The sequence below is a fragment of the Pelecanus crispus genome, chromosome 12 (assembly GCF_030463565.1).
Source record: "Pelecanus crispus isolate bPelCri1 chromosome 12, bPelCri1.pri, whole genome shotgun sequence".
Lineage (NCBI taxonomy): Eukaryota > Metazoa > Chordata > Aves > Pelecaniformes > Pelecanidae > Pelecanus > Pelecanus crispus.
The window spans coordinates 3,924,156-4,409,466 of record NC_134654.1 but is presented as its reverse complement, the minus strand read 5'-3'; the positions used below and the strand labels follow the sequence as shown (position 1 = coordinate 4,409,466).

The window sequence follows — 485,311 nt, the reverse complement described above, 5'->3', positions numbered from 1 at the left end:
ATTCAGCTTCAAGGTTTCAGATGGCTTTTTAATCTGTTTTTGCTTTTCTCATTTTAAAAGCGCCTCGATAATTGCTGTTGGGCTTGTTTTGCTGGGGAGCTGCCATTAGTCCAAGGATGGAGCGTGTCAAGGACTAACCACCTCTTACGTTCTTCCTTCCCCCCTCTGCTTGCCATGACAACAACCAGCATATGGGAGAGTCGACTGTGGGATCTCTCTGAATCAAAAACACTGGCCACAAACTGCCAAGTTTCCATGTTTGCTTTTTACAGCTATAGTTTGAGGAGAAAGGGGATGCTTTCTCTGTGGGAACCTCTGTGGCAAGCAAATGGGCTACCAGCTGGTGTTTAGACAACGTGTTTCTGGCCATTACTGAATTGGACAGCGAAGGCCCTGGACTATCAGCTGGAGTGCTTGGACAGTGACACAAAATGGCAGATAATCTCTGCAGACGGCTGAAGTTTATTTGTAAAATAAAACTTAGCAGCAGTTGCTCTTCTCTCCTTCTCCCCACCCCTCCCATAAGATGTCTCTTTCTAGGGAAGAAGGCTGGTGGCAGCGATGTCTTGCCAGCCCACCTCTCCCATTTCTTCCTGCCACCGCTCCCATCACTTTGTTCCTCTCTGTGATGGAGACTGCTCTTCCGATTGTAACACCTTGTTTCTGCAGGTGGGTGTGATTGAAGGAGAGTTCAGGAAAGTGTTTCTGAAGGGCCAGTGCTGCAATTGAATAATGAGACTCAACAGGCACAAGATGGCAGGTGACAGGTAAGTGTCATGTGGAAATATTTTATCTTGAGCTGCTCATTCAAATTCCTTCCTGACCGTTGCCTCTTATTAGCAGTATATTCAGGTAGCGCTGGAAATGCCTGCAATGCTTGGGAGGCACAAGATGAGGATCTTGCTGTGTAGCTCCATGGCATTGCAGAAACAGGAACACAATGTGCGCTGCCTGCCAGCGATGTGCAGCAGCGCACACAGGCAGCCACGCACATCCTCATACACCCCTGCCCTGCACCTCTCTCCCCGCAGAAATATTTCCTCTTGTTATCTTCGTAGCAAAACATGAAAGGAGCCAGCCCAGCCCCATGGCTGGCGTAGCACGCTGCTGCTGGCCTGTGCCCCGCTGCCGAGCGATCCCTGGAGATGCCCGCGCAGCACCCAAGGGTGCTGCTCTGGTCAGTGCCTGAGAGCTGCACCTTTGAGGGATGAGTTCAAATCCCCTCGAGGCGGAGGGCCGTACACATTCACCTCCATGCTTTGCAGAGGTTCTGCGGGTTTGTTTGAAGGCATCTGTTGCGTTTCTTTTTCCTTCCACTGATTTCTGTGTGGCACTGGAAGCTGTTTGTAAAATCTTGGAGGGATTATTGCTCTTGTTTTCCCTCTCTGGAATGAGTGGCTCTACATGATTTATTAATATTTTACCAGGAAGGATGGATTGTGGTTTTAAAGTATTTTTGTTGTGGACTGTATCAGCAACTGTTATGCTCTGAGCCCTCTCTCAGCCCCCAGCTATGTGCCATTTCCTCCCAGGTACTTCCCTGTTGCTCTGTAGTTGACCAAATGCAGCAAACGGGCATCACCACCTCCCTTTCTCATCAGCTCTCCCACCAGCCTAATCACTGTAAGCAGTTACTATCTGGGGCTGAAAATTTGCTGCTAATCAGGGCCTTATCAGGGCCATCTGGGCAAGAGGTGCTGGCAGACACACCTTCCCCCTCCTGAGCATAGAATCATAGAATTGTTTAGGTTGGAAAAGACCTTTAAGATCATCCAGTCCAGCCATTAACCTAACATTACCAAGTCCACCACTAAACCAATTAAGGGTAGATCTGCTTTCAGAGATAGCTCTGAGTAATTATCACAGGACTGCGGATGCTTTTAATTATTTGCAATTATACACCTCTGCTCCGGCTGTCCTGTCCCATCCCATCGGAGCAACCCCTCACATGTGGGAGCTGCCCTGGAGCAGCTACCTTCTGGGCTTGGTTTTAGGGGGCTGGATTTGGGAGCTGGGAAGAGAGCTCACATCTCTGAGACTGGTCCTTGCTTTGCAAGGCTGCGCTGCTTTGTGGTACCAACCCTGCACAGCGTCCCCCAGCTCAGCTGCTGGCGCTGGCTCTGCGCTGGATGTTTGTGAGGCTCATTCACCCCCAAAAGAGTCCCCAGACTGATACGTACCCAGCCCCTGGACGGGGACAGCAGCTGGATCACTGAGAGCGGCTGAGCCCAGCGTTGCGTATTTTTCTGCTGGTGAAGCCAAGCTCAAGAGACCAAGAAAACCTCAGTGAGCAGCTGAGCCCCACTGTGGGAGAGCAGGGGGTAGGATCTGGGCCCTGGGTGAGCAATCATCAAGCCACTGATGGGACAGACCATCTTCAAATGAATGCAAAATTAAACTCCTTCAAGCAGTCACACCATGGCCATTAAAATGGTGTCTTGGAGGACAGAAAAATAAACTGAGAAATGCAAATTAGGGATATAAATCTTTCTGGCTATGTCTGGGAGGTACCTGTTTAATTAGCATCATTGAGCAGCCTTGATGTAGTAAATGCTATGTAGGAAACTTGCCAAATTTTCCCTGTTTCGATAGCAAGTGACTTGTGTTCTGTTTGAATTTCCACCTTGTGATTGTTTTTCCGTACTTGCTGGAGTTGCTGTGTTGTCTGTGGCATGAGGAATTAGCTGCTGCACCTGGGCTAATCAGATGCCACTGCATCCGGGAGGAGCTGCCCGCACCGTCCTGCCTGAGCCCTCTGTGGTCAGGGATGTCTTTGCATCTAAGGCCTAAGGGATTGCAAAGCTGTTTCAACAAAGTATTGTGCGGTGGAGTTAATGTGTTTAATTGTGTTTTTTGATTCCTGTCCTCCTGGGTTACAGAGGTCACTCAGCACGTGGAAATCTTAAAAGAAGGGCTCTCCTCCCTGCTGCGTGGGAGGAAGGCTGGGGCGGGAGTCGAGCTCCGTTCCCTGCAGAGGACTCGGCCGCGTGGCTGGGATACAAACCCAACCCCTCTCCAAGGGGTCGAACGTGAGGGCTGCCCCATGTCGGGTTGCGGTGAGCTGCCCACGCTTCTCTGCACTGCTTTCGGTGCTGCCTCGGTGAGCCAGGACCCCCAGCGTGAGGTGCTGAGCCTGCACAGAGCCACGCGTGTCGGTCCTGTGTAAGGGGCAATCCTTGGGGCACAGAGGAGCGTTCTGCCTTGTGTCCCCTCTTGCACAGCTCTGCTGTGGGCTTTGGGGATTTATTCATGTGACAAATATCTCTGCAAGGATTTGGGTTACGGAGTTACTGAGCCTTTGTTTATAGATCACCCCTGTGTATTCCAGCGCTCTGATGCTAATTGGTACCACTGTAACATGAATCTTTTTAACACTGATAATGTTTGTGAGTTATTGGATGCTTAGCCTGGACCTGCCTGGGAATTGCAGGCATCCAGAGGTGCTGCCGTCTCCCAGGCATTGCCTCGCTGGGTTTGCATCCTGCCTGTATTCATTCTGGCAGCCTCTGTATCACGCTATTTAACAGATCGTTGTTACTGACCTGTCACTGTGGGAGACGGTGGGATTAGGATGATGGAGTGGTTGGAGAGGATAAACAATAATGATACTACATTGGCGCAGCCCAAACGATGCTTTTCTCTTTCATGTTTTCTTTTTCTGTCGGTTTGCCATTCAAGTGTAATAAGATCAGTGCAGATAATTTGTGTATTCATACAAAACATAATTTTCCCTCCTGTGCTTTACCAGCTGCACTGCAGTCGGAAAGGCAAATACGCACTTTCTTTTGCATGGTTATGAATGGGTGCATCTGTTCCTCAAAGATAGGGAAAGGAGGGTGAAAGGACTGGAAAGGAAGAAATCAGATGTAGCCCATTTCATTGCCTCTGTGGAGAGGGAAGCGTACAGGAATCAGATTTTTGCAGCGCGGGCTCAGTCTCACACTGATGTATTTGGGAGGTGGGTAAGACACCAGCGTGTGAGAAAGGCAGAGGTGGGTTTTGTTCAACGGGGGAGCAGCCCGTGGAAGCACAGCCACCCTGCAGCGGGGCAGGGACGCCCAAGGGAGCTCAGCTCCACCTTGGTCGGGGTCTGCAAACCAGCACGCAGGGACAGCCGGAGCCGTGCATGGCGCTGGTCCTGCTCCTCCGCTGGCTCTGCTCTCGCGGTGCTGCCTTGCTTCAGGTCTGCATAGGGCTCGTCTGGGAATATCAGGGCGAAGGTTAGAGCTGAGCTGGGCTGTGCTTGCTCCTCCCTAGCTGGAAATCGCAGCCGCCTTGCTCCCTGGGCTCTTTCCCTTCCTGTGCCAGGGGCTGCATCCCTGAACCTTTGTCTCCGCAATCCCCCAGGCTCTGCCTGACAGCCCTTCCTGGAGGTCCAACGTCCCCAGCAAAGGCAGGAGGTGCAGGGCTAGAGGTTGTACGGCAGTGGACCTAATTTACTGGGTTTTCTTTCCTCCCTCCTTTCTCTTTTCTGAGAGGGGCCCACTAGAGAGGCAAGTGGAGGGAGGAAAAGGGGTTTAATTTTCTCCTGTTATCTGGTGTCTCCAGCTGTGAGCCACACTGACAGCCCTGGGCTGATCAAACACTTGAGCAGCCTCGATTCAGTGTCCCATCTACGTGGTCATAAATAACGTAAGTGCTCTGCCCCTGCCTGAGCCCATATCCTGGCAGCAATGCACCAGCACGTTCCCTCCTCCTGTTGCCGTCGCGTTGAGCTCCCGCCTTCATTGCTTGTGACACGGAGTCATTAGGCATTAGCAGTTGGCATTGGCACCTAATGAGACAATCATGTGCAAACGTGTTCTTCCTCCAAGTAGGATTTTTTCAGCCAGAAATTCTGGTTCTCTCCCTCCCATGGAGATGGAGTCCCTCTGACCCCTCTGCCAGGTTTGTTTCTATTTCTCATGCACTTTGTGAGTGCAGAAGGTTCCAGATATGGGAACTGAGCGCCGCTTTGGAGTGAAACGCAATGTACTCAAAGGATAAAAGTTTACCGAAGCCACAGGGAGCTTCTCAGCTGCCTTCCAGCCAAGGGTCTTGACATGGTTTTTACAAGTTAAAATGTCCCTATTTAATAATTTGAGTGGTTGAAGCAGAGATATGCTAAATGCCAGGCTTTGAAGCTGTGTAAGGTGGGTGGGAGGTGTGCAGGGCAGGGGCAGGCGGTCTTCCTCACCTTCCTCTGTGCTGCTGGGACAGGGCTGGTCTCTGCTTTGCTGGGGAGATGCCGTGCAGCCTGGCTGGCGAGCGCACAGCCGATCCGGTTGCAAAACGGGCCAGGGTCTCGTCTGGGCACGGTGAGGCTGAGTGGGGATCCCCCGGGGTCGGGTTCCCCCAGGTGAGCAGTGGCTTAGTGCTGCTTCTTTTCTTTCCAGTTTCTTCAACTGCGGGAAGTGGCAAGAATCTGAGCAGATGTGGGTTGGTTTGCATGAACAGACCCCAAAAATACCAGATGATCTCATCTGAGTAGTGCTTTTATTTACATGGCAGCATCATTACCTGCACCAGCTAAGGGGAGAGAGGGCTGCTCCTGCTCACCGCATCCAAGCAAGCTTCCCACTGAGCTCCCTGCAGGATTTGCTGCTCTCATTGCCATTGATCGGTTCAGGCATGTTTAATCCCAAGGACACTTTGGGGTTTAGCTCTTTGCATCTTGCAGGCCAGCGCTTGGAGATAAGTCACTGTAATTTGCAAAGCTTTCAGCGGTGGCGAGGTTTGTGGTTACTCAGAGTCGTGATGGAAGTGATTTGGGCGCTGTCAGGCCGGTCCTTTTGTCTGTTTTCATGTCAGCGTTTGGAAGGAGCGCAGCAGCAATTTCTGGGGCTGGAGATACCCGGGGAGTTAGCGTGCATCTCCTGGTTCCTCCTGACTCCTAATTACCGGGCCTGAGAAGGGACTCGGTAACTCCCGTGCAGCTCTGCGTTACAAGAGCACTTAGTGGCAGGTAGTCAGGCAGCTGCTCTGCTGAACGCCTCGTGCCCTGCAATTTTATGGGTGGGCTGCAGGACTCTGTGCTCAGATATTGCTGCGCTACTTCAATGCTGGAGCAGGTTCTGCTGAGGAGGCCAGGAGGGGAAACTGCTTATTTCTTACAGCTGTATAAATCTGATGTTGCCACCAAATTGTTGCAATGCGGCTTTGAAGGGTTTTTTGCCTTTCTGTGGTCCACGGTTGCGGAGTTCATATTTCTATGTTAAGAAATCAGGAATCAAGTAATTGAATCTCTCTCCCCCTTCCTGTAAAATCGAGTAATTGAATCGAACATCATGTGATTTTTTTAAAAAAAAGAAAAAAAAGAGTTCATTTCACATTCTCTTTATTGGCCTCTTAAATTCTGAGCTTTGCAGCCTGCTGGGAGTGTTTTATCGAGCTCTTTTCACAGCTGTGAGTAAGATGGACTTAACTGCCCGTTATCCTGGGATCTGGGCTCTTGAGGGGCAGAAGAGTCCATGGGGACTGGGAAGGGGACAGTTCTAGCCTGGGTGGCCCTGAAGTTAAGGCTCGGGGTGTGTTGCTCCTGACCCCTGCAAGGGACATGCCTGTCCCTGCTGAGGTGTAACCTGTGTAAGACCCTGAGGAGGAAAAATGTTGTTGTTTTGTTGGCATCTGAGCGGCCTGCGATTGTGCCTGACAGCAGGAGACTGTCCCTGGGGTTGAGCTGCCGATGGCCGTGACTGGTCACTCAGAAAGCTGCTGAGGATGCAGTCAGACGAGCTTCATTGGGATGCAAATGGATGTAAATTCATGTAAACATATGTCTCGGTGCAGGTAGTGGGCTCGTGCCCAAATTATGCAAATGTTCTAATCCAATAATGCTAATGTCATGATTATCCAGCAACACGATGTTCATTAATATGGTTCCCTGGCTCTTACACCCATCACTGTCACCATGATTACACTGAGGCAGAGACTTGCGGTGTCTCTGGCAAGTGGAGCCAGTCTCAGGGAGGGAGGGGGACACCCAGCTCGTGAGATGACCGGGAAGGGCCGTTCGTCTGCCTGGCGAGGCCCAGAGCTGCTACGTGTCCGGGGGGGTCCCCTCTGCCTGCCTGGCCAAGGTACCACCTGTGCCATGCTCTCCTCGGGAGGCCCTTCCTCCCAGAAGGAGACTCGGAGCAGATTTCACAGTCCCCAAAAGCCTGCAGAGTAGCTAAACTAGCATTTCTTAATATCCATGGCTGTGATCAGATGAACAGGACTAGCAGGGCCATCTAGTGACTCCTCTGGCTGCTTAATGACCTGGGAGGTGCCCCCACTTAGATGGGTATAATTTTAACGTCTGTATTTTGAACCGTGCCCCTGTACCTGTCCATCTCTCCCTCCATCTCCCCTTTTTTTGGCTGGTGGTTATCCCTTGCTCTGCAGTTTTGTTTTCCCTGGTTTACTACAGAGCTGGAAAATGCTTGGGCTTCCCCACGGTGGAATGGAAATTTGTCCTGCGTTGCCTTGGGTCGGGTGACATAAGGTCAGACAGCTAAATAGCCCGGAGATCTGAGAGGAGAGGGATCCTGCAGGCTGGCTTGCCTTCCTCAACGCCACCGGTAAAGCTGCTCTCTGGGCAGGAGTCTGCTTGTCTCGGCTATGGCCTCAATTTCTTTGCTGCTAACCCGCAGGTGCCGGTGTAGCTGCTTGCCGGGGCACTGCGGGGCTTCCTTGTCGCCGGCTGCTCCTGCAGCTTCGTGCCAGCTGGCAGCCACGAAGAGCTCAGAGCTGCCTGCCCCGGGGAAGGGCTCAGCACATCACCCCGCTGCCTCCCCAGCCGGCAGGATTGCTCCCTCAGGTACCTCCTGCGGGTACATCCACGGGATTTTTTGCAGTCCCAAAAAGAGCAAGTTTGTGGTGCAAACATGAGCAGCCCTGCCCTGCTTCAGGGAAGCTGGGGCTGTTTGCCCCCTCCACCAGCCTGACCCCATAGCAGAGGACGGATTTGCCCTTCTCCTTGCACAGCTCTAGGGCCTTTCATTTTGCTCTCTCATTTGTGTTGCTTTTTGCAATGTTGGCATGATGGTGGGATTTGTGGACGGGGCCAGGAAAACGCCCTGGCAGCCCTGATGATGGCCGATTCACTCACAGCTCACCCAGGCTGGTTGAGCCTCGTGATCCAGGGATGGGCAGGACGTCTCCCAGCCGTGCCGGCAGCAGCTGGGAGGAGCAGCAGCCAGGACAGAGCTCCACCAGCCATCGCAGGGCTGTGACAGGTACATTTACTGCGCTAAGTATCAGCGCCGAATGGGGGCTTTGGTTGGATTGCTTTTGACAGGATGTTGTTAGCCTGATGTGTATGTGGGAGAGGAGCAGTTATAATGCTCTCTTAATGCAGCCAAATTGCTCTTTAATTCTGCAAAACCAAGATGTTATTTCATGAATCCCCAGAGCTCGCTGTGCAGCATCTTGATGCTGCCGGTTATCAGTGGCCTTTTCCCTCTGCTTGCATCTAACGCCAAATTCTCGGAGCGTAGGGTAGGAGCAGTCCTCTTGCCTCCACGAAGCTCGGCTGCTTTCTGCCCTTGCTTGGCTTCCCGTGTGTTAACTCTGGAAGCTAGTGGTGACTCCTGAAATGCCTCCTCCCACCAAAATGTGAGCAGAAAGTCTATCAATTTCCATGGCAACAGGGCCAGGCCCTAAATGCTGATGTTAACTCTGTTTCTGGACATCTGCGGAGTCGGAAGAGCTGGGTGTGCGGGAGGCAGCGGTACCCAGCCTGAGTGCAGCTCCCCGGGCCAACACTCGCTGCTTGTCCAAGCTGCCGTAGGGTAAGGTGCTGCTGCACAGTAAACATCAGGCTTTGCTCCTGGCTGCCTGGAAAGTCTTGAGAAGTGATCTTGGCATCCTCCTGCAGCTGGGAGACAGTCAGGAAGGGAAGAGGTAAAAGCAGGGTGAAACTACGAAGACAAGTCAGCTGGATAATCTCAGGGGACATTGACTCCAGCTCAGAAAGGCACTGAGAGCAGATAAAATTAGCCTAATAAGAGTTGATGCTACGCAGAACTCTCCCCTCTCTTGAAAACAAGGGATTGGGTCTGCGTTTAGCTTACAGGCACGTAACAAAAAAAGGCAGCGCGGTGCAAAAAGGTGGCTTTGCCTGGCCTTGCAATGGCAAACTCCTGCTAAGGCTCTGGAGTTAGGGGAAACCCAAGGACCATGGGGGAAATAAGAGGAAAAAGTCATAAAAGGTTCATTCCTAAGAAACTATCCCTGAGGACTGGCCCTGGACAGCGCTGTGTCCCGAGATGGAAGGTCAGCGAGGGTGAAGCGGGAGGAAGGCAGTTTGGGGGAGGGTTTGTGCAGGAGGGCGTTTCAGGGCAGCTGGGGCTTGGGGTCCTGCTTTGCCCCAGGCTGCCCTGGCCCCTCTCTCCTGCAAGTTTTGCTTTCCGTGGTGCTGGCTGCAAGACAGCGTGATGCAGTGGCGGTACCAGGGTGGGGAACGTGGCTCACGTTTCTGGCGAGGGCTGAACCCCAATCACCCCGCGTTTCTAACCCAGCAGAGCGAGCTGGGCGCTGGTGCCTGCCAACGCAGGGAACTCGCGGTGCTTCCCCTCCCTGCTCTTGGGAGACTCCTGAAAGCAGCTAGCCCAGCCCTGGGGATGCAGGTTTGCGGGCGCAGGTTAGATGGGTGCATGGGAGGGAGGTGCCTCTGCTCTCGCCGTGGGTTTGGGGAGCGGTGGGTGCACGGGCCGTGCTTGTGCAGCTGCGGAGCTGGCAGGCTGCCCTGCCTGCAGGCTGCCCGGCTGCTCCCCAGCCCTGCTGCCTTTCGCCTCCATGTTGAGAGGCACGTGCAGGCCAGTAATGCTCAGGGCCAGCACACCCTCCCCCTGTGCACCGTTCAGCTGGCTTTTCCTGCAGCTTCCCCTTCTCGCTGCGCGCTGATCCACCCCTAGTGAATTTGTGTGTATTTAATATGTGCTCCATATAGCTAATATTTACAGCAACTGATTATCTGCTCTGGTTGATTTGCAGGTGAATGATGTGTTGGAAATGGTATGTTAGAGTGCACACGCACAGCGTGTTCCCTCCCTGAACAGGAGGGAGGACATTTTGCAGGACTCCAAAAAAACGGCGCATTAAAATTACAAAACAAAACGCCAACTATTTTGGGATTCACATTGAAATGGCAACATATGCTACACATTAAACATCAGCCCCTACCGAAAGTTTAGCTATTCTGGGTCCATCCTGAATGGTGCTGAAGATGCACAGAGAGCAGATGCCTCCCTACCTCCTCCTGTGCTCTTTGAAGCTCCCCTGCAGGTCCATCTGCGGGCAGCAAAGTGCTGGTAAGAAAGACTCCATCCCCCCTTGCTGTAAGTTGTGTGTTTCCTAAGGTTTCTGGGAACCTTAAGCAATATTTTGAGGGGAGAGGGCTCTTTCTTGCTGTCATTTGCCCTTTGCCTGGCTTTCTGAAAGGGTTTGTTTGTGTCCGCTTTGTAATAGAGTGTGGGCTGTATTTTACCACAGTGGTTTTGTTCGCAGCTAGTAATTGCTGGTTAAATCTGGTCAAATGACGGTTGTTAGCAGGGCCTGTTTGAGCACAGATAACCTCAGATATTATTCGCGTGGAGGAGCAGTGCGGGCCAGGGTGTGCTGGGATATTGGCATTGCTGGGGAGCCTTAATCGGCGCAGCCTGGAGTAAGCCTCTTAGGATTATTTAGCCAAGTTTCCTAGTTATCATTATTATTATTGCTTTATTTAGCAAATGCAAAGAGTGTTTAACCAGGTAGGGTCCGCAACGCACTCGACGGGCTCAGCCAAGCTTCCCCAGCAGTCGAGGGCAGAGATCTTTCAGGGGAAGCAGCCTTGTTGCCGGTAGCTGTGCATCAGCCAGAAGACAGCGCCTTGCATGAGCCAAGGAACAAGGCACATGTTGCTTTTCAATTAACCCCCTTCCCCTGCGCACAGCCATACTGGAGCTAAGCTCATTTGAAGAAGAAAGAAATATGTTCCATACCTACCAGAAGGGTGGACTGAAAACAATGTAGGTTCCGAGTCACCCCAAAGGGATGGGGGGGTCTCTTCCAGCAGCGATGGCAGAGCTGGGCTGGTATCCCCCGTTCCTGCCCCTGCAGCCAGGTTGAGCTGGCGTTACCGGCAGGCATCCTGTCATGACTAAGGCTGTGGGTACTTGCTGTGGCTTAATGCAGGCTTAAAAATGGCTGGGAAAAAGCAAAAAAGAAAGCTGGGGCTGTGCAGGCTGGTGCTGGTGTCACCTCCCTGGGTGACTGTCGAACCTCCCTGCTCCCCACCTGCAGTGGGTCCCCCCGAGTTGAAGGGTGTGTGAGATCCAGAGGTAGTTCCTCCGAACGGAGGCTTTAACTTGGCTTCAGCTCTTCATGCACTCTCCAGGCTCACGTCTTCTCCAGCAGCACCAGCAGGGCGGAGGGTTTCTGGGAGATCATTTGGGTTTGAGCTGACAAAGTATTAAATAAGGAACCAGTGGGTCAGTCATCGAATCTCTGGTAAGCGATGGGGATGTGCAGTCCTGCTTCTGTAACTTTTCATTTGGAAAGGAATTGATTAAACTGGAATTGGCCCTCATTCTTGCAGGTTTAAACCTGGAGTAGCTGACAGCAGAATTTGATGCTTAGCGTTTGAAACAAATTTGGTTGAAGTGTGTCCTGAGGACAGCCTATATTTTTTGGATGCGTGTTTAATCTATGTGCTACCGTTTTGCTTGCTGTAGGAACGCTCCTTCTGTTTACGCGGCACCAGCAGGACGGCTCTCTGGTCACGTAAGGAAGCTGGGCTGCTGCATGGCTCTGCTCAGGGCACGGGGTGAATTAGTGGCACAGGTTGTGTGTGGGATGTGCTTAAGACTCTGCTTATGCCCCTTGTTTGGGACAACATTAAAGTCTAAGCTGTCCCAGGACAGGATCCTTTTCTGAGCCTGGGCTGGAGTTGGAGTGATGGCTCCTGCATCCCACATCCCAGCTCTCATTATGGGATGCTTTTGGCATACCAGTCCATGCCCTCATCTGATGTGAGCAGCTGAGCCACTCTGTTGCACCTCAGGACAAGCTGCTGAAGTGCAATGTCACGTGTGCTCAGCTCAGGATGTTGTCACGACTTGCACGTGCCACGGAGAGGAAACATGGTTGTTGACAGAGGCGATGCGCTCTTCTCCATCATCCCGTTCTTGCTTTGATGTTGACTCTGTGATGGCCATCTTCTCCTTCTCTAAAGGATGTCCTCCCTCACTCCAGGGATGGAGTATCCCCATGCAGAGTGGCTCTGCTCCCTGCCAGGCAGAGCTGTCGGTCCCACTGCCGAACGCAGCCACGTGATGTTTAAACCGTCTCCCCTCTTGCCTGGCTGGCGAGGAAGCCAGCGTTCCCCCTTTCAGGGAAATGGAGGCCGCGTGCGTGGGCACTGCAATAGCTCTGAATCACCCCGGCAGAGTGAGGGATCAAATCAAGTCACATTCCAGGGCATTAGACAGACGGTGGTAATTAAAAGCTTTACCTGGAAACTGGCTTTGTATCTCCAAGCCCTGCTTTTGTCTCCCAGCCCAACTCTCTATTTTTGTCCCTTTTACCTTCTGTGTTGTCGTGCGTCATGTGTGCCAGTGCTTGGTGCCTGGTTGTGCAGCCAGCCCCAGCTCCCACGTTCGGGGAGCCCTCAGTAAATATTGGACTGTGCAGCATAGGAGGAAACATTCAGGCAGTGTGAGACTGTAGGAAAAGTGTGGTTTATCAAAAACAAGCTGCTTTGGGACTCATTAAAAGCTAAGGAAAGGCTCCAGCTGCTTTCAGTAGGCTTGGGATTGGTCAGAGACTAGAAAGTCCCAGCTGGGCTATTAGCAGTAAGTCTTGGTTTTGTTTCTTTCAGTCTATAAGGTTTGGGGACAGGGTCTCCCTTGGGGGCCAGTCCTGCCCTGACAGCAGGGAGGTTTGCCTGCTTCAGCTCTGTCTTTGCTTTTCCCTCAATCTGGTCCCCGCATGCACCCTGCCCCTTGTGTCACCAGTTGCTCTCTGAATCCCTGGGCAAGCTGAACATCTCCCATGGGTGCTGCTGGGCCTTGATCCCGGCCGTGGGGAGCAGCTTTCAGGGTGCTGCATGGCATGGGAGGAGGCAGAGCTTAGGGGCTCACCTTAATTCCCAAGCCCTGATTTTCTGACCTGTAAACCAAGCCTTTTCTATTTGGGTCTTGTGCTCTTTGAGGAAACATTTGAAATAACGATGCTTTTGTAATGGCAATAATGACATTAGGCTCTCATACATAATTTTATTTATTTATTTACCCTTTCTTAGAGGGAATTGCGGCTATGTCCTGGGCATCGGGCCCAATTTTTGCTTCGTTCTGTCTGAATCCGCACCGCATCCTGGATGCTGCATCCAAAGATGGAGCCTGTGTGGATGAGCACATCCAGGCTGCTCCAAACCTGGAGGCCGCTCTTTGTGCCTCGCCTGACGTTCCCACCCATCGTCTCACCACCCACGAGGTTTTCAGCCTCAACCACATGAATGTGAAGCAGGTGGCATTTCCATCTGAACTAATACACCAGGAGTCCTTGGATGTGGGAAGGGGGTTAAACTGTCTCAGGCTAGATCTGCTGTTGGACCTTGCTGCACGAGAGCAGTTTGTCTCCTGGCAGAGCCGTGCAGTTCACCTCTGCACAATAAGCAGGAGCCGCCTCGAAGCGAAAAGTACGGCAGAGGGAGGAAGGAGTGGCTGAGCGGTCTCCTGTTCTCCCAGGTCATTAGAGCATCCGTGTGCATCGTGTCTAGGAACAGAGCGATGACAAGTTTGGATGCTTCAGGAGAGAAATGTTTGCTTCCCGGAGAGAAGTACATTAGGTTAGTTTGCCTAGTGTCAGTATGCTATGAGTCAGGGAAGTTCATTAACATTTACCAAAATCTGAATTAAAAATTGAATTTTTCATTAGACAGAAAGATGGGGTGTCATTTTGCTCAATTTTGGGGAAAATTCTCCAAAGAATTGAGCTTTATTTTTAATAGATATCTGCGTGCCAGCCTGCAGGAGACTGCAGTTCTCTGTGCATCGATAAGGGATCTGTGTGTTGTCAGGTTACCTGGCGGTACCGGCTGTGATGGGCTTGATGTGGCAGGTGACCAGCGCACGCAGCGTGTCCCAGCTTTACGCCGTACCCACCATGCCCGAGCCAGCAGAAAGTCTGCACTGGGGGAGTTGCCCCTACAAAATAATTTCAGACACATTTTCCTGGGCAGGGGGAGTTTCTATGCAGCATTTTGCACCATGTTCTCACAGCGTTTCTCTTCTGGCACTCCTTGCTCAAAAGTCCACTTCGTGTAGCTTGTGGAACCACGGATTTATTGATTTGAATGCAGGAGGAGATCAGGTAAAAACACCGATTTGAGACTAAATCCCTCAGCAAACCACAGCTCAGCATTTACCAGGGAGCCGGTGGCAGGCTGCAGGGAGCCTGTCCCCTTCCCAGCTGGTGACGGGGCCGCGTCCCTGCCTGGAAAGGTTGCCGGAGGAGTGCTGAGCGTGGCCGCGCTGGCTGTGGGCCCTGGCCCAGCCCATCGCTCGCTCCTCTGCAATGCTTTACCTGCTGCATTGCTCTATGCCGGCAGCCACGAGCCGGCTGGGAGAAGCTGTGCCGGCCGGGCTGTGAGCAAGTGCCATGTGTTGCTTCGGTCCCTGGTGCTTTCCCAGCCCCAGAGGCTGCAGGCAGCTCACCCAGCCTGCCCGGCTCGTGCTGAGCTCCGGAGGGGACATTGCCGTGGGCTGGGGGCCAGCTACAGCAGCGGGATGCCAAATCTGGGCTGCCCCTGCCCCTGCGAGCAGCCATGCGGCTGGAGCTGGGGAGCAGGCTGCGTGCCACCCGCGCCTCTGCTCAGTATGCAGCAGAGCACCTCCCTGGCACAGCCCTGCAGCGAGCCGGGAGGGCACGGGGGCTGCCACGCTCCCCAGGGGCTGGGGCAGCCCTGCTTCCCTCTCCGCCACATGCGGGGGATGCGACGCGACGGGACGGCGGCTCCTGACCCCGCGCCGTGACCTTCCTCCCTCCGGAGAGGTCTGGCGGGGAGCGACCCCGCTTCGGCAAGGGAGATGGGGCGAATGGGTGCGGGGAGGTGGGCTTCGACCCAACTTCTGCTTCGCTCCCCCCCGGGCGTGGCGGGGCTTTGCTGGGGAAGGGGCCGGGGGGCCGGCTGCCCGCGCTGGCAGCCGTGCGGCCGGGGCGGAGGGCCGGCCGCAGCCCTCGTTTCTCTGCTGCTGGGTACCGCTTTGTTGCTAGCTGGTGACATCACCCGAGAGCCCACCCCCTGCCTCTTATCCGTCTCTCCGTCTAGCTCACTTATTCACAGGCAGCGCTGGCAGGATCAGGGGCTGCGCGAGAGCCAGAGCTGGCGGCAGCGGCATGCGTGCGGCGTCTGAGGCTCAGGGCGCGAGAACCACGTAAGGTGCCCGCCGGAGCTTCCCCCCTCGCCTGCCTCCGCTTTCCCCGGCGGAAACTTCACGGCTCCCTTACGCGCAGGCTGGGCTTCTCCGGGGGAGCCTGGCGCCGACAGCCGCATGCATGACACTCCGAAAAGGAGAGAAAATGACCATAAGTATCCAGGAGCACATGGCTATTGACGTCTGTCCCGGCCCCATCAAACCCATCAAGCAGATCTCCGACTACTTCCCCCGCTTTCCCCGCGGGCTCCCTGCCGCCGTCGGCCGCAGCAGCGCCCTGCGCTCCGCCGTCAGCCAGCCCTCCGTCAGCCCCGCCGAGGCCCCCCGTGAGGAGGACGAAGACGTGGACCGGCTTTTCGGGGCGTATGGCACGACGCCCACCGAGCAGCAGGCCAAATGCCAAGCGCCGGAGGAGGTGGTGGACCCCGAGGGCTACGAGTCCGACGACTGCAGTGAGTTCCTAAGTTTCCAGGGGAGTTTGCTGGGTGCTGAGGGCGAGGGTGGGTCTTAGGACTGGTCCCCCATCTTGCTGCCCGAGCCGTGCGCCCTTCCCGGCTGCCGGCCACTCTCTCCATCCCTGGAATTGCATTGCAGCAGTGACCAGCCCTCTGCTCTAGCCAGGGAGGCTGGCACGGCACGGCTCCGGCGCTGCCCCTGGCTGGAGGGAGGCCCTGGGAGTGTCCCTGCTGCAGCCAGGCTGGCCGCTGAACCCAAACTAGGGAAGTCTCCCAAGAGCCACCAGTTGCTGTGCTTTGCCGTTGTGGTTGATGCACTTCTCTGCCTCGTCCCTGCTCGGCTCCTTGCCTCCGAAGGCTGCCAGCTGGGCTCATACCCTTCGGTTAATCCGTCTTGGTGGTGCAGCCTGCTCCAGCCACCCTGCTGATTAGCTGGCGATATGCTCCAGCATCGCCCAGCTCCAGATGGGGGAGATTTGTTCGGAATGACATCCGCCCGGGAAATCTCTGCCCTCTCCCTCGGCAAACTCCGGCGTGTCATTCCATTCCTCGCCCTCCAGCTGCAGGCAGAGCCCTGCACGAGACCCGGGGAGAGGGGGGGGCTTTTGAACAGAAAGCTTCGATTCTGGTAGATGCAGGTGTTTGCAGAGAGGTTTAACCCCTCCCCACCCAAAACGTCCTTCCCACCCAGCTCGGTGGAGCTTGCAGGCTGCAAGGCAGCCGCTGTCTGGCTCTGCCAGCCGCGGTGGCTGGGATAGCGTTGCTTTCCTTGAGGTCGGTTAAAACGCAAGGTCTCGATTCAGCCCAGCCTTTAGGGGCCAGATCCTGCGAGGGGCTGAGCACAAAGTTTGAAGCCAGGAGATGCCAAGGAGGGGGATCAGTGCTGCCGAGTGGTGCTGCCTGCTCGTCCGGGGGGAAGGGGGAGGCTGAGCTCCCACGATGCTGAGCTGTTTACGGCCCAGCGCCGGGCAGGCAGTGGCTTTCCCTGTGCAAAATGTCACAGCCCTGCCTCGGCATCGCTCCCGCGGTGCTGGGCTGGCCTGGGCTGCTGTCAGCTCTGCCAGACCCCGGCGCATGACCTCAGGGAGAGCTGCCCGAAGGGCTGTGCTTGCTGCAAGGTGGCACGGCCGTCCCCGTGCCCCCCTCTGCCTGCTGACCACCAGCCACGGCTCCGGGAGAGGCTGGGACTCTGGGTGCGAGCCCCAAATTGATGTTCCCTCTCTCCCTATTCCAGTCTCAGGGTCACACTCTCTTTGGCAGAGGTGAGAGCTGCTGTCCTCCCAGGGAGAACATCTCCGCTAAGCTGCGTTTGTCCCAGCTGGGCAGTTCACAGTGACTTTACCGGATTTGGGTTATTTGCTGCTCTAATTATTAGATCATCTTTGCTCATCCTGGCAATAGAAATGGGAGCAGCTGGGCTTCAGGGCCAGAGGTGTGTGTGGGAGCCGAAGTGCTCGGGGCTGTGGGGCGCAGCGCTTTCCTCTGGTGACTTGTGGGGAAATCATCCAGGGTGCTGCCTTCTGCATTTAGCCCTGCTGGCGATGCTGGAAGCGGCTCCGTGCCGGGGGCTGGCGGGTGTTTGTCTCGCCCTGGCTGGTGTTAGGAAGAGTGTTTCTTGCAACGTAACAGGTGTCAGGCAAACTGCCGAGGCTCTTTTGGCAGATGTGGTGGGTTTTCTGCTGGCAAAGGCACAGCGGTGCCAGGAGCAGAGCGGGCAGGCGGCACTGCGGGTGTCACACCTCTGGGGACGGCGCGGGATGGTCCCGGCTGCTCTCAGGGCACCGGTTGGCATCAATGTGCAGGATGAGACTGTCACTCCTCCATGTTTAGCAGCCAAGTTGCAAAGCCAGACGAGGGCTCGCTGGCCCCATTTCCCAGGCGGGGAGCTGGGAGGGCATTCGTGCAGCCTGACTCGAGCCATCGGCTGTGCTGGGGAGTGTCTTTCAGCTCCCCCACGTCCCTGCCGGGTGATTCAGGGCTGCTGCATTAGTCACCTGCACTAAATTTCCCCTGGGGACCCTGTCTCCTCTGCCTGTACAGCAGAACAGCGTTGGGGGTTCGTGCTGTCAGTTCCCTCCGGCAGCACCGCCGGGTTCGGGGAGTTGACCGAGGTCTCTGGGGATGCTGGTGTTGGAGCCTGGGTGCTGCACCCACGAGTCGAGGGCTTGCTGGGCAGGGGCGCGTCTTGCCTTGATCCCCAGAGATGCTCCCAGCACAGCCCCCAGAGAGGTGTGGGGAGAGGGTTTTGCCATGGCAGAATCCATTGGGAGGAGGAGGAGGAGAGGACAGCTCCTTCCCGTTTGTCCCACCTGCCTGCAGGTTTCCCTCCTCCGCCACCGAAGCGATGGTGCTGGCTGGCTGGGTGGGAGGAGTAGAGCTGCCCCTGCCTGGAGAAATGCAGCATTTGTCTGGGTTTCCTCTACCCTAGTTCCTGCCTGGGGTCACTTCTCCAGCCTGGTGTTTCTGGCATTCCAGCAGCACCAGCCTGATGGGCGACGGGGCCGCGTTGCTCAGTCACCGCAGCACTGCAGGGTGGCATCGGGCAGGGGCTGGACCAGAGCTGCCAGCCTCCCTGCCTGACCTCCGGCACGCTGGCAGGGCCGCGGGCAGCCGTGCAGGGTAGGTCCTGCCTGCGACCTGCTGCAGCTCACCCGGGCTGGCTCCCTGCACCGCATTTCTTAATCCTTTGCCGAGCAGTGTTCCTGACCCCACCAGCAATCCTGGGAGGTGCCTGCGGAGCCGGCGGGAGCTCCCCTGCTCCGGATGGCCTCTTCCTGGGATGTGGGCAGCCCTAGAGCAGGGCAGCCCTGGGAGAAACATCAGCATCTGCTCCCATCTGAGCAGGGTGGCCTGACGCAGCCGTTTGGCATCCACAGGGAGCAGGGACACGTGTGTGTGAACGTTTGTTTGGTGCTTTGGAAAACCAAGAGTCCCAGGGCTGCAGGAGGCAGGTGGGATCCCTCCAGAGATGGGCAAGGACCCAGCCGAGGTGTGGTGGGGTGGGAGGGGACCCACTGCCATGGGCAGATGGCACCGGTCGCTGGGAGGCTGATGCAGAGGCTCGGGTTGGCGGCTCTGGGGCACGCGGGGCTGCGGCCAGCGGTTCGGGGCACCGCACTGCAGCCCTGCGGAGCCAGGGAGCGCAGCGCTCAGGGGAGCTGTGGAGGTGCCGAGGAAAACAAGCGTGGTCCCCACAGGGCAGCCGTAAGCAGCCTGTTGAACGCAGTGAGTGGCAGGGAGCAAGCAGGGCTGGGGAGCTGATAGAGCAGATGATGAGCGGAGATGCTGGGGCTGGCTCTGGGAGTGCTGGGAATCGTGTGGAGTCAGCCCTTCCCATCAGACCCACCAGCAGCGTTGCTGTGAGGGTTTGCAGGGTCTTAGTTGGCACCCTCTGCCATCCCAGGGCCCTTGGGAAGCCCTCAGGAGAGGGACTCGTCACTGCCCTGTGCCTCCTCTGTCCCCACTCTGCAGGGACGCTCCGGGACCGGAGCCCAAGCTGTACAGAGCAGCACTCTTCCCGCAGCAGGTTTGTCCCCGACGGAGCTGCTGAGGAGGGGGAACGAGGCAGGAGAGGCGTGGAAACGCGTGTTTGGGACAAAGCCTGCAGAAGGGTGGTTTGGTGCCCTTGGAGCAGCGCTAGCATCTGCCGTGAGCTTAGAGGACCAGCGGGGATTTGGGGATTCGCTCCCACTGCCTCAGGACACCTGGCTCTTGCCTCATCTTTGGTTCCCCTGGTTGGTGCCTGGGGACAGCAGGAGCTGGCCCCTGGGGTCCCCAGCCACTGGGGATGCTTCCCACCCAGCCGGGCGGCACGCTGCCAGGGAAACTTGGTTCACAAGAAAAATCAGCAAATGCCAGCTAGGTGGCAATGTGCCACCTGCGAGGAGCTGGGTCTCGCCTCCCATCTCCCCTGATTCCAAGCAAATCGCTGCCCCTCGAGTGGCCGCGCTTTCCCCTCCGCAGCACCAGCGCGAATTTGTACCCGATGGGTTTTTAAAGGTCTCGGAAATCTCTGCGCAAGCAGCACAGAGGTCGAAACGTGGCCGCTCTGAGGGAGCGCTGCTGCGGCTGCTCTTGCTGGGGGACAGCGCTGGGTGGAGCGGCCATCCTTCCGTAACGTGCAAGCAAGTTTCTAGCCCTTGAAGCAACGCTCTGTTCCCCTGAGCTGCTGCTTGGCTTTGGAGAGAGGCTGCAGCCGGCGCTGGAATTTCTTCCCTCTTCTGTATGCACTTGGCTCTGGGTTTTTTGGATGGGGAGGCAGCCCGAGAGCAGGGGGTTGCAGCGGGAGCCGGCGTTTCTGGAAGAGCTGCCCCGTACTGTTCCTGCCAGCGTGCCGGGGCCGTTTATATATGTACAAACCCAGCCAATTTTATAGCGTGCCCAGCTTTATTCATGGGAGGAGCAGGCTCGTGAGTTCCTGAGCTGCAGTAGCATAAAAACGACTTCTCCAAACTACAGCTGAGAGGCCTGTCCTGGTGCACGGCTGCTCGTGATGCTTGCCGCAAGCAACGCCACAGAAGTTATTTAGGAAGACTCTTATTTTGAGCAAAGAAGATAATTAGGCAGGCACAGCCGTCATGCAGATATTAATTACTGGCTGCTTAAAGGCATAAAGAAAAATGAAGGTTTTAAGGGGTGCAGGGTTTGCAAGTCACCTGGCAATGCTTTCGGCCAGACAGGAGGAGGCAGGAGAGACGATGAGGGGAAATGTGCATTGAAATGATGAGGATATTTACTTCTGAAATGCAGCTCTTTAGCATATGCTGCCTCTGCTATTTATAACCTTTGAATCGTCTTTTCAATCCAGACAAGGCCAAAAGAAGTATTTTTTTTTTTTTTACTCAGGAAACTAAACAAACCACCGCTGATTTCGGCAGAGCCTGGAGCATGGTTTTGCCAACCGTACCACGACCCGAGCTGCCTACGCCAAAGAAATGTGTGCAGGTACCAGGCAGTGTCAGACCCAAGGTTTAAGCGCCTTGGGGAGCTTGTAGCCCTCCCGAAGGAGACACAGGGTGTTAACCGAGGTGACTTTGGATTAGCTCCTGTCTGGTTTCCCATGGGATACCCAGCTATTGGGAAGGTGCTGGCATGGGGCGAGCTTTTGCACTTTCCTGCTGGCTGCCCCGTTGGTGGTACACGGGGAGGCTGCGCATCGGGTGCTCCTGACCCTCCAAGGAGCCTTCAGCCCCCGGAGATGCTCGTTCCCAGGGGGTGGCCAGGGACTCCCTGAAGCGCTGGGGATAAATGTGGGGCACTTGGTGGGGCCAGTACACGAGGGCAAGTGGCATCTGTCCGGGCATCCCTTCTCCAGCAGCGATGGAGGGAGCATATGGGCCGTGGCCTCCAGCATCTCTGCTAACGAAGGAGCCGCGCGGCTGCTGGTTAGCACGGGGCCCTCCTTCTGCCTGGCTCCCTGCCTCCCCAGCAGCCTGCCCAGCCCTTCGCCTTCCCCCGGTCGCTGGAGGAAGGAGGCTCCCTGCTCCGCAGCGGCTCTGCCGCCCTCATCCCTTCGCTGACACCCCTCGCTCCAAGGTGCTCGAGCCCAAGGGGTTCCCAGATCTTTCATCTTTGTATTTAACACTGAAGGCAATTTTGGGGGGTTGTTAATTGCAATACTGTATTTCATTAAAGGGAGAGAGAGGAAGAGATTTGAAGGCCATCTCTAAATTGAAATTGCTGAAAGTCTAATTGCTGCTGACATCAGGGACCATTTAGTGCTGTAAAACATAATTGCATCTCTGAACTGTTCTGAGCAGATAAGTGTTCCTCTGAACACTCCTCCTGGAGAAGACAGAAGAACTGATGAGCATCCATCAACCGGCCTCGTGAAGAAGCAGCTCCCTGCTCTGGAGCTTACTGGGGCTGGCACTGTGTCTCCGAAATGAAGAACTATTAATTGGTGTAGATTTTAAGAGAAAAACCTGAGGTGAAGCAGGGAGAAGTTGCAAGAAAGAAGAGTTGTGCTCGTTCCTCACTCCTTGTCCTATTGAATTCAGCCACATTTGTGGAGCTTCCGAGGAAGGAAGGTCTCCTGCCTGTGTGCTGGATCCGGTCCCTGCTGGCTTTTTATGTAGGACTGGGAACATCCGTCCCCGCCTGCAGCAATGGACCAGAGTCCCGTGATGCTGCCAAACTGGCACCACGTGGTCCAGGTGCCGACAAGAATGTCTGTGTCCCAGCACGGTGCGCTGCACCTGGGACATGTCCCAGAACTTCCACAGGACACCTTTTTCGTGGAGTAGCTCATGGTGATGCTGACTTTCAGAAGTGCCCCGTTTCCACCTGCCTTTGCCACCTTCCCCGGCTGACGCAAAAACCTGCAGTGATGCCTGGGGCTGTAGGTTCATGCCAGAGGTCTGTGCTGCCGTCAGGCCTGGGGGCTTGCAGCCATCGGGGTCTGCAGCGCCTCGACTCAGCACCTTGTGGGATCCGTTCCTGACAAGCCACGCACCCTCTCCCCACGGAGGCACACGAGTCGCAAGCAGCAGCCCAAGAGAGTCTGTGCGTGGACCGGGAGCGCCGTGGGTGCTGAGCAAGCTTGGCCCCGGCTGCGGGAGGCTGCTGGGACTGATGGTGCTGTTTTCCAGGGGTAACCCTGGGGGTTTCCAGGGCCTCGCTCCCATGAGGGGCAGGGAGTCGGTCCTCGAGGTGCCCTGGCATTCATTGCCTGCGCTGCCGCGCTGTGTGCCGCCGGGCCGGGCCGAGGTGCTGCCGCACCCGGGGAGGCAGGAGCGCATGCAGCCACCCGCCAAAGCAATCTTCAGCAGCCCTGAATGAAAATGGCAAGAAATAATTTCTGTTCCTCCTGAGGAGTCATTTACCGACATTTTACATGGGGCTGTAAGTGCACAGAATTACTTGCTGCCTTTCAGGACCTTTAAAATTATCTCCATTGCAGAGGAAAATTAAAGCAACGGAAGAATAGGGACCTATCTTTTATAGTGCATTAAAGAATACCCAGTCTGAAGGTTACTGAACCTGTGCTTTCTGTAAGGGAGAACTAATCCAGACAATCCCCAGCAGTCTTTTTACTGCTCCGCTCTGATCTCCCTGGCACAAAATCCATGAGCAGGTTATCTTGGGAGCAGCAATGCTGTTAAGCAGAGGGACTTAAGGCTTTTGGACTTCTTTTTAATTAGTTCTGTAGTGGGTTTTTTGTGCACACCTCAGTTTCTCCCACCGTAGAGCCTTGCTGGCCTTTCTAATGGCAGTCGCGATGTGTAAAGCTTCCCTGACTTTGGAAGGTAAGGAGCCCAGTCATCGATTCTCTCCTCTGCGGGCTGTGCAGAAGCTCGTGGGTCCGTGCTGCAAGCGTCGGTGCCTCTTCCATGTCTTGAGCATCTCTTAGGCTGAGAAACTCTTCTCCTTGGGGTGTCCCAGGCTACCGAGGGGCCGGATCTGCTGCCTTGCGTGGGCCAGGCGAGGGCACGTAGCCTGCAAGGACAGGGGCTGGATAAGAGAGCAGAGCACAGATTTATCACCCCGTTTTGCCTTTCATCCTGCAGGTATAAATAGAAGCCACTTCAGCCTCCCCGTCACCCTGGGCGCTGATGGGAAATGTCAGCAATAAACAATTTCTGCCGACTCCACCAACAAGGGCGGGAGCGGCGCTGTGCCAGGATGCCACGCTGCCTGCGGGCTCCAGTCGCACTCGCCGTGTCCCATGGCTAAGCCTGGAGACACATCTGCCGATTATGCTGGCCGCTAATGATTTTGTGGCCCACTGAATTAATCAAAATGCCCAAAGGTCAGTGGGAGAAGAGGCCACATTCCTGTGCAAGTCAGATTTATTTTCCTTTATAGAGCCTGTGTTAAATGCCAGACCCTGGCTGGCACCTTCCCATCAATCTCTCCCAATTCATGGAGGGGAAAGAGGGTCAGAACCTGCTAATGAGTTCAGCTCTCCTAATGGTTATTTTATCATTGGAGCAGAATAATTGTAATAATAATGATACATCCTGCCTGCTGTCTGGTGAGCGCAAAGCTGCCTTTGTAATGCCTGACAAAGACATTTATTTATTTTGTTTTATTTGCAGCCTGTGTTATTAGAGGGCAGTGTTCAGAATAGCCCAGTCGAGTTAAGTATGTCTAGTAACAGCGCTTTGAGTCTAATTGCTGCCCTTTTCTTTTTTAGGCACTTGCTCCCCTAATTAAGAGCACAATCAAGTTGCTTCTCAGCTGTGAGGACGGGTGGGAGGAGGAAAGCGATCAAAGAAGGGCGATGCAGCCGCGTTGCGGAGGGCCCTGTTCGGAGCAGGGTGCGTCCCTGGGTGGCTGCTTTGGGCCCGATCCTGCTGGCTGGAGACGGCGGGTCTCCCCCAGCCAGGGCTGGGCGTGCTGCCGGCGGTTTTGCAGGAGGGGTGAGAGCGGTGAGACCCGTGCCGGTGTTTTGGTGTTGGCTTGCCTGGCTGCTCGCTCGGTGTGCTGCCCGCTCTGGGAGCGCAGGGCCGGCTCTCCAGCTGGGCTGCGGTCCCGTGGGGCTTTGCATGGAGCTGTTGTGGGCTGCAGGGTGGCTCCCACCCCTGGATTCAGCTGGAGGTCTCCTGCCATCTCCTCAGGCCCCCGAGCAGCCCTGGGGCCGGTCTGCCTGGGAGCAGCCAGCCGGGGACGCAGGCAGCTTGAGCACCAGCCTTGTCTCTGCCTTGGCCGCTGTGCTGGATCCGTCGCCCAGCAGCAGATCCCCGGGAGGTAACGGAGACGGCGTCCCGCGACCGTGCTGCGGGCGCTCGGCTCCTGCGGGAGATGTGTCCCCAGCATCCGCCACCCCGCTGGGTCCTGGCTCTGGCGGCAGTGCTCACCCTGAGCTCCGTAAGCAGCGCCTTAGCTGCCAAACCTCAAGTTAGCCTGATCCCTTTTGTCATCTCCATACGGCCGCGTTTTTAAGTAATTAGCACAATGTGTTCTGCTGATGTTTCCCCATCCCTCTGCTGAAGGCAGACCCTTCCTTGGGAATGGAGGCTCACCATCAACGAAAAAAATCCCTGCATAGAGGAAAATCCCTCCAGGGCTGGAAGGGATGGAGCCTGGCAGGGCTGGGGGGAGCCACGCATCCCTGTCCGTGCCCTCCTGCCTTTTTGCAGCTCCGAGACGAATGGGAACTGCTCGAGGTTTGCTCACAGACCGCCAGCGCTGGGGAGGAGGACCTTGGTCCCCAACTGCAAAAAACCAAGCATCTGCTGCTGCGTGACGGTGCTTTTGGGTTTTGCCCGTCTTGCCGGAGCAGGGCTCCCCGCTGCCCTCGCCCCTGGGGCAGGTTGCGGCGCCGAGGGGACGGGAGGTTTTGTCAGTATTTCCTGGCCGAAGTCTGTTTTCAGGCCAAGCTTTTAATTTGTTTTATAAATTGCCAAATCCAGCAGCCTAAGCCGCGGGCCCCCTTCTGCGATAAAAATAAAATAACAGCTTGAACTTGGGAGGGCCGAGCAGCGGGGCTGGCAGGAAGCGGCTGATTAAAGGGCAGGTGGAAATGATGAGGCTCCGAAACCGGAGGCTTCATCTTCCGCTCGAACGAAAACCACGGATTTGTTGAGTTTCGCTGACTTGGCTTTCGCCTGTGTGCCGCGGAGCCTCCCACAACCCCCGCCCCAGCGCCGCTGCCGCTGCCGAACGCGGCTGCGAGCTCCCCGTGGCCGAGCGCGGGCGGAGGGCAGCCGGGCAGCGGTGCGCTGGGGCACTGCTGCGCCCTCCTCCTCCTGGCGCCGTGCGGAACGAGTTCGGTCGGTAATTGCTCTGGAGACGCCCGTTCGGGCCAAACCCGGAGATGATGCACAAGGTGTTGCGGGTTTGGCCTCAGCCTGTATCGCTTCCATCTTCCCTGAGCCCTGGCAGGTAAACCCCGCTGATTTATGCCTTACCTAAACCGATAGCTAATGTGCTGTGAAATTACTCCAGAACAAGGCGGGGGTAACATTATTCTGCCAGAAATCTCTCTGAATATTTACTCTGCTTTGAAGGCAAGGTATTTGCTCCGGAGCAATGATTTTTATTTGCTAGCAGGCAAACCTGTAGCTCGCTGGCGTTTGGGCTAGAAGCTCGCTGTGAGATTGCAGCAGGAGGGTTTCAGTCCCCTGAATATCTGCCACCTCCCGGGGCGCCTTGCTGCAAAGGCTGTTTACGCTGGAAAAAAGCGCCTTATTTCCTGCCATAAAGTCTGTCTAACTTGCCTCCCAGGCAGCGAACCCTGCTTTGATATTAAGCAAAGTTGTTCTGGTTTTTATTTGCGATTTCCCCCCCCCCCCCGCCCCTGCTCTGACCCTGTGTGCGTGGTGGGGAGGTGTGGTTACCTTGGAGACAGCGGTGGGATGCTGCGTGGTGGGATGCTGCGTGGCGGCAGGGCAGCGCTCGGGCAGACCCCTTTTGGGAATGTGAGCGTGGAAAAGCACGGGTTGCAGGGTCCAGAGCTTCCCTGGAAGTTCAAGGCTGGTGGCAGGCGAAGCTGTGCTGGGGGAGGTGCTGCTCTGTGTCCAGGCTTTGGTGTGCGAATCGGGTCCGGGAGCCTTGGAGAAGGTTAAATCATGTTGGGGGAAAGCCTGTCTTTTTAAGGCTTTTCCTCTGCTTTGGATTAGCATGACATGCTTGGATTGTCCAAAGGGAAAGTATTTCTCAAATCGAATGTACTTCTGCTGCTGAGGCTCTTCTGGTTTGTTCTGCTCTCCTGCCCCTTCCCTGTGCTCCCGTCTCAGGAGCTTCCCTGTTGCTGCCTCCTGGGTTGCGGATGCCATAAGGGAACGCTGCTCTGATTAAAAGCTGGTGGTGTTTTTCATTTTAACCATAAAAGTATTTCCATTCTCACTGGGTTTAATTTACAGTTTGCAGCCAAATTGGAGCTGGGAAGGGATCCCATTGGTGGCTCATTTGTTTGAAGGTGTCGGTACACAAATACGCATTCTGGGAACGCCAGCGGCGCTGGAGCTGGGGGGAGATGTGCCGACAGCGGGTCTCGGCTGCGTCCCAGCCGTGCCCGGATCTTCCCAGAGAAAAACTTTCCGCTCCTGGGGGCCGGGAAGCTGCTGGCTGCGGTGGGGCTGCTGGAAAATGGGGGTGACCCATGGGAAAGCCCACAGAGGCAGAGCCTCCGTGCTGGCCGCGGTGTCCGGGCGAGCCGCAGCCGTTCATCCCCCTCAGTCCTCTCCCAGGGCTGTGCCAGCCCCACTGGCCAAACCGGGGTGGCCACCAGCCTCCCAGCATGAAGCCATGTTTCATAACAGGGCTCACAGGAGGATGCTTTATGTTTTATGATGTCTGCAGCTGTTTCTCGAGCATCTTCATCCACTCCTTTTGTGCTTAGAGGGAGAAGAGGCAACGTTTGCTGGGCCCCGTGTATTAATAACATCTTTTCTCTTCTGCAGCCACGCTGGGGACGCTGGATTTCAGCTTGCTCTATGATCAAGAAAACAACGCTCTCCACTGCACGATCAATAAAGCCAAGGTACGTCTCAGCGCCAGGCGTGCGAGCAGCGAGGACTGAATATGCCTAGAGCTGGCCACCTTTCTCCTGCATTATGGGGCCACGAGAGCCCTGCCAAAACCACGGGGCCACCCGGGCGCCGCGGCTGTGCCAAGCCAGTGCAGCGGTGAGGGCAGCGCGTGGGGACGGCCGGGTGTCCCCTCATCCCTGCGTTGCGCCGGGGGCTCTGGTGTCCCCGACTGCAGCTGTCCCTTTGCCTTCTCCAGTTTCATCCCAACGCCCAGCGCTTTTGCCCTCTCCTTCCCCTCTGTCCCTGCCTTTCAGGGCGTTTCCAGCGGGATGGCTGCTCGTCCCCTGTGACGAGATGGTTGCAGCTATTGATGCTTTTTAGAAAAGCACCCAACCCGATGTTGTTATTTACGTGACACTGTGACCGGCTGTCAGTTTTTAAATGGCTCTTTTAAATGCTGCTAATCATTGCCTCAAAGTGCTCTGCCTCAGCGGCTTTGCTGTCTGCAATTGATTGAAGCAATTAGGGGTTTTTTTGCACATTTTGGAGCAGAAACAGATAACTGAGGTCCTGATTCTGCCTCCGGGCCCGTGGAAGGTGCTTCTGGGTGCTGCTCAACTCCTGTCTGCTTCACCCGGCACGAGGTCCGGAGCAGCGAGGGCTCCAGGTCAACACATCTGGTCCCCGACAGTGGTGGGTTGGTGGAAGAAGACCTTTAGATGTTGGGAAGGGGTGGAGGGTTTTTACAGAAGATGGGAGAAACCGCAGGAGAGTGAGCTGTGAGCTGACACCCCCCCCCCCCCCAGAAGATTTGCCTTCATAGGATGCTCCTCTCGCCTCCAGCTGCAACTGGTTTATTTGCAGCCCCCAGCCCACCCCAGAAGCCCGGTGTGCTGGGTGCTGAGCTGGGTGCTGAGCCTGCACATCCCCGCCCCGGGACCCTCCCTGTCTGAAATAAGACCTTGGGCACGAAAGCTTGGCTTTGGGGGTGAGCGTGGAGGCATCTGCCCTGGCAGAGCTGGAGCTGCTCCTGGCCGGGGGGCGAGTGCAGCACCCACGGCTCCCTGGGCAGGGCTGCAGGGCAGGGCTGAGGCACCCGGCGGGTTTTGCTTCCCTCCCTGCCACCCCCCTGCCTATCGCCTGTGAATTTGCCTGCAGCCTCTGGGTCAGGTTTCCCTTGGTGCGCTCGGGAGCGGTGCCAAGGAGGAGATTTCTAATTGGGTTTGCAGTGGGTGGAAGGCAGGGAGGAAGGAGACCTGCAAGCGGCAAGTGATAGATCTAACAGCAGCGAGAGCAAAAGCAGGGCTGACAAAACAGAGCCCTGGTCCCTGCCGTGCCCACCCGGCTGTACGGGAATAGCTGACCCCATCCCATGGGCCTGGGGGCACCACGCGGCACCGGCATCGCCCCTGTTCATGGGGTGGGCAGACCCCACTCCGTCGCTCTGACATTCAAGCGTTCGAGTCCTGTTCATTTCCATTCTGCTCTCATTCTCCCGTTTTTCTCTTTTATTTACATTGCCATCTGCTCGTTCTCATTTCATCTCTCGCCTGGGGAAAGCTGCCAAAACTTGACTACAAAAAGGTAAGGGCCAGGACCCCGGCTGCCGTCGGTGGGAGCCGGCGTTGGCTGCGTAGACGTTGGAAGTAGCGCTGTAGAGGAGGCGATGCGGGCGCCGGGGCCGCGGGCGCGAGCCACGGCACAGTGCCGGGACGTGCCTTGCCCTTGGATCTGGGCTGGGGTCCCGGGTGCGATGTCTCAGCCCCCCAAAGAAGGTGCCCTCAGGACGTGTCCCACCTCCAGCAGCTTCTGGAGCCTTCGCGGCTGCCAGCAGCCTTTAAAACCTGGACTATTTCAGCCACGCGAGAAGTGTTTTTCTTTCTCCCTTCGATAACCTCCCCAAACAACCCTCTCTCTCCCGTTTGACCTTTTTGCTGCTTTCTATTTATTTTAATCTCCAGCACTTTTATATCTGCTGATGGCCGTCCCGAGTCCCGTTATCCCCGTTCCTGGGGAGTGGGCAGGGGGTTAGCGGGCTCTCGGAGGCACCAGTGGTGGGTTAAATCCAATCAGTCGTGCTCCGCCACCAATGTTCTGCTCTGCAGCCATCAGCCGCTCTATTGTGCAGGAGGTCGGGATAACCGCTCCGTGCTGGGGGGGTTTGCCCTGGTGCCAGGTGCCTGGGGACGCCTGAGGTGTTTCTTGGTGTACGTCCGCAGCGGGATCGGTGAGACGCTGGGTCTTTCCAGACCCTCGGGTCAAGCCCATATCCTAAGTTTGGATGGAGCTGGAACAGGGAAGGAAAGGAGGTTTGCAGGAGGTATGGATGCGGAAGCTGGTAGCTGTGGGGCTATCCCCAAGCTGTCTGTCTACACCAGGAGCGAGGCGCTTGGTGCCTCAGTTTCCCTAATAGCACATAGATCTGCCCTGCCATTGGGCGCTTTGTGCCAACAGATGGATATCTGGAAGCTGATTTTGGAAGGTAGCGAGTGCCTGGCATCTCTGCAGGCTCTGGCCAGGGAAGCGAGGGGCCCGGTTCCTCCTGGAGATGAGCAGATTGAGTGCGGGGCTGCTGTTGGTCCACATCTGGATTGCGAGGTGAGTCCTGCCTCTGCAGGGCGAGGGAAGGGCACAGCACGCTCAAGGAGCATCCACCTCCAGCCTTAACCTCTTAGGACCATCCTTATGCTTTGGTGGTGCCTTCAGCAGATGCGATTGGGGTACAGTCTCAGCAGGCGGGGCAGCCCCCGTGCCTCTGCCCATGCCGGCACCAGGTTGTCAACTCCACCGTGCTGGTGTGAGCCCCGGGCTGCGGCGTCCGGGCTTGCTGGTGCTGCACCGTGGGGCCGAAGCAGAACCTATCCTGGGGTATCACGGCACCGGGGAGATAAGGACCAAGAAACCCCATCGCTCCCCGGCTGGAGCAGGGCTGCGGTGGCGTGCCCAGCGTTCCTGCTGCCTCTCCCTGGCCGGCAGAAAGCTCAGGGCCCTGTGCAGGCAGGAGCGGGCAGGCTGCCAGTGGCCACCTCCCGCTAATGGCTTTTGGTCTTGGCAGCAGCCCTGCCCGTACCCTGCCTTTCATGCTTCAGGCGCGGCTGAATTTCAGGCACGTTGCGGCTCGGCTTGGATCGATGGGAGAATAAATCAGGGCAGTGTGGGAGCCCGTTCCTGGGCTGCGGGAGCAGCCGTGCGGCAGGCTGGCAGGAGAGCTCTCCCCTTGCCGCCTGCTGCCGTGCACCAGCACCGCGTGCTCTCCCAGGGTTGCTCCATACCATCGCGTGTGGGAAATGGACTGCCCCTGGGCATCACCCCCTCCTGTAAAACGTGATAGAAAATGATACGATTAACGTGCAGGCGCCAGGGTCTGCGTCCTGGCGTGCCGTGCCGTGGCTTGGGTGAGGGTCTCATTTTCTGCTCAGTCCCACGAAGCCCAACCTGCTGCATGGAGCGGGATAATAACGTGCTATAGGGTCGAGGCACCGCGGACACCGTGGGGCTGTGCTGTCCTGTACTCCTGTTGGTTTCCTGCTTTCGGGAGGGAGATGCCCTGGGCGAGCCTCAGGTGGCTGCGCAGGCAGCGGTGCAGGCAGCTCCCTGGCCCCAGGCAGGCCACGCAGGGCAGAGGCTGCCCATCCGAGCGTACCTCGGCTGCTCTCCCTGCACCGCTGGCTGCAGCCGCAACTAGAAAACACCCGGGAGTTTCCACCCTGCCGAGCATTTGAAGGCTCCCCCACTTCCAGCCAAAGCCGAGTGCTGGATGTCTGCACTGAGCGTTACTTACGGATTTACTCATACATATTTATCACTGCAGGGAAATTCCTGTCTCGAAGCTGTGAGTTCTCTGGGCTGTCAGGGTGGAAGCTCAGAGTCTACCCTGTTTCGGAATGGGATGCCTTGGCCCAGGAAAAGGTGTCCAGGCTGGTTTTTGGGCAGCAGGAATCCCATGGGGCAAACGATGGAACGAATCCATCTCCTGTGATTTCTGTATGCCTCTAGCGTCGCGTTAATCGGCAGCCCGATTAGCCCGACTTGTAATTAAATCCTATTGATTAGCTAAATGTCACTGGCACGGAGAGCAGCTGGCAGCAGCTGGGATGCAGCGGGGCCATCGGTCTCCGTAGGATTACAGCAGGGATTTGGGGGTTGAACAGAGGAAGAGAAAAGATGAAACTCGGTCTCGGCTCCATCGCCCATGCTGTGATGAACAGCACCGTAAATTGGTCCTGGCCGGAGGACTGGTTGGAGCCAGGGCTGAGCTGGCTGAAGCCAATGGGCAACTCTGCCCCCGGGAAGGAGCCCTGTGGTCCCCTCTGCCTCTTGGCTCTCCAGGAGCAGCTTTAGGCTGGAGGTCCCTCCACGCAGGGGAAGCAATGGTGTTGGTCACCCTGTGGGTCCCTGGGAGGGGCGAGCTCCCATGGGAGCAGCTTTGCGGGGCAGAGCTGTCGGGGCTGCTCTCATATTAAACTCAACCCCGTGCCAAACTTGTGTCGAGTGACATGGGAGGGAGGTAGACGTGACATCGGGAGCCGTTTTCCAGGCTCCTGTCACTCCATCTTCCATAGCACATCTGTTAAAAAAGCCTTTAATAGCCTCCTCAGAAGGTAATTTAATTGAACTGAATTGATGGGTGAATTACAGAGCTGCGTCCATCCATTTTCAGGGGAATTTGCTTGCTCGCTTCTGATTTCGTTTGCCACGCGGCACCGGGCAGGTGGGGCCCCGCCGCCGCGGGATGCTGCGGGGAGCCTTGGCTTTGCTCGGTGTGAGCAGTCTGCGTGCCCAGCCGGCCGGATCCCCTCCGGAGCCTGCGGACCAGCCCAGCCCCTTGCTGCCCTTTCTGCCCGTGGAGCCACAGCCGATACCACTGCCTTCCTCCCATCTTCTGTATCCACTGCCTTCCTCTTCTGCCGGGCCAGGGACGTCGCCCGAGAGGCACTGCACTTAAAGCAGAGCCGTTTAGCCTCCGTTCGCTGCTGCTACTTTTATCCTTTTGGCTCTGCTTTAGAAGCAAAATCCTCTTTGCTGGGCACCATTTGGTCTCCTTCGCCCCGGGGCAGCGCACTCGTCTCGGAAGCGGAGCCCTCACCAAGGTCAGGAGCAGCTCGGACCTTTGACCGAGTTTTGCAAATCGGGGAGGGGTGGGGTGGAGGCATCCCGAGGGGCTGCCTTCGTGCCGTGGGCTAAGCCGGATGCGTTATTTCGTACGTGTAAAGTACGGAAGCGATTTACCCCAGCATTTCCCTCTTTGATTCGCCCAAAGCAGGCCTTGATGATTTCATTTTCATTGCACGCAGCCCTTTCACCAGCAGCCCGTGTGAATGCTGTCCTGCCAGGTGGATCTCTGGCAGCTGCACACCCTCATTAATCCCAGGCACCGAACACTCTGCTCATCACACAAAGGCAGTGATGAGTCTTTAGCATCACCCAGCCTGGTTCCCATGCCTGGGTGGAGCCGGGGTTGGGTGGGTACCTCTGCAGAGAAACCCTCCTCTGATCCAGGCAGACGATTGCCATCAGCCAGCCTAGAAATAACTCCTGCAGGGATCCCGCAGCCAGGCTGGAAATAATCCGAGTGCTTTCATGGTGTAGCCATTATCATTTCCACTAGGGATCGGTAAAAATTAGGCTCCATTTTTCGTGCTCCTGTGTTGCTTCCCTACCCCGTGGAGCTTGTTTCCATGCGGTCTGTGTAGTTACGGCTTTGGGCTGGGCTTGTGCTTCACCCTTGGATAATTTTCAGCCCGCTGGTTGTTTAGACGAAGAGCAGGTTTGTCTCCTCCCTCTGCCCGAAGCAGGATCACCTCCAGAGCATCTCTGTAACAAACAAGATCCACATCATCCTTTAAGAGCTGTGAGGGTCTAGTAGAAAATCCATCAGGAATGGCCGCAGCGAGTGTTTCCTTGCGTCTGTGCTCCGGTACCCCCAGATTTCCCTGCATACGCTGCGGCATTCGGCTGGCGACAGCCTCCCGCTGGCCTGAAAGCTGTTCTTCCTTCAGCTGTGCCTTGATAATGAAGAGTAGGTAGGTGCTATCACACCCTCTGGGAGCGCTTAAAAGTAACACCACAACAGCAGAGGTGTATGTTTGCTCATAGCAATTATTAAATGACAAAACCCTGTAATTTTAAACCTTGAAAATCACTGCGCTGATTTGCTTAACCCCCAAATTAATTGTGATCAGGGTGTCAGAGTCAGCCGCTGGAAGAGCGGAGAGGTGCTTTGCGGCCGATGCCAAGTGCGGATGAGGAGCCTTCCCGCAGCCCCTCCTCTGCACAAACATTGGAATGCTGAGCGTGCTCGGCTTTCGCTGCGCAGCCCGGATCCTGCGCCGAACCTGTCCTCCTTCCCCGATCCCAGGGAAGCTGTGCAATTACTCCACGGACCGATGACGTCCCGTGGAAACGGGCATTGGTAGCTGGGCTCAGCGAAGCCACCCCACCTGCCCAGTGTCTCGCCATTGTCCTAACGCCTGCTTTTTGCTGTTTCCTCTCCAGGGCCTGAAGCCGATGGACCATAATGGTTTGGCCGATCCATACGTCAAATTGCACTTGCTTCCCGGAGCCAGCAAGGTGAGATGCCTTTTCGCTTCTCCTTCCCTTCCTGGGGCTGCACCTTTCCCTTTGAAGTCGGACCCGGGAGGTTCCCCGGGGAGAAGCTACTCATCCAGGGGCTCCTGGGTGCTGCAGCCAGCCCTCGAGTCTCCTGCCTGGCTCTCGCTCAGGTGAGCAGGAGGGAGCGGGGGCAGGAGGTAAGAACGGGGGCTAAAAACATCCTTGCAGGGGTAGCAGGTGCCTCTCGGATAAAGCACTGCCTGGGAGCTGGGTGCCAGCCCTGACTCCTTGCCTTTGGGAGCAGGGGGTGCAAACGCTCGAGAAGCCCCCGTAAGCCACCAAGTGAAACGATCTGGAGCTATAAACAAACCAGCTCCTTTTTTTTTTTTTTTCCCCCCCCTTTTTTCTTTTGCATTTAAAACTCCTCAGATCATAATAAAGTAGAGTATAAATTGTAAGGGAAATATTTCTATCTACTTAGGTTCAGTGCTTGCTGGAGAGAAGAGTAATTAAAGATATTGATGTGTAGTGAGAGCTTGGTGTAACTGATGGGGATGTTGAATTTAAATGCTAAATGTATGTGTTATGAATATTAATTGCACTTTTATTTTACACTAAAGGAAAGACCTTTTTGGGGGAGGTATATTTACTTGTTATGGTTTCATTGAATTAATTCATAATGTTCAGGGTGGTAGAGGGAGTTTTTAACCACATTTCAAGTTCCGCTGGAAATAGGAGAGCCAGGAGCGCTTTCATCAGCGATATTATCTGTCATTTCCATGTTTTGCAAATGCATTGATTAGCATTTCTGCTGGAGGTGATGGAGACCAGAGAGGCGGGAGGGAAGCTCGGAGCTGAGGGTAGCGCAGGAGCTGCAGACTCCACAAGCCCAGAGCAGCCGCGGGGGGACCTCCTCCTCGTCCCCACGTCCCTCTGCCTCTGTGGTTGCTCTGTCTGTGTGCCTTGTTTCCAAACAGCACTGCCCGAAGCTGCTCTGGGAGAGGTGAGCAGGTGTGGGGGGATTGCAGATGTGTCCTGGGCTGGGTGTTTCTGCACAATCGTTCCAGCAGCAGGACGGTCCCCACGTCATAGAATCATAGAATCATAGAATTGTCTAGGTTGGAAAAGACCTTTAAGATCATCCAGTCCAACCATTAACCTACACTACCAAGCCCACCTAAACCAATCAAGGGCAGACTAGACTAAACCATGTCCCGAAGTGCCACATCTACCCGTTTTTTGAACACTTCCAGGGATGGTGACTCCACCACCTCTCTGGGCAGCCTGTTCCTATGCTTGACCACCCTTTCCGTAAAGAAATTTTTCCTAATTTCCAGCCTAAACCTCCCCTGGCGCAGCTTGAGCCCATTTCCTCTCGTCCTATTGCTAGCTACTTGGGAGAAGAGACCAACACCCACCTCACTACACCCTCCTTTCAGGTAGTTGTAGAGAGCGATGAGGTCTCCCCTCAGCCTCCTCTTCTCCAGGCTAAACAACCCCAGTTCCCTCAGCCGCTCCTCATAAGACTTGTTCTCCAGACCCTTTACCAGCCTTGTTGCCCTTCTCTGGGCATGTTCCAGCACCTCAATGTCCTTCTTGGATTGAGGGGCCCAAAACTGGACACAGTATTCCAGGTGCAGCCTCACCAGCGCCGAGTACAGGGGGACAATCACCTCCCTGCTCCTGCTGGCCACAGCATTCCTGATACAAGCCAGGATGCTGTTGGCCTTCTTGGCCACCTGGGCACACTGCTGGCTCATGTTCAGCCGGCTATCTACCAACACCCCCAGATCCTTTTCGGCCAGGCAGCTTTCCAGCCACTCCTCCCCAAGCCTGTAGCGTTGCATGGGGTTGTTGTGACCGAAGTGCATCCGGTGTTCCTGTCCCTGGGCTCTCAGGCAGCTGCGGCAGACCCCAGGCCACGAGCCGTGGGAAGCAGGGTGGGATTTGTTCGCCTCATGCAGAGGTCTCCACGTGAGCTGGTTACTGTTAAGTCATTCCAGATGGGAGAAAAAAGTGCTCCCAGAGCCCAGTTCCTTTGATTTAATTTGGGTCCCTTGCCCAGGGCAGCGTTAGCTGCTGGGTGATGCCCATCACGTTACCCCCTTGGCTAAACCCACTTTTCTTCCTGACCGCCCCGCCCCGAGCCCCAGGATCAGGCCCTGGCAGGTCTGAGCAGGCAGTGGATGCCATCAGGGCGCTTTCTCTGCTGTCATTGTCACCCCCCACCTCCCTCTCTGATACATATTTCGCTGCTTGAGCTGGAGCCTGGCGTGGTGACCATGGTATGTCTTATGAGGAGCGGCTGAGGGAACTGAGGTTGTTTAGCCTGGAGAAGAGGAGGCTGAGGGGAGACCTTATCGCTCTCTACAACTACCTGAAAGGAGGGTGTAGTGAGGTGGGTGTTGGTCTCTTCTCCCAGGTAACCAGCGATAGGACGAGAGGAAATGGGCTCAAGCTGTGTCAGGGGAGATTTAGATTGGATATTAGGAAAAATTTCTTTACGGAAAGGGTGGTCAAGCATAGGAACAGGCTGCCCAGAGAGGTGGTGGAGTCACCATCCCTGGAAGTGTTCAAATAACAAGTAGATGTGGCACTTTGGGACATGGTTTATTGGGCATGGTGGTGTTGGGTTGATGGTTGGGCTGATGATCTTAGAGGTCATTTCCAATCTTAATGATTCCTAGTTTTTACTTTCATTATAAATAATCCAGCCACCAAGCCAGGAAACATGAAATTGCTACTCTACCCTTAATTGGTTTAGTGGTGGAATTGATAGTGTAGGTTTATGGTTGGACTGGATGATCTTAAAGGTCTTTTCCAACCTAAACGATTCTATGATTCTATAATATCACCAAGGAAGGAGATAAAATAGGTGTGGGATGAAACCTGGTACGATAAAGTGCCTTGTTCAAAGCAGCTTTACAAAGTTGGGAAAGATTTAAGGCAGACAAGGTATGAAATCAATGGCAACGGCAGACCTGTCTGCAGACTCCTTTGCTTTGCATCGCTCTGCTGTCGCCCCTGGCCATGCCTCCGGGCACGCAGGGATCAGCGCGGTGAGGCTGGGGCCCGGGAGCAGCGGCGCTGGCTGCCCGCACACAGCCCAGCCGGCAACGGCTCCTCCTGCGCTACAAACTCCTGCCTGAGTGGCGTGGAAAGCGATTGGTGTTGCAGGGCTTTAGGTGCTGCTGTGCATTGAGTCCCTGCCCCTGCATCCCGGTCGGCTCATGGAGCACCATCCTGCCTTGCTCCGGGAGTATCCTCCTCCTAACCTGGTGCTTGGCGTTTCACGGCTCCTCACCCAGCCTCTGTCGGTGCCCAGCCAGTCTCCGCAGCGCTGCACGGCGCCCGGGTTTCTTTCAGAGGCAGAGATGGCTTTGGGAAGCTAAATGAAAGCACAGCACAAAATACGGAAGCTCGCTCTATCTCCGAGAGATCAAACCCAGAGCAAGCAGCCGCTTTGCACAAAGCGTTTGGGAGTGAGACGCTGCGCCGTGGTCCCTCGATGGCTCCACTGCACCGGCAGCTCCTCCAGCCGGTGGCCGCCTCTAGTCCATCTGGAAGAAGTCGTGTGTTTGGGGTTCTTTTGGTGGGGAAAGGCCATGCCAACAAGGTGACACCCCCCCCCCCCCCCCCCGCCTTAGCTGCAAGCACAAGCTCTTTTCTTTACCCCATCCTTCACATCCCACTCACCTCTAGCATGGGGCTGGTGAACCAAAGATGGGGAATGTCGCAGCTTCCCATAAATAAGCGCAGGACAACTTTGAAGTATTGATTTCATGAGAGTTCCTTACACCGAGTGGTGGCTGAGGCAGGGATTGAACTTTTGGACTTTACACCTAATTAGAGGGAAAATCGCTGCTCTGTGAGGCTGTCCTAGGCTGGGGGGTTGATGGAGAAGCCCTGTCTGAAGCCTGCAGCCCTTTGCTTCTGCTTTGCTCCGTCCCCGGCCTCCCGCTCTGCAGAGCTGTGGTGCTGGGGTTGCCAGTGCTAACAAAATGTGTATCAGGGAAGTTATTTTGAGTCAGGCAGGAACGGGAGCTGTGCTGGGAACAGGAATGCAAATAAACAGCCAGAACAGAAAATTGGTATTTTTTTAATGAACTTGAAAAGACATTTTTTCCCTTTCTCCTGCTGCATAAATGAGATCCCCGTCCTCTCGCTGCGCTCTGCCAGGGTTCCCATTTTGCTGGCTGTTTCCAGCGTGCAGGATGCGGGGTTGGATTGCTTTGCAAATGAGCGAGTTGCTGCGTCTCTGCCCCTCTGGTTATCGCTGCAGGAGGAGTGGATTTGGGCCACCCCATCGAGGACCAGTCAGGTTACGGTGCTGGAGCAGAAGGGTGGCAGCACCAATTGCCCCTTCATCTCCAAACTGTGCTTCCTTTTCTCCCCCCGCCCATCGGCGCATTCGGCTGACCGCCGTCTCCTTTGCTTTTCCAGGCAAATAAGCTGAGAACCAAAACGCTACGCAACACGCTCAACCCCACCTGGAACGAGACGCTCACCTACTACGGCATCACCGACGAGGACATGATCCGCAAGACCCTACGGTAGGGCTCCGGGGGGTGAGCAGGGTGCTGAGCCCAGCAGCGGCGGGGGATGCGTGCCCCTTCCCGTCCCCTCAGGGCCACCCCAGGCATCCCTCCCCACCCCAGTGACAATTTCCCGGGGAGCTCACGGGGACCCCCAGGCCCCAGCCCCACAGGAGGGTCCCAGCGGTGGCTCACGGCACAGCAGGGCAGAGTTATTACCCACCAAAACCTATAATGTGCACGCATGCCCTGCACACATCCATCGCCTCCGCGGTGACCGACGCTTGATTTACAGGGAGCCTGGGCTGGTATAGCTGGTGAGGAGCGTGGTCCTGCTTTGTCGTTAACTTCATAACTCACTCGCTGGGCTCCTGCCTGCAGAGGTGCTGTTATTTGGGTTTAACATCTTCATGCCCAGCTCTCACGGGCACATGCTAAGGCTTTGTGGCCATGTCTTGCTGAGAAAAATGTCCCTGGGAAAGCTCTGGGCCCCTTTCAAGGCTGATTTTTTTTGAAAGAAAGCTGGAGGCATCTGTGAATTATTGTCAAACTAAATGAAGAGTGTTTGTATGTATTTATTCTCTCGGTTTGGTTCAGTGTCTGCGCATTCAGCATCTCCCAGGGGCTGGGGGATGTTGCTTGGGGCTGGAGGTGGGCAGGGGCAGCGTGGTAGGGCCGTGCGGGCTCAGAAGTGCTGCTTTGCAGGGTCAGACCCCTGCGAATGCAAAGGTTTTTCACGTCTTGGCCACCGTCCCACCTGGGTGAGGGCAGGGGGTGACCCAGAGCCTGTGGACAGAGCCTGCGCAGGGAAGGTGCTGGGCAGCCTCGGCTGCTCCATCATCTCTCTGATCTGGGACTGCTGTGCAGGAGGATTTGCTGTAAGATCTGCTGTCAAACAAAGGAGGATTTTGCATCCTGCTCCGAAGACCTGGGGCTTTGTCAGCTCCGTGGCTGGAATCTGACTTTCCTTATTTGCAGGTACCCTGGGAGTTTGTTATTTTCCCCATGACGAGAGCGCAAAGCTGCCTTAGAAAAGGTCCTGCTCAGAGATGAATTTGGGCAGAGCCCACCTGTTGTCTGCATTATGCATAGAGATGAGAAATTTAGCGCCACGGATTATTATTTCGCATGGAAAATATTAGTCATGCTGAAAGTGCTGCAGGCTTGTCGGGCTGGAAAGCTGCTGGTTTATTATTATTATTGGTGGGTATTTTTTTTTTATTTTTTCACTCCAGGCTTTGAAGTTTTCAGCCTCTTCAAGTGTGGAAATCAGTTTGTAGAGAGATGTTCGGCTGAGTTGTTCGCTGAGATGCGCCAGGGAGCAGAAGGGCTTGACCCCCCCCACCTTTTCGGGGCCCTGGTAGCTGCTTCTACCTGGGGAAGGGCTGCCCTCACCCACTCCCAGGAGGCAGCAGGGAGGCGCGGGATGCGCAGCGGCAGAGGAACAGGCAGAGACGTGTGCGTGGGCTGGGCTGGATTTGCCCTTGTCCCCACAAAAACCCCTCGTTAGCGCGTTCCTGCTCCTGCCCGCCAGCCTGGGCACTGCAGGCACTTTGCGGGGAGCCAGGCGTGGTGGTGGGCTCCTGCAGGGCTCAGCACACGGGGCTCCTTGTGCCCCCTCCAAAGCTCAACGCCGTGCACGCGTCCCCGTCCCCTGCTTGCAGGGCCCCGGGGTGATGCGCAGGGACCCCTCGCTGCGCAGGGGGATGTGGCTGACCGGAGACAGCGTTTCTGTCTTGGGAGCTTTATGGGGAGCTCAGGAGGTGGCTGGCAAGGTCGGTTAAGGGCCAGTTGCCCAAAGCAGCTTCAAAGGGCGCCTTTCTGGGGAGGCGAGGGAAGCCTCGGGCTCGCCTGCGGTGCGGTGACCCCGTGCAAGTTCCCAGCCGGGTGCTCTGCGGGGAGCGAAACTCCCTGCGAAGCCTCATCTGCTCATGCCGGGGCGGCACCCTCAAGGTTTGGCGTCTCCTCGCGCCATCAGAGCCACCCGTCTCGCGCCTTCGCACCCATCGGAGCCGCCTCTTTGCAGGGCGGTTCCCAGGCTCTCCAGCGCTCTGCGCAAAGACTGCGCTTTGCAGCTGAGGTTTCCTTGCTGGCAGCGACGCCGGCGAATTAGGTGATAATTAAGGATCAAAATCCTCTCCGCGTGGAGAGGAATATCCAAGCGCAATCCTGACTCATCGGCATTTGCAGCTAGCCGGGGGGGTTTGCTGGCGCCTGTCCCCGTGGAGGTGGCGAGCCCCACGATGACATTGCCACGAGGGCGACCAGCGGCCGGGAGCACCGCGGGGGCCACGCGAATCCCCACCTCGCCTCCAAGCACAGTGCTGGGGTCCGGCACCGCATCCAGGTGGAGCGGGCTCCGTCCTGCGGGATTTAGCCCAGCCCGGTCCCTGCCGGCAGCACGGGAGCCCCCAGCCCCACCGCCAGCGAGGCTCAAGGTTTGGGCACCTCAGCAGTGCCCATTCCTGTGTGCCGGTGGGCAGGACCAGCCTTTTCCTGCGTGGGGTAGAAAGGGGAATCCTCAGTGTTACCGTGGCAATCGGCACGCCAAAGGTGACCTAAAAGCCGGCGAGCTCTGGGCTGGATGTTACGGTAGAGGGGCTCGGGTGGCTCCGCCATCTCCCTGGGAAGGTTGTGCAAGCAGGAAAGTGGAGAAATTTGTGAAGTGGAGCTTGCTGTAGGGCTGGGGCTTGTGGCTTTGGTTTTGCCTGGAAACTACTCTGGAGAAGAATTAAAGAAACAAACTTTTGGGTGGAGAAGGTTTCCCAGCTGGCACCTCTGCCACGGGGTTGTCGCCTGGGCCATCTCCTCCCCGGCTGTGGTGGGTCTTCCCAGGGGGTTTTCAGCCTCTTCTCTTGTGTGGACCCCAAAAAATTTTCCAGTCAGGGCTCTGATCCCTTTAAAAAAATGTGCCACACGTAGACGGGTGCGTAAAGGTTCAAATGAAATAACGTTTCTTAGTCTCATCCCCAAAACCAGCGTACTGCAGGGTGGGCGCTGGGACACCCTTGGTGGCCCTGTGTCCTTGCCCGTGCTCGGTGCTTCTTCCCGTGCCCGGTGCTTCTTCCCGTGCCGAGCTTTGGCCGCCGGCACAGACGGCTGTCGGGCTGTCACGACGGCAGGGCCTGGCCTGCCCTCGGGCGCTGGGCGTGTGCGCAGCTGCTCTGCCCAACGGGTTTGGCAGAATTTCAGGCAGGAACTCAAATTCTTGCCTATGGCCCGGGGAATTCCTCTGCAAAACAAAGTTTCTGAGCGCTGTGGCTCCATTTCTTATCTGGCGTGGGGGAGCCAGAGCCTAAATTTCAAGTGCTCTTCATTTTCCTTCAGAGCAATTCCCCAGCCCCCTTTTTTCTTCTCTCCATCTTCGCGGTTGAAGGTATTGGCAAAGGAGATTTTATTTATCCTGAGGCAGGTAGATGAGATGAGACTTCTTGCAAACCAGCCATGAGGTAGAAAAATCCATCTTTTTATTTTAATTCCTTGCTTGGATTTTCTTCTTTTCAAACACTGGATATTTAATCGAGTAGAAGGATGCAAGGCTGGGAAATGTTGCACCTCCTCATTTAGGTACCCACTGAACTGTGTCCTCGCTGCCCGGCTGGGGAGGGATCTTTGCTTTATACGAGGAGGGATGGATGGGCTGGCGTTCCTGGTGGCTGGAGCTCACCGAGGATTTTTTATTACGGTGTGGGTCGAGCTATTTCTCCTCTATGAGCCTCCCCATAACACCAGCGGTGACGGCCCTTCACCCTCCCGGTGCTGCTTCCATCCCACAGGAAGCATCTCCCATGCCGTGTATTCTCCTGCCTCCGGTGCTTCGCTTCGCCCACCTGGCATCTCGCAAAATCTATCTCCTCCACCAAGAAAAGCCAACTTCAAAGCTCCGGGGATGCTGGCTTTCCTTGCGCTCATCAGGCAAGGCTCCTGCGAGGCAGCTGTTGGGAGTTGAAAGAGCATGAGCGATGCTCCCCTCGGTCTGGGAGGTGGTCGTTCCCTGGGTGCCTCCTCGGTGCTGAGATTCACGGAGGGGCAGGGAACGCGATTGCAAAGTCTCTTTAATGTAAAAATAACAGCAGAGATCAAAGCTGCCGCCAGCCTTCGCCTCCCTGCTGCCTGGAGAGCGTGTGATGCAGTGGAAAAGCTGCAAAAGCACCCAAAAATCTTCCCTGCCCACCTGGGCTCTTGGAGGGACGTGTCCGGCGTGGGTTGGTGGGTCGGTGTCGGCACGGGGTGCTCCGCCGGTGCCTGCAGCCCTCCTGGGGGGACGAGTGGCATTTGCCTTGTCGCAGGGGAGGATGCCTCCTGGAGAGCGGGGTACCAGACCCCCTCTTGCCTGAGCCCCCCAGCCCCACGCTGTGCCCCGACAGGCTGCCCCTCATCCCCTTGCAGCCTCGTCCGAGCTGGTCGAGTGCCTTTGCTGGGACGGAGCCCAGCCCCAGGCGCTGTTGGGGATCGCCTTCCCAAGCCGGGGAAGGAGGAGAGGTGAAGGCAGCCCAGCTAATTGCGCTGGCAAGCAGGATTTTGTTAATGAATCAACCCCCTCAAAAAACACCAGATCCTTCAGATTTCATGAAACGCAGCAGGTGGGAGGATCTTGAAAGGTCTCATCCATTCATTGAATTAAATATCCTTGAGTCTAGCCCAAGGTTTAATAGCAATGAAACCACCCACCATCCTGAGAGAAGGCAAACTCAGAGCCGCTTGAAAGACGCTGGACTCGGAGGGCGTGGATGGCTGGGCTTGGGGGCAGTTCCCTGCCAGCACCGGGGGCAAATCCCACTCGGCAGTGCCCACTCCCAGTCCCTGTCTGCGGTCTGAGCACAGCCGTGCCGCAGCAGCTCGGCCGCGGTCGCCGGTGCTGGGAAGCCGGGGTGCATGACGGGGGGAGGCAGAGAAATGCTGCAGGGGAAACTGGAATAGGCAGAATACAATCGCCTACATTTAAATAATACATGTAATATGCAATAAATAGATTGTGTTCATAATAAATATCAGAGCTGGCCAGATATGGGATACAATTATTCATATCCAGATATATTGGCGAAGTGATGCATTATTCATATGATACTCAGCTAGCCCACGAATGCCAGGAATTCTTTGTTTAATCATGTGTTTGACAAACATCATGACTCATTAAATATATTATTCAGAAAATAGTATTTGAATCAGGTCTAATAGGCGTACTGCAGACACTTAGAGATTTGGGGTCCCAAATTGCTTTACTCCAGAAGCGCTGAATGAGGTTTGTGCCGGAGCTGCAGGCACACTCATAATTTCATTTAACTTTTACTGTGGTTTCTGTGCTCAGACTTCGAGGCATTTTGTGATGGAGCCCAGCACTGAATCCTCCTCTCGGTTTTAGGGGAGCTGGACAGTCCCAGGACGCTGCCTTTTTCTATTTTCTCTCCTTGCCAGGCGTTGCCTGTCCTTAAGCCAAGCCGACATCACCTGCGCGTCTGCTCCACCGTCGAGAGCCTCCCAAGTTGCTATAGGGACCATAAGGGATCTTAGAGACAGGAGATGCGTCTTCAGGCTCCGCTGCCTATCACGTGCATGTGCGTTGTGGAAAAGGGTCCTCGTTGACCCCTCTTCTCCCCTTTCCATGACGGGGAAGGGGCCGGAGGAGCGCGCGTGCGAGCAGAAGTCGTGAGTCAGCGGAGCGGGGTTGCTTGAGCCGCGCGCTGAGTCAGGGCTGTAACCCAGGAGCCCGGGCTGAGTAGGAGGGAGAGTAAGTTTAATGAGCAGTGATTGTTCACTTGCTGCATTAGGTTTCTTCCAAGGTGATTTTCACAGCCCTCAACTTAACGATCAGGACCCCTCAGTCAAAGTTGTCAAATCAAAAGCCACGCTCGAGGGATTGGGTTTAAATGAGAGGCGAGGGAGGGGTGATGTTCAAGTTAAAGGGCTCAGGGTGGCAGGTGAACGTGGCTGCCCGAGGCGTCTCTTGCTGCTTGTCATGGAGCTGATTTTTCTAACCCGAGGCATAAAAATTCCATCACATTGATTTCTCATAATAAATTCAAGCTGGTGTAATTGCATTACGCCTGTTTCCAAAGGGAGGGCTGGGGCCGGAGCTGCCTGCTCATCTGACTCACACTCGCTGCCTTCGCTTGTGGGGCCGGAGCACTGCTAGCCTGCCCGAGTTAAAAATACCGTCCCGGTGACGATGAACCGCAGCCAGCCAGAGGGACTGGGGCTCGGGGGCTGGCTCCGAGGGACTGGGAGGGCTGACGTGAAACTGCAGCTGAACCACCTCTGGTCATCACACACTGCTGGGCACAAAACGTGGGGACCCGCCTGAGAGGTGGCCCGAGATGCCAGAGGGAAAATGGGGCCAGGGGAGACCTGGCGATGTCTCCGGCGATGTCTCCGGCTCCATCGTCCTGCTCGGAGACAGCAGCAGTTCCCAGGTCTTGCAGATGTGCCAAAAACCGCCTCCCAAGGGACCCGGTTCTGCACAAACACCTTAACTAGCCTGGGACGTCAGCGGGGACAAGGAGGACGGCCGTGGCCCCCGCGCCGCACCAGGCTGGGCTGCCTCCGTCACGCAAGCGCCTCCGGCTCTGCCCGACGCGCCGTCGGTCCCGTGGGACAAAGGGGACGTGCATTCCGCGGCAGGCTGGGGCTTGCGGACCCCAACGCTACCCCGGTTCGTCCCCTTTCTGCCCTGGGGAAGGGTTTGCCCTGGGGTGGGCTGCGGCTCGGTGGTGGGTTGGCGGCTGCAGGGTGTCCTGTGCCCTGGCCACGGAGGGCTGGGCGGTGCGGGGGGTGCGAGCCGGCCCCGCGGTGGGCACGCGGGGGCACGCAGGGGCTCGCAGCTGCCTGGGGCTGAGCTGAAGGGCTCCGAGCTGTAGCACGCTGCACAGGGGCCGGGGTGCTCAGAGCCGCTAAGGTGGGAGCAAGGGGCTCCCCGCGTCACCGTGGGCAGCGAAATGGGGCTCGCTGGGGCTCTCCAGCCTCTCCCAGTGCCACACTGGAGATGCTCTCCCTGCCACCACCACTGAAGTTTTCCAGCCGTTTCCTTCCTGGGTTTCCGCCTATGCCGGGTGATTCTGGGGCTTCACAGCAAGTAGGATGTTGCACTCGGTGTCTTGTTGTGCTTCTGGGGCATATCTAGACGTTGTCGGGGGAAAATGTTGCTCATGTTCTGAAGAGGTAAAACCGGCACCAAACGCTGCCTCCCCTGGGTGTGCAGGAGACGGCACCGCTCTGCGATTGCCGGTGTAAAAATAGACCCCGGCTGCCAGCTCCTTGCGAGGGCCACGCTCCTCTCCTCCTCAGCTCAGCTTTCCTGACTGCGCGCTTGCTTTCCCTCCCCAGAGCTTTGGCCAGATGGGTGTGGGGTTGTGCACGCCTGGCAAGTGCCGCTTCTTGTCTGGAGCTGCTGCTGCTCCTTTTTTGGTTTTGTTCTTTAAAAGAGAGGTGCGAGGAGGAAGGGAAATAGGAAATATTGTGCCTGTACTGAGATTCTCTTGGAGGATTTTACTGTTGCGGTGGGGTGGGTTTTTTTGTGGGTATCTATAGTAACGCTGCATCCAGCTACGGTTTTCTGGAGAGCAGCATTCCCTGTCTTCCCACTTGTATTATTTTTTCCCAAACCCCCTTCCGCTGCCGTTCCCCGGCCCTGATGGTCCTTGTGCCGTGCGACCGAGCCATCCCCGTGGCTCCCTTGCCGCCTTGTTACTCACTTGTGAGCACATAGGTGGTCAAACCATCCATGGATAATCCGTCCATAGATAAACCGTCCATGGATAAACCATCCATGGATAAACTGTCCAGGCGCTGCACAGGCCAGAGGCGTGGTGTGCAATTAGTTACTCTGAGGTGGGATCACAGGGCACTATTTCTCTTTAATTACTTTTACCCCTTCCTGAATAGGTCCCGTTTGTTGAAACCCGGCAAGGCGGAGCGTGGTCCCTGGAGGCAGAGGTGCCGAACCCGTGGGAAATGGGCACCAGTGGGAGCGGGTGAAAGAGAGTAAAAAAATCAGGCAGCAAAAGGACAAGAAGTCACTGTAGGAAAACTTAAAAAAAGGGGAGAATGGAGAGAAGGGAAGGGAAACGCCTTTCCTTTATGGACAGGGAGCCCAGCCGGTCCCTGCGTGGCTCTGGTGGGCGTGCGGGATGTGGGATGCTCGCTTCGGAGGGGGATGGGATGGCTTCCCCTGTCCCCAGCTCCAGACAGCACTGCTGGGGATGGCCGGTCTCTCGCAAGGCAGCCACCACCTTCCTGGCCCCCTCTCTGGGATTTGAGGAGCTGCGAGCAGAGGCTCCCTGCAAGCGCTAACTTTGCTCTTCTGTCGTCTCTCCTGACGTCCGGAGCAGGCTGGGAAGCAGCAGAGGAATGACTCATTAGCTGCTAGCTCAGGGAAAGGCATTTATAGCTTTCGCACGGAAAACAGCCTTCGCTCAGCGTTGCCGTCACGGGGTGCATCCCGGGACCCGGCCCTGCGCAGGACCCCAGCGGGGCTGGGAGAGCTTCTCTTGGCCGAGGTGTGATGCCTTTTGCAGGCTGGGTCTGCAAATCCCTCCCGGTCTTGTCTGCATGGTGGGAGAGGAGACGGAGGTCTCCCTCCATGTCCCAGATCAAGCAGCCAGGTCCCCAGAGCCAGGGGACACCCTGAGAGCTGCCGCACTCGGAAAAGCGCCCGAGCTCCTTGGGTGGGGAGGGAGGGAGCCCTGCGGGGGGGACGCTGCTCCTGGCCATGCAGTCCGAGAGCGGGTTTAGGAAGAGCCTCCTCGGCCGGGCAGGATGCAGCTGGGCTGGCGGCAGCTCAGAAGAGTTTTGCCTTAGTCGCTGATGACGTTGATGTTTTAATGGAAGAGCCATTAGGATGCTTGAGGCCCCACGTTGCCTTTCCGACAGTGCCTGGGCTGGGGCGCGCGTTAGACACGGCGACTGCGGCACCGCAGGGTTGTGAGGTGTTTGGGGTTCGTGAGCGTCTCCCTGGAGGGAGCCCAATCCCCGGCGGGGTGACAGCCATCCCGAGGGGTGCAGGAGCCCTGGCCAGGATGGGGTCTGAGCAGGAGAGATGGCCATGGCAGCTGTGGGGCTGTGTGATGGTGCTGGGAGACGCGGTGCAGCGCAGCCTCCGCCTCCCTCTGCTTCCCAAACCTGGCCCGTCCTCCATCCCGGCAGCCTTGGGTCTCGGCCGCAGAGGTAAAGCAGCCAAGATATTGGGTGTCACATTTAAACATCATGAGCTGCCCTGGCCAGGCTGTGGCAGTGGATCAATGCCCTCCAGCTGCCTGCAGAGGAGGTGCCCGGTCACTGGCCTGAGGAGCGGTGGCCTCAACGTTGTCCCCTTGCTGGGGGCACCTGCAGTGCGAGGGGGCAGCCCCTTCCCTCGTGCCGTCGCCTCCCCTCGCCCCGGCAGCCCCGCTCACCCCATGCTTGTTGCAGGATCTCGGTCTGTGACGAGGACAAGTTCCGCCACAACGAGTTCATCGGGGAGACGCGGATCCCGCTGAAGAAACTGAAGCCCAACCAGACCAAAAACTTCAACATCTGCCTGGAGAAGCAGCTGCCGGTGAGTGGGGGGTTCCGAGCAGCGTTCCCCACCGTGGGCCCGTGGATACAGCGGCTTCTTCCTCTGGCACGTGGGAGCATGGGGTAGTTTGACCCCTCAGACACGATCGGGGATGGGGCGAGCATCCCTCGCGCCGGGGAGGTGGGTGTCCGGCCGCGGCTGTGTCCCGGAGCAGCCCCAGACTGGGTGCGTTCCCTTCCCCAGATAGATAAAACAGAGGACAAGTCGCTGGAGGAGCGCGGCCGGATCCTCATCTCCCTCAAGTACAGCTCGCAGAAGCAGGGGCTGCTGGTGGGCATCATCCGCTGCGCCCACCTGGCCGCCATGGACGCCAACGGCTACTCCGACCCCTACGTCAAAACGTGAGTTGCGGCTCCGCGGCCGCTGCCAGCCCTCCGTGAAGCTGTGCTGTCCCCTCTTGCCTCTGCCTGCGGTGGAAATTAATTGGTCTCATTAAGAGATGCAAACGAGGGCGTCACGGCAGCAGCTTGCATTCGCCTGGAGCGTGTTATTCCCCGGTGATTATTTTACGGTGCTTCAAAGTAACGCGGGTGCGGGATGTGCTGGCTGGCGCGTGGCCGTGCCCGCGCCGGGGCAGCACCTCGTCCCCGCCGGTTCCGCGGCGGCGCGGTGGCCGTGGTGCCCCGCTGCCAGGCTCGGCTCTGCCCGCCGGCACCGCCCTTGCTCGGGAGAGGGTCTGCGGCAGGGACGGGGCCCTGGGGACGGAGCTGGTGGCCCAAGCGGGCAGGTACGGTCGGGGTTTGCTGATGGCACGGCCCCAGCCCGGCGGGTGGTGGGTCTCCTCTGGCAGCGCGGGGATGGGTATCCCCCGAGCGGGACGCTGCCTGTGCCCGACGGTCCCGGACCTCGCTCAGCATCTGCGGACGCCTTTGCTCCCCTTCCCCGTATATAATATATATAACATATATAATAGCCCCAGCCTTTCCGCTCTTCGAAGCCTGCGCCGTCCCTGCTGGGATGGGGATGGCTGCTGGCTCAGCTCTGGCCCTCCTGGCCGGTAGCATTGGGGCGCAGGCATCCCCCCCCTCTGCCAGCCCCATGGGTTGGGCAATTCATTGCCTCCTTCCCCAGGTCCCAAGGGAGGGGAGGCTCCCAGCCCGGCTCCCAGCCACCGCCCCACGCTTTGGAAAGGCGCTAATTACGACGCGTGCGTAATTAGGTCAGACAGCACTTTAATCACCACCCGTGGCTCCGGGGCCTGGTTAACAGAGCTGAGGGCACATTTACAGGTCCCGCTGACATTTTCCAATGTAAATGACTGGGAGTACCTTCCTTTTGAAAAATACCAGCAATACTAAAAAAATAATAAAAAGCCCTTAAAATGACTGTAACGGGCTGCTGCGATTCAGCCTCGCCCAGGGGATTCAGGGAAGGCAGCGTCATCCAGGGGCTGTAAGGGACGCCGAGGAAGGCGATGGTTTGCTGAGGCAGAGCCGGGCTGGTGCGGGGCATTGCCGCAGCTCCTGGTTTTGGGGTGGCTGGCATTTTTCAAACTCGCTCTCTGCAAAGCAGGAGGGGCCATGGTGAGGAAGGGCCGGCAGCGTCCCCCCCGGTGCCCATCATACGTTCCTGTCCGCAGTGCGCTGACCCCAACTTTGGCACTTTCAGGCATATTTGTTAAGGCAGAGCTACCGGGATAAACCGCGCCGGGCGCCTGGGAGGCCAGTAGTGGAGTTTATCGGCAGCACGCTTTTGCCTTCCCATTTAATTGTTCTGTAGGAGTGGAGGTGTTTGCATAAAAATCCGCTCTTGCTTTTTTAAATGCTCGTCGGAGGCTCAGTCCCTGAAGTAACATAATTCCCGTTGTTGTACAGAGCCGTTTTGTAGGTGCCCCTTGTGCTATCTGCGGTAGATTGTATCTGCAGGGCTTGAATCAGAGCAGATAGACAAGCGATGCGTCTCGGTACAAGCCCTAATTTTTTAATTATGAGCAAGATCTGGAAAGTGTAACGAGGAAGCAGAACTGACGTTTAAAGGAGCAGCACCAACACGAAACGATGATGGATTGACTTTGGCCTGGCCCAGATTTCAGGTGCCCTCTCTGCTCGATGATACTTTAATCTCATTTGCTTTTCGGCCCTGCTGCTGCGCTGCAAAATATCTGCAGGAAACAGCGGTGCAGGAAGCTGCAGCCGCTGCGCTTGCTCCTGCTCCCTCCTACACACCTGCGAGTGGTTTCTGTCTCCTGGCAAGGCTCTGGCTGAGCAGAGCGGTCGCACGGTCCCAAGTCTGGACTGGTTCTGGGCTGGGAGCGTTTGGTTTTGGGAGCTGGGAGCATGTGTGCGCTGCCAGTGTCCCCTAGGGACTGGAGATGGGATAATCCGTGCTCTCTGATGGCAGCCAGCCACTTGTCTTGTGCTAAGGTGGGGAAATGCTGCTTCCTTCCAGCCATCTCCAGCATTTTGGCAGGAGAGGGGAAGGAAGGAGGGAGTTGCAGGTTCGGGGGGCTCAGCACCCATCTCGCCCTGCCTCTGCTCAGGAGCTGCTCCCGCAGCCGCGGGTGCCCGGGACGCCGTACCTGCCTTCCTTGCCGGGAGGGGGTATGGGGCCTGTGTGTGACCGTGCTGCATTGGTTTCGTTTCGTTGCAGTTACTTGAAACCAGATGAGGACAAGAAATCAAAGCATAAGACAGCGGTGAAGAAGAAGACGCTGAACCCCGAGTTCAACGAGGTGGGTTTTCGCCGATTGTGGTTCTCACCTAGGGGCTTTTCTCAGTCCTCAGACTTAAAAGGCAAAAAAACCCAACCCAACCTTAGTCATTAGGTGAGGGATCGAGGTTGAGTTCCCTGTGGGTGGCAAAGGGCAACAGCCTGAGGAGGAGGATGGACAGCCCCAGCCCCATCCCGGGGGTCCCAGCACCCACAGGAACCCGGCATGGGTTCATCCCGACTCTGTCTCCGCTCCCCAACAGGAGTTTTGCTATGAGATAAAGCATGGTGACCTGGCAAAAAAGACCTTGGAAGTCACAGTGTGGGACTACGATATCGGGAAATCAAACGATTTCATAGGTGAGTGGGGCACTCCAGAAGGTCTCCTTGGGCTCTTTTTTCCTGTCTTCACCTTCTGTGCCTCTTCTTTTTTCATCTGCTGCTCTTCTGTACTTCTCCATCCTCCCAGTCTCTTCTCCATCCCCACGTTCATTCTTGCTGGGTTTCTGTTCTGCTTTTATCCCTCTCCTGCACCTGAGCCTCCTCTCCTGCAGCCGGGGACATCCCCTGCACAAGGAGCACTCAGGCAGGGAGAAGATGCATCTCCCTCTCCCCTGCAGATCTTTTCTTCTGAATAAAAAACAGATTTAACAGGGAGGTTTCATTTATCTCTGTTGGATGTCTAGGCTTCTTGTGATTTTGTTACTGGTCACTGTGATTTATTGCTAACAAGCGCCCAGTATCTCTGACAGCCACTGCAATTGCAATGAGCATCCAGCCCTTGGCATAAGAACTGCCCGGGGCAGGTTCCAGATCACAGCCCTGAGGGGCTGGGGAAGCCGGGCTGCGATTGCCCAGGTGTCGCATCAGGTCATGACGTTGGATGCGGTGATTTAGATTGGATATTAGGAAAAATTCCTTCACAGAAAGGGTAGTCAAGCGTTGGAACAGGCTGCCCAGAGAGGTGGTGGAGTCCCTATCCCTGGAAGTGTTCAAATAACGGGTGGATGTGGCACTTTGGGACATGGTTTAGTGGGCATGGGGGTGTTGGGTTGATGATTGGACTGATGATCTTAGAGGTCCTTTCCAACCTTAGCGATTCCTAGTTTTTACTTTCCTTAAGAAATAATCCAGCCACCAAGCCAGGAAACATGAAATTGCTACTCTACCTTTAATTGGTTTAGTGGTGGACTTGGCAGTGTTGGGTTAATGGTTGGACTGGATGATCTTAAAGGTCTTTTCCAACCTCAACGATTCTGTGATTGTGTGTGAGCGTGGCTGCATGACCTGGCATCCCCCGGCATCCCTCGCGGGGCTGATGCTCACCCCCAGCTCTCCCTCTCTCGGTCTCTCTCTCAAGGTGGAGTCGTGTTAGGAATTAATGCCAAAGGCGAGCGGCTGAAGCACTGGTTCGATTGCCTGAAAAACAAGGACAAGAAAATCGAGCGCTGGCACACGTTAACGAACGAGCTGCCGGGAGCCGTCCTCAGCGACTGAGTGCCACGGGGCCGCTCCCCAGGCGGGCACAGCTCTGCCGGCCACAGCCTTTGGACTCCTCTCGTTTACGGCTTTGGAGACGGGGGATTGTGGTACCGGGGCAGCCGGGAGAGCGGGACACCCCACGCCAGGGCCTGGCTGCAGGGAAACCCTTCCCAGGGAACACGGCAGCGGCGGTTTGCTCTGCTCAGCAGGTCCCGTCCCCTAAGGCATCGCCAAAATGCCTCTTTGCACCCTGACACACACACACACACACTCCCGAGCGTGCACATGCATGCACGCGCAGCCACACGTGTGTGCACACGCACACGGACACCGCACGCCTGCATGCACTGCAGTTCTGACTCCTCTCCCAACTCTTTGCTGTACTGAATTACCTTCTCGCTGCCTTGCGATTCAGTGGCAAAAATGAATGCATCAGTCTCCGTTCGTGTATCTAATATGAGCAAAAGGTGTCACTAAAACCCGGAACTATTTTCTCAAGGCAATTGTGCCATATTTCTGGTGGTTTGTCAGTCTCTGTGGTTTGGGCCTAAACAGTCTTTTATGCATTTAAAGCTCCTCCGTCGGAATGATCGTGTTCCCTGATAACCTAGGAAGACTGTTCGCTTTTCTTCCAGAAATGTTGTGCTCGTCCTCTCCAATAATCCACGTGAAGTTAGCCAACAAGCTGAAAGTGCTGTGCAGACCACGGCTTCCCTCTCGCGGTCCCCAGGATCGGGCGGCTTCACATTTCCAGAAGCGGGGGGCAAAATAAAAAGCTCAGCGAAGCCACCGGCCGTTCCCGCTTCCCGGGACTGGCGGCAAAGTCTCGCGCTGCCCTCACAGCAGCCGCTCTCCTAATGAAACCATGCCTTCCCGCCCGGAGCCACGCAGCCAGGCTTCAGCACGGCTTTCAGGCTAAAGTTTTCTATCACTTTTCCCTTAGTCATCCTTTTCCAGTTCATGCCATTACCTAAAACCCAACCAAGGCGCTTTACGCTGCAAGCTGCCGGCGTGCAGCGAGCCGAGCCGCGGGGCCGAGCCGGCATCACGTTTGCAGAGATGCTCAGCTCCGGCACAGGCATCAGGTTGGGCCATTTTCTGCCTCAAACAGCATCCAAACCAAATACCTGTGTACGGCACAGTAATAATATAATGATATTATAATAATAATAATCCCAGCTCTCATCCTCTGTGACCCACCCTGGTCGGTCTCTGCATCCTCATCCCCCCGGATGCCGCAGTCGTGTTTGCACAAGAGCCGGCGTCCGGTGGGATGAGCTAAAACTTTCTGTGAAATGCTGCACCTTGCCAGAAATTTTTGAAGCCTTTAAACCATGATTTCTTAAGAAGAGCTGCTGTTTCCCCATCGGTCTCAAACACGTACAGCTTCTGAGCCGTGTAGCTGTGTGTGCGTGCGCACGCGTGTGTTGCCGACGGTTTTTTTTGGTTGGTTTTTTTGTTTTTTTTTTTGAAAAGCAATCGGATCTCTGGAAACCTACGTTTACTTTTCAAAGTGACGATCGTGTTACACCTTGTTTGATATTGGGGGTGGGGGGGACACCAACGTTCATAGGGGTTTTTTTAATAACTTAATATTTGTAATGCATTCTACAGATATGCATGGATTTTATTTGAATGCCAGCAGCGTGTCCAGTAGGATGTTCCCGGTAATCCTCTCTGTCATTCACTGGTCCAGCACCTTAAAACCTGGTTTGGGTCTGAGCTTCCAGAAGAGCTACGGGAGCGCCGGCTCGGCTGTGCCTCCCTTGTCTTGCAAAGTTACTTTCAGTCCATCATTTGTTTCAGCACACCTTGCCATGAAACTGGTTTATGCCTGAGGCGGAGCAGGACGCGATGTGTTTGGGGGGTGGGGGGGGGGGGGGTTCCTTCACTTTGTATCCCAGTCTTTTCTAAGCGGGCGGTCTGTCCGTCTGTCCCAGCTGCATGCGGAGTGGTGGTCGTCATCCCAGGCCTCGTGAAATGTTTGATACTGATGTTTTGCTACCATGTGAAGGCTGCAGAAACTGTCCTTACCTGCATCCTAAGACTTTTGTATTTCAGTATTACCTACCTGTGTACTTTTTGTCAGATTTGTTAATATTTATAACGAGAACCCAAAATAAAAAGGGGAAAAAAAACCCAAAAGGTCAGTGCCGGCAGTGCAGCTTTTGAGTGCCCACGGTCCCGGGGGCAGGCGAGCTCGGCGCGTCACGGCGCATCTCCGACGGAGCAGCGAGTGAGCGGGAGACGCGCGGGGAAGAGCTGGGGCCCGGCGAGATGGTTTTAAACCAGAGGATCGGGTGCTGCTTGGCTTTATTCTCCACTCTCCAATCTCTTGCTGCTGCTGCTGCAAAAAAAAAAAATATAATACTGTAACTGCACTGGCTCCACGTCCCCTGCTTTCACCGGGGCGCCCGCTCTGCCTCAGCAGGGTGCTGTGGCGTTCGCCCAGGGACTGTAAGCACTGGTGGTGGAGGGTGGGAGGGAGATTAGTCAAGGGAGGATTAAAAAATAAAGGGAAAAAAAAAAAGGAAAAAAAAAAGGAAAAAAAAAGGAAAAAAAAAGGAAAAAAAGGAAAAAAAAAAGGAAAAAAAGGAAAAAAAAAGGAAAAAAAAAGGAAAAAATAAATCTCTGGCCTTTCTGAAGTTTCCATTAATTTTGCATCACTTCAGGCGCTGTTCAGTGGCATTAGCAGACGCCCGTGCCATGCCCGTGGCTGGGCCAGGGCAGGCTCGGCACGGATTTTGCCACCTCGGACGCTGTGACCGTCCTCCCCGGGGCCTGGGAGGGAGCTGAGGCGCTGCTCCAGCTGCGCCGTTCACTGTCTGTTCTCCTCCCTGTAGCTTTGGATTGAGTGAGTGTGTAGTGTCGGGGTTGCTGTTCAGGCCGCGAGCAGCTGGGCCCCCTTGCTGGAGGCTGCCCTTGCCCGTGGGCCGCCCCGATGGTGCCAGCACCCACCTCGCCCCTCGGCATCGCCGCTCCGCAGCCTGGACCCTTGCGTTGAAATTAAAACCCTGCCGGTGGGCCCTGCACACGTTACACGGGGCTGCTCCGGGCTACGGCAGCGTGGGAAGGGGGCACGGGCAGATACCGCGCTTCCCAGCCCCTCAGCCCGAGTACGGCCCAAACTGAGCTTCCCTCACAGACATATAGACAGACAGACACACCTGCTTTACATATAGACTCATTGACTCGTCGAATCGTTTAGGTTGGAAAAGACCTTTCAGATCATCCAGTCCAACCAGTAACATAACGCTACCAAGTCTACCACTAAACCAATTAAAGGTAATCATTAATTTCATGTTTCCTGGCTTGGTGGCTGGATTATTTTTTAATGAAAGTAAAAAAAAATATATAACTCCCCCTACACCGATACAAAAAAAAAATTATATACACACACACAGATGTATACACCCCCCCAATACACACACACACACACACACACATATATATATATATATGCATGTGTGTATATGTGAATGAGTTAGTTATATGCTTGTCTCTGCTCATATATTTTGAAAAATAAAGGCTTGGCATCTGTCCACGCCATTTCTGCCCGCTGCCAAGGCGCGGGAGCCGCCGCGGAGGCAGGAGCGGGGGCGAGGGTCCCTGGGGTGGCTGGTGCGGCACCGTCTGCGCTGGCCCCCCGGCGAGCGCCCAGCCCGGCGCGTGGCGCCCATCCAGCGGCGCCGGTTAATCCGCTCAGGGCAGCAGGGCCCTGCGCCCCACGGGATGCACGGCTCAGGGAGATGTACGGACATATGCGTGTGCGGTTATTGTATTTATAGTTATATCTCTGTGTATGCAAGGCTACTAAATATATACCTATCCACACGTGGCTTTATAAAGAGATATACATATATACACGCATAAGTATATAAATGCACGATCTAGATTATATTTTATAAATGCATATACTTAATATGTAAGAGTGTATAAAATATTTATATAGAGAATATTATATAATTTATTAATATATGTGTTAAATATATCCTATGTACTGCATGTGTACATATAAGTAACTCTCTACACACATACATTCTTTCATATATTATAGTATTACAATAAATGTTGCATTTATACATACATATAACATAGTTTTAAAATCTCTCCTCTATATAATAAACACATCTATACATGTATATATAAATACATGCATTTTTTTTATATATTTATGCTTGTGTGTATAAAAATATATATAGAGACAGCTATCTACATATATATGTATGCATGTATATGTATTTGTATATATAGAGGCACACTCTATATATTATGATGCTATGATATCTATAAAATATACATGTATATAGATGTGTGTGTGAAATATTTATATGCTAAATATATACATTATATAAAATATAGTATGTATATATCCACTCTTTTATATGTAAGTGTATATGTGAATGTATATTACAAATAGGTACAGAGATAGGTAGCTATATTTAAAGGCGCACACATATGAAAACATGTATATATACATGCACGTTATATAATATACAATATATTATATAATAAATAATAAAATCTTGTATATTATATATACTTCATACATGTTTACATGTATTACTTTTGTATAATTTAATGTGCGCATATATATATGTATAAAATATTTTTATTAACTATATTACATAAGTATATACTACATATTATATATGTAGTATATATTGTATTATATATAGTTATAGGTAGCATGTGCTCACACTTTCTTGCATGCTTTCTCCACATACATCCATGTATGAATGCATGTATATATACACACATTAATTCTTCTATATAATATTATAAATATATAAACTATATATCATATAGTTTGTTATATTCATTATTAAATTAGCTAATATTTATATATTTAATACATGTTTATCAAGTATATTTGATATATCTGAACCAGACCAGGCCAGCACATGGCTTTTGGCAGTGGCCCACGTGGCGTCCCCCGGCAGCTCAGCGATTTTCAGGGATTTTCCTTTGCTCCCTTCCATGCGCTCGCCCTTCCTGGGCGGGGGGAGCCGCCGGCCCAGCCCAGCACCCCGCACCCCCGCACCCCAGGGCTCCCCGTGCGCCCGGGGCCGGCTCCTGCGCTCCCGGCGCAGCTCGATGGGACGGGAGCGCCCGCAGCCCCGAAAACCCATGGCCTGGGGAACAACCGGCGCCGGGGCTGGGCAGGAGTTATGCTGACAGGGCAAGGCAGGTGGGAAGCACAAAGAGAAAAAAAAAAAAAAAAAAAATCTATTTACTCAATTACTGTTCAGTGATAAGATGATATTTTTTTTTAAAGTCACTCTTTATCCCCATTGCAATAAAGAGCTGATTAGAAAAAGGGAGGGTGGGAGGACAAACCCTTCAGATTAAAACAAAAAGCTTAAGGTATTTTAATGCAAAGCTCTTCTGGGGTGCGTCAGGCCCTCCTGCTTTATAAACAGGCTTTGCTTTTGGGGAGGGTCACCTGCATCGGCTTCACCGGTGCTGGCGCTTGAGAAGAAAAGCCGATGCACCCCAACCGCTCAGAGGAGCCCCCAAATACCGGGACCCCGGGGCCTTTCGATGGCCCCCAGTGGCCCCACCAGGCCCCGCGGGGCCTGTACCTGTCGGTGGCCGTGCTGATGGGCATCGTCGTGGTCTCCGCCTCGGTTGTGAACGGCTTGGTCATCGTGGTGTCCGTCAGGTACAAGAAGCTCCGGTCGCCCCTGAACTACGTCCTGGTGAACCTGGCCGTGGCCAACCTGTTGGTGACGCTCTGCGGCAGCTCCGTCAGCTTCTCCAACAACATCAACGGCTTCTTCGTCTTCGGCAAACGGCTGTGCGAGCTGGAGGGCTTCATGGTCTCCCTGACAGGTAAGGACACGAACCTCGAGACCTGTCTTGGTCTTTGGTTGGTGCCGTTGCGTTTAGCAAAGCTTTGGGGCGCGTTTCATTGACTTGCTGCTTCTCCTGAAGGCAATGCTTCCGTGCGTGACGTTAAACTCGTGTCCTTCGGCCATTCTTCGGCGCAGGGAAGGCTCAAGCAGGCGGCTGGCTGCGCCAGGTCACCACCTGCTCTGTCTCGGTCTCCGCAGGGAGGGAAATGTCGCTCGTGCGCATCGGGAGTCCTCGCCCGGGACGAGCGTCGCGGGTGCTGGCTGGCTGCTGCGTCAGCACGCGGCTTTGTGTGCGCACCAGAAACGTCAAACACCGCGCAAAACCTTCCGTCGCAGACGCTCCGGCACAGAAACCGTGGCCGTGACCATGGGGCATCATAGCTACCCAATTGCCAACTTCATTTTGAAGGGCGAACTATCCTTGCGGCTCTCCCTGCCGTAAGAAAAACATCTGCCGTCTTGTTACAACAATATTTACTTCAACAGCTCTTAATCACCGTCTGCCACATCCCAGCCCGGGCAGCGGAGCCGTGTCCTAAGACACAAACCCTCCTCCTCTCCCCAGGCGTCGTGGGGCTGTGGTCCCTGGCCATCCTGGCCTTCGAGCGCTACGTCGTGGTCTGCAGGCCCCTGGGAGACTTTCGGTTCCAGCACCGGCACGCCGTCAGCGGCTGCGCCTTCACGTGGAGCTGGTCGCTGCTCTGGACGACCCCACCGCTTCTGGGCTGGAGCAGCTACGTGCCCGAAGGTAGGGGCGATGCGCTGCAGCCACGCGCTCAACTCCACAGCTGCCGCTTGCACATCGTTCTCAAGTGCAGGGGAGTTGGAGCGTCTATTCTGGTATTTAAAACGTTAACGCCTCCCTGCCCGCTCAGTCAATAATCCTCTCCCGAAGGTTGCTCCTCAGCAGTTACCCGCTGCACAACACGCTGCAGCCGTTCTTACGTGTCTGACCGACATCGGAGCCACGAGCTGCTCCGGCTGCCGGAGCACACGGAGCGGCACCCAGCATGCACCCAGCCCAAAGCTGCCTGTGTGGAGGCTTGCTGCAACGCTGCGCGCCACGACAAATCGCCCGCCTCCACAGAGCAGTCGGCCAGCCAAAAACGGCAGCGGCTGATCTCCAGGGCATCGGGGACGGAAAAGCGGGAGGCGCTCGGGCAGCATCGCTAAGAGGCGGCAGCGCCGGCGTTTGCTATTTTGGAGCCTGTTACCGAGCCGCTCTCCAGGGCCGGGATGGGTTTAGGCTTGTTTCAACGCTTGTTCCAGGTCTGAGAACCTCTTGCGGGCCCGACTGGTACAGCGGTGGCAGCAACAACAGCAGCTACATCTTGGCCTTGTTCGTCACCTGCTTCGTGATGCCCCTCAGCCTGATTCTCTTCTCCTACACCAATCTGCTGATGACCCTGCGAGCCGTAAGTACGGCGAGTTAATGGGTTTCTGCTCACAAAACGCTGGCAAGACACTCTCCGTGGGGTATGAAGAGCCTCACGGCCGGTTTTTGTGACAGGTGATGGAGCTGACATCTCCTGGCGCTGCTGCCGGGGTACCTACGGGATGGAAAAGCTGTTGGAAGCTGTTAAGCGCGCACGCATCTCTCTCTTTTCCAAACTCCCGGCAGGCTGCGGCGCAGCAGCGGGAATCGGAGACGACGCAGCGGGCGGAGCGGGAGGCGACGCGCATGGTGGTCGCAATGGTGATGGCCTTCCTCGTCTGCTGGCTGCCCTACGCCACGTTCGCCTTGGTGGTGGCCACCAACAAAGACGTCGCCATCCGGCCAGCTCTCGCGTCTCTGCCCTCCTATTTCTCCAAGACCGCCACGGTTTACAATCCAATCATCTACATCTTCATGAACAAACAGGTGAGAGAGAACGCCGTTAGCTAACGAAGCCACAGCTTCGCTGGGGCTTGTGGAGAACAAAGTAATGGCCTCATAAAATGTGGAGGAACCATCTATCCTACCTGGAAGCCTAGACGCAGGCTGGATCTGGGAGCCGCTGTGGAAGCGGCAAGGCTTTGGGGAATAAAATGGAAAGGGAGGGAGCAGCCTCTGAGCCCGAACAAGAGCTCATTTTCTGCTTCCATGATTTTACGGGGTCAGGCAACTTAATTTTATACCGCAAACTGCTCATTGAACACACGAAGCAAACAGAATGAAACTTCTATTGACAATAAACTGCCAGGGTCTGCAGAGACAGGCTGGGAATTGATAGAGATCTCACCCAAAATATAACAAGCATCCACCCCTCAGCCTCTGCCTCCAAGTCCCGGGGTGGACGCCAGTTTTGTGCCGCGACATTAAACCTGTCCCTCCCCTGCCCAGTTTCAGGGCTGCCTGCTGAGAACGGTCTGCTGCGGTTACCGTGCCTGGGGGACGGGAAAAACCGCTCCGGCTGCACCCGGCCCCCGCGCAGGCGTCGCTGCAGACGGGCCGCGGAACCAGGCGCCGCCGTCTCACCCGGTCTAAGTGCTGCCAGACCCTGCCCGCACCGACGTCCGCTGCGGGCTCAGCCCGTCCCACCCAGCCTCGCACGGAGAAGGGCCCGGTGCTGTCGCTGCTCCCCATGCCCAGGAGATGGGTGGCTCTTGGAGGTTAGAGAGGTCCCCAGCAGCCCTCACGGTGCTCCCCAAAAAAGACACGACGTTGTCTTCTCGCGGGAGAGGAGCCACCCCATCATGGGATAAACTGCAAACTTTTATTTCAGTCTTCTAAGGAAACCCCCTCTCCCTTCCAGCCCCTCACCTCAGGGAATCAGGAGTCTTTTAAAAACAAAAAAAACCCAAAAAAACCCCAGTAATTTTTCCTCGATGCAAAACATCCCAAGCCCATCTGGCTGAACACGGTCGGGCTGCGATGCCACCTCCAAAGCGGTCCCGGTCTGTTCGCCATCCCTAGATGGGCCAAGTCCTGTTTGCATTGCCCGGTCTCGCCGTGAAGCTCGAGGTCACGCTGGGAAACTGGCAAAAACCCAGCGGGCACGTTCAAGTGCAGAGTGCATTAATAAACGTTAATACGCATTGACAAGTTCACATGCGTCTGTTTTACCGGCTGAGAGAGGGTTCGACAGAAAACGCTGCACCGCCCGCTACTGCAGCAGCAGCGCTCTCCGCCATCCTAACAGACAGCAAGAAAAAAAAAACAGGTCAAAGATGTGAAGTTATATATCTTTTTTATATTTAAGACAATAAGGAAAGGTCTTAAACCCACTGATTTCCCAGCAAGGGTGACAACACGGGTTGTAACAGGCCCTGAGGACAAGGCACAGCAGAGCCACTGCTGCCCAAACAGCCGGGACGTTGACAGAAAGCAAAAGACACCAAAGCCCATAAGAAAAAAATAAAAAGACAAAAAACCCCTCCACAGGGTTCCACAGCTACACACCTGATCTGGCATCTCAAAACACAATGTTTATCTACGCCAGCTGCAATTACACTTCTGCACTGCGATGCCGTCCGTGTGGTGTCGGAGCCTACGGATAAGGCTTCGAAGCGCAAGGTTTAGACAACGCTGCAGACAGCAATCCCCCGAGACGCTTGTTTTATCAAATTCCTCCATCTTAAAAAATGCTGTCAGCAGCTTGTCTGCCTTCACAGCTAATTGTCTTTCAGACTTTGATTCCGAACACTTAAATTGCCTTCAGGAGGAGACTGATCCACAGTCACGAGATTTAAAGGTTCACCCTCCCCTCCGCGGTTTTGTTTCCATCGCACATCCTCCACAGGGACGATCCCAAAACGCGCCTCGCTCCGCTCCACCTCCCACCACCTTCCACAGCTTTTGCTGTTGCAGCAAACCCACCAAGGGGTTAGAGGGAAGCAACGCGGAGAGTTGTTCACCTCCTCGCTAAATTGCCTCACCAGCTCGCAGTCCGCAGCCTGCTAACAGGCAGTCAGAAAGGCAATTTGGGCTGGCACAGATTACGAGGAGATTCGGAGGACCGAGGGGCTTTTTTCCCCCTCTATCTGAGAATCTCTGCTCCAAAACAAGAACAAAATAAAAAAACCCAAACCCAAGACCAGTAGAATGACAGGTCCAAGGGAGCTGAAACGCGGCCACTTAAAAGAATGAACACTGCCTTTTCTTCTTGCTTACCTTCGCCCAAACCTACCGCAGGGTCCTGCAAGCGCTTCCGGAGAAACACAGCACCTCCGGGCAGGGCCACGTCCCCGGCGCAGGGGACAGGACCCCCATCCTCGCCCCCATCCCCGTCTCTCCACCTCCCTCTCTCCGCTCGCTGTCCTACATGCAACAACGGCTCAGGGAGGTATTAGAACAGCTCAGTATCACTGTTTTCATTTAATTAATTGGCCTTTAATTCCATGAGAAGCTGAAAAGCAGCATTAGGCGGGCCCCCTCTGATCTTCTCTGCTTTTGCTGGTCTTTGTTTAATTGTTCCTGTTAATTACAGCTTTTGTGTCCATGCTTTATGTTATTGGGATGATTTACACTCATGCTGGAAAAGTACCAGCAGCTGAAAAACTGAAATCTCTAACTGCTGCGTCCTGGCCTCGATAAGGAGGACAGACAGGCTATGGGACAACTTGAAAGTCTCTCTACCAACAGAAATAAAAATTCTCCATATTAAGATTTAAAAAAGATAGAGAAATGGTTCACGGTCTGCTCACCATTTGGTCTGACAGATAAAATAGAAAAAGAAATGCAAGAAGCTAAGGAGATTTCACATGTTGCAAACCAAAGTGATAAATAATTATGTGCACGTAAAAATGCAAGTGTGCTTGGTCCACTCCACCACGCTGCTGCAGCCCTACAAGTTTTAATTACTTTTTCTTTAGTTGAGCAAGTCTATGAAACACAACAAAACATTGCCCAAAGTGAGAGTGTAAAGTATGATCTTGTTCCAGCAGCTTGTATCAAGAATATAAAGTTCTTCTGCCTGCAGCAAGGACACAGAACTCGCACCCAGAGAAAACTGGGTACCTGCAGCTGATAGGAGCCCGGGTTAGAAAATATTAAACTTTTGCCTGGTCGGAATTGTGTGATGCACAAAAGCGAGCGCTGTTTCCCATGCACTGGCACTGCTGTTAACCTGAGGTGCAGAACTCAAACTGCAGCCTCCTTGCTGCTGGCGCTTCTGCTCTAGCTCTATCACTACCACGACGTGACTAAACAGGTGAAAGATTTTTATTTTTTCTTGATCTCTTCTGAAGAAAGTTCCCCCAAGTCTGTCAGTTTGCTGCATCTTCCCCGGAGTAGCTCTATCGGTATCTAGTTATATACGTAGCCTGATGCTGGGAAATGTAGTTAATAATGAGTAAAACAACCCACAAAATGAACCCCAAAAAGAATCTCCAAAACCAGAAAAAACCCCACATGGCAGCACAATAACCTTGGAAACTTTTATTAGTATTGTTAAACCAAATTAACTAACAGTTACAGATAGGCAGCATTTCCCTAGATGAACAGGAACGAAAATGCACGGCGTGGCACACCCAGCTGTACGAAGGCAGCTAAAATGCCAGTGTCTGTTAAAAAGGGATGATGACGATCTTCACACCACCTGCACGTGAACAGCATTTGTCACAGGAAAAGTTAAATATGAAGTTGCTGTGCCCATGAAAATCCTGATCCAAAGCTCAATTATATCCAGGGCCTTTTTTTTGGGGTGAGACCTACCAAAAGTGTAGTTTAATTAAACAACAGGTATCTTCGTAGTACTAATAAGATTTTCTCAGTAGTTTTGTCTAATGCTGGCAGGGAATGTATTGCTGCATTTGCAATCTCTGGAGAACACTGCCTATTTCTCATTAGCTTTTTGCACAGCAATTAATCCCCTTAATCAGTCAAATCAGTTCAACGCTAGATCACAAAAGCACTAAGAAAAGAGAAAACAAGAAATTACCTTGTTAAATTTAATGAGCAAGGAAAAACATACACTACATGGGGCTGTAACAGTGCTCCACACTCCAGCATGGAAAAATTTAAGTGCCTGAGCAGGAACAGCAATCCACAGAATGACAATCATTTTAACACTGAAAACTGCATAATGCTACAGAGCAAGAAATTCTTTTGCTTATGAAAGCGTGCACGTGCAGAAAAAAAACCCCGCCACGTAGCCAGCTTCATAAGGATGTTATATCAGAAAACAGCTCAGTTCTGCGATATTATTGAATCTGCCTTTACGTGCAATGCTGGCGTAAAACCACTACAAACTGTATTACAAGGTAGAGCGTTAAGATTTTCTTCTGTACTTGCTGCTGCAGTTAAAGGAAGTCCGAGCTTTACAATTGCTTGTGTGGCCAAAAAGAGTTGCAATTCTCAGGCTGTGTACTGTACAAGCAGCAGTAAGCAGGTGATGTATTAGAACTTATTCACTATCCATTTTAATCATGTAGGAGAGCTCTGATCCAAAACAATTATCCTGTAGGGGGGGGGAAATAAAGTTACGTGGTTGTTTTTTTCTTATATCAAACTGCAAGTTGAAGGGAATGGGATTTCATATTGCCCCTTTCACCTCCTCAGCATGGAAAACAAGAATGTATCTCCTGCAGCCAGAGAATACACATATATATACACAATACACAAATTTCTACCAAAAGCACAATTTAATTCACAGACGGGCTCACCTGAATGGCAAAGCTGCAGACAGCTGTTCCTGTAAGTGGGATTTCCGATCTTCAGGACGTGTGTCTAAAAAGAGATGTAAATTCAGCCCAGAACCACGAACATACACAGCCACACAACACTTCAAAGAGAAAGCTCTAGTTTTGTCAGCACGTAACACCACGTTGAATCGAGCGCTACAGATCTCTCTGCTAGATCCACTAAGTTGCGCTTGTAATCAGAAACCAGCCTCAGCTCTGTTGCCACTGGGTGCATTACACAGGACCCTCTGTGATCAGAAATCATTCTGTTTTCAAAACCTGAAGCCCAATCCCTACCAGCTCAGTTCTAGAACTCTGACAGAAAACAGGATCATATATGCTAATGCTGTGCAAGTAACAAGCACAATGATGTGACCTTCAGATCTCTAGGTTTAAAAATTACCATCATCATTTCTTAAAAGTAACCAGCGATTTGGGACATTTCAAACTTTGGGTGCCTAACTGGAAAGCAAAACGTGTTGTAGAGCTGACTGCTGTACAAGTGTCAAATGCCCACAACACCGAAGATCAGCCTCCTTTAAGTCACCTTGTGCTACACACTGAAAAATCAGAAGTTCTCTCTGAAAACAAAAGGCTACTGCCTTTTTCTTTCCAGACAAAATGCCAGTTCTTTCATACTTTTTGCACAGCACTAAATGCATGTTAACTTAATGCAAGTATGTCAGCCCCTTCCCTGTAATAAGAAACATCTTTAATTGAGAAATGTTGAAAATGGCAACCTTTTACTCTAGCTGTGTAATACCAGTCAGCTTTGACAGTTCCTAATGGAGATTTGGACTTACAGAACAGAGGAAACACTTTTATCTTCTGTCGTCTTCCTTACTTCTAGTTTCTATTAAAGGAAGAGCCAGGGGAGATGAGACCGAAACAGATTGTTTAAGGGATTTGATGGCATTAGCATACACATCACAGGTACATACCAAACCATACTGGTAGTAACCAAAGTCTTTACAGTGTGAAGCATTTAGATGCCTAAGCCAGAGGGGTCAAGCACTAAACAGGACACAGATACAGCATTATCAGCTGTCTTGCAGTGCTTTCAAGTCAGTAGAGGAAACTGCACTCTCACTATGAGAGAGACACTCTGCAATTCCAGCAAATGGTCCATGATGCTGTCAGTCTCAACTGACCAAAAAAATTAGCAAATTTTCAAGCGTCTCTGGAGAGTTTAAGCCCAGAGCAGCTTCCTCTCCTTTAAAAGCACAGGGTAGAAACAGTACCCAGATGGGGGGAATCAAGAAAAGCAAAAAACTAGTCTGTGCAAGCTCGACCAATTCAGTGCTAACACCACAATAAATGCGATACTGCCCAGCACAGCATCCAGTAGTTTTACAGATGAAGAGGACCTTCTGAACTCCCTGCACAGCTTTCTGGCGCTCTGCCTCTGGCCCTGGCTCCGCCTTCCTCCTCTACTTTCTTCCTTCCATCTTCTGGACCTTGCAGGCTTGCAGCCCTTGAATGACAGAGTTTTTTGTATCATCCTGATTCTTTGTATTTTCTTTTAGACAGGATGAATGCAGAGCACTAAACCAGAAGCCTCTGGAGGTACTAGATGCTTTTTTTATTTTTACCCTGACCTATAACGGGCATCTGCCCCCTCCAACCCCCAAACAAACTGCCTCTCCCCCCGAAGACTACAGATGTGCTTTAGCTTTATATCCACATGCAGACTCCAATGATTCCTTACATAACAGCATTAAGTAAATGCAGTCTGATTACAAGTGCGAATGGGCTTTGGATCGAGCCATTTATGCACGTGGCAGTATATATACTGCAGGAACTGGTCTGCCCTGTCAGCAAGATCCTACCAGTTAGCAGGACATTTGCCTTCTGTGTTCAGCTAAAAAAAAAAAATCCTGATGCCAAACACAAGAGTATCTTGTGTTCATGAGTAACATATATGTTAGGAATGACTTAGGACTACTCGCTGGCATTTACTGTGGAGTTGTTCAGAGGTACTAGGCTCTGATCTTTGGTTCTAAGAGGAAAAGAGTTCTTTGGGCTATGAATCTTTTCCTTAAAGTGATGTATATATCACTCCTGCCATTTTCTTCATTTCTTCCTATATTCCCATGACAGTATAACCATCTTCCCAAACTCTTCTTTAAAGTCTTCTCTAAAGAGCTTTCATGATTCTGTTCTCTTAATGTACATTCTTCTCTACCTCAAAAAATCCACCATTCTGCCAAATTATCTCTGATTTCTGTGACGACTATGCACTGCCTTCCAAGCCTATTGAAGTATTTGCCTTGCATCTACAGGAAATGGTATTAACAAAACATTCTTTTCCCTCTCAATTTAGTATGGAGAATTTGGATTGATGTCTCTGGGCAAGTTCTCTGACACACTGCTGCCTAAAGAGTGACAGCACATTTTCTGAAAAGTCCTGCATAGGTCTATACACAGAACATAAACAAAATAAACTTATGAACAATGGATCAATTATCAGCTAACCCAAGAGTGTGTCCCTGATGTTGTTCTTGGATCTCCTCATCTCCAGGAACTGCATGGAGCAATCTTTCTAAAACATCATCAAGAGTAGAGTGAGCCCTGTTGAATAAAAGATTTAAAATGGACGCTGGCAAGTTTAATACTACACATTTTAAAAGAAAACAGTCAATTATTAGGGTTCTTAAAAAAGTTGGCTTACTGTAAGCGTTGAATCTTGTTAAAATATACTGGAACCATTATTCTAAATCTTTGTAACTCAAAGCCATACATGCCTTATTGTCCTTTTTTCATACCTTTCCGTTTCCTCTGCTAGATTAAATGACTCCTTAGTCCATAAACTATGATTTCTCTTCTCATTACCCTCAGATTCTTCTTTTGACTCTCTGTCTTCCATTTTAATTTGATCGGGAACTATTCACATAAACAGAAAGATTTTAATATCAAAGGTATGAAGGAAGATAGTAAAGAAATTAAAATGTGTTTTTATTTACTGCACTTGGGAAACTTCCAGTTGTCCACTTCCCAACTACTGTTTCCTCAGTAATCTGACTCTCTACCAGTTAAGCAAATGCACATTATCTACAGTCAAAGGTGGCCAGTAGCAAGACCTAGATAAGCATTGTACTGTAACACATTTTTAGATTCACAGGACTGAACATTTTGCTTCATACTAAAATGAAAAATGCATGTGGAAATTAATCTTTAATCTTTCCCCTTACAATCCTAGATATGGTAGAAAAATCAAAAGAAAACCTGTGGATGTTAGCTTTGTTACCCTACTTAGCAAAATCCAGTGATATCCCCCCCAAGACTTATCTCGGTAAGTTCTGTTCCCTACAGCATGTGAATATATTCAGCCACCTTCTGCTAAGCTATGATAAGCAGGAAGCAGTAGGCTGTCACAAAAATGGAGTCTGAAATAGCTGTACTTTATGCAAATACAACAAAACCACAGAGATTGAACAGCAAGCAATACAGGCTGCTGCATTCCTTACCACCTAAAAACAAGACGCTCCAATGAATAAAGTCACAGTAGCTTCTACCCTTTGGGTAACAATTTTAAATGGAAAAAGATCTAACAAAGCTGTAGATAACACAATCACGTGCCAGTATCATTCTCAAGTGACTATGCTATTTAGCTTTTTTACAGACTAATTTCTGTGTTGTTGGGTTTTTGTTTTTTGGTTTTTTTTTTTTGAAACTGCTCTCTTCTCTTTCTGACTCATTGGAAAGAAATGCAGAGCCTATAAAGATTTAGGTTTTCTGCTCCTCTGACATTACTTGCTGTACATCTAAAAATTATCCCGCTTAATACTATTTGCAGTTTCAGAAGCACAAAGATTCACTACTGCTATCTTTGGTATCTTTGTAACAGAACAAGAAATATAATATTGGTTAGCCCACTGGATGCTATTTTCTTACACCATGAGATCAGAGGCATTATTTCATTACGGTGAGTAAGAAACAGAAGCAGTTAGCGTGCACTGGCCACTTTCTCAACTGAGCCACCCTCCCAGAATGAAAACTTCAGCTCTATTTTACATCAGCTGCCCACCACCTATACTTTTGTGGGTTTCGTCACTTGTGTTTGAACACAGCATACATTACAGTGGCATAATAAAAGTAGATTAATTCTGATAGTTCAGACCTGCAAGCCTTCCACACCAGAGCCCCTTTAAGATCAGACTTTAGAGAGTGAATACACAGAGAAAGACAGCAAACACTGGTGGAGGGGGGTACTATCTGCAAAATCACTGCATATAACCTTACCAAGAAAGGGAGAATCCTCTCAAATCTCTGCTGAACCACAAATACAAAAAAAAGCTAGAAATTGAAGTTTATCAATACAGCTGAACATAGAGCAACAAGTATTCAGAGTAATTCTGCAGCAATGCAAAAGTAATTTTCTGTTTGCAATCTCTATGTTAGGACTACGATCAACTAACCATTTATTTGCACTCCGCAGTCATACAATCCCTTCTCTTTGAAGTCTTGAGCGATGGCATCTTGCTGCTTTAAATATTCTGTTAAAAACAGCATATTTCCTTATTGATCTAAATAATCTTTCTAAATTGACTCTATACAATCTAAAGTACCATCCATCCAAACCTAGATGAAAACCTTTACATAATCTATAATTAGTTCAATGTTAATCCTACAAATTGTCTCTAACCATTATTTATTCACTTGATGCCAGTCTCCACATGTCCTTGTTTTGGTGAGTAAGGAAATAAAAAGATCAGAATATGTCTGGGTGCCTCATTGCTAAAAGAGCATATGACCTACATACATTTAATCATCCCAATGTCTGTTGTTAGTTGTAGGAAGAGTTTATAGCTGAATAACCAAAGGGAATTCTTCTGTAACGCACAGCAGTAAAAATAATGCAGAGTTTTTACACTGTGTTCTGTCTGAAGATTTATGTGATTACAAAAAGAAATGTGAATCACTGAGACTAAGCTCTGCAAAAAAACCTGAGGGATGCAGCTGCCCGGCTTGCATTCATTTTAATGGAGAACACGCATTGCTCCAGGACACCTGTGAAAAATTCAGTCTACACAAAATTCATCTCAGTGTTAAATTACATCTGCACTCAATAGGCTAGCTGCTGTCATCAGTGGCAACTAACCATTACGTGAAATGCAGAAACTTCAAGGACTAACTTAAATAACTGCCAGTTATTTAAGCTGTTGATGCCTAACTTCCTAATCACTGACCTGCCTGCAACTAATTTGGAAGCTCTTGTGTATTTTAGTAGTGAATGATTTGGGAGAAATCCTGATTGAACACAGTTGGCAAGCCTCATACCATTTTGGGTGAAGTGCCTCTTACCAATTTCATCCAGCAGCTCTGGGGCTGGTGGAGGCAGCTCATCAATGAAGTGGTTAGCTGCCTGTGAGAGTGCTGAGATTGAAAAAAAAAAAGTCTAGTTAATTAGCAGTGATTAATCCTTAATAACTGTGATATAGGCTTACATTATGACAGCATCTTGCTGACATACTTCATTTATCAACCTGCACAAGCCAGGCTCATTCACTTTTTATCAAATATCCTTAAATAATTTCATAATGGAAAACTCATTTAGAGCTAGACTTGCACATTCAGTTCTCAATCTCGTACTGCAAATTTTAGGCCAGTAATATTTACACTTCAAATGTAGGCTGATTAGAGGTCAGAGTTCTTAGTCTGCAGGTGCAAACACAAAATCTGTAACCTAATTACCACTAGCAACACACAGTTGTGTGCAAAGCTATTTATCCTTATAAAAACAGATGCCCAGGGCGGGGGGAAGTAGTAAAACTGCAGAATTTCTTTTCAAATCTCTTTCTCCATTTATTGATTGTTCTACTTGGGCTAGGTTAAGAGACTTACCAGATGCCTTCCTGGTGCTTCTCGAGGATGAAGCCACTACTGGCAACCCATCCTGTGTAAGATCATACAGAATGAAACACAAGAAGGTAAACTGAAGAACTGCTGGTCTTCAATCCTCCCCTTCAACTTACTAAACCCAAAGGTAAAGCCTTAATTAAAGCCTTAGCCGACCATTAATTTTTTAAATAAGCTTTTCAGTCAGTCCAGAGTATGAAAACAGAGGTAGCATCCAGGTAAGCCAGATATGTCAAAAGTTTTGCTTAGACTGCTGTGCACTCATCCTTTAGCCGGCCATAAGATACTGTCAGCTATACAATCTGCATCCATTTCAACACTCTGTATGGACAACTGGATGGGAATTCTCTGAAAGGGCAGTTCCTACATCTCTTAAGTTTCCATTCTCTGTTTTGAATCTTTAATTATTAAAGCCAGGCACACCTTGTCCTGGTTTCGGCTGGGTAGACTTAATTTTCTTCCTAGTAGCAGGCATAGTGCTGTGTTTTGGATTTAGTAGGAGAAGAATGTTGATAACACGCTGATGTTTTTAGTTGTTGCTAAGTACTGCTTACACTAGTCAAGGACTTTCCAGCCTCCCATGCCCTGCCAGGTGCACAAGAAGCTGGGAGAGGGCATGGCCAGGACAGCTGACCCAAACTGCTCCAAGGGCTATTCCATTCCATACAGCATCATGCTCAGTATAGAAACTGGGGGGGTTGGCCGGGGAGCAGCGATCACTGCTTGGGAACTGTCTGGGTATCGGTCGGCAGGTGGTGAGCAATTGCATTGTGCATCCCTTGCGTTGTTTATTATTATTATTATTATATTGTTATTATTATCATTACTATTTTACTTTATTTCAATTATTAAACTGTTCTTATCTCAACCCAGGAGTGTTTCTCACTCTTAATCCTCCGATTCTCTCCGCCATCCCATTGGGGTAGGGGGAATGAGCGAGCAGCTGCATGGTGCTTAGTTGCTGGCTGGGGCTAAACCACAACACACCTATTCACCAAAAGAACCCCCAAAAATCAAGAATTTGTAATCATAGGCAAGTCCTCACTGTCCTCAAAATGCAAACAGGTACTTCATGCACTTAATCCTAGAGTAAGATTTCAGACTAGGAAATGACACAATCGAGTATCTCCACAGAGGCAGTCAGGGCAGCACCGCACTGTTAATGGGCTTAATGAATTCCAACTGGCTGCTGTGCAAGCACAAAGACACAGACCTGACCTGATGACAACAAATGCAGTCACTACTGTTCTGGTTGAACAAACTCTAATTTAATCTTTAAATGACAACCCCATCAATGAATAACAATAAGAAAGGCATGAAAGAAACTATGCTATAGATAACTGTCTGAAAAGACAGTTAAGGTAATGCTGTGGCTCCAGAACACCTTCAGTTCCAAAAAGATTACTGGAAATTACTACAGTGACCTTGGAAATTGTCAACTCCAAAGAGAGAGGATTTTTTGATACAACAAAGTTGATAACATTATGCCATGTCTGTGCATCAAAAGAACAAACTTAATCCCCTAATATAAGGGCTTTCTGAACATTTACTTGCTTCCAAACTAGTAGATGGGGGCTTCCACCTGAGTTTTCTTCCTCAAGGAATCGCTCATTTACATACTCATTTACCTTCCCCCATTAAGTTTTGAGAACTCTTCAGTTTCACATGAAAACTTACATACCTGAACACACATGCACATGCATTTATTTTCATTCAAGTTTATTCCCCACTTCCGCATAGTCAAAAGCCTACAGTTCACAAATCACTTATGAATTCAGAGTGGTTCAGATAAGCAACCTGCAGCTGCCTCACCACAAGACCAACGGATCAACGCCCCCTCTCCCAACAAAAACATACCTTTTCTACCCAAAGGTTTTGCTGACGCTTACCATTTTGGTGTTCCGAGATTACTGGACCCAATGCTGGGAAATGGCAATTCTTTACAGCCAGGGGAGGGACAGAGGGCGGGCAAGGCCATTTTGATGGTGGTCAACATTTACATAAGATTAGGTGCAATGGGAAGCCAACTCTGTGTAAAATCAGTGGCACATACTAACTGCTTTGAAATCAATCAGAACTTTTGTCATTATGTCAACAGATCCAGGATTCCAAAATATGCAGAAAGACCTAGAAGTATTTCTGTGCTTCTCATCTTGCACTTATTTTATGGAAAAGCATTTTAAAAAATATTTTAAAGAATGGCTGGCATAAGGTAAATTTTCTAGACTTACAGGCTCATTCAATTCGGGTGAGCAAACTCCTGAAGCAATAGAAGGAATTTCAGTGCTCCTTCCCTCTTCATAGGCTGTAGTGAATGTCCTGGACGCTGCAGAAGAGATCTCTTGAGAACCACAAAAGGAGGAATCTGAAGCTACTTCATGGCAGTGTTTGTATTTCTCAAAGGCTACTAAAATTTTTTCTTGTAGAGTTAAAAAAAGAAAAGAAAAGAAAAAGATGATAGCAAAGCTGGAAAATTATTTTTGGGGTTTTTTTTGTTTCTTGGTCATGTTTCAACAGAAGCAGAAAAAGGTTTTTGTATCTGAACAGGCACCTGCACAGGCAACCCTAAGAAATTATTGTCCATAAATGATCTCTAAGCAGAAGTCCAAATTCATTACCTAGGAGTTCAATCTCAGACGTTATTTATGCAAAACTTTGCCAACTGAGAAATTTTGACTACCGTATTACTAGTAACTAATACGTATTAATGAAAGTACAAAGCAAATGATAATTCACTGCTCTTAAACAACACTTAAGTTCAACAAACATTCAGGTCACTTTATCAACACTCAAAACATACTAAGTGCTTATTACATTGTCTGTCTTTAAAATGCTAAAATCTACATGTATCACTCCAATTTTAAATGTCTAAAACAATTTCTGATTTATGAAGGCTACCATTAACTACCAAGCAATTATCTTTCAGAGACCTTTCAGATATGGGCTTTTTCAGCTGTGTGCCTGTAAATTCTCCTTTAGTTCTACGTTAGAGATTTCTTTTGACCAAGCAGGCTCTAACTACAAAGTTGCAACTATCCAGACCAAAACAATGAGATTTCAAACAACAGGTACAGCATTTCTTGTGGTTACTTATTCCAAGCCTGACACTTCTGCGTTGGTACTGCATGAATGGAGTGTCTATGATTCGCATCAGTGATTTTTACATTAGCAGGTCTTGGCAGAAAGGTCTGACTCCTGGCATAGAAACGTTAAGTAATGCACTGGTCTGTCTGTCTCTCCTCTCTGCAGTTACCTGAGCTGAGTGGAGTGCTGACGCTCGTTGGTGCGTGGCTCTCTCTGGGCGTTTTACAACCTATATCCCTGTAGTAGTTCTCTTGTTCACAGGGGATACTCGACAAATCCTGAATATCTGTCACTGATCTGAAGTATTGAAAGATGTTCTGACCGTTAGAATAGCCACTTCTTACACTTGTGAGTCACTAAATTCTGCTATTTTCAGATTCTTTAACATTTAATTTTGTTCAGTCTTATATAGTTTTCCGGAAGGAAGAGAGACATTCTCTTTGAAAATTTCCCACAGAATTCTTGGAAGGCTAAAGATCACCATCTTCAATAATCTTGCAGAGACAGAAAAGGTTAATTATTTGCCTTCCCTTCCTTTACAGGATTTCTTTATTTTAATAATTCTCCTATAAAAGCAAGCTCAGGAAACTGCCTCCAGAAAGGACAAGAACTTCAAATGTGAACCACTAGCTAGAAAACTCTCTCTCAAAGCCAAGGGAAGACCTCAGGGTTTAACAAAAACTAACGATCCATTCATTAAGACTAAACATAGGTCTTAGGAGCCTTTAAAAGAATTACTCAGATAAATTGAAACTGCTAAAGATCTGCACAGGCAATGATGTCCACTCAAATTACAAAAATTCTTAAGTGGCTGCAGGACTGGGACAAACAGTTCGTTAAGCAAACGAACATCTTCTGCAGATACACCCTGGATTACATCATCCTCAGAAGACCGTGAAATGAACAGACATCTACTGTTACCAAATCAGAAATTTCTATGTAAATCTCCATTTTCTGTAAAAAGAAATTAACTTTACTAGTTAAGTCACAAAACTATCTGCAAATTTTTCTTGAGAATCTCAATCACAAGACTGTAGTAAAATTTATTTAGCTACATACTAATGATTTGCTCTTTAATTTTATTTCTTCTGTTTAATACAGACAGAGGAAACAAGGAATCCTAACACTTAAATGTGAAGCAGCACACCCAGATTAACACTAATTACTCATGAATATGAAAATGTTTCAAACTCAGGACAACTGTACGTGATAGCTCTTTTATATCAATCTCCCATCTTATCACGAGAAAATATTCTTTCAGTACTCCCTCTCAGCTTTGGTCTGTCTCATCTTCCTGTTTTGCATCAATACAAAACTTTTACAATGATAACGACCAACTTGCTGAAGTTTTGATATAAAATGGTCTGTGGCTCTTACACATCTTTTTCTTTGCATTCTTCCTCTGGCCCGCACAGTATCACTTCTTCTGCTGCTTCAACACTGGAATGAGGGAAGAAAGGTCACATTCATTGATCCGCTCAGAGAATTATGAAAATAAATGTATTTAGTTTCCCCTCTCTCAAAAGTTTAAAGGACTGCCTTCTCTCTGAGGTAGACTGCAGGTCATTAAAACTTTTTGCTTAAAACCTTAGAAGATGGAGAGTGCTAGGAGAGAAACACCATTTTAACCACATTATGGATTTGTATCCGGTAAGGCAAAAACTTCTAATTGACATATGCAGTTTCAAAACAAAACTGAAAGTTAAATAGAAATCTACGAATATACACCACTACATTGTTTTATCATCCTTTGATTGGTGTGCATTGTAAGCTATTCTCACAAACTGTTACAATCCCATTCAAGGTCAAAGAGGCATTCAAAGAGGATTAGTCAGATGGTCAGAGAGCAACAGTCCTCTGTCCTGCAGGCAAAAGCTCAATTCCTCAGTGAAGGGAGCAACCCAAACCATTACCTTTTTACCTTAAGGCCCAGTATTGACACACTTGCTGCCTACCTTTGACACTGGTAACTGCATTCCTCCAGCGGAGGGGAGAGGGCACAACGCTGACAGACAGTACAAGCAGCGCTCACTCCCACACTCGGAGGAAGTGAGCAGCTGCTAACTCTGAGGAACACAAGGAAAGCTGAGCTACGAAGGAACAGGCTTTTATGCCTGAAAGCTACTGCTGAAAGACCTTCAGGGCAACGACTCTTTCTCTTTAAGTGAAAGTACCCCTTGCAGCATGAGGTGGTGATTCTGGCCAACAGCTCTGCCCACTAGTAGAATATAGAATTTACAAAAATACTGGATATAAGCACCTCATGTTTGACAAATGAGACCACAAGTCTCCAAGCATGGGCTAATGTTATCTGCGGGCAAGGTGCAGTGAGCATACTTGCATCGGATTCTTCCCACTGGAGGGGAAAAGGCATGATCTTCATGCCACTTGAGCTCCAAAACCAAAGCACAACAAAATTAAAACAGATGACTGAAGTCTTAATTTGACTTATCTTTGCTCTGTTTAATCCTCTAGTTTATCAGTGTAAAAAGAATTGTAATATATACATTACTTACTTTTCCTATTTTAGCTCCCTCATTAAGGAAGCAAACAACCAACCAACCAACCAACCTGAACACTGTAAAAGACAAAACCCCATGAGACTTGTGAAAGTCCTTTTAATATTTTCTTGGCAAGGAACTATGATATGTAGATAATGATTAAAAAACACCTCTGGCATCTTATTTGAATATTAGATATATAAGCAGAATTATAACCTAATTTATGCTTGAAGTAATGATGAAAATAAGCCTAGCTACCTGGCTACAGGCATATGGCTAAGTTGATTCACTCCTTGTATGCTACTCCCAGAGTTCTGCGCTGCTGTGCTGCATAACAGCATTCTTCCTCCTGAATACAAACAACAAATGTTCCCCGTTATTGGGTTTTACAAGTACAAAAGAAAGTGACACAACTCATTGAACAGGAAATTGCAACTTTATTAAATTTTTTAGTTCTTGTGACCTTTGTTGTTGTCAAGCGACAAATGCGTTTTAAAGATGCATTTTCATAAACATACCACAGCTGCCAGACAGTCAACCACTGAAGCACTGGGGAATACCGCAACATTTACAAATTTGAGCTAGGAGAGGCAACAGACTAGAGAAACAACAATGAACCTTCCATTATTCTGCATACACACAATGTCAGCTCTTACAGTTTTGAAGCTCAAGATCCTTCGAGCAGCAAGAATATTAATGAATAAATAGAATTCTAATTCAGCTTCCAGCACCATAGCAAGTTGCATAAAAAGACTAAACTTAGCCCTAGATAAAAACAAAAAGGTTGCGAACAAGTTGGTTTGGTTTTTCAACTGAAACACAGCAAGTACATAATCGTCGCACTCAACAATATTTCAGTGACTGCAATGCCCAAACCTCATCTTCCAAAATCCTGAGTGTCCTGAACTCTCACTAAAATAATGAAGAATAAAAGACCAAGTGACCCTGAAGAACCAAGCTCCAGCCTTCTGACGGGAGTGCTGCTTACAAAAATGTAAGTGCAACAAGACTCCATCTCTCTCACTCAAAAGTACCTTCAAAAGAGCAAGCACATTTACCTGAAACCTGAATACCTGATCCTGCATCTTCGGGTAACTGTTTCTGTAAAAATCCTTCACAAGCACCTTCTAATTTGCCCTCAGCATCTGAAGTCTGGAAGGGGGGAAAAAAGGAAGCAAATTCAATTTCTCGCAGGCAAGCTGTGAAGGGTAGGACAACTCTCACAGGATGATGTTCACAATAATCAGAATGGACACACAAACTTTTCAAGAGCTTATCAGCAAACAGCATGGACTGGATTTAATAGTCCATCCAATAGTTTCAAATCTTCAAGAAATTAATGAAGACTGTTTTAAGACTATTGAGTACTATAATTGATAGAGCTGTGAAGGAAAGGCTGAGATTATCAACTGCCTAAAACTTTTCTCAGCCACAGATTATGTACATTTCCTAGTAAGCAAATGAAGAAAACATGCCCCTGGTGTTTTGGGAGTCTGGGTGTTTGAGGCATTTTTGTTTTGTTTTTGGGTGGGGGTGTGTGCTTTAAAGGAACAGGGTTAGAATTTTCTTACTTTTAGATAAATTTTATTCGTAGATATTATTTCAAAAGAAAAGAATAGTATAAAAACTGACATTCTCCCATTTTCTACAGCTCTTCTTCAAATCAAATGGGAGCATAATAAAACCCCATGTGGTATAACTTACGTCCAAAGTTCTTGACACAGACTTCATTCCTGTCTTTTCTGTTATTTTTACCTCTAGTTCTGAACTTCCCTGAGTAGTAGGGTGAAGGAAATAATCTGGATCAGGAGTCAAGAATTCTTCAGACACATCAGGAGATGAACTAAGGGAACAATGTAATTCCCTTGAATGCCCCTGTGAGATGCTTTCACCACTCTCCATTAAAGAATATACATTTTAGTCAATAATGTTAAACAATACTGCATCAAATTGAAATTATATTTAATTTGATCACTCAAAGTTTCAAACTATCTCCTGCTCCTTACATTACCTTGATGGTTTATAGAACCAAACAAAAAAAAAAAAACAAAAAAAAAACCAAACAAGCAAACAAAGGGGGGGGAGGATTGTTAGTCAGACCACAAGTGAAAAGATCAGCTATCTTGGTAGTTCTGTGTGCAACATGGAAAGACCAGGCAAAACTGTTTTACAGATAACTAGCTGCAGCTTGATTTCTTGGATCACTATACATACTCTAGAGAGATTCTCAACTTGTTGAGGAAGGACTGAATACCCATGAATGGCTATTCCAGACTCCGCTTGTTCATCTTGTGATGGTGACTGGCAACTTCTCCCTAGGATGTCAGAATGGAACAAAATTATTAGGCAAAATAATAATATGAAGTGAGTGATCTGAACCACTGATGGAATATCAATGACACTAGACAGTAAAACTACATTGTGTGTCAGGAACATGGAGAAATAATGACATTTAAATGCTCACATCATCAATCTAGGCATGTGAAGCTTTCCTTGTTCCTTTATCTGTAACTATTACAAAAGCATTACCCACTACGTTGCTACAGAAAAAGCATCTCTGTAGTCCAACTGGAAGAAATGAAGTGTGAAAGCATACTCGTGGACTTGAAGGCTTTGGGTCCCCCATGCTGATACACGGTAATCAATGACAGTGAAGGGTCTCCAAACAAACTGGACGTTACCTCCACCTATTAACATGGCATACTCAGTCTTATCTATGTTCACCAATGACTGAGTGATTGTCCTGCTTTGGGGGCAAGACTCTGGAAGATAAAACTGACAATTATTGTAACAAAATCACAGAAGCTGAAATCTGCTGGGAGATGGAGAGAGACAAAAAGAGAAGAGATTATCTTTTGGTTTTCAACCTTACCTCCAGAACTTCTGAATGCAGACTCCAGATCGCTCTCCTCAGATTCAGATCTATCCTCACTGCCCAGATCCCAAGGCTCAACATTACCACCTGTCTGCCACCTATATCTTTGTTGGTCTTGACTTTTTTGGACTCTAAGAGTGACATGTTGAAAGGCTTCCTTCATACTCTCTGCTTCACTTTCAGATATACATTCACTGGCTGGATATGGAGAGCCGAGTTCTAGCTGCCCTGAGGCCACTCTTCTGGCCATTTGCTTTACTTCAGCTACACAAAAAGAACAAAATTCTTTCAGTTCACACAACAGAATCTGGACCTTCAAAGCATTCCCTGTGTTCCATTGTGTCTGCAGACTTGGAAATGCTAAAGTTATAGCCTGTAAACTCTTTTATCATGAAAAGAGCTAAACACTTCCTTCCATTTTAAGGAAAGCTTAAAACCTGCATAAATTGATATGAACAAGTCTTCACATGAACAATTTTTGTCAGTTTGCATTCTCTATTATTCATGCCTGTACTGCCATCCACTGGTCACTGCTATAATTCGTATGCTGTCCCTCCCTTACATCCTCCAAAACAGGGCTAGAAATTCCTTGAGCTTTATAATCAAACCATCTTAATGTGGTTGTGATTATTTTATGCCCTGAATGTGCAAGACACAGGATCCTACTAATCTGGTTTTCATCCAAGAACAGCCTAATAGAGCGTCAGCAATTAAGGCACACAGACCTTTATTAAGTAACAAAATGTGTTAAATGTTAATGCACTGCACTGCAGTAAGACTTGCTAACATTAATGCTGAGTTAATGCTGATTTACTTACTCCTCCATTCTGATTGCATCATCCTTCTCTCCTCACTTATTTTTGTACTGTAAATTTCAGATCTTGATTTTGGATAGCACCTGTAACAGGTCGTTACGAAACACATCGAACTGTTAATGCACAAGCGTATTGTGTTGAGTATTCCCCAGTCAGTAAAAGACTAGAAATTGTTTTAATATAAATTAAAAGGCTGAGAGCACACATGTTCTAAGAACCCAACAGAACCAGCAGATTGAGCTGTCAGAAGCTTAGAAAGCACAGACAGTTATTTAGGTCTATAATTATATAGATTAACCACAAGCTGTACATTAAAATCTCGATTTCAAAAGCTGCCAACTGCTTTCAGATTATATATCTATATAAACTCTAACAGACAACAAATGCTATGTAGATGTGTTTTATTCAGGTCAGTAATGTGCTCAGTGGACAACTGAAGATACTCAGAACTTCAGACTTGGATAACAACAATCCTACCACCAACCCGATTCCAATCTAGAGTTCATTCACTTGACCATGTAACCACATGTCAGCATCTGGCATATTTATGTTCTAATCAAGTATGTCCTTTACCAGCAGGTCTTACTGATCCAACCGAGTCATAAATCAACTTAAAAACTGCAACAGTTTTCCTGACTGATTTGACCCCAACACTGAAGGAGGTGCCTGTCCCCATCTTTCCAACTAATAAGATACATTAATTTGCACAAGTTTTGCCAGGTACTTTTAATATGTACTTTCCACCCATACCTAGAAATACAAAGGGACGACATTAAAAAGGACAGCAAACATAAGGAAGTAACATACGCTCTGTTGTCACTGGGTTTAGCAAGACTGTCCTAATCCCACAGCCCCTAACATAGGTCCTAGTCCTACACCTATGAAAGCCAAAGTTATTTCTTCTGAGAATTGAATGAGGCTGTGCAGAGAGAGGAGAACCACCCTTACTAGTAACTTCTTAGACTGTTCTCCTTATGCACTGTTACAGTTTTGGACCACTGACCACCATCAGAGAGGCATCTGGAATCTGAACACCACCCTTTAAAAGTAACTGCCCTGTCCCAGCAGTTACCCTGCCAGCTCTGCAGCTGACAATGACTCTCAGTAGGGTCCTAACCAGACAGATGGCTTTTGGCTTACTGAAAAAACATTTAATGCCATCCTTGATCCCAGCTGTGTCTACTTTTGCCAGTGGCTGTATCAAGATGAATCTGCAAGAACAACTCTTTTGTGAATAGGATCAAAACTCACCACTTCTCTTCTTCACTTCCACTTGCTGCAGAATGTGAATCACCTCCTCTCTGGCACTGCAAGTTGAACTTTTTTTTGCATCTTACAGACACACGTGGGAGTAAATGCTGAAATGAGTCCAACAAGCCATGATTCAGCACACGTCAGGCATTCTGGTAATTAATTACTAGTCGAACTGTCTATGAGATATACTAATAACCAGACTGTGCAAACTTTATTCCCTAGGTTATATTTTTGTAGCACTGCTCATGAGAAAGGATGACAACTCCAGGCTTTAGCCTAGTAAAAACTCTGCCCTGGATTTATAGCAAGCTTCACATTACGCAGGCAGACTACCATAATGCGCAGTTCCCAGGGGAACGAGTGGACCTAAATGACTCAAGATGATTCCCACAGCAGATATATACATGTATTTCTTTCTTTCTCTTTGGGCTAAGCATGTCAACTACTTATATTTAATAATGAAAATTATCTAGAAGCCCTTACTAATGACAGCTTAGATCTCCATAACCAAGTATACAAACAATAATCTTTCTCCACTTGCCCTTTTCCCTGACAATCCCATCTCCATTTTAGTACAGGATTTTATTCCCTCCTGAACCACTGGACTAGTATTTTGCTTGGGGGAGGGGGAGCGGAGGAAGGAGAAAGAAGAAATACTATTATTGCACTGCTGAGCTGACTATTTTCATTCCTATATATAAAGCATATGGTATACACATACATTTTAAAAGACAGATTCATCCCTCCTCTTGGGACACCATCCATAACTACATCTCTTTACCTGCTAAGGAACACAGAAGTGATAAACACAGTCACCCTGCTCAACACTTTACCTCGTGGTCTAGGCTCATTTGATCATCCAGGCTTTTCACCACACTGAAGCCGAGATCATGATGGTTATTTTCATTTTTACTCTTACTCATCTTCTGAAAGCACTTCCACTTTTCATTTTGAATTGCCTCCATTTCTTTTGCTGTCTTTGAAACAGCTTGGAAACTGTCTCCACCCAACACTCCTTGTGCCTGACATGTTATCGGTGGTGGAATATAGTCACTACGTGGTGGACCTATAGCCTTCCATAAAGAAATATTAACTCCAGAAAAAAGGTTGTTGGTATTTTGGGAAGTATCATCAGATCTGTTCCAGTGTCTGTCTTGAAAAGTTTGCTTAGAAAGCTCATTCATTCTGATTTCCTGGAGCAGCTTGTTTTGCTTTTCCATGGCCTCTAATTTGTCCAGTTTCTCCTCTGTTCTGCACAGGGAATCTGCTGCCTGCTGCTGCATGCTTTGAATAATCTTTAAATTAAGGACACATTTGCTGATGTGCTGCTCATTTCGAGACAGACTACTTACTCTTCTCCCAGCATCTCCTCTCACCTGTGCCAGCAAGCGTAGGTCAGAGGCCTCACTTATCCTCTCCTCTTCTGTAGCACGCTCTGTACCCGATTCTGAAAAGCCACCCTCCTCATAAACTGGCTTTTCCTCACAGTGCACTCCAGGGGATGCATATAGGTCCATGGGGGTAGCCTTATCTTCTTCCTTTTGCCGCCTTTTTTCATCTTTTAGAGTTTGACCTAATCCAGCTCCTTCTTCCAGGAAGTCATTGTGAATATCTGCATAACTGGCGACAATTTCATTGATTTCAAAGCTACAGAGGCTGTCATCCACATCACTGACACAGAGGGTTGCCTGGAGTTCAGAAGCCGCATCACGATTTTTGTCCTGTGCAACTGGCTGTAGACTGGTTGATGCCTCTTGGTCCACTAAAGCACTATTCTCCTCAGGGAAAAGAGAGTGTCTTGGGGCAGTAGAGCTTTCTGAAAAAACGGATTTTAAGCGTTAAGCCATTTCTCCAGATGTCCATCGAACACACTGCTTCATACACTTAGGAGTTAACATCTTTCAGAGTTTACATGAGCAGCATTTAACACCTCTGCTGAAAACTGTGTGCCTGAACTTGAGTTTACATTAACAGTTAGGGTGGTAGCTAGAATCCAAAGCTAACTGCTTTCTATTTTCAAACTATGTCAAAATCTGTAAGAGCTCACATTTTAATTATTTATATTAGACCTTTATGTACTGAGGAACACACTAAGTGAAGGACACATGACATCTTGCTAGAAGAAACTCACCAGCCTTGGTTACCTCTCTGCCCTGCAATTCCTGTGTTCTCTTCCAGTAGCTACAAGCTGATTCCAAAGAGATGTTCACATCTGCAAAAAAAACGGGCCTTTGTGCTTTTGACAGTTCATCAGCGTGACCACTTTGAGACTTAGTTAAGTCCTGTAATACAAAAAAACGGAATAAAAGACAACTATATTTGACAGTTCAATGTTTCTACCTTCTCTTTTCAGGTGGTTTGCCTCCATGATCAGAAAAGGACACTCAATGTTTAGATTGCACACAAAAAAGCCTCCCACCTAGATTTAAGCAGAACAACTTGAATCTGAATGGACGCAAAACTCTGCCTTTTTAAATACATGAAAGGCTACAATCCTGGGAGTCACCTTTAAGTCATTTTTCAGTATATACTGAATATCCTGAAGTTTCATGGAGCGGTTCTTCTGTTTAGGTTCTAGCCCTGACTTTACAATATTGTAATAGGGCATAGGAAGTCTGACATCTGCTTCTAACTGTTGTCCCAAAATTACAAGCTGTTTAATAGCAGAGTCTTCAACACCTTTCCAGGGAGGGGTCTCTGCAAGACATAAACATAGACTTGATGTCACAAGCTGTGTATCAATATTAATGAAAATAAAGAAAAACAGGAAAAAAGAAAGAATCAGAGATACTGAAGCATTATTGTCTGCACGTCCCCTAATTTACAACTACCGTCACAAACCAAACGAGCACTCAGTCCAGTCTGGCATCCCCTCCCTACAGGGAGCAGTCAGCAATCTCTAGAGGACAGTTACACTGTAAACCGCGCTCTGGATTCTTCATTACCAACTAGCTAATAGAGGGCTTAATTTTTAGGGTAATTGTTTATCCCACTTCACTGTCAAAATAGTCAAAGTCAATACATAGCATCACATTATCTGTAAGTTACCTTAGCGATCAAAAAGATGAAAGCTGCATAGGCTCATTCTGCAAAGAGTTAACAGAACATTTTGCTGTCCTCTTAAGAGGAAGAAAGATAAACAGCAGAAAAACACCATACACAAAATTGTATCTCTCTAATACCAACCATTAATCTCATCCTTTAGTTATGCAACTTTAAGTCTTCAGATTACATTTTACAAAAGTTTCCGGTAGTCTTTGCTATTGTCATTAACATTGGGTTTTTTTTGCCTGGAGGGTTCCTTTTCTGAGTTAACTCTGTCTGAGCCACCACAGCAAGGTGTTACCCAGTCACACAGGGGAATTAAACAGACATTAGGGGGCTGACAGCCTGCATTGAAAACATTCAGTGGGTCACCCTAGTGACAAAAGCCTAAACCTATAGATATACCTGTCAAGGCTTCCTGCAATACTGTACAGAAGCTATAAATATCCGATTTGACCGTGACAACTTTTTCAAGGATTACTTCAGGAGAGCACCACTTATACAGCTGGACCGGGACAGGAATACGTGTCAGATCACTGTGTTCTCCACCATCTTTGCTGTATAAAGGGAAAAGAATTGTAAATTGGGACATACAGCACACTCAACTAGAAGGTATCTCTTTTGGAATTAAACACACGAGTTTGTTATATCTGCTTTTAGTTTAAATACCTAGAGGTCCACAGTATAACTGCAAATAAAAATGTGTAGCATCTGCACACCGATAAATGTATTTTGGCACATTACAGCAAAGACCTTCTGGAGAAAGTAACACCTCCTTTAACAATTCACACTCAAAAAGAAATCGGAGAAAGCTGAAAATTTCCCAATAAAAATTTTTACCAGCAACCCTTCAGCTCTGACCATGGACAAAATACAAGAAGGTGCCACCTAGCCTGTCAACATTTATTTTGCAATGTATACATATGTCTAGGAGATAACTTCCTCCTCACATTTAGCTATAGGAGTGAAATCACCAAGATTTATTAACAAATTGAGTTTGCAAAGAGGTTAGGAAGTATCCTTGCTCCTTTCAGGACATTACCATTGGCAAATTTTTGTTTATTATCGATGTTACTCTTTTTCTTTACAGTCTAACCAGCCATTTACTTCCTCTCTAATCAGACTGCACTACAGGAAAGAAGTAAAAAAATCTGTGTAAGTAATAATTTACCTAGATGAAATGGTGTCCTTCATAAAAGAAATACTCTTTTTGTCACTGGTGGCACTTAATTACTACCAGTTCAATGAGGTGTGGAATCTTCAACCATTTTAGGTAAGCCTCCATAAGCAAGAGTTCAGTCTAACAAGAAGAGACTTAAATTTCCAGTCCAGCAGCAGAATTAGTAATTCAAAGAGGAATTTCATCTCTGTTCTGTAAGATTAGGTTCTATTTCTCTATGATGGTATTTTTATACTCCAGTAAAGAGCCACTTCTCTTACTAGTTTCTATTTTCAGATACTTATAACTTGGAAACTAAGTCCACCTGAAACTTGCCGTACTGCTTGTGGCAAAGTTAAGAGTTCTTTACTCCTATAACTCTGTTGCCTGACTCAGAGGCAGGAGTCCCTAGTCATCAAGAGGGGCACTTCAGCAGAATTTAGCACTAAATTTGACTTTACTTGTGTTTGTCCCTTTCACAGAAACAGTGAGGAAGTTCTTTACCTCTCTATCATGTATTCCAAGTTGCACAGCTTTGCCTCACCAGAAGAAACAATTTGAATAGCGTAAGAGGTAACTGAACGGTGGATAAATCCACGGGAGTGTAGAAAACGCAAAGCGTCATTAATTTGAAGCAGCACATGCAAGATCGTCTCCACGTGCACTACTGGGAATTCTGTACGCTGAAAAAAACCAGAAGTACCAAATTTGCATTGCAGGTCTTTAAAGCTTGGTGTAGGGGAAAACTATTACTGTACAGAAGACAACAAAGAAAGCAAACATGAAACATACTGTCGTAAAAGTCAGACGCATTGCAACTGCTAAATAAAGTTAGTTCTCAATACCAAACCAACTAATAATAGCTTAAAAAGTAATTAAGAAAAAAAATATATATCAACTATGCCAAAATTCACTCTGAAGCAGAATGAACTCTTAGAATTTCTTGCCTTTGACTGCAATTTCTCCAGTAACTTAGATGTCTGCATTCAAACAGTTAAAGAAATAAAATAATGACTCAAATGCAAAAAAGGAAGAGAAAAATATTGAATGACAAAAATAAAACACAGATTGGTTGATTTAAAAAAGAACCACAACTGAGTTCAAGCCTTCACTTTTCCACACAAGCAGCCTGCAATGTACTACATGCAAACATTCAAGGGCAAAAGCAGTACACAACCACACGCAGATTAAAAGTTCCACTGAATTTAACAGCAGCCATTTTAAGACTGACACCAAACAAGAAAGTCAATGCAATTGCACCTAAACACTAACTGAAGTATTTGCCAATTACAGACTTTACCAGCTTATCAGCTTACACAGAGTATCTGATACTGTGCAATGAAACAGAAACCCAGCTACACAAACTGATGATTTTTGTCATCTCGTTCTTTGAGTAAAGATGGTAGATGTAGTTTCTAAACTTGCTTCCTCTCAACTACTATTTAAAAAACAAGTATTCCAATTACCCTTTCATGAAGGATGCTGTACAGAGAACCGAAGTTAACCCTTTCATAAACTAAACGGGTTTTCTCCAAGTCACTAGACAGACAAACAGCCATCAGCTGTAGCAAATGAGGATGACGGAGTTTACTGCAAAGGGAGAGGAAAAAAAATTGTAAGGCAAATCTGAGATTAAAAGAGAAAGAGTCCTGGCCTTCTAGGTGTTTTTATCAATACAATGTGAATGCTTCTAACTTTTTTTGGGTATTAACATACTCAGAATTTTAAAAGAAACGTAGATTAGGTGGCATTTAGGAAACGGTGCTTACTGTCACAACTATGAGAATCTATAAATAAGCCATCCAAGAAATGTGCAATGAAGCATTCATCCAGACATACAAGAAGAGAGTATCATCTTCTCCCGTATTATCCACTGGGGAGCAAATGGAGTGGGAAGAGACAGGAGGAGAGACCGACCTGTATTTCTCATTTGGAGAGAAAGTGCAACCACAACCTGACTGTCCTCCCAAGGTTAATCACATTTCCTCACACCACTGGAGACACCCAAACCCCAGGAGCACTTGTGGCTACCGCACGTTCTTTCTTACCTACTGTGTTCCTGCTCTGCAATGAGAAGATCAGCTAAGCGTAGTTTACTACAGTTCTGATGGGGCTCAAAGCTGAGTTCCTTCACTGTAACTCTGCTGCCTCCCCACGTTAAGCTACAAGGAGAAGAGGCATTTCTAAGAGATGCTTTCTGCAGTATTTTTTTCCAGTTACAGGATTACTTAAAATAATTTTCTAATTCTGAAATGCTCTGCTGCTGTCTCCTACTGTTAGTAATGTTACTTTGACGATCCTGGCTATAGCATATACTCTTTCACATTGACAACAAATTCTCATCCTGTTAAAGACTGGATGTAGCAGGACAGGTTTGCTGTCCAATGATGCTACCCTTCCGTGACCCAAGGTGAAGAACAAAGACACTCTAAAACTCCTTTCACCAAAGGCTATCAGCCCACTGCAATACAAGCCAGAGCTTTGGGAAGATTAAATCATGAATTTGCCAATTCTCTGGATGCCTCTGAGGCACAACTACTTGCTACACAATATGAAAGATAAAAAAACCAATAGGTTCAGTCTGCACTTGCAACTCTCATTTCACCATAGGTTTGAGCAAGTGGGCTGCAGACATGCATATGCAGGGGCCTGAGGTCTGGCCCAACAATTACAAAGACCAAACACCGAACAACGCATCTGTGCAACCCCAGCAACATATTTCCCACCATAAAAGGAATCAGTATTGAAACAGCGCTATCAATTAATAACCGTAATTGGGTTAATACTGCTGGAAAGGACAAGAGCAACCTACAGGTATCAAGGGAGTCTAAAGAAGATATTAATCAGTGGACTGCAGAAAACAAGTTGCAAGCAGAAAGCAGTGGATGAATAGAGAACAGACAAGGAAAACTATCCAAACAAAGCATCCAGTACAACAACTTGCTACGTAATGGTAACAGGCACACGCTAAGAGGGGCTAAAATCCCTTTGATTCCACTTACTTTGTCATGATCATGTATGGTCCAACATGGTAAGAAAACGTTGGTTCATCATCTGCCTGAACCACATCTTTTTCCCCAATAATAGGGAGAGATGCCAAGTACCCTAGATGCCCACTGCCTGCAAAATAAAACTGGAACACCACCAGCACATAACCAAAAGGAATATGCAACAGTTCCCATGATCCGTCATGCCTGCCGCAAGCTCGCTAAAAACCGGAGCGCAATCACTGCAATGGGAGCATCAGCCACAGCATCGAAATGTTAAGATATCTATGTCAAAAGCTTAACTTTCTAGTGAAACTGAAACAGGGAAAGCAGAAACAGTCGTGAAGAACCCTCACAGGTGACATTTAACAGGAGAGTTTCTGCTGCCTGTTCCAAAACAGCTGCTTCTGATAGGGCCTACTAAAAGCCTAAGTATTTGTGCATTTTTTTTTCCGCTGTTTCAGTAGAAATAAGAACGCACTAAAAATTAAAAGTAACACAGGTGGGGTAATTACTGTGAAGAGTATGTGACTCTGAAAAATTGTACTAGTATCATTAAAAAAAACCTATTATCCACAGCATCTTACCTTCCCAAAACCAAAGCTGTAAGTGTTCTTGGCTGCATTAGCTCCACCTTTTAGAAATCTACCCAGAGGACTGTCAACATTTCTAAGTATCAAAAACATAAGCAATGAGAGTAATTAATATGCCAAGGCTTTGAGTAAAATACAAAAAAAGAGAGAGAAAAATGCAGGAATTCTGCAACAGCCAAGTATTTCAACTGTTGCATTTGACTGGTCCCACACAAAAAGTGTAACGTGGATACCAAAATTCCAAATTATTGTGCAATTCATTAAAACTTTAGATACACCGTTATGATATGTATTTGTTTAAAGCAAGATAGCCAATTTAAAAAACAAAACAAAACAAAAAAACCCAAGTATCCTGCATCATTTTTTGTTCACAAGTATGTGCTTTTCCTAACATGTACCTGAGATAAAAGCTCTTGAAACAGTTGGAAACACCCCCTCAAAAGATTTGCAGTGACCTTAAAAGGTCAAGAAACAAACTGCTTCATGTTGCCGCCATTTTAATGCTATTAAAATCCAGTACTTTATATTGCTGATTTTAAGAGTATCTCTTAATATTCGGATATCTACAACTATCAAGTTTCTATTTGGAACTTTCGCAACAGAAATAAAAAGTATCATCATTCCTAACACATACTGGTTTTAAATCAGATATTGTCAAAAAGAAACAAGAACATGTTAATTTTAACATAACAGAATAAGTCCTTGTAGCTCAATCCCTTAGTACTTGAGAATATATTCTTACCCTTGAACAAGACCACCAAACCTAGATGGACTGCAGACCAGTGCTTTTGAGGAGCCGACCTTCCTGAGTAGATCAGAGGGAAAATTTTGAATAGCAGCCTGCATGTGGAATGTACAACGTTGTATGAATTCCAGCATCTAGAGAGGAGGGGGAGGGAAAAAACAACCACAAAAAAATTACTTCAGAACTGCAAGATAAACCATTTTAAATTAATAGATCATGACTACTGAAAAAATAACTAGTTACCTGCAATATTTAAATAGGCATTTCAAGAAACAGATACACAGAAAAACTTGAAAATCAGTTACATGAAAATGTAAGAGAAAGCTTACTTCAAACATTAGATGACTAACTTTCAAGACATTCACCCACTGAAAATTGTAGTATCAGGTTTCTTTTTAAGAGGAGCATTGTAATAACAGGAAAGGCAAATATTATGACTTTTAAATCAATATTGCAGTCATGAATAAGCCTTCTTGATATTGCATTTTGCTGCCATGCTAGCAAAACCGGCACATTCCCTGCCACTGTTCATGCACTGACTGAGATACACTGGAAAACTACTTCAGGTTTACTCCTGAATTGCACATACGTGCAAACAAACGGCATACATCCTGGATCAAGAGCCAGGGCCTGTCATTCTCCTTGCTGCACACTTCCACATAAAGGTCCTAACGAGTTACAGACAGACATGCCCCTGCACCTGAGCAAAACCTTAGTTAAGTAATGTGAACCATGAGGACTTCAAAAGACCATTACTGACATTGAAAAATAATGTTAAATCGTAAAAGCCAAGAATTTTTCCCTGGAATGTTGGAGTTGCTTCACTTTAAAATGAAGAAGCGAGCACATATCTAGCACATATTCAACAAGTACTACACACACGTACCTGAGCACTGCTTTCTTTTCCAGCTGACATAGCCCAGTACTGAGGACTTTTTCCATCTTTATCATGTACTCTCAGATCACCTCCTTCATCCAATAACTTGCTAAGAATCCACTGATTTCCCGAGAACGCAGCTGCATGGACCGGGGTGCTTCCGTCATAACAGCGACTGAGGAATATTAAAGCAGAAATGTTTCAGCCTACCCCTACTACACTCAACCAGCTGTGCCTCTGGGGAAAAAAGCAGCAGACCGAAAACGTTTATGTACTCCCAAACAACAACATACATCATGAAATAAGGAAACTTAGGCACGTACTTACCTCTGAGATTTTTGGCTAAAATAGCGACACGCATCTTAAGCGCTTCTTCTTTTATATACGGTGAGTATCGTGTATTACATTGACTAAAAATCACTAAAAGATTAAACAGAAGCTTCAATTTAACAATAAAAATTCATTTTTATACTTAACTGATTAGCATCTGAGCCATAATCCAACAGCACATCCACTATTTTACCAAGACCTAGCAATGCAGCAGTGAAGAGAGAAGTTTGGCCCATGGAATTCACAGCATCAACAAAAATACCTACAAGAAAACAAAAGATTATGGGAAGAGTGCCTGTTCCCCCGCACCCCGAATAAAAGGTCACGGTCCGTTAACACTGCAACTGACTGCCATATTCCCTCCGAGATACCAGAAATGTGAAAGCATGGTGATATTAACAGGAGTTGGAAAGAAGAGCAAACGGCCTTCCTCCTAACTTCCCAAACACATCACGCACCGCTTGTCCACAATGGTTTTAAATAAAGGACGTATAAATATCAAGAGGCAAAGTATTAATCTGGATGAGCACAGATCACAGCGGAGGACCGAATTAATAAAAAAATAAAATTCTTCTAAAGTAGGAATTAAGAGGTAGACGAGTATTTTGTTACTTTAACCAATTTTCTTCAAACTAGTTAATTCCATTCCGCGTTAAATGTCCTCAATATACTGCAAGTGTTCTGGAGCTTTACCCTGTTCCAGTGCCATCTTTAACTGTGCCACCCATGGCAAACGGTGGGGCTGTGTTTCAATAACAAATCTTATTAGTTAATAAAACATCACTAATCACTGCAGAGAACGGCAAACTGCAAAAACCAACACCACTCTTTAACACAGACAGCAAAAAACGGAGCATGGTGCAGATCAGATAAACTAAGATCGAGAACAGATGAGTCAGTATTGTGACCCGCCAGTATTAACAGACACAAATGCCTTAATAAGCTCTGGTTAACCTCTTACTATCTGAAACCCTCTGTAGCCCTGCAGTGGGTGCCAAAAAGAACTGACATAGAATATGGTTTAGCCTGTCAGCAACACCTGGTGGGATGGGGGAGAGAATTGGAAGGGTGGCTCGGGAACGGCATCGCCCAAGCCATGACCCATCACTGGGGCGACCCATAGCCGCAACCCAGGTGACGCCAACCTTGCAAAGCGTTTCCTGGCACGCAACAGCCCCACCCGCCCCCACACTAACTCCTAAGCCCGCCGCCCTGCTTCCCCCAGCCCCAGCCCCAGCCCCAGGCCCAGCCCCTGCCCTGCCCTGCCCTGCCCGCACAAGGCCCACGCTGCCACCGCCACCGAAACCCCTCCCAGGGGCTCGGGACGCAGCAGGCGGCCGAGCGGACGCGCCTCCCGCCGGGCCCCCTTCGCTCGCAGGGAGCCGCCCCGCGGCACAAGGGCCCGGCACCGCCCCCACCACCGCTCTGCTTTTCAACCACGGCCAAAAAAAAAGGGGGCGCAAACCACTCAGCCCGTGCTCTCTCCCTCCCGCCCCGCGTGGCGGCGGGGCGGGAACGGTCATCGATGGCGGGCGGCCCCTGCACACGCAGCGCCGCCCGCCCGCCTCGCGCTCAGGAGACAGCACCGCGCTCCTCCTCGTGGCTTGCGCGACCGATCAGGAGCGATCACTCTCCTCTAGTGACCAACTACAGAAATGACCCCTGAAAGTATAGTTCTCGGCACGCACCCGCCGCGCCGACGCACCCACCCCCGCCCACACACCTCCAACACACGGACACGCGCCACAAACACGCCCCACGCAACAACACCGACCCCAGCGCCAGCCCCACCGCGGCCCCAACGCCACCGTCCGCGACCCCCGCCCCACCGACCCGCTCCCACGACCACCGACCGGCCGCGCGGGGCGCCCGGCGGGACACGCCCCCTCATTTCCATCTTATGCCTCCCGACACCAATCACACGCCACGCTCGCTCACACGCCCCGCGCCCATACGCCCCCCCCCGCACCACGTGACGCCGCACCCCCGCCCCGCCCGGCACTGCCGCGCCCACAGCTCGCTCCCCGCCGGGGCGCCCATGGCAGCGCAGCGCGGCGCGGCGCGGGTGGCCGCAGCTCTCCCCTCACACAATTCGGTTCCTGGGTTACTTTCACCCAAAACCAAACCCCCTTCAGTGCACGTCGGACTTCCCCATCCTGCCGCAGCACCCTCCCGGCGCACCCAGCTCCTTGCACAAAAGCAGGCCCACGGGGGGCTTTTCTCTGCCCGAGGGGGCAGGAACCCCGGCTGCCTTCCCCAGCACGTTCGCGGCGGGCACCGCAGGGCCTTCATCCCCTTCTGCCCAACGGGAAAGCGGTGCCTGCGCAGGGCCAGCTCGACCGGCAGAGCCCCCGGCGCTCACCAGCCAGGTGGCTTTTGCCAATGCCTACCCGAATGCTTCCGTGCCCCAGCACCCGCTGCTCTCAGGGCAGCCTTTAACAGCCCGCTGCACCGTTCGGAGCCTGACGCGTGACACGGGACCTGACGATACCCGCTCAGTGCCGCGCTCTTTGGCCCGGGCGTCTCTGAGGTTCTTTCGGAAACGAGCCCCGTTGTCTGACTCTATTCCTTCTGGGTGCCACATCGCCACAGGACTTGCTTTTCAAGGCCCAGGGTGCCGTTCCGGGCCGTGGCACGGGGCACAGGGAATGTTTCCAGCCATCCGGCACTTGCTTCCACCACGGTGAGCACGTGGCGCTCGCCTCGGGGGGTTTGTGGCAGTGTCATATACTCAATCTGCCAGGCCTCCCTGTATTTATATTCCAGCCATCGCCCTCCGCACCGCAGAGCCTTGAACCGCTTGGCTTGCTCGATCGCAGCGCACCTTTCACATTCATGGATAACCTCTGCAGTACTGTCCACGCTCAAGTCCACCCCTCGATCACGAGCCCATCTGTATGTCGCCTCTCTTCCTTGATGGCCGGAGGCATCATGTGCCCACCGGACTATAAATAATTCACCCTTATGCTGCCAGTCCAGATCACCTGAGCCGCTTCAATCTCAGTGGCCCAATCCACTGCTGGGTGTTTCCATGTTCTTCAGTAGCCCCGCTCCTGGGTACGTGAGCATCTGTGTGACGAACTTTTACAACCAGGTTCTCTACCCGGGCAGCGATATCTTGACACAGTGCAGCAGCCCAGACGGGTTTGCCCCTGCGCTGCCAGCTGCTCTGCTTCCATCGCTGCAGCCACCCCCACAGGGCATTGGCCACCATCCACGAGTCAGTACACAGATCGAGCACTGGCCACTTTTCTCGCTCAGCAATGTCCAAAGCCAGCGGGATGGCTTTCACCTCTGCAAACTGACTCGACTCCCCTTCTCCTTCAGCAGTTTTTGCGGCTTGTCGTACAGGGCTCCATACAGCACATTTCCACCTCTGATGCTTTCCCACAGGACGACAGGACCCGTCAGCGAACAGGGCGCATTGCTTCTCATTTGCTGGCAATTTATTATACAGTGGGGCCTCTTCAGCACGTGTCACCCCCTCCTCTGGTCATATTCTGAAGTTTTTGCCTTCTGGCCAGTCCATAATCACTTTCAAGATTCCTGGGCGACTGGGGTTTCCTATTGGAGCCCGTTGTGTGATCAGTGCAACCCACTTACTCCACGTAGCATCAGTTGCGTGATGTGTAGAGGGGACCCTCCCTTTGAACATCCAGCCCAACACCGGCAGTCAGGTGCCAGCAGGAGCTGCGCTTCAGTACCAACCACTACCCCAGCAGCTCGAACCCCTTCATACGCTGCCAATGTCTCTTTCTCCGTTGGGAGTACAGTGGGCCTCGCGTCCTCTGTATCCCTGACTCCAAAACCCTAGGGGTCGACCTCGAGTCTCCCCTGGTGCTTTCTGCCAGAGGCTCCAGGCAGGGCCGTTCTCCCCGGCTGCGGTGGAGAGCACATTTTTAATATCCTGCCCTGTCTGGACTGGCCCAAGGGCTACTGCATGAACTATCTCCCGTTTAATTTGTTCAAAGGCTTGTTGTTGCTCAGGGCCCCATTTGAGATCGTTCTTCTTCCGGGTCACTTTACAGAAAGGGCTTACGATCAGACCGTAATTTGGAATATGCATTCTCCAAAAACCCACAACGCCTAAGAAAGCTTGGGTTTCCTTTTTCCTACTTGGTGGGGACATAGCTGGTATTTTGTTGATCACATCCATTGGGATCTGACGACGTCCACCTTTGCCATTTTATTCCTAAAAACTGGATCTCCTGTGCGGGTGCCTTCCCCTTACTTTGTTTTAGGGCAAAACCGGCCTTCAGAAAGATTTGGACTATTTTCTTCCCCTTCTCAAAAACTTCTGCTGCTGTATTGCCCCACACGACGATGTCCTCAACATACTGCAAGTGTTCTGGAGCTTTACCCTGTTCCAGTGCCATCTTTAACTGTGCCACCCATGGCAAACGGTGGGGCTGTGTTTCAATAACAAATCTTATTAGTTAATAAAACATCACTAATCACTGCAGAGAACGGCAAACTGCAAAAACCAACACCACTCTTTAACACAGACAGCAAAAAACGGAGCATGGTGCAGATCAGATAAACTAAGATCGAGAACAGATGAGTCAGTATTGTGACCCGCCAGTATTAACAGACACAAATGCCTTAATAAGCTCTGGTTAACCTCTTACTATCTGAAACCCTCTGTAGCCCTGCAGTGGGTGCCAAAAAGAACTGACATAGAATATGGTTTAGCCTGTCAGCAACCAAGCACCACCTGGTGGGATGGGGGAGAGAATTGGAAGGGTGGCTCGGGAACGGCATCGCCCAAGCCATGACCCATCACTGGGGCGACCCATAGCCGCAACCCAGGTGACGCCAACCTTGCAAAGCATTTCCTGGCACGCAACAGCCCCACCCGCCCCCACACTAACTCCTAAGCCCGCCGCCCTGCTTCCCCCAGCCCCAGCCCCAGCCCCAGCCCCAGGCCCAGCCCCTGCCCTGCCCTGCCCTGCCCGCACAAGGCCCACGCTGCCACCGCCACCGAAACCCCTCCCAGGGGCTCGGGACGCAGCAGGCGGCCGAGCGGACGCGCCTCCCGCCGGGCCCCCTTCGCTCGCAGGGAGCCGCCCCGCGGCACAAGGGCCCGGCACCGCCCCCACCACCGCTCTGCTTTTCAACCACGGCCAAAAAAAAAGGGGGCGCAAACCACTCAGCCCGTGCTCTCTCCCTCCCGCCCCGCGTGGCGGCGGGGCGGGAACGGTCATCGATGGCGGGCGGCCCCTGCACACGCAGCGCCGCCCGCCCGCCTCGCGCTCAGGAGACAGCACCGCGCTCCTCCTCGTGGCTTGCGCGACCGATCAGGAGCGATCACTCTCCTCTAGTGACCAACTACAGAAATGACCCCTGAAAGTATAGTTCTCGGCACGCACCCGCCGCGCCGACGCACCCACCCCCGCCCACACACCTCCAACACACGGACACGCGCCACAAACACGCCCCACGCAACAACACCGACCCCAGCGCCAGCCCCACCGCGGCCCCAACGCCACCGTCCGCGACCCCCGCCCCACCGACCCGCTCCCACGACCACCGACCGGCCGCGCGGGGCGCCCGGCGGGACACGCCCCCTCATTTCCATCTTATGCCTCCCGACACCAATCACACGCCACGCTCGCTCACACGCCCCGCGCCCATACGCCCCCCCCGCACCACGTGACGCCGCACCCCCGCCCCGCCCGGCACTGCCGCGCCCACAGCTCGCTCCCCGCCGGGGCGCCCATGGCAGCGCAGCGCGGCGCGGCGCGGGTGGCCGCAGCTCTCCCCTCACACAATTCGGTTCCTGGGTTACTTTCACCCAAAACCAAACCCCCTTCAGTGCACGTCGGACTTCCCCATCCTGCCGCAGCACCCTCCCGGCGCACCCAGCTCCTTGCACAAAAGCAGGCCCACGGGGGGCTTTTCTCTGCCCGAGGGGGCAGGAACCCCGGCTGCCTTCCCCAGCACGTTCGCGGCGGGCACCGCAGGGCCTTCATCCCCTTCTGCCCAACGGGAAAGCGGTGCCTGCGCAGGGCCAGCTCGACCGGCAGAGCCCCCGGCGCTCACCAGCCAGGTGGCTTTTGCCAATGCCTACCCGAATGCTTCCGTGCCCCAGCACCCGCTGCTCTCAGGGCAGCCTTTAACAGCCCGCTGCACCGTTCGGAGCCTGACGCGTGACACGGGACCTGACGATACCCGCTCAGTGCCGCGCTCTTTGGCCCGGGCGTCTCTGAGGTTCTTTCGGAAACGAGCCCCGTTGTCTGACTCTATTCCTTCTGGGTGCCACATCGCCACAGGACTTGCTTTTCAAGGCCCAGGGTGCCGTTCCGGGCCGTGGCACGGGGCACAGGGAATGTTTCCAGCCATCCGGCACTTGCTTCCACCACGGTGAGCACGTGGCGCTCGCCTCGGGGGGTTTGTGGCAGTGTCATATACTCAATCTGCCAGGCCTCCCTGTATTTATATTCCAGCCATCGCCCTCCGCACCGCAGAGCCTTGAACCGCTTGGCTTGCTCGATCGCAGCGCACCTTTCACATTCATGGATAACCTCTGCAGTACTGTCCACGCTCAAGTCCACCCCTCGATCACGAGCCCATCTGTATGTCGCCTCTCTTCCTTGATGGCCGGAGGCATCATGTGCCCACCGGACTATAAATAATTCACCCTTATGCTGCCAGTCCAGATCACCTGAGCCGCTTCAATCTCAGTGGCCCAATCCACTGCTGGGTGTTTCCATGTTCTTCAGTAGCCCCGCTCCTGGGTACGTGAGCATCTGTGTGACGAACTTTTACAACCAGGTTCTCTACCCGGGCAGCGATATCTTGACACAGTGCAGCAGCCCAGACGGGTTTGCCCCTGCGCTGCCAGCTGCTCTGCTTCCATCGCTGCAGCCACCCCCACAGGGCATTGGCCACCATCCACGAGTCAGTACACAGATCGAGCACTGGCCACTTTTCTCGCTCAGCAATGTCCAAAGCCAGCGGGATGGCTTTCACCTCTGCAAACTGACTCGACTCCCCTTCTCCTTCAGCAGTTTTTGCGGCTTGTCGTACAGGGCTCCATACAGCACATTTCCACCTCTGATGCTTTCCCACAGGACGACAGGACCCGTCAGCGAACAGGGCGCATTGCTTCTCATTTGCTGGCAATTTATTATACAGTGGGGCCTCTTCAGCACGTGTCACCTCCTCCTCTGGTCATATTCTGAAGTTTTTGCCTTCTGGCCAGTCCATAATCACTTTCAAGATTCCTGGGCGACTGGGGTTTCCTATTGGAGCCCGTTGTGTGATCAGTGCAACCCACTTACTCCACGTAGCATCAGTTGCGTGATGTGTAGAGGGGACCCTCCCTTTGAACATCCAGCCCAACACCGGCAGTCAGGTGCCAGCAGGAGCTGCGCTTCAGTACCAACCACTACCCCAGCAGCTCGAACCCCTTCATACGCTGCCAATGTCTCTTTCTCCGTTGGGAGTACAGTGGGCCTCGCGTCCTCTGTATCCCTGACTCCAAAACCCTAGGGGTCGACCTCGAGTCTCCCCTGGTGCTTTCTGCCAGAGGCTCCAGGCAGGGCCGTTCTCCCCGGCTGCGGTGGAGAGCACATTTTTAATATCCTGCCCTGTCTGGACTGGCCCAAGGGCTACTGCATGAACTATCTCCCGTTTAATTTGTTCAAAGGCTTGTTGTTGCTCAGGGCCCCATTTGAGATCGTTCTTCTTCCGGGTCACTTTACAGAAAGGGCTTACGATCAGACCGTAATTTGGAATATGCATTCTCCAAAAACCCACAACGCCTAAGAAAGCTTGGGTTTCCTTTTTCCTACTTGGTGGGGACATAGCTGGTATTTTGTTGATCACATCCATTGGGATCTGACGACGTCCACCTTTGCCATTTTATTCCTAAAAACTGGATCTCCTGTGCGGGTGCCTTCCCCTTACTTTGTTTTAGGGCAAAACCGGCCTTCAGAAAGATTTGGACTATTTTCTTCCCCTTCTCAAAAACTTCTGCTGCTGTATTGCCCCACACGACGATGTCCTCAACATACTGCAAGTGTTCTGGAGCTTTACCCTGTTCCAGTGCCATCTTTAACTGTGCCACCCATGGCAAACGGTGGGGCTGTGTTTCAATAACAAATCTTATTAGTTAATAAAACATCACTAATCACTGCAGAGAACGGCAAACTGCAAAAACCAACACCACTCTTTAACACAGACAGCAAAAAACGGAGCATGGTGCAGATCAGATAAACTAAGATCGAGAACAGATGAGTCAGTATTGTGACCCGCCAGTATTAACAGACACAAATGCCTTAATAAGCTCTGGTTAACCTCTTACTATCTGAAACCCTCTGTAGCCCTGCAGTGGGTGCCAAAAAGAACTGACATAGAATATGGTTTAGCCTGTCAGCAACCAAGCACCACCTGGTGGGATGGGGGAGAGAATTGGAAGGGTGGCTCGGGAACGGCATCGCCCAAGCCATGACCCATCACTGGGGCGACCCATAGCCGCAACCCAGGTGACGCCAACCTTGCAAAGCATTTCCTGGCACGCAACAGCCCCACCCGCCCCCACACTAACTCCTAAGCCCGCCGCCCTGCTTCCCCCAGCCCCAGCCCCAGCCCCAGGCCCAGCCCCTGCCCTGCCCTGCCCTGCCCGCACAAGGCCCACGCTGCCACCGCCACCGAAACCCCTCCCAGGGGCTCGGGACGCAGCAGGCGGCCGAGCGGACGCGCCTCCCGCCGGGCCCCCTTCGCTCGCAGGGAGCCGCCCCGCGGCACAAGGGCCCGGCACCGCCCCCACCACCGCTCTGCTTTTCAACCACGGCCAAAAAAAAAGGGGGCGCAAACCACTCAGCCCGTGCTCTCTCCCTCCCGCCCCGCGTGGCGGCGGGGCGGGAACGGTCATCGATGGCGGGCGGCCCCTGCACACGCAGCGCCGCCCGCCCGCCTCGCGCTCAGGAGACAGCACCGCGCTCCTCCTCGTGGCTTGCGCGACCGATCAGGAGCGATCACTCTCCTCTAGTGACCAACTACAGAAATGACCCCTGAAAGTATAGTTCTCGGCACGCACCCGCCGCGCCGACGCACCCACCCCCGCCCACACACCTCCAACACACGGACACGCGCCACAAACACGCCCCACGCAACAACACCGACCCCAGCGCCAGCCCCACCGCGGCCCCAACGCCACCGTCCGCGACCCCCGCCCCACCGACCCGCTCCCACGACCACCGACCGGCCGCGCGGGGCGCCCGGCGGGACACGCCCCCTCATTTCCATCTTATGCCTCCCGACACCAATCACACGCCACGCTCGCTCACACGCCCCGCGCCCATACGCCCCCCCCGCACCACGTGACGCCGCACCCCCGCCCCGCCCGGCACTGCCGCGCCCACAGCTCGCTCCCCGCCGGGGCGCCCATGGCAGCGCAGCGCGGCGCGGCGCGGGTGGCCGCAGCTCTCCCCTCACACAATTCGGTTCCTGGGTTACTTTCACCCAAAACCAAACCCCCTTCAGTGCACGTCGGACTTCCCCATCCTGCCGCAGCACCCTCCCGGCGCACCCAGCTCCTTGCACAAAAGCAGGCCCACGGGGGGCTTTTCTCTGCCCGAGGGGGCAGGAACCCCGGCTGCCTTCCCCAGCACGTTCGCGGCGGGCACCGCAGGGCCTTCATCCCCTTCTGCCCAACGGGAAAGCGGTGCCTGCGCAGGGCCAGCTCGACCGGCAGAGCCCCCGGCGCTCACCAGCCAGGTGGCTTTTGCCAATGCCTACCCGAATGCTTCCGTGCCCCAGCACCCGCTGCTCTCAGGGCAGCCTTTAACAGCCCGCTGCACCGTTCGGAGCCTGACGCGTGACACGGGACCTGACGATACCCGCTCAGTGCCGCGCTCTTTGGCCCGGGCGTCTCTGAGGTTCTTTCGGAAACGAGCCCCGTTGTCTGACTCTATTCCTTCTGGGTGCCACATCGCCACAGGACTTGCTTTTCAAGGCCCAGGGTGCCGTTCCGGGCCGTGGCACGGGGCACAGGGAATGTTTCCAGCCATCCGGCACTTGCTTCCACCACGGTGAGCACGTGGCGCTCGCCTCGGGGGGTTTGTGGCAGTGTCATATACTCAATCTGCCAGGCCTCCCTGTATTTATATTCCAGCCATCGCCCTCCGCACCGCAGAGCCTTGAACCGCTTGGCTTGCTCGATCGCAGCGCACCTTTCACATTCATGGATAACCTCTGCAGTACTGTCCACGCTCAAGTCCACCCCTCGATCACGAGCCCATCTGTATGTCGCCTCTCTTCCTTGATGGCCGGAGGCATCATGTGCCCACCGGACTATAAATAATTCACCCTTATGCTGCCAGTCCAGATCACCTGAGCCGCTTCAATCTCAGTGGCCCAATCCACTGCTGGGTGTTTCCATGTTCTTCAGTAGCCCCGCTCCTGGGTACGTGAGCATCTGTGTGACGAACTTTTACAACCAGGTTCTCTACCCGGGCAGCGATATCTTGACACAGTGCAGCAGCCCAGACGGGTTTGCCCCTGCGCTGCCAGCTGCTCTGCTTCCATCGCTGCAGCCACCCCCACAGGGCATTGGCCACCATCCACGAGTCAGTACACAGATCGAGCACTGGCCACTTTTCTCGCTCAGCAATGTCCAAAGCCAGCGGGATGGCTTTCACCTCTGCAAACTGACTCGACTCCCCTTCTCCTTCAGCAGTTTTTGCGGCTTGTCGTACAGGGCTCCATACAGCACATTTCCACCTCTGATGCTTTCCCACAGGACGACAGGACCCGTCAGCGAACAGGGCGCATTGCTTCTCATTTGCTGGCAATTTATTATACAGTGGGGCCTCTTCAGCACGTGTCACCTCCTCCTCTGGTCATATTCTGAAGTTTTTGCCTTCTGGCCAGTCCATAATCACTTTCAAGATTCCTGGGCGACTGGGGTTTCCTATTGGAGCCCGTTGTGTGATCAGTGCAACCCACTTACTCCACGTAGCATCAGTTGCGTGATGTGTAGAGGGGACCCTCCCTTTGAACATCCAGCCCAACACCGGCAGTCAGGTGCCAGCAGGAGCTGCGCTTCAGTACCAACCACTACCCCAGCAGCTCGAACCCCTTCATACGCTGCCAATGTCTCTTTCTCCGTTGGGAGTACAGTGGGCCTCGCGTCCTCTGTATCCCTGACTCCAAAACCCTAGGGGTCGACCTCGAGTCTCCCCTGGTGCTTTCTGCCAGAGGCTCCAGGCAGGGCCGTTCTCCCCGGCTGCGGTGGAGAGCACATTTTTAATATCCTGCCCTGTCTGGACTGGCCCAAGGGCTACTGCATGAACTATCTCCCGTTTAATTTGTTCAAAGGCTTGTTGTTGCTCAGGGCCCCATTTGAGATCGTTCTTCTTCCGGGTCACTTTACAGAAAGGGCTTACGATCAGACCGTAATTTGGAATATGCATTCTCCAAAAACCCACAACGCCTAAGAAAGCTTGGGTTTCCTTTTTCCTACTTGGTGGGGACATAGCTGGTATTTTGTTGATCACATCCATTGGGATCTGACGACGTCCACCTTTGCCATTTTATTCCTAAAAACTGGATCTCCTGTGCGGGTGCCTTCCCCTTACTTTGTTTTAGGGCAAAACCGGCCTTCAGAAAGATTTGGACTATTTTCTTCCCCTTCTCAAAAACTTCTGCTGCTGTATTGCCCCACACGACGATGTCCTCAACATACTGCAAGTGTTCTGGAGCTTTACCCTGTTCCAGTGCCATCTTTAACTGTGCCACCCATGGCAAACGGTGGGGCTGTGTTTCAATAACAAATCTTATTAGTTAATAAAACATCACTAATCACTGCAGAGAACGGCAAACTGCAAAAACCAACACCACTCTTTAACACAGACAGCAAAAAACGGAGCATGGTGCAGATCAGATAAACTAAGATCGAGAACAGATGAGTCAGTATTGTGACCCGCCAGTATTAACAGACACAAATGCCTTAATAAGCTCTGGTTAACCTCTTACTATCTGAAACCCTCTGTAGCCCTGCAGTGGGTGCCAAAAAGAACTGACATAGAATATGGTTTAGCCTGTCAGCAACCAAGCACCACCTGGTGGGATGGGGGAGAGAATTGGAAGGGTGGCTCGGGAACGGCATCGCCCAAGCCATGACCCATCACTGGGGCGACCCATAGCCGCAACCCAGGTGACGCCAACCTTGCAAAGCATTTCCTGGCACGCAACAGCCCCACCCGCCCCCACACTAACTCCTAAGCCCGCCGCCCTGCTTCCCCCAGCCCCAGCCCCAGCCCCAGGCCCAGCCCCTGCCCTGCCCTGCCCGCACAAGGCCCACGCTGCCACCGCCACCGAAACCCCTCCCAGGGGCTCGGGACGCAGCAGGCGGCCGAGCGGACGCGCCTCCCGCCGGGCCCCCTTCGCTCGCAGGGAGCCGCCCCGCGGCACAAGGGCCCGGCACCGCCCCCACCACCGCTCTGCTTTTCAACCACGGCCAAAAAAAAAAGGGGCGCAAACCACTCAGCCCGTGCTCTCTCCCTCCCGCCCCGCGTGGCGGCGGGGCGGAAACGGTCATCGATGGCGGGCGGCCCCTGCACACGCAGCGCCGCCCGCCCGCCTCGCGCTCAGGAGACAGCACCGCGCTCCTCCTCGTGGCTTGCGCGACCGATCAGGAGCGATCACTCTCCTCTAGTGACCAACTACAGAAATGACCCCTGAAAGTATAGTTCTCGGCACGCACCCGCCGCGCCGACGCACCCACCCCCGCCCACACACCTCCAACACACGGACACGCGCCACAAACACGCCCCACGCAACAACACCGACCCCAGCGCCAGCCCCACCGCGGCCCCAACGCCACCGTCCGCGACCCCCGCCCCACCGACCCGCTCCCACGACCACCGACCGGCCGCGCGGGGCGCCCGGCGGGACACGCCCCCTCATTTCCATCTTATGCCTCCCGACACCAATCACACGCCACGCTCGCTCACACGCCCCGCGCCCATACGCCCCGGAAGTTGTACGAACTTTCCCACAATACGAAGTTGCATGAACTGTCTCAAGATACGGAACGGCATTCTGCACAGTCATGGCCGTGCGAGCATGACTAAGGGACACCAGCTCATTGCCAGAAGGACAGCGCCCACCCTGAAGATCACCACCTTTGTTTCTCGCAATGTGAAAAGCTGCCCAGGAAGAGTAACAGATACCCCTGCACTACCAAGCTAAGACCAGCACCCGAGCCCCTCTGTGAAACCCCCCCAGTATTTGGCATCACAGATAAGTAACTGCAGCAGGACCAACTCTGCGGATGCCCAGATCCAGAAGGAAGCAAAGCGATAATGACCTGTCGTGGTTTAGCCCCAGCAGCAACCAAGCACCACGCAGCCACTCGCTCACTGCCCCTGCCCCGGTGGGATGGGGGGGAGAATCGGAGGAGTAAGAGTGAGAAACACTCCTGGGCTGAGATAAGAACAGTTTCATAATTGAAATAAAGTAAAATAGTAATGCTAATAGTAACAGTATAATAATGACAATAATAATAATAATGATATACAAAGCAAGGGATGCACAATGCAATTGCTCACCACCCGCCGACCGATACCCAGCCAGTTCCCGAGCAGCGATCGCTGCTCCCCGGCCAACCCCCCCCAGTTTCTATACTGAGCATGACGCCATATGGTATGGAATAGCCCTTTGGGCAGTTTGGGTCAACTATTCTGGCTGTGCCCCCTCCCAGTTTCTTGTGCCCCTGGCAGAGCATGGGAAGCTGAAAAGTCCTTGACTGGCATAAGCAGTACTTAGCAACAACTGAAAACATCAGCGTGTTATCAACATTCTTCTCATTCTAAATCCAAAACACAGCACTGTGCCTGCTACTAGGAAGAAAATTAACTCTATCCCAGCTGAAACCAGGACATGACGCCATAAAATTAGAGCTGCTTTGCAAAAACAGTGGCCTGTGTGCGTGCTAAGTAGCAACTGGTCAAATCGTCTTGCACCTGAATGCCTGAAAGGTGTAGTGTAAGAACCACGCGTAAAACCGCAGCCGGGCTGCCCCAGTTTCAATGGGACGCTTCACGTGCACGAATGAAGAACCACTCTCGTAATTCCGTGCTTCGCATCCCAGCCTCTCTCCTCGGACGGCATGGACCACTTGTGAAGGTTTCGTGACACAACGGCAGGGACAACTGCCTGAGCCTGTGCTTCCCCTGCCCCACGCCACAGAGGAGAAGTGGCCGGGGCACCAACGCCACGCAGCACGGCACGACTCTCGCCTGCTGCTCTGAAGGGGACGCACCGGCTTCGCAACCCTGCCCTACACAGCCGGGGGCTCGGGAACGGCATCGCCCAAGCCATGACCCATCACTGGGGCGACCCATAGCCGCAACCCAGGTGACGCCAACCTTGCAAAGCATTTCCTGGCACGCAACAGCCCCACCCGCCCCCACACTAACTCCTAAGCCCGCCGCCCTGCTTCCCCCAGCCCCAGCCCCAGCCCCAGGCCCAGCCCCTGCCCTGCCCTGCCCGCACAAGGCCCACGCTGCCACCGCCACCGAAACCCCTCCCAGGGGCTCGGGACGCAGCAGGCGGCCGAGCGGACGCGCCTCCCGCCGGGCCCCCTTCGCTCGCAGGGAGCCGCCCCGCGGCACAAGGGCCCGGCACCGCCCCCACCACCGCTCTGCTTTTCAACCACGGCCAAAAAAAAAGGGGGCGCAAACCACTCAGCCCGTGCTCTCTCCCTCCCGCCCCGCGTGGCGGCGGGGCGGGAACGGTCATCGATGGCGGGCGGCCCCTGCACACGCAGCGCCGCCCGCCCGCCTCGCGCTCAGGAGACAGCACCGCGCTCCTCCTCGTGGCTTGCGCGACCGATCAGGAGCGATCACTCTCCTCTAGTGACCAACTACAGAAATGACCCCTGAAAGTATAGTTCTCGGCACGCACCCGCCGCGCCGACGCACCCACCCCCGCCCACACACCTCCAACACACGGACACGCGCCACAAACACGCCCCACGCAACAACACCGACCCCAGCGCCAGCCCCACCGCGGCCCCAACGCCACCGTCCGCGACCCCCGCCCCACCGACCCGCTGCGCGGCCGCGCGGGGCGCCCGGCGGGACACGCCCCCTCATTTCCATCTTATGCCTCCCGACACCAATCACACGCCACGCTCGCTCAGGGGGCGGCGGGCCGGCCCCGCCCCGCGCTGCGCAGCCCCGGGCGCGGAGGGAGCCGCCTGCAGCCGCGGCGGGGGCGGGGAGCGGCGGTCCCGGCCCCTCGCAGCCCCGGGGCAGCCCCGGCGTGCACAGCCCGGCCCCCGGGCTGCAGAGGAGCCGCACCCCCAGCAACAGCACATGCCACTGGAGTTCGTGATGGTAAAAACGAAACCGAGCTGCGTCAAGTCTTAGGTTTCCTTTACAAAACTCCCTGTTCCCACATCGCTGAACATCTCAGTGTCTAAAATGCCAGTACCTAAACCATACCTTTAGCATTCTGCAGTCAGAATTAAAGTTAAAATCCCATTTAAAAAGTACATTCCTAAAGTACTTTCCAAATATTAGTTTTACAATGCTTCCATCATTTCGTTATGAGCACCTTACAACATAGTTTCCTTTTCAATTTACTTTTTTTCCACAGTACTTTTTTTTTTCCTATGCAGTAATTAGTGCCACTTACCAGAAAAGGCTAACTACAATCCAATTAAGGGTAGAGTAGCAACCCCACGCCTCCTGGCTTGGTGGCTGGATCGTTTATAATGAAAGTAAAAACTAGGAATCATTAAGATTGGAAAGGACCTCTAAGATCATCAGTCCAATCAACTCAACACCACCATGCCCACTAAACCAGACTGGATGATCTTAAAGGTCTTTTCCAACCTAAACGATTCTACGATTTTATGATACAATACATTTTGCAAATGTATTTCACTCACGAAACTGAATTGCACAGACATGACGCTGACTACTTTTTACCAGAAATATAAGCATACAGGAAAAAGTAAAACTTCTCAGCCAATACTTGTCTAAACTTGGCTTTTACCTTTTTTCAGGAGCTTCTTCACTTTCACATAGTTCCCTTGCCTGACATACTCATGCAGCTGAGCTTCCAGGGAGTCATCTTTTATACTTCCAAGCTGGACTGGGCAGGGAATTGGTAGAGGGAGGGCATGAGCCATCTTCTTTCCTCAACAGAACTAGGAAAAGTTACAAAATGTAATGAAGCTGCAAGACACCATAGCTCAAGGACTTAAAAAAACTTCAGCAGCCGCCTCAGTGAGTTGTGGCTGTTTCCTCCAGACAAATCTTGAGATGGAGGGTGAAGGCAACTCAGCCCTCCAGTGCCACTGGCTACCTCCCTGCCCCAACCGTGCCCTCTGAGGCAAGGCCTCATGAGACACCCAGTGAGGGACTCTGCTAGTGGGCAAGGCCTGGCCAAGGGGAGATGCGCTCCGAAGGAGGAGAAGGGAGAGGTGACAACCGGGGGATCACAGAAACACCCCTAACACCCGTCAGGTGCGTAGGCCTCTCCTGACCACAGGAAGGCGGGAGAAAGGCAGCGCCGCTCCTGGCTCAGGGCAGCTCGGGCCCACCAGCCTTTGGCCGCTTCTGCCCCCTTCCCACGACTGACGCCCACCACTCCACCCCAGGCTGCGCGCACCGCTGTCGCGGTCACTGTCGCTGTCGCGGCCCGGCCGCCTCACTCGCCTCAGCGCCGCCGCCTCCCCAACGCCCGCCGCACGCGCCCGCCTTCCCGCGCGCCTCGCGGCTCCCCAACGCCCGCCGCACGCGCCCGCCTTCCTCCGCGCCTCGCGGCTCCCCCCCTAACCGCCTCCCCCCCCCCCCCCGCGCATGCGCGCCCGCCGCCTCGTGCGCCGCCGGCCGTTGGCGCCTGGGCTGGGCGCGGGAAGGCGCACGGCTGAGGGGGCGGGGCCTGCGGCGGCCTAGCGCGGCCCGGCGGCGGCGGCGGGGGGAGGGATGCAGCGGGAGCTGGGCAGCCTGCCGCTGGCCCCCGCGCTGCGGGCCAGGCTCGTCGCCGCCGGCTTCCAGACGGCGCAGGAGCTGCTGGAGACCGGCCCCTGCGGGCTGAGCAAAGGTACCGGCGGGGGGACGGCTGCCCGCGCTGCGGCGGCTCCGCGCCCCGTGTCCCCGCAGGCCGCCTCCCCCGGCGGGGCAGCCCCGCTTCGGGCAGGTCTCCCCCGCAGCCCTTCCCGAACCCTTTCCTTTCCGCGAAGCTTCCGTAGCAGCTTCTTAGCGAGGAGGGGCTTTCGGGGGTTTCGCTGAAGTGGTTAATGCGTATTAAGCAGCTTGGGCGGGTGAGGCGCTTGATCCGTGCCGGCCGCTGTGGCTCAGCTCTGGGCAGCTCCCCTGAGGAATCTCGCTGAGGCCTCAGGTGAGTCGGAGAAATGGGCAAAGGAAATATTTACTGACTTGCGCATGTGCCTAAGCAAAACAAAAAAAACCCCAAAAAACCCCAAACCCCCGATTCTGATAAAAGATCCTTCTTACCCTGAGGGACACATGTCAATGGGATACAGAAAATGAAAAAACAGGATTCTGTCTCTCTCATTCCTCTTCTTTTCCCAACTGTACATCCTTTAAACAAAATACACTTCTACAAGGTCACTTCTACACTTCTACCTTTTTCAAGAAGCTAAGATTTGTGCAGCCATTGTAAGAAGCGTGTCATGATTTTGGTTATCAGTAGGTTTACTATCTATGATAATACCTGGTAATAGTTTTGCCTTGAAGATCGAAGTGAAGTAGCTAGATCCTGACAGATCTGTGTGCGTACAAATAGACACAGAGAGAGGTATCTGCAGGTATCTCGTCTCTGTTGCTCGGTCTGTGTTTCACATCTAGAGATGATGGGTAAGGTGCTCAGCCCTGGAATACCCTGAGAATTCAGAGTACGATCAGTAGGTGTCACTGGCACTTGCTAGTCTGCAGCCTGACTTTTGCAGGACCTTATTTGCTTCAAGTGCAATTAATATGATAGCACGTTCACTGCAGAACAGGTGAATTGCTCTGCCAGATCTCATGCACGTCTGTGAACAGCAGTTTTGATTTTTTTTTTTTTCTTTTTAATTTGCAGATCACTTACTGTCACCTGAATTCTGAATGCAGGGCATCGTTGCTCTGAGTTCTTTTGAAAATCACATCATTAGTTCCAGGGATGCTGGCAAGCCGTGTGCATCCTTATATTAGAGGGATTAATATTATTGTGTTACACTGCAGAGTGATCAGGTTCTGTCAAACAAGTTGAATTATCTCTTCATGCTTTGCATAAATCACTGCTTATAAAAATAAGGTAGCATTTCATGATTTTGACTCTTCTAGAAATTGGAATCTCCAAAGAAGAGGCACTGGAAGCGTTACAGGTTGTGAGGCAGGAATGTCACGGGGATGCAGCAAGGACTGCTGGGGGATCAGGTGCCACCAGAAAGTGCACAGCGCTGGAGCTTCTGGAAGAAGAGCAAGCCCAGGGCTTCATCATCACCTTTTGTTCAGCACTAGACAATATTCTGGGAGGTGGTGTGCAGCTAACCAAAATCACCGAGATCTGTGGAGCGCCTGGTGTTGGGAAAACACAGCTATGGTACTTTATTTTTAGATTACTTTTGTGCAACTGAGAATCACTTTGCTTTCTTTAGTTTAAATATGAAGAGAGTTCATTTCTCTTGCTGTCGTGACTGCAATCTCTGATTCTTTATAGAGCATTATAAATATAATAACGATAATGGCTGTCCTGCTTCCTGTTCCACATATTCCTCAGCAGAAATGTCACTTTAGGAGTGAGTTGGGAGGGGAGAGCTTCGTGATGTAAATATTTATATGTTTTCTGTTTCCCATGGCAGTATGCAGTTGGCAGTAGACGTGCAGATCCCAGAATGCTTTGGGGGTGTAGCTGGAGAAGCTGTGTTCATTGATACTGAAGGAAGTTTCATGGTAGACAGAGTAGTGGATATTGCAACTGCCTGTGTGCAGCACTGCCAGCTTATTGCTGAAGCTCATCAAGAAGAAGGTACGTTGCTAAGTCGTTTCTTTCTGCCTCGCAGGCTAGGAACTGAGTGAAACGAGTGTCTCGTAGGCTGCAGTTTTACAGTTGGAGGGTTTCAGCAGCAGTGCTGGCTTGAGGAGTTCTTGCTGCCAGCCTTTCGTTTCCACCTGTACATATCATACCCTGAACTGCGTCAGCGCGTGGAGCCGTGCTGCAGACTGAGCTGATCTACTTTAAGAATAATTCTTTTTCTACATGATGATTTGTGGGGTTTTTGGCTTTTGCTTGCGCTTTTTTTTTTTTTTTTTTTAGCACTTTTATGATCAAATTTACAGCAAAACCCAAACACAACTCTGTCAGCAAAACTGAGGGATAATGTGGTGCAACGCAGGGACAGGAAGAGCATCTGGGGAAAGAGAAGAGGAATGGCAGAGTTGAATTTCTTAAGGCAATATTGCTGCTGAAGCCCCGTATTGTAAAACTGTAGCTGGAATTCAGCTCCTTCGTAAGGTCAATATAGCCAGGTTGCATTTAATGAAGAGTTTTATTCTATAAGTCATCAGTATGTTGGGGATACTGAGAAAACCTTTATGTTACTCTTAGAGTATTTTATGCAGCAAACTTCTGTTTGAACAGCGGTAAAAGGACACCATATTAAATGAGCTACTGCCTGTACATTAAACAATGGATGATTAATAGTCACTGTTGTCCTCTGGTGGTGTTCTGGCTTGAAAATGATTTACTGGAAAAGTTCTTTTTTCAGAAATAAATTTTTCATTTTTGGAGCACTCCCTTGGAGGCTCCGGTGTATCTGTGTGCAAATGCTGAGATAGCATCTGCTCACTGCCTTCTTGACTTTCAAGCCAGATGGAAGGCATGTTTCCCACACTCTTCACCTTGACTGTTTCTGTTTCTGGGGTTTTTGCTGTTGCTATATGTGGAAGGCATAGTTTGGTAGAAAATGATGAGAGTAGCAATATGCTGGTACAGACTTCTGACTCATTTACTCATCTATTTATTTGTTCTCAGATCATCTAAAAGCTTTGGAGACTTTCTCTCTTGAAAGTATCCTCTCTCACATATATTACTTCCGTTGCCGTGACTACATAGAGCTTCTTGCACAGGTCTACCTCCTCCCAGACTTTCTTTCAGAGCATTCAAAGGTAAGGGTTATTGCAGAATTACCAGAAGATATCACTCGTCTTCACACTAAAGATTTTCAGGGATGTTTGTCTGTTACAGTAAGAGTAACACGAGTAACACCTTGGTACCTCATCAGCTTGGCAGTAATATATTGGCTGATGCTAGAGTACAAATGTGAAGCTTGCTTGCTTGTTTGCTTTTTCATTGCCATCCCAATTACTCTTGAGAGTAATTCGCTTTTGCTGCCACTGCTGCCATCCTGAATCTCCACTCTGAGGCGAGGATACTGGATCTATGTTGCCACATGTTACATTTCTATGAGCGCCAAGTTACGAATCTTCACAAAACTGCTTTACAGAAGAGTCTCTGAGCGAGGTGTGTGTGTGATGACCATGATGCAGGGGGATCAGAAAGGCTTAGTGCCTTTTTTTTTTGTCCTAGAAGATCACTAAGGACCAGAAGCATCCTGCACCATCCTGGCATCCAGAAAGTGACTCTTCTTCTTTCCAATACATCTTCTGTTGCTACAAGCAACCAGAGCCTGCAGCTTGACTCTTGGGTGGACTACAGCCAAAAAGTTTCCTAGTACCTAGTGTCTTGGTGAAACGCTATTGTAAGGCAGATTTTCACCACCTCCCTTCCAGATTTCTAGATTCTGCACAGCAGATCACTCCCTAACAGGATTCAGGGAAGATGACTTGTGCCTTATTCTAACAAAGCACAAATCAGTGTTGTTTAGCTAGATTGTCTTTTGCATATCATTTCCATTTTTGGAAGCTGTTATGTTCTTGAAAGCGCAGATGGGAGTCTTAACTTTTGCTTAGTGTAGTCTGGTATTTCCCTTTCTCTGCCAGGTACTAACGGTGCCCTGTTGTGTTTGCTCTTGTGGAAAGCACACGGCTTCATTAGCGCAGTTGCATCGGGCTGCAGTTCTCTGGTACCATCTGTGCTGATTATCTGTGCTTGGCCTGGAGCCTGAAATACTGAAGGTTGCGAGAGAACCGTAAGACCTTCTGGTGATTCCTTGGACAGGCTATAAGTGACTTGACAGATTGCTCATTGCAGTCCAACGCTCATTAAAATTAGTCGGATCCCTCTGTGCAGACCTGGAGCTGAGACTGGGACCATAGGAAACCTCCAGGTTTTAGGGGTTTTTTGAGACACACAGTTGTAGAGAGCGTCATTTGGAAACATGAATTAGTTTGAGATCTTGTTAATAATATGAGAAAGACCAATAATATTAAAAAGACTCTGTTGGAAAATATTCTTGTCGTAATAAGCATAATTCTTCAAGGTCTAGTAGAGACAAACTGACATGGAGAAGGCGTGTGTTACCAAGCTTTCTCTATATAGCCTACTTTTGAATACTTTAAGTCTACTTGTTTGCTATTTTATAAGTGCAACTGGGAGAAAATAAACTAAATTGCATCCTACCTGGACATACTCATCCAATAGGCAAGTTATATAATTATGTATACATTCCTTTCCAGCGTGAGTCATGTTTATACTGTTAAACTGGTTGTTCTTAAAGTCAAAAAATTATGCATGAGGAAGATGTACAGGCTCATAGAAAAGAATTTGCAGGAAAAATGAGAAAACAGAAGAGTATCTTATTTTAATTCTAACTATTTAATCTTCTTTTTCAAATTAAGATTTTTTTTTTTCAGTTGGAGGCCCAGGGCCATTTCACAGAGTGATGTTTGCTGCCTGCTTGTATGTTCCAGTAGCTTTGTGCTACTTCCCAGTAATGAGTTAAATCAATAATACAGAAAATCAGTTTTCTTGTGTTGTTTCCAATTTGTTGTCTTGTGCATTAATGGAGGAACTTGTAGATGACTAGGATTTGAGTGACATCTGAACATGCGAACGCTGTAAGACTGTCCATCTCCCTTCTATATTTCAGACAAACTTGGGTCATCAAAACAGCTACAACAAACTAAGTTAGAATAAATCAAAATCCCAGACTAATGTTTATATAATGTCTTGAGGGTGATGAGCCAGCAGCAGCATTGTGCTCTAGCTTCAGCTAATGCTTGCTACAAAAGAAATAATTCAGCAAAGCAAACATCTTCAGGCAAGATAGATACTCAGCTCCATTGCATAGTGTCTGGAATATCTTTAAGCATCTGTTAAAATCCATGTTTCTAAGATAGAACACTTAGAATCTGATGAGTTATCTTAACAGGGACTGCAGACAGCATGTATTCTAGTTTCGGTTTGGATTTTATTTTTTGAGGGAGAAGGTGAAATAAATCAGTGTTCATTGAGAGTTGACTGAAGTACAAATCTGATATTTAGTGATCTTTTTTCTCCAGCTTCTCTTCTGCAAGGCTTTAAGTCCAGCTTTGTTATTCTGTATTCTGTACCAGGTGCTGCAGAGATAAGTCAGCTAGCTGTGAGCGAGTGAGCTCTGAAACTGGAAACAGTCGGAAGGGCAGCTCTGTACCGAGTTAACTAATGGGAGAGCTTAGTGCAGCATTTTGTTTAATCCAGTGCAGCTATGGTCTGAGCTCGTATCTATGCATAATGCAGTCCTGCGCCTCGCGAGTGTGTTTGGAGCTTGAGGCTCTTTACTCAGCACTGTTGCGGAGCGCTGATTGTCTCCGATATGTAGAGACAATAGGTGTTATGCTGTCATGCACATCTGAGTGTGAAATAAAAGATTGTCATCATTATATGAAACATTCCAGTGCACTTAGAAGGAGGTCTTACTGCTCTTTGTCGTTTGTTTGTAGGATAGCAATGGTAGTTTTTCCTTTTCTTCTGCCTTTAGGTCCGACTGGTGGTAGTCGATGGAATTGCATTTCCTTTTCGCCATGACTTTGAGGACCTTTCACTTCGAACAAGGCTTTTGAATGGTCTGGCACAACAGCTGATCATCATAGCAAATGATCATAAATCAGCGGTAAGTCTGGGGCAGGTTTAAATCACAAAAGATGCTGCTTTGGTATAAATACATTGCAAAGGATTAAGCAAATGTGATTTGTGATTGTCCGTAAATAGCAAAATAAAACTGCAAGAATGTCCTGTATGTTTGTGTTTGCCAGTTTGGTTACTAAATATAGATGGATCGCACAGACAAACCTGTTTAGGTGGAAAATTCCTAGACTTGCCAAAATAAGTAAAATTTGCGTTAAAAGCATCTTGTGGATCCTAATTAAATGGTAGCATGTCGATTTGTCATGCTGTTTCATATCATCTTCTTTAATGATTTGGTTGGACAAGGAATGCTCCTTTGGTGACTTTTACCTACAACGCCTGTGCATTAAAATGCATCAAAGTATTTAGCAGTTCCAACATAATTTTCCACTCTTTGTTTAAAAATAAACTGCTGTCTTAGCAGAGGACCTGTTCTTAGGGAGGAAAACCACTTTATCTGCTAGTTTGGCTTGCTGTTCTGGCATCCATGGAAACCCATAGCTTCCTTCCTGGGCATTGTTTCTACGTCATTTACGCCAACATGGAGGCCAGCAAATCTGCAGCCGCGTAGCCAGCAGATGGCACTCGGAAGCTACATCTGTTCCAGAAGTTGTTTTGGCAAGTCTTTTATAGTACAGAAAGGCATTGTTCAGGAATTAGAGCTTACACGGTCGCAAAATGGTGCTTGTGCCTGTAACTGCTTCCAGGTGACTTGCAACCTTGTCACCCACGACTCTCTCACGCAATCGGCTTTTGTTCCTAACTGCTAAAAATAAGCCTCCCCTCGTGCTTCCTCTGATAGCTGCGGGAAGGGAAAGAGCACAGCCCTGCATTCCGCCTGGGTTAGGCGATTGTGCTTGCCGCTGAAAGCGTACCCTCTCTCTTGCCCTGACATGAATTATGAAGCTTCTTCCTGCTGGTGTGGGCACTGAGGGAGACGAATGTTATATGACTGCTTGATTTGCACAGCCTCCAGTTTGCTGAGTGCCTTCACTCATGGATTGCCTACCTGGTGACCTTGAACAGGAGCAGTTGTCATTGTACGCTCTTTTTTCCTTTGGTCAAGCGAAACATATGTAACTTACTTCTTTTGAACAAGTGAGCAGTTTAGTACAAACGCTTGCTAAATAAACACTTGCTAAAGAAGCGATCAATCACAGAGCTTCAGAAATGCTTGAGCTCAGAGTGGCCCTTGTGTTAGATTTTGAGTTGGTTCCATGTAGCTTGCAAGCAGTCTAAATTCAGCTTGCGTGCCAGAGATTACTTGTCGGGCAGCAAAGCTGGGCAGTCGGAATGCTCTAATATGGTAGGAAGTTCGCTCCTTTGGTTTCTAAAGCTGAACTCGGTGAGTTGTGCTGGGATGCCCAGACAAGCCCTTCTCCAGCAGTGAGATGGGGAGCCTATTTGGGGCTGTTAACATCCATATATAATGAGTTACTTCTCCAAAATGCGCAATATATGCCTTGAGGCTTTCAGCTGTGTAAGTGCTTTGGTGTGTGCCCTGTGTGCTCGGTGGAATTGCTTGCTCTAGCACACTTTTCTAACTGTTCAAGCAAGAATCATACAAGCATGTCAGACAATGAAAACCCCTACGGTTTAAGATGGGTACAATTTTTTATTTTTCATTTTTCCTGAACTTTGCAATTAATATTCCTGGCTTTTTTCTGTCTCACCCACCCCCACTTCTACCAGGGATCTAACCTAGACTGTCTGTGAACCTCCTACGAGTGATTCGTGCTGCGAAAACACTCCCCCGCTCTGTCTGTTCACTTTCATTCTGCTTTGTATTGTACCCACTCGCGCATTTTTAGATTACAAGGTGCAGAAATTCTGTTAATCACTAGGCTTATGCATGTTTTGAGCAGCACCACCAAGTTCATTTATGCCACAGTGACCGAAATCTATCTCTTTATAGAGGGCTAGTACAAATCATGTGCGTCTAAATACAGATCCAAACAGTATTTAGTACAAATATGGTGGAATAGGCAAGTTGTGTAGAGTTTGCATCCCTTGGGAATGGAGAAATTTAGGTTTCTTTAAAGTCTTGAATGAAAGAAATCTACTCTCTATGCAAATTGAAAATGCATTTTGCAGGGTTCTCTCTTTTTGTTTTGGCTATTGGGGAAATATGAGGCAACTTTACAGTTTCTTTTTGTTAACACAAAAGCTTCATTACAGCAGGCAAGAGTTTTGCCTAAGTAACTTGATAAAAGCTTTGTGAAAAACCCCTCTCTTCCCTCCCACCAGTGTGCTTCTTTTCTGGAGATTTTCTTGTTTGTTTTCGTTTCCTCTTTTAGGTAGTTCTGACAAACCAAATGACAACAAGGATTGGGCAGAGCCAGTCCACATTGGTACCTGCTTTAGGTAGGTGTTTAGCTTGTGAGCTGAAAACTGAGTTAATCTTCAAATCTATGACTTCCTTTCTTTTGGCATTGTATACGAAGGAAATGAAATTGTTTGCTGAATTTGTGCAGTGTAGCAGAATCTGTGGTGAAACTATTAGACCCATCTGGAACTGCTAGCATCGTGGAACTCTACAGTAGTGCTTATCTATGTCAGCGTTGTAATTATAATTAGCAACTATCAAATTTTATTCTAAACTCAAACCGGGTGTGCAGATTAGAATCCTGTCAGATTTTTGAAAAGGGATTACAAGTATGCTTAAAAGTCATGATATTTGCAGATCGCAGAAACTCACAGATTGAGAGTGTTGCTGGATTTTTTTTTTCCCCTCTTTTAAACCAAAATTTTTAATACTAAACTTGATATTAGATCTATCAGTATTCCTTAAGATGACTGAATCGCCCTTTATGGGAAGCACTAGGTACTCAGAACTCTCTGAGTAACTAGGTTTTTAGACGTGCAGCTAATGTATCGCAGCCTTCTCCGAGGATCTTGGGCTGTGGAGTTACCTCTGTTCCAGCTGCAGCTGTGTCAGCTACGGAGGCTGCTATCCCTGCTGGAGGTCACTGCCGCATCCTGCATGCTGGCTGAGCTGTTTATGTGATTGTTTCCCAATCTGTTTCTGCCAAAAGTGGGCCAGGTAAGCTTGGGCTATTTAAATAATAAGTAAACCTCTGATAAATCAGGTAAATTAGACTGAAAGCGGCTAGTGAATGATCGCGCAAAAAATGTAGGGATGGACCTGGGGGCAGTAAACCTCTAGCAGGAATGTGGTGATGAACAGGTTAAAGCACTAACAGAACACAGCTTGATGGTTGCGCACCTCAACCTATGCCGCAATTTCCTAAATTCCCTGAGAATCATTCATTGCCTCTCCAAAACTGTTTCAATTGTTTATTTTGCCATTACACTTGAACACATTCCCTTAATTATTTGCAAAGGTGTTTCATATTTGCTGCATACCTGGAAGTCTCTACCCTTTGCTCTCTACAGTTATGATGTAGAGGGAAGTTCTGTGTGGGATCCTCAACTACAGCCTGCCTGTAGTGAGTTTAAGTGGTTTTTACTGCTGCTCCATTTTGCCCTGTAATGAGCAGAGTACCTCATATAGCCTCTTCTGCTGAGGTCGCAGGGGAAAATAGAACAGTTCTTCTGAAGTAGAGATTTTGACAAATTAAGAAAAAGCTCAGTGTTTAAATCTTATTTCAGGTTGTAACTTTGCATTATTTTACAATGCACTTAAAGGGCACAAATTCTCTGTCCACAGCTTCCGTTTCTGTGAACTAAGTAATGATTCCCTTGTTCTGGAGGGTAGGGAGAAGAAAGGGACAGTACAAAGGCGAAGATGTTCTCAGTGGCTGTACAGGCACTGAACCATTTGGCACAGATGTAAGATAAAATGAACAAATACAGACCATCTCCTTCGAGAATGTGAAGAATGTGGAATTTTGAGCTGTTGATGCAGATAAAGACCCAGCTTCCAGTATCTGACCCTTTTTGTCATTTTTGCCTCCTGCTCTCTGATGTATTATTTTTGGCAGGCTTTCTGGCTACAAACTCAATTAAAGCTAACGGATTCTGTCTTTTTGCAATAGCCAGCGTTGTTTGAGAGCTGTTGTGTTTATTGAGTGATAGGGATGGTAAAGAGTGTGAAGACATTCAGAGTAGGTTATAATTCAAAGATATCATGTATTGTCTTGCACGTATTTTCTTTTACAAACATTTAATTTGACATAACCTTATATTGACCATAAACTGATTGTGACTTTCACCAGAATGTGTGTGTAACCACATAGTATTGTTAAACTGAGTAGCGTGTAATCTTGCAAAAATGGAACTTTGTACCAGTTGGTAAAATATTTAAGCTAAGATATATTTCCCTCATCCTAAACAGCACTATCTCAAGTTGAGCATTTCAGAGTGGTACAAAGCTGTTTTCATTTTGATGTGAATTTATTCCATAGACTTGGTGCAGGTACTGAGCTGGTGGATTACAAGGTGATTTTTACATCCCACTCTGAAGGGATGCTATTTCAACAGTCTCATCGTAAAGGCTAAAGAACCTCCTACTCCTCCATGGTTGGTTTGTAGCCAAAGGAACTGTTGCGAGAGGGGTCAGCAGCAAAACCCCAAGTAAAATCGGTCCTATTGCCTCCCCTAAATAGTTTTTTTCCCCATTGATTGGTAAGCTTTAGAAACAGCCTTTTCTAAGATTTCACAAGAGCATTAATCTCTAAATTCTTACTCAGCTTCCTAGCAGAAGGGAAGTTCTTAATTATTGGGGGGGGAAGCACAGATGCTGCAAGGTTTAAGAGCTTTATGAAGGGGACAGCTTTCTTTCCCACTAGTGATAGCTAAGCTGGGTGTTCCTAGACATTCCTACTGGGTATATTTAGAAAGGAGGTCAAATATTAATCTACAGCCAGTTTAACTCAGAAATAGCTCATTTTACAGTAGCATTTTTCTTCCATATTCGATACAGTTGGAAGCATTCTGGTGTGGAATCTGTACCCGTTGTAAAATGTGTTTTGATCTCTGACTCGGAACCGTATCTGATAGCCAAAATCTTTAAACTCAACTTAGATGTAGTGGAGCAAGGTCTGGCAAGATGCCTAGAGGGTCTAGGTCTTTGTTACAGTTGAATCATTTTTTTTCTTCTCTGTGCTATAATGAATACTAGAGCGCATGGGGCATGTGGGGCTGGTGACATGATGGAGACCAAGTGTTTCAGAAGTTACAGGGCTGTGTGCAGGTGAATAAGAGAGGCTTGCAGCACTTAACCAAAATGACTGTTTTAAAATGCAATCCGTCTTTGAACTACTGACTGTCTCCTGGGATAAACAGAGGAAAACACCTAATAAAACTGTCTATAAATTGACTGCAGTCGTGGTCAGGTGTGAACTCAAACAGTTGGACTGTTTCCCCTGAAATAAGGTAACAATCCAAACTTCCTTCTCTTTCCACCACATGCCCCCGCCCCTTGCTTTTGGTTGTGGGGTTTTTTTGCATTTTGCTGTTGGAAGCAGAAGACTGCTTTAGGGGCCCTTAATACTTTAATAATCATTTACTTTCTCCCAAAGCTTGTATCCCAAAGGGAGTGATGTTTGCTCATAATTATGCCTGAGAGAGAATATCGCAATTTTGAAGTAGGATTTAGACATACTCGCTAGACTTCTTCAGTAGTAATTAGAAAAATCTTTTCTTCATGCTGCCTCTGTTTGCAAGATTTGTCTAGTGCCTGTCCTTTATGAGGTATATAAAAAATATTCTACAAATATGGAAGTATTGCATCAAGCTTCCTATAAAACGCACTGTTAGTACAGAGGTTATTCCTTGTCTCAGTATATGTGATAAACTACTTGTGAAATCCTTGCATGTATGAAAAAGATGTGATTCATTACTGCAAGAAAGCGATATATGTTTTAATTATGGGGTTTTTTTTGAAGACTGGTCTAATTTCAGTTCAGTTTACTGATGCTGCTGCTGTTATAGGAGATAAATAAAATGACCCGTCGTTTTGTGTTACCCAGGAGAAAGCTGGGGACATGCTGCTACTGTCCGTTTAATTTTTCACTGGGACAACAGTCAGAGGTAAGTGAAAATGTCAGCCAGTAAGGTACATAATAATGCAGACAAGTGTGACATTTGAGAATCTTTTTCAGCCTGGCCCTAGTGGCCAACAGGGATTTGAATTTGACTTCTGGCCTTGGTCTGCAGTGTCCCAGGCTACTGAGGCTCAAGAAGAGCTTCCTAGTTCAGCCTAAGACAGTGTGGGCTGAGCTGTCATGCTTCTCCTTCTCACCATGGTCAGCTTGCTGCAGTGCTGTAGTTTCTTTCTGACAAGATGCCATGTCTCATCAAAATATAACACCCTAATGGCAGTTGCTCAGACACAAGGATTTAGGACCTGGTGGCTAAGTAGAAATTTCTTTTTTTTTTTTACTGTCTGCATTTTGTAAGCAGAGAGTAAAATTTCTTTGCTTCAGTCTTTTAGGCCCCAGTCAGTACAAAGCCAAAGATGCCAGAGAAGGCTTTCTGCCTAGATGGTGACTCTCAGCAGGACAGACTGTAGGCCTGCTGACCCCTGAGCCTCAGTGGCAGCCATTGCACCTTTCTGCTTTTGAGTGCAGCAGGGTGGTTCTGCAAAACCTGGGCAGCTGTGCAGATACCAAGTCACAATGACCTGCAGAGGGGTAGAAAGAGAACTGCATTTACTCCCAATGCAGAGCTGGCCTATGGAGGATGATTTTTAGAAGCCCAAAGGAATGAGGATGACCCTTCTAAAAACAGGACGAAGTTCTGTCTGTTGCAGTGAGATCTCTTCTGTTTCCTGGTTCTTTTTCCCCCTCTTCGCTATATCGCAAGCTCAATTCTCTTTCCTGGTCAGTTAAATTTGTCTTGTACATAATATCACGATGCAGCAACTTGAGTTTAAGAAGCCTTGCTTCAATTCCCTAATCTTCTGCAAACAGAGAACAAAAATGCTACTGGAATGTTGTTGTGCATAGTTTTGCTGGTTAAACTTGAAAGAGAAATGCAGCGACACTTTCTTGTGGAGTTTTGTTTTTTAAATTCTAAGTTTGAAGGCAATGCAGAATGATTACAGCAGGCTGTTTAATTTGGAATTAAATTAACATCACTGATTAGTTAACAGCCTTTATAAGACAGAAGTTGCATCAACATAATGATTGCAGAGTGAACAAAATTTTATATATCAAAAGTAAAGAGCTTTTTTCTTCTGCAACGCAGCTAGGAAGGTTGTAGATACAGGTTCCAGAAAGCAAGCCAAAGATAGACAAACATGTTTTATTTACTGTTCTAAATATGCAGCTGGTATGGAGCGGGGCCTGCAGAAGCAGAGCAATTCCAGTTACAGCTGCTTATCTGTAGAAAGCAGAAATAGCTAGAGTCTGTGGCATTTTTGCACTAACTACCTATACCTGATGATCCATCATGGTTTTGCTGTTCTTGTTTTTATATTAGGTTATTAAGGCACAAAGATGACCGTTTGAGAATCCATTTGCCACCTTTTTTTTTTAAATTGTGCTTTGGCCACATATGATAACATGTCTCTTTCTTTCTCTCTACTACTGAAAATGTCAGAGCTTAATTATAAGGGTTCTCATTGCTGTGAGGAAAGATCCTGTTGAGTCAGAGGCATGCAGCAGAGCTCCAGCTGAGTGCTTGTAAAAGCATGGCTTCTGCAGTTTCAGATTTAGGCTATTTTGTAAAGTATAACCCACCACTTAAATGTTCTGAGGAATTCCCTGTGTAGCTAATACGAAGTGGCAGTGTTCCTCAGGCTGTAATTACGTGCTCTCTAATAGAATGGCACCTCAGGGAGATTAAAAAAACCCCAAAATAATTAACGGGATCTTTGGCAGGGTGTCGATACAGAGAGCAGAACACTTTCTATGTTGGCTTTACATAAGTGTAAGTTTTGGGGAGGTGGGCACGGTGCAGACTGGCAGCCCTGGGACTGGCTGAAAAATCCCTTGCTTTTGAGCTGCTTGCAATCTTCTGTCTATATTATGCAAGCATCTACTGGGCTAGGTGCTGTATAAGCACAAATCAGGGTGCATTGCTTAGAGTCTAAATGCACAAAATCAAGGAAGCGTTAGAGGAGAAATACAAGGGAAACGACTTTCTGAAGGTTACACTGTGTGTTAGTGGCAAGGTCAGGCTTAGAACATCTTATTCTCCATCCACTAGGTTATATTGACAGGCTTGTGAAATCTCTAGAAAAAACCTCCCTAGAAGTATTTGAAACTTAAGCGTATCTCCCGACTTTGAGAGGTCAATGAACAAATGATTGCTTAATGGAGCAGGAATGAGTTGTGCTCAAAACCATTTTTGTTTACATTTTAAGAAAGTGGCATTTGGAATTAATTCATAATTAATATTGTTCCAAAAATGTGATCAAATTCTTTGATGAAACAAGGCTAATTAGTCGTTCACTCTTTTTATTAGGTCTGCATTGTGTTTGAGCTGACAGGTCATGTAAGGATGGGAATTTGGGACCCACAGTTTAAACGACCCATATGAAAATACATACATAAGAATTCCACTGGTCACCTACCCCATGATGGTGGGAAAAGTTGGGTCTGGTCATTTGGTTACTTGGAATTTTTATTATTGTATTCACTAACCATAATTATCTGTTTTTTGTTCAACCAGGTTGGCAACGTTGTACAAATCACCGAGTCAGAAGGAGTCAACCATACCATATCACATTACAGTTAGTATTTCTTTTGGGATGGAGATACAGAGATGGGAGCAAATTGTTAGCTGTAAAGGAATTTTCAGACACCTAGACAAATCTGAGAATGATGTTTGCTTCCTTAGCGTTGCCTTTCAGTTGCCTTCTGAAGGTAACCAGTAATACTGGGATGTCTCCAGGTTTATCAATATTTTGCACCTTTTCTCTTTAGAAAAATGACCCAGCATGTTAGTCCTCTCAACGTTAAAACATTTTGATTTCCAGATCAAATTTACAGGCAGCCTGTCCCCATCTGTTCTTGTGCTAGTACTGCTTATTTTATCTGCCCTTGATGTTAACTTTTGGCCTAAGTACAATTACAGAGAACAATCGTGCGCTCTCTGAGCCTTCATTTTGGGAGACTTGAGCAAGCCAAGCTGTTTTCTCCCTTGTCAGGTAGTTGTTTCCCTGGGGGCTCATCTCTGCGTCTGTTCCAGTTGAGTTTATCTTTTTAGGACAAGGGTGACCAGAATCATACATGAGGTCTCACCAGTGCTTTGTGCCATACATATTTCCATATCTCTGCTTTAACTGCATTGCCTGGTATAACGTAGGTTGTATAGCTCTTTCATAGCTCCATCCTACCGGTCACCCTATGACCAGCCAATATATACAGATTTTTCTCTTCTGTCGCTATCATATGAGGAGCTTCCAGCTTATGGCTGGAGTCTTTATTCATCCCTAGTTAAATCCTGTGATTATTTTCTTTTGTGGAGTGCTTAGATACATATTAATGAGAATACATACTGCCTAAGCTGTATTTAGGTTTAAAAAACCCCCACCACTCGATTCTCGTATCTTCAAATGTCAGATACATAGGTACATGCCATAACTATTTGCTGTGTGTCCTCATGGAAACACGTTGCCATAGCATTTCCTGCAGATTTTAATGCTGCCATAAGATGAGATCTTCAAACTATTGAACAAAAATCGGATTTTTTTTTCACTCCTGAATGTATTTACCTGAGCAGAAGAAATACTGCGAACGTATATATATTCTTAGTTCTGTAAAGACTGGAAGGGTAAGTGGGACTACATCCCAAGGTTGTTTGGACCATGTGATGCGAGTGTGCAGCCCTTTCTCTCCAGCTGACAAACAGATGGATTTTATCTTAGACAGTTTAATTGCCTTTTCCTGTCAGTTTTATATGCATTATAAAACAGCTATGCTCTCTTCTTCTGTGTGAATGCACACAGTCTTGAAATACAGTTGAGAGTGTATCCTAATCAAAGATTAGTTAAAACTTAAGATTATCCCTGTGTTTTTTCCCTTAATCCTGTTGAGCTGCTTCAGCAGACGGTTTCTGTAAGTAAAAAAAATGTATTATCCCTGTTTCTTTCATGAAATTCAGGTCTGATGGTAACAGTCTGCTGTTACCATTTCTCATTCCCATCTCTGTAGTTAAACTGGAAGACGTAAATACATGTTCAGTGTTTCCAAATCTGATCTAGCACATCTATGTATAACCAGCATACAAAAAAAGATAATTAAAAAAAAATTAAATTCCTTAAGCCTAGATCCTCAAAGATGTTTAGGCTTATGCAAATTAGATACTTTGGTACCACTGACAAACTGGCTGTTTCGTGCCTGTAAGCCGATGGGGAAGCGTGTAACTTGGTGACCGAGCTCTAGTGCTTTTTCAGCTGTGTCCTTTCCAGCATACTGGCAAGTCGGTCACCACCCTGGGCAAGAGTGGAAGCTGTGGAACACCCATCAAATAAAATAGAGTTTCTTTCACAGGTTGATAAGGATTCATTCTTAAATGCAGAGTATAGAAATGTAAATCGATTTATGCACAAGGGAGTAAGTAGATCATCTGATTCACCTGAATTTCCAAGGTAATGTGACCCGATTGTTTCAGGACCAGGACCTATATTCTGGGTAGGAATTGTCAGTATTTCCCTGAACTGTGGAGGGTCTGCCAGACTAGCAATGAGAGTACTGCTCAAGTAATAAAGCCATCTACCTTTGTCAATCTTGATGCAGTCTGTAGACACCAGAAGATGTTAAAGAACAATTCAAAATGACCATAGGCTGTCTGAGCTTTATAGGTCCTTGGTTTCATTAGCCACGTTCTCACCGTCTAAAAACCACTAACAAGCTTCACAAATATACCAAAATTCTTATATTTTTGAGGCGGTATGCCCAGAAGGTACATGCCTGTAACTAAATGGAAAACATCCATACTAAGCAGCCTACTTTATCGTGTTCTGGCCTTTATAACCATTGGAATGCTTTCACTGGGAGTCTAGCGTGCTGGATTAAGTGCATTCTTGGCTACAGATCCACCTTTGTGCCTAAGGGAAATGGCAGAGATTAGATGCAAGCAGCAGTGAAATACTAAACTTGAAGATTCCCCATTATGCTATTTAGAGTAACACTTGAGTTGCTTAGAATAGCAGAGGGACTGCACAAATTCTGCCCTTGTGGCACCTCTTGCTGTTTGTTCCTTTAAAAACATAGCAGGCTGTGTGAGGTGAGGCATTTAGAAATAGAAATGCGGAGATGGGAGGCTTAAGCAAAACGTTTTGATTCAGTTTTGTTACGTTTTGCATTGATCTTGGTGTGGGACGCACTGGCATTTTAGGAAAGTCACATGTCTGATAGCAATTGTACCTGCTTTTTCACACTGCACCAACCTAAAATGTCAGCTTTCCTGAAATGATCTCATCCCCACATTGTCTTTACCTGAGCATTTAGGAGCCCCAAAGCAATTTCTTTGTCTGATTAACCCCTTTTCCTCTCTAAGTCTGCACTGCAGCGAGAGTCTTCACTGAGCTGTCAGCAGTGCTCCCTGCACAGCATTTCTCTGGAGACGGGCAGACAGACAGTTGCAGGCTTCACGTAACATCTCAGTATCTCCATCTGCATGGATGACATGTTTAACTAACTGATTTTCCAGATCTTTCCTATTTTAAAATCTTTTAAAATCATTAAATTGTGAGCTAAGGTAACAGAAAATACAAATAGTACTAAGCCAAATAGATCACTTTAAGCTCTCTCCTGAGCAGCAGCATCTAGCTTTCACTTCTACATTTAGTTTTTGGCAGTTAAAGGTTCTCATCCCATTGTGTCCCATAAATTACTATGCTGGGACAGTCTTTGCAGTCTAGAGACCAATTCAGACAACACTGTTCTCTTACAATGTCTCATTGATGTTTTCAGTTCATTATGTAGATACAGGAAACAAAAATATCCTAGGTTTTAGAAATTCACAGTTTTGTTTCTGAAAATGACTGAGGCAATTAATCCAGTCATCTCCTTGCTTCTGTGGGAGCTTGAACAAGGGCTGAAGGATTTGGCTTTTAATTTATTTAAATAGGCAACGTAAGTTAATTTACAGAGCAGCAGTGCTTCATAGCCACAGGGGCTATTAGTGGTAAAATGAAAATGATATCCTGGTTGGTGAAAATGAAATATCTTTAAAAAATAAAATGAGGAGACACAGTTATTAGCATGTGTGTTGAAAAGCTTGCAGTTCTGAGCTTAGCCTGGCCTATAAACATTCTGTGGCTGCTCATCTAAAATAAATGACAGCATCATACCTTATTCTGATCTTCTGGGAACTAGTTACTCATACTTTATATCCATAGAAGTGTTATCACATGATTTTGTTATATGTTACAGTCTCATGGCTTCCGAGATGTGCAGCCTCCAGCTGTCACTCAAAATGCAGAAGATACTGAAATGAACCCTCGCAAACGGCCACGGAGAGAAGAGGAAAAGTAATAGCAATTCAAAAGTTGAATGTTAAAAAATGCGTGCTACATGAGAACGGCTGCATAGTGAACATGCAACCAAAGGTAGCCTAAGAGACTCTAACTTCAATTCCTGCTCTGGACATTATTTTAACATTGACTGCAATATGCAAATTTCTGTTGCAGGAAATTCCTTTGTCTATGGCATAATTTTACTTTTATAATAAAAACCTATGTTTTCTACAACAAGAGGCTTCAGCGTTTTGGGGGGAGATGGAGAATACAACTGCTTCTTTTACTCTGGGTAAAAAAACAATGAAATGTGAGCATCTAATACCATACATTTAATGGCACAGGTCTTGATCGCTCATCTGGTTTTGTGTGTATCTGAATTTTAACAAGGTTTCATGCAGCCATCTGCTCCCATGCCTCAGACCAGGGCAGAAGGCAGCGGAGCTGCTGATGGATGCTTTAAGATAAATGCATGCCTTAAATGCTGTGCCAGATTGGGGCATTAGCCCTTACCTGCTGCAAAGTCCTTGATCAAGGACAATCAAAACACTGTTTTGAACTTCTCATTTATCTTGTAGTGGTAACAATAGAGATGAAAGACTAGGTCTGAAGGACAAAGATTTAATCCAGCATGGTAATTTTATGTTCCTATCTTAGTAAGTAAGAATATTTTACCATCGCTCAAGCTTGAACCAAGCTGCTGCGTAGATAGCCCTTAGCTTCCATGTTCTTCTTTTACCAAAGCATTCAGAATGAAGATTCTGTAATCAGGATCTGTTTTGGTCATGGCTTTAATAAAGAGGAAACCCAGGCTTCTTAGACACCAGCAATATATTAGCAGCTCCAGATTCTAAACCAAATGAAAGAATGACTGTACACTGAAAATACAGCAGGGGTTTGTCCTCTTTTTATTAAGAGAAACCAAATCAATAAGATTATTAGAGGAGAAGAAAGGTACTGCAGTGCAAAATAGTAATTGAATTATGAGAAGTGTTTGTCTGTACACATGCACACGTATGACCCCTTTCCGGCAAAGTGCTTTATAATGTTAGAGCTGAGGAAACTCAGCCAGCAGGCTAAATGGAGAATTCAAGTTGTGGGAGTCACTATCTTTTTAATTTAGTAACACTAAACTGACTTTGCCTTGCAACAAAATTCAGTGCTGAATTTGAGTCGCAAAACCTCTCTATTCAAAAAGCTGCAAAAAAGTGGCAGTGATTTTGGGGTCATTATAGTGTTTAGATACACATTACATAATAAAATATGAAAAGGAAAAGTATTCGATTGCCATGCAGCAAACTGGGCTGTGTCAAAATTTAAAAACTCTGAGTCAGGGAGAAGCTCTCGAGCAAGCATGACATAGAGAAGAAAGGTGGCAGGATTTGTGACTCAGACAAACATTTCAATGCAGGAGACACAGGCAAACAAAAGGATCCTACCGCATGTGATGTCAGCAAGCAAATGCTCCATTTGGGAATAATAGCTTCCTACGTATTGCAGTGCAAGAGGAGGGGGGGGCTAGCACAGTACACATGCCTACGTAGCCACAAGGAAAACCATCCATTAAGAATGCTGTAGCAATATTTTAAGCAGCACTGCTGGTTACTAGAGATAGCCTCTGTCTAGTGTGTTTGATATTTATGGAAAAATCCATTTCTCTCAATTTATTGTGTTCTGATTTAATATCCTCAACACATTCTTCCATGTGCAAGGAGAGTAAGGACATGTTTCCAATGTACTATTAATTTCAGCTGACTGTGGTTTTTTATTTTGTTTGTAGTAGAGTAGCACCCAGAAGCCCCAGCTGAGATGCTGATCCTGTGATACCAGGATAAATCGTTTTGTCTGAGTAAATGTTAGATCTTCCAGTATTCCAGGCATCATTATTTAAAAAAAAAAAAAAAAAAAAAAAGTGGTGTTACTGGTTAACAGTGGGAGTTACAAAATGTCCAAAGGAAGAATTGGAGGCTCTTCTATGCTGAGATTTTTTAATTTTTTTTTTTTCATATTGAAGCTATTATAAAAATCAACTCTGCAGACCAGAACTAGAAAGAAGGATCTGTTGGCAGAGACAAAATTAGATTAAATGAGCCAGATTTCATTCTCATCTGCTGGAGACAAGGAAGCTGTTCCAGGCTTAGAATTGCGTATAAAGAAAGAATTTGACCGTTGCCTCACCAATAAATCTTCCGTGGCAAGGTGATATTTTCTTACATGTACCTGGAATTCTCTCGCATTTCACAGCATCAACATACAATAGCAAGTGGCATGAGAGGATTTTATGACTGCACAAAAAGTAAGATTCTAACTAGCCAACATCACAGCACTGAATCAAAAATAAAACAGGTTGTTTGATTTGCTGCTTAAGTCCCAGTTTTCTGAAAGCCAACAGCTTTAACTATCATGCTGAGTTTAGAATTATTCCGTTTCGTAGGGACAACATTTACTTGTGGTGTAGGAACCTACTTTGTCACCACAACAAGAATACAGTATCTACCGCAGGGCTTGGCAACGGGAAAACACTGTGGTCACAGCATACTTCTCAAGCCTGGAATCCTGCTTTGAAACTCTTTAGTTTGGACAGGGAAAATAACAATTTCTTTCTTCCTGATTTGATGTGTTCTGCACCTTTTCCATTATGAAACACTGAGAAACCAACTAGCTTCCAACCAGAATAAATTTAAGAAAACACGGAGAAGAAATAGCTTAACTGAAGGTAAGAAGGTGTAGCCGAGGTTGTTATGCAAACAGTCTCGTGCTGAAGTCGATTACAAACTGGTTGACTAACGTGGAAGGAGATTCAGCTGCTAACCTGAACACAGTGCTGAGAAAAGTCCATCTATTTTCCTGTTGAATGTCAGTTACTGTTCCTTTAGTTATTTTGGGGGGACTAAACTTAGAATCAGATTTATTTGAAGGTATTTCATGGATTAACGACAAAGGTGAAATCCTTACTGCCTGCCTTTTTAACTCCACCCTTTTCTGAACAAAAGAAGATGCGTAAGTTGGAAGGACAAGTCATTGTGTTCCAGCTTCTGAGAAGAGATTGTCTTTACCATGCTTGGGATCATAATTATTTAGAAAGGCACATTAAGCTGTACTATACTGTTTTAACACATGCTAATTCTATACGAAATATATTTGATTAAGTTTTCAGGTATGGTTTGATGCTCTCTTGTCCTAAGACAGAGCCCCTTGAGGGAAATTAAAATAAATAGAGCGCTTACGTTGCAGTAACACAAATGTTACAACAGAGTACATAAGGCAAACAATATTTCTTTGTACAGGATGAGAACCAGGGAAGTTAACCTGTGACTCCCAAACCAGTTCAAGCACAACGGCCCTGCTAAGAGCATGCACGCAGGAGCCTGGCCGTGGGGGAACGCGACCGACCGGCTGCGGCGCTGGCAGTGCCTCAGGGCCGCCGAGCAGCCTGCCCGGGCCTCCTCCGCACCAGCTCTCCCCTGGCTGGAGGAGCCGGCGCCAGCTGCTACCTGCTCCCGGGCTTCCCCGCTCCCTGGCTCCCCTGGCTGCCTACTCAACGTCTTGTGGCTGCTAGCCATAGAGCCATTTTGGATGATTAGGGGCAGGAGAGTTGGCTTCCCTTGGCTAGTGCAAGATTTCTGCACTAATGTGCTATACTGAAGAATGAAATCGCCGGGAACTGGCCCCCTTCCCAGTACTGAATTTCATCCACAAATGCACCCACTGTTAAACTGTAAGCCACTGTCTTGCTTCCTGCAAGCAAGAAATACTCGTACAAGATGCACTATCTATTTATTAGACTCTAAGCTCTACACAGTTCTAACTATATCTATAGAAATAATAAATGGTATTAAATGCAATAGTTCAGTCTCTATACAAGCAGCAAAAATGTTAGCTTATATGCTGAAAGGATGCATAGAAAAGTATGTGTTTCACTAAGTCATTCTTCAGGAATTATAGCTAATACTGTTCATTTTATTACAAGAATTTCTTGCCATTGGTTTAAATGGAGCCAGAGAAGCATCAGGCTATTTAAAAAAAAAAAAAAAAAAAAATCACATTTCCGTTTCAAACAATGAGAAAGGGGAATGTTTAAAATAGAAAATATCTAGCAATGCATATAGGAAAGTAAAAAGGAAACTCTACAGACCTCAATAAATGGTTCTAATTGGATCTGGATGCTTTTCTCAAAGCCTCCAAACATGCTGTTAAATACTTGCTCAGTTTGGTATCACACATTGCATTATTTTGGAGTTTTAAATTTATGACATGTATACTTCTAATACTCTAATTTATTTAGTGTGAACCACTGCAATTTTAGCAACACAGTTACAACTACACTTACTTAGCGATTCTTTTCGTATTATATATGTTGCTAAAATAAAATGGTTTGGACTAAAGAACAAGTTGCCTCCTTAGCATGAAAATTATGCCTATAAAGTACAGCATGTCAATATGAGATTGTAACATAATTTGTAACACCTTTTTTTATAAGCTTACTACACACTTGACTGTAAATGTTAGGGACTACATCACATAAATGTATCTCTTTAAAAGTCATTTATTCATTCATTATTTTGTATAATTAACACAAATTTCTGTGGCTAAATCATAGAATTTGAGAGTGTTCAAAGAAGTTATCATCAGGTGCATATATACTTTAAAGTCTGGGAATCCTAGCATTCTATTTTATCTCTACTCTTATAGCACATATATTAGAATAATAATGGCCAGAGTCTGGACACAACAGGGGTTGGTTTTTGGTACTCATTGAAGTGGCTGATTTTTTAAAAGGTTTTTTTGATTGTTTTTTTAAGAGACATTTCTAAGTAGGTGACTGTAAAATTCAAGGTCTTGTGACTGGAGAGGATATCACAGAATCAGGAATCTAATCTACAGTAAGATGATGACCAAGTCATTTAAAGTAAGTCTGTGGAAGAATCAATATAATTTTCAAAATCCCACTAGGCACCTGCCTTAACAAGCCTGGCTTAAACTTCGTTCTCATTTTAGGATGAACTTCACCCTCCACCCCAAAAGGGCAGAATACGCACACGCCGTTAAATCCCTAGAACAGAGTGTAAATGGGATTTAAGTGGTACACCGTTTTGTATTGCCTCCTCTGAGCAAAAGTGAGCTTCAGGCTTAGGAATTCCAGCAGTGCTATTATTCACCCAGTATGGTACTGTGGGACTTCAGCCTCAGGCGAAATGCGTTGCAAAAATGGAAAGTACAGAGGAAGGGCCTGGCGCAGTAACACTGCCAGCAAGCTCTGTTGTCTGCTGATGTCCAGGAGGTCTGCGCCCCTCATCTCTGTTTAGCAGTAAAAGGAAATTATGATAATGAAGAGTGGCTGATTGCTGAAGTGGATGAACCTTAACAAGCAGATACTGGACTCTGGTGTGCCTCTGCCTGCAGGATGAGCTCATGATTTGACAACATCCAGGCCACATTACTAAGTGTTATGTGGTCAGCTGTGTTTTGCTGAGGCAATCCCATGGGCACTAATCTACAGGCACACTTCAATCAGTCAGTCAAAGGTTTTATGACGTAACAAATTTTGCCTTTTTGTTAGCGGGAAACAAGGTATGTTGTGCTATATCTGCTTTGACAGTGAGCCAAACCTGTTTGGTCATTTTGAAGGGCTCAGCTTTTCATTAGTTCTTTCTTCCACATACTTTGCTCCAACAGATTTCCACATCTAACTAAATAGGCATGGGCTCATATCCTGTTTCTCACTATTGCTATTCAAAGAACCCCCTTTCCTAAGCAGGGGTCTGAATGGAAGGCTGAAAATGGAATTTTCCTTTGGAATGAATGGGATTGGAAATTTCCATGACAGCTGGAAGAGGGATTCGGGCCTGAAATCCTGTGTTTTGCAATGGATATGGATATTTCTGAAAAATCTTTGACTATTAAACTGGAAAAGCTGACTTGACCTCAATACCCTTTTCTTTTAGAAAGAAAAAAAGAAAAGGCAAGAGAGAGAAATAGAGATAAGGACTTTGGTATTTAAGAACATCCTAATACAGTACTTACTATGGTAAAGGAGCCAGTAAAACTGTGGTAACAGATGTTACTGTGCTTTTTAAAACTGCAGTTGAACAAAGACTGAAGCTAAGAAAACTAACTGGAGCTTGATGCAGCTTGTCAACAAGAGCCTTCTCACTGTATTCCTTTCAAATTCTTGCTGTTCTTACTCTTAGGCAATTGAAAGTATTTTAGTGAATTGGACAATAATTATCTCATTGAGCTTGAAGAGCTATAAAAAGAAGAGACATTCACATTCACAAAGTAACCGATATTGATCATGTGAATACACACAAATAACTTTAATCTCTTCCAACAGTATATTGCAAGCATCGTTTCGTGCATTATCCCATACACAACGCTACACGACATTCAACAGTAGAAGTGCCTTCAAAATGAGAACAGCCAAAAGCTTGGAAATACTTGCTCTTCTGGTGGTTTCATCTGGCCAGGAAAACAGAATATAACTTCTAAAATTACTTCTGGTTTATTGCAAAAGCCGTACTTTTTAAAGAGATCACTTTAGAAAGGCAATTTATTTACCATTGGGTTTTCCCATTCTAGTCTTTTGTATGGTACTGGAGCGCACAACATAGGTATATTAAATATTGTCAAATCATTCTTAATGCCCCTACATGTTTTCTACTTGTCAGTGCACAGGAATCACTTCCAAAGATTACAAAAAAAGAAAAAGCACTTCTTTTTGCACTCCATACAATTCAGGTCACCTCCCCAAGGCCTGCTCAAATCCTGCTTATTTTTCACCAGTAAAATGAGAAAGAGGAAGACATCATTTTAAGGCTAAACTAAAACAGATTTCTTCCAACACAACACTGTAAAACCTTCTTTTAAAAAAAAAAATGCAACACGATGAAGCCAGAAAGGATACAAACACCCGTGTTTCCTTCTCAAGTCAGGTGCAAGTCTTACGCTCTATTTGACAATATGTTGTAAACCAATGATTTAGGACTCAAAATTTTATGAATTGTGAGTTTATTCCATCCACCTAACCTCATCACATAGAAACCATTCATACTGCTGCTACCCGGCAATCCAGAGTGCACTGAGGCATTCTAAATTTAGCTTCCAGAGTTACTGAACACTAAAAACATTTCATAATAGTACCAAACACACCTCTCATAGATTAGTGCTTTACTTGATAATACATTGTATTTAGAGCTGCCTTTTCTGGACAGCAGTAAGTAACAGTGTGGCTACCTTCCGTGGTAATTGCCCACCCCACTGTCTCCATAGAGTGAAGTGATCGCGGGTTCCTGGCTGCCTAACTTAGCCATACCACCCACAGCTACCATATGTTCCACATTGCAGGTTAATAAGAATGGTTTTTCGCCTTTCCCTCCCAGAAACAAATGTCAGCATGGCTTAGAGCCATAAGCTCTTTATTTAATATTGAAGCAAAACAATACTATCTTGACCGTAGTGCCAAAACTTGACAAAGTATCCCGAGTATGGAGTTCTACTCTATTTCATTTTAATTAGTGTCCTTTGCAATTAGACAAATGATGAAAAGCACATGGGGACTGTCAAGATGAATCAAGGACATCTGGTAACTTTAACAGTTCAACATGAAACAGAGTAGGTATTACTCTCAGATACTCTTATGTGCTGCTTGAAACAACTGAAAAAATATACAATTAACAAAAATTGGAGAAAAAGACTATCTAAATGCTTTCAAATCTTTTCTTGGATAGCCTTAATTGCTGTTTGTCGTACAACACGAATCTGATCATACATCTTGTTGAATTAGCTGTCATTTCCCTAAGATATTGTTACAACAGGCATTTTTAGAATTGAGATCATATTGCACTAAGATTATCTGGATTGTAGTTTCTTAGAAACTCCAGCTGCCTCTGAATTACTAGTGAAAAACAACTAATCATGAACTTAAAACTGCTTTTTTGATACTTGCATTGATACACATTCTCTTGAGGCTTGTGACTCACTGGTGACGCAGTACACACGAACCTAAAAAAAAAAAAAAAACCAAAACAACAAAATCCAGCAATGACATCATCAGGTGCAACTGTGGGCTACCTTTTCAAAAAGAACTGCAATGTTTTTTACCCTTCAAACCCACCCCGTGTTCCTAAATAAATGAATGTTAAGCTGAAAATATATAAATGGTATACTGAAAAAGAAAATACTTAGAGATACCCTTTCAGGAGAAGCTATGGAATTTTCTGTCACTTTAATAGCTTTTGGCTGTGAAAGACTAAGACTAACTGTGACAATCACATTTTTAACTCTCATGGCTTTTACATATTCACAAGATTGCAATATGATCAGTCAATGCAGTTGCCGGAAATATTCTAAAATTAGTTTGGCTCCGAAATAACAATTCACCAAAGAGAAGACAGATTTACAGCAGCACCTGACACGCAGAGGTAATTACTACAATGCAGAGAACAACAGGTTTCAGCAAGCTACCGTCCTTGTTATAATCCATTAAAATCCGAGAAGATTTTTGCGTGAGGCTTGTGATTTGGCCATTTCTCAAGGTGTATCTGACATTAAGGATATCGTTCCCTCCCACGTGTACAAGCTATTTTAAATGCGTGGCAATTATACCTGTTCGTCGTCGGTATTTATGGACCCCATAGCTCTGAAAATAGCTTTTCAGCAGCAATGAAGAAAACAAGCCAAAATGCCTTTTGTGAATGGGAGACGTTTGGTAGGCAGCAGTAGAATATCAGCTACGGTTTGTCTCCCACTGACTGGGCAGCAAGTTTTTTAAGTTTCGTTCGGCGTAACATCTTCGGCTGCTTGCGAACTGCCCTTTGCCAGAACATCGAACGCGTAGATACCATGTAACGTATGGTTTGTGCAACCACGGGGCTATGCATATGCCGATCTCGAACGCCAATTAGCGTCGGAAGTTTTGTGGCCGAGTGTTGGGAAGGGGTACCCCCCACCCCAGAGCTCCCCTCCCCGGGGAGCCGGGGGAGCGTTTGGAAAGGCGAGGGGTGGGGAGCCGGGGGCTCAGGGCCCCACGGCCGCGGGAAGCCCGCCCCGGTGACCGCCCTCGGTGCGGGGCAGCCCGGGCCCGCACCCGCCGCACCGCAGGGCTTCCGGAGGGGACATCTTTGCTGAAACACCGTTAGCCGCCAGCTCCCCTCACCCTGTAACCCGCTCCGATTTCAAAACCGCTCTTCAGAGGCTCCGCCCGCGGGCCAGCGATGCCCCCGCACCGCGAGGCGAGGCCGGGCCGCCCCCAGCCCCGGCCCCGCTTAACCCTCCGGCCGCGGCCCGGCAGCGAGCGGGGAGCCCGCGGCGGCGGCGGCGGCGCCGGAAGCGATGAGCGCAGGGAAACCCTGAGGCGGAGGTTCGGTAACAGGGAGCGCGCGCTCAGGTCTCCTTCGGGTTCCTGTGAGGAACCTACGCGTCTGGCCGCCTTGCCGTGACTCATCGCACCGGCGGGCTGCCGGCGCGTCCTGCCCTCCACCTGCCGCTCCGCTCCGCTCCGCCCGCCTTCCCGCCCCGCCGCGCTGCCCTCAGGCCGCGGCCGCCTTCCCGCCCCCGCCGCGCGCCGGGCTCCCCTCAGGCCGCGGCCCGGCTCCCTCAGCGCCGCCCGCGCTCCCGCCGCCGAGGCGCGCGCACCCCCCCCCCTCCTCCCGCGGCGTGCGCGCCCCCGCGGGCCCGGCTCGGGAGCGCGCGCGCAGGCGGGCGGGCGGGCGGGAGGCGGCAGCCGGCGGCGGCGGCGGGCAGGGAGCTCTCTGCGGGCGCAGTGCTGATCCGCCGGCGGGCGGCCGGGAATGCGAAGCAATGGCCGCGGGCGGCTCGGGCAGCGGCAGCGCGGAGGAGAAGAGCTACCGCCGCTTCCTCGAGCTGTTCTTGGGCGAGTTCCGCGGGCCCTTCGGGGCAGAGCCGGCGCCCGCTCCCCCCCCCGCTGCCGACGCCGCGGCCGCCGCTGACGAGGAGCCCGGGGCAGAGGGAGAAGCGGGAACGGCCGCCGAGGCGGAGGAGGGCGAGGGCGACGCCGGCGACCCTCAGCCGCCCGCCCCGCCGCCGCCTCCGCCGCCGCTGCCCCCGCTGCCCCGGCCGCTCTCGGAGTACATCACGGAGGAGGAGGTGGAGGGCGAGTGCCTGGACCTCTGCCTGCAGCAGCTCTACAAGTAGTGAGTGCCGGGCCCAGGGCAGCCCCGCCGCCCTGAGGGCAGGGGAGGGGAGGGGAGGGAGCCCGCCGTGTGGGGCCGAGGGGAGCCCCCGGTGTGGGGAGAGGCGGGGGCCGGCTGTGGGGCTGGGGGATCCCTCTGGTGTGAGGGGAACCCTCGGTGTGGGGCTGGGGGATCCCTCTGGTGTGAGGGGAACCCTCCGGTGTGGGGCTGGGGGATCCCTCTGGTGTGAGGGGAACCCTCCGGTGTGGGGCTGGGGGATCCCTCCCATGTGGGGGGAACCCTCCGGTGTGGGGCTGGGGGATCCCTCTGGTGTGAGGGGAACCCTCCGGTGTGGGGCTGGGGGATCCCTCTGGTGTGAGGGGAACCCTCCGGTGTGGGGCTGGGGGATCCCTCTGGTGTGAGGGGAACCCTCGGTGTGGGGCTGGGGGATCCCTCTGGTGTGAGGGGAACCCTCCGGTGTGGGGCTGGGGGATCCCTCCCATGTGGGGGGAACCCTCCGGTGTGGGGCTGGGGGATCCCTCCCATGTGGGGGGAACCCTCCGGTGTGGGGCTGGGGGATCCCTCTGGTGTGAGGGGAACCCTCCGGTGTGGGGCTGGGGGATCCCTCCCATGTGGGGGGAACCCTCCGGTGTGGGGCTGGGGGATCCCTCTGGTGTGAGGGGAACCCTCTGGTGTGGGGCTGGGGGATCCCTCTGGTGTGAGGGGAACCCTCCGGTGTGGGGCTGGGGGATCCCTCCCGTGTGGGGGGAACCCTCCGGTGTGGGGCTGGGGGATCCCTCTGGTGTGAGGGGAACGCTCCGGTGTGGGTCTGGGGGGATCCCTCTGGTGTGAGGGGAACCCTCCGGTGTGGGGCTGGGGGATCCCTCTGGTGTGAGGGGAACGCTCTGGTGTGGGTCTGGGGGGATCCCTCCTGTATGAGGGGAACCCTCCGGTGTGGGATCCGTCCTGTGTGGGGGGAACGCTCCGGTGTGGGGCTGAGGAGATCCCTCCGGTGTGGGGGGTAAGCTCCCGTGTGGGGCTGGGGGGATCCCTCCTGTGTGGGAGGATCCCTCCTGTGTGGGGGGATCCCTCCGGTGTGGGGCTGAGGGGATCCCTCCCGTGTGGGGGGGAACGCTCCGGTGTGGGGCTGAGGGGATCCCTCCTGTGTGGGGGGAACGCTCCGGTGTGGGGCTGAGGGACACCATCCTGCTGGGGGAGGCGAGGGCAGGGTGCCTGGGGAGGGGACGGTCCCCCAGGCAAGGAGTTGAGGACTTTGGTGGTGCTGAGCTGCTCAGGATCGAAGCATCCTGCTCTGTCCTGTTCCCCCCTGCCCAAAAACACGCCTCTGCTCTCTGTCCCCCTCCTTCCCGCTCGCCGGGACAGGGAGCGAAGGGAACAGACAAGGGAGAGCCCCGAGCATCCATCTGGAGAGCAGCTTGCTTGGGGGGGGGGGGGGGGGGGGATGTCTCACGCTCTGATGCCAAAGCAGGAGGGGGGGTTGCCTGTGGTTGATTGTACTGAGGCTTGAAATTGAAATGTTCCCTGCGTGAGGGTTTATAAATGGGGAAGCCTCTGCCAAGAAAGAAGGAAGGGGGAGAGAACAAGGGGCAAGGAAAGAGAGGCAGTCTGTCCCCTTCCCCCCTCCGAAAAATCCCCACGTCGAGAAAACCACACCGCGTATTTACAGACCAGGGAGAAGAGAGGAGTAGAAAGCCTTAGGAGAAAGCTCTCCATAATCATGGGGCTCTTTCTACCGTCAGCTGGGGAAGCCAGCTATACTCTGTTCTGTACGGAGGCAGTTTCCAGAGCTGTGCTTTCTAAAGGCTGGTGCATAAAGAGGAAACAGATGGGATCTGTTCCCAGTGTGAAAAGTCTATGGACTGAAACCTAAAGATCAGTTCCCAGTGCCTCGTATTGTGCTCAGCTTTGGCTTTGAAGGCTTGAAATAGAAATGGTTGGTAGTGGCGTTTCTTTAGGAACGTTTTTAAACTGATGCCACAGGAGGAGACAAATGAACCTGTGAAAATATGCACAGCGCACCGGGGAGCTTTCTGCCATTGAGCCGATAATTGTAATGAGAGGTGTTACTCAGTCGCGAAAATAAATAAATAAAGACCCGGGTTTTACAACTGCATGGTCTGTTTCTATTCAATTCTCCTCTGCCCTCTGCGTTTGTGGACGACGGGGACAACACAATGATAGCTGCAGAGGACAAAGCTCTCCTATCCACACATGCTCACCCTGACACCTTTAGAAAGTCTTTCTCTGGAATACAGCAGCACGTTCATAGGATGTGCTAGAGAGGAGAGAGGCAAGTCCCTTCTAGGTATTTGGAACGTGGTTTGGGTTTTTTTTTAAAACAGACTTGTGAAATCAAAAGTCAGATTAGTTTAAATAAAGTTTTCGCTGTAGAGGAGATTATTTTAAAGTATTATTTAAAGTATGTCTATGAAATGATTTTGAACTTGAATTCTGCCACTCCTCCCCCCCACTCTTTTTGCTTGTCCCCATGCCCCAGGACAGGCAGACTTAGATTCCCCAGTTTCTGAGGGGCATATTCACGGATGAAATTATTAAGGGGGGGGGGCGGGGAACAAAAGACATTTTGAAAGTATTCTTTATATCAGGATAGCTCTTGCTAGGTTGTGGGGTTGGGGTTTTGTTTGTTTTCGGCCTTTGTATAAATCTTTCGATGGTTACTCAATGAAGCGTCTCCTTGGCTTTGTTTATGGTGAAATCAATGCAGACTTCCTTCTATAGGCACCTACATTATGAAGCAAAAAGCAATATCTGCCTCAAAATTAAGGGAGCAGGGGATCATGTTGTAAGAAAATTGTTTTCCAAAGGCTTAAATATTTTGTCAATGTATAGAAAATGCATTTGCAAATAGTAAATTAGTATCTTTTAGCTGAAGATTGATAGACATTGATTTATATCTGTCTAGCTAACTACAACATGTAATTCTTTGAAATATTTTAAAATATTATAAACCAAATAACTTTTAATACAGAGCACTAAACTGAAATAGCTTTTTCTTGAGTGATGGTGGAATCTGAGGTAAGTGCAAGTGTGCAAAACTGTTCTTCAGGTAAAGTGTTGTATTTTTGGTACGCTCTCCAGTCACCAGAGAAACTTAAAACTGTTGCAAGATTATAAAACAGGCAAAAGTAGAATGTCTTCCCCATTTACAGCTAAGGGTTCAACTAGTCAGATGATTCCAGAGATGGGAAACTTCATGCATATGAGTAAAGCTACTCTTGTGCCAACTGGTTATGATAGTGTTAAAAAAAAAAAAAAAGCACATGAAAACTCATGTGAAGGGGAATATTTTATTGGTATGTCATTAGCAAGAAAGACTGTATTGTGAAGGCATGTTTTCTGTAACTCTAACTATATATTAGTGAAATGACTGGTTTGCTTCATATGTAGCATGAGGATAAAACCCATTACTGTGAAAAAACCAACAGCTGCTTTTCAGCTATTTTAAGCACACTGCTTTAGTTCTTCTTGAGGGAAGTAAGACCATCTCAAAAATGAGAACATATTGCCAATCATGAAAGAATGTAATGGTTTTCTGCCACTGTGTAGATCAGTATCAGAGAGTTCCTATTTATGAGATTTTCCTGCTATTTTCCAAAAGACTCATATTCCCCTCTGAGATTTCCAGTTCCCGGTTTCTTTCTAGAGACTGCATATGCTTGGAAAATTAGATTAATGTAATCTTTATATCTGTCTAAATGCCACAAAATGTGTACTGTGTGCCGCCTTAGTGACCCTCCACAGAATCAAACTGATCAACAGGAGGTACCTTAGATGAAGAAAATAATCCAAAAAGAGTAACTTTTGAGGAATTGCATTGGAACATTGGATGATAGCTTGAAAGTTCATTTTGTGATTATCTTCTCTAACACTTTATTCAAGAGAAAGGTATATAATTTAAACAGTTTCTATGTAGAAACAAACACAGTAAGGGCTTAATCTTAAATTTATTAAATGAGACCTTATCGCTTGCTTCTACTGATTCAGGAGTTGACCTCATTTCTGACTTATTTTAAAGGAAGAAGTTACTGACTTGATGTAACAAAGTTAGATATCATGCTCTGTTCTTTTCCTCGTCCTACTGATACTTTTATTAAACCTAATGTATTTAAAAAGCTAGTTCTTGATAAGACATCTGAAAAACTAATCAACAGAGATGCGGTTGCTAAGAGAGGAGAGGGCCAGACTGAGTTAAACAGAGCACCCTTAGAAGTGCCATTGGGAAGAACAAATTTATCTTACTGTTACATTTTTTTCCTGTGCAAATGAAATAATTTGAAAAATTCAGTTGTATATTGTATGTGCTTGCTTCTCCCCCCCCCCTTCCCCTGAATAGATATAATCAGTGTCGTTTGTAGGGGTAGGTTTCATTTCGGTGATTTTGGTGGTGCAATATTTTGCTTTCAAATATTTATTTAGAAACATCTTTAGCAAGCTTAGAAAGTAGGTATATTTCTCCCGTGCTGAGATTTACAAAAGATGGAAAGTGTAAAAAAAAAAAAAAAAAAAAAAAAAAAAAGTTATGTCATCTTAAGTGCTTAACTAAGGCACTGATGACAAACTGATTATTCTGAGGACTGCAAAAATCTTGCTCTGATTTGGAATATGAAAAGAAAAACTTGTAAGCATTACCCTTTTAGATTTCTTTGCAGAATACTATGCAACATTCACAGAATATCATAGATCCCAAGTTTAGGATTAAAAAATGCAATACTTGAAGCAAGATGTTTTTAAATTGATTCTTTATTTTAAAGAGAGAAAATATTTTTATTTAGGTTTAAGTATTCCCCACAGTCCTGCTATGAAAAATCAAGAAAGACAACGTAGATTCAACCTTTTACATCAGAATTATTTAAAATGTGGACAGTAAATAAGAGTGGAGTTCTTGCCCCTCAACTTGCCATTTCAAGGTAAAGAGGAAGAACTTTTCATGGTAATTTTACATGAGCAGAGATGTTTTTTTTTTATAAAGTAAGTTCTTAACTTGAAAACAATGTTCTGTCTGCCTCTGGCACTTATGAGTGAAGAGACCGTATCCTCTCCCTTTAAAAAGCAGATGTACATGTTTTTAACTTGCTTTCTTAACCCCTACTGTATGAGAGCTGGCATTGTTGTCACTATCTGTAAACTAAAATTCATATATTATGCTAGATTGGCTTTTTTAACATCATATTAAATAGGCTGTGATGTTTTATTCTTTGATAATTTGTCTTTTATCACCTATACTGTTGGTTGCAATCTAAAAGCCCTTTTAGGAAATATAATTAACTACTTGCCGTCTCTAACATTAATCACAAGGACCAACAAAAAAGAAATACCATCCTTTTTAAGATAGTACTTGTTTCATCTTCTTTTGTGAGGTTTTACAATGGAAATGGTGATAATGTTGGCCCGTGGTCACAATTAACAACTGGAGTAGATGTTGGTTGCACCTGTTTGGGGAATTTTCTAATGGTTAATGAGGAGGTTTGACAGAGACCATTACATTTCCCACCCCCAGCTCTGTTGATGGTTTGGTTCTGCACCGTAGCTTGTTCTTGGGTAAGAGCATGACGGTGTTATGGCCTGAGGGAGGGGAAGGGAGGAGAGCCAGGTTGTAGCTGTGTTAATGTCTCACTGGAGCCGCCTCCAAGATTAGGAATCTCTTCCTGAGGGTAGTTGTTGAGCTGGCTGCTGCCAGCCATATGCTAGAGAGTGAGCAACAGTGGCCGGGGGTCCCAGAGGCTCAGCAGTGAGCACCAAGCTCTGCTGCTGACGTGTAGAGCTGTGTGGGTATGGCTGCTGATGCTAATGTCCTCAGACCCAAGGGATTTTGGTCCTAGAAACCCTGTAGAGGATTCTCTGTAGAGAAATTCTAAATCATCTGATAGAAGCGTATGCAGAAAGTTGAGAGAACTTCAGTATTGTTATTAATACCTTATTAGTCTTTAAAAGAAGCTACTACAAAATTCAACCCATGTATTGGATGATGGTGATGTCGCAGCACACAGAGATGGGCACATTTCATAAGCTGTAGACTGGAAATCGTTATAATCTACAAATAGGTAGTATTTAATGATAATCACTTTCAAAACACAACTAATGGTTTACATAGTGAGAGATTCTTTAAGTTGCTTTTAAGGCATATTCAGTTCATGCTCCCACGCTTTGAAAAATACTGAATCAAATAAAATATTTTGATACTGCTTTTAAAAAAAGAGTATCAGCTAAAATGAGCTATTTAAATTGCAGATTTATATTTTGTAATGATTAACATATATGGTGACATTTCAAAACTTACTAATTTATGATTAAAAGGATGCTGAGTTTGTCAAGTGCAATGGTGACTATGCTTGGAAGTTTCTTTATATAGCATTAAAAAAAATCATTCTTAGTGAACCGATTATGGGAATATATTCATTCCAGTGCTTTTATTTCAATGAATCTTGCTAGTAGTACGACAAATTGAAGGGACTTAATTTTGTTAGGAGCTTCTCAGACCAAGATTTTTTTTGACCCAAGAGCAAGTTGCATAGATTCTACTACTCCTAGTGAAGCTGTTTGCTTTTGCATAGGAATTGATTGAAGAATTAGATCTGTGCTAACATGTTCTTTTTTTGGACCTTATATAACCACTGTTGAAACTAGATTGAGTTATCAAGAAAGAATGTATATATGAATCTGTATAATGAATTTTACTTGTAATATGTTACTTTTCGTTTATAAGATACTCAAAAACCATTGACTAACTAAAATCTTATTGGCCATCTTGTGAAACTACTTTTGACTCTGTCTTTTGGATGTGATGAGCATGTTAGAGCACATTCCTTCAGAGAGTTTTAGTAATTCTTCTGTTTTGCACAAAACACTCCGCATAGAATATTTTTACCCTTAAAATTCCTCATTGTAATTACCTTCAACAATGGTGGAGTACTTTGAAGAAAAAGTCTACTTAGTTGTTATTCTTTTCACAGAAGATTTAAAAAAAATATTTTTATTGATGTTCCGGTTAAACTTCTGGTTTGCTTTACAGCGTGTTAGTAGATGTTTCAGTGCCTTGACTGCTCTGTCGCTGGTGTATGCTCTCATTCATTTTTTAACAGGAGATGTTCTTTGAACCATGCTGCAAGTCTGTCTTATGCAATGCAGTCATGATTATGTAATGCAAATGGTTATAAAAATAACTATGTCCTGGACAATATGTGTCCATGACATGTTAGTAACCTATGACATGCTACTAAACTGTAAATGGTTGTTGCTATGTAATATAGTGTAGGTTCTCATCTTTGGTTTAGCTGGTAGCCTCCTTATTTTCTGTGTGCCTTAGCATAGTTTCCAGGAGGATCTGCTCCATGATCTTGCTGGGCACAGGGGTGAGACTGGTTGGCCTGTAGTTTCCTGGGTCTTTCTTTTTTCCTTTTTTAAAAATGGGGGTTATGTTTCCCCTTTTCCAGTCAGCGGGAATTTCACCAGACTGCACAACTTCTCAGATATGATGGATAGCGGCTTAGCAACTTCATCCACCAGTTCCCTCAGGACCTGTGGATGCATCTCATCAGGTCCCATGGACTTGTGCACCTTCGGGTTCCTCTGATGGTATCAAACCTGATCTTCTCCTACAGCGGGCAGCTCTTTGTTCTCCCAGTCTCTGCCTTTGCCTTCTGCGACTTGGGTGGTGTGGCTTGAGCACTTGCTGGTGAAGACTGAGGCAAAAAAGTCACTGAGTACCCCAGGCTTCTCCATATCGCGGGTAACCAGGTCTCCCATTTCCTTCTGGAGAGGGCCCACATTTCTCCTAGTCTTCCTTTTATCACTGACATACCTGTAGGAGCTTTTCTTGTTGCCCTTGAAGTCCCTGGTCAGATTTAATTCTATCAGGACTTTAGCTTTCCTAACCTGATCCCTGGCTGCTCAGACAATTTCTCTGTATTCCTCCCTTCCTCCCAGGCTACCTGTCCTTGCTTCCACCCTCTGTAGGCTGCCTTTTTGTGTTTGACTTTGTCCAGGAGCTTCTTGTTCATCCATGCAGGCCTCCTGGTGTTTTTGCCTGACTCCCTCTTTGTTGGGATGCATTGCTTCTGAGCTTGGAGGAGGTGATCCTTGAATATTAACCAGCTTTCTTGGGCCCCTCTTCCCTCCAGGGCTTTATCGCACGGTACTCTACCAAGCAGGTTCCTGAAGAGGCCAAATGCTGCTCTCCAGAAGTCCAGGGTAGTGAGCTTGCTGTGCACCCTCCTCGGTGCCCTAAAGATCTTGAACTCCACCATTTCATGGTCACTGCAGCCAAGGCTGCCCTTGAACTTCACATTCCCCACCAGCCCCTCCTTATTGGCGAGAACAAGGTCCAGCATAGCACCTCTCCTCGTTGGCTCCTCTGTCACTTGGAGAAGGAAGTTACCATCAACGCACTCCAGGAACCTCCTGGATTGCTTATGCCCTGCTGTGTACCCAACAGGTATTGTGGGTTTCTGCTGTGCCTTTGTACTTCATTAGGAAGAAACAACATTACTCGCCTTTAATAAGATGTTTTATAAAGAAGTAATCGTCAGAGTCATAAATTAGAACTGCACAGGAAATAGCTACCCTTGGGTACTTTAATAATTAATACAGAAGTTAAACGAGTTAACTAGATTGCAGGATTACCTCCGTTTATGTTTATATTGGATGGAAAACAGCTAAAGGCAACTAATGATTGAGTAACTGAACCAACATTTTAAGCTGTAGTACTGCTCACCAGTGCTGAACTCTGCATGCAATCAGTTGAAAATTTGGTATTTTTTGTTGGTAAAGCAGGATTAAAAAGTTGACTCCTAGACTTTGATCATGGGAAAATGTGCTTGGATGCAGAGAAGTCTAAATTGGGAAACATTTGTGCTTTCTTGTAGCTGTAATTACAATAAAGGAATATTTGATTAATTGGGTAAAATTGTGGGTAGCTGCTTAAAGTTAATTTTCTCAGAGGATATGATTTTGAAGCTATTTTTGCTGGCCTTTTGTGATCCTGTAAAGTCTGTTAAATTGTACCTAACAATTTTTCAAGTTTAGGTTTTTTTGCTCTTCATTTACAATAAAGAATTTGAGTACTTTCTCTCATTTGAGAATATGATTTTTTCATAGGCTCTGTACTTCCATCGTGATGTAACTAAAAATAGAAGCAGCATATAAAAATAGGCCTTGGCATTTTAACTTCTTGGCACTGTCTCTAGGGCTGTTCCTTTCACCTCAGGCTATGACCTTCTTACTGAGGTTCAAAAATCTGAAATGAATGTGGTAAGTTATTCCTCGTTAGTGTTACGAACACTGTATTCTACATGTTATATTAATTAGCTTCTAGAATGATTCTTTTACCTTCAGTCCTAACTTGAAGTTATGGAAGGCTGAAACCCCCACACTCTAGTTGAGAATTCAGCAAATAGTTATGTGTTTTCTTTTTCTGTTTCTCAACAGAGAAAATATTAGGTAACTAGAATTTGGTTTTCTGTGTATACTAGCTTTACATGCAATGAGCTTTTGCTCAATTAGACATTGCTTGATTGTTTTTTTAAATTATATGCTATCATTTATAAAGCTCATAATACATTTTCTTTTTTTAATAAGGTATTTGGTTTATTAGTTTCTAACAGATCACCTGAAAATCAAGGGAAACATTCAGTTCCTACTGGGACCTATGGGCCCAGTTGAGGACAGTGGTAAACTATCTAAAATTCCTACCTGCACAAAAAGTAGGAGTTTAAACTAATAAGCTAATACAAACTAATTGTACGCACTTACATATACAGCATGATATGTATTTTAAACTAAAGCTTTTACCAGCTTTTCTTACAGGTGGTGTCATTCTGTTTAAGTCATCTAATCGTTGTGTTTGAGGCAAATACGATTGAATGCATGTATTTATATATAAAGATCCCTATCTTAAAAGAGTTTATGCTCTCAGCTGTCTTATTACCACTTCCTTCTGAAAAGCTGTGTAAAAACCTACGTGTTAGGTAACAAGAAGTCAGAAGCTCAATATTTCTAGAGATTAGGAGGAACACTATTGTTTGGGGAACAGATATGCTTTCTGCTTGCAGAACATGGGTGCATTGGGTTGTTCTTAGTTCTGCTTTCTTACTGGAGTGTACTCCACAGAGATTAAGGGATGTATCTGTTATAAAATGAATTTAATGTCTCCTCTTGGCACTCTGAAAATGTTATGCCAGATTTTAGAAGAAAATGAATTGGTCCTAACCTTAACATTAAAATGTGAATTGTTGGTGAAAGTGCCCCCAGTAGAAACGAGCATTGATACAAATACTGTGCTGAAGTACTAAGGTTAGTCTATGTTAAGTTCAAATAAACATCAGTTATAATAGTTAACAGAGATCTTGGATTTTTACTGAATATTTTAAAATTTCTACACATGGAAGAGATTTCAAAGTGGTGCTTGTATATATGATTCCAGTGTGATGGCAAATAGTAGTAACTAATAGTAGTTTTGATGTGCGCAAAAAAGATTAAATTTGAGCTGTATTCATGTCTTAGAAATCTAAAGAGAAAGTGAGAGATATTATTCATTTGTGATACCTGATGGATCAGAAGAGAGAAAGAACTTCCCCCTGACCAAATACTGCACATCCTTTAAAAATTAAAAGAAAAGCGTGAGCTCTTTTCTCTGGCCTTTAACTTTTTACCTCAATGGTACGAACTGTGTAAAATCCATGAGAAGAATTGTCTTCCATATAAGCAGAGGGTTAGAGTTATTGCTGTGTAACACTTGTGCAATTCCCATTGAAATAAATGGAGAAAAGATGTAGTTTCCAAGAGAGTCTGGCTGGGTGTGTATGCCCAGGCTGCTTGGTTGGAGAGGAGAACTGAGCCTATATTAAGTAATCGGATCCCCTTCCCCAGTGCATTGTTCAGTTGAGAATGAATTTTAAGTGGTTTAAACTTTCCTCATTGGTGTTAACCTTTTTCAGTTTGGCTGATTATGAATGACCCAAATGATCATATAGAATACTTAAAGTCTTGCTAATTACATTGTATACTAATTTTAGAAAAACATTTTTGGATATTAGTTACTTTTGGTTTAGCACCTCACAAAACTGAGTTGGTGCAATTCGCATTCACTTTGTTTTTATAAGTGCTGATGCTGTTTATGACATACAACACAGTCATTTTTAAAAGCATGAGACAAGCCACAGAGTTCTAAATCTAGCTCTGGGGATTAAAGAAAAAATAGTTTCTCCTACGAGATTACTAAATATCCTAAAATATTTTCCCCCCCAAAAAATCTTACAAACTCTCCCTATGTCTTGAGAGATGTGAGAAGAAAGGTTTGTCAGCAGGGAGTAAGAACAGGTATTTTTAGTTATCTAAAATCACTGTATATGGTAGAATACAATAAATCTGAAAAACACTTCTTAAATTCATCCTAACTAGTTGAAAATTTAATGCAGAAAGCAATGAAGTCTAAATATTTTGATCAAATTTTTTGTAAAAGGTGTTCTTCTATTTCTATTAATGTAGTTCTATATGAAATAGATTTTTAAAAAATTTCAAAATATATAATTTACTTAATAAAAAGTAGTTTTGCATTAACATATTGAAAGCTATTCAGGTTAATTTATTGTCCCCTGAAAACTGATGAAGTAATGCAATTTCTGTTTCCATGCTATGTCTGTGCGTCTTAACAGGAATAAAGACACAGGTTGTAACAGCCCCAGAAACGTTACAGTAGGACACATATGTTTGTGTGGATATGTATTTACTTGTCTGTCTAAGCAATCTTAAACACCAAATTTGATCAGTCCCTTTATGAACAGAAATTATCTAGCCAAACAGAAATTCAGAATAAAAAGGGAATTTCAAGCTATCTTGCAGTCACATCCTCTTGATTATGGAGTGGAGCAAAACATTAAATCCGGAAGTAACGCTTTGAGTGGGGACTTCTTTTTTGTTTCTAATTCTGAGAAAATCACCATCTGAAGTAGAGACAACAGAAAACATCTGTTGAGGAAGTACAGAAAGAAAAAGGAAAGCACTTTGAGGAAGTCTGCTTTATATTTGTAAAAATATGAAAAACAGCTAATCAGGTAGCATGAAATAATAAAACAGAAAGAGGAAGAAAGAATTAAATAATATCACAGCCTGAGCGACCCACCCATGTTCCTTCCATTCATTTCCTAGAGAATCGTTGTCAGTCTGTGTAATGGGTCTGCAAAATAGAGAAACTCATCAAAGTTTGACACCTGTTTTATTATGGCAAGCTTCCTAAACTGAAAGTTGGCTATGCACTACTGTATTTATATTTACTTTGACATCATTGCAAGATATTAGGGGCTATGCTGTTACTTTAACATTTAAGTTAGAGAGAGATCTGGTACTTTCTTATGCTCTTGCTTTCATGTGGGTTTGCTATTAATATCTTGTTACCAGTTAAAAATGCTTTTCAGGGAGCTGTTTTAGGCTTCACTCAAAGTTTTTTTTTGAAAGACTGATAAAACAATTCAACTGTCTCCTTTTAGTGGTGGAAAAGGGATGACACCGTTCTATTTTGCCTGTGGCCATCTAGCAGATAGAAAAGAAAACATTCAGAGGTGTTAAATCAGAAGAAACCATTTTTTTAAAAGAGCTGCTTCTATGTGGGAGTAAAACCCCAAATTTCTATAGGCTGGGAAAAAAAAGAAATTTGGTTTGTCAAAATTAACAAGCAAATAATAGCATAAGATCATATGGTATTTTAAATACTGTGTGCCAGCAGATAATTTTCCTCATTTTCCAATATGCTCACTACTGCAAAAAAATATAAAATATGGTATCTTCACATTATTCTGGTAGCCTTGTGGTGTATTCTATAATGGGATCTTGTGGGATTTGACATTGATAGGCATCTGAGAGTTGTGTCAGTACTTATAGTAGAATAAGGATTCAGAGAGTTTGCTAGAAAAAAGAAGATTGCTGCAGAATCGATCTTGTGAAGATAGTCAAGAAAACTGAACAGAGTAAATCAGTGAGATATTTTGCTAGAAGCAGTACCACAGGATTGTATCTAGCTAAAGTGCCTGTCTAGACTCTTGAAATACATTCTGCAGGAACTTGTATTTACTTTTCTTAGTTGTTCATTTTTGGTGACAAAACAATGTTATCCACTGGAACAGCAGCGAATACGAGTTGTTAGTCTCACTTAGAGCAAGGTTAAGTGACATGATAAAAAAGATTACAGTGAGAAGTCTAAAATAGCTACTCCTTTAATAATACTGGTAGCAACAATAAACATGGAAAGTTTCAGGAAAATGCCAAGCTAGACAAGGCGTATGGCGGTTAATTCGTATTTTCTGCATGTCAAGCGCTTCCAAGTTATGTCAAAGGAAGTTTGGGCTAAATAAAAAGGCACAGGATATGACCCTCAAAAAATTGCTACTTTTAAATCCAAGAATAAACTAACACATCCTGTAGTTTCATAAACCCTTATGTTTCAGAACTGCATTAATTAATTTACTGTATATTTACCCTTCTGTTTTAGGAAGATGATTTGTTTTACTTTTCTGTCCTATGAATAAGGAAGGATAAATACATAAAACAGGGCAGGAGGTTGGAAGAATATAAATTTTAAAAAAAGCAAGTCAGTCTTGATTTAAAAGTAAACATTAAAAAAATTCCTCTCCACTTAAGAAAATCCGTTTCCTTCTAAATCTTTTCTCCGCACCCTCTGCCCCCCATCAAAAAGTGTTCATGTCTTCCTGTAGCTATAGAATAAAAGACAATTATATGGTGCTGCTGCTACAAATAGAAATCCAAAGTTGGTGGTCTTGTTTGACATGTGCTTTTCTTGTGCCACTATAATGAGGGAAGAATACGGAAAAGAAAAGGTGAAGTAGATAATACTGCAAGACCAAGTAATCATTGTATCACAATTTAGCTCAAAACAATAAAACTGACCTGAATTTAAAATAATTGAGAAAAAACTCTGGTGTTGGTTTTGCTTCTGAAAAATGTACTTAGAAACATCTTAAACGTTTACTTTGCAATCAAGAAGCTTGGAAGCTTTCCTTAAAAAGAATAATCTGAAATTTGAAAGTACTTGCTTGTTTCAAATAGTTAGTTGAAGCTTGAAGTAAAACACAAAATACTACGAAACTTGCCATGAAATTGCACAAGTTGACATCAAAGGATGAAACTGTGCCCTTCAAAACCCTAATTCTCTAGTGCTTCCTTTGGGCCACAGTTTCATCCACTGTACAGTTTCTTTTTAACCTGTAAGACAAGGTTAGGTGTGATACGCTGTGGTCAGTGATTGAGCCGGGGTTGTTACACCTTCTGGGATGTTTCTGGGCTATTAGCCTGTCAGGTGAAATGTGGACCTTTTTCACATAAATAGAATGTAATGAAAACTTGTGATGCCTTTCAAAAGATTAAATGTCTAGCTGTAAAAAGACTGTTGAAATTTCACCACTGGTAGTTACGCTAAAAATCCTTAATCATTTGCCTTTCAGATTTTTTTTTTTTTTTGGGAGTAAAGATATGGGGTCTTCTAGACTGCTTTCGAGAGTGTGGGGTTTTTTTGTGGTTTTTTTTTTTTTCCATCAGTGATATCCAAATTCTTTTCTTTAAACATTTACATTGACATTGATGGGTACTTTGAAGCTTCAAGAATTACTCCAAGTGTAAGTAAAGTAATTCTCATCACTCAAACCCTGGAAAAATAGTTCTTCAAGGAGATAAGTGATAAAATCTGTAACAGAGGACATCTAAGTGGGGTTGTTTTCCAACATACATACAAGTCACCGAGTAACACTTCAAGAATAAAGGGACAGAATGAGAAAATGTAATAGACAGTGTGAAATTAAAATAATTAAAAAAAAATTGTGAGAGTGATTAGACCATTTGAAACATCAGATCAGCTAAAACACTATTAAAAGGAATAGCTAGCATGCTCACTTCTTTAGTCGGTTACCTGCTAACTTCATACCTAATGGGCTGTGTTTAAACATCCAAGTAAAATGTTGATTGAACCTAATAACCTAATCAGTTCCATTTAAAGTCTGGACAGCTGGAATCGATGAAAACTAAAGGACTGATGCCCCTTCTCTGTCTCCAGGGTGAAAACCTGTATATTCCATTTGACTCCTTGGTGAAAACTGCACATTTTTTCTGAACCTTATTCACTTATTTAGTCAATAATCTATTGTCAAAAGTAGCTATAGTGCACAGCTTTAATGTTATTACTATGGATTTACAGAATTGTAATCTTTCTTAGGTTTCACCATCCTCTTTTATCAGTCTTGAACTTTTCTTCCATGTCAAAGTCTGGCAAGGCAAATAGATGGTCCAAATTGTTTTGTTCAATGGATGCTTCTGTGTTCAAACCAGCTATAGATGCTTTTATACTTCCAGGAGAAGTTTGAAAAGATAAATCTATCGCTCTCTGTCAGATCCTCCTCATGTTATTTTACTGTTTTATAAATGGGAAATAAGAATTTATCATAGTCTAGAAGTCTCATAAAAACCAGAAGTACATTGACTTAGCAAGCTACCCAAGAAACTGGTGTTAATGAACTTTGGTTGCTGCTTGTTAGAGATTGCGAGGATGATGTACTTAGTTTCAAAGGTCCAAGTGCAACTAATCTACTAATTCCAGCCCCCAAAATACATCAGTTTGGATGGAATTGGTACTTAGTAGATTTGCTCTTTCTGATATGTAAGAGGAATTGGTAATTATTAGATTTGTTCTTTCTTGTATGTAATAGATCTGGTACTCCGCTTGCTGCTAGCAGAATTTAAGTGTGGAGAGATATGTTGACTTAATATCAAAATAAGGAATTTGTAGCTGTATTAAGTATATTCATAACTCCCCAAATTCCATGTTCCAGCCTGCATGCTTAGATATCCTGTAAAAGAAAGCATTTCACACGTATTCTTTTGCTCCACAGATTCATCTGTTTTTTTCCACCTCCTGGATCCAAATATAGTTTACACGTCTGTTGTGTGAATACAGTTGATTGTATGAGGATGATGCTACTCTCTGTATTTGCTTGCAAAGGTTAATTATTCATTTGTTATCATCGTAATCTGAGAAAAACAAAAATATACGCACGATAAGGCAATATATTTTTAAAACAGCACTGGTAGCTAGATACATGGCTGATTAATTTTACTGTAACTTTTACTGTTGCTTTCTGTGCATAGTTATAAAACCATTACGGTACTATTACAGTACTATCCATGTAGAGACTACTAGGGTTAGTATGAGTAGAAAATACAAGCTGCTAGTCTCACTTAGTGCAAGGTAAGTGACATGATAAAGAAATTTTACATTGAGGTGTCTAAAATTGCTACCCTTACCATAACACTGATGGGAACAACAAACCAGGAAAGTTTCCGAAAAATGGCAACATAAACAAAGCACTTCCTAAAGTGTTACCCTTGATGTCATGTGTGAAAATATCTTTCAGATTATTTTATCTCTGCAAACTATTGGCCAAGATATGGTGTTCAATAAAAAAAATAAAGCACACAAATACACAGCCTAGATACTGGCTATGACAGATTTTACCTATACCCAAGAAAGTAAACAAGCTCAACAGTAAGATCAAATTAGTTTCCTTAGTTAAAAATAACATGCTTGTAAGCATACTAAAAAATATAAAATCAGTTAATTGGTATGTTAGTGTGTGTATATAAGTTCTTGTGCTGATTTGTTTTGTTCTGAATTAAGCATGTGGGAAAATTCCGACAAAGGATAAAATTTTTCCCTGGGTCATGTTTCAGAGAATGCCACATGAACGTAAATAAGCTTTACATGCTCTAAGTTGATTTATATCACTGGAGTATGGAAGAGGGAGTGAAGAGTCAGAGGTGATGTCTCAGTCAGGAGTTAGGCCTTAACACCTGCAGGGAATAGACTTCTCTGAATAAAGTATATGAGGCACATTATTGAGTGCCTGTTTGTATAAAATATAGCTATATAGTGATAATATGTAGTTAAAAGCTGGTTTGACTACATATGACTCGAAGCCCATTTCCAGTTTTTACTGTGCTCTTAAACTTTGCCAGATTTGCTCCTGTGATAACACTCTGAGCTGTCATCTCCCTCTTTCTGAAGAGTATATAAACGTGAAGAAACAAATCTGGATGGTATATAATCCTAAATAGCCACATTGAATATGAATTCTTCCTATCAGTTATCTCTCTATTGGCATGAATATGTTTCATTCAAGCCCTATTGATCACAATTAAGGGTTGAAATTAGAAATTGACTTTCATTAGCTCAAGGCAAATTAATCTCAAGGCACTGCAGTAGGTTGTACTCACTTTCTGTTAGTGAACTTGACAATCAGGTTCAGTTAGAATCCAGAAGTGCAGCAGGAGGACTGTATCCCAATATCTTAATGTGACAGCTACCAAGGGAATTACTTTCTGAAGCAGAAGAAGGGAAGCTGGAAACATTGAGGGGGTGGATGCAGACAGATATGACAGGATTCTAAGAACCTGGGATTCCTGACGGCGTAGGCCTTCAGAGACCACCCACTGAGCTTTGGCAGGTAATAATCTAGGAAATTATAATACACTTATTTTAAATGAATCTGTTGAGATGTTTGATCTGAGATCTTCATTACACATACAGGAATGCTTTTGCTGCTAGAGCTCTGTTTTTTTACCAAATTATACTGAAGACGAGAAGAGAGTTCAGAATTGATTTTGTAATGATGTAGCATCCAGCTAAGTGAGTAAAAGTATGACCAAATTCTACAGAAGCTAGCATCATGATATTTCTATAAAAGAAGAAAGTTCAGTCAACTCAGATCTGCTTTTACCGAATGGCACTGGCATGTATCCTCGTGCTCTGCATGTGTGTGCCTACATGTGTGTGCTGCATGTGGCCTATAGAATCATAGAATCGTCTAGGTTGGAAAAGACCTTTAAGATCATCCAGTCCAACCATTAACCTACACTACCAAGCCCACCTAAACCAATCAAGGGCAGACTAGACTAAACCATATCCCGAAGTGCCACATCTACCCGTTTTTTGAACACTTCCAGGGATGGTGACTCCACCACCTCTCTGGGCAGCCTGTTCCAATGCTTGACCACCCTTTCCGTAAAGAAATTTTTCCTAATTTCCAGTCTAAACCTCCCCTGGCGCAGCTTGAGCCCATTTCCTCTCGTCCTATTGCTAGCTACTTGGGAGAAGAGACCAACACCCACCTCACTACAACCTCCTTTCAGGTAGTTGTAGAGAGCGATAACGTCTCCTCTCAGCCTCCTCTTCTCCAGGCTAAACAACCCCAGTTCCCTCAGCCGCTCCTCATAAGACTTGTTCTCCAGACCCTTCACCAGCCTTGTTGCCCTTCTCTGAACACGCTCCAGCACCTCAATGTCCTTCTTGGATTGAGGGGCCCAAAACTGGACACAGTATTCCAGGTGTGGCCTCACCAGCGCCGAGTACAGGGGGACAATCACCTCCCTGCTCCTGCTGGCCACAGCATTCCTGATACAAGCCAGGATGCTGTTGGCCTTCTTGGCCACCTGGGCACACTGCTGGCTCATGTTCAGCCGGCTATCTACCAACTCCCCCAGATCCTTTTCGGCCAGGCAGCTTTCCAGCCACTCCTCCCCAAGCCTGTAGCGCTGCATGGGGTTGTTGTGACCAAAGTGCAGGACCCGGCACTTGGCCTTGTTGAACCTCATACAGTTGGCCACGGCCCATGGGTCCAGCCTGTCCAGGTCCCTCTGCGGGGCCATCCTACCCTCGAGCTGATCGACAGTCCCACCCAATTTGGTGTCGTCTGCAAACTTACTGAGGGCACACTCGATCCCCTCATCCAGATCATTGATAAAGATATTGAACAAGGCTGGCCCTAAAACAGAGCCCTGGGGAACACCGCTCGTGACCGGCTGCCAACTGGACTTAACACCATTATGTCTGCCTATATTGTAAAAAACTGGCATGCAGAAGAATCATTGTGACTCAAGATCTAAGATTTAATCCCCCCCCAACTATAATGTTTCTACAGAAACTTTTTTCAACAGAGTAACTCTGTGTAAATGATGGAAATCACTGTTTGTAAACATTTTAAATAGTGTTTGCATTGTACTGCATAGCCTCATTCCTTTGTCACGAAGCCACCAGACAGATTTTCGTCTTACAGCTAACCAGATTAAGCATTCTGGCTAGATCTCTGTATGCTATTACAAAAGCATTCCATCTTCTCCCCCTCCCAGCCCCTTCAAGCCTGATCAGTTATTTTGAATCTGGAATATAAAGCGGTATGTATGTAATTGGGGAAAGAAATGGAATATATTTATTGGTGGCAAGGGAGTTCAGCCTCTAGTGGGGCAAATGGCAGTGTGCATAATGAGGTTCATAGCATAAGATTTAGTAGCATTGTAAAGGAATTCCTGTCAGAGTGTGGCTCTGGTAGGACTTATTAAAGAGTACATGCTACTTATCTATCTTTGGCAAAGAACTCTAACCCCGTTTAACTGTCAGCGCATCTATAATCCTTCCAAGTCTGGAATTGTTGATAGAGTGCCAAATATCTTGGATTATGTATTGTCAGAAAGAGTAAGATATGCGATTGTAATATCAAACAAAGCAAATGTGGCTATTTAATGAAATAATGCTGAGCTTTTAATATGGCATAATATAAGTCCAGATTTTTTTTTTTTTTTTTTTTTTTTTTTTTTTGGGTAACGTGAGCCATTTCGGTATTGTATTGGAGATAAGATAGATAAAGGCTTTTGGGATTACAGCTACCTATCAACAGATAGATAGCACAGAAAAAACTAGCAATTTTTTGGTTATTTTTGCATGATGAAAGTCTTAGTATACACACTGTTGAAATGTTCTGGTCAATTAGTACCTTTGTGGCAATATGAACGTGGTATTAAAATACACTGGAGATGAGACAATGTTACAGCATTCAGCAATGAAAAAATAACGTCAAATAGGACAAAACAGCCTAGTGCTGAATGGTGTAATCAGCAAGTAGGCTATTTTAATTCTAACTCTCCATAAATCAACATCTGTCTGCTTGCTATTTTATCTTTAAAAGCGTACACACACAGACATGTGCATACACAGGCTCTGTAAATAAATATATTTTGATTCAGGGCTGGTAGAGACTGTTGTTTCTCTCTTAAAACTGAAGTCCTGTGTTAAATCTCAACAATTTCTGCCAACTGCAGTACCAGGGGTTAGCTCAGGGGTTCTTTCAGTTCCTGGTTGTTGTTCCTGCTCCCTCTTCCCCGGTCAGTGCTTATCTAAAATTGCGTACTGCTGGCAGTTCTACCTGTGACTTATGTGGTAGTGACAGTCGCATATGAAGGACGAGGCCAACACCACTGATTCACGTCATCTCAGTTCCTTGCCAAATGAGGAGATGCTCATCACTTTTGGCTCTCTTGATAGAGCTGCCATTAACTTTTGACATTCTTACTGTGAAGACCGCAGCACCTTCTATCCTTACCTGTCTGTAAGATATGTCCATTAACAAGGACATTTAAAGCAGGTGAATAATTCTTGTCCCCTACCCAAAACAAAAAAAAACCCTCTTGACATTTTTTTTTTTCTTCACCCATAACAAAGCCCTTGGGCAAATAGCTCCTACAAGCCTACATTTTTTCTTCATTTCCTTTTCAACTCAAGGGTAATAGCAGTTAAATCTAGTAAAATAAATGTTGATTGATGGAGTTTATTCATCATGCCAAGCTAATGAAGCATCATAAATATATTTTTGAATGTGTAAAATCCATTGGGGGTAATTGCTACAGTTGGATAAAAGATACAGTGTCTTCTTGATTCACTTGTCTTGGAGTCAGGAACTAGCTGAGCGAGTCACTGTTAATTCAGATTTTTTTCAACCTGCAATGGTGCAGATAGAGTGTTTTTCAAAATTCTCCAGAGAAGAAATGTGGCAAAGCAAGCCTGTCTGGTTTTTGAGTTTATCCCCAGAGGTGCGATAAAATGGCGGAATCGGATCCAGAATTTCAAGAAGTAAAATAAATTAATGTTTCCATTTCTCTTGTGCGGACATACTTTGTTTACAGGACCTTGGCTGAGAGTACTTTTGTGGCTCATCAGTGTCCTTGCTTCATTTACCCATGTTTGCCACAGAACTGGTTTCTATTCTAAAGAAAAAGGCTTATCTGTATATATTATACTGAATATTGGTAATAAAACAGCGATCTTGATCTGTGCATAATGTGCAAATCTGCAGTTAGTGATTAGAAAATGTTTGCCAGTGTTCAGAAATGTTTGTCATAATACAGGGAATTACAAAGGCAATTGGTAGGCTGGAATTTCTTTCACATGGGCTGCTTGTTTGCATCTTAACTAGATACGTCCTCATTAGTCCGAGAAATGTAGGTGAAAGAACCCAGTCAAAATCTGGGCATTCTGCTTGTGTGTCCTGCTGTTCCTCCCCAGAAAATTTGGGTTGGATGAATGAATATGGACTCTATTAATTATCAATATTATCTGTGGAGGGAGAAGCAAATTAACCTTTACTTGCAAAAATACCTCACTACAGTGCATATGTATTAAATCAGTGGAAGGTTTGTTATTCGTGTTGATATCTTACTGTGTTTTGCAAAGTTCAAGAGAATAATATTTTAACATCATATTCCTTTGGGTATGATGATCACACTAGTTAAAATTTCCTGTAAATTGAAATGTTACTTTTAAGGTCATTGTTCTTTATGCGTAAGAATGGAAAGAACATGATGCGTTTGTAACGGAAAAGAGCATTGCTATGGAAAATGTCAGCATAAATTGTTCCTCTCATGTATACAGAGTTTCTGATGTCAAAGGTAAATGTTCTGGCATTAAATGCCTTGGAATTTTCTTTAGCTCTAGTAAATGTTCTCAGACTCAGCTATTGTCTTCTGAGTATCAGCTTGTCTGAACCTGACACTAACATTTATCATGAACAGGAGAGCCAGGAGCAAAACCAGTGCAAGTGGCAACATCCTGACTCGCCAGAGAAAATTGCCTTGCTGTCCTTCTTCCTCCATTCAGGTTTTAAATTACCATTCTGTCTTGGGAAAAGTGTGCAGGTGTCCTTCTAACCCAGGCATATTATGAACAATTCGGTGCAATAAATTAAAACAGAAGGTGAAGGCTCTTAAACTGGATTGTAAGGTAGTTCAGTTGATCATCTTTCATTAGCAAAAACCTGAAATATATCTAAGTGTTTTGAACTGGTTTTCCTGGGATGGGATGTGACAATGAAATTGCACTAGTTCAGCCTTGCCACCATAAATGGGCTGCCCTCCGTAACATTGCCCTGACTGGAAAAGGCCTACAGCATCTCACTCGGGTGTCGTGGCTCGGGTTCGTGAGAGCTGCAGCCTGAACACATTGCACTGGAGTTTGCACAGACAGCGCGGAACGGAGGCCCTGTTCCAGTGCAGCTCTGCTCTGTGTTGAGTCCAACCACAGCTCACACAATATGAATGATTACATTAGGTGAAATGCAGATTAAACCAGCAATTCGCGTGCAGGGATGAGCACAGAGGAGGGAAGCTACATCTCAGTGCTTGTGTTTTAAGAGTGCAGGAGTATGGTTAAGAAAATCTTTTGCAAAGTCTGTGTTTCCCTTTTGCCTGTTATTTTGCCTCCAAAGGGGTTAAGTAGGTAAAACACAGATTTTTTTTTTTTCCCCCTGGAAAAAGTTTAGGTGAAAGTGAAAAGGGGTGTATGTAAATTACCACAGGCTTATTTTGTGCTAACTTTGAAAACGCTAAACAAGCAGTGTTAATGGTATTTTTATGATCTGTTAAGCTCTGAAAATGTTCTCAGGACTTATGTAAATGTCTATCAGTAGTTCAAGTTTAAACATTAGCTCCTGGACCCTAAACCTTGTTTCTGCAAAATTCCTGTTAGCATTTTTTGAGCCACTTAGTATTTGTTTCTTTATTTTCCGAAGTACAAAATAGACGTTAAGTATGGCAACCTCAGAGATGATATAGGTGTTATTTAATATACATCAATTGTTGTGTGTTGTGGAGTCTTAAGAATGTGAACTTAAAAATGTAACACTACCTGTTGGGAGAACTGCAAACTAATTTAGAAATCGTCCAAAATATCTACACACATATAGCACTGTTCATTATAGTCTTAAAAATGTGTAGGGAGAAGGACATTGCCTAGTAAAATGGTTTGGGGGAAAGGCTGAATTTTGGATTTGCTTTGTGAAGGTGTGTGAGAGCATACAGCATATCCATTAGATTGCTGCTCTTTCACAAGTGCGTTCAAGTGACTTTTTTTAAACAATATAAACTCTTAATGGTTCCTCAAAGAGGAGCTGTTCCATTCCTTTGATCATTTTTGTTGCCCTTCTCTGTACTTTTTCTTGTTCATCTGTGCATGTGTGTGTTGGGAGGGGGAAGGTGTAAGGAGAGAAACCTGGACCGGCATCCAAATCAGAGACAGTATTCAAGTTACACGCACACTCGGGGTTTATAAAGTAGTATAACAATGTTCCTGTTTCTCAATTACTACCATTCTATTTGCTTTATTTTGCTTTAGTGAAAAGTAAGCTGGCTTTTTAATAGACCTGTTTATTATAACTTACAAGATGTTTCTCCCAAGTGGTGATAGTCAGTTCAGAGCCCACTATTTTGTATGTGAATTTAGGGTGGACATTTTTTCGCCATATGCATCCCTTTACATTCACCTAGAGTATAATTTTGCCTGCCACTTTGCCACCATCACCCAATAGCATGACATTGTTGCAACTAGCATTAGTCTATCCTGAGTAAATATTATATTAAGATATGTCATTTAAGAGAAGGTGTATATAGCGCTGTTTAACTTTTACGTGCTTAACAGATCAAAATAATGAAAATAAATTGCTCCTGTGTTAAGTATAGGAGAGTGCCCATGAATTTTAAACAACTGGCCTCAATTATCCTTCCTGCTGTGGTGCTTTCATTCAGATAAGCCTGCAGCAAAGCACTTGGCCTAAAGATGTTCATATGCTGTGGTCTCTCCATGGAAACAGTCTTAAACCGTAGAAAACAATTCAATTTTAAAAAGGCTGAATCTTCTTTCCAGTTGGCTCCTAAAATAACTTTTATTTCAGCCTCGCACGTGCTAATTGCAAGTTAGCAAAGGCTGAAGGATATTGTTAGAACCATTTTAAGAAGGAAGTTAGGGATACTGTTATGACTACCATTTCACTTATACTTCAGCTGCTAGTGTTGTCTTAAAGAATGATCTGTTCCTTCACCACTGAATTTTAATGTTGTGGCCCTTTTGGAAAGCTGAGGTTTATGAGCTTTACTAAACTCATATTGTGGAATCCTGCTGTTAGTTAACCGTTCGCATTTTTTTTCAGATGCAGAAACTGCAGTTAAGGTTCCTTTTTCAAACTCTTTTGGCAGCTGTTGGTCTGGATGTGAACAACCTTGTTTGTATTTCCCTGTTCTCTCCAGACAAAACCAATTTTCCTAAAACGCATAGGAAAGAGAAAGAATCACCGTTTTGGTTTAGTCATAATTAGCCTGCATATTCAGCCCAGCAGACAGTATCTATTAAAATTAAATTTGTATTATAAGTTCCCTTGGAACTGAATCTCGATTAATTTTGCATGCTTTTTTCCTCCATAGTTCTCACATAGTAAATTTTCCTTGAAAGTAGATTGTATATAAGAAAACAAACCAAATTATTCTGACCATATGTCAGGGATACCCAGCAAAGTGTATTTTGCAAACATGACAGCTTGATCCAAAAGACATAAAAAAGTCTTTCCTGCTATAGTGATTTTAGGTAGTGAGTACTATTGTGAACAAATCAGGTATTTTACTGATATGCTGATGACATAAAACCCCCCACTATTCACAGGGTTGGGAACTGGGACAAAAAGATAAGTCAAAACTTTCCTGAATGAATGCCAAATCCTTTGTGAACTGTCTGAAATGCCACTAGTGAAATGACTAGATTATGTTGATTCCTTATCACTAAGAGAAACAGCAAATGCTATACAATTGCTCCAGTCATGTTGCCATGGCATGACCTCCTTTGGGTAAATTATGATCTCCTTTTGGAATCAGAATTATTTTTATCTTAATTTTCAAGGCTCCGCCTTATTTCAGTCAGTTTGTTTCCTCTTTGTTTATGGCCTGTGCTCTACCAGCTTTTTGCAGCCTGATGTTCCTTTGTGCAGCAATCAGTCTATTCACCTTTCAGACTCCCTATGCCCATTATATTTTGTCTGATCTCGAATGATATTGTTTTCCTCTTGTCCTTTAGCTCTTTTTTCAAGATTAATGTTTCCATCAGCCTTCTACTGCTGACTCATTCCTGATCTCTTAACCGACTTGCTCCCACAAACTGTAATATGTCAACCTATGAAAATAATTTACTTGCTAGAGAGAATGACCAAGAAAATATATGGATAATTAAATAACATCTTATAATTTCCCTTACTGTTCTGTGTCTGTCCAGTGTCCTCCCCATGAAGCTTAAAGATTTAGCCTATTTTTGTCTGTATTATTGCATGTATCCAGCCATGGGCCTACTGAACCAAGGCAGACACTGAATTTGTTCTTCTTTTAGCGATGATTGTCCTTTGTTAAGAAGGTGCACAGCTACTTTCCTTCCTGACAATTCTGTACATTTTTCTAGTGGTTTTCATCCATGAGTTTTCAAACTCATCATTTATGTCCCTGACTACCCGTAGTCACATGTATTAAATTTTGTCTTGAGTTATTTCTTAGCATGGGGAAAAATTGGATTCTGCAATTGACTGATTTACCAAAGAAAGCCTCTAATAAAGCTAGGCACAAGCCTGGGCTTTCTTTATTTCCTATCCTTGCCGCTATAATTTCTTCCTTTGCCAAGCTAAAGCATAGCAAATAAAATTCCAAAGGGTTTCGTGGTTTTGGTTACACAAATTTTAGCATCATTTTTGTGTTGTAGGAATATCGTCTCTCTAGTTACTCTGACATACTTAGAATCTCTCAGGAAAATTAAATCATGTTGCTTCCTGTTTTTCTTCCTCAACTGCTTTCGTGTTTCTATAGCTTCAGTTGGAGACTTGAGAGAGCTAGATAAATCTGGAAACTGTTGTTGTCAGTCTAAAGTACATGTTGGATCTGGAATAGAAGTGATGGATGATAGGTTTGTGAATAAAAGTGATTACTTTATGCTTTGGTTCTATTGTATAGGTGTCCTGGTAACCAAACCAGGATGCAGGGCTGCAGCTGATGCCGTATGGATGCCTACCTGCTTTCAGAGTGGTGTTCTGTCCTCAGAGGCTGCATGGTGACAGAAGGGACCGCAGGATGAGGAAAAGCATTTATCTTCACTTAATAGGTTTTCTCAGTGGTTAGCGACTGAAAACTTCCTCCTGACGAGTACTGTAATAATGGAAGATGGAAGCCAACATGTTTGATTTCTGATGGTTACTCTAGCTGCTGCTACAGCCATCTGGAAAGAGAGATGTCAAGTCTGCAGCAGAAGAATGAGCAGGAGATGGCTGTAGCTGTCAGGAGCCAGAGAGACAGTGTCTGACTTCAGGCACCAAAATGTCTTGCAGTATCTCTGCTCCTAAGATACACTGGCCTGTGAGTAGACCACTGAGGAAGTAAGAGGAAACCTGTATAGCTGGAGCTGCCCTTTGAATTAGTATTTCATTTTCCAGGACTGTCAGACCAGTGCTTTTCACATGCCCTAAAATTTAAAACAAATTGGAAATATTTCAGAATTGTGAGTATACACAGTCTAATCTGTTTAATTGCTGTCTAACAATATGAAATCAGTTCTGAATGTATATCATTCAGTAAAATAATAATTACCATAGCAACACACACTACATCTGAAACATAGCTCTTCCCTGCAAAAGCCCAGAAGCAGAAAGCCTGAACTCTTCACACAGCTCTAAGAGCAATTAGTGAGGTTTCTTCCCTTTTTTCAAATCATTGTATATGAAAGAGGCCAACAGATGTCGAAAGGTAAACAACAATCAAATGTTTTTTCTGTACTTCATCCTTAATTAGGGATAAATCAGTATATTGTATCTTTTATGGCAGAGATTGTAACTGATTTTGTGCACCAAAGATAAAAGTGCAGCAAAGACGGGATATTACCAGGGATATCATCTTGGTGCTTCTTAAGTCCTGCTCACACTTGGCCCAAAGGAAAATACGTGTTCTGTGAGCATTTCCCCCAGGGATCTTTGCTGCGATTATCCTTCTCCTGGCTAAGAACCGGCAGTAAAGCTCCTGAGCAGGCAGCCACCAGGATGTTCAACAAGGTCTTCCACTGCAGGTTAGAATTTTAAACTGTATTTCTTGAAATACAGTGGGTCAAATAGAGATGTGACAATATTTTATTGTCACTTACATGTTCAGAAATATACAGAGACTGGGTTTTGCGTGTCTGTTGCTAAAGAATATCAGAAAAGCACAGGATGGCTTTCTGTGGGTATCCTCACAAAATGAGGTAAAATGCTTCATTTTGAAAAATCACATGAATTATCCTTTACCTGGATTTTTTTCCCAAAAAGTCCTATTAGATCCTGATAGGATCTGTGTTTCTAAGTTTTACTTCTCTATGAAGAACATTGGTGAGTTTGACAGGTATTTGGAGCTAAAGGTGCGTACAAGTGCATGGAATCAGCAAGCCAACGTTAATGCTAGTAATTTAGTGCAGTTCAGTCACTTTCTGTAATTGCAATGGTAACATCTCTGTGAATATTGCTTAATTTTGTTTATGCATGTACATGTGTATATGCCTCAAGAGTTTAGCATTTTTTCTTAACGGATACCATTACTGTCAGCACAGTTCAGATGCCCAAGTTCAGAGTTCTCAGTCACAAAATGATTTAAAAATCTGGTCTAAGAAAGAATAAAAAAACAGCAGTGGTCTTAGGTGCATAATTTGTTCTCTTCTGTAGTTTAAAATGACAGAAGCAAGGATGAAGAGACTTTGCCCTGCAGGGAGTAAAAAGCTACTGAGTTGGGTGAATGATAGATGGCTACACTAAAAATGGTTTTCTTTCCAGAATGAATTTAGAAGTCATTGGGTCCATAATGTGAACTCTGTGGTCTGTTGCCCCTGGGTTTTTTTGGTGTTTTGTTTTGGTGAGGAACAGAAACTCTTTTTAAAAATTAGCCTGTTTACAAAAGTGCATATTGGATGCGCAGTTGATTTCCTGCCCGTTATTCTGTCGGCAGCAGTAATTGTTCGATAGGTGCAGTCAGGATATTTGACCAAAAACCATGGTGCTAAAACCATTGAGGATTCACTTACAATCTTCCTCTCAAATATTTAGGAGTGATGACAAAGCCTCTATCATAATCTCTCAATGTTAATTTACATAAGCATGTGATCATTGCTACAAGTAAAAAATCTGTTTTCTTCCTTCTGACATGGTGGAAAGGCGTTTTTCTATTAGATGCAAAGATACATGCACTTGCTGCCCTTCTGTAGAGAAAGTGCCAATTTTCCATGCTCTTCAGGAAAGGATCCGTCATGAACCCTTGCCCCATTTTCATTGCGAAGTTCCATGATACCTGACGAATGTAGATGATCCAGGTACCTAAGAACCTGGTTAGCACAACCATCGTTAGCACAACTGATTTGTACCGTTTCATTAAGCTTTACCTAAAGACAGAGTGAGAATTTTAAAGCCAAATTTTGCTAATCAGTTATATGTGTACCATTATTTACCATTCTTTCTTGATGTAACTTAGGACTGTGCCAGGAAATATTTTAAATTAACTTTTTTATGTGCAAAGGACTATAGACTAACAGATAATACCAATTTTTAGGTTCTATTCTGTGTGTTCAGAGTAGCTTCATATAAACCAACTTAGCCAATTTTTAATAAGTAATTCATGTTCAGAGAATGGAATTATTTCTTTGGCTACCTGCTCAACTTGTATGAAGTACAAATACAAATGTGGGGAAGGAACAAAGAACTATTTTTCCCCAGATAAATGCAGAATCATGTCCTTTTTCAGCACTCTGTTGATTACTTAAAACAGCAGTCTGTTTGAAGTTACAGCATTTTCAGCAAACTAGTTCTTTGTGTGAAAATACCAGTTTGATAACTCTGCCTGGTTTTTTTATTCCTTGTCCTATTTATTATTTTGTTACAGTGGATTTCAAATTTTTATCTATGTTTCTGTGGGGAAGAATTTGTAGTTTGCAGTTGCTTAGATCCCCAGCAGCAACAAAATCCTTTGGAAGGACTTTTTCCGGGAAGCAACAACATGTTTATATTTGCAGTTTAAATTGCTTCTTTATTCCCTTTTCTTTTTCCTAGCCTGTGCTTTCTGTGTTTCCATAACAACAGAAAAACTCTTTCTATAGTGCCTTTAGTATTTTTTTCAGCAAAATACTCGTCTTGTTTCCCCTCTATTCTCTCTTTTTTTGGATTGATATCGAAATGAGTACAAATTGGAACCGATAGTGGGAAGAACAGTTCTCTTTTCTCTTAGTGAGGTATTCATAGGTCAAGATTGCTTCTGACTTGCTGTAATCAAATACGTTTTTTCCGGGGAACATGCCCACAATCTTCACATTTTCCAGTTTTTTTTTCTTATTATTCTGTAGACATATATCATAGCAACTCAGTCTCCAGCCAAAGAGCACTGAGAAGAGCTTGCCAGCACCTCTCTGAGCCTTGGCAGGAGGTGATGGCTTGGGAAAGACATGGTAGGCTTAAGAACACTCTCTGCTCATTAAGTCATATTCTTAACAGTCAGATTGGCCAGGCCTTGGTATCAGCGGCAGGCTTCAGCGGATGCACCTTTTGGCAGTGCTTTCTGATTAAAAGGGCTTAATTTTATTATTTTTAACCACACTTGTCAGTTTGAAAGCATTAATTTAATTTTGTGTGTCTGTATATATCTCTAGAGAGATTATTTGTGACATGAAGGATAGAACACAGAGAAATTTCATGGCTCTTCATTGATTCCCACCCACCCCCCCAAGCTATCCTCTATTGCTGTTTCCGCTTTAAATTTGTTTAAACCTTAGGTTTGTTAAATATCATTAAACTTGTGTAGCAGCTTTTGATTTCAGCTTGAGAATCATATAGTAATTGTGAACAGAGAGCAATACCACCTTGAAGTCACTAGGTTATAATTTTTTGTTTGTTTTTTTTGATATTAAATAATTCATCTGGAAGAATAGTAGCAAAGAGGTTTAGTAAGGTTTTGGTGTTACTTTGATCATAAAGAACTGATCCTGTTTATTAAAGGTAACTTTTTAGAATTTCAGCACATAGGGAATCAGTGGCACTCATGTATTTTGAATGCTGATAGTCTTTAAATGAGCAGGGTACCTGCTGAAAATTCAAGAGTGTTTTCTATCATGTTGAGGGCTAATTCAAGGTCGGTCCCTGTTGACAGAAATACTCTCTTTGCAATTCCCTTTTGATATCAAACATTAGAAAAATAGAATAGTTGATAGTATGTAATTCTGAGTTAATTTTTTGATAGTGTTCAAATCAGCATTAATGTTTATCTTCTATCCCATAGTGTCTGTTTTGTGCCATATCTTTAATAAGAAAAAAAAGCAGTTAATAAGTGTAAACTTACCAGTTGGAATGCCGATTGGGAAGACTATATTGTTATGGACCTATTTTTTCTGATGTTTGTCCATAGCTCTTGCTTTTTATTTTTTAAATATTCCTCATAAAATTACCAAAGTGTTAAAACAAAGGTATTTATAGTAGCTGAAAGAGTTTTGTACTAACAGATTTTTGTGGGTACAGATTCTAATACATGAGCAGATGGTAGCACCTGCAAAGTTACAGATGTATGTATCCCTTTGTGCAAAAACCAAGTCCTGTTGGTGTTTCTAAAGACTGATTGCTGAGAGTTTACTTCCAAAAAACTTTGTAATAGCCACAGTAAATATAAATGGTAGACACAAAAGGCTAGTCATTTTGGAAGGTTATTTGGGAAGATATATGCTGTGTATGAAGGTTACAAAGAAAGACCAGTTCGTTTCTGTCCGCTTTGTTCTCATTTTGTGTGTCAAAGCTGTAAACCACACTGTTAAACTGTGAGTATATTGAAGTCTTTTGGTTTCATAAGATGCATTGAAGGATTTCACTGGATACAATTTCACGTGATGTTAAAATGTTTCCTTTCTTTCGGGTCCACAAAATTTGGCATAGTCGTTGAAGACTTCTCCACTGGACTTTGGCACTGATCATTATTCTTTACTCCATTCTATTTTCCACTTTCACTAGCTTCATTAAGTATCTCTAGTTGAGGATAAAAAAGGTGGGTTGGAGGTCACATCATCCTCACCAACTTGTAATTATGTCCCTATTATCTCTAAAATCAAGACTGATCTTATTAAGTAAGGAGATTTCCCTCCCACTCCCTTGGGCATGCTAACCTGATTAACACAAGGTCATTCTCAAATTCTTTAAGTTGCTTGAACTACTTGTTTTTGCCATATCCTAACAAATACGTTGCTTTCCATCCTGTGCAAGTAGGTTGTCCATTACGTCACATTTCTAAGTTCTGTATACTTCGCTGTGTATGTTGGCCTCGTATCTTGAAGATCAGTGTAGTTACACTGCAATCTCCAGTTTTATGAGTGGCCCTTCAGATCAGCCTTCACATGGGTCATGAATCCTGGAGCAGAAGTGCTCTGCTTTGTCCTGGCTGCATTCCAAGACAGTTTTATTCTCCATGTTATTTTTCTTTATTTCCTTACTAACAACAGCAAAGCATCTAGGTATATTCATCAGTCTTGCAGAGTTCAGAGAGTTACTTAGCTACCACAGCATCCCGGCAGACAGCTCGGTACAATTTCAAGACGTTGGATTTCAGTTGTTTCAGATCTCTGCTCTTAATCTTTCTTTTGTTTTGTTTTATTCTTTTAGAGAATTGTGGAGAAACTACTGCCTCAGGCCATTTAGTCTATACTTTCTGTGCTGCTTCATGCACTGTATATTAAGGAGCATGGATATTGCTCTTAAGCTCAATAACTGTGTCCGATTCTCCAGCATACAGCTTAAATACACACTCCAGTAGGTCTGCACGAAAGGCCACCCTTCTAAGTCTGGAACTCCTGTCCAAGGAAAGAACAGCAACACCAAGCATGTTCTTTGATATTTACCAGGTAATTGAATATTTCTCTTCTCTTCAGGAAGCTCTCCAGTAAATTCAGCTTAGAAAGTGTCAACAAAACTATTGTCCGCCACTGGGCTGTAAATCTTCGTGACACCCAAGTCATGCTCAGTAAGCTTTTTCAGCCTGTAGTAGTACATTTTAATGTGTTGGGCAATCAGCTGGAAGCAAATTAGTAAGAAAAAATTAAGACTGGTTTTGCCTTTTGTATTGCTAACTGTTGCCTTAAACTGTAGGCGTCTGTGAACGTGAAATGTCCTAGGCTAAAGTGCTGGCAATTTACCTGTCTCTGCATGACATTAGTAATTATTGATCAGCAGATGCAATATGAACAATTCTGTGCTGTTTTAGAAATGATGTAGGCGTTGGATGCATTTACAGTAATTACGTATTTACAGCTAAAATCAGAACTGAAAGAAAAAAGATACAGCACCCTGTTCACAAAATGTCATGCCCTCCTTTTGTGTTTGAAAAATAAAGCAGATATTCTTCTTGTAATCCATGCGCGCCAGGCATATATGCAGTTATTACCTTTGTATAATGTATGCATTGCCTATTTCCAACATCCCACTGGAGTCTGTTTGCTATTTTTTGTTTGTGATTTCAGTTCATAAGTAACAGGTCTTTTTGGAAACGGTAGGAGAGAATTTTTCAGGAATCCACATAGCCTTTTGTGACTCCTTATACTCTGGAAGACTTTGCACTGCTGGAGCCTTGTCTCCGCCTGAGGTAGGTAGGGATATGGGTTTCACCAGGCTCTGCAAAGCCATGCTGTTTATGGGAGAAGTGGTTTCTAATAAGCGTTAGGATATACTTCATTCTTTCCTAATCCTCACAGGGAATGAACAGTTCACTTCAGTAATTCATTATAATGATATTATATTCTAAATTATGGTGCAATAATAATAAATACATTGCTGCATGGTATAAAGGGGAGTTTTGAAATAAAGTTTTCTTCTCTAGATGTCAATTTTTGTGTTGCCTAGTTGTTTATCTCCATTTATGTATGATTGTGACCAGAGCTCCTAATTTCTATTTCCGGTCTTACAGATAGCTATGATTTGGCAGCGAAATTACACATGGCCTAATTCTGCAAGGTGCTGAGATAGCTCAGCTATTTATGTTGTTTTGGAGAAATCGGCGCGTTCATCGCTGGGTTTATTTCCCTGGGTTTATTGTATAAGAAACGTTTGTAGAGGAAGATGAGAATAGTTAACTGTTACATTTCTACATGTATTTGGGCATCACAGCTGAATGCTGGTTGTTTCCAGCTGCCTGACATGCTCTGTTCTACAGGAAATTGCAAGTCAGGTTCTTGGTGCTCTCCTGTATTGGTAAATCTCAAACAAATTTAGAGTACGAAGGTGGTATCTCCTGAGATCAAAGATCTCATTTACAAAGACTTCTTGTGCCCTTGTTGTTTCAGTGGCAAATCTGGGAGGAGGAGGTGTGTGTGCATGGGGGAAAGCGAGACTCTCACTGCTTTTAATCAAATTGTTGCTCATTTTACAGTTTTGCCCTGTAATGTATGTTTTATACGAGAGATTATTCAGCTCTTGAGCCTGCTGGACTCTGACATTTCTCATTATGTTAAAAGCTTATTCAAAGATGGCAAATAAAACACTTTTTCTTATGAGTGAAATTCAGACAGACAAATCCAGCTGTTGCATGCAAAAATAGCTACAGATGTCCTCAACAGGAAAAAGGTTTTCACATGTTGTTATAGCAACAGAAACTCAGTAGAACTTTAAGATTAGATATTGTCTATTTTTTTTCAAAATTACCATTAAAAAAAGCATCCCAAATAATTTGCGTTTTTAAAGAAGCACTCAGATTTAATAGGAAGAAATGATGCAGTATGTAATTAATTCCAATTTACAGGTTATATCTACCACTTTTGCATGACATAAACCACGATCTAACTTTTTTTTAATAAGTGGTCTAGTGTCAGTTTGAAATATGCTTCATGTTACCTGTATGGCATTTTGTAGATCTCTTGATGGGGGACGTCTCTTACATTATACGCTAATTGTTAACACACACATATGATATTGTATAATCAGAATTTTCATGGAAATAACTGTGTTGTGGCTGAAAATCTGGAAATATGATGAGGAATTTATGCAGATACTTCATTTTTCAGGTCTAGTATTCTGACTTGAAAACATAAATATTTCTCCTATGATTAATGGATTTCTTTAGCAAGCGTCAAACCAGCTCATTCTCTGTTTTTGCAGCTGCTTTTGCATTGAGTGCAATTTGCATTCTGGGTATTGCCCCATGGTTCCTTTCCCTAAGCTTAGGAGATTGACATATGTGGCAGCAAGACTAATAGTTCATTAGAAAAGCTTATCATTCTGAGTGCTTCTCATTTTCACCATCATTTTGATTTGTTTTAGGCCTCTGTTTGAAAGTTGCTCTGTCTCCATTTTTTGCCCTACATTTCTTTGTGTTTTGTTATCTGTCCTAATTTCATAATAATATAAACAATATTTAAATAGAAATCTACCCCCCCAAACTGTGGAACTAACCTGAGTGGCAAATCATTATTCTTTTCATGCAATTAATACTTAACTTCTCTTGCCCTTCTTTCCTTCAGTTTGACTGACAATTTAAATATTTAAATTGTGGGTTGTTTGGGTCAGGGAGCATTTTCTGCTGTGCGCAGTAGCCATCATTTGAAATTCCACTGGAATAAGAGAAATGACAGTCCAGATACTGAGACTTCTAATACATATCGGTATATTTCTGGACGTTCATGCAGGACTAGAATAAAAGCATTGCCATTGAGGGTTGTGTGTTAAGCAAGCCCTTCGTTTGCAGTCGCCACCACACCGCTGTTACCGCCATCCATTGTTTGTGCTTTGCTTTTGCTGCTCCTTTATCCTGTTCAGCCTTTGTATTGTGCCTCCAAGCTGCTTTACTTTGTATGCTCGCTCACTAGCATGGAGGTGACAGGAATACTGTCCTCGGAAGTGCTGAGTGACAGAGAAGACATGATTAGGATTCAAGTCACTGTCACTTGGCAAGCTAATACATGGAGTTGCAGAAGGAACAATGCATGAACAGAAGAGTTGCATGGCGGCTGAGCCGAAGTAGAGAGCAGCGTGCAACGAGAATGAGGAAGTAGCATAAGAACAAGTACTGTTCTGTTTTGTTCATACATGCTGTAAGTTCTTTGTGATGACCTTACTTATGAAGATGCCTCAGGAATTTGTAAAAATGGTAACGAAAAAGAGATGACAAATTCATATACAGAATTCCAGTTAAATATCCAAGTGCTGTACCACTGTAACTGAGACAAGGTATGGAGGAATGGATAGGTATCAAAATGTTCCTTAGATGTTCTGTTTGCAAGAATGGTCAAAACGTGCAAACAACAAAGTGTAATATTATTTTTCAGAACTTGCAAAGGAATCTTGATTTCTTGAAAGCAATTTTGCTGATAAAAATGTGGTTCTAAAATAAGTCAGGGATAAATCTAAGGTATCTGTTGATTGGAGTGAAAGTGATTTCTTATATGTAGCTAAGTTTGCAAATTCATTCTCACTTGGACTGATTAAATAATTCCAATCTTTCAATTTCTCGAAAGTATAAGGAGCCTTATTTTTTTAACTCTAAGTTATAATTTGAAATATCCCTGCTGTTGTGTCCAAACATACAATGAACAAATGTCTGACACCTGGAAAATTAATGTAAGTAGTATGAGACCTAATTGGAGATTATTAAGCTCATTTTAGTGCTGCTTCAGTGTAACTTAAATTGCAGAAGCAAGTTTGTGTATTTTTACTGTTTTTTTCATTGGACTTCAGGTTTGTTTCCATGTGAAACTTGGTCTTGGAAATTTTTATGACTAACAAAAGTAATGTTATTCCTTAGGTCATAACTTCAAAGAACTTAGGTCAGCCTTGTACACTGTAGGAACATATTAAGTTGAATCATCTGAGCAAAAATAGATCACCAGAGAGCAGTAGATGAACCTATTACAAGCAAATCTGCTGCTCTTTCCAGTCTGGACAGGATAGTAACCATATCTGCTGAAAGGAATGTTATATAGTTGTAAGAGGAGACATCTGAGGACATGAGATAGTGGTCGTAAAGGAAGTAACATCAGATGTGGGCTCATTGCAACTAATTCGAGAAGGACATCTGTGTGATTGGATATATCCTTGTTTGAATAAACTTCTGTATTTATAGAAAGAGTATGTTGCATCAGTTCTCTCTACGAACACCTATGAACCTCTGAAATCAGCCACCACTTGGATTATAAGCAACAATTTATGTCAAACAAAATCCACATAGTCCTCTTTTTGCATAAGTGTCTGTAGTTCTGGCAGTTTTGTAATGATTTAACTGTGTGATGTTTAATGTTATGTAGAAAAGGAAATTGAAAATGAAACATGAGAATTCAGGGTCATGGTAACACCACATTGTCTTTCTGGATTCTGTCCTCTTATATCTGGACACCTTAATGAATCAGGAAAATGCAGCTTTTTCCAGGAACAGAAATTGCTTCCCATTTTTCCATTTTAGATATCTCAATGTTTATGTTTATTATCAGTATTGTGAAGTAAGCCTGGGGGAATTAGAAAAGTCTTCAAGTACAGAGAAGAAATGGCTTCGCAGTTTGGTTCCTTCAAGGTAATTCTTTGCAATAGCCTTTTGTCACTGCAGTTTGATTTCTTTTCTGTGTCATAAGAACATAAGGATGAACATAAACAATTTTTGTAATTGAAATCAGTAAAAACTTTAACTTCTTGCATTGCATCCTTGTGTAATTACCTTTTAAAGACTTTAGCTTCAATAACTGAATTGATGCTTTTTTTATACATACGAGTGGTTAAAAATAATAGCTAGTGTTCAAATTAGTATTGACCATACTGTTAAATAGATAAATAAATAAGTTCTAGGCCTGTTGAGCTATTAGAAAACAAAAAGTTAATGAAAATGTGGAGCATAAAGGAAGGGGATATATAAACACACAGTACGTATAGTTACTTGACTTATAAATAACATACAGAAATCATGTTACGCATAGTTGCATACAGAATATAGCAAAAAAATATGCAGAAGAATCCCTTTGAAAAGACCCAAGCTACATACCGAGGTACAATAGTTAAGCATGAAAATAGCTTTGCAGGAGACCTCTTCTGTTCTCTGCTATCTGAAATGTTGTTTCTCCGGAATTTTTTGCTCTCTTCTACCTTGCATATCAAGTCTTTCCTGAACAGCATGGATTTTTCTTTTTAGATCTAGTTCACATGAGGATAGTCCATCAGAGACATCCTCCCTGGCATGTAATTAAAACAGTGTCCTATCTGAAAAAGAATCCTATCCTATCTAAAGAACGGACCTGATTGTATAAAATAATTCTGTATCTTGGGAAGGATTTTGTCAGATTCAGTTCAGGAATACACAGTCATATTTTCAGTCAATGACCTTTTGTGTTGGTTTTCTCATTCCCTGCTTTTACTAGCAGATAATAGTACAGTTTACAAATAGTGGTAAATATTCCCATGAAAACAGCCAGTAAGTCAGTATTAAAATCCACTTTTAATGAAATATTACATGTCGTTTCAGTTAATGCTGTCATGTTCATTCAGTGGGACCTTGCCCAGTGCTTAGTAAACAAATCTAAACAAATGGATGTGAGAGCTTTCAGAGTGAAACTCTTCTGGATTGCCTGCCAGGCTTTCCATTATTCATAATATTTTTTTTTTTTTAAATAAGTTGACCTGTTTAATGATAAAAATGCCTGTAAGTATAATTAAATTGAATTCTGTGCTTAAAGTGACCCTCTGATTCATGGGCATTTGCAGCAGAAAGAACAAAAATAAAATTAAAGCCTTATTGAAAGGTACAGTAATTAAGTCTCTGAGTTCTGATTATTATCAGCTGGGATGAGAACAGTGGATAAGCAAAGAGTATTGCTCAAGCAGGAGGCTGCCAGTATAATGTATCTAAAGATCTGTCTACATGGGAGACGCTTTCCTAGGAAAAAGATCTCTTTTTTTTTTTTTTTTTTTTTTTAAATAGGGCAGAGAAGGCTTAGAAGAACTGAAATAATTACAGAATCTTTTTACAAAACAGATGTAAAAGGGCTAGTTCTTCACAGTCTTGCATCTTTTTACAGCCATAAATGAACAACCCTGACTGAGGAACAACCATAAAATGTTATCGCCAGTGTAAACGCCTGGTAGATTTTGCTTTGATAGAGAGTTGGCTTCTCTTTCCCTAGGTGTTAAACGGAAATGTGACACAGAGCAGGCTCTGGACCTGAGAAAAAGATGCATCTTCCACAGGCAGTCAATATGTCATTCGGTGCCTGCTTTGGATGATTAACTAACTAATCTGATTCTAAAAGCATGCCTTTTGTTGCTTTGGACTAAGGGCCTGGTTACAGTTCTTGATTTGTTACCTCAATTCCCATTGATTTCAGCGAGAGTTAGGACACACCGCTATCTTTGTGATCAAGCTCTACATTCTGTAGCCAGAAGACATCCTTATGTAGGACAGGCACTGGAGGGGGTACACAACATTGCACAATGTTACTGCAGGTTACGTTATGAGGTTAATTAATAAGGGCTATGCTCTGGAGACACCGTGTCTCTTGAATTACCCTCCTTCCTTTTAAGGAAAAGAGCTAAGGGAAATTTCACATGTTTTTAATAGAATAGAAAAACCATAGAAAATAGGGCTGAAAAGCAGCTCAGGAGGTCATTTAGTCCATCTTTCTACCTCAAGGTAGAACTAGCTAAATCTAAACCGTATCCTGAGAGGTACTTTTCTGACCTCGTCTCTAAATTTCTGGCAGCGGAGATCCCGCAACCTCCTTATGCAGGCTATTCCAGTTCTTGGTAATTTTAGTTACAGGTGGAAAGTTTTTCTTACTACCTAATCTGAATCTCTCCTGCTAATTTTTTTTCAATAATGTTTGTCCCTTCCTCATTAACGCAGAAAACAATATAATGTCTTCATCTGTCTCACTGCTTCATATGTGAATTATCATGTTTCCTTATGCATCATCATTTATTCATGGGTAACATTTTCTAAACTTTTGATCATTCTCATTGCTCTCTGATTGCTTCCGTCTAACATTTGCATTTTTAAAGCTAAGGTCTTTATTGCAGCTGAAGTAGTTTGGCTATTATCTGGTTGAAGGAAAAAAAAAAAAAAAATCAGAAAACCGACATTATTCCTTGAATCCAGTAGGCATTACAGGATGTATGCATGTATGTACAGAATGGCTGCAGCTTGAGTATTCTTTTGATGAGTAACCACTGCCTGTGCAAGACATCTCCTCTTCAGCACAGGCAGGATTATACGTGACCCTTGAGCGTTCGCAGGGCTGTAATTCACTGGAGGGGCTCTGCTGACGTTACTGGCTTAGGAATGGTACCAGGGGCCCAGAAGGGAACTGGGGCGTGCAGTCACTCTTTAGCCATCTGTTGTTTTTTCTTACAGCCTCCAAATTCTTCATACTTTGATCTTCCATTTTCTCTTCAAATCTGAATGTCTTTCCCCCCCGCAAAGGGAAGCTAAATTGTAACCAGTACAAATATAGGAATGGCTGAAAGAGTACGCCTTGCGAAGGAGTCGTCTTGATGTGAAAATTATGGTGCACGGTTGAATTTTGTTCTGCCAGTTTCTGTCTGTTCTTTTAGTAAACTCTTTTCAACAAGCATTGTCGTGCGTGCTCCTTGCTATTTCTATCCTGGATCTCTTACGCACAGAAATTGATCGTGGAGCATTGGGGGGTTTGTGCCAAAAAAGCAAATGGATGATTCTTTTAAATCTCTTCTGCATTTGCCAAGCTGAGAATCCCGGTATCTTCTGGTGAGTGGCTTAGGCTTCGCCTAGGTCTTTAGTAGATGAAGTTTCTCATAAAAGTGTTACTAATGTTTGAATTTACTGGCCATAATGGGAAAAAATCATAAGTACTCATTACCTATTCCACTGTATGATGATGCACTATATCAAGTCGAGTCTAGCAGAACTTTTAAATAAATGACGCTATCCATTTTTATAATTTTGTGTAGTTTTGTGTTGAATTATATTAACTGCTGAGTGTCGCTGTGATATGTGTACTGTTCCCTTTAAAAGAGGGATAAAAATCAGGTTATCAGAAATGGCATGTAGTCATATTTAAAATTTATGTGACAATGATAGAATGGGCTTATGTATGTTTTATTTGTTTAAAAGCAAGGTAAAATCATAACTTAGAGTTTACATATTATGCATGAACAACCTTGAAATATTGTGCTAATGGTATAAAGGAGAGGGCAGTAGGATGGCTTTAAGAACATATCCTGAAGTTAAATTATGCATTTTGCCTGAGACTGAGCGCTGTGTCTGTCTGGAGGCTGATGTAACTTCCACTGGAAGACTCAATCCCAACCATGCAGTGCAATGGACTTAGTCTAACAGCCTTTTTCTGTCTCAAATTTATGTAAATCTAAGTGTCTCCCTGAGTACTCCCACTTACTAAGGGTTTCGTCGGGAAACAACATAATATTAAATACATGTAGTGAGAAATCAGCTTGCCTTTCCTTTTTTTTCTTTTTTTTTTTTTTTTTTTTAATTGGTTGCTGCTTTAGATTCCTTAAAATACTATGCTTCAACAAGCATTTTGTTTCCAATAGTGAAACTTTGAAGGAAATATATACAGACCGATTATCGGAACATCCTGTAGTACAGCCAGGACTTTTTTTTTTCTCTAATTTCCTCTATTTCCCGACCATTTCACATTTCTTTGTCTTTTTCTGCACCTTCACATCACAACAATCCCTTTTGGAGGAAATAGTTTGTCCTGGAAGGATGTCCAAAGAAACGTTGGGAGATCTTCTCTGTTAATCATCGGCTCATCAGACCTGGGTAACACAGAGCAGAGGTGTGACCGGGTGTGCCTGAACCCCCTAATTCAGGGGGTGGGATGTGGGAGAGTGAAAAGATAACCTGGAGCAAGTGCCTGGTTATTTCTACCATCTTGGTCCCATATCGGAGGCTGTGGTGGATGTGGGATGCAGAAGTATTTGCAGTCCTGATTTAATGTTACTCACTGTTTCTTTCTCTTATCAGTCTTGCTCACTATTTTGCTTTAATAAATTCCAGAGAGTAGCTGCAATGAAAGAGAAATACTTTCTAACTTGGAAGTAAAATATATCAGCATGTCAATCTCCCTTATGAATGAAATGCCTGAGACATTCGCATTATAAGAAAGATGTCTTTAATTATTGTAGTAGCAAGTATGCAAATTAATCTCAATCATTCTGTTAATTTTTTTCTTTCTTTCTTTTTTGGTAAGGTTTTGCAGATATTTAAACCTGAAGAGTTACTCAGACGTGTCTTATTGTACAGTATTGTTCTCTTCCTTGCAAACCTTTCATAACCACTACTAAACATCAGAGAAAAGCTTTGATCACGGAGGTGTTAAAATCAGTAAGATTCGCTATTGTTTTCAACTGAGATCACATTAAACTCAACACATGTACTAAAAAGGGCACATGTACTTCTCCTTTTCCAGCCTAAATGAAGTTTGCTATCAAAACAGACATTTTCTTTCTAACAAGACTAGATCTGTATTTAAGAAATTGCTATAAATGCTACGATTTGTTTGCAGTTTTTCCATTTCCCTTCTTGCTAGGTAGATTGGGGCAATACATTTTGCAGGAGGAAAAATACTGAAGGAATCCTCCTTTGTTGCTTTAAGTCATTCCTGTGGGAGAGGGGGTGTAGCAGAGATACAAAGTACTCCATCAAATGTAGAAACCCCTTTCCCTCATGTCCAGGACTATGATTGTTTCCTGTGATGCCGCCTCGTGAAGATTAATGAAATTTTCATAGTTTTGTTTAAAAAAAAAAAAAAAAAGAAGGGAAGAAGAGAGAAATGAGACATTAAAATTAAAAAAAAAACCCAACAATTTAGCCCCATGGATCAGAAACCTTAAGAAAAAATGTAATTTACCCTTCTGTGTTGTCTAAATTAAGCTAACTTTTTCCTAATATAATGGTGACTCATAGCTAAAAGGCAGAAGAGACTCATGAAGGATTGTGCAATACTGCATTATTCTTGACAAGCTATGCTAAATATCAAGAATTAATATATAGCTATAAAGAGGGGACCCGGGCAGTTTTCCTTATTGGATTTTTCAGACCTCCTGCCATGGGCTGTCCTTATTGGTAAGAGAGCGTGATCTGTCTTGGCTTTGAACAGCAGAGCGAGGTGGATTTGCATTCTTATGTGCATTGTTTTCCCTTTCTTTGTTTTGTGGTTGCTTGAGCTTATGTCTCTATTTTATTGTCATAAGCATTTTCTTTTGCTGCCATCTAGCCCATACAAAAATGTATCCGTGCTAAGGCTCAAACCTTGCTATACTTTATTTGGGAATGAATTGATTTTCTTGCTGTCTTTGGTACTAATAAAAATCTATAAATCAAATGCATGATTTCAGCAAAAGCGTGGCATGGCTCATGATTATATAACCAGCCCTGATCAAAAAGAACAGGCTGAATATTAGAAAACACAGAGTTTTGATAAAAGGGTGAGATTTTTGTCACAGTCCATTATTGTTTTATAACAAAGCTATAGCATATTATACTTGTTTCATTTCCCTCATCCCTGAGGAGTTCATATTGCTGTCTTTGCATTCCCCCTTATTTCATATTGCTACAGTTTATTAATCTAATTTGAATTAGGATTTTCATTTTGAAATAGAAAAACAGAGCTAATGAATATATGTCTAACCATTAAAGACAGTGTAGGACTGAACGTGCCTTTTTTTCCGCACATATAAAAATTTCCAATGTTTTCCACTTGTAAAGATTTTTGGAAGCTTGGGTTTTGGCTTTTTTTCCCCCTCACACTAAAGGGAATAGTTGAGTTTAATTATGCAAGGTGCTTAATTTGCATTTCTGGAAGTTTTTAGTGTCTTCAGCTCATGCCAAATCAAACCCCTAACTTCCCATTCTTGGTAGCTTCAGGAAAGATTTGGACCTAGATTACTCCTTCATACCCACTGTAGTTTTCCATCTGCTTTTTATGGTACTTTTTAGCATACAGTTTTAGAATAATACCTGTGACTACATGGATGAAGTAGGATTCTTCCTATATTCTCTGTATATTACAGGAGCAACTGCTAATTGTCATTGTTTTGTGACCACAGCTCTCATCCCCCTAATCCAGGACAAAGAAATGAGAAAGCCATGAAGTGCTGTGGAACCAGGAACTGAAACAGGAGAGACACAGATGAGGAGTTCACTAAAGTAAATACAGTAATATTTTATTAGGTAGTCTTAATGTTGTAATACAACGTTCTTTCCCAGCACCTTCTATCCAAGGATTAAAACATAGTTTCCAGGTATTAATGAATTAAATTTCCCAGTACTCTTCTAAAGTTTTATGGCAATAAACCTATTTGACACCTAGATGGATGGGTGCGTAGAGATTAAATGATTTGCTGACAGAAGTGTCATTTGTCAGATGCAGAACTGGGAGCAGTGCTCAGTCTCCTATCATGTTACATCTTCCAATTCACTGCCACTGTGTTATTATAACTTAAATCTTGCTTTAACAGTAACTTTTCCTATGTTATCTCTGAGCTCAGCTGGTGTTCCTAATCTTTTTTTTTTTCTTGGTATATTATTTTCAATCTAACCAATCGCAGTGGTGTCTTTTATGTTGACTCCACGCATCATTAAAAAGCTCACTCATGCAGGTGCACCACCTGTATTTTTATTTGAAGACTATCTGCCCTTGAGGCAATCTTTGTGCTGCCTGGCTGTACTACTGATAGATCCACTTGCATGCTATTAGCTGTCTTTTACAGCTAAATCCAACAAAAATAATTCATTGCTATTTTTCTGTGTGGATTTAGAATACAGATTTTTTTTTTTTTTTTTTTTTTTTTTTTTTTTTTTTTTTACATTTGGTGCTTTGTTGACAGTTAAACATTCTCACATTCTCATGGCTCTTCTCATGGTCTGTCTAAGCTCTTTCACAGAATTCTCTGTTCCAACTAAGAAAACATATTTCATCTTTACTTGATTGCCTCCTCCTGGATTTGTTCTTTGGTGATTACATAATTACTATTCTAGTTTACTGCTGCCCTTAGTCCAGAACTGTGCCTTTCAAAGGCCTCTTTGTTTCTTTAGCCTTTCAAGGCCATTATCATTGGTAGAGTTGGTACTGGCTGTGTGTTTTGGGAGCAGAATTGATTGCCTTTTTTATTTTCAAAATATTACTTGGCACAGTGTTTTAATGATATCTTTTCTGGGTTAGCTACATGCCTTTGTGTGACCTTCGATCTTCTGCCTGTTTTAATAATCTTCCCTCTTCCTTTTCCCAAGGAGTCTATGGTGATTGTTCATATTTAAACACACACACACACACACGTATATATATATGTGTATGTATTTCAGCTACAGATGTTGAGTATTTTCCTTCAAGTCAGTGTCTCGGTATGATGCTAAAGAATTGTGAGAGAAGGATGATGTAGATTGGGGGATGAGATATCAAGGTAGACAGATGATTCTAACCATTCTCATTTTTATTGAAAATCCCATCATAAGTGTAGAAAATCAAGATGCTATTCACATTATTCTGGTTAAATTTTAGTTTGGATAACTTCAATTCCTGTATAGATTCCCGCTGTTCTTTCTGGCATGGTCCATTTTTTACTGTTTGTTCAGAACAGTTGTGTAATGTTTCTATCCATGGTTAGCAATTTGCTGTTTTTCATCCAAGGTAGCTTGTATGTCAGTGCTGGTAGAAGTAATCATTTATTTTTAGATTCTAAATCATTTGGGGATGTATAAAGCACTGTAGATATAGAAGGTAATCTTTTGTCTCCAAAGGTTCCTTATTTTTTATGAATGTTTTGATTTCATATTCTCTCTGTCTGCATATCACTTACTCCCTGAATATGTATTACCATTGTAATTGATAGTGTGACTCCTAAGTAACTCTCTTAACTGCTGATTATAACTGTGACACTGTTCCATTTGAAGAAGCTTTGAGCCTACTCATCACCGTGGGTGAGTCAGTCCTCACTAGTGTATTATTTACAATCCCGGTTCGTGGAGCTTCAAACAAGTTCTGTTGTGTTTGAGGAAGATGTCTTCTGATCTGAGTAAGTTTTTGCCAGATCCTGAATTAAGTTCCAGACAATGCTGCTTGTTTGCATTTGTTTATCTTCCATAGAAACAAAAACCTAAGTTTTACACGTCTTACATGATTCCATATTCTGCTGTATGTTTGACTATACACAGGCTGGACCTACGTCCAGGCGCTGGGCAAAGGCAAGACAATAACACAGGTTTTCATCCCCTTTCCACTTTTATTTTCTCAGGCTCGTGTTGTCTGCAGGCTATTGCATGCTGCCTCCTTTCTTGAGGTATTATGTAACAGATTCTTTCTTCTATTTAGAGCTCGTCTGTCTTCTGAAATGATCACAGGTTTAATAATAAACTTACAGGAAAAGATGACAATCTTCTTGGGGGGGGTAGAGAGAAAGAAGAGGTGTTGGGTTATTCTTACATGAGCTGCAATAGATTGGGGGTAGCGTTATTGCCTCTGAGGTGGGTGAATTGAATGTGTTAATCCAACATTGCTCATAGAAAATAAAATGGAACAAATAAGATTATAAGAAAAGACTGATTCTTTTGCATAAATGAAGCCCCAGATTTTGGTGAATAGGCAGGTATGATTTTTGTTGTATTGAGAAGTCCACGGTAGAGAAACAATGGCTCTAATCTTGTGAGATTTACTTTGTAATGTTGTAGCTATAAAAAGTGACAGCTCTTACTTTCAGTTGACCTTATAACAGTGATTGGAATGTGTACACAGATTGGTTTTTAAATCGTGCTGGAAATAATTTTAGGACATGTTTTCCAAGTTTTAAATAATTCACTGTACCTTTCAGGATGGGAGAGAGGCTACAGCACTGCAGAGTTGTTCAAAATCCTCAGCTTGTTCAGAATCAATTCATATAGCCTTTGTGCGCAAAAAGAGCTATATATAGATGCGTACTGCAGGCAAGCTGTATGTTACGCAGGCTCAGGACCTGCTTTACCCAAAGCAAAAGCCATATTCTTCATCTTTTGAGCATGGTCACTCCTGTGACGTATGGCATCTTCAGTACAACTGCCTCAGTAAAATCGGAGTGCGGATTTTAAATAAGCCTCTGAACCGGGAGAGCGGGGAGGCTAAGCCAAGGAAGGGGGAGTGGGGAAGCACAGAGAGCTGTGTCACTTGAGCCTGCTTGATGGCTTGGATACTGTGGCTCATTCCTGCAATCTAACGTGTGGTGCAGCCAGTTTCAGGTGCCTTAATAACCTGACATGGCCTGAAAGTGGTATTTCAACCCCCTATTTCTTTAGTATTTGGTAGGAGGAGGCTTGTTTGGTTTTTCACCTCTCCAGGTTTTCTTTCTTTTTTTTTTTTTTTTCTTCTTTTTACTCCTTGGAGAGGCTACAATTTGCAGCATTTCCTGCTGTAAATAGATCCGTATAGAAAGCGTAAGGTGAACTATAAAAAGAAAACTGCTTGGTTTAAGCTTATGTTGCTACAACTACTCCCCCAGTTCTTCTCTCTGCAGCATTTGAGTGTAAATCTCTCCTTGTCATTTGTGGGCATGGTTCTCCCTGTGAATTGATTGTGTATAGCAAATTTCACACTGATGCAGTCCCCTGTGATGTCAGTACAAGGTGGGAAAGCAAGACATTCCCCCAAATTTCTACCTGGACATAGCCCAGCAGAGGCACGTTATCCCATCAGTCAATCAAGACAGATATATGAATGCATCTTTTAAGCCACAAAGAGCATAAACTCAGCTACTGTGTTTAACATATTTTGTCAAGTATTGTCAAGATAATTTCCGTCCCTGTTGTTTTTTGTGTGTTTGACGTTTCATGATGTGATCTCTTAAAAAAGAGGCATACAGGAGAGACAGGACTTGGGATTTCCGTGTTCCACCCTTGAATGTGAAGTTGGATTTGCCATTGTAAAATGAAGATAATATCCGTGCTTTTTTCCAGCTGAAGGGAGGAGGGATTATAGGCAAAGCACAAGAGGAACACTGAGTTCAACACTATGAGGTGCTTTTAGATCATTAACTGGAAGGTATAGAGCCATGCTAAATAACATCTAAGCAAATAAGTTCTGGTTAGTAATACTGTATAGCAGTTTGAATGTGACCTGTTCAATTGAATCAAAGTCTGTGCCTTTTTTTCTTTATTTCTTTCTTTTTTTTTTTTTTTTTTTTAAATAATGTACTGTATTTGGGAGACTCTCTTACCTGCTCTTCATGAATGCGATTATTGAAGATGGATAGCAGTAGGTTTGGCTGTTGTCTCTTTAGGACATCTTTTAAACCAGGATTGGAAGCAGAATATTTTACAGCCTGTGGAAAAACGTCTGAAGGCTGCCACTTGTCGTTCAGGCAAGAACAACTGAAAGCCCTAATGCATTTTATCTGCCGTTCTGTTCCTCAACACTATAAATAATTCAGATCTGTTGGCTTAACTACTACTGGCAACTGTTATTTATTAAGAATGACTGAAATAACTATATGGCTCAGTAGAACAGAATGCATTAGGGACTTTAATGTGAAACAGAATAGCTAAAACATTTTGATTATCCTTTAAAGAAAAACCCTAAACCCCTAAACCCGCCAATATTCTTTGCAATTCTGCAAAGGACAAGGGACACTGGGAATTGGGATGTGATCTTTCTGGAGTAAGTAAAGGTTTATTCCTTTCAAGGAGCACATACCCTGATCTTAGAGCGCCATTTATCCCTCCAGTGTCTTGTTCTGTGTGCATCAATGTCAGTAATTTTGAAATTGAGGTTCCAATAAAATCTTTAATTTGCCCCACTGTATAATGTTTCCATCTACTTGTAGTTGTATGTTTTTCTTTAAAATTATTTTTAAAGGTACTGTATAGTCTTTTCATGTTTGCTTTTAATTGGATTATCTTGCATGTCATGCTCAAGAGAAAGTAGGTAAAAGAGCAGCAGTATTTTCTGGCTATCAGTGCAAGTGAATTGCTGTTCTCCCATTCCTGGTTTAGGGTTAATTAATAATATCTGGCCTTTCTTGGTACTGTTCATCATCAGAGTTGAAATTGCTTTCCAAAGGTCAATATCATTATCCCTATTTTGCAGACAAAAAAATTAAGTCATTGAAGGGCCAAGATCAGGCAGGGTATTGCTACAGCAGAAACAGAATACGTTACTACCGACTGGCAGGTATTTGGCTGTGCATCATAAGATGTATTACTGTATAACACCAGAATGCTTTTGCAAGTCAACTGATTATAAATGGTGCATTTGGAATAAATTTTGTATCACAAAAGAGTTGACATCCAGGACTCAGATGACTAATTATCTAATCTTACATCTGGCATAAACACCCAAGCCATTTGTATGATGAACTGCGTTTCACAAGAGTGAGAAGGGAGCAAGAGAACATTCTCTGCTGACTCAGTGGTCATAAATCTTCTGGGGTGTGTTTTGCCTTATATTTGATATTTGTTCAATGGGTTGAAAGAAGTTAAGTGATCAAATGTCATTTGAAAATCCTGGCCTGCAGCTTTTCTCTTTTCTCATTTACATGAAGACAAATATTACTATAAAAGCACAATTATTTGGGGCCTAGCTCTGAGTGGTGTTACTGAAAGTTGTTCGTTTGAATGGGCACTGTAGATTCATTGTCCACACCCTTTTTTAAAGAAGTCGTCTGACATTTGTTTGCCTTAATGATGATCTGCAGTAGAGATATAAATGAAGAGAGCGGTATGTGCTGCTGTGTAGCATTTTGTTTCATTTGTTTTAAATTAAGTCATTAACTATAACAGCGCAATGCATTTTTCTTTTTGACTAGTAACCAGAGGACTTCGGCTTGCTAATCTGATCTGAAATAAAAGAGATGCTCTGCATTGGGTGATTCTTATTTAAATTTTATTTCTGGACACATCAGGGTTGTACAGTATATCTCTTCAGGTTAAGGGAAGTATCAATGAAAGTTTATTTTTAACAGTGAGAGAAAACAGGAGATGAATCAGTGGTAAGTAAATGAGATGCCTGAACTTTTAGAGGCAAAGTGTGCCTGCTGTAACAAGGTTTTCTGCAACGTGAACTTTTCTAGACAGTATGTCATTAAATTTTATAGTAAGGAGAAAAATCATCAAAAACTCTGACTAGAACATAAAACACCTGAAATCAAAAGAATATATGTAAATATCTTCAGAGCAAGTTTGGACACTCTCATTGATTTTAGACAGCATCTCATTCTGGCTTGACAAAATACAGAATTTATAAATTAAATTTTATGTATACTGTGTATGGTTTTATGCTGATGTTGGCACACTTTCAGATGTAAAATTAAATTACTTTTTCCAATAAGGCAGTGTAGATTGAAGCATAGATTCCTTTCTTTGCTAATGGAACTAGTAGAAAGCTATTGAATTATGCTGACTTTCAAATTGACTGAGAGCCAAAGAGAGAAAAATCAATGACGTTTTTAATGTCCTGTAGAGCTTTTAAATAGGCCTCAGTCTAGCAGAGAAACTCACTGTGAGATAACTGTTGTTGGCATCGGGTTTCCAGTTAAGAAATGTACTTCTGAGTGTTAGGTTAATGGTGGGACTGGATGATCTTAAAGGTCTTTTCCAACCTGAACGATTCGATGATTCTTCAGGTAGGCATGCATCTTGCATAGACGTAGGCTTCGTTACCAGTCCAGACACGGAGATGCTAAGCAGGCAGTGACTGGTTTTTGGAATGGCAGTCAGAAGATTCTGGTTACAAGGTACGCGTGTCACTCAATGCTAAGCATTTCTGTTGGAACAGAGAATACACCATGTAAATATGCAAGCTAATCCCTGTAAAACAATAACAACAAAAACCAGACGGATCTTTTATCTCAGTATAAATTCCTGAAAGTCACATGTATGGGTAATTCCAATAAATTATCTTTATTTTGATTAATTAATGATAGGGTAAATACAGATTTTTTTTTTTTTAAACTATGTGTTTGCATTTACATAGCTGAATCCTGAAGATCTAAGCTTTATAATAAATGTCCATCAAATACGTGGCTTGCTGGTATTTTTAAAATTTTATACTAATATTTTTATAATTTTGTAAAATGCATTTTATAGCAGTAATTAAGATTTTGTAAAAGACTATCGAATCCCTCAGAATTTTGCTGCTCAGATAGAAAAGGTTCTGATTTAGATAAGGGGAGACTGCTATATAGATACATCCTCGGCATCTCAGTATTGCAGCTGAAGGTTCATGGATTCTGGTCCATTTCTGTAATAAGATGATTTCTCTTCGCATTCCTTCAAAGTCTACGTTTACCTTTCTCTTAATAACAGATGGATATAATATGGCTGTGAAGGACTCTAGTCCCGGAATATGATTTTCAACAGCAAACTTTGTATCTTCAATTCTTTGATGTAATGAAGAAAACTATCATACAGTCACTTCTGGGAATTCAATTTCTTGCAGTAATTTGGCTTTCAGCTCCTGGAGGATCCATCTTGGGTTTTTAAGGGTTGTTCGTGTTATAGTAGACAACTTCTGTCATTTTAAAAGCAGCCTTTAATGCAGGTAGCATCAACTCTACAGAGATTGAAATATAAGTAACCTCAGAACTGCCATATTGTGAGAATGAGTTAGAGAAATCATAGAATTAGGTTTCAAAGATAATATACAGACAATCTATTCAGCTGAATAGCTCTGCAGAAGCTGTTTTATGCAGTTTGGGTTCTTCACAGTTCACCCCTTCAGTGTCAATCGCATTTTAGTGACAGTCATTAAATCACAAATGATTATGAGTGGTTTGTGGTCAGCAACCATTTATTTTTTAAATACACACTAGCCTTCGTGACATTGTACCTCATCAAAGAGACAAAGGTGACCTTTTTATTTTGTCTTGCTTACGTTTTGTTAGCTTTATGTACTGTCATGTGCACTTACCCCTCCGGAGAAAGGAAGTAGTGACTTGCTACGCAGCAGAAAATGGATTAGACGTCTCAGTCTAATTCATGTGTTGAAGACAGTATGTTAAAAGTCAAGGGTTTCCCTTAATGACCTGTATTGTCAGATGAAATTCTAGTAGCGTCATTCCAAGAAGTTGATTTCAAAAGCCTGGTTTTTAAGGGAGCAAGGCTTTAGTGCTTGCTCAGTCTGTCTGCCTGTCGGGTTCCTCCCACTGATAAGCTTAATCTCGCAGGCCAATTTCAGTCAAATTCAAAAGATGGGTTGAAGTCTGAAAGATAACTGAATAACCTGTCGATTTCCTGCAAACCGGCAGTGGGGCAGGTGAGAATGGCCCCTCCGAGGTAAGGGTCGGGAGGGCTGAGCCCTGATGGATCCGTCTGGCAGCTCAGAGGGCCGGCCCGTGCCCAGTTCCCGGCACGTGCAGTTTGCCCTGCAAAACACGGTGACGTGGGGAGCTCCGGCGAAACTGGCCCTGCCGGCGAGGGGAGTCGAGGGGCAGAGCGTGCACATCCGCAGGGCGCCCGGGCTTGCTCTTCCTGCTCTTGGTGGCGTCGCGTCTCTTACTTCGCCTTTATTTGGCTTCCAGCGAGAAAGGTGTTTGCGGTAGTGTGCTAGAAAGCCTGCGTTAGATGTCTTCTGAAACACGTCGGTGTGAGAGAGGTTGAGCGTGAGTGCCAGCATAGCTGGAGAGGGGCCTGATCTTAGATTTGGCACCCATTGGCAAACCTAGTGCCGGCTGCCTCTGCAGTGCTCCCACTGGAGAAACGAGCTAGGGTATCCCTTTGCGGCCAGGTCTCCCAAGTAGTCAGATAAAAGAATACATAAACCACGCTCTTGCAATCACGCTTTCACGAGCAATTTTTTTTCTTCGTTTATTTTTTTTCAGCACCATGCCAGTATTTTAATTTTGCTCTCTGCCCTGATTTTTTTTAATTAGTTTGATGTGCCATCCAGCACAGCGCTTTCGTTACTTCCCTATGTATAATACCCTATCAAAAACCCCTGACAGATGAGTGCGGCATCTGAGCCCTTTTGTGGGATCAGTGCCAACGCACTCTAATTGAGTTCTGTGGTTTTGCAAATGTTTCCCATCTGATCACCAAACACACGATTTCCTAGAGGTCTCCATTCATACCTATTTGACATATCCTTTACTAGAGAAAGCATTTTGTTGACTCTTACTATTTCATTAAAAAATGAGGAAAGAAGTTGAATATTTTTTTATCTCGGATCTTAATTTGTGAACAAGTCAAAACCACTGTCTTTGACTTGCATTGGTTAACAAGTGATAGTTAACACGTTATTTCTAAAGGCATTTTGTAATTGTTCTTTTGGGGTTTTTTTAAGGTGATTATTTTAAAACTGAGACTATGATATTTTTACCTTAGTCATAGCTGTCAAATATGAGCTTCATAGAAGGTTTTATTCTATTTTATAAGATAGACTTTCAATGATTGCAACTAAGTTGAGAACTTGTAGTATTCAACATCAGCAAATTCTTCGAGCCTAATAAGAACTTGCAAAGGGAAATTGTTGTTACTACAAAAGGAATTTCATTCTCATTCACTGTATTTATCTGTGGAGTCTTTAGGACATTCCTGAGACCATAGCCTCTGTCAATGCGTTGACAAGAAAGATACAGCTATTACAAAATAAATACAGCGATAAATACTGAAAGTCTGATTGGTATGTTGAAGCATCTTAGTTCAGCTGTTGAAGATGTTATCTGATGAGCAGTGCACCTCTGGTTTGGTTTCGTTTGTTTTTGTTTTTTTTTTTTTAATGTCCAGTTAAGACAGACTTAAAAAGGAAATATCTATATAAACTTGAAATACCTGTATAAGCTTGATCATACTCTCTAGAATGTGGCAGTGAGCACAATGCAAAAGGTTAAATATTGGCAAAAAAAGAGGTGCCACCGCAGTATAGAATATGGGTATGGTAAACACATTGGAAAGAGTGTATTTTTGTAATGATTGTGTATGGTATTTCTGTTGCTTACAACTGTCACCACAAGGACAGAATCATTTTGAATGTGACCAGGCAGCTGTCTCTGTGAAGCCTATAGATAGCAGCTTCCTTGTGTAGCACATTTTCAGCTCCTTCAAACAGATTTATCAAGCATCTTTACTGTCTCAACACTGCCAGCTCAAATGACATCTCAAGGAGCTTTGGTTATGCAGTCTTTTAAAAGGTGCATTGTTTTTTCTGTTTGTTTCTTACTTTGTGTGTGTGTGTGTGCCGGTTTTTTTTTAGTAACTCACTGCAGTAGCTAAAATCTAGTGCGGCGTTTCACCATGTGTTAGGGAAAAAAACATACTCCATTTGTCCACCGTGACCAGGCTTTAAATAAGCATCAAAACTTCCACCAGCTGTGCAAAGCAGCAGAGCAGCACAGGTCAGAGCAGAGCGGTGAGCTTGGAGGAGAGTGATGCTTTGTGAGTAAGGAGAGGAGGAACTGCAGAGACAGGAGCTGGAAATAGCATTCGCTTGGCATAATTAGAAGATACATCCGTAATCATTCTGGGCTCTAAGGACTGCTTAATGGACTATTCCTCCCTGAGTCCTCCTCTGAGTCCTGTCTGTCTTGCAGGAGTTAGGAGACAAAGAGAAGCCCCTCAGCTGGTGCCCTGTCTTTCTGGATGGCCACGGAAACAGGAGACGGCTGAAGGGAGGGCTGGCTAAACAGCCAAAGGATCTTCCCAAAGAATTTCTCTGCTCATTACTGCTGCGGTTCACAGCATGGGAACTTTCAATAATAAAGACTTTAAGGGCTTCTTCAAAGAGCTTCCATGCTGTACCAGAAGCTCCATCTGGAAGAAGTCTCATGAGATTTTGGAGTGTTTTGTAAATACAGGCTGGGGACAAACGAGGTTTTTCTTAAATTTAATCTTGCAAAACTTGCTTCCTAACAAGAACTTGCAACAGGCCACATTAACACAGGAGTGTTTACCAAACTGCATCCCTAGTGTAATGTCTTTTGGAAAGGGTGCAGTAGCTTGTCATCCACACAAAGTCTTTTACTAACACAATAAATTATAGGCCTTATGGGAATGTGCTGTACTTGGTTCTTTTCAGGTCACGTTCTTGGTCTTGGATTGCTGTGTGAAACTATATACGATGCTTTATACTGTTTGCCTGTGGATTTGTTTTGCGTTTCAGCAGATTGAATAGCATTTCTATTTGAATCATGTTTCATTCTAACTAAAACAATTGCTGTTCTGTAATGTCAGGGGATTCTTGAGGTAAAAGGCATGCTGTACGTTTAGTGATTTACTGACCATTTTGGCCTTTGAAAGGCACCGGTACGTTTCAGTCCATTTTTCCTGCTTTCTCTGGGTTAGTGATGCCTCATCGGTTACACCAGCCCGTGACAGCGCTAAGTGTTTCAGCACTGGTGGCACTCGATTGTGTATTTTGGTCAGGGGCGGTAATGTTCCTGTAGCACCATTTTCCCATCAGCAGTGCTAATGCTCCAGGAACACCAGCAGTACCGAGTCTTAAGAACTTGATGTCTGTCTTTCGTGGTTTTTCCCCTTTTGAGATGCATTGACTTTTCTAAAAATGTGCTTGTGTCGTGCAGTTGTTTATGGCCATTGAGTTAGCTGCCTGCATCAGACTAAACCTGGCTGTCCAGAGCTGTTGTTTGCCCGTGTATTCCACTTAGCACTTCTGGCAGCATATGAGAACAGAGAATATGGAGTGAGAAAAAAGTATGAAAGCTCCATAAATCTTGTATAGACTGAAATTATCTCCCACTATCATCTTGATATTTTTCCCTTCAGTTGTGCTCTTATCTAGAAATCTCAGAGTATTTTACAAACACTGAATTAAGCCTTCTGCAGCCTTCCTCCTTCTCCTCCTCTCCCCCAGGAAATGATATTATCATCCCCTGTTTGTAGATGAGGAATCAAAGGCCTGAGTGGTGAAGTGACTCGCCCAAGGTCAGCTGGTGAATTAGTGGCAGGGCTATGAATAGGCATTCGCTTTCTAGCTCTCAGCTCTCTGCTAAACAAGACTGTGCCCTCCCAGTTTCAGTCTGTCATAACTTGATGACTAATAACATTTGAGCATCTAGAATGTGGCAGAAGAATTTATTTTCAGCAGCCAGGTAATCCTTAGTTACACCAGCAGCAGGACGCAAGGCACCTCCCATGTCCTCGTGGACCCTGTCTGCTACTTCTTGTTTTGCGTAAAAGATGTGAGGACAGGTGAGGGCTCCCAGCGTGGCAAAGTTCGATCACTCGAGTGTGGGTCTTTGTGGTTTTGTGGGATGCTGTAGGTGCTCACCCGAATGTTCGCTTTTGTGATAAAAACAAAGATCCTAGACCTGATTCTTCATTTGTCTTGGTGTAACAATAATGAAGTGTCCTGAGAGTGGTTTGACTTCAACATCTAATCTATTTTAAAAGTAGTAAAAAAGCCCTCCAGTGCAGTCTGCTATTCCTTGAAGAGGAGAAGTAATTCAACTAAAGTCCTCTCAGGAGCCAAGTAAGAGAAGTAAATTTTGAGTTGTACTAATCAGGAAAGAGGAAGTCATCTGTCTGCATCTGGTCACTTCCCTGCTTACATGGCATAGTCCTGTAACAGCTACATAAGAAGCTTTGTGATGAACAAATGTCAAGGACAATTAATTCTTTGGCAGGCAGCTGTTATTATTAGGACAAAGAGTGGCCAGCCATAGAAGGAAAGCCGTCAGCTGATTTATTTTCTCTACCTTTTCCATCAAAATTGAAAAGTCACTCAAACCCCAATGGTGAACTTTCATGCAATAAGAATTTTACATTTGCCATCTCTTTTTTTTAGTAGGAGACCTTATATTAGATTTAGAGCACAGAGGAATAGATCAGAGAAAAAGTTTGGAAAGTCTTCACCACTAATGCTATCAGGAAGGAGCAGAGTTGTGTGTTAAACTGGTAACATAATAATAAGTGGGCTGAGTTAAGCCCACTTCAGACTGGTTTTCTCAAACTTAATTGATGGCAACGGCCCACTTTTAGGCTTGATTTATTACCTTAGCAGAGTTATTCCAGGATTGCTGCAAAGCAACTGTGGGTGTTCTAAACACACCCACGCTGCCAGAGAATCAGGAAGGATGTACTTACAATCCTCTAATTTATCTAATAACATCTTTAGCGGCTTTTTGTGTAGGTTTGGTATTGTAATGGAAATGGACTCTGGCTAGATAAAGAGCTCCTGTGTGAAACTGCTAGTACTGGCTGTAGGGACATGTAAATAGCATTTGGAGCTGATTGGGGAAATACTCTGACCAGCTATATACACTGTAAATGCACCTTTCAATTTTGTAATCTGTCACTACGGTTAAAGTAATATCTAAAATTTCGGATATGAATGTTCATGACTCTGGGTCTTCATAGTCGTGGCCTTCCCACCTTCCAAGCCCAGGCAGAGCAGAGGTTCCTCCTGTCGAGGGATATTTTCCTCTGCTGTTTAGGTCCCGAGTCTCTATTTCAGCAACTGTTGTTGCCTCAGTCTTTAACCAGGTTGCCTCTTTGCCCATCAGTGGATGATCCTGAGGGGCTGTTTATAAGTGACACAAAAGAAGTTTGGTTTTCCTAAAAAGTTTCAGCACTGAGCACAGCCTTCGATTGGGCAACAGGCTGAGATTCCTGCAGGCGCTAGCACAGCCTGTTGTGTTCGTGCCCGAAGCGAGCTCTGTCTGGCTTGTGTTTGTGAATGCTTTCAGCACGGATTCTTCTGCTGCACGTTATTTAGGCTGAACCTTAATCTTTCTCTGCATTTTTTCAGAACGCAGTCCTCACCGTGTTGCTAACTGCTGGCATAATTATTCTATCCCAGGCATTGCAACCTCTTGCCTTTGTTGTAACATGGAAAATGCATGTAGCATGAACTGTAACCTGTATCACCGCTCTGGAGTATTGGGGCTAATAATAGAAATGAAAAACCTGCTCTTTGTGAGCTAAATAAAGGCGGACAAGATGAGATAGAAAATCAGCTTCTACACGCACCAGAAGTAAAGGAGGTCCCGGTGTGTTTTCCTCTTGCTGATTACTCTTACCACTGGGCATTGCTGTATGTAAATAGGATCAGAGTTCCTGTGTTGTGCTGGGAAGAGCCGGTTCTGAGACAGCTGATTTCCTCCAGCAGTCGTGCTTCATTAGCGTGCACATTGCTGAGGCTTGGGGGTGCTGCGTGAGCAGAATACTCGGCTGCTAATTCTAGGAAATACTCTTACTGATGGTGCAGTAACGTGGTATTGAGCGGCTTTCTGCGTAACTTCAAGGGTCAGAGCTTGTCTCGTGACAATGTATCACTTGGACGAAGCTATTTATTGCTAATCTTATGTTTAAATAATTAATAGGTATGTTGAATAGTAAATAATGAGGGTTGGAGGGTTTATTTTGTGTACATTTTCTAACTCTGTTACATAATCCTGCTGTTTGTAGCGGCATTTGGTAGCAAGAATCTGGAAAATATGGTAAAATAGCTTTTCAAAAAAACCCCAAGTGTAGCGAATCTCTTTTTTTTTTTTTCCTTTTCCTGGAATTCAGATTTCACTGCTGAAGCTACAGCATGTGGGCCAGTTTAGGATGGCAGTTGGCTTTCCTGGGCAATGGACCAAATGTGAATGCAAGTGACGGTTGCCATGTGCTCCTCAGGCTCCAGAACGAAGTCTGACAAGTCCGGTTTCGTGTGTAGAAGATTTTCTGCTCTGGATCTGGTTGGACTGATGCTTCTAGGCTAACGCCCCCTCTCCAACCGTGCTAAAAACGTGCAAACAGGCTTGCTGGGCCTAAGCAGACAAAATAGGTTAAGGAAGTATATGTGCTCATTGCCTGTTCCCTGGACGAGCTGATGCAGAATTCTGTTGTTGATGGATGTTTTTTGAGACTGAAATTGGCTCGTATGTCTTTGTGCGGTCCTGCAATGGCAGACACGTCTTATGCAGGACATTGTTACCCCTGATGATAACTGTGGAAACTGGAAGTTTCAGGCTGTGTCAGCAAGAGACACCTGGAGAAGTTAAGGCAGACCAATGGGAAATACAAAGTTATGCGTAAATGAAAAGGTATTAAACGCCTCTTGAATGAGAAAATGTACATTAAAGTGGCCTTCGTTTGCTATAGATTAATTAACCTTGGGAGATATCAGGCTTAATTAAGCTACAGTGAGTTAAAGCCACTTTACTCTTGATAGAGATCATTCATGAGGGAGCTTTTTAACCTTATGCACATCAACTTCATACCTCCTATGTGTTTGCCTTAACTTTCAGTGTCCCTTGGTGAGGTTTTGGACGCTTTGAAAAATGAGGACTTCTCTTATCCTTTGGAATCCTGACTCTAATTCTTAGGAGAAACTGGGCAGAATGGGCTTAAGATAGAAGTGTATAATGCGCATGTAAAAAATGTGTGCTAAGCAAGGGTTGCATGACAGACTGCAGCGTGGTTCAAGTCTAGATTTGAAATGCATTTAAATAGAGGTTATGAAATGGAACATTAAAACTTAAGAAACAGGGAATATAAGAGTGAAACAGGGTTACTAAAATCCATATGGTGAGTTGGAGGTCTTGCTGCAGGGTTGTGGTGCTGTCTAGCAAAAAAGAATCGGAAGTTTTACAAATCTTGGTTCAAACTCCTGCTTGTTTATAGAAAAGTATTGTAATGTATTTCCCTGACTGCAAGTTACCTTGCTAAATGAGATGAAAATATCTTCTTTGTTTTTTTTTCTCTTCCAGTAATTGCCCTTCATTTTTGGCTGCTGCTTTAGCTAGAGCAACTTCAGATGAAGTCCTCCAGAGTGATCTTTCGGCACACTACTTACCAAAGCACGTGGACAACGCAGATGGGATCATACGTAAGTACATCTGCGCATGATAATGTACGATTTTACATGGTGTGGATCTATCATTTACACTGTATACTGGAGCACTTTGCAGATAATTCATAGATTTTTAAAGTCAGCATTGACTTCAGTGATCCATCTAGTCTGATCGCTTGAATGGTACTAGATTTTCCTCAAATTAGTTCCTTCTACCAGCTAGCTAAACAAAGTTGGACTAGATTTCTTGTAAAGGAATATCCCATATTGATGTAAAAAGATTAATGGAGAATTCACCACCACTCCTGATAGAGCTAGTGGCTAATTTCTTAGTCAAAGCTTTCTCATCTTTGAATTTTGTCTAGTTTCAACTTTTCAACTGAATTCCTTCTCTATTCTTAAATGCCTTTCTCTGGTTGTACTTGAGTCTTTTATCAAATTTTTGCTCCTTAAGACCAGGTGGAAATCACTCCTTTCTTTTAAGTGCACCTTCATAAGACTGTGTCTGGTGGCCCTGAATTTCTTTATAAGCCTTTTAGACTATGTGGTCCTGCTGCGTGCTGGCAAGTGCCAGTTGTCCTACTTCATCCTTAGAGCAAAGTCAGATATATGTGGGAAAAAATTTCATTCCAAATTATTTCAGTCAGTATAGTTTTTACTATGGCTTTTAATATTTTTTTTTAATTTTGTTTTGGTTTAGCAAAGGATAGTATAAAGATATTTGGTGCTTAAAAGGATAATTTCCTTTTCTCCATTTATCTGTGTTGGCTAACAAGATTTTTGCAGCATCCAGCTCAAAGCCATGCACCCTAAATCATTTCAGGATTCTGCTGACCTAAATAGCCTTGAAAAACTTTCTGGGGTGCTCATTACAAGGAAGAACAATGTTTCTCACATGTATTGAGAGGGATTCTGTCATTTGACCTTGGAAAATACAGTCACCAAACCACTTTTTCAATTCCCTCCTTTTTGGATTAAAAAAATAATTAAATGATTCTGGGGATAAGCAGGATATATAAATCTGGCCCTTCAAAAGGGAAGGTTCTGCTGTATTTCTCAGAGGCCTTCAGAAACCTGAGAAACAGAAAAACATGCTGTGGGTTCTCTTTTTGTAGGTATTGCTGTCTCCTCCTGCTGAGCAGGTAAATGGAATAGATTTGTCATTGTTCTGGCTGAGCAGCCTTCATTAATTTCAAATTGAGATCTCTGAGACTTGCATAAATATTTGACAGTCTCCAAGGAAATGTTGACTAAGCCTCCACACAGAATATCTAAAGAGTTCAACAAGAAAAGAAAAAGGAAAAAAAAAAAAAAAACCCAAACCTTAAACCACAAAACCCTCACACCTACAGAAATTGCCATTTGAATGTGTCTAAATCTGTAATACACAGATGCAAACATAGATAGATATGTGTATGGGCTATAACAGGCACTAAAAATATGAGACTCCAGATGCAGTCTGTTGAGGTGAATTGTCATAATGAAGGTACTTGAAAATAAAATATACCTTTACAGATGCAAGGTAAAGTGTTAAAATATGAAGATAAAGGGGGAGAGGAAGAGAGAGACCATCCTCCGGACTGTAGTAAAGCAATGGTTTCATATGAATACTGCAATTTCAAGTAATATACCATAAGTGATAATTTTCGAAACAGAGCATTAGCTCAAGTGATGCAAGGTTTGGTTAACAAAAATGTAACAAAACTAGGGGGAGTCATGCAGGACTGAAGGCGATTTCATCGCAAAAGGTCAGCAACTCCATTCTAGCTAACTTTCTCAGTAGGAGTCCTTTGAGAAACCTGGGCTAGTTATTTAGAAGAGAACTGCGACTGATGAATGCCTTAACCGGTACCATATAGGGAGACTTTCATGCTTTGAAAGAAAACAAAGGGAACTGTAGCAGGTGATGAAAATGGGATTTCTGCATCCTGAAGTTTTGTGCTCAGAGTTCCCTGTTTATCCTAATGATGTTTGGACTGCTGCAGAATGTGAAACCAAGCTGAATTTAGCTGGCTGGTTTTGATATCCAATTCTATGTCAGTTTTTCTTATGAACCCAGAAAGATTTTTACTCTCTATAATACAAGGAGACATTTACCTCATTTGCCTCAAGTTTGAATTTGCTAGAAGAAAAAAATTATTCCAAATTTCCTTAGTGACACATTTCAGTCTGAGCAGTGCAACATGACAAATCATATTGCATGTTTAGGACTGGTAAAAGCAGTTATTGGTGTGCTGGTGGAAAGGAAATTAGAAGCTTCATGAAAGAAGAATGGTAATCTTAAAAGAAGAAAAACTGTTTTGAGCCCATGCATGTAGGAATGCAAGAATATGTGCTTGATATATTTAGGGTGACCATGTGTCTTTGCATATCAAGAATAGAAGCTGGGAGTCGTAGGCCATGCCTGATTCTTCTCTTCCAGTTAAACTGGAGAGGAGCGAGAGAGCTTCCATGAGAACTGAAAGATGTTTGATTTCCTTTTTGAAAGGTCAGGTTAAGAACATTTAGTTTTCTTTTTCATGGAGGAAGATATTCACATGGGAGTTCAGCCTTGTTAACGAACCACCGAAGGAGGCTGGATAGTAGGACCGCATCACGTGGTGGAGGTATCTAAAATATCCAGCAGACTTCACAGAGCAACTTGAAAAGCCCCACTACCCAGTCTTTCCAGGTACCAGGAGATGGGATTACTATAATGAAGACACAAAGAGGTCATTGACTAGTCAGGAAATGGAGTTCTTAGATTAAGGAAAACCTTGGTCATTGGCTTGATGACATGTCTACAAACCTGGGTACTGATGCCTGTTGTCACACTGTCCACATTTTCAAGAAAGGTCTCAAAATTTAGGTACTAAAAAGCAGAATCTGATTACTGGTATTCTTTCTACCCTCATTTTGCCCTAAAAGAAGTCAGTCATCTTTGGGAACAATAACACCTGAGCTGGATTTCCCACTAGCTGTGGTACAATTAAGTGCTACTTCCAACACTGGGGATTTTGGAGCAGCAGGAGGGAAATGAAATTCTCCATGACACAACCACAATGACAGCTGAGTCAGCTCTGGCTCAGCACTGCAGCATTAACAATTGATGAGTAATGTACAGCTGTGAGGGGGTGGTTTGAGTGTTGTGGGCCTTTCTGCTGTTTTAACCTCAAGAGCAATTATTGATGATGCTGACATTACGCATACTCCCTGCTGTGGAAGGGTGTTTAGTATCTCAGCCCAGCCAATGGGTTTACTCCATTCCTCCTTCAGAGTGACGCTCTGAAGTGTAACAGCCACGTGACATTGAAACGTACACCATTTCTCTTCATACGTGCCCACTGGAAAAAAAAAAATGGAAGAGCAAGTCTGTGGGGTTCACTTCTGGAAAATATAATTTGGACATGTCAGACTGTACGTGTTCCCTCTTTAAATATATTACCCAGCAAAGAGATTTCTGGTGGCACCAGTGAGAGCAGTGTAAGTGTTGGGGGGGGAATTGGTACCCATTGCTGTGGCGGTGATGGGATGGCCCAGTCATTTGATTTCCACCACTTGTTTTTCAAGATGTGTGATAAAGGAGCTAGGGCTCCTTCTTGTGATTATGTTTATAGCTTATTTCCAGCTTAATGGCTGCTCTTGCAGGTCAAGCTTGAACCAACTCATAATCAGCAGAGCTGGGAATACATCTTGCTCCTAAGGATCTTGGCCCCCTGATCACATCTTGTGTAGACCTAGTAGAGAAATGAGTAAATGCTGCTTTTAGGTTCTTCACAGAATTTCTGTGAACCAAGAGATGCTGTAACCCTCCCCTCTGCTTGCTGTATTTGGGCCGCTCCTCCTCTGGGAATGATTGACACTCATGGATTGCTGCTGTTTAGCTTTGAAGATCTCTGGCTTTGGAGAATGATCATGAACAAGGAGCTTTTGATGTGTTCAGCTCTGATTCTTACTTCCTGTTTTCCTCCCCTGAACTTCAGAACGATTGTCAAGTGCCCAAGTTTTACATTTTAAAATTACTATTTCTCAGGAGTGACAGTTCAGCATTTTTTTAAATTTAAGACCTTTATGGTTTTCTCATTTGCTCATGCAGATTTCTTTGACACATTGTCTAGTCAGGAATCTGGAAATGATGTTAGGAAACTAAGAAGGCACCTGAATATGTACACTACTGAATATGTATACCGCCAAAACATCTTAAAGTAACGCTATTAATTTCTGTAGGTTAGTTGCCACCATATTGCCTCAATTCTGCAGTGAGGTGTTGTTTGCAATAGATCGTTGGGTCTAAAACCAATACATCATTGTAATGGGTCGTGGGTTTCGTATGTGATGCTATATGCCATGATGAAGTCCCTATCTAAGCCGCTGCGGCACAGCTGCACCACCCTGTGAAGAGCGACACAGGGGATCAAATGCCGAGGGAAACATACTTGCTTTTCTTTTTTTCTAATGCTGCAAATGAGTTCCCCAAAGGCACGGGGGAATGTTTAAGTTAAAAAGACAAACAAACAATGAGCTGCTTACTGATGAATGCTGATTATGGTGACTTTGGCTTCCTCTTTTTATGCATCAGAGCCCAGAACGTCCCTGCTGACATCCATTTCAACTGCTTGGCTAAAATGGGTTTGTTTCATCTTTGTAATATATGCAAGAAAAAAATTCTCACTTAATAACACTCTTAGCCTTTCATTTGTGGTTTTTGTCTTCCCCAGAGATTGAGACAGTGAAGCTAGCCCGCTTAGTTTTTAGCAAACTGCATGAGATCTGCAGCAACTGGGTGAAAGACTTTCCACTCCAGCCGAAGCCCCACCGCTACTACGAGACATCCATCCATGCCATCAAGAATATGCGCAGGAAGATGGAAGACAAGCACGTCTGCATCCCAGACTTCAACATGCTCTTCAATCTTGAGGTAAAAAGAGGTCATGTGGAAGACAAATGCATACGCTAAACACAGTTTCCATTCTTGGGGAAACTAGGCAGTCTTGTACTGTGAAAATGAAAGCCGTACCTGTGATGGACCTGAGGAGGCTTGACAGTCAAGAGACAAACCTGCTCTTAGTTAGTTCAGTTGATATTCTGTAACCATAGCGGCAGTACCACATGCAGTTTCTACATAGGGTATATAGAATAGAAGACCACTTTTCACAGGCTTCTGGTGAAGCGTCATCTAACTAAACAAAGTTTGTATCTGGCCCATCCTGATGTAGCCACTCATGCCGTGGCTGAAGGACTGACCTGCCATTGTGCAGAAAGCAGCCCTACTTTTGTGACAGGCAACCGATGCATTGTAGTGCCACGTGATAAATCAAGGTAGGAGCCTCTCTTTGGCTGGAGATGCACAGGTGTAGAAGAGGATTGCAAATGGAAATGAAGAAGTGGTTCAGCTTGCAGTTCACCCCCGATGCCAGTTGTCTACGGGGCTGGGTCTGTACTGCTTTTCAACCCTTCCTCTTGGGAGGAAAAAGCCAAAAGCAAGAATGAGGAAAGAAAGTAAAAAAACCCCAAACAAACTCGAATCACAAAAATTATATGAGAATGGGGTGCAGTTCACACAAGAATCTAGCAACATGAGCAGTTTGGTGGAACTGGGGCCAGACTTGCCTCCATTAATTTCTTTATGTGGCCATCGGTCAAACACTCATGCTTGCTCTTCCTTCAGACTGGACACTGAAGAGTGGCAAATAGAAGAAAGTGGCAAGAGTATTACCTTTACGATCAGATTGCTGCATAATTGATTCTTTATTGCATCCTGTCACTTTAATAACCATCTTCTGCCCCATCCACATTCTTGCCTTTAAATGATATTAATGCAAACAGAGGCAGATGTTTCCTTTGCCTGTCAATTGTCAGCTTTCTTATTCCAATTTGTGTTGGAGCCCATTACTTTAAAATTACAATGTACAAATATTCTAGTCATTGAGATGGCTGTCAAGGTTGAATTGGCACTGACAGTGGGCTGGTGTGTTATATGTGTGAATAGGCACAGGAGCTGGTGTCTCTTGGTACAGCATTGTTTCTCTGTTTGAACAGATAAGGGGAAGCTGAGAAAACTGAGTTGGAGATGAGTGATTTTGCCGTATTTGATTTGTGAATGTAATCAGAATTATCTGAGGAAAAAGTACATACAGTTTTTGGGTTTTTTTTTTAAAAAAAAACAAAACAGACATCTAAGGTGATATGGATTAGATTTAAAAAAAAAAAAAAAAAGAAGAATGAAAGCAGAGGCTGGCTGGCTTCACGTTTTAACTGTACTGGCATTTTATCCCTGGTGGATTCCAGTCTTAATGTAGACTTCATGCAAACTGTATTGGATGTTCTTCTCTCTCTGTGGTTTTTGCAGTCACAAAAACTCCTGCACAATTTGATGAGAATGGCACTTCCTATTTGAGTTGTGTGACTAAATTGTAACAAATGGGACATAAGGAGCACTGAGAGCGTTACATGGGTGATTCTTGCAGGACATCTCTTGCAGTTTGCAGGCAGAAGTCATCTGCAGTGAGGTGGAAATTTCCCACTGATGCAAGTGAAGATGGTCTGAGTGGTTTGTTCTTCCAGCACAGACTCTGCATCTAAGTGCAATTTAATGAGGACACCACAAATCTCCAGTTCAAAAGTTTTAAGACAATCCAATTAGCTGTTTGCATTGTTTTCTCCTGAGTTGTTGTCTCAATGTGCTTCCATTGACAGGACCAAGAAGAGCAAGCTTATTTTGCAGTGTTTGATGGTCATGGGGGAGTGGATGCTGCCATCTATGCCTCCATCCATCTCCACGTGAACATGGTCCATCAGGAGATGTTTCAGCACGACCCGGCAGAGGCACTGTGCCGAGCTTTCCGGGTGACCGATGAGCGCTTTGTCCAGAAGGCAGCCAGAGAGGTGATTGAGTTACCTGGGCTTGGCTCTGAAAGTATTAATCTATAAATTCGGTCTTTGTCGGCTGGGGTGCTCCAAGTGCTGTGCTGAGCACAGGCCAGGGGTCAGCACAGAGCATGGGCACAGTCCCTAGAGCCGGTGCCCACTGGTGGGCTTCCTCATGTTCCATAAAGATGTCAGCCTCTACTTCTCACAACATCCAGTTCATTTAGAAGGATGCTGCTGCTATTCTTATGTTCATATGCTAACTAGGTTTAGTCCTTGGGGTGTTTTTTTTTCCCTCATCTCTACAACATAAGTTTTTCTTAGCTCCAGAAAGCAAGAATAAATGGATAACTGACTCCTAGGCCTCCTAAACTTATGCAAGGGCTGAGTTAAGTGCAGGGAACTCGAGATGCTTACAAATAAACCTCCCTCCAAGTTTATTAACATGCATGCGTTTCTATCAACAGATAGGAAACAGGCACAGGAAGTCAGCTAAAGCAGGAGCACAGCAGATCACAAGCAGAGCCCAGCTTCTGAAACGCGATTCCAAGGCAAGGGAAGTCACAGGGCAAAATCCATCACTTGCATTCAGCCAGGCTGGCTCTGAGGGGCTCTTACGGAACAGTCGTAGCAGTAAGGAAAGCACTGCCTGTTCCTCCCTGGGAACAGGCTGTGTATTGGAATATCAACGTGTTCTGTCCTCGAGTTATGCAGGAAAACGCTTTGAAATGGTTCTTAGTGGCTTATTTAAAACTGGGGGCATTTTTTTTCACCCTGTCCAGAGTCTGCGCTGTGGAACCACCGGGGTGGTGACTTTCATCCGAGGAAATATGCTTCATGTGGCTTGGCTTGGGGACTCCCAGGTTATGCTCGTGAGGAGAGGCCAAGCTGTGGAACTGATGAAACCCCACAAACCAGATCGAGAGGTGAGAATGGCCTGTTTTAAAGACACCTGGGCAGCATTTACCACCGAAGCTGACAGGTATCGGATTTATGTGGGATGCTGGGACACTGTTGCCTTGCCAGTGTTTCTTGGAGCGGCAGCGCATGTTCCAGTTATCCTGGTTTGTTTGGAAGTTGGTACGGATTTGTATGCAAACTCTTTGTTCTCCTCTGGTGGGGCCTGCAGCCTCCACCAGGCTGTTTGTGAAAACACCAAATATTTATCGAAGTGTTCAGAGTGTGATGGCAGTAGGAAGCGCTCTGTCCAAACAACTCTTGTGTTGTCTTGCTGTTTAGGATGAGAAGAAGCGCATTGAGGCACTTGGTGGCTGCGTGGTCTGGTTTGGAGCCTGGAGGGTGAATGGGAGCCTGTCAGTCTCCAGAGCTATTGGTAAGAATGGGCTTTAATTCCTTTTTCAGACTTGCTTTTCTTTTTCATTAAAACTTTAATTTTTCTAGGGATCAAAATTTGAAATACAGCTGAAGAGAGACCTGTGAGCGATGACCTCTATTTTTTTTTCCTCTACAGTTTGAGGGAATAATTTCCAAATAATTTCTTTAACTTGGGGCAAGAGTCATTGGCTCTGCGCTGTGTTAATAAAAGGGCTTCCAGCTGCTGTGACTGCAAACCCACGGTCTTGTGTATCTGTGTGTTGTTTTTCCACAGGGGATGCTGAGCACAAGCCATATATCTGTGGGGATGCAGACTCTGCCTCCACCGTACTAGATGGCTCTGAAGACTACCTCATTTTAGCCTGCGATGGCTTCTATGACACAGTCAATCCCGATGAGGCAGTCAAAGTGGTGGCTGACCATCTAAAGGAGAATAATGGCGACAGCAGCATGGTAGCACATAAATTAGTGGCATCTGCTCGGGATGCCGGTTCCAGCGACAACATTACTGTCATTGTGGTATTTCTCAGGGACATGAACGCAGCAGTCAATGTTAGCGAGGAGTCGGACTGGACAGAGAACTCTTTTCAAGGTGGGCAAGAAGACAGCGGGGAAGATAAGGAAAACCATGGAGACTGCAAACGACCGTGGCCCCAGCACCAGTGCTCAGCACCTGCAGATCTAGGGTACGAAGGACGAGTGGATTCCTTCACCGACAGAACTAGCTTAAGCATAGGGTCCAGCGTTAACCTGTTTGATGATCAAGGCTATTTAGACCTGACAAAAACAGAAACTAGTACACCTCAGAGTGCCAAATGTCTGCCACCAATTCAAGCGTTTAGCCCCGGCATACCAAAGAGTGCGAATTTGATCAAAGGCTTAACAGCGAAGAACGAATCACCAGAGCGCACCACATTATCGATCTGTGGACAGAGCGATCCCAGGGAGTACAACGCTCCTCTTAGTTTGGGTGCTGCAGGGCAGAGCATCTACAGGGTGAAGGGTTTATCCCCCATCTTCTTTGGGCTGGAAGATGAACTGTTCAAATCCTTGGGAAAACGAGCTGCGTTCTTTCACTTCCAGCTCTGTAACGGGAAGAGGCGACGAGGAGCCAGGCTCAAACCAAAGTTTCACGCGCCGCTCTTGGCTCGTGAGCCTTCCCATATAGAAGGATCGAGTCTGTCCTTACCTGTCCGGGGCCGCGGTAGCGCGAGGTTGTCGGTAAGACGCTCCCCGTGGTGGAAGCTGGCTAGTCGTAGCGCTTACAGTGAGAGCATGTTTTTGATGCGAAGACAAAGTAATTGTATACCAGATTCATACCTTCATCAATGCCGTAAAATGTAACCCTCTCCCTCGTGTTCCCCCGTCACTCCCAAAATAGACATTCCCAAAATAAAACTGGCATCATCAGAAAGCGAAAAAAGGTGGGCATTTCAGAACTGTACTCCAGTCCCCTGCAAAGCTCAAACCCTGTGTAAATAGATCTAGGAACTAACAAACGTAGTCGTTTCAATCTCAGTACGGTTTGCCGGTGGTGCAACCCTGAGCAATGCCACAGCCACCCGACCACCCGCACACACAAGTATCTAGCCACATTCACCAGTGAAAGCCAGGCAGCTGGTTCGTGTGAATAGACGCGGTTAGGGAACGACCTTTAACGACGCAGAAAGCTGAACCTGCCGGAGGTGCGTCCATGGAGCAATATGTAAAGAAAGATTCTGGTTTCGAACTGCCAAATTTTTTTAGAGTGGGGGGGAAGTTTCTGTAGAAGTCAAGGTGTGTGGGGTTTTTTTTGTGTTCTGCTTTCTGTTTATTTCAGGCGAGCATTAAGATGAATTAGAAAATCACATCCACTTTTGCAGGTAAAAGACTAAAAGCCATACAGGGTTTTACCAGGTAACTTCGGAATGGACAAACTAAGCTCCTGCTATTCTGTTCTCAGACTCCGATTGAGGTACAGACTCATAATTTACCTATTTTTTTCATGTATCATAAAACATGGAATATGAAGAATACTTTTTTGTAGTTTTTAAAATAATTCTTTCCTATGGCTAGAGGTGCAGCATAGGGAATTTCGTATCTTTCTGGTGCTTCTAGTGGCATTTTTCTCGTTTGTCAGTTTAGGAAACTGTTCTCAATTAGTTTTAATCAAACACGATTGTGCTTAATGCTTTGAGCCAGCCTCTTTCCACCGTAACTTCATCTCAGGTCTTAAAAGAAACCAATCTGCGGAGATGTTCAGTACAATGCTACTGTCACTCAACCAGTCAAACCAGAGAACTGCTTGCGAGAGATAATGAGCAATTTGATGAGCTGTTTGGTTTCGGTAATGATTTCTAGATGGCAAAGGCATAATTCAATATAAAGTTGCAGCATGAAGGCTGGTAGGATGCTGTGTCTACAAGGAGCAGTATTGCTGCAGTTTGGTGTTTTCCAGCATGTGTAGGAATGGATGCCGGGCTGCCGGAGCCATCCAAAGCGAGCGGAAACGCCGCGGATGCAGACGAGCAGGGGCTGCGCTTGGGGTTTAGTGGAGAGGGTCAAATTCACCGATGAGCCAGAGCTCTGCTTGGGTTAAGCCGGGGTTCAGAAAGGAAAGTGAGGAATGTCAGTTGCCCTTCTTTTCATAAGCAGAGCATTATTTATCAAACCGGGAAACAAAGAGTACCCACCAGCTCTTCCCTGCTCTCGAGGTGATGTTAAACCCTTCGGGGAGCGCTTAATTGGGACGCAGGTAAGCAGACGATTCCCGTCAGCTCCACTAAAGACACATCCTGTTACTGTTCTTCGTTACAATAAGACATTTGGAAGAGTACGAATAAAGTAAGTCTTCATAGGTGTTTATCGTACAATTCATATCATTTTAGCAGTAACAATTTAATAACAGTATTAGTATTTAGCTAGAATTTGCCAACTATTTTAAGTAGTCAGGAGATTATTCAACACGATGAGATGGCAAGGTTTGAATTCTGCCAATTTCCGCTGCTTCTATCTTTGATGCACTATTTTAAAAGCAATCTGATGAATAGCAAAAGGCTTTGTGAGTAACCAGGAGTCGGAGTGTGGCTTTAGATTCCTTTGATCTTCAGAATTTTTTTTTTTTTTTCCTCTTACGGGATCATTGCCTCTTATCTGTCATCTTATTAAGCCTTAGCTGTTGTCAACGTCCTCTTTAGCTGCAGCATACGTTCCAAGTCAGAGTTACTGAGGAAATTTGAGAAACCATGAAACAGTAAAATATGCAACTCTGGGGCATCTCTGCGGTGCCTTTGTTTTAAATTATTCACAGTAATAATGACACATTGAAAGTCCATCTTATAGCTGACTGTCGTGCTTCGGAGAGAAAGGTGGTGTAAGTGCAATTCTTTGTGTGAGTAAATTAGAATGAAAAACCGTTACGGATGAAAAAACTTCTTCCCAGTCTGCAGGAGCAGTTGAAGAGCGCTGGACTGCATGTGTGCTGTTTTGGGAAGGATCTAGCTTTTTAGGTGTGGATTCATAAACGATAATTCTGCGACTCATACCATTTATCTTGCTAGGAGAAAAAAAAAAAAAAATCTACCATCGTAGTTCCAGTGTGGTCAGGTAAAAAACATTGTATAGATAGCAAGTGTTCATTTCTTCACTAAATGCATATTTATAGAGTAGATAGGAACCATTTGTAAGGTAAGTCCTTTAAAGTTCTATAATATTAAAAGTAGTGGTTATTGGTCTGATATATGCTGCTCTTGATTCTACACACTAGACAAAAAAGCAGTGCTTTGTGAAATGCAGTGTTTTCTCTTAATGCCACTGGTGATAGGAAGTAGTTCTCTTCAGTTCAAAATCCTGTGCCCTTATTTGCTGCTTGCTAACGTAAGCAATAATCCCTCTCTAACGGTATCTAAGTGTTCTGTATCTCGTACTTTGATTGTCTATCTGGTGACAATGTAAAAATATTAGGCTAATATAAAAGTATCTAATGGTATTTATTAACTGTTGACACTGAGATTCAGTCTGTGACCTGTGTTTTGTATTTTTATTGTGTATCTTAGTGGTGGTGAAATTTGTATAACGAATCTTTCCAATAAAGAGCTGAAGTATCCCTTTTCCGCGTTAACACAACCCGCATCAGTTTCAGTTCACGTGTTAACCGTGTTTGCAGAACTAGGAGGTAGGTAGCGAAAACATTTTTTTTTTTTTTTTTAAATTTAAAATTGTGTTGGTTTTGAGACGCGGGCTCCAGGCGGTTTGTCTGAAGCTGCTCAAAACTCGCTCGTGAGCTCTTCACTGTGAGTACTAGCGGGATTCACTCAATCCCCACTCCGGTAGTTTCCTGTGTATGCTTTTTAAATGCGCAACTCTGAGGAACGTCTGCGTTGCAGAGAGCAGTATAGCACCAGACCAGGGAGCTGTTAACCCATTTCGATTTGCACTAAAGGTGGGTGGAAACGCATGTATATAACTTTTCTTTACCTAGAAGTGCCATCAATTGTCCTTGCAAGTTAAAACCATTCGGTGTTTGATTTAGATTTGCATTGTAACGCTGAAGGACAATGTCAAAGCAGACTTTAACTTACGCCACATTTATAGTGGTACATCGTCATAGAAACTCCGCTCCGTTTTTGGAACACTGTGTGTCAGTGAGAAACGTGTTGTCCTATGGGCAGATGAGGCATAACAAGTTCTGTGTTTATAGACATGGCTGCTGTAGTTCAGGTCCACTATCTCCTCACTAAATCCTCCCGACCCTGGCCGTGTTCTGGGGGGGGGGGGGGGGGGGGGGGGAAATGAGAAAGACTGGTCTAAATTAGGGGCTGGTTTAGCACAATTTATTCACTTGTCACATAAACAAAGCCATCGAAGGGGATACTGCAGCTTTGTTCATGCCTGTAATTTAGGGCAATCTTTCTTTAACTCATACCCTCTTTGCAACAGGAACAGAACTTTCTACCCTTGTAATCGTGTGCAATAAGCAATGATGAAGCACTAACATGACCTCTGACTTAAATGTTCACATCCTTTTCCCGCCCTCACACTAGACTTGCCAGCATTAAAGCTAAAGAAAAAAAAAATAAACCCCACCTATTAGGGTCTAGTACACCGAGCGTATGTCAGAATCATATTGCGTTAGGGTTTTTTTTTTTCCCCCCCTCTCCTCCACTCCAGAAGACACCTTGGAACAAGACCAGGGGAAGCTGGCTGAGATCACCCAAGTACTTCCACTCGTGTAGCCAGCCAGGCGTGCTGGCAGTTGCGACACCGGGTGCTCCTGTTGACCTTGCTGTATTACCTTGTTCATGAAACTAACTTGTTCTCTATGAAGTCAGTAAATTAAAGCTAGCCATTGACAGTGTTGGGACTTCCCACTTGCAACCTTGTTCCACAGTTCACATACGAGTTTAGTTATAACCATGTATTAGTCATCCATATTTTATTTATGAAAGCTGTTTATACAGAAAAACTGTTGAAGTTTTACCAATATCTTAATAAAACAGTAATTTAAACCACACTTCACATAGTCTGTTTATTTAAGAGCTAACAAAGATAGCAACCAACAGCTGGATCAAGCATCTTTCCTTTGTGTGACGCGTAACAGAAAATGACACTGTTCAGCATCGGCCTGTAGCTGCCCCGGGCCCATCACAGCCCCGCTCTGACCTGCTTTACAGCCAGAAAGCACAAATTAATTAGATAAATAAGTCTTCCAAGACCCCTTTGTTTAAAAACCAGCTGTACATAAGTAAGTTCTTCATAAGGTGAGCAAAGCCTGACAGTACTGTCTCCTTTCTCGTCCCTGCAAAGGTTGGACACTAAATCCGAACAGATCATGTGGCTAATCAAAACAATTTCCTCCAGCCTGGGCCTCTTATTAAGAGTAAAGCATCTGTGAGTGGTGAAGAGGCAGAGCTCTGTGATTACTGCTAATTGAGCTGTGTATAATCATCAACATGCAGTCCCGTACAACAGTAAACACAACGCGCTGTCAGTGTGCAGCTTGTCACGGGCCGCCTTCAGTGCTCGGCAGCTGGAAGGGGCTGCACACAAGGCGGCTTTCGCGGAGAAATACAGGAACTTACTGTACAAAAAACCAACCTAGGGGTAAAAACTGTGGGTCCTCCTCAATTCCAATCTGAATACATGAGACTTGAGCATTTGGTCTGGCTTCTATGAACTCAGCTTTAAAAAAAAAAAAAATCCCAGATGGATTTAAGCACTTTTCATTGAATAATTCAGGAAAAAAAGTGACAGGTTCTTCTATAAGCGGTCAGGCATTACAGCAACTCGGTACTAAAGAGCAAGCCCAGCTTGGCAGCTCTGTGCTACCTACCCTACCAGACATTCTCAACCATTTTACTTATTTACACATGAACATCTAAAAACTTAACACCACATTTCAACATTCATTTTATTAACAAAGTGCAAACAGTTTTAAACTATGGGTTGTACAGCACTTACACTGTGGAACATTCATAGAGAAACAAACGTCAGTACAGCCAGCTGAGACAAGGACAACTATCGGTTACAGTTATTCATGCTTTGTCACTAATCAGTTATCGGCTTTCATCATAGCTTCACAAGTAGTTTAGCAGCTCAAAACGCAACGCACAGTGGCAAAGAGTTTGGCAACGTGTTCGCTTGGTCCACGCCGCAGACTGAGGAAAACGCCTTCCGTGCCAGCCATTTTAGCCCAACTCTCCATCCACGGCATCTGCAGGATTCAGCAGCCTTACACAATCAGTTCATACGGTTTAAAACAAGGACATTCATGCGTTCGCTGTTATTCCAGTGACACAACAGGACACGCATCCTGAAACAGGGCTCCAGCACCTTTTGGACATTTTTTCAGAGCATCTGAAGCTGGCAGAGCCAGCAGGAACGCAGCCTTCAGCGTAAGGCCTTCAACGGTCGTTTTGCCCCGCTAACAGGTTTAAGACGACTGTAGAAGAACCACACGAGGATGTTTGACAGAAGGGAGTGCACACAGCCATGAACAGCAGCCTTGGACTAAGCTCCAGTGAATAAACGCACCTCTCCCCAGGGACGCGAGCCGGCAGGTCTTCAGGCCCCGAGCCCGTTCTCTATCTGCTCCAAAGAAAGCCAGCTTTCGTTGAAAACCCTCGGAACTGGGACAGTTTTAAGGCTTCAAGCAAACACGATCTTACGAGTCGAAATTTTATGCCAGGTACGTAAATCCAATCGGTGTTTTCTACCGATGACTACGTAAGCATGCAAAACTCAGCCACTCCTCCCTCAGCACCGCGGCACTTGTAAAGGCTGCCTTAAACACGCAGGGAGCCGCGTGGCGCGGAGAGGCAGGGCAGCCGCGCAGTGGCAGGCCCGGGGCTCACCTGCCCGCCCTCAGTCTCCCATTAGACCGGACAAACGCCCGCCCGCTCGCTCGCAATGAGATGAACGCTGCCACTAATCCCTGCGGCTCGAGGAGCAGCACGGGCAAGGTGCAGCCACGCGGCAGGCTGGCTGAGGCAAGCGCTTACAATTACCTGGTGCTGTCTTCTCCAGTAACAAAGCCGAGATCGTCAGGACCGGCTTGATCGCCCTCTGGGAACATTGAGCACCGCTCTGAGGCTGAAAACAAAACCAAACACAAACCCAGAAACCTTTACCAGACGAGCAATCGGAGCACAGCAAGTTAACTCCATCACCTGCAAGGCCCACTGTGTTGTACTTCCTTCCTAATGTACCGGTACGCGATGCGCTTGACGCAGTTAAGACTGCCACAGGGTTTTAAATTTAAGATATCTTTAAGTCAAGCATGGATATGAGCGATGTTTTGATTCTTCTGATGAGTTGTGAGGTTTTGGTGCCTGCTGCAGACATGCAGCAAGCAGCAAACTCCAATTACTGAGGCGACTCGTTAGGCTGTGCTGCTAAGGCCACATGGGATGCTTATTCAGGCCAAAAGTCAACTTCACCTAGCGTCAGCTGTCACCTTACAGCTCTTAATTTGATCAGAAGGTTAAAGCTTTTCAAAGAAATACGAGATGAGTTTTTTCAAAACTCCACTGAAGTGCTCAACGCACATTCCTGCCAATTAAGATGCAAATCCATGTCCAAGGCAGTGGTTACCTCCCTGAAGTTAGCCTACTTACAGCGCCGATCCTGGCACACAGGGAGTTCCAATTCAGAAGAACTAGAGCTATGGGTTTTCCAACGCCTCCCTGGAGACTCACCTAAACTGACTTCTCAAGGCTAGAAAGAGTTCCCCTCTCCTGTTTTGATCTGTTTTTAATTAGGATCCCAAGAGAGGAGTTCCAAATCTTACTGGTGCTTGCTCAAGCTTAACACCTCCACAGCACCATCAGCGATCCCTGCTTTTGCAGCACGCCGTATCACGGGAGCGTGGGGAAAGGTGGGCTCACACAGTCAGTTCTACCTTCGCTCGAGGACTGGACGGAGAAGGCGTGGTTAAACCCCTCCGAGGTAGAGGTGGCATCCTCCTGCTCTTCGTTTTCTGTGTCACATTCAATGTCACTGTCACTGCTCATTCCTGGTAGGAGATGAAGGACATGCTTCTGACATACCCCAGCTGCAAAAAAAACCCAAAAAACCAAAAACCACAAGGCAAAAATGATGGCAGTAAGAGCTACGTAGCTAGAGCGTTCAACTTTTTCACACGTAAGAGTTACCAATATCAAATACCAAGAGCTGGCAGGAGAACAAGAGAGAAGGAGCACGTCCAGAGCTAAATGTATTTACCAAAGCACTAAGGAATTTGACGGAACAGAGGGTACCGGCTTTGGAAACAGCCTCATTTTGCTGTGCAGCTTAGCTCAAGGGGAGCGGTTCCAACATGCCACCAGCTGAGCGCAGGCTCAGGTGTCCACAGCTCCTGCCTGTTTGAGCTGCCCTCCCCCGCCAGCTCCTCAGTCTACCTCTACAATTAGCACAGAAAATAAAGGTTGTTTTTTCAGCAGTTAAGAGGTGGTATGACCCGTGGAGCAGATGTACCTACCCGACCCTTCAAGCAGCAATACTCTGTTCAAGTCTCACACACAAAACCCATGCTTTTCCTACAAAAAAGAACCACGGCTGTTGATAAGCAAGGCGGCTTCTTTTGTTTTGCCAGACCTTGAGCGTGCATTGACAGCAGTCAAAACTCTCCCTTTTGTACAGTTTTGAAGGTGACAAGAGGGGTTTGCTCTGTTCTTTTACTTCTTACAAGCCGATACTCGTTGCTAAGAAAAAGCAAGTAGTTAAGTGAGGTGCCAAGTCTACTGTAGTTTTTCCTCTGAAAGGAAAAAAATTGTAATATTTGTTTCCTGGGGTTTTTAACAATGAAGTATTTCAGTTTTTAAAACATTTTCCTATGAGGCTCTCTGCTATAATAGGAGAACTGCAGGAGCGCATCATGATCACGCTGCAGTGACTAAGAGCAGAAATTCAGTTTTGTCACTGAGAGACCTTCTGTAAATGCCAACTCCTACACAATACTGCACACTGCAGATAGAGATGGATGCTGGCACCTTAATATAGGCTTTGCGCTACAATTCAGTCATTGAAATTCAAATTAGTGCAGGGGTGGAAGGCAGGAGAGTTTTAGCAAGATAAGAAAAAAACCCTCTTCTACGTGGACTTTCAAAAAAAAAAAGAAAAGAAAAAAGCAGTAATATTTTTTTCCAGCGTGGAAAGGATGCAGGAAAGGAGGGGGAAAAGTTTCCTCCAAGTCTCTAAGGAAACTGGCTTACGTACCACAACACCCGACACGAATGAAATGTTGGAGAGATTCTAGTGCGGACATGGAGGTAGTTACCAATGTGGTTTGGCCTTGTAGCAGAATGCTTAAAAGCCAAGGTCACTGGCTACTATTTTAATTAGATAAGAAATTCTTTTCAAGGCCATGCAACCGAACACCAAAGCAAAGACCTGGAGACATATCCAGAGGTACAAAAAGCAACCGGTAGCCCAGAGGAATAGATGGCACCATCCAAGGGTATCTGCTGGGTCTTCACGCTCCTGCTGCACCGTAACATCGCTATTTCTCCACCGACAGCAGTGACATGTAGACGTTCTCTCCCCATTCAGATGTGTACTACAGCTGCCAAACGTTACAGCAAAGTTCAACAGCCAAGAAAACAGGCTTGGGGTTGGTTTCTCCCCCCCCCCCCCCCTTCTGTTTCCCTTTCAAGCTATTTCCATTACAGAAATGGATCGTTGTAGACTGGAGTGTTGTCACGCTGCATTTGCCCTCTACACACCCGATTTACCTTCTTCTGGCCCTGCAGAAGCACCTTCAGAAAGCATACCCTGCAGGTCCCCAGCTTCAGAGCTGTTTTCCAGAGCACCTGACTGTGCTCCTTCTGTACGACATCCTTTAGAATTTGATCTTAAGAAATCAGGAGAAATACAAAACCCCACGTTAGAAATTCAGCTTTAATCCAGCTATAGAAACAAATCCTTTTAATGCCACATCTAGTTTTACTCATTGCTTAAGACTCTTGCAGATCCACTTAAACTTCCAGCTTTGATTGATTTAGGAATACTAAAAATCTTAAAAAAGAAACCTGGAAAAGTTTATGATGAGTATTTTCCAAAAATGGTGACTCTTGCTATTTAGAAAAAAATAACCCGAGTACTCCATTGCACTTAGCTTAGTTAGCCAACAGGGGATTATTATGAAATTGCTGAAAAGTAGGGTCACAGTGAAAAATATTGTCTTAAATGAGGAAATCAAAAGTGCTAACATTCAGTTAGAGGATATTTTGCAAGGAATAGTGGGAAAACAGACTGGGCCTGCCTTTCAAATCAAAGTTTCAGACTACATCCACAGCTGATCAAAATAAAAGAAAAAATTAAAAAAAAAAAAAAAAGAAGAAAAGACAGCTTGTAACCTAGTTATAAAACCAAAAATTGATATCCAGAGGGAACAGCAGCAACCAAGTAAACTTCAAAGTAATTTCTCTTCCATGCTACAAGCACCTGGGTTTAGCAGATTGGCATTTTTTTCTTTCTAGATCAAGGGAAGGTGGGGGAGGAGATAACAAAAGGAAAAAAAGAATAAAACCCTTACCCTAGAGCACCAACTTTCCTGGTCTTCTCTACAGCAGCTAAGCCATTTAAGCCAGAAACTCCCACATCAGAATCCGAACCTTCACAAGGTCTCTCCTCCGGCTTGGGCAGTGCCTCAGCAGCGCTGCTGTTGGCCAGGGGCCTGGCAGGGTGATGCCGACTGCCCAGCTTGGAGCTCCCTATTCCACCTGAGAAAAGAGGGAGAGAAACTCGGAGCACATCCAGCCCGATTCCCAAAGGCTGAACATCCAGCTGTCCTACGTCACCGGTTTGGTCCCACACACGTGTGCACAAGCACACCTTCCCCACCCTCGCTCTTAAATCCCTACATTGCCAAGGCAACGTCTGGGCAACACGCACCATTTGATATCCACTCTCTAAACACCCAGAGCTTCCGTTTCAGCTGCCATTTCTGATGGGAGACTCAGGGGAGTAGAGATTAACCCTTCCCCATCTTGTGTAGTGAAAACTTATCTTCTACTTATCTTCTAGTAACACAGACACCCTCTTCACTGTCATTTCTCCCAGCTACGGATGCAAAATCGCTTGGCTCAGGAAGGCAGCCTTTCTAGTCTCGGACAAGGGTGAAACTGGGCACAAAGGTTACAGTTACCCTGTGTAGTGACTTTATGGTATTTTCCAGTCGCTCACCCAAGCCTTCTGTATCTATTTAGCATTATAAGAAAACAATCGCGATAGGGACAAAATACCAATTCCCGTGTCAGGTATCTCATTTCATTACCACTTAAGGAAGGGCATCATAAAACTCAGGAGCAGCAATATCATACAATTCTTTCATCACACGTATCCAGAGTTTTCTTCTTTGCTTTTCATTCCCTTTAAGTCAAATGACAATTTAAGCCTGGATCAGTACTTTTTGATCTGTGATTTTCACTATAAAGTTAGCTCCTGAAACATCTTCAGAGAGACCAGGAGTAACACCTAACACCTTTATTTCTGTCCCAACAAGCCAACCGCGTGGTGCTATTTCACAGCAGATCAGCTGTCAAACATCTGCACAGGTACAATAACGTTAACTAGATTTGAGACGGGATCCAGTCAAGTTTCAGGGAAACATCAGTTGCCAAGTAAAAGACTTCTTGAAAGCTTCGGTACAACAGATGCTAAGATGCATCACATCACACAAGTAAAGATGATGTTTACCTTCAGAAGTTTGACCGTCTCCCTTTAAACGAAGATTAGTATCCCCACAGTCCATAGCTCTTCGTAAAGACAGGCTACCTGCTGCTCCAGAGCGGATAGGTTTGGGTGAATTACTTTTCTTACTTGCAGCTGCAAAAATATTTTAAGGCGTTAACAAGCGTTCAATCAAACTGCTGTAGTATTCTGTCTTTATGCTTGTTTTAAGTGAAGTTAAGCTCCGTATTAGTCTCATTGCTCATTATCTCCCAGTCCTGCACAAAACTCCTTCCACATGCTTCTCGTCAAAGATGTGGGCTAGAGGGAAGCTTACCTAACTAGGGATGCAGCCAAGAATACACGTCACGGTCACCTGCCTTAGACTAAGACATCCTTCAGGAAGCCATCGTCCAGATTGCTTCAGCCATCGCGACAGCATAAAGGGAAGGACAGCCAAAACCATCCCTTCGGCTCTTAAATTCGAACTCCAGTGTAACAAAGGAACTCGAAAGCAAGAGCAAAAGGCAGGTTATGGGACTCACACTGTTTACTCACACTTGCCGAACTAACCATTCTCTGAGCACGTGTTGGTGTGGATCCTGCTACAGAAACTCCTCTAGGTAGAGGAATGCAGGAGTGCTAACTGGAACAGCAAACCACCGAGTTCCGCTGCTACCACACCCCACAAAGGTGGGGGATCTAGGCTTCCACGCAAGTCGGAAGATTGCTCCCGTTTTAGAGAGCACTGTACGCCAGTTCCTCTCGTTCTGATGCAGAATGAAGCGACTGCCCAGTGCCTTAGTAACCTTTGAGGGATGAGGTGTTTGCTAAGGAAAGAGGTGGTATTAAAAACCACACGACACAGAAAAGCTAGCGCTTCTGACCAAGTGGCTTGATCCTTCCGTGGCTTATTGATGGCACAATTCAGGGCTCCAAACTTTAAGACACAACTCTTTCTCTGAACATGTACCATCAGAGAAGAAATTCTCTGCTGTATGATGTGATGAAATGCAAACCAGACCTTTGCTGGAGTTGCAAAAGCCTTGTTTTGCAGGTCAGTATTGAAAGGGATGGAGAGGAATAGAACTATTCTACTGGTTCTTTAGTCCACTCATGTTTACAACATATTTCTTACTCCTCTTGGCTCAAAAATGCAAGCAATAACTTGAATCAAAACCCAGAAGGCTGGAAAATCATCTCTCCCAGGCAACAGGCAAGTGAGAGAGGATTAACAAGTGCTTTTATTCAGGATCATAAGCAACAAAGCACTTGCACAGCCTTCATGCCGGGATCCAAAAGATTCCGGTAGGACTCAGTGACAGTACCTGAACAGACTGATACACAGGCACCTCTTTGACAGAAGTCACTTTTCAAAAGGCAAAGCCTCTCCAGCGAGAACCCTGGCTTACTTGAATTTTAGCAAGATTTCAAGTTACTGAAGTATAGCAAGTCTGGAATTTTTTAGTTTTTTTCACTGGCAAGCATCATGAAACATCCTCAAGTTCATAGATGGGCCAGATGCAGAGCAGCAGTCAACAAATGACCTTCAGCTGGGATCAGTTCGATACTGGATTCAACTTCAGAACATTCTCACTGCATTAGGTGCTACTGGTTGTGTAGCAAAAGTTTTGGTGCTTTTACTGAGAAGGGCTGCCAGTTTTGGTAACATTTACTTACTCAAAGGCAGTGCAGGCTTTACATTTCTGGATTCTTACAGCTGAACTTGAGTATGAGTGACTATAAGAGGTCTATTTCCAGATGCCTGGATATATAAACCAGCTACACAACTGACATCTGTAAGAGTGACATTTAAATCCCCCCTTTTTCTATTCACTTACAATTCCTGATGTAACAACTGGTAACTGAAGACTTTGTCAGTAGTTCCATTCCTATTTCTTGCAGCTTGCTGCAGCTTTCCGTTCCACAGGCAGCTAAAGCACCTTGCTCAATGGAAAAGAAGCTGGGCTGTCCGTCGCATGAGCCAGCGCTGCTGCTTCTCACTTCTGACAGTTGGTTTTTTACATCAGACATTTTGCTTCGAACTTCAGCCATCTGAGTTTTAAGTCTTTTCAGCATCTTCAAGTCAGGCGGCACGCGCCACATTGCCTGGTGTCGCCGCTGATCTCGATCTTTTAGAGAATAGGATGACGCTTTGCCAAAGGAAAAGTTAAAAAACAGAACAGGTAAGTAAAAAGGTTTTCAAATAAAAACAGACATCTATTTTTAACAGCTATAAGAATTCTACTTTTTGCCCTACTAGGAAAAATGAGGGACAGAGAGATATTTGTCTGTATGGTATGGCACCATAATATTTAGGTTGCAAGCACCTGCCGGGCTACCGGGACAGCAGATCGTCATTCCCTGCCATGGAAGAAAGAAGGCCCCAAAACTTGCTCGCTGGAAGAAGCAAGGCTCCCGATACTACTGCATGAATTCTGACAACAGCTGAGCCACTACTCTATATTGCCAGACAAGCTTGAGTTCACAAGCCTGGTTGCCAGTTTATATCAAATTTGTTACATGTTTTTATAAAATTTGTTGAGTGTGTGTATAAGATTCTCATACCACCAACATATCATCTTAACATATAGAACTCAAAGAAATCTGAAACTAGGAAAGGAACTCCCTTAAGTACCTAACACCACAAGACCAGGTTGAGGAGCTAACGCCTGAGTAAGCCCACATGCTGCTCGGCCAGAATTAGATCAGCTTTGATGCCTACCTGAAGCATCACAAATTCTGGAAGTGTTCCACTGCAAATTCAGCCGTTCAAAACTGTAAAGCCAAGTGGCTCTTAGAAACCTTCACCTTAGGAGGTGAAGTCTGGCAAACTCCAAATATAACAGCAGCTTTCTCTTAGTGGACTGACTTGAATAAGCTCTGGGAACAGCCACACCTTAAGGGAACCTCAGCAAAAGAGCTAATTCCAGCCGTGTAGCCCGTAGCTAAAGGTGACCAGGAAGCCATTCAACACAACCACAACGGGAGAGCTTACTCTTGCTCGAGTAGCAGAGCACAAAGTGCAACGCCCACTCTTAAGGTCCTTTTGTCTACGCCTTTTTCCATGCAAAACAGAGCTGAGACTTACAGTTCACGTGCTGCCTCCCCTCTCCGTGCTTATGGAAGTGACTTCCATGTTTGGAACTACGGATTACATTCAGCTGAAAATTCACCTGATCTTTTATGTGACTACACTCAAAAAGCTAATCACAACAAAGAGTTTGAGCCAGCTTTTAGATTCAGTAACACCAACGCCATTGTTGCAGCAAAAGCAAGCATTTATTTGTAGCATTATTTCTCTTCTGTTCTATTTAGTCACCGAAATGGTTGTTTCAGAATGACCTGAAATAAGATGTTGCGGTAGTGGGCCAGCTAGCTCCAAATAAGTGTTGCTCCAAATGTATTCTTGAGGTTTGATTTAATTTTAATTCTTCACTAACAAAACCAGAGAAATGAGCAACCTTCAGTAATAGCCACGGGTGCCAGAATTGCCAGCTATCTTGCTTTTGCTGCACATGAAGTTAATTGCTGTTTTCAGCTGAAGGATCCTAACTGAACCACAAATACTCTTCCAAGTCTTCAATTATTTAAATGCCATCACTATTTTTGGCGCCTGACATTTTGATCCATTCTTCTTCCACAAGTGCTGACATGTGCTTTTCCAGCCTTACTACTAGACACATTTTTCTAGTTCCGTTTTAAATGCCTTTTTCATACAAAAGTAAATCCCAGGATTTATTTTCTTGTTAGTATACACTGTGCTCCTAGTACTCTCAGCCACTAAGTGTACAAATGGTGTGAGCGAGAGGTGTAACCGCTCTCTCAGCAGATAGCAGTTTTGTGTCGTTTCGTCTTTCAGCGCTAACCCCTTCTGGAAAAGGGCCTTTCATTCATCCCCCGCAGTTGTAGTCAAAGAAACTGCACGAACTGTCTCTCTACAATGTTGCTGCACAAAACAGACAGCCAGTTCAATCACATCCCCCAAGAAACGACGAGAAGACCCTCCTCGATACACACGTCTGTTTTTAGTCGAGTCATCTGGCATTCTCAATCTGAGGTCAACCATTAAGACAAAGAACGTGTTAGAGCAGGCAGTAAGTGCAGCATACTGATGAGCACAGATGAGGATATGGAAGTTTAGCTACCAATGAAAAGGACTGCTTCTCATCCTCTTCTCCTCCTCCCCTCCTCAAATCTGCTTCTAACTCTGGGACTACATTCTCAGAGACGTTCCCAGGTTAGAGTTAAATCATTTGATACGGGACGTACAGTTACCTCTGCTCTGCAGAAGAGAGGCAGGTGGACGTGGCTGAAGGCCCCAAAGGTTTTCCATGCCATTTCTGTCCTTCAGATCCAACAAGTGGATTAAAATTAAGGGATCTATATCTAGCAAACTGCTACTGGCTGTTGAGCCTAGGGCGCTTCCTCCCCGCCTTGAAGGTCTTCCACTTGCACTGCTGTAGCCATGGCTAGTACCTAAGGAAGAGTTACAGAGAAAGAGCGTGCATACGCGTGACATGAGTGATGCATTATTCCCTGTAAAAGCAAGAGACAGAGTTCTACAAGCAGATTAGGAATGAAAACATTCCAAGCAACTTAACGAGACATCAGTATTATTGCACTGATTTATGGATTCTGAAAGCAATCAGATATGCTTCTAAGTAAAAGTTTAAGCTAAAAAGCACCAGAGGAAAAAAAAAAAAGCAGGGGGAAAAAGAAAAAAAAAAAGATTTCACTTCATATCTTTTAAGTAAATCTCTTAATAAAGATTGGTAAACAAATCAATACAAAAAGCATTTATTCTGAAGAAATGCACATAAACTTTCTAGGTTCCCCCCACCAATTAGATTACGGGGCAGGGGGATCTTCAGTTGAGTTCTGCTCTGTGTTAAAATGTTCCCATTACACAGTGGCCAAGGCACTCAAAAGATGAAGACAGTCTTCAGAGAAAATAGTTAGATCTGCGAGATTAAAATTGTACAGTTCGGAAGAACTGTGCGCTGGTGAGGCCACACCTCAAACACTGTGTCCAGTTTTGGGCCATTCAATACAAGAAAGACATTGAGGTGCTGGAGCGTGTTCAGAGAAGGGCAACGAAGCTGGTGAAGGGTCTGGAGCACAGGTCTTATGAGCAGCGGCTGAGGGAACTGGGGGTGTTTAGCCTGCAGAAGAGGAGGCTGAGGGGAGACCTTATCGCTCTCTGCAACTACCTGAAAGGAGGGTGTAGTGAGGTGGGTGTTGGGCTCTTCTCCCAAGTAGCTAGCGATAGGACGAGAGGAAATGGGCTCAAGCTGTGCCAGGGGAGGTTTAGGGTGGATATTAGGAAAAATTTCTTCACGGAAAGGGTGGTCAAGCATAGGAACAGGCTGCCCAGAGAGGTGGGGGAGTCACCATCCCTGGAAGCATTCAAAAAACAGGTAGATTTGGCACTGTGGGACGTGGTTTAGCCTAGTCTACCCTTGATTGGTTTAGTGTGGACTTGGCAGTGTAGGTTAATGGTTGGACTCGATGATCTTAAAGGTCTTTTCCAACCTAAACGATTCGATGATTCTATTCTAACTCCCTTCCAACACAGACAGGTGACGCTACTGACATTCAGAATGGAAAACAGTGCGAGCAGGTAAATGCAAGAAGCTCAAGTGTCAGCTTTGACAAGCGTGGTTAAAAATTACTTTCTAAAAGCTCCCAAATAAATGTTTCTACATTTCTGTAGAAAATGCTTCTACAGCCACTGTGCTCCTACTCTAAAGGCTATCCTTTCAGTCAGAAACAGACATGTCCCTCAACTTCCTAGCTCACAAGAAATTTTCAAGAAGTTTTGAAACAGCAGCTAAAAGCAGGACAGTTAAGGAATTCTATCTTTCAAGCACCGGCAGACTTCCACAGCAGCATAAATACCACTTCCAGTGAATGCCACTTCTGATATCTTTGCCGTAAATAAATATACTCAATATACGTATATTTCTTTCAGAATCTTATTAACCTATGGCTCATTCGGGCTATAATAATCTCTAGGCTGCAAGAAATCTTAGAGCGCTTTTTCATTACTGCATTTAAAATTTATTTCTGCTTGACTTGTAAGGATTCTTTACTTCACTCCCTCCAAGTGCTTCAGGTTTTACAGTGTACTAAAACCTACCTGAACGTGTCACACATTTAGAGGCCACACAGACATCAGTAAGTTTCTTCTCAGTCTACTTTCAATCAGAATGGAAGTGGCTTCAAAGAGGCCGAAAAGCCTCTCTCCAAACTTATGTATCATCTTTAAACAAGCACATTCAGAAGATTGCCCCCTTTTTTTTAATTGAACCAATGAAATGTTTCTGCTACACCGCAATAATCAGTACAAACCACATGACGCAGCATTTCCAAAAATAGAAATGCCCGCAGAGCACGCAGCTTGGTGTTGCTTCCAAGAAGAACAGAGGAAGGAATCCAACAGTGTTTCGCATATTCGGGAATTCTGAAGGCGCTTTTTCATACCTGATGCTCCAGGAGTAGCAGCAGCTGCTGCATCCTCCATGAGATCTCCTTCTTCCAACTCCATATTACTGCTATATTCCACATCATTTTCTCCAGACCTTAGGAGATGATTGGGGTGGAAAAAGGAGAAAACAATTATTAGCTTCTGTCAGCTCTTGTTAAACCTTATGGCACATACCTTGAAAACAATCGAAGCACTGTAAATAGTATTTTCTGCATTCCAAACTACACAAACTGAACAAATTAAAGTGTGTTTGTTCATTAAATGACTGGCTCGCTAACCAAGAGTCCAAAAGTGTCATATGTACCCAGACTAAAATCCGATCCTGCAAACTTCTATATTTGTATGTGTTACAACACATTCTCATGTTTTAATGAAGATTCTAGGATTTGACATTATCGTCTCAGCTAAGAAGCTGAAATTCTCTCATTTAAGTAACTGTCTATTATCACTCTCCTACTACTGCAACACTTCCTAATACCAAACCTCTCTTTCGCTACAGTGTAGAAACAGATTTCTTAATAGTATTTTGGGAAAGAACCCTGACAGACTATCACTGTCAAAGACAGAACACAACACTGAAATAAATTAAGAGATCGGAAAGATAGTAACTAGCTGACCGCAAATTCAATGTTTAGCGTTAACTATACCAGTTCGTGGTGTTTCCAGTATAGGAAATACCCCTCACACTGCACTGGAATCCCCCACGCATCACAATTGTGATACAGCAAATGAATCAGTTTCCATTGGAATTAGGATGATTACCCTGGGAGGCAAGGTGATGACCTGAAAGGCATTAAGTTACTTACATAGTTTCTTCATCAATATCATTTTCTTCAGTGTTACTAGTTGCTGTCGAACTAGCTGAAGAGCTGCTACCATCAAGGTGGTTCACCTCGTCTTCTCCAGCAAGATCTATATCCAAGTCACCATCAGAGAGCTCGTGCTATAGGAAAACCAGAACAAGCCTTTAAAAGGAAGAAACATTTCAGTTGCACTTTGATGCATTCACCAAAAGCTATCAACAGCAACTCTCTCTCCCCAGAGTGTCACACTACCATACAGGAGTTAGGAGGGTCTCAAAGCACAACAAAAGCTGGTAACAAACAGAGAACTTGGATTTTTCAGCTGCAACTTGGAAACTTTTTTTTTTATGGTGGGATCTATTAGCTCTGTTCTGGAACATCTCTCTAGTGTCATCTCTCGCTGCTAGCTCTCGAGTGTGTTATCTCTTATTTCCACAGAGAGGATAATAAATCTAATTTACAATTCAGAAGTTCACTTATGTTTCTACTGCTATCCTATCATAAAAAGCTACACATAAACAAAGAGGCAGGAAAAAAGACAATTCCTACATTAAAGTATTCATGCTGGATCTTCTCTTCCTCCTCTTCCTTGCTATCTCGCACTAATCCTGGAGCAGCAACACTCTCAAGTAGTGCTTCAGTGCTTTGTCCGGATTTCTTTGACCTTGTTTCTGGACCATCATCATTCTGGGGACTAAGATGAGTGTCTGGAGGTGAAATGCCTCGTGATTTCTGAGTCCGGGAAAGTTCAATCGCAAGCCTCTTAAATATTAGAAGGATACACAAAAGCATACACAGAAGACGACAATGGAGCATCATCATCAAATCAACTAAGTTTGTTGACTCACGTATATACTATTTTAGTAACGCTAATATCAAACCACCAATAGCAACCCAAACACACACAACTGTCAAGCATGAACACTGTAACCTAAACCAGGTAATTACTGGTCAGTAAAAGGTGATTTTACGTTAGTATACATCCCACTTACTTCTTTAAGGTTATTTATTTGTTGGATATAACTTGTCTGAGCTGCTTCCAATTGAGCAATGTACCAGTGTTGATCTCGGCACTTTTGGAAGAAGGTGGGTGATCGCACTTGGAACCTTCAAAGAAATGTTTCAAAAGGGGTTCTTTTTTGGTTGTTGTTCTTTTTTCCCCCCTGGTCATCCATCCCATCCCCCCCAACTCCAAAAAGCCCTGCGTAAGAACATCAACCTGAAATCTAGCAATGAAATAAACTTAACAGACACCATGTACTTCTACCGTCAGTATCCTGGATGGCAACAGGAAGTTTCGGGTAGGAGGGGCAGTTACATGAGAGGTGGTTATCTTCACAAACCCACACACACAAAAAACCCCAAACCCCAAACCAAACCAAAGCACACTACAAAGCATTTAGCAGGAGCAAGAGTAGGACTGTCCAGAGAATATTTGAAGTAGATGGATAAAGCTTCTGTATTTTGTCGTAACATTGCAGTTTCCATTGACAGCATTAGTTCTCTTGCATTACAGACTTCCTTAATTCCCAAACTTCTCCTATGCTCACTACAACTGTTTCTAAAGCGGGAGAGAAAACACCCTTTTCCTTTAATTCAGTTAGTTACAGGTCTCCAACCCAGGCTTATTAGTGTCAAGCGTAGCTACTTCTCAAAGAGATGTACTTAAAGTTTCCACAACTCCCTTCAGCACATTTTCTTCTTTAAAGCTTACGACAGTGAAATTCAGTTATGACAAAACATGTCACAATTATTTTAAATTCAACTACTTAATTATTTCCTATTTCAGCAGTAGGTGTGCTACTTTGTGAAATGATAGCAGAGAAGAGCCCCAGTAAGTTGTCTTCCTTACCTTAGGATCACAGTGTCATTTTGCCTGTTCAAATACCCTTCATTGGCTAGCAAGTCTAAACGAAAGAATCTGTTGTAACCCCAGCATTCTCCAACTTCAAAATCGGAGGCAAACTCTCGAATTATGTTTTTAGTGGGATCGTTTGTGGACTGGTGAACCATTTCTACACGGTACTCGTACCTACGCAGGGGAAGATCACAGGTAGCAATACCAAAACAAAGATGTCACAACTGCCAAATGCGTCAAGTTTAACAGAACCGCGCTTCCCGGGAGGCTTGCATGCCCAGCTGAAGAGGTAATTCAGTCTTAAAATTTTACTGAACACTTATATAAACAGCACAAGGGGGATGAAAGTAGTAATAGGGAGTAGAGTAGTAAACCAACTCTAGGATTGAATACTAGGAGACAGATACTCTCATCGGTTGTTTTGCCAGCTTGCTTTTTATCTCGAGAAAGCCACTGAGTAACAACTTTATAATATTATCTTTGGGCATGATTCAAAGCCCAATGGACAACGGAAGTCTCGCTACTCTTTTCGAGTGCTCTGCATAGGTCCCTAGCAACGCTACAGAACTTGAGGTCATTCTTTGCAAACCTGTCTGGATGCTTTGCCAACAGAAAAAAAGAACGGCTGCTCTTACTACACGTTTGCTTACTTGGATGTCTCCGGCAATCCAGCTGACAGCTCCAAGAACACAGACAAGTAGTAGCCCCGTACTACTCCATTTCCATCCTTGAATCAAACAAAATGGGGAGAGAAATTAATTAGAAAAAGAAAGCAAAACCCAGAAATAAACCAAACCAAAACACCTCGATACAGCCTTGAAGTTTAGAAAACAGCTTCAATCAATACAGAATTTGCAGCAGTAGTCTACTTGTATGCTACTTTTAGTCTTCTCTGACCTAGAACTCTTACTGTAACTTGGATCAACATAGAGTTTGCATCTGGAAGCACATATGCACTCTAGTATTGGCATCTCAGATATAAATCTCAAAGCACAACTCTAGTTACCCTATTTCCATTTTAGGAGTGCAATTCAGTGGAAGACAGAGCAGACAAACACTTGTCAATGTACTGGAAAAACATTTATTTAACATAGAGAAAAAGCAATAAAAAGCTCATAAAATCTACTCATCAGTTTATTAAAGTCCAATTCTTCTCAAACTCTCAACATGAAAACAGCTCAAGTTAAACATTAGTTCTGAAATATTTTATACAGCTGCATTTCAAAGCCACTTAATTTTTGAAAGAGCAATTTCTTTAGAAAAAACATGCAACATGAAAAAGTTAGGTCAGTTAACTGAGAAACAATATTAGAATCACCAGAAATCCAGAAAAAATACAGCAAAACCTCCATCACACTCACCTTAACCAAGGATGAAGAATGGCTCAACTTGAATCCTCTAGGTTGAAGAAACATTTCAACTCGCCATTTAAAAAATAAATTGTAATGCCTTCTGACAGCACACCTTATGCAGTCAATCCTGAATTTACAGTACTCTGAAAACTTACACAGGGGTCTACCTCTGCACTGCAAGAGTACAACTCTGGGCATACATGGGCTCACCAGATTAATCCAGTTCTCTGAAGATGCCATGTAAATCACTAACAAACAAAACTTGTACTCCACTACACGCGCATTTCCCCAAACCCAGCTGTAGTGGCAGCCAGAGCTCCCTGGAAGCACTGGCCAGACTAGCAGACTGTAAAATGATCACCCCTCGTGGGTGAACATTCCAACGCTGACAGAGACATTGCTTCTGAAACTTGGATATTCAGCCCACTGAAAGGACATTAGTGCAATACACACGTTTTAATGTCAGCATCTGAGAACTGGACAGGCAATAAAACAGATTCCCTTTCAACTAATACCTTGTCCTCCTCCCAACTTCCCAACTAAGGATTATTCATAAACATAAATATGGTAAGTTATTCTAGACCTCAGTTCTGCAAGAAACATCTGCAAAAACCACTCAGACAAAAACGGTAAAAATATCTACTAAAGTTCCTACGGCATATTTGCAAGACCCATTTTTAATTGCTTTTAAATTACCCAGATTAACTATAGTGAGAATGTTCATGCTGTTATCTGGAGGCAGAGAGGGAACACTCCAATGGTCGGTGATCAACTCTGCAATCTCACTACATTCTTTTCACACAGCTTTTTACATACAACATGAGAAGAAACTAACTGATGTTTCCTTACAAGAGAAGCATACGAATGCTGGTTAAGTGTTTTGGATAGGATAACATCTCTGGTTGAAAATATAACTCACGGGATAGACTTTTAACCTCCAGCAAAGTCCTGACACTTGAAGAGGTGGACTGTAAACAGGATCTGCTCGCTGACGCAACGTACTATGGAGAAAGGAGAAAAAACATTTGCTATTGAGACAAAGCAAAACCCTCCATGAAACAGCAAGCTGCACATACCCTTGCACTCTTACCCTCTAGAACCATACTTCTTGCTGCACAGAGCACGCAGCAGCATGAGGCCCACGCAAAATGTTAAGTGTCCATACAACTCTACGTATTCCTTGCAAAATTATTCAATCTTTTTTTAAAAAAAAAAAAAAAAAGTAGTCTGCCTTTATCATGGAAAAAATCTTTTTAGCTAACAGTTTAGCTAGGGTTAATTGTTGTTTGCCTGGTAAACAAGAGATTGTTGATTGAATTCCTACAGCTTAGTTCATATCTAACAGTTTCCTGTAGAGACTATTCTGTGTTTTAAACACTACTCATGTACAGAAGAAAAAGGAAAAAGCTTCTTGATATTCACAGTAATTTAAGATACATTCTTACCTGAAGTTTTCCAAGACAAACGTAGTTGAGTCATAGGCTGGAACCAGTTCACTGGGGAGGGGTGGAAAAAAAATATATTAAAGCTGAATAACATGACATTAAAAATCCCGACTTTTGGAATCTTTAGAAGCACTTAGGATGATTTAGGTCACCAGAGCCACTGAAATTCACTAGGAATACACTGGGTTATTTTAGCACTTCTGAAAATTCCATTTATAAGCCTTCTCCCCAGTACCTCTCCATGTGGCATCACACAATAATACAACTATTTCACGTTATGAAGGGAAGAGCAACCAGAAGTATTTAAGAAGATTTCTCCCTTTTACCTGTGATGGTTAATAATCTCAATATGGTGAATTTTTAACGTAAGACTCCTTGGTAGTTCTAGAAAGGATGAAACTATCTCACGGCTGAAAGTACAAAGTGTAAATGGTTCGTGTTTCAGAACAGGAGATACCTTACTGCCATTGGAAAATGAACATCCAGATTGAAACTCTCCTCACAGACGCATTTAATTATTCTTTTCAGAAAGCATGTCAGGGCAATAGTTTTGAGATTGCATTTAAAAGCAAGCCAAATTGATTCTTGCTAGAGAGCACGAAATGATTTGAGGAATTCTTCTAAGACTTCTACTTTCAATTTTTTGGAGATGCTTTTTAGCCAGCTAGCCTAAACTCTGAACAGACTTCCTCAGAAGCCAGCACTAGCAGCACTCTCTTTATGAGGAATTGTGTTATGAAGTGATTTGGCTAGATATTCTGAATTAAGGTGACCTGCAGAGGCATCTCATGAGAGCCTTGCAATTATATACCGAATGACCCAATAATAAGAGAAAAAGGACAAATCAGTAAACTAAGTGTAAAAAAGAAAAAAAATTGTCAGCTGGAACCCACTGTCCTGACTCCCCAGCAGGGACTACAGACATAAGATAAGCCCTGCTAGAACAGAAAAGCCTACTTGCGGCATAGGTTACTAACAAGAGTAAGTTAAGCAGTTTATTGTTTTCATTGTGTAAGCATGGACCTAAATTCAGTCAGAAATATTGAGTTTAACACAGACACGGGCAGAATCACGTTACTCCATAGCTTACCATTACCATTGCTCATACAGCCGAGAAGTCTGACTCCCCTTCGCTATAGGCGGGTATCAGGCAAGCTCTCCAGCAACCTATCCATCAGCCGCCTATCATCCACTCTTTCAAACCCATGTGTTAAAATACAGTGGTACTCTCCTGTCCGAGTTTTACAAAAGGCTGACACGCACAAGAATCCGACATCTACCTCCCAGACTCACTGGAACATCCTCCTCCATACAGTGGTACGGTAAAATGGGAAAGAGATACTCTCCTCTAAGTAACTTCAAACGTTTTTTAACAAGCAAAACAAACCTTCATAAGATGGCTTTGATGTTCAAACTACAACAAAAAGGAAATGCAATGCTTACCTTGTGAAGTCTGGGGGGACAGGAGTAGTGACAAACGAGGCCATAGGCTTCCGATGAACCTGCTGGAACATCATTAGGATCTCTGAACTTTTGGATATCAACTCACTCTTACTGCACGATCGTAACTACATGGGGAAAAAAAAGGAAAGAAGAAAAAAAATCCTTCTGTCATTAGTAGAAACCACTTTTGGTTTTAAACAAATAAACTGCATGTCTGTCACAGCTTCAGAAAGACTACCCACAATGCAACGCGAAATGAAGCTTGGAGGTTGGTTTTGTTCTGCCCTCCTCCATTTGTTTGGGTTTTATTTCCCTTGAAACTGTCGGCTCTTAAGACTAAGAATGGGCCTATGACAGCTGATGGCCATGTGTTCTAAAATTCCTGTTAGGAAATTAAAATAGATATTCTAATTCTGTCTCACTCCAAAGCCTGTGCAACCCATTTGGGAAGTCCTGAATATTTAAGACTCTGTCAAATTCTACAATGAAAGTTACAGCAATTGGTATGTACTGCACTTAGGTTAAACTTATTTATATACAAGATCTCTGATTAATACCAAGTCACATCTATTACCGTGTTTACGCAACAATAACAAAGTAAATCAATCTGGAAAGGACGCTTAATTAGACATTGGGATAATTTGCTCAAATACATCACAAGACAGCGATACAAGCTCCTGTGACATTAGATAGTTCTTCTACGTTTTTGTTACTCCTTTACTGCTGTACTGCCAAGCACTGTACTTTTTTCGTTCATCCAAATTTGAACAAAACAAAGTCTATCCTATCTTCAATAGCAGACCAAAAAACCCTCTTTAATCCACTTCATTTGAGATATCTTACAAAACCAGTGCAGTAACAAAGATCTTTTCAAAATCTGAAAAAAATTAATAAAACCTAATCTTACGTGTTCTTTGAATAGCTAGTACTGCATTTTCTACACCTCTTTACTAATGGAGACAAATCTACTCTGCTGCTTATTTATACTTTAAACATTGGAACAACATACCTTAGACTTTCAGACTTTCTGTCAGGCTTAAGTCAGACTAACATGCACATTTTAAAAAGTCACATTTTTCCTATGAGTTCTTCAAATAATTCTGTTACTTCCACAAAAGGAATATGAAATTCAAAGCCTCTCCTGATAAAGCCACATACGATGACTTTAAACAAGCAGTAGAAACCTACACAGTTGCCAAATGTCTGCATCTTCTCACAATTTTTTTTAGCTAGTAAGCTTTTCCTCCTATTTTGGAGGGAGATCGTGTTTCACTAGCACCAATTATTTTAATGGTTTTTGTCTGCAAAAGAGAAGCTGATCTGCAGAGCTGCATACGCACTGCTATTCAGGATTTAGAAGGTCCTCATTTGGGCTGCAACGTAGTAATTTTTGAATGATCTATACACAGAAAGCTCTCAAGAAACAGACAAAAAAATGCTGATGCATGGTATGCAGGAGCACTCATCCTCCTGATGTCATCAATTCTGCAACTAAGACATTCCATCACAGGTATGAAATAATTAACTTAAGTGCACGGAGAACATGATAATTGCTGATCAAGTGATAAAGCCAGCTTAGCATTCTGAATCAAAAGCAGTGCAGGGAATGAAAAAAGAATACAGGACGAGAGGCATCACTCACAGAGAAGCTTAGCCCCCACCTCCAACCTAAAATGTCAAACTCTGCCAAAAGATAATTACTGGACGCAGTAATGCCTGAAGAAAACCTTCCATTGCCTCAGAGCAAGCAGGGATTGTTCAGCGCAAGTATAATCAAGCTCTGCAGAAGCCGAGTATTTCATTTACAAAAGCTGAGCTTGTACGGCTAGAAGCAAGATGAAAAAAGCGATACCATGTCATCTTCTTGGAAAGACAGATGGACAGGAATAAAAGAACTAGAACCGGTTCAGTTTTCCTCAAAAGCACAAAGAGAAACAGAAATTTTTCTTTACTCTCCCTTTATAGGCACCACTATTCATACGCAGTCACCAGTGGCAGAACTAACAGAATCTACCTACACCGTCTAAATGCTGTTACCTTAAACAAACACCTAATGGTGTAGTTTTATATGATATCGCTATTCATCCCTGTACTAGTTTTTCAAGCAACAGAAGAACACCTTTCACCTTTTCTAGAAGACATGTTTTTAAGAAGAAATTGTGCAACCTAAGGCCACTTAACTGAAAAGATACCCTCAAGAAATATCCATCAATTAATAGTTTTAAAAAAAAAATAGCAAGAAAGGCCGACTGAGGAGGGATCTACGTAACAGAACATTTCAGCTCTTTTCATAATCACCTGATGTTCTACTTCTTGAAGCAGGGATTCCAGAAGTTCAGTTTCTTGAGTAAGCGATGTCTTTTGACCTGTTTAAAGAAAAAAAAGACATACTCACTGGATTTTAAAAAACTGAGTTTTTTCTCTCTTTTTTTTTTTTTTTTTTTTTACCTGGAAGCTGCCCCAGAACCTACTAAGGTAAAGGATTTCTAAATATACCAAGGCTGATTGAGAAAGCGTTTTAAAAGCAAGCAAACCTAGGTTTTTACTTAGAGCTGTAGTGAAGAAGTCACTTGAGGTTAAGACAGTAATGAAACATCCTGTGTCCCAGAAATGGCAGGTTTGTTGTTTTGGGGTGCTTTTTTTGACAAAAAAAAAAGCAGGTTTGACTTCACTGAATTTGCTCTCACCCAGACAAGCCTCTCTTTTATATTAGCTGACACTTTTCTCCTAAAAGCCACCATTTCTCTTGACTTTGATGTTTAAGTGTTTTCTTTATAAAAAAGAACAACGTTTAAATGTGTTTATGCATTTCCACTAGCATGAAGACCACGATGAAAAAGAATAAATACCCAAGTCACACTTGTCTGTTTTCTATCATGGGGATTTACTTTGTCTCCATCATACATTACGTACCTGAAGAGTGTTTGGCAGCTGTTAGAAAAAAAGGTGTTACTTGGACAAAATGTTAACCTGTACATACAAATAATTAGGACATTCTACTACAGCTTTAAGACTGATCTTTGATGAGTACACACTAAAACAAATCTTGTGACTGATTACTGTGATATAGGCACAAAACATGTATGAATGTATGAATCCTGGATTTAATGCAAAGCAAATATTTTAAAGTATTGACATGAATTTAGAGAGGAAACATAGCTCGTATACATTTATTATGTTGTTTTGTTTTTAATGGAACTGAACTAAAAATAAACACAAGCATTATGAAAGCTAAGGACATTTTCCAAGCATGAACATTTCAGGTTTTCTTTGGGTGGGTGGCAGGGAGAGGCGGGGGCGCGTGTCTGTGTGTGTGAAGATTTCAAGCATCAGAAATACATTTCCAGCAGAGCTATTTCATTGCCTCACTTTTATTTCCTAGACAAATACATAGATACAAGGTCGAGGATCTACTTGTCTGTGTACTTTGATCTACTGGTTGCGTACCTTGCAAAACTAAGGTCATAAGTATAAAATTTCAAGAGTGTCTAAAGAAACCAATATCCCAAGAAGATGCCACCTTTAGTACGTGCTCCTATCAATGCACTTATGCAAATGAAAACACACATGGAAAAATCAAGGCAAAATTAGTTGAGCAAAGCATGTACAGAGTTATAGCCAACCGAGGAACATTCTGTCCTTCTCATTGAAAGCTCCACTTAATTTTCAGTAGCGTTGCTTCTGTAAGGTTCAATACCTGCAAGTGTACCACCTGTCTTCTCACCTCTGTTCATACCAAAGGAGAGCTAACGTGACCAGTGCCTGGTTAGCAGAAGCATCACGAACCAAACTAGCAGCTCTGATTCCAGATGCCATGCTCTTCATTTGCAGACAAGGCTGCCTGTATGTATGGATCTGAACTGTTGCTCACCAGACATCTCGTATAGACTTTTAAGGTTTTTTTAAATCATGTTAAAAAGAGTATACATTACAAAGATGGACTTCTTGGCTAACACAAATGATGGTGTAAAAACACTTCAGGTGAAAGGTACTAAGCATCTTCCAATTAGATGGAAACATTCTCCAAGTTATTATACAGGAGTTTCTAACAGAACATCTGAACTCAGAACTGTATCACAGTAACTACATAATTAACTAAAAGCTTTGCTGTAGATAGAAGTTTTCTGTAGCAGTTAGCTCACTTAACACCATAAAGTGTGTAAGGAGTCATACTCCCAGGGCAAGAAAGTTTCTCAATAGATTTACACATTGTTAATATATTGCTCCTACTTGTAATAGAACAGGCAGGTACCTACCCATTAATGTTATAAGCTTATTCTTCAGCTGAGTGTCTAACCGGGCAATCATCATCTCCACTGCATTCCTGATTTCCCGAACTCGTTCATCCTTCGCACTACGCACTGCCTCCACATTCCTCTCCTAAAACAGGGTTCAGGAAAAAACATGCACAAAAAAAAAAGCGTTCACACTTCTGCACGTTTCACTCATTGACACGTTGACTCTGCTCTCTCAGATCCCAGAAATGCCTAGGCCTCCCCAGAATCCCTATGGGGGGCAGGGGGAGAAATCCTCATCTTACTGAAGCTTGCGTGTTTAGAATAAGAAAACAGGAATGTGTTTTAGATGAACTGTATTACAGGCTATTCCTGTTGTCAGTTGTAAATATCCTTTGACTTCTACTGGATCTGTAAGCGTGCCCTCTGGTGGGTGACCAAAGGTTAACAGCAAGTTGAGATTTTTTGTAATTTGTAATTGTAATTTCCTCATTACAGAGAGATTTGCCAGATGGGGATTCTTTAGCATGAAAATTTCTAAGCACAACTGCCAGTTTCTCTTCTGTAACTTGAGCAGCACAGAAAAGCTACCTTCTTGGTAACAGGAATAATTTGATAAACATTGTGCCCTTCACCCTGGAAGGTGAAGGCCACAATCCTCTCAACATTTTACAAATACTTACAAGTAGCCCACCAGGGGAGGTCAGAGTCACATTTGAGCTGAAGCAGAGCTAACCTACCACTGCATGTGGCAAACAACTACCTGAATAATAGCACAGACAAAACCCATACCAAAACTTGTTTAAAAAATACCCTTATTTTATTTGCACAAAGACTACACAATAAATGTAACAGCATTCAGCAGAACACAAAAATAATCCTTCCTAGAATACAAGAAACTGTACTGAATTGTTGGAATTCCCACTGAAACTGCCAAAGCTGATATTTGGATGTCTAACACGTTTACCCCTATGGGGAAGAAAAAGGGGGTACGCAAACTTCAAATCTCTAACTGGTGAGCTGTTTCACAGCCCATGCTGTGGGCTCAAATAGAGCTCTACTTTATTCTCCTAAAGAAAGGAAAACTAAGCTTTATTACAATAAAGCATTTTTATACTGTCTTACCATGGCAGACTGCACTTTTATAAGTGTTGACAAAAATACATCTTTCAAAGAACTGCACAACTCTAGCTTTTAAATAGCATACACCAAAAGAAAAACTCCCTGTTAGCTAACTCACATTTTTTTCTGTCTGGCAACTACAAAACCAAAATTCCACATTGTATGAAAAGAGTATCTCTCTGTGGGATAATCTGATTACCTTCACAAAAGCAACAGCTTCTGAATAGGTACCAAAAACATCATAAGCGTATGAAATGGAGTACGATATCCATTTCCTACTTTACCGTTATCCTTAGACAATGGCATACTACGGGACAACTTAACATTATCTGGGATCGGTTTCTTACCACTTCTTGCACCAAACTGATCAATTCCATGAGTCTTCTCCTAAGCTTTGCCACTTCTTCATTTACTTTTGTGACGTGTTGCTCATAGATTTCTGCCAGTGGCTTAAAAGTATGTCCTCCATGCTGTTAGAAAAGAAAAAGGCAGAGGGGAGAAATAATAGAGCATCCCATTTTAACTTTATTCTACTCCTATTAAATTACTGAAAGAGAGGGGAAGAAAGCCTCCTAGTGTATCACTCATTTTGGAAAAGTTCCAAAGCAGATTGTATGTAGGAAGCCTGTCTTTCACTTCCCTTCATAAGTCATGAATTTGGCTTTCATAGCATCAAAGCTTCCTGTCAAGAGTTATTTGGAGGCTCAACAGCCCTCCAAAAATATACTGCTTCATTCACTGTGCAATTCTCTAACAAATCAAATAACGATAGAAGGGTTATCTTATTATTATTAAGACACCCTTCCCAAACAAAGGCAGCACACTGTTAACCACTTACACTCCAAACAATGACAGCAGTCTCTCCTTGAAATACTCTCAATTGAAAGGATAACAAACAGCGTGGTGAACTGTGCTACTAATACAGCTTTGAAGATATTCGAGATTACAGGCCAGGACGTTTAAATAACGTGTTATCTGTATTCTCCGAGAAAGACTGCTTCCTTTGCCCATAAAATTCTCAGCACCACCTACAGTTTGTCCAAGACATCATGAAGTTTATAACAAGGAAGGTAATTCTGACCTCCTTTCAGCAAAAATTCAATTTCCTTCTTTAATTATAAACAGAAGGTATCACCTTTCACAACCAATGTTCACATTAAATTATAAATACACGTACAAATACAGGATTTGCACGGCAATTCAATAGCCATAACAACAGTTTCACAGCATTTCTATTTCTTCAAACTGCTGTCAAATACAGGATTTGCATGGCAATTCAATAGCCATAACAACAGTTTCACAGCATTTCTATTTCTTCAAACTGCTGTCAAACACAACACTTGCAGTCTCTTATTGTAACATACCACGCAACAGCCAGCAAGCCTCTACTTACCATTCCTCCCCAAAGCGCACACTGGTGGCAGATACACTTCTTACAGGTCCAGCAGAACACACTAAGCTTTTCGTGATGATTTTCACACCTTAAACAAAAAATATATGTATTATCAAGAGAAGATAGCTATGAATTTTCTGCAAACTCAATTTAACATTTTCACTTGTTTTGCTACCCGATATTGAGAGTAAAGCACAAAACATCACCAGGGTTTTGCAACAAAAATACTTATATTCAGTAAAAACCTTTTGTAAAATAAATGTTGCTCTTAGTATTCTCTCAGGAAGTGTTTCACAGAGAAAGTACATTACCAAAATTGGATTTCTACATAGCAGATAAAGGGTTTTGCCAATGAATAAAGCTCGGAATTCTAGAAGTTAATACTTCACATTATTAAAATCCAAGTCATATGCAACCTAAAGTAACCACAGAGCAATGGCTCATAAGCTTTTTGGACAAACTAACCTCTGTTATTTCTTAACATTTCAGGAACAGCATCAATCAAGAAACTGAGCACAGACCAGGCCAGACCTAAAACACATGCCTCTCCCTTCCTCCTCCCTTACCATTCAAGGAACTTGGGGAAGAGGCAGGTATAGAACACACGATCAGTCCCTATCCATTTTTCAGTGCTTTTTCTCACACTTTTCCTCCTTCAAATCTCCAGAATACATCTTAAAACACATAATAGCACTGGTAATGGGATAAAACCAGGACAAAAGCCTGCTGAGAAAATACTGACAGTTGCTCCTAGGAAGAAAATATCTCAGAAAATACAGGAGACTCCAAAGACAAGGAAGGAGAATGAACAGCAGTAACGTGACAGATATAGCAACAGTAGTGCTTTCTGTGGGACTTTTATATAATTCTCTTTGATCTCAAACTGGGTTTATCAATTACATTTCCGCAAGGCACTAGAAGACATCTCAGAATGGCTTCTCTGCTTTTATGTTCCGAGATACCAAATCAGCACCCACAGTCTTAATGGGACTGCCAAATGAGCAAGCCATTGCGAGAAGACTTTTATTTCAGATGTATGGTCACTAAGAAGGGCTAAAAGCCTTAAGAAGTATTACTACCCTTCATGTTTCCCATCTCTCTCATTTTAACTATACCGAGTCAAACTAGAAATAGTAGTAGTTTTCTAGTCAAAGGCAGCGAAGAGCTTTTCTCATTCCATTAAGCGTGACAGAAATGAACTCCAGCTTTTAGTCCGACAATGGGTACAATTCAGCTTTTAAGTATGTAAAAGTTATCAGTTTGTCCCCTCATTTTAATAATGAGCTGAAACTAAAAGCCTGCCCACATAAGGCAAACTGCAAAACGCTTTATGTGAAGAATGCTCCGTTTACTTGTCTTTTTCATTTTCTTCGTGCTTTGTGAGATTGCACAGTTGAAGCGTATCGAGCTGTTGTGTGACCTCTTCTGCCCAACGACAGTTTACGAGCTCTCGTAGCTGCAGCGGGGCTCTGCAAGAAGCATTGCTAGAGTTAGAGCAAGAACTCAGCTCCAGGAGCTAAAAGAGAAGCATTGAAGTGAATTCAGTTCATCAATTCTACACTATTGGAAAAAGTCACAGGCAAAAAGCTGAAGCTGTACTAGTTATTATTAAAAGTAACTTTTAAGTCAATTTGGTCATTTGGGGGCTGGGAGGAGGTAGGAACCACAATGAACCACCCTGCCATGACGTACAATAGCTGCATGGGGAACCCAGGAACTATTTCCAGATTTCTTTATAGGCACCTGGGTAACGCTGGGCAAATCATTTCATTTCTCAGCGCTTCTTCAACTTCACCCATTATTCAACTATCCCCGTCGCAGTGCTTCAATTATCCCTTTTGTAAAATGTAGATATATTTACCTATTTTAACTGATATATTTATTTAAAATTTTAAATTTTAACTGATATATTTTAACTGATATATTTACCTATTTTAACTGATATTTACCTATTTTACCTTACAAGCATTTCAGAGCTACTGATCAAATACTTTAAAAGCTGAATATTAAAAAAGTTCTGGAGAAATGGTTGGTTAGTTGTTTTTAAAAACCTCCCTTCCCTTAGGGGGGAAAAAAATACGATACCTTCCAATTTTTGGTCTATCAAGAGCTAGAATTGCTAGGTACTCAGGAACTGCAAGCGCTAAGGAGTGCCAGGGCTTGTGGGGGGACGGGGTGGGGCATTGCATTAAAAAAAATAACCAAAGCAAACAACACATTGTAGCTACCTCTCAGACAAATCTGCAACACATAAGGTAAGTCTCACAAATTACTGGTATTAAAAAAAAGTACACATTTCAGTCTGAAAACTGAGGTTTCTGCTGACTCTTGCAAGAAGAATATAAAGAGTTCTAAGGGGAATACCATCTAGTTACTCTTATTACACCAACTACATGCACTGAAAACAGCAGTGCAATAGGGGAAGGACAAAGAGCTTGCTTAGTTTCTCACAAAACTAGAATGTATTTTAGGATAAGCATTGTACCAGGGTACATTTTTATAGTAACAGCAGGCAGGTCTCAAAAATCAAGCTTACAAATTTAGTACAACCAGCACTGAAAAAAGATCGATCATAACAGGACAGTACACCCAATTCCTGTTAATTTATTTCTGATATTAAAAATACCTTACCTACAATGAGGGCACTGAGCTCTTTGTTCAGTCAGCCAACGCTATGAAGGAAAAGGAAAAACGTTTTTAAAGGGATCGTAAGAAAAGAACTGCAAGCAAGTACATTCTATCGTTAATTAGGAGTTACTTCTTTTTATTACAGTCTTCCTATATTTTTTCCTTTTTTTAGAGATTTGCAATTTAACTGTTCAACCACTTAGTCACAGAAGAAGCTGCTATTTGTATCTTAGTAACAAAGCAACCTCTTTTCTTTAGATGTCAAAGACACTTCAGTTAAAATTATACAGAGACTTCTGAGGCACCAAATATTCCATTAGAAACCACACACCTGGTGCAGACTCCCACAGCCATAGGCTGAAGAGCACGTTTCAACAAAAGAAAGCAAAAGATACAACAAGCACAATTTTCAGAGTCTAAATTATTAGTCTTCAAAGTAATTTATTTCTTCCTCTCGAGCTATTTACACGCAAGTAAAACTGCAGCTCAATGATCAATTCCACCAAGGACCCTTTGAATGTTTCTCTTCCAGAAAGCGCCAAAGACAGCTGAGGAAAGAACTTCACCTGCCCACTACAACTTACAAGCGCAAAAGCTCAGCAGTTGAAGGGCTTGTATTTGTCAGCTCACTACTACATTTAAAGAGTCTCATGAATAATCTCTCACCACTCAGCAACAATATGTCATCTAACATTCTCAGTATGTAACACGAATCCTTCACCTATAGTTCTTGTCAGAGCTTTCAAGGGAACGATGATCGTTCCCATTTCTGGCAACGCTACCGGAGGTCTGAAAACCTCAGCTGAACCCTCTCCCACTACACAAACACGTGACAGTATGTGAACTTGGAACTGAAGCGTTACACATTGGTAACCGTGGCCTTAATAAACGAATTGAGATACTTCAGATGCTGCTTCAGCCTGCTATGCCAGATTTAGCCCGTATCTGATCATATCATACTAGTTTGGTAAGCATTTAAAAACATCTCCAAGATGACAAGAGGTGATGTTATAACCTTCCAGTGTTCCATACTGACAGATGCAAAGTCAGCATTTGATTCCTGTTCCAACTTTTGTCTTCCACACAGGCATCACTGACTCTCAAGAGATGCTAAAGAAGGGATCATTACATGTCTGTTTCTTAAAAGCAATTATTCCAGATAGTCCCTATAATTAGCACTACTGAATCCAATGCACAGCCTGCCTAGTTTTTCTCCAGGGTGTTGTAAAAGATTTTGAAAGGGAAACTAAAGAGCACAGAGCAAGGAAAAGGAATCCTTGGAACTCCAGGAAAAGGGGCAAGAAAACAGCAAGAATGTGTTCATAAGATCAGCAGTTTTTAAGCTCATACGTTTGCAAGAATGAACTATAATAAGCAAACTCACCCGAATACAACTGAAACAGCACAGCTTGGAGCAATGAGGGCAGAGGCGTGCATCACGCAATTTCTCCATACAAATAAAACATCGGAATACTTCAGCAATGCTCTGCAAAGGGTAGATTATCGCTATTAAGCCACATATTTCAAACATATCAGAGTTGTATTTATTTTCCAGGCAGAGAGCCATGTTTCACAAATGCAGTCCCATTCCAAACAGCTACGGACAGAGCATCTCACGGCAAGACGCTAAGTCAAACACCGTGGCTCTCCTCCCCGCTTTCCCCTACACTACACCAGCCCCCAGCACCCATTTTATAACACTATTCTTCTTCTTCTTCAAGGAATAGTTTCTTTGTTTGGTTTATCTTTTTCCAAGATGGCCTTTCTGTGGCCAAGATATTACTCCTACTTGCGTTCACATGGGATTGAACAGTTGCCAGAAGAAAATGTGCTGCACCTGCAGATTCTGAACCCACACGCTTCAGTGTACTGGCACGAAACCAATTCAAAAGCATGGCAAGTGCATGTATGTATTACACAGAATGATAACGAGATGGGTTGAATTGGATGGGGCTTTTTTTTTTTTTTTTACTGTTACAAGACTTACATTCTTTTAAGGTCTACCATCAGCACTAGCTCCACAATTTCTACACCCCCACACACCCCATTTAATTAATCTTGGGCAATAAAAATGTAATTTAACATATTGTTTTACTCTACCCGTTTGAAGAGAGAAACATTTTGTTCTAGAATACAATCACCTCATCTCTCTCCATTCCCCAAATGAAAAAGGTATTCTGAAATGCCAAGCGATGTTTGCTTCCCATATTGATAGATTTTTCACTGATAAAGAAGCTTTACGTTCTGCGTTGTACAGGAGTTAAATCTCTTCTGGCTTTAACTGTGGAACTTTGAAAGATTCTTCAGATGGGCTATTTTTTTCCCCCCAAAGCCGAAATTATAAACCAGCACAGAAACGAGGCGTATCTTCAATTTACAGGTACCGCAGTATCTCCCATACATCAGCGCCTTCTGTAATGGTCGCAAACCATTCAAACGCAATACGTGCATTTACAGGAAATCACCACACAAGGTCTTTTAAGTTCTCCTGTTTGGCTGCAGTTAACACGGACCACAGCAATGCGTGCAAGCAGCCCAGCTTACAGGCAGAGACAGCGAGCACTGTGCCTTCACGCATGCCAAGACGGGTTCTGTCAGCGCCAGCTCTCCCTCCACCTCCAGAACAGGCACCTCCGACGCTCCACCAGCTCATTTTCTAACCCCGACTGTGTGAGATGACCGCGGCCCGTCACCTCCCCACGCCACCTCTCCCCACGCCGCTTCCTTCGCACCCGGCCCACCGGCGCAGGCAGGAGCCCAGCTCCCTGCCACCGCATCCCCGCCACCGCATCCCTGCCAGCCGCCTTCCGCCGCCCGCAGCTCGCCGCCGCTCGGCCCCTCTCCCCTCACCCACGGGAAGGGACCTGCCGAGGGCTGTGCGGCCCCGGCGCCAGCGCTCCCCCGGCCCGCAGAGGGGTGAGGCGGGCCCGCCCCGCACCGCCAACCCCCCCCCTGAGCCGCAGAGGGGTGAGGCGGGCCCGCCCCGCACCGCCAACCCCCCCCCTGAGCCGCAGAGGGGTGAGGCGGGCCCGCCCCGCACCGCCAACCCCCCCCCTGAGCCGCAGAGGGGTGAGGCGGGCCCGCCCCGCACCGCCAACCCCCCCCCCTGAGCCGCAGAGGGGTGAGGCGGGCCCGCCCCGCACCGCCAACCCCCCCCGAGCCGCAGAGGGGTGAGGCGGGCCCGCCCCGCACCGCCAACCCCCCCCCGAGCCGCAGAGGGGTGAGGCGGGCCCGCCCCGCACCGCCAACCCCCCCCCTGAGCCGCAGAGGGGTGAGGCGGGCCCGCCCCGCACCGCCAACCCCCCCCGAGCCGCAGAGGGGTGAGGCGGGCCCGCCCCGCCAGCGCTCCCCCGGCCCGCAGAGCTGAGGCGGGCCCGCCCCGCACTCCCGCCAGAGAGGCCCGGCCCCGCCGCTCGCCATCCCCCGCCGAGGGGAAGGTGCGGCCGCGCCGTCCCGCCTGCTTCCCCCCCCCACACACACCCCGCGGCCTGGCAGCTGCGCCCCCGGGGAGGCAGCGCTTCCCCCGCCCCGCCATTCCCGCCTCCCTGAGGGAGCGCAACCGCCGCCCAACCGCTCACCTCCACGCTCTGCTCGTCCATGGCCGCGGCTCCGGGGAAGGCTCTCCCCGGCCCCTCTCCCTGCCGCGCTGCCCGGGGGTGAAAAGCGGAGGCGCGGCGGTGGCGGGGAGGGGGGTTAGGAGCCGCCGGGCGGAGGCTGCGCCCCGGCCCCCCGCAGCCGGGCGGCCATGTCCGCGGGGAGCGGGGCGCTCCGCCCTCCGCCGGCCCGCGCCGCGCCGCGCCGTCAGGGGAGGTGGCGCCTGACCGCCGCGCCGCACTGCGCATGCGTGGGGCGCCCGGCCCGGCCTGAGGGGGCTGAGGGCGCTGAGGGCAGCGGTGGGGCTCGGGCGGCCCCGGGAGGTCCCGGGCTGAGGGCAGCGGCGGGGCTCGGGCGGCCCCGGGCTGAGGGCAGCGGCGGGGCTCGGGCGGCCCCGGGAGCCGGGGGCTGAGGGCTGACCGCCCTCAGCGGCGCTCCCGGCCCAGAAAGCGGAGGAGCGGTGCCGAGGCAGCGGCCCAGCCGAGGAGCCTCCGCCCGCGGGCAGGTGCGCTCAGGGCCGGCTCCCGGCGGAGCGCGGCCCCCCGCCCTTCGGCAGCAGCAGCATGGCAGCCCTGAACGCACATCAAGGCGAGGGACGCTGTTGGGTTTCTCAGAGGAATTTGCAGCTGTCGGGTTTCAAGACGGAGCTGCAGGGATCCCGAGCGGTCAGCTCAGCCCCGCTTTGCGCTGGGGTGCCCGGTGCTGATGGCAGATTTCAGGAGTAAGGGCAGGCAAGGCAGCGCTAAGCAAAATCTAGCTGCAGGGATGGATTTCCACATCTCGGCGTGGTTTTAGAAACGGACGAGGTACCTGGCCTCAAGGCTGCAGTTGCGCTTAAATGACGCTCAGCACAATCTTGGATGCGGTTGTTTTCCCACTAACTTTAATACTTTTAGCCAGATTTCACTAATAAATTCAATCTTTAACACTGTGGAAGGCAGTGAGAGTAAGGATCAAGTCCTGTATTGAAAATAGGATCAATATGATTTAAGTCTAAATGCTTAAATCGGTTTGTGAGGTGAGAGCAACCTTGGAGATAAAAGGGCACACTCAGCAGCAGGCAGCATAAAAATAGCTATCCCTGTCCTTTCCTCCCATTTCTTCTTCAATACACACCCTGTTCCTCTTCCCAACAAACTCTAAACAGACCAACCAGTTCATTGTGTCAGTTCAGAAATCAGCCTTTCCCTTCCTAAGGACACCGATTTCAATCTCTCTCCTTTGACAGCCATCATTTTTCACAAAAACTGTAGGAACTTATCTTACTCTCTCACATTAGCCTGAAATAAACATAAAACATAAGGAAAAAAAAAAAATCCCTTTTTTTTTTTTTTACTGTGAGGGTGGTCAAACACTGCGACAGGTTGCCCAGAGAGGTTGTGAAGTCTTTATCCTTGGAGTTCTTCAGGATACTGCCCTGAGCAACCTGCTGCAGCTGGCCCTGCCCTGAGCAGGGGGTTGGACTGGACGGTCTCCAGAGGTCCCTCCCAACCTCAGCTATTCTGCAAGTCTGCAATTTTGCTGGACTGTAAAAAAAACCAAAACCAAGGCAGTTCACATCAAAGGCAAATGAAAAGGGTCAGGGACCAGGTTCAGGGGTTAGGGCAGGGCTCGGGGTCAGGAGTCATGTAAACAAAAGCGTCATAAATCCTCGGCCTCGTCTCCGTAGCTTTCATCATTTATTCAGGAATGTAAGTACAATTAATTGGCTTGGGTTATTTGTCTTAAAAACCCACTCAGGAATGTAAGCAAGAATATGGAAGTGTCACGTGGCTAACAATCTCGGCAAAAACGCATTGACTACAGTCCTATAAATATCCAAGATAAAATACCAACCTCAATGGTTTTTAACCCTCCAATTTTAAGTACTATAAATAGAATTTGTATACAGAAACATTAGCTTTCCAACAGTGGCCCTAAAACTCCTAGACACCAGAGAAATACTTGCTTGTTAATAATCCGGGAGCTATGACCAAGATGCTTGTGTGTCAAATGAGAATGGGCCGAGCTTTCATTTACACGACTAATTTAACATTTCCTTGTTTGTCAAGTTCCACAATAGCAAGTTCTTTCAAGATTTGTATTCTGGAGTCAGTGGCTTTCATATTCATCTTGTTCATCTGCGAAACACTCAATGCTGCTCTGTAAGACAAAAGCAAACTGTTGAGCAAAACAGGGTACCAAACATCAGGTCTGGCAGAAAAAGGCTAAAAAGTGCGATTAACGAACAATTTTCGCAAGTGCTCTGTAATTCAGATTGTGGTGAACTTTTCTGTGCTACTTCAAACTGAGAACAGTCATTTGCTAATCCAACCTTAGGGTTAAAGAGACAGAATCCCTCAGTTAAAAACTTCCTCATTTTTAATATCAGCCTGCAAGACATCCGGAGCGTGCGTCCCAGAGAGGGGTCAGGGCTCGGGGAGGCCGGAAGGGCTGGCGAGGGGAGGGCAGGGTTCGGGCGTCATGGTTTAGCGTTCGGGCTTTGCTTTTCCAGTCTGGATGCAGACTCCGAAAGCTAAAAGGGTTTGGCGGTATGACTGCGTCAGCAAAACTTTCCTGAACTGACCCAGTTTTGGACATCTCTACAGTGAAACCAAAGTGAAAAAATCTGTTTCTGAAGAACCTGCCATTCAGTTTTGAAAATTATCAAATCATACAAGCCATTTTTATAAAAATTTATTTAGAGGGGCTTGTATGATGGCCTAACACTTTGGGGTATGCACCTAACCAAGAAGAGTGTAGGGGAGTAAAATCAAATTATGAAGCTGTAATACAGCAGTGAATGGTTAACCAGCTGGTTTTGTTTCATTTGAAAAGGCTTAATTTCTTTATAGCTTATAAAATTCTTACCAATGAATGGCTTTAAGTCTTACCTGTTCTTATTTACAATGAAGTGGTTAAACAACTCCCTGTACAAATTGTTCAAGTCTGCTAGTTTAACAGTACTTCTGATACTCCGTGGTACAGTCATAAGTGTTTCCTCAGTCAATGGTTTGAACTGCGATTCTAAAAAATTGGAAATAGAAGATATTTGTTTCTTCAGAAATTAGGCCAACAGTAGAAAGTACTTTCATTACTTTTTAAGAAACCCCCTAAATGGGTCTAAAGGAAGATCTTCCAGCAGGAGGAAGGAGAGATGGAAGATACTCCCTCCAAACTATCACTGTATCTTGCAGACCCAGTGAAAAATTATTTAATTTGAGATCTGTTGGGGATTAATAAATTTGGTCTGTCAGTGACTAGTTCTTTTTGCTCTTTTCCTTTTTTTTTTTTTTAAAGAACTAGGAAAATTCCTTTCTATAAGTAGGGATAAATGGATTGAACGAGAGCTATTGCTATGGTAAAGCTAGTACCTCATTTCTTCCAGACCATAAACACAACACTATCCGCTTCAATACCATCAAAACAAGAACTCCCAGAGATATGGGAACTATACATGGAATATAACTAATATTGCTTATATTAAAGTCTGAATTCTTCACATAAAAGCAGTAGTTACTAGTGCTTGAGAGTGAAAACAGTGAATTTACTGTGCACCTTAGGCTGTTTTTTAAATAAAAGAGCTCAGAAACCATACCTAGGTCTCAGCCTGTTCCTACTTACTGTGAGATTTGCCCCTGTTGTGCTAGCGGTAAAACAGCCCTTATTTGTCAACTGAAGTTATTTACAGTATCTGCCTTTTTCAGAAAGTAAACCAGTTTAATTCATTACTCCTTGAATTCTAGATGGTGACTTGGTATGTTTAAAGAGTACAGAACTATGAGAGTTCAGTATTGGAGATGGAAGTCTTGAGAGACAGGCACTGTTCACAAAGCGTACTTACTGGGGCTGGGGCGGGGCGAGACCAGTCAAGGGGGGGAAAAAAAAGAAAGAAAACAGCAGGAAGATTATTCTTTCAGCACTTACCTTCAGTTGAGTCAGGGACTGTAGATCCTGAACAAAATGGCTAAAAATAAACACAAGATAATGTCAGGATTTGTCAGAATTTTGTTTAGAAATTATTTTTTACAATTTAGTTTCTGCATGAGTAATTACATTTTACCATTGGATAAGCAAGGATCTTGCAGCCACTGAAGTCAACAGAAAAAATTTAGGCATTAAACAAACCCTGGCTTCAAATAAAAATAAGTTTAAAATGGATACAGAAAGATTTATATACAAGTCGGATAAGCCTCTTCAAGCTTTCTCCTCTGCATTCCGGCATGGATCTAGCTGAAAGCACTGCACATGCAGCAAAGGGTAAAGATGGCTTTCCTATTCTCAAGCAACCTTCAGAGGCCGACAGTTCTGACAAGCTGAAGGTAGCTATATCTAACTCCCCTCAGCCAGAAATACAGCACTGACGAAAAAATCCCAAGGCCTTTGTGACATCTTTGCATTCTTTTTGCCTTTCAGAGAACATCTTCAAAACACGCTCGATGACAACCCAGGGTCTGACACCAATTGAACTGGCCTCAGTAGAGGTAGGATATAGCTACAGTTTGCACTGGGCCTGGTTTATGCCAGCTGAATCTGAAGTGCTTTAGAATTAATTAATGGAAGGACAGAAATTGAGAGCATTTATTGAGGTAGGGGAAGATATTGGCAAACGAAGAGTGAATGAAGCTGCAAGATACTGGACGGCTTTCATGCAAACCAACCGTGGCAATAAAGGGACAGAGAGCGAGACATCCTTTGACAGCAGAGTGGCAGGCAGTGGGAAGACGTGGAAAAGGATAAGGTCAATAAGATAATTACACTCTAATATCCTTCTTTAATATTTTGCTTTTAATATGAGACCCAGACTAAATCTTTGCAGACAATTAGAAGTCTGTGCTTTGAGTAGCTATGGGAGAATATCTGACTTCTTAACAAGTATTAGTTTACATCTGTTCTGCTGCATTACAGTTGGAATCTACTTATTGTTACTCATATTCCAAAATTTACAATTTCACAGGAAATTACATTTCTCTCAATTTTGATATACATTGGTTTGAATCAATTACATTCTTCACTCCCACCCAAAGGCTTCTTATATAATGCATTAACAGAACAATAGGATCGACGAGCAATCAACTGCATCTCTGAAAAGAAACAGAAACACATCCCAATTAAAAAATAAGGGGAACAGAGTCTTCCGTCAAAGCAAATTTTTTCCTTTGTGGACAATTTAATTGGAACAAATCATAAACTTAATCAGTAGACAATCAAAATGAAAAGGTTTGTTAGAAACTTCAGTCCCATTTCTGAAAAATTCTATTCATTTGAGAGGTACTAAGTCACAAAACCAGCCCTTCTGACTTCAGCTGAGCTACTGAGGATTAATGGTTTCTGGAATACTGACACTCTGTGGCCTAATTACCTCTTCCACTAGCGATTCCGTTTCCTTAACAGTTTGGCAGGTTAACTGCTGTGCTGCAGTCTGCTCTTCTTCTGACAGAGGTAAGCGCTAGAAAAAATACGAACAGAGAACTCTGATACTTTCAGTTCCTAGGGTGATGGTATTTACAGAAGAACTCGGTGTTTGTGTAGCCCTTTTCTCATGGAAACTTATAATAGTAGACTCCTGCTTTCCTTCAAATGAAAGCAAATTTACAAGTTGAATATTTCTGAAAAATCCAACCATAATATTCCTTTAACATCAATACTATAAATGATTCAACAGAAAGAAGATAAATTATTCAATAAAAAGAAGTATTTCACTTAACGGCTTACATTTCTCCATAACGGTTTACTCAATCTTTGGTTTAGGAAATATACAAAGGACAAGAAAATCTTTATCGAAAAAGTCTAAACGTAACTCAAGAGACGGGAGTCTTCCACTTTAACAAAATCCCAATATGAAATTATTCTTGGCAGCATATCCTTGGAACACAGGGAGAGAAAAATATTTTTTCCTTTCTGTGACATATAACTACTGGATTTTAAATTATTATACAGTACATTTTATCTATAAAGACTTACAAATAACATGTCTAGAGCTGTTGACAGATTAAACGCGATCGCGGGGCACTGTCATTGGAACATTAAAGTGAGAGCTCCGATCTGGGAATGCGTTTTAGTCACACCAGTTCTGTCTTTGCCACTAGACTATCAATTAGCTTTTTTGATCTAAATCACCTTATTTGTAAAGGGACAAAATTAATGCTTTCGTAACCTCTTCAAAATTGTAATGAAGCAGTGTCTGATGACACTTGTGAAAATGGGTTGTTTATTGTTGGGGTTTTTTAATAAATAGATGGATACTGAGAAAAACCTTATTTCTTTGCACTAACAGCAATTCCACCACATCTGTAACAACGCGTTGGTTTTAACTTACTCAATTTAGACAGTGAAAATACATTTGCCATTTAAAAGCTTTTTTGCCTTTTAAAAGCTTTTTTGCCTTTCAAAATTGGTTTCACTTTCTAAGTTCTTTACGGTAGCTACTTTTAAAAAAGTCAGTATAGAACTGGGACACAGCTGTGCACAGGGGCATCAATTTCTATGAAACTATTCAAATATGTGTCACACTGTTCACGCTATTATGGTATTACTTCAACTCTAAAACTGAATACCACTAGCTTAACTGTTGAGTGATGAATCAGGCTTGTGATTTACAAGAGCTGCAATCTTTCAAGCATTTCTTCTGGTAAACCGTCATCTTATCTTCTAAGAGTCTTCGAAGAGTCTGCACGTATGACAAGTTTCCAGTGGAACTACTCACGTCTACGTAAAGGTTACGCAAGTACATGTTCATTTACAGGGGTGAGACCCGAGTGATTAAAATGAGAACACTACCTCAAGATCAGCATGTTGCTGTAATGCCTGAACCATCTTCATTGTGTTCTCTAGAGCAGCACGGATGCCCTTCATGGATTCTCTCTGCTCTATGGAAACTTTTTCCAGCTGCATACATAACGTTTTATAACGAGATTTCACCACTGAGAGTTCTTGCAAGAGAGCGATTGGATTTTCCTATGTAGAAATTAAAAGCACATTTAAACTATTTAGGAAGAGAAAATTAACGTGGCCACATACCAATTAAAAGCGTCGGCGTTAGAGCCACTAAAATAGAATGTGAAATGACCCTTTACAATGAAAAGTGTAGCTGTGAGCATGTTTCATCTACACATTTAATTTTTCATAAGCAAAAATGAGAGATAGTGTTAATAAAACAGCACAACTCCGTGGTTCCACAACAAATACAGGAGGATTAATTTCTTGTGTTGGTGAATTTTAATGGCTTTTCTGCATTGGAATAAATTAGGGACTTCCAACTAAAAAGATTATTTTTCCACTATATGTCACAATATACATGGAGACAAGGACTTATTTATAAAACCCTTTACAGGCTGCCATTTTTTGTTTTCCTCTCATCTCTCCCCCAAATCTGAATTTAGTCATTGCTTATTAGCAAGTTTATCTTTGATCTCAGAGCAAAGGTGTGTTTTAGCTCAGATTGGAATCTGTCTCTTAAATTTAGGTGTTAACACTACCGCTCATTTCTCAAAGCAAAACATGGGAGAATTTCACTATGCCAAGAAATCAAGGAAGTTTTGCTGGCTTCTGCACTGAATTCATATTAGGCCAGTTATCTTGATATATGATGCAAGAAATATTTTTATAAGAATAAGAATAAAACCAAATAACAACTAGATAAAAGAACAGCCACATGTATTTTAGGATTAAAGAAAATTATCCATTTATTGCCAGCTTTATGCAAAATGCAATAAAATCTATTAATTTCATCTGAAAATACTACCTCTGCTGCTGGATTATCAGGAAGACTTTTCATTATTTCAAACTCCAGTCTGTGTTGAATATAATCCAGATCAGATTCTGCCTTCTGGAACTAAAATATTTAAGATCAGCCACAGTGTATTAAAAAGGAAAAATTGCAGACAAAACCCAACCACTCACCTTCCCTGTATTTCAGGAAAGCAGAAGCCAGATGCCTCTGCTTTAAAGGCTCGTGTACTATAAAATTAAGTTTCTAGTCCTCCAATCTATTCCATTAGCTAATGCTTGCCTATTATGCTGACACACTTCTAGCCCAAAAAATGTAAAGCAATAAACTTTCAGACTTAACCATTTTCGTCTGACATGTAAGAATTACGTGTGTGTACACACACACTTCTGTTAATTTTGCCCTCTTTCCATTTGTCTAACCCAAATTACCCAACCGTTGCCTGTGCATCTTGCCATTAGGACCCTTTCCGTGCAGCTCCCCAAAATGCATTAAAGCATTTCCATCTCTTCCTGTTACCTTCTGTCTCCCTTGCAATGCCAAACCTCTCAAGATGAAGTTTTTAAGTAGCACACCAAAGAGGTAAGTTACATCAATAGAAAAGAACTTGCATCTTTTTTAAACTGATCTTCACTTGATGCAGGAGATGTTTGATTTTTTTTTTTTTCTCCTGAGATATTAACATGTTTTCCATCAATTTTTAAAGCTTTTTCTTGGCTAGTTGCTTTTCTTTTCAAACATTAAAAGTTCCGTTAGCCAAACTGCAATACTGAGTTATTTACGCAGCAGAAACTATGAGTAAGTGTTCAGGATCCAAGCATATCAACAGAGATTGTATTATTAATTATATTAGGAATGCATTCTCTCAGATGGTTATAATACCCATAATACATTTTATTATTCCCCAATAAACCAGACTGACAAATAGATAATAAAATTGATGACATCACATTTCTTTCCTTGGGATAAATAAGCCACCAGAGAATTATCTAACTGCCTCGTAAAACAGTCTGCTGATAGCATTATTCCTTAATTTAGTCTGCAATTTTAATATCTATTAAGGACTTCTGCTTTAAAGCAAGGCAGTTTTCCCAGTTCACAAACAACTCATGAATTTTTTAATGCAATAATTTGGTGATTTTACAGTCACAGAAGAGACAATGATGAAAGCGACTTCAAAACGCTTGTAACTTACTTAACTGGGCTTTCACTATTTATATTGAGATTAACCCTGAAGTCACCTTTACAACTTTAGAGGCTCAAAACCAGGCTGTATTTGTTAACTGTATCCCGGAGTACTAACTGGCAGCGCTGTAATGGCAGCTAAGGTGACACAACTTCAGCAGTCCTCGGAGGTAGCCTGTAGTCAGGCCTGGATGTTTAGGAAGGGTGTTTAGGTTTTAAACATCAGCCTTGGGATCCACCTTCAGGAACTGCCATTAGTACCTCCGAGGAGCTGGAACTTCACATAGCCTAAAGGAATAGCGTTCGATCCAAGATATTCTACAAGTAAAATCCCCTTTCGGATGTCGTGAAAACGTATGATCCTTCATATATATACACACACCTTCAGCAAGTTTTCAAGTAATGGCTTAAGAAAAGGAAAATAAATCTAGTGAAGACCTCGAGCATCTATAAATCAAAGGGAAGGCTTTCACCCGTTACCTCCATAACTTACCATCTGCCCAACAAAACGCCTTCCTACATCTATCCCAGAAACCAGGGATGATAAAATGCGAGAATAAAATACTTTTTATTACACTATGTATTTTTAAAGAGTTCATGAGGGATTCGTCCTAACTGCTCAATCGTTTCTCTTCTCCCTCCACTAGCAAACATTTTTAGGTTTTTATTTCTAGAGGCAGGCACCCCAAAAAGATCCTTTTTTGCTTTTCCCCAACTCCTCCATTTGATTATTAATTTTGGGGAAAGTAGACAACGAATGTGGGTGGCTTTCAAAAATATCCATGAAGCTCTGTTCCTGAAATATTCAATATCAATAATTTGAGATTTACCAAATGACAGTAAGCCACTAATACCACGCTACTGCTATGATTCAAGACATTAAAAATTGAATGTGAAGCTGAATCCATCACGTCGCTATAATTTTAAGATTTGTGCTTGATGAAAATACTAACACGGTTCAGTATCACTGCTTTCCCCTGAAAGGATGCTAACTCTAAAAGAAACAAAATTTATTATCAGCAATTTCAAAGCATGTTTATAAGTACTGCCATCTATTCCTCCATTCTGATCCATTTTTCCTTTGTTTTATAAATTCTTATTTCTTGCTGCATTGCAAGAAACACACACCTGCAAAAGTCTCCCCTCAACGTTATAGGTTAGGACCATTCGTAGGATGAGTATTACACGACAGTCACTCGGAAAATGCAGTTTGTGAAACGTAAACTTGTCATTTACTCACAGGCTTAGAAGAAAGTGTTAGAAACTGTGAGGCCAGACTCAAGCCATTGCTGCGCGCTCTGCTTTCAGATGCTTTGACAATACTATTGCACTGCTAGCTGTAAAGTACAGTAGTGCAATAAAGTCAGAGCATTCGTTAGCAGCAAGAATTCCGTACAAGTAATCAATACATTCAAAATATGGATCGGAAAAAACAGGTCGAGTCAGATAGTGGTTTCTGTGGATCATGGAGAATTGGATAAGGTTAATGGTCACCAAGTCCGAATACAGACACGCAAGAACTCGCATATTTCAAGACATTTTTATTATTATTCATAATCCCTGTCATTCCTCTGACCAAGAGGGGGGGAAAAAAAAAAAAAGGAGAAAAACACCCAAGAAAATGCTCAACAGATCTGTCAGAAATTCAATTTCAAACAATTTGGTGCTCTTTTAACTGGAAACTACATTTCCAAATGTATTTATTTCTTCGATTTGCCTCATAGCAAGCAAAGATTCTAAACTGCTATCGGACAGATGTTCTTAAACTGCATTACAGGGAACATTTTCTCGACACTAGAGTTTATTTTTCTTATTTGCAGGTACTGAATCACTTCCAAATGCCCTTAAACACACACTCATTTCCCAACATTGTGGATGTACATTACCCCTGGGGTTACCACATGGATGCGAGAGCACCATCAAAGTGGGGGTGTATTTCATAAATCTCACTAAATGTGTTTCTTTTTAACAAACCCAGTAACTTCATATAAGAAGTTTGAGAACTCTTAGGAACAACAAAATGCAAAGAAACAGAGGGATGGAGCGGAGAGAGAGGGATGACTGCTGCTGCACACAGAGCGACAGCCTCCGTCAGCTCCACACCTGTAACGTTTCTCTAGAACATGCTGTAGGAAATAAGAATGCTATACGGTGTTCTTTGCTCTTTGTGGGGCACTTACTTCTAAGGAAATACACATGGAGTTGATGGTATTTGTCACTAAAAGACCAGCTAACATTTCTCCTTGGCAAACAACTAGGAGACGAGTGCAAAAAAAAAAAATTAGCGGCAATCCCATTTTACAGTTGGTTTTCAAATCACCTTCTGGTCTCAGACATACAAGAGTGACTTTTGACTTGCGACTATAATAATAATAACAACAAGTAACGTAGATAGTATTGCTGGCCAATGCCCTTTTAACATTGCACTGCTTTTTGTGCGTGATCACTAGTAGTACAACATAAAAAGGGCACTGGACAGACACCACTCGAAGAAAAAGGTAGGTCCACTATACTAAAAATACGATGACAAAAATTAACTAAATTGCCCTGAATGAAGCACGCTCAGCTCATCTGTCAGTTTATCCATTTGTTATCAGATTTTACTAAATGGATGTCCACAAAATCTCTTTCAGCGCAGACTGCTGAAGTGCATACCGGAGGGCACGAGCTTGGCGCGCCAAGTCCTGAGCATTAAAGGTTCATGAAACGGTTGCTGTACAGAAGGAAGGTTTATCACCACCAGCTACCTGTGCTGTGTTTTCACTAGAGGCCTGACTCCGTGCCTGTTGAAGCTGCTGGCGAGATCTCCAGTCCCAGCTGACTTCAATGAACGCTTGTGCAGCACAGTCTCAGATGCCCAAGTCCTGAACTACAGCACCCTGTATTTTTATCTGAATTGTTCATAAGTCAGCTTTACAATCTTTCACATAATGAATCTCATCTTATATTGTAGATGTTATGGTTCATTCAGCTCTTCTTGTTATCGCACTTTGAGCAATAGTCGCAAATAACCATCGATTACCTGGTATTTCCATACACATTGTTCTTTTTAAGCTCCTACAAATTAGTTTATCCCTGGTTCCATGAGACTAAAATGAAGCTTTCCGTGAAATGCATGTCAAAACCTCTGGGGAAATAAGAAGTGTTATTTTATCACACTTCTGTGGAGAGAGCTGACTTCACAGGAAATCCAGGAAGAAGAAACAATGAGCAGAAGGAAAAGCAAGAGACACAAAGCTGCAATATGTGAGACATAGTTGCCAATGTACATATTCTGATTAACATACACAATGACAAAGAAAAACACTGCACTTCTGAATGAGGTTTGGATATAGGAAATTAATAAGTGAAGTTGTTCGAGGTGTATTTAAGAAATCACCCTTTTCTTAAAAAAAAAAGAAAGAAAAGAAAAGAAACAGGTGAAGATGCAACTGCCTTGTGCCACCCAGCAGTTTTAATGGAAGAAGGCAGCCAGGCATATCATCTTCCATCTTCTGCTAGAAGGAATTAACAGAAGAATCAAACAGAAAAATGTAAGACTAACGGGGTGAAATCAAAATCAATTTGGTTTTCAAATGGATTACCCAAATGATTTGGGGTAATTAGAATGGGGTGAAAGACCAAGCTATAATCTCGAAACCTTTGGAAGCTGTTATGTGCCATCTGTGCGGATAATTGACCTGAAGGAGCTCTCCACCTTGACGTTATTTGTGCAATGATCATTCTGGTCTGTTCGTAAAGTAGATCATAAGACCATGACCCATTACTGTCTTCTTCCACTACTATATATAAAAGCCCCTGTTAACTTTAAGGCGGCCAAAATACCTCTCTGACTATTTACATACATTCTCATAAAATGAGAATCACTTGAAAGTAAGGCTTTCAATAAAACACATAAATAAACCGTAACATTAAATAAATAAATACCAATATCTAACCTAGGTACCTCTAAACAGATTTCTAAATTATTATTTCTAAACTAGGCTTTATAAAAAAAAATAATACTAACAAAAGATACGGGGAGATCAAGGTTACACTATGGGCAAGGCTGAGGTTTTGAATTTGAAATTGGAACAACTTCAGAGCTCTGACAAGAACGTAGTACGACGCTGAATTAAAATACCGTATATTATTACCACTCTAATATTCAGCATGATGACTGCAGTTCAGTAGGTAAAGGAGAGCAAAAATAACCCCACTTGCTCAAAAGCATGGTTTCTTCGAAGAAAAAAACAAAACACACCACCTTGTTGTTAAAGTGCAGTAAAACCGAGAATTAGGTAGGATAGTTTGAATTCTCTGATCTTTCAACTAATGCAGGTATTTGGGCGTTTATTCAAATTGTGACTTTTTATTTCTTAACAGAAATAGTGTTATAGCTTAAAATGCTCCAAAGTGGCTTCCTGCTGCAATGAGGTGCGGGTCACTGAATGAGGTGACAAAGGCACGCTGGCAGAACCAGCTCACATTTCGACAACTTGCAGCCAGTGGTTTCTTTTCAGACAGCAAACACACGCTTGCCTGCTGTCCCTAATGCTTTAAGGGACGCCTTATGCCGGAGCTGGAGATAAGCGACTGGAGGAGCAACAAGGTAAGGAAAAGTAAACTAAACAAGTTTAAACACAGGGCATTAAGCAGCCCACCAATTTGGTGCATTAAGGTGAAAGTCGAGCACTCATTAGGTTAAGGGGTAATGTGGCTATACAATATTCCCCGCCATGTTCTCCCAGTGTTCCTCCCGTTCTTAATTTCTCTTGAATATTCCACTTCGGTGATGTTACTGTGTACAGCTAAGGAGACTATTAAACTCATTTTTACTTATTTCTTAATTAGAACTTGAAACCAAGAGTGCCAGAAGAGGAAAAAAAAAAAAAAAAAAAAGACAAATCTATTTTATTATTTGTCTCTATATTGAATAATGTACGTTTTTCTCCATGGCACTTGTAGTTTATCAATTAAGTTATCTAACACTGCCGCTAGAACAATTAAAATCACAAAAAACTTCTGGAAGTTTCCAAGCAAAACCCAAAGGAGTGTCATTATTTTGGAGAACTATGTCAGTACGAGCATTTTAGTTTATGTAAGGATTTAGGGATAGAAATTATATTTTTCTATTAAGCATTTGGATACATACAGTATTTCCAAAGCATTTTTAACTAAAAAAAAAAAAGGTGTAAACAGGATTACATGATACAGAAGCAAAAAACCCCAAAGATCAAGATTTGAAGGATGCCACAAGGAACTTGGCTGTTTAAATTAGAGTTTTCCAGTGCCTCTCAGTATGTGGAAGCATAGCACAGCTCTTTTTGCCTTTTTATTTTCCCTTTTTTTGCCCCCTTCCCTCCCCCCTATTTTTTTCCCCCCCTCCTTTTTTTTTCCCCCCTTTTTTTTTCCCCTTTTTATTTGTTTTTGCTTTTCCGTGAGCGGGGCAGGCAGAAAGACGACTACTGTGTTAGGTTAATGGTTGGACTCGAGGATCTTAAAGGTCTTTTCCACCCCAAACGGTTCTGTGACTCTGTTACAGAAGGCAGCTCAGTCTTCCCCTCAGGGGCTGGGCCCAAAGAGCGCTGAAGCGAAGTTAAACGCCGTGAAGAACTACACGAACTTGAATGGCTCAAGGAGAAGCCACCCTTCTCCTCCGGACCGGCTGCAGCCGAGAGCCCGCCGAGCCAGAAGGGCCCAGGGCCCCCCACGCCCCTCTCCTCAGGCGAGCGGCCCGGCCCCGCAGCGCCCACCGGCGGCGAGGGGATGGGGGGGGCTGCCCGGCTCCTCGGCCCTGCCCGCCCCCGCGGACCTGCCCCGTTCTACCTGCCCCGTCCGCGCGGGCAGAGAGGGAGCGGAGGGCGAGGCGCGGCACCGCCGCATCCCCCGGCGGGCCGCCATCGCGGCGGGCCGCCATCCCGCCTCACCGCCCCGCTCCCCCCCCCCCCCCCCCCCCACCGGCGCGAATGAAACAGCCCGGCCGGCCTCTCCTCCCCGGCCACCCCCGCAGGGGAAATGGGCCAGCCCAGGTGAGAGCTCCACCCTCACCCCCCCGCTGGGAGAAAATGGACTAGTCCGAGAGAGCGCTACGCCGCGCCCCCCCCCCCCCAACCGGGACGGGGAAATGAAACGGACCGGTCGCGGCCCTCAACGGCCCCGTTTCCCCCGCCACGGAGGGCGATAACGCGCCCGGGATTCCCCCCCCGCCAGGTGAGGGGAAAATGGCCGGGCCCTGCCCCCGCGCTGAGGGGGTGAATGGAGCGGCACCAGCAAGCCCCGCCCCCCTCGGGGAAGGCGCGGGGGGGGCGGGAGGGGGAGCGGAATGGACCGGCCCGGCCGAACTCGCCTGACCCGATCGGCGGGCGGCGGTCGCCCCGTCGAGGGCCGCGCCGGCTCCGCTCAGGGCCCGGATGGGGCGCGGGTGCGGCTGGGGGTGCGAGGGGAGAGCGGCCGCTCTCCCCTCGCACCCCCAGCCGCACCCGCGCCCCTTCTTTCCCTCCCTCAGGCCGCAGCCCTGGTGCCCTCCGAGCCGCCCCCGCCGCCTCCCGGCCCGGCCGCCCCTCAGCCTGGCCGCCGCCCGCGGCGCCCGGACTCACCATGGTCTCCAGCCTGGTAACCGCCGTCTCCATGTTGAATAGTTGACATTCCTCAGGCGGCGGCGGGGAGATACCCACCCCCCGCTCCGCAGGATGGGAGAGTCGGCGGCCCCCATTGGGCAGCTGTCACTCGCCGCTCGTCTCCCATTGGCTCGCCGCTGACAGAGGGCGCTCGCCATTGGCTGGGGAAGAATGTAAACCCGCTAGGAGGTAGGGCAGAGCCCATTGGTCGGTAGAAAAGCTGCAGCCGGTGATTGGCTGGGTGGGGGAGCGCCGCGAGCCGCTATTGGCCCGGAGTGCAATCTAGCGGTGATTGGCTAGAGTAGGGAGCGCAGCGCTGCAATTGGCGGGAAGGGGAGCGGTCGATTTGCTACGGTCCGTCTGGTCACCCCCTCCGGCTCCCTCCGGCGGGCCGGTGCTCCCCCGCCTTTCAACTCGATCGGCCTTGCCCAGCCGAGCGGTGTCCCGCAGCTGATTGGCGGGGCTAAAAAAAACCTTTATCCAATGGCGGGGCGGATCTCCTCAGTGCGCCCCAGGACGGGGCGGAGCCGCGCTAGGCCCGCGATTGGCCCTTCGCCGCTCCCGTCGAGCTCGGGCCCGCGTCCGCCCGGCGACCAATCAGCGAGCGGCTAGCACGGGCCGCGGGGGGTGGGACGGCAGAGAGCGGCGCTGCCATTGGCTGCGCGCGGCGCGGGGAGCGGTTTGAATCGGCGGCGCCGGGCGGGGAGGTGAGCGGCGGCCGGGGGGCGCGGGGGGGTGAGGCGGCCCCGTGTCCCGCGATAGTCGCGACAGCCGCCACCCCCCCCCCTTCCGGTCTCGGGTGGGGCGGCTGTGTGCGCGCGCGGAGCCGGGCGCTCCTCGGCGCGGGGTCCCCAGACGAGCGGGGGCAGCGAGGCCGCCTGGGCGCGGGGCTGAGGGGCGGTCGCGGAGGTTACGCGCCCTCGCTCAGGGAGGTCCGCGCCCCTCGCCCTGGCTTCTCCGTGCCTTTGCCCTACGTGCCCCGCGAACGTAACTCTTCCCCAGACGCAGTATTTGTCACTTCAGGATAAAGAAAAACCCGTCAACAAACCCCCATATAACATAGCGCCTTTTACACCACTCGCTCCTCTCTCTCGCGTACAAACACATCTCAGCAGATCGAAGGTACTCAGGAGAAGGATGTATTTTTTATCAATTGCATGCGATGCTTCCAGCAAGACAACTGTGAAACTTGTGACTGGATTTTTGAGATGCAATCCGTGTTGTTCCCTGCCTATTTGGCAATAGCTCTGTCCCCAAGCAAAAGTGGGTGTATTTGTATACGTTAATTTTAAATGTGTCTTTTTTTTTTTTTTTTTTTCTTAAAGTAATGGCAAAGTATAAGAAACACCGACGAAAACAGAGAGCCAGAGCAAAATGTCTACTGGAAAAAAAAGGAAATGCTGGTAACCCCCAGGGCTCAGGTGGTCCTTCTCCACGGTAAGAGGCTCAGCTGGAACTTTTCCTTTTAACTCGATTGCTGGGTCCACTGTTGGCTCCCGATGGTTCATGGAAGTGAGGTAACAGAATTGTGTTTGGAGCCTATCTACATCCTGGCACAGATGCTGTGGAACTGTTTCATCTTGTGTATCTTCTAGTACTCTATCCATCGTTAACTTGAATGTGCAGGAAAAGCAGTTTGAATAAAAACCTATTGCAAATATGACCTTTTTCCCACCCCTCACTCTCCCCTCCTTTATTGACTTGTACCTTGGTCTTTCCTGGTCTCTGTGCCCGTGTTTACTCTGTTGTCACCTGCTGTTGCTGGTACTTGTCATTTCCAGGTGATTGGTCGCAGTTACCTTTTTTAAAGGCTGAAACAATAAACATAATTATGGCCTCATTCTGAAATGTTCTGTCCCAGGACAGCAGATGACCTTCCTCCGAACACATCATCTGTCCCAAGCCATCTGTCCTCGCTCTGGTCATTGGCCTTGCCCGGTGTAAAAAATGTGGTAAAACCCTTTACAACAACAGCGTCATTTTTGTATTGCTGGTGCCAGAATACGGTTGTCCAGGTAGGTTTCCTACTTCTCTATTTTTGCCGATGAGTGAAATTGTTCTTAGCGTTCAGGTGGAGGATATATAGCCAGATTTGAGAACTAAGCTGTAAATTTAGTTATGTCTATTGAAACATCTAAAGTCTATTTTGTGTTTACTGTTGAAGGAATAAGTATGAGAAGAGCATCAAGGCAACTGTGGACATTAAACGCATATGTGAAATTGTAGGGTTTTAACTGAAATATCAGGAGGATTTGCAGTGACGGAGGGTGTGGTCTCTCATAGCAGAAATGATTGCATGAATTTTTCAGGTCAAACATGAATTATACTTTAGAATTCGTAGATGAAGTTAAAGTTATTTTGGAGAAAGTCACTCCTAGGGTTCCTGCCAAGGAAATAGTTGGTGAAATTTTGTATCTTCGTGTTGTGCCTTTCTGTTGTCTACAGTGAGAAGCCCTTGCGATACAGCTTTCGGTAGTAATCAGCCCTGTCTCTGGAAATGTAACTTGGTGGTGAAAACGCTTATCTGGTTTCTTTTTATGCTTAGAGTTTTAAGGTGGTTAAAGACACTATATTTCCATCACAAATCTACTTAAGGGAGCTAAATACGTTCAGAGAGCAGCTGGAAAAGTTGGAAACTGAATTTTCCAGACTACAAGGAACTCTCCAGGTCAGTCTCAATCCCCGTGGGGCAGGGTAATGTTTGCTTGTGTAAGCATGCAAGGAACTACAGTCCGTGCAGATAAACTGAAATCTTGAGAGCTTCTCATTGGGCTTTGTTTCACCTCTTCTTTACATTCAGCGTCACTAAACTGTGGTTACTTCATAGGTAGAGGGAACTAGTTTGCTGGCGAGCCTCATAAGGGGCTTTTTATGTCCTTCTGGATCAACTGAAGCTAGAACCTCTGTTCTCTGAAATTCCTTCTACTTTTGCCAGTGGATTTAGTATTCTCTCATTTCTTTATTTGTTTTCAGATGAATGGAATTGCAGCTTTGTCTTCAGAGAATTCTCTTTGTCAAAGGTGTAATAAACCAGTTCTGGGTGCTCCTGTACAAATGCAGATGGGCCCGCCGTCATCAGTATCCGGGCCTTCCGCAATACAGCTGCGGCCTGTACCTGCACCCCCTCCGCCTCTTCCTCCGCCGCCGCCGCCACCACTGCCGCCACCAAAACTGCCTCCAGCACCTCTCTTCCTCAAACGGGGCAACAGCTCTAAAGCTCTTCTGGTAGGGAGTAAGGAGGTTCCTCTGTTTCTTCACTCATGGCTGGGTTCTTTGGACCTGGTTTCACGGGGAGTGCGTGTCTTTGCAAATGCTCAGGCACTTGCTGATGCTAATTTCCCTTCCAACCGCCTTTGTTTTCAGGCACCATCGCTGAAAACAGATGGGCCGATGCAGATCACTCTCAAAGACCTCCTGAATGTTAAACTGAAGAAGACGGACAGCAACCCGAGAGTGGACAAGGTAAACCGGAGGACACATGGATAGACGGATGATGGTGTATTGGGGCAAACGCCACGCTAGAACTGGTGTGCTTCCTGCAATGCTCATCTCAGCCCCTGAAAAAATAGAATTTTTTCAATAAATTAATTCTTCTCTTTCAAAAACCCGGTGATCAGCTTTAAGCGATCCTTCTAATTCTGCACGTGGGCGTTTGAAGTGAAGAAATTAAATGTCTAACTCCAATCTCGGCTGGCATGCAGGACAGTGCTCCTAATTTTAGAGAAAGCATGTAGCTTTCGTGTAGCTTCATGCCTGTGTGCCATCAATAGATTTTTGGGCTTTCTTTTGCCCAGCTGAAATCTTGTTTGCAGAAGTTTTTTTAAATAAATCTATTTTTGCCCAAGGCGTTAAAATATTAATGATTCAAAAAACCATAAAAGCCATAAACCACAGAAGTCTTTCAGAGTATAAATATTAGATAGATTTAAGGTCAGCAAGGCCTTCTAAAGTGTTATTTGTGGTAACATCTCTTTTCTCACTTTAGGCAGAATCACCAGTGAAGACGCGCCGGGCATTAATTACAGTCTCAGATTTACAGAGTGTTAGTCTCAGACCTAAATCCAAGCCATCAGCTCATGTTACAAATTCCTTAAGGTAAGACGCTTCCTTCCTTTCTTTGGTATTAGATTTTTCTGTTCCAAACATTGATGAACTCTATTTACAGAGTGGAAAATATTTTATTTTAACAAATTTGTTTTTTTCTGTTAGTACCCCTCCTAAAAATCAGTTAGATCTTCGAAAACATCTGAAGAAAGTCAATATACAAAGGTAAGTTCCTTTCTATTCTCTTGGGGTTTTTTTCTAGAAAAAATAGAGAACTACTCGTAATTCCCCTTGTTTCCCATCTTTGCAGAAGTCCTGGCGGCACTCCACTAAATAGTAAAGAAAACATCGACTGTGGGTCTGGGTTAACACCAATAATGACCCAGGCACTACGGCGCAAATTTCAGGCAAGTCACAACGTGTCTCCTTCTGGAGCGATAAACGGGCTTTAAAATTCACAGAAGTTCATACTGGTTTTTTTTTTCCCCCTACTGTGCAGTGCCATTGGTATGTAGTCTGTAAGTTAGTGTCTCTCCATAATCCTCCTCCGAAAGCCCTAACTACCCACAAATAAGGGCGCTTGTTTTACCGATTCCCATTTTAATGGTAAGGAAAGTGCAGAATGGGAATGCCATTGCCTGTCTTTCAGCAGGTCATTTGGCAACGCCAAGAGGAAAAGTTGGGCTTTTGGTGGCCATCCCAGCGCCTCAATGAGATCTCTAACTTCATAGTCCCGGTTTGCAGGAGAATAAAATCTGAGGGTTAATAATGTCTTTTATTTTAAGGACTTCCAGTGGCCGTTTTCTTTTATGGTGTCAGTTAAGAATCGCACCTTATTTTATCTCAGTCACAATTAGTGATAAGTTCATATTCCAAGATCTGACCCTTTTCTTCTTTTGACAGATGGCTCATCCAAAGAGTCCCTCGCCTGCCCGGCTAAGTGCTGCAAACAGCTTTGATGAACAAAAATAGATTTACGGAACAATATATTTTTCATTTGTGGTCAGGAAGCCACTTGAATCCCATTTTTATCTCGCTCAGGCATATGTATTTGTAAAGTAAATCCAGCGCATCTGAGAACGGGGCATTATGAAACCCCTTCAGCAGATTTCTGCTTTTTAAAGGCAGCATCTTTCTGATGTCTCTCCATCTGGTTGCATCTTCTTTTTTAATGGTAAAGAACAATGACATTTCCCGAGGCTTTTGATACCTGGCTGCTGCTGAGGCAGGGACCATTACGTTCCCAGCACTGGTGCTCCTTGTAATATAAATATGTGTCTGCTGAAATTCAGTATTGGTTTGGGCTTTTTTTTTTTTTTTTTTAAACAAGAAAGATCTTGACAGTAACTATATGGGCTCAAAGAAGAGCAGGAGTTTGGCACTCTCCTGTTATTAAAGGCTGCCCGTTTCCACAAACACTTCAGGCTCGCATGGATAACGGCGGTACGGATCGCTTCCGACTGGTGTCGGATCACCATCGCGTTAAAAGCCTGCGCTGCTTCGAGACGAGTAACCGGGAGCCTCAGGGTCCAGGGTCCTTGGCAGGGACCTGCTCCCACCAGCCGCCGGAGCTGCTCGCCGGAGAGGCGGCGGCGGAGCCGGAGCCCTCCCGGCGCGGCAGCCACCGCCGCACGGAGCGCGGCCCCCCCCCCCCCCCCGCCTGCCCCGGGGGCGCATCGCGGCACCGCAGAACCGAAAACGTGAGCTCTCCGGAGACGGGAGAGGGCCGCGACCCACGCCGGGACCCACGCCGGGCTGCGGCCGCCGCCATGGCCGCCGCGCCTCCCGCCTCCCGGCCGCGCATGCGCGGGGCCCGGGCGCCGCCGCTTCCGGGCGCCGGCGGAGACGGGCGGGGCCGGGCCGGGCCATGCCGCTGTCGGCCGGGCTGCCCGGGGCGGCGGCGGCGGCCATGGGGACGGCGGTGGGGCCGATGAGCCTGCGGGAGCTGCTGCTGGCTGCCACGGCCGCCGGCGAGGGGGGCGGCGCGGCGGCGGGGCCGGGCGCGGCGGCGGCGGCGGCCGGCGATGAGGAGGTGTGCGTGGTGGGCATCTTCGGGAAGACGGCGCTGCAGCTGTGCTCGGAGAAGGCGGCCCTGGTGAGCACCGTGTGCGACCGGCAGGTCTTCCCCCTCTTCGAGCAGGAGGACCCCGAGCTGGCGGACGGCGAGCCGGGGCAGGAGGGCGAGCTGGCGGCCAAGGACTACAACCAGCTGCAGGCCTACTACAGCCAGGAGAGCCGGGTGCTCTACCTGGTGCTCACCTCCATCTGCGACACGCCGCAGCTCCTGCGGGCCTGCGGGGATCTGGCGGCGGCCGAAAGCAGGGAGAGCGGGCCCGGCCACCCCTCCGGCGGCCCGGCCCCGCTGCCTCACGCCGAGGCCCACGAGTTCTGGAAGCACCAGGAGAAGCTGCACTGCCTGAGCCTCCTCTACCTCTTCTCCGTCTGCCACATCCTGCTGCTGGTGCACCCCACCTGCTCCTTCGACATCACCTACGACCGCGTCTTCAGGGCGCTGGACGGGCTGCGGCAGAAGGTCCTGCCCTCCCTGAAGGCTGCCATCAAAGACTGCCCGGTCGGCAAGGAGTGGAAGCTCAACTGCAGGCCGTGCCCTCCACGCCTCCTCTTCCTCTTCCAGCTCAACGGGGCCCTGAAGGTGGATCCGCCCCCAGGCAGGGGCCAGGACCCCTGCGGTCACCTGGAAAAGCCACCCCCCAAGAAGCACTCCCCCAAGAGGAGGTTGCAGCATGCTCTGGAGGATCAGATCTACCGCATCTTCCGCAAGAGCAGGGTGCTCACCAACCAGAGCATCAACTGCCTGTTCACTGTGCCTGCTAACCAGGCTTTCGTCTACATCGTGGCTGGTGGGGCCCAGGACGGAGACGATCCGGTGGCCATGCTTCTTGACCAACTGAGGAGCAACTGCACCATGAGAGAGACAGACTCGCTGCTGGCTCCCACCTTGTCGGGACCCAGGAGGTATCAGATGATGCGGCATGGCAGGCAGCAGCTGTCCTTCCACGCAGAAAGCAGCAGCAGCAGCTCCAGCTCCTCCGGACAGCTCGTAGACTGCACCCTCAAGGAGTTTTTGTGGCAGCACGTGGAGCTGGTGCTCAGCAAGAAGGGCTTCGATGACAGCGTGGGGAGGAACCCGCAGCCCTCTCACTTCGAGCTCCCGACCTACCAGAAGTGGGTTGCTGCAGCTTTAAAACTGTATGAAGTGACCATTGAAGCCAAAGATGATGACCCGACCTCTCCCACTGGGGAACTGAGCTCAAAAATCATGAGCAGCATCAAAGTCTTGGAAGGCTATTTAGATATAGACACCAAGTTCTCCGAAAACCGTTGCCAGAAAGCCCTCCCCATGGCCCACAGCGCCTATCAGTCCAACCTGCCCCACAATTACACCATGACGGTCCACAAGAACCAACTGGCGCAGGCCTTGCGTGTGTACAGTCAGCACGCCCGCGGCCCGGCCTTTCATAAGTACGCCATGCAGCTTAACGAGGACTGTTACAAGTTCTGGAGCAACGGGCATCAGCTTTGCGAAGAGCGAAGTTTAACTGACCAGCACTGCGTGCATAAGTTTCATCTGCTCCCAAAAGCAGGTAAAGAAGCTCACTTGTAATGGGGTTGCACGGTTTAATTTTGTACCTGCTTTAAAATGTCTCGTCTTAGGCTGAAAACGCCGACTCTTGCATGTTTATGGAAGATGAAAGCTCAGCAGCTTTAAAGCTTCATCTTTGTACAGTGGGATTAATTATAGCGGAGCTATGGTGCGGGTTTCCTTTATGTTGAGTGATGTTTAGGAGCAAGTGCACTGTTGGTAGTAACTTTGATTCCATCTTGCTAATTAGAGATATTACACTGGAGTCCTTCTAACAAGAGATGTGTAAGAGAACAAAACTTCTCTAGGAAGCATAAGTGCCCCCCCCCCCCCCCCTTTTTTTTTTTAAATGTCTTGATTGATGTCAGTCAAGGAATAGAAACTGAGAAGCATTTATTGCAGGCAGAACTATTTATGCCTTTTAGGAAGAGGTTGTAAAACCAAAGAAGATTCAGTTCAGTGGAATAACCTACACTGGAACTTTGTATTAAAGGTGGGAAAGGGGGGGAGTTGCTGGACAAACTGGCGTTGCTGGCAAATAGTTTTGCATATGTATATAGCAAGGAGGAAGCAGTGGATGAAGGGAATTAAAGAATCTCTAGAAATGGTGAGCAATTTCTCTGGGGTTTGATTGGTTTTGCTTTCAGGGGAAAAGCCAGAAGCAGACAGAAATCCTCCAATTCTGTACCACAACAGCCGGGCTCGTTCCACTGGTGCCTGTAACTGTGGAAGGAAACAAGCTCCTCGGGATGACCCCTTTGACATCAAAGCAGCTAATTATGATTTCTACCAGGTAACTATTAGGTCTCCGTTTTTGCTTCAAGCAGTGCTTTTGCTTCATCAACAAAATCTGTGTTCTGAAGTGACCACAAGTAAGTTAACCTTATCAACTTGTAAATGTTGCTTGGGGAAGAGATTTCTGGGAGGAGAAATTGTTTGCACGATGGGCAGAGTGGGCGGTTCCAGTCTTCACCGGTGCACGCACACAGCAGCATCTATTTCCACTTCGGGTTTGTTGGTCCATGTGAATTTTAAATCCGTCGCGTCTGCAGGCTGTATTCCCATTGCCGCTTTCGTTGTCACGTAGCGCAAGCCTCTCGAATCTTAATTGTAGTTGCTGAATGTTATGACTCTGAACTCCCTTATCTCAGAGGTGGAAGATGGAAAGTTAACCATGTTTTCTTTCTCGTAGCTGCTGGAAGAAAAATGTTGTGGGAAACTGGAGCACATCAACTTTCCCATCTTTCAGCCAAGCACACCTGATCCGGCACCTGCTCGGGATGAGTCGTCGCCTGCCCCTCCAGAAGGCGAGATTGAGAAACTTAAAGAAAAAGAACCTCAGACTCAGGGAGAAAGCACAGGCCTAAGCTTAGCCCTCAGCCTGGGTCAGTCAACGGGCAGCTTGGGCACTTACCCGCCTGACGCCCAGGGTGGAGCAGACAACGCGGAAAGTCACGGGCAGAGTGGGGACTCCAAAAGCGAGAAAAGGCCGAGCCTGGTAGATCGGCAGGCATCCACTGTCGAGTACCTCCCTGGGATGCTCCATTCTAATTGCCCCAAAGGCCTTTTGCCCAAGTTCTCCAGCTGGTCACTGGTTAAGCTGGGGCCTGCTAAGGCTTATAACTTCCACACAGGTTTAGATCAACAAGGCTTTATCCCGGGAACAAACTATTTAATGCCTTGGGACATCGTCATCAGGACGAGAACTGAAGATGAAGGGGACTTGGATACCAATTCCTGGCCTGCACCGAACAAGGCCGTTCCTGGAAAAAGAAGTGCGGTTGTGATGGGAAGAGGAAGACGGAGAGACGACATAGCTCGAGCCTTTGTCGGATTTGAGTATGAAGACGCACGTGGCAGGAGGTTCATGTGTTCAGGGCCTGATAAGGTCATGAAAGTGATGGGAGGGGGGCCGAAGGAATCCGCCATCAAAGCCCTCAATTCTGACATGCCGCTGTACATCCTGTCCTCGACTCAGGGACGAGGACTCAAGCCACATTACGCTCAGTTCATGCGGCTCTTTGTGGTGGTTCCTGACGCTCCGCTGCAGATCACGTTAACGCCTCAGGTGAGAGATGGAAGAGGGAATCTGGTAACCGCAGAGAAAGGCTCGGTTGTTGCAACGTTAACTGCAGGGCTGGAAGGCGGAAGGGTGGTAGGCAAGGGGCCTCGGAGGGGTGCTACAGGAAACCCTTTCCAACTCAAACCAACTTCAGTCAAGTTCTCTAAGGCAGTGGTCACCAAAAGTATCTGTTTTTATAAACAGTTTGTTTTTTTTTTTTTTTTTAAACTTCAAGATTGGCTTATGCCAGCTTTAGACTTTGTATGAAGTAAGTTTTAAAAAATACTTTATCAAGAATGAATTAATAGCATTCCATATGGTAATAATTGCTTCTTTTTTAAAAGGTAACAAGTGAGTAGTGACTGGGTAAGAATGAATTTATCATTTTAAATGTCATAGAGAAAAGCAGTGACTCATTGCTGAGATGAATTATTTTTAGTTACCCTTTGAATTTAGGGAGTGAAAAGGAGTTGTTTTTTTAATTGGAGATCCCCCCCCGTTTTCAAATGTGTATTCAAAAAATATAGAAAAAGTTCCATTTATACTTTCTTACTTTTTAAGGTAGTAAAATACGAGCAAGTGTTTCTTCCTTCAGTTACTGCTATATGAAATACTGTGTGTACATCAGTGCTTATTCTGTTAGTCTGTGGCAAGAAAATTGGTGTTTGTCGTATAGTAGTGTCACTGAGTAACAACAGTCGGCACAAAAACGCATCTGTATGGGGTGGGGGAGGCAGATTTGGGACATTTTGTAACCCTCTGAGCTGTTTGAGATGTGCCATGAGATCCTTAATACCCGATCACAGGACAGTGGAGTTGGCTGCTTTTATGGGCCACCTTCAGCTACCCAGATATGAACCTGCTTTGTCTTAGAAGTTAGAGGAAGAATACTGCCTAAAACCTGATACCAACACCAAAATTTCAATGCGGTTTGCAGTTTTTTGTGTTATGGTTTGACACTGAGGCAGGAATTGAAGGTTCAGTTTGTGCTGATACTTGCATTGCTCTTCATTCCCAGCTTACATCTGTATCGCAGCTTTTGACTCCTAAGGCTGTGTTTTTATTTGGCAAATCCGTTATGCTTTGTGTTGTGGGTTCCTGCATCAGTTCCTCATGTGAATAAGACTTTCTGAATCTTTTCATATGAATTATACAAGAGCCATATTAAAAAGTTGCTGAAATCCTTGAACATTCACATTGGTTTGGAGTGAGGTAGCAGCTTGGGGATATCTGTGCTACAGCGTTGAAATCCGCTGTGAACACAGCGTTTTCTACTGCCCGAGAGGCGAATGGCTTGTGTTTGCATTGTGGATCTCCTTGGCAGGACCTAATCTGCAGCCCTAAATTCAGCATCTTCACTGTGATAAAACCGGAGATTTATGGATGTCTCACAATAATGGCACAGGGGTTTCCTGGAGTGTGCTCAAGTGGATACGAACCTGGCTGTAGGCAAGACTTAAGAGACTTCCTTGGATTCAGTTTGCTCTTAAGTTTGTTTGTTTTTTTTTTTTTAATTCTAATGATTATCTACTCGTATTTCCTTTTGATTTCAGGTTCAACCAGGGCCACCACCGTGTCCTGTATTTTACCCCGAGAAGCAGGAAATAACCCTTCCATCTGATGGACTGTGGGTGCTTAGATTTCCTTACGCATACGTGACAGAACGTGGACCCTGCTTCCCTCCCAAGGAAAGCCAACAATTAATGAGTTACAAAGTTCTCCGAGGAATACTGAAAACGAATACGCAATAAGAATTATTCTGGTAGACTGATTTGAGTTTAAAAAGACTATCTTCAATCCAAATCATGGATTTTGATTCATGTCTGTTACCCAACAGCTATCCCTGTGATCTAGTGAAGCCCACCATGTTTCACTGGAACACAGTCAGATTGAAAATAAGGTGTGATATCAACGTGGGGAAAGGAATCTGAGACATGTAAAATTTCCATTTATTAAATTTTCATATGTAAAAAATAAAAGCTGGTTATTACAATATACTGAGCCTGTATTACTAGATGGTTCGATGATAATGCTTTTCCCCATCGTGTCTTTCTATGTACTTATTTAGGAATATTTAAAAATTAGCATTGCCTGAAATCAAGCATTTCCTTTGTCATATTGAGGCAATGATGGGCAGAATTTTTTCTCTTTTTCTAAACAAGCTATTTGTATGTAAACAAGATGCTTTTAATGTGATGTGAGAAAGCATTTGATTTGATCTTGTCTTTAAAAAAAAAAAGCATTGCACTTCTGATTTGTATTAACACCATAGCCAGAAACTGTGCTTACCTATATCAAGTTGAAATATTTTACTGTATTTGTATGCATAGATCAGGTTTTGTTAAAAGGCCAACTTAATTTCATGTTTTGCAATGACAGATGTCTTTGGAAACTAAACCTGCTGGTCAATTTGTGGAAAATGTAGAGCTGTATAAGCTTGTGCGTGATGAGCAAGTGCAGCTTAATTGTCAGTATGGCTTGACCTGTAGTGATTAAACAGACGTTTGGTTGCTAAAAGGATGGTTTTGGCCCCATTTAAATCTCCAATTGAAGGAGTTTGGGTAATTACGCTACACTTTCCAAAAGATGCTGCAAGAAGTACTGAAAGGTAGTTTAAATCCTTTACTGTTAGTCACAGTAAATCAACTTTTTTCGTCGAGGTAAGATGTATTAGCGATAGTGGCTGTATGCTGAGACCTAATTTAATTTCTAGAATATTTGTTTCTAATTAGCATGCATGCAAAATTTAATTTGCCAATTTGTTATCATACAGTAATTATACCGCATGACCAGAGTCAAGACCTGGTTTCTGTTCAGCACACATCTCTGATCAGCTGGGTGCGGAAAACACCTCCCTCTGTCTGTGAAGAAGATATCTCCCTCTGCACGCCGTAATGAATTTAGATTTACCAAGCACTTAGCGATTCCCGAGCGCCATCAATAAAATTAAAAGCGCTGCAGAGAAGAGTTGTCTCTCCGAGATGCGGCCGCGCTACCGGCAGCGGGGAAAGCAAGATGGGAAATTAAAACGTGCCATTGGAAATCGCTCACAGCATTTGTTAACGACTTAAAAAAAAACAACCAAAAAAAAAACCAGAGTGGAGGTGTGAGGGCCCGGCCGAGGCATGAGGCGGAGCCGCTGTGGCGGCCGGGCCGCCGGGCCTGAGGGGAGCCCGCCGGGCCTGAGGGGAGCCCGCCGGGCCTGAGGGGAGCCCGCCGGGCCTGAGGGGAGCCCGCCGGCCGGCCTGAAGGAGCCGCCGGGCCTAAGGGGAGCCCGCCGGCCGGCCTGAAGGAGCCGCCGGGCCTGAGGGGAGCCCGCCGGAGCACCCTCGTCGGGAGGGGCGGGGGTCCCGCCGGGCCTGAGGGGAGCCCGCCGGCCGGCCTGAGGGAGCCGCCGGGCTGAGGGGGGCCCGCCGGGCTGAGGGAGCCGCCGGAGCGCCCTTGTCGGGAGGGGCGGGGGTCCCGCCGCGCCTGCGCGCTGCCGCCGCCCGGGCCCGGGGGCGGGGGGGAGGCGGAGCAGCTGCGCCGCCGCAGTGGCAGCGGCTCCCGTAGCGCCGCCGCCTCGCTGGGAGCCGGCTGCGGGCCGGGCGAGGCCGGGCGGAGAGCGGCGGTAGCCGGCGAGAGGCGCAGGATGTCGGCCACGCTCTACCTGCTCTCCACGCTGGGCGGATACGTCCTCACCTCGGCGCTTCTCCTCAAGTGTCCGGGGCTGCTCCACCGGCCCAAGCGGCAGCGCTTCCGCTGCCGGCACATCTCCCACCGCGGCGGTGAGTGAAGGGGGGCGGGGGGGAGCTCCCTGCCCGCCGCGGCCCCGCGGGCGCCGCTTCCCGCCCTCCCCTCAGGCGGGCGAAGGCTGCGGCCGCCCGCCGCTCCCTGAGGGCTGCAGCCCTCGCCGGCTCCGGGCGCTGAGGGGCTCCGCGGCCGCCCCCGGCGGGCGATGCCCCCCCGCTGCCTCGGGACGCTTCTCCCCCTGACGCCTGGGGCGGGCGGGCGCTGCCAGAGCCCCGTCGGGAGGGTCCTGAGCGGCCGCTGCCCTCGCAGCGGGCTGCCTTTAAACCGTCCGCTCGCAACCTAATTTTAGGTGCCACCTGCTGACCGGTGCTTGATTTCAAAGCTGAATTAAGCTCCGAACTCGGAACGCGTCAGCCGAAATCACCTTGTTTTACGTGGGTTCCGATGGTGATGGTTTCCCTCGCAAAGGTGTACCTTTTTTTCCCCTAAATGATTCGGCGTTACGGTGTTTCTCTTCCTAATGAGAGGGGCGGCCGCCTGTCGCTTAGCTCAGGTACAAAAGATCGGCCTTCCTGCCTCTGACTGTTCGCTTCGCTTTCTGGTTCCAGCAGCGATGCAGTTTGCTCTGTTCTTGCCCCCCGTGCTGTGGGAGACGGGCAAAACCGGTCCCATTTTGAGAGCCTCGTCCCCCCCGCACACCTTGCGCCAAGGCCTTGTGGGTAGGCTGGTTGCTTCTATCTCAGATAGCTAAAGATGTTTTTAAAGTTTCTTGTATCTTTTCCAAAGCATTGGGAGGAAAAAAAAAAAAATAACAGCAAGTTGTATTTTCCTGCTCTGTGAAGATCAGTTCTGCGCTTATCCCTGCTGCCTCATTTTCAGTTTGTGAAAACGGTCAGTTTTCTATTAAATATTTTTCCCCAAATCCTGTGGGAGATATGTCACATACTGAGTTTAAACAGTTTTCAATGTCGTATCTAGTGCCAGTTCCTGCAGCGTTCGATCACAGCTCTAGCCAATGGACCTTAACTACAGCTACTGCCTTAAACTATTAAAATACAAAAACTAGAGCTGGTTTCTTATAGATGTTATTACTTGTGTTTCTTTCATTTAGTTTATACGACAGATTAAGTTTCTTTGTAACTATAGTCTCAAGTATAGCATAAAATGCACCTTTTGGTTTGGAATGCATGTATTACCTGTTTTGTCGTAGGTATATATTATCATTCAATGAACAAAGGTTCTCAGTTTTGATTGTTACCTGTTTGCTTGTTAATTTGCAAGCTATTGAAAACTTGCGGATGACTTTGTTGGAACTTGGTATGATCTCCTTAATCTTCTTTTGTTCTCACTTCTTTGCAGTGGCCTTAGTTAATATATACAGCCCTAAGCCTTGAACGCAAGTGTTACAGCCAGTTGCGCTAAGCAGAATTAGAACAACAGGAAAGCCTTACCCAATGGGAGGATTATTCATTGGGCGTTCAGAGACAAAGTCCACGCTCTTTGAATTTTTCTGTGTCTGCGTGTATACTGTGAAATAGACCTATGGCAGAAGTACAGCCCTTAACATCTCGGCAGCTTTTTGCTCATCGGGTACTGTGAGGCTGAAGATCACTTACTCTTTACTCTCTGTAATATTTACCTTGTAACTTAAATTCCTGTGGGACTTAAGTTCTCATCAGGCTTTAGTCATGCTGTAGCTTTAGACGCAGTGTCAGGTGTCCTATTGCATTACTCCTACTAACTTTGGCGATCAAGATAACACTTAACTTGTTTGGCTTTTTCCTCTCTGAGATGAAGCCTTCTATGTGAAGTTTTTTTAAGTCTGTGGGTTTTGATTTCGCTTCTTTCTTATGAAGGAATGAAAATTCTTATGCAGGAATTTTCTTATCTCAGTTTATAGCTCGTCAGTGGAAGCATCCCTGAATTATTTCTTCTCTTCTGCATAATTTTAAAATTGGTCATTTCTGAGATCAGTAATTAAGTCTTGATGTTCTGTCTTAGAGTCCTCTGTCAATGCTAGCTGCATGGCCTGGATGGCAGGGTCTTTGAGACAGGGTAGCATGATGATGTTTACAGAAACACAGAATAGTTGAGATTGGAAGGCACCTCTGGAGATTATCTCCATCTGACCAGAGCAGCGGCAACTAGAGCAGGTTGATCAGGACCTTGTCCAGTTAGGTTTTGAATATATCCAAGGATGGAGGCTCCGCAACCTCTCCGGGCAGCCTGTTCCAGAGTGTGGTCACTTTTACAATTAAAAAAAAAACTTTTTTTTTTTTCCTCTTATGTTTATACACTGAATTTCCTGTATTTCATTTTTTTTCCAATTGCTTCTTGTCCTTTCCCTGGGCACCACTGAGAAAAGTCTGGCTCAGTCGTCTTTGCTTCCTCCCATCCAGTATTTATACATGTTGGTAAGATCCTTCCAAGCCTCTCTTCTCCAGGCTAAACAATTCCAGCACCCTCAGCCTCTCATTGTACGCAGCAATCTCTCATTCCTTAATTTTCACAGCCCTTCTCTGTGCTTGTTCCAATAGACCCACATCTGTCATACTTTGGAGCCCAGAACTGGGCACTCCAGATGTGGTTTCACCAGTGCTGAGTGGAAGGGAGCAATCACCTCCCTTGACCTGCTGACAACATTCTTCCTAACATGCCTTTTTGCTTACACTGGGGGGGAAAACCCAAAACAGCAGAACTTCTAAGGGTCATCTCCTTGAGCCAGTGCTTGACATTGACTCCTCCTTGTCCCAGGGTGGTGCTTTCAAAGTTAGAGTATGCAATAACATTTGGATGTGGCCATTTTGGCTCACAGGATGCTAAAACTGTGCTGGTGAAGGTAATTTCTGCATGGGAAATGCATGTAGTTTGCAATGCCAATGGACAATACATGAATCTGGAAGTGCGTTTAAGTAAATGTCAGAAGCCCTTCAGTCAACCCAGCCTTTTCATTTTTAAGGAGGGAAAATGATTTAGTACATCAAACCACTTGCTTATTGTAGTTCCCTTTTCTGAGTGCGCTTTGTGAAAGCCACGTTGCTGACTTAGAATTCCTGTTTCAGCTGATCTCTCAACTTTTTTCCTCATTTCCTCAAAACGCTACAAGTCAGGCATTTTGTTACCAGCTGGTTTGACTCGCCATACCTGCCTCCCTAATGTGTGACTCGTTAGATCAGTCATTTAAAGTTTTATTTTTGGAAATTTCTGCCCAGGAACGTTAGGATACTGTTGGTTTGTTCACAAATTGAAGACCGACTCAGTTTTTTCTCCCGTCTCTTACCATTCAGCATGTATGGGCTGTATTGTCACAGCTGATAAGTTATCTAAAACCTCAATTTTTATTGCAGTTAACTTATAACTAATCATCCAGGTCCTATGCACATTTTTCCCATCTGTTAGGTAATCATCAGAAGTACGCAATGAGATTCTCGTGCTCTCCTCTATCCCTCGGTCACTTTTGCCACTTAGCCTATTCCTAGTTCTGCAGTCAAATTCTTGAAAATATTGGTGAATGTCTGATCACAGAAGCTGCTGTGGACTTACTGTATTCATTTATGTTAAACCATGCAGGTTTTGTCATTATGATTCCAAGTTGGTTAAGTCTTCCATTTTTTAAACTTACCAATGCAAGCTAACCTGACAACAATTTTAAATGGCTAGTTATGCCTGCATAGAATTGCATTGCTTTAATTAAGTAACTAAACACAGGCTTAGATAAGTATGTACTGGTAAGGTCTTGTTAATAGGCAAGGCCTTAATTGAAGCTTTTATAATTGTTGTTTACAGAGTCTGTCATTCATCACTGTCAAAGAGTAATTAAAATTGGCATAGATATCCTCATCGGTACACGTATCTTCCTGACAGTTGTTTTGTTTTTCAGTATATAATATTGCCTATTTTCTGAGGGAGGGAGAAGGCACAACCTTTTCAAGTCCCTAACCAGGCTGATTTTCAAAGATTTTTATGTAGAGAATGATGGTTTAAGAGAATTGCAGAGTTTACTCCTGCCTGAGAGAAAAATTAATTTGCTTGTGCTTTCATTTCTTAACTGGAGTTGATGTGTGTTTCATTCCTTGTGTATGAGACCTCTCTTTGCCAGCAGTATAAGCCTTTATTGACAGACTGTACTGTTTCAGGAAGTATCATTGCACTGAAAAAAGAGGTTGTCCCCTCTTTGAGCATCAACTGGGTTATGCATTTAGGGAATATCAGCTTTAGAGAGTCTTGGGTGCTTTTTATTTTTTCTCCTCCTGTGGCTTTTTTTTTTTTTCCCCGCTCTTGTCACCTTTCCTCTTATTACTCCTCTAGCTCTGAAGTAGACTTTTTGCATATGCTGTTCCTATGCCTGTGGAGCATATTGTCATAGCCAAATACAACACCTTTAAGGAAAAACAGGGCACCCAACCTCTGGTAAGATAAACACCCTGTGTATATATGCAAATTGTTACACAAATCCAAGATAAGAGTCTTCTATTTTCTTTTTTCTTTTTTTTTTTGTTGTTTTTAAATAGTTTTATCTTGAGAAAGTCCTGCCTCTTGGGTCTCCCCAGTAGGTTAGCGGCAACAGGGATTTCTGAGTCTAACTTCATACTCATTCCTCTAAATATTTCCTCAAAATATGTACATCTTAAAATCCATTATTTTTTATTTATTTCCAGTGGGATTGAGGGGAGGAAAATGGTTTTGTACATGTTTTAGTTTTTATTATTTTTGTAGGTGCTGGAGAGAACCTGGAGAACACGATGGCAGCCTTTCACCAGTGAGTACAAATGGAACCAATAATGCCTAAATCAGCAGTGTTCTCATTGTCTTTAGTGAGTGAAGCAATCAAGAAAGATAGGACTTCCATCAGCTGTTTGGGGTACAGTGTCCTATTGCTGAAAGTCATCTCTCCTTCGGATGGCTTCTGTGGATTGCTAAACATTACTACAATTTCAACAAGAAGGAATTGGGATACCACAAACTATGATTTGTACGCAATAACGTGGTAGGCTGGCAGTTGGAAATAAAATTCCTGAGGCCTGATTCCTCCTGTGCTAGTTAATAAAACATGAAACAATACTGCTTCCATGTTTAACGGTGATTGCTTTCATCAATTTCTCACTATAAAGCTGGGTTTTGTAGCTAATATCACACGCTGTTTTTTCTAGATACGTTGATGTTTCTCAACAGGTATTTCAGATCATAGCCTGTACCAATATGCTAATTAGCATACAAGGCTGGATTTTGGGAAGTCCAAATCTGTTGACTGCTATTATGGCTGTAAGCAATTCTCTTAGATATTCCAGTTTCATGGCATTCAGTTCCCTCCTCTATGTATAGCACATTAATAATTTGTATCTTAGAATTATTGTGACTGAAATCCTAATGTTAACTAACTTCTAATATACCATCTGTAAAGCTATTAAAAACGTTTGTGTTATGTTTTTTCCCCTTCATACACACACTTCATTCGCCCAATGTGTCAAAGCCTCTTATCTAGGGGTTTAAAATGGAGTTGGTACTGGAAAGCCTTGTAAGCCTCCAGCATTTAAGTAGTGGATTCTAACAAGGTCCTTAAAGGCATCTGAAAAAGAAGCCTATCTAAAACTCCAGCTGCCAATGAGCAGTGACCAAATTATGTAGGCTTCTCTTTGTTATGGTTATTCTTTTTTAATTTGCTTTGTGCTAAGTAGCCTCATCAGTTTGCACATTCCCTTGCAGACTGAGGAGTGCCAGCTTTCCCAACCAAACAGTGCTATTGAAAGTACTGCACTATTTTCTATCTCCATGGAAGCTTAGCATAGTTTCGTGGTTTTTTTTTTTCCTGTTGGCCTGCCTTTTTTCAAGTCTGCTACCACAGTTTCTGGGAAGTGCTGCTTTTTTTTTAACCATTTCTTAATTTTCATTCAGTATCATACTGGGTTTATATGTATAGGGCTCTTACAAAGAAAGTTATACCGTAACCTATTTTTATTTCCTTCCCAGAAGTAAGTTGTAATATTTAAGAATAAGGACTGTGCTAGAAGTCAAATAATGTTTTGTGATAATACGGACATTTGTCTGACTCTCTTCTGACCATTTTAATTATTTTATGACTATAGTGTAACAAATGCATTGAGGTCCACTTTCTGAACCCATCACAACTGCCAAAAGCAAAGTTTGGTTACTCGTTTGGAATTGTCTTGGCTGATAAAGGCATGTTACTTCTGCAGAAAGCAGAGTCAGAGCGATTACTTTGCATTAGGCAGTAGAAAGTGTTCTGGCTTCCTCTGTGGAGGGGTAAAGGCTCTGTCCTTCCCATCCACTCATTCCCATCTCCACTGGTAAGCTGGAAAAAGGAACTGGGTAGAAAACTGGTGATCTGCATGGTGAAAAATCAGCTGGATTGGCTCAGCTGGCTGATATGAACCAATCAATTTATAATCCATTGATTTTACACGAAGCCAAATAGGGCGTGCCTGCAAGAGCTGTTTCTGCAGGTTTGGACAAGCAAGCATGTTTGACCATTGATGTAGTTGAATTCGGAAGAGAATGCTTGTCTGCCATGTAAGACTTCCCCCCCTTGTTTCTGCTTTGTTAACACTAACCGAAGTATTGCAAGCAAATAGTTTTATTTCTGCTATTCACACTTTAACAGTAATTGGAGAATATTTAATACTGTTGCATGATAATGAAGAAATTATTCTAATAATATATAAACAAAGCGTGGGGCGGGGGGAGGCCTTATTGGTAATTTCAAGTTCTATACTAGCTTAACTTACAAATATTCTAGAAAGCAATTACAAGCTTTTTGTACCAAAGACATGATTTTTTTGCTTGCATGGTAAAATACCTAATAGATTTTTGGGGCTGTAATCATGTTATACCGTATTTAAATGCTTCTGTGGTGGGTTTAGATTTTAAAATAATTTATTTTAAGCTAAAAGAGACACTTGCAGTGTCTTAAAGTATTTGGGATCTGGCATAAAAGATGTCACAAGAATAACTTTAGTTACAAGTTTAATTGTCCCTAATATGGCCATGTACTTTAGCACTGTCTTGACAGGAAGCTGCTAAGTAAACTTTCCAGATATTTTTCTCATTCTATTTCCTTTTCTTTTATGAACATACTTGGTTTAGAGAGAAAGCTTTAAACACTGTAGTCACAGTAATAAAAGTACGTGGTCAACTTAGTATTTATAAACCCTATACGTTGTGCTACATTAGGCCTTGCCTAATGGAATTTAATTTCCAAGGTAAGGCTTTTCTTACGTATTTCCTGGTATGCCCTTTACTTGACAACAGTTGGAGTTAAACACAAGCAAAGAGCTCTGTCATCCTAATTTGCAAATGTGAGTCTGCTTCGCAACTTGAGTTCTGGAGCAGTTGGATCTGAATCCAACATATTCTTCTGAATCTGGAGAACGTCTGCAGTCTTCTCTGGAGCCACGTAGATCTGATATGTTATTGCAGAACAAACTGATTTCCAGCTGAAAAAACGCAGCACTTTAAGGAAGCTTATTTAGCAGCAAGCTGCTAGTAAGAGCCTGGCAAATTCTCAAATTTGTTAACAAGGCAAGTTGTTGTTCTCCTTTTTCCATGCAGCATCAGTCCTGAATTTCTTAAGCAGTAATCTTTCTAATAAATTTTGCTGGTTAAATGATAATACGTGGTACTAGATGGGAACGCCTTCTACAAATTTGTCAAATCTCCTGCAGCAGATTTGGAGATGCATTTCCTCGGGAGGAAAAATTACACAGAACAGGCTGTGCATCTTCCATGTGTAATAGGATTTTGTTCCTCTCCTAATTCTTAATTAGTGTCACTGGAAAATAGTTAACAAATTTGTTTTAATTTGACAACCCCCCTCTTGATCATTATCCCAGCTGGACCAGAAATTGTGTTAAACACTTATGGGAGTATGTTCTAATTTGTTTTGTTTTGTTACCGCATTTGTGAATGTTCATGGCATGCCTGTACTTCAGCAGTCAGTAAAGCCCTTTTCTTAAGGAAAAGGCTGTTACTGAAGTCGCGGAGCTTTGGGTGTGGTATAGACTGTACTCACAGATGTTATACGTGTGTTTGTAGGTGGGTAGAGAGAACAGGCCAGTGTTTTGCAGGAAGTGTTCAGACTTCAGGCCGGGACTTCCAGCTGTCTGCTGGAGTGATAACCTTCTGAGTCTGCTTTCTAATGAAATGAGCAATTCACTTCTCGTTGGAATAAAGCTTAGTTTTTCTGTTCTGGTGTGAGGTTTCCTGTACTTACTTTTCATCGGTATTATTACTGCTTTCTGCTTTCTTCAGTCCTCCTATGAGCTAAGCTTCTATAGAGTGGATTTGGGATTGGATTAGAACTTTTCAAAGCAGCGGATCGGAACAGGAATAGCTATTTTTCTTTGAAAAATATGACTGGGTGTTTTTGAGTGGGGGTTATTTCAAATAATTATTATTTTAATGAAAGAGTTTTAATTTTTTTTAAATGTAGTTTTGCTAGCCAAAAGCCTGAAAGCACCATTGCTAATTTCCTGATCCATCCATTCCTGATTAACTTAAATGAAGTAAAAAAAGGCTTTCACATCCCTGTCGTTTATACTTAGCACAAAATCGATTACTTTTTTTAAAAAGAGCTTGCTTCTTCCAGTGGCAAATGTGTTGATACTAATAAGCATCACACTGACTGAAACAATACTTTAGAAGTAGGTTTCTCAATACTGACGTGGTAGGCTGCAATCGATAGGTGTGCTACTTGATGGTCTACAGAAGACGGAGCCTAAGCTCCCACGTTCAAATCCCATCTCTGGTTCATGATACATTGTTTATTCTTGCATCACCTTTCCCACTGCAGCAGAGTTATTTGCTTCTTGCTTTGCAGCAAGATTGTGAGGATTCATTGCATCATAAAGCATCTAAAGTACCTCCGCTAGGATCAGTTTAATTGAATAACATGTATGTGTTAGGTGTGGACCTGTATGAAATACATGTGTGGTTCAAGGCAGACTTCTTTGCTTCCAGTGCGGTTAATATAGGAACAGACATGTTGGAGCTAGATTGTCACCTGACGAAAGATGAGCAAGTGGTTGTGTCCCATGATGAGAACCTGAAGAGATCAACAGGAGTTGATGTCAACATATCTGACCTCAAATACTCTGTGAGTTGAAGAAAAAATGTTTGTGCTAGATGATGTTTAAAAATATGTTTGTAGAATGGCTGGGGTGGGCAGGAAGGTTGTGTGCATGTGTGTGTATGTCTGGTATCCAAAATCTAAGGAGGGGATTCTTCTTGTCTTACTAAAAAAAAAAAAAAGTTAACTAAGCTTCCTGTGTAGTCAAGGGAGAAACCCCAACACATTTCCAGAGGGTGATTAACACTGTCCAATAGTAGGTTGGATGACTAGCTTTCTGGAGGTGGCCTGTTTTGCCATACTGATGACAAAGGAAGCTTAGTCAACAAGCTCCTTCTCGTATGATCAGCTTTTTCATGGGAAAACCGGTAGATGAATCCCACCTTCATTGACAGTTTTAAAAGCCTGCTTTACAGAACTGTCTTTCCATGTGATATTTAAGTGGAGTCCTCAGAATTTTCAGATGGGCATCTAGAAACATTTTGCCTTACTCAGCTACAGGTAACACAAGTCTAAGAATGCCAAATAATTAAATTAAGAATGAACACAGTGCTTCTAAATCACTTTTGGGGCAAGAAAATTTTTAAATATGATTTTTGTCTTTAATGATAACTTATATGACTTATGAATTACAATTTTTTTGTCTTTTTTGAGAAAAGTCATGATTATATCCCTGCATTTGATTTAGAGTTCCATTTCCCTTTATTTTTAAGGAACTTCCACCATATCTCCGCAAGTTGGATGTCACATTTCAGAAAGGTAAGTTTTTGTCTCTTGCTGTTTCAATTTACAGTACCACTAACTCATTTTCCATTATTATGGTGTGGCAATTTCTTATATTGGCAAAGGGAGTAGAAAAGCAGATTTGCTTCTATCAGTATTTGGATAAGAGAAGTTTTAAAAGGAAAATATAATCCTAGCTTTAGAAACCAAGATTTTTTTTTTTTCATACCAGCTGGCAGTGATTAAGTTTAAGATGTAAGATATCTTTTTCAAGTAAACATTTCAATTGTTTGCTTGTCTACTTCTTGCAAGTGCTTTCCAGTTCCCTTGTGAGATCTTCAGAGGCTGCTGATTGGAAATTTTTTGTTCCGAAAAGCAAAGAGAAGGCAGAAGAGTGTTTCTTTACAATTCAAATGCCTTTATGCTGGTGCACTCTGAGCTTGAAGTACCACGAGATGTCACATAATACAGGCTTTTTCAGAAGGGTGAACGGAAAGAGTAGTAGTTACTGTACGTTTGACCTAAAGTTCGGTACCAGCATTGCTGCAAGAGAGGAAAACCTATAAAAAGGCTAACCGGTTTTCTTTTGAAAACTGTGGTTCGTGGGACTGTGATTTGAATAAAGCGTAAAGGCTAAAATTGAGAGTGCTTCCACCTAGAAAAGGTAGGAACCTCTGGTAGAAAGGGCTACCAGAGATGATATCAGATGTGTTTGCTTGCTTGAGGGGCTTTGTGACTATCTTGTGTAGCCTTTCCATATTTGAATTGCCTAGCAAGCAAATTTGGTGTGAAACATTTCTGTTCAGAATTGCAAAATACTTAAAATGCACCAAGATGAGATCCACGACGTGTTATTTTCACACGTATATATCTTTTGTTTATTTACAGTAATACAAATTGATGGCTAGAGCCTTCAGTTAATTCCCTAGAGCCGCAAGCAGTTTCAGACAATAAAATTTGGGGGGGTTTGCCTTCTGTTCCCTTTACTCATTATGCTTCTCCAGTAAATTTTCATAGAAGGAAAAGTTTTTCTCATTTGGTCTTGTTTCACATTAATCTGATTGCATTTGGTACGTGGTAACTGAGCCCATGTTTGCTATTTCAGGATTTTAACGATGCCTGCACTCCTACTGTTGCTAAATAATGACTGAATTTGATGAAGTTCAAACCTAAACGTGCAATATGCTCAGGGCATTTTCATTATGGAAGTGAGCTTGTCCTAATTAGTTACAGCTATCCAAGTGAAGTAATTTTTTTTTTTTTTAGCCTAAAAGTGTGCTAATTCTAGGAACTATATTTTAAAAAAAAAAAACTTTAAGATAACAAGTGCTCTGACATCTCAGCTTTTATCTGTGGTGTATTAAAAATGGTCGCAGCAGTGACAACTTTCTTGTTTCCCCAGAGTGTCAGTGCGAGGGAGAGGACAACCGTATTCCACTCCTGAAAGAGGTGTTTGAGGCATTTCCAGAAACTCCTGTCAACATTGACATCAAAGTGAACAACAATGTGTTGATCAAAAAGGTACATGAAAATCTATATTGAACTGAGATTGAATGTCATGTAATGATGTTGAAGTTCCAGAAGAAAAGTTTCTTGGAGTTGCTAGCGGTCTGTGACACTAAACTCTGTGTTCTTGGACTGCTTCATCCTTCACATTAGATCTTGCTCCATGTATGAGGTAATACAGAAAACACAGAAATTATCTTGCACAAGATATTCAGCAAACAGCTCTCTGCTGACCCTTTATCTTGACATGAAACTGATGCTACGCTGCTAGACACGTTTGGTTTGTGCTTCGTATGAAGGGTTGTCTTACAGACTGTTGCCTACCAAAGCATTGTAAAAACATGATGTCAGTGTAAAGATAAGTGTTCATGACAGAAAAGGAAATCTGCTTTCTATCAGATACTATTTTGCCATCTTGTTTTCTTAAATTTCTAGGGGGTTTTTTTGTAGGTATAATGGTCTGTCTTTACCTGTTGACCGGAACACCTGTTTCTTTCCAGTCAAAGCAGCACAGTCATCTTAAGACGGGAGAGAGTACAGAAGAACTATCTTTTCTGTAATGACTTATGTAGTTGAAAAGTAACAAGTAGAGTTTCAGTTAAATAATTCTGCACATAATTTTCAATGAATGCATGTTGAGGTTCTGCTTTTTGTGTATTGCAGGTTTCAGAGCTGGTGATTCAGTATAAGCGAGAGCATTTGACGGTATGGGGGAATGCCAATTACGAGGTTGTATCAAAGTGTCTTAAGGAGGTAAGAATGGGTCCAGCTAAGCTTCGTTCCTGCCTGCTTGTTACTGTGTGGTGACAAAATGTACAGAAAAGCACCTTGTAAATCAAGATCTGGCCAGCTATGCCAGACTTTCAGATGTGATGGGAAATTTTGCACTTAGATTATATTCTGCTTACTACACTGTTACAATAAATCAAGCAGAGTTAACACCCATATACTCTGCGATAAAATACTTGAGGAGTTAAGTTTAATCATGTTCTATTCTTGTTCTATAAAATATAGGGTGTTATGATTTTATGCCAGGAACTCTTAGAGCCTGTTTTGCGCATCATTCATCTGGTACAAAAGCAATTTTTCTAAGGATTGCTTATTGTGTGGTTTTTTTTATGAAAATAATGGATGTGACCACTGGTTGACACACAGTTACGTTGGTATAAAGCTGTTTTACAGCTATAGATTCTTTTCCTTTTTGTGCTGAGGAATTGTCCAATTTAGAATGAAATTAAAATTGTGCTTAGTCCGAGGGAGTTACGCACCTGAGTGAAACTGATCTAGCTGAAAGTACAGATATTGTTCTGATTTATCTGTGCCAGACAACACACCATTTCCTACCTGAACAGCAGTTACACTTGTTCATTTTCATAGCACCAGTGCCCAAACATTTTGGTTCATAAACCAGCATCTTTAAAAATGTGTTGTGAAGTGAGTTGATGTGATACCAAACTGTAACAAGTCCTGCGTTAAAAGCACAGCTTGTTCTTTGCAGTAAAGCTGGTCTAAGACAAAATGCTGCATAGTGCCATGCAGTCTGGAAAGATGATGAAGGCAAGTTATAAAACCAGCACTGTGACCAGTGAAACTTTACCTTTTCAGCTCCCAATGCCCCTTCAAATTGTGTAAAACTTTTGCTTGGGTTACAAGCTACCAGAAAGAGTAATTTAAATCAGTGGCAAGCATGTCATAAGCAGTTGGCAGCCTAATCTTTAGGTGCAAGTGCTAAACATGCATTGATGAGTAAGTTTAATTGCGACAGTCTCAACCATCTACTGAGATAATTTAGAATCTTTCTTTCCCGGTTCCTGCAGAATGCTGACATTCCCATCATCTTCTGTTTGCAACGTGTCCTCCTGCTTCTTGGCCTGTTCTACACTGGTCTGCTGCCATTCATTCCTTTCAAGGAAGAATTCTTGGAAATTCCAATGCCTTCAATCATCCTCAAGTGAGTTATGAGTCCGTTGGTGGGTGCTGCACTGAAATGATAGTAAAACAAGTGAATGATAATGCCAGCTTGAGCATTGGTTTAGTCAGTGTCCTCGGGCTGAGGATACTGTTTTGTTAGTTTAGGCACTTTTGTATACTCCTAAGAGAAAGCTATGCAAATCTTCTGCTCCTCTGTATTTAAGCTGTCTCTAGCCAGCTCCGAGTTACTCAGTTGTTACTGTGGGGTGCCTGTGTATATCGGTGTTTCCTGTTGACAGCATCTCCTGTAAATACCGCCTTCGTGCAGCTGCCTTTACAATGCAGCTTGTGCTAATGCTGTCTAGACAGTAATATGTAGCAGTGCTGTACAAACAACTAATTATTGCGCTTTTCTCCCTCTTTCTTGAGAACAAATTAGCCTGAATAAGGCCCAGAGGCAAGTCAGTAGTAGGGTGGATATGAGCTTTCACATGCTCTTTGTTTCTCTTACTTTACTCCAGATGCTGCTGAATACCCATCTCTGCTGCTTCTCTTAAATGTAGCACATTTCTGTTGGGTAACCCAGTTCTAAGTCACTGTCTTAGACAGTGAAATTACTGCACTAATTGAGAAACTGCAAGATTAATTCTTCATGTTCCTTTTGCAGGAACATCTCCAATAATATTTTAATCTGTGCTCTGGTAATTTTTTGTTTCCTCTTCCTCAACAGGCTGAAAGAACCACAGAAGATGACAAGAAGCCAGAAATTTATTATCTGGCTAGCTGACGCGTAAGATTTTCATCTTATTAAATTTTTACTTATATTTTGTCTATGTATTAACAGTTGGCTCAAGCAACTAAGATTAGCTATTGCTATAGCTACTTATTATGTTGTAATTTTTTTCAGTTTCTTCTAGCTTTTTTCTCAGTGCAGCATAAATCATATTCAAATCTTATGTAGGTGTTCCTGTATACTTTATTTTTCATACGCTGAAACGTATACTGAGGTGCAGTAACAGTGGTCATTATTCCAATTCAGTCTTTTTAGTTTCTGTCATTAAGTGTGCTCAGTTAATCAGCATGCAAGTAGATTCAGAACATGGCTTTCACATTTCATGGGATTGTGACTGTTTCATAATGTTGTCAGAGGAGATGCTGTTTGGCTTACACGGAATGCTTTGCATTTTAAGAATATCTGTGCTTCAGAGGCAACTTAGTCCTTTGATTTCAGTGGTTGAATGTGATTGCAGCATCTTCTGGCTCTTGCTTCTGTGTCTGACATCTGCTAGTTTGGTTTCCTTTCTCGAGTGGCCAGTAGAGTGTTCATGTCTTCTGGTGTGAAGGATAAAATCTCTTCTGAAAGCAAAAGGATCGATTCATCGGACATGGTACAGGATACCTGTGTGATGAAGGAGGAATCTGCTGGATTTGATCTTCAGAAGAGTTGGTGCAAGTATCCATAGCTAATGCAAATTTCTGAGCATCTGTGTTAACCGGTCTTGAGTTGCTTGAGCTAAAGGTTGTCTATAATTAGGTTTCTAATCACTTTCTTGTGGAAGACATTCAGTCTAAATGTTCTATGGAAAATTTATTACAGAACATGAACAGATATTAAAAATTTCATATATACCTCAAGTTTTAAAATAATATCCTTCTCCTCTCTGCAGATTGCTAATGCGGAAAGCACTTTTTGACCACCTCACTGCTCGGGGCATTCAGGTACAGTGTGGCAAAGCTAAAGGAAATGTGCTTTTAACCTAGTGAGAATTTGAACCAGCCAGATATGGCCTTAAGATGGGTTCATGTTCTTCCCAACATGTTCTGTTGCGTTGCTAGGATTTTCAGTTGCTTTTTGGTTCCTGAGCAATAGCTTATGCTGTTAGTTTGCAGTCCTGTAGTTGCAAAGGAAGAACTGTATGCTTGGAAAAAGACTCTTTAAATCCCTTTAAGATTACTTTTTTTCCCCCACTTCAAACTTAAGCCTACAAAATCTGCTAAACCGCTTACCTATTTTGGGCTTTTCACAAAATAATATTTTGACTTCTGGAAATATCTGAAGTCTCAGGTAACGAAATGGAGTTGGAGTCATCACTAGAAAAAGCCCCCCTTTTGGAGGGTGAGGGGGAAGAAGTGGGATATGTTTGCGTGCATGTCTCTGGCATCACAGTGGAATCGTGTTATCATTTTAAATACATGCGGCATCATCTCTCTCGCATGAAACAATTTAGGTCAAAAGTCACCTTTTTAAAAATTTGAGTATTTCCTGCAATAATTTGTTTCTCTATCCCATCTCATAGGTGTATATTTGGGTATTGAATGAAGAACAAGAATACAAGAGGGCATTTGATCTGGGAGCAACTGGAGTGATGACAGACTATCCAACAAAACTTAAGGAGTTTTTACACAATTATCCAGTGTAAAGGAAGAAAACCAAGGAAGTTCTTGCAGAATAGGTTGTGAGCCAAGGATTTTCTTCATTTAAAAAAAAAAAAAATTGAGCAGCATACAGAGATCGTTTTGTTTGAACGATGTAATGGGGTGATCTATTACCTTGTTGTCAAGTTGCTACCTAATGTAAAGGTTGTCTATTTATTTTAAAATTGTAATTACATAGTTTACATTTGTAAATAGCTCATTTAGCAACAGTGCACCTCACAAATAGTGATGACTAGGGAGAAGGTTGCTGGATAGGATACCTGTAGATAATCGTTATTTTACCTGTCACAAGTGTTCCTAAGCAGATGTCAAGACATGTCAGTTATTCCAGTAACATTCTAGTGGGCAGAAACAAAAGAATTTCTGAAAGCGTACCCTGTGTGTCTGCATTTCTTGTGCTGCTTTTAGTTTTCAGATAACTTGTAGGGCAAAAAAGAAAAACAACGCACAGGAGAAATAGCAGAATCTGTGGCTAGTCAGGTAGTTTAGCCTGTGAAGTGTAGTCAGTAAAGGCGGTCACTTTTTTACCAACATTAACTCACTTGGTCAGTATAGATTTACTCAATTATTCTTACTGATAAGAATGTTGAGCTTGAGCTGCAACTGTATTTAGACCCCTTTCTGATGTGATGGTAACACTGTGACTTACTGGTCAAGGTCTAAATACAGCACTTAAGCCAGGTTCTGGGTTTGGCACTGAGTTCCCCTGCAAGGGTCTAGGTTTGCCCCTGGTTCTGACCTGCCTGTCAGGCTACCATGGCACAGCAGTAGCTAGCTTTCCAGAAAGGAACATTGCACTTACTACAGATTACACTTACTTTGACATAGTCTTTTCACAAAGGAAGCCAATGTTTTAGAATTCTTTTGCACATTTGTAGTTCTAACATCTGTTGGCTGGATGAATGGGAAGTTGTTTGTTTTTAGGGTGAGGGACCAAAGAAGACTTTAAGTTTGGTCAGGAGTTTCAGGAACAAATTAAGATGTTCCTGTTAAATGAATTCATCCAAAGCAGATTTATATGCATCCTTATAAAAGGAGAAAGTGTCAATCTAGGATGTGTGAAATTTTAGTCTTTTCTCTCCACAAAAGTACATTCAATATTCATTAAGTTTATGTGCGTGGACGTGGAAGTTTACTGGCAAAAGCCAGGAAACCCCAAGTCTGATGGAATGGGGTTAGATAGGAAGGTATTTCTGGAGGCTTACATGCTGTTCTGTCATTGTGAGCAGGTGTTATATGTGTGTCAAACAAATTTGAGCCTGCAATGCCTGCGTGCTTTGGTGTTGTCATGTTAGTGGTAGGGTTTTTCAGAAAGAATTTGATTACTGTAGCCTAATTATACACGATGACATGTATAAAGCTCAGTCATGTAATCATCAGATACTGCTGGAACAAAACTACTGTTTAGTGATAGTACCTACTTCTTTAAGGAGCTTCATGTGAAAATGATGGATCTTAATAATAAATAGAGTAGCCAGACGCAAGAGTATCTGCAAGGTATACTCACTGTTATAAAAACTTTTAAAGTAAGTACATTTTTTCCCTTGCTAGCTCAGATTTGGAAGGGCTCTTGTTTTGCTCCACTGGCTGCTGTGCCATACTTGTAATCATGGAGCATCTTTGCTATGTCATTGTGTCTGTCAGCAGGCTGTCAGTGTTAGAATGTCAAGTCCATCTGGATGGATAATATTTGTTTCTGCATTATAATTCCTTTCTGAGGAACAATTCCACGTGGATGAAGTGGAAGAAACGACTGCATTTACAATTTAAGTGAATGTGTGATGATGGTGGCAAATGTGTTAATGGTGTCCTTCTAAATATTTGCCTGGTCAAGATGGCTGTAGATTCAATTTCCTCTTAATTTAATCAGGTTTGTTGCTCATTGAATGGAAGAGAGGAAAATGTAACTTCCTAACTATTCATAGGAAAAAGGATTAAATGATTTATTATGTGCTAAGCTTCTTGTTTCCCTTACAGACCAGTTATGTCTGGTCAGATACTGCTAATAATCAGTCTAGTCATACTTCTGCCTGCTTTCTAGTAGTCACAGAATAGCTATAGAATAGGCTCCATATGCAGCTCAGTAGGTACATGAAAAACTTCCACCCTTTCTGTCTTAATTTGGTTTACTAGCCAAATTTACTCGTGTAGCTCCAGATAGTTTTTATGCAGTGCGGTTTTCTTCAAATCAATTTTATTGCTATTGAATTTCCAACACGCACACCTGTATTAAGATGCAAATATAATTCTGGTTTTAGACAGTACTACGCAATAGCACTTATACGTTAAAACTTTTGGGTTTTTAGGCTAGGAAAAGCTAAGTTTTAAAATACCAGTCTTGATTTCTGGACTTGATCTCTCAAGGGGCGGGTGATGACTTAGTTTCTCTCTCAAGTTTCCCTCATCACTGCATAAATAAACAATTTGGTTTATTCTATATTGAATGACAAAACACAGCTATTGAAATGACAAACTTAATTTTTTAATTTCATTTTAATCTTTTTCCTCTTCCTGTCTAGCAGTGGTGTTGGAAACTTCAAAGATGATCAACACGTTTTTCAACCACTAGTCTTCCTACATCTGATGTAGCTTTTGACTGTGCTGTTTATACATGACCTCTACTATTAAGTCTACTACTTAATATCTGAAATTTGAATGAGTTGAGTTACATGGGAGGGAAGGGGTTCAGTGCCAGAAAAGCTGCTGAGTTTATTCAGCCACTGATTTGGGCTTTAGTACAAGAGCTAAAGTTTGATCTCTTGAGACAGATAATGTTGAATGGATGAGGCCATGAATCCAAGCACCAGTGCACAGGGCTTAGGTCATAATAACTGTTTGTAACAAAGTAGTATGGAATTGAGGTAACTGTAGAATGTTTGTTCTATCAAATCATTGGTTTGAATATTCCAGAACTTGCTGTGTGACTTTTAAACCACTTGTGCAGAAAAGCATTTGTTGAGAATTTGCACAGCTGTCCAGGAGGATGTTCAATTAATCTCTCTCTCCAAGAAGAGATTCTTTTCAGGTACTTTTAACTCTAAATATTGTTTAACACTTACTGTGTTCTCAATCCTATTGCAAAATGTTTTATGTATGAAGGATGATGTATGTATTCCATGCACTTTTAATTTGCGGAAAGTCTCGTGGACCTCTCTAGCTCCAAATCTATGAAGTGATTTTTTTTTTCTTTTCTTTTCTTGTAAAGAAAGATTCATGCTCTTGAAATGTGACACATTAAAATATCTTTGCTCACAAAAGATCTAAAACTAAATACTTATTGTGAATTCCTTGCCTAAAAGGATAATTTCTAAGATTGTGATTTTATATTTATAGTGTAGTGAACAGTGAACTTTTGATGGTGATCTTTTTATGTGGATAGGGTTGCTGAAAAGAAGGGGCTATCTTACATACTCTGAACTTTTTAAGAAATTTTTGGCAATGACATTTGTTTTCTCATACAGTAATCATAGTATCTGCAACTTTGTGCAGCTAAATGAAGCCTGCAGAGGACAAGCCTGCCTTCTCCATGTGCAAATGAACTTTTAAGTAAAACTTGTGAAGTCAATTCCAATTTGATTTTTCTATAATTTATTTTAAGACAGAAACAGTAGCAGATAAACTTGAGCAACGGTAGTATATAAACAGGATCAGAAGCAGTCTCCATATGCGATGCTAGAAAACAGCGTAGAGAATTCTGCTGGTTCACCAATGCAGTGTGTGCTGTTGCTTCATTGCTTCCAAACAAAGGTCTGCCTGCAGAACAGGCATCACATGCTTCAAAGCAAGCAGCTTGTCTGTGCACCTGAAAATTCAAATCATCAAAATTTAAGATCAGAGAAGAGTGGGAAGGTGTACAAGTTAGATACTAAACTCTTGAAATTTTACTACATGTTATTCAGCTTGAAGTAGACTGGTCTTGCATAATAATGGTAGGGGGAGAAACAAGGATGAAGATCCCAAGTGTCTTGACTATAACAGCATGCCAGGAGAGCCGACTGTGTGTATATGGTTTTGGCATCAGCATCCTTCAGTGTAAAGAACTGGCAAATTTTCTGTACTCGTCTAGGATTGTAGCACCTTTAACTTAAAATGGAGTCTAGTTCTGTATGGATGAAAACAGCAAGGTGAAATGAGCCAAGAAATGCTTCTTATTTTAATAACATTTTGAGAACTATTACATATCTAGTGTTTTGGATAGCCACACTCAAATAATTGTGTGAGTGTGAGAACTTTGGCCTTTTGCTTTGCGCTTCAGTGTAAAAATGGCTGTCTGCATCAGAGCTGCTTTCTAATTACTTATTTTTAGAAATTGTGATCCTTAATTCCTAAGCACAGTAATGCATGCCTAAATACCAGCTTTTTTGTTTGGGGGACATGTCTTCTGGGTTTTTTTAAGTATACTGTTTGGTGTTTATCCAGTTTAATGATTGATTCGGCCCAATTCTGGCAGTGTTTTAAGATTGTATGTGCACGTGTATAATATTACAGGTCAAGTTTTGAAAACACGGATGAAATCATCTTACATAGTCTGGTTCTAGACGTCAGCTCTGACCTATAATCGGGCTCATCAGGTTAATTACAGAATGTAGCAGTTCACAGATGTGGAGGATATCGTATCCTGTCTATGTATGTATATCATATTTGAATGGGGGAAATGAAAGCGTTCGGTTATCTGTGCATGAAAGGTGCGGTTGCAGAGGAGCTGGCCTGAGATTGAAATGAGAGTCTTCATTATAAAATGGCTTGATACGCTTTTTTTCACTTGGTTAATAATCGTAGTTTTCTATTTGGTCTCTGTTGAAATGGTAAATATCTGATAATTTAGACTTTAATTTAAAAAAAAATGACCTTACTGTGGCCTTGAAATTATCCCGAGATACCTTTCTGTAATGCCTTAAGGACACTTCTGTTCTAATTAACTCTCTCCCCCACACAGCGAGTCTTCTACCTGCTGACTTTTGTAGCAGACATGCAAAAGATTGTGATCAATGAGTTGGAGAGTATGAAAAGCCTTTGGCAATTAACAGGTACCTGCTTCTGAACTGGGGACAGCAAGCTAGCTATGTTCTGAATACGTTCCTACTAACAGGTACTCCGCCTGTGGCAAGTTTCTGTACAGCGTTGTGTTGTCCTGCGTTGGGTGACAGTTTGCTATAAATACGGCGCTCTGATACCTATGTTCTTATGAGAAGCAAGTTACGGTTTCGAGTCCTGGAGGCAAATTTCCAGCTTTGCTGCGGGATTGCCATTAAATTACATTGAATCTTAGGTTTTAAGGTTAAGCGTGATTTTTAAAGCCTCGAGGCTTCATATTAGGTAAGAGAAGTGGGTTTTTTGTATGTAACAGTATTTAGTAACTTTTAAAGGATTTTGGCAGGCTGATGAGAGCATTTCCGAGATTGCTCGGGGCACTATTTTATTTCTTACTACACATTCTAAATGGATAGTAAACCAGAACCGGGAATTGGGAAGCATTAATGAATATTCATGTATCTTTTAATATGGAAGGTTACACGATGTCTATGAATGCATTGTGTAACCTACCATAAATCTGCAGTACTAAGATTTGGTACTCAAACAGAACATTCAGAAGAATTTAACACTGTTTACCCAAAGCAAGGCGGCTTGCAGTGCAGCCATTTTCACGTGTTTTCAGGATATACTTTCCTCCATTGGTGAGCGAGATCATTGGTGTTGGCAGAGACCTCAGAGAATCCTGGTTTGTTCCTGGGATTCCCTGCGTGCGTGGAGAATGGATTGCTTTTCTGGCTGTGTGGAATGCCCCACTGACAGTGTGTATAGAAAACAAACAAAACCTTAACAAAAGCAGAATGTCAGCTGGGCCGGTTGCTGCCTGTCCTCCCCCCTCTTGCCGCAGGAGGCCGCCGCAGCCCTGCTGATTTCTGCTGATTTTCGGGAGGGCTCTGTCCCTCCACGCACCGCTCTTGTCTTGAGAGTTGATGGGGAAACTGCAATGCAGAGCTGGATGAAAAGTAGGTGCTCGTTCAGGTACAGAGCCTGAGTTTTGCCACGGTTTTTTGTCCAGCTGAGCTGGACAGTGGATTTACAGATGGTCCAGTTCCTCATTGTAAAAGGTGGAAGATTGCTGTGGGAATTAAGGCGAGCAGCGATCAGCACGCTGTGGACAGCGAGGGTTTTACAGCTTTGCTGCCAGATATTTTGGTGATTTGGGGGGGACAAGGGGAACACTTGCTGTTTCGTTGTTGGACCGAAAATAGTGATGCTGCAAGGGGGGTGATGCTGCAAAGACTCTACTGCTGTTAGTAGATGAAAGCAGCTTTCTTTGGTCTGAAGTACTTGAAAATGTTGTTTCCTGATGTCTCTGTTTTTAGTTTGAAGTACCCCCACTTTACAAATAAAGAAGAAAGGCAGTATTAGGCAAGCTATCTTGATTACAAGGCCAGTAACACCAGCTACGAATAAAATTTGGGAGTGCTAAGAAACTGAGATTTTTATCAGATTTTAAGTACCACTTAGCTCTAATGCAGCACTAAAAATGTTGAGGCAGTATCTCAAAGAGTGATTCGATACTTTCTCCCCTCTTTGGGGAGTAGCAAAATGTAGCCCCAGTCTGTGATGCTTTATCCATTAGGCTTTTCTAGTCGAAATGATAATAAAAGTTGAAACTGATGTCAGGCACTGAGCAGGGAAACGCTAGCTGTGCTGTTCAGGCTCCAAAAAATGGATGTTTGCAAATAGAGAAATTAAAAATCCAGCTTAGCTGTTCAGTTGAAAGCTAAGCTGTCAAACAGGCTAGATCCAAAATTCAGACTTTTTTTAAACAAATAAATTTCCCAAAAGCTTAGCCCAGTAAAAGTATTCGTGATGCTGATTAAGCTGTGCTCCCAAAGTTTGCAATCAAACACTGTAACACAGAATCAAATGTGAAAATGTGACTTGAAGCTTCAGTGAGAAGGTAACTGGGACCCAACCAGCATTTCATTTTTCAAAAGTGACTGAAATGCTGCTAATGAAGCCCTGTTACCCCTAAGAAGCTTCCAGTAAGTCACAGGGATTAGCACATAGTTTAAAGAAGAAATTTTGGCTTTTTTATGGTCTTATTTTTCTACAGCTTCAGAGCTGTGTGTGAACCCTTAGATTTCCATGGTGATGCTGAACTTCCATCAGTGTAATTCCAATTAACCACCATCCTAAAGCAAGTTTATTACAACAGCGCGCTTTGTGTGTGTATATATATGTACAAGAATCTTTATGTTCTTGTAAATAATGTATTTTTATTACCAAACTGCAAATTCTGCTGCGCAACTCACTTTTGGGTGAGGAAAAAAAATACTGTTGTGCAGCAGCCTCTTAAGGATATGTAAATTTATTTTGCTGACTGTTTCAACTCTCGGTACTTGTGGTTACTTTTCAGAAGCCTCGGTGATAGAAATTTCAAGCATTTTTTTTCACGACTTCCTGCACATAACCTTGTCTAGATCTGTTAAATAATGGCTTCGTTTAGTGCTGGTGAGAGAGTCTCAAAACCTGGTGTGTGAGCTCTTGCTGCTGGCCTTGAAGAGGAAGGAGGTTATCTAAGAAAAGAAGCAGCTTACAGTAAGCCTTCAAAGTAGGCTCCTGTTGTTCTTCTAGCAGCCCAAAGATAACACGGCAATTTCCTTCTTCATTTGAGTGTATTTAGGAGCTAGTAACTACCATGGTGCTTGAACGTTCATTAACAGCGTATTTAAATTGTTCTCGGTAGTACCACTAGCTTACGGGGGGGGGGGGGGGAAAAGTCATTTTGTATTTTAAAATCTGGTCTATAGAATCCCTTAGCTAGTTGGCTTGCATTTTAGTAACATGATCAGAGCGGTGTATTTTGCTTGTGCGGAAAAAACCTACATTTACTTTATATCATGAGGTGGAAGTTATTTTTCTACCCACATGTAATAAATGAAGAAGAGTATCACAACTAATGGGAATATTACCTTGTATCGCCCATTACTTAGTGTGTATTACAGTCCATATATTTAACATATAGAGCAGAATGTTGCCCTTGCAGTTACCGGTAATTACCAATTACTAGAGAATTGCTTAAAATATTCTTAAGAATTTGCTAAAGCAGTAGAATGTTGGAATAAGAATAAACTCATAAAGCAAATATACTTCAGCTAATATGTAACCTGTATCGCTTGATGCGGGAAAAGGACAGAGAGAAAACATTATTAAACTTCATCCAGCGATGGATTACTGTTACCAGCGCTCACGAAGCGGTGTGCCCTCCAAGCGCCGTTGTGAGCTGAAACTGAAAAATGTGCAGTGAGAAGCCTCCAAATTAGCTCCTTTGGAGCTGCGTGCTCTTTTGTCTCTTAATTACAGTGCTTCATTTTGCCCTTGCACTTTTTCCTGGCTTAGCCGCGTGCACTGCCGTATGCATGCGTGTATACGTGCGCACGTGCATACGTGCGCGCACCAGGCCCGCGCTGAGCGCGCCTGTAGGTATTTGGGTGTGAGATGGCCAAGATTGCCACTGAAAAAACAAAATCACGGTAAGCAGGTAGGATGAAGCTACTGGAGATTGCCAAGAGAAATGCGTAATATCTTCATTTGCAGTTAGTCCTCGTGCTAATTATGATCCCGTGGCGTGTTCAAGAGGCCGCGTCCGTGGAAGCTGGTGAGCCAGGTGAGGGCTGGCTGAAGGCGAAGCTCTTGGAACCGCTGTGGGCTCCAGCCTCGGGGAGAGGCGAAACGCCCTCTGCGTAAAGCCGGTAGCGATAATTACCCGATCTTTCTTTAATGTGGACTAATTGCCTTGGCGTTTAAAGACAGAAATAAAATGCAGTCTGTTAGAAAGCTACGCTTCCCCCCTTTCCCACAGCCCTCCGCCTCGGCCCTCGCCAAGGCCTCCCAGCCCTCGCCAAAGCCGCCGGGTGAAGATCTGTAATTAAAAAACCTTCTGAAAATTGCAGCGCCTTAGGAAAAGCTGGCGCGCTTGAAGGGTTTACAGCTTTTTCAGTAACCAAAAACCGGTCACTTCTTAAAATGTTTGCCCGGCGGGTGTTGGGCCGCGGTCGGGCCGGTGTTGAGCCCCGGCGCTGCGGCAGGGCTGGCGCAGTCCCCCCCCCCGCCCCGCGCATCCCCCGCGCAGGCGGACAGAGCATCCGCCGAGTGCTGCTGCTGCCCGGGACCGTCACTGGGGCCTGCTCCGCGGGGGAGCCGCAGCGGCCCCGGCGGCAGGCGCTGCCGCTCCCCGTGGGCCCCCCCCCCCACCCCGCTGCAACCCGCGGAAGCGGCGCCTGCGCCTTTAAGAGGAAACGCGTCTGTTTGTTATTCCCCCCCGCGCTCCACGCCGGCAGCGCCAGGGCCGCTCCCATTGGCTGCCGCCGCCCCAGCTGCTGTCTGCGCGAGGCAGGCCGTGGCGGGGGGCGGGCGGTGCGTGCGGCCCCTGCCGGCCTCGCGCTCTGATTGGTCTCGGAAAAATGGGCTGCGGCCGGTCGTAGCCAACCGCCGGGGTGTTGCTATGTGCCAGCGGGCGGCGATTGGTGCGCGGCGGTGCCGCTCAAGCGGGAGCGGCTATAAGGGGGAGGGAGCCGGCGGGAGGGGGAGGGCGCTGCGGGGCTGCCTGGTGCGCGTCGGCCGCCGCGCTCCGTCCGCGCTGGGGACGCGCTGGAGGCGGCTGCGCCGCGGCGAGTGAGTGCGGCGGGGGGCGAGGGCCGGGCGGCGAGGGCCCCAGGGGAGCGGCGGGGCCGGAGCTGGGCCGCTGCGTCGAGCTGCGCCACAGCCGCGTCGTGGGTGTCGTCCGTTCCACCACCACCCCCCCCGCCGCGGGTCGGGGGGGCCTGCCCCGCGGCGCGGCCCCTCGGTGAGGCGGCTTCCCCTCAGGGGAACGCTGCCGCCTCAGGGGAGAGGGCCGGGGGGGCCTTGCGGCGGCCCCGGGGCTGGCAGCGGGCGAGCCGGGCTCTGCGAGCGGCGGCCTTTGTCTGCGGGGCCGGGCGAGGGGCTGGAGGCGGGGAGGGCGGCAGGTCCGGGGCCGGGAGAGTGTCCGGGGGGCAGCGGGCGTGCGAGGCGGGGGGGGGTGCCTTTCCCCGGGTTTGCCTTTCCAGCGAGGGAGGGAATCAACAGGAGGGAGCTGCGGGGCAGGGGCTGGCCGGCGGTGCCAGGTAACCGCGGGAGGAGGAGCAGGGGATGGGCCTTCCTCACGGAGCATCTCGCTGTAGCAGGTAAATGCATAATAAAAGCCTGAAAGCCCCGATGAGATCCGTGCCCGACACGGAGGTGTGCGTGAGGCTTCGGCTTGGGACTCCAGGGAGAGGCAGAGCGTCTTTGCTGGGTGCTGGGGGCACCTCCTGAACCGTAGCCAGCACAGCCCGGCGGGCTGGCTGCTGACCAGGGAGAAGTGCCCGGCCACTGCTCTATTTACCAACACTGCTGCTGGAGTCCCTGGAGACCAGGCCTTTCCCAGCTGCAGGCTGTGACTTGGTTCTACAGAAGTGATATCATGCCTGGTGTGCCAAAAACAGAGATTGCAGGGTGCCTGGACCTGCCTGGGGAGAGGGCATCCTCAGCCCTGGGTGATGCTTGGCCGATGCCGCACGTGGTGCATTGAAACTGGTCCCCCCCTGCCCCGGGAGCAGGGGTAACTCGGCTGGTCTGCGTTGCTGCTCTAGCCTCTGGTTAAGGGTGTAGCAGCTTCCTCTTGTGCGGAGCGCTAAGCTGAGGTCCGGGGTCAGAAGCTGAAATGTCAGGGGTTCTTTGTCTTGTGCTTCTCCGCAGAAACTTTTGGGTTTGATCCAGAAAAGCCAGCGAAGTTTGAGATGAAGTAGCCGTGGAGCGAGCCATGGGTCCGTAGCATAAGATTTTAATGCTGATTTTTTTTAAGTCAAAAGAACTTGAAATGTTCCAGTTTGAAATGTGATTTTAATGATGGAGAAATAGAAGTTGAATCCTCACCCCCTTCCCCCATGGTTTACTGGAGTGAATCTGTCCCCACTTTTTTCTGGCCTCTGTCTTAAGATACAGAAAGAGGAAGGCCCATCAACCCAGTGTTCTTAGCTTGCAGACAGCAGTTAAGTGAGGGGCGGGATGGTACACCTGCCTTCCTGACATTGCCTTCCTCAGGGCCTACTACGTGCTCTAGATGAGGATTTTCTGCTAATGCGTTTACAGTTACTTAAAGCTTGTGCTGGGTAGCACAGAGAGGCCTTCACTGAGTTAGGCGGTTGTAAACAAGCAGATACTGAGAGAGCTCTACTTGTAATCCATGAGAGGATTCTGCCTGGAGAGGATGTATTTTGTGACTTCATTCTTGCAGAGCACTCCCATTGATTTTTGTTTCAGATCTCGTGTTGGGATCCACGCCTTTAGTCTCTTGCAGGCGCTGTTTGCTGTGTAACAGCGGTGCTTGAGCAGAGAATTAAGATGTTCTCCTTTTCTCACTGGATCCCTAATTCTTCTGTCCTGCTGAAAGACCATTTAAAAGTGAGCCTTGTGCTTTGAAGCTGAAGTTGGAAATGCTGTAGGGAGGACAGAGACATTGCTTTCATCTGATGAAGATGTTGAGTGCTGCTTTTTTTCTTTTTAAAAAAAAAAAAAAAAGATTTCTTTGCAGGTATCTCTTTCATGGTGCCAGGATCGGAATAACTGGCAAAACTGTATTGGTCCCTTGTGTGCTCCAGATCCACAGATTTTGAATAAGTGATTTCCTTTCTTCGCTGTTTGGTGTGGGTAGTTGAGTCAGGGTTGTATTGAGGAAGACAGCATCACTACCTGTAAATCCACATTCCCTCAAAGGCTCCTTGACTCATGGATTGAATACCTGTTGCTGAGAGAATTTAATTAAGGAACTGGTCACTCTGGTGTAGGTCCTGGCTAGCAGTTTAGAAAGTGGGAGCTCCTTGATCTAGCGTGGTACTACACAAGCAGTGCAAGGGTTGCAGAGGACTAAAAAGCATTTGTGATTTGTTGTTCTTGCATCATGGCCTTGCCTTTGACGATGTGCATGGAAACCTCTTGAAGAAACGCCAGTAAAGCTAGGCTTTCATTGAGCTTTGGTCATTAACTGGCAAACCTTTGTTTGCTTGAATTCAAGCAGAGCCTTCATTAGAGGTCAACTATGAAGTGGTAGAGCTGTAGGCTTCAAGAGGGATCACAAGGTGGGGTCTGGAATGGAAAAATCGAGAGTTCAGTTCTCTTAGCTGCTTTGAAGCTGATCAGTGATGTTCAAGGCGGAATAGCGTAGCAGAGTATATTTATCGCTTTGAAACTGTAGCAAAATATACAGCTTCCTCTTTTTTTCCCCTCCTTGACAGAGACCCATAAGTTGGTCCTTCAGGATGTTCCCTCTTTTCTGTGCTTGTTCATTTGGAGGTCTGGTCTTCTAGATCTAATCACAGTAACTAAAGGCTAAGGATAGGTTTGCTTTTCCTTCCAGAAGCCAAGATGAGTCCCTGTAAGAGATGGACTATTCCAGCTGAAGGATTTTTCAGTTCTTTAGAACAGATCTTTAGCTGGTAAACCAGCATGGCTGTTGGTGGTGCCATGCCAATTGAGGATCCGGATCTCTTTTTCCCAAAACAAAGGCATTTTATAGTTTGTCGTCTTTTGGGGGGAAGAAAACCAAGTTTTCTGGGTGAGCTGCTGCTCGGAAGTGCTGGGTCCTGGGATGGAATGATGGTCCGTGTTGCCCCCATCAGTCCTTGCTCCTCATCCTGCATGAAATTTGGCAGTCGGTTCTCTTTCTGTTTTCTGCCATGCCTTACTTGCCTTTTTGTTCCTCGTTTTTCAGGGTAGGTAGTTGTCTTGCAGCAAATAATAAGCTGATCATTCTTGCGTTCTGGCTTTGCGACCCTCTACTTGATAGCCACGTCTGCCAGGCGTGTCTGAGAGTGTTTTCACCCACTGATACGGGATGTATCAGATGTCGGGAGCAGCTTCGTCTCCGGAAGCATCACTGGACTGGCCAAGCCACTTAAGGCTGCAGGAAATAACATAATTAATGAGACTTAGTTCTCCCACATCTTGTACCTGACAATCTCAAGTTGCTTGACAATGCTAATTAAAGCTAATCACACTCCTCTGTTTTTAGTAAATAGCTATTATCCCTGCTTCACTCTTGCTTTAACAAATGTTAGTGCCAGGCAATGTGAGTCATTGGAAGTTATGGGAATGCAACCCGTAAGAGGTGCCTTCCGGTGTCTTTGCACAGGCTTACACGTCCAGCTAGAGATGGTTTCTTTTACACCTGTTCAAATGTGGGTATGGCATGTTCAAAGGTGGGATGTTTTGCTGACTCACAAAAGTATGCAGCTCTTTTACTTCCCGCCCACCCCCCCCGCCGTTGTGGCTTGTCCAGAATTAAACTCCCAAGGTCAAGCAAAGGCTATTAAAAGTTTCAGAAGCCGAGGATGCTTTGAATTTGCCCTTCAGAGAACTTTCTGATGTGCTGAGAGGGAAGGCAGAGTGGTGTCAAAGCCACCACACTCTCACTTCTCCTGTTTCACATTGGCAGTGACTTCATTATGAGGACGAAAATGTAGTGCGGTATGACCGAGGCGTTGCATAGCTCAGCCACAGAACTCTAGAAGACTGACATTTCACTTAAGAAATATTACTAAAGGATGGCTCGAACAATATGTTATTAAAAACAGATTGTTCAGCATCACAAAAAAAGATGGAGTTAATAATCGGCGGGGGGGGAAAGTCTAACGAGAATCCCAGGAACTCCCAGCTCAAGCATGCGTCAGTGGGCACAGAACTGTAAGAGGTGAGTCAGTTCACGTTCCTTGGCAGTAACATGCAGGCTAGTGAGGATATCCAGGAGAAACTAATGACAAAAATTGGTAAGGTAACAGCTGACTTGACCGTCTTAGACTAGATTTAGTTATAAAGTATCTGTCATGTGAAGACTCAAGCTATAAATCTTCACCTGATTTTGTCCCTTTGATGTGCGGGTTGCTATGCCTTCAGTGGAAATGAAAGCTAGAAGACTGAACTGCCACAGAGAGTATGTACCTCATTAATATAGTAAGTGTTGCATAAAAAATGTTACTGGCAGAGATCGGTCAAAATTCATCTTATCTTAGCATTACTCAGAAAGAGACAGATGTAGCAGAGTAGAAAATAAGGTCACTGTCTCTCCTGTGACAGACATGCTTCTGGGCAGTGTAAGGCTAGTTAAAAGATGCTCCTGGGAAGGACCCTCTGAGCAGATGGGTTTGGTGAGCAGATGAAAACTTACAGGGTTTGACATGGGAAGCTTGCAAATAGTAAGTCGTGACAGGCAGCTATGGCAGATCCTTCTTTCGACTACAAATGACTTCCAGGATGTTTCAAGGATACTTGCAATAGATACACGTTCTCACCGTGTTCCCTGTCAGTACCCAGCCTTTATCAGGGAAACGGATGATCCATCCAGCAGACCAAATTAATTGAATCCTAGTCATGCCTACATTTGCCAAAAAGAAAGATAATAGAGTGATGTAAGGAGCAGAAAAGAAATGTAATGATAAGAGGTGATTTGGATAGCTAAACTGTTCTACAATTAAAACAAGCGAGGAAGAAAAGTTGGGAAGATAAAGAGTGTTTCCATTTTGTCAGTAGTTGGTCAGTTGGATGGGAAGAGCTTTTTCCCTGATGTCTTCAGTTCAGGTTGGTACTAGAATAGCAGGGCAAGGATCTTCTTTCATTTTGTAGAACTCTGTGTATGTGTAATACTGGCAAAGTACGATGTCCTTGATCTATGGCTCCAAACGTGACCATCGCATTGAACGTGTAGCTTTAGGATAAGGATGGGTATGAATTGAAGAGCTACATCTTGCAGTGTGCTTGAGCCATTGCTGTTCTCTCACTCGAGTGCATCATATCTACTTGGCCAATTCAGATGAAGAACTGTTATCCCATTGCGGGGGATGCTGGTGTGAGTTTTCGCAAAATGTAAAGGAGGAAGTGGAGTCGTTTGTGTTTTAAATTAGTTCAGCTTGCAGTTTTTGTTTATTTGTGGCACAAGTGGGATGTGCTGGTAGGAGCAAAAGTAAGTGCTGGCTTGTTTCAAATTTGTCCTGGCCAGCCGCGATGCTTTTCTACACCGATGTTTCCTCCTGCGGTTTGGTAATGCATGCTGGCATCTATCGTAACTGGTTATTGAATTCAGCTGTGATGGAGCGTACCTGCAGAGCAAAGGTGGGCAGCTTGCAGCTATAATGCTTGCCACGCTGCTTGTTATCAGTAGCACAGGCTCTTCTGCATTGCAAAGATACTGCTGCCAGGCAACTCGTAGGAGAGTGGGAAGAGAATTCAGCCAGAGGTGTCAGTCATTCCTTGGTAGAGGCTGAATCCTGCAGTCCATGTTTGTGTGGTTTCGGCGACAGGCCCAGAAAAGGTAACAAATTTTGAAGGCAGCCCTATGAGATGATGTCTGTCCTAGCTGTCCTGTGCCTTTTGAGATGAAATGGTCAAGGGAAGAATTTGCTTAAAATTTCCAGAATGATTTCCCTTCGCTGCTTCCTAGTGGTGTCTGTGGTGTGTCCAAGTGGATTGTTTTGAACAGTGTGCTTTGTTCTGAAATGCAGGGAGAGATGAGTTAGCAGTTCAGACACCGAATGGTCCGAGTCCAGCCCTAGATCTGTAAATAAATTCAGAAAGTTCTTGCAGTCATCTGGTCTCTGTAGTCTGCAGCCAGGAAAGAAGCATCTCTGCACTGTCTTTATTGAGTTTAACCTGTTCCTTCGTTTTCCAGTCAGTTGTGTGCTGTGGTTCAGTACAAGAGAGCTTTTGCTTTGAATGCAGGAGTCCTCTGGACTTGCTTCTCACCTCACGGTTGCGCTTGAGAATCTGAAAATGCACTGATGTGGGTGTTACTTATTTAAAAAAATAAGAAGTGAAACTTTTAAATTCAGTTTAATCTCCAAATTGACAGAAGGTAAATCAACTATGTGAAGAACAATTTTTTAAAAAGATTTTCATAAATTGCTTTGGTTTTAATAAGTTATGGATTAATAGTGTATACAGTGACAAAGCTAGACAGACTTAAAAACATCCCAACCCAAAGTGAGTTTTAAGGACTTGCTGTTTGTTCCTTCTAAGTTTCAACTCCTTTGTAATGTATGTTCCACGTCATCTTCGTAGAAAGCTTCTCCATCGGAGAGGGACCAGGAAGTTTGTTGTAGGGGTGCTGAGTCTGTTCTTGATGGGAAGATTGTTGCTGGACCATAGACTGACATATTGCCTGGTTTTAAAAACAGAAGGAAAAAACCCACACCACACCACCCCCCCCTTAAAAAGCGATTAATATAATTGCAATGACAGTTTTGACAGTTTTAATATTGATAGCTGTTCAGCAGAATAATAACGCTGGTGTTTTTCCTGACAGGCTGGCTGTGGTATGTGGAGCACGGCAGGTGCAGCATGGTTGGCGGCGTGCCTGTCCCTGGTTCACTAAGGCCAGCTGATCTGCCATTGCTCCTTGCTGAATTTCTCCTCGATGCCCTCTAGCGGGTACCTGGCAATTGTCTGCAATAGTTTGCCATCGGTATTGCCTTTTTGCATCCACCCATCCAGATCCTTTTTCCCAGAATCATAAAGCACTTCCCAGCAGTGAAGGGTGCCCTTTCCAGTGTGCAGAAGAGAGAACTAGGGCCTGCAGAAATGAAGTGGCTTTCTAGGAGATAACCAGAGGAATAAAGGGGGTAAATATATTTCTAGTTGAAGGCGGGCTAAGTGAGAAACCTGCCCCGTTCTGTTATTTGTATTGCAGTTGTGTCCATGTATCTGATAAAAGTAAATGCAGAGGATTCGTGCTGGCCATCTCCCACCATTTCCCTTGTCTCCAAGGGCTTGCAGGGTTTGGAGAATGAGCTTGAAGGAGCGCAGGCGTTAGAGAAGGACATTTAGAGTTCGTGTATCAGTAATGACTTTTGTTGATCGTGCGAGTACTGCTTAGCTGCATGCGGTGTCGCCTTATCAAGTGTTTGAAATTGGTGCATTTCAGAAACTTGATACTGAAGGAGTAAAGGTACATTGTGTACACCCATATGCTATTTAAACTCCTTTCTTGGCTTTCCCTTGTGTTCCGTGTTTAAATTCAGAATGGTCATCCTTTCTTTCAGGGCCTTTCACAACGTACTTCCTACCCTCCTACTTTCAGATGATCTGGTTTCATCTTTTCCAAAGCTGTTGCAGTCCTGTGTGGTAGTGAGGATCTCCAGAACTGCCCCAAACCAGGATCTTTTGTTGCAGTACGCCATCACCAGAGTATGAAAGCTCCTTAGCTGTGCCAGGTGTCTCTGAGGGTTCAGCACCTGAAATTCTGACACTAACTTTTATTCCATAGGGAAGACCGGCAAAGCTGGGCATTAAACCCAGGCTCCAATTTCAGCATATCGCCTTAGAGACTAGCCTTCCTCCTTCAAACTGCAATGCATTAAGCAACATTAAGGCAGTTTCCATGTCAAGAAAACCCTGGTAAGTAAGTGTGCTTGCCTCAAGCATTTTCCTAGACTCACCTAAGACCCCAGAGCAATGCAGGCTGCTGCAGTTTGTGACCTTGTAGAATCCGAGAACTCTCCAAACCCGATTCCTCTTGTGCTTTCATTGCACTCAGCGTACATAAATATATCTCTAGCTTTTTCTATATTAATGAGAGGAGACACCAAAGAAGAAAGGTTGAGTTTCCAAATAGACAAGATGTTTTTTGAAAGCTACTACAGGCAGCTTTCTATAGCATTTGCTGTGTTCTAGTAAGTGTTTAACTGACTAAAGTTTCTTATCTTAAAAATCAAATAATCCATAAAACAAACCCTCAGACCCAACAAACCTGTTGTTTGTCCTGCCAGAATGAACAGGGACGTTTGCATCTGAGCTGCATTGCACATGGGTTTTATGCAAAATTAGCCTTGTGTATGATAGTATTTGTTCTCTGCCGTTGTGGCATATGGACTTGTACAAGCAGTAGCCTTGTCTGGCAAGTTTTTGGTGCAGACTTGGCATTTCTCCTTTTTTGTGTTTCCTGAATTGCTAACAGCTTCATGTGAAAAGTGGCTGTTGGACAGGTGGAGGGTGAATACTGAACCAGAAAGTTGTCTGAATGGCAAAATGTGTGTCATGGTTTTTCCTTCGTGGAGGTGGCATCTGCTTAAAACTTAGCAGGATTAAGCAGGGCAGCCCTAACATACACCCTGCATGCAAGCAGTACATTCAGCTGAGTCTCTCACCCATAACAACAATAAATGATGTTGATACGCTTTTTTCCCTAGAATTCTTTCCTTTTGATTAAACCAGTTTTCTGACTTCTTGTGAACTAATTAATATACACAGATTTCTGTTCCATCGACTTGGGTGCGTCCATCCCAGAGATAAATTTGTCTTCAAGAGTGATAAAACTACTGGATTATGTTGCTGGTGACAGATACTCATCTCCCTCTCAGTACTGGGCACAATGATAAAGTAATCAATGACTCCACTAATGCCCGCTGTCAGTGAGGCTGATGAACATTAACTCATCATTCTGAAAAAACAGAGGCACAGCCTGAAGTCATCCCCATGCCTTTGTTCTACAGTAGGATGAATGCACCGTTAGCTGTTAAATGGGTTTTAATTTGAATGTGTTTGCCACTAGGACAGAAAAAAATACCGGAGGTTGGTTTTTGCATTGCTGAGAGCCGTGGATCGTATTTAATACATTTCGAGATGATATTCAAGACAGAAATGGGTCCTTACAAGCTAGTAGCTGTGCTCATAGGACGTAAGAATGCATTTCCTATTGTTTTTCCCTCCTCTCCCTTACTACGATAAGGACAGAGCTCTTGGTAGATAGCGCACACAAGCAATCAGACTGTCAGGCTGAATGCTGTACACAGGTAGTGTCTTTATAAAGTATGGCTATCATATATGAGCTTATCTGAAGTTTTCTTTCAAGGCAGTTTCTTACCTGGGTTTCCTGCCAAGATCTTAGCTCACAAATCTTTATTCTCTCCCCTGCCTTAAGCAAAGAGATCAATTTGGTTTGCCTTCTCAGCACGGTACAGAGAATGGGAATTGCAATTAATCTTAGTCTGTGCTTTGATACCATCTGACTTGAATTTTTTTTTTTTTGGTCCACTTCTAAAAGGTCACATGGTTTTTGCTGATGTTAAATGTGTTATGAGGTCAAATAAATGAATGCTCATGAAATGCTTTTGCAGAAAGCTGCATGCAGCAGATAATTTGTGTGTGTGCGTGTGTTCAGTTCTCTGTTAGATAAATACTGTTGTTGTATCTCCTGTTTTACTCATCGTTCTAGAGCATTGATGCTTAGGAGGCCTGGGCAGAGGGGTCAGCAAACAACAAATTAAGGGATTGCTCTTATATTATTCTGGTTGGGTATCATTCTTGTCTCCATTTGGCTTTGAGGATGCCTGTGGACTGCTTTGTCCAGCTGTCGTGCTGCAGTGCTAGGCAGCTGATCAGAAAATAAATGTTTGGCATGACCGTATGGGAGGGAAGTAGTAAAACTGGTGGTTGGTAAATTTATCTATCCGTGCCGAAGAAAAGGAGAAAGAGGGGATTGCACCATTTCATTACAAATCACATCTAAGGTTTAGGCACAGTCTGTTTTCTCATTCAGAAATTGGGTAAAGTGATTGCTAGACCTTTCTTTGCGCTTTCCTCCAGCTGGTCTGTCCAACGTAATTGTTTCTTTCAGACAGGGCTTGGTGCTTTGCCTTGGAACCCAATTGCATTTGGCCCCAGAAAGAGCACACTTAGTCTCCTGCTTCCTTGCACTTGGAGGACAAGGCACATGGCTCATGAATTCTAGGTTGTGAGATCTGTTACGGCTGGGATATAGCGTATCAGCTGCTGAATCAGGCGGTTGGAATTTGGGGATGGTTCTGTGGTCTTGTGACTGTAAACGTTGGCATTCGGTTAGGTCAGGAAGGCTGGGATGTGCTACTTTTATTTACGTCTAATCAGCAGAAAATAAGGAAGGATTCTGCTTGGGTTTGTATCTTGTTTCTGCCCTGTTGCAAATCCTAAGAGTTCAAGCCTTGAAGTGTGCCTCACCTTGGAGGGGAAAACAATGCTATCTAATGCAAAACTAACTCAATTTTGACAAAATTCTGGTGCATGTGGAGAACAGGGGCAGGATACAAGTGAAGACTGCCTGATTTCTCTTACTTCTGCAATTAGTGTAAAAGATCTTGCTGAAATCCAGAGATGCAGCTACGCATTAAAGAGCACACAGGCAGTCTGCTTAGCTACAGGTTAGCCAGATAAATTCCTGGCAAGACCCCTTTTGGCTGAACAAGAGCAGATTTAGTTCCTAACAAGCTGGAAAGTGAGCCCTTCCGTGTCAGGATGGGTCTTCCAAAGCTCTCACTGTAACTTTAATTGGAAAAGGTTAATCTGATTAGTTAGTGTTTGCAAAGAGCTTTAAGGATGAAAAGTGCTATGTAAGTGCTGACTATTATGATCATCATAGATATGCTTTATCAGCAGTTTGCAGGATGAGTAAGACTTTTTTTCTATTTGAATGTAAGGAATCTGCCTCCTTCAGAAGAAAAATATTTCAGAATAGAATCACAGAATCGTTTAGGTTGGAAAAGACCTTTAAGATCATCCAGTCCAACCATTAACCTACACTACCAAGTCCACACTAAACCAATCAAGGGTAGACTAGGCTAAACCACGTCCTACAGTGCCACGTCTGCCTGTTTTTTGAACCCCTCCAGGGGTGGTGACTCCCCCACCTCTCTGGGCAGCCTGTTCCAATGCTTGACTACCCTTTCAGTGAAGAAATTTTTCCTAATATCCAATCTAAACCTCCCCTGGCGCACCTTGAGCCCATTTCCTCTCGTCCTATCGCTAGCTACTTGGGAGAAGAGCCCAACACCTGCCTCACTACACCCTCCTTTCAGGTAGTTGTAGAGAGCGATAAGGTCTCCCCTCAGCCTCCTCTTCTCCAGACTAAACAATGCCAGTTCCCTCAGCTGCTCCTCATAAAAACAAAAAAAAAAAAAAAAAAAGAAAAAAAAGAGTATCCTGTTGTCTTACTGGTATCTACCTTCCCTTGAGCACGGTGCATGGTTATAATATAATGAACCTTTGACTGCACCAAATGATGCCTGTGTGGACAACCCTCCAGTATAGTGCTTGTAGGAACTGTTTGCTGGAAAGCTTGCAGATAGCGTGCCTGGCTTTTGGGGATTGTCCTGCTGGCAGTAGGTTCAGTGGGTAATGCTTTCAGAATCGCTAAAGCAACTCGGATACCTCGAATCTTCTTTTTCAACAATGACAAGAAGACTTAGAAGCAGAAGTGTTCAAGGCGGCCGTTTCCATAAATGGTGCTTTGGTACCTAAGTGACGAGGTTTTTTGCAGATCTCGCTGTCTGATGGTGTTCACACATGAGGCTTTCCAGCAGACAGCAGTAATGCAGTAATGGATTCACGATCTGATTTTTGTGGTTGTTTTCAGTATGACTTGGACAGTTTTGTCACGGTGAGGTACTTGTGACCGATGCTAACACGGGGCAAAAGAGATTGATCTATCTAAATGAGATGCTTACGAGTTCTGCAGGACTGCCTCCTACAACAATTTTCTTGGGTCCTGCCTTCAGTTCCCCGATTGACTTTCTGATTTCCATCCTGCTGCTTTGACAGTTTCCCCTTTAGCAAGCCAGAGACATGTATTAGCTTAGAATACATCTGGTGTGCGGCTGGTGCTCTGTCTGGGAAGGCACATGCGGCTGAGCAGCACAGAGCCAGCTTAACATGCAGACTCCAGGGAGCTATTTTAGCCGTGTAGCAGCATAGTGACCTGGGCTAGCTTTATTCTAACCTGGGAGATTATCAGCTATACTTCAGGCAAGTTACTCACACCAGCTTAGAGACCAGCTCTTAAGCTCTTGTACGTTTCTGGTTTTGTCCACTTCAGAAATTTCCATTGCAGGTCAGGTGTGGGGGTTTTCTTTCTTGTTTTTCTTATTTTTTGGGGGGTGTTGGTATTGTTCCAGTATTTGATACACAAAGTGCAGACTCAGAAACTGAACAGAATCACATGCTTTATGGAAAGGAAAATCCTATGGGAGGAGCAGCCAGAGTTCATGATTAATTTCTACAGCATGCATGCCATGTGTCAGGGAGGGAGGTGAGCTGCTTCCTTTATCCTTCTTCCATCCTCAAAAGAAACATTTGTAGCTGGTAAGGCTTATAGATGTGGGATCTGAAAACCTGATTTCTGCCAACAAAAAAAGACCTAGACTTGAGCTCCTTTGCAGGTTCTGTCAGATGATGTCAGATTGTAAAAAGGTGTTTCCATCCTGAATAGGATTTTTAGCTGTCTCTTGCTATCAAGAATAGTCTTTGGAGGCTGCTCCTTGCTTTGACTGCTGTCAGATGTTCTGAGTTTAAAAAAAAAAAAAAAGTGCAGTTTACAGAGTAGCTTCTACCTTCAGAGCTGGCAGGGAGTTATAAAGGAGAGTGTAATGAAGTAATCCTCCATTTCCCATGTGGAAACTGGGGCAGAATGGAGAGAACTGGTTTGGTGACTCCTGTACTTTCCTGGTGGCTGAGGAAACCCACGTCCAGCTCCCAGCTTTCCCGCAGGCTTCCGGGGTGTCGCGTCAGTGAGTCAGGCAGGACAAGCAGCCGGCAGGACTGACTCCGGGTCCCGACTTTCTCTCTAGCTAACAGAGCCCAGCTTCTCCAAGGGGTGGTGCAGAGTTGGACCTTAACGTGTGCAGGCGTTTAGGAGACCAGGCCTGATGAAAACCATCTTTTTAGCATCTTTGTGGCTCAGTAGTCACCTCCAAATCCATTAAGTGTTGGAAGAATGAATGGCAGTTGCGAGTGTTGGAGCGATAGGAAGATGGTAGATAATAGAAGCAGGAAGATGTGAGGGCAGTCAGCACATCAGTGGCTGAGCTGTGGATAAAACTCTGTCCTCCTTGATCTAATCCACAGGCAGCACAACACCTGTCTCCTGGCTGCTCTGACTCTTCCCTGCTCTCTTGATCGAAGGCTAGGTCGTCCCTGTGGGCTAGGAGACCACTGTTGCCTTTGAGCTGAGTGTTCTGTCTGTTCTTTTTTGAACTTAGGTTTGCGTGAAGTCCCCCGTTCCCTCTGCCCGAATCTCTTCCTCTGAAGCGGTCACCAGTGTGTGGAGCCTGCCCCACACCCATCACCTGCCAAACCACGGCCTTTACCTGTGTCTTCCGGTGTTTCCCGTGCGACCCGTCCTGCGGGAGTGCCTCCTGGGCCACCCCAGAGTTCACGCAGCGCTCAGTGGCTCCAATGGTGAAGATGACAAGGTCCAAGACTTTCCAGGCATATCTGCCTTCGTGCCACAGGACCTACAGCTGCATTCACTGCAGGGCTCATCTTGCCAACCACGATGAGCTCATTTCCAAGGTACGTCCATGACCTCACCCGCAGGTGCTGGGCGGATGCCTCCTCCCCGGGGAGCAGAAGGGTGCGTTCGCTTGCGCTGCAGGTCAGTTGCTGTGGAAGTGCCTGGCCTTAACCAGTACCGCAGTTTTTGCTTGGAAAATGGGCTCTCAGCCTAAAGGATCTACTTGTGAGCTGCCGTTTTTGTTTTAAGTGATGTTGAAAATAGCTGTAGGGGACAGGTTTCCAAATTCGGGCTTCTGGAGTGCTTACAGGTGGTCTGTCTCTTCCCATGATACTGCCTCCTCCCTCTCATTTCCAGCTGTAAAACTGCACTAACTGATGGCCAGGACTGCGTAAATTACCTTCCCGATACTTCTTGTTCGTGTACCTGCTTGTCAGCATAGCCAAAGGGTTGTTGCATGATCATGATTTGGAGGCGAAGTGTCTGGAGATGTTAAACTGTTAAACTTTCTGTTAAACTCTGAGCTGTACCAAGCAACTACACTAAAGCCCCTACTTAAGGGAAGGTTCTCTGATGCTTCTACCGACATGTAAGCCAGCTTTCCAAAGACTGAGTTGTTGCTCAAACCCTCGTATTTTTGCCAGTCTACTAATAAGACACTTTGCGGTGAAGAAGCAAGGGATGGATGGTAGGGTGTGCTCTGAGCTGGGGAGGGTGGAAGGGTTCAGTCCTGTCTTCCGATCTGTTGATCATAAGGGGAAGGGTCTTGAAGATAAGCTAAATGAAAAGCTTTCAGAGCCAATAAGCAGGGGCCTTTGATGCAGAGGGAGCAGGCCAGTAAGAGGTTCTCTTTCTGAAGTGCGAAAACTGAACTTTCTCAGAGTGTCTGTTGGAGCCTGCAGTGCCTGGCTGTGGTCAGGCATCAAGTTTCCAGGTTTTGGCTGCCTTGGCAATCAACTGTTCCATAAAGTTTATTCAGCTTATAAAATTTGTCTTCAGAAAAAGCAGGCACACCATAAGATTTATTAGCTGAGATGAGAGGAAATTGCGCCGTGAGCTCTCTGTGCATGTGTGTGCGTGCGCAACTTAAACCAGTCCAGCTTCTTGGAGCAGCCTCGAGAGAAGGGGCAGGATCAGACGGGACAGAGGTGCTCTGCCCGTTAGAAAGTGTGTAGTGCTCCCCCCCTTCCTGTTCACACAGAAAAGATTAGAATGTGTCACCTTGTGCCAAGGGCATCTGTCCTTACAGGGTTGACGTCTTAGCAGCTGTGAAGGTCCTTATGGATTCTCCACGTTGGGTGCTCAGACCTGTTGTCTTCTGTTGGAGGCTGTCTCTTTCCTTTTTCTCTTGGTTGTTGCATGGGCCAGGTTGATTCGCAGCTCTGTGATGTTGTCTGCATGCCAAACAATTGAATTTAAGTATTCTGGTATGAATTATGCTGATTGCAGACTGCTACAATTTTGGTTTTCGCAATTTCTGAATAGACAGGCTTCCTATTAGGCTATCACTTGTGAGTCATTCTGGGCCTCATGGGGCCTCCTCTTGTTCGGGTACAGTGGCAATGGTTCTTAGCAGAGCTGTCCTTGAGGACTGCAAAGCCTCAAGTTTTTAAAGAGGAGGAGGTTGTACATTTCCTCAACAGAAAGAAGTTTTGAAATGTAAATGTCAACAGCAGTCTGTTCCCAGGTCTGGATGTGAAATACATTCAGCCTCTCGGACCAGCTGTGTGACTTCAGGCTCCTGTGCTCGGTTGAGACATCTGTAAAAAGGGGTAGTCACTCCCCTGCCTTTTCATTGGGAGAGTTGTTACCAGCTGGATTTCACGTTGGAACGCAATATGCTTTACTGTGTTTTACTTACTGTTTTTATGGTGGATTGGAATTTGTGCTCTGCTTTTTTTGACGTCGCTGGTCCCCAGCCAGGGAAAACACAAGGCTATGCATGCCCAGTGGTTTCACCTTTGACACTTCCTTCCCCTCCTTGTTCCATGTCCATGCTCGTTCTGGTCCGCCGTGCAATGCAGCCAGCTTTGCAGGTAAGTAGCTTCCAGCAGGGCAACACCAGTGCTCCACGCTGCTCGGAATTCGAGCTTCTAGCCGTCGAGGCATGCAGTAACTGCCCAAGAATGCTGACTGCTAAAATGTAGACATGGGAAGGAAGGTATGAAAGCACAGTATGAGGCTATGTGCATTGAATCATGGAAGCATTAACTACAGTGGGCTGTGGTGCTTGTATCTGCTCATTCTAAAAGTTCATTGTAGACTGTGGTGTAAATTCGTAATAGTGTTGGGACCGCATTGCTGGTGGAGCACTAGCTGGTTGTGCAACTTGAATGCAAAGGGTTTGGGGGGTTAGGTTTTATTTCTTAGAGTTACAAACCTTAACATTCTTTGTATAATTGAAAACCTTATAAAAGTAATTGTGCAATCATAATTTGTACAACTGGCTCTTAAACTGAGAACAGAAGGGCAGTCCCTGCCTCAAGGGGTTTCCAATATGTGTAGAAACTTTCCCAGGCAAACTTAAATAGTCATCTTTTTATCTGTTTGAGTTAGGTTTTAAAATCTCCCTGAGGCTTTCTGTAGTTCTTTCATCACAGCCTTACATTAGCATCTGAGAACCAGGCAGCTCAGTTGCCGTGCTTGTTTTCCGTATGAAAATGTGGCAAATGAAAGGAAGAAACAAGTGCCATGAGGATCGAAAAGGGGGTGGGAGGTTCTGTCAAACCAGAGTGTCTCTCAGTCTGCAGTGTACCCCATCTTCAACCTGACTATGTCACTTTAATCAAAACAGCCCAAATGACACCATCTTTGGAAACGTTCCCCAGAAAACAGGCTTTTATGTAACAGCAGGGTGTTGGTGATTTGGCTTGATGAAGTTAATTCCGCTATTCCTTTTGCCCCAAGTTGTGCAGAGACCACATGAGAGCTCTGTGCTGCTTTGCATGCCATGAGCTTTTAGCTCCTTTGGATCCATACAAATTGCAGCATTGGCTCAAGCCGTTGGCTGAAACGCAAGCTGGAGCTGAATCCCAGTATCATTCTGTGTCAGTCCATACTGCATTTCCTCTTCATCTCCAAGTTTCCCTTCTTAGCCCTTCAGCGCGAGTGTTAACTTACTCTGACTTCAGAGTGTTTTGCCAGGACTGGGTATCCAAAACTTTTTGACAAATATGCCTTTGCAGGGCAGTTCTAGCTTTCTTTTCTACTTTAGGAAAATCTTGTGCATTAAAATGGGTAGAACGGTTCTCAATAAGCCATTGCTATTTACAGAAAATAATCGATGCCGAGGCTTTTAAGAAAATCCGAAGCTGTTACATGAAGCCAGTTACCAAAATGTTGCCTGCTTACTTGGCCTTTTATCTTCTGCAGCCAGAGGGAGAAAGTGGTTTAGTATGTCTGATTTGTAATAAGATCTAAATTGTGGCTTGGATTGTCTGGCCAAGAAAGGTCTTACTGACTTAGGAAATACAAGGTGATCAGATAGATTGGGTGGAGTGAGTAACTAGTTTTCCTTTATATGTTCCTCTGGCATCTGGGTTAGCATGAGTGGAGGTTCTTGTTCCCTTGTAGCAATGCATCATTTAAAAATCTGTGCCAAATTTAGTACGTACTCTTGTTTCATTGCTTTTTCCAATGCCTAAGTGGACTGAGACTTTGGGAGCTCAACCTTGCCCTGTGTGACTTTGAGTAAATCACTTAATGCCTTTGTTCCTCCTTTCCCCACCTGTACAATTGAAATGCGGCTGTTTGGTCCTGTCTGCTTGGAAGATAAAGCTTTGGAGCAGGTACTGTCTGCTCTTATGAATTAGTACAGTGTGTCCTAATCCTCTTTGGCTTTACTGTAAAAACAAAAATACCATGCCAGGCGGCTGTAGTTAAAAAGCGTATTTCAGTGCCTTCCAATTGCCAAAAAATAAGTGAAGGATACTTGTTGTTACGTTTATCCTTCCCAGGCACAACTTCCCATGAAGAAAAATATATATTCAATATATTCAATATTCAATGGTCGCAAAACCTCTTCAGGAAGGAGGTGGAGGGGCTTTTCTTGAGAAACGTGCCTTCTGCATCACTTTCTAGTGAGGCCTGGGGGAGCAGCTAACAGAATAGATATTCAGCAGTATAAACAGCATCTTTTCTCTTTCTCAAAGTGCCACATGTGATGCTGGTTTCTACCTACTCTGTCCTGTTCAAACTCTTTGTCAGCCTTTTCTGTTTTAATTCATATGTACCTGGTGTCCAATAAAAAAGGATGGGAATGAGAGCAGAAAGATACAGGCCAAACACAGCTGTGTTAGCAAAAAAAAGTCAGCAACCAAGACGCTATGTGAACAGTAATTCAGCAGAAATGTCCCTGATTATGGAAATATGTAGGGAATGTCTTGTGGGTGTACTGCAGGGTGGTTTTTTTTTCGTGAATTACTGTGATCCAACTGCTAAACATTATGCAGTGATGTATCCTCTGAAGTTAGCCTAAGGCTTGCTGAGGAAGTTTAATGTTTTCCTTTGATGTCTGCACAGGACCCTTACTGAACATGAGTGTGAAATCCTTCAACACAAAAGGCTGCAGCTCCTCCAGCGTAGAGAATTGAGAAAAAATGGAGAACTTGTGTGTGCCTGACTTTCTTAGTTGGGGTTGGATTGTTAGCTAGGGAACACTTAGAAGCTCTCTTTTTTTTATCTTCTTTGACAGGAGTTGCAAGGTTTATAAGCAAACCTTGCTCCCAAACATTGGTGGCCTAGCCACTTCCCTGGCTAGCGGACTGCTGGAGCCCGAGCTTGTTGGTACAACAGCCTCTTAGCAAGCTTTATGGCATGCCGCAAACTTTGCTCCGTGTTGCAACTGGGGGATCTTAAAAGGATTTGAAACTTTGGTGCTGGATTTCAGATAAGTTGTAGGTGAATTCAGCTGTTTCGAAGCATTTGATGCACCATGTATAGGTGAAGTAAGCAGCAAATGTTGGGCTTTTTGAGGTTGTTTTTTCCTCCTTTCTTCCTGAGTTTGTGGGGAAGGCAGTGTGTAATGTTCTTAGCGTTTTGCTTCTAATGATCCAGCTGGTGTTTGTATGTCAGTTCGCGTCGAAGACATGAAGTTATTTGTTGGGTGGGGGGAGCATGCACACAAGCTAAAACAATAATCCCAAAATTATGATGTGGTTATTTCACAACTTTAACAGAAAAAGAGAGAGACATTTAGTAAGTGTCCAAGACTGGTCAAGTGAAAATCCTGCATCTCCTTCATAGGAGAAAAAAGTGTGTGGGATGAGGTGAGTATTCCCTTTTCATGGGTAAAGTTCTTACCATTTTTCATTACATGGGGTTTCTTTCTTTAAAAGTAGATCTTGTTTCTTCCCAAATACAGATGTAAGTTCCCAGCTTCATGGTAATGAACTCTTAAGGCCAGGAGTAGCTATCACATCTGACCTCCTCTAGAGCGTGGGCCAGCAGATTTCAACATGATTGCAGCGTGTCTTTCAGAAAAAGCACTTAGTCTTGATTTGAAGACTTCAAGAGGGAAAATTCACTGCTCCCCTTGGTCATTTTTTCCAGTGGTTAATCATCCTTACTGTTAAAAATTGGAGACACTGAATTTAGGTTTGTCTGGCTTGTGCTTCCCGTCATTGGCCATTATTTTCTTTCTTTTGCTAATGAAATAGATCTGTAGTACCTACTGTTTCTCCCTATAAAAGGTTGTGGTATACAGTAACCAAGGTCACTCTTGATTGCTTTTTTGATAGGCTAAACAGAGTCAACTTCGTCATGGTGCAATGTTATTTTTTCCAGTTCTGTATAATTTTTGTGGTTCTTTTCTACGTCTTTAGCATTTCAACATCTTTTTAGGAATGGAAATGGGGCTGGTCTCATTGTTCCAGCCTCAGACTCAGCAGTAACGTCCTTACAGAGTACACATTTCATAATTGTATTAGTCTTACTGGCTCAGCACTGCACAGTAAGCTTCTGTTCATTTATTTGCTGTTAGCTCTTTACGCGCCAGGTTTATCAATTTTATGCGCATTTCTAGAAGCTGTCCAGTAGCTTTTCGATCCTGCTTTTCAGCTCTTGTTCCCTAATGAGTTGTCACTTTTAGGCGTTACTCGGAGCTTGCTCTTAATTGTAATATTGCCGGAGTTCAAGCTGTAAGTAATGAACAGCAACGCAGTTCGTGAGAAGTCATTAGAGTTTCTTAGCTTCCCATTTCACTGCTGTGAACTTGTGGTAAGGTATCTTGTAGTTTTTGGCTTCCACGAAGTTTAAAATTAAATGTGGGTTGAGGGGACATCAGTTCTCAGTAGAACAACGTGTCATCAAAGTTGTTACATGGGGGCATTTTCCTTCGGCGTCTTGACCAGGAGATTGAGAATTCATTGGGCAGAGATGAACGCTTGCAATCGTGCTCATCGCCAGGACACCTTTACTAGACAGATGGATGTTTGCTGTCCTTGCTGTTGCTGGCCTGTATTGCAGCAGGGAGGAGGGGAGGGGGTCTCGTGGGCTGTCATTTGAGTAGCTCTCATCAGCTCTGGGAAGGCTTTATTTGAGAAGGAATAAACAAACAGAAATGCCCTTTGCAGGAAAAAGTCAGGATATGAAATCTGAGCTGTGTAATGAGTATTTGTAAAACCTATTCCATAGTACAGCTACCTAAATTAGATCTTTCTGTCCTGTGTAATTGCTTCCTCTGGGGGTTACCCTACAAGTTACTGTGCTCCCTCAGTTCCTCCTGTCCCTAATGGGATCTGAAGACAGTCAGGATCAGGCCTCTTATTTCATCAGGATGTGGTTGTTTAATAGAAAAAGCCCAAGGTAATTTTTACCTCCTTGTATAATTGTGTTTATACAGCAATTAATTGCTATGTGATTTCTAAAATATTTCATTCTGTTCCAAAAAAGAAGGAAAAAGGTAATAATTCAAAACAGTGTAGAATTCCCTGTCAGGGAGGAGGGACAGGGTAAAAATGGATCTTTCTAATCCATCAATTTCTTTATGGAAATAACTCCCCTTTCATCTGCTGCTTCCTCTGCCTTAGAATTGATGACCTGGGCATAAATAAAATATTGTTCCCATTTATTATCCAGGGAACTGGCAGGGATGAAGGACAGTGAATCATCAGGGGTTTTGCTGCAACTGCTGCAAATCCTGAACAACTGGAGCATGGAGTTGATCAGGTCTGAGCCTTCCTGGGTTTGCTGGGTGTTCCAGTTGTTGGCCCTTGCAGTTGGAAGAGGAGGAAATGCCAGCAGGCTCGAAGGCTTGCTGATGGGGTGAGCTGCCCTGTGAACTTCCCATGCAGGTGTGTACTTTTAATCTGATTTATAGTTGTAAGAACGAGCCCAGGAAAAACGCAGATAGAAGTCTCACAACTCTGAGACCTCTGCTTTAATCTGTAAGTTAGTCACACGCACACGTGAGTGTGGGGGCCACGTGGGGCTTTTTCACCCACTGCCTCGTGGGGAGAAGACTGGCTTCTCAGGAGGAGTCTCGTGCTAATTTCTGTTGCAGTTTCATTTTATAGTAGCAGGAAATGCTGTCAGAGGGCTTCACATCTGTTTTAGGCGAGCTGTTACGTTTGCCAGCAAGAAGCAGATCTCTCTAGGAGTCTGGCCTCTCCTGGAGAGGGGCCTCGGCGTCCATCTGTTGGAGGCGACAGTTTTTCCTCAGCCAGCAGAACTGAAATGGCCAAGGATTGAAGCTTGAGTGCACAAGGAAACTCTGCCCAGAGTCTCCTCTCAAAATACACTGTGTGTTTGCATGGAAATCACAAGTGTTGGAATAAGTAGCAATAACAAAGGTAGAAACTGAGACTGTCTTTACCTGAAACCTGGAATTTGAAGATTTCCGGTGATCGATCTCCTTTCAGCAGTGATTGCCACAGAAGGAATGAGTTAAAATCAGATTAAGCTTAGCTGCTTATGGAGTATCTCAAATATGAACACCTTGATTCCAGCCCAGCTGTGAGGGGGGAGGCTGGGGAGAAATGCAGGCATGGGTACACATGTGGTCTGCTTCAAATCTGTAAGAGGCTGGGCCTGTCCTGCACGCTGGTGTGGCTGAGAGACCTCGGTGTCTGGGAACCTGTGCTTTGGTGCACACATTTTTGTGCAGTTTCCATAGGGGGCACATCCACCGCAGTAAAATAAATTTCAATACCATGATGCTTGTTTTATAGTACAGACAAACATTCAGAATTTAGGCAATGGATTAAACAACGAAGGGTAACTTTTGATGAACCTTCTCAGCAGTGAGGTGTACGTATGGTGGCTTCATCTCGCTGCAGTGGATCTTACCCAGGGACTGAGAAGAGCTGCTGCCCTGGACAGACCTGCTTTTGCTGAAAAGCAAGTCTGCTCTCATTGTCAGCATCGGTGCTATTGTGAGCTTAGTGGCTGTATTAATGGAATACAGCGTTCCACTGATACATGGACAGTCACTATTATGCTGCTAATTAAATAACTTGTTGCCTTAGCAGTTTCCATCTTCCATCCCAGTTCTGTCTTGTGTTTATCTCTAAAACCCATGCAGTAGCAGTAATTCATGGGGAAAGAAAGGGCTTTACCCTCACCCTGCCACTCATTTTTAAAATTACTTGACCCGTTGGACGCTTTGAGCCGGCATCAACCTACAGGAAGACAGCAGCACTTAAAAATGGGGGGAAAAACCCACAGCTGCTGCTGTAGCAATTGCAGATTCACTAGAATAAAATGCATTTTTTTAATCTCTGTATCCAGAAAGACACCACTGAGCTTTGTTGTCATCTTCTGTAGTTTTTCACAGTAAATAACAAAGTGCTTCTCTCCGTATTGTCCTTCTACATACCAAAATGTAAAGGCTTGTGTTTGATGGATGCCACTGATGACTTAAGTACCAAACTCATCTCAACTCCCTTGAACTTCCTGCAGATTGGGGAATGCTGGGGTCTGGGAGTGAGGCTGTGGAGGATCAGGGTTAACCAACAGTATGGTCTGAGGCCCAGCGTGAAGACCTGGAATATGTGGATTTTCATTTCCTTCTCCCATCCCGTGTCATCTAGATCATACAGAGAATGTGGAGCTTGCCATCTCCTTTCAGGCGCTGCGTGTGGGAGATGGCCTGCTCTTCTCCAGGGCTCATGGCAGTGCTCCGGGGAGGAGCTCCGTGCGCTTCGTAGAAATAAACATTGCTCCTGCCAGTAGGCATGCCTTGGTAGTTTTCCTTGGTTTAATGCTGGGTAAATGTCTGTCTTCTGTTGCAAGTGGACTTCTACTTGTGGTCAAGCAGGAATTAACCTGTGGTCTTTCTGTGTATGAGTTTGTGGCTTCCTCTCTTTAATCCAGTGCTGCTTCTGTGTGCTGGCATGGCTTTACCGTTTGGAGTGCTCTGTGTGGAAATGAAGCGGATCTCTAAGACATGTCCCTACCCTTTCTCCCCACTCCATCTTCCCATGGGGTTATAAATGCTCCTTAGGCAACGCACTTGCTCTTACTTTTACCCAGTTAATCAGTTTGACGTCAATACATATGTAGTTCCAAAAGTTGGTGGAGATCATTAGAAAAGCCTAGATCTCTCTTAACTCTTTCCTCCCCCCAAAAAGATCGGTTTCCCATGAGATAGAGTTTTACCTGCGCTGTATGTTTGTATTACACAGCGCGTTGTTCCCTGGCAGCAAGAGGCAGGGGAAGGACTGGGGATGAGGTGTATACGCCACAAGAAGGAAACGGGACCTGTTCAAAGAACTCAATGCTAAATTCCCTTCCTGTCTGCAAGGCCTCTGATAGATCTTGAATCCTTGATCTGAAGAGTGAGGGCATGTGGCAGCCATCCATGCTCGCAGAAGCTGCGCTGCCCTTCTTCCTCGGGTCCGCCCAGCGCCGCGTTAATGCGGGAATGGATTTTCCTTTGGCAGAGGGAAGCCGAACAGGAGAGGAAGGGAGAGGTTGCTCCCTGATGCAGTGCCCGTGCTCCCTGCTCTCATGGGGCTGCAGGGCTCTTAGTCACACACATCTATCCCCCCCTGCTTGGGCTGCAGAGAAGAGGGGGCTCTGTCTCCTGCAGTATTTACTTTTAAAAGCAATTACTTTGATACTGCATCTGCTTTGTTTCCCACGGTATTTCCATGCTTTTTCATCTTAAAGTCAAGTTTTGAAGTGCAACAGCACCAGCAACCAGAGACCATCAAAATCACAAGAGAAGCCCAAAAATATTGTGAGGTTTTATAGAAGTAATAAATTTGGTGTATTTTTTATTTGCCTTCAGTTGTTTGCGCTTCTAGCGTTCACATTTTGAAATTTCACTTTGAAGTCTGTGGGCTAGAAACACATCTGAAAATAAATAAGAGCAGAGTCCAGGAGCCCAGGGCTTTAATAAGGAGGCTGAATAGCACAGGACTCATGATAACATGATGAGACTTAGGAGTGTTGCATTTGAACCGAGTCAAAGTCTCGGGGGGAGCCTGCCAGGCACGTTGGAGGGAGAAGGGGACAGAGCAGTTTGCAGCTCCTTTCTGAATTTTGACGTGCTTTACAGAGCTTTGCTCAGGCTTTAGCATAGCAGAATGGTGGCTTAAATTGTGTTAGAAATCTTTGCGCTTGAGAAAAAAATGAAAACCTCAATTTTAGGCAATTCGTATTTCCCTAAATGCTGATGTCATTAATTGCAAAGCCTCCAAAGAGATCTCTCCTCTGCAACTGCAATATAAAATTTCCCTTTGAAAGAAATCTCATGCTCTGCCCTCTGGTGATAATGGACAGTCATACTGACACATGCATTAATAACTGGGAATATGCTCCTGGATCCTGACCCATTTAAATCAGTTTGTACAGCCTGTCTGCCTGGGAGCAACGCAGCCCCATTGGAGCGTTGGTGTCACCTTCGTGTTGTGCTGACGTGTGTTCGAGAACCGCTCCGATGAACAGGACAGAGCAGTGTTTCATGGCTCACTTCTGATGGGGTCGGGCATCTCTACGGTCCCACTTGTTTTCCGTCTTCCTCAGCAGCGTTGATGTTACGGAGATGACGCTGCAGAGTATGTGCCGAATATCATTTTGTGGTTCAAGATACTTCTTCCTTAGCATTTTTGGGAGTCTTGTGAACAGTGCTGATTTTTCTTAGTTTCGGCTCCTAGAAACATGAAAACATGAGAGAATCTCACTTGAAAAAAAAAAAAAACCCAAACCTGTTTTAAGTTCTTACTTAAAAAAATTCAACTACTACTTAAATTTGCCTGAATTTTGAGTCAAGCTGAGTATTTTAAGGATCAGGAGGGGGGAGGCTGGCATGTGGCACTAGAACACTTGGATTTCAGAGCACAGCGGAGAGTCAGATGTGAAAGCTGCGTGTGTGCTAAAGGGCTCTTGTAGGTTTGAGTAGGGCTGAAGATGGCTTCAGCTGGCGGTGACAGCTAACTTCTTGCAGCCTCTTCGGAAAGCCTGCCCTTCGCTCTCTTCTGCTCATGGCACAGGGGGTAGAGGACTTAGATCCAGCTCACGCAGCGTTGCTTCTCCAACATGAAACGGTTCCAAGGGGTGAGGTTCTCCTCTCGCACTCAGAGCAGGAATTGATGCTTCCCCCTGCAAAAGTGGAATATAGCAGAAGCATGAAGTTCTTTAGTCACTGCTAATTTACTCCGTTAAATTGATCTTTTCCCTGACAGCATCATCGTACAACCTTTTCTGAGCAGCAGAGAATTTATTTCACGGGAGGCAGAGGCGATGCCAGCAGGACAGCTTGCTGGTATTTTTGCGGGTGTGTGTTCAGACCTTTTGCACTGTCTGGCTGCAGTCTCTCCCCACCTATCCTGTGCAGTGAAAGTGCTGAGTTGGTTCCTGTTAGGACAAAAGGCTCTTATCAGAAACACGTCTCGCCCCTGCTTGTGTCGGGTGTGGAGGGAATGAGGGGGTTGAATGAACATCTGCTGCTGCCAGGAGGCAGACTAAAAAGTTGTAATAACATCTCCCATCAGGAAAAAAAAAACCAAACCATAGTAAGATCTTTCATCGTTCCAGTCTGTGCACCTTCCTTCTCACAGACTACATAACCCGAGACATAAATAGGTGTAAAACTGCTCAGATGTAGCTGTTCCTAGGATGAAACACGGCAGACTCATGGTTATTCACTGTGTAACCGCACAGCAACGTAAACTGCTGGGGAATAAGGCCGTGCTGAATTAATTGAATTACTTCAGAGATGAGTTTGGTCCACTAATTCCGTATCGACTTCGGGCTTTAAATAGCATTAAGGACCCATGTTTAAAAGTCAATTAAAACTCAGGAATGCAGTTTGAACAGGGTAAGGTCACATCTGTGCACGAGGTGGAATAATGTAACCGATTCCCTTGACATGGGTCTGTATCTCACATAATCGGAGCAAAATTGAATCTCAGTTTAATCTGATCACCGACTGTCCCTTCTGTGAGGTGGAATTAATGAACCCTGAGGAGGTCTCTGTAGTCCGTGCGGATACAGGGACAAGTAATTGAACTCATGTTCCCTTGGGAAATACTTGAATATGTTGCAAATAGGTGGTTGGAATGGCTCACACCGTCTGGTGCAGCCCTCAGAATCTGCAGCAGGTATTTTTGTAGTTAAATTCTCCCAACTTCTTTTCCACTGTGCAGTGGCTCGCAAGTAACCTCCTCTTAGACCTATCAAGCGCACCTAGTGCTGTTACCAGGCATAGTGGTTCCTCTAAACGCATTGCAGGACTTATCTTTTTAATCAAATCGTTGTTGCCATAATTAACAGGGTTTGAAAGGTGCCATTGAGGCAGAGCTTTCTGTGTGATACTGGTTGTTAGGTGGGATAGCAGCTGATAGGAATTGGGATTTAAGTGCTAGAGGGAGCGGGAGGAGTGTGAGGAGAGCCTGTGTTTTGGAGCATGTCTTCATACGAAACTTGTGTGCGCTCCAGTTGGATTGACATCATGCTTTGGTCATACTTAAGATCTCCTCTGCCTATTCAGGTTGTATTTTATGAGAACGTCTCATGCTTACATGCTTAAGGGTTAAATCAGCAGCAAGAATAGAAAAATCTTACAGCCGGTGTTGTGCAAGTAACAATAAGCAACTTGAAAACAAAAGTTGTACATGTAGGTGGGAAATAAGTGGTAACAGAGCTATCTCCGAATAGATCATTGGATGAATTTTTCTCCCACAGACTTCAGTGCCTCTTAAACCCCGGAGTTCGTAATACTCTTTCTTTTACTCGCTGAATTGCTCTGTCCCAGTGGGGATATCACAAGCACAGAAAACATGTCCTTTTTTAAAGAGTCCAGATGGCTGTGGTCATTTGGCTTCTCCTGATGCTACCATTTCGCATTGCTTAGGACATGCTGACTGCCGTTGATCTCCGGCGGTGGCTTTGGGCCCTCTGTTCCTGTTTGCATCCTTGCAGGGAGGATTATTTGTAGCTTTCAAGAGCATAGCGTGGAGGAGCACACTCTGTTCCTTTTTCCCCTTGTACCTCTATGGGACCAGTTGCCTTTTCATTTTTCTTTTATTGGTTTCTTAAAAGGCTGCCAGCTGGATATAGGTAAGTGGGGTTTTTCTCTGCTGCAGTCTGCAGAGAACAACCATCGGTATGTAGCCATTTAGTCCTGGCAACTGCTTCCTATTTTTCCAGATGATTCCAGCCAGCTCTTTTTGTGTTTAGCCTATTGTCAAATGCTGTCACAAAGGCTTGGGGTATTAATCCCATCATCTGTTCAGTGTGTGGAACTGCTGAGTGGGCTGTGCAGTGAATGAGAAGCTGTAGGTACTAGGGAAAAGGGGTATGGTGCGTAGGCGTGTTTGGAGCGCATTCAGAATTCATGCCTTTCCCTGGCTGTACTGATTGAATGTAAAAATTTCCTTCGGTGTCTCCAGCGGTCACCAGTAACGCGAATACGCAAGTGCAAAGGTCTGATGGTGGTGGGAAGGCAGGTGGGACGTGAAACAGGCTGGAGTGGTGGAGGGGCACAGCCCTCCTCTGTGTCTGTGGTTGTCTGCGTGCTGTTGCTCCACTGAAGAAGGCTCTGAAGGAGTCGGGCATCTTGTTCAGAGCAAAGGGAATGGTAGATTCAGAGCTTCAGACTGAGACCAGAATGTAACAAATGGACTAAACCAAACTGACAGCTCCCAAGGTCATGGGTGTTGAATATATCAGGATTCAGCTTTGAGTCTTGCAGGCCGAGTCCATCTCTAGCGAGCAGAACGTGTCTGCCACAAAGGAGCTGGCACTTCTTAGATGCTGGCTGCGTGTTACGCTTCCTTCTGCGGCAGATCTGGTTTAACAGCGTCTGTGAAACCCAGACTCCCTATCCTGCAGACTGTCTCCCACTAGAGCTGCAGCTCTGCACTGTCGTTCTTTGCCAGCAAATTTAGTTTGAGAACTTCCTACTCTGAATGACTTGTGTCTGCCCCCATGCCGTGATTATTAAGTAGTCTGTGTGATTGCCCTTTAAACTGGATCCATTATATGGTACAAGGAGAAAAAACTCTTTCCCTCAAACCCACCCACCCCCCACCAAGTATTTGTTTTTAAAAATAATGATTTCACAGATCTAATTTGGAATCAGCGCAGCTGAGGGGGCTATAATGAGTGTCTGTAAATTGGGTGATAGGATCTTCTCAAACCAGAGCAGCTGCCAAAGGCATCTTATCATGGAGCTTCTGCCATAACAAGAGACAGCTTGGCAGGCGAGGATCTGGAGCCAAATAGCTGACTCCGGGCTTGTGGTTTCCCACATGGGCACTCAGATCAGCGCTCCTTCGGCCCTGCAGCTTTTCCATGCCTCTGTGCTGAGTGGAGCACCCAGGAGTGGGGAAGGTTTTTGAACGTGAGTAGTCAGGAGGAGAAAGCTGTTGTGTATTGCACATCTCAAAAGCGTGTATTGTTTTTTAGAGGGCTCAGGCAGGATGGGGAGGGAGAGCTTTCTTGCTGGCATATACAGATGTGTTTCCAGCCAGACACTGAGCGTTAGCAGTGCAGAGAAAAATATGTGCTTGGGCTTTCAGTGGGAAACAACAACAAAAAAATCCTTTCCATTTCTTTCAGCTGGAAAGTGATGCCAGGAGCTGTTGTTTTAGAGAATAAGAAGTCTGGATTTATAAGCATGTGTGTGAGATACACCTTGGAATGTATATCAAGAAAAATCTACACAGAGAAAATGCATAGCACAGAAAGTAGGTCTTACTGCTGACTGTCACTGTTCAGGGAAAACCAAGTGTGTTGTGGAAATCTCTTTGTGTGTTTCTTAAATAAATTTCAAAAAAAACAAAGAAAGAAAAGAATATCTGTTTGTGTATAAATAGATCTGTTTCTTTTGATTTCACAGTGCCCATTACAGCATGTACCAATTTTTCTGGAGTGCCAGAAGAGAAGGAACATCTACAGAAAATGTTGAGGTTACAACACCCAGATAAAACCTGCCTGTGCTACCTTTATAAAGATACAGTCAGCTTAGTCTTGCAGAGGACAAATGCACTGGTGAACTTGAGGTAGTTGCCAGACCTTTTCACTTCTTTTTCTATGGTTTGCCAAATCTTTAGCTAGCTGGAAGGTGAGTATTAAGACAGGGAGCAGCACTGAAAGCTAAGCAGTGGTATGTGGAAAAGTTCTGCTTGGGCAGAAGATAATTAATGGGATTTATTTTTTTGCAGTGACCACCCTTAGATGCTCTAAAGCGCTGGCTTGAGCTGGGAGGAAGGGCACCTCTGAAAGGATGCCACTGTCCCCTGGGTGTGGGCTGGAATAGTGTCCAGTGAGCCCCAAACACAAAGCTGATGGGTTTGGTTTTGTGTTTATTAAAGACAGGCCTTTGTACAGCAGTAACGGAAAAATCCTACTTCTGTACCAATAAAAACTTTGCTCCCATGGTGGTTGTTATTGGCAATCTTAGTCACTTTGGTGTTTATGGAAAAGTATTTACTGGGAAGGACTGGATGGTTAGCAAGCTTCATCTGCTTTCATTTTGCTTTGATGGCACATATGTTGCTGTGGGACCTTCTCTTTCATCCCTGTACCCCATCCACAGTCCATCCTTCCAGGCTGGTATCCCTCTTCTGTGGCGTGGACAGCCAGTGCCCCTGCTGTTTGCTGTAGCAAGGTAGAGCATTGCCTGGCTCTGGCTTGGACTCTTCTTTTTGGCTGCGGGGGCATCAGCTTCGTGTCGGTTCCTACTTTGCCACACAGGATGCTGAAACAATGCAGTGTGTGTTTTATAGCAGTCAGACTAGACCTAGTTGGCATGTCGGGTATCAGCCAGCTGACAATAACAGTAAGAACTTGAGTGCTGCAGAAGGATTAAAAGAAGCTTCTCTAATAAATGCAATTATACAAACATGTTTGAGCCATGTGTCCTATTTAATTCTTGCCCAAGAAAAGAGGCGTTCCTCAGGGCACTGCTTTTGTCTGAGTGAAAGATATCTCCAAGTGCCTCAGGCATCCTCTCTGAATCCAGAGTGGCTCTACTGTGCCCTGGGTGGCAACTAATACTGGGCTTCAGATTCCTCCGAAGAACAGTTATTCCTCTAGGACTGAGTGAATTCTTTTGCCAGTCAATGACTTTACAGCTGGCAGAGCCCTCGCTGCCATCGAGACCTCACAGGCAGCTTTCATTGCTGCATGTGGCTCCCTGCCTGCATGCCTCGTGGCGTTGTGTTTGCCCACAGAGGTGCCTCTGCTCCGTGGCAAGCAGCCTTTTTGCGTACGTTCTTGCAATTGGGGATCTTCCGGTGGGCCTTCACCACTTCTGGAGAGTATCTTGACACCAAGAAGGGCACCAGGCTAAACACCATGACAGGCTGTACTTGTTCTCTTGTCAGGGCAGTTTTAAATCACGCCTTTAATGCGTTTTGTTCTCTCCTGCTGCTGAGTGAATTTTCCATCTCTGCCTTTCACATGAACTCACGATGGAGAGAACATCTTGCAGACTGTTACAGAGCTGCTTGCCGTTAACCCAGGCAGCACCCAAGAAACACTTTGCTGGAGCTAATGGCTTGGTACCCCAGCTCTGGGAATTAGGACCGTTAGCTGGAAACATGCGGCAGCCTCCCCAGCACAGAGGAGGCAGTTGATTAATGCAGATGTGTGTGGATGTAAGAAACGCGGTCCAGATCCATCCACAGGCTTGCTGGTGCTCGGACCTGGCTTTGACTTTGCTCCTCTGTGAGGCAGTGGTTGGGCAGGCGTAGGGGTGCATCCCTAGGGCTGCACTGATGGAAGGGGACAACCTGGGAAGGGCAGGGACCTCCCAGAGATTGTCTCATGTGACACAGGGAGAGCACCTTTGTGCTGCCCCAGGGTTGGGTCACTCTTAACAAATAACCAATGTTGGTGGGCCAGGGGTGTTAAACCTTGAATGTTTCTCTTTTCTCTCAAAACTCTTTCTCCCCCCTTTAAGGTTATTTAGTCTGAAGTCATTGCTCATCTGTAGAAGCTGAGGTTTTAAGAAAACCATTAAATATTCCAAGGTTCCTGGTAAGGTGCAAGGTAAAGGATTAAACGGTCCAGAAAAACTGCTCTTTGAGTATCCCAGCTCCTTGCCCCTCAGTGCATACATTCCCTGAGGTACCATAAGGTAGTTTGTGTGCGGAGAGCAACTGCGCTCTTGCTCAGAAGCACCAAATGTTTAATTCAGTGTGTGCTTGTGAAAGCACATTAAAAATGCAGGTAGCACTTGCTATGTGTGAGCCAGCTCTTGTAAGCGAGGCACCGTCACAGGGTAATATTGCAGACTTGACACGAACGGAGCCTGCTGGCTCTTGGAAGTGTCCTGGCTACCTGGAGCGTCTTGCCAGGATGGCGTTGCTCCGCTGTCTTCAAAACGCTGCCTTTTCATGGTGATGCTGTAAGATCCTGAGGAAACATGGGGCAGAGAGGATGTGCCACAACTAGTGATTACCTGGTTTGGTTTTGCTGCTATGTGGTTCTCTCTTGTCTGCGTTCATCTCTATCCAGTTGTATCTCGTCCTGCGTTTAGATCCAGTCCTGAAGATCTCCCTGGCATCGTTAGGAATATGAAGGCTTGCAGACACCTCAGCAAGGCTCAGGTCTTTTGTAAAATCACTAGAGTAGAGGTTGTATTTTTGCACGCAGCACCTTGCACATGTAGGTCCCAATCTCTCAGATGGGTTCAGCATCCAGCTGCGCAGTCTTCCTAAGGGGAATTCACGTGCCGTCAAGTGCAACAGCGGTGTTTCAAAACTGTGGCAGTGCAACGGGAAGCCTTTGTGAGTGCCTTGTTTTTTGAAAAGAGATTCAAATCAATATATGGCAGCAAGGCTGCATTAGGTAAGGTTGAGGCAGTAGTGTGAAATTCATAAACAAAACTGAAACAGTGAAAATAGACATTGCTGGGATATGAGAGAGAAAGCAGCTTAACTCTTGAAAAGTACATTGGGCTTGTACAGCACTGGAAATGCTGGTAATACCAGGTGAAGTTCCCAGTGGGCTGCCAGTACGCCTTGTGAAATGGGCAGGCATTAGAACCGGAGGCAGCTGCTCCCTTCCCGTCTGCAGGACAAGACCTCTGTTCATCAGTGCTCATCTCCTCCTGACATTTCGTTTTGTGCTCCTTCCATCTCGAAGACTGTAACGATGTGCATTTCCCAGGCCTGGCTAACAGTTGCTATAACTACCATTAGTGCAGTCGTTGAGGGCAGGTCCTGGTTTAGCCTTATTTCTATCAACCAGCCAACTGAATTTTGTTTTCTTGTCTTTCAGTCCTTTCAAGGAAGCCAAGGACGAGCATACCTCTTCAATTCAGTGTGAGTATAACTTTGTACATCTCACCTGTGCATCTCTTAGGATAGATTTGAGAAAACCCTCATGAAGAAGCAAACAAAAGGATAGTCTTCCTTTAGAAAACCTCTGCCGAAGACTTGGGAGCTTGCTGAAAATGGTTGGAGAAAAAGGCAGGAAATAGCACTGTTTCATATTTGATTCTATATTGAGGTTTCAGATAAGCAGCTATGAAAAGGTGGATTTTTTTGTCATCAGATTGAGAAATAAGAGCTAACGCGTGAGTCATTCTCTTCTCAGAGAATGTAGCTAGACCAAAGAGTCAAAGTTCTGTAAATGTGGAGAATAAATTATATCTAAATACGAACTTACTTTTTAGAGCTAGCGTAAAATTTAAGTATAATTTTCCCAGTAACTGAAAATAGTTTTGGTGAGGACCTACTGCTGGGATGTCTTTCAGAAGAACTGCTGATTTCAGTTATATTTTTCAAGTTTCCATTTGGGACAGCAGAAGTACCATTTTATCAATTTGAAAATGAAAATCTTTCTCGAACATGTAATTAGTGCAGTTTGCTAGAATGTTATTAATCTCCTGTTCAAAGCTTTATAGAATTTTTAGTTGAATAAAAATTCCGTTTTACCTTTTCATTCTGCTGGGGAACTGCAAGAGATCTTTGTTTTGGGCACAGATGTGGTACTCCGTAATCTGAACCTTCCACTTAGGTTTTCAAATGCTGCAATAAAATTGCTGTCAGCTTCATTGTAGCGTCTTGCTGTGGAAAGACATACTAACAGAGAGCATCTCTCCTTTTTTCCCAGAGTTAATGTGGGTTGTGGCCCTGCAGAGGAGCGAGTGTTATTAACGGGATTACATGCAGTTGCAGATATTTACTGTGAAAACTGCAAAACCACACTGGGTTGGAAATATGTGAGTATCAGTATCATTTGTTTTTCCTGTGGACATCTTTGCTCCAGCCCTTTCTGAAGGTGTGTGTATGGTAATGTGGTCTCATTGAAAGACCATTACCTTGGGAACCAGAGATGCGGGTTCTGGTCTGTAGCCACGTCTTCTCTCCTTCCTGCACTTCCATTTTTACTCCTGTCTTGTGTTTGTTGCATCCATTCAGAGCAGGAGCTCTTTGTGGGTAATGTATTTTTTTTACTAAGAATGTACACTGTGGGCCTGATTTTGGTGGGCGTCCCTTAGTGATACTTAACATAAATGAGGGTAACTTCAGTCAGTCTTGTGGTTCATATTGTCTTTTTTCCCAGACAATATCCGAATAACAGAACGATCCATACATTGTTAATCCAGTGTCCTTCCCACTGGAAATGCTATTGAACATGAGTTTATCTGTTTGCTGTCTCTTGCTCTTCATAAATTCAATTACCTTCAAATAAAGGCTTATGGTACATCCTAATTTCTGCTTCAGGAGGCACACGGCGTACTTGTTTGTCAAAACATTTTGACCAGTGTCTAAACAAAACATATATTGTAACTGTGGCCTCTGGACAGAAATATTCTTTAATAAGTCAGTTGAAAGGCTATAAAAAGTAAAGCATCAAAAATTGATGCAGTAGGAATTCATGCAGAAACACAGCATGGATCTCACAAATGGAGAAGGACACTTAAATACATAAATTGAGTTTATTGTAAAACAAAATACAAAATTTGGTTAACATAGCAGTAAGCCCAAGCCTCTCCAGCAATAGAATTACGTTATTTCAGATGCGTTACATGCACGCAAACGTCACACCTGAGCAGAGCTGAACCGCTTTGGAGGATGCAGCCTCAATAACGGGAGTCACTCCTGGTCAGGGACCCCATAGATTTCCTTGCTTGGGCAGTTCTGCAGTGTTGAAGCTCTGTGTGTTTCTGTAGCTGCAAACACACGTCTGTGTAGAGTGGGTCCTTCTCGTCCCTCGGTGCCCGTTCGCTCCATTTCCGCATGAAGTTTACCGTAATCTGTCTCGTTCCCAGTGGTAATGCTTTTACAGCATGTTTCATCAGAGGACCTCTGCATTCTTAACAAACATTAATAAAGTCTTAGACCACCCTAGAGAGAGGTGGATTTTGTCACCGATGATTCCTAAAGCATAGTTCACGGAGCAGTTGTCGTTAGCCTGCAGAAAGCTGCATGTTTACATGGTGCCAATTGTTCTTTTTTTCTGGCCTGTAAAGGCAGCTAGAAGCAGAATTTAAGATTCTTCCAATGTAATTTTCCCAAAAGCCAGCGGAAGGACCTGCAGTTTGACTGTTTTGCTCTGTAGACAAGGCTAAGACTTGTACCAGCATTCCCGGATCTGATCTGTAACTGTGACTTTACCTTCAGATATCATCTTGATCTCATTCTTTCTCCTGTTTTTTTTTTTTTTTAGGAACACGCTTTTGAAAGCAGCCAGAAGTATAAAGAAGGCAAATACATCATTGAACTAGCTCACATGATCAAGGATAATGGCTGGGATTGAATGGAAAGAGCCCAGCCCTACCAGCGTGTAAGAGAATGCCATCCAACCGAACATTATATCCAAGAGTGAGAGAGTGACTGAACGCTTGGTTCCATGCATTTAGAGGCTCTGCAATTTGGGAGCATCTTCACACCCTTCTCCATCTTTATTGGTGACTGGCCTCTAAATTTCTGTCTCTCTGTCTCTTTGCTTTGTATCTGTTTGTGAGTTGACCCTGGCTGCTTCTCTCTCTGTTCTGGCGTTGGCTAAGAGAATGCACCGAATGCCCGACAGCCATTCCATGTTGACGAATGTTTGAGTACAAACTGAAGTTGGCTCTGTGGTGGCATTTTATCAGAAGGTCTCGGTGCGGGAGGAAGACCCGAGTTTTGGGCAGGAGAAGGTGATAGGGGGTGGGGAGTGGGCCCAAAGGGAAGTCATCAGAAGTTGAAACTGTACTTCTCCTTTAAGTCCTGGTTAACCAAGGCTTGAAACTATCTACTTGTCTAAATGGACAGAAAAATACCTCACGGCTGTGTTCTCTCCGAATCGTAAAACCGCTGCTCCATCGGTGGAGCTTCAGTCTAAGCCGGCTGAGCACAAGTCATAACCAGTTCCCCCCGCAAGCTAATCGCAATTCTGTGTTTTGTTTGCCATTTATGAACTTGTTGTTTGGGGGGGAGGACCTGAAGGCTGGAGAGATTCCCTGCCTCTCCTTTTTCTCACTGTTTCAGGGTAGGTAGGCCAAACGTTCCAACAGAGGACAGCTGTGGGGAGCGTCCCCTCAGCTGGAGAAACCAAATCCTGGCTCTTGAGCCCTTCAGAGAGGAGGAGAAAACCACTTAAGGCACAAGGGGACTGGAGCTGCAGCTTAGAAGATACGACAGGGGGGTAAAAAAGGCACGTGCTAGGCAAGAAAGAGGAAATGACGTAGAGGAGGATGGGGACAAACTGAGTAACGCAGGGTACCCCCTGATTTCCCGGCCTCCACTGGGCATCGTTGGGGGTCTTCTACCAATCCTTCACAAGTGCGAGTAGGAAAATGCTGTTACAGAATCTTTTTCTTAAATCCCAGGCCCCAGCCATCAGCTCCGCTCTTGGAGCCTGGCAGAGAAATGGTGTGAGAGTGGGGAGAGGAGGGAGCAGAGGAGCCCGGTGGTTGCTGGAATATTGCACAGGTGGATATTTCAAGCCATGAGGTATCCTCCCCAAAACCTTCCCCCCTTTTCCCGCTCCCAGAAGCCTGTTGCAGGCACAGGGGGAATAGGAAAGAAAAAAGAAATGAAACATCTTCCCCCTACCCCTGAAATTGTCTATGCTTTGGAGTTTAAAGGAGAGGGGTAGATGTGGGCATCATAACTGCAAGGGAAAAGTCCTTTCCATTTTAATTTTTTCATTTTAATTAGTGTGGACCTTCCCGAGGTCGTTGGTGGGGAAGGGGCATCGTGTGTGAGAGGGGAGCTGTGTTAGGCGTAAATGACAATGAGAAGTTTGCTCTGTAACAGTCCAGCCAGTATCTGGTGCATAACTCAAGACTATTTAACCAAATTAGTTTTATCTCTGTGAGTGAATTTTCTTTTTGTTTGTGGAATTCTTTCAAGTAGGTTAATCCGTTGGGGGAAATCTTTCTTAATCCAGAAGGAAAGAGTATTGCGCAGGGGTTTGTAACTCCGTATGAAATGGAAGCTTTGGAGCTGTAATCTGTTGTCGCTTGCCCCCATCCCCAAGAGACTCTCAATCAGCTGCGGGGATCAGGACGGAGGGCTGGTGGTGAGAAAGTAATTTGCTGTTAAATGAAGGGGATGCGAGCAGAGACGCTACTTACGGGTCAGGGTGGAACCGAGGCGTTGGGTCCTTGTGCTGAAAACCAAACCTGATGGCCCATCCGAGCAAAGGCTGTTTTTCCTCTTGAACCACTGTTCTTTACATCCTTGGAGAGAGAAGCGAGATGGAGGCCGGCCGCGGCTCCCGCAATGGACAGCGTTGGCTCGGTTTGCAGCTAGCCTGTTAGGAGGTGGCTTCTGCCTTCACCCTTTCTGCTGTGGCTATGTAACAGTGCTTCAGTTTTTGTTTCTGATCGTCTCTGCTTCCATCATCCACGTTCCCTTCAGTGATAAAAATCTAATAGAAATAAAAAATGCTGCAGTACCTGCTATCTTGTTGACTTTGGCACTGACCTGGTCCCATTTTCCTGTCCTTTGGTTGGTGATCCGTGGCAATTTATTGGGTTTTGACTAGTGGGAAGGAATTTGTGTTCTTTGAAGAGCTCTTCAGCCTCCCCAGATATGTAGCCTTTAAAGGGGTCTGGTTGGAGCTGGGAGAGGCAAGGGGTAACCCCAGATCATGAATATGAGGTTGAGAAAAAGAGCACACAGGGGCTTATGGTTTTGTGTTGGTATTTAGAGTGATTGCCTATGAAAAAGCGATACAAAAGGTAGGCCTGTCTAGAGGACTGCTCTGAAAAATAAGAACAGTGACTACAGAGAGCTACCAGATGTAAATGTTTTTGTCCATGTATTTGGGACAAGAAAGGACGATGATCCATCAGATCGGGCTGTTTTTAACTGTTCACAGGGGTTACGCTTTTAATGGCAACCAGTCTAAGCTTGAATATGGCAAGATCTTAATCTGGTTTTAATTGGTTTTGTCCCATCAGCATCCACAGATTCGCACTTGCTGAGAATCTGGCCTCAAGCCCTGATAGGAAAAAAAAGTATGCGTGCCTGTGAACGTCCCCAACACCCAGAGAATTATCTATAGAGTGACTTTAATAACACTGTACAGGGAGATAAGAAAAAAATGGGCTTGTGAGGCTCATTGACATTTGTTCTCTGCTATGCGTCCATTAAATATGACGTACTTCATAGTTCGCTGCTAACTCATCTGTGACTTGCTGTATTAAGACACGTGACAGTATTGGGAGCTGGTGACCAGGCAGGATGATCAGAGCTGTGTGCTAGTGGCTACCACAATCGGCGCGGGCTAAACCGACGACTCGTAGAGTGATATATTCAGAGCATAACCAAAGAACCTCACTCTCTGCATCCCTCTGGTCGTGGGAGTTGACTGGAGCCAGTTCGTTAGCGACTGAGGTGAGCAAGCGAGTTGGAGATGTGGCCCATGGAAACTGCCTCCTTGGGCAGGCAGTGCCTGAACGCAGAGCACCGAGTGCCCATGGTGCTGCTTTCCGTGGGTGACATCCTCGAGAAAACACGAACAGCAGCGAGTTTTGCTTTTTTTTTTTATGTGGCAGCCTCGTCTCTGGCAAGCTGCACGTACCCTTGAGTTTACATCACCCCTGTCTACCCCAAAGCTCAGACTTGAGTAAGTTTTAAATTGTTTTGCTCTAGTGGATTATCTGGTGTGAAATCCTGATCCCTGTAATAAATATTCAGATGATAATATATACAAAGCAGAAAAAAAACCATTATCGTGTGAAATATACTTTTGTAAATAATATTTAATTTTTTTAAAAAGATAATATATTTGGTGCTGTTTTCTCAGAGCCCCTCCCTGAGAGCACTTTTTTCTTGTTTATAAATGATACTGTTTCCTTCTGTATTTGTCGGAAAATATGTTAAAAGGGAAACACAAATCATAATATACGTTGTCCTCCTAAGTCGATCCATTTTTCCTCTGGACGTGGCAGGAGAGGGGAGTCACCCCTCCTTCCATCCGGCAGATTGGTCTCGGGCGCAGGCGGTGGCTGGGTTCCAGACAGCAGCCCGCGGCCCGGGCAGGTTCCGATGCGTGGGCCGGGAGGTAGCTCCAGGCGCTCGGGGAGCGCTCCGGTGTCCGGAGTTACATGCCGAAACACCTTCGCTCAGTGCCGCGGGTCCCATCCGGCGGGTGAGCTCCGTGTCAGCTCGCGCTCCCACGGCGAGTCCCACGAAAGCTGGTGGGGCTCCAGCTGGGCACGACTTTCCTGAGGAGATCTGGTTTGTCGGATCCGGGCCTGAAATTTTCTCTTGCACCAGTATTGGCTGGAGTGAAATAGATACCCAGACTTAGAAAACGGGATTGAGCAGAAGCTGCAACCTCTGAATTGCTGTTTCCAGTTGCTTGGGGCAGCAGGGATGGAGGATGGAGATTTCTAATTAGTCGTTGTTTTTAACCTAAAACGTAAGTCTTTGGACGTGGATCCTGGTTTTCTCTTGGGGTTTTTTTTGTTGTTTGTTTGTTGTTTGTTTTATTTTTTTTAAACCAGGCTGCTACATAACAAATTAGAGTAAAAGTTTACCTCTCTGGCAGTAAAAGTTCAATTTTTTTTCTTTTTCCTTTCTGTCTTTAACCTCCCCCCTTGTCCCCCTTCTTCGTTCTTAATTCATTGGGTCTCTTGTTTATCCCAAAGTGGACCAACAGCGCAAACCACTGGACCGTGTTTTGCTGAGCAAGGAGCTGTTTTCAGTGCTGAATAACTGTTGCACACTCTTTCATTCTCTGGTTTTGGTGCACACGATTTAAAAATACACAGGAAAAAGAAAAAAAGACAAAATACCCTATGAATGAAATCTGTTGTTCTTGTGACGATCAAGTGAGAATTTTTGCTGTACACATTTTTCTAACTGGTATGTGAGAGTGTGTTACTCATGCATTTCACTGCACTTCCTTGTTTCGGGAGGAGCGTCATGTTTCTGTGTCAGCCAGTTCTTGGATGAAGAGATGACACCCAAATGCCCGGTTGGGTAAACAGATTGGCGAGACCCAGAGCTCAGCTCAGTGGGAAGGAGCTCTTCTCGCCAGGTGAGAGGCCTCAGAAATTAAATGCTCAGAAACAAATCACGTTAGACGTAGATTTTGCAGAATCCTGTTTAAAAAGCATAAGCCGAAGAGGGGAAACAAAATCATCTTGAATTCAGAAACAAAAAAATCAACATATTTAAATGCAAGCAGAATGGCATTGTGTAAGGTACAACCACAAATAAGCTATTCTCGTAGTTATGAACTGTACGTATCCTTCGTTTTGTTTTTCGTAAGGAACCGGGAATGCTTTCCCCACTGACAAAACTAAAGGACAATATTTCCAATACCAGCCTGTCTGTTGATGCTCTTGTGTTTACAAATTGTGTATACTTTTATTTCTTTGATCTTATTTTAATTTTATTTTTTTGGCATATTCTTTCAGGTCATTTGCTTCAGTAATAAATGCAATTGTTTGTTTTCAAATAATTGGTTTTCACCTTTTCATGTATTTGTACATTGTATATAGTTCTTCAGTATTAGAGGGAGGCGTATTGTTTGTCATATTTACAATATGTGTTGGTGCTCATTTGAGAAAATAAAATTTTCAAGTACTAAAACTGCTGGTCCCTGTTTCTGTTTTAATCTCCTATGCTGCGTGCCAATTGGAGGCAGCAAAAGTCGGTTGTTGAAGAAATGTTAGATTTAGCTTGAAAATAGTCAGATTCTCCTCTTTTCCGACACCTGCCTGGCCGGAGCAGTCGCCTGGTGTGCACTTGGATCGGTTCAGCACTTAGAGACTGTAGTCACGGGCGAGGATCCCGTCGGGCAGAGCAAAAAGATGAGCTGTAGCCCCTGAGGTCTACGATTTAGAACCAGAGGAAACCCCAAATGGACCAGGAGACAGTGCTGCTGCCTGGCACCATCGACCCGTACCCGAGTGCCTTTCCCTAAGCCAGACCAGCGAGGGAAGCACATACTTTTGTGAGGAATCACACAATTTTAAGGTATTTTTCAAGTAGCAACAATAACAAGAAACCCGTGAAAGAAAATCCCCTCATTCTTGTTAAATCATCTCCCATGGATGAAGGGTTTTGTCCGCACTGTTACGTAGCAGTGCCTACAGCGGTAGAATAGGTCAAGAAATTCCCAGTGGCCGGAAAACCACCCCGGGGTTTGCAAGATTCGCTTGTTTGTAGAATTCACCGTGTAGCTCCGTGTCTTGTAAAGTCGTGTTGTGGTGACTGTAGGAGATAACCTGTTACTCGCAGTTAAATCAAAGCATCGGTAAAGCTGCCTGGCGTGTTGGCGTATTTGCAAGTCAAACGTCCGTTTCAGAAGTTCAGCAAACGAGATTTGCCTGGGTTCGATCCGCACTAGTCCCGAAGCAAAGAAAATCCGTGCGTGGGAAGCAGAGCTTGCGCTTTGGAAGGAAAGAGAGGACGGAGGGACGATCATTCAATATTAAAACACAGAGCAATTCCTTTGAATAATGGAGGGAGCTTGTCCCTCTCGGATACACGCTGTGACATTTTTACGAATCGTTTTTGCTGGCTGCAGCTGCAGCCTGCCACCGCTCATCTCAGCCGGCGGCGTTCACAGAATCGCTTCTCTGCTCCCAGGTGAGCGGGGTACGACATACCCAATTCCCGGTGCCTTCGGCTCGAAAATCCATTTGAGACTGCGGTCGGATCGAAAGCAGTGCTTTATTTGAGGTGCTTTGGGATGAGCTGATGCAATCCGTCTTCGTCCCACTGCTGAAGACGGCTGGGGCCTGGCCCCGTGCCCCGTGCCAGTGCCCGGCAGTTCACCGTGCTGCCGAGCGCCCTTAATTCCCCACGTGTCCGAAAAAGAGTATTAACCCTCTTTGGAGAGGACCTGGTCGTGCCAGCTGCTAAGTGCCCTGAGCTCTTACGTGTAGCTCGGGCCGTCGCAAGAAAAGCTGCGCCTGAGAGGTGGGAGGCGAGGAGGAGCCAAGGAAGATGCGCCTGCGAACCAGCGCCCCGTGCGTGCCCGGAGCGTGGGCAAACAGGTTCAGCTGATGGGACAGTCGATACAATTAATTGCTTGCCCAACAGGCTCAAGGTAATTTGAGTTCTCGGTTTCGCGAAAATCTTAATTTGCCGTCGTCGGCGCCACGCCTGCGTGTGACGTGCTGGGTGTGTGCTCTGGAGGCTGCCGTGGCATCCCTAAGAGACGGGAGGACGAGACGGGCGCTGCCTCCGCCCTGCGCAGCAGGAAGGTCTCGGGGATGATGACGTACGTCTCCAAAAAATGCGAGGCCGGGCCTCCGGGCACGCCGCCGTGCCTGGAGATGAGCACGGTCTGGTGCGGGGCGGCTCCTCGCCGCTGCGCCGTCACGGGGCTTGTTCCTGCAAACCCCTGAAGCTGCTGTACGCCGACAGCTGCTGCCGGGTCGCTCGGAAAGCCCCAAAGTTTTAACGGCTTTAACTCCGTTTCCATCTCGTGTTGTCAAGACAAGCGGCTCCCCCATTGCAAGGGCAGCTAACCGAGCGCCCGCGTCCCGTGGCCATGCGTGTGCGCACGAGAAGAGCGATTTGGTTTCCACCGCAATTGGAGGTTGGTCAGGGCGAGGACACGGGCAGCGTGGCCCAGCCCACGACGGCAACGCTGGTGCCTCCCGCCGCACCCCGTGCCCGCAGACGCAGCGGGTGACGGCGGGCTCGAAGCCCAGCGTGGCCGTCCTACCCCCGGGCCACCGCGCCTGCTGCTGCCGTAGCCCGAAACAGCCAGGCGTGGAGGGACCGGGGCTCCGGCCCTTTTCAGTGACTCTAATTCTTCTATGGGATTTAGAGAGGAAAATAAAAATGTTTCTTGTTTCCCCGCCCTCCCCCTGAAACCTGCGGCTGCTGCCGGGGCGGGAGGGTGCCATCCTGAGCGGCGCGGGCAGCAGAAATCCCTGGCGCGATGGGGAGGGGACCGGCAGATGTGGCGGTCGCTGGCTGCTCCTCGCCGGCGGGAGCGGTCCCTAGGTACCAGCCAAATCGCGTGCATCGGCCGTGGCGCCTCGCCAGCGCCCACGTAAGCCCTGTAGGGAAATTCCCCGCAGGAAAAAGCGTCGTGCTCGGTATTTCCCACCCCGAGCATCCGAGCGCGAGCAGGAGGAACGGCTCGAGGGTCTCTCTCGGCGACAGCCTCGGGAAGAGCCCTTTGGCTTCGTTAGGATGAAAGCGGAAAAGCGGCAGAAGCGCGGCGCGGCCTGGGGCTGCGCTGACGCCGGAGGGGCAGAGCAAACCCCTCGGCCGGGGCGCGGCGGCGGTCGACGGTGGCCGGGGTCTCCCCCGCTCCCGCGGCGATTCCCAGCCGGGGCGAGGAGGGGAGTCGCAGGGAGCAGCCGCTGTGTTTGCGACACGGGGCAGCGCTCTCACCGGCTCGCGTTGGATGTATTATCAACCTGCAATTAGAGCGCAAGCAAGCCGAAGCGATCTATTAATAGCTGAGCGCCGATAAGCTGACGCAGGCAGCAGCAGGCGTGGGCTCCGGCGAGCGGCTCCAGCTTCGCTGCTGCAAACTTGGCCCCCGGCTCTGCGGCGGGGAGGGAGGGAGATGGTGCCTAAACCCCCTCCTCCGTCCCCGTGGCGCTGCCGCCCCGCGAGGTGACGATCCCGCGGGAACCACCGTGACCTTCACCGGCGGCCGGAGGTCGGGCCACGGGGCCGAGCGTGGGGCAGCTCCCGGAGCTCCTCTCCGATCCCACCGGCCATGATTTTTTTTCAAAAGACGATCACGAAGCTATAAACACAGCGGTGCCGGCGGCCTTTAATCCTGGTTCAAGAACAATTTGACACTCCGGCTTTGCCCTTCGGCCCTTCTTACGGCACACGGGAGCTGGGGAGGGATGCTGCCCGTCGCTTTTCCATTGCTTCACCTCATCCCCTTTGCCCTCTCCCGGGCGAACCGCTCGGGGTTCAGCCCCACCGACGCCCCTGGGCTTCCCCCACGGGGACAACGGCTCCGACCCGAGCCGGGGGATTTTCTTGCTGACAGGGAGGATTTGCAGTAGCACTTTCAGGCTGCCAAATACGCCGGGGTTATTTTTACCCGGCTCCAGCCCGGGGTATAAATAGTACGGAGGCTGTTCTGCGTTGCTGACCGAGAACCGTCCCGTGGGCGCCGGCTGGGCACGAAGGAGACGTCACCTGGAAGGCAGCAACCCCGTGGGTGCCTGCCTGGCCGCAGAGAGGGGTCCCCGGGGGGGCACAGCTGAAATAACAGAGCCCCCGTGCCCCCCCGCCCCTCCACATGGCCCCCAAAAAGGCACCGAGCCCCCAGCGAGCCCCGCACCCAGGCGGGTTTCCTCAGCCTCTCGGCGCTGTTTTGGGGGGTTCTGGGGGTGTTGTGGGCACAAACCTTGTCTGGGCCACGCAGGAGGTGGCCACCAACATTAATTATACATTAAATCTTTCCAGGAGAGACGTGCGTCGGTCGGGTCACCCCAAGTCTGTAAGGGGGGGGATCATCCCGGGGGGCTTGGGGAAACGCTGCCGCGAGGAGAGCAAGGGCAGGGGCGACGGACGTCACCGACTCGCCTGCCGTGAAAAAAAAAAAAAATGCACGTGGAGATTTTCCAGCCTGCCCTGTTATTTATGGCTCAGGACTGAGCGGCCGGCCCCTCGCAGCGCCGCAGAGGACGTTTCTGCAGAGGTTTTGTTCCCTGCGTATGGAAACTTCTGATTAGGTGAAGTAAAATGCTGGGGGGAAAAAAAAATAAAATACTTTACCAGGGGTCCAGCCTCGCCCCGTGGAAACGTGCCCCTCGGTAAAGGGTTTCTGTGTGAGTTTTTGGACGCTTTACAGAAATAACAGAAGGCTATAGGAGCGCGTTTTTATATAGCTCTGCTTCCCTGTGAAACCCAGACTGGAGTTTTCTTTTCCACTTGGACAAGGATTTTCCCATAATTGTGCTATTTTTATGAAGGTTTCAGGACAGAATGAAGGGCCTCTCCTAGCCGAGCCCGGGTGTCGCAGGAGCTGAAGCGCTGGAGGATTCAGCCTCTGGCGCAGCTTTCCCGTCTTCGCCAAGTCGCTTCGCTAGCAGATGTCTCGCCCTGTCGCAATGGGGCTTTTGCTCCATCTTCACCTCCCGGTGATTTTTTTTTTTTTTTTTTTTTTTTGGAGTTTCCTACCTGGAGGCAAAGTGGCCGCAGTGCGGCCGCTGCACAAGCCGGGGTGCTCGGGGGGGAAGCGCTGGAGCCTTCACGGTGCAAAACAGGGGCGCAAGCAAAACTCGCGCTCACAGGGCACAAAAATGAAGGCCCCAGCACGTCAGTATAAATTTCTAACTGCCGGCCACGGGGCCTTTGTCTCCCGCATTGCAGCTCATCGACACCCAGATTGCCGCCGATGAGATCAAGCCGCAGCGCAGGGTAACGAAGCACCGACGGCTGAGAGGCCGCTGGGGGGGTATCGGCTGTGCCCATCGCAAGGGCCTCCCCTGACGCCCAGGTTTTGCTGGTTTCTGGAGAAACCATGATATATTCGTGCCGGGAGGGAGCTTTATCCAGAGCGTGGGTGCTGCTGAAATCCTGGCCAGGCTTTGCTGCTCAAGCTCGTCTCCCCGGGACGGGTGTTGTGGCAGGTCAGTGGGAAGGAGCCGGGTGGGAGCAGCTTTTATAGGGGAGGAAATGAGCCGGCTGAAGGGATGAGTCTCTTGCCTCTTCCATTTGAGCTTGGATTTTTTTCCGAATGCAATATTCGAGCTGTTGAGCTGCCGTGGCTCTGTGCTCCCGGTTATCGGGCTGCAGGAGGAGGTTGTCACCGCGGCTGCGCTGGGGGATTGTTAACGTGGCTCCTGTCTGCGGGCTTGTGAAGGTGAATTTAATCTTTTAAACGCCGATGCCTGGTGGGGACGAGCTCCCACGAGCTGGGAGCTGCCAGCAGCCAGACGGCTCCGCTGCCAGCAGCCCGAGCCATTAGCAAGACAGTAATAACGTCCTTTATTTCATCGTAGCCACGTCATACATGGCGTTTCTCGATGTGATGGGCACGTCCCTTCCCAACCTGGCTTGTCCTGGCGAGTGCCTGTGGAATTCAAGGGCTCTTGATTTACTCCGCGGATTTTTGGCAGCTCTTTGCTCTGGGGCTCCCTGTCCTACAGACGGGGCTGTCGTTTCCCCTCCTCAATTCCTCCCCAGGTCCCGATGGCCTCACATATGGAAGGGAGTTTCTTTGACTCCGTTCGCTGTCGACAGGAGGAGAGGAGCTCAGCATGGACGGGACGGACCCAGCTCACACAGGAGGTGTCTGCATGGTGCCCCTGCCCCTCTGCGAGCTCCTGAGAAAAATGCAAAATCTGAATTTCTCCCAAACGCAGACTGTTCAGCCTAAACCGGGCTGGCTGTGCCCTTTGCACCTGGCTTGCACCGGGCCAGGCTTTGGCTTGGTTTGGTTTATGGGAGCTGCAGCCATCAGTCCCCACCACAACCCAGCTCTGAACATCCCCGTGTGCATCCCGTGGCCTGGTTTCGCAATCAAAAAAAATCTGGGAACTGGGCAAGGTTCAAATCTTGGGGGAAAAAAAAAAAAACCAAAACCCTTACTGGAGATGCTGGCTGATGGAGGAGAGGGCTCGTTTTGGATTAGCTGCCCACTAGCAAGAAAAACTATTTTGAACCGGAGGCTGGGAATGTTTGCACTAATCCCAGGTGAAAGCTGATTAAGGGCTCGCTGGCGAGATTTGGAGCAGGTCCCGGCGGCACGGGGAGCCCGGCCGTGTCCCCCGGCTGCCCCCGCTGCACCGCCTGGCAAAACCACCCCGCTCGTCAATGATTAACAGAGGGCAAAGCTCTGACCTGCGTTTCCCAAGATGTTGGAGGGAATTCCATTGCGCAGACTCTCGGCAAAGTCTGTGGAGCTTAAGCCTGACCTTTGGCAGCTTTCGGCACCTAGGAGCCGGGGAGGGGAGAGCTTCGCGCTCGTTCCCAGGCTGATGAGCAAGGGCATCGCAGTAGGCGCCTTCGTTAGCGCTTCAGCCTCGGGTTTCCCAAATCAGCAACGTGGCAGCGAGTGCCTTTGTCTTGTCTGCGTGCAAGGAAAATATCTAGACTTCAGCCACCATTTTCGGGATCTTGCAAATTTGTTTCTACAGGAAACATGAGCCCTGGCCTGGGTTAGCTCCGCTTCGTGACGCGGATGCCCCACATGGGCGGTGCGCTTTCCAGGGAGCAGAGGCACGGGTTTTGGGTGGGATCTTGAGGATGCACCAGCCATTAAACTCGCTGTACTCATCGAGCTTTCCCCAGGGAAGGCGCTCCATAGCTCATTCCCGTGGGTCTCTGCCCTTTGCTTTGCAGGAAGGGAGGCACCAGGCGGGGGGACGTGCCACATGGCACCCGTGTCCCTCCAGCACCACTGTGCCCGGCATGGGAGGGTGGCAAAAAGGTCTTTGCAGGAACAGCAAACAGCTTTTTGGGTCAGTCACCTTCAAGCATTTGGAGCTGTGAGTATTAAAGAAAGCCATGGGAGACCTTATCGCTCTCTACAACTGCCTGAAAGGGGGGTGTAGTGAGGTGGGTGTTGGGCTCTTCTCCCAAGTAGTTAGCGATAGGATGAGAGGAAATGGCCTCAAGCTGCGTCAGGGGAGGTTTAGATTGGATATTAGGAAAAATTTCTTCACAGAAAGAGTGGTCAAGCATTGGAACAGGCTGCCCAGAGAGGTGGTGGGGTCCCCATCCCTGGAGGTGTTCAAAAGCCAGGCAGACGTGGCATTTTGGGACATGGTTTAGTGGGCATGGTGGTGTTGGGTTGGTGGTTGGACTGATGATCTCAGAGGTCCTTTCCAACCTTAATGATTCCTAGTTTTTACTTTCATGAAAAAATAATCCAGCCACCAAGCCAGGAAACATGAAATTGCTACTCTACCCTTAACTGGTTTAGTGGTGGACTTGGTAGCATTAGGTTAATGGTTGGACTGGATGATCTTAAAGGTCTTTTCCAGCCTAAACAATTCTATGATCTTCTCAACATGCAGAGCAAAGCTCCCTGCGATGGGCAGAGCCTTGCGGACCAATGCTAGACCCCAGCGGGCTGCAGGTTGGGCCCTCCTGACAAATATTTGCTTTTTATCTACCTTGCCCTTGCCAAGTGGCTGCACAGCCCCCATCCAACAGCAGCCCCTTGTCCGAGGCTCGCAGCTTCACAAAAACACGGCCCAGCAAACAGACGCCGGGTCTTGTGCATCGCAGCTCATGAAACCACAGGGCTTCCTATCTGTATAAGCGCTGAATTCTTCACCTATATCATGCCCAGTGCGGCCAAACACTGCTGAGCATCTCCTCCAGCTGGGTAAATATTAAGCAGGCTGGAGCTCGACTGCGGGCAGTGCTTCAGCAAACAGCATTAGGTGTAAACACAATGTAATTTCCTTTCCCAAAAAATATTTACTTACCTCTCTGGTCACTCTTGAATTGAAAACATGTTTGGAGCGGCTTGTAAGGAATTAGATTTGATTTTTCTTAATATCGACCCCTGCTCCAAGCGGCGCTGGGCTCCGGGGCCGGGCGTTGGCTCCACAAGGAGCTGCCACAGCTCCACAGTAGCAGCATTATAGCTAAGTCTGAGGCATTTTTAAAGACCCCATTTCAGGTGTTTATGTGCTGTTGCATATAAATCACACCTTGGACTATGAGCCCTTGTGTCTATTCATGGGCTCGCAGCATTTAAAATATTTCTGAGGCTGAGACCTTGCTGCACGATTGGTTTAGTGTCCTTGATTGGTTTGGTGCGGACTTGGTAGTGTAGGTTAATGGTTGGACTGGATGATCTTAAAGGGCTTTTCCAACCTAAACGATTCGATGATTCTATGAAGAGCCCCAAAGCGCATCCTCCTGCGAGCCCAGCCATCCCCACCCGCCCCACCCCAAATCTAGCTGCTGCGTGGGGGGCACCAAGCCCTGGGCTTGTCCCAGGATTTAAGGGAGTTTTCCTCCTGGCACCAAAGCAAAGTCCCAGGCGAGCTCTGTATGTAAATTGTTGCATGCATATATTTGCATATATCTGAATGCAGTGAGTAAGCTGGGAGCAATGCTTCTATTCCATGATGCTCAACCATCCCTGTTGTCCGTACGCATGGGTAGCAAGGAACAGGGAGAGCCCAGCCTGTGCTCCTCTCCTCGTGTTATCCATGTTTTGTTGCTTGGATAAAGCCAGGGAAAGGTTTTCCGAGGATTTGGAGAAAGGGGCTGTGTGCCGGGCTGGCGGTGTGGGGTCAGACGGGGTGGGCGGTGGCTGGGTGCTCACGGAGCCAGGGCTTTCAGGTACGCAGCATCCTTTGCTCCTTTAAATGTGTTTTCAGGAATTAATGGGTTTTGTCTCTTTGGAAGATTGCAAACTAAGTAGCTCACTCTGATCAGTATCTTTCTTCCCTCTTAAAAGTAAAGAGTATTGGTAAATCTTATTTTTAAAAACTCCAGGCTGTAATCTGGAACATCTGACCCCTTTTTCTCCCCTTACCCAAGGCCATACAGGATCAGAGCACCCCAAAATTGGCCGTACCCCAGCATGCACAGCAGCACGATGCCCGACTCCGAGCGGCTCCCCGGCAAGCGCTGAGCCGGGGCAGGCACCGCCGGGAGCTGCAGCCACAGGGGTTCAGCCACGTCCCTTGCGGGAGCAACGTCAGCCCTGGGGCCGCCTGCTTGCAGCGTGCCCGTTTTTCTCTGGAATGCACCAAAAAGCTCAGTGCTGGGGTTCAGCCGTGCCGGGAGCGAGCGGGGTGTCGGGGTGCTGCCGAGCGGGATTCGCAGGGAAGCACAACGCCTGCTTCGGTCCCCGGGGCTGAGCCGTACCCACCGGCAGTGATGTCACTATTTTTGTCTGGATTAAAGGGAAATTAAAATTAATCCTCAGACTCCAGGGAGATCTCTGGGGTTTAGCATTTTTTCCGTGATCATTCATTATTTTTAGCAGATGCTTTTTATTTTTAGCTCCTCACAAAGGCAGCAGGTACTCGAAATCCCTTCCCCGTCGCAGCGTCCTCGCCGTCTGAGCAGGCGAAAGATGGGAGGAAGGACGTGGGGCCCGAGCAGCCCCAGCTGCAGGGCTCTGCAGAGGAAACGCGTGCACCAAAATGTTTTCATCATTACCTCAATTTAAAACCCAGCCAGCCTGCCGGGCTTCGGCCGAGCCGGTTTGCACTTGTGCCGGCACAGGTGAGCTCAGAGCTCGGCCCCGTCTCCCTTCCTTCCATTACCATAATACTCTTTCTTAAATCATTTTGCTGCGTCACATCTTTGCTTTCTGTATTTGCATTTCATTAGTGAGGGAAAAAAACCTTTCTATTTTCCTCTCCCGTCACCGCTGCTGCCTGCGATGGGGGAGAGTTTCACGGGGTGCGGGGAGAGCCAGCCCAGCAGCTGCCTGCACCCAGCCGAGCAAATCTGGAGGTAAAAACCCCAGGAACTTGTATTTGGTTTCAGTTGCTGGGGCTGTGTGGCTGCTCGTGGAAAAAGTTCCTACTGGTATCAGGGAAAATAAAACTGACTGGGGCTGGCTGCCCCAGCCAGAGCTCCTCAGAAAGGAGAAAATTAAAACCTGCCCATTAATCAACTGTAAAAATCAGAGCGATGCAACGCTGCGAAACGCTGCTGTGAATGTGTTGCAGCCGGCTGGCCGGGGGAGACCCCCGATCCCCAGTGGGACCCCGCTGCGGAGGAGCCGCTGGCTCCGGCCCCGCGGGGCTGGGGGTGGAAGCAGGCAAAATTGGGGTGCTCTGTGCGACATGGGTGTTGCAGGAGAGGGACGCTCTCCCCTCTGCCTGTGGGCAAGGGGAACTGCTTTAACGTCGATGGGCAAGGGGAGAAACGAGGGCTCCGTCACCAAAATAACCCGAACTTGGAGGTGCCACGGGGGCTGCGCCTCCTTAAAGTCGCCGTCACTGCCGCGTGCCGCCGGGGTTTGGATGAGGCCGGTAATGACCATCGAGCTGTCCTCTGCTCCGAAGAGGGGGCTTCTTGTCCGACCAGGGCGCGCGGCGTCCTTTAATATAAATCCTTCGCTGCAATCGGCACCCTGTAAACTGGAACAAAAAAAGCGAGGTAAATATCTAATTAGACATATTCTTTCCTCTGGATCACAGCAACCTCGCACGGTGTTTGACACTAGAGCAGGTCACAGCAACCCAGGGTTTATACTTATTTTCACGCAGCTCGCAGAGGCAGGAGGTGCACACAGGGCTGCGTCGCTCTCGGCGTGAGATGGGAGCGGGTGAAGCCGCGTGAAGCTTCGCCGCTGTCGCAGCCGCCTGCCGAAAAATGCAAATCCTCTCCCCGCCGCATCCAGCTCCGCTCGAAGGCACCGAGCCAGCGGCACGCGAGGGCTGCACGTTGCCTGGCATCCTGCGTCAGGCACCAGGAAAAAATATACGGATGTCAGTGCTTGGATGAGCCAGGGCACAGGCTCGGGGCCGTGCAGGGAACTTAGTTAAACCGTTTCCAGCTAGATTTGGTAACGAGCCCTGCACCGGCACGCACCGCTTCCAAATTCCACTTATAACCCACTGCTGCTGCTCCCTGTTAAAGAAATAAATCGCTGGGGCCCTGTGGGGATTAGCGGGTGCCCAGGTCTGCTCCCGATGCACGTCCGAGGGCACGGGAGAGGGCGAGCAGAGCGGCACTGGCTTCGCCATTGCCTTGGGAGAGGAGGAGAAGCTAACGGGTTTGCCAAAAGCTGCGGGGCATGGCTGTGGCCGGGGGAGAGCAGCTGCCAGCAGCCGAACGTGTTACTCAAAGAGCAGAGCTCCGCTTTTGTGGGGTAGCAGCAAACTTAATATTTTGCAGACCATTCCTGTGCGTTTGTTACCGCATATTTGTAAATGGGGCGTCCTTCCGACGGCTGTCGCAGCTGCTTTGACGTCCCTGTGGCAGGACGAGCAGGCACGCTGTGGAGCACGATCCCAACCCCTCTCCTCGCAGAGCTCTGCTGCGTTTGCGCCCCAGCAAACAGGCATCGGTCCCTCTCCCTGCGTAACACGGGCAGCGCATGACCTGCCCCGCGGCCCCAGCCACTGATATTATATCGCCGGATAGCGATTGCTTCAGCCAGGGACTGTCGGCGGGTTATGCTCCGGGGATGACACCGGAGTCCTACACTGGCAAAGTGGAGAGCTACGCAACGGTGGTGACGGCAATGCCATCGTCCCCTGGGGCCGTGCCCAGGGAGTCCTTGGGCTTTGCTCGGCCGTGGGCGCGGTGTGTGAGGACGGCCGGTGGCATCGCAGGGACCTCCGCAGTGCAGCGCGAGGGACGCCCCGGGCTCCTCTTCACCCAGCGCGCCATACCCTCGGGTTTCGGGCGGCGTGGAAGATTGATTTCTTGATTACAGTCTAACGCGTGGTATAATTAAGGAAATTCTCCCGGTTCGGAAAGTCATTAGGAGACGATTAATTGGGATGAGGCTGGGAGCTGCCCCCTGCGGAGGAGCAGATGCAGACGCGTTGCTGCTGCAGCCCGAGGGCTCCCTCACCGCAGCCAGGTCGTCGGCAGATGCGGGGTGAAGCCCGGGCTCTGCAAACCCAGCCCGGCGAGCGGTGTTTGAGATCCCTCTCGGTCGCTCTTTACGCTCCTTCCGTTAGCAGTTTAAGGCCTTTCACTTCAAAACTTTTTGTTAAATAAACCAGTTATGCGTTAGCTGCCGAGTCGCAGAAAGCCAGGGCTGGCAGATCCCTCAAAAGGCGATCCACGCCGCGAGGGGATCCATCCCTCCCGGGGCCATGCCCGTGCCGCCACCTCTTAGACACCCACGACGCAGTCCCGACCAGTGCGCGTTGTTTCTTTTCCCCGACAATCTCTGCAGCGCTTGCGCTCGTTTTATGCGTGGCATTAAGAGCAGAGGTAGCAGCCTGCACTGACGGCCTTCTCGTTGGCTTGCAGGGAGATGTCAGGTCAACGTGGGGGTCTAAAGTTCATGCTGGGGACCGGTGTCTGCATCAGGAACTGGTTTTATTCTTGAAATGTTAATTGGATACTAAACAGTAGGTCTGTCAAATAGATGGGGTGAAAAGATCAATTTGCGTTAGATAGAGGAGACCGTGTTTCGAGGCAGAAAAAATGAATCAGGGAAAATCAGTAATTCAGCCTGTCAGGGTGCGCCAGTGCAAGTTATTAACACACGTATCAGACATGTCTGATGAGCTTTGCGTGTGAGAATTATTATGGATGGAGGAAATCTCGGTTGCACAGATGCTTTAGTGTGTCATTTGTAAAGAGTTTAGCCATGCTCGACATTTAATTTTAGGTTAGTTTAGGCCCAATGATTGAGTATTGAATGGAGGGGGAAAAAGTCATTCTGCAGTTTAGATGGTTTGAAGTAATGGACCTCAACCGGCTTACTGAGCTGCGTGTGCCCCGAGATTGCCCCTCTCCTTATAAAGGGCACCGAAAGGTGCTCAGGGCTGCGGGTGCTGATCTCTCCCAGGCACTGATTGCGGCTTGCTAATTAACCTCTTCTTCTCATGGAACTGCAGCAGGGGAGAAGATGCCCTGCCTTGCCAGTCTGCCCTCCCTCATGCCCTGCAGGGTTGTTTTTCCGTGTGAGTTAAGGAAAAGAAAAAAAAAATTAGGGACTAGAAAGTAAAACTAAATCTGTCACGAAAATGCATCACTCCAGCCAACAGTAACCGCAATGACATCCGCAGCCTCATCCTGTGCAAAGGACGATGCAGTCTGGATGCTGCTGGGCACGCTGGCTAACGTGCGTGCTGGAAGCGATTTACATTTGGTTTCGCTGTAAACGTCACGGCTGGCTGAAACACCCCAGCGCTACGCCAAGCCGCTGAGCGAAAACACGCTTGCGCCTCTGGAAGAGGCTGGTGGAGGGCTGGGGGTGCGGTGAAAGCGGGCATCCCAAAATTAGGCTGAAATCTCTGTTACGCGTAGCCGGGGCAGCGTAATCCCCCCCTGCGCGGGGCTGCGTGCTACAGGGCTTCGGCTGGTGCTCGGGCGATGGGGACGCACGCTCGCAGGACTGAGCCCGCGTACCCGTGGTAAGAGGCAAATTTCTAGCGAGCCGCTGGGGCTCTGGTTTCCACGTCTTACGAGATGGCATTAAACGTGATTGCCGTGGGTGTCTGGGGTTGTTCTGCTTAGGGGGGTTTCCATCCCTCCCGCAGCACAGCGGGGAGGAGCGGGTCTGCGTCTATGCGTGTGCACTGGAACGAGCTTGCAAAAGATCCCCTTATTTGCAAAAGAGGGCTCTTTATCATCTTCCCCGTGACGTGGGGCTCTCCAGCACCCCGCTCGTGTGCCTCTGTGCAACTGATAAATCACACCCGCTCATCATTGCATCATTACTCGCTCCTCCGCCGAAGCTGGTGCACACCCTGCTTCAGCAGCACCCGTGGGTTGTTTCCATTGCTGTGGACCCTTTCCCCCCTCCAGGCACCTCCTTGCAAGCCACTCATGCCAAGGACATTTCAGACCATCAGCAGATGGATCTGGCTGAAATGGCTTTATATCGGAAAGTGAGCGTAAGATCAAGCGGCTCCGGGCGATCCCCTGCGGCCTCTGTTCCTATTTTCTGTCTGTCACGCAGCAGCGGGTTGAAAGGCAGCGGTTTATGTCCAGGTGATGCCATCAGGAAAGCAACACTCGGCGATTCCCACTGCTGGGTACGAAATGTCCTGGACCAGATGGAATGCTTCGGGGAGATACGGGAGGAGCCAGCGAGTCTCTCCATCGCAGGCTGCTGTTTGATTCCTCAAGGAACAGATTGCTTGAAGGGCTGCACCTGTCCCGCCCCACCCCAGCAGAGCCTGCGTGCGTCTTGGGTGCGCACCGATCCTTCCCCACGCAAGTGCTCCCCAAACCCGGGAGGGAAGCCTGCGCCCTGAGGAGCTGCAGGGCGAGTGATGGGAAGGCCCTCGGCGTGGGCTTGCTCTCGGGTTTCTGAGGATGGGGTTTATCCCACGGAGCGAGGAGACCCCCCCGGAGCTGCGGTGGGTGGTGGTCCCCTCCGAGGTGCTCTGAGGCTGGTTAAGGCTCCGGGGCACCGGGCATGGGGTTCCCTGCTGTCGGCTGGGCTCTCGCTCCTCTGAAAGCTTTAAACACACATACATAAACCCGGCATTTTCTGATTGCTCTTTCCCAGATAAAAAAGGGTAGGGATGGAAAGCAATCACGCAGCCACTTTGCTGATCAAAGGCAGGACGGAGGAAGCTGCCTTTTGACCTCACATTGCATCTAAAGTACGCGCTGGAAGGAGACGCCTGAAAACAAATGACAGTAATCAGTGCAAGGCGCAATCAAAGAAACACTCTGCAGTGAAAACCTTGGTGAAAACCCCCTTGAATCACAAGCATGTGGGTGGCCACTGAAGAAAACATGACAATTTTTTTTTTTTTTGTTCAATTTTCTTTTTGAACAAAAGATAAACCAGAATCCAACCGCATGCCCCCCTGCTCTCACCAGTAGTTTAAAATCCACGGCACGCAGTGAGCTGAGCCGGCGCAGAGCCCCACGCTGTGAGGTGTGGAACCAACATCAATAATTCCCTTTTTTTAAAGCCATTACAGACCAGCTTACTGGAGTGTATCCACTGCTCTATCTCAATTAAACATCTCAAAGTGCAGGGGAATGGGGAAAAAAGAAAGATTTCAAATCCTTGTCAGCAAAGTGATTCACCCAGGGTTTGCGCCGTGATGGAGAAGATTTAAATCCGGGAGTGAGTGATGGATTCAGGTGGCAAGTCAGCTGGAAAGAAGTGGAGGGCCGGTGGTCCCAGCGGTGCCAGGGAGGAGCAGGATGCAGCACTGCAATACCAGCGAGAGATTAAACGTGAACCCACGCACTGCAAAAGGACCTCGTCCCAGATGCAGGCTGCGTTTTCAAGGCCATGACATTCTGCTTCAGGGTGTTAGGGAATAATATTTCTGAGCTTTTCCAAATTAAAGGACCTATCAGTAGCAGGTCTGAATATCTCTTTGGCTTTTTGCTGCCTTTTGCCTGATCTTGGAATATTACTCCAGAGGCTCGTGTCTTTCTTTAAGCCAGGAAACCTGGACTTGACATAAACTCTGAGAGACACCCACCTTACAGGACAGTAAATAAAAACTGGATGTTTGCTGAAAGATGTTTCATACATCGTGAAAAAAGTGCTGTGTTGGAGGTAGGTGTCTACCTTGTCCAGGCTGGGATGGATCCAGCACTGGACCACCGAGGTCTCAGGAGCTTCAGGTTCTACCTGGGTTGCTTAATGGGCACAAAGGTCCACCACGCAAAAAATAGCTAATGCTCACCCGTTAGTGAGACAAGGATGTATTCTGAGGTGTCAAAGGTACTCTGAGGTTCATATGCTCAGCTGTGCTACACATCAAGATTCTTACCCCCCAAAAAATCTATATTCTAACCAGTTCAAGAACTTCCCTAGCACCTGTGTACATATGTAGGGAACACAGCGTCAGCCGTCAGGGAGTAAATCTAGTTCAGATACAGCAAAACATACAGTTCTTATGCTGAAGTTATTAAATCTTTGGCTAAGCTAAAAAGGCAGAGTGAATAATGTTTTTAATATGCTCAGGAAATCCTCCACGTCGGATGAGATCAGAAGAAGCCAATAGTGATGGTGGACGGGGATTCTTCTCCAAACAAAGGCCGATACTGAGTAATTGCAATTCTATAAACAGAGCATCAGTTAAAAAGTTCAATAATTTACCCAGCATCTGGGGAAGCATCAAAACTTGGTGTTTAATGCAGAGGTAGATGGATGGAAAATAGTTAGGACCCTTACAGTTCCACACTTATTTTTCTAATCCACATTGTACTCGAGCCATTATATATTTAACAGGTTTATTCTGCACTAATGAGAATGGTATTGCGAAATTCCATTCACGCTTGGAGACCAGCCTTCACCAGCTTTGTTCTTTTGCGTTAAAGGACAGAGACAAGGCTTTTTCTCAATACACTTGCTTTTATTTTTCACAGAAGCCTAAAAAGCTGCTTGCTTTACAGATGAGATCTTTTTTCTTTTTGACATCAACTTGCAGCAAAAAAGCAGCAAAAACTGTAATTTAATATAAAACCTAACATAAAGAGTTAGTGTGGGTTTTTATTAGCTCCTAACAACAGAGGAGCATTTGAGTGGCTCTCAAACACCAGTTAACCCTCAAAACACCACTGAAGTCCATGACTGTTGTCATAACAATTTTATGGGGAGCAAAGAGGTGGGTCAACTTATTCACCAAGCCATGAATCTCTGTCTCCAAGTTCCTGCCCAGCTTAGCTGTTAGTCAACCAGCAATATGTCTCCTTCATTTAATGTCGTGCTATAAATCCCAGCGTTCGATTTAAGAAGCGAGCCTGTGCTGGGCTAGCCGTCGTCCTTGCTAGTAATGGACTCAAGCTGCAAAATTTGGATTCAAAGCTCAGAGCTGTTTGGATTTAGGGTTTTAGCTTGCCCGTTATAGAAATAAGAAACAGATGGGATTTGCAGGCCTGCTTCAGACTCCACACTTCTCTTAAGGTCAGTGTTGTTTAAGTCAAATCAGATTTTAAGTCAGATTCGTTTCTGCCTGTGCCTGCCTGCCTGTTGTTGTACTAATGGTACACACCAGCACAAAGTATCCCCAGGGCTGGAATCCTTAAAACACTAAGTATATTCTGTATATCTCGGAAAAGAAATATTACCACTGGTTCTGCAAGTGATGTGAAATTAGTGGTAATCGGGAACGTTTGTAGTCAGGGCCAGAAAGGTCCTCAACATGCATTTATACATCAAAGTTCCCATATTTTTAGAACTTTATAGCTGAGGACTGCACAGTATTTCTTTTTCATCTAATAAGGGTTCTGTGAGACACATGGAAGGGCAGGGCTTGATGTATTCTTAGCAATTTACAAAATAAAGAGCATCTTGCCTCAATTTATTGTAGACCCCGCTCCTCGGGGCAGACCTGGCAGACTGATTCTGCTGGTACGGCTTACCGAAGGAAGCTATGGCTTCGTCGTCTTTTCAAATCAAGTCGTTTGGAAGCATCACTTCAGCTGAACAAATTACTAAATTTAGTAGTGAAACAATAGACACAAACCGCATTTTGCAGAAGGTCACATTAGAGTATCTAATGGTCCTGTCTGGCTTTCAAATGTAAATATCATTTAAAATAAGGCTGTCGAGCATCTTATGGCCTACAGTGGTGTACAACTGTCCGTGGTTTGCTCTTGTGTGTCGCTCACCAGTAACAACGCAGAAATTCTGCAATTCCTTGGAAAGGAGAATTTCCTGGAGGGCTTTCACTTGTTCCTGATGACCTGTAGAGATGGTTTTAGCTGGAAAAAGAGATTTACAAAAGCGTAGCGTTAAAGATTCACAGACAGGTCTTGTCTCAAATGCTGTGCAACTAATATGTTCGCCAATAGATCGGCAAATCACGGGCAAAATAAATAAGCTGCTGTTTGCAGGGTGTCTATTCAACAGGCCTGCTGCTTTTGTCACGGATGCACAAAACTGGAGTATCTAATAAGAAAACACTTTAATGTTGGTTGAGCCTAGCTGTTAGACCAGCTGAGACAAGGGCAATGCCTGGGGACAGAGCAGCCACGATGCTGCAGGGAATAAAGAGCTAAGGAGGGCAAATATTCAGTCTATAAAGGCTTCCAGCCTAATGTAGGATTAGCAGAAAGAAAATGGACTGCACATTAAAATTCATGAAGGAGTACAATTTAAGATCCATGAATAACAGGGCCACAATTATGCAGGACCGGGGATTTGGTTTTGTTTTTGTTTTTCCAGAGCTGGTGGAAGAAGTGAAGTCATTACCAGGACATGTGTGGCTGCCGCGTGCGCTGCCCTTCTCACTGGATGCTGCGGATGCCCATAGTTGATGATACCGGACAAGAGGAAACTGGGAAATGCAACCTCTGGGCTGTAGATTCGCAGGCAAAATACATGAGTTGTTTTTTGGTGGTCTGTCTGATAGGCCTCTCTCCTCGTCCCTGGTTCTCAAGGCTGAGTCTCTGGTAAGGAGGAGCTTCAGTGCTGGTTGGGTCTAGCCAGACCTCTTAACACGGAGATGTGGCACTTGGGCATCTCGAACACCCTCTGCGACGCGTGTCCTTGGCCAAGTCACTTAATCTCCTGGAGTCCAGCTCCCCCCTCCAAAATGAGCTGACCCCTGAGGGGAGGGAGGGATGAGGTTACTACTGACTTGGGAGGTGTGACAGTATCAGTGGTAAGGGACGGGAAGGTTCCAGACCTGCTTTTTTTCTTCTTAATTAAGCTACACAAATCTCAGGTCCTTCAAAACAAGGCTGTGGAAAGCAGTCACCCTCTAATCGCAGGTGATCCTTTAACTGGAGCGCGTGGTGAGGGCTACGGGAAGGGGAGGAGGGCAACGGGTGTCTCCAGTTCATCACCATCTAATTCTGGGAGAGCATCGAGGAGATCTGGCTTTTCTTAATGACTTACTGTGAGAAGAGCTCCTGCCAGGGGTTAATTCTTCACCCCACGTTCCCCTCCGTGAGGGCAGAGGCTGGGAAAGCAGTCAGCTGCTTTTGTTCCATGGTCTTAATACAGAACAAAAGTGTATTTTGTCCTAGATTTAACAGCTGGGGGAAATAAAACTACTTTGGGTGGTAGGAGGTGCTGTCACATACAAGAGGACAATTCCAGGATAGTTTAGGATATCTGCTTATTTTACAGTCATAGAAATATATTTGAATCACAGCCATGGTGCACTCTAATGGGAATGTAGAGCTTGAGTGAATTATTGATTATTCTGTACATTTGATAAGGAAGTCAGAAGAGAAATGATGTCTAATACACAGAAATAGACTAGAAGCCTCCCATGGGTTGTAACAGAAGTGCAAGCATGAGAAGGTCTTAAAATAGCCAACAGCTTTCATTACTGCAGGTACAAAAAGCCTTGAATTAGTGAAATACTTCAGGTGGAGATCCAGGGAGATGGGTCTGGTCCATGCCTGGTGGATTTTTTTGCCCTGATTGCTCTCAGTAGTCGGTGTACGTGCTAACTGCCCGTAAATAGCTGCCCGCCTTCATCTTCTTAGGTGAGCGTGGGAAGAAAATGTTCCAATTTAACACGAAAATCTCAGGCACCATTTAAAGGTTTAGGTATTCTCCAATCTACCCTACCCCGGTCTCCGGGGAGACTGTTCCCATGCCATTCTGCATTTATATTTCTGCACAGATAATTTCACTGATCCAAGGGCTGCTCGGAACATCGCTGTAAAAGCTTTTTTTAAACCACAGAGAGTGCACATCTTTGGTAGTGGCTTTGTACGAGCGTCACTGAATTGTTTCCAATATTCAGCTCCTCACCTGTCTGGTTTGTGTGTGCGGGCTGACGGACGGAGGGATGGACAGACCGTGCTCTGTGTGAGAATGCAAACAGCTGAGCCAAAGCCTAATCCTCCTCCCAGCCCGTGACCTTTTTATTCATACTTGCACCTGGCAGGAGCAGCAATCATTCATGTACGTGGCCTCGGAAACAGCTGCAGATCTGACACTGTAGTTAAATTTAAAAAGGGTGATGCAGGCGTACGTGTGAGGGTGGTAAATTAACAAAATCAATTGCCAGCCCGTCACAGACTGACTTTAAAGACAAAAGAAAACAGGCTTTTAAGAGTAACAGTTCAGGCTTGCAGTGAGTATGCCAGGTCTCTTCTACCGAATACAATAAGGTTTGTGCAGAAACGTTTGCAGAAGTGGGGCACAGAGACCCGAATCTGTAACTGTGGTTCGCTGCAGGCCAGGTCCGCGGCTGTGGCCGTGTGCAGACGAAGCTACGGCACCCTCGGACCAGCTGGCTCGGGAAGGGGTAAGGGTACAGGCTTCAGCGCAAGCTGTGTGGGGTTGTCTGGCCAACAGCAAGCGGATGAGCGATTGCTGTAGCAGTTATCCTTGGTGCCGGCAGTAGCTGAGCGAGATCTGGCTGAGGAGCTTCTACAGGGGCTGCGTCATGCACGAGATTGCAGTTGAGATGTGCTCTCAGGGTAGATTGACTCTGCAAATCCTTTCCCTCCACAGAAAGACCAGTATTTTATTCCGGCAGAGCAATTCCTAGCCTGGATCCAGCCATGCGCTGTCCCTTGCCACCTGCTGAACGAAACAAGCTAAGCCAGTAAAGTGCAGATCGCTGCCAGTGCTGTATTTCCTGCAGCCTTTTTTTTAGCAGAAACCTGTGAATGCAGTTATGAGTAACCTGTAGAAATTGTTTTCCATGGAGCTAAACACAAGGAACGTCTATTCATGATGCAGGAGGAAAGGCTGAGGCATCTGATTCTGTCTTCAGAAAGAAGCAATTCTTAACAAGCAGAGCAGAATTTGAAATAAAACTTGTCAATTTGTAAATGTTTTGTAGCAAGGCACTGTAAGGTAGCAGATGGAGGTGTAAAAAGGGGTTTTGGTTTTTTGCTGTGTCTAGCACCTTCTTTCTACAGCGCTCATCCTCTGTTTTAAGAATAACGCTTTTTCAACAATGACTCACAGCCAGTGCCACAAAAATCCTGTCTGTCAGAAAAACCTGCTGGTCGTCTGACGGGAGTGCAGCTCGTAGGGAGCGTTGGTTTATTCTCTTTCTACTGAAAATACAGCTCGGGGATCTTTCTTCTAGAAAGTGGCCCTACTTAGACATTCCAGGCACAAGGCAATTATCTGTCTTCGCTTGCTCAATGTAATTAATAGATGTGGTTTTCTTCACGGGCACCAAGGGATGCCACGTTCGTCATGGAACGGACCGCTTTGTCCAGGACAAGGACAAGAAAATTCCCCAGAAAGTCAGACCTTTCTTCTGGAAAGATGGATAAACCTGTGGGGTACGAGTAGGGACTGGAATAGTCCCCATATCCCACTATCTCTCTGCTCATCAGAAGAGAAAAGATAGCCTCTGCTCAGAAGGGAAAAAAGACATCCTCGGGAATAATTCAGTACGGGAAGCTGGCAGAGCTACAGCCCTCTATCACCTCACAGAATCTGCAGTTGTGCATAAAGCTAAACCTTAGGAAAAGAGCAATTTCAGCCTTCCTGGCTAGCCTGAAAGTAACCATGCTGCCCCGTGCAGCGCAGTTACCGACAGAGCAGCTGCATGGGTAGAAGCATGTTTTTACAGAGTTACTGGAGCAGGGAATTGTGCTAGGATTACTGGGTTCTTCCCCCAGCTCTGCCTTTGATTTGTGGTGTGTGCAGACCCCTTAATTTGTTTCTGTTTTCCCCATCTGTGAAACTGAGATAAGATCACAAGGGAATTGTAGAGTGTGATGCGTTAATGTTTATTAGACAGGGGGAAATCCTTACCTGAATGGCGCTGTATTCCAGGAGGACAAAGTTCAAGATTGCAAAGAGGTTGATTAAAACCAAATCTGCTATTCCCAGGCTAGGAGGACAGAAAAAGAGAATTGAAAAACCTCACCTGCCGCTTTGTCTGCCAAAAGCAGTATGTGATTTAACTAAAATCGAGCAGAATGCACAAGTGTGCGTGCATTCATGCGTATATATGTGTCTATAGAATCATAGAATCATTTAGGTTGGAAAAAACCTTTAAGATCATCCAGTCCAACCATTAACCCAATGCTACCAAGTCCACTGCTAAACCAGTCAAGAGTAGAGTAATAATTAATTTCATGTTTCCTGGCTTGGTGGCTGGATTATTTTTTAATGAAAGTAAAACTAGGAATCATTACGGTTGGAAAGGACCTCTGAGATCATCAGTCCAACCATCAACCCAACACCACCATGCCTACTAAACCTGTGAAAAACATTAAATACTTACTAGTAAATGTAGACCAAAAAGTGTAATGAGGGTGTGTTTGAAGTTTCCAATAAGAAATTGTAAAGCAGCGTACACGATCGCCATTAACTGTGCGAGTTACTAGCGGCAACACGGCATTAGTACATCGTGAGGCAATAAATACGACACACTTTCGTAAAGGGGTGTAACAACATACAGCGTATTGGCGCGTCCCATTAGGTACCTAAGTGAACAGAGCTATAGACTGGTTATAGTAATCTTACTGCTAGACTGACATGCTTTTCATGCTTATAGAGTAGCATTTAAGTTATTTTAGGTAATTGCTACAGGAGAGCCTTGGACAGAAGTGGGAGGTTTGTACACCTTAGTGTTATTCCAGGTAGGAATCTGCATGTTGCAAAAAAGACGGGTGTGCGAATGATTTGTCGGTAGCTGATGGATGGTTTGGGTACCTTTGGAGAAGGGATTTGTCTTCCTTTCTTTTGTCAGCTTGTTGCAAACATCTCTAAAGCACCAGACCCAGAGACGTAAAACCAGGTATCTCTCCTAGGTGTGGTACCGTCGTGATACAGTTACTGCAATGTTCTCTTCTCTCTGGCTGCCTTAGTAAGGAAGGGCAGAAAACGAGCTTATCTGCCTTGATTTTACAATGCCGGTTTGTAGACAGGCCAAACAAATATTTCTAGGTTAGACATATCTGAAGTTGGCAACACCGGGGACTGATGTAACATTTTCCAAGCTTCGGAGTGCGTTGCGAGCGTTCCGGGCTCAGCCCTCACCGTCATGCCTGAGCCAGGAGGTAAATATTTCTCCCACTGTGCCAGGAGGCAGAAATTGAGGCGATTGGTGCTAACTGGAGTCTGTAGGTGGCCTAAATTCGGTCCTGGTATGACGGCAAATTTACGGTGTGATTCTTGTCACTGATACAGCCTAATGGAGGGTGAAACATTAACATACACAGGACTCGTAAGGGAAACAAACGTTATGACGTACAGACAAAACCCAATGCAAAAATTGTGCTTTAGCAGAAACGGCGATTTAGTTGCAGCTCTTAGGCAGACGTTGGGAACCTGGATTGCAGGCCGGTTGCGTGTTAAGCGTACATCGCTTGCCACCTTCAGGTCGTACGTGAATTGACAGATGTTGCCAGAAAGCTGAGGCCTTCGGTCACGCCTCAGGCAGCAGATCGTAGCATCCCCAGCGTGGTAAATCACAGAGACTTTTGATTTTATTGGAGCTGTTTTCCTCCCACCGTGTCTCTTCCTCACACTGTGTCGCCGGTGAGGAGCTATTTCACCTGCTGAGAGAGAACCACGGGTCGCGTCACCCGCGAGCAGTTCAGAATCATCGAATCGTTGAGGTTGGAAAAGACCTTTCAGATCACCCAGTCCAACCATTAACCCAACACTACCAACTCCACCACTAAACCAATTAAGGGGAGAGCAGCAATTTCATGTTTCCTTGGTGGCTGGATTATTTATAATGAAAGTAAAAACTAGGAGTCATTAAAATTGGAAAGGACCTCTAAGATCATCAGCCCAACCATCAACCCAACACCCCCATGCCCACTAAACCATGTCCCCAAGTGCCACCTCTGCCCGTTTTTTGAACCCCTCCAGGGATGGGGACTCCCCCACCTCTCTGGGCAGCCTGTTCCAGTGCTTGACCACTCTTTCCGTGAAGAAATTTCTCCTAATATCCAATGTAAACCTCCCCTGATGCCACGTGAGGCCGTTTCCTCGTGGTTTGAGTTTTCGCCCGTTTCCCATCTGGCGTCACGCCGCGGCTGAGCTGCGCCAGAGCAGGAGGGGCCGAGGCACAAGGTTTCCCTGCCCTGCCAATGTCCCGCGGGCAGGAGCAAGCGCCGCTGTGAAAAACTGCAGCGGATTTTGGGGGAAAAAAATAACGGGTTTGGCTCAAGGGGGTGGGGGGGGGCAGAGGGCTGAGGGGAGCTCGGGGGCGGGGCCTGCGCGGAGGGGCGGGGCTTCGTGGGGCGGGGCTTAAGGAGGAGGCGGGGCGTAGGCGCCCGCGCCGGCCGTTGGGCGTGCGTTAACGGCTTCCGCGTGAGGTCACGTGGGGGGGTGTCGTACCTGAGGGGGCGGCCGCCGGGCCCCGCCGCCGCCGCCATGGAGGCCGCCGCCGCCCTGCCCATCCGCCGCCACCGCCGGGCCCTGGTGGAGGCCGTCAGGGAGCGGCCCTTCCTCATCGTCACCGGCGAGACGGGCAGCGGCAAGAGCACGCAGCTGCCCAAGTACCTCTTCGAGGCAGGTAACGGCGGGGGAGGGGGGAAACCCCCCTGAGAGCCCGCTCCGCTCTGCGGCCTCGGCGCCCCGGAACGTGGGAAGCCAGCACAGATAAAGGCCGCTAGCCCTCCTGTCTGCCTGGGGGGATGCAGCGTCAGGCGGTGCTGTGCGTGTGGAGGTGGCGTGATTCCACCTTTTGAACTAAAAAAAAAAAACTACGGCCTGCGTATATGCTGTAGGTACTCGTGTATACGCTGTCTCTGAGCAGCACAACTCAGTGTCCCTGTTCTCCCCGTCTCTCCCCTAGGCCTCGCCAAGCACGGGGCCATTGGCGTCACCCAGCCCCGGCGCGTCGCCACCATCTCGGTGGCGCAGCGGGTGGCCGAGGAGATGGGCTGCGCGCTGGGGAGCGTCGTCGGGTACCAGGTCCGCTTCGATGACTGCACCACCGAGGTAGGGCTCTGAGGGTGGTGTTCCTGCAGGTGTTGTCATGGCAGGGCTACGGCTCAGGTTTTTCACTTCTCCATGGAGCGGCACGGCCCTGTTGCCTCTCCTGGGGCTCTGCGTGCAGAAGGTCTCAGAGCCTTGCGAAGCCATCTATCCCAGCTGTGGTGAAGCTGCAGTTGTATGCATCGTATAACTCACTTGATCAAGTTTTTTGAACACCTTACAAGTGAAACATTGCCACGCGCCTGTGATGTGGTGCATAAACACCTGTGTGCAATCTCACTGTCTCTTCTGGACAAATACGTGAGCTATGTAGAAGCATTTACTTTACTTTCAAGTAAAAATCCAGCATAACAGCTGAATGTCTAATTAAACCTTTCAGGACACTGCCATCAAGTATATGACTGATGGCTGCTTATTGAGGCAAATATTGGCTGACCCCCTTCTCAGCAAGTACAGTATCATCATTTTGGATGAAGCCCATGAGCGGAGCCTCAGCACTGTGAGTGTTGCCTTATATCTGTCCTTTTGGGTCACTATTTCTTCTTTACCGAGTTTTACCTATACCTTTCTTTCACTTCTGCACAATCCCCAAGGATTTTGCCTGACTTTCCATGGATGCACTTTATCGCTTTGCTGTCCTGAGGCCATAGAATTGCCGCTTCATTTATTACACGCTGCATAATCTGAAAAGAAGATGCGGCCCGTAATCCTGTTGGAATTATTGTAGCTGTTGTTGTGCTTGAAAGCAGTTAAAACTTGGCTGGCTGTTGGATACTTACCCAAAATTTCAGGCATTCGAAGCCAGCACAGTGAACACAAACTTTCTAGAATCCTAATTAAAAAAAAAAAACCCCAAACCCACACACAAACAAACAAAACCCTGAAACGTCTCTCTCACTCTATGGCCTAATGTCTCTTAGGGTGTGTATATGACTGTGCAAAGAGATTACGGCTTCTGGGATGATGGAATTATCTAGACTGACCTAAGTACCAAAAGCTATCAAATGTCACTCTGACCCTTCTGTGGCAAAGTGAGACTCAAGTCACTCAGTCCTCCAGAGATTGTGTTGGTGTCAAACAACCTACCAGTCCAGCTGGGGAAAAGGGAATATGCTTTCTGAATCCCAGTTCTGCCCTCAAGCATCTGAGGGTATTGCAAGGAATTGAGCTAGGGTGATGTAAGAAGTTACTGCTCCATCACCTGTGCCTAACTAAAAGGAGCAGATTTTTAATCCAGAGCACTGCAGAGTAAAATAAACTTGCTGAAGTCATAACAATAAATAGTGCAACAAAGGAGGGTGCCCGCTCAGTCAGGTAACGTACGCTGGACAAAGGTGGTGACTTTTTAAAATAGGTCTGAGGTAACTGCTTGCAAATGCCTTGACCGTGAGAGTATAAAAATGAAAACGAAAGGATTTCAAGCTACACTGATTCTGTTTATAGGCTGTGAGAAGAGCTGATAAAAAATTAATTAAATTCTAGAGACCAATTAGCATGCTTACAGGATGGCCAGGGTAAGTGTATGTATTCTTCTGAGTGCTTAGGCCTTGAAGATGTGATTTTCTGTCTTTGCTATATCAGTGGGATAAAATCATTCCCTTCCAAGTTGGTCAGGCGCTTCTAAGAAAACTGGGGTACTAATATGAGTTGCTTCTGTTTTTCTGTTAGGATATTTTATTTGGTTTGCTGAAGAAACTATTTTTACAGAAGGAACCACCAGACAGGAAGGTGGCCATGAAAGTGGTGGTGATGTCAGCCACCCTGGAGGTAGACAAGCTCTCAGAGTTCTTTGGGCACTGTTCAGTGCTGCACATTCCAGGAAGAAGTTATCCCGTCAAGGAGATATTCTGCAACCTGCTCAGCCCAAGGGACATCGGCAGCTCTGCATACGTTACAGAGGTCTGGCCTGTTTTGCTTTGTTTCTGTGTTGTGTTCTCTGTTCTTGGCATGATTATCATCTGTGAAAGACCACAAGAATTGGCTGCTGTATTGCTGTGTTCTTAGCGTCTCTGCAAGATGCAGCGAAGAATTAGCTAGTACTTTGAGTTTTAGAAAGACTAAGTGAGATTCCAGCTGTTTCTTGGCTTGTTTGTTGTTTGTTTCAGGCTGTAAAAGTGACACTGGATATCCACTTAAATGAACCAGAAGGCGACATCTTGGTCTTCCTGACAGGTGAGAATTTTTCTTTCAACAACTGATGTTATTCCAAGTGAAGCATGGCCTTGCCAGCAAACCAGTACATCCTTCCAGTGACTGTCTAGTTTGTCCCAGGGCAGTAAGTAGAGAAGGGAAAGTTGCAGGTTGAGGCACGTGGTCCTCTGAAGTGATAGTTTTCAGAGCATGTTGAGGTATATCCATGCCTATGAGATCAGATAAGAAAAATATTAATTTAAAAATTTGCATATGCTCTTTTCTTCCTGTGCCAAATTTACTCTGTTTGTATTGTCTACGTGTTTTATTTTGTTGTTAATTCAGGAACGGAGAATTTCTTTAGCTGCAAACCCCTACATCAGTGTATGGGCCAGGCACTTACGCAGTCATCTTTTAAGGAAAAGCCTTGGTGAGAGGCGCTGTGGAAAGGCTGGATGTCACCTCCTAAACTAACTCTTAACAAATATTGCTTCCTTCTTGTAATGCTGTTGATGACTCTTGCAAAACAATCTTGTTTAAGGACGTTGCAAAGTAGGAGGGCAGAGTTGTAGCTACACAGGTCACTTAAACGCTCTCGTATGGTGTTTTAGGTCAAATTGAGATAGAGCGAGCTTGTGACTTACTTTTCAAGAAAGCAGAATCTATTGATTACCGGTATGAAGTACACGATCGGTCTGTTGAAGGCCTGCTTATCTTACCATTGTATGGGTCAATGTCAACAGGTAAGAGCATATAATATCATATGGAACAATTCACGTAAATGTTAGCTGCAAGAGTTGTTATGAACAGTATCCTACTCAATTTTTTCTGTTGTGATTAGAAAAAATGGCATTCATTAACCCATTTGTTACAGTAGTGTATCATTATGGGATGTTTTTTGTGGTGTTCATAAACTAATCAAACTTCAGCCTTCTCTGTACTTGCACAGAAGCCTTCAGTTAAAATTGATATCCACTGGAAATGGCTTCACATGGCATCAAGGTCTCCAGCTTAGGAAAGGATATTGTGTTACCAAAAGTTCAGATGTCTTATTTAGGCCCTCACGTTTTATTTTATATGGAAAAGATATTGCCAGTAGGTCTTTGGTGATAGGAGTAGACCTGTAAGGGAAGATAGAAGTAGTACACTGTTACACAATGTAGAAAAGTCCTGGTTATCAGAATGAATCAGTCTGGTTTATTTGGCAGCAGTACCACAGTTAGTTTCAAAGAGTTAAAAACAAAGGCCCTTTGACCTTTGCTGAACGCAGACACTGTATTTTCAGATGAACTTGAGTGCAATGTTTAAATGTGTGGGTGCAGTATGTAGAATGCTAAGAGGCTGAATAAGTGTTCAGAAGAGCAGGACAGCAATTTCCATCTGGAGGTCCTGCTGAGAGGAAAGATCTGGTAATGATCTGCAGAGAGGGAGCAAAATTTTTACTTCCTTGAAAGAGCAAAATGAAAAGTTGCATAAAAGAAAGGTATAGCTTCTTCCTTACTCCATGGTAGGTGTTAAATTCCTGACTGAGAGTGATACTTTATATTTTATTTGGGTTTTTTTTTTTTTTAATTTTGTGGTAGTTTCTCAGAGATCATTGTATTTGAATATTTTTAAATACACAAGAGAGAATTTTCCTTAAAGAGATTTTTATATTTTCAAGCATAAGTAGTGAGAAAATTTCAGGGGAAAGTTGACTTTCCACCTCTCTCTTTTTGCTCCTTGGAAAACCAAATGAATTAATGGAACCTGCATATGCTGCTTTGTTACATGTTAAAAGAAGATTTGCTGGAAACATTAGGGGGTTTAACTGAATCTTTTCATCTTCACCTTCACTTGTTAAAACCCTTCAAATCCTTCATGAAGATTCTGTTAAGACCAGACATCTTGTTTGTTTTTCCTAGCTCTGAGTTAGGAAACATCCAGGAGACTTGGCCTTTCTTAATCTCAAAATCTTCTTGAATATGCAAGCAATAAAGAAGGCATTCTCTGATTTCTGACATATGCTAAAATAATACCGAATCTGTATTTTAGCATGTTATGTGATTCACTTTCTGATTTCATTCAAATAACTTTCACTAAGCATTTGAGTAAGTTCACACAGTGTTAGAGATGTGGTTTGAAATCAGAGCATTATAACGTAACAGATTGTTTGACTGACTACCTGTCATTTTAGATCAACAGAAAAGAATATTTTTGCCAGCTCCCGCAGGCATTAGAAAATGTGTGGTATCCACAAACATTGCTGCAACATCTCTGACAATTGAAGGAGTCAGGTACTGTTTCCTGTCCTTCACAAAAGCTGTAACAGAGGGAATAATTTCAGAAAATTCTACTAGATTTAGAAAAACGCGTCTGACTTCCTTCTGCTAGTATACCTGCTCAATAATTGCCTGTTGCCTTTTTTGTGTGTGTAGTGAATAAAAAACCCCCTTGATACTGTTATATAGTCTTACAGGTGACTAATGTTGCTGGACCCTAATTTGAAATCAAATCTCAGCTCCATTAAGTGGGCATAGTCTCCTTGGGTGTGGAGATTACCTGTAATCTGTGCGTTATTATCTGTAACATCCTGTAGACTGAACCGTTGCAGCGATCGTAGGGTAAACGCGTTCTTGCTTTGGTCATATGCATGTGGCAGTTATCTCTGTCTACTGAGACCTCTGTTGTTTTCATCTCTGACAAGAGTACGAATCTTTTTCAGATATGTAGTAGATAGTGGATTTGTGAAGCAGTTGAATCATAACCCCCGAGTTGGCTTGGACATACTGGAGGTGGTTCCCATTTCAAAGTAAGTTTCAAAAAGGTCATTTGCTTGGTGTTTCTGGGAGTTGCTCTGTGTATCGGTTGATCTTTTTAAAAATAAAAAAAAAAAGGCGGGGGGGTCAGGGAGCAGCTTTGCAGCTCTGTAGTTTAAAGCCATTTTGTTTGTTGCTAAATAGAAAGTGGTTCGGGACATATAATTTCCTATAAGTTGCAGGCATTAAGAAGGAATTGATAATGCATTGTCTGTAGTCTGAACAGTGGCTCACATGTCATCATGTGTTTGCTGAATACAACAGCCTGATTCAGAGAAGCTTAAAAAAATCTTGCCTTGCACAGAAATGCTTCTTCATTCTGCTAGTTCTTGTATAGCTGGATTTCTCAGTTGCTGCACGGTAGAATATATCTTCCATCTACAAGCATAGAAATTGCTGTTTTTCATCAAATTACAGTGTGCTTTTGTGGATAATAACAGAAGGCATCAAGAGTTTGTTTCTCTTTTTTTTTTTTTTTCCCCCTTGCCTTTCTGTTTTGGAAGGAGCGAAGCAAGGCAACGAGCTGGCCGAGCTGGCAGGACGTCATCTGGAAAAAGCTATCGGCTATACAGCAAAGAATTCTGGGAACAATGCATGCCTGATCACACGGTCCCAGAGATCAAAAGAACCAGTCTGACATCTGTGATCCTGACCTTGAAGTGCCTTTCCGTGCACGATGTCATAAGGTAACCTCCATGGAGCGGGGGGATTATCATTTTCTTCCTGAGTCTCAGCAGCAAGGCAGCACAGGCACCAACAGCCTGTTGGCAGGAGGCAGGATTAGGTTCCCCAGCCAACTGTGACACTTCGATACAATCAGCTTTTCTGCTGTTCTCCTCAGTCTTTAATGCCACATTGGATCTTAAGCTCAAGTTCAGTCTGAGGTTCTGCCAAAACTAGCTCCTTCTCTCCCAAATTAAATAGTTAATAGTGTTCCTTCAAAATACTGAAGTTTATATCCCAAAAGCTTCATCTCTGTGGAATTGTTTAATTTTAGGATCATGCATGAGCAGAAAATAGAGTTAATTTTGCATGTGCAATGCTGGGATTTGTCATCGTAATTCTTCACCTTGAGGCTGTAGGTGTAGTGACACACCCATATACTGAAGATGCTTATGTGCACTGTGGTCAGCAACCTGTACTGGAAGGTTACAAAAGTATTTTAATAAATATGAAAACTAACAAAGCTATACTGAGTCTGAACAGTGAGACTTTTTTTTACTTCATTTTTCACTATAGATTTCCCTATTTGGACTGCCCGGAAGAAAGGCATATTTTAGAAGCCCTGAAGGAACTTTACCAGTGTGATGCTATTGACAGGTAAAAAATAAAGGGGTGTAGTAGCTACAAGAATTTAAAATCTAATTGTTTAACTGGTGTTAGTGAGTTGTTCATGTGGACTAAAGGACTTCCCCCAGCAGTACAATATGTTTCCTCATTAGACCAGGAAGTAACTACTGGGTTTTAATATACTCTCTGTAAAATTAGGGTTAGAGCATGGCTTAGGACTTGAGAGATACAGATTAATTTCTCCACATTGTCCTGGAGTTCCTGAGTGACCTCAAACAAATTACCTCAGCTTTCTGTGCTGTAGTTCCTCATAGCAGATCCCAGACTGTTATGACGAAGGTGCTTAGCCACTAGCTGTGATGCCCATCCAAGAGCTCAAGACAGGAAGCAAGATCTTATCCTGAGCTTCCAGGAATTCTTCTTGCCAAAAAAAAAAAAAGAAAAACAAAATCTTAATCTTAAGCATCTGATGCACTTAAAAAGCTGGCTTTGCCTGCCATGAAGCAGGCGTAAGCAAACTGGAGAAAGGTGAAACGTTCTTCTGCTAGCGACACATGCTTCAGAACAAGGAATAATGGATTTAAACTAAAGAAGAATAGATTTAGACTAGACATAAGAAAGACATTTTTTACAAGGAGGGTGGTCAAGCACTGGAACAGGTTGCCCAGAGAGGTAGTGGAGGCCCCATCCCTGGAAACATTCCAGGCCAGGTTGGACGGGGCTATGAGCACCCTGATCTGGTTAAAGCTGTCCCTGCTCACTGCAGGGGGTTGGGCTGGATGGCCTCTAAAGGTCCCTTCCCACCCAAAGCGTTCTATGATTCTGTGATTCATGTCTCCAGCACCTATCGGCACACACAGACTGCAGTGTTAGAACAGTCCAGGGGGAAGTGCTTCTCTCCTGCTCCTCATCAGTATATGGTGGCTGACATTATGTGTGCATGTTCCAGTTTACATTTAAACATAGTTTTCTTGAATCTGGTATTTGAATCTTTTTTTCTGGGATAAGGAGAGGACACGTGACAAGACTGGGTGAATTCCTGGTGCAGTTTCCCCTCCCTCCCAACCTGACCTGTGCTGTCCTAAAAGCTGCTTCTCTTGACTGTGAGGATCTGCTGCTTCCCATAGCAGCCATGTTGTCTGTGGAAAATGTCTTCATCCGTCCAGGTAGGGAAGCCCCTTATCCCAAAGGGAGCCTTGGGTGGGTGGGGAATTCTGCTTGGACAGGGACATCTCAGGCAGTGATTAGGCAGCACACACTGCTTCACCTGGAGACGTTCTCTACAACTTCCATCTGTGGGGTTTTTTTGCTCTCAGTAGTTTTCTGTGCTAATAGTTTGTGAGGTCACAGTGTCTTACAGGTGTATCTCAAGGTTATAAAGCAGGAACTGATTCTGTATGTTGAACAACAGTAGTACAAACCTTTACTTGAGCGTAAGGATACTCCTGCCAGGGAGCAAGCTGGTTGTCTTAGTTGGGCCCAACACTGGTGGGAGACATAAATATCTACCTTAAACTAATGCTTTGAATACCCCTTACATTGTAGCGTGAGGAAGATTCCTCAAGTGCGCTGCCTTGTCTCCCAGAGTACATCGTGGCAGATCTGTAGGGAAGAATGGTAAGATTAGGACAAATACACAATGGTGCTTTGCCCGAATGCTTTTGCAGCTTTCTGTGGTCTTGAAGTGAGGGCACATTCCACACTAGGAATTGGACAACAGCTGTTCCAAAGACTTCAAAATAGCATGGAATTGGGTTGCATTTGTCCCAAGGCTGTGGGCTGTAAAGCAACATATGGGTAAGCGAGTGGATTGCTGAGAGGTCATAAGGGGGAACACTGTGTTACAGGAGGGAAAAGAAGAAGAAAAGGAAAAAACAACAAAAAAGAAACTCCCAAACCCCACCAGAAAACCAAAATGCACCACAGCAGATGTTTTGCTCTTGGTCTAAGTACAGACAACAGGGACTGATTAACTTGTTTTTAACGAATGGGGTTGCCTCTGGATTGCTTTTCTGTTCAATGACTGTTTAACCAAATAGGCCTTTTAAGTTACTGTGAGAAGCTCAACTTGCCACTGCCTCCATTTCCAGTGGTTTTTCTAAATGGAAAATGTAATTTTGCCGTGGTTCCAAGCTAGCACCTCTCACTAGTGCTAAACCCAGTCTCCCGCATCCTCCTTCCTATCTCCTTTCCCCTCCCGTCAGCCCCCTTCCCCCCCACAGTCTTTGTGGGAGACCTTTGTCCTGTCTAGTCACTCCCTGGCTCTTGTCCAGTTATCTCTGTAGTCTATTAACCGTGCCCGTTAGTGCAACGGCTAAAGACACTGCTGACAGCACTGATAGCCTGGATTCTGCTCTGGGGTCTTTCCCATTCCCATAAATGTGCGTTTGCTTTCCCGTCCTCCCTCTGGCAATATGCGCTTGTTATCTGTTCAGCTAGCTAACGCACACGTGTTGGTTACTCTCCAGCAGCTCCGTACATTAGGACGCAAACACAGAGACTCCCATCCTGAAGGCGCTTCCTCGTGTGCAATATGCATACGAACAGGCCTCCGTGCTTCGTCGGTATTACTTTTAATACCCACAAACTTCTGCCATTGTCTGCGGTACAGCAGCAATGCAGCGCGTTGGCCTTTGCAGCCGTATCCCTCTCTACTAAGGGGAATAGGTTGTGCTGGGGAAGAAATTCTTTGGGGTTTTAAAACTTGAAATAATACTTTGGAAGTGTTGCTTTTGCCTAGTACATTCCTAGCATTTAGTGAAGGTGAATTCCTGCTAAACTCGCAGATCGCATTTTTTCTAGACTCTTATTTTAAGACCTCCATTACTATGGCACTTGAGTACTAGGACAAAAGCTGAGTTAAATAGATTAGATGGTGCTATGATGGGGTGGTTTCAACAGTTTTGCTGTTTCTCTGAGGGCAAAACTTTCACTTGATCCTCGTGAGCTGTCTCTTTAAGGTTGCTCTTCCTTAATCTTTCCACGTTGGCATCTGAATTGATTGTGAGAGAGAAATACGTAGGACCTTTCTTTCTAAGAGACTAGAAGTCTTCATCTCTAGTGCTGACTGATGAGATTAATCACAGATTTAATAGCATCTACGTATTCTCATTCAGCAGTAGTGGAAGAAGGAAGAACTGTAAATGCAGCTGTGGAGGAGAGACAAATCTAAAAATAACATGAATAAGGAGCCAAGGCTGTCAACCACGCTTTGGAGAGATGCTGACAGAAAATTAAGTAGGAGTGATATATAAAAATTACTTTGTTGAAGTGAGATATAACTTACTTCCTCAGGTGATCCTCAGAAGCAAAAGGAGGCTGAGCTTCAACACCAGGAACTTTCCTCACAAGTGGGAGGATGCAATGACTTTGCAACCCTCTTAAATATTTTTGAACAGTGCAAAGCAAGGTATAAAATGATTCCTTACAGTAAGTGGTTTTGCATTGCTCATAACTCCCAGCTGCTGACGGTTTTTAGACGTATTGCGTGTATGCACACGTATGTACTCAAACCTAATTGCAGATTTATTCCTTATTGTGATCTGTAAGTTCTTTCAAAACACCTATTATTTAAACTAACAAAGTATCTGGCTGTGTAGGTTGCCTTCTTTGTACGACCATAACAAAAAATAGAGGCAACTTTCTGCCTGCAGCTTACAAAGGGCTTCTTTATAATACAAGTATTTCTGTTCTCAGCAAGTCTCCTTCGGCTTGGTGCCAGAAATACTGGATCCATTGGAGAGCTTTAAAATCTGCTTTTAGTGTGGAAAAACAACTTCGGGAAATAATCAGTAAACTGAAACAGGTAAAAAAAAAAACATAATTTTTATATATGATTGAGTTATATAAGTTTATATTTAAGACATGTACTGGACAACTGAGCCTTTGCCAGATGGCTGCTGCCTTTCTCCAGTAGAAACTAATCCACTTAAATATTTATTAGAGCATCCTTGCTGTAGCTTGTGTAACTAAGGGGTATGATGGTGGTAACAAGCAAGGAGGGTTTTCCTTCTTTCCTCACGGTTTCTGTAGGGTGAGAAACCCAGAGTTTAAAATCCATGGGATGGAGGGGGTATAGTCGCTTTCTCTTTAGGAAAGATCCTGATTCCTGGTTTTTGATTTACGTAGCTGCCAGACTTCCCTAAAGAGACGTTTGAAGGCTCCAGAACTGAAATTCTAAGAAGATGTCTATGTGCAGGATACTTTATCAATGTAGCTAGGAGGTAAGTAATAAGGTTTGGAGAACTGAATGGAAAAGATATTATGCATATTCTTTAAAGGTGTAGCTGCATGTTGAAACAGAACAGTGAGGCTGTACAGTGTTGAAAGGAGCAATTGGAGCTGAAGGTTGTGTTTCTGCACAGGGCTGGAAGCCTGGTGTGTGCTCTGCTTTTGACTCTCATGACATTCCTGGGGAAGTTGCTTACATCCTTGGAACAGTAGTTTTTCTATCTGCGAAATGAACTTGCAAGCTGCTGAGTAGTTCCAGATATTAAACTAAAAGGCTTGGAAATGTCCAATTATCACGGCTGTCAAAGACTTCAGTCCCAAACCCTGTTTATTGTTGTGTTGTTATATCTGCAGTGTTACTGTGGTAAATTAGGCAGATATATTTTATTCCTCATTGGTTTTTTTACAGTTTAATTCTGGAAGGATCTTCCTCTGCTTATATATTTGAGTATTTTCTTCTATGCTGCTGCTGACTTGCTTAGTTTAGTGTTGCTGTCTAACCAAAGCAAAGTATGTTTCATTATATATTTATTTCCCCCCCCGCCCCAAACCTTTCAGATCTGCAGCCAGGACATTCTGCACAATGGACGGACATGGCAGCATAGTCTATATCCATCCTTCATCTACAGTAAGTTACCAAAGTCTGTTAACAAAGTAGCACAGGATCTATAAAAGGAATGAGAGGCAGGTCCTCTTCTGTTTGGTTTGTGCTAACTTATGGCCAGGAGAAGCCTTGTCGCAGTGTTCATTTTGAGAGTGGGGAATAGCCTCACTTCTTCAAATTTGGTAAATGTTTGGCTTATGAAATGAGTGTGACATAGATTGAGCTTTCTCTCTGGCTTTTTGGATTTCCTGGGCAATTTTAAGCAAGTCATTAGGCCTCAGTTTCCCTGTCTGAAAATTTTGGGCAATGTCAGCTTTATCTCATTGTTGCATCTGAAGCATTGGAAGATACTCCAATGGAGGGTGCTCTAGAAATAAAAATCTTTTTTTATCAGTTCTGAAATAATCTTTTAATTTTTCAGCTCTATAACCAGGAGACCCACCTCGAGTGGATCATCTTCCACGATGTCACAGTGACATCCAAAATCTATGTCCGGACAGTGTGTCCTGTTCGCTATGAATGGGTCAAAGACTTGTTGCCCAGATTGCATCAAATTGATGCCTATGAACTGAGCAGTGTGGCACGGGAAGAAGTAACTGAAGAGGAAATAACCAAGTGGAAACATAAGGAGGACCTTAAAAGGCAGTATGGTGAGCACGTTGCTAGTCCATCTCGATGGCGTGTATAGTTTTCTTGGTTGTTGTGGACCTGTGTGTGTATATTATGTCACTGAATGCATGCTGGACTAGTAGGCATTAATCTGGATGTGCTTAACATATTTGGTGTGTAGCCCTAGTTGTTTTCTTGTCTTACTACCGCTCTGCAATCCGTATTTTGCTGCCTCAGCAGTGCGTGTAGTGGTGTTTGCGTATTGGTTCTTGCCACGCTCCCCCCTTTTGGTTTAATATAGCTGACAGGAGCAGAACTTTAACCCAGAGTTGAATAAAAGCGTTTTGAGTCTAACCATTATTTAAGTTTGCAAAGGGTATCTAGCCATAGATACCCAAAATAATACTGTCCTGAGAAAGAGAGGTCCTAAGGGCTAGGGGAGGGAGGGGGAACCAACCCAAAAAACCCACCAAACAAAAAACACGGAGGAAAAAGTATCACATTTTGGTGAACGTTTCATTCTGACAATGAATTTAATGCCATATGTTTAAATAAATTGTCAATTTTAATTAAAACTGGGGTCTGCTAACTGCTCTGGCTGCTTGACATTCTTTGAATTCTTCTGTCAGCAGGTTTTGTAAAGCAGCCAAGTATTCAAAGGGCCTCTTTACTCCTGAGCTGACCCTTCCAAAACTTTAATTTGCTATACAGTACAGGCACTGGCAGTATAGATTCTCTTCAGTTTCCTTAACAATGGAAAAAACATAGACTCTTGCGCTCAGACCAGCGTCTGTCTCTGTCCTGCATTATTGTATAAGACACCCATGTTAAATGATAAAAAGATGAACTGGATTTGGTTATAAATTTGCTGGAAAGGATATTTGCATTATTGGGTAATACAGAGGAGCCTCATCTATTTATTTCAAGTCCAAGGAGCTGAGGTTTGTTCTCCTTGTCCCCCTTAACTTCTTGACTTCACCAGGCAATTGTAAATTAATTTGAGATTAATATTGACCTTACAGATGATGTATTTCTGTGAGCCCCATAAAAATAGGTGGCTGAGTAGCTGACAAAGGCTTAATTAGTGCCCAATGGAAGGAAAGGCTGCATCATGAGCTGAATTGTTATTTGACTCCAAGACAAAATAAGTACAAATATTCCAAGAGTGAATGGTGATTAAAGCTCCTTCCTCATATCAAAGTATCTGGTGCCCAGCCCCAGAGCCCTAGGAACAGGCTGCAGTAGCTGCTTCATTCACACAATACTGAGGCTCTCAGAGTCTTTGAATGATTTTTTTTCTTAATTATTATTATTTTAAATTTTATTTTAAACTGAAAATATTTCCTGCTTTTCTTTCCTTCTGGGAGAAGCGCTCCCAAGGTCTCAGCTCAGTGGGAGAATGTGCATTTCTAATGGTGTCTGATCTGGAGTATTGACTTTTCCCACTCCTTTATCTGCGTGTTACCCTCCCTCTTCCTCCTACCTCTGAAAACTTATAAAGATAGTTTATACTAAGCTTTTTTTCTCCGGCTCCCAGTGCTGTCCCTCTCCTGCCTAAACCTGAGTTTGAGATATGTAATTTAGGGAAGAAACGGGTGCATGGAACACAAGATGCGTAGTATCTATTACAGTAAACAGCAAGATACGCATTGGGGGACGAGATGAGCCCAGCTGCAAATATTGACATGGGAGTTAAGGCACGATTTTTTTTTTTTTTTCCCCCCTCCCTGCTGTGGTACAGTCTGTCCTCTCTGGAAGTCATTCAAATGACTGACTGGGGCTTGAAAAACATTTGAGATTCTGTTGGGGGTTTTTGGGTATTTTACAAATAGGAGGAATTGTAATGCTGTGGTTATGGTGTTTGGGTTTTTTTTGACACACGAGTATATTTCTCTCTCTCCTCTCCCCCCAGAAGGAGCCACAGACAACTCTGCAAAGAAGATGGAGAGAAGAAATGATGATCAATCGATATTGGATGCCCGAGCTCGCTATCTTGAGAGAAAGCAGCAAAGAGCACAGGGTTTAAGTGGCCCACTGAAAGAAATGGGGTAATACTCGCTGCTGCTCTACTCCCACTGTGAGGAAAGGCAGTTTGGTGCAGTTGTGCTGAGTATGTTTGCATAATGCAAAATGACTAACTGGAGTGAAGGAAAACTTCTGCTTTGCGGTGAGTTTGAGTGCTGAGGCATACAAACGCAATCTTCTTTTGCTGCATCCAGCAAGGAAAAGTTACCAAGGTGGGTTTTGTTGCTATGTGTAACTGGCAACAATTTAGTGGCCTCAAATGTGGCTGAAGACATGATACTGACTGTGGTGCCAATTCTGTGGCATTTAGTTGACTTGGAAAGGTCACAGTGGTCTCAGTGCCATTATTAATAAAATTTTCTTAAAGGCTGTTTCTTTTTTTTAAAAGGAGTGGAAGAGTGGAACTGTCACTTTTTATCATTTTGGGGTTTTTTTTTTTGTTTTGGTTTGGTTTTTTGGGGTTTTTTTTACAGCCACAATCATACAAAGCAATCTTTGTGCTCGTATGCTACTCAGGAAAGTGTGTAGGAAGCTCTTTTAATAATGGAACCATCAGGATCTAAATTCAAAAGGATGTTTGCCACCTGCATTCTGTGTTGCAGACAGTGTTGTTCCTACTGTGTATTGTGCTGTACCATGTACAGCGATGGTTCTGGGTGAAGATGTCTTTGTATGCAAAGTATTTTGTAAATGTTTTCACAATCTTGCTAACTGCATAATTTTTGTCAGGGATGACTTAGCGCTGTGTGTTTTCCATTCGGCAAAAAAAAAAAACAAACCAACCCAGCAGTCAATCCAGTACTCAGCCAGGTTATGTCAGCAGGCCCGCTGCCTAGTGGTCTGTTTTTCTGAATTTGGTGACTGTTATTTTTAAAACATATGGATTTTGGTCTGAAGAATGACTGCTTCAAATGGGTAGAAAGAATACACAAGGAAATACTAGCTTTCTTCCTCGACTCAAGTATATAAAAAGCAAAGAGCTGTGATGCTTTGTCATCGTAAAGTTTGTTTCCCCTCTCTCAATAAAGAGGTAATCCGCTTCTGTCACCTGAATAATCCTAAAATGTTCCAGAGCTCGAGTGTAGAGCTTGTCTTTTTTTGCTGTTTTTCACTTCAGTGAGTAGCATTTTGTATAAGACGATTTCCAAAAAAACTGGAAGAACTTACTGTCATTTTTCATGCCTCGGTTGTTTGCCCTGTGTGTCACCTTCCATTGCTTTTCAGGTAATGAGCTAACGCTGTTAAAGTGATATTGTAAGGAAGCCTTAGCACTTGGCGTAAAACATTAAGCATTCCACCTCTGTACTGCGCAGGCTGTAGCTGATCAGAAGCTTTCAAAAACCTTGGGATTCTCTTATGGGGAATATGAGAGTATTAGCCTTCATAAATAAGGCAGTAGGTCTGATAATAGGTACAGCCACAGAAAGAGGGATAATTAAAATGAAAAAGCTGAGGCTTGCCAAACGGAGCGCAGAAGGCATGATTTGTGTCTGGAAGAGCTGGCGAGGCCGCGGCGTGCTCTGCCCGCTGCCCCGCAGGGCCCAGCGCCGCCTCGCCAGGCTGCGCGAGGCTTCACTCGAGCAACACCGTAGCTGTCGACGGCAGTAACGGGAGCGAGCGGCGATGCCTGCGGCTGCCCTGCGAGTTTCAGCGGGGAGAACTGCTGCCGCCTGCCCCTAGTTCCTAAGGGAACGCGTGAATCAATGACGGGTTGTCATCAATCCTTGTAGGAAGTGGCATGTTTACGGTTCCTCTTCCCTTGGGCCCTTTATCCTGGGTTCAGATGGAAAAGGGTTCTGTTCTTTCATGCCATTGTTCAGACTCTGCTTTTGAGAAGCCAGCGCTTTTCCTTGACTAAACCTCCAGTCTGAATTTTGCAAAAGCCCACAAATTATTGCTGTTTACTTTGATTTATATTTGCAATGTCAGAGCCACTTGCAAGGCAAATGACACCTGCACCGCACGCTGGGTCCGACATCAGTAGCTAGAACACCTACTCTTGCTTGGGGCTCTATCTCTCTCAGCAGATCCTAATGCTTTGTTATTTTATTTATTATTACTTTTTTCTACTTTCTTAGTAGCAAGGAGGGAGGTTTTTTCCTCCCCCCGTGTTCCAGGGCTGCTCGGAGCTTTTGAAATTGTGAATTTAAGAGAAAGCAAAAAGGGTATGAGGAAATAACCCCAGGATTGCAAAATAAGGAAAGATAGAAGAAAAGCGGTGGTTAGGCCTGCCAGGGCGCCCGCGCCTTACAACGCATCCGGCTTCTTGGTAAAGTGCTTGGAATTTTGGAAAGGAAAAGCCTTTCAAGGAAAAGCCACAGGGGAAAGCCTGTGTGCTGCAGGCCGGTAAAAAGAGCAAAGTTTTACCTGTTCTTATGGGCTGGAGTTACACTGGAGGTTAATAAACATAGGAAGAAATTTAAAGTTTCATTATGTTGCTGTACTTATTAACAGTGTTATGCAGGAAGAGTCCTTTGGACCATGCCTGGAGTTTCGAGGGACTGACGTTCATTGACATCCCGTGATTTTTGAAGGGGAGGAAGGTTGGTGCCAGCCTGTGGTCCTTCCCTCCTTCGTTTTCTCCTCTTAATTAGGATGTGTTAGCGCAGAGCAAGGAAAAATGCGGCCTCCGTGCCCTGGGAGACCCCTCAGGGGCGCGTCGCTCGCGGCTGGCACCCGCCATGGTTGCTAAGACGGGGAAAAAAGGGCGGGCAGCCCCTGAGGGCGCCGGGGAGGGGGACGGGCGGCCCCGGGAGCTGCCGGGCTCAGCGGGGCACCGGCCGCGCCCCTGCCTGCGGCTCCGCGCTGCCGGGGGAGCCCCGCGGCCCCCGCTCGCCGCCGCGCAGCCGCCAAGGGGGCCCGGGCCCGCCCGTCTCCATGGCAACCGCCCCCCCCCAGCCCCGGGCGAGTCACCTTGCCCGGCTACTTGCCCCCCTGCACGTGACCCGCCGGGGCGACGAGCGCGGAACGGAAGTGACGCCGCCGCACCTCGGTCGCATGATGTGGCAAAAAAAAAAAAAAAAAAAAGCTGGGGAGGGAGGAGTGATGAGGCCCCCGAAATAGTCCCTTCCGGTAGCGGATGCCTCCGCCGCTCCCATTGGCTGCGTGGCGTGCGAGTCACAGCGCTCGGCGGGATCCTTCCGCCCGGCCGGCGCAGTTAAGGCCGGTCCCGGCAGGTGAGGGCAGGCCTCTTCCTGCCGCGGCGGTATCCTTCCGCCGGCGGGGGCAGCTTCCGGATCGCCGCGGCTCGCCCCGCTCGCTGGCCCGTTCCGCCATTGCGGTCCCGCTTCCCCGCGCCGCCCGGACCCCGCTGAGGTGCGACTCCGGTCCGGCCTCGGACTGGAGCCCCAGCCCGCTGCCGCCGCCATGGCCCAGATCCTGCCGATTCGCTTCCAGGAGCACCTCCAGGTGGGCGCGGAGGGGCCGGGCCGGCGGGCGCTGGGGCGGGCGGGCCGCTTCCCTCCCTCAGGCGGAGGAGCCGCACGGGGACGGGGCCTGGGCGAGAGGCCCTGGGGCCGGGCCGCGGGGCCTACCTGAGGGCCGCGGGGCGGCCCGGGCCCCTCCGGCGGCGGGGTGGCCGCACTCCCGCAGGCCTTGCCGGCGTCCGGCTCGGGCAGCGCCTTCCCGCCGCGGGCCGAGCCGCCCCGAAGGGCACCTTCCTGCCAGCGCGCCCGCCGCTGCCTCCGTGCGGGCCCGGGCCTGAGGGGAAGGGCTGGGGCGGCGGTGGCTGGGGGGTGGCCGAGGTGCGGGCCGAGGCGCCGGGCATCCTGCCCCTGCCCGGTCCCCGCCTCGCCTTGCCCGCCCGGGGTGGTGGAGCGTGTTTGGTCCCAGCGGTGTAGGCGAGGCTGGCGCCGTGCCCACGCTAGCACCTGCTGGGCGGTGCGGCGGGAGGGGAGGGCGCGGGTGGGTCCTCTCCGCTCCCGAGGAGGGGGTCCCTCTCCTGCGGGCGGTGCGAGCGGGGAGTCCCGCTGCACCGCCGGATCTGCGAGGGACGGGGGAGGCTAACGAGGTGGCCAAGCTGTCTCCGTGTGTTGCTTAGTGGTTTGTTTTTTTTTTTTTTTTAAACGAAGCTAAGACTTCTTATAAGGACGTACTAAATCATTTTATTGATGTTCTGACTTGTAATGTCATCTTCTGTGCAGAAAAACCGCATATTGCAGGGAAATGTGAAAGCTACTGCGGGCTTCCCTGCAGTACAGCTGTGGCAGTGCAGGCACGGAAGTGCCAGGTCTACTCTTTCTGCCTGCTGTCTCCTGGCCTCTGACAAATTCTACGTTTGGGTATCGTTAAACCATAACCACATGCTAATAGATTATTTCCAAGCCATGGCCTTTCGTTTCTTTAATATGGCCTTCTAAAGGCACTAGTAACAAATTCTAAAATCCCTCCACTGCGGAAATGCAAGGTTACCTTCTCAAATAAGCACGCACCTTTAATGTCTCTCGCTGGAGCACAGGGAGGGGGCTGGAAGCGGTAACGCAGTTGTGCAATGTGTACTTCCTATCTGACAAGTCTATAGGGCGAAGTACTACGAGCCGTGCTTCTCATCCTCAGTTGCTGTAGCTGTGGTGGTATTAAGCTTGGCTTTGCTGCTGAGGAGTATTTTTAGAGGAGAACTTGTATAATAAAAGTTACATCAACATCTGTAGGTAGGGCCTTCTGGCTTCTAGCAGCCTGTCTGTAGCTCCGCTTCCCTGTGGTGTCAGCATCTGTATGTGCTTTGTGCTAGGCTAACTGGGACTGTGGTGGGCACGAACACAGTGATGGATTTGCATGATTTGGAGTGACTTTTTTTTCTAACCCAAAGTATTTAGAATTTCATTTCGGGGCACCTTGTTAAAAGAACAATTGCAAAATACTTATTTTGCTGTGTAAATTGCCGCTGTTCGTAGCGTTGTTTTCAGATTTAAAAAATAGTGCCACGATTGTCTTTTATCTAGCTAGTTAACTGTTGAGCATTGGATAATTTTACTTCAATATCAGTTTAAAACCAGGCCAGAATTCATAGTTTAGGTGTAGCCCTGGACTCTTCTTTAGCGAGCAGCACTGCCAGGAGAATCTCATGAGTTGGCCAGAGCTTCAGCTCTGAGCGAGTGTTCTCTCCTGCTAGCAGCATAGCCCAGAACCAGGTATTGAGAAGGTTCTGTGTACTCAGGTGAAAGTCATCCCTCTGGGTAGCCCAGCTCTTAATAAAGTATTATGGAAATGCATCTGTGATACATTATTTAAGATACTAACCTTGCATGTGACCCACTACCAGGTCTCTAATGACGTGAGTACTGTTACATAAGGAAACTCATCTGCTTCACTCCAGAAGTGCTGATAGGTTTCAGGCCAGCACTATTGTGGAACGTGACTGTTCTGACTAAAGACTGATTTAGCCATTTATTTGTATCTTTTCCCTTCTTCCTATTTAACGTAGAACATGGACTTAACCGGTATCTTTTACAACTGCATATATGAGCCGGTCTTTTGTAAGACTGGCTGTCCAGCCTTCTGAGCCTGCGTGCACGTGGCTGTCGCCCATAACGCTTCAGTTTGCTGTAACTACTGAACTTCCTCATTTCAGTTCATTGAAAAAACTCAGAGGAACTTGAATTCTCGGAGGTACTGTTTTCAGGCTCAAACTTCCGACTTGCTGTTGGAGTAAATTTTGTAGCAATATCAGTGTTTCTGCTCTCATTTTTGCTGTCCAGAACTGCTTTTGCATATTCCAGGCTGTTCATAGGAGGTCCTCATGGCCTCAGTAATATGATTTCTTGAACTGTGCCTGACCTACATCATCTGGGAAACTTGTCATGCAGGTGTTGCGTAACACTTGCGAGTTTGCAGTTGATGCTTAACCTTAAGACAAGGTACCCAACTGGAGCCGTATTCATAAAAGGGCACGTGATGGATATGAATGGGAGAGTTCTTGTGAGGCTGTTGCTGAAAGTTGCTTTTAATTAATCTGAAAGACTAGCATGTAGTATGATACTAGTTCTCCTTGGATCCACTGCTGCAGAAAATGGTCGAGTAACTGTCTGGACAAAGCTTGTCCTGATCTTCAGCTTCAACCCGGTTGCACGCCATATTGTGCTACTCAAGGCACGCTGGCATTATCTGTTGTCGTCAGTACCTTTGCTAGGTGATATGGGAACGAAGAGTTAAAGGCTCCAGAAGCCCTGCGCTGTTGTGCTCGTGAATGTGTTGTCTCTTGGGTACGCAGTACAGCATGCTTTGTACCTGCAATCTGAGCTAGAGATCTAGTCTGGGCAAGTAAGATGTGGCAAGTGGTTAGCTTATAGGGCTAAGTAAGCTTTCTGGATCTTTATGAAGTGAAGTCTAAAACCAAAATGTGTAGTCAGGCTTCAGGTCTTGTTTGTCTGAGTCCCATTACATACCTCGGAAATCTCAGTAGTTGCAGATATGTAGGATGTTATCTGTGTATTGTCTGTTGTAGATGCCTGCCTTGCCACAAAAGAACATCAACAACGCACTGTGGAGAAACTTTTTCCTTGGGAGTTTCCAAGGAGAAACTTGATTCCTGTGCTATCAAAACTACTGGATTTGAGTTATAAACCTTTACAGTTCTACTACTTTTTTTTTTTTAAGTAGCCGTGAGGAAACAGTTCAATGGGCATATAGTGGGAGATCAGAGTTTAGTATGTCAAATGATTGCAAATCTGGCTGCTCCTAGCGAGGTTTTAGAGAGTCCCTAAGTTGGTGCCTCTGCGTACTTGAGAGTAAAACACAACTGCTTACTGTGGTAGGTGCATAGAGCTTTTCCAAGATCACATCTTCCTGAAGAACAAGAAGGAACCAGACAAGTTAGCAGGTGATGAACTGAGAAGGAACCAGACAAATTAGCAGGTGATGAACTGTGGTTGCCATTTGACTAAGCCACACTACCCTGAAATATATAAAAATTGAACTCGGACCAGGCACGCCACTATACTGGTGTGACTTAAGGCATTAATAAATACTCTTCTGAACCTAAATATATTTAAAAAAATTTGAAATTATTCTTTAGACTTGTCTAGACAGTGCAGAAAACTGTCGGCTCATGCTGTGTGCTTGATGCTGAGACAGAACTACTCTTTTGAACTAGGAAGAGGGTTCTTGTATCTATTGGTCGCTGATGGAGCAAATCTGAATGGTGGCTGTGCTATTCTAGTGTGGTGGTACTTGGATGGCTCTCAGAATCATAGCTAGCTATACCAAAGAGCTAAGTGAATAAAACTGGGCAGCCAAGGCACCATATAATAGTGAATTTACTACTTCACTCTAAGAATGACAAACAACAAAATGCTTCCATGTATTGTGCTGGCAGTGAGACAGTTTAATATATCTTAAACCACTAAAGCTCTGCGATAACAACATTAATTTGAAGCAGTTAATTCCTGACTTAAAATACCAACAAAAGACTTAGACAGGACTGCTGTGCCTAATGCTGTTTTTGGTGGGGGTCTTGCCCCCTGCGTCTTAGTGGATCTGAATTCCTAAAATCAGTGAGCTTGGAGTATTCTTACAGAGCGAAAATCTGTAACAAAGAATGCTGTGAAGAATGGAAGTGTCTTGAGGAGTGTGTGTGTGTGAACTAATTGGATAGGAACAATTAGTTAAGCAGTTAATAAGCTATTCTTCGTGGCACGTCCCTTGCAGCAGGTACTGAAGTCAACAGGCCTGCTTGTCTTCGTGGCACTACTCATCAGCACTTCACGCTGGGACTGTGGTGACTTAACCAAAGATAAGTAATGGCAGCCAGTAGTTCGGAACTCAAGTTTCAGCAGGTATGGTCTCGGCTGTTGCTTGTAACCAAAATAGTCACACAGGACACCTGTGGCTGCTGAGACCGGATGACTACCTCAGCCTATTGAGGGTGAGGCAGAAAATACGAAGGACACAGAAGTAGAAGAGCTCTTGAATATTGTAGAGGTCTTTTATCTGTTGAAAACACAACTTCCTAGCCTGTCACAAACTGTAACTCTTACCTTGCACTGGTAAACTTGAAGTACTTTGGAGCCATTGACTGGCTGTGGGACTCCTGTGTTACAGAACTGCACCCAGAAACTCTTAACAGATCAGCACGGCTATAAATCTTTTGTGTGACTTAAGTTTACTTTGCTAGTTTTCGTGTATGGAACAAAATGAGTGGCTGAAATGTAGCCTGGCGTGTGCCTTGTTCAGTCAAAGCTCAGGAAAGCATGGCCTTGCAGTAGAGCTGATGTGACTCCATGCTTCTCAAAAGACTGGGAATATTTCTGTTAACTGGCATTTCCCAGTTACATTTCCAACTGCGCGTAGATAAGGAGTCTCTGGGCAGAGACTAAGCAGCTGCTTGTGGCTACAAGAACAGCGGTTATATCCTGTTGAGTGTGAGAGTCGAGGTGAAATGCATACTCAGCATTTCCGCGCCCTTCTTTGTAGGCAAGGAGAAATTATTTGACAGCTAAGCAAACTGTCACAAGAAAGCAAATGTTCCCGGAAGGGGTCAACAAAGAGACTCTGGTCAGCAGTTTTATCATTGTTTGATGTCAAACACGCATGTACTATGACAACTTCTCTGGGTAAGTTACCCAGAACATACCTGAATTATCTTCCAGTGAAAAAATAATTTTACTAATCAGACTTTCACTTACCATGTTATAATGATTTGCCTCTCAACACTGTTCAAATAAATGTCATCATAGAATTTGGTGGTTCAGTACAGCCTGCAATTGACTGAAGTATCCAACCTTGAGTTAGATGAGTCCTTTGAGGCAGCCTCTGCTGACCAGAGGAGTTGCTGCTGTCTCTGGCAACATGAAACCATGGTTCCACTCTAATGGAGCAGCTACTTCACAAAACGCTTTCTTCTTAACATGCTTTCAAGACACTGGTATAACTGAACTTTCACAAATGTTGGTGTAAAAGAACTTGAACTGTAAATTGGTTGCCCAAGCACAGCTAGCAAGTTCTGCTTTCATATCTGCTTGAAAGCCAAGGAAGTGTTTTTTGTAGTATAATGTAGGAGTGTCTTACGATTCCTTCTTTTTTCACAATCTTTTAAGCTTGTTTGTGAATTGGTGAAAGGTAGTGGACCTAAATGAGTGCAATATTAAATGTTTGGGGGTTTTTTGTCTGTGGTAAGAGAAGGGGTAGAGAATCTGCTGTAAACGCCTGTACTCTTTTAGTTGTACTGCAAACTCAGGAATTTGTACATGGAATAGTATTGAAATTCTCGTGATAAAAGCCTCCAAAGAAATACCTCTTGTCATGTTTCCTAATAGTAATCTTAGTCTCTGTTTACTTTGCTTAGCTTTATAAACAGTCCTGCCTCACTCACCTGAACTTTAGCCTGTTTGGGGAAGGAAATAACCTATAGTTCAGGGAACGATCTGTACTCTCAAGAATTCTGTGCATCAGGTCCGAGTGCAGCCCGGAAAAGTTACCATTAGCCTTTCCAGCTGAGCAAAGCAAGTGCCGCTCTTGGCTAGTGACGCTCTTGTGTAATCAAGTGCAGAGATTGTCATGGTTGGAGTCAACTTCCTGTGTCGGTGCTTGAAGCAGACTTGGTTCATGCGCTTGGATCTATTGAGGTTAAAAGATGAAATGTTAGCAGGAAGAGCTTGTGTACTTAAAGACCTCACTAAGGGTTGTGCCTCCATCAGAAAGCTTCTCCAGGCTTTCTTCAGAGCTCCAGTGCCAATCTCAATCTCTTCAAAGAAATACCTAGCTTTTGGAAATGGCCTTAAGTTTTAAAAAGGACCACATCTTCCACTCCTAACTAGGGTTGGATACCTCAGACATGGCACCTAGCAGATGGCAGTTTGATCATGATTAAGATAAATCTGTCTTGCAATATCTAAGCACCTTTGATTCAGTGGTTACGTCTAGACCTCCTTAAGAGGTCTGCCATCTGCTAGGACTTGCTGCTTTGATTTGTTCTGCTAACAATGTTCATTTGAGTATAGTGCTGTGAGTTACTGCCAGGCGGAGCACTTGGCACTCTGAGACTACCGTCCTTTACCAAATGAACAAGGAAATTGAGTGCTTGATAAATGATTTTGCACTTGCTAAGCTTGCAGCACTAGCAAAAGGAAATGCCACATCCTATTAAGTCTCTCCAGCTCCACCAGATGAAACTGTTAGATCTTCAAACCTTCTCTGCCTGCAGGGCTGTGACCGGGTTGCATATAGCTGTGCCTAGCTGATGTACGAGTCCCAGGCCTAGAGAATACTGAACAAATAAAGGTGTGAAAGGGAGAATTGAACTTAAATCTGAAATCTTTCAAGTAAATCCATGTTGCTGAAGAATGTGTGGTCAGGTTCTGTGATGCTGGACTTGAAACACTGACTTAAATCTGAATAACAGAGCTCTGACCTGTCAAGGGGTTGGGTTTCATTTCTATAGCAGCCTTAAGGCAGTTTTCTCTTGGGAGAGCTGAAAAAACACTTGTCTTTCACTTGAAAGTTTCCTGGCTTCATTGTCAGGTGGATGGATGTAAATGAATGAAACTGTTCACTGTAAGTCACGGGAAGTGTAGATCTTCTGCCTTGTAAGAATGACTTAAGCTAGCTTGATGCCTAGCTTCAAGAACTACATTTAAATCTGTTCTGCTTCTAGTCTTATCTCTCTTAAAATCTTTCAAAGTAGAAAAGCTGAGTAGACCTTAAATTTACCACAAAATCAGTATTAACTCTTTGTAAACTAGTTGTGAAATGAGCCCTTAAACATCAAAGAGCCAGAACATCATCTTGGTATAGCATCGAGATCTTGTTGTTTGAACCTGAATGAAGAGCTTCAAATGGTGAAGACCTCTCCTGAAAAAGCGAGGTAATTTCAATGAAATAGTGTCCTTTAGGACAAAGGACGTAAATGCAGAGTGACTGAAGAACCATGTACAAAGGCTGAATCATCTTCTAGAAATTCTCTCCTTCAGCAGACCCAAGGAGCTAAAACTGACTTGCATTTGAGTCTCAACCTTAAGCTGCCCCAAGATCTGGCTGTCTTGATTCACTGGGTCATAACAGATCATCCGCTGAAGTGCCTTTTCTGAAGCTTGCTCTGTTAACTCCGGTGTGCCGTAGCTTAGATGTTACTTGTTCCTCGCATGTGCTGTCTGAAAGCCGGGGCAAAGGGGAAGTGTAGTAAAACACCCTCTTTATCAGAAGCTGCAAGTAGGCAGGAACAGAGCAGCTGAGGCGTGGTCATCTCGGAGCTCGTACAGAGCACAACTGATAAGAGCTTAGTGTTTTGCTTCAAACTAGTACAACAATACTAAAATGGCTTTGAAGGTCAAGCCCTTCTTGGGAGACCTTGGGCTTGAAGTTCAGTTTCCCAGAAAGAAAAATATCTGAAGTACTAGAAGTGATAATTCCTCTAACCGTAGAAAACTGATGTTGAGTTTTTAAGGTATGTCAACCCACAGGCTGGGTATCTGGATGTGAGGCGAACTAACCATTCTGCAATTCCACTGTTAAAAATGGAATAAACTTTCACTACTGACGTCCTAATCCACTAGCCTGTTGCAAACACAGTTAAGTGGTGTTAACTAAACTGTGTTTTGTTGCAGGCCATGCTAGAAACATAGTTTAAAGGTATGCATTTAAAGGTTTACAGAAGCAGACTGTGGCTTGGCAGGAAAGGATGTGGTTTATTGGTATCTTCTGTGTTAAGTACGGCTGCGGATGAGCCACTTCTGATTTCAGTAGTGTCCATCTCGTACGTGTTGGCTCTGCCTCCTGGGTGGTGTACAGCCTTACTGCTAGACAGGACCAGGCTAATTGCTAGACAGGTAGCTTTTTTTAACTCTACAAGGATAAAGATAAAGCTCAGGCATCTCACATGTGATGTTAAGCTTGAAATGGTGATAGCTGCCAAGCTCAGTGGAATGAGTTGGGGCTCTGGAAGCAAAGCTGGTGGGAGCAAGTACTGAAGCTGTGACTCGAGCACAGCTGCCAGGAGCAGGCAAGTTCAGTGTGCATTAAACCATATGAGGGGCTCAAAAGTTGAGTTCTCAAAACGGTAAGTTGTAAATGGACCTTGAAGACAAGGTACCAAGCACTTGAATGCTGCAGGGCTTCTTCAGGAAGCCTGCTGGGCTTAATTGAAGGTGGGCAAGAATTTGTGTGCTATGCCATTTTTGGGTAGCGTGGTTGTATTGTCACAAAAAGATATGTGGATTCTAGTATCTCTTGCGACTTTCACAAAAGCTGTTTGTGGCTACACCAAGGTAGTAACTTAATGCTAAACCTTTTTTTTCTTTTTTTTTCCTCTTCCAGCTCCAAAATCTGGGCATCAACCCAGCAAACATTGGGTTCAGCACTCTGACTATGGAGTCTGACAAATTCATCTGCATAAGAGAGAAAGTAGGAGAACAGGCTCAAGTGGTGATCATTGACATGAATGACCCCAGCAACCCTATTCGAAGACCAATTTCAGCTGACAGTGCTATCATGAACCCTGCCAGTAAGGTCATTGCATTAAAAGGTATGGAAGTCCTGATAAGTGAAGTGGATGGAGAGCTTTCTGTAAGACTGGTTTATGACTGACTGAAGTCTCTCGGGCAATTTATGTGGGAGGATCCCTTACCAATTCTCCACAGCTTAATGGGAGCTTAAGTTTAATGCATTTTTCAGTTCTTCTGAAGGTAGCTGGGCAGTAAGTTTCAGTTAAGGCTTCCTGCTATTTGCTGACCGTTAGGATGAGTTTTTTGCTTACAGCTTCTGAGCAGGGAGAGCTGGAAGGGAAGTTCAGGCTTTAAGATCATTCTGGAGTGTCAAGTCTGGAATCACGTTAGAGGGAAGTAAGACCTGATATCCTAAGCGTATAATGTCTGTTAACTAAGCCTTCCTTTACAGAGAGCAAAACTAAGACTAGGGAGGAGGGGAAATATTCCTGACGGCCTTAGTCTGGCCTTGCTGGAAGAGTGCACCAATTTGTGCATATTTATTATATCAGTCAGTGATAAAAAAGGTAAAACTATGCAGGGAAGACTTGTGTAGTGAATAAAGCACAAGGTCAGCTAACTTCGTATCTCTGGTGATACAGAGAACAAGCATTCCTCTGGAGCCTCCAGAAATGTTGATCTCTTTCCACTGGAGGCCCAAGAAGTTCAAATATTGCCCTCTAGAAATGCATATATTGCTAATGGAAAGATTTATATGTATTCAGTGTTATTTAGGTTTGACTTTAATACTGTGCTACTGTTTTGTCACAACTTCAATGCTTTCTTGTGTGTGCAGATGGTGAGTTACTTCAATTGACTGTACTAGTTCCTGTCCTGTCTTATGAAAAGAAAAAGCAGAATTGTGGCTCAGATCTATGGTGCACATGGCTGAACAGTAGTGTTTAAGCAACTGAAAGCCTAAAATTCAGAGGTTTTTCATGCCCTCCCAAACAAGGGAGTCCTTAAGATTCAGAAAATTAATCCACTCGAGAACTCTGAAATGTACTTAACTATCATGATCTTGATTTTAAGCTTTTTATAAACAGGACTGACCCTTTTGACTTAAGTCTAGATTTTTGCCTCTTAATATGCCTTGCATAGCATGTAGGATACATGTTAGCTGTATGTCATCTCCCTTGACTCTGAAGCTCCCACTGCACTAGATATGGAAATAAGTTACTAGTCCGTAGCCTGAGTGACACTGTATTAGACAGTATTCTCCAAGCTCTGGAGAAACTCTTGACTCTGCATCTTATGTCAATAGCTGAACTAATGGTGGCTTCTAACTAAACTAATCCTTGGTGAGTGAAGGCACTGTGCCTTTAGCAAGCTGAGTTACAGCTAGTAACTGTAGCAGATACTGACTTCCACCTAGTTTCACATGATCTTTAATATTCCTCTTGGGCTACACTAGTATGTGCTTAAATAGCTGTCTCCTAAAACTAGAAGTTGTTGGTCAGAACCTTCCTTATTTTTTCAGCAGGAAGAAATAATTTCTTATATGCCACTGCAGTGTAAAAACTGGTAGAAGTGACTGCAGGTGGCTGTTCAGGATGTGTGTATGCACATTCTGTGTAACTTGGAGAACTTTTCCTCTTGCCTTCTAGAGCTTGTGTTAGTCACTAGATTCCCTTCCTTGCACAGTTTCTGTTAGTCTGGTTTGCAGCCAGTAGCTGTGTATGCCATTAGTGCAACCTGAGGGTTTTGGTTAATGAGTCTGAATTACGAAAGCCCTCTGCCAAATTGACTGTTCCATGTTGTGCTTTTTTAATACTTAAAACGGATGTGGACATAGTTTTTAATGACACTGGTATAGCCCTACTCACAGCTTTCAAGGGACTTGGCATTATTGTAACCTAGCATAATACTTCATGCACATCAAAACAACTTGTGTGTGTAGCTGAAGCTCTTGTCTCCTACAAAGTTGTTTTCCACATCTGTTTGATTGCTCAGTAGTGGCAAATTGGTAAAATTAGCCCTAGGAGTGTGGTCTGGTTAAAAGTAATAGCTGATCGCTAAGATACTGCCAGTATATAACAGCATTTTCTAAAAGGAAGTTACAAGGGTTTAATATCATAGTGCAGCTCTTCTACTGTTAACCAGTCCTTGAAGTAACAAGTGGAAACTGCAACCTCGCTAACAATGTCATGTTTTCTAGCTGGGAAAACGCTTCAAATATTTAACATTGAAATGAAGAGCAAAATGAAGGCTCATACAATGACGGATGATGTTACCTTCTGGAAGTGGATCTCTCTGAATACTGTTGCCCTTGTAACGGATAATGCAGTCTACCACTGGAGTATGGAGGGGGAGTCCCAGCCTGTGAAAATGTTTGATCGCCATTCTAGTCTTGCTGGCTGCCAGATCATCAACTACCGTACTGACGCGAAGCAGAAATGGCTACTGCTGACTGGCATATCTGCACAGGTACTTTACCACTGGGGAAGCCTGCCATGGAAGGCCCAGGGCTTGTCTCATTTCCTTCTTCTGTAGGAGCAGGACTGATACATATAGGTTTTTTTCCTAAAACATTGTTGGGAACGTAAATGCTTGTCTTGATCTTCAAATAACAAACTTAAGTGTAACTGAAAATCGTACAGTAATCGTATAAACACTAGTACAAGGTTAAGAGTCTTAAGAGATGCCTTTGTAAAAGAAAGCATGGCATGGTACTTCAGCTCGATATGACAACATTTTTACCAATGCTAACTTAAATTAAATTACTGGCCAAGTACCTGTTATTCCTGACTCTTGTTCTGTCTTGTCTAGCAAAATCGTGTTGTGGGAGCAATGCAGCTATATTCTGTAGATAGAAAAGTGTCACAACCAATTGAGGGACATGCAGCTAGCTTTGCGCAGTTCAAGATGGAAGGAAATGCTGAAGAATCCACTCTCTTCTGTTTTGCAGTAAGAGGGCAAGCTGGGGGTAAGGTAAGACTCGGTTCTACATATGCTGTAGTCTTAATGACTCGCTGGTTATCTGCTTCCAGGAAAACAAGTGGTTCAATGCACAAAGTTGCCTTTAGGAAAAAAGTGAAGGACTGTGTGTCAGTCTGGATGCTACATATCTAATGTATATGAAAACTGGTGCGTACAGAGCTTCACAGCAGGGACTACCTGATGTAGCAGGAGTCTGTTTCAAGTCATGAAGTGAGGTGGCATGTCATGACCAGCCTAATTAGCTGCTTGAAACATGTGACTCTCAGCTTCACAGGCTAAGCTTGGGGAAAAGCTGTTGTAATCTTTCTTTGATGCTGATCCCCAGTATCAGGCTTAACTTATTTCCAAATTATTGGATGAAAAAAGAATTAAACAGTAGTGTTACAAGGCTAACTAGTGGTCTAATACTAACACTGGAATTGTGAGCTACTTCGTGACAGCTAGAACAAAGTAAAACCAAAGCTGGATTCAGAGAAATGTCTTCAGAACTGTCTCTGTAGAATGTTAACCAAGTTGAAAGAGTGCGTATCGTGACCTGACTGAATCCTTAAACTTCTAAGTAGCTAGGGATAACTAAAGATTGTGCTTGAGTTTCCCTCATCTGTGGTACATGAAAATAGTATGCCACACCTTTAGCCAGTGAAAATATTTAGGAAGACTTAGTTTATCTTTGCATAAGCTTGGGATTAAGGCTCAGCAGCAAAAGAATTGCTGCATCTTCCTTGTTGAATTTGTTACATAAATTAAATACAAGAGCTAACAGACTAATCTTATCCATTGCACAGTTGCATATCATTGAAGTTGGCACACCACCTACTGGGAATCAGCCATTTCCAAAGAAAGCAGTGGATGTCTTCTTTCCTCCTGAAGCACAAAATGACTTTCCTGTTGCCATGCAGGTATGACAGCTGCAAACAAGAGCACAAGAGCAAGTCTGTACCTTCTCTTAGTGGTTGTGACACTGTAACAGGGCACTGGAAGCCAGGTGGTCAATATATTGACCTGAGGCTTGGTACTAAACTGGTGTGATTTCTGCTCCTGCTTCAGCAGTGTTAAAGTAAAGGTGGAGACTGAAGCAGCATTCAAAGGCAGCTTGTTCTTATTTATGGAAGAAATATCTATGTATATTTAACAGTCTTTCAAGCTCTTAAAACATCATTCTACTGTGATAGTACTGAATACTTGAGTACTTAAGTAAAAATATAACAACGCTTCTAGTTGTCCTGAAATGGCAGAGCTTATCTGCTGATTTTTAAAAGCACTTAACCGTTTTATCCAATATCAAATTTGATTAATCTATTCCTGTTTTGCAGATCAGTGACAAGCACGATGTGGTGTTTCTCATAACCAAATATGGCTATATCCACTTGTATGACCTGGAAACTGGCACCTGTATCTACATGAACAGAATCAGTGGAGAGACCATATTTGTTACTGCACAGCATGAAGCAACAGCTGGAATTATTGGAGTGAACAGAAAGGGACAAGTAAGGAAGCTTGGCCTGGAAACCACTTGTTTAGCTAATCCCACTGGCCCTTAATGATACATTGTAGTGTTCATATCAATGTCTAAAAGTTTCCAGAAATTACAAGTCAATAATAAAATGAGGAATGTGGTAGTATCAGATAGCTGAACAGGAGTGCAGCTTGTCTGACTTCTGGTTTCTTCCACAACTCAGGTTCTGGTTGTGTAATTTTAAGGGTTTTGTAATGGGAGTCAGTGATCTAAATAGTGTCCTACTGTTGAGGATGGAACTAGAATATACCTCTCTTTTGGGGGCAGATTATACCCTCTTGCAGAGCACGTGCTAATAGAAGTCTTAAATATGTTTTTGAACACTCCGTTCAGGAAGTCTTGTGTCTGACAGTGTTCTGAGCCCTAAAGAAAATTTGCTGCTGTGTCTCCATACACATCTAACTTAACTAGTTTAAACCAGTCTACTAACAATGTACAGCTATGCCTTTAGACTGAATTGGTTTCAAATGTTGTTGCTTGTTGAGCATGAATAATACAGAGCAGAAGATTTGTTCCTAATTTATCTTCTCGGATTGGTTACTTAAGATGCTGAGTACAGGTTACAGAAAGACAGTACTTGTATCCCTGCATTTCTGATGTCTCTACCTCAGTTTAAACTGACTGTTAACCTCTACCACCCAATTCCAGTATCAAGGCAGATGATTATTTCTAACAGGAGGTCTGTTTCTTAAATAAAATGACAAGACTCTGCAATTATCAAAGGATGAAGAAGCTTTCCATGTATGCCATAGCTTTCCTTTTAGAGGTTAGCTTAGCGCTTGGCTCACTTCTTATATTTGAACTAACTGGAAGTTTTCCTTGATAATTTATTCAGGTGCTCTCAGTGTGTGTGGAAGAAGAGAATATTATTCCCTATATCACAAATGTGCTGCAGAATCCTGACCTAGCTTTACGAATGGCTGTCCGCAACAACCTGGCAGGTGCTGAGGAGCTCTTTGCCAGAAAATTCAATGCACTGTTTGCACAAGGGAACTATTCGGAGGCAGCAAAAGTGGCAGCTAATGCCCCAAAGGTAATGGGCCAATATTCGGAATAGTACTGAACTGGCTTACGCTTCTTGCTTCAGGAAATCTCATTGAATTTTGTAAGCGGCAGGGCAAGAATCTTATTACTGCTCCTGTCCTAATGTAGTAGTACTTAGCATACCTGTGAAGAACCTGTACGCTATGTGCTGAGCGTACTGATTGTATGCTGGAAGATCTGAAAGCCTGTACGAAGCCCACAGAGGGGGAGAAGAATAAAATGATGGTTATGAAGCTTAACGTTTGCTGGTACTTATCTTTGCTCCAATGATTATAAAAGTCTCTATGAAAAGACAGCTTCCAGCTGAGGCTGCACCTGGAAACAGGACAAAAAGGACAGACTAAGAGCAAAGACCATACTAAATTCAGATGAGAGGAACTTGCTTGCAAGGACAAGGGTGTCTTAGTTCTGTAGGACAGTCCTCCGAACTTAAATCTGCATTGCTATTGAAACGAGTCTAATAGACTACTGTTGCACATCTTCTGTCAAACATGTCTGAGCTGATACTCAAGCATACTGCTTCTGACTTACTCTGGGCTGGCAAAACATGATGTCGCTGTAGCAAGCATTTCTAACTTCAGCTTGCTGGAGAAACTCTTGCCAAGCCACAATAGCAGAACAGAAAACTAAAGTGCATCTCTGTTTCTGGCAGGGAATCCTGCGTACTCCAGACACCATACGCCGGTTCCAGAGTGTTCCAGCTCAGCCGGGACAGACTTCTCCTTTACTCCAATACTTCGGCATTCTGCTTGACCAAGGGCAGCTGAATAAGTATGAGTCGCTGGAACTCTGCAGACCAGTGCTTCAGCAGGGACGCAAACAACTCTTGGAAAAATGGTTAAAAGAAGATAAGGTAAATTTGGGGTTAGATGCCTTTAGAGCCCTGGAGGAACATAACTGCCTGACAGCCTTCTCCTCCCCAAGGAGAAGTCAGCTGGGCGACTCATCAATGTGCTAGTGTGATCGAACAGTTGAGCAGTAGGTGTTCACTCTGCCTGAAACTATGACCCATATTAACTGCAAGAGAATTGATCAAATACTTGAAGAGCTTCACTGATTTTACTTAAAATTACAGCAGGGTGAACTTAATATGGAAAGCTTCTGACCTGCTGCTGTTCTTTCCCAGTCCACTTCAGGCTTCTTTGGATACTGACTTGCAGATACTCTGAGCTGTGGTTAAACTTCTGTAATTAGCTGAAGAAAGATGCTGCTGTATTGTATCGCCTAATTCTTTTTAGCTCTACAAATGCATTTCTGACTCCTGTAGAACAGCATAAGGAGCAAAGCCCACTAGATCACTGCTGAAAGAGTCAGATGATATCAGGCTGGGCCTTAAATTTTTTTTAAGAGAAGTCCAAAAGGAAGAAAAATGAGGAAGAAGGTAATAGTGCATTTCAGCATGGTGGGGTCAGGGTGGACTGACTGTATTTATATCTTTAAACAGCTGGAGTGCTCAGAGGAGCTGGGAGACCTTGTGAAATCTGTAGATCCTACGCTAGCACTTAGTGTCTATCTAAGAGCCAACGTTCCAAACAAAGTCATCCAGTGTTTTGCTGAAACAGGACAAGTCCAGAAGATTGTTTTGTATGCTAAGAAGGTGAGAGGAAATAAAATTGCCGTATTTGTCCTGTATTTAAGAATAACTACTGTATGTTCCAAAGTAGCTAAAAGTAATTGTGGGGGAATCTGAGAGCCTGTGTAGTACCTGCTTTGGCCTAAGGTTTTGTTATGAGTAATTACTATTAGACTTCATACATGTATCCTTTCATACTTCCCTGTGTAGTTTCTTCCAAATGAGGAAATCCTGACTGGGTTGTGTAAGCTACTGACAGTAGTTTTTACTGAGCTCTGTTTTTAACAAGGCGTGTGCTCTTGCTGAGTTATTACTTTTTGTTATCTCTTTAGGTTGGATATACTCCAGACTGGATTTTTTTGCTGAGGAATGTAATGAGAATCAGCCCTGATCAAGGACAGCAATTTGCACAAATGCTTGTTCAAGATGAAGAGCCTCTTGCAGACATAACACAAGTAAATAATTTTATTGCTATGAAATGTTAACTTCAAGGCCTTAAATTGTTAAGAGGAGCCATACTCTTACCATCAGAGAAAGACTTACTTTACCAGGACAATGCTTAGTTTTAAGAACACTAAATGACAGCTTAGTGCAGTGCCAGAATAAACAGTTCAGCTTTGGAAGCCACGCTTGATGTTACTTTGTTTAAATAAGTTTCCAGTTTCTAATCAAAAGCCTAATTTTTTTTTTTTTTCAGATTGTGGATGTCTTTATGGAATATAATTTAATTCAGCAATGTACAGCCTTCTTGCTGGATGCACTGAAGAATAATCGTCCCTCAGAAGGTCCCCTGCAAACACGTTTACTTGAGATGAACCTCATGCATGCACCTCAGGTAGGCTCTCAGAGTTATATTGGATCAGGCTTGTGTGTAGCTAGACTAGCCACTGCATTGTGGTCCCATATCAAATGGTAGTGATAGTGCTTAGGAACTAAATGAAACTTTTCAATATTCCTTCTAGGTTGCAGATGCTATCCTGGGAAACCAAATGTTTACTCATTATGACCGGGCTCACATAGCTCAGCTGTGTGAGAAAGCTGGCTTGCTACAGAGAGCACTTGAACACTTCACAGACTTGTATGACATCAAGCGTGCGGTAGTTCACACTCATCTTCTCAATCCTGAGGTATGAGATCAAATATCCTGAACCTAGCAAAAGCCAGGCAATTAATAGTTGCTTTCAACACTTGACTTCGGAGTGTAGGGTGTTCTGCTTGGGTCTAAAATGGCTTATGTGTCTTTGCAGTGGTTAGTAAACTATTTTGGTTCCCTATCGGTAGAAGACTCTCTGGAGTGTCTGCGTGCTATGTTGTCTGCTAACATTCGTCAGAACCTGCAGATCTGTGTCCAGGTAGCTTCAAAATATCATGAACAACTGTCAACACAGTCACTTATTGAGCTGTTTGAGTCTTTCAAGAGCTTTGAAGGTAAGTTTATACTCTTGCTTCAAGCAAAAGGAGCTAGTGTTCACCTCATCATACGTTGTATGTGAAGGACTGTCTATCTGCTGAAATCTAGAAAGCCATATTGAGCTTAACTACCTAGGCCTCAAAGCTGTCTTGAAACCGACCTAAACCTTAAAGTTCCCTGATTAAGCGGGGCACCAACATTGTGTTGCATATTCTGGTTTTTTGAAATGTTTGGAGCTGTAGACAACCTAAAAAACTAACTGAAGAAGCTGCTGGCCTTTTTCCTTTGTCCAAAATTGAGAGCAGCCCTGCGGAGAAGGACTTGGGGGTACTGGTGGATGAAAACCTGGCCATGAGCTGGCAGTGTGCGCTTGCAGCCCAGAAGGCCAACTGTATCCTGGGCCGCATCAAAAGAAGCGTGGCCAGCAGGTCGAGGGAGATTCTGCCCCTCTGCTCTGCTCTGGTGAGACCCCACCTGGAGTACTGCATCCAGCTCTGGAGCCCTCAGCGCAGGAAAGACGTGGACCTATTGGAGTGGGTCCAGAGGAGGCCACAAAAATGATCGGAGGGGTGGAGCACCTCTCCTGTGAGGAAAGGCTGAGAGAGCTGGGGTTGTTCAGCCTGGAGAAGAGGATGCTCTGGGGAGACCTTACTGCGGCCTTTCAGTACTTAAAAGGGGACCTGTAAGAAAGATGGGGACAGACTTTTTGGCAGGGCCTGTTGCAGTAAGGCAAGGGGTTTTAAACTAAAGGACGGTAGATTTAGACTAGATATAAGGAAGAAATTTTTTACAATGAGGGTGGTGAAACACTGGCACAGGTTGCCCAGGGAGGTGGTGGATGCCCCATCTGTGGAAACATTGAAGGTCAGGTTGGACAGGGCTCCGAGCAGCCTGATCAAGTTGAAGCTGTCCCTGCACACTGCAAGGCAGTTGGACTAGGTGACCTTTAAAGGTCCCTTCCAACCCAAACTACTCTGTGAAAATGCTTATCTTAAACTTGTGTAGCCTTTGGATTTTGGGCTTTTGTACTTCTCAATGCGACTAGGTGTGTTTAGTCAGTGTGGTGGTATGTCAGTGGTCAGACCTCTGCAGATGTGTGGCTGATCAGCATCTTGCTAAGCTTTAAAGAAAACCTCCCTAAAGACTCAGAGCACAACATGATCTTGGACTCTTGGAATTTAGAGAATAGTTAGTGGAATAAGATGCTATTGTAGATGGGTTTCTTGCATAGGCAGCCTATGCGTCTGTTTTTTCCAAAAAAACCTGTGAATCTTTCTTGACTAAGTGACTTAGCAGTCACTTGTCTACAGTAGTCAAGTATTATATGGCATTAGCTCTAAGTGAACTTTAGCTGTGGGTCGGAGCAAGCAGCTTTTGCACTGTGTGCTTGTTTTAGTGAAAGGTGTAATAGTAGCTTTTGGGCACGATTAATTTTGGTTTTCTAAACTCTTCGTGCCTACTGTCTAGGGGTTGTATGGAAGGCATATGCTGGATGTTTTAACAAAGCTGACCTGTGGCAATTGATGATGATGATGATGCATCAGTGTTTATCGAAGTTGCATGTAACACACTGTCTGTGTAATACATGGGGAACAGCAACAGGCTCAATTCAGCTAGGATAATCTGGTCTTTGTAAAACAATTACAGTGCTTGAATCTTAATTTTTTTCTGTTCTTTGTTAAACTTCTCTAGTAGTCAGATTCAGATTTTTGTGTAATTGTAATTTGGAAGGCTTGCTTAAAAGCTAATATTGATCCAACTCAAGTGCTTTAGCAGAATAACACGTTGACTGTTTCCCCCGAGGTTTGTTCTATTTCCTGGGCTCTATTGTGAACTTCAGCCAGGATCCAGATGTGCACTTCAAGTATATTCAAGCTGCATGCAAGACAGGACAAATTAAAGAAGTGGAAAGAATCTGCAGGGAAAGTAATTGCTATGATCCAGAACGTGTTAAAAACTTCCTCAAGGTAATGTTTGGGTAGCACTGGACTGTCTCAGCCTGTTTGGGGTTCTGATAAAACATGGTGTGTGTCACTGGTGAAATGAGGCAGGTCTGTGAAAATCAGATAAGTCTTAACTTTTGCACTTAAGGATCCATCTGTCCTCTTAAACCAGAGGTACCTAGCATGTTGGCAGTACCTCCTCATAGAGCCTGAGCCTGGAACAGTATCTAAAAAATGGATAGTCTGTCAGATCAGTTCCTCACTGCTCTTAGTAAGGTTAACGTGGCTTGAACTCTTAAACTGTAATAATAGCACCAGCTCATCTTGAACTTGTTACTGATGTCTGCTATAAAGTAGGAAATGGGTAACTTGGAGGTTGAGAACAACTGTAATGCCAAATGAGCTCACAACGCTTATTTACAGTGTAATCAGCTTCAACTGAGCAACTACAGAAACAAATGCATGGTGCCAGTTAATTCTATAAATTCTTTCAGAGTTCAAGGTTGATGTATCCCACTTGTCTGTCTTTTACACACATACTGAAACTTCAGCCAGGTGAGCCACAGTTTAGCTCTGCTAGCATATGCCAGTCAGTGTAAATACATCCTAACTGACGGTTGTGCTAGGATTTGGAACATTGCTGAAACATTTCTGAAAAGTAGAAAAAGATGGTGTGCTTCAAGTTCAGATTCTGTAGCCTGTTGTTAGCACTGAGCTTATTGACAAATGTAACACTGCTAGAAATATCTGAGAAACAGTGTGGGAGGGGAAAACTTTATCTGGGAACATTTCCTGCCTTCATGTTTGTTGGTTACATAGCATAGTCTTAGATTTTGCTGATCATATCTGAGGATGGCAAAACTCTTCAAATAAGAATTCTATAAAAATAACCTGGTGTCACTGAGGTGTAAGGTATGTAAATTAATCAAGACACCTAAGATAAGTTATCAAGCTGTCAAATTCCTGATGAAAGCTATTGTTTTTTGTGCTGTTCCGTGTCTGGAATGTGCAGGACATGTACCAGGTAAATCTCCCAGTACAGGCCTCCCTTTGTAAAGTCCTTAAGTGTAATTTATATGTAGGATTATATTCTGGGATGTGCATGTTTAAGTGATCTGAAATATGCATCCGGAATACTGTCTGCCACATAGACTAAGCTTCTGTACTGTAACCATTGTAATCTTATGCTGAAAGTTGGAATGCTTTTAGATAACTAATCTGATTAGCAATTTTAGTAGTACTGCTACTGGCTAGATTCTTAGTGTTCTGTAAATCCATAGTTAGAAGGTATCACAAGACACATGGCACTTGAAGTCAGTTCTGTGTGTAAGTTTTACGTTATGATCCACAACTTAATCTAGTCTTGGTTAAATTCCTTTTGAAATCCCAGAGTGCTAATCCTGCCCACCAAACACCAGTGGCAGCTAAAAATGCTGTCTATAGCTTAGGCTTGTAATAGTTGTACTGTGTTGTAAAACTTTTGTAGACTCTGCCATGCAAAGGAGCGAGCAAGGTTAAACTTCAGAAAGCTTCTTGCTGTAGGCCCTGAAGTGGGTGTGAGTACTGCTACTTGCTACATACTGCAAACAATTAGTTGAACAATAAGCTGTCATTATTTGGTTGACTGTTGAATTTTGGCTTTCCAAATTCAGCTGCTGTTACAGTTTAAGTGACTATATTTGCTTAAGCCCAAGAAGAAAACCAAAGTACTGATGCTCTTCTCTTTATAGGAAGCTAAACTCACTGACCAGTTGCCACTCATCATTGTATGTGATCGCTTTGACTTTGTCCACGACTTGGTGCTGTACCTGTATAGAAATAATCTCCAAAAATATATTGAGATTTATGTACAGAAGGTAAGTTACAATTTGTCACTTGGCTTTAATGAGTCAAACTGATCAATCTTTCTGGTATTATATGCAACTATAGGCATTATGTTTGTAAGTATTCTGCCAACAGCTTTGTACTTGGAGACTGACATTTAAGTACCTATTAGAGGCCTCTGATAAGTTAGCCCTTACAGGAGCCAGATCTCTTAGTTATTCTTTAGTCAAGCTGAGCAGTAACCCCTGCTAATGTGCCCCTTGAAGGAGGAAGACTTGGTAGAATAACTTTGGAGGTCTTGGGGTAGTTTTAACTTCCAGCATTTTAGTGGGGGGAAGTTGTCCTTTATACTCTCTGCAGGGACAAATTGGCTTGCTCGGGAGCTTTTCTCATGGGGACTGAGCATGAGTGAGCCACTGAACTCATGTGTGTGAACCCCTGCTGACTGAAGAATTGACTTTCAAGCTTGCTCAGAACCTCAGGAAGCTGGGAGTAAAGGCAGGAAGATGAGGTCAATCTTAACAAGCAGCCTTTAAGTGTGCTTCTAGGGATAAGTATTGACTGCCTGTACTGTGTGACAACACACTGACTTCTTTCAATTAGGTGAATCCAAGCCGTCTGCCTGTTGTTATTGGGGGACTGCTTGATGTGGATTGCTCCGAAGATGTGATAAAGAACCTTATCCTTGTAGTGAGAGGTCAATTTTCGACTGATGAACTTGTTGCAGAGGTTGAGAAAAGAAACAGGTATTAAACTTGTAGAAGTCTCTTAACATTGCCAGACTGGTAATGGTTATACTGCTCGTCTATCAATGCATGTCCTCATTACATAGCTAAAGCTGGTACTGACACAAGAAGAAGCTGCAGTTGTGGGTGAGCAAGCAGCAAAAGTCTGCTTTACTACTTGGCTGATGTGGAGATCTCTCTTAAGCAGCCTCCAGATAATGAGAGTCTTTGACATGTGGTGTTCTTCATGGTGTCAGAAAGTTATACCGTTCTAATAACGAACCAGAACGCAGGTCGGAATGGAGTACTAAACTCTGGTTTGGTTATTGACTCTATCCTACACTGAAGCTGACTTCTGTAGTGAAGAAACCGTGCAAGTGGATACTTGCTTATTCACTAAACCTCTCTAATGTGAAAACCGCTTCCTTCTAGGCTGAAACTGCTTCTGCCCTGGCTGGAAGCAAGAATTCACGAGGGTTGTGAGGAGCCTGCAACTCACAATGCACTGGCCAAAATATACATTGATAGCAACAACAACCCAGAAAGATTCCTGCGTGAGAATCCTTATTACGATAGTCGCGTTGTTGGCAAGTACTGTGAGAAGAGGGACCCTCACCTGGCCTGTGTGGCTTATGAGCGTGGACAGTGTGATTTGGAACTTATTAATGTACGTATGCCAAGGCAGCTGACTCGTGGGTTAAGTTCTAACCTGAGTATCATGGGATAGGTGTTCAGGTTTGACTGGCAAAAGCATTTATTTCCTAAAAAGTATTAAGCTAGGAACTGCTCGCTTAGGTAGTTATTTAATCTCCCTCTGCAACTTAATGAGAAATGGGAGACTCCCCTGGACATCCTAGAATGGGAGGCTAATGGAAGTATCAAAACCTGAGATTTTTAGTCTGTATCTGAGGCAGGCTTATTTGATGTTGCAATGCAATTAGCTCATCCATTGTAGGCTCGATAGCTGTGACTTCACTCTGAATAAACTTTGCCTTTCACTAGGTGTGCAATGAGAACTCTCTCTTCAAAAGTCTTTCCCGCTACTTAGTTCGCCGTAAAGACCCCGAACTGTGGGCCAGCGTGCTACTGGAAAGCAACCCTTACAGAAGACCGCTAATTGACCAGGTATAACTGACAGGACATTAAAAGGCTTTGCTGTCCTAACTTGACTTGCTAGTACCTGACTTAACTGATTTGTCAATGGCTTGACTCTGTCTGCAGGTTGTACAGACTGCACTGTCAGAGACACAGGACCCTGAAGAAGTCTCCGTTACTGTGAAGGCCTTCATGACTGCAGATCTTCCTAATGAGCTTATTGAACTGCTGGAGAAAATAGTTCTTGATAACTCTGTGTTCAGTGAGCACAGGTGTGTGAAGTCAAAACTAAGTCACAGGAACCTTGCAATTATGCGTGGTGCAGGTGTTAAATTGCTGTAATGTGGAACAGCAAATAAACTAATACCTTCTCCAGAGGGGAGGGTGAATTTCTTGATCATTACTTGATATGTACTAATATTTTCTTTCTCTTCAGGAATCTGCAGAACCTTCTCATTCTTACAGCTATTAAGGCTGATCGCACCCGTGTCATGGAATACATCAATCGCCTGGATAACTATGATGCTCCAGACATAGCCAATATAGCTATCAGCAATGAGCTTTTCGAGGAGGCATTTGCTATCTTCAGGAAGTTTGATGTCAACACATCAGCTGTACAGGTATCTTAAAATCTCAGTGTAATAACTCCTTGTGACGTGCATCCTCGCACGAGGACTTTGCTGTTAATGTGTGACTTCAGTACTTGACACCAATTAGCAAAGTGATCAAAGCTGCTCAGTGTCTTGTCTTACGAAGTAAAACAAACGCTGTGTATTGAACCCTCTACTAAGTGAAACTTTGTAAGCATAAAACCACTTACACTGTGTGGGTTGTATAGAGCAGTCCCTATATTAAAAGCAACTGTGGATCCATTAAGAACTAACATGAAACATAGCTCAGTGTCTTTGAAAACTGACCTTTATAGAGAGTGGCTGATCATGGTAACTCTTTCTTTAGGTGTTAATAGAGCACATTGGAAACCTGGATCGTGCATATGAATTTGCTGAACGCTGCAATGAGCCTGCTGTATGGAGTCAGCTGGCTAAAGCACAGCTTCAGAAGGGGATGGTAAAGGAAGCAATCGACTCGTACATTAAAGCAGATGATCCTTCCTCGTACATGGAAGTTGTTCAAGCTGCCAATGCCAGTGGTATGATTAAACTTTATTTAAGTCTTTTGCTGTTGATGATGTTCAGCTCTTCTGCGTGGTCTGTTGCTCAAACTGCAGTTCTGCCAAACCTGTATCTTGATGCAAGTAGAGGAATCTGGTCTTTCAAAGACTGCCCTAAACAAGAATGGGAAAAGATAGTGTATTCCACTTGCAGATAATCAGTGGTCTTATAATTACCTCTTTATCTAGCTGGAGACTTCTGTCAGAGCAGCTGCTACAAAGGAGGTCTTTGCATGAAGTTAAATACCAGGCTTTATTTAGTTAGGCCCATTGTAAGGTGACTTTAATGTAGTGTGCGCAGTATGATGGCTCGTCTTGATTGTTGGAGAATAGCTGTAGAAATACTTAGGTCAAACTAGGTTGAGCCAGTAGTATAGCTTACAAGTGTCCTCAATGGTGGGAAGTAAGCGTTCTGAACTGTTTCATAGGAAACTGGGAAGAACTGGTGAAGTATCTCCAGATGGCACGCAAGAAGGCCCGGGAGTCATATGTGGAAACGGAATTAATCTTTGCTCTTGCTAAAACAAACCGTCTAGCAGAGCTAGAGGAGTTTATCAATGGACCCAACAATGCACATATCCAACAAGTGAGTGAGACTGGTTTGGTTTTGCTGAATCACAGCAGCAGGCTCCTTAGGCCTTGCGAACCAGAGAGATGTTGGGACTTCTGTCTCTTTGGATATGCAGATAGATCTTGGACTTTAAAGGCATTTCCATTTTGATGATGACCTGAACACTACACATTTTATGTAAGCCCTTGACTGAAAACCTGCAAGAATAACCTGGTTATGCTCTCCCGTAGGTTGGCGATCGCTGTTACGATGAAAAGATGTATGAAGCAGCTAAGCTGTTGTATAACAATGTGTCCAACTTTGGCCGTTTAGCCTCGACTTTAGTTCACCTAGGTGAATACCAGGCAGCTGTGGACGGTGCTCGGAAAGCAAACAGTACTCGCACATGGAAAGAGGTAAACTTACTGATTGAACAAGTTAAGGGACTTCAAAGCTGTAGCCTCTTCAGAAGCTTTGATGGTAAGCAATAATGCAATTGTCAATTCCAGGTCTGCTTTGCTTGTGTTGATGGAAAAGAGTTCCGCCTGGCCCAGATGTGTGGACTCCATATTGTAGTGCATGCAGATGAGTTGGAAGAGCTAATTAACTATTACCAGGTAATTAAGCTGACTCCTGTTGTACAGTCAAAGTCTAAATTCTTTCATGGCAACTCTGTCCAAAACTGGAAATTTAGAGTCGGGTTGGTTCCTAATGTGACACATCTCTAACTGTCTGTATCTCTTAGGATCGTGGCTACTTTGAAGAGCTGATAACTATGTTGGAAGCAGCACTTGGACTTGAGCGAGCGCACATGGGGATGTTTACAGAGCTAGCAATTCTCTACTCCAAATTCAAGCCACAGAAGATGAGGGAGCACTTGGAGCTGTTCTGGTCCAGAGTCAACATCCCCAAGGTGAAAGTCTGAGGCCTTAAATTTAACTGAAAACACATCTGTCGGGATTGTCTGTACCCTAGCTCTTGCAATAGTAGCTCTTGAGGTTACTAATAGCACTAAAGCCTGAGCAGTGATGGACACTGATAGCAATATATGTTAATTGGAATTTCTAATATGCCTTTTGTTTAGGTTCTGAGAGCTGCAGAACAAGCCCATCTCTGGGCTGAACTGGTATTCTTGTACGATAAGTATGAAGAATATGATAATGCCATAATCACAATGATGAATCACCCAACAGATGCTTGGAAAGAAGGCCAGTTCAAAGATATCATCACTAAGGTATTGCTTTCGTAGTGAAAGGAGATAAATTTCTTGCTACGTGCGCTTCAGATCTCTTTCTTCACTAGCAGCCTGTTTAAAATTTGAAGTTCTTGATAATGCCACGTAAGTTCAAAGCAAGTCAGCTACAGTAACTAAAGAGATTTCTAAAGATAAAGAGTGAGTCTCAGATGGGTGGCTCAGTTGTGCTGGAATATCTGAGGTTATGTTTGTCTTTCACTTGGATTTCTCTACAATCAAACTTCTGCTCTGAATGTGCATCCTTACTCATCTCTAGGTGGCCAATGTGGAGCTGTATTACAAGGCAGTTCAATTCTATTTGGAATTTAAACCTCTGTTGCTCAATGATCTGTTGATGGTGTTGTCCCCTCGGCTTGACCATACTCGTGCTGTCACCTTCTTCACAAAGGTAATTCTCCTACTGTCCAGATCAAAGAAAAACTTGCAATTGGAAAAGCATTTGGCTGTAGTAGCATTTTAAAATGCTTAGCTACTTCACTGCCTCACAGGGAAGATGCTAGGAGACCTCTACAAAAAGTTATCTTGACTTAAATTTATCTACCTGATTCCTTGAAGGTTAAACAACTACCGCTGGTTAAGCCTTACTTGCGTTCTGTTCAAAATCACAACAACAAATCGGTGAATGAGTCCCTGAACAACCTCTTCATTATTGAAGAAGACTACCAGGTATGTCTTGTCTTGAAATGGTAGTATCTGGAATGGGTATTGACCGGCATGTTGTGTATGCTTCATAACATAATAGAAGCAGCTATTCCTGAATTTCAAAGTTCTATTTGAGCTGGCTTCTGTGTCAGTATTAACCTAATATTCTGGGTGTGTGTTTAATGTCTAGAACCACAGGTTTCTCTCTAATTTTCAGTAGATTTTACCTGCTTGCTGTTAACTTGCAATCCTTAAGTATATGTTCTTTGCCGCTTCAGACTGAACTATGGTGACTAGCCAAGGGTTAAGTGGAGAACTGTTAGTGGCTTTGTGGGAGCTTTTCCAGTCATTCCTACTGGGGATAGACTGGCTGCTTTGTTAGGTGTGACAGATCAGCTTTTATTTAAGGCAAGCAGTGGGTGCTAAGGAAAGAACTCGCAGAAAAGGCGAACGGTTATGATGTCTAGCTGCTCTACTGTTTTCAGAGGCTCTTAATCTCAGCAGTCACTACTGAAAAATACTGACTGGAATACCCTAAACTACATGTGTGTCAAACAGCAGCTTCTCAAAGAGGAAAAAAAGAAAAAACCCAAAAAACCAAAACCCAAACACCCAGTTCTCTCTGCAGGTCTGGCTAGAATACTTTATCCTCCTAGAATTAGGAATACAGAACTAAGACGTATGGAAAATATTTGCCTCTTTGTGGATGCAGTTGTGTATTTGAGGTGTGAATAACTTCTTTTTGTACTTAACTCAGGCTCTTAGGACTTCCATAGATGCTTATGACAACTTTGACAACATTTCTCTTGCTCAACGTTTGGAGAAACATGAACTAATAGAATTCCGAAGAATTGCTGCGTATCTCTTCAAAGGAAACAATCGCTGGAAACAGAGCGTAGAACTCTGCAAGAAAGACAGACTTTATAAGGTAAGACCACTACGCAGTTCTGGTTTAGCATACTTGGCTTGCTTGGAGACCCATGATTTTGTAGTAAAGCTGCGCCTTTTTGGATGCCGCTAGGTGGTGCCTGTTGCTAACCTGGCAAATCTTGCTTCCGCGTGGCAGTAGATGGACAGATTTCTTGGAAACAAGTCATAGAATGCCTCCTCTCTGCTAATGTCAGTAATAGATTGCAGCTTAGTTAAATACCATATCCATGTCAGTGATTGTACTATGGCATCTGAGGCTGAACAGACTCTCTCCTGTTGTAGGATGCAATGCAGTATGCTTCAGAATCCAAAGATACCGAGTTGGCAGAAGAGTTGTTGCAGTGGTTCTTGCAGGAGAACAAGAAAGAATGCTTTGGTGCTTGCCTCTTCACCTGCTATGATCTCCTGAGGCCAGATGTTGTCTTGGAAACAGCGTGGAGGCACAACATCATGGACTTTGCCATGCCATACTTTATTCAGGTCATGAAGGAATACTTGACCAAGGTAAGAGCAGGTGCTTCTCCAACACTGAAAGCTTGTTAGTCACTGTGGTGTATGCCTTGAGACGTCTGCTTGCTACTAACATTGATATGGGCTTTGTCAAATGTCTGTCTGTCCATGTCCACACTTATTTTTCAGTCCATCTGGGGAGAGACTTCGCCCTCTAAGAGACTGAAACACTTGCAGACTCCACTACGAATTGCAGAACCTACATCAGTAGTATTTGCCTGACCATGGGCAGTGTCTTAAAGTAGTGCCAGGATTCAGGCTTTTCATATGCTGTGTCAGTCAGGAATCTCAGCTGGCATCCAGCTCTAACTAAATTCTAGACTGTATACTAAAAAAGCTTTATAGCTAGATCTTGAGTTAACTTGGTCTGCTGTGCATTTAACCTAAAACGTGGCTCTGATACTTAATGGCACTAATTATGACTCGGCTTTTGTTTGAAGTGACCTAGGATGGGGAAAGTACTTGGTAATGCTCTGAGAGACTTGAACCAGATTTGAGTTAAATACCAACTGTCACTAGCAAGACTTGCCCAGCTGAAGCTTTCAGAGTATCTTCCAGTGAAATGGTGTAAATTCCTTAATGATTAGACTCCTTCTGTGAGAAGTAAAAGCTTAACTCAATGCTTGAGTTGATGAAGACTAAGAGTGCCTATTTGTCTAGAAGATTTGCCTGGCTGTTAACTTCTGAAGGCAGGACTACTCTGTAGTCCTATAGCAATTTGCTATCCTTAAATGCTGTATTTTGGGGGAGGTGGGGAGCTATCTAAGTAATAGCATTGCCTGTCAGATATGCCTCATGTACCAAGCTAATACTAGGCCTCTCTTGAGAGTAGTAGTCTTGGAGTAGGATTCTTAAAAGATTAAAATTTCATGGTCTGCTAAAGGATTAGGGTATAACTGTAGTGTAGCCAATGAAATCAATGCAGTAAGATCTAGCAACAAGCAGAGCTGCCTTTCTAAAGCAGATACTTCTGGTGTATCTTTGTTTTGACTCGCCTGTATCTTAATTATTTCTTCCCTGACGCTTTTGTTTCTACCTTTTATATGCTAAATATGGAATTTGATTTTTCTAAGCTGCACCTTCTGAATTCCTTTGCAGGTTGATGCAATAAAGGAAAAGGTGAAAGTTGATTCTTGTTTTCCATCTTTAAGTCTGGAGGACTAAGTCTAAGGATTCTGCATGAGTTTTTTTTCTTTCCTATGTTTACTACACTGCTGCTACTGCTTTTCCCCCAAACAAAATATCACTAAAGCATATGCAAATTGTTTAACTCTACAAGTAGCTAGTGCTGTAGGACAAAAGTAGATTCATTTGCTACTAATAAGCTAATAGATCCTCAGGAAGGGCTTACAGGTGATCAGTTGGATCACAGTCAACCTGGTATCGAAAGGATACACAAGTGCTACTATTCGACAGCCAATCTGACTGGAAGAACCTCCTACAACAAGAAATAATTAAGTCTTGCACCACTGTCTCTGAACCATAAGTCAATATGGCATTTGCTAGTTTAAGGACTGTGATCCAGTTTCTGATCTCTTGACCATTACTAATGCGTGCTGACAGTAGGCAGAATAGATACTAGCTGCTTCAGAAGGGACTCTTCCTCATTCAGGTATCCAGTTCTTCTGGTGCTAGTCTAATTCACGTGGTGCTCTAGTTCACGTAGCAACTTAAAACTCCAGCTATTAGACAAAGTCTGTGGTTCTCTTCCCTGTAGTAAATTTCTTGTAGTTGTGCAAAAAAAAAAAAAAGACTGCCTTCCAAGCTCTTCAGCTTCACTAAACTTCTCTTGCTACCTCATTTAAAAAAAAAAAAAAGTAATGCTTATTGATCTTCTGAGGCTTGCCTTTTGCTATGCAGTTTTGCCCTTCTGAAGGGCAACCTCTAAGGTTTCTGTCCATCCGCTTCTGTACAAATACCACTCGGATTCTCCTTAGACCAGAGGTCAGCCTTAGCGTGAGTTTTCCGTTAATGTGGTTGAGCAAAGGGCGAACAAACTGACAAATGGCTTGAAGACGGACTAAATGCAAACTGCTTCTTGGTGACAAGATGTCTGTAATTACACCACTGGAACTCAAGGCTAACCTGACTAAAATGCATAGTGTAAGGTCCTTCAGCAGCTAGTAAGTGAGGCAGTAAGAAAGCGTGTGTGTGAAAAAAGGTAATTGAACTGCAGTGTTTGCATAAACTACGCATGTGTAGCAGTCATTGCAATTACATCCCACTATTCCTTAAGCTACAAGGCATTGCTGTGGGCTGCGTGTGGTTTTTTGGGGGGAGCCTGTATGGCAGTCATCTTCAGACCTCACTCTTGCTTCAGTACTTTTGCCTCTTTTTCATGCACACATAACACAATAACATTGAATGCATGTTACTTTTCCTCTGCAGCTTATTGCAGTCCCTGTGGAAAAGCCTTTAAAACAATCTTGCTACAAGTGTGTAGGGTACTGAACCTGGTGATGCTCAAGCAAGTGGTGTAAGAACCATCCTGCAGGCTGGTTTCAAACCTGTGCTTGTTTACTGTAAATATTTGTTTAGCTCTGAGGGGAGGCATCAAAACTGGGTCAAAAATGCATTAAATGTCCTGGGCTGGAGGCTTTCCAAGTGCGTGTAAGCCGAATGCCTCTGCTTAGTAGCAAACTCTGCACATTCTCCTTGGATTTGCATCTCTAAACTTGTGCTTCTGTGTTCAGTGTGTTGCTATTCAAGTTAAAAACAGTGCAGTTCTCAGCATGGTGTCTGGAAAGGAGTCTCAAAGCATTGGCATACACTCCTGTGCACTTTGACAGCAGCAAGCCAGATACTGGTGTGAGGCAACAAAAAGGCTTGCCATGAAAGCCCAGTCAATGAATGAACTCGTAAAGCTCAGGACTTGTGCCACTTCCTGGATTTATGCCTCTAATTGAGGTTACAAATTAACAGGCTTATGGAACGCATGTTGTAATTCACAGCTAAAATGAAGAAAGCTGTTAGAGCTGCCTGCAAATATTTGCTCATGTAGCACGGTTAAGCTGAAAACTGTTCGACTCATGGATGTTGGTGTAGCTGAATAAGTAATGCCGACCCTGTGTAAGTACAGGAAACCTGTCTTCAAACTCATTTTATTAAGGACGCCAATGAAATGAGAGACTAACCTGGTTTGTGAGTTGTCTTGCTGTCTTAAAAAGTAATTGGCATGATTGTCTCTGACTTTATTCTAAATCTTATCTCCCAGGTAAAATACCAATACCTAATTTTTGTGGTTTTAGTTTCAGGGCCTGCCTTAGACTGTAGTAACGCTGAGTTTCCTTGGATCCGTTTTAGTAACGAGCAGTATTTCGCTACAGAACAAGTTTCTTCTCTTGCCTTTCCGTAGGGGTGGGCTAACAGCACAATTGCACTTGCTGTGCAGCAAAGTGAAGCTGGCTAGTCTTGTCTTGTTACTGTGTGTTAAGCTCGAACAAGTTGAGTGTTTTGTGGGTTTAGGCTGACTGCCACACAGTTCTAGCGTGGAAAAAAAAGCAAGTCTTATACACATGCATTCTCTGCATTTGAACTTAAATTGCATGAGTGAATGGGTTTGGAAAGTGAAATCTTGAGGCTCAAGTGACATGTCGGATGCTATTGCAGTCTTCTGTATACAAATACCAACTTCAGATTACTTTGCCTCAATGCTACATTCAGGGAAACTTCTCCAGGTCTGGGCATTATCTTAGCAATTGCTCCAACAGCAAAGGTCTCCAGCTGACACTCTGCTAAAATCTGAGTTTGTGTCCTAAGGCTGTTGGTTTGAAGTAGTTGGAGCAACAGTGCCTGATGAGCTTACTGATGTCAAAGTAGCTCTAGTCCAGTATGGGACCTTTCATACAAAGCTTCAGCCTGGAGTCAGCTTTCAAAGAAGTTCCACAAATCCCTCAATTAGGGATTTTTTTTCAGGAAACGGACAATCTTGACTGCACCAGTACCAACATTGCTACTTGAATTGATCTTAACTTGTAAATGGTCTCCTTTTCTTGATGGGTGTTAACATACCACTAAGGCTTTTCCACTTCTCTGCCATGAATGAGTACCTCTGTTAGAGGAGTTTTTTTAATCGTTGGTCTCAATTCCAGGTGGATAAACTGGATGCATCAGAGTCTTTGAGAAAGGAAGAGGAGCAAGCTACGGAAACACAACCTATTGTTTATGGTAATGTTGTAGTTCATATGTTGTCAGTAACACGTTTTGTTTTTAAAGCACTGCTTCTCTAGTCATGGCTTTTCCCAAGGAAGTCCTTGGAAATGGGGAACGTTCTTCGTGTGAAATCAAGTCTTAAGGGAACGTGTTCCAAAACAGTAGATAAAGTACAACTCTGACGCTGCTGCTCAGATTGGATGTGGACTGCAGGATTTAAGATTGTGCCAGCTCATGCTGGGGAGTTATTGTTAAACATACAAATGTCTCCAGGGAAGTTGCAGGAGTTTTGCTGACCGAACTCTTGGTTCTGAGGAATAAAGATGAAACTGTTCTGTCTTCCAGGTCAGCCACAGCTAATGTTGACAGCAGGACCCAGTGTCGCAGTTCCTCCACAGGCACCTTTTGGCTATGGCTACACTGCACCTCCATACGGGCAACCGCAGCCTGGCTTTGGGTACAGCATGTAAGGTGCAGCACAAGTCAGTTTGGAGCTAGCATATTTTCTTACTGAAACTCCACCGTCCCTCCCCGCTTTAACTCGTAACAGGGAAAAGCAAGAGTTCTGCCTCGTGTTCTTGTAACCTTTATTTCATGAAGGACTGTTTTTTCTAGCGCAAACTATTTGAATCACTTATGTTAAATCTTTTTCACATTCCATGTCACTTAGACTTTACTTTAAAAGGGGAATAGTTTAAACAACTTGGTTCAAGTGGGCTTTTGCAGGACTGCTTATTACCATTAAGTCTATTGTGAAGATTCTGATTTGCACTCTATAGTGTTAAACTCTAATATTGAATCTTAAGTTCATTGTATGTGAGCAGCTTACAGTATGTACTGTCTATTCTAAATGCATTTAAGTCTCACTGTATATTCGGAGAAAGCTAAAGCAAAGATACTTGTATTTGACCTTGCAAGACTGCTGACAAGAGACAACACTAATCAGCATATCCTACCCTGGTTGGATTGCATAGCTCTAAAAGAATTTAAAATGCGTACAGACAACCTTGCCTGACTTAAAATGAGTAAAAGTTTGGGGTTTTTTTTCCATAACCTATGCAGGTTTTCCAGTTATGCATATAGCAAATGCTAGTGTCTTTTTGCTCACTCCATACGTAACAGATGACCTTATGTTGTGCTGTATCCTGTGCTTTTGTGGGACATTCCATTCAGGAACAGAGCACCATGATTCCAATCTGTGTATTTACTAACCCTGCCCTGAGGTTTGTGTATGTTGGATATTGTGGTGTTTTAGATCACTGTTTTGAGTGTACAGAAGAGAGAATTCAAGCATATTGCTGTTCAGTTTTGTTTGTGCAATTTGAAATTACTCAATTTAAAAATAAATTACTGGACTGTGGACATGCTGCATAGTGGTAGCTTCACTTTACTGTCGTCGAAAAGAACCTTTGAACTCGAACCGAGTATTACAGTGCTGGCAGTGTGGGGCGCGCAAGCGCGTACACCCAAGGGCGTGAGGGGCCGTTAGGAGAGCAGCAACGGAGACCATTAGCGGTGTCTTGCACCGAGGGGGCGATACAAGAAAACATGTAATGCTTTTTCTATAGAAAGATTATGCCAGAGAGAAGAAAACAGCACTTTTCTATAGTTGGCTGTGTTGTGGTCAACTACAGCAGATTTGACCAGGTGATACGTTAGGATTGTAGTAGGGTGTGTCAGTTCAATTGAGATCATGTTCTAGGTATGTAAGTTGCCTTAAATATATTTAGCTTCAAATAAAATTGACTTAAATGTTTCTCTATGAATACTGTCATATTTGAGCGTAATGAGTATCACAGCACTGGCCGTATCTCTGATAGCTGTAGAAGCTTCTGTCTCTTAACCGGGAGCCGTCCTTAGTGTCAGGTTCTGGCTCGGAGGCTGAATCCCCTTCCTGCTTGCTCCTGTGAACTCCACAGCTGTATTGTGCGATCCCGCAGCAGTTCCCTGTGTAATGGCGGGTGTCGGCGTCTGGGGGGCCTTCACCTGCCACAGGCTCTACGTGGCTGTAGTCTTCGTTCAGGAGTGTGCTGGAGCAAAAGTCTGCAGCGAGTAGTGTCAGTCTTTTTCCAGGAAACACAAAATTGTTACTCTACCCTTAATTGGTTTAGTGGTGGACTTGGTAATTTTAGGTTAATGGTTGGACTGGATGATCCTAAAGGTCTTTTCTAACCTAAATGACTCTATGATTCTTTGAAAAGTATTATGCCTAAATAAGAGGTGCAGTATAAAAACTTCTCAATTCTCTGTGTTTATTACGCTTGCGTTTCGACCCCTCTGACATTCCCTCTGGGTCTGTAAATTTGACTGATGGAGACAAATCCTTCTGTTCCCTCTCTTACAACATATTTCATAGGTACTCAACTGGAAAATGTGGTTGAGAGGCTGTAAAAGAAATGCGCTCAGCAGCACAGTTCTCCCAAAACAGCTTTGTTATAAAACTGATTCAGAGAAAGTCCACCTCATTAGGAGTGCAGGGGACTTGGCTTTTACAGTGTTAGAGCTACACCGGAGCTGCACAGGTAGAATTTACACATGAGCCATGATCAGCATGATCTGAACTCTGTCCAGCAACTTCCGTAATCAAGTGCTTCCTTAAACCCAAGAGGACCTGTTAATCCCAAGTAGAACAGGATTTAAGTCAGTCCCTGTACAACCACCCATCTATATGTAGGGTAACTCCCTCTACCTTGGCTAAAGATTCCTGCAAGTGCAGTAGCTACAGCCACCTCCAGCAAGGAGCAGGGCTTACAGCTTCTCCTTCTCAGTGTTTACTTGAGGTCTGGACTGCAAAGCCTGTTGAGATTACCGGTTATGAGCTGTTGCATCAGTTACTCTATTGGAAACTTTGTGCAGGAAGTGCCTACAGCTGCCCCCACCTGTCTGGAGACATTTTTAACTGCTTCAGCAGCTACTCTTTTCTGAATTACAGGAAGTTTTTTTTCAAGGCATACATTCTTTAAAGCAGAGAGGGGGAACCTGTCATTTTTAGCACATGTGAGAACTTCAGTTAAACTTTATTAATGCTTCTATTCAGCCGGTAAACCAGACAAAGTGCAACATCCTCAATCAATTGCACAAGCCTTAAATACACTGGGTTCCTTTCTGTGGGTAGTAAAATTCTGCTAGCTTTACTTTCCTTAACTCCCCTGAGCCTAGCATGTTCTTTCCAACTTTAGAACACAATACAGAAGCTAGAGAAACTCATGACTTGCAAGTTGAAATCTCTTACAAAACCTGGTTATTTTATTTATACTGAGAGAACATACAGAAAAATCCCCAAACTTGGGATTTTATCCCTTCAGTACTGATATACACCAATGCATTTGGATTTCTTTGATCCCCAGTTTAGAAGAGTTTTAGGTGACCAGAAACTTCATCTATTACATCAGCTGGTCCCGGTCCAATGCCAAGGACTGTCTGGGAGCCTGGAGCTATCTGAGTACGACCCGCGTCTTGTATTAAGCTCACGGTCAGTCCGAGGTGTTTAGCATCAGTCAGGAGTTGGATCAGAGTCTCTTCATCAGGAGCTTTGAGGACCACTTTAGGTTGTCCGCAGTATTCCCACTGTTTCAGGAGTTCAGGATTTCTTCTCTGAACTTGCTTGTAGGCAGAAACAGCAGCATGGGAACACTGCGCTGCTACTTTCCCCTTTCCCATCTTCAAATCGTTGCGGACAATCAGCACCATCTTGAACTCCCCGGACTCTCCCATGATGTTAGCTTCGCTCCCCAGGTTGTTTGCAGATGCAGCCATTCTGGCTTTGGGCTGCCTTAAAAATCTCCCACGAATGCCCCATCCTAGGCACACTCCGCACACGACTCCAGCGACGACGCTGAGGAAGCCGGGTTGAGACAGATAATCCATGATGGATTCTGGAGACTGGCTAGGAAAGGGGGGGAAAGATAGAATTTACTCAAGCGTTTTTCAACTTGTGAGAGCTCACCTGGTTATTTGCAGACAAGGTTTGTTTAAAAAAAAGAATTATCCCATCTTAACAGATAGATGTGGTACTTCGGGACATGGTTTAGTGGGCACGGTGGTGTTGGGTTGATGGTTGGACTGATGATCTTAGAGCTCCTTTCCAACCTTAACGATTCCTAGTTTTTACTTTCATTATAAATAACCCAGCCACCAAGCCAAGAAACATGAAATTGCTGCTCTTCCCTTAATTGGTTTAGTGATGGACTTGGTAGTGTTGGGTTAACGGTTGGACTGGATGATCTTAAAGGTCTTCTCCAACCTAAACGATTCGATGATCTTCGTGCATGGGGAAAGGATGTTCAGAGACGCCTTCCTCGGCACGCAGTCTCCTGCTTTCCCAGCGACAGCTTCCGAAGCGCAGACACGTCACCAGTGACGGTGCACAACCTACCGGTGACTGGCTTCAACTCGGGAAGCAGAACGAAATAAAAAAAAAAAAAAACAAACCGCAAATTATGTTAAAGTTACACCTAAAAACGGTGAGAGAAACGGTAAAACGGTGGCGTTTTTTAAAGTCAATACCCCAAAATCTACTCGAGGGCTACTTCCCGGGAGGGAGCGAGGGGCGGAGCAGAGCCGCCCCCAGCTCCGCCGAGGGCTGCGGCAGCTCGGGCAGCCGCGGCCCCGCCAGGCGACCGCCGGTGCAAGCGACCGCGGCGGGCGGGCCGGCATCGGGTAAATCTAACCCTGACGGAGGAAGGCGGCAAAAAAACGAGGGCGAAACGAGCCGGGCCGGGCCCCGGGGCGCCGCCGGGGCGGGAGGTGCCGGCTCCCCGTGTTCCCGCGTCCCCGCGCCCCTCAGGGCGGCACCGGCGGCCGTGCCCCCCCCGCCCCGCTTACCCGCCGCGCGCCCACCAGGCCGCTGCCGCCGCGCTGTCGCCCGGAGGTGACGCCAGCAGCGCGGGGCAAGGAGGAGCGCCGGCCGCGGCTCGCGGCAGGGAGTGCGGCGCGCAGGAAGTGACGCGCCCCGGTGGGCGGGGAAAGAGGCGGGGTTGGCCCCGCCCCTACTTCCGGGTTGGCCCGGGCCCAGCGGGAGCCACCGGCGCGGAGCGTGGTGAGTGCGGCGCCGCGGGCCGGGGCTCGGCTCGGCCGCCGCAGGGGCTTCACCGGCGGGCGGGGGTCCCCGCCGCCGCCCCCTCAGCGGCACCTGCCCCGCTTCCCCCATCCCGCCCCCTCAGCACCGACCTCGGGGCCGCTCCCCTCACGGCCGCCCCGGCCCGGGGTCGCGCCCCGCCGCCCCCGCCCCCGTCTCCATGGTGACAGCGCGCGCCCCGAGGCGGGAGGTCCGGCCCCGGGGCCCCGGGGGGAGGCTGTGGGGGGGGGGCGGGAGGTCCGGCTCCGGGGGGGCGGCTTCGGGGGGGCGGGACAGCCGGCAGCGGGTGGGGTGGGCGGCGGCCCGGGGCACCGTGGCCCAGCGGCGGCCCACGCGGCGTTGTGCAAGTCCGGGGCCGGGTGGGGTGAGGGGAAAGGCCCGGCCCGGCCCGGGCGGGAGAGCTGGCGGCTTGGGGGGGTGGGGGTAGCGGGGAGGTGACCGCAGGCTGAGCGTTGGGAGGGCGGGAGGGGGAAGAGCCGTCCCCAGGCCTTTGGAAGCGCGGGAGGAAGCTCGCCGCCGCCGGGCAGGGCGATGGCTGTGCTGCTGCTAATCCATCCCCCGTCCCGCCGGAGACCTGCTCTGCTCGGGACGCCTCACGTCACCCTGGACAAAATCCCAGAAACTGTAGGAGAGGATCGCCCTGCTTTGGCCCAAGGGACGATGCCTGATGACACAGGGAGAAATTCATCCTTCTCGCTGCGATGAGTTGGATACTGATGGTCTTTGTCTGCTTCTCCAGTAGGAATGTGTTGTGCTTTCCTAGCTGGGCTGCTCACTGCGTCCTCTGCATCATGGCAACTGCCCTCCTTCCTAGAGCCTGTGACTTGTCTCACGGACTTGGGTGGTTAGGCCCAAACCCGTGAAGACTCTTAATGTCTCCTGTCTGTTGGCGGCACTTAAGCACCTAGATGTGTTTGTCCGGTTTTTAGTTCTCTGGCCAATGTCACCTAGTGATTACAGAAGGTAATCAAGGAGTGAGATTCCTGTTTTGTTCCAGTTTTGCCTTTTAGATGCCTGACAAGTCATGTAGGTGACCTGAGGGAAGGGGTAATAAGTTTTTTTTTGATAGTGGCCCTTTATCTATAAAGTGCTGTGAATCCAGGTTATCCGCTTCGTACTGCACATCTGACATTTCTTCAGGGTTCTCTCCTGTCCTTGTTTTCTCTGCTATGTGCTTACCAACAAGTGGGTATCCTGGTTTAGTTAATGTTATTAATATGGGTTGAGCACTCTGAGGTGGAGAGAGTGTGATATTACTCTTTTATGCCTTGGAGCATATGAATTTTGTTTGAGTGGTGGCTTTTGGGACTGTTTTACTGTTAGGACTTCAGCTCTTCTAAGGTTGTTTCACCCCAGTTCCTGCCAGATGAGTCGATTGGGGGTTCTCATGCTTTATACCATCTTATGATAGCATGTATAAGCTCTTCTTAATGCATTAATTTACCTATCGAAATGGGCTTCAATATGTCAGTCCTCTTTCTTTCTGTCCATTATTTCTGCAGCATGGGATGGACTTTTCTTTACTCCTTATTGGTCATAAGTGGTAGTTGTAATGATTGCTGTGTCCCATGTTTTCAGGTGAGAGTTTGAAAAAACGTGTCTCCAGTTGTGCAATGGGAGGTGAGCACTACTTGTTAATTTGAGCTAAGCTTCTTGTCCTACTTAACAGCTGAAATCAATGGTACTCGTAATTTCTGTGGGAAAGGACAGGAGGAGACTTAGCAGTGTTTAAGCGGGTAGTAGCAATGAGGAAGGTGAGTGTACTGGAAGCACGCCTCTTAGCTGGAATGTCTGCACTATTTCCACCTTCAAGCTTTTTTCCTGTGGTTGTCTTTGAATGTCTTTTGAATGTCAGAACTGTTTCTGACTACACCTCGTGAATTCCTCTCCTTAGAATGTTCTGTGTAATTAGTGTGTATTTTGAGATCTACTCTTATTTCTTAACAAGCTTTGGTTTTAAAACAAAAAACTATTGCTCCTGACGTATAGTAAGAGTAGGCCAGTCTTTCCGGTATAATGGTGATGGGAAATATATTATTATCTGAAGGTTAGAACTTTAACTTCTGTTACTTGTGGAGAAGTGTGAGTTGGATGGACTTTGCCATTCCATGAGAACAAAGAACATGGCCTTGAAGCTGTTGCAACACTCAGTTTTTGTATTCTATAGCACGTTGGGGCAGCACGTTGCTGGTTTGGGTGCTGCACTCACCAGGTGGACCTGCGAGGCAGGCAGTTTTTCGGTGTATTTCAGACTTCTTAAAAGAAGATTCTTCTCTCTTACAAGGCTCAGAATTAGCTTCTGTGATTCACCTTGTATGGGCAGTGTGTTCTCATTGAACGGCCAAGGCAGCCGTAGTGTAACCCAAACTGGTTCCAGTCAGAAACTGTTAACGTCTACGAAAAGCAGAAGTTGTCATCTCAGGAGCATGTTTCAGCTACTGTTTTCTGTGGGGTTTGTTAGGTACTTCTGTTCATTCCCTTTCATCTCTGCTGTACGTCCTGTTGGGGAAGAAGCACTCCAGATATAAAGGCTGGGCAGGCTCGAGCATCTTCTTGTGGGGAAACTGTCTCCCGGCGCTGACAAGAGAGGATAAAGGCAAAGTTCCTACCAAATCTGCCCTCTCCACCAGCTGCTGGAGGTGGCGATTCTTAAGGCTGCATTTATACTCTTATTTTTCTAACTCTTCATTCTTTCCTAGTCAAATTGTAGCAGGCCGTCTTTTGTGCAGGATGTGTTCTCATCTTGTGACAGTTCCTGTGACCTTTCTTTCCCCTGTGCCTTTTGGAAGCACAGGGATGCTGACGGCGGAGAGCTTGACTGCTGCCTTCTGAAGGCAGAATGCAGCCTGAGGGCTGTGAGACAAACATCTTGGCAGATAGTATGTGCATGGATTTCTGAATAGCCCTCTGGAACTGAGGATGTGAAAGATACTGTGTCTGCTTAGTCACCTGAATATTAAATTACGGTCTTTTTTCCAACATTGTGTGGCCCCTCTCTCCAAAGCCTTTCTCTCTGCTTGTATCAGTCGTTCCAAGTCATCCGTTTTGCTGAAAGGGCTGCTTGGGCGTATGTGACGTGCCCTCCCCGGGAGGTACGTTACTGTGGCACTGATCAGTGCTGTGGTAGTACTTGTTACTGAACCCCTGTTTGAGAGAGGGCGTGAAGTACAGTGTATTATAATGCTGCCTCATTGAAAATCTGGATATAGTTGAGCTGGGCGCTTGGGAAACTGAAGTTAGCATAGCAGCACAGCGGTAACACCAAGGAGGTCTCCTGTGATCTCCTCAGGTCACCCTCAGCAGCCTATTTCACCCTCTCCGATAACCTTGAAGTGGTTTTCTCAGCAGCTAGTTGAGCGTTGCCCCCGTCAGCGGAGGAGCAGTCTCGTTCTGCAAGCTGTGATCTGCACCCCAGGCTTGCTGCCTCCTGCCAGCATAAGGAGCACAGAACTCATCTGTGATCTGCATTGTAGCATGAGATGCTACACGGATAATGTTCACGTTCCCAGTTATTTCAATTTCCTTTCTTTTATTTAATTTTTTTTTTAAAGTTTCAGCAGGAGATCATTGCAAAGACCCAAACAACCTGAATTTTGTCTCTCCTACCATCTTCCATGCCTTTTCATCTATATATTAAGTAGTGACTCTACAGTATTATTGTAGCACCTGATTCTACTGCTGGATCTACACAGACAACCATCAGTATTCATGTTTCACCTGAGAAAATCCACCAGGAAGAACAGTTTAATATATGTGGCCTTAACGGCAGGGACAGAACTTCCAGTAACCTCAAAAGAAAATGCACAGCATCCCTGAAACTCATATTACAAGAATATTAAATCATTCTTTCCTAAAAGATGTCCCAAAGTCTTTTTGGAAAAGTGGAAATTTTAACTCTGAATTGTAAAATGACTTTTTTGAAACGGTATTTGGCTAGGAATTGGAAAATAGGTCTGGTGTACAGAGGCATAACCCACAAAGTGGAAACCTGTGGTCTTTAACTGAATTACGTTTCCTTTGAGGGATTAAACTATTTTAGTTAGAAAAACATTTTTAGTATGGGAATAAAGCACTCATATCAAAGTAACCCATTATAGCTAAGTCTGTGGAGATTTTGAACGTCTTTCAGATGTGTCCTAATTTATTTTAATTGAATGCTTCCCATGAGTGTTAAAGGACTGGAAAAAATGAAGCAGTTAGTTTTTCTATTTTCTGTCATCTTTAGGAAAGTTATTAACCTTCAAGTTAGGGACTGTGTCAGTTTTGTATCACATGATGAACAGTATTGTCGTACTCTGCAGGGACAGAAGGTTTGGAAGAGCAGTCGCTTTGGTCTTGAATGTCTACAGAGCTGAGGACGTAGTTGTCTGTTCCACTGGCTTCAAATACAGAAGTAGTGAAGAGTGACATAGTTGTACGGAGCTGAAAGGGTACGTAACGTTTCACTTCAAGACTGATCTCATCCTTTACCTAAATGTGTTCATGTGCCAGGCAGTCTTTGACTTTTGAGGGAAGGCGCTCTCCAAACTGTTACTTTGCCAAGAAACTGCTAACTTATTCCCTGTGTAAACTGTTGCCTATGTAGAGCATTTGATGACTGAAACAAAACGGTATTACAGGTGTGTAACGCTGTCTATTTTAGTGCAATTACTTATTCACCTGTTTTTTTAGTCTGGTTTTTTAATCTTTTGTTCTCTTTATTGTAAGTGGAGAACAGTGATGTAGATAAAGAAGAAGGAGCGGTTATCAGAAAAGTTGAGGAGAAAGAAGGAGCAGGGTGCCGGCAGGATTGGAGCATGTGGGTTAAAATGCAAGAAATGACAAAAGACTGAAAACGGTGTGTTGCTAAAGTTGCTGGGAGAAAGCATCAGCAAAACGGTCGAAGCTATAAATCTAGTTCTAGCAGCTGCGTGACAAGTAACTTTGGAGATGAGAGTCAGGGTTCCAGGGTCTCCTTAAGTAAGAAGTGGTAAGAATTAGTGATTCAAACAATGTCTGGGAAAGCGGTGATATTATTAAAATAGTTCAACAGCTTGTTGTTCCAGCACATTGGAAAGGAGTCCTCAAAAAAAATCCTTAATACAGAACGCGAGTCCCCATTCCGCTCCTCCAAGTGAGAGTGCAAGCACCCAGCTGCCTCGTCTTAAACTGTTTCCTTTTACGTAAGCTCACCCAACACATGGGTGCTTCAGCAGCCTCCCCAGAGCTTCAGGAAGATGAGACTTTTGTCTTTTTCTTGGATTACGGAGCGCAGAGATTGCAGTGCCTAATTTTGTTCTGTTCTCATGCTCTAATAGCTTGTTATGCTTTGTCTCACTTAGGCTGTGAAGTGCCAGTCACAGTTACCATAAGCCCTTTTTGTTGACCAATTTACATTTTGTCTAGCAATAATTGCCTTTTTATACTTAATGCTATGGATTGCACTAAAGCTGAATAGTGTATTGTGGGCTATTTGTTCAGCCCCACAAAGAAGTTCTTGTGTGAGCGCAGCTCTAACAAATGATCTAAGCGACTCTGATACAAAAACTGTTCAAAGTTGTTTTTCTCACTCTTTTAAATAGTTTATTTTTATGCTTGCTGGTAACTGCTCAATGTATTAGGCAAATTTATTTTTAGGTATGGACTCTGTCTTTTTCAGCATTCATAAGAAGTGAAGTTCTGTTTAGCAGATGGAATTTAATTTCCTGTGGTGAGCTATCATGCATTTGGTGTAGACTTGAGAATGGGGACTCAGTTAATGAAGGGTAACTCCATTTTGGGTCAGTCTCCCACTCCGATTAATTTCCATGGGGAGACATTAGTACAGGACTAGTGATTCTAATAGCCGTCAAACAGAGCAACGGATCAGAATGCTGAGCTTTCTGGATGCACATCCTCCAGTTCCTTAGGCGAAGATGCTTTAAGTGTAATTAGACTTTGGTAAACCAAGGATTTTTTTTTTTCTGAAACCAGTAAGGGTTTGGTTTCTGAATTTCAGCCTGTTCGGACTCGCCATGTGATAGGTATCAAATCTCTTAGTCCGCTGTGTTCTTAAATACAAGTTTTGAGAGCTTTTCTGCAGAATTGTTGAACTTTAACACCTTCTTAACAAGTATTTGCTCCTCAGAAGTGTGCAAGGGAATTATTTATCTGCTTTGCTGTAAACGTTGACTTGTGTACTTGAGGTAGCGTTGCGCAAAGCTAATCCCAGATTAGTGCCTTTCCAAGCAGGCAGGGTAAAACTGGCTCTCTTAGTTGAGCTTGTAAAAGCTGTAATATGTACGTAACGATGTACCTGGGATCCCTAGAGATTGGTGATTTTTATGTGCCAGTAAGATGTTTAACGGATTGCAGTGGAATTCAGTTCACGGAGAGGGAGTGTTGTACACAGCCTAGATTTTAGCATTAAACGTGGAGAGCAGTTTCTATTACAGTAAAATAACTTTCTTGAAGTGTAATTAAGCTGAGCAGAGACCAAACCAATTGAGACTTCAATTTTGAAGGCTGGATGTGCACAAGGAAAAAAGATGAGTTTCAAAATCAGGAACATGTGGCTTCCACTTAAGTTTTTGTTTGTTTGTTTGTTTGTTTTAATGTTTGTTGTATTTAAACCAACAAAATGCGACTGAAGTTCCCTAAACCAGAACTTTTTTTTTTTTTTTTTTAGTGTGACTGCGTGCAGAACAGCTCTGATGGCTTTTGCTTCCTAAGCAGCTTTCTGTGAACATCAGGCTTTCTAATTATGGATGCCCAATTTAACTATTCCCCTTTGCGATTTGAGCTTTGTGTGTGTAAATGTGTGCGTGTATATATATAAGCTTATATTGTATATGTATATAAATACGTGTTTATATATATAAAAAAATAAGAGCACTACAAGCAAGTGCAGTAAGTAGAAACAGAATGCTCCACCATCCATAGGGACTTACTGTCCTAATGAAATCAGGAGATGGCTAAACATTTGATCCTTGTATCACCGTAGCAACTGGCCAGTTATCGTCCATTAAGTCCTGGTGTAACTCCCCTGACTTCCAGAGTGTCAGGCTGCTATAAAACTGATCTGAGGAGAGAACGAGGTTCACATTTCTCTGGTGCTTGACTAGCAGATCAGAGCAAACCTTTGGTTGCAAGCGACTGCAGAATGATGCTGTAGAGCTCTTACTGCAGCAGGTCAGTCCTCTGTTGACCTTGGCTGACTATGGAGCCCTTCAGCATTTTGCAGAAACAAACTTTTGCAAGGCTGGCTGTTTTATTAATCTTCTTGGTGGTTTGGGTATTCTTGGGCCCAAGTTTCAAAGAATAAAAACTAACATGCAAGAGATTAGTTTTTGCTAGCTTGTTTAACTAAACAGATTTCTATTTCTGTGCATTTCATTTCAGGAAGGTGCTGGAGGAAGGACTCCTTCCCAAGACCTTGATGCTTTTGACTATTGGGTTTTAAGCAAAACCCCTTTAACAATGACATTCTAGCTAGCAATTTTATCTGTATTACAAGTAATGCACAAGCCTTGTACCTGTTTAGAACATCTGTCTAAAACTGACTTGTGAAACCCTGGAAATATTAAACAAATACAGTATCTGAAATCTTTTAACGTTTTATTAAAAAAATTGGCAAAATTATTGCAGTCTGAATCAAAGGGGCAATCTCACTCCTGTTTACCAAACCTGAGTTACTGCTTGGCTCTTAAGCCTACAATAAATCAAAGGGGAAGTATTTTTTTCTGTAAAACTTTAATTTCCTTCACTAGACAGTTTTATATAACCTGTCATTTAATATTGTGCTGCTTTTCTTTCCAACAAAAGCAGCATGTCAAAAACTGTAAATCATGTTTGCTTACAGGGAGAAATGTAATGCAAATAAGATGCTTTAGCTTTGTGGGACTCTTTCCAAAATAAAATTCCAGAAACTGTTTTAAGATTCAAGGGAGGATTTTTAAAGCAAGGAGTCTGACTGGCTACTTTCTTTGTGTTTGATTGCATAAGAATTGTCAGCTTTTCAGTTTGTTTTGTTTTGTTTTTTTAAAAATGAAGCTCTTGCAACATTCTGATTTATGCTGGCTTCCAATTATTGTGCTATTTACTGTCCTGGATAAGGAAAACCACAGCTGTTCTTTTGCACTTTTTAAGGCTGATCTCACTGGAGAGAGGCTAAACTAGCAGACAGAATGTGCACTTTTCAAAAAAGCTTTCCATCAGAGAGCTCTTTTCCACTGAAGAGTTTACCTTTTCTGGTTACAGATATTAGACTGTGCAAAACATAAGATGCAGTTCTGTATCTTCGTTACTATATTGAGGGCTATTTTTTTTTTTAGGCTGTGAGGTTTTTTTGAGGTCTACTTGCATACTCACTATCTGGAAGCTTAGTGCCAGAATAGATGCTTTCTAATATGAGGATCAAATATTAAGCGCCTGTCTCTCAGGATTGAACTGAGGTTTGTGCGAAGGTCTGCTGCTTCTAGAGCCCAAACAGTGGGCTGATTAGTAGAAGGGATTGTTTAACAAGCTTTTGTTCAATTGTTAGAAGTGAGGGAGTTTTGTCATTTAAGTGAAAAATTTAGATTTATGTAGGTGAAAATGTTTTAATCTTTGTCATTGTGGGAATTGAATCACTTTCTCCGTTTTGATGGTGTAATGCAGGATAACCGTGATTGGGATTTGGAGAACTGCTGGATGTTTGCCTGTATCCTTTGACTACAGAGTAAATGAAGTCTTCATAATCAGAAATGGAGACATTACGCTTTTTTTTTTGTTTTTATTCTGCTATTAGATCCCCACACGTGACTGATCTATGAAATGGCAGAGAATGGAACAGATTGTGACCAGAGACGCATAGGAATGATCAAAGAACAGCACAATGGAAACTTTACAGGTAGGTGGAAAATGACTTAATGTTCTCAGGTGGTCAGCTTGGTGTGTAAAATGGCCAGCGCAATGCTCAGAAGGAATTTACATTGGTGCACTTTATGCCCAGATAATGCAAAGGGCCTCGATGCCTTGGAAACTTCAGTCATCTCTACATCTGAAATCTAGAGGATTTATGTATTGTAAAGCCGCAGAATAGTTTTATGCTGTGTATTTCCATGCAGTTTTCTCCTACGCTCTCTTCTCCCTCCAAAGTTGTTATTCTGTGGTTCATATGCGTGCGAGCCCAGTAAAGCTGACTTGGGTACCAACAGGGGCTGCACAGGACAGAGCTAGAAACCTAAACTATGTTGGCAAATACGTGGCTGTAGAAGTCAGGCTATACAGCCCCACCCTTTGGCACTGAAAAGTTAGTATTCGGTAACAAAAATCTGTTCTACTCTGGGAGAAATCCAGTTATTAGTCTCCCAGTTTCTAGCTTTTGTGTTGACATTTAGCCTCACTATAATTTATCAGTTTCAATGATAAATTACAAACAAAACAGTTAACTACTTCATCTCCTGCCTTGCCTCTGTTTTTCCTACGGGTGTGTCTCAAGTAGGCTTGGGTTAATGTTTAGGACTCATGAAAAATAACCTGAGAATGTTTCATGAAGAGCCTCGTGTCACTGAATTATCTGTGCTGTGTAGTAAAGCATAGAAACGATAATTATTTTAGTTTGTTTCCTGTCAGCTTTGAATGTGCAAATTCCATATTTAATTAACTTTTGTAACCAAGGGATTTCTCAAGTTGTATGCAGTCTTACACCATTGTCTTTTATGACCTTTACTAAAACCCAAGTCATAAAAACCAAGGTTGAAGCATTTTTATTAGACACATTAAGTGAAAAAATAGAGAATAGAAATTCTTGACGCAATGAATGTGGCAAGATGATTTGAAGAGGAACCGTATGTGTGTATGTATGGAGCAAATCAAAGCCTTTTACTTAAAGGCTTCAATCATTCTGTACTCCAAGGGAATGTGGATGTTATCCGGTATTTGCCATTGTAAAATTTCTCTTAGCATCAGTTGCTTTAGATGAACTTACAGCTAAAGAATACAAAATTAAATGGGCTATGTGACTAATGAGGTATGCAATTTCTATGTAAATATTAGCATCTGATAAGGCAGCATGTTTCAATTACTGGAATAAGACTGAAATAATACATCTTGAGTTACAATATGCTGGGGATTCAGATTAGATTTATATTTTACATGCAACAGCTTTTTACAAATTTAAAATTGATGAATATTATAGCAGTGCTTTAAATGTATGCAAACCAGAATACATGTTTTGACTTTGTGTAGTAAGTGATGTTTAAACAAGTTTGGTGTCTGTTTGGATACAAGAGCTATTTTTGGTTATTTTTTCCACTGTTTTGTGATATTATTTTTTTCTCTTATTTCAGAATTCATGTTCTTTAGAAGTTTAAAAATTATTACCGCTCATTAGCTCGACATCCTTTGAACGAGCCATTTCTCATCCAAGAAATAGCTGGGGGTTTTATTAACCTTGACTGTATCGTAAGCGCAAAATAACACATTTATTAGAAGAACCTTTCTTCTATACTTACAGTGACTGGTGTTACAGTAGTGTTGAGCTCTGCATTATATATATTTTTTTATATATAAAATATCTATGATTATATATATTTTTTTTAATATATATAAAACATAACCAAATCACTGCACTTCAAAGCAATGAAATGTACCATGTCAGTCCAGCGAAGGACTGGGGTATAAAAGCAGGTCCTTTTCATGGCAGTGCTTCCGGTCTGCTGGGCTCATTTTGGAGAAGCTGAACAGCGTGGCAAGGCTTACCACAGCCTGAGGATCCCGACTGGGAGGGTAGATGCTGTTACCCAGTTACGCGGTGACTGAAGTGTGTAAAGAGCACGTGTAATTCAATCTAGTTCGATTGGAGAAGTCTGAGGATAGCTTTGGAAGAGAACCAAATTGAAAAGTTCAAAGTGAAATGTGGTCTCTGTAGTGGGTGATAGAGTCGCATTTGACCTAATGTATTGGCTGCTTTGTAACTGGTAGTGCGGTACCTTGCATGAAGGCTACTAGATATGCCAGGCTTTCTGCACCCTGGGCCAAGTAGATTCTTGAATGGTTGTCAGCTACATGGAGGAAAAAAGCCACTTTATATCCTTTGCTGAGGTCACCTGATTTCTGATGTCCTTAGAGCAAATGCTTTGTGATGAGTGGAAAAGATGACTGGCAGCCCACATTACCTTCCTAACAAAGCCAAAAAAAAAAGTCAGTGTAGTTTTGGGTGGGATGGAATCTGAACTGTAACCTCTGCTTTTACATTTCTGTTGCTTTTCATTTGCAGATTCCTCTTTGTTGAGTGAACGGAAGCGAAGGGACCGAGAAGAGAGGTCGAATATTGTCCTGTGGAGACAACCGCTTGTTACCTTGCAGTATTTTTTCCTGGAAACTCTAATAAACTTGAAGGAATGGACCATAAAGTAAAGATAATTCTTTAACTTCTACTAAGCATTCTGGGGAAACCTATGCTTTGATTCAGTAGGTCATTCTGACATCTCGCTTTCCCTGATGATTCACAACTTTAAAATTCTTCTTTCAGAAAACGTATTTATTTTTTGTACCTTAAAGGTGGTTACTGGAACATACCACACTTCTAGCTGTGTACTCAGACCTTCTGCCTAAATTACATAAGTGTAAATACAGTAAGGTGTCAATGGAAGAAAATTGCAAACTTCCTTTCTGAAGAGTTGAATATTGCAATTTGAAGGAATGGGACAGTGTTTGGGGATCCTTAAGGAAGAGATATTGTACTTACGACTGCAGTGTTAAGTACTGATCTATTAATGTATGTGTCCTTATCGCTGAATGGTCTTCAAATAGCTCAGCTAGGGCAGGGTCCAGGATTACGTGGAACTTGCAGTGATGTTTATGATGCTGCGAAGAGGACTTTGCTTGTAAGCTATGTGGTCTCTTTCGCAGCAGGAAATGATTTATTAAAGTGCTTTCCCTAGGCATTATTTACACACTGGATAAAATGGGCTTTTACTCCAGCTAGAAAATTTGTGAGTAGCAGTGCTAACATCCCCTGCTAATGCTGAAATGCATAGCTATTTCTTAAGGCTCTAGGCTCGAGAGGGTTTGGAGTGCCAAAAGGCAAACATGAGTAAAATTGGCAGGTGAAAAAGGCAAGATTAGCAGCCGTCCTAGCGCTTGTGTTGATAACTGGAATCTCTTATGTTTGGGATTGTGTTTACAATCGTTTTCCCTGTCAGAAGATAGGATCCAGTATCACCTTGGGTGATCCTAGCTGTTGGACTGCTCCTTTGCAGAGTGAGCTGAGATTGGTGATAATGGGCTATGTTCATTGACCCTTCTGGGCTAGGTTTGAGGTGCTGACACATAAGATCCATTGAGAGAAACTTCTGTTTTCCATTTGGACCTTCTGAAATTATTTGTATGAAAAATAACAGGTTTGCATAGTGTAGTCTTTATCCCCTTTTACACTTCCTACTCCCTGTGCTCCCCCCCAAAAAAATCTAACCCTGAAACCTACTTATTTTAGTATGTGCAACTATCATTGGGAGTTGTTTCTTTGAGAACTGTTTTATCGGGTCTTATGTTAGCCATTTCTGACAACCTCCAAGCATTTATTTAAACCCAGCGGAAATAACATTTGCGGTCTTACTTAAGCTGACTATTACCTAGACATCAAATTCTGTTACAGATGGCACTTGCATCCTCTGTTGTGCAGCACATCTATGTTGTCTAGCACTAGCACGACAATCTCTTTACAGAAAATAACACTGACTATTATAAGCTATTAAGTGGAGACCTCAGATTGACTCTTAATGGTATCCTGTGTTCCACTTCAGTAAATTGCTATTTAAATGATGCCAATCACTTGAAAATCCAATTCTCATACTAATATAAGCAGCACAAATTATTTTAAAATTGAAGGAAAATTAGAGTGACTTTTCTCAGCTTGCTTAATATGAAACATTTGTGACTGTTCTCCTGTATTACATGTCTCGTATTTCTATCTTTTTCTGTCTAAATAGATAAGTTACGTTCATAGTTTGCTATTTCATGTCTCGGAGTTTTAAGTGATGCTAGCACTTGCTTTTTCATATCATTACGTGACAGTATAATAGTGTTTCCAAGAAAATAATAAATGTATTTGCTAATCTACTGTGTGTGGCCTCATACACATCAAGCAGAATGTGTATGTAAAACTAAACAGGCTCAAAAATAATTGGGTATCAAACTACGTAGGAAAACGCTTTTTTCCACTTACTGTAGTAGCTTCCTAATGCTTTACAACTAGCTAAAATGTATTTATTAAACTCTGAGCTGTTACAAGAGATACTAATTTTAATAGATGAGGGGAACCAAAGTAGTATAAAGATTTGTTCCTCTTCCTGTCACTGTGGTTCTACCCACCAGCACGCAGTTTGAAATTAGCACTTCTGTATTCCACCCACAGCTCATCCCTTGCCCAGGGCCAGTGTGGTGCCTGCTTTGCACTTCGCTTACCCGTGGATGATGTTGATGGCCCTGTGTTTGAGACTGTCTTGGCTGCAGAAGCTGAATATTTGTTTTCAGACTGTGTGTGTTTTCAGATGGTTACTTTGTTTTTCTTTATTTAGGAAAAAATATGCATGGCTGAACTTTGATCTCACTTGACAGTGAAGTAGAGATTTTTCCATAAAGAATAAAGGCTCCCCAGATATTTTCTTCAGAGGTTTATGCATTTATAATAGCAAACTTTTCAGCTGCCATTGTCCCCACTGACTACATCCACGCAGACTCAGTCTACAGGGATAACTAAGTTACTTTGAAATGCATGCTAAATTATGAAAACCCCTAATTGCCGTTTGTCTTTTAAGATTGTGGCATCGGCGAAGTATCTTGGTGTCTTTTTTACTGGTGCTTGCAGTGCTTACAGCTACGTATTACATTGAAGGAACACATCAACAGGTATGAGGTTTTCAAGTTACTTTCCTTAGTGACTAATAACTTCCTGTCCCTGTGCTAAAGTAGATGTACCGGGAATTGAATGGGGTCTTTATGAAATTGTAATGTATCTTTTGAACTCCTGCTCACTAAGGATACTTGTTTCTCATGTCATGACTCCTCTCTGTTCTGTGTGGATGAGTTGCACTTTAGAGATGCGAAACGATCAGCTATATCGTTTCATCTATTCTGTTGCATCTGTAGGTGTTCCACCTCTCATCCATTCCTGAATAAGCACACCTCTGATGCTGCAGCGCTCCTTCACATCTGCTGTTAACAAGCTTTTAATAGTGGTGTGAGCTCTTGAGATATAATGTTAAACTGAGTCATGGTGGAACTTCGTGGTTCCCAAGAAATGTTTCTTCTGCTATGGAAGGGTCTCCTGACCCCCATCCCATGCTAGGTTAGGCATATATTTAGACGTAAAATGGTTTCGTGGTTCAAATATCTTTCTGCGATGCTTCTTATGCCCCCATTGTTTTAAAATGGTTGTTCTAAAAACTTTTTTGTGCTTTGAGGTACATGAAGACTGATGCTTTTGCATCGCTTGAAGTGTAAGCCATTGCTTAAGCATAAGGTGATGGTGTTGTCTACACCTTTCCCTTCCCCATTTCTCCTTGAGTTTCAGACTTTCCCTGAAGGCAGACAGCCCTTTTAAACCCTGCAGAGCATTTCCTTGTGCAACTGAATCATCTTACCGCTCTGACTCTGAAATCAGCAGGTTCCCAGTTTCAGAGAACTTGCTTACATCCATACTGCTATGGTGTGTCACTGGCTGCCTGAAGGACACGCAGGTCTGGAACACGAGTCCTGGCTTCCCAGGACGGGTCTGGAAATGCAGTGAAATGAGTTGCTTCAGCTCATTGAGTTCTCGCTCACTCAGTCCCGATGCTTGAGACCTAAGCACTTGCACGCAGAGCAAGTCGGTAGATGGTAAATCGGTGGCCCCGTTCTTGATGGACAAATACCTGCTTCATTAAAAACTGCCCGGGTTGGTGGCCTTGGCATGATGGCCCGAGCGTGATGCACTGAACATTTGCCACTAGATGGCTCTTGCAAACTGGTGGTGAGGCGCACGGCCCCCGAGCTGCCTGCTGGGCCTGCACGGTGCCAAGGCTTGGCAGAGCCGTGCTGCTCCGGAGGTTTCCTTGAGCCTGCTGGGAACAAACCTGTGCCTCTGGGACTGGCGAGGGGAGCGTGACCTGCGGGGTCCAGCCAGTGCTTGGAGCTCTCCGTTCTGGGGGGGTCTCAGTCATGTGTGCCAGCAGGTATCTGTCCATCCCCCTTCCTCCAGAGCTTCTTCCCTAAAGTCCATGTCCTGCTAATGCTTCTATCTCTGTGTACCGTCAACGTGTACTTGAATATGAGCCGCTTTCTTTCCAAAGCATACTCAGAATAGTGAAGTACACTTGTGATTTTTCCCTTGCCGTTTTCAGGACTTTTTTTTACACCCTGGCAGGTTGAAGCCTGGTTAAGACTGGTAAACCTCATCTTGGTGCTGTTGGTCCATGGATGGTATAAAATGGCACCTCTTTTGGGGCGGTGGTACAGACAAGTTGATGGCCTGGCTCATCCTCCTAGTATTGCTGTCGTGGCAGTGAGAGGGAGATACTGCTTCCCGTTTCTCCTGTGTCCCCAACTGGATTTTTTACGTCCAGAATTTGCTGTGACTTTCTCGTATTGCCTCACTTATCTGTGCAACACACAACCAACATCTTAATCCTTTGTTAAAAATAACAAACCTGCTTACTCACTGGTCCAAGATAAAACATTCAACAGACTAACTGAGGGTGCAGCTAAATCTATTCCTTTATTTAATCTGTTCAGGCAATTTGCTGAGCTGTCTGCTCGCTGCTTGGGCTCCAGTAGACGCTGTCTGGGGCTTGCTGCTCACTGCTCGCACCTAGTATGCCTGTTCTGGATTTCAACCCCCTACTATTGAACCTGAATTTTTCATCTATCTCCTTGGAAACTTGCTGATTCTAAGGCGCGTGGGCTTTTCTTTTGAAAGTGCGCTATTTTCTGTATGTGTCTGTGCTGTAATTGTAATAAATTGCAAATAGAAGTATCTAGGATTCTATTTCAGTTAGAGAACTCTCTGTGTTAGTTTGTAGCTTTAACTTTCTCCCCTAGGAGATATCACCATTCTTGTTTTTTTTCTCTTTTGTGACTTTTCTTTTTCAGTATGTGCGGTATATGGAGAAAAAGTTCTTCTGGTGTGCCTACTGGGTAGGATTAGGCATTCTGTCCTCTGTTGGACTTGGAACAGGTCTCCACACCTTTCTGCTCTATTTGGTAAGGATATTTCTATACCGTGTTCTTTCTGAATTGAGTATTTTAATTGTTGCATATTTTTAAATATGTGAATAAAGACTTTTCCATTAAGTTCTAAACGTTAAGTACTTCTGAAGGAAAAGAAGTACTTAGTGTAATGCTGCTGGGCTCTAGTGAGCGCTATCCATATTCTATACTGTATAACCTTGTTGTGTAGTTTGTATGCTGTATGTTTGTTGAACTGTAGATATTAGCCTGCTGTCAATCCGCACTTTGAAACAATGAGTCAAAATCTGTGAGCTCTATCCTCTAATTTCCTAATTAAAATGAAACATTTTCTAGTGTAGGCAGCTCAGATGTTTCCATTTAAATTTTTTCAGCATGCTCTCTTTTTTAGTAGCTTAAATTGATCATTTTTCTAGCTGAAACCCCTGAAATAGGCAGCGATTTTGAAGTTCAGTCTGTATTAATTTTGCTTTGAAAATAAGAGCATGAAAAATGTTTGTCTACAAAGATAAAATAGTATCTGTTCTGAAAATTTGTATGATGACGTTGATCTCAACTTAGCTAGGGAAGTTAGGGAAATGTTTGGGTGTGTTTTGCTTGTGGCCATTGGATTAGTTCCTTAATGTTTATGAAACCACTGTCCTGGATTTAAGAAAAGGAGCCATGGCCACAAAATAATTAAAACCAGTTTATGCAACAAATGTCATCTTGTATTTGGAACAATTACAGATGTTTACTCTCAGAACTGCTTTAATCATTAACAATAACACAGAAAACACTACAAGAAACAAGAAACTCGTGCTTTTCCACACAGCAGGGCAATGCCTGTTAGATCGAAGGGCAGCTGTATGGGCTGCATTTGCAGTAGTCTTAAATTTGCTCTTAGCGTAGCTTCTCTTCTACAGAATGTGGAGGCAGAAAGTGCAGGGGAAAGGAAACTATTGCTAAACAGAAACAAGTTTATGCATGCATAGCCTTCTAGGCAAAAATACTGCTGTCAGTCTAAATGATTGGAAATGGAAATTCAGTAAAGCTGATGAACGTAGTGTCTAAACCTTTCTATGTAACACTGGATAGTGCTTAGACAGCAGTGAATTGACAATGTACAGATCTTTCTGACTTGCAGAGACGATGCTGTTAATAGCTTAGGGACAGTAAGACACATGGGCTGGGCAGAGGGAGAATCAATCAAAATCATCAGTCCCGAACCGAGGTGCTCTGCCTTGCTGGGGAGGCAAACCAGCATCAAGTGATGCATGAGGTGGAGTCAAGCTCACAAACTCCGCTCACTCTGGGTTCTCTGCCAGCCTACGGTGGGAGTGGAAACGCAGCAGGATGGGATCACCAGCTATTCAGCAGGACCGAGAGAGGAAGGGAAAGGAAAGCAATTCCAGGTTTGCTGCAGAACTGATTTAAATCAGCAAGTAGGGAACAGTTTAAATGATAGATTTTAATCTTGTTCTGCGTTTTATATATTTTCTTAGGCTATCAACCAGTGAGAGTCAACTTAAGATTTCCTCTAACCAAATATTTCATGTATTTAGATGTTCTCTTTGAAGCAGTTTGGAGAGCTTATGATACAGTTCCTATTCTTAATTTTTATACGTTGTATCAGTAATCTAGTAAATAAGAAATGTTATGCACCATTTCTAAACTGTATTTGAAAATAGGTAGTGTTTCTTTGCTGTACGTGGATCTGACACAGGATAGCAAGAGTGCTGTCATTTTATACCCTAGGCCACTCCAAGATGATTTTGTCACATAAAAAAGTCTTCGTATGACAGCACCACTTTTTTTCTAAAAGAAGGTGGAATGAATTGACCTTTCTTTTACTCTGTACTTAAAAAGCCAGATGTTTAAATAGTTCTAAATTACTTTAATACAAACCAAATTAAATTTCATAACATGTCACTTAAATTTTCCTGTGGGGTACGCGAATCTAGTGGATGTATTTAGGCCATGACCTGAGCTGACATTAAAGTAATGTATATACAAAATAGAACTTCTCTAATGGCTTATCAGTATAATTTTTGGTGTGTGTATAGAGGTGAACAGCCTTCCAAAGATTACAGGGAGGTGCATCACCTAGGAAAAAAGATGTAGTTTAACGTTGTTAGTGAAGGTATTTATTGCAGATGTAGCAAAGGTATTTATTTGGAATATAAGAGGCAAGGTTTCGTGTAACTTTGTTAGGAGGGGAAAACCAGACAAACTAGATTGCACTGCATAATGAGAAGGTGGTTATAGAATAAAATGTAATAAAACTATACCATCGACATCTAATGTGTTACAATACAGGAGAAATACTTGTTTGCTTTAAATATGTAAGGCAGATACGCGTGTTTCTCCCTACACTCACTGCCTTTATGGAATTCCCTCAGTGTAACAGCGAGAGAAGCAAAGATTCATTTTCCTCTTTTCTCCTGTGCAAGATTTAGTGATGAGCGTGGACTGTAAATGTAGGACAATCGCACTTTCTCGGCGCTGAACTCTTGTCTGAACCCCGAATGGTTGAGAATTTGGTGGCATGTATCTGGCTTTGTAGCCACTAGATGGCACTGGGAGTGTAAAAACACAAGTTTATTGCCCTAACAGTATGTTGCCATTTTAAGTACCTGAACTGTTAATACACAGCTGTATCGGCAATATCTATATGCAATATGCTGTTAGTGTAGTAATATGCTCCTTGATAGCTCCTCAGTTTGAGCCTACACCTTGTGTGAAAGGGAACACGGAGTACTAACTTAAGACTGTTGGTACAACTTCTAAGGGTAAATTATTTCAGAATAGTGTTCTGGATTTAACCCATCTGGAAGCAATGCAGTTAGAAGCTCTAGCTTTCAAAAGGAGGGGTTTTGAACTAATTCACTTTGCTAGTTGTGCAGCAGTTGCCTCTAAAAGTAGAAACAGGATAGGTTAAGCGGGGAACTCTTTATATTAACTTTTACATCACTGTATATCTACTTGTCATGTTCCATATACTGTAATTACATGTCTTCATTACAATAAAACTTATTCTTCTATTGATTCAAAGAACTGCAAAGTCACAAACCAGCAAATCCTCTTCTGCTTTAGCGCCTGGATTTGCTGGCAATAGAGAATAGACTCCGTAAGTGTTTTAAAATTGCTTTTAATTAATTGCTCATTTTAAATCTGTACGTACAGTGAGATTGTTGGGAATGCAATTACACGCTTAGAGAACAATGCTCTCGGGCCCACCCGTGTGCTGCTGAGCTCTTGTTGATGCTTGCTGTATTGTCTCTGCCATTAAGGGCCAACGGGTAGGAATTGATGGCACGTGGGCACCTGTTCAGACAGTGCGCCTGAACTTCCTCAGCTGTGACACAGGTGCATCTTTTTTTAAATATAGCCCTCCACGTATGGCATACAACTATTTTCATAGCAAACTCTTCATAAGCACAGTCTCTTAGCTGGGAAAATCATCGGAATAGTTATGCAATAGGCGCAGTACATGAATGACTCTGGATGTTTGCTTTCCCTGGCCTGGTTAGCTGTTTTCCCAGTGTTGAAAACTGTCATTTGTCTGGATTCTTCAGAGCATCTCTCACCAGCTGCTTTTTGGAGCAGCGTGAATTCAAGTGCCAGGAGAGATCCTGGGGTTAGCCGAGAAGAGAGTACTTGGCAATAGTTCCAGTAGATTTTACAATCTAAAGCAGTCTCAGTTTGGGGGGAAGTTAGTGCCCCTGGTTAATATCAGTTCACATCTGATTTGGTTTTTGTTGCTCACCAGCACATTCTTGCTGCAAACATCTCTGTCTAGGAGGGAGAGGTCAATTTTGTTAGTTTGATAATAGGCTTTTTATTGCTACTTCTGTGATTCAAGAACTTTCTGTATGTTATAAAGCGTCTGAAGATTGCTGCGTTGGTTCCTAGTTTAATACTGCTTCCTTAGTTGTAGCCAGCAGTAAATGTAAAATTTGACATGGCTTTTAGGGAAATGATTCTTGTGCTGCAAATTGGCACCGAGCTACGGGCTGACACAGAGCAGATCTTCAACGCAGAAACAGGGAAGCAGGCCACTCTTCCAAGAATCCTTTTTATTCTGACACTTTCAAAACAAGTCTGCTGGCTTATTTTCCCAAAGTCCATTAAAGGTTTTCCACAATTCTTTAAAAACAACACTTTAAAAATAGCAATCGTGATGTGGTTCTGTAGGAAATAAAACTATTATGATTAACGACTCTAAATACTGTTTTTAGCAGCACTTAGCTTTTTTTTTCTTAGTCCTGAGATGCTTTCTCTTCTATTGGTGGTATATTAAAATATAAACGGCATGAATCACCTAATTACCAAAAGAAGATGACCGAGGGCAACTCGTCAGGAGTTTTCTTGCGTTTGTACATCTTGGAGAGGTCTGTTTGCTGCCGCAAAATGCAATGAATGAGCTGCCGGCGGGCTCCGGCAGAGCGGGGGACGCTAGGTGGAGCGCTGCCTTGGGACCGCGCTGCCATTGCCATCTTCACGCAACGCTCGGCCTCGTGATTTGGTTTCGGTTCAGCTCTGGCAAACGGATTGCAAAAGATGGGGCCGAGGCAAACAAAATCGGCGTAGAATTCATGCCTATCAAAAAGCCTCGCGCGAGAAGCGGATGCTAAATGTCCCTTCTGTGTATGGGCCGCTATAATCTGTAATGCTGGGGGTGAATGGAAGCGAATTCCTCGCGGGTCAGAAGTGCAGAGCGAGCTCTGGCTGTTTGCATTTGTTTGTGTTTTTATTTCTTAAGTATGGATCTCTGCTTGCTTGCTGATAGAGCCAAGTGGAGCAACTGCTGAAAAGGTTTTTGCCGGTGGCCGGGGTTGTGGACTAGCACAAACAGGAAACGTGCGGTACAATAGGAATGTTTGGTGTGCGGAGGTCGCACAAGAGTACACATTTTTTTCAGCACTGTAATATGTGGGTTTGTCACTTAATTCTTACGGGGGTGTTCGGTAGCAGAGTGGAAGAGAGCACGGCAATAATTTCAGGCCAGGAAAAAGAACAGAAAACTGCCTTTAAAGAGAAGGGAGCTGAAAAGACAGTGTCCTTATTGACAGTGCTGGCTTCAGAGCCCGTTTGAGTTTATCTGGGCTCGAGGGTTCAATGTCTCGCTTTTGTTCTGAATTGGTTCCAGGGTTTGGCTTTGGTGAGGGGTCACATTCTGGCCTCCCGAAAGTGCGGTAGTTTGCAGCTGAAATGAGTCGGGTTTTGGCCCTTTCTGCAGTGGTTTAGGTTAGAATCTGAAGATTTAAAATCCAGACACCTTGTGCAATAATGAGCCCATTAGCTAGTTAAAAAAAAAAAAAAAAGTTGTTGGTGTAAATAATTAAAAAAAAAAAAAGAAACCACAAATAAAAACCCTGTTCCTATCAGGACTACTGAAAACTTTTTAAAATCAAGCTTAATTCCTTTTAGTTATCTAGTTCCAGGAGCTAAGCTTGTAAGAAGGCTCATGATAAAATTATTCAAGTGCTTCTGAAAAGAAAAGCTCACAAAACAGGGCTTACTCCACTTTTATGAAGCAGACAGAATAATTTGGAAATCCACAGAACTTACTGTCTTTTTTTTTTTTTTTCTCCATTTATTCACTTGTGACTTTAATAGAGGAGTATTTTCATAGTGATTGTCAGCTTCAGGAGCAGTTTTGCTCTTTCCATGTGGATCGTTCAAAACTAGTGTGAGTAACCCAGAAAACTGTGGGTTCTGTGTGTAAAGGAAAAAGCGAGAAACAAAAGCGGAGCTGCCTCAGCTAGGTGGGAGGGCACAGCAGTGCTCCCCTTCCCAGCGCTGAATTATTTTTAAGTGAGGTATTCATTTTCAGTCCATACTGTTTCTTCAATTCACATGTCAACTTGCAAGCCTAAAACAAATCAAATAAAAAATGGTTCTGTCCGATACCTGTGCTCAGATTACTGCTATTGACTTGTTAAGGTAGTTGAAGGAAAAAGATGTGGTGGGTGCAGGAGACAGAAAGGAATTCTAAAGTAAGTTGAAATAGATCCTGTTTGTGTGAGGGTTGTTTGTGACTCCGACTCTCTCATTTGTTTCCTTCATGCCTTTAAACCTACTTCCTCCAGCTGTCCTAAGCTTTTTACAATGAACTGAAACATCCGGGAATACTTGAATCAACATATAACTTTAAAAAAAAAAAAAAATCACTTTTGCTAACCATATCTTGATGGGAATGCCTGCTTACAGCTCACATGGGCTCTGTTCTGCTTGAAACTGCGGCATTGGTATTAATAATGTAGTGATGAACTGGAAGGGTCCAATGAATTAACGTGGACACTGCTGCCAGATTAGTTGTGTAACCTGGGTGTTTCTTAAATGCATTTTAAAAATCTGAGATGAAAAATGGTATTTTCAAGGAGAAAAATGTTTCTTTGGAGCCTTAGTCCCTCTAAGTGCACCCACCGTTGCTGTATGTGTCAGATGCCAATAGATACCTGCAGAGAATAAAACCAGCGCCTCTGGTTTGGATCATGCTGTGGAAGAACAACCCCTTCAACTGCTGCAGCTCAGCCTGCGAGCTTGCGGACTGAGCCCCAAGCCCCCAGCCTGGTGCGCTAATGTGAGTTGAAACCGATGGTGGTTTAAGTTCTGCTGGGCACGCGCCTGGCAACTACCGAGCAGACGCCGCGGGTCCCGCTGTCCCGCTCCGAGGGTGGTAACATCTGGCGTAGGGGCTGGTGGAACAGCTGGAAGCAATAACCTCCCATATTGCCCCACCGTGAATTGCCGGACCTCATGAGTCAGAGCCCGCAATGGTGTGACTGTGAGTTCCATATATGGCCTCCAGTGCTGCCGAAAGTGGTGTACGTCAGAGTCTGGACGGTTTATCTAAAGCTGGAATTGTGGCAATAAACAGCTCATGTGAAGTGCCTCCATCTGTGCAGGATTAGCTACCTTACTTTGACTTTTCAGAAGTCCACAAAATATTGATGTCATATTAATATTTAAGCTATATTGAGCGTCTTGGCCAGCCGTAGTGATCTGAACTTGCACCAAGCTGAGGAGTTAGTAAGATGATTGGTCACCCCGTTTTCTTCTTTTTGAAGGTTGATGGACCTTTACCTTTTAGATGCTGACGCCTTGTTTTCGTTATCTGCTCTTGACTTCCTCGTCACTGGTTCTGTGTCTCATAACTCTGCTGGGAGGTCACGTTATGCTTTCTCCTCATTTGCTCCCTTGGAGTCTCTGCTCTTTCCTTTTTTTTTTTTTTTTTTTTTTTTTTTAAATCCACAGCCTGAACTTTATACTTTTCACGTCACTGCTTCCTTGAACAGGCTGGAAATAATGATAACAGTGCAAGACGATCTCTAATTGGAGACGTTAAAGCCAGTCATCACTACTAGTGTCAATTTGAATAGATGCTGTGATTTATTCTTCAGAAATAATAAGTGGGTGGCTAGGGAAGGGCAAGGAGAGAATGCTGACAGATTATTTTTGTCTTCTGTCAGCACCAGAGTATAAACTTGGATTCCTCCAATAGTGCCTTTCCCTGACATGAGTCTGTTTGCCCCTATAGAAAGTAGCATGGGCACAGCCTTACAAAACGTCTGCTTTTCATGCTACTCCTCAAAGTAGCAACGTGGCCCTGCTATGCATGCAGTGGTACCACGTGCCTGCTCCCTCGGTGGTTCTTGTTCAGTCATATTCAGAGCTCGTGGCTCATCGTTTGGAATTTCCATCAGCTCCGCACTGTGGGGCAAGGCTTGACTGAAGTGGGAATAGAAACTTGCTAACAGACACATGATTGTAAAATTAATACGTTGCATGAAATGCCACGACGGTCTGCTGAAACTAGCCCTGACTGCTTGATGGATGTTTGTGTCGCTTGCGGATGTTCTAGGTATGGGATCCTTCTTGGTTCTGAGCCCTGTTTTACAGCCAGCACTGCATACCAGACATTATATAAAATCACGAGATGTTTTAATCTTGTAACACAGACGGACAGACTAGATTGACATATTTACTAGCCACCTCCAGATCAAGCTTTTCCCTCTTCATCACAGAGCAGCCTTCTTTGTGGGTATTTGACCACTACTCTTGAAGATTAAAAAAGATGCTGTAACTTGGTGTTACTTTCTTGAGAGGTGTAATGACTTCATAGATAAGTATGAGATGAGTCGCAGCCTGGGGCAACGCTTGCAGGATGTTTCCCATGAGAAGCAAGCTTTTGTTTTTCCAATTTATCTTAATCAAATATAGCATGACATGTTTCCCCCCTGTGGAAGGGCTGAGCCTTGAGCCCAGTAGGAAAAGCAGTGTATCCATGGAGGAAAACAGATTTTTACTGCATTAAGTTCAGCAATGAGTTCACTGCAATATTTTTCTTGCTGGCAGACATATCACTTTTCTTTGTGAAATGTTTCTAAATTAGAGACAGTCTAAAATTGTATCTTCCCCAAATATAAAAGGTTAAAATTAGAAGTAGTTGTTCTTGTGCTCATGTCACTTCAGCAGGGTGGCTGTTCTGTGAAGGGGCATGTGAGAAACCAACCTTTGATGTGGGGTTTGTTTGCAGCTTTAAGTGTGTTCGCAGTCTAGGTGCACAGAATGATTAATAATGTGAAAATGTGATTCATTTTTAATTGGATATTCAGGTATTTTTCTTTACAGTAAAGACTTTTCTGTTTTAAGTATTATACATACCAGCAGGCTATTAAGGATTTTAACTTCTTGATTCTTTTTGTGCGTGCCTGCTGTCTCTTCCCACTTGCACCGATGAATTTCCAAGCATAACTTACAGATAAAAAGATTATACTTTCTAGAAATTTCATAATAAAGCATTTAAGGTAACTTATTTCTAAGGATTAGCTGTGTCTATTCTAACTTGGCTGCCTTCAATCACTGAACTAAAACTTCTCTGAAGGCCTGTGAGTTCAAGAGTTTGACATTACCTTCTATGAGACATTGGGGTTGTATAGCTAGGGATTTCCAAACTCCCCTAAATTACTGTTGCTAAAAAATAGATTTATGTTGAGGTGATCTTGATGACCAGATCTTGTCTTGTTTGATTTGTAAATTGTACAGATATTTCTAACAAATGGCATTCCAGCCTAACCACAGGCTCCTTCTGGTCGTCAGTAGTGGCAAGCAAATGTTTCTCACCCGAGTCAGCAGAATGTTTCTCAATTTCTTCTCTGTTAGTCCTTGTTATTGCCTCCTGCAAGTTTTTAAAAAAAAAAAAAAAAAATCACTGGGAGAGGGTGAGGGGAAGACAGTCGGTGTTCAGGATCTTACATGCCTTGAATTTCAGCGACTCTGCCTGATTTGGCAAGCAGCGTGTCTACTAAATCGCCTGGTTTTAGTGTTTGTTGTCCGGTATGACAGTTTTGCAAATGCCGTTTTCAAAGGTAGAGCTGCAGTTGGGGTCAAAGAGGGGATATCTCAGAGGTTTTCCTGAAGTGTTGAAATAAACTGAGTTATTGCAGAGAGGCAAAACACTTGGGAGTATTTACTGCGGCCCCATACGGAGAAGGAGGAGGAGAGGGTGGAGGAGGTATTATTTGTGAAGAGGATTAAAAAATTGTATGAGAATTAATCCTTCTGGCACAGGGAGGAGTATAAAGAAAACATCTGAGTGTATATTGACCGGAATTTTCCAAAGGTGGTACCTAAAGCTCATTTGAAGTTGGTTGCCTGTTCTACTCAGAGTTAAACCATCGCTATTGCTAAACATAAAGCAAAATGGCACCTCTCTTATGAAACGTCCAGCGACGCTCCCACTCTTCCTCCCTCCCACCCCCACTGCAACCATGGTCCTGTTTAGCCAACCATTGTTTTGAGGTGCTTGGTAACCACGGCTTTGTGAAAGTATAATGCTCTATGTAAGCTCTTAGGGCTGAGCTAGAACAAAAGCAGATGTCAGAGATGTTGCGTGCAGCCTGCCAAGCTGTGAGACATTGTCCATTTGACTAGCGAGGCAGCTGGGCTCCGCGACCAGAGGAGGACACAGGATTGTTCTGCTTCCCTTTGGCTCGCTCTGAGTTCCAATACTCCGCACTTCATCGCTCTAAATGAACCGTTTATGCTTTATTTCTTATTCCAGTTAAAATGTGGCTTCTGTGGGTTCCATAACTCCAACTTTTTTCCATTATAGAATTGTTTACATTACAGTGGAAGAATTATGTTCAATTGGCGTAGCCTTCAGGTGGCTCGTTGGCCGTTTACAGCTGCTTTGTGAAATGCCTTTTTTTTTTTTTTTCCATTGGCTACTTGCAAAAAAATTTTCCTTTTGCAGACATTTGTTGAGACTGGGAGAGCTCTTTTAACAGGCCACGATGTTTTAAGACCATTGAGCCATTTCAAGGATGGCAACTCTGTTGAGAGAAGCTGCTCGTGGCAAGAAGCTCCCGCAGCAGCCTCCTGTTAGGCATTTTGTCATTGTTTGCTCTCCCAAGATTGTACGGTCTTCTTTACACACCTTGTGTGCAGTTTGAGAAGAAATGCTGGTAATGCTATCACTGAAACCTTGCAAGGGGTTGGGGGCCTCACTATAGCAGCGATTAAATTTGTCTCTTACTATTATAGAACTGGAACTAACAGTCTCCCATCACAGCTGGCTGTAGTTATACTGTAGTGTGGCATGTCTTCCAAATTTTGTGGAACTGAAAATTATACTTCTTGATTCACACACCATATCTCACTGCCTTGGCAACGACCCTACCCTCACTCTCAAGAGAACGTAGGAAATGGTCATTTACAACTCAAGTACGTGGGGATTTCCTCCATGCAAATTTGCTGTTCAAGAGAATTTTATTGCAAATTTCTGCAGGTGAAAACCATTAATCTAAGGAAGATGGCTTGAGACCTTCTTTTGTCCCAAGGTAGCTGTCAGATTGGGGATGGAATTAAATTCCCTGAATTTCAGAGTACAGTGGAGAAGGAGGTTCCCAGGTTTGCCATAAATGTACTTTACAATTTTAGGCAAGTTTCAACTCTCTCTTTGCATCTGTCCTCGATGACTAAAATAGAGATACGTTATTTGATATTTGTTTAGTTATGAAGCTGATGGGGACAGGGATGATCTTGCTACAAGTACCAAAAAGTTGTCCATCGCCAGTGGAGCCTATAGAAATGTTGATAGGATATGCTATAGTCATCTGGTCATTCATCCGTTCTTTGTTCTCCCTGCCATATCAAAATCACTCTTGTGTATCAAATTCTGGATCTTTTCTTTTTCAGTTTTACTTCAATTATTTTTTTTTTTTTCCCCTCCCCGAGAGAGGCTGTGCCTCATTTATCTCAGGCGGCTGTACCTGTCTATTCATATAATCCAAAGTATGCCAAAGCACTTTGAATTAGTCTCCTGTAAAATAACAAGGAATAAATAAAAGAATTTCCTTGCTATCAGAGCACCTCATCTTTTACCAGTTGCATGCCAGAAGAATGGTTTTATTTTGAAATGTTTACATATACCAGTAGTCACAGCTGTCATACAGAAAAATATAACTGATATTTTTTTCAACATTCTTATTTCACTGCCATTAAAAAATGACGCTATCAACATAATTGTGTAAGTCCAGCGCTCTGGTCTCTTCAGTGGGACCTGAAATGTTGACGGGAGTGAACCCAACTAAAATCTTCTTCCCAGCAAGTCTAGAAAAAGCAATGGAGCTTCACCTTTTGTGGAGACCTGCTGTGGAATTTCACCCTTTAATGTGCAAATGAAGCCTGCAGGGTCCTCTGAATCTGCTCTGGCTCCTGCATTTCAAAGTGGGCTTTGGAAGCTTCGTGCGGGGGAATGGCAGCGCTGAGGTCTGTCACACTTTCCCTCGTTATTCTGTAATAAATTTAGTTTTATTTTTTGGGGGGGTGGTGTATCAGGCTCCCTTATTGGTCTAATAAAACATGACTCATTTAAAGGAAAAAATGCAGAAGAAAATTGTTGACAATAAGTTTCCCAACATGACGTCAAAACCCATCAAATCATTAATAGCAGAAGTTAAGGTTTGTGTAATTTGTTCTGCAAATTTATTTAAATCTGTGACTTTATGAAAATTCCTTAGTTTAACTCAGTACTTTTTTTTTTTTTACTTTTTTTTTTTTTTTTCCTCCTTTTTCCTTCTTCCCCGGACAATGTTTCCCTGACCTTTTGCTAAGTGATTTCTCTTTTACCCACAATGTCTAGTGTTCAGGCCATAGACTATTTGGATTGCTTCTTGCTTCTTTTGTATTAATATAATGGCAATTCTTTCAGGTTTTTTAAGTATGTAGCAGTTCAATTCTTGAATAGATTTTTACGCTAGTTTTATTTTGGAGGTCTGTCCAAAAAAATCTTTTAATGTAAGATGGAGACTAGAAGTAATTCAATTATATGGCATTTAAATAATGTTTAAGTTTTGAATTATGTTTCAAATGATTTTTAGCAAACAGCAGTAAGGTCACTTTCTTGTATACACAGAAAAACTGACACAAATTAAGCAACTGATTTTTTGGAGAAAGAGCCAAAAATTAAGGAGGTCCACTGTGAGATGTCATAAAGTCCCAGTCATTAAAAAAAAAAAAAAATTAACATAGAATTTAAATGCCTCCATCCTCTAAAAGCAACAGTAGGGAAAACACCTGCTCTAATAAAGCTGTAGGCCATAAATACCTTAAGGAGAACATTTTAAAGTTTTGAAAATTTTCCTGTTTTTTAAGAAGTAAGGATTCTTATTTCTCCTTGACAACCTCATACTACTATACAATGGCGTGGCAAAAACTGAAAGGCTCCTTAACGTTTCTAGTGGATTACAAGAAGGATTTTTTTTTTTTTTTTTTGAAAGAACATCAATAGCTCAATGTTGCACTTCAGATGGTCTAAAAAAACCCAAACACTTTACACATGTAGCATTATTAATGGCCAAAGTGAGAAACGCTAGGTTTTAGCCTAGGTTCCTTACATCAGGGACAAATGCGGGGTTTCAGTTTTAACTTTTATTATAACTAACATAAAATGCATTTGAAATTACTTGTGTTTTTTCAGGGTCCACACATAGCATCAGTTACTCTTGCTGCATATGAATGTAACTCAGTTAATTTTCCTGAGCCTCCTTACCCGGATCAAATTATCTGCCCTGATGAGGAGGCGTCTGAAGGATCCATCTCTTTATGGGCTATCATCTCAAAAGTCAGGCTGGAGGCCTGCATGTGGGTAAGGTTTGGTTTATAAGACTTTTAATTTATGCACTTAATTTCTGTGTTCAGCAATACACAAAAATTCCTGAATTAGCAAAATAATGATGGCTTACACTGCCAACAGTAACACGTATATCCGCAATATGAATAGTTGCTTTCCTGACCAACCTTCTCTGTACTAGCCCTGGATAATTTTAATCTCCTTTGAAGAGAAGTAATAGGATATTACTGGGCTATCTTTTATCAACTGCAGTGTTGACTACTTTTCTAAATGCTAGCAGGAAACGCTCATGTGCTTCAAGGCTGTTGATGTAAAAGGTAAGTTTCAGAAAGGGTATCTGCATTCCAAATGATCTTGCAGCTGTCAGGTCTTACACTGCATGCAGTTAAGCAATAAATAATTTCAAAAATTTTGAGCCTGTAATTTGGGTGAAGTTGCAGTTACTCATAGGAAGGACTCAGGCCCTAATACCATAGCTGAAATGTTTTTCTGGGCTGCATCAATAGATGGGATTAAATAAAGAATGTTACGTTGCACATTTTTATGTATTTTATTTCTGTTTCTCTGCCTGTTTCCATCATGGCAAACTTTTCTCTTAAAACAGGAAAAGCTGATTAGCTTTTAAGTGAATCAGGGTCTTAGGAAACGCTGTCATTCAAACTGCCTTTCCGTTTTCTTTTTTTTTTTTTTTTTGTTTTCCCCTCCCTGTGGCTTTTTATAGACGTTTGATTTTTGGAGGATTTCAATCAGCTAAGATTTTTTTTCATTACGTGTAGATTTTGAATTGCAGTTTACACAGATGCATCTGCTGTGACCTGCATGCCAAATTAACTTTATTTTACTACTGACTTCCTGTTCTGACTGATGATTTAATTATGAAATTCTTGGTTGTCCAATTCAAATGTAGAGAGAGGAAATTCTGAAAATACACGGTATCTGACGCCTGGCCTTGTTTTCCTCTCTAATGATATGAAAAGATATGTTAAGGCAACTTTGGTCACTGCAACTTTTTAAATTAGCAGCAGCTGTGTTGCCTGCAAAATTTCCAGTTAGGTTGTACGCATTACAGACCGAAGTAACGCGTAGCAGTACCAAAGTCAAAATAGTAAGAGAAAGTGGACTGACTTTGCTTCTTGAGAGGGCTGTACATCTTAAATCTCGCTCTTTCTAATGAGAGGACAGAATTTGCCTGAATGCTTGATAAGTAGCTAAACATACAAGTACTTATAAGACCATAAATATAAGATTTCTTTTAATTTTCTTCCTTGACCCCTCTGCTTAAGTTTGTTTAATGGAGACTAGAGTAATAAAAATGGCATTTACAGTTATGTTTCTAGGGCTGCAAAATAAAAAAGTAGCTCAGGGTAAACATTGAGAAGATTAAGCAATGGCTTAACGTTCAGCCTGTAAAATAACTGAACTATGATGAGAATTAAGTAGTTTAGAAATGAGTTAATAGAGTTGCAAGCATTGAAAGCTTGTGTCCTGAGCAGCCAGGAGGGAGAACAAATGGTACCTTCAGTCTCTCATTTGAGCTGTTTCTTGGTTCGGGAAAGGACAAGGGAATAGGACCAAGCCAGAACTGTTTGTAGCCCGCTCCTTCCCCCCTCCCTTTCTTTCTTCTCGCCTTCAAATTCACCGTCAGCTACCTTTTCACTGAACTCTGTCTCCACTAGATTCTCCCTTGGGAGCATCCTCTGTCTACCAGTGGTGTCTAGTGTAATGTTATGCTTTCTTGGAATGTTTCATGAGTACATAAACATTGCTTGCTAATTTCCTGTAAGCCAAATCAAGCTGGCAATTGCTGCTGCTTCTTCCAGTATGTTTCTTTTGTCTTAATTCCAGTTCACTTTTTATGGAAGCTGTTGAAGAAACTTATTTTTGATTCTGTCACTCTTAAACCAAATATCCATCTTAACAGGAGAGTAACGGTGACTTCCAGAAAACTGATTTTTGCAAATCAAAACCTTACTTTAAAAAAAAAATTTAAAAAAATTGAATTTAATTTTCTGCTTTTAAACTGAGATCAGGAATATTAAGTTTAATTCCTAATCTGGGTGTGACTGAATGGACTCACAAAATCTTTTTTCTTTTTTTTTTTTTAATGTAACTGGCAACTTCTCATTGGATCTAAAATCTGAACTTACCATGACAAACCCTGGATAAATGCAAAAGAAAAGGAATTCACGGCTGTATACAGATGTGCTCCTAATGCAGCACATGGAGCCCTGTGAGGAATAGGTACAATAGCAGCAACAGCCTATTTCTTTTAGACTTGTAAAGTGAAATTACGTTGAAAGGCTCTAAAGTGAAATCTGGCCAATCTCCTTGATTGTTTGGAGGGAGACAGGAGGGTGGTAGCAATATAAGTTTTCATGTGAAATGTTGAAAGCAGGTCGGTCCCAGTGGGGACTTTGCAGACCTCTGACTATAAACCTACCCAGACTAAGTATCCTGCAAGGTTTGAATGCGGGGATTTAGCTGCACAAGGGATTTGATTCAGATCACAAAAACATCAGCGGCTGTTTCAGCCAACTTAAACCAGGTACGGTTTTTTCCAGAGATTAAAATCATTACTAGTCCCCTGCATGTCAGTGATAACCATTTTTGCTGATAATGAGTGCTACGAGGATTAAATATCACTGTATCTAAGGAATTATTAGGTGAAATGGAAGGGATGCTTTTTTCAATCACTATAAAAGTTGGCTCCACCAGTCCTGGCCTGCAGAAGGAGTCTCAAAAACAATCTGCTAGGTGTATGCCAGTTTTCACAGCCTTCCATCCCACAGGGACGAGGAATTCAATAGTGCCCTACATTTTTAATGTGTTGCAGCTTTTTTTGTTTTTTTACAAGAAATAAGGGGAAAGAATAAAAATATTTAATTGCTCAGGATTAGCAGAACAGGCGGCCTGTGTCCTGACCAGGATAAAACCTGTTTAAAAGACTCTTTCTAGTGGAGTAATTTCCCAGTTTCCTTTTCTGAATGTAGTTGTGTGAAAGAATTTTGATTAGCGTTTGCCTTTCCAATTTGTTGTTAGTCTAAGGAATCTCAATGTAAAACTGGCATTTAAAGTTAAATGGTGAAAATGGACAGCTAATGTTTTTTGTAAAGCAGTTAAATAGTTACTGGTTTGGATCCCTTAATTGGTTCTTTTTTTTTTTTTTAACGCACTTAAGGAACCTATCTCCAGCAGACATGAAATCATATGATTTTTGTTGCACTTCTGAAATGTTTTGTAATAATGAGCATGTGACTTATCCAATTTAAAGAAAGTTCATGTCCAGTACACACATGCAAACCTCTTCCTCAGCTAACAAAATGAAGCCAAAGCAAATTGGCAGAGCCTGGAGAAGCAATGTGACTTTTTGTTCTTGCATCACCCTGAGAACATAACCTCAAGTTAATTTTTCTGAAACGTTGTTGCTACTGTTTTTGGGCTTATCTTTCCTTGTGCCAGAAATAGGCAGATTAATGAAGTTCAGCTTGTTGCGCTCGTTTAAATTTTTCTTCTGTGGAAAACAAGAGCATGAACATGAGGCTATGCACTTTACATGCTCAAACCGAGAATTTAACAGTTTCGGTAACTGCAGAGAGCGCCTGTGTTTAAAACCACAACCTGTTGATTTGGAATATCCACAGCAGCTGGAATTCTCTCTTGCTTGCAGCTGCATATAGAGCAGGAACAAAGGAAATTGAAAAGCTTTCACACTGCTTCAAAGGAAGAGAAAAGCATTTGTTACTACTGACCGTAAGAGAGAAAAGCCATCTGCATGTAGCTAAGTTTTAGCACTTTTCCAGTTTGCTGCTCAGCTATTGTGCTGTTACCTGTCCTGTATTTCAACCAGTCTGAGTTTAGTCCAAGTTCCTGTTTCATTAGCCTCTGTTTATCCATATGTTCAATCTTAGCTGCCTCTCTTTTCTTTTCTTTCTTTCCTTGGTTAAGATAAAGCTGCATTTACCCACAAGATTGAAATGAGTCATTTGATGTCCTGAGAAAACAAATATAATTTTCCTGTGGCGAGACAGCAGCCATGCTTTCATCTCAGGTTCTCTTGGCTTGCTTTATTCCATCTAAAGGAGAGAGAGAAAACTCGAGATCAGGCTTTGCTTAACCTTATTTTCCTTGCTTACAGCTGTAGTAAAACTTGAGCCTGTTTTCTAATAAAGACTTGCACAAAGTCTCATGACTGAACAAGTAACGTGACGGCACCGGGGAGGAGTTCCCAGATTCTTTTGAAGGCCACTCAGTAACAAGGGCTGTCACATGCTGGCAAATGTGTCTGGCATCATGCGGTGGGGTGAGATGGCAGCGCTGTGCTGAGTCAGGGATCGTGTCAGACAGCAGGGCCCCCGGCCCGGCCGGCTCTCCGGCTGCAGCGCAGCGACAAGCTCCAGCCTCCCCACCGCACCAGGCGCAGCTAGCCACCGGCTGCGGAGCTCTGCTGGAGCCGGGCAACGTGCCGCTCTGCAGGGCCCCAGAGATGCACGGATCGTGTCGTTTTGACCTTGCAGACCGCAACTTGGGAGCCTCTGGCTTGCGGCGTGATAGTCTGCGCTGTGAGAAGCTCAAGTTTGCTAGACAAGGAAGGGGAGAAAGTAGGGTTTCAAAGGAACAGCATTTTGTTTGAAATAGGGAGAAATTTGACCTGGTGGATACAAGCAAACTTCTCAAAGCAGCTGGTCTCATCAGTTCTAATCATTTGAAATGTCCACGGGACTACGCATATCGCATGTTTCCTATTTAAGAATAAACATGAAAATAAATCAGAATTACTCTTTTCCCAGGGTGCTGGCACAGCCATTGGAGAGCTGCCTCCATATTTTATGGCGAGGGCGGCCCGACTCTCTGGTGCTGAACCTGATGATGAAGAGTACCAGGAATTTGAGGAGATGCTGGAACATGCAGAGACCGCACAAGTAAGAACAGTGCAAAACATCAGAATTAATAAAACACAGAACAACTAGATGGAGTAAATAACCATTCCAATGAAATGGGAATGGGCCAAAAATCAGTTGGTGTGAGTTCACAAGGGACTTCCCAGGGTGGAAGAAGATCTTCCACTGGGTAGAGATACCTCTGGTGATGGGAGGACAAGAATGCAGCTTGTTGAAGCACATACAGTAGTGCAGCCAAAGTATTTGCTACAAATACTGCATTTATTTAGACTTCTAAGAACAGCACGATGAAGGTAGGGGGAAAACAGGCTAACAAACCAGTGATAGAGGAGGTGCTCTTCCATAATCATGGTTGTTACAGCTTCATTTAAAGCCTCCCTGGGCCAGGAGATGATTTTCAGTCTGCTCATCCCCTTCAGATGACATTTGCTTGCCTTGCCACTAAAACCCTCAGGGGCCAGTGCATGACCTGTTCCTCAGCCTGAGGAAACATATTTTTCCTGATGTGAAAATGCAACCAAACTGCTCTGAATCCCTTTTTGTTGCTCTTGCCATTTATTTTCTTGATGGATTAAATGGTGCTTGTGTTGCAGCATAGTTTGCAACTGATGCTGTACATCAGTCAGATATTATTGTAGATCATTTGTCATTCAGGTCAGGAGTTTGCATCCTGTTCACAAGTTATTGATAGTGTTTTAGAAAAAATTAACCATTTTTTTTCCTCAAACTACTTGCCACTGAATTTCTCTTCTGTATTTTTCCTTCTTACCCTGTTTTGCCTGCCACTAAGTTGAAATGGGTCATGAGACTGCTATTAAAAAACCAGCAGATGCTAGAAGCCAGACCTGTTTTCTGTTAAAGGAGATCAGGCCCTAGTAGTAGACATCATAGTTGGGTATGAGAGTAAATCAACATCTTTGGCAGATGCAGTGGCAGAGAAAGTTAAGAAATATCAACATCTAAAAGATCAAATTCAAGAACTGACGAATACCAATACTATTAAATTTACAGGATTTCCTTTAGGAGCACGTGGAAAATGGTATTAAGGCAATTATGAATTCTTAGCAGAACTAGGACTCTCCAGTCGTTAAAGTGGAGTCTCCAGTGCACTGCTGTCTTTAAACTGTTTTGCCTGGGTATTTTCTTGATATAAATATATGCTTTTACTGTTTTTTCTCCTTCTCTTCAAAATATGGATGAAACTTTTTCCATGAAAGAAAGCGGTTTGTCTGGAAACACTGAGTGTAATCTAGTAATTCTAACAGTAAACCCCACGTTTCCTGAGAGCCTCCCCTACTAGAAAGTTCCAAAGGGATTTTCTGCTATTGTAAATAGTAAATTCTTCTATTTCTTTAAAGATGCGGGGGGTGGTGGTGGTGGGGGAATCTGCTTTGTTCTTTATCGTCAGTCTTTGCTTTGCAAAGTAATCCCTAGCTGTATAAAAATCCAAGTCGTGGTTAAAAAAAAAATTAAAAAAAAGTCGTGTCCCGTCCCGTCCCCCCCCCCCCCCCCCCCCCAAAAAACCCCCAAACCTAAACCAGTAGAATACAAGACTTGAGAGCTGAAATGCTATCTGTGTTTACTGAAACTCTCCCAGCAAATTATATGCGTGTACGGTTGTGGGAGCAGCCAGGGTTGGTTTCCAGAACGCACAGTAAGATTCTTGGGAAGAAAGTTTTTGCTAGAGAGCATTTTGTCAGGACAGGCCAAAATATAGCTAGCTGTATCGACTGCCCTTAGTAAACGAATGGCGTTGTGTAATTAATTAAGAAAAAGGATAGTGTTATTTACCAGTACTTTTGATTTTATTTTCTTGGCAGTTGAATTTGGATTGAAGCATGTTGTTTTGTGGATGGATGGCCAGGAAAAAAAAAATCTTTTTAAACTCCACTTGTGGTTTGGTTTTTATAAAAGTCTCTTAACGTGAGGCTTTGACAATCCGATTAAATTGTATTGCGCTCATAAAACTGACAGTTCAGTTTTTTCCATTTGCTAATATGACTTCCTTTTCGCTTTTGGCTTCAATCATGTTTGTGCTAGATGTCTGTGGGAGACAGGCCTGCCTTTTCCTATGACCTTGAGTAAATCCCAATCTTCAGCATAGCTTATCGCTATTTGTTTTGTAATTGCTATTCATGAGCAGTTATGATGTCTATTTTTAAAGTGCTCAATAACAACTTTTATTATCCACCTCAGCTTCTCCCACTCTCCCAAGTTGAAGCCTTATGCTTAAGAAAACACGGGGGATGTGACAAGCGTCTTATGCCACGGAGACTACTACAAATGTTTGACGTCAAATGACAGGAGCCTTCTTTCAGTAGAAAGGTCTCGCTTCATCCTGCCTTTTTGAAAGGCATGCAAATGGGCGTGTTAGATTTGGAAGAATAGCTTCCCCCTCTACTTCTGCTGAGCTGCTATATGCCTACAAGGCAAAGCCAAATGGCTTGACGTTTTTGCCTGCGTGTGTTTTGTTTAGAAAGCTTGTCGCTGCTGTCTCTCAAAAACAATGGTAATTTTGAGAAACAGATGAGGATCTTCTATGGTGAGAACAGGCCATGAATGTGACATCCAGCCTGAAGGATCTGTGAGGGGGAATGTGCTTGCTAGCCTGGCACTTCAAAAAACAACAAAAAAAGGAACCTAAGAGGATTAAACAGCGTAAAGGTTTAGTGCCCCATTCAGAGTTACGCCGAGTAAAATACTATTTGAAGAGTCTATTGATGGATTTTCTGTCATAAATCGTGGATCTAAGTGACCTGCCTCCTTAAGTTAGGTTTTGAGAAAACTCATTAGCCTACAGATGATGTGTAAGTCTGCCTTGTACTCGCCATTAGCATACTTCAGAAAAAGCCCCTCATTTTAAAGGCACACTCACTTCTCCTTTCTGTGCGTGCACGCCAGTGAGTTAGTCCCAGTTACACAAAGGGAGCGTCAGAGCTCTTGCCTCCTGGTTGCTCTTGTTAAAATGGAGCGGCTTTGCCCTGGAGAAGGAGTGTGGTTTACAAGCAGGGCTCTTTTTTTTTTTTCCTCAGAGCTCCACACAATGCAGAGCCCAGCATGCTATAGGAACAGAGCAACTTGGTCTGATTTGTTAATACTTAAGGCAGTATTTAAAAATTACACATGTTTGAAATGGTATCTCAGTTGCTGTTAACTCTCTTCCAGTGGAATTCCAGAGCAAAGGAGTTTTTTAGCAGAGCTCCCCTTTTAGCCACGGGGAGTATCTCCAGTGCAGCCGTTCAAACCAACCTCTCAATTAGGGGAAGTGAATCTACTACTTTAGTGCTGGGGCAGCACATTGGTAATAACACAGTGCAAGCATACTTTTGTACAGTTTCATGTCTACGCACACATGTTCAGGGACTCTCTTTTGCCGGTTTAAGAGTTGCTGATTGTTTAGTATTCTCATCTTTTCTCCGTCATGCTGAAACACTTAAACCTGATGGAGGTTTCTGGTGAAAATGAAGCTTTTAATGCCAGCTGCCCTCGAGGTACTTAGTGATAATGCGTAATGCGTGGGCCCTTGCTGTATCATGGTACTCCTTGCTAAGAGGAGAAAGTACTAATATCTTTGCTGTATATCTAATCCTTAATGACGGTAAGTGTTTGGATTCATTAAGTGGCATATTTTTAAGAACTAATGATTTACGCACCGGGCTTTGCTTCTGTGCAGCGTTCCTGCAGCCAAATTTCCGTGTAAAAATATTTTCTAGTTGCCTATGTTACTATCAGCCGCTGCTGTTTGTTTACTTTCCAAACTCTGTCCTGCCTCTGAGAGAATACAAACTTGAAAAAGGGTTAAATCCATAGAAATGCTGAGATGCAGCAGGACTCGTTTGTAAATGATTGAGTGCCATCTGCACACTGAATGTCAGTTGTTGCTGGGACCTGTTTTTGACTCCACTGAACCTTTACTGGTTGTGGTTTGTCTGGCCATCACATGACTTCTCTGAAAATTCCCCCTCCCCTCCATTTCCAGTAAACTGTTTGAACAGGAGTGACTCAGACTGAAACCAGCTTCCCTGTAACCACAGGGCTTGTTAAAGAATTTGTCAACGTGGACTCAAGAGGGTTTGTATTAAACTAAGCTGCAACTGCTTCAGTTTGCATTGCGTCAGGAGTTCCACCGAACAACTTCCTGCTCGGAGAGTCGGCTTCTTGTCCGCAAGGAGTTAAACTGATGAACTTTTGCGATAGTGACAGTTAGACACATGCTAAACCCATCTTTCCAGCATTTCTGAAAGCTCTGGTGCCTTGAGCTGGATTGCTTTTCCACATCTTCATGTGGGGTTTCTCTTTGCAGAAGCAGAACAAAGTACGCTACCACACCCAAGCCATGGTTACTCGGAGAACCCAGCACTGTGTTCTGACACGACACTGTGACTTAATTCAAATGGAATGATTAGGTTCAACTAATAAGCAAAATCTTACTTAATTAGCAGTGTAAAAGAAGATGGCCAAATTAAAAATGGATCTTTCCCATGATTAAACTAACAGCTAGTATCTGATAAGTTCCTGCTTGAAAAGGATTCCCTGGCTGCTGGCTTGTTTAATGAAAAGGTCTTAAGGGTATTCGGTACCAGAAAAAAGAAGTTAAAGCAGACCACAAGCAGGTTTTTATAAAGCAGTTATCATAAAAATGGAAGTGGTAGAGTCGCATACAATAACTGGAAAACCTTGACTTCTTTTTTTTGCTTTCCCAGAAATAACTTGTTGAAACCCAACATCAAATTCCGTTCATAATTTCTCTTACTCAGTCTTCCAGTCACCCCCTTTCCTCATCAGCTTCCTCTCTTTATTAATTGTGCCGCACAAGAAAGAGATTGCCGGTGTTCGGTCTAGGCTGCCTGATGGGTGGCCACCAGGAGGCTTGTCTTCACACACTGCATTCCTGAAGTTTGATGCCTGCGTTTGTTAATATACGTAGGGAAGGTATCGTACCTCTTTCATCTCGGCCCTTAATTAAATGGAAATTCAAAACTAATCAAACCTTGAAGCTTGTCTTCAGAAGCTTCCAATGAATGCTATAGCTTGAGAGTGAGATGGCAAACTGAGAGTGAACTAATAGTGAAGTGTGGTGTGTCTTTTCACAGACAGTGTAATAAGCAGCGAATAAACTTAAGTATCAGCTTAGTTTTAAATTGATCTCCAAAATGAGTGAGTCGAACTAAGCTTCGGAATGAGTCAATGAAAGCTTTAAATAAGGGAACCTTGCTACAGAGGACTTCCTGAGAAAAGAGGTAGCAAAGAGTTAATATAGGCAGAGGGTAGACAATAGGAGCTATGAGTAACAAATGTGTAAGCCACCTCCTTGCTGGATTTCTTTGGACACTGGCAAGAGAATAGGGCAGTCTTGTGCCTGCATTGTTCTATTCATTTGCACACCTGCTTACAGATAAGGAAAAAACAGCAATGAGCATTACATGACGTTTGCTAATGGTAATCTAGAGATGACTGTTTCACGTTCTTCTTTGAACGGCTCTTTGTGATAACGTCTTTTCCCTAAAACTCATTGACTTGGTCCTCTGTCCTTTTAATGTTTAGTGTGTAAGTACGTATACCAGAAATTACCGAGCCATTGAAGAAATCTAGATTACTTTGCAATATTTTCACTCAGTATTAGGATATTAGCTCAGAGGAACTTTTTCAGTAACAAGTCGCTCACTTTACAACAGAAAGGAACTTTTTCAGAAAGAATCTCACCAAGTTTACTGGAAATCTTGCAAGCTGCATTTGCGTTGTAGTTGTGGAGAAGCAGTTAGTTGAATTCTGCCATTGAATTTGCATGCTCTGTTCTGTGTGCGTCCGGGATACTCAGCACAAGTTTCTGAAGGAACAATTTGGTCCTCAATATTTGATATTTTACTCCCCAGTATTCTGAGAAAGACAAAGAAATGATCAAAAGTTTGGGTCAGATAAGCTGCTTCAAAAATATTTTTTCAGGGAGAGCCTTCAATAACTGATAGAAATTAATTATGGTATCATAATCAAGAAGATGGCTACTTTTTTTTTCCCTCGGCTCCAGACACTGTTTAAATATCTGTGTTGTACAAGAGTCTGGTATGCAGACCACTTCTCTAAGCTGTCTGGGAACCTCTGCTACTTCCCAGGGAGAACAAGCGAGAGGTATGCTTAGCGTTGCACATCTGCTGGCTGGGCTGAGCAGGAAGACTTGTGTGTGCAAACGGATTTGTCAGCTGTGTAAGAAACTGCGCACTTTTATTCTACAAGTGTTTTTTCTGTGCGTGGGTTTTCTTCCTTAACTTACTTATAAGTTCTCTGTGGAGGAACAGTGTATTTTTTTTCAGTGCTGGTGACTTTGGCTCTGCTTTGTCAGGGGTTCAAAAGGTCGATCTATTTGTCTGGTTATCAAAAAGTGCTTCCTTTCTTGGTGATGGTGGCTAAAACAAAGCAATCACTTGCTTCATTCCAGCAATCATGAGCCCATCCTTACAATGTCTGGATCTTAAATCCCCCCCCGCCCCCCAAAAAAATAGGACTTTATAACTTGTAATTGGTTAAAAAAAAATTAACGACATCCTGGAACGGCTCGTCATGCCACTATAACTAGGTTGGCAGACCTGTGGCCACAGTAACTAATCGCAATTGTAGCTTCGAGATAAATGAGCACTCACTGTGCAGCTGCAATGGTATTTTAGGCAGCCAGCACGTTGGTGGAGGCAATGCCAGCGTACGCTTTCAACTGTAGCGGCAAAGGCTGCAGAGGTCAATGGCTGATGTGTGGGAACCGGAGTGATAGGGTGTTCTTTTACTTCATTCTTCTCTCTGTAGGTGGCTGCTAGTATCTCATTATGGAATCACAGAAAAATTCATCTTGAAGGGGACCTGAGGCAGTTTCTAGTCCAACATTTTGCTCAGTGGTGTCATCTTTGAGATCAGCTCAGGTTCCTCAGGGCACTGTCAAGCCTGGTCTTGAAGCCCTCCAAGACTGGAGACTGCACAACGTCTCTGGGTAATCTCTTCCGACGCTGGACTGTCCTAACGGCCTCGCTGCTTCCCTGACATGCCAAACGGACAGCTCTCTTCCATGAAATAGACTGCAGGATCTGCTAACTGCCAGATCTCCGACAAGATCTGAATAGAAAGTAGTTCTTTAGCAAGCAAAGAAAAAACTTTTATTTCATGCTTTCGTGCACCACTATAAAATTGCAGAGTGTCAAAGGGGACATGGTGCTTCGTGCTACTGCACAGGCCTGAATGGAGGAGTAGAGGTGGCAGGGGATACGGTTAAAAGGGCTACTACTCTACAGGACAGATCTGATAAGACTGAAAGGACATGCTCCTTCCTCTTCCTTCAGACTGTTTCCTTTAATTGTGTCTTATTCTTTACAAAATTTCTTTATTCTTACGGCGTGAAGCAAAAGGACTTTTTATGTAGAAGTCTGAGAGCTTCAGTTCTAGTTGTGGAAAATGCTGGCATTAAGTTTGAGAGTGCCTACTAACTAGTTGAGCTCTATAATATGTGTTCATTTTGGTATATCGCTTCCAACCTTGAGCATGATTTTGGATTGCAACAGCCTAAAATCTTGAAACTAAAGCTCTTGAGATGGAGTTTATTATCAAGAAGCATTTGCTGGTGCTTCCCCCAAGGCCTAGGGGAGAGGGAGAAGTGAGAGAAGGAAATAAAATGTTCTTACCATGGTACAGTTTGTTAATGAAATGAGGAAAATATCTGAGAGTTCCTAATGCTAATAGTCTGTTTCATCTGAGCTGGTTGACTTTCCTTCATACTCATGATAATGGGAGGTCTTTTTTACCATATAATGGATCCATTACTCGGAAGTTTCACACTTTTACTCCAAGACAGGTTAAAATTAAACGACCAGGGAAAGCAAAGCTTGCTGTTGGAATGAACACGTCCCTCTGTTACGCTCTGCTCCCGCACGACTTGCAAAGGATTCAACTCTGCACACAGCTCTATGGCTTCTTAAGGCTTTCTTTTCTCACAGCAGTTTTAAAATGTGATTATGAGGACAATAGGTTTAACTGTATTTTTCTATGGAAAAACTTCAGTTTTTCTGGCACAAGAACTAATTGTAGTTACTCATATGTCTGAGTTTACAAAGTCCCAAAGATGAGCATCTTTCTGATTATCTTTGTGGATTGCGGCATCACCCCTTAACGTGCAACCAACCTCAAGAATTTGAACACAAACAGATGTGGAAATAAATCTATGCATTTCCCTCAACAATCTGTATTCAGTATTCTCGTCCTAGGAAAGGCTAGTAGAATTCACCTGTATATTTGATTTCTTGTGGACTTGGGATTTGTATGTAGTACCTACTGCATGCTTATCCTTGCCTACAAATGTCCTGAATAATGGTTTGAAATCTTATTAGGTTTAAGTCCTCAGATCTCTGACATAGTCTATTTAATGGGGTTTTGTAGGTACTGCTCTCCTGTCTTTCCACAGTTCTTTGGTGTAAAGCCTGTGAAGTCAAGGGTCCTGTTTCATTGCTGTTCTGTCATCTTCATACTGTACTTTCTAAAACTGAGTTTTCATTTTCAACATGGACGTATTTTTCTCTTGTAACTTTCTCATGTGAGTACCCTATTCCTTTTCCAGAACTTGATGTCTCAGAAAACCCAGAATTCTTGTGAAGTGAAATTTATTTCCTTCCCAAGCTTAGAATTTGAGCTAGTCCTCTTAATCTGGAACGTCTGTCCTATGGCTATCGTATGTAAATACCTTTCTTTTATCAAACTTCAGTGCTTGCTTAGATCTGCCCCCTTTCCTTAGCTGCTTTCAGTAATCCTTGAAAACCTTTTTTTAACTTTGACTTTTGACAGCCCAGTTTGCAAGACAGGGCCCTTCTCTCCCAGAGCTCTGAGTTTACAAGTAAGTTTAAACCTTACCTCTCACACCCTCGTCTCTCCCGGCATCAAGATGGAAATATCCCCTTTTAGTTTGCTCCTTATTTGCATTAAGCTGGAAGTATTTTTGAGAAAGCTAGAACAGAGACCCAGGGCCACAGCCCTTTCCATACACGTTATAGATGTTGAGAGTCACTGCAGCTGACGGAGTGGGAGATCAGTACCGCCATGAACCACTATCAAAATATTCCTGCTTGCAACTTACTGGAACCTTACTCATGAGATCTGTTACCTTTGATGTCTTGCAGGAGAGGTATGAGATGGTTTCTTTGGTCACTGAGTAATGAACTATTTGTAGTGATAGGCAATGACTATCGACTGTATCTTGATCTCTGTTCTCCTCATATTAACTCCAGGTTACTGTGTTGATCATTAAACGTCATCGCTCATCTGCTGTCTTAGCATGGATGTATGTTGTAACCTCTCAGCCTGTAGGTAGCTATCCGACTTCTTTAAAACTGCTCTTCTGCAGTTAATATGTTATTTCAATGAGTTAATAATTCTTCCCAGTCCTCTGAAATTCTAGAATTCATTGCCTAACCACAAATGGTCATTCTCCCATAAGTTGTGTTTGATTCCATTGTGTTGTAATAGAAAGCCAGAAGAAACAAAATATTGTGCAGCTCATTTTTAACATAACTCAGATTTTTACATAAAAAGGAGCACTGTCTTTGTAGGCAGCTTTTTAAATGTTAAGGAATTATAATTTTAATAATCTGAGATGGTAGCTTCATACATCGTCTTCAATCTTCGGAAAAAAATGTTCTCCTCTTCAGATTATTATTTGGATAATTAAATTTTGTTTCTAGTAAGTAAATATTATAACCATATTATAAATTTTGCTCAAATCTTGAAGGTTGTGCACTTCTTCCTCACATGCAAATCACACATTTGCATCAGGGGAGTCTGCCGGCACTAGGATGAATACCTATCTCTACACCAACTTCAGTTCTCCTTGTTTGTAGGGGACCCATTCCATCAAGGTGCAATACATTCGCTTCAGATCTCTGTTTATGTCTTTGTATTTTTTTAAATGATCATTCACGATTATGTTTTTTATTACAGTAACAAATCCTGCATAACCCCTCCCAAGCCTTCCAGAAATATATTTTGAATTTCTTAAGGCTACCATCTGCTAGGTAATTAATATCCTGCTTGAGCGATTGCATTAATAATCGCATCACTGACTTCCCCCTGATCCTACATTAAGTCACTTGCTGTTCTTACCCATAGAGAGTGCGTGCACTATGAACTTCTGATTGAATTTAGTCTCATATATTCCTTCCCTTCTTTATTGGCCACCTTCTCTGTCCTGTATCCACCAATATACCGGTATTACCAATGTATTTGTAAAGTGCTTGACGTATTTACAGCAGGAAAAAGTTGTGATAGAAGAAAGGTTTTTCTGGCCTCAAGTCATTCGAACTCTGGATCGTATCTTTTAGAGACTGACAGCTGTCATCACTGCTGCATGCAAGGAAGAGTTGGGTTTTGATCGGGAGTCATAGCTGTCTTGATGCTCCTAAAAACTGCCTGCAGCTTCATGGTAGAAAATAAACTTATATTACATAATCGTTACAGGCCCATCTGTGCAGTCTTTCAAGAAAATCGCTTCTGCTGCAGTCTTACGGGGTGTTTCTGTAAGGGCTGTGGGATTCAATCCAATGCTGATTATTCAGAGCTCCTTGGTAACCATCAACTAGTTACTTGCTATGGATCCATCAACAGTCTCTGTTCTTGGAGATTAAGAAAAAAGAGGCTTCACAATTTCAATCTGAACAATAGATTGTGACCGTTCTGTTTTCTGATAATAAATCAGTGTTACAGAAGGAAAAGAGTAAAAATTGATTTTTTTTAATTTTTTTTTTTTTCTTGAGCTTGTAAAACTAAATCCAGTGAAATGTTCTTTACTCAAATATGGAAGAGCTTGTGCGACTTACTTTACAACAAAGGGAGAAAGAAGAAACAGAGATTTAAATTATAAATGGAAACAAAATAAAACAGAGGGATGGGACAAAGCCTTATAGTTAAGACAAGACTGTCTATTCACTCTTTCAAGAAGGAGGGCTTTTTTTATGGGGATAAATGGTCCACGTTAAGTTAATCTCAAAGCTGTACCGTGGTGCATATTTAGAGGAGGAACATTGTGGCAAATTTTACTTAGCAGCACAACATGTAATTTCTCTTTAGTATCCCTTTAGGTTTGGAGGTTTGGGAGGCTTTTTTGCTCTTGCAACATGTAGTAATGAAATGCTGGTATCAATAAAATGTGCCATTTTACTAAAGGCAGATATGAAGCAAACTTCCTCAAGCCGCCAGCTGAGACTTGTGAATCAGTATTTCAGCACTGACCTTTTTCTGCCTCTTATTTCCATTCCAGTTCTTAAGATCTGATGATTAACCCAATGAAGTAATGCTTAATCATTTAACCTTCCTTTGCCTGTATTGTAGCAGTCACAGGACATCTATTTCCAAACCAAAAAACCAAATCATCTTTGAAAGGGACATAGTGAGCTAAAGTATCCTGAAATGTTGTAGAGAATGAATCATATTAGCTGAGACTCGAGTCCAGTCTAGATACTTTAATTTTGGGGGAAAATGTTTTGCCTGTAAGTAGCTGAACTTTTATGTCTTTTTGGTTTTGTTTTTTTTTTTTTCCTAAAGCAATAAGCTGTGAAAGTTGTTTTGCTTTTATTTCAAATGCTTAAAAAAGTAGAGGAAAAGATTGTTGCTTGTGCAGGCTTTATAACAGAAAAATTATATTGTGAAATAGGTAAAAGTTGTGAAACTGATGATTGTATTCTCTGAGAAATGAAACTTTTAAGGTTTTTTTATTATTGCAGGTGTCGCAAAGATTTGACAAATGAAATTTAAGGAAGCAACCAAATAGAAGTATTTCTGAACTTGTTTTCATTAAAGTAAATGTTGAGAATGCAAAGTTTTGTTGCAACCCTGATGTGTATATTACCATGCAAATTATTCCTAGCTATGATTGAATTAGATCATAGAAAATAGGGAGGAAAAAAAATCCTGAATTTATCTCTTTTGGCTTATTTAGCAAGTTTGAAAAAGGAAGACAAATTAGATGTTCTTGGCTGAAATTTTTAGAACTATAGCTGTGCTTTCCATGGAGTACTTTTTAATAGACAATGAATGTAAAAAAAATTAAAGACAAGAAAATCTGAGTAATAACTTTAAAAAAAAAAAAAGAAGTTATTTAGTTAATAAGGTGAGGAAAATTGCCCCAATGTTGGTTTGGTGGGGTTTTTTTTTTTTTTTTGGTTGGGTTTTTTTTTTTTTTTTTGAGAGAGACAAACTTGTTACACTTTTTTCAACACTTTCATCATTGGTTTTATAACAAAAATTCTATGTTTTTAGCTGGAGAGAAAAAAATAGTTTAAAGGCAGCCTTGAATTTCGCAGCAGTCTAGAAATGTGGGTGAGGGAAGCTGTTTATTTTTAAGAAATTTGACGAAAAATGGTGTACTGTGCTTACACTAAGTTAATACAGTGAATCTATATATAATTATAATAATATATTTTATTAAACCAGCTGTGCTGCAAGCATTAGTTTATAGGTCACTTGCCAGAGAGTTTGTTTTAAATTCCAGCTTGTGAAAATTAATACAACAGTCTATTAGCAATGCAGTCTGAGATAATGGGTAAATATGTTAAAATTAGAATAGAAACAACTTCCACTGAAATATATCATGGATCTATTTGAATAATTGGATTGTAGTGTTTTATTTTAAAGATACTTTACAATGAGGTTTATGGAGCTGTGAAAAAAATCTTTATTGGCTTATAAAAGTGAAAATACTGTTCTAACCCCATGAGCATTGTGAAATGGTGAACAAAATAGGAACTGAAAATATCATGGTCACATTCAGCTTTCTGTAGAGTACGGGGGGAGACATCTTATGAAATTCCTACGTCAGGCACTACTTTTTCAGTTCACCTTTTCAAAGAACAAAATCTGTTGTTGAAAGGACAATTGTTGCTGTTATGCTTTGGCGCGCTTTTTCATTTTAAATTAAATTGTAGAGAAATTCTGAACACATATTTTGACTTTTGTATTTGGTTAAGAAATGAGAATAGCTGTTTGTCCTTACTGTGCTGCATGTTATGTCCTTTGCCAAAGAGTCGTGCATCCTTTTCGGCTCATGCCCTGACTCCTCAGTGGGACGGAATGTGTGTATTAGTGCTGACCCGCAGTAGTGATCGTGCATTAACTCATTTCAGTTTTGTTTACTAACTTGGAAATAATGATGAGGGAATTTTAGTTTGAGAAGGAACTGCCCTTGATGTTGCAAGATTTTTGGACTTAGTTCACTGGTAAATTATCATGTTTTGTTCTTTATAACAATTTGTGTCAAAATGCCCTCTTTTAACTGAAAAGCATGAAAAATTTTATTTTACTTGTCATGTAGGCATGTTCTAGACCTGTTTCTGCTAACATAAGTTCAAGTGTTTGGTATCAGCCTCACTGGGAGTAGGTTTTAATCACTCATGCATACCGTACGTGTCCTAGAAGTTAAACAGAAAAAATGTCAGGAACAAGTTTTCAACAAAGAGTGAATATTTCACCTATTCCATTTTGCCATAAGACATTCACGATGCCAAGGTGTTACTCCTGGTGAAAGTCAGCAACTTCACCCTTTATAGACTGTTCTAAAAGGGTTTTTATATTCTCCTGTGGTTAAAAATGTCCCACTGTAAGATGTAGGAAACCCCATTTATTTGGCATTTTTCTTTAAGTTGAAGTATTGGTTTTAATTTGGGTTATTTTTTTAAATATAAAGTATAATAAATAGAATTCTTTTGATTTCATTAAGAATTGGGGTTTTTCTATTTGAGAATTTGTTTACTGTTTTTAAAGCACTGTAATGGAGAAAAATTATTGCTTGAAAAAGGGATGTAAGAAGATAGAAAATGGCCTTATCACAGGTTTTTTTGTTTGTTTTTTTTTTAAATCTGGCATAGAAAGTTATGTCAGTTCTGTAGTTCAGAATTTAAATAGTATGCAAGAAGACTGTCAAGTAATTTTAATTTACTTGTGTTGGTATATAGTATTGAAGGTTTCAACAAAATTGTGACAAAGTTAAAATTTCATAAATGTAATTCATTTGGATTATTTGTAGTTACTGTGAAGTGTGTCATTTACAATTTTGTTAATTATTGATTAAAGTAACTTCCCTGTGAAATTTATCTGATAGTTTTCTACAAAATGCAAATCAGTGAATATTGCATTGCTACTGGAAAATCAGCTTTTTATTGCTTATTCATAGGTTTTTAAAAAAGACTTAATAATTACTTTTTAAAGTTTGCTATTACCAAAGATACTACTGTTGCCAAGCCTAAATAGATAACATTGACCCTGGTCTTAACTTTTTGGACAGTCTTGCTTCAAAAGACTTTTAGTCTCGTGTAAATTCACTTCTCAAATTCAAATAAACTGCTTGTGAGAATCTTTATTTTTGCTTTTAAAAATATTTACTGTGTATTTGGTAAACTTGGAGAGTCTTGAGTTTGTCATGAATATGTTTGAAAGTTGTGATCACAAAATAAAAGTAGGCAGCATGTTCTTAGCACGTTCTTGTAAAGAATAGCTCAAATGTTGTATGGTCTGCCACCCTTGTTGCTCTTAAAGTATTTTAGATTCAACTCTACAGATTTAATGAACTGTAGCAGTCTGTTGTAGAGAGTACCTGCAATGAGCTATTTTGATTAAGATCCTGGGTTTGCGAGCAAAGATCTCGGGATATAATGGGATTATTATATTCTGGCTTTGTGTTTTGAGAAATGTGCCTTTTTTCCACTGTAAACGGTATTCAGGGAAATTAATTCCCTTTGCTTGTTTAAGGAATAAGGTATAAGCAGCATTGGCAATTTAAAGATACGGGGAAATAAATACTAGAAGGCCTGTTTCCATAGTAGTGCGAACTGGGTGCCACTTGCAGGGTTTTGAAGAACAAAACTCAATACATGTGGGTGGTCGGATTTTCACGCTGAGCACTGTGAATTTCTCTCTCTTCCCTCTAAGTCCAGAGTTTCAAACTGGCTTTATTTGTTTTAAAAATTCTCCCAAATGCTAATTAGAAAGAGTCCCGTAGCATGGAGGATATTGAAATCACATAGATTTTGAGGTGTGTTCATTTGGGGGTTTGCCCCATTAATGCTTCGTTTTCTTCTTTGCAGGATTTTGCTTCCCGAGCTAAACTGGCTGTCCAGAACCTGGTGCAGAAGGTTGGGTTCTTCGGCATTTTGGCCTGCGCTTCGGTAAGTTCATTTCAGTAACAGAGGGGTTCATGATCACAAATCGCAGATTGAATGTACCGCAATGGAATTAACGCTGTGAAATGTGGCTTGGTTTTATTGGAGTCCGTACGGATCTTCAGGCCTTCTTTGCTATTTCTGTGTTCTCTGTGGTGCTCAGGGAAATGGCATGGCTGTGGTACTGGCAAGTACAATAGCATGGAGAAACTCCAGCCCTAGATTAGTAGCAAACGCAGTGAATTCTGCATAAAAGCACAGCGAAAAAAGCACAGTTCTATAGTTCAGCATGATGTGGCGAAACCTGATAAAAACAGGTCCGTTCACTAAAGATGGTAAAGGCTTGTCAGAGTAAGGAAGACTTAAACTACAAGAGACTGAGCTAAGACATTCTTAAAATTCAGGAAGTTTCTATGTTGCTGTTTCAGCCCAGGGATGCTCCCTGCATTTGATGTTGAGGCCGCGTCTTCTCTGCCACAGGCGTATGCACGCTGCTGCTCACTGCTCTGTTAGTGGATATTTGGCACATCAGATCGTATGCCCCACTGACAGTTATCCTGTTGGGAATTTCCTAGCCCAGATTATTAGCTGGCAAGTTAGAGCAAGAGCTGTGTTATTACCTGTAGATTCCGCTGGAACCATCTTGATAATTTCTTTAGGTGTTTATGTCCTATAGCTTACAGTGCTTGATGTCTTCAAAGATTTACACAGATTGAGAGTGGAAAACTACCTGTATAAATCCTGATTAGGATATCCATCCATAGTAATTCTCCGAAGTCTGCTCTGGAGATACCTTTGGGTCACTAGGATCCAGAGGGAGCAGAATGAGGAAGGCAGTTTCGGGGTCACGGCTATATGAACTACAAACTACTTGTAGGGTTTTTTTTCTCTCTAAGCAAGAGGTGATACAAGCATCTCCACCGATGCTATTTTAGTGTTTTATGGAGGATAATACTGTTCTTTTGGAGTAGAAAAATACTGACCCATTTGAGGTTTAAATCTCTCCCTGGAAACGTCATGAAAACTGGTAGGAATGGTGTGCCTTATTCTTCCATCCCCCACACAAAATGTGGGATGTGATGCACAGAAATGTGATTACAGTGACGGGGGGAAGTGTAGGTCCCCTATGATCCCATTCTTCTGGAATAACCACAGCCATCAGCCAGCTGCTCAGCTGATGAGGTGTTAATTCCACCCTTGTCTAGCATCTCTCTTAGTTTCCTAAATTGTAGAGATGACAATGCTAACTGCTCGCTCAAATATAAGTAACCTGTGTTAGCTGGAAAGAATTAATCTGATTATAGTTGCTGGCATACGACTTCTGTTTACTAATCTTTTGAACTGTCTTAATGTTTAGAGTGGAGATGTAGGTTACAAGCTGTTCTTTAAATCTTTCCACCCAGTAAGCTCTTCGGCTCCTTTGCTGCCTCTGAGTCATTACCCCTCTAGTCACCATCTTGTGAGGCAGCGCTGCATAGGCTATTTTGTCTGTCTTGTGTAATCAGAACAGCAGCTCGTAGATGGCAAGGATGAGTTACTGGAGTGGCTGGACAAGGTGAAGTGTGGATAAATGGAGAACATGAGGAAGGAGTTGGTAAACATGCGAGGTGATGTGTAAACTCGTCATAGTTCCTGCTTAGTAATACTTAAACATTTGCTTAACTTCTTGCCTGCTTGCTGCGCTGTTCTTCGATGTGCTCTGAGCTCCAGCTTCCTTTTGCTTATATAGGCCGCCCTGGGTCCGGGGAGGGATGAGGAATCATGAATCCACCACAGGACACTTGAGGATTTGTAAATGTGTTTACAGAAAAACTGCAGAGTAGCAGTAAAAAGGGCGAGGTTAAATGTGGCAGAGGCATTGAAAAAGCCTAGGGATTCAAAGCTATACATTTTTGTTGCGTCTGTAGCGGAGGAAGGCAGCCCCCCATGTCTGTTCCTTGCATTCGTGCGTTCCCCCATGAGCTTCAGGGCTTCGTTTCGGGGCTTCTCTTGCTTGTTGCTGCTTTTCCGTATGCTAGGAGGTGTCTCCTTTACTTGCCCTCCTTCTAACTGCAATCTTACTTTTGGATTTTAAACAGTATTTTGGTTGAATGTATTTTTCAAGATTTAGAGAACTTGCTTGTGAAATGGTAATGACTGTCCTAGTGCAGGTTGTTGTCTGTCCAGCAGTGGTTTCTAAATGCTCCATAAGAACACAATCAAATTGAATTTAAAACTTTGCAAGTTTATCCAGTGAAGTCAACCGAATGTAATGTTGTTTAGTGGCAATAAGAAAGCCATATTATTGTCTGGAGCTTAATTCCTAACTAAAGGCAGCTCTGGGGAAGGAACAAAGCAAGAATTAGCCCTGGAAGATCCTTGCTGTGACTTGTGAGAATTTGCCCTCCTGTCTTTGTGGGCTTTTTTGGCAGCTCTCAGCACTGCGCGCGTGCGTGTGTGTGTTTTAAAAAGCAAAGAGAAAACCTTGCTGGCCTGCTCATGTACCCTAATGTGGACTTGCTGAGTAACTTTTTACTGCGATATGTTTAATGTGCTGGTGATATCCACAGTTACCCATACCTAAAGCACGTTGCTCCCTCTATGCTCATATTAATGCAGTAATTAAATACTGTGAACTTACAAAAAAACTCAAGCCAACCGACAAAGAATGTGCTTGAGACCTAGAGCAGACTTGGCTCAGAAGAGCAAAATTATCTGGCTGTGGTATAAGTAAATAATTTACTAGCCTCCTATCCCTAAGACAGCTGTCAGAGGTAAAGAATCATTTTAGCTGAAGTGGAGCATGTTTAGAGACCGTTTCGGGGCATGATTAGAGACCGTTTCAGATTTCTTCCTATGCAGGTGGTGGTGTGGGTGCTCATAAATTTGAATTGCTAGTCTATAACAGCTAAGTATAACCCTCGTAAGCTTTCTCACAGCTTTCAGATTTCCATTCAGTCAGTTGCAAAGTTACTATCTCTTACGGTCTTTAACAATCTACGCTCTTTATTTATTTGTCTGTGTAACAAACCAACACAAATACTGCAGGATATTAGCCCAGTAACATACTGCTACTGTGAGTTAAACACATGCCATGAGTTTACTCAGACAGTCTGCCCTTGTACTGCATGCTAAGTGTGAAAGGTTGGAATTTGGATACTTTCTTGGTTTAATTTCAAAAATATTTTACAGATAGTATCACAATACCAAACGTCAAGCCAACAGTTTAACAATAAAAAAAAAAAATATTTTAATTTTAAATGAAATGCATATGCTTAATAAAATCTAATCAGTGCTTTTAAACTGGATACATATGACTATAAATGCCAGTTTTTAATGTACTTTCTCTGATGGAAATCACTGGGGATCATTTTGAACACTAGCTTCCAAGAGCGATGTGCTTGTCAGTGAGAAAATTTGATAAATCACTCAAAATGGCTTTACTGTGGTTTCTGTGCATTTCACATGGAAAACTTTTTGTTAGCTTTTTTTAAAATCCAGGGGTAAGGAGGGACCATGAGAATGGAATTGTCTGGGACATTGTCTAGCTGAATCCCAGAGACTTAAGTTATGTGGTGCGACGTTAACATTTTTGTAAGTATTAAGACACAAGAGTTTTGGATCAAGTTGAATAAGGGGAAAATGTTCATTTTTCAAAGTTTCAAAGTCTGTTCATCTGTTCATCTAAGCAAGCGCTGCAACTCATGAACCTCTTTCCCTTGCACTTCATAGATTCCAAACCCTCTGTTTGACCTGGCCGGGATAACATGTGGACACTTTCTGGTTCCCTTCTGGACCTTCTTTGGTGCAACCTTGATTGGGAAAGCAGTAATTAAAATGCACATCCAGGCAAGTATCACACCTCCCTTAAGGCTCTGGGGTGAAGACTTTTTTTTTTTTTTTGACTGTTACACTGTGTTACTTCGTAATGAATTCTGGAGTCTCCCTTCCTGACCTGAAGTAATGGAAATTAATTTGGTGCAAAGGATTTACAATAAAGGATCTGCTAGGCTTCTTATGCTCAAAACTTAGGCAACTGAATAATTTATAGCTACAAACTAATGAGCTCGCTGCCTACACCACTCAGGAAATTGGTGGTTAGCCAAGTTATTTACCTACGGTTTTTACCAGACTGAAAGGACTTCGTACTCATAATGAACTTGCCTTTTTGGTAACAAATACTCATTTCAAAGATCACTGCAACTAGCCTTTACCGGTTAAGCGGCACTTTTAAATGCTCCCCTTTATCTCAGTTGAGCGTGTAGAGAAAACCCGGGTCCTTTCAGGCCCTGCAGAAAGCAGTCTGAGGGTATGTCTCTGGGCACGTTGTCCATAGCTTTCAAGCACGGTTAGCAATTTTTGCTGTCCTCAGTCTATATTATTTTGAACGGGCCTGATTTCAGAGTGTGTCCAGGTTTTTTTTGGGTTTTTTTTTTTTTTTTCTTGCTAACTCGGAGCCTCACCGGATGTTCTGAATTTGGCACTCAGAATCTCCAGTTGCTTTCAAAAGTTGTGAGTCTCGCTTTTAAAATGCGTCACCATTTTGTCCAATGAAAGATGAAGTATTGATTCCCTGGCGACTCCTTACCGGTGCCGGTGTGGTTAGTGCTGTATCGTCAGCTACACTGCCCTGTTTGTAATGATTAGAACCAATGTTTTCAGCTGGGGCTTGGGGGTTTTTTTTTAAGCATCTCCGTCGGACTGGGTGCAGTGCCTGTAGCTGTGTTGCTTGGAAATCTTTGCTGTCACTACACTAAAATAGCAGAAGCTATTAGTAGTAGTATAAAATTACTCGTCTAGTACCCTCATCGAGCTGCTTCAAAATCTTTCTTTTGCCCTGAACAGAGGATTTCAGTCCTCAACCCTTTTTTTTTTTTACCCATCTTTTTGTAAATGGTTATTTTACTTTGCCCAGTCCTTAAACAGAAAATAATAAATAGATCTGAAAATTCTTTCATTTACTGCAATAGCACAACTTTTTTCCACACTTATTTTTGTATTATCTGAATTTTTCTGCTTTTAAATCTGCGTACTGTTAGAATTTGTTCTGGCAACATAGAAAAGTGAAATAGTGTTTGTGTAATATTCGTTTTATTATTTTATTTGTCTTGTTTAGCTAGCAGAATGTTTGGTATGTAATTTATAGTGTTCCACACTCAGATCAAATGTAAGTGAAAAAATATTTCCCAGTGTCTTGTACAGTTGGTAAATCATCTTATTTTGTAATACGTTTAGCTTTTAGAATTCCCTTTTCTGCGATGCTTGATTTCAAGCATACTCTTGTGCAATAGCCTTGATTTCTGTAGCGATCTTGCTGCAATTTGGAATTTAGGAAATGTAAGAGTCACGGAAAGGGCTTTTAATGAAATCTTTCTCTAGACAGGAAGCGAGTGACTCTGGCACAGTGGCCATCCTGGAGCTGCTTTTAACTGGCCTCTTCCTCCAGACCACAAAATCATTTTGTGTAGTTCTAGTCACATCCCTTATGGCCAGACTAGTGAATGCAGTTCTCGTTAGATCATGTTTAAATTGTTTTAAGGAGACTGTGGGAACTGTTTGTGTGTGTATACGCATCTACACACAGTCTTGCTCGCTCTTTGCAAACGAACAAGCTGTCAAATCCGACAAAAGTGGGATTAGCAAAGGCTATTTCAACAAAATTTTTACTTCTGTTAGAAGAGAAGGGAGTGGTAAAATTATGGACATTTGGATGTTCTGCAAAGCAAGCTGTGTGTTTCCGAAGTTTATTTTATTTAAATTACTCTGTTCCAAATAGTCTGTTGCATTAGAGACAGTGACGATCTAAGTTTTTTGAACAGACAGGTACCCAGTGGCTCTTACTTTGTTCTTCACTCAGTACTTTTTGTTACGTTTCTGTCTGAAGCACATGAACGAGGGGACTAAAAGATACGTTTTCACTTCTGTGATCTTTAAGTACGTGTGTTTGTGTAAGGGGATGTGAATTTTTCTGCACGGTGATGACTTTTTCCATTAAAACATTGTTGACGGAGTAAAGTGACCTTGAGCTTCTGGGAATTTTAAGTTTGGGGAGGATGCGAATGGTTAGTAACACAGGCTACAAAAACATTGCAAGAAATGAAATCTATGAGGAAATAGAACAATAAAGTAAACAGCTTTTCTCCCTCCTGCCTCTTTTTGAAGAGTATTGAAAAATAAAGATCTTGAAAGAAAAGAGAAGGGAAAACTATGTGTGAGTGCTGGAGAAGCTGTCTGGTTGGAAAGGAACATAAATTGACGTACCCCATTGTCTCTGCTTCCCTTTTGATTGAATGTTTCTCTAACTGATGTTTTCCTTCCTACAGAAACTTTTCGTTATTATCACATTCAGCAAACATATAGTGGAGCAGATGGTGTCCCTAATTGGGTGAGTAATTCTTTAACACAGTAATAGCTTCACTCATTAAGTGGAAAAATACTGGAGGAGTCAAAGTAGATGTGCTGAAAATTGTGCTTTGCTTCGAAGTGCAAGCTTTGGCCAACACTTAATTTAGGTCTTATTTGCAACTTCATTCCTCACTTCAAGTACTTCAAGAAACATAATAGCACTGAAGGTCAGATGGCCTGAGTATATAGTACCAACAGTTAAGTTTTGTCCAGAAATACGATACGGCTCTTCCAATTATAGATTGCTACACTTTTAGCTACAAATAGACCGTATTTTTTTATGGACTTTCTTCAGTGTCGCAGTGTGATCCTATGACAAAAAAATGAAAGAACTGTTGTGACTTATGCAGTGTCCCAAGATGGCAATAAACATCTTCCATAATTGGAACTACTTTATACATTGAAAATATTAAATATCTCATAAAAGGTCAGAATGAGAAATTTGGTGTGTAGTGTTATATCTCCATTCTATTACACTTGGTTTTTCATAGGAGAAATGACAGTTTTCATGAGTAAACTGTTCCTGTTTTGAGAAAGTTTGGGGTTTTTTTTTTGACTGAGTTCTTTAGTAATTGACTACTATTTTAGGTGAAAATCTCAGTTTAAAACAAAATTAAGCAAAAATCCAGCTAACAACAGTTGGGAGCGGCTGGGGGGAAGACAATTAAAACAACATACTTACATGTTGCCTCAGTGGGTTTGAATGACGATTGGACACTGATGATGAAGTGTTAGGTTTTTGCCTCATATCTACCTGTTCAGTCATGAAATTCTGTGTAATTTTAAAATCCGTTGTTGATGTTAATGTTTCCTGCCTGGTAATCCAGCAAATAACATCACAACAGTGCCTCTGTAACCATGCAGAAGTTCCATAAACTGCTTAAATGCAAACCAAGTATGCAACTTAATTAATTTCAGTATAGGCAACTAGATCAAATCACATGGATTTCAATAAAAAGTTATGCTTAATTGTTCAAAGGAACAGTTGTGTTTTGGCTGGGGGGGAGCTACTGCCTGTTTTCAGTACACTGATCAGATTAATGTCAGGGATGCAGGTTTAAAGTTTTAAATATGAGTCTCTAACATTTGAATAGAAAGCTTTATGGTTGTGGGTTTTGGTTTGTTTGGTTTTTTAAACTACTTACCTCTTATGGATCCATAAAATAAACTCTAAGGTGGTTCTACTTCTCCAAGGTCTTTCACTTGTTATATGGGGCAAAATGATTGACACTTTGCTATCCCAACTGTAATAACTATTTTCACATAAAACCCAAAAAGCCACGCTCCTCAAGAACAGTTTCAGGGGAGGAATGTCTGGAAAGAATTCCTTTTAAAATATGTAAACTTGCAGTAGTAATGCTATACAAAGAAAAAGGAGTGTCAGTAGAAACATTCTAGGGCATTTCACTAATGAAACGAATCCTGACTTTATTACCTCCTGATCTTCTGATCGGGTGTCTGGTTTGTAACAACCTTCAAAATGAATTTGTTGCTTTGAACATTAAAAAAAAGAAATGTGGCTACTTTTAACCATCATTATTAGCTTGTCTTAGGATCAGTCACACCAGACAATTTACTACTAACTTTTGATCAGCACTGCTACTAGGTCAGGTATATTTCCAAAGATTTACTCTCCTGCAAATCTTTGAGCCAAAACTAGTAGTTTTTTCCTACTTCATCTGTCTTGGAGATAATTTTGCATCGGATTACTTCGAATGCATTCACAAGACCTCTGCTGGATTCAGATTTTATGAGATGGTTGATGTCAGAGTTAAAAAATGTTCTCGGGAGACAGTAAGATTTTTGGAATGTCCCGGTATCCTTGACTTTTCTCAAGCTGTCTGCTAGCATTACCTCATCAATTTCTTTTAGAGTGGTGTATAAAACATGTTAAACAATAGCTTGCATTAAATCCCTTATTATTAAATTAAAATATAGTTCCATTTAGTGGTCAGTAACTTTATTTTAATCAAGTTCTCTCCGACAAAATGACTTAAGACTTCTTTTGTCTGGGATATTGCTGTTACACAATAGGAAATGTCTAAGCACAATACTTTAAAATAATGAATGTACTAATATACAGGATAACTAAAATCTAGACAGAAGATTAAGTTATGAGATAAAGTCTGAGAATAGTTGATTTTATAAAGCCGGAGAGAATTTCTTGATAACTACATGAGTCTTAGTTAAAAAGCAAAAATGATTCACCTGCAGACCTTGCCCATAGCTCAACAGTTGTTTACTTCTGTTGCTGGATGCTGCTGGCATTGCACTTGAAGCCTGCCATAACCAGGCTGTTTGAAATATCATTCAGGGTAATTTGATTTTACAGTTTTGTCTAGGTCTCCCTTACAAAAGGATCATAAAGTACTCCTTTTGTTAATTAAATATAGAAAGAAAAGGAAAAGAAAATGTGGTAGGAAATTAAGCAGCTGGTTACAAAAAGAAATTTTGAAAGCATTGGGGGTAGCTAGCGTACGGACCGATGGCAGGTAAGGAGGATGGGTGTTGGCAGCAGCAAGGCACGTTAGAAGGAGCAAGGTCAGAGCCAGCTGAAGAGAAGGGGACATGGATGGAGTTAAGAAATGAAGCTAGCGAGAGCCTTGAAATCAAAGCTGAAGAGGATTACAAAGATACTGGTAGCTCACATGAGGCTGGTAATTATCAACCTGTTCTACCAGTTAATAGTTTAAAGTTGTATTATTGCTGTCTAAACTGCTAGAAGAGGATAATGTTTTCTCTCGGGTTGTATTATGTTCATAAGCTTTTGTGAGGAAAGATTGTGTGTAAGAGTTTTGTCTTGTATTCTGTCACTTAAAGAAGAGTTTAACGTACTGATCGTCCATGTAAAATACTTTGAAGTTGGTTTTTGGCCAAACCTAGCCCATTTAAAATGTTTAATTATCATGTGTGTTGTGGGTTTTCTTTTGACTCTTAAATCTTTCCATTTAATTTTTTTTTTTTTACCTGCAGCTGCAGGATTGTTTATGAAGTCACACTGAGCATATTGCTTTTAAGCACGATGATATCTTCTTTGAAGTGGCAGTTTCAAGTGCGGATTAAGAATTCCCAGAAAACTGCTAAAAGGAATAGTTCTCAAAGCACACAAAGCTTGTCTGCCATCAGTTCTGGGTGAATGTTCAGAAAGAAAAAAATTACTATTTTTCTTTTTGAAATTCAGCATGCGCTGATCATATTTTGTGCAAATGAGCTAATAACTTTAGAACTTCAATAGACATCTCAAAAATTCATAAACATGTTTTACATAGTATTAGACAGCACGTGGCCTTCACCACAGCAGCATCTGAACTTCAGCAGCAAACAGCACGGCTGCATCCCTTTGGGACAAATCCCACCCTTCGGGCAGAGAGATTCCCTCTGACTATTGTTAAGTTAATGATAAACTCAGGTAGGCTGCGGAAGGTCTTAATTACAGAGGCTGTGAGAGTTACTCAGAGGGGAGGCACGAACGCTGAGAAGTGCTCACGCGATACACCAGCTTTGCTGTCATCTTAGCCAAACGAGCGAACTGCTGCCCGCAGCAAATGATGCCGTGCTGATTTTAAGAGAAGTAGAGACTAATCTCCTCAGTTCGTGAACTGAGTCAATAAACTGATTTGAAGTTTAAATAGAAGCCAGTGAAATGCATGTGAAAACAAAAAAAAATGGCATACTTCCACAGGTTTTTTTTTAAAGTGAATTTGTTCGTGCCGTGTTCTGTGGGTGAGGTGGGTTAACTGTGTGAAGTGTAATTCAACAAACGCAGACCTGAAAAATCTACCCCAAAATAGCAGTGCTTCCGAAGGGTTTCCTAACCCGCTGGTTTTTGTGGAACGACTTTTCATGCTTCCCTACGCAGGCCAGTTTGAGTGATTGCGTGTCTTAAAGGAAAAACAGTTTTTTGGTAACAGGTACTTGAACCATAGCCTTGACAAACCAGTTTGCTGCTGTTTATTGTGCCATAATTCTTTGCTTCACAACTTAATCTCAGTTGATTCTTGTAAGGAGCGTGATGTTCCTTTCACGAAAGAAGTACAGGTGAAATCACGGTGACTGTTGTAACTGGAAACTTTGCCTAAAGATTGTGTATTTTTTTTCACAAAGAATTTACAGTATAGCTTTAGGTTGTTTCTTTAGAATGTAAGTCAAGAAGCTACAGTGATAGAAGGGGCTGCACCAGAAAGCGGTTGTCCTGGGGTGGGAAGAGCCCTTTTTTTGATTCACGTTGTGCCATGCGATTGCCTGGGTTTTTCGGGGGCCTTCAGCAGGGTATGACCCAAGGAGCCAGGCACCATCTGCCAGCCACACCTGCTGGCTTGGTGGACTTTGGTTTTGCACGTATGCCAGAAAGTCCGTATCCTGTTGAACTGGCGTCTTCATTAAAGGATATTTGGAAAAATAGGTTCCGATCGATAGTTAAAATCCAACCTGTGCAGTAGAATTCAGCCGAAAATAACCTGAAGTGGCTGAGAACATGGGTAACTGAGCAGTGACTTCAAAAATCTCCCGAGAGAACTGCTTGGGGAAGGTTATACCAATCCACCTGACGCTTCGTGGTACAATAAATCGATGGCCCTCCTCCCACAAGTATATCGGAAACCTGTGGGACGGTGCCCTCCTAACACGCCCTGCAGACAATAGATCAGCTCTGCACAAAAAAGGCTTTAGCGTCTTGAAAGGGACGCAGATGCGGGTGAAATCTGAGTAGCTTTGGTGTTGAAAACCTTCCAGTGGATCACAACAGAATTACAAAAGTTTATTTGCAAAAGACTTGTAGGATTTAACTCTGAACAAGCAAGCTTTTTTTTCCTAAATTGTGTACAAAAATATATCTTTAAAATATAAATAGATGCTTCCTTACAAAGAGCAGTATTGAGCAGAGTTAAGAACCAGCAGTTCAGAGATGTTGCAATTCCTATTTTTGAAAGCATTGATTTTAACACAACAGAATGTCCCAAGAAAAAGAATGTTTTGCAGACAGCTTTGTTAACGTGGGTATTGGAGCGTAGCTCCAGGTATAAATGACGTCAAACGTGTAACAATTTTAGCTTAGTAATCTTTGAGTAAGATATTTTCTTTCTTCGTCTCGTAAAGCCAGTGAATCTGCCAAGCAGCCTTTTAAGCCCCCAAATGTTTCTGTTGATCCTGACCATAAACCAGATTTATTTTCTGCAATTTTAGAACACTTGAACGCAGATAACATCTAAGTTTCACCGAACGCTCTGAGGCCCAAGTGGCGGTGATAGGAGCTGAAGGCTGCGGTTCCTCCCTCGGCGGTAGCCCGGGTTTTGCTGGGAACGCTCGCTCGGAGCCAGGCTCCGGGCTGCTGCAGCATCATCCGTCAGGGCTGAGTCAGGCGGGGAGTCTGAGGTCCACTGAGTCACGGGCGCAGGGTCCGTGCATTGGCGGAGCCTCAGGGACATGGATGGTTTAAATACTGTGAGAATCTTTATCAGCACAGGAAATGACAGCTCATTAAAATACTAACCGTTAAGCCTGTTTAGATCACTGTCTGGAAAAAAATTAACCATTGAAGGTTCAGATAGCTTGCAGAAGAAAGGTGCTCTGTTTAGACAGTCAACACGGTGCGCAAATTAATCAGCTTTCCTAATTGTCCAGTGGCATAAAAGCATTTCCGCTGGAATCTGTTTTTCAGCAGTTTATCAAATGCCTAACTTTCAAAGAAATGGATGCTGTGCTGGAGCAAAACTTCCAGTTTCTTTTGAGGGAGGGATGGCTAAAATAACCAAACATGGGGCCTTTTACTGAATGCCTTACTGCTTTTGAGCTTCAGGTTGGATTTTTCTCGTGTTCTTACAGGGGAATGTAGAAATGTGACTCTGGTACGGAGAAACTCTGTGTGGGAGGAGCGGGTGTTGGGTGTGATGATTTAATGATGTTTTGCATAATTGTCTGGAAGGTGAAAGCCTTTGCTTTGGCCCTCTGGCCTAGCTGTCAATAGCTAGTCTGATTTAAATAAATTATTAAAAGAAGAGAGCTGGCGCTACTGGGAGGGAAGACTCCATGCCCAGCACGCTCCCTCCTTCCTTTGGCACATTCTTCAGCGCCACTGAACTCCCTTTTTTGTAGGAGATAATCTCTGGCCTTGGGCCGTGCGTGCTCCAGGGCGGCTGGGTGAGATACCAGACGGGTGCAGAGTTTGTGCTGACAAAACGCACGATGATACTTTCCCCGTTGTCTGGTTTTCCAAAATTTCTTGCGCCGTCGTCTTCATTTTTGAATTGTAGCGCTGGCATTTCCTAAAAGGATGTTTCTCTATAGCTGGCCTAGCCCAAATAGCCGATTCCAAGCAAAGTGTATCGACGCCGTTTGTCCCCAGACCCTGAGAGGGTCCGGACGAGGAGAGTGTGCGTGCCAGAGTCTGACAAAATCAATGCCCGTGTGACCAGTGAAACGGTTTGTCCAAATTCACAGCTGTGGCTATTAGAGAGATCACCCATAAAATGGGGTTGTGACTCAATATTGCATCACCTTTCCAAGCAGGGCTTCGGTGTGCTTCAGCCTGGGAGCCTGGCAGCTTGTTTGCACCATCTATTCCATTATTACGGTTCTCGTTTCCCTTCGGATTATTATTGCCATGATAAAATGGACTTCCACGTTTTTGAACCTGCAGTGCTTAGTGTTTCTTGATCATCACAACCGGGGGACTGATGCCAGTGGTTCATATGAACTGCTGATTAGGGTAGAAAATTCAGAACCGAATGCCACTGAACTTCCTATTTATATTTGTAATTTCCATCAAAATAAATGGAATTTAAGAACTGCTTCATCACTTGCTGATAGAGGCCTCTTAAAAAGGAGAAACTTTCATTAGCAGTAAAAACCCCACCAGATGAATGGTCCTAAAACATGGGTCTACAATGGCAACTTCGGTCTTTCTTGAAAATACTTGCTAATTCTAACATTTCTCTCTGAAAAAGTGGGTGAATATTCACATGCGCAGACATTTTTTTAAGATGGGAACTTTATATCCAAAATTGTAGACTGATAGGTTTTTTTTTTTTGGTGAAACGTTAGCTTAGTGATACAAAAATGCAGCATTTGATAGAACTGTACTTCAGCACTTAGCACAGCTTGTAATTATTTGAGTGTTCACAAGCTGTAAAAGCATAGGTTATGAAATTCTAATAACTCAAGAGTAACCTGCACTCTTAAAGATCTCATAAGATGAAAATTATGCCTTTCAAAAGTGCAAGTGTGATGATTAAATGGTTTTAAAGAAGTATTTTTAATATTAGTAAATATGCGGTTGGCTGGAGTACTGAATAACGTTCTAATTTTTGTTAAGCTGGCAGAGGGAAAATACTCCCCCCCCCCTTGGTTTGGTGCTTCATCCACGTGCATTTGAAAAAAACCTCCTACCTGTAGTTTCAAAGATTCTGCTAAAAAGATAAGTTTCCCAAAAATCTTTCCTACCACTTCATGACTAGTGACATGCGTTTGAGGTTCAAATGTCGACAGTCAGTCTTTGAAAAGAAAATTAATAAATTGTCCAGTGTGTTTAATGACCACAGTTTTGCTGTAACTGGAGTAGAAGTTTTAGGAGTCATACTGTCAGAATCTATACATCGTTGGTGTAATTTTTAAACTCATCCTAGAACAGCTTTGCTGAATCTCTGTAGTGTGGTGCTTCAAATAAATGCGCAGGTTTGTTTTATTTGTTGGGGAAAAAAAGCTATATAATTTTTCATTTGGATAGAAATCGTGGCTCTTAATTTAAAAAAAAAAAAAAACCAAAGATGCATCTGTTTAATTATAAATACCAGGTAATATGTGAAAACAGGCTTCAGTGGTGTTTTGTTCAGTGAAGCAAAATTCTTAAGGGGTGTTTATGTTGTAGTATTAGAATGCAAGTAATATTTTTTACTGAAATGTTAGGATTTTAATGAATTTAGACTGTACCAAAGGCCAGCACAATTTTTTTTGAAGTCTCTTTTCAGTTTCAATTCCTTGTGAAACATTCCCTTTTAGCAGGATCAGAATGAACTAAAACAAAAATTGGTGTTTAATGTTAACTGTTTCTAAAACTTCTTCAAATCAAAATTTCTTCAGAGGTTTGTTTTTTTTTTTTTTCCCCCTCAAAAACAAAAAAAACCAAAGCATTTTTTTCTGAATCTGATGGTAAAAGCGTAGCTACTCTCTTTGTTTTTCAAGTAAATTCTGTTGAAAGGACAGAGTACACGAGAACAGCACCTCTCTTCCCAGCAGTGCATCCTTGTTGCTGATTAACTGCAAAATTCATTAACAACAATGATAGCAACTGGTGAAATGTATTTCATTGCTTATTTTGACAGGCAACCTCTAGTGAATTACTTTTTTTTTTTTTTTAAATTGAAGTCAAGCAGCTCGCTAAGACCTGCATTTTAAGCCTTTAAGAAGGGACAGCAGGTCGTGTGTTTGGGGGGTTTTTTGGTGTGTTTTGTTTTGGCAGATAGAGACTACAAAGTGTGGATGAGCTAAGTTCTGTTGTGCCCTAAGGTCCTTTTATTTTCTTATCCATGCATATTCTTTATTTGAAAGACAAGAGGCTTGATTCTCAAAGGAAAATGCAAGGAATTGGGTTTAGATTATTCTCCAAACAGGGTTATCTTCCAGCATCTTCCCTGCTTAAGTCGGATGTGTAAATACGCCTGTGGTTTGCATCTAGACTCTGAAACTACAGCAGCCTTTTGAAGGTGTATCTTAAAGTCATTGCTAAGTGGCGCAGAATTATGATGCAAATCTGGCCCTTCTGCCTCCGTACCTGCGTCTGCGTTGAGTGTAACCCTTGAAAATGTATGCTGGAGTCTTCCCGCTCCTCCTTTGGTAAGAACAGGGCTGGTGAGTTGAGCTTCACCAGGTTTGCAGGGCGGTACCACTCACTAGTTTGTAATTAAATAAAACAAAATCTGATTTTTAAGAGTTCTAGATCTAAGGTGATATCCACGCTTTGGATATTAGGTGACATGTATGTTAGCTGGTTGATTAAAGGACTGAATTTTGCCAAAAGAGTACAAGTAGCCAATACTGTCCCGCTGAGATGGGATTTCAAGAGTTTTATTCCTAGTACTGTGGGTTCATGATTTTCTAGGTGTTACTCTGCTTCGTTTTACTCCTTATTTAAATTTATGCACCTTTTTTCAGTCTTAAAGCCTCTGCGAGTGTACAAAACATAGCAGACTCTTAGAAACCAAGATCCTTGCATTCGGGATCTTGCAGGTCTTCAGAATAGCTTTAATAAAATGAATCTTGGGCAGTTAATTCTTAGTCATGGTCACAAGAGAAAAAAAAAAGAAGCTGAATACTTTTAGTGAAAAAAATTCTGAAATACAACAATGAAAGTGTTGATGCACCAGGATCTCTTCAAGCCATCTGAACTTGGTTTTCATCTCTTTGTTCTGCTGTTTAATGCTAATTGGGCACTGACTTAGTGCAGTTTTCAGAAGAAAAATGGAGGCATTTGAACAACCATTCTGTTAATCATTCATCTCTCGTCATTTAAATATTCATTTCATAATCATGCAGAAGTTTAAAAGTAAACTATTACCTTGCAGTAGCTTTTCCAGGCTTCCGAGCGTCATTTGAAAAAAGAAAAGAAACCTCAAAATGTAACTCATTTTTAAAACTGACTCGTACTGATCAGCGAGTCATTAGGAGAATTTTTACCACGAACAGTCAGCTTCGTACGGGACGGTTCTGAAACACTGGAAATCATTTGTAAAAGTCGACATACTCTTGTGTAAAATGTGTAATAGATGTGCTTTAGTCTCTGGTTTTGGTTTTTTGTTTTGTTGTTTTTTTTTTTCCCCTGAAATTTTACCAGTCCAGGCACAGAATTTACTCACCCATTTGTATCATCGTGCTGGTGAATCATGAGGGAAGCAATCTTCTTCTTGTAAATATGTTAAAAAAAAAAAAAATTATTTGCCCCTGGCTATTGAAGGAAGTAGAATGAGGTACTTTACTTCTTTGAATTCAGAAGTTCTTAAGATTAGAAAGCTGTTATTTTTTAACTGGGCTTTAGCCTGAAAAGGGGAATATTGTGTCAAATCAGGAGACTGAGGAAAATAATTGGAGAGACCTAGCCCTGCCGCGGTCATTTGGAGAGGAGTGATCAGTGTGTAGAGCTGCCTCTGTGGCTCTTGGTGTCTGAAGCGTGTTTTACTATACCCTTCCTGAAGTAGTAGTGTAAAGAACCAAAACTGAAGCGTTGAAATTTAGGTGACTTTTTTCAGAAGAAGACCATATAAATGTCTTTAAAATTAAAAAAAGAAATTTAAAATCTCCATTCTCTTTGAGATTAAACTGGCCTTTGTCAGGAGAGGGAACTCTCCTGTGGTTGGGGTTAGGAGTGTTGGCGTGTGGGTGTGGATCAAACCTTGGGAGCCTTCGGATTGTGCGTGTTCTCACCACACCACCTCAGCTCATGTTGTTGCTAGAGGTAATTTCTCCCATATAGTATTTAAGTTTTGGTGTTTGGTTTGGGTTTTGTGTGTTTTGGTGTTTTTTTTTTTTTTTTTAAATGTTGTGACAATTATTAAAGCTCCCAGGACCCCCTGCTAAATAGCGTGGTGTATAGATTTAAAGAAGAAAGACCTAGGTTGTTTCTGATCGCAGTCTGGACGGGCTGTGGTATTTGCAGAATGGAAGTTGGAGGCTGCTGTGCGTCTGCCCAGCGCTAACACCTTTACGCCTTAGAGGTAGGAGAGGGTTCTTAGTTCCAAAACCGTGATCTTTATAACGTTAATGTAAGAACAAGGTGTTCAGTAACGTATTGTAGCTTTTGTGCAAGTCATCTGCCATAAACCATGGCATGATTCAGACCAGGGTTCATAGTTCCTTCTTTGTTCCTTTGTTAATCACTGACTTGTGGGAGGCGCCTGCAGAATTTGCTAATGCATTCTTTTTGGGTAAGGATGACGCACAGATTGTCCTAATAAGGACTTAGTTTGAGAAAGGGGCCGTCTTCTTTGAGAAGATAGGGGCAAGTCATAGGGCGAGCAGTTTCTTTTTTAACTGAGGGATGACACAAGCACAAGTCATTTCCTTATTAATCGGTTCAAACCAGTTCTTACAGGAACCGCTGGTGATAAATGTGGGACTTCTGAGAAGTCATTCATTTTATTCTCAGCACTGCACCAGTGCACAGCCTCAGCTGGCTTCTCCTGGCTTTAAGGAAATGCTCTAGCACGCAGCTTCTGTGTTACCAGCAGTGTATCGTCACTGGTTTGCTCTGAAATATTTTTCTTTTTGAGGATCTGGGGAAAAAATGTCCCTTTCAGAAGTGTCAGATAAAAAAGATGAAATACGCTTTATTTCATGGTTATCTGCTTTCTCAAGTAGCAAAGCCCTTCTGAGCTGTAGCTCAGGCTGAACTTTGTTCTGTTTGGGTCAAAGTGGTAAGTTTAAAAAAAAAATGTTTTTTGTTTTTGTTTTTTTTTTTTTCTCCCCTATTTTGTCTTGTTCTCTGGGATGAACTTTGCATCAGTGCTATTCCAAGTATAGGTCCTTCTCTTCAGAAGCCATTTCAAGAATATTTGGAAGCTCAGAGGATAAAACTTCACCACAAATCTGACAGTGGCGTGCCACAGGTAAGACCCTCTCTGCCTCCCTCCCCAGTGAATTTTTCCCTTCTCTAGCTGTCTTTTGACTTGTCAGGTTTACCGATGTAACTCTTGATTCTGTTTTTCAAAGATTTGCAGTGGCTCAGGGAATAGATAAAAATCTCATTTTAGAAGCAACCTGGGAATTAAAAATAATACTGTAATTGTATGCAGCTGGACTTAAACCTCTTGGAGAATAAAGAGGACGATAAAGCAACACCAGTGGCACGCCTTGCCTCTGTATTAGCGTGCTAGTTTGAAAGAGAAGTTTAAGCAGAAAAAGGTTGCATTTACATGTGAAATGGTAACAAACTGTGTGCAGCATCAATACTTCAGAAGCCACTGTGGCTTAATGGCCAATAAGAAACAAAATCCCCAAGCCTTTACTGTTCGAAAGGAAAAGAAAAATAAATACGGTGGTTAGAGCTGGTACAAAGGGGCAGAAGTGTCTTTTCATACAAAAAAAAAAAAAAAAAAAAGACTATTTTAAAAAACATACCCTGAATTTTCAGTGGGGACAGAGCAACTTTGACATGAGATTCCTTAGGATACCCAGGGCATTTTTAGATAAAATGCGTTAATCTAACTCACATTTCACATTTAATACTCATGGCTCTTATAAATGTTTCTTTGCCCCCCCCCCCCCCCCCCCCCCCTTTTTTTTTTTTTTACCAAAAAAGAGACTAAATTAGGGAGGGTCAGGCTGGAATAACTACATAGGCAGATTCCTTTTATGCACATTGAAGTCATTTTTGTGCAGTGCGTTGCTGCCCTCCTTTGACAAAACCCCACAAGTTAAGAGTAGCCGTGGAAAACGCTCGAAGTGGGACTGCCGAGGTCATCGCGCTAACTTCTGGTGACACCGGGAGAATCGGATACAAGTTGGAAGCTAACGCAGTCTGTGCAGTTTAGGAAAAAAACTTTTGTTAACCGACGACCTTGTTGTTTTCTTTGCAATGAACGTGACAGGGAATGGCAGTCAGGGGTTGCTAATTCTGAACTCGCCGAATTGTTAGCAAAGAGGAAACAAGACTAGGGATAATAAATCGCTTCGCTAGCACGCTAGGAACGATCAGGGATTCATCCTCTGCCCTGCAGTGTACCTGGCAGGCCCTCCTGCCTTGTTTTTCAAGGGACTAAAGTCAGCCTTACAGGGAGACCTGCAGGAATCCCGTCAGCTTGCACTTGGTTCCTGGTTTTAATTTGATAAATTACCTAGTAAATAACAAATGGCTAGGCTTTTCCCTTTCACCCAGAAAATGGAGACTGCTCCATTGTGCTGTCCACTAATCTTCATTTTCCTCCTTCTTCTGTTTTGTCTTTGTCTCTTCAGGGGGAAAACTGGCTATCGTGGATGTTTGAAAAATTGGTGATTGTCATGGTTTGTTATTTTATCTTATCTATAATCAACTCCATGGCCCAGAGCTATGCCAAACGACTGCAACAGAAGATGTACTCGGAAGAAAAAACCAAATGAGCTTGGGAAAAAAAAAACCAAAAACCCTTGGGATGGGTTTTAGCAGACATGAAAAATGACACATCTTTCCATGTTTAAAAATCAGCATTATTCAGAATGGGGGAAAACTTTTTAACATCAATTTTCAACTAGAACAAATTTTTATTTAATTTTGAAAGTAATTTGGATATTAGAGCAGACGTTTCATTGACAAACTTATAAATGTTAAGGTAAGGTATAAATGTTTTTACATGTCCGAGTTGTATTGTATGGGATGGACAATGTGACGTTAAATGGAGTTTAACACGAATGTTGTCCATCCAAATTACTTCCAAAACTGCTGATTTAATACTCTCCACTTCCTGATTTAACTTCAGACTGACCTAAGGGTAACTTTTTCTTTTGAAGGGTGGCTGTTTTGCTTTTTCCATAACTTTCAAGACCATCAAAATGTATATAAATGAATACAGATCAGATACAAACCGTTGCATGTCCCTCATGGTAAGGCTATTCCATCTGAATTCTCCGGTGTCCCATCGCATTGCACGTGCTCTCGGTTGGAAAAGCCACCCTCTTAAACGTCACAATGTTAGCAGAGACGATTGATGTCCAAATGCTGAAGCTGACATTTTTTATTCTGTATATTTAGAATGAAGTTAAGATAAAAATTTATAAAGTCATCTTTGATCATTCCAGAATTTGTGTCAGTCTTTTTAAGCTGTTTCTTTTCCTCTCCACTTTTGTATGCTCAGTTTCTTTGGTTACTTTATTAAGCCTTAATCCCGTGAATCGCATGCTTTACTCATCCTTCCTGCACCAATGGTGCTGAAGCCCTTTGTTCTTTTTTCTTTTTTTTTTCTTTTTTCTTAAGAACTTCTTACTTAGCAGAAGGAATTAGAAAGCATATCACTTGCTTGAAGCATGGCTCACTGGTTAAAATAGGCAAGTAAAATAGCTAGCGGTATTTGTTATCATAAATTCTTCTCAGATGTTTGCCACTGATCACAGCACCGTGGGCAATGAAGGAGAGGAGAGGGGGGAAGAGTAAAGATTCCAGCTGAAAAGAGATTTGATGTCAAACCCAGCAGTGATGCGGAGAACCTTAGAGAACCTTAAACTTAGGCTTTAAAAGTCAGATATTTTTAAAACATTGTTATGATCGGTGTGCGTGCCAGTTCTAATGTACGTGAACATAACCAATACTACAATGGATCTT

General features: G+C 44.7%; 15 protein-coding genes and 5 non-coding genes across 37 annotated transcripts; 11 read left to right on the top strand and 9 right to left on the bottom strand.

The window, feature by feature from the left end:
- Nucleotides 1–15,501: 15,501 nt before the first annotated feature.
- Nucleotides 15,502–52,035, top strand: DOC2B (double C2 domain beta). The gene is made up of 9 exons (XM_075719686.1): nucleotides 15,502–15,832; nucleotides 27,184–27,263; nucleotides 33,748–33,822; nucleotides 38,248–38,357; nucleotides 47,742–47,868; nucleotides 48,073–48,230; nucleotides 50,479–50,560; nucleotides 50,802–50,898; nucleotides 51,899–52,035. Exons 1-9 carry the CDS (start codon nucleotides 15,502–15,504, stop codon nucleotides 52,033–52,035), a joined length of 1,197 nt encoding a protein of 398 aa, XP_075575801.1.
- A 5,474-nt stretch (nucleotides 52,036–57,509) lies between these two features.
- On the top strand, nucleotides 57,510–60,345 carry LOC104033685 (pinopsin). Its single transcript, XM_075720326.1, has 5 exons — nucleotides 57,510–57,855; nucleotides 58,444–58,626; nucleotides 59,148–59,293; nucleotides 59,500–59,739; nucleotides 60,202–60,345. The coding sequence occupies exons 1-5, from the start codon at nucleotides 57,510–57,512 to the stop codon at nucleotides 60,343–60,345; spliced, it is 1,059 nt and encodes a 352-aa protein (XP_075576441.1).
- Nucleotides 60,346–63,893: 3,548 nt separating this feature from the next.
- Nucleotides 63,894–106,755, bottom strand: TEX14 (testis expressed 14, intercellular bridge forming factor). Its single transcript, XM_075719831.1, has 30 exons — nucleotides 106,620–106,755; nucleotides 90,753–90,867; nucleotides 90,285–90,450; nucleotides 89,396–89,532; nucleotides 88,648–88,729; nucleotides 88,076–88,206; nucleotides 87,122–87,235; nucleotides 86,540–86,663; nucleotides 85,578–85,756; nucleotides 84,320–84,471; nucleotides 83,376–83,566; nucleotides 83,001–83,151; nucleotides 81,703–82,685; nucleotides 80,867–80,973; nucleotides 79,619–79,698; nucleotides 78,798–79,064; nucleotides 78,140–78,240; nucleotides 76,984–77,077; nucleotides 76,184–76,274; nucleotides 74,802–74,864; nucleotides 73,594–73,721; nucleotides 72,572–72,759; nucleotides 70,326–70,377; nucleotides 69,786–69,857; nucleotides 68,900–68,977; nucleotides 67,247–67,364; nucleotides 66,957–67,052; nucleotides 65,849–65,955; nucleotides 64,464–64,527; nucleotides 63,894–64,258 (listed from the first exon to the last, which is right to left on the bottom strand). The coding sequence occupies exons 1-30, from the start codon at nucleotides 106,753–106,755 to the stop codon at nucleotides 64,225–64,227; spliced, it is 4,401 nt and encodes a 1,466-aa protein (XP_075575946.1). The 3' UTR covers nucleotides 63,894–64,224.
- Nucleotides 92,069–92,283, bottom strand: LOC142594779 (small nucleolar RNA U3). The gene has a single exon (XR_012831585.1). It is a non-coding gene; the product is annotated as a small nucleolar RNA U3 (small nucleolar RNA).
- LOC142594778 (small nucleolar RNA U3) lies at nucleotides 95,750–95,964 on the bottom strand. Its single transcript, XR_012831584.1, has one exon. It is a non-coding gene; the product is annotated as a small nucleolar RNA U3 (small nucleolar RNA).
- LOC142594777 (small nucleolar RNA U3) lies at nucleotides 99,424–99,638 on the bottom strand. The gene has a single exon (XR_012831583.1). It is a non-coding gene; the product is annotated as a small nucleolar RNA U3 (small nucleolar RNA).
- Nucleotides 103,093–103,307, bottom strand: LOC142594760 (small nucleolar RNA U3). The gene has a single exon (XR_012831567.1). It is a non-coding gene; the product is annotated as a small nucleolar RNA U3 (small nucleolar RNA).
- LOC142594772 (small nucleolar RNA U3) lies at nucleotides 105,297–105,511 on the bottom strand. The gene has a single exon (XR_012831578.1). It is a non-coding gene; the product is annotated as a small nucleolar RNA U3 (small nucleolar RNA).
- A 799-nt stretch (nucleotides 106,756–107,554) lies between the features above and the next one.
- RAD51C (RAD51 paralog C) lies at nucleotides 107,555–126,060 on the top strand. Its single transcript, XM_075720020.1, has 9 exons — nucleotides 107,555–107,672; nucleotides 108,917–109,175; nucleotides 109,435–109,601; nucleotides 110,607–110,740; nucleotides 113,494–113,625; nucleotides 115,937–116,003; nucleotides 119,573–119,633; nucleotides 122,220–122,280; nucleotides 125,930–126,060. Exons 1-9 carry the CDS (start codon nucleotides 107,555–107,557, stop codon nucleotides 126,029–126,031), a joined length of 1,101 nt encoding a protein of 366 aa, XP_075576135.1. The 3' UTR covers nucleotides 126,032–126,060.
- A 9,735-nt stretch (nucleotides 126,061–135,795) lies between these two features.
- PPM1E (protein phosphatase, Mg2+/Mn2+ dependent 1E) lies at nucleotides 135,796–208,704 on the top strand. Of its 5 annotated transcripts, none has more exons than XR_012831562.1 (8): nucleotides 135,811–136,163; nucleotides 194,969–195,087; nucleotides 199,749–199,948; nucleotides 201,727–201,915; nucleotides 202,680–202,823; nucleotides 203,137–203,230; nucleotides 203,507–207,385; nucleotides 208,381–208,704. XR_012831562.1 is itself a non-coding variant. In XM_075720244.1 (7 exons), the coding sequence occupies exons 1-7, from the start codon at nucleotides 135,811–135,813 to the stop codon at nucleotides 204,574–204,576; spliced, it is 2,169 nt and encodes a 722-aa protein (XP_075576359.1). In that variant the 5' UTR covers nucleotides 135,796–135,810; the 3' UTR covers nucleotides 204,577–207,986. The 5 variants fall into 5 exon arrangements, 1 of the variants encoding a protein (XP_075576359.1); XR_012831560.1 differs by having other exon boundaries at nucleotides 203,507–207,652; XR_012831561.1 differs by lacking the exon at nucleotides 208,381–208,704 and having other exon boundaries at nucleotides 203,507–204,917; nucleotides 205,095–207,986.
- Nucleotides 208,705–210,258: 1,554 nt separating this feature from the next.
- On the bottom strand, nucleotides 210,259–241,758 carry TRIM37 (tripartite motif containing 37). 5 transcript variants are annotated; one of them, XM_075720239.1, is made up of 25 exons: nucleotides 241,727–241,758; nucleotides 239,533–239,634; nucleotides 238,152–238,192; nucleotides 236,873–236,989; nucleotides 235,521–235,608; nucleotides 234,475–234,597; nucleotides 233,027–233,150; nucleotides 231,069–231,136; nucleotides 228,771–228,895; nucleotides 227,328–227,378; nucleotides 226,802–226,883; nucleotides 225,181–225,257; nucleotides 224,525–224,704; nucleotides 223,665–223,779; nucleotides 223,222–223,434; nucleotides 222,676–222,812; nucleotides 221,866–221,963; nucleotides 219,658–219,858; nucleotides 217,221–217,532; nucleotides 215,407–215,535; nucleotides 214,244–214,430; nucleotides 213,441–213,559; nucleotides 211,610–211,723; nucleotides 210,717–210,801; nucleotides 210,259–210,297 (listed from the first exon to the last, which is right to left on the bottom strand). In XM_075720239.1, exons 1-25 carry the CDS (start codon nucleotides 241,745–241,747, stop codon nucleotides 210,294–210,296), a joined length of 2,913 nt encoding a protein of 970 aa, XP_075576354.1. In that variant the 5' UTR covers nucleotides 241,748–241,758; the 3' UTR covers nucleotides 210,259–210,293. The 5 variants fall into 5 exon arrangements, with proteins under 5 accessions (XP_075576354.1, XP_075576356.1, XP_075576353.1 ...); XM_075720241.1 differs by lacking the exon at nucleotides 219,658–219,858 and having other exon boundaries at nucleotides 211,610–211,762; XM_075720238.1 differs by lacking the exon at nucleotides 210,259–210,297 and having other exon boundaries at nucleotides 210,713–210,801; nucleotides 211,610–211,762.
- Nucleotides 241,759–243,399: 1,641 nt separating this feature from the next.
- SKA2 (spindle and kinetochore associated complex subunit 2) lies at nucleotides 243,400–257,252 on the bottom strand. The gene is made up of 7 exons (XM_075719624.1): nucleotides 257,214–257,252; nucleotides 249,466–249,555; nucleotides 248,502–248,678; nucleotides 247,084–247,170; nucleotides 245,649–245,688; nucleotides 244,616–244,748; nucleotides 243,400–243,884 (listed from the first exon to the last, which is right to left on the bottom strand). The coding sequence occupies exons 1-7, from the start codon at nucleotides 257,244–257,246 to the stop codon at nucleotides 243,758–243,760; spliced, it is 687 nt and encodes a 228-aa protein (XP_075575739.1). The 5' UTR covers nucleotides 257,247–257,252; the 3' UTR covers nucleotides 243,400–243,757.
- A 1,307-nt stretch (nucleotides 257,253–258,559) lies between these two features.
- PRR11 (proline rich 11) lies at nucleotides 258,560–262,250 on the top strand. The gene is made up of 9 exons (XM_009482660.2): nucleotides 258,560–258,671; nucleotides 259,096–259,249; nucleotides 259,780–259,902; nucleotides 260,208–260,459; nucleotides 260,598–260,696; nucleotides 261,220–261,329; nucleotides 261,444–261,503; nucleotides 261,589–261,685; nucleotides 262,182–262,250. The coding sequence occupies exons 1-9, from the start codon at nucleotides 258,562–258,564 to the stop codon at nucleotides 262,248–262,250; spliced, it is 1,074 nt and encodes a 357-aa protein (XP_009480935.1). The 5' UTR covers nucleotides 258,560–258,561.
- An 880-nt stretch (nucleotides 262,251–263,130) lies between these two features.
- Nucleotides 263,131–268,718, top strand: SMG8 (SMG8 nonsense mediated mRNA decay factor). The gene is made up of 4 exons (XM_009490995.2): nucleotides 263,131–264,883; nucleotides 265,530–265,675; nucleotides 266,075–266,950; nucleotides 268,498–268,718. The coding sequence occupies exons 1-4, from the start codon at nucleotides 263,146–263,148 to the stop codon at nucleotides 268,693–268,695; spliced, it is 2,958 nt and encodes a 985-aa protein (XP_009489270.2). The 5' UTR covers nucleotides 263,131–263,145; the 3' UTR covers nucleotides 268,696–268,718.
- Nucleotides 268,719–270,575: 1,857 nt separating this feature from the next.
- Nucleotides 270,576–286,318, top strand: GDPD1 (glycerophosphodiester phosphodiesterase domain containing 1). Its single transcript, XM_075720076.1, has 10 exons — nucleotides 270,576–270,711; nucleotides 275,393–275,435; nucleotides 279,650–279,785; nucleotides 280,472–280,517; nucleotides 281,884–282,002; nucleotides 282,651–282,740; nucleotides 283,805–283,938; nucleotides 284,629–284,688; nucleotides 285,566–285,617; nucleotides 286,196–286,318. Exons 1-10 carry the CDS (start codon nucleotides 270,576–270,578, stop codon nucleotides 286,316–286,318), a joined length of 939 nt encoding a protein of 312 aa, XP_075576191.1.
- Nucleotides 286,319–309,376: 23,058 nt separating this feature from the next.
- On the top strand, nucleotides 309,377–335,788 carry YPEL2 (yippee like 2). Of its 3 annotated transcripts, none has more exons than XR_012831529.1 (5): nucleotides 309,522–309,677; nucleotides 328,294–328,337; nucleotides 329,131–329,239; nucleotides 330,691–330,931; nucleotides 335,111–335,788. XR_012831529.1 is itself a non-coding variant. In XM_009479361.2 (4 exons), exons 1-4 carry the CDS (start codon nucleotides 309,561–309,563, stop codon nucleotides 330,778–330,780), a joined length of 360 nt encoding a protein of 119 aa, XP_009477636.1. In that variant the 5' UTR covers nucleotides 309,377–309,560; the 3' UTR covers nucleotides 330,781–335,788. The 3 variants fall into 3 exon arrangements, 1 of the variants encoding a protein (XP_009477636.1); XR_012831528.1 differs by having other exon boundaries at nucleotides 330,691–331,937; XM_009479361.2 differs by having other exon boundaries at nucleotides 309,377–309,677; nucleotides 330,691–335,788.
- A 24,485-nt stretch (nucleotides 335,789–360,273) lies between these two features.
- On the top strand, nucleotides 360,274–374,569 carry DHX40 (DEAH-box helicase 40). Its single transcript, XM_075719948.1, has 17 exons — nucleotides 360,274–360,415; nucleotides 360,698–360,843; nucleotides 361,220–361,339; nucleotides 362,509–362,739; nucleotides 362,946–363,012; nucleotides 363,582–363,713; nucleotides 365,147–365,246; nucleotides 365,675–365,761; nucleotides 366,272–366,454; nucleotides 367,008–367,088; nucleotides 368,067–368,224; nucleotides 370,353–370,467; nucleotides 370,755–370,863; nucleotides 371,187–371,281; nucleotides 371,847–371,916; nucleotides 372,314–372,542; nucleotides 374,414–374,569. The coding sequence occupies exons 1-17, from the start codon at nucleotides 360,274–360,276 to the stop codon at nucleotides 374,551–374,553; spliced, it is 2,205 nt and encodes a 734-aa protein (XP_075576063.1). The 3' UTR covers nucleotides 374,554–374,569.
- A 66-nt stretch (nucleotides 374,570–374,635) lies between these two features.
- Nucleotides 374,636–411,589, top strand: CLTC (clathrin heavy chain). 4 transcript variants are annotated; one of them, XM_075719946.1, is made up of 33 exons: nucleotides 377,854–377,934; nucleotides 386,773–386,988; nucleotides 388,922–388,925; nucleotides 389,098–389,366; nucleotides 389,709–389,870; nucleotides 390,665–390,778; nucleotides 391,193–391,366; nucleotides 392,231–392,428; nucleotides 393,092–393,292; nucleotides 393,884–394,036; nucleotides 394,345–394,467; nucleotides 394,710–394,847; nucleotides 394,975–395,139; nucleotides 395,260–395,440; nucleotides 397,227–397,390; nucleotides 399,097–399,222; nucleotides 399,794–399,936; nucleotides 400,348–400,582; nucleotides 400,918–401,040; nucleotides 401,137–401,282; nucleotides 401,447–401,630; nucleotides 401,968–402,160; nucleotides 402,610–402,767; nucleotides 402,983–403,147; nucleotides 403,241–403,348; nucleotides 403,477–403,644; nucleotides 403,816–403,965; nucleotides 404,243–404,374; nucleotides 404,542–404,652; nucleotides 405,386–405,556; nucleotides 405,841–406,062; nucleotides 410,160–410,235; nucleotides 410,566–411,589. In XM_075719946.1, exons 1-33 carry the CDS (start codon nucleotides 377,893–377,895, stop codon nucleotides 410,688–410,690), a joined length of 5,040 nt encoding a protein of 1,679 aa, XP_075576061.1. In that variant the 5' UTR covers nucleotides 377,854–377,892; the 3' UTR covers nucleotides 410,691–411,589. The 4 variants fall into 4 exon arrangements, with proteins under 4 accessions (XP_075576062.1, XP_075576061.1, XP_075576059.1 ...); XM_075719947.1 differs by lacking the exons at nucleotides 377,854–377,934; nucleotides 388,922–388,925 and adding an exon at nucleotides 374,636–374,668 and having other exon boundaries at nucleotides 386,773–386,980; XM_075719944.1 differs by lacking the exon at nucleotides 388,922–388,925 and having other exon boundaries at nucleotides 386,773–386,980.
- Nucleotides 411,590–413,465: 1,876 nt separating this feature from the next.
- Nucleotides 413,466–415,063, bottom strand: PTRH2 (peptidyl-tRNA hydrolase 2). 2 transcript variants are annotated; one of them, XM_075720052.1, is made up of 2 exons: nucleotides 415,045–415,063; nucleotides 413,466–414,106 (listed from the first exon to the last, which is right to left on the bottom strand). In XM_075720052.1, the coding sequence occupies exon 2, from the start codon at nucleotides 414,085–414,087 to the stop codon at nucleotides 413,569–413,571; it is 519 nt and encodes a 172-aa protein (XP_075576167.1). In that variant the 5' UTR covers nucleotides 414,088–414,106; nucleotides 415,045–415,063; the 3' UTR covers nucleotides 413,466–413,568. The 2 variants fall into 2 exon arrangements, with proteins under 2 accessions (XP_075576167.1, XP_075576169.1); XM_075720054.1 differs by lacking the exon at nucleotides 415,045–415,063 and adding an exon at nucleotides 414,464–414,556.
- A 170-nt stretch (nucleotides 415,064–415,233) lies between these two features.
- On the top strand, nucleotides 415,234–484,716 carry VMP1 (vacuole membrane protein 1). 4 transcript variants are annotated; one of them, XM_075719954.1, is made up of 13 exons: nucleotides 415,234–415,258; nucleotides 419,599–419,727; nucleotides 424,044–424,145; nucleotides 426,516–426,651; nucleotides 429,058–429,148; nucleotides 431,369–431,479; nucleotides 444,435–444,602; nucleotides 449,375–449,506; nucleotides 464,578–464,658; nucleotides 468,364–468,480; nucleotides 470,955–471,016; nucleotides 482,525–482,627; nucleotides 483,973–484,716. In XM_075719954.1, the coding sequence occupies exons 3-13, from the start codon at nucleotides 424,070–424,072 to the stop codon at nucleotides 484,114–484,116; spliced, it is 1,221 nt and encodes a 406-aa protein (XP_075576069.1). In that variant the 5' UTR covers nucleotides 415,234–415,258; nucleotides 419,599–419,727; nucleotides 424,044–424,069; the 3' UTR covers nucleotides 484,117–484,716. The 4 variants fall into 4 exon arrangements, with proteins under 4 accessions (XP_075576069.1, XP_075576071.1, XP_075576072.1 ...); XM_075719956.1 differs by lacking the exon at nucleotides 415,234–415,258 and adding an exon at nucleotides 416,150–416,260; XM_075719957.1 differs by lacking the exons at nucleotides 415,234–415,258; nucleotides 419,599–419,727; nucleotides 424,044–424,145 and adding an exon at nucleotides 426,067–426,439.
- Nucleotides 484,717–485,311: the final 595 nt, after the last annotated feature.

What these genes read in the sequence shown, in the direction of transcription:
- DOC2B (XM_075719686.1), top strand. Translation starts at nt 15,502, where the DNA reads ATGACACTCCGAAAAGGAGAGAAAATGACCATAAGTATCCAGGAGCAC. An exon ending in TCCGACCCCTACGTCAAAAC is followed by an intron (nt 48,231 to 50,478) that starts GTGAGTTGCGGC and finishes GTTTCGTTGCAG; the next exon opens with TTACTTGAAACCAGATGAGG. An exon ending in TGAACCCCGAGTTCAACGAG is followed by an intron (nt 50,561 to 50,801) that starts GTGGGTTTTCGC and finishes GCTCCCCAACAG; the next exon opens with GAGTTTTGCTATGAGATAAA.
- LOC104033685 (XM_075720326.1), top strand. Translation starts at nt 57,510, where the DNA reads ATGCACCCCAACCGCTCAGAGGAGCCCCCAAATACCGGGACCCCGGGG. An exon ending in GAGCAGCTACGTGCCCGAAG is followed by an intron (nt 58,627 to 59,147) that starts GTAGGGGCGATG and finishes CGCTTGTTCCAG; the next exon opens with GTCTGAGAACCTCTTGCGGG. An exon ending in TGCTGATGACCCTGCGAGCC is followed by an intron (nt 59,294 to 59,499) that starts GTAAGTACGGCG and finishes AACTCCCGGCAG; the next exon opens with GCTGCGGCGCAGCAGCGGGA.
- TEX14 (XM_075719831.1), bottom strand. Translation starts at nt 106,755, where the DNA reads ATGGCTCATGCCCTCCCTCTACCAATTCCCTGCCCAGTCCAGCTTGGA. An exon ending in CCATACATGATCATGACAAA is followed by an intron (nt 87,236 to 88,075) that starts GTAAGTGGAATC and finishes TTCTCCTTGTAG; the next exon opens with CTTAACGTGGGGAGGCAGCA. An exon ending in AGAGCTGCTGGATGAAATTG is followed by an intron (nt 68,978 to 69,785) that starts GTAAGAGGCACT and finishes TGTTTTTAACAG; the next exon opens with AATATTTAAAGCAGCAAGAT.
- RAD51C (XM_075720020.1), top strand. Translation starts at nt 107,555, where the DNA reads ATGCAGCGGGAGCTGGGCAGCCTGCCGCTGGCCCCCGCGCTGCGGGCC. An exon ending in CAAATGATCATAAATCAGCG is followed by an intron (nt 113,626 to 115,936) that starts GTAAGTCTGGGG and finishes TTCCTCTTTTAG; the next exon opens with GTAGTTCTGACAAACCAAAT. An exon ending in CACATTGGTACCTGCTTTAG is followed by an intron (nt 116,004 to 119,572) that starts GTAGGTGTTTAG and finishes TGTGTTACCCAG; the next exon opens with GAGAAAGCTGGGGACATGCT.
- PPM1E (XM_075720244.1), top strand. Translation starts at nt 135,811, where the DNA reads ATGGCCGCGGGCGGCTCGGGCAGCGGCAGCGCGGAGGAGAAGAGCTAC. An exon ending in CAACGCAGATGGGATCATAC is followed by an intron (nt 195,088 to 199,748) that starts GTAAGTACATCT and finishes TGTCTTCCCCAG; the next exon opens with AGATTGAGACAGTGAAGCTA. An exon ending in ACATGCTCTTCAATCTTGAG is followed by an intron (nt 199,949 to 201,726) that starts GTAAAAAGAGGT and finishes TTCCATTGACAG; the next exon opens with GACCAAGAAGAGCAAGCTTA.
- TRIM37 (XM_075720238.1), bottom strand. Translation starts at nt 241,747, where the DNA reads ATGGACGAGCAGAGCGTGGAG. An exon ending in TCCAGCATGAATACTTTAAT is followed by an intron (nt 222,813 to 223,221) that starts GTAGGAATTGTC and finishes GTTTTCCTATAG; the next exon opens with CACGAGCTCTCTGATGGTGA. An exon ending in CAGTTGTTACATCAGGAATT is followed by an intron (nt 215,536 to 217,220) that starts GTAAGTGAATAG and finishes ATATTTTTGCAG; the next exon opens with CTGCAAGTAAGAAAAGTAAT.
- SKA2 (XM_075719624.1), bottom strand. Translation starts at nt 257,246, where the DNA reads ATGGAGACGGCGGTTACCAGGCTGGAGACCATG. An exon ending in AGCAACATGCTGATCTTGAG is followed by an intron (nt 247,171 to 248,501) that starts GTAGTGTTCTCA and finishes TATTTTTTCTAG; the next exon opens with CGCTTACCTCTGTCAGAAGA. An exon ending in CGGAATCGCTAGTGGAAGAG is followed by an intron (nt 245,689 to 247,083) that starts GTAATTAGGCCA and finishes GTTTATTTTTAG; the next exon opens with CCATTTTGTTCAGGATCTAC.
- PRR11 (XM_009482660.2), top strand. Translation starts at nt 258,562, where the DNA reads ATGGCAAAGTATAAGAAACACCGACGAAAACAGAGAGCCAGAGCAAAA. An exon ending in TCAGGTGGTCCTTCTCCACG is followed by an intron (nt 258,672 to 259,095) that starts GTAAGAGGCTCA and finishes GTTCTGTCCCAG; the next exon opens with GACAGCAGATGACCTTCCTC. An exon ending in CATGTTACAAATTCCTTAAG is followed by an intron (nt 261,330 to 261,443) that starts GTAAGACGCTTC and finishes TTTTTCTGTTAG; the next exon opens with TACCCCTCCTAAAAATCAGT.
- SMG8 (XM_009490995.2), top strand. Translation starts at nt 263,146, where the DNA reads ATGCCGCTGTCGGCCGGGCTGCCCGGGGCGGCGGCGGCGGCCATGGGG. An exon ending in CTAATTATGATTTCTACCAG is followed by an intron (nt 265,676 to 266,074) that starts GTAACTATTAGG and finishes TCTTTCTCGTAG; the next exon opens with CTGCTGGAAGAAAAATGTTG. An exon ending in AGATCACGTTAACGCCTCAG is followed by an intron (nt 266,951 to 268,497) that starts GTGAGAGATGGA and finishes TTTTGATTTCAG; the next exon opens with GTTCAACCAGGGCCACCACC.
- GDPD1 (XM_075720076.1), top strand. Translation starts at nt 270,576, where the DNA reads ATGTCGGCCACGCTCTACCTGCTCTCCACGCTGGGCGGATACGTCCTC. An exon ending in TATCTGACCTCAAATACTCT is followed by an intron (nt 279,786 to 280,471) that starts GTGAGTTGAAGA and finishes TTTATTTTTAAG; the next exon opens with GAACTTCCACCATATCTCCG. An exon ending in ATGCCTTCAATCATCCTCAA is followed by an intron (nt 283,939 to 284,628) that starts GTGAGTTATGAG and finishes CTTCCTCAACAG; the next exon opens with GCTGAAAGAACCACAGAAGA.
- YPEL2 (XM_009479361.2), top strand. Translation starts at nt 309,561, where the DNA reads ATGGTGAAGATGACAAGGTCCAAGACTTTCCAGGCATATCTGCCTTCG. An exon ending in GCATACCTCTTCAATTCAGT is followed by an intron (nt 328,338 to 329,130) that starts GTGAGTATAACT and finishes CTTTTTTCCCAG; the next exon opens with AGTTAATGTGGGTTGTGGCC. An exon ending in CCACACTGGGTTGGAAATAT is followed by an intron (nt 329,240 to 330,690) that starts GTGAGTATCAGT and finishes TTTTTTTTTTAG; the next exon opens with GAACACGCTTTTGAAAGCAG.
- DHX40 (XM_075719948.1), top strand. Translation starts at nt 360,274, where the DNA reads ATGGAGGCCGCCGCCGCCCTGCCCATCCGCCGCCACCGCCGGGCCCTG. An exon ending in TCGATGACTGCACCACCGAG is followed by an intron (nt 360,844 to 361,219) that starts GTAGGGCTCTGA and finishes TAAACCTTTCAG; the next exon opens with GACACTGCCATCAAGTATAT. An exon ending in CATCTTGGTCTTCCTGACAG is followed by an intron (nt 363,013 to 363,581) that starts GTGAGAATTTTT and finishes ATGGTGTTTTAG; the next exon opens with GTCAAATTGAGATAGAGCGA.
- CLTC (XM_075719946.1), top strand. Translation starts at nt 377,893, where the DNA reads ATGGCCCAGATCCTGCCGATTCGCTTCCAGGAGCACCTCCAG. An exon ending in AATGGTTAAAAGAAGATAAG is followed by an intron (nt 393,293 to 393,883) that starts GTAAATTTGGGG and finishes ATCTTTAAACAG; the next exon opens with CTGGAGTGCTCAGAGGAGCT. An exon ending in GAGGTTGAGAAAAGAAACAG is followed by an intron (nt 399,937 to 400,347) that starts GTATTAAACTTG and finishes GCTTCCTTCTAG; the next exon opens with GCTGAAACTGCTTCTGCCCT.
- PTRH2 (XM_075720052.1), bottom strand. Translation starts at nt 414,087, where the DNA reads ATGGATTATCTGTCTCAACCCGGCTTCCTCAGCGTCGTCGCTGGAGTC.
- VMP1 (XM_075719954.1), top strand. Translation starts at nt 424,070, where the DNA reads ATGGCAGAGAATGGAACAGATTGTGACCAGAGACGCATAGGAATGATC. An exon ending in TTGAAGGAACACATCAACAG is followed by an intron (nt 429,149 to 431,368) that starts GTATGAGGTTTT and finishes TTTCTTTTTCAG; the next exon opens with TATGTGCGGTATATGGAGAA. An exon ending in CAGATGGTGTCCCTAATTGG is followed by an intron (nt 471,017 to 482,524) that starts GTGAGTAATTCT and finishes ACTTTGCATCAG; the next exon opens with TGCTATTCCAAGTATAGGTC.